Below are 576,716 nucleotides of genomic sequence, written 5' to 3'. Positions count from 1 at the left end.
AATAGGTGGTGCTGCTGGCCCCATGACCAGAGAATCAATCAAATCTACAAAAATGAGAACACAACAGCTAATGCAACCACGAACCTGCTGATTTCCTACTCCCTACTTGCACAGTCATAATAGACACAAGGGTCCAAAGGTAAAAAATACTCCTAGAAGAAGACCAATGGAAGACTGAATCAGGTTGGGAAACCCACACTATATTAAAGCCTGATCCATTGCCACTATCACTGACACTAGTTATTAAAGATAAAGACTGAACCGATCATGTGACCAACATCTGTCACTAATCAGGAAGTAACTGTATGCAGATGAGGAGACACAGCCAGTGCCAGTTATTACAGCCACTACAACATTTAGGACACAAGCAGGTCACCAGAGGATCCACCAGAAAAGGTCCACAAGGTTAGACCCCGTACTGGAAGCAGGTTAACAGTAGAGATCAGCGGGTTTGGTTCCCTGAGAACTAAAGATGTGCGGCGGGCACTTTTCGTGTTTTGTGTTTTGGTTTTGGATCTGGATCCCCACTCATGTTTTAGATCAGGATAGATTTTGCCAAAACCACCCTTCTGGGTTTTGGTTTTGGATCTGGATGATTTTGGGGAAAAAAACATAAAAACAGCTAAAATCACAGAATTTGGAGGTAATTTTGATTAGAATCTGTTTGGATGGTCGACCATGTTATGGTCGACAGTCATTAGGTTGACCACTATTGGTAGACATTGACATGGTTGACATGGACACAAGAAAATGGTCGACACATTACAGGTCGACATATGAAAAGGTCAACATGGCTTTTTAAAGAAAAATGGATTTTTGTCATACTTTCCCATCCACGTGGACTATGATTGGGAGCGGTAACCTGTGCTGAGCGCAGCGGTAGCAGAGCGAGGCACCTTGCCCGCAGCATGGCAAATGAAGCGAGCCATGCAAGGGGATGCAGTACACTAATTGAAGTTCCTGGTCATGTTATGGAAAAAATGACAACAAAAACAGTTCAAAAATCCATGTTGGCCTTTTCATGTGTCTACCTGTTATGAGTCGACCATTTTCATGTGTCGACCATTTCCCCATGTCGACCATGTCAGTGTTGACTAATAGTGGTCGACCTAATGACTGTCAACCTTAACATGGTTGACCATTCATGTTGTAACCATTTTGATCCTGTGGTATTATTAACCTCAATAACATTCATTTCCACTAATTTCCAGTCTATTATGAACAAATCACACCTCACAATATTGTTTTTAGGCCTAAAGGTTGCACAGAGGTAGCTGTATGGCTAAGCTAAGTGACACAAGTGTGTGGCGCAAACACCTGGCCCATATAGGAGTGGCACTGCAGTGGCAGACAGGATGGCACTTAAAAAAAATTGTCCCCAAACAGCACATCATGCAAATAAGTAAAAGAGGTGCAATGAGGTAGCTGTATGACTAATCTAAGTGACACAAGTGTACGGCAAAAACCCCTGGCCCATCTAGGAGTGGCACTGCAGTGGCAGACAGGACGGCACTTAAAAAAAACTAGTCCCCAAACAGCACATCATACAAATAAGTAAAAGAGGTGCAATGAGGTACTGTAGCTGTATGACTAAGCTAAGCGAAACAGTGTGCGGCACAAACAGCTGGCCCATCTAGGAGTGGCACTGCAGTCCCACTGCACTAATGGTAGATAGCAGATGCAAGTCTAACACCAACATAGCTGTCAAGGCCTGAGTTATCCACTTTGCAACAGGATGACTGCGGTCATATATCATCTTCCTCGCAAAGGACTGTTGGACAGTCATTTGCTTAGTTGAAGTAGTACAAGTGGTCTTCCGACTTCCCCTCTGGGATGACGATCAACTCCCAGCAGCAACAACAGCAGCAGCAGCAGCAGTAGGAGGAAGTGGTTCTTGATATTTCCCTATTTTATCCTCCAAATTTTTGTTCTCCATTATTTTATAGTTATATAACAAAATGCAGCACAGGAGAGCATACCTATACACTACACAAGGGCAAACTCCATGAAAATTATTTGGATTAAATACAAATAACCCCTTTATTTGGAGTAAATAATATACAGCATAGGACAGCACCACTGAACGTTTATGGCAGCACCACTGGACTGGATTTATACTACAATACCACTGGACTTATACGGTAGCACCACTGAACATATACAGCAGTACCACTGAACATAAACGCCAGTATCACTGGACTTATATGGCAGTACCACTGCACTGGATTTATACAGCAGTATCACTGGAGTTATATGGCAGTACCACTGGACATATTCCGCAGTATCACTGGACATATACAGCAGTACCACTGGACTGGATTTATATGGCAGTATCACTGGACTTATACAGCAGTGCCACTGGACATATACAGTAGTATCACTGGACTTATACGGCAGTACCACTGGACATATATGGCAGTATCACTGGACTTATATGGCAGTATCACTGGACTTATACCGCAGTACCACTGGACTGGAATTATATGGAAGTATTACTGGACTTATACAGCAGTACCACTGGACTTATATGGCAGTATCACTTGACTTAAATGGCAGCACCACTGGACTGTATTTATATGGCAGTATTACTGGACTTATATGGCAGTACCACTAGACATATATGGCAGTATCACTGGACTTATACAGCGGTGCCACTGGACATATATGGCAGTATCACTGGACTTATACGGCAGTACCACTGGACATATACAGCAGTATCACTGGATTTATATGGCAGTACCACTGGACTGGATTTATATGGAAATACCACTGGACTTATACAGAAGTTCCACTGGACTGGATTTATACGGCAGTGTCACTGAATTATACGGCAGTACCACTGGACATATACGGCAGTATCACTGGACTTACACGGCAGTACCACTGGACTGGATTTAGACAGCAGTATCACAGGATTTATACGGCAGTACCACTGGACATATACAGCAGTACCACTGGACTTATACAGCAGCACAGGGACACCACCACTGGACTGATGCAGCACAACACAGCACCACTGGAATAGACTTATACAGCAGCACTGGACATATGGCAGCAGAGGACACCACCACTGTGACTGGACTGATGCAGCACAAGACACCACCACTGGACTGATGCAGCACAGCACAGTACTGGAATGACACACACAAGACAGAGCAGGTCGCCACACCACTTTCCTGCACAGACAGACACTGAGGAGAGAGACACTCTATACTCTTCAGGACTGGAGTGAAAATGGCGACTCCTTATATGGAATCCAAATCTCAAGAAAAACCAACAGTGGGATGATGACATTTTGCCTCATTCTGGTTTCTGAGTCTGGCGGGAAGTCCTGGGCTCGTGGCATGAAGTTCAGGGGGGTTTGATTCCGAACCTGATCATCTCTACTGAGGACCGAACCCCCCCTCCTGAACATCCCATTCTGAGCCCGGATCCAAGTACGGCTCTGGACTTCCCGCTAAGAATGCCAAATTGATTTCTCACAAATATTTAAAATGCCCACTCTAATATATATTGTAAATGCCTGCATCTCTTATTACCATATCCCATTAATGTGCGCTATACATCGCAAAACACTGCATCCCATAAGAGAAAACAATACATCCACACATTATCTGAGTTCCAAAGCTCATTGATGTATATATTTGTTATTAAAAGGATATGGATTCAATATATATTACAAAGTACAGTATACCTATAGTTACATGAGTACAACTCACACAGTAAGCAGTTAATACATAAAGTTACATACAGTTACATACAGTTACATGCCAGCGATACAATACCATTATCCTTAAGTTATATAAATTCATCTTTCCATATCACTCTCTCTCTCTGTAAAGTAATGCTGGTACTCCATCTTCCTCTGAGACCTTACAGCAACTCTGAGTCCAAAAAACAGGAACTACCTTCCTGTTTGATCAGCTATGTGTTATCTAGTTTCTGGGGGAGGGGTTCGCGATGAGTCACCAGTCCCTTTGTATATGCTGAACAGGTTCAGCCTTGGGGATGTCCAAAGGGGCTGGCCTGAGTTTCCTGTTCATTACCTGTTTGGAATATCTATTGTTCTAATAAAAGTGATTTTAGCTTTTATACACTTAATCATAATTCTGTGTTGCAATGTCCTACAACTTAATAACAAGTATCAAATGAATCCACACATTAATCTGGTCGTTTCAATTGCAAACATGACCAGTCTATCTTGTTTCGTTCAAATAATACACATACATGGCACCACTCCATCATATACAATTCTAAACCATCATGATGTCTGGCGCTTGATATTATTATAATTATGTACTGTATGAGATAAGTGTCGAATCCATCTCTGTCGCATGTCCGTGTAAATGCGTGTGTTACCATATATTGCTGTGCTCGCTGCACGTATTTGCAAATATAGCGACTTATATGTGTGTAGTTTGTATGTTCTCTTTATGTAATATTTTTTTTATTTCGACAGTCCACCCTTTGGCAGTAAACAATAACTGCCATCAATTATTAACATAAGAAAAAATATTTCATACCATAATCGGTGACCTAGACAAAAGTATGTATGCATTTCGCAAATCAGACACTTGACTATATTTGGGGAAGACAGGGAGGAGGACAAGACATCCTCTATATGCACTCGGCGGTCACGGGACCACTGGTTGGGTGTGGGACAACATTCAACCTAGAGAGTATGCTGGGACAGTGCTTTGGCCTATAGTGTCTGATTTGCGACGAACATTTCACACATACATGTACCTACATCCTTGTACACTGATGTTTGGATTCAATTCTGCTGGGTAGATGACGAAGACACAAACAAATCGTGAAAGTGACATTTAAAATTTTCATGATCTATATATTCCAATAATTTTCTGAACATTGTTTCCATTTCTGGAACGTATGCTAGGTCTGTTTAATCATTGAACAAGGGTTATAAGTAGTGTCCTTCCTAAATAACATAAACCTTCGGAGTTCGGGGAGAGCCACTCATAAACCTTTCTTCCACATATATTAATGAGCTATTTATCTGCTATGTGTGAATAGCCATTGTCTGACTGTTCCTGATTACCTCTGAACTCCATAACTACTAGATCTTTGATTTTTCTCTGACTTTAATAAACTGATCGGCTAATCCTGGGATCCTATAAGAAAATCACTCCTTCCTACAGAACCAGTTCCAGTCCCACACTCGGTAGGTTACTGTGGTCAACAAATGAAAATAAGTAAGTAAGTAAATAAATATCTTGATAATCACAAATGAGAGTAAGTAAGTGAGTAATGGTCTTGATAATAACAAAAAGGCAGTAAACAATATAATGAAAATAAAACTTGTCTTTTTATTTTTAGAATATGTTGTTATATCTATTGCTTTAAGAATGAATGAAAAAAAGGGGGGGGGAGGTACCGGGGAGTTGTGGGCTAGGGAGAGATTGAACTGCTAACAATGTAGCAGTGAAACAAATCCCTGAATGTATACAGGTGTGAATAGGAATATAGTTATTGTGGTAGTTACACTTCAGAAAAGTGGCGTCCCACCTCTGAGTGAAGTCTGAGATAATTGAAATTGTCCAGAGCTGATGATGGGGCTAAAATGTCTTTTTGGCACCGGTGGGATCCAAAAGCAAAAACAAAAAGAAAATAAGGGGTACCCCTGAGTTGCCACTGGCAATAAGGGGTCAGGATAGGGCTATTGCTAGGGTAGTGAGGACTCCGGACAGACCGTACCCCTCTACGCCCTGGATCACCCCGATGTCACTCTAATGAGCGCACCGTGGTGCCCTGGGCAGAAGGGGATAGATCGTGAGTCTTGGAGAGAGAGGTAGGGGCTGCTTCTAGCACTGTCAGTGCTGTCCGCCGCACCTTCTCCTCTCCTACAGAGTCCTTTACCTCTAGTTTCTGCTCCGTCTCCTTTTTCCCTCTGCCAGCGGTCTGTTCCGTGTCTGCTTCACCCGGCAATGCGTCCTCCCGCACTTCCGGGTATTCCGTCCACGTTACTAGGCTCAGGTGTTCCCGGGTCTCGTCTCTAGCGTCTTTCTTCCTTCCTCCTCCAGGTCACCGTTCAGTCGCTCTGTTAATTCGACGGGGGTATGAGAAATAAATGTAGATGAGTTTGTATGATTCATGCGGGAGTAAATCAATTAGGCCACTCCCGCTGGATGTGGGCATAAAAAGCCCACATCCAAGATGGTGGAACAGGACTCCCTGACGATGGCCAACACTGGCCGATACGCGTTGGAGCGCATAAATCATACAAACTCATCTACATTTATTTCTCATACCCCCGTCGAATTAACAGAGTGACTGAACGGTGACCTGGAGGAGGAAGGAAGAAAGACGCTAGAGACGAGACCCTGGGACACCTGAGCCTAGTCACGTGGACGGAATACCCGGAAGTGCGGGAGGACGCGTTGCCGGGTGAAGCAGACACGGAACAGACCGCTGGCAGAGGGAAAAAGGAGACGGAGCAGAAACTAGAGGTAAAGGACTCTGTAGGAGAGGAGAAGGCGCGGCGGACAGCACTGACAGTGCTAGAAGCAGCCCCTACCTCTCTCTCCAAGACTCACAATCTATCCCCTTCTGCCCAGGGCACCACGGTGCGCTCATTAGAGCGACATCGGGGTGATCCAGGGCGTAGAGGGGTACGGTCTGTCCGGAGTCCTCACTACCCTAGCAATAGCCCTATCCTGACCCCTTATTGCCAGTGGCAACTCAGGGGTACCCCTTATTTTCTTTTTGTTTTTGCTTTTGAATCCCACCGGTGCCAAAAAGACATTTTAGCCCCATCATCAGCTCTGGACAATTTCAATTATCTCAGACTTCACTCAGAGGTGGGACGCCACTTTTCTGAAGTGTAACTACCACAATAACTATATTCCTATTCACACCTGTATACATTCAGGGATTTGTTTCACTGCTACATTGTTAGCAGTTCAATCTCTCCCTAGCCCACAACTCCCCGGTACCCCCCTCCCCCCCCCTTTTTTTCATTCATTCTTAAAGCAATAGATATAACAACATATTCTAAAAATAAAAAGACAAGTTTTATTTTCATTATATTGTTTACTGCCTTTTTGTTATTATCAAGACCATTACTCACTTACTTACTCTCATTTGTGATTATCAAGATATTTATTTACTTACTTACTTATTTTCATTTGTTGACCACAGTAACCTACCAATTGTATTCTAAATCAGGAAAAGAGGTAATTTTTACTATTCTTTGCAGACACAATCCTTCTCAGGCGCACCTGTAAAACCCCTTTATTATTCTTGTTTATGTGAAGTCATTTTTGGAGGTGCTTCATTTACAGGCTGCAGCCCACACAGAATATCCAGACACACGAGCGCCATTTACCCGATTGTCCAGTCCCACACTCGACTCCTCATAAAAAAAACCTCACAAAAATAGAATATCCTGAAAGAAAATGTTTGTCAGCGGGAAAGAGAGAAAAGAGAAATAGAACAAAACAACTCTGGTTCATAACAAATCAATTACAATGACTGGTCTTTCAGCAGTCCTTTATTACGCTCAGGTAGTGTTCAACAGTGCCACCTCTCAGTCTTCACGGAACAGAGTCTCTGGTGATACAAGGTTCTCTTTGCCTTGCTCTTTGGACACACAGTTTACTTGGAACACACAGTTCATTTTGCTCTCCACCTTGCTCTTTGAACACACAGTTCACTTTGAACACACAAACTCGATGAATGTGAGCAATACACTACTTTGTCACGAGTTCTCTTCGGGTCAGCGACCTTCTTGCAGTGGGACGAGTGGACCCAAATCTCTCTTTCGGCGACCTTTAGTGCTGTCAACAAATTTTGGTATGGTCCTTCCCACCTGTCTATTAGGCAACCTGAGCGTAAGATCAATCACACAGTCTCTTGGTTCACAATCAAGACAGTTAGCATTTGGCATACCAGCAATCAACAGTTTCAAGTTCTTTTGTCAAGTTCTCAAATGCTGGCTCATCTCAACAAGGTACTGTACTGTCACCTCATTGGTGTATTTCTGATCATTGTGCGGATCAATCATGACATGAGGTTGTCTTCCAAAAACAACCAAAAAAGACACAAATACCAAAACCAAAACAAATTTCGAAGAGGGTGATTCATCGAGTGAAGATCTGGGAGTGGTTCCGAAGCTACATAATACTAGTGGCAGTATCTATGATCACAATAGTACAATTTCAAGCTTTGCTCCTACATCTAGGGGTACCATTATCTACACACAACTTTCTGCACAATTTTTCTTTGTGGTAAACACAGCAGCATCTGTGGTGGCAGGAAATGCCTCTACCCAGTTTGAGAAAACATCAGTGCACACCAATACATAACAATAATTCCTAAAGGGTGTTAACTGTACGAAGTCGATTTGTATTTCCTGAAAAGATCCGTCTGCAGGAGGGATATGGAATGGCTCTGTTGGTATTGCTTCACCAATATTCTTCCTCAAGCAAGTAAGACAGGTCATTGCTCTCTTTACCTGCATTAGAATAGAATCCTGGCGCACACCAGTAGGCTCTCATCAACCTGCACCTACCCTCTTTGCCTAGATGAGTCAGACCGTGTGCCACCTCAGCTAGACTTGGAAGGTATGCTCTGGGGGTTACTGGCTTACCGTGTCCACCTGCCCACAGTCATAAGGACTCCTGGCCATACCCCTTTGTCATCCAGACTGCCTCTTCCTGCAGGGAACACAAATTTTTTTGTATCCTAATTTAACTATCGTGTGTTTGAAATGTAGAGTACCATGAGCATAACTCAAAAAAAAAAAAAAAGAAACATCTCTAGAGGAGAGAAAGAAGAAGAAAATGAAAAAGAAAATGTCAGGTTTGCCATTCACCAACAGGCATACAGATGTAGCCACCTTTATCTTGAGTGGCTGAGGCATTTGTCCCGATCGAGCATATGCAGCGTACTGGGGCGTAGGGAGGCGCACCTAGTCACAGAGAGGCTATCTAATCACACGGAGACAGACATTTGGCATTTGCGTTACCTTTACGTGTAATACCTGCGATCATCCACCAGATGTCGCTTTTTACAATCACCACTGCGCAAGCGTGTGTGCTCCCGTAAAATATAATACTGAAACACTGTATACTGTATAGTAAGGACTACTTTACTAGTGCGTCTCGTTACGCTGAATCCCGCAGACAAAGCAACATAAAACCAGTAGTGTACACTGATGCAAATGGACGTGTTAGAGGTTCATTATTGCCTAATGATATTAGGAATATTGTACAGTATGTCAGCATCCTAATCCCGTAGCCATTATGGCTTAATCAAAACTAATGGATTTATTCATCTGTCTGCGGCGAAGTGGTGAAGTGTTCCGCTTCCTATACTCAGAGTCCCGTGTTCGATTCCTAAAGTACTGTACAGTACGAACGCATGTTAGTTTTTTTCCAGACACTTTATAATTTTTTTTATTCACATAAACCAGGGCAAAGCTGCAGGAGCAGATGTACTGTTAAGGTTCTTTGCACCATACGGTACACATACAATTCTGTAGCAGGGCAGACTTAATCGAAATGGCTACTGCCTGTGACTCCTTGCCCCATGGAGGCCCTCAGCTATGGAGCGAGTGATGACATAGATTTTGCGGACAACGGGGCAGTGCTGAAGGTGCATCACAATCCCCTCGCTAAAATATATAAAGGCGATAGGAATAAGCGAGGTCTATGCACATTACGGTACACCGGACTTGATTGCACTATGGAGCAATGCTGAAGGAGCGTCACAAACCCCTCACTAAAATACATAGGGGCGATAGGAATAAGCGAGGTCTATGCACATTACGGTACACTGGACTTGATCGCATAGCACACTGTCAAAATGGCCGTTGCCCCTGAACCCCCACCACGTGGCAGGCAGCGCTCGGAGATGGAGTGAGAGATAACAGTAGTCTTGAAGGCTACGGAGCAATGCTGAAGGAACGTCACAATCCCCTCGCTAAAATACACGGGCGATAGGGATAAGCGAGGTCTATCATTACGGTACACCGGACTCGATCGCATAGCACACTGTCAAAATGGCCGTCGCCCCTAAACCCCCACCACGTGGCAGGCAGCGCTCGGAGATGGAGTGAGAGATACAGTAGCAGTAGTCTTGAAGGCTACGGGGCAATGCTGAAGGAGCGTCACAATCCCCTCGCTAAAATAACAGTACACAGAGGCAATGAGGTCACGAAGAATGATCAAACAATAAAGGCTGTATAATGTACAGTATACAGACCCAAAACAAGGACCCCACACAGAGCATGTTTGCAGGTAAACCAGCAAGTGCACAGGTGTACTGTATTAATTACTCACTGACACATTTTAAAAGGTCCATACACTAGGTGGAGCTAGTTATTTCACTTGTGATTCTGTGAGACCTGCAAAACATGCACTGTGTGGGTTCCTGAGGACTGAGTTTGAGAACCTGTGGTCTAATGTAAATAAAGATCAATGTGGTGGGGTGTAATGTGAATAAGGGTGTGAAAAAGGCTGTTACGAGTAATGTGGTACTATCATATGATGTAACGAGAATAATAGACACTACTGCATGATATAATGTGAATAAAGTTGCAGTACTGTGTTGTGTCATTTCATCTGGGGGTATTATTGTGTTACCATGCCCCTTCCCAGCAAGAACATGCACTGTTTTGGGCTGGCACTAAATGTGCACATTGTTGCTATTTAAATTATAAGGGGTAGGAGCGCCAAAATGGGTGATGGTGCTGGGAAAGGTGTGCAGGGTTAGAGGCGGAACTAGCATCTGTGCAAGAGGGCATCAGCCAAAATCTAGCTTAGGGCATCATGTTGGTCAGGTATTCTCTGATAATACTGTATACTGTACTCTTACTGTACTTTGCATTCAATAGAGATACTGTTTGCACACAGGTTTTACATGAATCATTGGCAATGCTGCAGGAGTGTCTCATTAGGCAATCTAATCGCAAATTCGAGTGTAAAAGTACAGCAAACAGCGCCCGGCCCCCTCCCCATTGGTGTTGGTTTATGCTTTAGGGGACTCGGACGCTCACATTTGTAAAGCACGGTATTTTCCACCGCCTCCAGCTAGCCCATCGCCCTTCCCCCCTGGGAGCCTGCACAGATCATGCAGTGGACAGGGAGGGAAATCAGGTCCTGTGCAATACACAAACGCCGAAGATCTACAGTACTGGTTTACTCACTCAGAATACACTCATTTCTACTCATTACCGCTGTGTAGTGGCATTTAGCGTAAAGAATCGCTCCTGCAGATCTACTCTGATTTATGTGAAACTTGTGTGCATCCTTCCATTGGATGTATTAGAGAGAAAAAAAAATATTAAAGTGAATGTCACAGGAACACATAAAAAAAAGGTTGGCACTTCCTTCCCATTGGTGTTGGTTTATGCCGTAGGGGACTCGGACGCTCATATAATTGCATTTCAAAGGCACAGTATTTTCCATCGTCTCCCCCTACCCCCATCGCCCTTCCCCCCTGGGAACCTGCACAGATCATGCAGTGGACAGGGAGGGAATTCAGGTCCTGTGCAATACACAAACGCCGAAGATCTACAGTACTGGTTTACTCACTCAGAATACACTCATTTCTACTCATTACCGCTGTGTAGTGGCATTTAGCGTAAAGAATCGCTCCTGCAGATCTACTCTGATTTATGTGAAAGTTGTGTGCATCCTTCCATTGGATGTATTAGAGAGAAAAAAAAATATTAAAGTGAATGTCACGGGAACAAATAAAAAAAAAGGTTGGCACTTCCTTCCCATTGGTGTTGGTTTATGCCGTAGGGGACTCGGACGCTCATATAATTGCATTTCAAAGGCACAGTATTTTCCGTCGTCTACCCCTACCCCCATCGCCCTTCTTACCTGGGAGCCTGCACAGATCATGCAGTGGACAGGGAGGGAATTCAGGTCCTGTGCAATACACAAAAGCCAAAGATCTACAGTACTGGTTTACTCACTCAGAATACACTCATTTCTACTCATTACCGCTTTGTAGTGGCATTTAGCGTAAAGAATCGCTCCTGCAGATCTACTCTGATTTATGTGAAACTTGTGTGCATCCTTCCATTGGATGTATTAGAGAGAAAAAAAAAATATGAAAGTGAATGTCACGGGAACAAATAAAAAAAAAAGGTTGGCACTTCCTTCCCATTGGTGTTGGTTTATGCCGTAGGGGACTCGGACGCTCATATAATTGCATTTCAAAGGCACAGTATTTTCCGTCGTCTACCCCTACCCCCATCGCCCTTCTTACCTGGGAGCCTGTACAGATCATGCAGTGGACAGGGAGGGAATACAGGTCCTGTGCAATACACAAACGCCGAAGATCTACAGTACTGGTTTACTCACTCAGAATACAATCATTTCTACTCATTACCGCTGTGTAGTGGCATTTAGCGTAAATAATCGCTCCTGCAGATCTACTCTGATTTATGTGAAACTTGTGTGCATCCTTCCATTGGATGTATTAGAGAGAAAAAAAAATATTAAAGTGAATGTCACGAGAACACATAAAAAAAAAGGTTGGCACTTCCTTCCCATTGGTATTGGTTTATGCCATAGGGGACTCGGACGCTCATATAATTGCATTTCAAAGGCACGGTATTTTCCATCGTCTCCCCCTACCCCCATCGCCCTTCCCCCCTTGGGAGCCTGCACAGATCATGCAGTGGACAGGGAGGGAATTCAGGTCCTGCGCAATACACAAACGCCGAAAATGTACAGTACTGTTTTGCTCAATTAGTTGCGTCAGAATACACTCATTTCTACTCATTGCCGCTGTGTAGTTGCATTTAGCGTAAAGAATCGCTCCTGCAGATGTACTCTGATTTATATGTAACTTGTATGCACCCTTCCATTGACTGTCTTACAATGAAAATAAAGGAATACAGTATATTATTACAATAAATAAAAAAAAGAAGGCACATCAGGTCTCGAACCCTGGACCCCCAGCGTGGGAGCCTTCATCGCTAGCCCATGACGACTCATGAGAGATTCCCAAATTTGTGTGTGAGAGTACAGCAAACAGCGCCCGGCCCCCTCCCCATTGGTGTTGGTTTATGCCTTAGGGGACTCGGACGCTCGCATTTGTAAAGCACGGTATTTTCCACCGCCTCCCGCTAGCCCACCATTCCCATTATGCCTTAGGGAACTCAGACGCTCATTTACTGTACATGTATTTTAAAAGCATGGTGTTTATACATTGTACTGTACATTCTTCCTTTTACATAATTAGTTGCGTCTCCATAGGCCACCATCTTTTTCCACCGCCTCCCGTTACGCCTACAGTATTAACATTACAGTCGTCACTGACCAATTGCCAAAGCTGTAGATCAATCTGCCGCTATACTGTACGATCGAAAGTACTGGATTAGTGGAGCATTAGCCACCCAGTGGTGGAGATGTGTAATGCATGCTGAGTATCTAGAATCGCCTCAACGCGCCTGCCTGTGATTAAACTCAGCTATCGCCTTAGCGTGACTAAACGTCCGTCTTGGCGGAGAATCGGTCAAGATAAAGGTGGCTACATCTGTATCAGTTTCTATACAAAATTTCCCTTCACCAGTATTCCCATTCTCCACCCTTTGTGCATGACAAGGCACACTGCAGTAATACTGGTGTCATCGTGCATGTGGAGTTTGAACTGTACTTGAGTCCATGTAATGTACCACCCTGTGTGAATGCAAAAGATAAAGAGGAAAACTGTAAAGAAACAGAATAGAGGTTGGTGACAGATGAGTTTGTAGAGGTGGAGAAGATTTTATAAAAATTTGACAACTGGATTGGGCACTATGGGGAAGTGATTCTCTACTTGGTTTATACCCCTTAAAAAAATTATGTGTTTATCGTATCGCTATTGGGACTATCCCAGCCATCAATCCAGTGTCCTGTCCATCCTAAGTTCATAGGGAACCAAGTATCTGTGAGTTAATTTTCTCTACCTGTGATGGACATGCATCTAGAACAGTGAAATGTAACATTAGTCTTCAAGTTTTGTCAAAGGGTAATGTTGCATTTATTTTGTTCTTCCCATTAGCCGAATCTGTGTTTTCTATATGGCTTATGATTCCTTACCATATGTCCCTTGGTCCCGTCTATGTGTTTAATAATGTGGCTTGTGTTTTCTGTCTAGGGGATCTATATTGACTATGGTAGTCATTCCGAGTTGGTCGCTCGGTAATTTTCATCGCATCGCAGCGATTTTCCGCTAATTGCGCATGCGCAATGTTCGCACTGCGACTGCGCCAAGTAAATTTGCGTGTGTGTGTGTGTGTGTGTGCGTGCGTGTGTGTGTAAGGTAGTGTGTGTGTGTGTTAGTTAATGGAGGGGTATGCTCATGGTTTGTCATCACTTTTGCCTGTGTTGGGGATGCTAGCAGTCAGAATACTGGGGGTCATTCCGAGTTGTTCGCTCAGTAAATTTCTTCGCATTGCAGCGATTTTCCGCTTAGTGCGCATGTGCAATGTTCACACTGCGACTGCGCCAAGTAAATTTGCTATGCAGTTAGGAATTTTACTCACGTTTTTTTCTTCGTTCTGGTTATCGTACTGTGATTGACAGGAAGTGGGTGTTTCTGGGCGGAAACTGGCAGTTTTATGGGAGTATGTGAAAAAACGCTACCGTTTCTGGGAAAAACGCGGGAGTGGCTGGAGAAACAGAGGAGTGTCTGGGCGAACGCTGGGTGTGTTTGTGACGTCAAACCAGGAACGACAAGCACTGAACTGATCACAGATGCCGAGTAAGTTTCGAGTTACTCAGAAACTGCACAGAGATGTCTTATCGCAACATTGCAAATCTTTCGTACGCAATTTTAAGAAGCTAAGATTCACTCCCAGTAGGTGGCGGCTTAGCGTGTGCAATGCTGCTAAAAGCAGCATGCGAGCGAACAACTCGGAATGAGGGCCTATGTGTCCTACTACTCCTACAATCTCTGGCAAAATGCCCTTCCTTCCTACAAGTGTAACATACCTGTATTATTGACCATTAGGGATCTGGGGTTTGGACTGATGGGTCTTTCCTGTATGTGCCAGTATACTTACCGTCCTCAACCTCTCCACCTGTTGTTCTCTGCGCCTAGCACTATTCTTGTGATGTTCAATAGCACACTATCTAAGGCTCAATGCCTTATTGAGCCCGTCCATTTGCACAGAGACAGCCATCTCCCATTTGCCGAATTAGTGTTTACCAGTGGTCTAAACCAGATGGAGAGTTTTCTATTTCTGCAAGAGACAAAAACAAAAAAAAGTTTAACAAGCTTCTAGGTCATGCAAAGTATTTCATTCAATCCTTCTCATCCCGTATTAAGGGTCTGTACGTGGTCCAACAAACATTTCCAAGCTCATCTTTACTAGGGGCATTACTAGGAATGAATACTTCTTATATCATAACTGAAAGAAATACCCTGGGGTTACCTTGTCTCTGTCCGCTTTCCTACTGGCAAATACTAATGTGCGGACAGGTTTTTTTTCTCCATTTCTGAAGTTACTTTCTTGATTTTTTTGTTTTATTTTTGGGTTTTACTATATATGTACACAAATGATACCATACTTACCTGTTCCACTGGTCTCAGCCACTACCCCCACAGGCTACTGCTCTTCTTATACCAGTTGGATACTCCTCTGGGTGCATGAGAAATGGCTGAAAACGATCAGGTCACCTTCTCCTCCTAAATAAAACTTCAACATTCATTAGTATATATATAGGTTACAGTCATATTTTTCATATTTTTATTATTTTCTATAGTTTGTATGCTGGCCGTAACTGCTTCCACATCTACATATGGCGGTGTACTTGCATTATCTTTTTTTTTTCTTCCTACTTATTTATTGTTGCTACAAGTTCAAACAGTTCTTATATTTCCATTCTTGTCTTATATGACTTTGGTTAAACATACCACCTGCAATACCTTAGGATCAAACTCACCAACCCCTCTTGCTGTCACAGGTTTAAACAATTTGTATGTCTGACCCTTTGTTTTCAGGATTTTATCAGACATATTCTTATCCTTAAGTTCTGCAATACCTCTGGTTCAAAGCTGCCCACTTTAGGGAATGGTACCCTATCTTTGTCAGTCATACGTACCCATTCAGACAATAAGTGTTCCGTGTGTGAACCATATTTTCCACACATAACAAACCTCGCTGACCCCTTGGGCCACAGCTCTTCAACCTGAACCCTGGTTACAAAACGTCCACCGCTTGTGCAATTGGATCCCATCACGGACTTTTTCCTTTTATGCAATCCCCAATGCACAATACGAATAGACGGTGAAAGTTCTCAGAGCGCTTTCACCCACTCACGCCCACGTTGGCCAGTACTACCATACACTGTCGATAGCGAAGGCAATGTACCCAACCTAGGGCCCTATCTGACCTATATTTACTGGAAGTTTTTAGGAATAACTTACCCTTTCCAGTAAAGTATCGGTCGTTGGAGATTTTCCTGAGAGAGACCAGCGAAAACTCCCTATGCACTTTATTATACACAAATCACGCTTGCGTATGCTCTATATAACGCTAATGATACCACGATTTTATGCAAAAGCTCGTAAAAGGATATCACGTTGCGCTATGTATCACACCCACAAATGCGCGGTCCAATCGCACAGCGTATAGGTACTTGTTACTTATCTGCCGTACGACCACGGGTCATTGTACAAACTGTGACCCTCAGTCCGGAGCGTAATACCAAAAATACCTTTTTACTTCAATACTTCGCAATACAATGCACTATCACGCTCCTCTACAAATCACCTCACGATTTGCGTATTAAACCTTATACTAACGTGAGTCAGCCGTCTCACGCCACCAAGCCTCCACTCACTTGATGTACCAAACGACGGGATCCCGAATTCCGGGGTTCGAATTTCACTCACTCCTACGTTCGCTCACTCAAGTACACTTTGTCTTTTCTGTACAGAAAATTTGGATTCATTCAGATAGGCAGCTTTACCCCAGAGGCAATACAGTTTTTAAACTAAATTTAAAGTAACCTGATTTTGAAATCTGATAGTTATGTGCTATTGTATTAAATGTCTACTATCCCACCTTTGAACTAAACGAAACTATTGTATAATTTGTACTCAGCGCCCGCATTCTTTCGCACTTTGCGCAAACACGTGACCGTGTGTGTCTTACGCTGTGTGCGCAGTCTTTTACTTTGTCCGAGACACGTGTACAAAACCCTGCGTCTGCAATAAAAAAAATCACACAGCTTCTATAAATGTGAGCAATACTAACTACTATTGCCCACTAGACACAACTTGTTCTGTATAAACTTTTATGCTGACCTGCGTTTGTGTCTTTACGCTTACTTCCTTAAAATACTGTTATTTCAGTTTTAACTATATAGCAACAAATGTACCCTATTTCACACAGATCTATAATGAATCTAGCAATAATCACTAATTTAAATGATATGATTCAGATTGGATAGCTATCTTGCAGAATATACACTGATATAAATATACACATAATTATAATAATATTATATATATGTACCATTCACTGGTCTCCTATGAGACTCATTTACCCATTCAGTGCTTCTAATTTGCATATCAACAGAAGTTCATATGCCTGTTCAAGAGGGTAGTGGGACAGGTTAATTAACATTTCAATGGCTATCCTAAACTAGCAAGCAAATTTTAACTAAATCCTAGAGGTAAAAGATTTTTTTTTTCTATATCTGTGTGTAATTCTTACATCAAGAATTCATCTCTTAACTATCACTAGGCCCAGCTGAAACTATTTGTAATTGACTATGGCATGGGTTAAATAAATGTATTGGTAACTTATAAATGGTGTTTGATGTGACCAAGGAAAGCTGATTATTCTGAGCAGTGAAAATCAGCCATTTAGAAAATGACCTTCCCAAAATGGCCACTGCTCCTCCCCCTTCCACATCCATGAGGGTTACACAAAATGGTGGACAGGCCATGTGGTTAGTCCAAAATGGAGGACAGACCATGCGGCTTCCTTTGTCACAAAGAAATCACACATCATACAAGCACCAGAAGTTATTTTAGGCCTGAGTTAAAAATAAAAACGATATCAAGGCTATGCAGCAACTTTTAAATGTACTTTTAACCCTACTTAACATATAAACAATCCAATCTGAATCAAACACAATATGACTTATTGGAACCTTGTTTTGCAACAATAAAAATACATTTTAGCATCTTAAATATTATGAGAAACGCATTGTCCCTTGAATTTCATATCAGCGTCTTACTAATAACACAACAATACACACGGATATGATGATTTTCTCAGCTTTAGTATTCGTCCATCACAAGCTGATCGACCACAGCGTTGTGTTTATAATGTACAGTGCATCATTAAGAACGTGATATCGTGGACCAGCCCTCATCTAAGAATGCCAAATTGATTTCTCACAAATAGTTAAAATTCCCGCTCTAATATATATCGTAAATGCCTGCATCTCTTATTACCATATCCCATGAATGTGCGCTATACATCCAAAACACTGCATCCCATAAGAGAAAACAATACACCCACACATTATCTGAGTTCCAAAGCTCATTGATGTATATATTTGTTATTAAAAGGATATGGATTCAATATATATTACAAAGTACAGTATACCTATAGTTACATGATTACAACTCACACAGTAAGCAGTTAATACATAAAGTTACATACAGTTACATACAGTTACATGCCAGCTATACAATACCATTATCCTTAAGTTATATAAATTTGTCTTTCCATATCACTCTCTCTCTCTGTAAAGTAATGATGGGACTCCATCTTCCTCTGAGACCTTACAGCAACTCTGAGACCAAAAAACAGGAACTACCATCCTGTGTGATCAGCTATGTGTTATTTAGTTTCTGGGGGAGGGGTTCACGATGAGTCACCAGTCCCTTTGTATATGCTGAACAGGTTCAGCCTTAGGGATGTCCAAAGGGGCTGGCCTGAGTTTCCTGTTCATTACCTGTTTGGGATATCTATTGTTCTAATAGAAGTGATTTTAGCTTTTATACATTTAATCATAATTCCGTGTTGCAATGTCCTACAACTTAATAATAAGTATCAAATGAATCCACACATTAATCTGGTCGTTTCAATTGTAAACATGACCGGTCTATCTTGTTTCGTTCAAATAATACATATACATGACACCACTCCATCATATACAATTCTAAACCATCATGATGTCTGGCGCTTGATATTATTATAATTATGTACTGTATGAGATAAGTGTCGAATCCATCTCTGTGGCATGTCCGTGTAAATGCGTGTGTTACCATATATTGCTGTGCTCACTGCGCATATTTGCAAATATAGCGACTTATATGTGTGCAGTTTGTATGTTCTCTTTATGTAATATTTTTTTGACTTCGACACCGCCAGACTCTGAAACCAGAATGAGGAAAAAGTCATCATCCAGCTGTCAGATTCTCGTGGGTTTTGGATTCCATATAAGCAGCCGCACATTGCTGCCATTTTCACTCTGGACTTAAAGAGTGAGAGAGAAATACCTCTGTCTCTCTCTGAGGGTGGTTGTGTCGGGTGTGGTTAGTGTCTGCTCTGTAGGGGTGCTGCTGTAGTCACTGTGGTGTACCTGTGCTGTGTTAGGTGTGCTGTCCTGGCTGTCCTGGCTGTCACTGGCGTTTCATGTGCTTTTAAGGCTGGGTGCTGCAGCTGTACATGGGTGTTGCTGACCTGCTTGACAATGTGTTGTACAGGGTGCAGGGGCCCTGTCCTCCCCCTGTATGCTGTAAAATATAGGGGTGCTGCTGTCCCTGTACGTTGTAAAAATTTAGGGGTGCAGTTGTTAAAAATTAAAAGCACTTTGCTCCTGTATTCAGTAAAATATAGGGGTGCTGCTGTTAAAATAACATTACACTGTCCCTGTATGTTTTAAAAATTATGGGGTGCAGTTGTTAAAAATTAAAAGCACACTGCACTTGTATGCTGTAAACTATAGGGGTGCTGCTGTTACAATAACATTACATTGGACCATTGCTGTGATAATTCTAGGATGCAGTAAAATAAATGTACACTGGCCCTGTATTGTATGCTGTAATAATTCTAGGGTGCAGTGAAAATCAATGTACACTGGATCTGTCATGTATGCAGTAAAAATTCAGGGGTGCAGTGAAAATAAATGTACACTGGCCTTGTATGCTGTAAAATTACAGTGGTTGTGAAAATACAGGGTGCGGGCACTGTCCATGATTGCGATGTCTAGGCCAAACCTTCACAAAACTGTATGGGAAGAGCAGGCTCCTACCACCATTTGCATGCCCCCTGCAAGTGCTGGGAGAAGCACCGCCAGCCCAGTTGCTGATATTGAGATTGAGGATGTTGCCAGGATGAGGATATGGGTGTAGCTGGCGCTGCAGAGGAAATTGACGATGAGGATTCTGATGGTGATGTGGTATGTTTGAATAAGGCACCAGTGGAGACAGTTGTTGGCCATGGGATGAAAAGCCCATAGTCATGCCTGGGCTAAAAACCAAAAAAGCCACCTCTTCAGTGTGGAATTATTCCTACACAAATCCGGACAACAGGTGTCAAGCCATCTGTTGCCTTTGTCAATCCATAATAAGTAGAGTAAGGACATTAACCACCTAGGAACATCCTCCCTAATATGTCCCCTGCAGCGCATTTATAGTAATATAGTAACATAGTAACTAAGGTTGAAAAAAGACAATTGTCCATCGAGTTCAACCTATTTGTGGTCTCCTATGCAGTCTTATTATAGGACTAGTTATTTTTATGTTAGGACTAGTTATATTAACTATAATGCATGCCTACGCACCATAACCCTGAATATCTTTATCCAATAGGAATTTATCTAATCCATTCTTAAAGGTGTTGACTGAGTCCGCAGTTACTACTCTCTCAGGCAGGGAATTCCAAACACGTATTGTCCTTACTGTGAAAAAACCTTTTCACCTCAATGTGCAGAAACTCCTCTAACCTAAGCGAGTGACCACGTGTCCTCTGTGCTGATCTTATAGAAAACAAGTCCCTCCCAAGCTCTGTGTATTGACCCCTTATATATTTGTAGATGTTGATCATGTGTCCTCTTAGCCTCCTCTTTTCCAATGTAAACATGCCTAGCCTTGCAAGCCTTTCCTCGTATTCAGGCATCTTCATGCCCTTGATAAGTTTGGTCGCCCGCCTCTGAACCTTTTCTAGCTCCAGGATATCCTTTTTGTAATATGGTGCCCAAAATTGCACACAGTATTCAAGATGAGGCCTCACTAGTGATTTATATAATGGGAGTATAATACTCTCGTCTCTTGCATCAATTCCCCATTTTATGCATGCTAATATCTTATTAGCCTTCTTTGCTGCACTCCTACTTTGGGTACTGCTGCTTAATGTGTTATCTATGTGAACCCCTAAGTCTTTTTCCAGTACAGAATCCCCTAATATTACCCCATTTAGTGTGTAGGTGTTATTTTTGGTCTTGCCCCCACAGTGTATTACCTTACACTTGTCTGTGTTGAATCTCATTCTCCATTTTGCTGCCCATGCTTCCAGTTTAGTTAAGTCGTTCTGAAGAGACTCAGCATCCCCCTCTGTATTTATAACCTTACACAATTTGGTATCATTTGCAAAAAATTGATACCATGCTCTCTAGACCTACTGTTAGGTCGTTGATGAAAATGTTGAAAAAAAGTGGTCCAAGTACAGACCCTTGTGACACACCACTTAGTACTTTAGTCCAATTTGAAAATGATCCATTGACCACAACGCGCTGCTCCCTATTATCTAACCAATTACTGACCCAAGTGCATATTGTGCTCTCTAGCCCTATTTTTTGTAGCTTGTAGATAAGACACATGTGTGGTACAGTGTCGAAAGCTTTGGCAAAGTCTAAAAAGATTATATCCACCTCCTTACCCTGATCCAGGTTCACACTTACTGTTTCATAAAAGCCAAGTAAGTTGGTCTGACATGATCTGTCCTTCACAAATCCATGTTGGTTCCTTTTAATGACCTTATTTGCTTCAAGGAACTTTTGAATACTGTCCCTTAGAATACCTTCCAATGCTTTCCCCACTATAGATGTAAGACTAACTGGTCTATAATTACCTGGTTCAGCTTTGCTCCCCTTTTTAAATATCGGCACTACCTCCACTATATGCCAGTCTTTGGGAACCATACTCGATTTAACCGAATCCATGAAGATCAAAAATAGTGGTCTTGCTAGTTCAGCGTGCAGCTCCATAAGAACCCTCGGGTGAATTCCATTGGGACCAGATGATCTTTAACCTTTTTAATCAGTCACAGACTACCTCCTCACATAAATAAGCCTTTAGCAGTGGGACATTATCTTTGTTGAGATTTTGTGTTAGACCCAGCATTTGGTCCTCTCTGGTAAATACCATTTAAAAAAACTTGTTTAGTTTGTTTGCTATGTCATTATCATTTTTGATCAAGACTTCTCTCTTGTCCTTTAAAGGGCCTATACTCTCCTTCTTTAGTCTCTTGCTGTTGATGTACTTAAAACATTTTTTGGGATTCACTTTGCTTTCCTTTGCTACTAGATTTTCAGTTTCTACTTTAGCCGCTCTTATTCCTTTTTTGCATATTTTGTTACAGTCCTTATAGTGTTGAAATGACTCCGCATCCCACTCATATTTGTATATTTTAAATGCTCATCTTTTTTTGTCCATTAATTTCTTTATATTTTTGTTAAACCACATTGGTTTGGGATTTTTATTCCTTTTTTTGCTGCTGGTGGGAATAAATTAACGAGTATTATTAATTAGCAGTGATTTTAATACATCCCATTTATCTGTAGTAATTTTTCCTTGAAACAGAACTTCCCATTCAATGTCCCTTAATGCTTCCTTCATCATGTCAAAGTTGGCTTTGCTAAAGTTTAGAGTCCTAGTTGAGCCAGTATAGGACTGCTTATGAAAACTGATATTGAATGTGACCATATTGTGGTCGCTGTTACCTATGGGTTCTCCTACTTCAATATTTGATACCAATTCCCCATTGTTAGTTAATACCAGGTCTAAGATTGCATTGTACCTAGTTGGTTCCTTGATTAATTGAACTAAGTAATTATCATATAGCGTGTTTAAAAACATATTGCCCCTAGCAGTATCACATGAATTGATTTTCCAGTTTATCTCAGGATAGTTAAAGTCTCCCATCACTACTATGTCTCCTACACCTGCTGCTCTTTCAATTTGGTTCAGTAACAATTTCTCGTCAGACACATTAATACCAGACGGCCTGTAGCATAACCCCAATAATAACTTCTTTATTCCTTTACCCCCACATGCAATTTCTACCCATAACGTCTCGATAGTATTTACAGTCCCTTCTTGAATATCTTCCCGTATAACAGGTTTTAGAAATGGCTTTACGTAAAGACATATCCCTCCACCCTGTTTATTTAGTCTGCCTCTCCGGTACAGCGTGAAACTCTCTAGATTGACTGTCCAATCGTGAGATTCGTCCCACCAAGTTTCAGTAATGCCTATAATATCATATTCCCTGCTTGCTGCGAGGATTTCTAGTTCCACCTTTTTACCTGTAAGGCTTCTAGCATTTACATACATACAATTGAGATATGTATTTCCCCTTATGGTAGGGACATCATAATTCTTATGCTGTGAAGATGACCCATTATCGTCGTTGGATACTGTTATTCTAAAACCCTTTTTAGTTCCAATATTACTACCCTTGCCGTCTGCTCTATTCCTCCCCCATACTCCTCCCTTGTTTTGTTCACTAATGCCACCCCTGCTATTCTTACTGAATGACCCATAATTTCTGGCTAAACCCTCCCCCCAGGCACCTAGTTTAAAATCTCCTCCAACCTTCTAACCATCATTCCCCACAGCACCGCTGCCCCCTCCTCATTCAGATGCAATCCATCACGACAAAAAGATGGTGCCTGATTGAGAAGTCCGCCCAGTGTTCTAGGATCACAAACCCTTCTTTCCTGCACCAATCCTTAAGCCACACATTTTCCTCCCTAATTTCCCTCGGTCTTCCTGGGCTAGCGCGTGGCATGGGTAATAATTCAGAGAATATTACCTTAGATGTCCTTGCCTTTAGTTTCTTGCCTAATTCCCTATAGTCTTTCTAAAGGACATCCCACCTTCCACTAACTTTGTCGTTGGTGACAACATGCACCAGGACAGCTGGATCATTCCCAGCCCCTCCCAACAATCTATCTTCCAGGTCCACGATGTGCCGCACCCGAGCACCCGGGAGACAACAGACCGTATGGCGATCATGGTCCCGGTAGCAGATTGCCCTATCTGTTTTCATAATAATGGAATCCCCTACCACCACAATCTGACTAGGTACCTTACTAACTTTTATCCCAACTGCCCCAGAGGGACCACTCCTCTGGTTGCTAGATGGAACAGTCTCTTCTGGCACTGTCATTTCCTCACTATCATCCTCCAATTCCTCATCCAGTCGTTCGAATTTATTCGGGTTTGATAGTTCAGAGATGTTGAGCCTCCACCTCTTTTTCTTCCTTCTAACTGTGACCCAGCTAACTGCCTGTTCATCCTCATCTACCAGTGACCCCTCCCTAAATTCCTCCACCGTTCTATATAAACTTCGCTCGAGATTGTGAATATCCCTCAGTCGCGTAACAGTTATCTCTAGATCAGTTACCTGGGCTTCCAGGGCAACTGTTCGCACACACCTCGTGCAGATGTACTCATACTGGGACGGTTGTTCCAGGTGTGCGTACATCTTGCACGACATGCACTGAGTGAAATTGCCAATTCCAGCCCCACCCATATTTTTGTAAGGTCTATCTCCCTGTTACCCAAAAAGAAATAGAGAGGCAAAACAATCTAGGCAAAACACTCACTATACAATAATGAAGTTGAGCTTATACTTATCTATCCTTTGCATCCCCTAGTCCTTCCCTTTTATGCAGCAGTAGTCACCGGTTCCTTCGCTTTTATTCATCAGTCTCTGTCCACTTCCGTCCTCTCCTCTGATGTCCCCCTTGTACAGCTCTGAAGTGGATTCAGACCCCACAGGCCAATTGTGGGTCCCTGGTAGTACCAGCTGGCAGCAGCGGTTGTCTCTTTCCCCACCGGAAGCGTCCCTAGGCAGTACCTAGTATGCTCACACACAAAATAGAACAAATACAAAGACAGAAACAAAGGCAAACCTATAACCTCAAAATATCTGCCCCTCACACACGCAACAATCACAGTCCCTCTGCTACTCCAAGTAAGATACCCTCTCACTCACAAGGTCAGCCCCTTGCAGCCTCACCAGAGACTTAATGGTATTGCAAATATGTGTGTTCCTGATTGCGTATTATGAAACTCACCTTTTTCTGTATTGTAACTCACCTTCTGCTGTTTCAAACTCACATACACTTAAAAATACAAGCTATCACTTTAGAATGCAAGCCTCCTTACAATGAGCAACATTGTCAATTTCAGAAACTTTGGGTAATAGCGTAAGCAATCCACTGACACCTAAATGATGTGGTTTTGTATGAATAGTTTTTCTCAGTGAGGAAGAGGATGGGGAATCTGGGGATGAGGACAAAATCTTGCCACTGTAGAGCCAATTTGTGCAAGGAGAGATTTATTACTTTTTTTTGGTGGGGGCCCAAACAAACCAGTCATTTCAGCCACAGTCGTGTGGTAGACCCTGATGCTGAAATGATTGGTTTGTTAAAGTGTGCATGTCCTGTTTATACAACATAAGGGTGGGTGGGAGAGCCCGAGGACAATTCATTCTTGCATGTCTTTTCTTTCTTTATTTTATTATTTATTAACAGTGTCTTATATTGTGCTTTACAATTGGAAATAACAATGATATAACAAAACTGGGTAATAACAAGCAGTCATAGAGGTAGGAAAGCCCTGCTCGCAAGCTTACAATCTATAGGGAAATAGGCATGGATACACAAGGATAGGTGCTATCTATTGCAGAGTTGTCCATCAGATTCCAAAGGATCTTGGTGGGCTGTATGATATGGTCACACAGCAATGATGAACCGCAGTCGAGAGGAAGGGGAAGTGAAGTATAAGAAGATATGTGGGGACTGTACAGAGTGGATGCAATTTGAAAGGAAGGTTTATGAAAGTTATGTATGCGGTTCTGGAATTTAATATGCTTGCCTGAAGAGGTGAGCTTTCAGGGAATGCTTGAAGGTTTGGAGACTAGAGGAGAGTCTTATTGTGCATGGTAGGGCATTCCACTTAGTGGGTGCAGCCCAATGAATGTCCTGCAATCATGAGTGGGAGTGAGTAATAAATGTGAATGAGAGATGCAGCTCTTGTGAAGAGCGAAGAGGTCGGGTAGGGAGATATTTTGAGATAAGCAAAGTGATGTACATTGGTGTAGTTAGGTTAATGGCCTTGTGTGTGAGTAAATGTATTTTTAATTGAATACGGTAGAATACAGGTAACCAATGGAGACACTGACAGAGTGGATCTGCAGACCATGAACAACTAGCAATGAAGATTAGCCTTGCAGCTGCATTCAGAAGGGATTGTAGTTGTGAGAGTCTCATTTTGGGAAGACTAGTTTGGAGACTATTTCAATAATCAATGAGGGTGATAATGAGAGCATGGATTTGAGATTTAGCAGTGTCTTGTGAAAGGCATGGTCGTATTTTTTATATGTTTTTTAGATGCATGTAACATGATTTTGAGATATATTGAATGTGGGGAACAAAGGACAGATCAGAGTCAAGGATGAGACTTAGGCAGCGAGTTTGTGGGCTAGGGTTGAATGTCAAGTTTTCGACAGTGATAAAGATATCAGGTTGATACCTACTTTTGGCCGGTGGAAATATAATTAACTCTGGTTTTAAAATATTAAGTTTGAGGTTGTGAGATTTCATCCAAGATGAAATGGCAGAAAGGCATTCAGTGACACGGCCCAATACAGATAGAGACAAATCAGGAGTGGATAGGTAGATTTGGTTATATTCTGTGTACAGATGATACTGAAATCCAAAAGAACTGATTAGTTTACCAAGAAATGAGGTATAGATAGAGAAAAGCAGAGGACCCAAGACTGGGTCTTGCAGTACTCCAACTGAAAGAGGTAGCAAAGAGGAGGTATATTCAGAGAAGCAAACACTGAAGGAGCAATTAGATAGGTAGGATAGGAATCAAGAAAGGGCTGTGTCTTTAAGACCTAGGGAGTGTAGTGTTTGTATGAGAAGAGTGTGGTCAACAGTGTCAAAGGCAGCAGATAGATCTAGAAGAATAAGTAGTGAGTAATGGCCTTTAGACTTTGTAGTGACCAAATCATTAACGACTTTAGTCAGTGCTGTCTCTGTGGCGTGTTGGGAATGAAAGCCTGACTGAAGTGGGTCGAATAAGTTGTGTGAGTTAAGAAAGTGTCTGAGTCGAGTGTAGGCAAGTCTCTCAAGTAGCTTAGAGAGACAAGGGAGCTGAGAAATAGGACAGTAGTTTGAGAGAGAGTTAGAGTCAGAATTTTGTTTTTTCAAAATTGGAGTAATCACTGCATGCTTGAAGAGTGAAGGAAAAATACCAGTAGAGAGAGAGAGATTACAGATGTTAGTTAAGGTAGGGATGAGCACCAGAGACAAAGCTTTTCTTATTTGTGAGGGTAAAGGATCAAGAGGAGAGGTAGTAGAGAAGCAGGATGAGAAGAGTGATGATACTTCATCTTCATTTGTGGGATCAAATGAATTGAGAGTGCCAGAGGTTTCAGGTAAAGAACTAAGCAGGTCACTGGCTGACAAAGAGCATACCATTTCATCTTGGATCTTATCAATCTTCTCCTTAAAGTCGGAAGCAAGATCTTATGCCTTGACAGTTGCTGGTCGGGTATGTGAGGGAGGATTCAGAAGTGTTTTAAATGTATTAAAGAGTTGTTTGGGCTTAGAGGCTTGAGCAGAGATAAGTTTGTTTGGCAGTGTCCAGGGCATTTCTATAAGAGTGGTAGAAAGTCTTATATGTATTTGCCACATCATTCCAGGGATGCTGCCCTATATGTGGTGCTGCCCCTGTGCCCTATCAGTGCAGGGGTGCTGCCTCACTGCCGGTTAAGTCAAGGGGTGTTGTTGCCTGTCTGCTGTGCTGTGTAATTCTCCAGGGGTGCTGCCTATGCTGTATAAGTCTAGGGGTGCTGCCATATAATTCCAGGGGTGCTGCTTTACTTGATCCTAGGTTTAAATGAAAGCCTAGAGCATATATGAAACAATCTTTAACATCACAAACAGATTTGTGAAAACTAGTAAAGGTGGAAATGGAAATGTTTTTAAATAAAGTGGGAAGAGACCACATTTGTGGCCAAAGTCAGTGTAACTCAGAAGAGACTGAATCATAATACAGCACAACTGCCGGAGAGGTAAAAGTGAGATTTTTTGCCAGAGCATTAGAGAGAGGTTCTTCTCAATTATTTCATTTTAGGGACTCACTCAAATGAATGGCTCCAATTAGTCAACCTTAATTTTGATTTATTATTATTGTTGTTCCATATTTTGGGATTATTTGTTTAGAAGATGCACATTTGTTGTACAGGGAACTTCTTTTCCTAAGGGCTGTGTAGGGTTATTGCAAGACCTCACGGTTTTAGAAGAACAGAGTTTTAGTGATCTTGAATTGCAACAGCTTTCCATTGCACTGTAGCACTAGATGGGCCAGGAGCTCCTGTGAGGCACAAACAGTTACTGAATAAGGCCCAGTATGGAGTCTCAAGGTGGCTTACAGCCAGGAAGATGTCTGGCTTGCCAGGCTGAGGCATGCTGTGGGCACAGATGTTAGCATTGCTTCCTCCCACAGTCCTACTTATAGTATGAAATTAGTTTGGACTGTAGGGTGGTAAGCTTCACTAGGCCATGGACTCAATAACAAAAAAATGTACCACACAGTCCTGCTTAGTAATTTACCGAACCCACCCAAACTCAACTTGCCCAATCCGGGGCAGATGTGGGGGCTCAGAAGGGGCTGCTAAAACATCTAAGGGGCTGCTTTATTTAAAAATAAATTATGAATAAAATATGCAAGACACACAGGTATGCTCACATGCATGTAACTGGGACACACAGGTATGCTCACATGCGTGTAACTGGGAGCTGTGAAAAACAAAAATAAGACATCTGCCACAAAATATGTAAATAAAAATGCAATAACAAAATGAAAAAAAAAAGAAAAACATGAGATTTTTACAAAATATGTCTCCAGACTCCGTGGAGGGGAAAATATCCAATCTTGATCCTGTGGTATACATCAGTTTATTTGCATCCCAGCATTAAATCTGAGATTATCTTAATCCCTGAAAATGGAGAAGGGGGATACAATTTTGGAGGCTTTGGCCCCTAGTTTTTCAGTTTGTCAAGTAATGTGGTAATTAGTAATGATATTGCTTGGTTGATGTCCTTTCTGTTCCACACCAATATAGGAGTGGAGGTGAAAGCCTGTGTGTTGTTCCTGATTGTATGTGCCTCTAAATTTTAATCACCTTCTTGACACTGTCCTCTTCCTCTTGCCTCTTCTCATAATGTGAAAAGTCATCAAATATGGAGTTGGTTTGTTTGTAGCTAGCTATGATTTGGAGAACTTGGAGAGATTTTTCCAGAGGGACCACCTGTCACTGAAATTATGGGTTTATTAAACTGTGCATGTCCTGTTTAAACAACATAAGGGTGGGTGGGAGGGCTCCAGGACAATTCCATCTTGCACCTCTTTTTTTCTTTGCATTATGTGCTCTTTGGGGCCTAGTTTTTTAAACTGCCATCCTGTCTGCCACTGCAGTGCCACTACTAGATGGGCCAAGTGTTTGTGCCGCCCACTTGTGTCACTTAGCTTAGTCATCCACCTGCATCAGTGCACCTCTTTTTTCTTTGAATTATGTGCTCTTTGAGGCCTAGTTTTTAAAACTGCCATCCTGTCTGCCACTGCAGTGCCTCTCCTGGATGGGTCAGGTGTCTGCCACTGCAGTGCCTCTCCTGGATGGGTCAGGTGTTTGTGCTGCCCACTTAGCTTAGTCATCCAGCTGCATTGGTGCAACCTCTTGACCTAAGAACAATATTGTGAGGTGTGAGGTGTTCATAATAGACTGGAAATGAGTGGAAATCAATGTTATTGAGGTTAATAATACCGTAGGATCAAAATTACTGCCAAATTATGTGATTTTACCTGTTTTTATGATTTTTTTAAATCATCTAGATCCAAAACCAAAACCCAAAAGAGTGGTTTTGGCAAAACCAATCCAGATCCAAAACACAACCAGGGATCCAGATCCAAAACACAAAAAGTGTCAACCGCACATCTCTAGTAGAGATGAGCGGATTTGGCTCCCTGAGAACTGAACCACCCTGAACATTATGCTCGAAGCCTGAATCTGAGTCCGGGTTGGGACTTCCCACCAGATTTTGAAACCAGAATGAGTTAAAACATCATCATCACACTGTTGGAATCTCACGGGTTTTGGATCCCATAAAGCCCGTCGCTGCCATTTTCACTCCAGACTTGTAGAGTGAGGGAGACAGACCTCTATCTATCTCTCTGTGTGTGGTGGTGTCAGGTGGGGTTAGTGTGTGCTCTGTTGGGGTGATGATGCAGTCACTGTGGTGTACCTGGGCTGTATTAGGGATGCTATCCTGGCTGTCCTAGCTGTCACTGGATGTCACTGGTGTTTCATGTGCTGCAGTTTTACATGGGTGTTGCTGTCCTGGCTCTCACTGTGTTGTACAGGGTGCAGGGTCACTGTCCTCCTGTATGCTGGAAAATATAGGGGTGCTGCTGGCCCTGTGTTATAAAAATTCAGAGGTGCTGTTGTTAAAAATTAATAGCACACTGCTACTGTTTGCTTTAAAATATATGGGTGTGCTGGCCCTGTATGTTGAAAAAATTCAAAGATGTACTTGTTAAACATTAAAAGCACACGGTTCCTGTATGCTGTCAAATATTGTGGTGCTGCTGGCCCTGTATGCTATAAAAATTTAAGGTTGCAGCTGTTAAAAATTAAAAGCACACGTCTGTATGCTGTAAAATACAGGGGTGTTGCTGTTCAAATAACATCACACTGGCCCTGTATGTTGTAAAAATTCAGGGGTGCAGTTGTTAAAATAAATGCACACTGGTCCTGTATGCTATAAAAATTCAGTGGTGTAGTTGTTAAAAATTATAAGCACACTGCTGTATGCTGGGGTGTTGCTATTCAAATAACATTACAATGGAACTGTATGTTATAAAAATTCAGGGGTTCAGTTATAAAAAATGAAAAGCACACTGCTGTATGCTGTAAAATATAGGGGTGTTGCTGTTCAAATAACATTATCCTGGCACTGCATGTTGTAAAAATTCAGGGGAGCAGTTGTTAAAATAAATGCACACTGGTCCTGTATGCTATAAAAATTCAGGAGTGTAGTTGTTAAAAATTATAAGCACACTGCTGTATGCAGTAAAATATAGGGCTGTTGCTGTTCAAATAACATTACACTGGCCCTGTATGCTATAAAAATTCAGAGGTGCAGTTGTTAAAAATTAAAAGCACACTGCAGTATGCTGTAAAATATAGGGGTATTGATATTCAAATAAAATTACACTGGCCCTGTATGTTGTAAAAATTCAGGGGTGCAGTTGTTAAAAATAAAAAGCACACTGCTGTATGCTGTTAAATATAGGGGTGTTTTTGTTCAAATAACATAAAATTTTCCCTGTATGTTGTAAAAATTCAGGGGTGCAGTTGTTAAAAATTAAAAGCACACTGCTGTAAACTGTAAAATATAGGGGTGTTGCTGTTTAATTATCTTTACAGTGGCCCTGTATGCTATAAAATTCAGGGGTGTAGTTGTTAAAAATTAAAAACACGCTGCTGTATGCTGTAAAATATAGGGGTGTTGCTGTTTAAATAACATTACACTGTTTCTGTGTGCTATGAAAATTCAGGGGTGTAGTTGTTAAAAATTAAAAGCACACTGCTGTATGCTGTAAAATATAGGGGTGTTGCTGTTTAAATAACATTACACTGGCCCTGTATGCTATAAAAATTCAGGGGTGTAGATGTTAAAAATGCAAAGCACACTGCTGTATGCTGTACAATGTAGTGGTGTTGCTGTTCAAATAACATTACACTGGCCCTTTATTCTGTACAAATTCATAGGTGCAATTGTTAAAAATTAAAATCACATTGCTGTATGCTGTAAAATATAGGTGTATTGCTATTCAAATAATAATATTACACTGGCTCTGTATGCTATAAAAATTCAGGGGTGCAGTTGTTAAAAATGAACAGCACACTGCTGTATGCTGTAAAATATAGGGGTGTTTTTGTTCAAATAACATTACATTTTCCCTGTATGTTGTAAAAATTCAGGGGTGCAGTTGTTAAAAATTAAAAGCACACTGCTGTATGCTGTAAAATATTGGGGTGTTGCTGTTCAAATAACATTATACTGGCCCTGTATGCTGTAAAAATTCAGGGATGTAGTTGTTAAAAATTAAAAGCACACTGCTGTTTGCTGTAAAATATAGGGGTGTTGCTGGTCAAATAACATTACACTGGCCTTGTATGCTATAAAAATTCAGGGGTGCTGTTATTAAAAATTTAAAGCACACTGCTCCTGTATGCTTTAAAAAATAGGGGTGCTGCTTACCCTGTATGTTTTAAAAATTCAGGGGTGCCGTGAAAATCAATGTGCACTGGCGCTGTCTTGTATGCTGTAGTAATTCTAGGGTGCAGTGAAAATCAATGTACACTAGCCCTGTCTTGTATGCTATAATTATTCTAGGCTGCAGTGAAAATCAATGTACACTGGCCCTGTTTTGTATGTTGTAATTATTATAGGGTGCAGTGAAAATCAATGTAAACTGGCCCTGTCTTGTATACTGTAATTATTCTAGCGTGCAGTGTAAATCAATGTACACTGGCCCTGTCTTGTTTGCTGTAACTTTTCTAGCGTGCAGTGAAAATCAATGTACACTGGCCCTGTTTTGTTTGCTGAAAAATTACTGGGGTGTTGTGAAAATACAGGGGTGCTGGCACTGTCTGTGTTTGCAATATCTAGGCCTGACCTTCACAACACTGTATGGGAAGAGGAGGCTCCTACCACCATTTGCACACCCCCTGCAAGTGCTGGGAGGAGCACCGCAAGTCCAGTTGCTGCTATTGAGATTGAGGCTGTCACTGTTGAAGCATACCAGGATGAGGAGGATATGGGTGTAGCTGGCGCTGCGGAGGAAGTTTACGATGAGGATTCTGATAGTGATGTGATTTGTTTGAATAAGGCACCAGTGGAGACAGTTGTTGGTCATGGGATGAAAAAGCCCATTGTCATGCCTGGGAAAAATACCAAAAAAGCCACCTCTTCGGTTTGGAATTATTACTCCACAAATCCGGACAACAGGTGTCAATCCATCTGTTGAAGTAGGAGTAAGGACGTTAACCACCTAGGAACATCCTCCCTTGTACGTCACCTGCAGCGCATTTTGGGTAATAGCGTAAGCAATCCCCTGACACCTAAATGATGTGGTTTTGTTTGAATATTATTTCTCAGTGAGAATGAGGATGTAAACACTGAAGGGGGGGGATCTGAGGATGAGGATGACATCTTGCCACTGTAGAGCCAGTTTGAGCAAGGAGAGATTGATTGCTTCTTTTTCGGTGGGGGCCCAAACAAACCAATCATTTCAGCCACAGTCATGTGGCAGACCCTGTCACTGAAATGATTGGTTTCTTAAAGTGTGCATGTCCTGTTTATACAACATAAGGGTGGGTGGGAGGGCCCAAGGACAATTCCGTCTTCCACCTCTTTTTATTCTGTGCATTAAGTGCTCTTTGGAGCCTAGTTTTTAAAACAACCATCCTGTTTGACATTGCAGTGCCACTCTTAGATGGGCCAGGTGTTTGTGCTGCCCACTTGTGTCGCTTAGCTTAGTCATCCAGCTACCTCATTGCAACTCTTTTTCTTCTTTGCATTATGTGCTCTTTGGGGTCTGGTTTTTAAAACTGCCATCCTGTCTGACACTGCAGTGCCACTCCTAGATGGGCCAGGTGTTTGTGCTGCTAACTTGTGTCACTTAGCTTAGTCATCCAGCGACCTTGGTGCAAGCTTTTGGCCTAAAAACAATATTGTGAGGTGAGAGGTGTTCAGAATAGACTGGAAATGAGTAGAAATGTATTTTATTGAGGTTAATAATACCGTAGGAGCAAAATTACCCCAAATTCTGTGATTTTAGTTGTTTTTATGGTTTTTTCAAAAATCATCCAGATCCAAAACCAATAACCTAAACCTGTAAGGGTGGTTTTGTCAAAACCATTCCAGATTCAAAACACGAGCTGGGATCCAGATCAAAAACCAAAACTCAAAACCCTAAAAGTGCCCAGCACACATCTCTAGTCCTGAGCCCCACAATTTCTGATGGCAGCCCTGCCTATAATACTGATGACAGGTGCCTAATGATGGTGATGATTATGTTGACTTGGTTGTATGTACACAGTACTTGTATGCATGATGTGAACCTGGTACATAAAGTAGAACTGGATTCACCTTTTAATACGTATTCCTCAGCAGTTTTTAAGAACTTAATTTTTGAATGCGCAAGTGGCCAGCTCAGCATCAGCCCATGTATAATCTGTTGTTTTACAGAACTATCAAATGACAGTGATATCAAGTGGAGAAAAAAATATTTTTGAAAAACAAATACACTGGTAGAGATGACTTTGTATTGCCTGGGGATTTCTAAGCTTGAATAGAAAATTGCACAAATGATAAATGAAGTATTTGTTTATTTACAGCACCAACTGCATTGCTAACATATACCTATTGAGATGTCCATGTATTAATAGCAAATGGTACTAAAGTATGCAAAGAATTATGGGTTGTCTTATGTTTATTTGACAAGCCAGCCAGTTTTCTGTAAAAAAATACACCAGTCTCGATGAATGATTAAAGTTTTATACAGCTAATAATGAAAAAAATGGAAAAATTACAGTTTTCTGCTTCTGTCACTGTGATATTAAAGAATAAAAATAGATGACAATGTATTATGTTGGTCAGGGCAGATTGGAAACTTGAAATGGCTCTTTAAAGTAATCTTAGTAGTCATGTCAAACCAGCATCACATAGGGCCATGCAAATATTCCCATAGTGCCACCTTGCTTTCAGTGTGTGTTTCCAGCACACAATAGCCAGTGGTTTCCAAACTTTTTTGTATCATGGCGCCCTAGAGTATCAGAATTTTTATCACGGCACCCCTAGGCCAAAAATGTCTTATTGAGAAATTTAGAAAGGAATATTAAATTAAGTAGATTGTGTTTATATGTCATCCTTAGGCTTAATTGTGAGGTGAGGGACAAGATTTGCTTCTGTTCGTCCCCATATTTTATGACTGACAGCTACTAGCACTAGTTTTGCCTATTATATTGACCATAAATAATTTGAATTGGTCTTGGACCACCAATCCAAGGCACCCCTGCAAGTGTCCCGAGGCCCCCCAGAGAGCCACAGCACACAGTTTGGGAACCACTGCAATAGGCATTGCTAGCTCTATAGATATTGGTAACAATGTGCGTGCTACTATTGGATGTTACATGCATATCCCCATCCAGGAATAGACGAGTGTAACATAACTCCATAATATCAAAGTCTTCCCAAAAATTCAGGATGGTGTCAATGCAACCAGGAACATTCGCAGACAGTGCAGCTCACTCACCCATTCATACAGGCTCCGCTACCTGCTTCTGCTAAGTTTATTTGCTGCTTGGCTGAACCTAGAATGTTGCATTTGAAATAGGTATATGTACTATTCTCCTTCTAGAATACTGAGCATTATGCAGTTAATCTCAACCTCCTGTCCAAAAAGCAGACAAAAAATTCAAAGCATTTACATCTTATTTAAAAATAAGATTTTACTCACCGGTAAATCTATTTCTCATAGTCCGTAGTGGATGCTAGGGACTCCGTAAGGACCATGGGGAATAGACGGGCTCCGCAGGAGACTGGGCACTCTAAAGAAAGATTTAGTACTACCTGGTGTGCACTGGCTCCTCCCTCTATGCCCCTCCTCCAGACCTCAGTTAAGGAAACTGTGCCCGGAAGAGCTGACATTACAAGGAAAGGATTTTGGAATCCAGGGTAAGACTCATACCAGCCACACCAATCACACCGTATAATCGTGATAAACTTACCCAGTTAACAGTATGAACAACAACAAAGCATCAAACAACAGATGCCAACATAACATAACCCTTTTAAAAAGCAATAACTATATACACGTATTGCAGAAAGTCCGCACTTGGGACGGGCACCCAGCATCCACTACGGACTACGAGAAATAGATTTACCGGTGAGTAAAATCTTATTTTCTCTAACGTCCTAGTGGATGCTGGGGACTCCGTAAGGACCATGGGGATTATACCAAAGCTCCCAAACGGGCGGGAGAGTGTGGATGACTCTGCAGCACCGAATGGGCAAACACAAGGTCCTCCTCAGCCAGGGTATCAAACTTATAGAACTTTGCAAAGGTGTTTGAACCCGACCAAGTAGCTGCTCGGCAAAGTTGTAACGCCGAGACCCCTCGGGCAGCCGCCCAAGAAGAGCCCACTTTCCTTGTGGAATGGGCTTTCACTGATTTTTGATGCGGCAAACCAGCCGCAGAATGAGCCTGCTGAATCGTGTTACAGATCCAGCGAGCAATAGTCTGCTTTGAAGCAGGAGCACCCAGCTTGTTGGATGCATACAGGATAAACAGCGAGTCAGTTTTCCTGACTCCAGCCGTCCTGGCTACATAAATCTTCAAAGCCCTGACTACATCAAGCAACTTGGAGTCCCCCAAGTCACGAGTAGCTGCAGGCACCACAATAGGTTGGTTCAAATGAAAAGATGACACCACCTTCGGCAGAAATTGCGGACGAGTCCGTAATTCTGCCCTGTCCATATGGAAATCCAGATAGGGGCTTTTACATGACAAAGCCGCCAATTCTGACACACGCCTAGCCGAAGCTAAGGCCAATAGCATGACCACTTTCCACGTGAGATACTTTAGCTCCACGGTCTTAAGTGGCTCAAACCAGTGAGATTTCAGGAAACTCAACACCACGTTAAGATCCCAAGGTGCCACTGGTGGCACAAAAGGGGGCTAAATATGCAGCACTCCCTTTACAAACGTCTGAACTTCAGGAAGCGAAGCCAGTTCCTTTTGAAAGAAAATGGAAAGGGCCGAAATCTGGACCTTTATGTATCCTAATTTTAAGCCCATAGTCACTCCTGACTGTAGGAAGTGCAGGAACCGGCCCAGCTGGAATTCCTCTGTAGGAGCCTTCCTGGCCTCACACCAAGCAACATATTTTCGCCATATACGGTGGTAATGCTTTGCTGTCACGTCCTTCCTAGCCTTTATCAGCATAGGAATAACTTCATCCGGAATGCCTTTTTCAGCTAGGATCCGGCGTTCAACCGCCATGCTGTCAAACGCAGCCGCGGTAAGTCTTGGAACAGACAGGGCCCTTGTTGCAACAGGTCCTGTCTGAGAGGCAGAGGCCATGGGTCCTCTGTAAGCATTTCTTGCAATTCCTGGTACCAAGTCCTTCTTGGCCAATCCGGAACAATGAGTATTGTTCTCACTCCTCTTTTTCTCACAATTCTCAGCACCTTTGGTATGAGAGGAAGAGGAGGAAACACATAGACCGACTGGAACACCAACGGTGTTACAAGTGCGTCCACAGCTATCGCCTGAGGGTCTCTTGACCTGGCGCAATACCTTTTTAGCTTTTTGTTGAGACGGGACGCCATCATGTCCACCTGTGGCAGTTCCCATCGATTTTCAATCTGCGTGAAAACTTCTTGATGAAGTCCCCACTCTCCCGGGTGGAGGTCGTGCCTGCTGAGGAAGTCTACTTCCCTGTTGTCCACTCCCGTAATGAACACTGCTGACAGTGCTAGTACAAGATTCTCCGCCCAACGAAGAATCCTGGTGGCTTCTGCCATTGCCACCCAGCTTCTTGTGCCGCCCTGGCGGTTTACATGGGCCACTGCAGTGATGTTGTCTGACTGAAACAGCACTGGTTGGTTTCGAAGCAGAGGCTCCGCATGACTCAGGGCGTTGTATACGACCCTTAGTTCCAGGATATTGATGTGCAGACAAGTCTCCTGACTTGACCACAGACCCTGGAAGTTTCTTCCCTGAGTGACTGCCCCCCATCCTCAGAGGCTTGCATCCGTGGTCACCAGGACCCAGTCCTATATGCCGAACCTGCGGCCCTCGAGGAGGTGAGCACTTTGCAGCCACCACAGAAGAGACACCCTGGCCCTGGGGGACAGGGTGATCAGCCGATGCATCTGAAGATGCGATCCGGACCACTTGTCCAACAGATCCCACTGAAAGATCCTCGCATGGAACCTGCCGAAGGGAATGGCTTCGTATGATGCCACCATCTTTCCCAGGACTCGCGTGCAGTGATGCACTGATACCTGTTTTGGTTTTAGGAGGTCTCTGACCAGAGTCACGAGCTACTGAGCCTTTTCCTCCAGGAGAAACACCTTTTTCTGGCTTGTGTCCAGAATCATGCCCAGGAAGGGCAGACGCGTCGTAGGAATCAGCTGCGACTTTGGAATATTCAGAATCCAGCCGTGCTGTCGCAACACTTCCTGAGAGTGTGCTACGCTGATCAGCAACCGCTCCCTGGACCTCGCCTTTATGAGGAGATCGTCCAAGTATGGGATAATTGTAACCCCTTGCTTCCGAAGGAGCACCATCATTTCCGCCATCACCTTGGTAAATATTCTCGGTGCCGTGGACAGGCCAAACTGCAACGTCTGGAATTGGTAATGACAGTTCTGTACCACAAACCTGAGGTACTCCTGATGAGGTGGATAAATGGGGACATGCAAGTACGCATCCTTGATGTCCAGAGACACCATAAAATCCCCTTCCTCCAGGCTTGCAATGACCGCTCTGAGCGATTCCATCTTGAACTTGAATTTCTTCAGAAAAATGTTCAGGGATTTGAAATTCAAAATGGGTCTGACCGAACCGTCCGGTTTCGGTACCATAAACATAGTGGAATAGTAACCCCTTCCCTGTTGAAGGAGGGGAACCTTCACTACCACCTGCTGGAGATATAGCTTGTGAATTGCTGCCAACACTACCTCCCTTTCCATGGGGGAAGCTGGCAAGGCCGATTTTAGGTAACGGTGAGGGGGCGTCACCTCGAATTCCAGCTTGTATCCCTGAGATACAATTTGTATAGCCCAAGGATCCACCCGTGAGCGAACCCACTGGTGGCTGAAATTTCGGAGACGTGCCCCCACCGCTCCTGGCTCCGGCTGTGGAGCCCCAGCGTCATGCGGTGGATTTAGTGGAAGCTGGGGAGGACTTTTGTTCCTGGGAACTAGCTGCATGGTGCTGTTTTTTTCCCCTACCCCTGCCTCTGGCAAGAAAGGATGCACCTCTGACTTTCTTGCTTTTTTGTGAACGAAAGGACTGCATTTGGTAATACGGTGCTTTCTTTGGCTGTGAGGGAATATATGTCAAGAAATTTGACTTCCCAGACGTAGCTGTGGAAACTAGGTCTGAGAGACCGTCCCCAAACAATTCCTCACCCTTATAAGGTAACACCTCCATGTGTTTTTTAGAGTCGGCATCACCTGTCCATTGCCGAGTCCATAGGACCCTTCTGGCAGAAATCGACATTGCATTTATTCTAGAGCCCAGCAGGCAAATGTCCCTCTGGGCATCCCGCATATATAGGACAGCGTCTTTGATATGCCCTAGGGTCAGTAAAATAGTCTCCCTGTCCAGGGTATCTATCTCCTCAGACAGAGTATCTGTCCATGCTGCTACAGCACTACACATCCAGGTCGAAACAATTGCTGGCCTCAGAAGAGTACCAGAATGTGTATAAACAGACTTCAGGATACCTTCCTGCTTCCTATCCGCAGGATCCTTTAGGGCGGCCGTATCCTGTGATGGCAGGGCCACCTTCTTAGATAAGCATGTCTACGCTTTGTCTACCCTAGGGGAGGATTCCCAGCGTAACCTATCCTTTGGCGGGAAAGGATACGCCATAAGTAATCTTTTGGAAACCAGTACTTTCCTATCAGGGGAATCCCACGCTTTTTCACATAACTCATTTAATTCATGTGAAGGGGGAAAAGTCACTTCTTGCTTTTTCTCCCCAAACATATAAACCCTCTTGTCAGGGACAGGGTTTTCCTCCGATATGTGCAATACATCCTTCATTGCTATAATCATGTATTGGATGGCTTTAGTCATTTTAGGCTGCAACTTTGCATCATCATCATTGACACTGGAGTCAGAATCCGTGTCGACATCTGTGTCAACCAACTGGGATAGTGGGCGCTTTTGAGACCCTGACGGCCCCTGAGCTGTAGAATCAGACATGGGTTGAGACCCTGACTGATTATCCAACCTTTTATGCAAGGAGCTTACGTTATCATTTAACACCTTCCACATATCCATCCAATCAGGTGTCGGCGCCATCGGCGGCGACACCACATTCACTTGTTCTGCCTCCACGTAACCATCCTCATCAAACATGTCGACACAAATGTACCGACACACCGCACACACACAGGGAATGCTCTAATTGAGGACAGGACCCCACAAGGCCTTTTGGGGAGACAGAGAGAGAGTATGCCAGCACACACCCCAGCGCTATATAACCCAGGGATTACACAGTAACTTAGTGTTTACCCAGTAGCTGCTGTTTATGATAATTTGCGCCTAAATTTATGTCCCCCCCCCTCTCTTTTTACCCTTTTTCTACCTTGATACTGCAGGGGAGAGCCTGGGGAGCTTCCTCTCAGCGGAGCTGTGGAGAGAAAATGGCGCCGGTTAGTGCTGAGGAAGAAGGCCCCGCCCCCTCAGCGGCGGGCTTCTGTCCCGGGTCTGTGTAAATAAAATGGCGGGGGCTCGTCCATATATACAGTGCCCAGCTGTATATATGTGTCTTTTTGCCAAGAGGTATCCGAATTGCTGCCCAGGGCGCCACCCCCTGCGCCCTGCACCATACAGTGACCGGAGTGTATGGGTAGTGTGGGCGCAGTGGTGCAGCTGCAGTGCTGTGCGCTACCTCATGTGAAGACAGGAGTCTTCTGCCGCCAATTTCGATGTCTTCTTGCTTCCGCCGGCTTCAGTCTTCTGGCTCTGCGAGGGGGACGGCGGCGCGGCTCCGGGAACGGACGACCAAGGTTAAGATCCTGTGTTCGAACCCTCTGGAGCGCAACCTAGCCGCAGTTAGTAGGTTTGCTTCTCTCCCCTCAGTCCCTCGTAGCAGAGAGTCTGTTGCCAGCAGAAGCTCTCTGAAAATAAAAAACCTAACTAAAATACTTTCTTATTAGCAAGCTCAGGAGAGCTCACTAAAAGCACCCAGCTCTGGCCGGGCACAGATTCTAACTGGAGGGGCATAGAGGGAGGAGCCAGTGCACACCAGGTAGTACTAAATCTTTCTTTAGAGTGCCCAGTCTCCTGCAGAGCCTGTCTATTCCCCATGGTCCTTACGGAGTCCCCAGCATCCACTAGGACGTTAGAGAAATATTCTTTCACTCATTTGCTCTGACATTACATTATCTAAAGCCCACATTTAATGGAATCCAGTTTTTTTTGAGATCCCACATTTAGTAAAAAGTTCCCGACATAACAGTAACAGCTCCACACAGGACCGTATTAAGGCTGGTGGGGCCCAGGGAAATGAAGATGTGGGAGCTCCCAGTAATAAAATTGCTGCAAAACCTGAGCACCACCCCCTCCCATGTACCAAGAAGCACACAAACACACACATGCACTGAATGCAGTAGTGAGACTACTTAGATGCAGCAGCAGTGACAATGTGCCACTGCATCAGATGCGGATAGTCAGGGTCAGGGTCTCATAGGAAAACACTACACTATCCTGAGACTGTTAATTGACAGTTGAGCCACTGGCGGTACACTACTCCACTTGGGACACCAGTGTGTGGGGCCCCCAGAACTACAGCCCCTGTCGCCCTACTCAATCCAGCCCTGGCTCCACATTTACTATAGAGAACCCATATACAGTAATATTAGTAGCCCCCATATGTTTTTGTAAACATTTTTAATGAAGCATCGCATCAAATTCAATAAACAGCAATTGAATTTGCATGTACAATTTACACATACAGTTACAATTATAAAAATAAAGATACACCCATCTAATTGGCATCATATAAGATATCAGTTAATCAGTCCATATTGGGTTCAGATCCAAACGACCATAGATTTATAATAGGAGTATGGAGGAATTACTACCTTATGAAGTGGGGGTTCACCTACTAAAAGTCTCATTTTGTAGCATTCCGTATTTTGAACAGAATGCCTAATCCACTCCTGAAAATCTTTTGGTAAGACATTTATATAGCTTTCCCATGACTCAAAGAATTTAGATATCCGTTTATCCTTTTCTACGGTCATTTCCAACCAATCCATTTGAAAAACATGATTTAATTTTTCCCTAAAAAGAGTTAGAGGAAGTGGGGAGGGATGAAGCCGCATTTAAAGAATTAGTTTACGTGCTGCTGCACTAATTGCCAGTATCAATTTTCTACACCCCTTAGAGACCCTTGGGTCATCAGGTATAATACCAAAAACTGTCCAGTCCTCAGTAAATGGTGCATAGTTAGCAAGGTGGTCCGTGGAGTATTTGCTGGCTCTTAACCAGACATGCCTTATCATTGAACATCTCCACAAGTTATGCAATAGTTCTGCCTCTGGACTAAGCCCCCCATATTTATTAATAAACACAACATAATATAAGAAGTTCCCCACATTATACTGTATAAAGAACCCTCCACATTTAGTAAAGAGTCCTCATATCACAAGACTAGCCACTATATTTAGTAAAAGGCCTCTTTATATTAATCCCACATTTAACAAATACCTTGCCCACAACATTTAATAATGAGCCACCTATTACATTAATACCTAACCAGCACCATCCTGCATTCAAACATTAGAGTAAATGTAACACCCTGAGACTTTAAGGCATCTGTGAGATCGCGGCCAGTTTGTTTTTGCCTTTTAAATGATTTCCACTGTAAAACATATGGTAAACTCACCTGGCTTTGACTGATTCTTGGATATCGCTGGATATTACATTAACCCTATAATATTTAGCCTTGACAGCACCAGATCCCACATTACATGAAAGTTGAAACCCCGCAGAAGTTTGAAATCTGTGGGAGGCAGAATCCTCTGTCTGCCTCCCGTAGGATCTCTGCAGCATGGATGTCTAAGTAGAGAAGAGTTAAACAGTGAAGTGGGTGGAGATAAATGGATTGTGAATCTTAACTCTTTGTTTCATGTAGCACATAGAATAAGATGGCTGTGCTCAAAAGAGGGCCAGCCTGTAACATACACCTAGATCTGGCCTCTTACTATCTCCTCGTGTTTTTTAATAGTAACAAGTTAGTCATTTTTAGACATTACACTTTACTGTCTGTAGCAAGGGAATCTAAACTGTTATTTGGATAATGACAAGTACAAAAATAAGTTAAGTATTAATTTATTGCATAATATAATGACATAAAAAAAATTTGGTTGTGAACTTCCATACAGTACAATAGCAAAACATTTACAATGGAAAAATATGTACACAGATCTGCTGAACTCCAATAAACTCTGGGTCATTACAGGGCAATCCATAGAAAAAGCAAAATCAGACAGTGTTGCTAGGCATCAAGAGTGCACAGAACATAAATAAAAATGAAGACTATAATGATCAGAGACCAGGCCACTGATAAGTAACAGTTCACATCACAAGTGACTATCTCAATCACAATCAGAAATAGTAGCAGTCACAGACATTTTCCTCCAGAGCACTCCAGGAAGAATGTGTGATCTTTACTTATTGTCTTCTTTCCATTCCTTGTGCAATAACTGTCCTGATTCTCCGGGGAATTGTAAATTATTCAGCATATGTATAATGCAAAATGTTTTATTGTACTGGACACAATGGCCCTCATTCCGAGTTGTTCGCTCGGTAAATTTTTTCGCATCGCAGCAATTTTCCGCTTAGTGCGCATGCGCAATGTCCACAGTGCAACTGCGCCAAGTAAATTTGCTATGCAGTTAGGAATTTTACTCACGGTTTTTTCTTCGTTCTGGTGATCGTAATGTGATTGACAGGAAGTGGGTGTTTCTGGGCGGAAACTGGCCGTTTTATGGGTGTGTGCGAAAAAACGCTACCGTTTCTGGGAAAAACGCGGGAGTGGCTGGAGAAACGGAGGAGTGTCTGGGCGAACGCTGGGTGTGTTTGTGATGTCAAACCAGGAACGACAAGCACTGAACTGATCGCAGATGCCGAGTAAGTTTGAAGCTACTCAGAAACTGCTAAGAGGTGTGTAATCGCAATTTTGAGAATCTTTCGTTCGCAATTTTACTATGCTAAGATTCACTCCCAGTAGGCGGCGGCTTAGCGTGTGTAAAGCTGCTAAAAGCAGCTTGCGAGCGAACAACTCGGAATGAGGGCTAATAAACAAAGCCACAAACTTAAACAATATTTAAGACTTCCTTTGCAAGGGTCACAAAAGTTCTGCAATAGAATCGGCAAAGGAATCATAGCCTATACAGGACAGTAGGATACTATTTTTGAAGGTGAGATAAGTCTTTTTTTCTAAAAAGGCTTATATCAACTTCTCACAAATTAACAATAGGGAAAATGCAAATAGAGCACTCATTTCTCCTGCAATATCTCCATGACCACCTCTTTCATTGTCCTTATTGTCCTCTATGGCAACTGGGTCTTGACTCAACTTGGCAGCATGATACTAGTTAATGTCATCCCCAGATAAAGTTAACTTTACACTCTAAGTTGCTGTAAGTGAGGGCATCTATGGAAGCTTAATTTACTGCCTTATGCTCATGTGGGTACCTGCTCAACTAAACCGGGGGTTTCTGCATGTGCAAGCGAAAACTTGTGCCAACCATAGATTTTACAACAGCAGCCACACTGTCAACATTACTACAGTATTGCAACAGCCCCATGTAAGGCGCAACAGAAATATAAGAAATAGGTTTTATTCCCAGTATATACAGAGCTTTTGATTCATGCTGACGACACTCCTTCAAGTCAGGGTGGTTACATACAATTGCATTGTCACCACTCAATCCACATCCACAAACACAGAAAGACAGCTCTGGCCAAGTTCCATCAATCTCATGAAAGGACAGACATACCACAAAGATATTATTGAAACCACATTTTTTTTCTCTCTCTCTATCCACATACACATGACACATACAGAACTAGTTTGAAGATGGTGGGTTTTTTGAGGTAGAAACAAACTGGAAGGGGGTGTTTAGCAAGTAAAAAGAAATAAACTTGTAACAGTGGCCCCAGACCCAGTCTCACAAGAAAATAGTTATAACCAAATCTGAAATATCACAAAAAAATAAAGGAGGTGGCCTTGTCATCCTGGATAGAGAGAATTACTTTTAAATGGCAAACATACAATTAATTGATTCAATATCCTATAGATCCTTGCCTAAGGATTCCACTGAGGATTTTGTTTTATAATTTAAGTATGTCTTAGTTCAGGGCTTAGATACAATTTACCTAAAATTAATATCATTATATTTTTAATTTAGATGCAGTTATACCCATATTTTTTTAATTAGCCGAAGATACATAAGAAATTAGAATAAGCACCAAGGAGACCTTTTATATATCGGAAAGATTAATTCATTCCACAAAGTCTATGTTAAATAAATATATTCAATCTTATCCTATTTTAAAGATACCAAAAGCATCCCGAAAGCCACAAAGATGTTATTTGGTAGAATTGTGTTATGTAGACCACAATAGACATTCAAAGCCTAAATACCTCCATTGAGGACAACTAGGTCATGCAAGGAAAGCCCTTGTGGCAGATATACCCATCAAAGGACCTAATTGGAAATTTCTATCTGAAGTAATACATTTTGTTCTAACACATAATTGTGATAACGCCAGGTTTATGTGTGTCTTATTGCTTTGACAATGGTGGTTGCTTATAGTGAGCACTGTACACACATACACTGTGAGTCCCATATGATACAAGACACTACAGCAAAAGTACAATACCGTTATTTTCTACAGCGCACATTGTGACAATGTAAAAATGTCAGCATTAACTATGTACAATATATACACATTATAAAAGATTTGAGTTCATCCAGAGTGCCCTCCATCTCCTAACTGTTCTGCTGTTAGTGCTGTGTTAAGCATATGACAGTCCTGCACTTATCCACATTAAGAGTTATCCCACTTTAAGATATCCCACTTTGTTTTATTGTATTGCTTGAATACTGATGGTTTTGGAATAATCTTGATGGTCAAAACAGTTTATACTGTACTGCATTTTCTCCAATATATATTTGTTTCAAAATGTTGACAAATATTATCCTTGTAGCTATCTTTCAGGCCTACAACAAATCTATATGAATGTGGCTTTTTAGCCAACCCAAGTGTGTATGTGAGCCTCTGACTATGAAATAAATGAAATAGCCCAAAGAAGGGTTACTAGGCTTACCACCATATTTTTGTTACCAATGCACCCCCAAAGTCTTGGTTTTAAGGGTATCCATGCTTGAGAATCTCAGTTACGTTGATTTAACCATCTGTGCTCAACCATGGATATCCTTAAAACCTGGACTGTAAGGGGGCGTTAAGTAATAAATTTAGGAAAAACTGGCTTAAATGATGATTTACAAAAAGTGTCAGTCTGGTCACCGAAGTATTAAGTTGAGATGTTCTTTTTGCTTTTAAAATTATACATACGTAAAGGCAACACAGCATGATACAGTATATTCATATAAGATGTCTACTGTTCAACAACATAAATAAATAAATATGGTTTTTTTGTAACTACTGTTTTCTGTGTTCATTTTTAAATCTTCCCTGAACTGTTAAATTTGAATATAATCATGTTTATTTCAGAACAAAAGATATTTTATGTTTATATTTTTGGCAGATAAACATTCTGTTAATTAGTTACTGATGTGGTGAATTCAAATAGTCTCCGCTCAGCTGCAAAAAGCTATAATCATAGAATGGAAATGCTTCCATTGAAAGTGCATAGAATTCTATTGTATTTAACTGCCTGTAAAAATAGAAAATACCAGTTGAATTACATTCATAGCTTGGTATCCCAGCACAGGATAATGGCAGCTATCCATTGTAAGAAGAGATTTGCATATTAAATTTATCAGTCAAAGAAAATGTGGCTCATTGTAAACTATGTCAATATATTATTGCTATGTAGATTAAAAGAGTTTTTGCCACAAGGCAAAGTTGTGCATATTATTTTTGTGCCATTGGGAATGATTTTTACTCTGCCTACAGTACACTCTTTAAAGGGGTGTGGTTCATCAAATCGACAGTGTCTAGGTCGACAATGTTTAGGTCGACCACTATAGGTCGACAGTCACTAGGTCGACATGGATGGAAGGTTGACAGGGTTTCTAGGTCGACATGTGCTAGGTCGACAGGTCTAAAGGTCGACATGAGGATTTTTTTTTTTGTGTCGTTTTCTTCGTAGAGTGACCGGGATCCCAAATTAGTGCACCGCGTTCGCTCGCCATGCTTCGGGCATGGTGCCTTCGCTCCGCTACCGCTTCGCTCGGCACACTTTACCGTTCCAATCGTAGTCCACGTGGATCGTTAAGTATGAAAAAATTCAAAAAAAGAAAAAAAAATTGAAAAACTCATGTCGACCTTTAGACCTGTCGACCTAGCACATGTCGACCTAGAAACCATGTCGACCTTCCATCCATGTCGACCTAGTGACTGTCGACCTATAGTGGTCGACCTAAACATTGTCGACCTAGACACTGTCGATCTTCAGACCGGATCCCCTTTAAAGTGGGCTCTAAAGGAGAAATTTACTAAAGGTAGATTTTGATCAATTTAAAATTGTTGAAAATTGATAAAAATCAGTGTTGTACTTCCAGGGCCAAAACACACATCTATTAATATTTAAAAATTAATATTAAAAAAATCATTTGTTAGCAAATGTGTGTTTCAGCCCCTAAAACCCGACATCGATTGAGATTGATTTTCAGCAATTGAAGTCAAGCTTTAGTAAATTTTCCCCTATGAGTCATCAGGGATTCTATCTTAAGTACTGCCGACCTGGAGGTAGTACTGTATCAAGTACTGTAACTGCAGTTGGTGCTGTCACATTTTGCAGAGGATTGATAGAAGTGATCAGATGGTCTGTCATGCAAGAATGCAATCACCCAGTTCCTTGATGGTATTTATAAATGCTAATTTGTGTTATGCCACTGCCAGATGAGATGTTTTAAATGTTATTTAAGTATTACATATTGGAAGCCACACTTTAAAATTGCTACTTTAGTATTTGACTGTGCAGTTTCTGATTAAGATATTTGTACGGCAAAAAAAATAGCAAAGAAACATCTAAAAATAAATATTAGATATCCGGATACAAACATTTGTCATAACATATGCTCTTGGACACTTACTCCTCTGCTTGCAGTTCACTATTTTACTGTCATGATTGTATGCATTAATATATTGCTTACCTTACTTCAAACACAAATTATTTATCTTAAGCAAAGGCTTACTATTTAATTAAAATAAAATCTGCAATTGATGAAGTGTTCTGTATATAGTCAGGGTAAATATTTTGTGTTATAATGCCAACAAAGGTAATGCGTTAACACTAGACATACAGCAACAATATAAATAAATACATCAAATTTGCTCAAGTATCTGTTTTAAAAAACTGTTCTTAAATTAGTAATGCATAGACAGGCAAATATCACGTTTGGGAAACTTACTATATACATGTACTCATTGCTGTAAACATAGATGCTTGATTGACAAGGAAGTGAATCACAAGATTTTTTTTCTCAAATGATTACTTGGCAAAGCCAATGTTCCTGTAGCTAAAGTGACAAGATGACGCATCAACAAATAATGGGGTAAGGCAACAAGCAGAATACTTTCTTCACTCCATTTCACAGTGGAACATAATTGTAAACAGCAGTTAAAAATTTTGTTTCCATACTAAGTTATTTGCATTAATGGAGTTCAATTAACAACTTTAAATGTTTAGAAAGCACAGGATTGGGACTTTTAGTTTTCCAATACATCATTTTTAAATGTATTATGGTTTTGTTTTTTTGCTCTGTACAACCAATTATTTTTTTTCCGTTTGCTTCAGAGCAAGAGAAATAATGCATTCTTTGGCACCATATCCATGTAAATATCTTGAATTTATTGGTATTATATGGGAAAATTGGCAAATCTAAATAAATTTATCTATCTTTGTTGGCTGTTTACTCTCCTTTTGTGGCACATGCAGTTAAAAAAAATAATTGTGATTTCCAGTCACAGATATCTGCTGTTTTAGTATTTGCGGTGATTGCATCCTAAGTTTTGAACAGCCATTGCCAGAAATCCTATGCCTGAGGCACACAAAGGGCTTAGTAGAAGATATTCTAAAAATATATTACTATGCAGTGACCAGTGGTTAAATACAGAATTCTAGAGATGTGTCAGCTACAGCTCAACAAAGATTGCACTTTAACTGACTATGCTTTATTAAGTTGGGAGTCATATTTGTATCTCTAAGACAATCATACTTTCTTTCAGAGGGGAACTGAGATTTACAGTACCTTAACCTTACTAAGCACAGTAGAGGTCACTATGACATCTAAGGAATGCTTTGTCTCTTGTACTGTTTATTATTGCACCAGTTTTCACATATTGTGCATGAAGTTAAAAGAGGTAAACTGGATCTGGACATCTTTATGTGAATAGCAATATACGTGTTTGTTATTATATACCAAACGTGGGACCTCATTCAGCATGGATTGCTGAATCGCAAATCGTCCAGTTATCAGCAGACTGCACAGCGATGTAAATGCATTGTATATGTGTGAAGGCTACTTTTCAATTGTGTGCATTCGCAGGATCAAAGCGATGCAATCACAAGTTGTTTGACTGGAAGTGACTGTTTGTGGAAGGCAACATGACATTTGTGGGGAGTGGTTGGGAAAACGCAGGCATGTTATAGTAATTTTCAGGGTGCATATCTAATGTCAGCAGCAATTGCTTGGAATTAAAAACATGGTGCTGGTGTGATTGTATCCGCTTTATTCTGAGTAGGCATGGGTCAACCACAACTGTCGATGGTACTCGGTTTCTGCATATGGATTGTAATTCTATGAATGCATATGCAGAGTTGTGATCGCATTGGTGGATCATCTTTTACCATTTCAGGGCAGCTCTTCATATGCGATGTTTAGCAGTAGCAGTTTTGAGAGAATAGCATTTTCAGTCTCAATAGCGATCCATGCTGAATCAGCCCCTTAGTACCAGAATTTCTAACATTTTGCTTTATTTAGTTTAACTTTCAGATGGGATCAGTACGTAATCCCGCTGGACAGAATCCCGGCGGTCGAAATACCAATGCCGGAATCCCGACCACACAATCCCGACAGGGGTGGCGAGCGGAACGCAGCCCCTTGTGGGCTCACTTTGCTCACCACGCTGCGGGCACGGTGCCTCGCTACGCTCGGGACACTATTAAATTCTCCCTAGATGGGTGTCGTGGACACCCACGGAGGGAGAATATGTCGGGATTGTGCCGGTCGGGTTGACCGCATCCCTTTTAGATTACAGCTAAAATTTGAGAGATACACAACAATAAGATCCAAAGGTATTCTAATTTAAACCCCATTATGAGTCATTTCTGGCAGTTCAGCTCCAGGCATGCTGTTAGATTGGTAAGAGAAGCAAAGATTTTCACTTGCCCAGAGTGGTCTTTGAGAAAATAACAGTAATTGTAATAGGATAAGAATAGGTTGATGATGTGTGCTGAGAAGCCTGAGAGGCAGAGGAGATGAGCAACACAACTTGGGCATACCAGGCTGTGACATAATATGAAGATGCTCCATCACCTCAATGTTTACCATTTCTGCTATCAGAATGATTTTCTCAATGTCTTTCCACATATTCATTTTTTTTATGTGCAAGGCTTTTCAGACATTCATCATCTTTGAGCTCTTCATAGATATCACTAAGTTTCTATGTACTAAGCCTTGGAAAGAGATACAATGGACCTAGAGAAAGTAAAACTGACCAGCTCCTGTTATTTATTTTAAACAAAGTCTGTAACATGGCAGTTAGGAGCTGCTGATTCACTCCACCTACTTTGTCTCCCTCCAAGGTTTGGACATTGAGCCCTGTACAGATGCACTTGGTCTATAATCTGCCCCATAAGCCTTGGTGAGCACACAGATATGTTCAGTTTAACTATAAAAATAGGATTTTAAATACCTACCAGTAAATCCTTTTCTCGTAGTCCATAGAGGATGCTGGGGTCCACATTAGTACCATGTGGTATAGATGGGTCCACTAGGAGCCACTGGCACTTTAAGAGTATGAGAGTGTGGGCTGGCTCCTCCCTCTATGCCCCTCCTACCAGACTCAGTATAGAAACTGTGCCCGTGGAGATGGACAACTTTGAGAGAAGGATTTGACACAGATAGTGGTGAGATTCACACCAGCTCACACACAAGGCAAACCAAGCTAACGAGCTTGAAACATCAGCAACGGCTGAACAATATTACTTATCAAGTAACAAAACTATACTTAACCAAGAACTAAGCAGTACTGAACTAAGTAACCACTGCAGGATCACAAAGCACTGGACGGGTGCCCAGCATCCTCTACGGACTACGAGAAAAGGATTTACTGGAAGGTAATTAAAATCCTATTTTCTCTGACGTCCTAGAGGATGCTGGGGTCCACATTAGTACCATGGGGATGTACCAAAGCTCCCAGAATGGGAGGGAGAGCGCGGAGGCTCCTGCAGAACTGATTGACCAAACTTCAGGTCCTCAGCGGCCAAAGTATCAAACTTGTAGAACCTTGCAAACATGTTAGACCCAGACCAAGTAGCCGCTCGGCAAAGCTGTTAAGCTGAGACACCCTGGGCAGCCGCCCAGGAAAAGCCCACCTTACGAGTAGAGTGGGCCTTAACAGACTTAGGACACGGCAGTCCTGCCGTAGAATACGCATGCTGAATAGTGAACCTGATCCTGCAAGAGATCGTCTGCTTAGAAGCAGGACACCCAAGTTTACTGGAATCATACAGGACAAACAGAGAGTCCAATTTTCTGTGACGAGCAGTCCTCTTCACATAGATTTTCAGAGCCCTTACAACATCCAAGGACTTTGATGAAATTGAGGAGTCAGTAGCAACTCGCTCCACAATAGGTTGGTTGATATGAAATGCCGACACAACCTTCAGAAGGAACTGCTGACGTGTCCGGAGCTCAGCTCTATCTTCATGGAAGATCAAGTAGGGGCTCTTACAAGACAAAGCCACCAGCTCCAACACACATCTAGCAGAAGCTATGGCCAACAAAGTGACAGCATTCCACTTGAGAAATTTGTCATCAACCTCCGGTAGAGGGTCGAATTAATCCGATTGGAGGAACTGTAACACCACAGGGTGCCATAGGTGGCACAAAGGGAGGCTGGATGTGCAGAACTCCTTTCCCTCAGGGAGGGAAGCCAACAGTTTCAGGAAGAAAATGGATAGGGATGAAATCTGGACCTTTATGGATTCCAACCTCAGGCCCCTATCCACACCTGGTTGCAGGAAGAGGAGAAACTGTCCCAGTTGAAACTCCACATTATGAAAGTTCTTGGACTCACACCAAGATACATATTTTTTTCCAAATACCATGGTAATGTTTAGACATTACTCCATTCTTAGCCTGTACCAGGGTAGGAATAAACTTGTTGGGAATGCCCTTCCTAGCTAATATCTGGCATTCAACCTCCATGCCGTCAAACGTAGTCGTGGTAAGTCTTGATAAGTGAATGGCCTCTGCTGCAGCATGTCCTCCCAAAGAGGAAGAGGACTCGGCTCTTCTCGCAGTAGATCCAGAAGAACCACGTACCAAGCCCTTCTTGGCCAGTCTGGAGCAATGAGGATTGCCTGAACTCTTGTTCTCCTTATGAGTTTTAGAACTCTTGGAATGAGTGGAAGTGGAGGAAACCTTTACACCGACTGGAACACCCACGGAGTCACTTAGGCGTGCACTGCCACGGCTTGTGGGTCCCTCGACCTGGAACAATACCGCCGAAGCTTCTTGTTGAGACGAGAGGCTATCATCTCTATTTGAGGTACACCCCAAATATCTGTTATCTCCGTGAACACCTCCGGATGGAGTCTCCACTCTCCTGGATGGAGATTGTGTCTGCTGAGGAAGTCCGCTTCCCAGTTGTCTACTCCTGGAATGAAGATTGCTGATATTGCCAATGCATGTTTTTCTGCCCAGAGGATGATTCTTGTTACCTCTGACATTTCAGCTCTGCTCTTCATTCCACCCTGTCGGTTTATGTAAGCCACCATTGTTACATTGTCTGACTGCACCTGAATGGGTCGATCTCGCAGAAGATGGGCCGCTTGGAGAAGACCGTTGTAGATGGCTCTTAGTTCCAGAAGAAGGTGAGGTAGTTGTAGCCACCAGAGGAGTGAAATCTTGGCTTTCAGCGACAGAAGTATACCCGGCCGCATGTGTAGGTGAGATCCCGACCACTTGTCTAGGAGATCCAGTTGGAAGGGCTGAACATGAAAACTTCTGTACTGTAGAGCCTCTAAAGAGGCCACCATCTTCCCCAGAAGGTGAATGCACTGATGAACCGAAACCCGGGATGGCATCAGGACATCCCGGACCATTGTTTGTATCACCAATGCTTTCTCCTCCGGGAGAAACACCCTCTGCACTTCCGTGTTGTCATTCCCAGAAAAGACAACCCCCTGGTTGGCTCCAAATGTGATTTTGGAAGGTACAGGATCCAACCGTGTTCCCTGAGATGAGTCGTGTGAACAATGGACTGCAACAACTTCTCCCTGGACAATGCCTTTATCAGCAGATCATCCATATATGGGATTATGTTCACCCCTTGTCTGCGGCGAAGAACCATTATCTGTGCCATCACCTTGGTGAACAGCCTCGGTGCTGTGGAGAGGCCAAATGGCAGTGCCTGAAATTGATAGTGACTGTCCAACAGTGCAAATCTGAGATAAGCCTGGTGCGTCAGCCAAATTGGAATGTGGAGGTACGCAACCTTGATATCCAGGGATACCAGAAATTCTCCCTCTACCCGAACTGAAATCACTGCTCTGAGAGACTCCATTTTGAATTTGAACACCCTCAGGTAAAGATTCAACGATTTCAAGTTTAAAATTGGTCTGACCGAACCATCTGGTTTCGTTACCACTAAAAGATTTGAATAATAACCCTTGTTTCGCATATGAGGTGGAACTGGGACAATGACCTTCTTGAAACTCCTGTCTGTACCCCTGGGACACAATATCCTGTACCAAGGGATCCAGGCCAGAAGACACCCAGACGTGTCTGAAACATCTGAGTCTCGTGTCCACCAGCCCATCCTCCAGGCTTTGAGGTCCACCGTCATGCTGAGGATTTTGAGGATCCAGAAGCAGGTCTCTGGTCCTGGGAGCCTGCGGCTGCAGGCTTTTTGGATTTTGCCCGACCACCTCTAAAGAAAGTGGTAGGAAGCTGGGACTTTTTTACCTTAGCGGTCCAAAAGGACTGCGGCACAGCTGAAGAACATGGATTCTTCGTAGAAGGTGTAGCAGAGGGAAGGAAAGGTGACTTACTTGAAGTTGCTGTGGAATCCATGCATCCAACGCTTCCCCAAATAGAGCCTGACCTGTGTAGGGTAGGTTCTCCACACTTCTCCTGGATTCTGCGTCTGCAGACCATTGGCATAGCTAGAGTCCCCTGCGGGCTGAGACCGTCATGGAAGATATCCATGTAGTCAGCGTCCCCAGGTCCTTCATGGATTCCACCATGAACCCCGCAGAATCCTGTATGTTACGTAAAAACAATTCAATGTCACTTCTATCCATTGTATCCAAATCCTCTAGTAATGTGCCTGACCACTTTACTATGGCTTTAGAAATCCATGTACAGGCAATAGTGGGTCTTAACGTCACTCCTGAAGCAGTGTAAATGGATTTGAGCGTAGTGTCAATTATACGATCAGCTGGTTTTTTTAATACAGTAGATCCAGGGACAGGTAAAACCACATTTTTAGACAGTCGGGAGACAGATGCATCCACAATGGGTGCGTTAACCCATTTTTTCCTATCTTCCTCAGGGAAGGGAAAAGCAACCAGAAACTTATTTGGGATCTGGAATTTTTTCTTCGTGTTTTCCCATGGTTTATCAAAAATAGCATTTAATTCTTTAGACGCAGGGAAGGTTAGCAAGGCTTTCTTATTGTAAGTGAAGTAAGCTTCCTCAACCTGCTCAGGTGTGGTGTCATTAATATTTAACACATCTCTAATGGCTTCAGTCATGAGCTGCGACCCCTTAGCAAGGGATGCCACCCCCCTCAGCACCTCCTCATTATCATCTGCAGTATCAGAATCAGTATCCGTGTCATCTTGCATGATTTGGGCAAGTGCACGTTTCTGTGGGAAAATGTTAGGAAGTTTTGCAGGAATAGGGAAAGAGCCTGACCAAACTGCCATAGACTTCTTTCACACCTGAGTTTCAGTCTCAGTATTAGCTTCAATAATGGGGATCTGAAACAAAGCTTTACAATTCTGTGTACACAGAGATTGGAGCCAACCCACACACCGTACTTTTTAAGGTAGAACTAATAACACTACCAGCGCTGTCTGTGTACCTTAATAGGCTACACAGACTTTATACAGCCTCCCCCCCTTCTACAACCCCCTGGTACTGTTCAAGGCAGCTGGAGTTGATCTGGAGGGACAGCTCTCCCTGTCAGTGCTTCTGCAGGCAGGAAAATGGCGCTGAACGCTGCTGGGTCCGCTCTGAGGAGAAGCTCCGCCCCCTTTCAAGGCGCTGTCTTCCCGCTCTTCTAAAGATTATACTGGCCTGAGGAATTGTGCTGGCAACGATCCTGGGTCCCTTACAGGTTTGCTGGACAGTGTAGGGTGTACGCGCTAGCTCAGTGGCCCCTCACAACGCTGCACCATGTACCGATGATCCCCGCAGCGCAGTTACCTACCCTGTTGCCGCCATCTTCGCACAGGCTCCCCGCTTGCCAGGGGGGCCGGTGACTAACTCGCCACTAATCTTCTGGCTCTGTAAGGGAGTGGCAGCATGCTGCTGGGGTGAGCAATGCCCTGTGATGGCGTACGTTCGATCCCCTCAAGAGCTCAAGGTCCTGTCAGCAGACATAATGTCTCAGACCCTGCAGGGTGGATACTACTCCCCCCCCTTAGTCCCTTGAAGCAGGGAGGCTGTTACTAGCAGCCTCCCTGTAAAAAAAGAAACTCTAAAAAAAAATATCTTATACTAGAGAAACTCTGGAGAGCTCCCATAACTGTGACCGGCTCCTCCATGCACATTTTCTAAACTGAGTCTGGTAGGAGGGGCATAGAGGGACTAGCCAGCCCACACTCTCAAACTCTTAAAGTGCCAGTGGCTCCTAGTGGACCCTTATATACCCATGGTACTAATGTGGACCCCAGCATACTCTAGGACCTAAGAGAAATGTAAGTTAACACTTTGCTCTACATATGAACTAACCAAATTTAAAATGCACAGGAAAAACACAACTTCTTCAAATGCTGGGTGACAGCAAACTATCTATGCAAGAGGGGGGAAACTTGCAAAACCATTTTGGGATAGTCCAAGGTCAATGTTCCCCCTACTCCCTTTTATCTTTTGCAATATGGTTTATTTTTTTACTAGTACAGTCTTATTTATTGCCACACCTCATAGTATATACTCTAACCAAGACTGTCTTATGTTTATTTATAGAGTTTTACTACACCATTACACTGTATTATTAGACTGTAGACATCTACGTGTATTTTTTATAGAGTGTATAACAGGAATATACTCCTTACATTATCATTTCTTTGTTGTTGCATTATGTTAATGTGGTGGTAGTTTTCATGATATTTTAAGGCTGTTTACTCTGTAGGGCTCTGGAATATATACAATTAGATTTTAAAAACTTAAAATAACAATTAATTAATATTGCCTAAAGTAGAGGATGTAATAAATAAACAAATAATATTGTTCTTTTAACAAAATGAAACCGCACACCCCCATTATAACACAATAATATTTCCCCATAAGAAAATTATCAATGATTTCTGCCTCCTTGTCAAGATGTCAAGATTCAGAATGTCAACACTGACATTATGTTGACATGTGATACATTGACATTCACAATGTTGACATTACCGGAATATTGATGTGGTGAATTCCAACAGCCATCATGTTGACAAAACATTTTTCATGCATTGAAGCCCTAACCAGAACTTTAACATACAGTAAATGCAACCTAAACCTAATGTGAGTTGTCGACATTATGACAACGTTGACATTACGCTGGAGGAATAGAAATGCAGGTGCACACTCCTAGCACTAAGAACACGAATAGTAAAAATAATTGAAATAAACCCTCCTGCAGAACTGATTGACCAAACTTCAGGTCCTCAGCGGCCAAAGTATCGAACTTGTAGAACCTTGCAAACATGTTAGACCCAGACCACGTAGCCGCTCGGCAAAGCTGTAAAGCTGAGACACCCTGGGCAGCCGCCCAGGAAAAGCCCACCTTACGAGTAGAGTGGGCCTTAACAGACTTAGGACATGGCAGTCCTGCCGTAGAATACGCATGCTGAATAGTGAACCTGATCCAGCAAGAGATCGTCTGCTTAGAAGCAGGACACCCAAGTTTACTGGGATCATACATGACAAACAGAGAGTCCATTTTTCTGTGACGAGCAGTCCTCTTCACATAGATTTTCAGAGCCCTTACAACATCCAAGGACTTTGATGAAATTGAGGAGTCAGTAGCAACTCGCTCCACAATAGGTTGGTTGATATGAAATGCCGACACAACCTTCAGAAGGAACTGCTGACGTGTCCGGAGCTCAGCTCTATCTTCATGGAAGATCAAGTAGGGGCTCTTACAAGACAAAGCCACCAGCTCCAACACACATCTAGCATAAGCTAAGGCCAACAAAGTGACAGCATTCCACGTGAGAAATTTGTCATCAACCTCCGGTAGAGGGTCGAACTAATCCGATTGGAGGAACTGTAACACCACAGGGTGCCATAGGTGGCACAAAGGGAGGCTGGATGTGCAGAACTCCTTTCCCTCAGGGAGGGAAGCCAACAGTTTCAGGAAGAAAATGGATAGGGATGAAATCTGGACCTTTATGGATTCCAACCTCAGGCCCCTATCCACACCTGGTTGCAGGAAGAGGAGAAACTGTCCCAGTAGAAACTCCACAGTATGAAAGTTCTTGGACTCACACCAAGATACATATTTTTTCCAAATACTATGGTAATGTTTAGACATTACTCCATTCCTAGCCTGTACCAGGGTAGGAATAAACTTGTTGGGAATGCCCTTCCTAGCTAATATCTGGCATTCAGCCTCCATGCCTTCAAACGTAGTCGTCGTAAGTCTTGATAAGTGAATGGCCTCTGCTGCAGCAGGTCCTCCCGAAGAGGAAGAGGACTCGGCTCTTCTCGCAGTAGATCCAGAAGAACCACATACCAAGCCCTTCTTGGCCAGTCTGGAGCAATGAGGATTGCCTGAACTCTTGTTCTCCTTATGAGTTTTAGTACTCTTGGAATGAGTGGAAGTGGAGGAAACCTTTACACCGACTGGAACACCCACGGAGTCACTTAGGCGTGCACTGCCACGGCTTGTGGGTCCCTCGACCTGGAACAATACCGCCGAAGCTTCTTGTTGAGACGAGAGGCCATCATCTCTATTTGAGGTACACCCCAAAGATCTGTTACCTCCGTGAACACCTCCGGATGGAGTCTCCACTCTCCTGGATGGAGATTGTGTCTGCTGAGGAAGTCCGCTTCCCAGTTGTCTACTCCTGGAATGAAGATTGATGATATTGCCAATGCATGTTTTTCTGCCCAGAGGATGATTCTTGTTACATCTGACATTGCAGCTCTGCTCTTCATTCCACCCTGTCGGTTTATGTAAGCCACCATTGTTACATTGTCTGACTGCACCTGAATGGGTCGATCTCACAGAAGATGGGCCGCTTGGAGAAGACCGTTGTAGATGGCTCTTAGTTCCAGAAGAAGGTGAGGTAGTTGTAGCCACCAGAGGAGTGAAATCTTGGCTTTCAGCGACAGAAGTATACCCTGGCGCATGTGTAGGTGAGATCCCGACCACTTGTCCAGGAGATCCAGTTGGAAGGGCTGAACATGAAAACGTCTGTACTGTAGAGCCTCTAAAGAGGCCACCATCTTCCCCAGAAGGCGAATGCACTGATGAACCGAAACCCGGGCTGGCATCAGGACATCCCAGACCATTGTTTGTATCACCAATGCTTTCTCCTCCGGGAGAAACACCCTCTGCACTTCCGTGTTGTCATTCCCAGAAAAGACAACCCCCTGGTTGGCTCCAAATGTGATTTTGGAAGGTACAGGATCCAATCGTGTTCCCTGAGATGAGTCGTGTGAACAATGGACTGCAACAACTTCTCCCTGGACAATGCCTTTATCAGCAGATCATCCAGATATGGGATTATGTTCACCCCTTGTCTGCGGAGAAGAACCATTATCTCTGCCATCACCTTGGTGAACACCCTCGGTGCTGTGGAGAGGCCAAATGGCAGTGCCTGAAATTGATAGTGACTGTCCAATAGTGCAAATCTGAGATAAGCCTGGTGCGTCAGCCAAATTGGAATGTGGAGGTACGCATCCTTGATATCCAGGGATACCAGAAATTCTCCCTCCTCCCGACCTGAAATCACTGCTCTGAAAGACTCCATTTTGAATTTGAACACCCTCAGGTAAAGATTCAATGATTTCAAATTTCAAATTGGTCTGACCGAACCATCTGGCTTTTTTACCACTAAAAGGTTTGAATAATAACCCTTGTTTCGCATATGAGGTGGAACTGGGACAATGACCTTCTTGAAACTCCTGTCTGTACCCCTGGGACACAATATCCTGTACCCAGGGATCCAGGCCAGAAGACACCCAGACGTGTCTGAAACATCTGAGTCTCGCGTCCACCAGCCCATCCTCCAGGCTTTGAGGTCCACCGTCATGCTGAGGATTTTGAGGATCCAGAAGCAGGTCTCTGGTCCTGGGAGCCTGCGGCTGCAGGCTTTTTGGATTTTGCCCGACCACCTCTAAAGAAAGTGGTAGGAAGCTGGGACTTTTTTACCTTAGCGGTCCAAAAGGACTGCGGCACAGCTGAAGAACATGGATTCTTCGTAGAAGGTGTAGCAGAGGGAAGGAAAGGTGACTTACGTGAAGTTGCTGTGGAATCCATGCATCCAACGCTTCCCCAAATAGAGCCTGACCTGTGTAGGGTAGGTTCTCCACACTTCTCCTGGATTCTGTGTCTGCAGACCATTGGAATAGCCAGAGTCCCCTGCGGGCTGAGACCATCATGGAAGATATCCATGTAGTCAGCGTCCCCAGGTCCTTCATGGATTCCACCATGAACCCCGCAGAATCCTGTATGTTACGTAAAAACAATTCAATGTCACTTCTATCCATTGTATCCAAATCCTCTAGTAATGTGCCTGACCACTTTACTATGGCTTTAGAAATCCATGTACAGGCAATAGTGGGTCTTAACGCCACTCCTGAAGCAGTGTAAATGGATTTAAGCGTAGTGTCAATTATACGATCAGCCGGTTCTTTTAATGCTGTTGATCCAGGGACAGGTAAAACCACCTTTTTAGACAGTCTGGAGACAGATGCATCCACAATGGGTGCGTTAACCCATTTTTTCCTATCTTCCTCAGGGAAGGGAAAAGCAACCAGAACCCTATGTGGGATCTGGAATTTTTTCTTCGTGTTTTCCCATGGTTTATCAAAAATAGCATTTCATTCTTTAGACGCAGGGAAGGTTAGCAAGGCTTTCTTATTGTAAGTGAAGTAAGCTTCCTCAACCAGCTCAGGTGTGGTGTCATTAATATTTAACACATCTCTAATGGCTTCAATCATGAGCTGCGACCCCTTAGCAAGGGATGCCACCCCCCTCAGCACCTCCCCATTACCATCTGCAGTATCAGAATCAGTATCCGTGTCATCTTGCATGATTTGGGCAAGTGCACGTTTCTGTGGGAAAATGTTAGGAGATTTTGCTTGAATAGGGAAATAGCCTGACCAAACTGCCATAGACTTCTTTCACACCTGAGTTTCAGTCAAAGTATTAGCTTCAATAATGGGGATCTAAAACAAAGCATTACAATCCTGTGTACACAGAGATTGGAGCCAACCCACACACCGTACTTTTTAAGGTAGAACTAATAACACTACCAGCGCTGTCTGTGTACCTTAATAGGCTACACAGACTTTATACAGCCTCCCCCCCCTCTACCACCCCCTGGTACTGTACAAGGCAGCTGGAGTTGATCTGGAGGGACAGCTCTCCCTGTCAGTGCTTCTGCAGGCAGGAAAATGGCGCTGAACGCTACTGGGTCAGCTCTGAGGAGAAGCTCCGCCCCCTTTCAAGGCGCTGTCTTCCCGCTCTTCTAAAGATTATACTGGCCTGAGGAATTGTGCTGGCAGCGATCCTGGGACCCTGACAGGTTTGCTGGACAGTGCAGGGTGTACGCGCTAGCTCAGTGGCCCCTCACAATGCTGCACCATGTACCGATGATCCCCACAGCGCAGTTACCTACCCTGTTGCCGCCATCTTCGCACAGGCTCCCCGCTTGCCAGGGGGGCTGGTGACTAACTCGCCACTAATCTTCTGGCTCTGTAAGGGAGTGGCAGCATGCTGCTGGGGTGAGCAATGCCCTGTGGTGGCGTACGTTCGATCCCCTCAAGAGCTCAAGGTCCTGTCAGCAGACATAATGTCTCAGACCCTGCAGGGTGGATACTACTCCCCCCCTTAGTCCCTCGAAGCAGGGGGATGTTACCAGCAGCCTCCCTGTAAAAAAATAAACTAAAAAAAAAATATTTTACTAGAGAAACTTTGGAGAGCTCCCATAACTGTGACCGGCTCATCCATGCACATTTTCTAAACTGAGTCTGGTAGGAGGGGCATAGAGGGACTAGCCAGCCCACACTCTCAAACTCTTAAAGTGCCAGTGGCTCCTAGTGGACCCTTATATACCCCATGGTACTAATGTGGACCCCAGCATACTCTAGGACCTAAGAGAAATGTAAGTTAACACTTTGCTCTACATATGAACTAACCAAATTTAAAATGCACAGGAAAAACACAACTTCTTCAAATGCTGGGTGACAGCAAACTATCTGTGCAAGAGGGGGGAAACTTGCAAAACCATTTTGGGATAGTCCAAGGTCAATGTTCCCCCTACTCCCTTTTATCTTTTGCAATATGATTTTTTTTTTTACAAGTACAGTCTTATTTATTGCCACACCTCATAGTATATACTCTAACCAAGACTGTCTTATGTTTATAGAGTTTTTACTACACCATTACACTGTATTATTAGACTGTAGACATCTACGTGTATTTTTTTATAGAGTGTATAACATGAATATACTCCTTACATTATAATTTCTTTGTTGTTGCATTATGTTAATGTGGTGGCAGTTTTCATGAAATTTTAAGGCTGTTTACTCTGTAGGGCTCTGGAATATATACAATTAGATTTTAAAAACTTCAAATAACAATTAATTAATATTGCCTAAAGTAGAGGATGTAATAAATAAATAAATAATATTGTTCTTTTAACAAAATGAAACAGCACACCCCCATTATAACACAATAATATTTCCCCATAAGAAAATTATCAATGATTTCTGCCTCCTTGTCAAGATGTCAAGATTCAGAATGTCAACACTGACATTATGTTGACATGTGATACATTGACATTCACAATGTTGACATTACCAGAATATAGATGTGGTGAATTCCAACAGCCAGCATGTTGACAAAACATTTTTCATGCATTGAAGCCCTACCCAGAACTTTAACATACAGTAACTGCAACCTAAACCTAACGTGAGTTGTCGACATTATGACAACGTTAACATTATGCTGGAGGAATAGAAATGCAGGTGCACACTCCTAGCAGTAAGAACACGAATAGTAAAAATAATTGAAATAAACCCTCACAATTAACATGGAGTATAATTGAAGTTCTTAGCACACATTTGTGCAAATATGCGGGCCCATGTACCACGACCAGGTGACTTCATCACATGAGTCCCTAACATTCCTAGTACTATCACATTATATAAATGTATCCAGGGCTTACCTCTAAATAGTGCCCTTATCAATGTGTGATCTAAAATGCAGGAACCCAGCTAATTAAAACACCTGAGGGTGAATGGGAGGGGTGCCAATATCAGAGGAAGGAAGCCTTGTCTTCCAGTGTACAATATATACACAAATATAGAGGATAATGTTAAAATTTTGTCAGTGGTGACATCTTCACTGTTAACATAACATCCATGTTGACATTCTAAATGTTTACAATCAGATCAATTTGAAATTCTGGTGTTGACATGTTGACATTTTTATTGTTAACATTTTGACAATATCCCTTATTCAATACTAAAAGAAGTGTATTGTGATTCCTCACCTTCTGATTGTCAAGAAGTAGGGGGTTTATGGTGATTTTGAGGTGGTTTTGTAGTAGTTTGGTGAAAATCACAGGCAGAAAACACCACAAAACTGCCATATAAGTCATAAGACATTGATGGTTGTTTATAAAATTAAAACAGCTGAATAATGAATTTGGTGGTTTGCTGCTAGAATGTACATATGATTTCCAGGGGTTTCAGAACCACAGCAAAATCACTGCTGAGTAAAGTTACTCCAGAGAATAAATGGTTAAAAATAAAATATTAACTATAACTTCTTTTCTCAATTTTATACATTTATCATTCAATTCTAGATATATCTCTTCAGTTCCACTAATTTAGTAACTAGTAACTATGAGAACAACAAAGATGAGTGGGTCCGGCTCTCTGAGAAGTTAAATCACCTGGACATAGTAGATCCGAGGGGATCGGAGTCAGGGTTCAGGTCTTCCCGCCTGACCCGGATCCTAAAATGATGCAAATCATCACCAATCCTGGAGTCGGGTTCTCGCGGATTTTGGATTGCACATAAGTCCCTCTGCATAGTTAATGGAGCCATTTGCTTTACTCTGGTGTCACGCTGTACTTTACTTTGGTGTCACGCTGTGCTGTACTGTGTTCATACAGGGACTGTGCTGTGCCCATCAGAGTGCTGTGCTGAGTCCATCCAGTGGCTATGCTGTGTTGTTCATCTACTCCCTGTCCTATATCACAGTGGTGCTACACTGACTCCACAGGCCATACTTCACTGCTAACTTCACAAGCACTGTGAATCCGAGCAGTCTTAGTTGTAAAAAAAAACGGAAAAAAAGAAAAGAAAAAATATATATTTGGTGTTGTTGTACTGTTCCATCCAGTGGCTGTGTCCATCCAATGGTGCTGTATCCATCCACTCCCTGTCCTGTCACACCCTGGTGCTGCAGTGACTCCACAGGCCATAGCCCACTGCATTCACTAACTTTTTCTAAGCACGGTTTTACTTGTAAAAAAAAAAAAAAAAACTTGTAATGATGGAGTCAGGTGAGGACAAATTAATATTGTGTGAGGAGTATGATGTACACACTGATGAGGGTGAGGAATTGAATGATGATAGTGACCACATCTTGTTTCTGTAGAACCACTTTATGTATATAGAGATCATTGCAGCAATGCCCACTGTCCATTGGTAGCTTGTTTTGTGGGGACCCAAACAAACCAATCAATTCAGCCAGAAGTGACAGTCCCTGAAGCTGAAGGAAACTGCGCATGTCCCATTTAATATATACAAAATAAGGGTGGGCCGGGCCCAAGGACAATTCCATCTTGCACCTTTTTACATTATGTGCAGTTTGAAGCATTGTGGACTGTCTTTTTGAATAGATGATAAAATGTTTAATAGTGTATTAAACTGCCACCTGTCTGCCACTGCAGTGCCACTCTGTTTCCTAGATGTGACATGTTGGAAGTTGATAGCCACATGTTTGTGCTGCCCACTGCTGCCACTTAGCTTAGTCAGTCAGCTAGCTCTCTGCAACCTTTAGCCTAAAATGGATGAAAACAATATTGTGAGTTGTGAGGTTGTCAGAATTGACTAGAAATTGCTGAAAATTAATGTTAATACTGTAGGAACAAAAATAGGCCCAAAGTATGTCATTTGAGCTGTTATTATAATTTTGTGAAAAGAAAAATACAGATCCGAAAGCAAAACCAAAACACGTGAGAGTGGTTTTGGCAAAACCAAATCTAAATCTAAAACACGATGGTGATACAGATCTAAAACCAATACACGAGGGTCAACACAATTGTATGTGGGTGTTTTTAATAAATTTGTTTCCAGATTTAATTATATACAGAGGCGTAGCCAAAACTTTGTGGGCCCCATTGCAACATTTTGAAGGGGCCCCAGTACCAATGCTTCTAGAGAGACACTTTGCAGCAGTATTTTTATGACCTATAATAGTGCCCTACTGTAGTTTATTTTCTGAAGCATAGTAGTGCCCTAGTTCACATTATGTCACATTGTATGGCTGCCAGTACACATTATGCCACGCAGTATCCCCAATTTACATTATGACATACTGTACAGTGACCCCAGTTCATATTGTGCCCCATTACAGTGCCCCAGTTCATATTATGTAACATTATAATGCTCTCCAGTTCATTTTAGACCACATTACAATGTACAGGTCCTGGGGCATGACTAAATTTATTGTAGGCACCAAGGTAATAGTTTGAAAAGGCTCTTATGTTCCACCCAATGGTGAAAAAAATTATATAACACATGTAACTGTCATATGGAAGGTGGGCCCCTCTCAGCTCTGGGCCCCATAGCAGCTGCACTGCCTGCACCTATGGTAGCTACGCCCTTGATTATATGGCACATTTTGAAGTTCTTTGATGAATGCTTCATCTGTCCCAAAAATGTGAAAGTTATATGGCAAAACTGAATTCTGTTTAGTCAAAAAGGTATAAAATACTGCACCATGACATGAAAATACTGTATCATGACTTTTTGACTATAAGATCAATAATCTTCGGACCTAGACACAGCAAGATGTCAAATCCTGTAAACCAAGCTGTATATTTCCTAAATATAACATTTCAATACAGTTACAGCAAACCTTGGCATAATATACAGTAGAACATCAGTACTCACTATCACATTTAATGGTATATTTAGCAACGGCAGCTTGCCTGTTAAGAACTTGGAGCTCTTACTTTGACAAATTTGACTGGCATTATAGGTCTGAGGCACTTGCAGCATTAAGTTGCAGAAGAGAATATTAACTGATGAAATACAGGTGCCTGGTGGTGTTCCTGACTCAGAGCTCTGTCCTCTGGTGCATACACACGGTGCGATGTAAGCTTACGTTTTTTACTATATAGTCAAAATTGTAAGGAAAGTTAGTGCAAATCGCACCATGTGTACACAGCTGGCGATACCGATGCGCAGCCCCGCCGGATTAATATCGTAAGAAAAAATAGACTGTACAGGCAAGGCAATGTTGACTATATTGTGTACAATCTAGTACATAGGGCCTAATTCAGAGTAGATTGCAGCAGCAAATTTGTTAGCAGCTGGGCAAAACCATGTGCACTGCAGGGGGGGCAGATATAACATGTGCAGAGAGATGTAGATTTGGGTGTGGTGTGTTCAAACTGAAATCTAAATTGCAGTGTAAAAATAAAGCAGCCAGTATTTACCCTACACAGAAACAAAAGAACCCACCCAAATCTAACTCTTTCTGCACATGTTATATCTGCCACACCTGCAGCGCATATGGTTTTGCCTAACAAATTTGCTGCTGCGATCAACTCTGAATTAGGCCCATAGTATAGTCAAAATTGGCACTAAGTCAAAATCGCAAGTAAAGAAAGTAAATATTGGTGGTTCTGGGCTTCGGGGAGTCCAAGGGAAATCTCAAAGTCAAAATCAGCACTTAGTCAATATCTCACCACGTGTATGTACCTTTAGAAATGGGATCCATACCTGGAGTTCTTTGCTAGGTGATTAGTCTCTAGTTTCTGATAAAGTGCTACACCTTGTTACTCTGTATGTCTACTGGTTTGACTTTGACTTCTGTTCACAATTACCATCTTGCTCAGTTTCAGTTTTGCCTGTAAATTCGATATACTAAACTATTTAGTGCTATTTGAATTCCTTCTCTGCTAAAATATCCTATATACTGGATAACGGGTTCACTACGGTATGCCGGCGGTCGGGCTCCCGGCGACCAGCATACCGGCGCTGAGAGGCCAACCGCCGGCTTACCGACAGTGTGGCGAGCGCAAATGAGCCCCTTGCGGGCTCGCTGCGCTCGCCACGCTATTTTATTCTCCCTCCAGGAGGGTCGTGGACCCCCACGAGGGAGAATAAGTGTCGGTATGTCGGCTGTCGGGATCCCGGCGATGGTATACTGTGCGTTGGGATCCCGTCAGTCGGCATACTGAAGACCACCCCTGGATAACTTGTGCAACAGACCTTAGGACTTGTTAACTTGACTTGCTTCTGCTTTTTCCCTTGCCTGGCTGTTGGATAACTTATGTTACAGTTTAACTTTTGTTAAACATACAGTACTTGTCTCTGCTACTCCCTTGCCTTGCTTCTTGGTACCTGTGGAACAAGCATTTAGGCTTGACTTGCTTCTGCTTTTCCTTATTTTGTTTCTGTTTTGACAGGCATGTATTACAGTGTTTTGTAGCATGGTTACATTATGTTAGCCTTTGTTTTTATGTGAAGCTGACACAATTTAGTTTGTAAGATTCCAGGACAAAGACCTGAACTTTAACTATAGCTTTAAAGTGACATTTATTAGTTTGTCAAACAATAAAAACATTTTCAGGAGAGTTAAACTATAAGAAAAGAAACAAGCATATAATGGCAATGAAGGAATGGGTAAAATATGAAAAGGTATTAGGAAGACAGAGAAAATGTGGTATACATTAATTGCAGAAGAAAGTTAATAAACAGAAGAAATTATACTTATCTGCCAGTAGTTAAAGAGTGTTGTCTTTATTTGGTTGTCATATTGTTGCTGAACAGGAGCAGAATTTCATTAAAGTTGGAAGTGGTATAGGTCAGTGGATTGTAGATAAGGAAATTTGGTGGAAGTGGTCCACATAAACAGGAAAGACTTGCTAGTATGGATATGTAATAAATTGTGGAAAACTGCTCTAATCAAGCTGGTAACAATCCCCAGGTGCTGCGGGAGGGGGTTACTCTAGACAAAAAATACAAAAGGGATTTTTCCCACGCACTCTGCTGGCTGTTAGTAAGAAGAACTGTATACACTATGTAATAATAGAAAATTTAGAGCTCTTCGTTACATATGTTTTGCAAAAGATATGATAAGCCTCCAGGCCACTTCACGGCTGCTCTATTGCTGGAGGTCCCTAACTAAGCATAAGTCCAGGGTTTGGACCCCACAAAGTCGGCTCAGGCCCGACCACCCTAGGGCAGCACACCATTGAAATACTAAAGTGTTAATATGTGTTAAGAAAGAAGCAGAAGCTATGGGTTAGAAAGTGCTACAAAAATAAGGGTGTTAATAAAATACTCAAAAGAGTAATATTAGTGAAAAAATAGGAGTGTTACATAAGTGCTAAATAAATAATATGGCGTGCTACCCCAAGGTAGCCCAGCCCCACCAGACCTGGGGGGTACCACTCCCCAAACCCATGCACAGCATAATAATAATAATAATAATAATAACATCCACTATGGGTCATACAATTGCTTAATGTATGGCCACATGATAATGGCACATACAAAACATATCCAGATTGAGAGCTAGTTTACCTGGAGGCACCCCTGTATCCTCCAAATGGCACCACAGGACCCAGCATGCCCTCCTAATGCTGGCTCCATCTATGCCTCACTGAACTGCAATAAATTGTGGAAAACTGCTCTAATCAAGCTGGTAACAATCCCCAGGTGCTGCAGGAGGGGGTTACTCTAGACAAGAAATACAAAAGGGATTTATCCCACGCACTCTGCTGGCTGTTAGTAAGAAGAACTGTATACACTATGTAATAATAGAAAATTTAGAGCTCTTCGTTACATATGTTTTGCAAAAGATATGATAAGCCTCCAGGCCACTTCACGGCTGCTCTATTGCTGGAGGTCCCTAACTAAGCATAAGTCCAGGGCTTGGACCCCACAAAGTCGGCTCAGGCCCGACCACCCTAGGGCAGCACACCATTGAAATACTAAAGTGTTAATATGTGTTAAGAAAGAAGCAGAAGCTATGGGTTAGAAAGTGCTACAAAAATAAGGGTGTTAATAAAATACTCAAAAGAGTAATATTAGTGAAAAAATAGGAGTGTTACATAAGTGCTAAATAAATAAATAATATGGTGTGCTACCCCAAGGTGGCCCAGCCCCACCAGACCTGGGGGGTACCACTCCCCAAACCCATGCACAGCATAATAATAATAATAATAATAATAATAATAATAATAATAACAACATCCACTATGGGTCATACAATTGCTTAATGTATGGCCACATGATAATGGCACATACAAAACATATCCAGATTGAGAGCTAGTTTACCTGGAGGCACCCCTGTATCCTCCAAATGGCACCACAGGACCCAGCATGCCCTCCTAATGCTGGCTCCATCTATGCCTCACTGAACTGCAATAAAATGTGGAAAACTGCTCTAATCAAGCTGGTAACAATCCCCAGGTGCTGCGGGAGGGGGTTACTCTAGACAAAAAATACAAAAGGGATTTTTCCCACGCACTCTGCTGGCTGTTAGTAAGAAGAACTGTATACACTATGTAATAATAGAAAATGTAGAGGTCTTCGTTACATATGTTTTGCAAAAGATATGATAAGCCTCCAGGCCACTTCACGGCTGTTCTATTGCTGTAGGTCCCTAAGTCTGCATAAGTCCAGGGCTTGGAACCCACAAAGTCGGCTCAGGCCCGACCACCCTAGGGCAGTACACCATTGAAATACTAAAGTGTTAATATGTGTTAAGAAAGAAGCAGAAGCTATGGGTTAGAAAGTGCTACAAAAATAAGGGTGTTAATAAAATACTCAAAAGAGTAATAGTGAAAAAATAGGAGTGTTACAAAAGTGCTAAATAAATAATATGGCGTGCTACCCCAAGGTGGCCCAGCCCCACCAGACCTGGGGGGTACCACTCCCCAAACCCATGCACAGCATAATAATAATAATAATAATAATAATAACATCCACTATGGGTCATACAATTGCTTAATGTATGGCCACATGATAATGGCACATACAAAACATACCCAGATTGAGAGCTAGTTTACCTGGAGGCACCCCTGTATCCTCCAAATGTCACCACAGGACCCAGCATGCCCTCCTAATGCTGGCTCCATCTATGCCTCACTGAACTGCAATAAATTGTGGAAAACTACTCTAATCAAGCTGGTAACAATCCCCAGGTGCTGCGGTAGGGGGTTACTCTAGACAAGAAATACAAAAGGGATTTTTCCCACGCACCCTGCTGGCTGTTAGTAAGAAGAACTGTATACACTATGTAATAATAGAAAATTTAGAGCTCTTCGTTACATATGTTTTGCAAAAGATATGATAAGCCTCCAGGCCACTTCACGGCTGCTCTATTGCTGGAGGTCCCTAACTAAGCATAAGTCCAGGGCTTGGACCCCACAAAGTCGGCTCAGGCCCGACCACCCTAGGGCAGCACACCATTGAAATAATAAAGTGTTAATATGTGTTAAGAAAGAAGCAGAAGCTATGGGTTAGAAAGTGCTACAAAAATAAGGGTGTTAATAAAATACTCAAAAGAGTAATATTAGTGAAAAAATAGGAGTGCTAAATAAATAATATGGCGTGCTACCCCAAGGTGGCCCAGCCCCACCAGACCTGGGGGGTACCACTCCCCAAACCCATGCACAGCATAATAATAATAATAATAATAACATCCACTATGGGTCATACAATTGCTTAATGTATGGCCACATGATAATGGCACATACAAAACATATCCAGATTGAGAGCTAGTTTACCTGGAGGCACCCCTGTATCCTCCAAATGGCACCACAGGACCCAGCATGCCCTCCTAATGCTGGCTCCATCTATGCCTCACTGAACTGCAATAAATTGTGGAAAACTGCTCTAATCAAGCTGGTAACAATCCCCAGGTGCTGCGGGAGGGGGTTACTCTAGACAAGAAATACAAAAGGGATTTTTCCCACGCACTCTGCTGGCTGTTAGTAAGAAGAACTGTATACACTATGTAATAATAGAAAATTTAGAGCTCTTCCTTACATATGTTTTGCAAAAGATATGATAAGCCTCCAGGCCACTTCACGGCTGCTCTATTGCTGGAGGTCCCTAACTAAGCATAAGTCCAGGGCTTGGACCCCACAAAGTCGGCTCAGGCCCGACCACCCTAGGGCAGCACACCATTGAAATACTAAAGTGTTAATATGTGTTAATAAAGAAGCAGAAGCTATGGGTTAGAAAGTGCTACAAAAATAAGGGTGTTAATAAAATACTCAAAAGAGTAATATTAGTGAAAAAATAGGAGTGTTACATAAGTGCTAAATAAATAATATGGCGTGCTACCCCAAGGTGGCCCAGCCCCACCAGACCTGGGGGGTACCACTCCCCAAACCCATGCACAGCATAATAATAATAATAATAATAATAATAATAATAATAACATCCACTATGGGTCATACAATTGCTTAATGTATGGCCACATGATAATGGCACATACAAAACATATCCAGATTGAGAGCTAGTTTACCTGGAGGCACCCCTGTATCCTCCAAATGGCACCACAAGACCCAGCATGCCCTCCTCATGCTGGCTCCATCTATTCCTCACTGAACTGCAATAAATTGTGGAAAACTGCTCTAATCAAGCTGGTAACAATCCCCAGGTGCTGCGGGAGGGGGTTACTCTAGACAAGAAATACAAAAGGGATTTTTCCCACGCACTCTGCTGCTGTTAGTAAGAAGAACTGTATACACTATGTAATAATAGAAAATGTAGAGCTCTTCGTTACATATGTTTTGCAAAAGATATGATAAGACTCCAGGCCACTTCACGGCTGTTCTATTGCTGGAGGTCCCTAACTAAGCATAAGTCCAGGGCTTGGACCCCACAAAGTCGGCTCAGGCCCGACCACCCTAGGGCAGTACACCATTGAAATACTAAAGTGTTAATATGTGTTAAGAAAGAAGCAGAAGCTATGGGTTAGAAAGTGCTACAAAAATAAGGGTGTTAATAAAATACTCAAAAGAGTAATATTAGTGAAAAAATAGGAGTGTTACATAAGTGCTAAATAAATAATATGGCGTGCTACCCCAAGGTGGCCCAGCCCCACCAGACCTGGGGGGTACCACTCCCCAAACCCATGCACAGCATAATAATAATAATAATAATAATAATAATAATAACATCCACTATGGGTCATACAATTGCTTAATGTATGGCCACATGATAATGGCACATACAAAACATATCCAGATTGAGAGCTAGTTTACCTGGAGGCACCCCTGTATCCTCCAAATGGCACCACAAGACCCAGCATGCCCTCCTCATGCTGGCTCCATCTATGCCTCACTGAACTGCAATAAATTGTGGAAAACTGCTCTAATCAAGCTGGTAACAATCCCCAGGTGCTGCGGGAGGGGGTTACTCTAGACAAGAAATACAAAAGGGATTTTTCCCACGCACTCTGCTGCTGTTAGTAAGAAGAACTGTATACACTATGTAATAATAGAAAATGTAGAGCTCTTCGTTACATATGTTTTGCAAAAGATATGATAAGACTCCAGGCCACTTCACGGCTGTTCTATTGCTGGAGGTCCCTAACTAAGCATAAGTCCAGGGCTTGGACCCCACAAAGTCGGCTCAGGCCCGACCACCCTAGGGCAGTACACCATTGAAATACTAAAGTGTTAATATGTGTTAAGAAAGAAGCAGAAGCTATGGGTTAGAAAGTGCTACAAAAATAAGGGTGTTAATAAAATACTCAAAAGAGTAATATTAGTGAAAAAATAGGAGTGTTACATAAGTGCTAAATAAATAATATGGCGTGCTACCCCAAGGTAGCCCAGCCCCACCAGACCTGGGGGGTACCACTCCCCAAACCCATGCACAGCATAATAATAATAATAATAATAATAATAATAACATCCACTATGGGTCATACAATTGCTTAATGTATGGCCACATGATAATGGCACATACAAAACATATCCAGATTGAGAGCTAGTTTACCTGGAGGCACCCCTGTATCCTCCAAATGGCACCACAGGACCCAGCATGCCCTCCTAATGCTGGCTCCATCTATGCCTCACTGAACTGCAATAAATTGTGGAAAACTGCTCTAATCAAGCTGGTAACAATCCCCAGGTGCTGCAGGAGGGGGTTACTCTAGACAAGAAATACAAAAGGGATTTATCCCACGCACTCTGCTGGCTGTTAGTAAGAAGAACTGTATACACTATGTAATAATAGAAAATTTAGAGCTCTTCGTTACATATGTTTTGCAAAAGATATGATAAGCCTCCAGGCCACTTCACGGCTGCTCTATTGCTGGAGGTCCCTAACTAAGCATAAGTCCAGGGCTTGGACCCCACAAAGTCGGCTCAGGCCCGACCACCCTAGGGCAGCACACCATTGAAATACTAAAGTGTTAATATGTGTTAAGAAAGAAGCAGAAGCTATGGGTTAGAAAGTGCTACAAAAATAAGGGTGTTAATAAAATACTCAAAAGAGTAATATTAGTGAAAAAATAGGAGTGTTACATAAGTGCTAAATAAATAATATGGCGTGCTACCCCAAGGTGGCCCAGCCCCACCAGACCTGGGGGGTACCACTCCCCAAACCCATGCACAGCATAATAATAATAATAATAATAATAATAATAATAATAATAATAATAATAACATCCACTATGGGTCATACAATTGCTTAATGTATGGCCACATGATAATGGCACATACAAAACATATCCAGATTGAGAGCTAGTTTACCTGGAGGCACCCCTGTATCCTCTAAAATGGCACCACAGGACCCAGCATGCCCTCCTAATGCTGGCTCCATCTATGCCTCACTGAACTGCAATAAAATGTGGAAAACTGCTCTAATCAAGCTGGTAACAATCCCCAGGTGCTGCGGGAGGGGGTTACTCTAGACAAGAAATACAAAAGGGATTTTTCCCACGCACTCTGCTGGCTGTTAGTAAGAAGAACTGTATACACTATGTAATAATAGAAAATGTAGAGCTCTTCGTTACATATGTTTTGCAAAAGATATGATAAGCCTCCAGGCCACTTCACGGCTGTTCTATTGCTGAAGGTCCCTAAGTCTGCATAAGTCCAGGGCTTGGAACCCACAAAGTCGGCTCAGGCCCGACCACCCTAGGGCAGTACACCATTGAAATACTAAAGTGTTAATATGTGTTAAGAAAGAAGCAGAAGCTATGGGTTAGAAAGTGCTACAAAAATAAGGGTGTTAATAAAATACTCAAAAGAGTAATAGTGAAAAAATAGGAGTGTTACATAAGTGCTAAATAAATAATATGGCGTGCTACCCCAAGGTGGCCCAGCCCCACCAGACCTGGGGGGTACCACTCCCCAAACCCATGCACAGCATAATAATAATAATAATAATAATAATAATAATAATAATAATAATAATAACATCCACTATGGGTCATACAATTGCTTAATGTATGGCCACATGATAATGGCACATACAAAACATATCCAGATTGAGAGCTAGTTTACCTGGAGGCACCCCTGTATCCTCCAAATGTCACCACAGGACCCAGCATGCCCTCCTAATGCTGGCTCCATCTATGCCTCACTGAACTGCAATAAATTGTGGAAAACTACTCTAATCAAGCTGGTAACAATCCCCAGGTGCTGCGGTAGGGGGTTACTCTAGACAAGAAATACAAAAGGGATTTTTCCCACGCACCCTGCTGGCTGTTAGTAAGAAGAACTGTATACACTATGTAATAATAGAAAATTTAGAGCTCTTCGTTACATATGTTTTGCAAAAGATATGATAAGCCTCCAGGCCACTTCACGGCTGCTCTATTGCTGGAGGTCCCTAACTAAGCATAAGTCCAGGGCTTGGACCCCACAAAGTCGGCTCAGGCCCGACCACCCTAGGGCAGCACACCATTGAAATACTAAAGTGTTAATATGTGTTAAGAAAGAAGCAGAAGCTATGGGTTAGAAAGTGCTACAAAAATAAGGGTGTTAATAAAATACTCAAAAGAGTAATATTAGTGAAAAAATAGGAGTGCTAAATAAATAATATGGCGTGCTACCCCAAGGTGGCCCAGCCCCACCAGACCTGGGGGGTACCACTCCCCAAACCCATGCACAGCATAATAATAATAATAATAATAATAATAATAACATCCACTATGGGTCATACAATTGCTTAATGTATGGCCACATGATAATGGCACATACAAAACATATCCAGATTGAGAGCTAGTTTACCTGGAGGCACCCCTGTATCCTCCAAATGGCACCACAAGACCCAGCATGCCCTCCTCATGCTGGCTCCATCTATGCCTCACTGAACTGCAATAAATTGTGGAAAACTGCTCTAATCAAGCTGGTAACAATCCCCAGGTGCTGCGGGAGGGGGTTACTCTAGACAAGAAATACAAAAGGGATTTTTCCCACGCACTCTGCTGCTGTTAGTAAGAAGAACTGTATACACTATGTAATAATAGAAAATGTAGAGCTCTTCGTTACATATGTTTTGCAAAAGATATGATAAGACTCCAGGCCACTTCACGGCTGTTCTATTGCTGGAGGTCCCTAACTAAGCATAAGTCCAGGGCTTGGACCCCACAAAGTCGGCTCAGGCCCGACCACCCTAGGGCAGTACACCATTGAAATACTAAAGTGTTAATATGTGTTAAGAAAGAAGCAGAAGCTATGGGTTAGAAAGTGCTACAAAAATAAGGGTGTTAATAAAATACTCAAAAGAGTAATATTAGTGAAAAAATAGGAGTGTTACATAAGTGCTAAATAAATAATATGGCGTGCTACCCCAAGGTGGCCCAGCCCCACCAGACCTGGGGGGTACCACTCCCCAAACCCATGCACAGCATAATAATAATAATAATAACATCCACTATGGGTCATACAATTGCTTAATGTATGGCCACATGATAATGGCACATACAAAACATATCCAGATTGAGAGCTAGTTTACCTGGAGGCACCCCTGTATCCTCCAAATGGCACCACAGGACCCAGCATGCCCTCCTAATGCTGGCTCCATCTATGCCTCACTGAACTGCAATAAATTGTGGAAAACTGCTCTAATCAAGCTGGTAACAATCCCCAGGTGCTGCGGGAGGGGGTTACTCTAGACAAGAAATACAAAAGGGATTTTTCCCACGCACTCTGCTGGCTGTTAGTAAGAAGAACTGTATACACTATGTAATAATAGAAAATTTAGAGCTCTTCGTTACATGTGTTTTGCAAAAGATATGATAAGCCTCCAGGCCACTTCACGGCTGCTCTATTGCTGGAGGTCCCTAACTAAGCATAAGTCCAGGGCTTGGACCCCACAAAGTCGGCTCAGGCCCGACCACCCTAGGGCAGCACACCATTGAAATACTAAAGTGTTAATATGTGTTAAGAAAGAAGCAGAAGCTATGGGTTAGAAAGTGCTACAAAAATAAGGGTGTTAATAAAATACTCAAAAGAGTAATATTAGTGAAAAAATAGGAGTGTTACATAAGTGCTAAATAAATAATATGGCGTGCTACCCCAAGGTGGCCCAGCCCCACCAGACCTGGGGGGTACCACTCCCCAAACCCATGCACAGCATAATAATAATAATAATAATAACAACATCCACTATGGGTCATACAATTGCTTAATGTATGGCCACATGATAATGGCACATACAAAACATATCCAGATTGAGAGCTAGTTTACCTGGAGGCACCCCTGTATCCTCCAAATGGCACCACAAGACCCAGCATGCCCTCCTAATGCTGGCTCCATCTATGCCTCACTGAACTGCAATAAATTGTGGAAAACTGCTCTAATCAAGCTGGTAACAATCCCCAGGTGCTGCGGGAGGGGGTTACTCTAGACAAGAAATACAAAAGGGATTTATCCCACGCACTCTGCTGGCTGTTAGTAAGAAGAACTGTATACACTATGTAATAATAGAAAATTTAGAGCTCTTCGTTACATATGTTTTGCAAAAGATATGATAAGCCTCCAGGCCACTTCACGGCTGCTCTATTGCTGGAGGTCCCTAACTAAGCATAAGTCCAGGGTTTGGACCCCACAAAGTCGGCTCAGGCCCGACCACCCTAGGGCAGCACACCATTGAAATACTAAAGTGTTAATATGTGTTAAGAAAGAAGCAGAAGCTATGGGTTAGAAAGTGCTACAAAAATAAGGGTGTTAATAAAATACTCAAAAGAGTAATATTAGTGAAAAAATAGGAGTGTTACATAAGTGCTAAATAAATAAATAATATTGTGTGCTACCCCAAGGTGGCCCAGCCCCACCAGACCTGGGGGGTACCACTCCCCAAACCCATGCACAGCATAATAATAATAATAATAATAATAATAACATCCACTATGGGTCATACAATTGCTTAATGTATGGCCACATGATAATGGCACATACAAAACATATCCAGATTGAGAGCTAGTTTACCTGGAGGCACCCCTGTATCCTCCAAATGGCACCACAGGACCCAGCATGCCCTCCTAATGGTGGCTCCATCTATGCCTCACTGAACTGCAATAAAATGTGGAAAACTGCTCTAATCAAGCTGGTAACAATCCCCAGGTGCTGCGGGAGGGGGTTACTCTAGACAAGAAATACAAAAGGGATTTTTCCCACGCACCCTTCTGGCTGTTAGTAAGAAGAACTGTATACACTATGTAATAATAGAAAATTTAGAGCTCTTCGTTACATATGTTTTGCAAAAGATATGATAAGCCTCCAGGCCACTTCACGGCTGCTCTATTGCTGGAGGTCCCTAACTAAGCATAAGTCCAGGGCTTGGACCCCACAAAGTCGGCTCAGGCCCGACCACCCTAGGGCAGCACACCATTGAAATACTAAAGTGTTAATATGTGTTAAGAAAGAAGCAGAAGCTATGTGCTACAAAAATAAGGGTGTTAATAAAATACTCAAAAGAGTAATATTAGTGAAAAAATAGGAGTGCTAAATAAATAATATGGCGTGCTACCCCAAGGTGGCCCAGCCCCACCAGACCTGGGGGGTACCACTCCCCAAACCCATGCACAGCATAATAATAATAATAATAATAATAATAATAACATCCACTATGGGTCATACAATTGCTTAATGTATGGCCACATGATAATGGCACATACAAAACATATCCAGATTGAGAGCTAGTTTACCTGGAGGCACCCCTGTATCCTCCAAATGGCACCACAAGACCCAGCATGCCCTCCTCATGCTGGCTCCATCTATGCCTCACTGAACTGCAATAAATTGTGGAAAACTGCTCTAATCAAGCTGGTAACAATCCCCAGGTGCTGCGGGAGGGGGTTACTCTAGACAAGAAATACAAAAGGGATTTTTCCCACGCACTCTGCTGCTGTTAGTAAGAAGAACTGTATACACTATGTAATAATAGAAAATGTAGAGCTCTTCGTTACATATGTTTTGCAAAAGATATGATAAGACTCCAGGCCACTTCACGGCTGTTCTATTGCTGGAGGTCCCTAACTAAGCATAAGTCCAGGGCTTGGACCCCACAAAGTCGGCTCAGGCCCGACCACCCTAGGGCAGTACACCATTGAAATACTAAAGTGTTAATATGTGTTAAGAAAGAAGCAGAAGCTATGGGTTAGAAAGTGCTACAAAAATAAGGGTGTTAATAAAATACTCAAAAGAGTAATATTAGTGAAAAAATAGGAGTGTTACATAAGTGCTAAATAAATAATATGGCGTGCTACCCCAAGGTGGCCCAGCCCCACCAGACCTGGGGGGTACCACTCCCCAAACCCATGCACAGCATAATAATAATAATAATAATAATAATAATAATAATAATAATAACATCCACTATGGGTCATACAATTGTTTAATGTATGGCCACATGATAATGGCACATACAAAACATATCCAGATTGAGAGCTAGTTTACCTGGAGGCACCCCTGTATCCTCCAAATGTCACCACAGGACCCAGCATGCCCTCCTAATGCTGGCTCCATCTATGCCTCACTGAACTGCAATAAATTGTGGAAAACTACTCTAATCAAGCTGGTAACAATCCCCAGGTGCTGCGGTAGGGGGTTACTCTAGACAAGAAATACAAAAGGGATTTTTCCCATGCACCCTGCTGGCTGTTAGTAAGAAGAACTGTATACACTATGTAATAATAGAAAATTTAGAGCTCTTCTTTACATATGTTTTGCAAAAGATATGATAAGCCTCCAGGCCACTTCACGGCTGCTCTATTGCTGGAGGTCCCTAACTAAGCATAAGTCCAGGGCTTGGACCCCACAAAGTCGGCTCAGGCCCGACCACCCTAGGGCAGCACACCATTGAAATACTAAAGTGTTAATATGTGTTAAGAAAGAAGCAGAAGCTATGGGTTAGAAAGTGCTACAAAAATAAGGGTGTTAATAAAATACTCAAAAGAGTAATATTAGTGAAAAAATAGGAGTGTTGCATAAGTGCTAAATAAATAATATGGCGTGCTACCCCAAGGTGGCCCAGCCCCACCAGACCTGGGGGGTACCACTCCCCAAACCCATGCACAGCATAATAATAATAATAATAATAACATCCACTATGGGTCATACAATTGCTTAATGTATGGCCACATGATAATGGCACATACAAAACATATCCAGATTGAGAGCTAGTTTACCTGGAGGCACCCCTGTATCCTCCAAATGGCACCACAGGACCCAGCATGCCCTCCTAATGCTGGCTCCATCTATGCCTCACTGAACTGCAATAAATTGTGGAAAACTGCTCTAATCAAGCTGGTAACAATCCCCAGGTGCTGCGGGAGGGGGTTACTCTAGACAATAAATACAAAAGGGATTTTTCCCACGCACTCTGCTGGCTGTTAGTAAGAAGAACTGTATACACTATGTAATAATAGAAAATTTAGAGCTCTTCGTTACATGTGTTTTGCAAAAGATATGATAAGCCTCCAGGCCACTTCACGGCTGCTCTATTGCTGGAGGTCCCTAACTAAGCATAAGTCCAGGGCTTGGACCCCACAAAGTCGGCTCAGGCCCGACCACCCTAGGGCAGCACACCATTGAAATACTAAAGTGTTAATATGTGTTAAGAAAGAAGCAGAAGCTATGGGTTAGAAAGTGCTACAAAAATAAGGGTGTTAATAAAATACTCAAAAGAGTAATATTAGTGAAAAAATAGGAGTGTTACATAAGTGCTAAATAAATAATATGGCGTGCTACCCCAAGGTGGCCCAGCCCCACCAGACCTGGGGGGTACCACTCCCCAAACCCATGCACAGCATAATAATAATAATAATAATAATAACAACATCCACTATGGGTCATACAATTGCTTAATGTATGGCCACATGATAATGGCACATACAAAACATATCCAGATTGAGAGCTAGTTTACCTGGAGGCACCCCTGTATCCTCCAAATGGCACCACAAGACCCAGCATGCCCTCCTAATGCTGGCTCCATCTATGCCTCACTGAACTGCAATAAATTGTGGAAAACTGCTCTAATCAAGCTGGTAACAATCCCCAGGTGCTGCGGGAGGGGGTTACTCTAGACAAGAAATACAAAAGGGATTTTTCCCACGCACTCTGCTGGCTGTTAGTAAGAAGAACTGTATACACTATGTAATAATAGAAAATTTAGAGCTCTTCGTTACATATGTTTTGCAAAAGATATGATAAGCCTCCAGGCCACTTCACGGCTGCTCTATTGCTGGAGGTCCCTAACTAAGCATAAGTCCAGGGTTTGGACCCCACAAAGTCGGCTCAGGCCCGACCACCCTAGGGCAGCACACCATTGAAATACTAAAGTGTTAATATGTGTTAAGAAAGAAGCAGAAGCTATGGGTTAGAAAGTGCTACAAAAATAAGGGTGTTAATAAAATACTCAAAAGAGTAATATTAGTGAAAAAATAGGAGTGTTACATAAGTGCTAAATAAATAAATAATATGGTGTGCTACCCCAAGGTGGCCCAGCCCCACCAGACCTGGGGGGTACCACTCCCCAAACCCATGCACAGCATAATAATAATAATAATAATAACATCCACTATGGGTCATACAATTGCTTAATGTATGGCCACATGATAATGGCACATACAAAACATATCCAGATTGAGAGCTAGTTTACCTGGAGGCACCCCTGTATCCTCCAAATGGCACCACAGGACCCAGCATGCCCTCCTAATGGTGGCTCCATCTATGCCTCACTGAACTGCAATAAAATGTGGAAAACTGCTCTAATCAAGCTGGTAACAATCCCCAGGTGCTGCGGGAGGGGGTTACTCTAGACAATAAATACAAAAGGGATTTTTCCCACGCACTCTGCTGGCTGTTAGTAAGAAGAACTGTATACACTATGTAATAATAGATAATGTAGAGCTCTTCGTTACATATGTTTTGCAAAAGATATGATAAGCCTCCAGGCCACTTCACGGCTGTTCTATTGCTGAAGGTCCCTAAGTCTGCATAAGTCCAGGGCTTGGACCCCACAAAGTCGGCTCAGGCCCGACCACCCTAGGGCAGTACACCATTGAAATACTAAAGTGTTAATATGTGTTAAGAAAGAAGCAGAAGCTATGGGTTAGAAAGTGCTACAAAAATAAGGGTGTTAATAAAATACTCAAAAGAGTAATATTAGTGAAAAAATAGGAGTGTTACATAAGTGCTAAATAAATAATATGGCGTGCTACCCCAAGGTGGCCCAGCCCCACCAGACCTGGGGGGTACCACTCCCCAAACCCATGCACAGCATAATAATAATAATAATAATAATAATAATAATAACATCCACTATGGGTCATACAATTGCTTAATGTATGGCCACATGATAATGGCACATACAAAACATATCCAGATTGAGAGCTAGTTTACCTGGAGGCACCCCTGTATCCTCCAAATGTCACCACAGGACCCAGCATGCCCTCCTAATGCTGGCTCCATCTATGCCTCACTGAACTGCAATAAATTGTGGAAAACTACTCTAATCAAGCTGGTAACAATCCCCAGGTGCTGCGATAGGGGGTTACTCTAGACAAGAAATACAAAAGGGATTTTTCCCATGCACCCTGCTGGCTGTTAGTAAGAAGAACTGTATACACTATGTAATAATAGAAAATTTAGAGCTCTTCGTTACATATGTTTTGCAAAAGATATGATAAGCCTCCAGGCCACTTCACGGCTGCTCTATTGCTGGAGGTCCCTAACTAAGCATAAGTCCAGGGCTTGGACCCCACAAAGTCGGCTCAGGCCCGACCACCCTAGGGCAGCACACCATTGAAATACTAAAGTGTTAATATGTGTTAAGAAAGAAGCAGAAGCTATGGGTTAGAAAGTGCTACAAAAATAAGGGTGTTAATAAAATACTCAAAAGAGTAATATTAGTGAAAAAATAGGAGTGTTGCATAAGTGCTAAATAAATAATATGGCGTGCTACCCCAAGGTGGCCCAGCCCCACCAGACCTGGGGGGTACCACTCCCCAAACCCATGCACAGCATAATAATAATAATAATAATAATAATAACATCCACTATGGGTCATACAATTGCTTAATGTATGGCCACATGATAATGGCACATACAAAACATATCCAGATTGAGAGCTAGTTTACCTGGAGGCACCCCTGTATCCTCCAAATGGCACCACAGGACCCAGCATGCCCTCCTAATGCTGGCTCCATCTATGCCTCACTGAACTGCAATAAATTGTGGAAAACTGCTCTAATCAAGCTGGTAACAATCCCCAGGTGCTGCGGGAGGGGGTTACTCTAGACAATAAATACAAAAGGGATTTTTCCCACGCACTCTGCTGGCTGTTAGTAAGAAGAACTGTATACACTATGTAATAATAGAAAATTTAGAGCTCTTCGTTACATGTGTTTTGCAAAAGATATGATAAGCCTCCAGGCCACTTCACGGCTGCTCTATTGCTGGAGGTCCCTAACTAAGCATAAGTCCAGGGCTTGGACCCCACAAAGTCGGCTCAGGCCCGACCACCCTAGGGCAGCACACCATTGAAATACTAAAGTGTTAATATGTGTTAAGAAAGAAGCAGAAGCTATGGGTTAGAAAGTGCTACAAAAATAAGGGTGTTAATAAAATACTCAAAAGAGTAATATTAGTGAAAAAATAGGAGTGTTACATAAGTGCTAAATAAATAATATGGCGTGCTACCCCAAGGTGGCCCAGCCCCACCAGACCTGGGGGGTACCACTCCCCAAACCCATGCACAGCATAATAATAATAATAATAATAATAACAACATCCACTATGGGTCATACAATTGCTTAATGTATGGCCACATGATAATGGCACATACAAAACATATCCAGATTGAGAGCTAGTTTACCTGGAGGCACCCCTGTATCCTCCAAATGGCACCACAAGACCCAGCATGCCCTCCTAATGCTGGCTCCATCTATGCCTCACTGAACTGCAATAAATTGTGGAAAACTGCTCTAATCAAGCTGGTAACAATCCCCAGGTGCTGCGGGAGGGGGTTACTCTAGACAAGAAATACAAAAGGGATTTTTCCCACGCACTCTGCTGGCTGTTAGTAAGAAGAACTGTATACACTATGTAATAATAGAAAATTTAGAGCTCTTCGTTACATATGTTTTGCAAAAGATATGATAAGCCTCCAGGCCACTTCACGGCTGCTCTATTGCTGGAGGTCCCTAACTAAGCATAAGTCCAGGGTTTGGACCCCACAAAGTCGGCTCAGGCCCGACCACCCTAGGGCAGCACACCATTGAAATACTAAAGTGTTAATATGTGTTAAGAAAGAAGCAGAAGCTATGGGTTAGAAAGTGCTACAAAAATAAGGGTGTTAATAAAATACTCAAAAGAGTAATATTAGTGAAAAAATAGGAGTGTTACATAAGTGCTAAATAAATAAATAATATGGTGTGCTACCCCAAGGTGGCCCAGCCCCACCAGACCTGGGGGGTACCACTCCCCAAACCCATGCACAGCATAATAATAATAATAATAATAACATCCACTATGGGTCATACAATTGCTTAATGTATGGCCACATGATAATGGCACATACAAAACATATCCAGATTGAGAGCTAGTTTACCTGGAGGCACCCCTGTATCCTCCAAATGGCACCACAGGACCCAGCATGCCCTCCTAATGGTGGCTCCATCTATGCCTCACTGAACTGCAATAAAATGTGGAAAACTGCTCTAATCAAGCTGGTAACAATCCCCAGGTGCTGCGGGAGGGGGTTACTCTAGACAATAAATACAAAAGGGATTTTTCCCACGCACTCTGCTGGCTGTTAGTAAGAAGAACTGTATACACTATGTAATAATAGATAATGTAGAGCTCTTCGTTACATATGTTTTGCAAAAGATATGATAAGCCTCCAGGCCACTTCACGGCTGTTCTATTGCTGAAGGTCCCTAAGTCTGCATAAGTCCAGGGCTTGGACCCCACAAAGTCGGCTCAGGCCCGACCACCCTAGGGCAGTACACCATTGAAATACTAAAGTGTTAATATGTGTTAAGAAAGAAGCAGAAGCTATGGGTTAGAAAGTGCTACAAAAATAAGGGTGTTAATAAAATACTCAAAAGAGTAATATTAGTGAAAAAATAGGAGTGTTACATAAGTGCTAAATAAATAATATGGCGTGCTACCCCAAGGTGGCCCAGCCCCACCAGACCTGGGGGGTACCACTCCCCAAACCCATGCACAGCATAATAATAATAATAATAATAATAATAATAATAACATCCACTATGGGTCATACAATTGCTTAATGTATGGCCACATGATAATGGCACATACAAAACATATCCAGATTGAGAGCTAGTTTACCTGGAGGCACCCCTGTATCCTCCAAATGTCACCACAGGACCCAGCATGCCCTCCTAATGCTGGCTCCATCTATGCCTCACTGAACTGCAATAAATTGTGGAAAACTACTCTAATCAAGCTGGTAACAATCCCCAGGTGCTGCGATAGGGGGTTACTCTAGACAAGAAATACAAAAGGGATTTTTCCCATGCACCCTGCTGGCTGTTAGTAAGAAGAACTGTATACACTATGTAATAATAGAAAATTTAGAGCTCTTCGTTACATATGTTTTGCAAAAGATATGATAAGCCTCCAGGCCACTTCACGGCTGCTCTATTGCTGGAGGTCCCTAACTAAGCATAAGTCCAGGGCTTGGACCCCACAAAGTCGGCTCAGGCCCGACCACCCTAGGGCAGCACACCATTGAAATACTAAAGTGTTAATATGTGTTAAGAAAGAAGCAGAAGCTATGGGTTAGAAAGTGCTACAAAAATAAGGGTGTTAATAAAATACTCAAAAGAGTAATATTAGTGAAAAAATAGGAGTGTTGCATAAGTGCTAAATAAATAATATGGCGTGCTACCCCAAGGTGGCCCAGCCCCACCAGACCTGGGGGGTACCACTCCCCAAACCCATGCACAGCATAATAATAATAATAATAATAATAATAATAACATCCACTATGGGTCATACAATTGCTTAATGTATGGCCACATGATAATGGCACATACAAAACATATCCAGATTGAGAGCTAGTTTACCTGGAGGCACCCCTGTATCCTCCAAATGGCACCACAGGACCCAGCATGCCCTCCTAATGCTGGCTCCATCTATGCCTCACTGAACTGCAATAAATTGTGGAAAACTGCTCTAATCAAGCTGGTAACAATCCCCAGGTGCTGCGGGAGGGGGTTACTCTAGACAAGAAATACAAAAGGGATTTTTCCCACGCACTCTGCTGGCTGTTAGTAAGAAGAACTGTATACACTATGTAATAATAGAAAATTTAGAGCTCTTCGTTACATATGTTTTGCAAAAGATATGATAAGCCTCCAGGCCACTTCACGGCTGCTCTATTGCTGGAGGTCCCTAACTAAGCATAAGTCCAGGGTTTGGACCCCACAAAGTCGGCTCAGGCCCGACCACCCTAGGGCAGCACACCATTGAAATACTAAAGTGTTAATATGTGTTAAGAAAGAAGCAGAAGCTATGGGTTAGAAAGTGCTACAAAAATAAGGGTGTTAATAAAATACTCAAAAGAGTAATATTAGTGAAAAAATAGGAGTGTTACATAAGTGCTAAATAAATAAATAATATGGTGTGCTACCCCAAGGTGGCCCAGCCCCACCAGACCTGGGGGGTACCACTCCCCAAACCCATGCACAGCATAATAATAATAATAATAATAACATCCACTATGGGTCATACAATTGCTTAATGTATGGCCACATGATAATGGCACATACAAAACATATCCAGATTGAGAGCTAGTTTACCTGGAGGCACCCCTGTATCCTCCAAATGGCACCACAGGACCCAGCATGCCCTCCTAATGGTGGCTCCATCTATGCCTCACTGAACTGCAATAAAATGTGGAAAACTGCTCTAATCAAGCTGGTAACAATCCCCAGGTGCTGCGGGAGGGGGTTACTCTAGACAATAAATACAAAAGGGATTTTTCCCACGCACTCTGCTGGCTGTTAGTAAGAAGAACTGTATACACTATGTAATAATAGATAATGTAGAGCTCTTCGTTACATATGTTTTGCAAAAGATATGATAAGCCTCCAGGCCACTTCACGGCTGTTCTATTGCTGAAGGTCCCTAAGTCTGCATAAGTCCAGGGCTTGGACCCCACAAAGTCGGCTCAGGCCCGACCACCCTAGGGCAGTACACCATTGAAATACTAAAGTGTTAATATGTGTTAAGAAAGAAGCAGAAGCTATGGGTTAGAAAGTGCTACAAAAATAAGGGTGTTAATAAAATACTCAAAAGAGTAATATTAGTGAAAAAATAGGAGTGTTACATAAGTGCTAAATAAATAATATGGCGTGCTACCCCAAGGTGGCCCAGCCCCACCAGACCTGGGGGGTACCACTCCCCAAACCCATGCACAGCATAATAATAATAATAATAATAATAATAATAATAACATCCACTATGGGTCATACAATTGCTTAATGTATGGCCACATGATAATGGCACATACAAAACATATCCAGATTGAGAGCTAGTTTACCTGGAGGCACCCCTGTATCCTCCAAATGTCACCACAGGACCCAGCATGCCCTCCTAATGCTGGCTCCATCTATGCCTCACTGAACTGCAATAAATTGTGGAAAACTACTCTAATCAAGCTGGTAACAATCCCCAGGTGCTGCGATAGGGGGTTACTCTAGACAAGAAATACAAAAGGGATTTTTCCCATGCACCCTGCTGGCTGTTAGTAAGAAGAACTGTATACACTATGTAATAATAGAAAATTTAGAGCTCTTCGTTACATATGTTTTGCAAAAGATATGATAAGCCTCCAGGCCACTTCACGGCTGCTCTATTGCTGGAGGTCCCTAACTAAGCATAAGTCCAGGGCTTGGACCCCACAAAGTCGGCTCAGGCCCGACCACCCTAGGGCAGCACACCATTGAAATACTAAAGTGTTAATATGTGTTAAGAAAGAAGCAGAAGCTATGGGTTAGAAAGTGCTACAAAAATAAGGGTGTTAATAAAATACTCAAAAGAGTAATATTAGTGAAAAAATAGGAGTGTTGCATAAGTGCTAAATAAATAATATGGCGTGCTACCCCAAGGTGGCCCAGCCCCACCAGACCTGGGGGGTACCACTCCCCAAACCCATGCACAGCATAATAATAATAATAATAATAATAATAATAACATCCACTATGGGTCATACAATTGCTTAATGTATGGCCACATGATAATGGCACATACAAAACATATCCAGATTGAGAGCTAGTTTACCTGGAGGCACCCCTGTATCCTCCAAATGGCACCACAGGACCCAGCATGCCCTCCTAATGCTGGCTCCATCTATGCCTCACTGAACTGCAATAAATTGTGGAAAACTGCTCTAATCAAGCTGGTAACAATCCCCAGGTGCTGCGGGAGGGGGTTACTCTAGACAAGAAATACAAAAGGGATTTTTCCCACGCACTCTGCTGGCTGTTAGTAAGGATATGTATGGATATGTAGAAAGTATTATTGTTAATTGAGACTGAAAAGAAAATGCATATGCATATAATGGAGATGAAAGAGTATATTGTAAAAACATTGTATGAAATAAGAAAATATGGTTGAAAATTTAGATTAAATATAGTGAACAGGGAATAGAATCAGTGGAGTTATTAAAATATGCATGAAGTATTTGATATGGGATATACATCTATGGATGCTCTGATAAGAGTGGTATCAATGTTTAAAGTGATAGAATAATACTGGTAATATGTATTACAGAGAACATAAACAGACAGTGTCCATCGTAGGATGATGATAGGATTAAGATCATGGACATACTGGGGCCATACTGGACATACTGGGGCCACTATTCAGCCCTGGCATTCGTGAAGTCACGTGCACACGGACACGACACATGGGGTCCTGTCATAAGTCAGAGGGCACAGTGATGTGCGGTGGTGTGAGGCAGGTGAGGCAGTGCCTTTCCTGTCATACTAACGTTTGTGCCAGAGTTTTGACTGTATAAAGTATATGAAATATACAAAGAATATGTTTGAAATATCTTGTTTGCATTATTGTAATAATTTTTATAGCCAAAATTCCGGAGTAAAAAGTCTATGACAGGTGAGGCAGTGCCTCACCTGGATAACTTTTCCACACATCACTAATCAAGATTCGACAAATTTCCAGGAGTTTATATTGCTACACCTGTGTATAATGCCCAGATGTATACCTTGGCTCATATCTTGCATGTAAATCTGGCTCTGGTGCCAGCCAGTGCCTCCTAAACTATTTAGCTCACCGCACATCCCTGAGGGGGTGTAAAGACCATTAGCCATTCTGGCATATGCCAGAAGTGCCAGTTGGGCAGTCCAGCCCTGATTAAGACTATCAGCAGTACTAAAGTTGTCTTTGCATTTATAGTATGGACAAATAAAATAAGACTACTTTATCACTCTGTGGAGGAGTATGTTGAGAGCATGTTCTAGTAATACGTTTGTATCATGAACCCAATTATAATTTCTCACTACTGGCAACAATACTAAAGCCACATTTATCACTGCACAAATAATTAATCAGGAAACATAGGTGAACCAAGTGAAGTGGGAGTTACAGTAGCATAAGAAACATGGCTCTGCAAAAGACATACAGTGTTGATACACTTAGGACAGACATTGCACTTCAGTTGCCATAGCCAGACTGAGGAATACAGTATCTATATGCTTTTTATCATTGTAAAATTGTGAGTGCATTTGGTTTAAATTATCCTTTTTGCTTAAGTGTCTCTGGTCTCATTGTGTTTGCTGTATAAACCTTATCCCTATGCTCTGCGCAATGGAGGATGGGGATACATGCTTTTCTTTTAGACAATTCCAAAGACAGGAGAAGAAAGTGGAGTTGTACTATACACATCCTGCATGGATTTCAGTGAGGAACAATTTGTCATTTAAAATTAAGTAGGATTACCCTAACAGGGACACTGAGGCATCCTCATTATTAAAGGGTGATTACATTTCAGCATATTGTGTGACTGCATGTGAAGGGACCACTACTCAGGCCGTCATCAGGGGACGACTGGCAGGAAATAAGTCCCAGGCCTGGAAAGAAAGAGGGACTGGGTGGCAGTGGTGTGAATTAGTGTCGGGCCACCAGTGTTACCAACTAGTGCACTTGCAGGCAGAAGCCATGTAGAAGCTGGGGACAGCGCCAGTGGCATTTTGAATGCGGCACCTCTCTCCAGCACTCTTTGCCCCGAGATTTTACATCAGTAAATGAAATGGGAAGGTCATTCGTACCAAAGTTATCTTTAGTGTTGGTGGTAACTTTCTAATAAGGCTCTGCGCACATTGTATGCATGCATTGAGCTAATACAGTGCATACAAGATTACATATGTAGTACATGTATTGACCTATTACAGTGTATGCAAGATTACACCTGTAGTAATGTAATTGAGGGAGAAAACATGCTGTGAGAAAGTATGTTCCTGCCATCTTCCCATAGCCTGCTGCTGCTGACAAATCACATTCGGGCAGAGGTTCTCATATGCAGTCCTCGAGGCATGCCAATGGTCCAGGTTTTAGGTATATCCGTGGCTCAGCACAGATAGTTAAATAAAATTGACTTGGATACTAATTAAGTCACCTGTGGTCAAACATGGTTAAACTTAAAACCTGCACCGTTGGGGTGCCTTGATGACCGTGTTTGTGAACCTCTGCATTAGGGGATGGTCCCTATTCCCTCGTCAGCACTGGCTGTCTAGCTGACAGTGCCAGAGGCTGTGTATCCAGAATATGTCTTCTGTGTGCAGCTGGGGTAGGGCCTGGAGTGACCACAGGTGCTGTACGTGCCAATTTCTAAAGTGGAAAGTCTGGGCAGCAGTTGCTATGGAGGACAAATACAGAACTATTGCATACCCTCCAACATTTTACAAATAAAAATAGGTACAAATTTGGAAAGGGAGCATGGCCGCATGTAAATGGGTGAGACCAAGATCCCTTTCCTATACTTTCAATGGAAGTTTGGAGAGTCAAAAATAAGTAAAGACCCAAAAAAAGGTACTGTACCTGCCAAAAAGGTACAGTTGGAGGGTATGCTATTGTGATGAGCAAGGTAGGCTAGGGCCTATGGATGGCCCAAGAGTGCAGGTGATAAAGCTTGTATTATAGGTTCTGTGCATGCTAGCATTGCTGCACTATGCATGCTGATACTAAGAGTTAATATTTGAGCTTATGACAGTGCAACACTTGAGTGTGTATTTAATAATGTTTGATAATCTTTCTGATTGAAGCTATCAATGTACAGTAGCTAAAGGTGTGCCACCTATGATAAATGCAGATGTCTCATTTACATAGAAAGTATTTTTTTAACACATGGGAGGGGAGTACAAAATAAACAGAGTAACAAACAGTTTAGACATAGTAAAGGAGAGATGTCCCTCCTTGGAGAGCTTACTATCTGTTTTACTATATTTAGCACAGATATTGCTGGTAGGTAAAGGCATGACTTATATGAGTGTAGTGATTATTTTAGTACCAACAAGTTTTGGCTCAAGTTCTGAACATGGGACCCCTGGACTAGCAGTTTTACTATCCATGTGGATATCTGATGGGAATAATAACCTGTAGAGAGTAAAGCGAGCCACTGTGCCCGAAGCGTGGCGAGCGAAGTTAGCACACGAGGGTACACATTTTTACATTCTGAACAAGTTTAATGATGTTATGAAACAGTTTAGTTATGCTAATCCAGGGGGCCCATGTTCTTAAGTTGTGCACAAGTTTTCCTTCTCGCAGGCTTTTTCTATCATGCCATTTGCATTGTTCCCTGGGACCCCAACTTCTCCTCTGTACATCTCCCCTCTATTCCGTACCCATCTCCCTCTCTTCCACATCCTGGATCACTTCTCCTTCCCTATTTTTTTGCTATTACTTATTGACAATAATCTACCATTGTGATTACAGTACTTGTAGTGTTATCCTATATTTCTCCATCTGGGAGCCCTCAGTATTTACATAATGTCATACTTATACACTCACTCTAATAGTATATTTAGGATTCCAATATTTACATAATGGCATACATATACACTCACTGTAATAGTATATTTAGGATTCCAGTATTTACATAATGGCATACTTATACACTCACTCTAATAGTATATTTAGGATTCCAATATTTACATAATGGCATACTAATACACTCACTCTAATAGTATATTTAGGATTCCAATATTTACATAATGGCATACTAATACACTCACTCTAATAGTATATTTAGGATTCCAATATTTACATAATGGCATACTAATACACTCACTCTAATAGTATATTTAGGATTCCAATATTTACATAATGGCATACTAATACACTCACTCTAATAGTATATTTAGTATTCCAATATTTACATAATGGCATACTAATACACTCACTCTAAAAGTATATTTAGGATTCCACCAGCTCGTGTGTATGAATTGTGGTTTACCCAACATATTTATTAGATTCTGTGTGTGAGTGTGAGTGTGAGTGTGTGTGATGTGTGTGTGATGTGTCTGTGTGTATGTGTGTGAATTTACAAGAGTTTTCTCTCCTATATTTCTATATTTGTTTAGTTTCATATATTATATATTAGAATGCTATATCACCCACCCCCACAGCCCAAACGTTGACATGGTTTTTCTAAACTGGTTCATGCACCAATTGATGTCCCACTCCTGCTGTAGCTCCACCTACATTATCCATTGTCCACATTATCCATGGCTCTGCCCACCTCTGCATCTCGCCTGTCCATTTTGTCAGTCCCAGGACCCACAATTTCTAGTGGCGGCCCTGCCACTATTGTATTTAAACTACACTTTGGGTGTCTTAGCACTGTATTACTCTTCATTTTATTATTACCTTGTTCACATACAGTATATGTGGACCTACTGAGAAGCCCTTTGGCAAGCGTGATACTGGCAGCATAATCCATTTTACTCCCCATACTGGCATTTTCTATTTTATATAACAAAGAGTTGAGGAAACTTTAGAAGATACAGCAATGTTGTTACCTGTGAAATGGAGTGACTATGGAGTGAATAGAGAGGTAAAGCAGAAAATGAATTGGGAAATTGCCATGGACTGAGTGTTACAGCCTCAGGTAGTGTTACAGGTAAAATGTGGTAGTCACTGATACTTCAATTAGATAATTGTTACAATAAAAGATGATTAAGATAATTTAAACAATCTTAAGTGTACTTATGAGAATAAGTGATACAGACAGGGCAAAATTATATGTGTGAGTGTTTAAACCACTTATATGGGTTAAAAATGTTCCCTCAATATTTCCTGAACAATCTCTACCTATCAAATTGGCATGTAAAGCATCACCTTATTGAGTATGGGCAGTCTTATTACATCCTCTGCCAGATGGCAGTCAGTTGCCAATTGCATTGGCATCAAGATCATTGATAGTGTCAGAACCAAATAATTGGTTGTAAAGTTTTAAGTCTTTTATGCAGGGTACAGAAAGCCTGCTAGTACCTTTATGGATGGAAGTTCATATTGGTCAGAGACCAGCAAACACTTTTGTCTGCATTTAGGCATTAGAAAGGAGCACATGCAATGACAGCAGAAAGATTATAAAGATGATCCATATGTGTGGGAGATCAAATATATGACATTGAATTTAATGGGGCATAACTTCACAGCAATGTTGATAAAATTATCAGAATCCCTTCTACAAAGAGCTTACAAGTCAAATGAATCAAGAAGATATGTATTACTCAATATTAGCAGATCAGACTCAAATAACTAATACTGTGATAAACCCATAAAAGGAATTAACTAGTGTTATCTGTCTGTGTTATTTCAGTTAAAGGTTGACCAATATATGGCAACTAATTTTTATATGAAGTCTACTAAGCTTCATGCAAGTGTTTTGGAAATATTGCGTGAATGCCCTATTGGAAACAGTTAAAATGAAGGCTTTATCTAGAATTTATCTACGGTGGCCTGGTATGGTGTTCTTATCAAATAAATATGATTTTGAGCGCTATCACAAGATTCAAAATGCAACTCCAAAAGCTCTATGAATTAGCAGGAACCTAGTATCTATTTGAGACGACTTTATAGCAAAGTTCATTAACAAAAAGGTGTGCCAATAAATCTAGCAAATTGTGAGCTACTATTTCTAAATAATGCAAAAAATGTTAAATCACTTCAATAACCAACTCCTTTCTGGGCATTATGTATAATACCTATGCAGATTATGAATACTATACATATCTGTATTCATAGAGGATGTACAGTAGATCATACATTTTCTCAAAATGTTTTCACTAAAGCTAACCTTCCCAAACTTACTATATTAAGATAAGATGCTAAAGTAACTGAGAATAAGGTCTTACCAACCATTCTTTTCCTACCTTCTAATAAAACTCCAGGCCCAAATGACCTTAATACATACTACTATAAACGTTTTAGGGAAGATGTGTTCCCTACTTCAAAATATTTATTCCAAATATTGCATAGAGATACTTCACATATCCAGGCTTTATTGACTCCTTTTCTATCATTTTATTGTACCTAAGCCAGATAAAAACTCTGAATTGGTCATCTTGGTTAGGCCTTTATATTATCTTAAGCAGGATTTAAAATTGAAGTTGATGGCTCTTAGGTTACAAGGTATTATGGTTTTTATTATATTAAACCACCAATGGGGTTTTATTCATGGAAGACATTTGTTCTAGGGTTTTAGGATGTCATTGGCCATAATTCAGACCTCTATGATGAGTACTTTCTTGCAAATGTCATTCTGAGCCTATACACTGAAAAAGTACTTGATGAAGTTCCATGGCAACATCTTCATATTGTCTTTGAAAATCAAGATTTTTGGACCTGAATTAACCTGTTTTGTCAACTATATTTAAATCTCTCTTCAAACATTATAGACTGTTAATGACTTATGAGGGAATCCTTTGCAAATTTCTAGGAGCACTCACCAGAAGTGTCAACTGTCATCTTAACTCCAGGAGTGTCTACTGTTATCTTTATTTAATTTAGACCTGAACCCTCTCATCTGACCCATTTCAAAAGAATACGAATTGAAGGGACTGACAGATAATATTTATGATATTGTAGATAAATTTGCATAATTTGGAATGATTTTGGGCTTTATGACCAATGTTGAGAAGTCAATAGCACTCTGTTTGGGTTTAGAGGTGTGTGCGGGACATGGCATGGGCGTTTATTTTGCAATGTGTTGCAGTAAATATCTGGGCATATACGTATCTACCAATTGGAACTTTATATGGTCTTCATGTGAAACACCTTATAATGTGCTCACTTGAAAAACTAAAGGTATAGCGACACTATCCACTCTCCTTTTTGGGCTGAGCGGATCTTATAAAAATGATTACCTTTCCTAAGATTTTGTACCAGATCGAAGGAAAAGAGAAGTATCAACTTTCCAGACATAAAATGGTATACCCAAGCTGCAATCTGCAGAAACAGTACTTGAAAGACTGGTTACATAAACAGGATGTTTACACAAATTCTTCTCTAGAACAACAATTTCTGCCCACTGGGCCCGAAGTGTGGCGAGCACAGTGAACCAGTGAGTGGCTCGCTGCCAGGATTCCTGCTGATGGGATGCTGATGTCGGTATACTGACAGCCAGCATCCTATCAACCGGTATTTCATATGTAATCCTTCTAGATAATGTACAGTATTATAGCAAGTGTACAGTAAGTGTTGCCTACAGCACTTATTTACCATAATTTTCTGGCTAACTGCAGGTACCTTTTTATGAGGGCCGGAGGAAATCTGTGATAACTCAGTGGACGAAATAATTTCCCAGTTTGAATGATCAACTACTTTGTGCTGTTTTATGCTAATAAGACTTTGGGCCTAATTCAGAAATGTACACATACCCGATGTTTACATACATGTTCTTGTTTTTTGGGTCTGTGTTTCACCTGAAAGCAGCCAAGAACTGGTGGTTTAAAAAAGCCACCACTTTGTAAAAATAGCCATAAATTGTAAATCCACCCCACCTGCAGTGCAGCATGGTTTCCCCACAGTGTTTGTTACTTGCTTTTCTGCTTAACTCCGAATGAGTTCCAAAATGTATACATATACAAAATACAATTAATATGCATTTTCACAGGGATTTTAATATGAGTTAAATGCATTCCAAATTCTGGTGTTACAGATTTCAGATGACCATGGGGAATAGACGGGCTCCGCAGGAGACTTGGCACTTTAAGAAAGTTTTAGTACTACCTGGTGTGCACTGGCTCCTCCCTCTATGCCCCTCCTCCAGACCTCAGTTAAGGAAACTGTGCCCGGAAGAGCTGACATTACAAGGAAAGGATTTTTGAATCCAGGGTAAGACTCATACCAGCCACACCAATCACACCGTATAACTTGTGATAAACTTGTTAGTTTGGCATTAAATATCTGTCACCTGAGTGGTAACCACACAGTGTTGCACTTACTGTACATTTATAGATGTCACTATATTAGTCAGAATATTGTACATTGGGATTAGTTGCAGTATGTGATTTATAAGATCAGTTTTAGATTTTTCACTTTCTTTCAATGTAGCTTACATTTTAGGCAAGGAAAATAATTAGACCGTTTATTTCTGCAATTAATGTATGTAATCTTTGTATTAATTACAGAATTATTATTCTTATGCTTTAGATGGTAGACTGTAGAGAACACTTCCTTCCTAATTGTACAGCAATTATTTTGAAATAAAGAATTACAATTTTTTGTAGTGTAACAAGTTTGATTTTGAAGTTGTACTTTTTTTTACTTCACCTGGCAAATTATTGATAACTGCTTATATTTATTATTGGAAATGTCAGTGCTTTTGATTATGCTATTTTGGATGGAGATTGTTTTCAGAACATTTTGTATATAATTCCTGTTTCATAATCAGAGTTGGAGTAACCATAAGGCAAACTAGATTTGAATATGTGTTACCCTAACCAATTTTTGTGCTGTTTTTTGACAGATGGAGGGGATAAAGGAGTCCAAACCACTGTCTTGTCTATGGCCCTATGGGATAATAAAATTACTTTGGAAACTTGAAACTGTGTTGTTAGAGGTCTATGCTATGATGAATATTAATGATTGTGGCTCATACTATATTCTTGCTTGTATTTGCAATGTTCTGTGACAAGAAAGGTGTAAAGTATATATATTTTTTTCATTTTTTTCTATTGAATTCAATGTTTGTTTCTTTTTAAGTTAGTTTTGTGTATGAATGCTTGAATATTTGACATATCTGGGTTATTTTTTTGTATCTATGTTTTTATTTTGTTCTTCAACAAAATATGTATTGTCTTCTTCAGTTGGTATTTCAAAACCTGTCAGTCTTCTTATTTTCTAGTGTAGGCCTAAGGGTTGTAATAGAGAACTTAAAATATTTACTGCCCAATAGTTATTATGTAGCATGGCTAATTCAGAACTGTCACTTGCAATTGTGGAATTTATAGAGTTATTCAGGTAAATAATATATATTTAAGTAGTGCAGTAAGAATAATGTGCACAATTCTTTTTCAGCTAATAAATGAATAAACCAATAAATATATTCTTAGAATAAATAGGTATGTGGCAACTAAATCATGCTGCATTATATAATAAGTGTAAAAGATATATTCAAAACCCGTGCTCCAAGTCAATGGTGCTGCAGCAGCTCAAGGAGTGGTCACCTCCACTCCAAGAAAGTCCTAAATATAAATATAAAATTGCAGATGCGTGCCCCTTCTGGAACAACCTGTAATTTTTTGACACCCGGGAATCTTCAGAAGTCAATCAAATGTCAATGTCAAAATCTTCTTTGGATTGGAGCCTCCCCTTGTCAGTTATCCTCAAATGAAAGAAAGGTTGGAGATAATAGTGAAGTACAGTTTAACTATATTGCCAGATATAGAATGCCCAGGTGAAATCTACCACAGATACAGATCCCAGAGCAGCTTCAATAAAGTGACAAAGTGAAATCCACCACAGGTTCAGAGTAGAGTGTGCGTACCGGATTTTGTGGGGTGTCATCAGATGCCCACCTGTCAGTGTTTATGGATGGCCTACTCTTCTTTAGGCTATTTTTCTCCCCTTATCCATTTTCCTCAAACAAAGCAAAGATTGGGGATAATAGTGCAGTACAGTTTTTTTTTAAATGTATTTATTGCAGATTTTCCACATACAGAAAAAGGGACAACAATATACAATAATACAGTAATCCCAGATATCACTAACATAGTCGTCAATATACATCAACATAGTCTCACTAAGAAAAAGCAAGTTAAAGTGATACAGGGATACCTATACAAGAATAAAAAATTAAAAAGGGGCAAAAGACAAAGACAAAGGAGGGAGGTAAGGGAAGGAGGGAATAGGAAAGGAAGAAATAGGTAATATTCATCACATACCTTGACACAGTACCTAAATATAAAAAAAAAAAAAAAAGGCATGAAATAAATGACTCTCAGAATGCACCCAGTTCAAAGCTCACGTATTAGAAGATACCTTATGCTCATCAAAATTACCATTTTCAAAAGAGTTATATATATGCAATCGAGTTTCTCTGTCCAAAGTACTAACGAATGGAGCCCATTTACAGTAAAACCTTTGAGCCCCCAAGAGTAAATCAAAGCCTGCATACTTCCGCTCATAGTTCAATATCTGAAGTAATTTTTGTTTGACTTCCATAAGACTAGGTACCGATTTCTTGATCCAATGACATAATATACACTTTTTACATACCGAAAAAATTGCGATCAACAATGGGAGAATATGTTTTTTTTTCCTGCTAAAGTCCAGTTTTTAAAACTGAACCCTAAACAGGCCAGAGGATCAGGTTGTAAAGCGAGACCAAACATTTTGTTAATAAAATTCAGTATCTTGCACCAGAATTTATGCAGTTTAAAGCAATCCCAGATACAGTGGTAAAAATCTGCAACTACAGTTCTACATTTTATACAATGTCCCAACTCATCCTTAACCATATACCTTCTTTGATATGGAGTTATATATGCTCTATGTAATGTTCGGATATGAACTTCTTGTAAATAAGCTGACTGTAACACCTTAAGTGAATAAGAATACAACTCAGTTAAATCATGAATATCAGCTAGTAATGGAATATCATGATTCCATTTCTGTAATAACGCCTGCCATTGTACATGCTCCACAGAACTGATTATAACATTGTATAAATATTTCACTCTGTAGTTCTTCTCAAGAAGAAAATATAACAATGTATCAATAGATTTAATGTGAGCCACAGTTACCTTTCGAGTCCTAGTAAGGGGTTTAGGTGCATTAATAGAAAGTAAGAAATGCCGCATTTGAAAATACATAAACCTATGTGAACTTGGTAGAGAAAATTTAAGGCATAGCTCCTGAAAGGTAAACAAAGAGCCACCTGGATCAAAAACCTTACACGATAAATCCAACCCCTTCGCTCTCCAAACATTAAACAATGAATTCGAGAGTGATGGAGGAAATTATGGATCTCCCCATAGGGGAATAAAAGGGGTAACATAAGGATTGGATTTACAGTGCTTATTTAACCCAAGACAAGCTTTGTATGTATCTGCAAATAAAATATGATTCCGAATATATAGTGGGATAGAAAGCCATTTAGTTTGTAAAAGTGCACTTGGGGAATAAGGGGAGAAAACTGCTAAATCCAAGGATAGATCTATGTATTGGTCTTTATTAAGTAACCAAGCACTTATATAACGGAAAAAAACTGCTTGAGAATACGCTTCCAAATCAGGATATCCCAGTCCACCTTCACTTTTAGGGGTAATTAGTTTAGCCCGTGAGATTCTCGGACGCTTATTCTGCCAAATAAAGTTAGAGAATAATGCATCCAGTCTCTTAATATCCGATTTAAGTATAGCAATCGGTAATTGTTGCATACAGTAAAATATTTTCGGAAAAATAATAGACCGGATTATAGCTAAGCATCCCAAGAGAGAGAGAGGTAGATTTCTCCATGACTCAAGTTTTGTGGCAATTTTGGTGATTGTAGTAGAAAAATTTGTCGAATACAATTGGGATAAATCTGAACATATATGAACCCCCAAATACTTAAACCTAGATGGAGCTATGGAAAACGGCATTTGTATAGATTTCAAAAAGTCTGGATTAGAATTTCCCAACAGCAAAACCTCCGACTTGGATCTATTGATTTTATATCCGGAAACCACCCCAAAAGAATCAAGTAAATGCAACAAAGAAGGTAGAGAGTGTTTAGGTTCAGAAAGAAATAAAAGAGCATCATCAGTGAATAATCCAATTTTCAGCTCATCCCCTCCAATTTTAATCCCATGAATCAAAGGAGAAGCACGTACAGCCACAGCAAGGGGCTCTATAGCAATGGCGAAAAGGAGAGGAGATAAGGGGCACCCTTGATGAGTCCCCCTCTCTAGCGTAAAAGCAGATGATAAAAGCCCATTGCATGCTATTTGTGACTGTGGGGAGGAATATAAAGTGCGTAGAATATTAATAAAATGGGTGGGAATAGTGCAGTACAGTTTATTAAAATTAAAAATGAACATATAATAAATAACTTCAATTAATGTCAAATAACAATATAAAGTCCACCACAGATTTCTAGGTAGAGTGTGCGTACCAAATTATATTGGGTGTCATCAGATGCCCACCGATCAGCATTTATATATAGTTACTAAGGTACCTCCCGGGATGTTAGTACCCTTTCACCGCTGTTCAGGCGTCCCTTTATCCGTATTTGGTGTGCCACAGTCTGTCCCAGATACCACCAATGCATTTCAGCTCCTAAGAGCCTTTTTCAGGGTGTATAAAAAGTGGTCAACACATCTTTTCTCCTCTTTTGCCCTTTAACTCTGTTGCTATGGATACATCCTAGCACACTTGTGGGCAGTGCAGTGTAATCATGCGATCGTACTGCAGTAAATAAGCCTTTGGAAGGCTGAAGGACATTCTTATCTTCTATGGCAAGTGTAGGTAGAGTGACATACATCAGTTTTTTGTTGCTTAAATTCTGGTTTTGGTTACTGCTTTGATTCGATTAGTTTTCTTACTCCACCTCTTTCAAACATGCTTTGGATTTTACTCTTCTTTGAATGCTGGCTGTCTTACATTTGCTTTGGGCATGACTATGCTCCATAATGGTGCCTGCGTTGATATTTCTTTGACCACACTTTGAAGGTTACTTGACTTCTATGCTATTAGGTAAGGCCCGGTGTAAGTATCTGCAATTTTTGTCCATAGTACAGTATCACTTAATTAGTGTTTCCTATATACTGTATGTAGTGATAGAGCCAGTACTGAAGTCCACAACTATATGCCTAAGTCATGAGTGCAATTAAAAGGAAAGAAAAAATACATAATTTTGGAAACTAGATTTATAACATGTAAGGAATGAACAGGACTTACTTTAAGAGATACTTTGTAAGCATACAGTGTGTTTCAGTTTAAATGGTGATTTAGATCAGAAGAACCCCCCAAAAATAAAATAAAAAATAATAATAAATAAATAAATAAATAAATATAACTTTACACCTTGACAAACCATGTTGCATTACAAGGAGAGCAAATACTTTTTTTTTTCATTTAAAGTGCAATGTTACTAGCTTTTTTGTGTAGCTGTCAAATCAGAATAAGCCCCTTAGGGGTGTATTTACTAAGGTGCAGGCTTATAGAAGTGGAGATGTTGCTAATAGTAACCATTCATATTCTAGGTATTATCTTCGAGAAGCTAGTTAAATGATACTGTAAGTAGAATCTGATTGGTTGACATGGGCAACATCTCCACTTCTATTAACTAGCACCTTAGTAAATATATCTCTTAGTGTTCAGTAAAGATGAGTATAAGTGTTTGAAGTCTTAATCCATTTAAGAGTATTTATTTAATATGAAATAAGTGCAGATTTCTGCCTGTATTCAGAGATTGCCATGTCTATATGATGTCACAAACCCCATCCTTCCGCTGGTTAAATCAGTCATCATCTTCATCAGCATGCATTTGCAGCACCCATATCTTTGATGCATGAGATGCACCTTATAGAGGCTGGATTTTTTACTGTTTTCACCACTGTATAGCCCAAAAATCAGCAAGGATGCCCACGCCCACCAATGGAAGACTTACCCTACATTCAAATTCCCACTTGCAACCCAATGACACATACTCAGTTAGAAGTTGCATTGCAACTGAGATCCTTTTAATGGAATAACCCTCTGTTACATATGCAGGCTCTGTGCATGCATAGTCTTCTTAAGGTTGAGAGATCCATGAGTAGAAGTGTGTGTATCAGGCCTACAGTTTGGAATATCCTTTCCTTTTTTCTATGGAAAAGAAGAAATGATCCTTAGGCACTGTCAAAAAGCTACTGTCACGGGAGTTGTAAGCCCCCAAGCCTAAGATGAATACAGAAAAAGAGTGCAAAACACTACGCTGGAATAATAATATGCTAAAGTGTGCAATAATAAGTACTGTACAATGAATACTGGATAGTGTATAAATAAAAATACAAAATCTATTATGGTATAGTTGCTAAAAGGTTAAAAACAGACAATATTGTCAAATATATTCAGTAAAATCACTAGTGAAGGTAAATATAATATTAGCAAATAGTCCTGATTCCTTCTAAATTCACAGTTCATGATGAAAATATATACAGATTGTACATGGGATTGTGGTCCAATGTGATGTAACATACAGTTACTCAAGGTCCGGTACTAGCAGAAATAGTGTTACCAGATGGAGGTGGAAAAATTAATCTGTACAGTCCATAGCAATGTATTCCTTTTTTGTATACCAATTTATTACTAAGCATAATGCTTTTGTGCAGGTAATGGAGAATGTAATTCGAGTAGTGAGTGGAGACAAAAATGCCTCTGAAGCAAAATAATGGCTATATATTTTATTTGAGTTTTAGGGAAGATGTATATTTGTCTTATGAAGAATGATTAAAGCCTTCATCTTATGCAGACAGTGCACCAACATTGTTGTCCAGACAGGGGAGCAGGACAGTTGGTGTCACTTTTCTGCAGTGTTACACTGTTCTTCTTGGCCCCTTATCTGCATATAAGATTGTTGATTCAAAAGTAACTAGAGATTACAAAAATATGGTTCACATCCACATTCAGACACTGGACCTCATTCAGGGCCTAATTCAGTAAGGAAAGCAAATTCTGCTAATTTAGATTTGGGTGGGATGTGTTCTAACTAAAATCTAAATTGCAGTGTAAAAATAAAGCAGCCAATATTTACCCTGCACAGAAACAATATAACCCACCCAAATCTAACTCTCTGCACATGTTATATTTGCCCCACCCCCCTGCAATGCACATGGTTTTACCCATTTGCTAACAAATTTGCTGCTGCGATCAGGTCTGAGTTAGGCCCAGAGACCACAATATAAATACTACATAGGGTCCATTGCCATATATTGCCATTGAGGTGTATTGGTTACTGATGTTGTAAGAAATATTGTACCTCTGATACTTACAGTAACTAACCAAAATCAAACTGCTACTAGGTGAACTAGTGTCCTAAAATAAGGCGACGTTTGGGTGAAAAAGAAAAATGTTAACGAGTTGGAAAAGCTGACCTGTTTGTTTTAGATACTGTACCCCTACATAGATCTAGTGAAAACTTGATACTGTCTCTCTCACCTATTTGCTCTCTCTGTACCCCACAGATCCCTCTGTCTCTTTCTTTCTCTCTCTCTCTCTGGGGATGATTCTGAGTATCATGTACTGCCAATGTAGTACACAGTGGAGCAATGGTTTTATACTGCGTATGTATATAATTTGTACTGCACATACGTCCCGATTGTTAGTACACAATGCAGTGCTGATCCACATGCACAACCTTTGAAATGCCATATAAATGTATTGGGAATTCCTGGATGGTATGCAAGAGTATTTATGTGGGTCCGGACCAGTCTGAATACAATTCTTTGAGGTACTGAATTAACTAGATATGATCATGAAATAACCAATGTGCAAGCAGTTACCAAGTAAATCCTAAACTGCTAATGATTGGCGGTGCTCCCTGGAATTTTGTAGATTAGACTACAATTAAGAAAAAAAGAAGGAGAAAGACAAAAGACCCTTGTTTGGGAACTCTCTTTTGTTATCATTCGTATTGTAACAATGATAACAAAAGAGTTCTCCCAAACAAGGGTCTTTTTTTCTTAATTGTAATTCCTGGATGGTGACTGGAAGGTGACAGGATGGTGGTTAATAAAGTCACATGGAGATGCTGCATCTTACGGGAGTGTTGCAAATGTGTCGCTGAAAGTGGTTGTGTACAAAGATGCTTCATCGCTCACATTGGATGTAATACATCTATTGTAGAATAGGACTGATGCAAGTGTCAATATTGTGACCAATGGTGGCATCTAAAGATGTACTAATCAGTAAATGATGATCTGCAGATGCTCAAAGTGGGCAGGCATCTCAGTCTTTTTATATTCTGACACTTGGCTGCACATCAGGGAAGGACCTTGTAGTGACATTAGCATAACATAACGGATGGGACAGATGGAATAGATAGACACAAATGGGGCTGCATCCAACTGAGAATTAGCCCCTCTCTCTTACTCACTCACTCATTCTGACACACACTTACAGATGTAGCCAACTTTATCTTGACTGTTTCTCCGCCGAGACGGGCGTTTAGCCACGCTAAGGCGATAGCTGAGTTTAATCACAGGCAGGCGCGTTGAGACGATCTAGATACTCATCATGCATTACACATCTCCACCACTGTGTGGCTAATGCTCCACTAATCCAGTACTTTCGATCGTACAGTATAGCGGCGGATTGATCTACAGCTCTGGCAATACTGTAGGCGTAACGGGAAGCGGTGGAAAAAGTATGGAGTACAGTACTGTATGTGTATGGAGACGCAACTACAGTAATTGTGTAAAAGGAAGAATGTACAGTACAATGTATAAACACCGTGCTTTTAAAATATATGAGCGTCTGAGTTCGCTAATGCATAATGGGAATGGAGGACTAGCAGGAGGCGGAGGAAAACACCGTGCTTTACAAATGCGAGCGTCCGAGTCCTCTAAGGCATAAACCAACAGCAATGGGGCGAGGGCCGGGCGCTGTTTGCAGTACTTTCACACATGAAATTAGAAATCTCTCATGAGGCGTCGTGGGCTAGGGGTGAAGGCTCCCACCTCCCTCACTGGGGGTCCAGGGTTCGAGACATGATGTGCTTTCTTTCTTTTTTTTTTTTTTTTTTTTCTGTAATAATGCACTGTATTATTTTATTTACATTGTAAGACAGTCAATGGAAGGATGCACACAGGTTTCACATAAATCAAAGTACATCTGCAGGAGCGATTCTTTACGCTAAATGCACCCAAACAGCGTGAATGAAATGAGTGTATTCTGGCGCTACCAACTAAGCAAAACAGTACTGTAGATCTTCAGCGTTTGTGCATTGCACAGGACCTGAATTTCCTCCCTGTGCAGGCCCCCAGGGGGGAAGGGCGATGGGGGTAGGGGGGAGACGATGGAAAATACTGTGCCTTTGAAATGCAATTACATGAGCGTCCGAGTACACTACGGCATACTGTAAACCAACACCAATGGGAAGGAAGTGCCAACCTTATTTTTAATGTGTTCCCGTGACATTCACTTTAACATTTTTTTTTTTCTCTCCAATACAGTACATCCAATGGAAGGATGCACACAGGTTTCACATAAATCAAAGTACATCTGCAGGAGCGATTCTTTACGCTAAATGCAACCTACAGTATGGTACTGTAAGTGAGCAAAATAGTACTACAGTGGGCGTTTGTGTATTGCACATGACCTGCATTCCCTCCCTGTCTACTGCATGATCTGTGCAGGCTCCCATGGGGGAAGGGCAACAGGCTAGCAGGAGGCGGAGGAAAACACCGTGCTTTACAAATGCGAGCGTCCGAGTCCTCTAAGGCATAAACCAACAGCAATGGGGCGAGGGCCGGGCGCTGTTTGCAGTACTTTCACACATGAAATTAGAAATCTCTCATGAGGCGTCGTGGGCTAGGGGTGAAGGCTCCCACCTCCCTCACTGGGGGTCCAGGGTTCGAGACATGATGTGCTTTCTTTCTTTTTTTTTTTTTTTTTTTTCTGTAATAATGCACTGTATTATTTTATTTACATTGTAAGACAGTCAATGGAAGGATGCACACAGGTTTCACATAAATCAAAGTACATCTGCAGGAGCGATTCTTTACGCTAAATGCACCCAAACAGCGTGAATGAAATGAGTGTATTCTGGCGCTACCAACTAAGCAAAACAGTACTGTAGATCTTCAGCGTTTGTGCATTGCACAGGACCTGAATTTCCTCCCTGTGCAGGCCCCCAGGGGGGAAGGGCGATGGGGGTAGGGGGGAGACGATGGAAAATACTGTGCCTTTGAAATGCAATTACATGAGCGTCCGAGTACACTACGGCATACTGTAAACCAACACCAATGGGAAGGAAGTGCCAACCTTATTTTTAATGTGTTCCCGTGACATTCACTTTAACATTTTTTTTTTCTCTCCAATACAGTACATCCAATGGAAGGATGCACACAGGTTTCACATAAATCAAAGTACATCTGCAGGAGCGATTCTTTACGCTAAATGCAACCTACAGTACGGTACTGTAAGTGAGCAAAATAGTACTACAGTGGGCGTTTGTGTATTGCACATGACCTGCATTCCCTCCCTGTCTACTGCATGATCTGTGCAGGCTCCCATGGGGGAAGGGCAACAGGCTAGCAGGAGGCGGAGGAAAACACCGTGCTTTACAAATGCGAGCGTCCGAGTCCTCTAAGGCATAAACCTAATACCCAACTAGTCACACCTGGCCGGAGTACCCTGGAGGAGTGGGGGCCCCTTAAATCAAGGGGACCCCCCTCCAGCCACTCGATTATCTCTATCACCCCTGTGTATTGTAGTTAGGGGATTGTGACGCTCCTTCAGCATTGCCCCGTAGCCTGCAAAATCTGTGCTGTTATTTGCTCCATAGCTGAGTGCCTCCTAGGAGCTACTGTAGGAGTCACAGGCGGTAGCCATTTCAATTGAGTCTGCCCTGCTATAGAATTGTACAGGTATGTGTACATTACCGTACGGTGCATAGAACCTTTACAGTAGAAACTCTCCTGCAGCTTTGGCCTGCTTTACTGTATGTACTGTAAAACTTGTGTTTTGTCAGTTTGCTATGCGACCGAGCCCGGTGTAACGTACAGTACTGTAATGTGCATAGACCTCGCTTACAGTATCTCTGTGTATTTTGGCTAGGGGATTGTGACGCTCCTTCAGCATCGCCCCGTAGCCTGCACAGCTTATGCCATTTCTCATTCCATACCCAACTGCTGCCTGCCACGAGGTGGGGGTTCAGGAGGTGGGGGTTCATGGGTAGTGGTCGTTTTGACAGTGTGCTATGCGATTGAGTCCGGTGTACCGTAATACTGTATGCAATCCTACAGTAGCTTATCCCTCCCCTGTGTATTTTGGCTAGGGGATTGTGACGCTCCTTCAGCATTGCCCCATAACCTGCACAAGGGTTCAGGGGAGGCGGCCATTTTGCCAGTGTGCTACAGTATGTCATCGAGTCCGGTGTACCATAATATGCATACTGTGTATTTTAGCTAGGGGATTGTGACGCTCCTTCAGCATTGCCCCATAGTCTGTACAATCTGGACTATTACTTGCTCCGTAGCCTAGGGCCTCTGTGGGGCAAGGAGTCATAGGTGGTAGCCATTTCTATTCAGTCTGCCCAGCTACAGAATTGTATGTGTACTGTGTACGGAGCATAGTACCTTAACCTGCATAGAACCTGCACATTATGGTACACCGGACTCGATCGCATAGAACCGCTCATGCAGCTACTGTATGCCCTGGTTTACAGTATGTGAATAAAAAAAATAATAAAGTGTCTGAAAAAAACTACAGTAACATGCATTCGTACTTAAGGAATCGAACCCTGGACTCTGAGTATAGGAAGCGAAACACTTCACCACTTCGCCGCAGACAAATGTATAAATCCGTTGGTTTTGATTATGCTGTAATGGCTACGGGATTAGGACGATAACACTGTAGAAAATTCCTAATCTTGAGAGGCAATAGTGAACTTGTAACACACATCCATTTGCGACAGTGTACACTACTGGTTTTACAGTACTGTGTTTTGTCTGCGGGACTTGGACGCTCACATACAGTATTCATAAAGTATTGTAGATGGATCATATACTGTATGCTGTACTACTGTATTTGCGTCGGTGTCGTACTGTATATACTGTACAGTACTGTATTAAATAATGCAGCGTAATGAGTACAGTATTTGCTGTATGCAGCGTAATGAGACGCCTTAGTAAAGTAGTCCTTATTATGTATGTCAGTATTGTATTTTACGGGAGACCACACGCATGCGCAGTGGTGATTGTAAAAAGCGACATCTGGTGGCTGATCGCAGGTATTACACGTAAAGGTAACGCCAAACGTCAAATGTCTGTCTCCGTGCGATTAGATAGCCTCTCTGTGGCTAGGCGCGCCTCGCTACGCCACAGTACGCTGCGTATGGTCGAACGGGACAACCGCCGCGGCCACTCAAGATAAAGGTGGCTACATCTGTACTCTCTCTCTCTCTCTCTCTCACTCACTCACTCATTCTGACACACACACACTTACTTACTCTCTTTCTCTCTCTCTCTCTCTCTCTCAGATACTCTCTCTCATACTTTTTTTATGGCCTGTATAAACCAGATATATTTAAACGTTTTACATTCTTAATGCACTCACAGTTGCCATATAAACCACTGCAGCATCCTTTTACTCTCTCAGGACACCTCTCTCTTCCAAGGTGTCATGCTCAGTGGTTTGTACTTGAAGTGGGATAGACTTTAGTCCTTAGCTTTACACTTTTGGTCCATTTTCAATCTTCTGCTCTAGCTCCCATCATGACCTTGGCCTGTTTTTGATTACGTCACTGATCTGCTGACTGCATTATTTATTAAGTGTTTTTTTTAACTAAGCCTTGGATGGAGATAAAGTCAACGAAGATAAAGTACCAGACAATCAGCTCCTAACTGCCATGATACAGGCTGTGTTTGACAAATGACAGTTAGGAGCTGATTTGCTGGTACTTTATCTCCATCCACTTTATCTCCATCCAAGGCTTAGTAAATAGACCCCTAAGCCTAATTGCTGCCAGAACTACATAGTAGCATAGTAACTTAGTAATTGAGGTTGAAAAGAGGCAAAATGCCCATCATATTTAACCTGTTTATTGAATTAAGTTGAGTTGATTTTAATGTACCTGCAGAAGAATGTGTTATGACTAGTTAACAAGTACAATCACGTTACACCCGGATTAACAACTTCAATATTTTAAATGTTGCAGCTTTGGATATCCTTATCAATCAGAAATTCATCCAATCCCCTTTTAAATGCATTTATATTGTCCACCATTACCACCTTTCCTGGCAAGGAATTCCAAATCCTTATTGCCCTAACAGTGAAGAAACCTTTCCTCCATTGTGTGCAGAATTTTCTCTCCTCCAGCCTCAGCGAGAGCCCACATGTCCTAAACAGATTTCTTTTCATAAATAATTCCTCTGATAACTCTTTGTAGTGCCCCTTTACATATTTGAAGACATTAATAATGTCTCCCCTTAGATGTCTCTTTTCCAGCATATACATGTTCAACCTAGTAAGCCTTTCCTCGTAATCCAGTCCCTCAAGCCCTTTAATCAATTTAGTAGCTCGCCTTTGAACTCTCTCTAGTTCACCAATATCTTTTTTATACAGTGGTGCCCAAAACTGAACACAATATTCCAGGTGCGGCCGTACCACTGATTTGTACAGCGGCAGAATTACATCCTCATCCCTTGTCTCAATTCCCCGTTTTATGCACGCTAACACCTTACTTGCCTTCTTTACTGTGCTTTGACATTGTATACTGTTATTAAGTTTATTATCAATGAGTACCCCCAAATCCTTTTCCAAAACTGTTACCCCTAGACTTTCCCCATTTAATATGTAGAATGCAAGTTTGTTTTTAGTCCCAAAATGCATAATCTTGCATTTTTTTCTATATTGAACCTCTGTCATTCTGCAGAGACTCCACATCTTTTTCTGAATTAATTACCCTATACAGTTTAGTATCATCTGCAAAGATTGACACTGTGCTTTCCAGGCCTATTTCTAGGTTATTGATAAATATGTTGAACAGTAGTGGCCCGAGTACGGACCCCAGTGGTATTCCGCTGAAAACCAGTGTGCAGCTTGAGGACTTCCCGTTAACCACTACTCGCTGTACCCTGTTTTCCAGCCAGTTGCTCATCCATGTACAAACAGTTTTTCCTAAGCCAAGCTCTTTTAATTTGATGTTTAATCTCCTGTGAGGCACTGTATTGAAGGCTTTTGCAAAATCTAAGTAGACCACATCCACTGCTTTTTCTTGGTCAAGATTGTCGCTCACTTCCTCGTAGAAGTTAACTAAGATAGTTTGACATGATCTGTCCCTCACAAACCCACTTTTAAATAATGTTACTAACTCTGCTATATGCCAATCCTTCGGTACCATGCCAGATCTAATTAAACTATTGAAAATCAAGTACAGGGGTCTTGCTAATTGTGACCTAAACTCCATAAGAACCCTCAGATGAAGTCCGTCCAGGCCAGGTGATTTATTAATCTTTATTTTGCGTAATCTCTCCACTACTTCTTCACTTATGCAAGTATCTAACCACGAAACATTACTGTCACTATCGCTATGCACTATTCCCACCATCAGTTCTTCTCTGGTGAACTGATGAAAAAAAATTGTTCATTATTTCTGCTTTTGATTCATCATAATTTAACAATACTCCAAATTCATCTGTTAATGGACCTATGTTCTCCTTTTTTACTATTTATGTATTTTAAAAAAATGTAGGATTGGTTTTACTCTCTAAAGCAATTAGCTTATCGTTGTCAATTTTAGCTGCTTTTATTGCATTTTTGCATCTTTTATTGCATTCCTTGTAGTACTGGAATGAAGCCCCCTTTCCATTAGATTTAAATGCCTTAAAAGCATGCCTCTTTTTATCGATTTCGGCTTTGACCTTCTTGTTAAGCCATATCGGTTTGAGTTTGGTACTCCTGCGCTTACTGCCCATGGGGATAAATTTGTGAGTATTGCTATCCAGCAACCCTTTTAAAGCACCCCACATTTCTGAAGTGTTCTTACCATGAAACAAAACTTCCCACTCAATGTCGTTTAATACATATCTCAGCGTACTGAAGTTAGCCTTCTTAAAGATAAATGTTTTTGTTGAACCCTTATAGCAATGTTTCCTGAAACTGATATCGAAAGTGATCATATAGTGATCACTGTTACCCAAGGTCTCCCCAACTTTAGTATCCGATATGATGTCTATATTATTAGTAATTACTAGATCTAGAATATTTGTACCCCTAGTTGGGTCCTCGACTAATTGAGACAAGTAATGATCTTTAACAAATTTAAGAACCTGTTACCCCTAGCTTTAACACATGAATCGTTACTCCAATTAATATCAGGATAGTTAAAATCCCCAATCACTAGTATGTCCCCCAATCCTGCAGCCCATTTGATTTGCTGCAAGAGTTGTTCTTCCTCAAGTATGCTAATATCTGGCTGTTTATAGCATGTTCCTATAACTAATTTTTTTGCATCTATACCCCTACTTGAGATTTCAACCAATAATGACTCCACATTATCACCTGTCCCCTCATAAATAACCTCCTTTAAGTATGGTTTAAGATACGGTTTAACATAAAGACATACACCTCCTCCTCTTTTGTTTACCCTGTCCCTCCTGAAAAGTCAATACTCCTCCAAATTTGCAACCCAGTTGTGAGAGTCATCCCACCATGTTTCGGTAATACCTATAATATCATACTCAGCCTTTTTTGCTAACAATTCCAATTCCCCATTTTACCTGCTAGACTTCCTGCATTTGCAAGCATACATTTTAGTTTAGTGGTTCCTTATCTGCTTGTTTTTTTTTAAAGTATCCTATCATGGTTTACTAGAGCCTTCATAGAGGTACTCTTGCGGACTGTCCTTCTTGCGCCATTACCTCCCCCACTATACTTAATACTGCCCACCTTATTCATCTCTTTGATCATCCCAGTGTTTTGGCCTAAATTCTCCACCCTGACATATGTATTATCCCTTATTCTACATACAAATTTTTCTATATGCTGTATAGATGACACATATATGTTGTTGGTTAATGCTTTTGCACTACCTTTGTTATTACCCTTTTCAGAACCCATGCTAATACCCTTACCCTTGCCAGCTGCTCTTCACCCCGCTTCCCCTTCTCCACCCCCATTTAGCTCACTACCACCATCTTTACTATTCTTGCTGCATGACCCGTATTATCTAACTGAACCCTCCCCCCAGGCTCCTGGTTTAAAAGCTCCTCCAACATACTAACCATCCTTCCCCCCAGCACCACAGCCCCTTCCTCATTCAGGTGCAATCCATCGCAAAACAAAGATGGTGCCTGACTGAGAAGTCCGCCCAGTGTTCCAAGAACACAAACCCCTCCTTCTCTCAGCCACACATTTACCTCCCTAAACTCCCTCTGCCTCCCTGGGCTAGTGCATGGCACTGGTAATATTTTGAAGAATATTACCTTAGATGTCCTTTTTTTTAGTTTCTGGCCTAGGTACATAGAATCTTTCTTTTTTATATATATATTTCTTTTTATTAGACAGCCATAAAGTCACGTCATAAATAACAGGAGATCAACATCAAAAACATTCAACAATGACAGATAATCAAGTTCTAAATGCATAAAATGCAGAGTAATGGAGGCTGTACAATTATTTTTTCTATTTTATAAGAAGAGAGAAGAAAGAAAAAATTCAAATCAAGTATATAATTCAAACACAATTGAATAGCAACAATGCAGAGAAGCATAAGTCATCTAGGTGCACCATTGCCCCAATCAGTGGAAACAATAGCTGTAGAAGATAAACCAAGCATTACAACTGATAGGGAAGAGGAGAGAAAGTAAAAGAAAGAAATAGAGTTAGAGATAGAAAGAGAAAATAAATAAATAAAAATGCAGAGGGGGGGGAGTCAAACATCCATTCCAGAGGAAATATTAAATCGTGGTTACAGGACGGACGTAATTGTCCGCAATCAGGCAGAGTAAAGATGATATAGAAATAAAGGTCTACAAATCAAACAAACGCCCCATTAAAAGAAAGTCAAGTAATAGTTCCAGCCACATGATTGGTTAAGTACCACGTTGTATCCCGTAAACCTTCCAGATACAGTCACGCCTGTCCAGAGGTAAACCATCTATATAGGTGCCCCATTTTTTATGGAAAAGCATCACCCCAGTGTCAATCTGGAAAGTAGCCATTCGCCTCTCACAAAACAGTACTTCCAATAATGTTGATTCCCATTCTCCTAATGATGGGGCTGTTTTATAAATCCAATGTCGCATTATCACCTGTTTCGCTACCGTGACCATCACAGTCAGTAGAGGAATCACAGGAGTGAGGTCAAACTGCAGCACCCAGGACGAGAAATCCGCGAACAGAAGCGGACCCACTGCTCTTGGGAGGTTTAATTTAAGTAAACGGGATAAATACTGGAGGATCTTATACCAAAACCGTTTGATTTTCCCACAAAACCAAAGATTATGTGCAAGAGAAGCTCCACTCACTCCACATTTAGGACAAATTCCCAGTTCTCCGGGGCAGAAATGTTGTCTTTGGGAGGGGGACACATACATCCTGTTCATAATCCGCAAATGTATTTTTTGTAATTTAGCGGATTTTAGAGCCCTCAAGACCGACTCAGTGTTCACAGAAATCTCGTCCATTGTAGGTGCCTCTGGGAATTCCCGCATCCACGAAGCAGGGAGAGGGGACCAGGAAGGGGCTGATACCTCAATCAGGTAATTGTAAAGATAACAAATCTTGAATGGATTATACTTACAAAACATGAGGGTGTCTAGCACAGCCCGAGCAGAAGTTGCCTTACCTAGGAGATCAACAAGAAATTTAATATAATGGCGCGCTTGAAGGTACATAAAGAAATTGGAGTGGGGTAAAGAAAATTTATCCTGCAGTTGTGTGAAGGAAAGCATCTGTCCACCAGGATCAAAGACATCCCTGATTATATGTATTCCCTTACATTTCCATGTATAAAACTGTCAGTTCTCTAAAGAAGAGGGGAAATTGGGGTTGCTCCACAAGGGTATATATGGTGATTCAAAAAGGTCATTATGGAACATCTTATGAACAGAGACCCAGGCCCTATAAGTATCCCAGAATAAAACATTCGTCTTAAACTCCTGAGGAAGTTGAGACGGCGGGGTGTGCAGTAACGCTGCCGGGGAATATGGGGAAAATAGTGCCTCCTCCAGTTCCAGATTTGTAAATAGTCAGTCTGAGGCAAACTTAAAAAAGGCAGATCTAGCAAACATCATCACATTAGGCATACTCAGGCCTCCCTTTCATTTATTCACATAAATTCGGGCTCTGGGCATGCGGGGCTTTGCATTTTTCCAAATAAATTTAGAAAATAATTGCGAGCAGAGTAGGGAATCACATTTAGTAATCGGGACGGGGAGCAATTGAAGCAAATAAGCTAGTTTGGGGAAGATAACAGCCTTTATCACCACTATTTTACCCAACAGAGAAAGTTTGAGATCCTTCCAAGTTTCTAAACGTGTTTTAATTTTTTGAATAATGGGAGTGTAATTAAATAGATACAACCTAGAAAGTTTTGAAGGAATATAAATACCTAAATACTTTAATTTAGTAGGAGTCAGTGTGAATTGGGAAAAGAAGTCGACATAGAGAAGGGGGTCATCAATATTAGTCAAAGGGAGTAATTCGGACTTATGAACATTTATGCGGTAATCAGCGAAGGTGCTAAAACAATGTATAGTATCAAAAATAGCCAGAATCGACAGACGGGGATAGGAGACAAATAGAATCATGTCGTCCACAAATAGTCCAAGCTTAACCATCCTACCTCCCACCGAAATCCCTGAAAAAGCCGGTAACTGTCTCAGTGCTATAGCCAGGGGTTCCAAAGTCGCCAGAAAAAGCAAGGGAGATAAGTGGCAACCCTGTCTAGTCCCCCTATGAATCAGTAAGGGTTGAGATAGAAATCTATTAGTGAAAATTTGAGTAGATGCATTATGGTATATGGTATGTATTATAGCCACAAATCGTTCGGGAAATCCAAAATGTCTAAGTGTTTCAAACAGGTGATCCCACATCACCAAATCAAATGCCTTTTCAGCATCAAGTGATAATAGGAAAGTGGGACCACCTGCATCCACACCTCCCAAGGACTGGAGGACCATTAGAACTTTGCGAATATTAGTTACCGAGTGTCTGCCTGAGATAAAACTGGTTTGATCTTCGTGTATTATTTCAGGCAAGATAAATTTCAGCCTATCTGCAAGCAATTTAGTAAACAGTTTGTAGTCCACATTAAGCAAGGAGATAGGGCGGTAAGATGAGGGGCAGAGAGGGTCCTTACCAGGTTTTGGGAGAACATGAATCAGAGCCGAGTTAAAATAATGTGGACTAGTAAGATTCTAAAAAATAGAATTAAAGAAGGCAGTCAGGGAGTCAGCTATTTTAGGGGAGAGTAATTTTTAAGAATTCCCCAGACAAACCATCAGGGCCTGGGGTTTTCAGAGGTTTAAGGGCTTTAATAGCCTCTGTAACTTCAGTGACAGTAACGGGGCAGTAAGGGAATCCGATTGAGCAGAGGAAATCCAAGGTAACTGTAACGCCTCCCAAAAAGAGCATTTACTTGCCTGGTCAATATCACTATGTGAATAAAGATCATTAAAAAAAGAGTAAAAGATTGCAGTCACCACTTTCCCATCAGATTGTACAGTAGAAGTAGAGTCTTTCAGAGCCGTGACATGCTGTGGGCCCTTGTCAGACTGAAGTAAATTGGAAAGCATTCGGCTAGGCTTATCCCCATATTGAAAGAATTTGTATTTACCCACAGTAAGGAATCTATTGTCTATATGTGTTGGAGCGTGGTCAAACTGAATCCTAGCATCCCTGTATTTCTGTTTGTTAGCTAACATAGGAGAGGATTTAAAAGTTTGAAATGAGGAGGTGGGTGTAGATTGTGCTGCTCTATAAGTGGCATCTTGGTTCCGCCTATACTTTGACATGTACGTAATTATATCCCCTCGCATAACAGCTTTGACAGTCTGCCAAAACAAGGCAGGGTCAGACATATGTCCTGAGTTACTAAGACAATAGGAATCCCAAGAATCTATTAGCATGGACTTAAAGCCTGGAGAAGCCGCCAATTTGGCGGGGAATCTCCAATGTGAATTAGTACCCAAAGTGAATCTACCCTGTAATGCAATTGAGATAGGAGCATGATCCGAAATACCTATAGGGTGAATAGCTGCCTCAATGATACTGGGGGACAGATCAGTGGATACCAAAAAATAATCAATATGGGAAAAAGAATTATGAATTGCAGAGTAATAAGTATATTCCAGTTCAACAGGGTTGTAGAGACGCCATACATCCACCAGGCCCAGCTGTGCAGATACATAAACCAGATTTATCTTGGGAAGTTGGGCCCTCTGAGAAGAAGCCCCCTCCTATCCAAAACCACAGAGGACACCAGATTCATATCCCCTCCAACAATAAGAGAGGCATGAGAATAAGGTCGAAGAAGATTCGTTATCTTCAAATAGAACGATTTATCATAAACCGCCGGGGCATAGACATTACATAAGGTTAATCTGGTCCCCTCCAAGGTGATATCCAACACAATATATCTACCTAAGGGATCAATAATCTGATGATGAATGTCAAACTCAACCCCTCTGCGGATGAGGATCGCAACCCCCTTGCTTTAGAAGAATATGAAAAAAAGGCTATAACCTCATGTCTAAGCATAGCAAGTTTAACATGTTCAGCGGGGGTTAGGTGTGTTTCTTGGAGCATTGAAATATCCGCTTTCATAAGGACACATCTCCGTTTAATAGGAGAATTAATACCCCTAACATTCCACGAAAATATATTAAGATGTGACATCTATATCATCAGCAGGAGAATACAGGAAGATAGCAACATGACTATAAACGGGAGTCAGTCCTAGATAAATAAACCAGTGCATCAAAAACAAAACAAATCCCCATCCTGTCCGGCAAAGCAGCTGCAGAAAAAGGAAATAGAGAGGAAAGAAGAAAAAGGCAGAAAAGAAAGAAAAGAGAAGAGAAGAGACAAAAACAGTATATGAGAACATATACAACAGTGTACATCAACATAAACATTCAACATGGAACCGCTGCGATGTAGAACAAAGAACTATTAACAGGCAATACCGAGATAACAAATATAAGAAAACGACACAATGATCCTTACATAAAGAGATTAAAGCGCTATCAAAACCATCGAACTAGGAGTTAAATAAAACCCCACCCCTCAAAAAACAGGATATATTAGCAATATCAATCAGTAGGAGAAGAAAAGCGAAGTCCCAGAATCAGATGTCAGTCATTAGAATCCATGGATGCCACAAAATCCTTAGCAGAGTCCACTGATGTGAAATCCTTCTGACCTTGTGAAGTGAAGGTGCACAGCCGCGCAGGATATAGAAGGGCAAATCGGGTACCGCTTTTCACCAGCTGAGAGCATATTGGAGACATTTCCCTTCTGGCCCTGGAGACCTCCGCGGAATAATCTTGGAATAGGAACAGACGCTGGCCATCCCATTGGAGAGGACCTTTGTTCCGAGCCGCATACCATATCATTTCTTTATGACGGAAGTTCAAGCACTTGAAGGTAACTGGGCGGGGTCTAGATTGGTTAGAGTCACGTGGCGGACCCAGTCTATGAGCCCGTTCAAATTCTAATGAAGAGAGCTCCTCAGGTATGCCCAAAAGGTCTGTCAAGTCAGAGAGGAGAAATTTTAGAAGATCGGGGCCTTTCAGCGATTCTTTAAGGCCAAGAATTCTCAGGTTGTTATGCATCGATCTATTTTCAAGATCATCCATCTTCATCATCAGATGTTGGCGTGAAGAAGCTAGGGAGGTGACCTGTTCTTTAAGATCTTCGATTTCCTTGAAGTTAACTCCAATCCTATTCTCGTTCACCGAGATTCTGCGGGACATAGGCCAAAGTTCCGACTTCAGATCCGACACTGCAGTCATGAATTTATCCGCCTGGGCATGCAACAGAGGCTCCACAGTCTCCTTAATCACTTTCACTATTTCCGAGTAGGAAGGAGGAGCAGGGGGAGCTTTTTGAGGCATGGTGGGTTATGAATCAGCAGCGGTGTCTAGGTGATCGTATATAGATGACGATGGCGGGGATTTGGGGCTTGGTTCCCCACGCTTACTACCACTTCTATATCGTTGAGGTTTCGGTGTAGCAGAACTTAAGAATTTGTCCATAATAAGAATTACAAACTCATGAGGGTCGAACAGATGAGACGATATGCCGTTAGTAATAGAAGCTGAAAAAACGTTACATCACAGCTGTGGGTGGTGAGAGATTACATAGCACAGTCAATGGGGGTCATCAGGAAAAAAGTGGAGCAAGTGTGATCCACCAAGGTGTCAGGAGTATTCAACTGTGTTCACCAAGTACAACAATAACACCGCCAGTATATATGCGGGAGTGAATAGTGAGATTGAAAGAGCGTGATGAACAGTATCTACAGCAAAGTGTTTCAGTAATCACGGCAATCCAACCAGCAGCATCACCGCATGGGCATGCTAGTCGAGGACAAATCAATAGGTATTGAGACAAACACACTAACCTCCTGCATGCGAGGTGATGGGGAGGGGGGGGGGAGGAAATGTAATTCACTTTGTGGCAACGGACTGGAGAAAAAAGTCACTGGCCCTGAAGATCAACAATAAGGGTAATGAGGATGCCTTGACCCACGATAGCACAATCCGGAATATATTCACTTGTATAACCAGATTTTATACTGCAGGGGATGACAAGATTAAGGACCCTGTATACCTGTGCAGCCTCTGCAGGTAATTATATGCAGGGGACCAGGTGTGCTGAACTGGCTACCTTTATCTCTTAATGCCTGCACTCTCCTATTCCCCCAGATCTTCCTCCTTCCTCCCCCAACTTCCATTAGATGATATATCAAGGGGGGGAGAGGTGCAGAAAAGGTGCAGCCGGTTAGGATGGAATCCGTGACAGGAAGAGGCAGTGCAGTGTGAGCGCAGCCCCGGAAGTACGGTCCCGCGGCTCTCCCCGGCTGCGACCGCCGGGTCCCGAATCCCACTCCACAGGGCACCAGCAACGGCACAGGGGGCCCCCAGCGAGTGATCCTCAAGCTCCGGATCAGGTGAGATGGGAGGGCTTCCAGTGGTAGCGGGAGGCGCCGGTGATATTGCGCCCCATGGAGCTTCTCAGCGGGCCGGAAGGACAAATCCAGTCCACAGCTCCAGCCCCTGGTGCAGGCCACAACCTGCAGAGACCGAGTAAACGGTCCCCTGGCTCCACAGACAAGCACCCGGGTACTCGGAGCCAACGGGAGGATAAGGTGGGTGGTAAGGGGCTGCAATCTCCAGTGGCTGCCGATATAAAGGAGTTAGGGAGTAGGAGCCCTGAACTCCTGCATCCAGCCATCTCTCCAGTCAGGCCATGCCCCCACCTATAATCTTTCTTAAGGACATCCCACCTGGTGCTAACTTTGTTGTTGGTGCCAACGTGCACCAAGACCGCCGGGTCTTTCCCAGCCCCTCCCAACATTTATCTACCCGGTCCGCAATGTGCCGTACCTGAGCACCCGAGAGACAACAGATTATACAGCGCTCATGATCCCTGTTACAGATTGTCCTATCTGCCTTCCTGATGATAGAGTCCCCTACCACCACAATCTGGCTAGGTACCTCACTATCTTTTATCCCAACTGCACCAGAGGGACTACTCCTCCGGTTGCTAGAGGGAGCAGTCTCCTTCGGCTCTGTCATTTCCTTGCTATCATTCACCGAACTGACCCTGATATTGTATTTTTATGACATGGCTACCACCGGCCCCCTGTACAGTATGTCTAAGAGCTGCTTGCAGCTATCTCTGTCAGTGGATAGTATATTCCGCAAGCAATCTACTCACTACTGCATCTCTCCAGCACAAATGTTATATTATGTTCATGTTGCCAGCTCTGTTGCTTGCAAGCTCTGATGTCTTGTTCTTGTGCCACCTAGTCAAATCTGGTGTTTTAGCTTTGTGTCCTGTTACATTGTTAGGCAACAACTTGGGACAAGAAGTCCGGGAATACCTGGAATTGGAGATCTGGGTGCATCTGAGTACCTGTAAGCATGAAATGCTTTATGGGAAAGGCATCTTGTCATAAATGAAGACCTTAAGAAGCTGTACTAAAGGTCCTTTCTCCTCTCTAATAACAGTATTATGTGTGTTTAAATGTCAAACTTGTAAAACAGTTCATACATTTACCATACTGAGGTGGTATGCAATACTGGTCTCTAAAAGCAAAGTTCACCCCTTCTAGTATAACATGAGAATGCCTTACTTCAATTCTGCCTCATAGGTAGCATATTGAATGTGAGAAGGTTGGGATAAACATTGGTTTTCTCTCCTAAGACATTTTCTAGTTCACCCATATTTTTTATATCTGAGACTCTTTGGTTGTAGTTCTCCATACATCTATGAAATGTACCTATGGCATTTATAGCTCCACATACTGCTGTCCACAGCGGTTATGTTTTGCATGGTGCCAATTTTGCAGTTTCCCTTCACAACATGCACTCATAGCAATGAATAGTGGGCCCGGTTCAGGGATGTATGCAAATGCATTTGCAGATCTCAGTCCGCTAGCTGTGCAATTCCAAAAATATGTTAATGACTCAGATGCCATCTTGTTCAGAGACACCAACTGTAAGCATGTCACATCCGCTGCTTGTGTATAAAGCAGAAACATCAAATGTAAATTGGTCATCTATCAAATGTCTGAGTAAGTCTACTCTGTCTCAGGCAGAGGGGCTCTGCTAAGATGCCAAGCCCTCTCCAGCTCCAAGCAAATTCGCAGTGGATGACTTGGGCATGCCCAGAACATTGTTCCAACAAGGGATGTGTGGTGAGCTAAATGGCTTAGGAGGCACTGGATAGCACCTGAGACAAATTTACACATAATATATGAGCCAAAGGGTACATCTGGGCATTATACACAGGTACAACAGTATAAACTCCTGGAAATTGATGAGTTTTGATCAGAGATGTGCCTCACCTGCAATATACATTTACTCCAGAGTTTTGGCTATAAAATAGGATTTTGGTACTTACCAGGTAAATCCTTTTCTTTGAATCCATAGGGGGCACTGGAGTACTCTTGGGATATGGACGGCTTCCACAGGAACAATGCACTGAATAATTAAATTTAGAACTCTCCTCCCCTCCATATCCCAGAGTACCTCAGTGTTTTTTTACTGAGCCGAACAGGAGCGATAGAGAGGTTGACAATGGAGAATTACATATAACATAACGGACAACAATAAAGTTGACACATAACGTGACTGACAACTAAACAGTTGGCACTATAACCGCTAGAACTTAAAACTTTGAACCAGTCGGTGAGAATGTGTTACCATAAGATCCCCTGAACTTACCACAAACCAGGTAAAACTGCTCTGGGTGGGCGTCCAGTGCCCCCTATGGATTCAAAGAAAAGGATTTATCTGGTAAGTACCAAAATCCTATTTTCTTTTTCATCCATTAGGGGTCACTGGAGTACTCTTGCGACGTACCAAAGCTTCCCCCGTGGGCGGGAGAGCTGTTTGGCACCTGTAACACTAGGCGGCCAAAGCTAGATGCTGATGCCGCAAACGTATCAAACTTGTAAAAGCGCACAAACGTGTGCACTGATTACCATGTAGCCGCACGGCAAAGCTGCGTCGTAGAAACCCCACGACCAGCTGCCCATGAAGTTCCCACAGAACGTGTGGAATGAGCTGTTACTGATGTAGGCGGCTGTAACCTAGCATGAAGGTAAGCCTGACGAATGATCAGTTTAATCCATCTGGATAAGGTCTGCTTAGAAGCTGGCCAACCCATTTTGGCAGCATCATAGAGAACAAACAGCGTATCCGTCTTACGAACTGTAGACGTTCGGGATACATAAACGCGTAATGCGCGTACCACATCCAAGGTTCCAGCATTTCCTGTCAACACAGGAACTACTATTGGTTGATTGATGTGAAAAGATGACACTAACTTTGGTAAGAAAGCGGGATTCGTCCGAAGTTCTGCTCTGTCATCATGAAACCCCCAAATACGGTGGCTTGCATGACAAGGCACCCAAATCTGAAACACGCCTTGCCGAAGCTAAGGCTAGTAGAAAAATTGTTTTCCAAGTGAGAAACTTAATATCCACTTGTTGTAAGGGTTCAAAATATGAAGACTGCAAGAAATCTAAAATCAGATTCAAGTCCCATGGCGCTGTAGGTGGAATGAATGGAGGCTGTACTCCGAGGACACCTTGCAGAAAAGTGTGTACCGACGGCAATAGAGCCAATCGTCTTTGAAAGTAAATTGACAACGCAGATACCTGCACCTTTAGTGTAGATAAACGCAGTCCTCCTTCTAACCCCGTCTGTAGAAATAACAAAAGACAGGATAACTTGAAAGATGATGTCGGAAACTTCCGATCTTTACACCAAGCTATATAGGCACGCCAAATTCTGTAATAATGAGCTGCCGTAACTGGCTTCCTAGCTCGTAACATGGTTGGTATAACCGATTCTGGAATGCCCTCTCTTCTTAAGAGGGCGGTCTCAACAGCCACCCTGTCAAACGCAGCCGCACTAAATCGGGGTAAAGGAACGGACCCTGTTGTAACAGGTCTGTACGTAGTGGGAGCGGCCAAGGATCGTCTGCGAGTAGTCCGCGGAGTTCCGAGAACCAAGCTCTCTAGTATGACTGTGACGGACTCTCTTTTGATCCGTTTTAGCAATAGAGGGAGCAGCGGAAATGGTGGAAACAGATACACGAGGCTGTAAGGCCACGCGATGGTGAGAGCATCCACCGCCACTGCCTTTGGATCTCGCGTTCTGGACACATACTGGGGCATTTGGTGATTGTGGTGAGATGCCATCAGGTCCACCTGAGGATACCCCCACCTCTGGACCAACATGTGAAACACTTCTGGATTTAATGCCCATTCTCCTGGATGAAAATCCCGACGGCTGAGATAATCCGCCTCCCTGTTGTCCACTCCCGGAATGAACACTGCCGATGATATCACTTGGTGATGCTCGGCCCAATTGAGGATTCAAGCTACTTCCCGCATTGCCATGCGACTTCTCGTTCCTCCTTGTTTGTTGATGTATGCGACCGCCGTCGCATTGTCTGACTGCACCTGAACAGTCTGAGACCGAAGCATGTGCACTGCTTGTCGTAGCGCATTGTAAATTGCCCGGAGTTCCAGGACATTTATAGACAGCAATCTTTCATGATCTGCCTAGAGACCCTGGAGCTGACAATTTTGAACTACAGCTCCCCAACCTCTGAGACTCGCGTCCGTCGTTAGAATTATCCAATTCAAGGCGCCAAACCATTTCCCTGCGGTTAGAATGTGTACTTTGAGCCACCAGAGTAGAGACATTCTGGCCCGTGGCGACAACCTCACCCTGTGGTGAATCTGCAGATGCGAGCCCGACCACTGTGCGAGCACATCCAGTTGAAAAGCACGTGAGTGAAATCTCCCGAACTGAAGTGCTTCGAAAGCCGCCACCATTGTGCCTAAGAGGCGAATGCACAAATGTACCGAGACTGTGCGTGGCTTGAGCACTAATTGTATCAGATGACGAATGACCTGTACTTTCTGTTCTGGTAGGTAAATTCTTTGATTTACCGTATCGAGAATCATACCTAGGAATTGAAGTCTTTGAGACGGAATCAGATGTGATTTCTTGAAGTTGACAATCCAACTGTGCTGAACCAGTACATTGTACGTTATTGGAGGAGCATCTGTTGAGACAGAGCTTTGATGAGCAAATTGTCCAAGTACGGAACTATTATCACTCCCTGGGATCTGAGATGAGCTATCATCACAGACATCACCTTGGTGAATACCCAAGGTGCTGACGAGAGGCCAAACGGTAGAGCCTGAAATTGGTAATGGTTCTGCCATATTGCAAACCGCAAGAACCTCTGATGAGGTGGCCAAATCGGAATGTGTAAGTACGCATCCTTGAGATTCAGTGCAATCATGAATTCCTGTGGCGCTAAACCTGCAATTACTGACCGCAGATATTCCATCTTGAATCTGTAGTAAGTGATGTACTGATTGAGACCCTTTAAGTTCAATATTGGCCTGACCGAGCCATCCGGCTTTGGTTCCACAAACATACTGGAATAATAACCCTGACCTTTTTGGTGTACGGGGACTGGAATCAAAACTGCTGCATCCTGCAGAGACTGAATGGCAATTTTCAGAACCGCCTTCTTGTCGTCCGACACAGGCAGTCCTGTCTTGAAAAACTGCAGTGGCAGGAGACAGTCGAACTCTATTTTTTAACCTTTTAACACTAAATTGCGGATCCACCCATCTGTGGACGTCTGGAGCCACGCCAACTGGAACGTCTGAAGGCGTGCTCCCACAATTGGAGATCCGAGATGGGCTGGGAGCCCGTGATGCCACTGGCTTGTCGGTGACCTTAGTGTCCTGACGACTGGTGTTGGTTTGTTGGAAACCACGTCCTCGACCTCGTCTACCAGGCGTGGCTGTTTCTCTGCCACGCCCGCGAAAGGACTGAGGTCTAAAGGATTTGAACGCAGGTCCAGAGTATCTCCGTCTAGGTACTGTTGGAGGCAATGGTAAGAAAACAGACTTTCCTCCCGTGGCCTCAGAATTCCATTTGTCCAATTCAGGACCTAACAACTTCTCGCCACCGTAAGGTAACGCCTCTATACCTCTTTTGACCTCCGCTTCCGCTTGCCAAGAACGCAGCCATAGTGCTCGTCGTGCTGTAACTAGCGACGATGAAAGGCGAGAAGTGAGCTGACAGACGTCAGTAGAAGCTGTACATAGATAATCAGCAGCTTCCCAGATTTGATCAGCGAGAAGTATAAGGTGATCGTCACGTAGGGCAGACTTGAGTTCTGATATCCATACCATTAGCGCCTTAGTTACCCAAATGCCAACCAACCCAGGTCTAAGCAACACGCCTGCTGCTATATACATGGACTTTAGCATAGCTTCTATTTTACGGTCCGAAGGGTCTTTAAGCGTAGTAGCAGTTGGTACTGGTATGGTTAATTTCTTTGTAAGTTTAGACACAGATGAATCCACCAATGGCGGATTCTCCCATGTAGCTGTCACAGAATCTGGAAACGGGTAACTAGACTTAAATCTGCAAGGTATAGAAAACCGTTTATCTGGATTCTTTCGTGTTTCTAGTTTCATCTTATTAAGAGATTCCGAAACAGGAAAACACATTGGAGTTCTCTGTCGTTTAGTAAAGACAACCTCATCATTTGTCAGAGCTTTCTGTAAACTTCAGAGACTGACGCACCGCTCTGATGAGATTATCAATGCCCGGGCTGTCAAAATCGTCACTATCTGACTGCTGGTCTACTTCGCCCTCCTCACCGTCATCTTGCGCAAAGAGGTCTGGCATAGAATCGTCAGAATGCAACATAGCAGAAACTGGTGAATCATAAGACAAATGAAATTTATCCCTTCTACCCAAAGTGGACTTGGACATTTGGTAAGGCTGAGACCCCTCCGGTAGTTCTAGCGGTCTCACCCTCGACTCAGATCTTGCCGCTTCCCGCTCGTGTCAAGCGGCGGCCAATTCTGATTGCAATCCAGCCAGGACATCTGCTAGCATAGTCCATGGAGGGTCCGAGGATGAAACCGGCTTTGAAACCGGACTTGTATTCGTAGCTAAATCCACAAAACATACTGTACATGTGGTAGATCCATCCGGTAACACACTCTTACAGACATGGCAGTGAAACTGCTTTTTTGTTTTTGCTGGTGCCTTACTCATTATGCAGACAGACAACACAAAATACAACGACAGACAACTTGCACGACTCAGTAAAATAGTACTAAGGTGTCTCTATATATATATATATATATATATCTGGCCAAGTGCAGTGCACGCCAGTCTATATGCAAACTGATCCCAAATTCCCCCTAACACCCCTGCGCCTTCGGTGGAGTAGAGATGTAATACAGGAATTCTGGAATCACAACAGGAAGAAACAGGAAGCATGGTTAAAATGCCCCCCCCCATGCTTACAGTATAAACAGAATACAGATTATAACTTTCCAACAGATATAAAAGGAATAAACCTGTTAAAAAAGGCTTAATAGCCTACCATCTAATAACCCATGCAGCTTCTGCTGCTGCTATGGGCACACTTCTCCCCCCTTGTGTGTGCTTTCCCCCCCCCATGCTCCGTGTACCGCTGTCTATTACACAGAGCCGGGGCTTACTTGCGGGGAGCTTGAGGTAGAGGGAGCCAGGGAGTGGTAGCGGGAGCCGGGGAGCGCGCTGCATAGAGCCGTGGAGCGGCTGCTATGCACGGTGAATGCAGCCGACATGGAGAAAGCACATAGCGGCGGTGAGCGGTGGTGTCCTGGAAGCGGCGGCGGGTGGCTCACATATCGGCGGTGACCTGGTAGCGGCGGCGGGCGGCTCACATAGCGGCGGGCGGCGCTTCACAGTACCGTGTCCCCACACAGCGGGGCGGCAGCGTGAGCTGACTGCCCCTGTCCCCAACATACCTGGATGCCTGTGGTGAGGGGCTATGACGGGGCTTCTTCTGTTAGCTCCATCCAGCCTTTCCTGTAGGTAGTCCTGCACGTGGCTGTGAGGGAGCTCTTTTAGAGAGGACCGACACGCCACAGCTGCTTGTAGCAGCTTCCACTATCCCAGACCCACGCCTATTGGAAGGGGGGAAGGGATGTGGAAAATGTTTGTAAAAATAAAAAATAAAAATAAAAATAAAAATATTCAAAAGTAGTGTGGATAGCTCCACACAAATGCTTGTTGCTACTAGGAGCACAGAAAAAACACTGAGGTACTCTGGGATATGGAGGGGAGGAGAGTTCTAAATTTAATTATTCAGTGCCTTGTTCCTGTGGAAGCCGTCCATATCCCAAGAGTAATCCAGTGACCCCTAGTGGATGAAAAAGAAAAATGTTTAGAATAAAGCAAAGAAGATATTGCAAACATATTCTTTGTATTTTTCATATACTTTATACAGTCAAAACTCTGGTCCAAACGTTAGTAGGACAGGAAAGGCTCTGCCTCACCTGCCTCACCCCACTGGTTCCCTTAACTCCCCCAAATGCTGACTACCTGCCACTCATTTTGTGAATTAATCCTCTGTGCATGCACTATCACTAATAAAACATTGTACGTGTGTAGTGCGGCTTTGGCACAGATGCAGTGGCAAAAAATATGGGTCCACTGGGTACAACATCTGAAAACCTCTGAATAAGCCGAGGTACTACTGCAAAATCATCCTTACAAGTGACTGACAGTACAGACAGATTTTGTCATGCCAGATGGGGTAGTGACTCCTTACATCTCTCCCTCTCATCTCCTACCTACTGCCACAAAGGAATATCTACCTTCTTCTATATACCATCCATGCCCTCAACCGTTCTCATCCCTCTAGCCATCCTGATAAACACAAACAAATAAGACAGACAAGGCATAATGTAGACAAAACAGACAGTAGCAAAACTTACACTCACATAACACTCAAACACAATTAAAACAGGGAGTAATTAAATAATAAAGATAGTGAACAATACAGATATGTCTTATGTTGTTGCTTTCGGTGCTGCGGCATGCAACGGCATGTATGCCGTGAAATATTGCCCGCTGGTGGGCATATGCACTGCACTCTTGCCTGTGATTCCATAGTATTGCATGGTGCTAATAGAGTCACAGCGTGGTGTACTGAGTTGCCTGCGTGCCCTGCAATTTGCATGCAGCCATGTGTAGGCACATACATCACACTGCAGGCAACAACAGAAATCTGTAAATACTAGCCAACAAAATGAAAAAGAAAACTCATGCAGTAGTCCACAGTAAATTTACAACACTCCAGTAATCCTTCTTTTTCTCTGCAACCACTAACTCCTGCAATCCTATCCACTAATAGAAGGCAGGAGGCAGACATTCTTCATAGGGTCTGATACAGACCTGCATGCAATTACAATGTTCATGTAGTGATCTTCTGCTACTGTGCACAGGGGCGTAGAGAGCCATGCCAGGATCCGGTAAAGGGGTGGGGGCATGGCTTAATAAAGTGGGTGTAACAAGGCCCTTTAATTTAAAAGTCTGTAAATAATAAAATAATTAAGGTCCTTAAGGGGAGAGCCTTTTTTTTTATAAATTCTTTATTTTTATTTTGCAAGTTAAAACAATTTCCATATGGTTCAGTATGAGAAAAAAATAAAACTCGTTGACATTAGTCTCATACTATAGCGACTGTAGCCAAAAAAGGCAACAATAAAAAGAAATGGATATTCTATCATGTATGCCATACAACATGAAACATAATATGTAATGGAAAAAGCTACCTCATTACGACATAACTCATCAAATTGACAAATATAATAAAGTGTGAGGTATCAAACAGTCTAAAACATTTAGAGAAAGAAAGACAAGGGTAGAAGGGGAGGGGAAGGGAGTGGGAAAGGTCACAAGTATGGCTCAAAAGGCGGCATTGGCAATCTCCATCTTCAATTTATATTTGGGGGTGTATAACCAGTGTAGGTCTTAGTGGTCTTAAATTCTATCCTATGAAGCCAAGTAGCTATATAGTCTGAATATTTTTCTAATGCGGTAGAGAAAACATCTTCCATGTGCATATAAAAATCAATGCGTTGGAACCATTCCCATACTGTTGGCGGGTTAATAGAACGCCAGTGCACTGGGAGCACGGCTCTTGCCGCATTGTTTAAGTGCTTGAGGAGGGATTTTTTGCAGTGAGTCAGGGGGATATTTGAGAGCGATAAAAGCCAGAAATCCATCCCCGTTGGTACTGAGGTTCTCAATATCTCTATCGACAGTTCTATAATTTTATTCCAGAAGGGGACAATAGACCGGCAGTCCCACCAAATGTGGATTAATGTGCCTTTATCCCTACTACAGTGCCAGCACAAAGGAGAGTCTGAAGGATAAAATTTAATCAAAAGAGACGGGCACCTGTACCATCTCGTCAGTAGTTTGTATTGTGTTTCCAAAACTTCTAGACTAGTGGAGCATTGTGCTGTAACCTTGAAATACGTATCCCAGTGGATCTTAATTCCCAGATGCATCAAATCTTTATCCCAAGTATCAAAAAAAGAAGGGTTATCAGGGAAGTAGCCATGTATAAGGATTTTGTAGATACCTGACACTATATGAGAGGGGGTCATAATTTGATTGCACATTGATTGAAAGAGAGTAAGATCCTTATAAAGGTCAATTGCTCCTCTCTGTGAGGTAATGAAGTGGCGCACTTGAAGATAGAACCAATAATCCTTGGCAGGTATATCGCCAGTGTTCTGTATCTCTAAAAACTTTTGAGTTTACCATCTGTAAGCAAATGATTCACCCTAGTTGCACCTGCCTTCTCCCATCTAAAAGCTATCTTATTGGATATTCCTGGGGGGAACTTTAGGTTATTGAAATAGATATAAAGGATGTTTGTATAGATGAGATTCCCAGCCTGTAACAAAGTGATCACCATAAAGCTAAAGTGTGTCCCACTGTGGGGTGTGGTGAGTGGCTAAATTTAGGAGACCAGGGTACTGCTTGTAAATTAAGAGTCATGGATGAAGTCTCCAGGTCTACCCATTGTTTCCTATAACGACCCGGATGGGACCAGTCTACAATCCTTTGCAGTACCGTGGCATGGTAATATGCAGAAATCATCGGTAGTTGTTGTCCGCCTTGAGATTTCCGTCTAGACAAATGGCTATGCTTGAACCTGGATTTCCGTCTGCCCCAGAGGAAGTGGCTTATCGTTTTGTGCGCTTCAGTTAAAAATTGAGGGGGAAGTTTCAAGAGGATGGTTTGAAAGAGGTATAATAGTCTGCGGAGAATATTCATTTTCACTACATTTATATGGCCTAGCCATGAAAACCTCTGTGTGAGCCAGTGTGTCATCTCCTGTCCCAGTTTGCAAACAAGAGGGGTGTGGTTAATGGCAACCATAGTGTTAAGTGTCGAAGGGATTAGAATTCCTAAATATTTAATATGGGATTTTTGGCATGTGAATAGGAATGACTGTGTTAAGAGGGAGGTCATTGTGGGCGGGAGTGTAATGGTGATTGCCATAGATTTTGAGTAGTTAATTTTAAAATTAGATAGGTATCCGAATCATGAGAATTCCTCCATAAGGTTAGATAGAGAAATTAAAGGATTAGTTATGACCACCAGTAAGTCATGAGCGAAAAGGGCCAGGTGATGGTTAATATTGCCCACCTGCAGGCCCGCAATGTTAGGGTTGCATCTGATCGCACAAACCAGAGCTTCCATACATAAGACAAAGATCATAAGTGAGAGCAGGCAGCCTTGGCGCGTGCCATTGGATATTCATATTGGTTCAGAGAGAATGCCATTCACCCTAACCTGAGCTGATGGAGCTCTATATAGTGAGAGAAGTTTCTGCAAAAAAAGTTTCCCAGACCTAATCGTCTGAGCACCGCCTCCATAAAATCCCAGTCCACCCGATCAAAGGCCTTTTCTGGGTCCATGGACAGAAGCATCAAGGGAGTGTCAGTTGCCTGTGCATGTGCTATCAAGTCAATGACTCTGATAGTGTTATCTCTTGCCTCTCTGCCCAGAACAAAACCGACCTGATCTGGGTGGACTACGTCTGTTAATAATGTTCTAAGTTGATTAGCCATGAGTTTCGCAAATAATTTGACAACTACATTTAGTAGTGAGATCGGTCTATAGCTGGAAGGGAGTGTAGGATCTTTTGATTATTTTGGTATGACAGTAATATGGGCATTCAGGGACTGGTCCGACAGAGGAACCGCTGATGATATTGCATTGCAGGCCTGCAGGGGAAGGGGGATGAGTTTATCTTGAAAGTCTTTATAATAAGTGATTGGAAAACCATCAGGGCCTGGGCTTTTACCATTAGGTGATGACCCAAGAGTGGCCAGAAGATCTTCCTCTGTGAAAGGATCATCTAGGGCCTCAGCTACGTTCTCTGGGAAAGTCGAGAAAGTAATGCCATCTAAGAATTTCTGTATATTATCTTTGTGTTCTATGAGTACAGAGAATGAACGTGTGGAGGTCAGGTTATATAAGTCTGAGTAATAAGCATTAAAAATCTCAGCAATCTTTGTGTCAGAGGCATGTGACAACCCGTTAATATCTGCTAGTTTAGATATATATGTCAAGGATCTTTGAGCTTGAAGGGTATGTGCCAAGAGTTTACCAGGCTTATTTCCCCATCTATAGTATTTATGCTGATATTTACTAAATGCCTTGTGGGTGCCATCGCTGAGGAGGCTATTAAGAGTTTGTCTTGCTTTTTGGAGTTCGACAAATATATCTGAAGCCAACGTAGATTTATGTGCTAGTTCTGTTTTTTTATTTTCTCTAAAAGGGCATTTCTACACTCAGCTTTTTGTTTTTTCAGCTACGTGCCCAGTTGTATGCACTTGCCTCTTATCACACAATTATGTGCCTCCCATAATGTTACTGGGGAGATGTCATCAGTCGAATTTAAAGAGATGTAATCCTCAATTGCCTTTTCAATCTGGGCTTAGCAGTCAGGGATGAATAGAAGGTAAAATCTCTATTGGAAGGGTGTTAAAGACACCACGTGTCAACCAATTGAAAATCATGTAGGACAGAACTAAATCATTTGGATTCCCTAAGAGAAGACCTCAGAAATCCAGAAGAGGAATCCAAGTGGGGCTCAAGGACCCAGTTAAAGTCCCCCCCACCACCACCACCACCACCAAGGTACCTACCATATTTTGCTCTACCATTTCCAGTGAATCTCTAAGAAATCGGGTTTGGCCCTGGTTAGGAAGGTAGAGATTAATAAAGGTAAATTTCTGATGAGCTATGGTGGCTCTAAACAGAATCCCTCTTCCATCACCTATCAACTGTTCTGAAATATCTGTTAATCTCAGATGCTTAGCGTAAAGAATTGTGGCTCCCCTAGCCTTCGCCCCAGAGTAATCATTAAAGTAACTATTTGGAAAGTGGCGGGAGCGAAGACCTGGGGAGGTCCCCTTCTTGAAATGTGTTTCGTGTAGGAAAACAACCTCTGCCCCATCTGTATGTAAGGTGTATAGTAGGCCTGACCTCTTTTCTGGAATATTTAAACACTTCACATTGTAGGAGACAATCTTTAAGTTAGCCATAATAGAAGGAATTCAGGAACCAACCTTCTAAACGATGCACCGTGGCCATCACACATATTCCAGCAGCGTGATATGTGAGGGAAGGGGTGGGGAGGGAAACACATGGGGAAAGAAACGGGGACATAGACAGCGTAACATGAAAAGTAAACATGGGGAACAACAAAGAATAGCAACCTTTGCATTGATAGCCATGGGGAAATCTAAACGTCCCATGCGCTAAAAAAAATGTACAGCAAAGAAGGGGGTCCAGAGTTAACAGTTGCAACAAGTATTGATAATTGATTAGATAGGTGTTTCGGCAGGATTCATCAGGGGGGAAAGGAGAGGAGCGGAGACAGAGGAGCTAAGTACCATCCTCTATACCCCGTCTCCGATCCCCTATAACACATACTAAATTTTTCAAGTATGGCACAAACAGAATCTCTACTAGTGAAAAACATTAAATATCATGTAGGCAGTGTAAGTCAGCACAGTTAGTAAACAGTGAAATAATATAAGCATTTAGGCAAATAATGTATAGAAAAGGATAGCACAAGTCAGACTGATGACTCCATTCATGGGGCCTCTGAGGTATCACTGGTTCTGTCAACATGGTTGCATCTTCTGGAATTGTTTATTCTTTTCCAAGGTTCTCTGCGTGTTAGGGATGTAGTGGGCAGTTGAAGAGGGTCCAACAATATGGCAGAGTTATTAATGGTAGTCCCAGTGCAGAGCAGAATGATGGAACATCCTCATAGTCTTCGAGGGTGTAACGAGTCCCATCACGGGTCACTTGGATACTCAGAGGAAACCCCCAATGAAACCTAATATCTTTCTTCTGGAGTGCCTCTGTGAGAGGGTGAAGAAGACGTCTCTGTTGCAGTGTTGCCTACGAAAGATCCTGGAAAATCTGTATGTGGTGGCCATTAAAGTCAATATTCGAGGCCTGTCTGCAGTATATTCTCTTTTACTTGAAAATAATGTAGACGACAGATGACGTCTCTAGTTTTTCTGTAGGCGCTCCTTTTTGGCTGGAGTGCCCAATGTGCTCTGTCAAACATTATTTGGGAATTTGGGTCAGCACAGAAAAGTTAATTGAATATTTTAGTTAACGCATCAACTAAACCTTGAGGAAGCACATCTTCCGGTAGACCCTTGACCCTCAGGGTTTTTCACCAACCCCTGTTATCAATATCATCCAATCTACGGCTCATTTCAGTGGTGTTACGTGAGTATCGAGATAAAAGATCATGTAAGTCAGCAAGTTTTGAATCCGTCTCATCTCTGTGTTATTCCAGGTTTATCACTTTGTTCATTACCTGTATGAGATCAGATTGTATGGTGGAAATACTTGCTTGTAGTGAATCATGGATCCGTTTTTCCATGTTGGATAAGTCTTTTTGAATGTCTTGGCTGGTTTGGAGAGAGCGCAGCTGTGTTAGGACTGCCGCCTTGTCAGTGGTGTCTTTACTGGTAGGACCAGATTGGTATTTTGGGAAAGAAGTCAAGACCCTATCACCTTCCATGGTGTTTGATGCCAAGGATTCAGAGAGGGGGGTAGAGGTGGTGGAATCGGATACAGGGGTTCCAAATAAAGTACGATATAGCTATAGCTGGTGCGGGTGCAGTTTTAGCCTTTGATGATTTACCAGAGTTGTGATGTCTTGTCATTTGTCAGAGCGGGTAGTGCAGAGTCCAGGACAGTACCTCGTGAAGAGTTGTTAAGACATATCCCAGCAGATATTGCAACACATTATCCCCTCTGCGCAGCTTGCTCAAATTATAGCAGAATATACATTGGGCCTATATTGGCCAGTGAGGAGGGTGCTCATGATTATCCTGGGTAAGTATGACAGAGGAGTGAGCACTTTGAATAATATGTGGTACAATGGAAATAAATCTGTAAAAGGAGGTGTAGTTATAGGATCCACCACAAGAGGGAGCTCCAGCCCTATGAATCTCCAGAATTAGTGGGAATATTACAGAGATTTTCAATTAGATTTACATTAGATTTAGGGGGGCACTATGTACCCTAAGGTCAGTCCAATCCCCTGGGTCCTTGAGCTGCAGTAGATTATGGGCTATTAAACATGTAGTTAGCACTCAGAGATGCATCAAGAGGGGAGAGCAGTAAGTGTGCATTAATATGTAACAGGAAGCACTATGGCTTCTATGGTACTCACTTTCATCTGTGGGTACATGGGCCACCAGCAGGGCTTCTTTTAGAGGGGATGTTAATTATGTCCCCTTAGCTGGTAATATCACAGCCTAGGTGGGGAGGCTGTGTTGCCAATGAAAGCCTCAGGGAAGATGGCCACCGTGCTGTAGAGGGGGAGGCAGCCCACTCGATGTGGTTCAGCTAGCTGCTGGCAAACTGGAGGTCCCGGCTCCCGGAGCTTGACCAGGCCAGAAGTCCTCGGGTGTCTGCGGCACCGTCTTCTGGCACTGTGGCACCGTCTTCTGGCCCTGTGGTTGAAGAAAACATGTGTGGGGGCTGCAGGGCCCTATTAGGCAGTATGGAGAGCCAAATGGGTGCCCCAAGTATGGGTGTAAAGGGGTGTAAAAGGGCTATAAGTGGAGGAGCATTCCCTCTACACTTCTTCCACATAGTGTGCCAAGCCATGCCCCCAGTGTAGAGCATTTAAAACATGGGGGGGCATTTCCTACCTTACCTAGATATAAAAGTTGATCCCCTTCCCCTGACCAGCACCATCTTCCCAGTGATATTTGGGAAGATGAACCTGGCCAATAGAGAACTAAGACACAGTGCCAGAGTCTTTGCTTTCATTGTGAGGCGCCATCTTCCTGGAGATATCACTAGGAAGATGGCACCGCCGCTGAGCCTGTCCAGCAGCCTGGGCCATGGTAATTTTTATGTGCCCCCCTCTCGGTGCCACTGACGGTGCATGCAAGAAAATCCCTAAAAACGTCTAAAGTGCATGTGTTAGAAATAGTGTATGCACAAAGGTGCAGAGTATCAGAAATGTCTTGGAAAACTACTGGGTGATACTGGGCTGTGATTGGGAGATGACTAAACAATGCACTGGGCTGGTCCATCTCACGGGTGTGTTATGGGAATGCTGCGGGCATATTGTGGAATGTGGTTACATACATAGATTGCCAAACTACTGACACTGGAGGTCATACTAGATGGAGAAGTTGCACCTGCCACAGGGCTGGTGCAGGTTTTGATGGTGTGGCCAATGGTACATCTAAATTATGCACCAATTGGTATTGAAGTGCCTATGGATGCTAACAATGGCCACTCATTTTAAAGACAAAATCCTATTTAAAAGATACCATTGCTATAATCAAAAAAATTGGCAGATGTATGGAGACTTGGGTATTTTTTGATAACTGCTTATGTCAAATCATTATATACGATCATATATCATCAGCATGGTCTACACGCTATTGAATACCATCTTAATAAAGAATGTGTTTAGGGTGGGGACAGAATGTCCTTAGACTCCTTTTTTAATAATCTGAAGACCAATAATAGGGGTATTGAACTCACCTTTAACATCAGCTAATAAGGTTAACATTCTGGACCCTACTGTTTATTCAGAGGATAATGGATTAATGACATAAAATTATACCAAACTCACAGATTGTAACTCATATATTGCTCAAGAAAGCAACCATCATGATAATTGGATTCAAATATTACCAAAGAGTCAGTTTCAACATCTCAGATGCAACTGTATTAACCTTGAGACATTTGATACTGAGGCTGACATTATGGAGAAGAATTTTCTAAGCAAAGGTTGTAACTTAGATAATGTAAAATAAGCCCAAAAATAAAATTCAAAATGTAGCAAGGAACGAAATTTTGGAGGAGAAATCTAAACCTGAGAGTAATTACAATGAGATTAAGTTTATTACCTGATATATGACAAAACAAACAGCTGGAAAGCATTATAAGCAGGTTTATTACTAACAAACCTAGGTTTACATATAGAAGGGCTTAACATTTAATAACTTAACTGACGATATTCCCTTCAAAACTGTTCACAACATTGTTTTTTTATATATATTTTATTTAATATAGTTTAAAAAGTAGTTTTTAGAATATTTAAATATTATATTATGCACATCTGCAGTACGGATCTCTGCGTAAAAAACTGGGGGACAGAGTGGGGCGGAGCAGTTGCATGTGATCTGACCATGCCAGTTAAGTGGTTTTAAGAGGCCTCTTATTTAAGAGGTGCTCTTCCAGTGGAAAATATGTCAACGAGAATAACATCAAAAGGGTTTTACAGATGTGACTATGTTTCAACTAAGGACTTTATGTCCAAATGGATTATATATGGATTTTGAAACCAAATGGTTCTTGTAATGTCTTCCTCTGTTAAAATAGATACTATGTATCATTTATTGTATATGCTGATTTGTGTGATGAACTAACTACTTTCTTTTTGCTTTCTCCCTCAGTTTTCCCCCTATGGTGGATAAATGAGTAATTGGAATGCTAAAATGTTATAACAAAATTAATGGTTTTGAGAATAATCATGTATTTTTCATGTTATAATTCTCCATTAAATCTCTCTCTTGCCTTATGGGGGATATTTTATATTGTATATATCTGATATTGTTTATATGTTTGTTTTCATTGTATATAAATGTGGTTATTGAACAGGCTTTAGTGTGTGAGCTTGATGATTGGCCACAGCACACCATGTGACCTGCAGCACTGGATTTAAATTCCTGTATGGAGAGATAGCACAGCACTCATTGAGAAAGGAGAGAGCTATCCCTGAAATGCGTTTAAGCTAAGCTGTGCCTAAAACCTGATGACCAAGTACAATCACAGGAGGACAGGGTCCCAATTGGTGTTATCTCTACATCTCATCTCAGGAGTAAGTGCCCTGTACTGCAGCTGGGATACACTCTATGTAAGATATTTTCACCTGAGGGACTGTTGTATTTCATATGCCTGTGAACACTGGATAATTCTTTTTTTTTTTTTAAACTGTGGATTTTACTCTCATTAAAACTTTTTAAATCACTCTGGGGAGAGTCTTGGTTTGGGACCAGGATTACAGTAAAGTCAAAGATACCTTTACATGAATGCGGGAATAAAATTTGATGTAAGTGTTTTTTTGTAAGACTAGAATTCCATGTATGTGTAATCTGTTGAAGAGTGAGACAAAGAAACCTTTTAATGCCAGCGGGTGAGAACCCTGATGTAAATGTCTTTCTGATAGGAGAGGAAATTAAACACAGATCTTGCAGTGAGAAACGGAACTAGGATTGAGTATATTCTCCGCCGCTGTGTGATACTGTGCATCATTGAATCTATTTATATATATTTATATATATATATATATATATATATATATATATATATGATTAGCGCTATTGTTACTTCTTTTTGTGTTTTAATATATGTCTGAGAGAATATAGGGGTGTTCTCTTTGATATGACTTGCTGCGGTGCATTACTGAAGCACACAACTAGTTAAATTTTTAATTAATGACAATGGTCTCAGTCCTTATCTGTTAGGACAATTTTTATAAGATCACCTCACTGTTTGGATTAAACTATATATGTAGTGATTTGTTTTGCATCCATGCTCAGAAAGAAAAAAAGCTTGCTTTTTCACTATTTTCCTTTTTATATAACATATGACACATATAATGAATTGTCTGCACTAGATTGTATTTATTTTTATCTTTACATGTTGTAAAAAATCATTCTCACTTTATTATTTAATGAAAGATTGAAATGAGAAAAAGGAACACACTGTTAAACCTGTAAGAAAAGTACAATTTGTGAAAATTGAAATGCTTAATATTTGGTACCCAGGTGTGACACTTTCAATGATAGGGAAGGTCAAGTTTTGATGGTGCGACTACTGGTGTGACCAAGCAGTATTTCAGCACATGGATGTTGTGTGCTTCTCAGTACTTGCACATTGAGACACATTGATTTACACCAGGGAAAGACTTTGTGGTAGCAATAGCATAAAGACACAGACACTACTCAGAATCAGCCCCAATATTTCCTCTCCAAGTGGGTGAAAGTGAAGTGGTTCCATCATATCTACATATGCTAATTATGCCACTTATCTGCTTTACAAATCAATAATCCTTAGGTCATTGTGCTCACTACAAGTTATATACATGGGGTCAGGGCTTAAAGTGGTCCTGGAGAGGTGGTGGAACTCATTTACTCCACCACCTAACCCGCCAGCCCTCACATTAAGTGGAGCCAGGGCCATTGCTAGTGTTTTTGGCACCCCCCTGCAAACTATAAATTAGTGCCCTATTTCCCATATTTTATAAAGGGACATTGATCTCACAAAGAAGCAGTGTGATCAAACAATTGTATCCCCAATACAAATTACACCACACAGTAGCACAATCTTATTCACATTACACTAGATGTAGTGCCCCTGATTCATAGTACACCACATGGTTATGACCCTTATTATTTTTATTTCACTAAGTAGTGCCTTTTGTTCACATTGCGCTACACAATGGAACCCTTAATACACGTCATACCACACAGTAGTGCCCCTTAAATTCAATGCCCACAGTAGTGCTCCTTATACCTTATTCGAACAGTAGTAGTGCCCCATACCAATAATGCCTACAGCTGTAGTGCCCTTTACACATGACCACAGAAGAGCCGCTTATACACAAAATGCCTACAGTAGTAGTGCCTCTTACACATAATGCCCACAGCAGTGCCCCTTGTACACATCTCTGTCACTGCAGCAGCTCACCACCTGTGTCCCTCCAGCATGCCCTGTGTCCCTCCAGCAGCTTCCCCACCTCTCTTTTCCCTCCAGCCCCATCTCATCTTATCTTTAAGAAGCACAGATCCTGATCCCCTTCATGTTTCTTCTTTACTTCAGCAGCAGTGACAGCATGACATCACATACATTGTGCCAGAAAAGGAAGCCACTGGGACCTGAGGAGGGGATGAATGCTGTCCAAAAGACACAGAGTGTGTGAGTACCAGGAGAGGTGGGCTGTAGATGGAGGAGGACCATGGAGCCAGCAGGACCTGAGGAAGTGGGAAGTGGCTGCAACTCATCTATATCACTAGCATCACCTGCATCATCAATTGACATAGTTTATGGGATTTTCTGTTTGAATTAATGTGCAGGGCAATGGAGGAGGTGGAACTAGTTCCCCCTATCATTACAGGTGGTGGAACTCTGTTGCAGCTCCTTCCCCCCCCCCCACTTTAACCCCTGCATGGGGTCATCTACACTACTACAAACACATGTAAAAATATAGTGGATTAAGGTCCTTACTCAGGTTACATCGCAAACGCAATGCGACCGCAATTTCGGCAACCACATCACAGTGCACAGTCACTGGACCTGTCTTGCATGTGCAGTTAATGCTATCAGGTTGCATTAACTGCAAATGCCTCTGTCTGATTGACAGGCAGAGGCGTTCATGCAGGGAAGGGGGCGGGGGTGGTGATAGACTGTTTTGGGGTGGAGTGTCAAAAACGGGGATGGGTCAGCAGCATTTTCGGGGCAGTTGTATGATGTCAAATACTGCCATTCCGAACTAAAAGATGGCGGCGGGACTCCTGCCATTGCAGCCAGGCTGCACCGACAGGAGGCTTCCCTAGTTTCTGTGACCACACAATAATTGTGGCGCAATTGCAGTTAGTGTGCGGTTGTAGTTGGTGGGCAGTGGGTAGCATGCTGGGCAGCCTTGCCCTGTGATGGACAGCCCCTAGCATGCGAAAGGACAGGTTGCAAATTCTGCTTTTAAGAAGAATTTGCAATCCATACTGAAAAGGGTCCTTAATTCCTGATATGGACACAGTTGCATCCATGTCTGTGTCTATTACTAGTCATATAGAGGTACCTGCAACTTTAAGCAAAAACCGCTACAAAGCCCTTCCCTGGCGTTCATCTGTGCATCCAACTGTGCCAGAATTGAGATACCCACTTTTAGCATCTGCAAATGCTGAAATACCACAGGGCATGTTTTTTTTTTTTGGTCTGGAACCTCGTTACTGAATGTAATTTCTACAATGTCCTCATCAGGAATGGCGTTCCAGAATGTCTGTGACCTGCCCACAGTGGCAGTGCCTGGCGAATGGAGTGCGTGGCCATTTAAAATGTGTCTCTGGCCGTCAGCCAATCAAAGCTCGCGGACCAGCAGTAAGCACTATTGGGGGCAGTCTTATTTATTTATTACCAGTTATATATAGATTACACATATTCCATAGCACTTCACACAGAATGTTTGGCAATTAACATCAGTCCCTGCCCAGTGGAGCTTACAATCCATATTCTCTGCCACATGTACAGTATATGCACACACATTCACGCTAGGGTTCATTTTGTTTGGAGCCAATTGGCCTACCAGTATATTTTTGGATTGTGGGAGGAAACAGGAGTACCCAGAGGAAACCCACACAAGTACAGGGAAAATATACAAACTCCACACAGTTAGGGCCATGGTAGGAATCGAACATATGACCTCAGTGTTGGGAGGCAGTAATGCTAACCATTACACTAGCCGTACTGCCCATCAATTATAATACCCATTATTACACCACTCAGTCAGTGTGACTGTATTGCTTAAATATCAGTACCTCCCCAGTGATCAAACCAGGAAGGCCTCCAGTCAACGATTAAGTTCCTTTTGTTAACAGTGTGTTGGAGTCTCACCAAACTGCTCAGGGTTAGTAAGGGTAACGCTGCAGCTCTCTCTACCTTTCTTTAGAAGTAGCAGATCCCGCCGGCAGGGCCAGAATAAGATTTGTGGGGGCCTCCAGCAATAAAATTGGCCCCTCTTTCTGCTGCGGCCCCTCCATTTCCAACAACAGCTGCAATGCCCATATGGTTCTATCTGGCACTATGGTTGTGTCTGGTTGTATTTGGCACTCCTCTGGGAGCATTGTATATCTGGCACTACTCTGGGAGCATTGTATATGTGGCACTACATTGGGGGCATAGTGTAACTGGCACTAATCTGTGGGCATAATGTAACTGGCACTACTCTGGGGGAATGGTGTAACTGGCACTACTCTGTGGGCATGATGTAATTGGCACTACTCTGGGGATATGGTGTAACTGGAACTACTCTGGGAGCATTGTATATGTGGCACTACACTGGGGGCATAGTGTAACTGGCACTACACTGGGGGCTTTGTGTAACTGGCACTACGCTGGTGCATGGTGTAACTGGCACTGCTCTGGGGGCATTGTGTGTCTGGAATTACACTGGTGGCATTGTGTAACTGGCACTAAACTGGGGGCATGGTGTAACTGGCACTACTCTGTGGGTATTGTGTATCTGTCACTACTCTACTGGCATGGTGTGTCTGGCACTACACTGGAGGCATTATGTAACTGGCACTACACTGGGGCATTTTGTAACAGGTATTACACTGGGGTATGGTGTATCTGTCACTACACTGGGGACATGGCATGTCTGGCACTAAACTTGAGGCATGGCATAACTGGCACAACTCTGGAGGATTGTGTATCTGGCACTACCTTTAAGAGAAAATGTGTAACTGTCACTTAACTGGGGCATTGCATATATGGCACTACTCTATTGGCATTGTTTGTCTGGCACTACACTAGTGGCACTGTGTATCTATCACTACTCTGGGGGCATGGTGTAATTGGCACTACTCTGGGGGAATGGTGTAACTGGCACTACTCTGGGGCATGGTGTAACTGGCACTACTCTGGAAGCATTGTGTAACTGGCACTACACTGGGGCATTGTGCAACTGGCACTACACTGGGGGTATGTTGTATCTGGCAGTACACTGGGGCATGGTGTGTCTGGCAGTACACCATTGGCATGGTGTAACTGCCACTAAAATGGGGACATGGTGTAACTGCCACTACACTAGGGGCATTGTGCAGCTGGCACTACTTTTGAGGATTGTGTATTTGGTACTACTCTAAGGGGAAATGTGTAACTGGCACTACACTGGGGGCATTGTGTAGCTGGCACTACTTTTGAGGATTGTGTATTTGGTACTACTCTAAGGGGAAATGTGTAACTGGCACTACACTGAGGGCATTGTGTATATGGCACTACTGGCATGGTGTGTCTGGCACTACACAGGGGGCATTGTGTGTCTGTCAATACTCTGGGGGCATTGTGTATCTGGAACTACTCTACTGTAATGGTGTAACTGGCACTAAACTGGGGGCATTGTGTAACTGGTACTATACTGGGGGCATTGTGTATATATGGCACTACTGGGGGCATTATGTGTTTAAAAAAAGTTTATGCCTTAATTGATGCCCCATCCATTTGGTAGCTCCACCCACATTACTGTCCACATCTGCCATGTCCACAGTTTCTGAACCTATCTTCCTACAAAAATAACAATGCCACAGGGTGTATTTTAAATGTACCATCGGTCTAACCATCAAAACATGCACCTGCCCTATGGCTGGTGCATTTTCTCTAAGTGTGCTCTCAGTATGAGCAGCTATGCATCTTTGTATGCAAACACTTACAGTGACATGCCCATTATACTCATATATATTATGTCCATAAGGCAGACCATCTCCATACATCCACTATTCCCTGTCACTGCCTTGAAAAACCAAATACATTTTTTAAACTTTTCAATCGCTACAGTGACACTTAATGAATGAGCCTTACACACATGCACAGTAGAATAACAAAACAGTCCACTGCATTTGATAAAGATTGAAGGCATCTTTGTTCATAGACTCCATGTTTAATATGTCCCATTGACATTTGATAATCTGTTTAAAATTGTTTTTTTTAGCTCAGAGCTGATATTGGAACAAGTGCAAGGCGTTGCACTCTGTGTGTGACCTATATTGTAAATTTGTGACTTTTTTTCTAAGATCTATTTTTTGGTACTTTCTTGCTTGAAATGTAACTGTCAGCAGCTAGACATGTAGGCTTTACAAAGGTATATGTCCTGTTTGTGGTAAGGCAGGTGTGAAACAATATCAGACAAATCTATGTCTTGTTTTTAGCAAAATTCTTCATAGTTAACCCAATAGGTTCATATGTTAATTATAGAAGTTTCTAGATATATGATGTATAAGATAAGGTGTTGTTAGCCAATAAGATAGAGCTATGTGTCAGGAAACTACGTCATTGCAAGCAAATTTGAGCTTCTTTATATTGTACGTTTTTTTCAAATTAAATGCTTCTGCATTGCTATTTCCTACTTCACTCTCTTTGTTTAACTAGTCACTGGCTGCTGCCATGAATGAACCTGATGCTGACCGATTGAGTGTGCACCTGAGCTGGGATCAGCAAGGGTTTTCCTTTCCAGGGGTTGCCTTTATCACGTTCAACATCATCACTGCATCCAATGTAGAATCAGGCCAGTATAACTAACCATAATAGAAGTGCCTATTGTTGTGAACTTAAATTGTTATTTTTAAGGTGATACGATGTGTTAAATATAAAACAGTAGTTCACAGTTGCATAAAGAAAATAGCGTAATAACCAGTGAATAACCACAGCTAATAGATTTCCCTGGAGCTGTCCAAATAGCCCTGTAATCTGACATTTATCAGGGATTATGCTAAGCAGAATCCCTAATAAGCAGCGCAAGGAGACCCATTTTTAAACCAATAACACATGGGTCTGGGAACTTATCCGTGATCCCATATGTTATCAGCCAATAATAGGTAATTTACAGCACAGTAAAAATGGGCTGTAATTGGATAGCCCAATAGAACTATTAGTCTAAAGCACCGTACACACAGGGGAGATGTGTGCTGAGCGTTTTAGCACAGACCGCTCAGCACACATCTCTCTAGTGAAAGGGGGGGCCACTCATTTCACCCAGCAGTGAAATTAGCGATCACTAGATTTGGCATGCATGCATTCCAGATCTAGAGTCAACGATAGCGACGCGCGGGACCGCGCATCGCTATTGCTATGGGGCAAACACATGGAGAGATCCGTGCTTACATACCAAGCAATATAGTCAGATTGCTTAGAATTTAAGCATGGATCTCTCCATGTGAACCTACCTTTAAAGGTCTATTTTTACTAGAGTTGTGCCCTGGACACTTTTCAGGTTTTGTGTTTTGGTTTTGGATCTGAATCTCCTTTCGTATATTGGATCTGGATTGGTTTTGCCAAAACCGCCCTTTTAGGTTTTGGTTTTGGTTTTGGATCTGGATTTTTTGTTGTTGAAAAAAACAACAACATAAAAACAGCTAAAATCACAAAATGTGTTTGTTTTTTCTGTTCCTATGGTATTATTAACATCAATAACATTCATTTTGACTCATTTCCAGTCAATTATGACCACCTCACTGCTCACAGTATTGCTCACCAATGTTGGTCAAAGCCTGCGTGGCTAAACTAAGCAATAGAGCAGTGGCATATACATGGCAGTAATTTACAAATTAGTACTGTATTAGCATTAACCAATCAAACCAACTCACAAGCACTGTCAATAGAAAACAATCCAACACAGAAATTTCCTGAGAATCGTGTGTACAATATCATTGCTCTAATATAGTTACCAAACAGCAAAGAAAAACAAAAACAAAACCATGTGTAAATAAGCAACAGCAGACATTTATGCCCCCTACATAAGTGCACATGCCTATTCTCAGTACCCTGTCTGTACCTCCCTCCTGGGGGCACTGGGTCACTGATGACTGGCACTCTGTGCCCATGTAAAGCCCCGATCAATCAGCCTTTTTGTCGAGCAGCTCCCCAAAATCTCCCCAATCACAAAGAACAGCATTCAGTATCTGCATAGTGCAGTGGGGAATACTTTGGGGGACACAGTTAAATATTGAACAGGATACAATGCTGATCAGAAACAGTGTGGGTCAGACACAGTGTGGGTTACAGTCCAGGTTAGATACAAAGAAAGTCAGATACAATGCAGATTACAGTGTGGGTCAGATACAGTGCAGGTGGATACAAGGCAGGTTGGATACAGTGTAGGTGGAATTCATTGCAGGTTGTATATAGTGCAGATCACATACAGTGTGGGTCGGATACAGTGTGGGTTTGAAGTCAGTTTGGATATAGTGTGCGTTGGCTACAGTGCAAGGTCAGATACAGTGTGGGATACAGTTTGGGTCAGATACAGAGCAGGTCAGAGTGCGGGCTGAATACAGGGTAGGTTAGATATAGTGTAGGCATCAGTACAGGTTGGAAACAGTGCGCGTTGGATACAGTGCGGGATCCAGTGCAGGTTGCATACACTGTGAGTTGTATAATTTGTGAGTCAGATACAGTATGGGCCGGAAAAAGTGCAGGTTACAGTGCAGGTCAAATACAGTGTGAGTTGGATTCAGCGCAGGTCGAATACAGTGTGGGTTGGATACAGCGCAGGTCAAATACAGTGTGGGTTGGATACAGGGCAGGTCAAATACGATGCGGGTTGGATACAGTGTGGGTCGAATACAGCGTTTGTTTCATTGTAGGTAAATACAATGTGTGTTGGATACAGTGTGGATCAGATACAGCATGGGTTACAGTACAGGTCAGCTACAGTCCAGGTTAGATATACCAATAGTGCATTTACTGTGAGAGAGTGTCCTCAGTGCGGGGTTGTCAGTGGTGTCTTCAGTTGTTGTGGTACCAGCAGTGCAGAGGTGTTAGCGGTGTCCTCAGTGCTGCAGTGCTGCAGTGTTGGCAGTGCAGGGGTGTGAGTGGTGTCCTCAGAGCGGTGGTGCCGGCAGTGTCGGCAATGAAGGGAGGCCAGTGGTGTCCTCAGTGTAGTGGTATCAGCAGTGCAGGGATGACAGCAGTGTCCTCAGTGCATTGGTGCTGGCAGGGCCGAAGTAACAATGGGGCTAACGGAGCTGCAGCTCCAGGCCCACACTGCAAAATAAGCCCACAGATCTCTTTACTGCTGTAGCAGATAGGATAAAAAATCCTTCTGCTGCAGTCAGTGCCCTAGGCCCCACCCCCTCTGGCCTCTACGCCAGAAACCACCAACCTCCTTCCAACCGCGTTGCCCTGTGAGTCAAATGCCGCTTCCAGCATAGATCTATTACCTATGATGGCGGCGAAGTGGATGCCTTTCCCAGTTCTCCCTGTGCCGCATACACATTGTGCGTCGGTGACTCCTCTGTCCGCATGATGTCACTGTGTGTGCCATCCTGCCACCACCGCATCCAGTCTCCAACACAGACCACTGCAGTGACTCAAAGCAGCAGCTCCGTGAAGGTGGCCCGGCGGTGTCAGTAGGGTGTCTGACTGAGGTGAGGTGTCAGACATGCTAGATGCCTGCCTACTGCTCTAACCTCTAATACAGTTACTGTATACGGCATGTTGGGCATCAGAGCAGCCAGGCAGATGCTCTGTTAATTAGAGAACTATGTACAATATTTTTTAGTGAAATCATGATATTGATAATAAATAAATATATAAGCATTTATCTACATATACTATATAAACAGTGTAACCACCTCAAGGACTTCATACTCATCGTGGCTGTGACTAGGCGTGGTTGCACCTCTTGCACCAATGCACGTGCACTTCAACATGCACATGTGTCCTAGTCGCACACATTAACTTTGCATTGAGTGGCAATTGCCACGGCTCGGCGCAGGTGTGACTAGGCACGCCATGAGTGCATGTGTGGCCGCATCACAGCCACTATCAGCGTGGCTACATCTGTATATATCCTGATGAAAAAACTGAAGATGTCTGAAAACATTGATATTGCAGTAAAAACATTTTTTGGAACACATGTGAAGTCCGTGGAGTGCTGCCTTATTCATGTAAAGCAGAGGTATTACTGTTCTATTAAAATTCTTGTAAGGCACCCCAACACACACACACACACACACACACACACACACACACTCTGCTCGAAGTGTGCCAGTATGAACCTGTATGTCATACCGGCACTTCACTTGGACGACCAGCAATGGGACAGTGACAGTACGACTGCTCCCAACGCTGGTCAAATGTGAATGCTGCATTTAAATTTGGCACCAGTCATAAGCCAAATATGGCTTGCGGACTGAGAGCGAATAAGGGGAAACTGGCAGCATTTTGAATTTGGCTCTGACCACAAGCCAATCATGGCTCTTGGACTGACAGCCAGCAGATGCTCCTGATCAGCGGCTGGTCTGGGAGTCATGTTTGTCTTGTGGCGTGGAGCAGGGCGGCCCAACTACCACACTAGTGAGGGTGCTGCCAATGGTGATATGAAGCCAATGTGATATGAGGTGAGCTGTGGTTTAGTGCAGTGTGTGGAGCTATGCTTCACTGTGGTGAATGAAGCTGTGATGTAATGCGGTGCAGAGAGATGTGGAAAATGAAGCTGTGGTGAAGTGCAGTGCGGGTAGCTGTGCTTCACTGTAGTAAACTGAGTTGTAATGTAGTGCGGTTGCTTGGAGCTATGGTGTAGTGCGGAGAGTGAAGTTGTGCAGCAGTGCTGTGAGTGGAGCTGTAGTGTAGTTCTGAGACGGGAGCTGTACTGCAGTGAGTGGAGCTGTGCGGTGAGTGGAGCTTTGGTGCAATGCAGAGAAGGGAGCTGTGCTGCCGTGTGGTGAGGGAGGCTGTGCTGAGCTGTGGTGTAGTGCGGTGTGGGGAGCTGTGCTGTGGATTGGGAAGTGTGGAAATATCAGGAGGCCTTTCTAATACCCCTTTGAGACTGCAAATGGCGGGAGCACCCGGGAGCTTCGAGGGTGCGACCCGCCTAAGCCCCTTTCACAAAGGCGTCCCCAGCCTGGTATATTGCCAGGTTTGTGACATCAGTGGTGATGCGTGCTGAGGTGACGCTTGGAGATCAGATGATCTCCAAGTGCCGCTTGTGCATACAGTGTGAATGGGAAACGGGTTGCATCAACCCATTCACGCCTCACACAGTGTTGAAGCCGTATTCAACCCTGGTCACTAAGGGTTGAAATACCGGTTCAATCAACCTGGGATATTTCCCCTGGGCCCTTTCAGACAGCACAGCAACCCGAGTTACTGCACGCTCATGTGCAATAACCCTGGTTACAAGCTGGTGGTCTAAAAGGGGTATAAGTAAAGTCCTTCTGATATTTACATACCCCCACTTCAAATTTCACATTTTCTACTTTGTCCACTGGTAGCTATGCCCCCCATGGAGTTAGCCACACCCCATGGCACAGACCACACCCTCACAGCACTGGTCACACCCCCTGCGATGGCGCACAATAGGCCCTTCATATATTTAAGCTCCAGGCCCATGAGGACCTTAATCTGGCACTGGGTGGTGGCAGTGTCGGCAGTGCAGGGGTGTCAGAGGGTGTCCTCACTGCAGAGGTCCTGCCATGTCAGCAGTGCGGGGATGCCAGTGGTGTCCTCAGTGTGGTGGAACCAGCAGTGTCGGCAGTGCAGGGATGACAGCAGTGTCCTCAGTGCATTGGAGCTGGCAGTGTCAGCAGTGCAGGGGTGTCAGCAGTGTCCACAATGTGGTGGTGCTGGCAGTGTCAGCAGTGCAGGGGTGATGGCAGTGTCAGGAATATGGGAGTGCAGTAGGTGTCCTCAGTGCAGGAGAGCCGGCAGTGTCCTCAGTGCAGGGGTGCCGGCAGTGTTGGCAGTGTGGGGTGCAGGCGGCGGTGTCGGCAGTGTGGGGGGGAGGGCGGCAGTGTTGGCAATGCAGGCCATGGCTCATGCAGAGGGGGCATCCTTCTTGCCCAACTATAATCAATGGGGACATGCTGATTGGCTGAGAGCCGTGATAGACAGCTCTCTCAGCCAATCAGCAGTCAGCCCATTGAAAACAGTGGGACTGATGTGTGAGGCAAAACCTCAGGATCTGTCAGTGGGATCCTGAGGTTTTGCCTCAGTTGGGGATCTGGGGCATGCAGGGAGATCCGAGCTGTGGCTCGGATCACCCCGGATCCCCTTGTTTTGGGGGAGGTTTGGTTCTCTGAGAACCGAACCCGCTCATCTCTAATTTTTACTGACCGGTAAATTACTGCATATAATAGGATACTACCCCTAGGGGGGAATTCAAATGTTTGAAAAGTTGGATGGGTGTCTGTTTTTTCTTATCTGTTAGATAGGAAAAAACAGACACCCAAATGACTTTTCAAACAATTGAACATCCCCCTTATAGGCCCTACACACATGCCGATTTTTTGAAAGATATGAACGATCTCGTTCATAAATGAACGAGAACTCGTTCATATCTTTCAGTGTGGAGGCTCCAGCGATGAACGATGCGCGGCCCCGCGCTCGTTCATCGCTGGTCCCCCGTCGACTGTGCTTGCAGGCCAATATGGACGATCTCGTCCATATTTGCCTGCACTTCAATGGAGCCGCGTGACGGGGGAGTGAAGAAACTTCACTCCCCCGTCACTGCCCCACCGCCGCCGGGTCGCCCGTCGGCCGTATCCACCGTTGGGCAGCTCGGCGGCGGATCGGCTAGTGTGTAGGGCCCCTTAGTGTTAATAAAAAATGTGTTAGAAAGAAACTAAATATAGAAGACAAGCTTTAAACAAGAAAATATTTACACACAGATCCCTTGCTCTCTGAGTTCTATGCAATTAAATGTTGATGTCTTATGTATACAGTACTGTATGTTCACAAACTCCTTTTTTCAAGGTTAATGAGAATTTGACATCATATACCGTACAGTATATTCTGCTGAATAATTGGACTATTTATGAATATTTATTTGTTTTACTTTTTAAAGAAAATAAGTTTGACACATAAATTGTAAAAAAATTATCTTAAGAGTTGGATCCTATTCTATATAATTGTAAATTAGTCATTGGCATTTTGTCTCTTTAATACAGCTTTTTATCAAGTTTCAGTAAATGTACCTTGCCCATAATTTTTGTGAGGACTGTAAAACATGACCTCTTTTCAGTAAAACGATGCTATAAATTTTGAATTATGTCAAATTACTGGATGTATTAAAATGCATTCCAATTTTTCTACTTTTGCACAGCAAGTTTAATTTAATAAGTTTGAAAAAAGCATTTTAATTAGCATAAACTTTATAATATTTTACAGTTACATTATTTTGTCTTTTTTCTTATGACCTAGCACCACTAAAGTACATGCTGTTTTCCCCTCAGCAATTAATTTTATTTCATCTTTATTAGAAATGTCAGAAATGTAGATGGTGTCGTTATAAGAAAAATCATATAATACCTGTATGCTTTTCTTTGTAATAATGTGCTTTTAAGTAGTATAGTAGTACCTTCACCTACCAGACACATTTTCAATAATTTGCAAAACTGTAGAATGGAAAAAAAAACAACACAGTACAGATGATTACATCCTGTAGTACTACTTCTCCAAAGAACCTTGTATCAAAGTAGGACAAATATAATGACCTCAAATAGATATATTAACTAAAAATAATGCATATGGGTGGCTTTGGTGGACATGGAGTAACACACAGGCTGTGTGTCTCTCCAGCTACAATATCCTGGAATCCCATCCTGTGCCCCCCCCGGCCCTGCAAGCCGCCCCAATACCTACAGGACAGCGTGGAGGTGCCCCTGTGCTGCTCTGGGACCAGTCTGTACCTCATCCGCTGTGGCAGAGCAACTCCAGTGTGCGGAGGTCCGTGGACTGCTGGACTACGTGAGGCGCCATCTTCCCCGCGCTGAGCGCCTGCATCCGGCTCCCATCTGAGCGCTGCCTGTGCCGAGGTCCGCGGCTTCCCCTCTGCCGTTGCCGGGGTGATCGCTTCTCCTCCCTTGCTCCTGCCTGAGCTGGGAGCGTCTCCGAGCGGTCCCCGGCCGCGGCGCTGCCACGTGACCCGCTGCCGCTCTCCCCACTCGCTCCGGTGGCCCCAGCCAGCCTGTGCTCTCCCGCACTGCCTCCTGAACTCTGCTGTTGGGGGAAGAGGTACACGGCACAGCTGTGTGCTATAAGTGCCTGTGCCCTCCCCACAATATAGTAGCTGTCCTGCCCTGCCCTGGTCTGTTTTATATAGGGAACAATATAAGTGCTGCCCTGCCCTGAAGTATTAACCCCTGGAGGGACTACTTGTTGCTTTGTTTCAGCATCCCACAAGGCATATCTGGTCAAGATCCATGCTGCATGTGTCCCTCATGCTGAGGAATAACCTGTCGTGATTTATCATTCTGGGCTAGCAGAGGCTGATTATTCTGATACGCTATATGCTCACTGGACAGTTTTGATATACTACATTTACCGGCGGGCAGCGATTGGGCAATTCTGATATACTGCACTGCATTATTCTTTGGCCGCCCCTGGACAGTTTATTTCTTGCCATCTGCCGTCCGCTCGGCTATAATGGTCAAACCGCAGCAGTCTGCCGCGGCTGCGGTGAAGTTTGCCAGAAATCCTCCGACACGGTCCCAACAGGGGGGTGGGGTGCAGTCGACCTCGGCACCGCCTTCTCCGTCTGCAAGCTCCTCATCTGTGGAGGCCACCGATTCTGCTTTGCAAAAGGTGCTGGATGCGGTCACGGCCAGTGAAGCCCGCTTGGCCGACAGGATCGGTCAGGTCCAGGCGGACTTATCCATTATACACCACGACCTCCAGCGGGTGCGGGAGAGGGTCGGTGAGGTGGAGACGCGCATCTCCACGCTGGAAGATACGGTTACGCCTCTCGATAGACGCAGCTCTGCTCTGGAGTCTCAGATGACGGATGTACATAAAAAGATGACGGATATGGAGGGGAGATTGCGACGAAATAATGTCCGTTTCGTCGGACTTCCGGAGAAAGAGGAGGGTGCTTCCCCTGAAAAATTTCTTGAACGTTGGCTGTTGGACGCATTCGGAGCGGAGGAGTTCACCTCACACTTCGCAGTGGAGCGCGCCCATAGGGTCCCGATGCGTCCACTACCTCCAGGGGCACCTCCCCGTACCTTTATTGCCAAACTCCTTCATTATCGGGATAGAGATGTGATTCTGAGACTGGCCCGCACTAAGGGTCCTCTTAAGTGGAACGGTTCCCCAGTTTCAGTTTTTCCGGATTTTGCCGTCGACATCCAAAAGGAGAGAGCTCAGTTTGTCCCTGTGAAACGCAGGCTGCGTGAACTGAATATCCCCTATGCCATGCTCTTTCCGTCTAAACTGCGGGTAGTTTCAGATGGAGAAACAAAATTCTTTATGACCCCTCATGAAGCATCAGTGTGGTTAGACAGACGCTTACCGGCACGGCGGGCGTTAGCCGCTGATTGAATTTATACATTTGATTTCTATACTTGCAAGTATATAGTTTCTTTTATGTCTGTTATGTTATTGTTGTACTGGCTCGGAAGGGTTGTATAGTTATTTGCTATGTGCTCACGTAGGGGCTCTCTGTGGCTCTTATAGGCCTTTACTGGGAATGGGTAGCTCTGTGGAGACGGGAGACTGTTAGACGCTAATTATACACTGTTCTTAGGCCTTATACTCTCAGTGTTTGTTTTGCCATAAAGTCTTTCAGGGGTAAACGGTTATTTAATTGGGGTGGGTGTGCTGGTTTGGGGGGGGGGGGGTTGATTTGAGTTTAGCTGGGAGATTCTCCTGTCTCAAGGTCATTATATTCTTGGCCCCCCTAGTGGTTATAGGAATTTGGCCTTATTAGGTACTGGCGGGGTATGTTAAGGTGTTCTCTGCCTTAGCTGTTACGGTTAGAATTTAGGGTATTTTGTTGTTAGGGAACCGGGTATGCTGCTAGTTTTAGGTGGTATACGGGGTGGGGGTGGGGATTGTTTTAGACTGTTACTATTGCTGTGTTTTTACTTTTCGCTGTGCAATGTGCTTATTTCCGCTATGTATATGTCGCAACTAACTGCAGGCGTATCTTTTTTGGTATTCACTGGAGGTGGCTGGCAGCGGGTACTCTGCAATATTACAGTAATGCTTTGCCATGGCTTTGGTTAAGTTTCTGTCATGGAATGTGCGAGGGATCAATGACAAAATTAAGCGCTCCCTAGTGCTTCGACAGATCAAGCTTTATACCTCGGATATAATTTGCCTGATGGAAACCCACTTACTGGGTACTAAGATTATGTCCCTCAAAAAACCATGGGTGGGCTGGGCTTACCATTCCATGCATACTGCAGCGTCTCGGGGAGTGTCGATCCTCATTAGGAAGTCTGTTCCTTTTGCGCTTGATTCTGTGCAAACGGATAAATGGGGTAGATATGTATTTCTCAAGTGCAAAATTAACTCCGTCCCCCTACTATTGCTAGCTATGTATGTTCCTCCTCCATACTTTCATGAAGTCCTTAAAAAGGCATCTGCCTTTATGGCTGCATCCCCTGGGGTAGCTGTTATCTGTATGGGAGACTTCAACAACGTTTTGAACCACGAGCTGGATAGGTTGTCTACGGCATCCTCCAACCCACAGCCCAAGCGTTCCCCATTTGCAGACACTGTTTCGGAGTTGGGTCTGGTTGACCCCTGGAGATTGAAGTATCCCGTTTTGAGGCAGTACTCCTGTTTTTCAAGCTCTCACTCTTCCTTCTCTAGGATAGATTTGGCTCTTTTGTCCTGGGAGCTTTTGCCCAAGGTTCAAAGTGTCAGATATGAGACTAGAGGTATTTCGGATCACTCCCCTATATCGTTACATATTGATTTGAACTGTCAGCGAGGCCATGCAGTGTGGAAATTTAATCCCTTTTGGCTGACGCATATGGGTGAGGGATCCGACTTGGAGGCAAGCTGGTTAGAATTCTTTGATATGCATGACGAAACCTCGGATGTGTCTCTGCTGTGGGACACTTTCAAGGCTTTTCTGAGAGGAACATTGATTAAACGGGTAGGGAGTCTTAAATCCTCCTTTAGAAAACGTGAATCTGAATTGGAGGCCCGGGTGGCTGCTTCAGAGATGACATATGTTCGCGATGGCTTGGACGCCTCTAGGTTGGTGTGGCTCCATGCGCAGGGTGAATGGAGGGAATACCTGTGGGGGAAAACCCAGCACAGACTTCTCTTCTCCTCGCATGTCCAATATGCTACTGGGGATAGACCAGGTTCTTATTTGGCCAATCTTGCAAGGGGTGACCGCTCCTCTCATACTGTGGTGGAGATTTTGGACTCGGCTGGGTCTGTATTGGACCAAACCCCTCAGATTGTGGCGGAATTTGTCTCATTCTATCAGGCACTCTATAGTTCCAAATTGACCTGTTCCTCACTAGAACTGTGTGACTACCTGGATGGAGTCGATTTGCCCCGTATCTCCAGTGATTCCAGGGCTCTCCTCGATGCTCCTTTGTCGTTGGAGGAGATTGAGATTGCGATCTCTGCCTCCCCCGATGGTAAGGCCCCTGGCCCTGATGGCATCCCACCGGAACTGTATAAGAAGCACATACAATTTTTTGCCCCTCAATTGCTTAAGTTATTCAATGAAATGTTTGCCCGGGGCGCGCTTCCCCCGTCTATGTCGGAGGCTTTGATTATAGTGATTCCCAAGCCAGATAAAGACCCCAGGAGGGTTGAATCCTACCGTCCTATTTCCCTGTTGCCCACGGATATTAAAATCTTAGCCAAGGTCCTGTCTTCCAGACTTAACCGGGTTATCTCCCAAATTATTCACCCTGACCAGACGGGCTTCATGCCTGGCAAATCCACCGCTGTGAATTTGAGGCGCCTGTTTGCTCGTTTCCAGGTTTCTCGGGGGGAGGCCTGCTCTGCCGTTATAGCCTCCTTAGATGCCGCAAAGGCCTTTGATTCGGTGGAGTGGGCCTTCCTCTGGGAGGCTATGAGTAGGTTTGGCGTGGGCCCCAACTTTATCAGTTATGTTAAATTATTGTATTTTCTGCCCATGGCCAGAGTCTCAGTGAATGGGTTTGTTTCGGACTCCTTCCCCCTATCCAGGGGAACGAGGCAGGGCTGCCCTCTGTCCCCGACTTTGTTTGCCATTGCTATTGAGCCACTGGCATGTTTGATTAGAGCAACTCAAGATATTGTGGGTATTAGGGTGGGCGCAAGAGAGGACAGGATAGCGCTATACGCTGACGACCTATTGCTTTTTGTGGATGATTACGTTTCCTCCCTACCTAAACTCCTTGACTTAATAACCGACTACGGTCGCTTCTCCGGGCTCAAAATTAACTGGGATAAATCCACCATTACTCCCCTTAGAGGCCCGGTCTCGGCGGTCCCAGTGATTCATACCCCCCTTAAATGGGTAGATTATTTTAAGTACCTGGGTATATGGGTATCAAATAACCCTTGTTCCTATGTTTCCCTTAATATCTTGCCGCAGATGGTGTATCTTCGTTCGAAGGTCAAGATTTGGGGGACTCTGCCCCTGACTGTTACTGGTAGGGTCAATTTGGTCAAAATTATATACTTACCTAAACTCCTATATGTCCTCCAGCAATCCCCTATATATATTAACTTGAAGACATTTAGACAGATTGACAGTTTGCTCTCTTCTTTAATATGGGCCAGCAGGAGAGCGCGGTTGAGACTTGACGTTCTGTCCAGGCCGAAGGTGCTGGGAGGCTTAGCTCTCCCTATATTTCGATTTTACTATTATGCCGTGCAGTTGGCACATATATGGGAGTGGGTAAATGCCCCAGATGATCTCACTATACGCTCCCAAATGCTGTTACAGGTCTACCCTAACGGCACTCTATTACAGTTGCTTCTCTGTGGGAACCCTAACTTGTCCAAGATTCCTATAATAAAACAGGCTGTCCTTGTATGGAAACAGGTACATGTTATCCTATTAGGCCAAGGTATTGACCCGGATACTCCTCTGGACAATGCCTTTGGCTTCCCAGACTTGGCTTTGCTGCGGGTTGGGGCGGTGTGGGGGAGGTGGGGGGTGACATCCCTGTGCCACCTTTATAACGATGGTATACTGAAATCCTTCTTGCTGCTTCAACAGGACTATGCATAACCTTCTCATTTTTACCGATACCTGCAGCTGAGACATACACTTAACGCACAATTTCCCGAAACTCCTCCAATGATTACTGACTCCCCGGTCAAGTCTCTCCTGCAGTCCCTGGGAAGTGGACATCTGGTGTCCAACATTTATACAAGCATGCTTCGATCTCACTATTCTGACCCGTTGTCCCTTCTCAGGAATAGGTGGGAATCTGACTTGGGTGCCATCTCTGATGAGATCTGGGAGGGTGCTTTATGTTCTCCCCGATTATCCACTACCACCACTAGATATCAGCAAATCCAACTGTTTATCATACACAGAGTTTACATGACACCGGTGCGCTTACGACATATGGGGGGTGCTCACTCCTCCAGATGTCCTAAGTGTGATAGCCTGGATGCAGACTTTTGGCACATTATCTGGCTATGCCCCAAGGTAGCCGTATTCTGGTCAGGTGTTATTAACACCCTGGTGTCAACGGGTATTCCCTCGTCGATATGCTCCCCGACGACATGTGTGTTATCTGCTGTGGAGGAGGATGCCCTGGACCCCCCTGCCAAAAGATATGTAATCAATCTGTGTGGCCTGGCCAAGGTGTGTATTGCCAGGCTCTGGCTAGCCAAAGATGCACCCACAATGCGATCCTGGGTCTCACTTGTAAATGATACGGCCTCTCATGAGAAATATGTATACTTAGCTAGAAAGGCGGGGAAAAAATATCAGGACCTGTGGGGTAGATGGCTTGAGTCTCCGCGCTCTGGAATCCACAATATCTGAGCACCCGCTACTGTGGGCTCCGTGCCTGGCTGAGTGGAAAATGAGACATGCAACGGGGGATTAAACTGGGTGTGTGATTCTAGATTTACATCGGGCGAGCTGCCTCTCTTTGTCTATGTAGTCTCCTGGCGCCCGCGGTCGGCCATTCCTTTGCCAGTGTTGCTGCTGTGTCATCTGATTATTGACTATGTTGTGTTGCCATAGACGACTAAGTACAATATGCATTGCTCTGTAAGATCCATGCTAATGTGCGATATTAATTCTAATTTATAATCTATGTCTTGGAATTTAAGCCTGCACTTGTTTTACTGTGTTAGCTGAACCCTAATTGAACTGGGAATCTGCGTATTCCCTGAATCAGGGTTTTGTCTTGGTTTGTTTTGTTTATGTTTGCTTTTTGTTTTTTGTTTTTGTATTTGTGTTTTAGTGAAAGTCTGAAAAATCAATAAAAAAAAGTATTGAATTTAAAAAAAAATAATGCATATGGGAAGAACAAAGAGAAGGTTTTCTGGAAATTAAGAATAAATACTCTCTGCTAGATTGTCTTCCTGGACCCATCTGTTAAGTGTATATTAAGATCAGAGCCTAAAAGGTAACTACACTGGTGCTTATTCTATAATTTAGTTTGAGTTAAAATATAACTAAGAAAATTGAACAAAATATATTTGGCTTTCAGACGAGTGCAATGAATACTTAAGAGTTGTATTCTTGAATTTTACTGGGTCTTAGATGAACATATTGGAAAAAAGCCTTACTATTGGTTATGCTACTAAGTTGAATGAAGCCCCAGAAATAATGTTTTCCATAAATCATCTGAATTTCAGTTTATGTGACTCACTATAACATTTGCAGTTTAAAAAAACTGCTTGTTTATTTCAGAACATGAAATCTCTGCTCAGATTTGCTAGGTTCAAGTTCTGGTTCACTTCATACTTTCCTATAAGCAATGTACAATCTTTGTAGGAACACCAAAAAGATCAACACACAAAGTTAAAACTACTGTAGACAGAGTGGGTGATGACACATGATATGGAAATCCTTCCCATCCAGAAATAAAAAGGACCACTCTGATACTTTCTTGCAAAGCAAGTTATTTATTAAAATATTTCTGGATTACATACATATGCATAGAAAATACCTGCCTTAAAATGGCAGCCATAGCTTTTATAGTTCTAATTGCACTTTCACGATTTTAATACCATATAAGTAGATACTGTATACATCAACTCAATACATCATTATCACAAGGTTCACATTGGCTTAATGTCAGGTGCTGGCTTGACAGTTTTACATTAATTTTATACAGTAAGTAACCACAAAATGGCAGATGGGAGTTGCTGTGTAACTGTCTGTGGTTAGAAGCTATATATATATATATATATATATATATATATATATACCCTTTTGTGGCTGGCACTCGAAAAACCTCCAAGGGTTAACTGGCTCTGGTGCCCTCCAATGAGGTTTGCACCTCCATGTATATAGCAGATATACAAGGCGGCACTCAGAGACTTGACTTGTGCAAAACAAACTTTTAGTGCAAAAACTTGCAGTTATTGCACTAAAAGTTTGTTTTGCACAAGTCAAGTCTCTGAGTGCCGCCTTTTATATCCGCTATATATATATATATATATATATATATATATATATATTCATTTATATATATATATATATATATATATATATATCAAAGAAAAGGCAGCTGCACTCGGAGACTTAAATGTCTAAAAAGAAAGTTGTATTAGTCATGTGTCAAAAAAGGCACCAATGTTTTGGGGCCACAACGCCCCTTTGTCTAGACAAAGGGGCATTGTGGCCGTGAAACGTTGGTGCCTTTTTTGACACATGACTAATACATCTTTTTAGACATTTAAGTCTCCGAGTGCAGCTGCCTTTTCTTTGCTGTGACTGATTATCTTAGAGGGCACCGGAGCAGTATATTCCATTAGAGGAATTGCCGGTCCATCTATCCAGTGTGTATATATATATATATATATATATATATACACACACACCACCTGACGTATATATATATATATATATATATATATATATACCACATCAGGCACTTGAATGCTCATTACAGATACTTAGCCAGGTGCCCTCCAAAATCGTCTGCTATGTTGCAGACCATCCCACATGTATACACCAAAAGCGGCACTCCAGGCATAAATAGGGCGGAAAGTCTTAGATTAACAGTTAAGATATGACGTTCTGCCTTATTATTTATGCCTGGAGTGCCACCTTTGGTGTGTGTGTGTGTATGTGTATATATATATATATATATATATATATATTTATCCAATCTTGTTGTCTTAGTACCACCTTTTCTTTCCACAACATACATTACAATATAGTATGTCAACACAAAGGGCCTTATTCAATTCTTTCCATCCCCTTCCACGCGCATTCTGTTTCTGCTGATGGGCGTGGTATCATTTTTTCAGCTCGCTACCTCTGGAGTAGCGAGTCATCTTAATTCTATATGCAGCTAAACCTGAGTTCTATGGGCGTGATATGCATGATAACGGGGATCACTTTAGAAAGGAGATTGGGCATGATATATCATTTGTAAAACGTAAAAGACCCCATTTCTAAAGCTAGGTTTTAAAATTCACATCAATAAGTGTACTCTGCATAGTATGCTATTGTACTTTCTTGTTAGCACTTCTAACCATTGAGGTGTGTTTGGTACTGTATATTCCTGTTGAATTTCTCAAACATTAAGGGGGGAATTCAAATGTTTGAAAAGTCGGATGGGTGTTTGTTTATGCCTGTCTATTAGATAGGAAAAAACAGACACCCAACTGACTTTTCAAACATTTGATTATCCCCCTAAATGTTAACTAAAAACCTATGCTTTGCACTGCACAGCTGTTTGTCTAGCACAGCTTCAGTTCCAAACTGATCAACATGTTCATCATCATTACCCTCATCACCATCATAAGAATTACAACACCACAAGGTAAATTTAATAAACATTGGGTTTGTGTTTTTCTCAGAGTTTTCCTTCAAATTTGCAAATTGGGACTTGGGAAGGATTTTTAGTGCTCACCACTGACTGAAGGGAAATAAGCAGAAATAGAAGAAAATCATCAGCTACATTAGGTAATTTAGAACTTATGCAGGCCTACATTCTTTTGTAGGTGGTTGAATCTCAATACAGTGTCTGATGGCAGGATTATATAGATATTTAACCTCAAGTAACCCAACAACTTAATAAATCTATATGACCTCATCAAGTAGTTTCTTGAGCTAGACACTGCTGGGTCATGTGTCATATCAGGACTGCCACCTGCTGGCTGCTCTGCATTTTTTGTGGCCATTTGTTCCTTCCAGTCAGTATCCTCTAGACCATGGGTCTTTAACCTGTGGCCCTCCAGCTGCTGTGGAACTACACATCCCAGCATGCCCTGCCTCAGTTTTGCTATTAAGGCATGCTAAAATGGAGGCAGGGCATACTGGGATGTGTAGTTCCACAGCAGTTAGAGGGCCACATGTTGAAGACCCATGCTCTAGACTCTAGAGTTGTGGGCATATCAAGCTACATTTTACCATCATCTCATCCAGGTCATGGCTGCCCTGAGATATTCTTCTACACATGGTTCTTCTTCCCCAGCCAGAATTTACAGTGGTACAAGCCAAGGATAGCTTTCTATAGTCTAAATCCATGTATAGACACACACACAGTGGGCTAAGACCACTTAAAATTATGGTGGAGATATACATTAATAGGCACCATACCTATTCTAGTAATGGTGTGTAAGGCAAATAAAAAAATAATGAGCACTGTAGTTCTTTGGGTTTTTTTATGATGCCTTTATCTTCAGTAAGTCATCACTCAATGATTAGTTTGAGTAAGAACAAATTCCAGAGGCATGGCTACTGTAACATATAGGCTTTGTTTAATGTTCACTTTAAACTATTTTTTTTTAATTCTCTATTTATTTACAGGTGATTGTGGGTATGGCTGTTGATTCTTTCACTTTAAACTATTTTTTCCAAATTCTCTTTTTATTTACAGGTGATTCTGGCTATGGCTGTTGCTTCTGGCTCCTGACTCCACTGGTGCTGGAGCATACTTTGAATGAGGTGCATACATCCACTATATCAGTGATAGAATGCACTTTTGGGATATTCAAAACTAGATTCAGGTGTCTTGACAAATATAGTGGTATATTCAGTCCTGCAAGTGTGGCGGTACGATCGGGTATGGCATACCGGTAAGAATCTGGCCGCCAGTATGCCATACCCCCACTCGCACTGTAAGCTGCAGTTATCTAAAGTCCACTAGCGAGAACAAGGACTTCCTTGGCAGCACTTCCTCCAGTAGTAGTGCCAGAGCCCGCCCCAGGCATAGACAAATGCCTAGGGCATTTGGAATGCCCAGGGGGCATGCCTGCCATGTCTTGGGCCGGGTCAGCTTGCAGTGGGCAGTGGCAAGTTGCAGACATTTGTGGTGTGGAGATGGCTGCCTACCACGATCGGAGCTCACAGCAGATGAGCCGGCAGGAGCAAGAGCTATGGACGTGGAGCAGACAGTGGGGGCAGCAGCAGGGAGTTAATCTGAGGGGCGTGGCTTCATGGCCAGGAGAGACTGTTCCCAGCAGCAGACGGTGGGCATTTTGAAATAACCAAGACGCGCACCAGGCACATGGACACTGCCACCAATGACCAATCAGGACGGCAGAGTCTAGCCGCTTAAGTACTGCGGCTCATTATACAGTGAGGAGGACTGGGACTCGGAAAGAAAGATGCCGGCTGGGAGGTGGAGTAGAGCTTCACCTCCAACAGTGTGCTGAGCAGGGATGTGCAGTGAACTAAATGGCTCAGGAGGCATTGGCTGGCATCAGAGCCAGATTTACATGCAGTAAATGACCCAAAGGGTACATCTGGTCATTATACACAGGTGCAGCAATAAAAACTCCTGGAAATTTGGTGAGTTTTGATTAGAGATGTGTGGAAAGGATACACAGGTGAGGCACTGCCTCACCTGCCATAGACTTTTTACTCCAGAGTTCTGGCTATAAAAATGACTAGAATAATGCAAAGAAGATATTTCAAACATATTCTTTGTATTTTTCATATACTTTATACAGTTAAACCTTTGACACAAATGTTAGTATGACAGGAAAGGCTCTGCCTCACCTGAATCACCCCACCGCATGTCACTGGTGCTGAGGTAAGAAAGCTCAGTGTTCTGACTGCAGGGGTGCACACACAGCACACAGGGCTGTCACTGCACAGTTCAGATGTGACTCCCTAGACCACCCAACAGCTCACAGCACTTGCAGGTGCCCCCCTCCACTACATTTGTTGCCCCACCACTACACTCCTGGTGCCCACCCCAACTGCTACCACCACATGAATGGTACCTTCCTCCCTCACCTGGTGCTCATCCACCATAAATCTGGTGATCAGCTATTACATAGCTGTTGCCCCGCTGCCACAGACCTGGTGACCTCCCTCCCCCACACCTAGTGCTCCCCTGCCTTCACACCGGGTGATCTCCTCCCCCACACCTAGTGCTCCCCCTCTCTTACACCTGGTGTCCCCCTCTCTCACACCTGGTGACCTCCTCCCCCACACCTAGTGCTCCCCCGCCCTCACACCGGGTGATCTCCTCCCCCACACCTAGTGCTCCCCCTCTCTTACACCTGGTGTCCCCCTCTCTCCCACCACATGCCCCAGATTGATGGTTGCCCTTGATGGCAAAGACATGAGCATTGTTTGCAGCTGCAGGACACATAGGGGCTGACCTGCCCTGGCCGCCTTCATCAATCCCTGGTACTGGTGAGTCTACCACTTACACGGTGTGGTGTAATGTGTATAAAGGGCCATACAGTGTAGTTTAATGTGAATAACAGATACTACTGTGTGACATTATGTGAATATGATACTATTGTGTGATATAATGTGAAAAAGGTTACATTACTGCGTGGCATAATTTGAATTTTGAATTGGTGTACTATTGTGTTGCAATGCCCTTTCCCAACAAGAACACGCCCCTTTTTGGGGCCTTTGGCATGTTCTGCATCTATTTTAAATATGGGGGGTTGGGGCACTGAAATGAGGAATCCTATGTGTGAGGGGTGATGGATGTTGCTGCCTGCTGCTGTGATCTTTGCTGGGTGCCGGAACTAGCACCGGTGAAAGGGGGCATCAGTCAAAATCTTGCCTAAGGCATCAAATTGGTTAGGTCCGGCTCTGAGTAGCACTGCTGGGACTCTCGGGAGCATCATTACGCTGCTGGTGTGGGTGTGGTGCATGGCTGGAGGCTGGGGGGTATTGGGCGTCCAAAGTGTATGTCTGTCTGTGTAGCAGGCAGCCACCTTACGGATCCTTGGTTTCCCATGTAATGTCTCTCCTCCTTGCTGGGATGGAAGTGGCACTCTGGCACTGCACTACTGCAGGCAGGTAAACATAATGACTCACTATAAAAGGGTTGGAAGTTGTGTACCCCTCCCCCATGCTGCTGAAAGACTGAGTGAAGGGGGCACGCTGAGAGACACAGAATGAAAAGAGGTTGTAGAGGCAGGCTGAGAGACACAGAATGAAAAAAAGGGGGAGCGGTAGGCTGAGAGACACAAAATTAAAAGAGTGGGAAGAGGCAGGTTGAGAAACAGAATTAAAGGGGGCAGGGTGAGAGACACAGTTAAGGGGGTGCAAGCTGAGAGACAGAATTAAAGGGGCAGACTGAGAGATGCAGGGGGAAGATGAGGGTGTGGCTGAGAAATGCAGGGGAGAGATGATGGTGTGGCTGAGAGTAGCAGGGGGGAAGACAGTGTTGCTGAGAGACGCAGGGGGGAGATGATGGTGTAATTGGCAGAAAGCAGGGAGAAGATAATGGTGTGATTGAGAGACACAGGGGGGAAGATGATGGTATGACTGAGAGAAACAGAGGGTAGAAGGTGACATGGGTTTTGTGAATCTGGTTGAACCTCTGTTGTAGACGATGACTTTGGTTATATTCCTACACAAACAGGCATCTTCCAGACCATGTGATTTTCTACATGAATAGTGATTACCGACTGAAGATGCTGTCTGACCAGGAAGAAGATATTTCTTTAGAGGCTCCACATTGTGAGAAACCACCATAAAGGTAAGGTGCATATGGAATGTAAATTAATGTTCTTAGAGTAATGAGAAATTGAGATGTGTCATGTTGACACACCCCCATTTTCATTGGACACATCCTTTGTGACATGGACCATGCCCATTTTTTGGGGTGCGTGCCTTTGGCGTGCACACACAGTACCATTGAGACATATTTTCTACTTGCACCACTGGGTGTATTGTTATGTAGTCCATATAAAAAGTCTGAAATTGTGCTATTTTCCTGTCTATTGCATAATCTGGTATCAGCCTCCACCCCCAGATTATGCAATAGACAGTGAGCAGCTAGGGGTCTTGTTATCAACAAGTGACTCTCAGTGCACGGAAACTGGAAAGTAGGTCAGGCAGACTCTAATCAACAACTTTTTCATGTTTAAGTATACTTCACTCCTTGAGGGATGCTGAGGAAGACCATAATTGGCAAAAAAAAAATTGAATATAAAAATAATACTTGTTATGCATGTTACTACACATTACCTTTAAATAAAGTGTCAGATGTAATGGTGTGTACCAATTTGACTATTGGTTGGGGCACTGCATAATTTTATATTATATGTGTTTAAATGTAATACTCCCTTTATTTAAAACATATATTGTTTTGTAGCAACCATGGGGGTAATTCAGACCTGATCGTAGCAGCAAATTTGTTAGCAGTTGGGCAAAACCATTTGCACTGCAGGGGAGGGAGGGGGCAGATATAACATGTGCAGAGAGAGTTAGATTTTGGTGGGGTGTGTTTAAACTGAAATCTAAATTGCAGTGTAAAAATAAAGCAGACAGTATTTACTCTGCACAGAAACAAAATAACTCACCCAAATCTAACTCTCTCTGCAAATGTTATATCTGCCACACCTGCAGTGCACATGGGCCCTCATTCCGAGTTGTTCGCTCGCAAGGCGATTTTAGCAGTATTGCACACGCTAAGCCGCCGCCTACTGGGAGTGAATCTTAGCATCTTAAAATTGCGAACGATGTATTCGCAATATTGCGATTACACACCTCGTAGCAGTTTCTGAGTAGCTCCTGACTTACTCGGCATCTGCGATCATTTCAGTGCTTGTCGTTCCTGGTTTGACGTCACAAACACACCCAGCGTTCGCCCAGACACTCCTCTGTTTCTCCGGCCACTCCTGCGTTTTTTCCGGAAACGGTAGCGTTTTTTCCCACACGCCCATAAAACGGCCTGTTTCCGCCCAGTAACACCCATTTCCTGTCAATCACATTACGATCGCCTGAGCGAAGAAAAAGCCGTGAGTAAAAATCCAAACTTCATAGCAAATTTACTTGGCGCAGTCACAGTGCGGACATTGCGCATGCGCACTAAGCGGAAAAACGCTGCGATGCGAAGAAATTTTCCGAGCGAACGACTCGGAATGACCTCCATGGTTTTGCACAACTGCCAACAAATTTCCTGCTACGATCAGGTCTGAATTACAGGAGTAATTCAGAGTTGATCGCCGCTGCAAATTTGCAGCGGCGGGGTGTGCAGGGTAAATACTGTACTGGCTGCTTTATTATTACACTGCAATTTAGATTTCAGTTTGAACACGCCCCACCCAAATCTAACTCTCCCTGCACATGTTATATCTGGCACATGGTTTTGCCCAACTGCTAACAAATTTGCTGCTGCGATCAACTCTGAATTAGGCCCTACCCCCTATGTTTTACAATGTAGTTAAAGTGACAGCATAATGTTGTCTTGTTGTAATTACAATTAGAAACAACCTTTGCTTCCAACTATTTATCTTATATGAAGAAATATGAACACATTTCTAGAACAATCACATACAGACATGTTTATCAATATTATTTTTACTAAAATAATGTGAATAAAGGTGTTTTCAACCCTTTTCACATTATTTCAGTATCAACTAAATGGACTAAAGGGCAATTGGGGGAGAATACACAAAATTATACCCCAAGCCCTTAATATCACATTGTTGTAGTAACCAGATCACATCTCATACTGTACTTGTAATGATAATGTGATATTCCTGAATTTACTTTAAAAAAAATACCAGAAGGAGCCCTGCTATAATAACGCTATCTTGAGATAGCATTATCTGGGCTTCCCTCTGTTTGCCCTTCTCCTTCACATGCTTCCCTGTCTGCTGTCAGTGAAGGCTTTGCCCCTGTGATCAGCCATATGTGTCTGATAGACACACAGGCTGATCAATGCATAAAGAAAAAGTTAGAAAAAAAGCCAGGGAGGGGCGATCATTGAGCTCCATTCATCTGTCCTTGTGCAGCTGCTGTAATCCTGTCATCTGATTAGGAATGTTGCAAACAGCCACCATCTCTGTTCACTTTACTGATCACAGTGGTCACAGCAGCAGCACAGGAGACCAGATGACTGGAGTACACAATCACCATTTCTGGGTGCACATTAGTTTAAGCTTCGCGGTAGGTGACGGGGGGAATGGTAGATGTCGATGGCACATGCGTGGTTACACTTTCATGGTATTTTTGTGAAAAATAACATGAGACATTTGGGGAGAGGATTTGAGGGGATAAAGCTTTCTCGCAAGCTCTGTCCAGCATGCGATAATTGATACATCCTTCTGATGTATTCAATGAACGCAATGGGAATTTGGGTGAATTTATCACATTCCATCAGCATCTGAGATGGGGATTGTGATAAATATGTCCCATAGACATTTAACCATGCATCAATTATTTTCTCATTTTATGATGTTGACTAGGAACGGGATCATTCAGGACTTCTCTGTGTATAATACCTACAATGCGCAGACCACGCCTGGGCAGAGATTAGGGGGCAGGATGCTGCTTGAAGTTGTTGTTATATGTATCTCAGGTATGGTTTGAATTATGCATTCTGCTGAGTGACATATTTTGATTTTTTACAGCTGATCAAATCCTACCTTAGTAATGTGCACATTCATGGCAGACAATACATCACCAAGACTTTCAGCAGGAAATGCAGTGGTCGCAGGTGTTATCATATCCACTGGATCTGTTGGAAAACAAGAGGTAATTATATGTTTGATGACAATTGTTTGTTAATAGTAGTGCATAATGGTGTGTTTAGAAAACTTTTGGATAATGCACAGGTAGTTAGCCATTAGTAGAAAAGTAAAAAAAGGAAGAGTCAATAAAAAAGTCATAAAACTTTAGTCTTGATTTTGCACAAAAAATACTAAAAAAATGGCTAGTTTAGGGAAAAGTTGCATTTGTTACTGTAACGTGCTTTGTAAAATCACATTTGTTAAAACTTTTTTGTTTTATATTTATAAACAGAAACTCACCATTTGCTTTAGCAGGAGTTGATGTGGATGTCTCCATTGTAGCATTGGTGACTGGAGGAGTAGTATTTATTTCCAGATGATGGCGCATTGCTGGAGGTGGGGCCACAGCCATTGATGGAGACATTCACCCAAGAGTAATGATAAATACAGTAAAATGTATTTATCATTAATCTTGTGCAAATGTGTAATGCTGGTACAATGCATGCTACATTGTTCAATATAATTTACCTGCCATCTCATCTTCATCTAATGTTTGGATTGCTCTTCATTTTTTATTTTCCCTTTTGTTGTGCTGTGAATAAACAGCAAGTAAGCATACATTGAAAAGAATATTGAAAAATCTGTTTTGCTTTGACTGAATTGAATGAAATTATTACTGTATAAAGAAAGCATCTGCATGGCCATTAAACAGCATAACTGATATAGGTGCAAATTGCAGCTGGAATGGGCCAACCATCATGGAAATATTTAGCTGCTTTTGTGTAATTTAACACCATTAGGTGTAACATAAAGACCATTACTGACTATTGATATGGTGGACTTAAATGCACCATTTTCCTTTGTGTGCAGGTGAACACTTTAAGACATGTATATGTTACACATGTTATTCAAACAATTGCAAAGTGAGAATACAGTAGATAACATTATTTTCACTCACCAGCATTGGAGTTATGCATTATGTGGCTGCTGCATTAACAGTCTGTACCATTGTCAGTCAGATCTGTTTCTTCCCATACGCTGTGGTTCTTGCTACCAGTCTCCCATAAAGCACATCATAATTCTTGACAGAATCAGTATGAATGATTGCTGGATGGGATGCCGGCAGTCACCATACCGATGCCGGAATCCTGAAGTGTGAAATCCCGACTGGGACAAGGTAAAATTGCTTATACCCCTCTCCCCTACCTCCTAACCCTAACCCCCCTTCCCTGCAGCCTAACCCTCCCCCTCAGTGCCTAACCCTAACCGCCCCTTCCCGCAGCCTAACCCTAAACCCCTCTCTCCACAGCCTAACCTTATCCCTTCTGGAATGTGGCTAAACCTAACCTCCCTGACCCCCTGCCCTAACCCTCCCACTATACTTGCTTTCGGGATGCCGGCTGTCAGGTTTCGGCATCAGTCTCCTGACCCTGTCAGGATACCAACAGCCAGCATCTTCAATGCATCCATTCTTGACAACAGGGCCACATTTTCATCAAAGCTGAACCTAATGATAAGGCCTGCTTTGGTCTTGGTGGGATGATTATCATCATCCTCCTTCTCAAACTCCAAACCTAACTCCTGTGCTTCCTCACCTATCTCTGGATCTCATTTTTATACTCTTCCCCAGTGCCATACTTTCCCAGTACAGTCTTAGGAAACCATGCTTAAGGGGTGTGGTCAATTACAACAGATTGAGATCAACCCCAATAGAAGTTTGGACAGCCATTATAGACCATTTAACTGACCTTCTTATAGAGTAGCAATGTATAATTTGATTGCACTTTTTGGAAACTGATATTAGAGGACTGGATGGGGCCCTCAGCTAATGGGGCCCACAAGCGATTTCCCCTGTGGGCCAGTCCGACCCTGCTCCTCCCTATTCCTTCTCCTTTCATCCTCTATACTAACACAAAATTAAATAAGATAAACAAACACTGAAAAAGAAAACCTATACTAACACTAACATCCTCTATGCTGATCTGCTGATAGGCACTCGAAACAATCAATCAGCAAACATCAATGATTGCGATTATGGTAAAAATCACCTGCCGATCCTTATAATTTTTTTATTCAGAATCTGCAAATATGGGTCTTCAAACATGTTAGATTTCCCTGATTCCCTGTCCCCAGCATCATCAGAAAGAGACAATGGGACAATAATCTGTTATGTATGTGCCACATAATACTACACTTTACACAACCACAGCACTGACACACACAAATATGGTAAACGCTGAAAACAGAAATAATAATAAGTGAAAGAAAAAGGACAAACTTTTAAAATAGACAAGATTACAGATATTACAGATAAAAAGACAAGACAACATAACTTACAGCAATAGTTTATTCAGCAGAAAGTATTCCTCAAAACTCAATCCTACAGTATCTTCAATACCAACCACCAGCCACCACAAAACACTCTCAATGTATTGGCATAGTTTGGGGCATTTTTTAAGGGTTTTATGGTGTCAAAATAGCATGTACTTTTTAAACTAATAGAAAAGCATTTGGATGTATCATTCCAGTGATTTGGACGTATAATTCCAGTTGGAATTGTTTGTGTCGCTTGGCTTAATCATACAGCTACCTCATTGCACCTCTTTGACATCTTTTCATGAGGTGCTGTTTGGGGCCTAGTTTTTGAAAAGTGCCATCCTGTGTGACACAGCAGTATGAGTCCAGGGGTACTGCTGTATTAGTCCTGGGGTACTGCCGTATAAGTCCACCAATTGCAGATTTTTTTTTTTAAAGTGACTGGAGTGTGCTGGCGATGCTGTCAGTGGACCGAACAATTACAGCCCACTCTCGACATTCAGCCACTGCGTGACACTACTAGAATGGCCAGGTGGTTGTGTCGCTTAGCTTAGTCATTCAGCAACCTCGGTGCACCTTTTTTTCTTCTTTGCATCATGTGCTGTTAGGGGCCTTTTTTTGATATCTGCCACTGCAGTGCCATGCCTAGATGGGCCAATTGTTTGTGTCACCTGGCTTAGTCATACAACTACCTCATTGCAATTCTTTTTCTTCTTTGTATGATCTGTTTGGGGCCTTTTTTTATATTTGCCCTCCTGTCTGACACTGCAGTGCAACTCCTAGATGGGCCAGATGTTTGTGCCGCACACGTGTGTCGCTTAGCTTTGTCATCCAGCAACCTCGGTGCAACCTTTTGGCCTAAAATCAATATTGTGAGGTGTTCAGAATAAACTGGAAATGAGTGGAAATGATTGTTATTGAGGTTAATAATACTGTAGGAGCAAAATTACCCCCAAATTCTGTGATTTTAGCCGTTTTTATGTTTTTTTCAAAAATCATCCAGATCCAAAACCAAAACCAAAACACGAAAGGGTGGTTTTAGCAAAACTAAGCCAAAACCAAAACACAAATGTGGAATTAGAACCAAAACCAAAACCCAAAACACGAAAAGTGCCAGCCGCTATCTACACTTTGATTTAAAGTTTACATTTGGTGGGTGGTTAGGATGGAGGATGTACAGGGGTGGCAACAGAAATCCTGGGCCCTGTACACTGATTTCTCTAGGGGACCACCCCTCAACTCCCACAGCCATGTAAGGAAGCAGTGCACTGTCATAAAAGGTGCACTGTCCTATAATAGGAGACATTCGCAGGCTGCACCCACTGCTAGGTTACAGCCTAGAGACATGCCAATGCCAGATTATAATGCTCACCCACCAGAGCCTATACAGTGGGGCCACAGAGTGTCATCCATGAGAACACCCATGTACAGGCCACAGGTACAGGTACACATCCTCCAGTACACACATGTCACCCTATTCTCTACATGAACAGCAGTCTCACAGCTCCCACACACTGGTAATACCCGGGCACACTGCTTGGTGCTGTCAGTGATTGGTGCACACTTGGGCCCACTCTCATTTTAACCCTTGACAAAGTGGAGAGAAGTCAGATGGGCTGACACACACACACATGCATTAAGATAGACGCTGACACACATAGAGAAGCCTTGACTGGCATACACACAGAGACTGACACACACAGAGACAGGGACTGGCACAAACACAGAGAGGCTGGGACTGGCACAAACACAGAGTGGCAGGGACTGGCACACACACACACACACACACACACACACACACACAGAGGCAGGGACTGGCACACACACAAAGAGGCAGGGAGTGGCACACACACAGAGAGGCAGGGAGTGGCACACACCCACAGATAGGTAGGGATTGGCACACACACACAGAGGCAGGGACAGGCAAACACACAAAGAGGCAGGGTCTGGCACACACACGGAAAGGCAGGGACTGGCAAACACACAGATAGGCAGGTACTGGCACATACACAGAGAGGCAGGGATTGGCATACACACACAGATAGGAAGGGATGGCACACACACACAGATAGGCAGGGACTGGCGATCACACACAGATAGGTAAGGACTGTCACACACACAGAGAGGCAGGGACTGGCACACAGAGAGGCAGGGACTGGCACACACAGAGAGGCAGGGACTGGCACACACACACAGATAGGCAGGGAGTGGCACACACACACAGATAGGCAGGGAGTGGCACACACACAGGGAAGCAGGGACTGGCACACACACACAGATAGGCAGAGACTGGCACACACACACAGATAGGTAGGGACTGGCACACACACAGATAGGCAGGGACTGGCATACACACAGATACAGAAAATGTGACCAGAGGAGTTGTGACTTCAGAGCTGAGTGCTGCTGTCACTGTGACTTACCACATGCTGCCAGTTAGTGTTGTTTTCAGTCTACTGCAGTGCCAAGCTGGGAGGGTGTCTGCACGGAGTTGACTAATGGTGGGGCTGCTGCCTGTACACATACAATTACAGCTCCCCCTCTAAAGAGACTAGGCCATGGCCCGCAGTGGAAAGGACAGGCAGTGAACGGCTGGCGCAGTATAATGATGTCACAACATCATTAATATTGTGTGCAATGGCCGGGATTGCAGTAGTCGAGTGGAGGAACCGGAGGGGAGGGGGATTCACCTAACTTGCGGGCGGCCGTAGCTGTGTAAGATTTACTTATTTTATTAGGTGATGTGTCACTGTTTTTCTTCCCTGAACCATGGGGCCCCTCTGAATCTCGGGGGCCCGATATGGCTGTACCCTTTGACACCCCCCCCCTGTCACCAGACCTGAGGATGTAGGCTTCTCCGATGCAACTGTTGGGGCAGATAACTATTTAGGACATGTATCATATACTTGCAATGGTATACAGACATATAAAATAAAGGCTCTACAACACCATGAAACAAATTAACAATATATAAAATAGAGATGAGCAGTTTGGATTCCCTGGTATCCAAACCGCTCCAAACCTATGGAATCTTAGTCTAACCAAGTCACGTCATACTTCCAACGTAGGATTCTTGTGGGTTTTGGATTTCATATAAAGAGCTGCCATTTCACTCCAGTCACAGTGCTGCATGCTGTGCTCTGCTCTGCGGTGTCCATCCAAGTGGCTTTGTGGAATACAAGTGCTGTCACTGTATCCATCTAAGGGGCTGTGCTGTGCTGTGTCCATCCACAAGCTGTGTCCAGTCCCATTAGTCTAAACCTGACTCCACAGGTCCCACCCACTGTGTCTATATATTTGTCAGCAAAAAAAGTAAAAGAAAAAAAAAATTGTAGTTGTTTGTACTGAGCACTGCACCCCAGTACTCTGTACACCAGTGCACATACGTAAAAGTATTTGACTCCACACAGAGTGAGCCAAGCTGGCAGTTAAAAAAAAGTAAAAAAAAAACAAAATTGTATAATTAGTTTGTACTGTACTGTGCACTGCACCCCAGTATGCTTTGTACCCCAGTGTGTGTGTATAAAAATGGCTTGACTCCACAGAGTGTAATCTGAGCTGCCAGTTTAAAAAAAGAATAAAGCATATGTACCACTTTTAATTTCTGCCACTGCTGTGTGGCAGTGTTTCTTAGATGTGCTATAAACTTCTGTGTCCTTGTCTTGCTGCTCTGTCGCTTATTAACCAGCCAGTTCACTGCAGCCTTTGGCCTAAACCAGATAAAAATGATATTGTGAGCTGTGATTTGTTCAAAATTGACTGGAAATGAGTGGAAATGAATGCTATTTAGGTTAATAATACTATAGAAAAAAAGAGCCACATTATGTGAGTTTAGCTTTTTTTTGTCGATCTTTGGAAGAAAAACATCCAAATCTAAAACCAGTTATGGCCGATATCCAAATCTGAATCCAAAACCAAGACCGGATCATGAATTAGCACCAATACCAGCAAAAATGATCTGGCGCACATCTCTAGTATAAAATACAGAAGGGTTGATGCAGACTTTAACTTAAGCCCAATTACATTACATACATATAGGCATATCTCCCAACCATATCTATTTAGCAGGACAGTCCTGCTATTCAAGGACTGTCCTGCTGCCCTATCTACAGACCACAGTGTCCTGTGGGAGGTCAAGAGGTTGGGGGATTAGCAGCGGTGCCAGCAAAGGTGGTGAATGGATGTCATGCACATTCTGTGCACAGTGGACGCTGGGGGCAGAGCTCTGGGCTCACCTCCAGAATCTGGGGTGTGTCATGTGGGTATGCCCTTTGAACATCAGCATTTGTCACAGCTTACTGAAACTGAAGCCACACCCCTTTTCAGATGTAAGTGCTGTCAGCAAGAGGAAGAGGTTGGTCTTGATCTCCACATCTCACATGTTGGGAGGTATGGTATAGACAGGTGGTCTGATCACAGAGATGCATTCCTAATCAGATATTCACTTATTTATATATATTCAATGTTAGAGCAACTGCAGAAAACTTGCGTTCACTCTGCTTCAGCTGTGAGATGTGCACCTGCACTTGTTTTTTCTTCTCTGGCAATTAAACTGAGGGATGTGTGGGCCCAATTATTAATTATTGGGTTTTAGTCCCAATAGATATATTTTTTTATTTAGGCCAAAATAAACAATTTACTGCCACCAAGTATTAAATTCAATAACCATTCCCTGCAATGTCTAAAAGTAAAGCAAAAGTGAAGTGATATTTTGCAGGGCTGACTGCACATGTGTTTGCTAAATTGCAAAGGGGCATTTCCTGTTACCTCAAAGGTGGTTGGTGAACGAGAATACTTGGAAGTATAACATGTACTGTACATTATGAAACTATACATCTAAGCAGAGGCGTAAATAGGCTAATAGTGCCCAGGGCAAATAACAAAAATGGCACCACTTGAAAACTGTTTTTTTTTTGTCTGAATTCTAATATTGGTACTCAAAGAAACACATTGGAAACATAAATTAGGGAAACACAAAAGCAATTCAATAACCATTAGTGCAAAAGCAGTGAACACCATGTGCATACAACACCTCCCTGATACCATACCTCATACACTGTAGTTCCTACACAAGAAACAAACACACACACACATTGGCCCCAATGAGTATGAAAAAACACAAATCGGCCCTTACAGGAAAAGCAAACAAACACACCAACCTTCATAGGAATAAATAAAACACACAGGTCCTGTATGGAAAACATAAAGCAAACACATTGGCCCCCACAGGTAAAAAAAAAACAAATACATTGGACTCTCACAGAAAAAAATAAAACACTATGGACCCCAAAGGAGAAAAAAACCCAGCTAGCTCTGAATTAAAAAAACAAAACATATTGGCCCCCACAGGAAACAATAAATAAATACAGTATTGGCCTCCACAGGGAAATATAAAACACAAGTGTTCCTACAGGGAAGAAAGAAAACAAATTGATCCCCTTAGAAAAAACCACATTGGCCCACACAAGAAAAAATAAAACATTATGGACCCCACAGAAAAAACAAACATACATATTGACCCTCACAGAAACAAAAAGCAAGCATATTGGTCTCCAGAGAAAAACAAGTAAACACATTGACCCGCACAAGATAAAATAAGACATACTGGCTCTAAACAGAAAAATAAACAAACACATTGGCCCCCACAGAAACAAAAAACAGCCACATTGGGCCCCACAGGAAAAAAAAAAGAAACACATTGGCTTCCGCAGAAAAGCAATAACATTTGCATCCACCGTCGACAAAATAAACACAACATCCCCACAGGGGGGAAAAAACTAACACACTGGTCTCAAGATGAAAAAACAAACCAACACACTGGCTCCACCAGGAATAAACAAACAAATTGGCACTGACAGTTAAATATAATGGTCCCCATAGTAAAAAAATAATATTTGGCTTCTTTTTATTAAACCAAGACTGAGATTGTTTATTTTTAACTATTTTATTTAAACAATAAAAATAATGAAAATAAGCCTAAGGCCATAAATAAAAATAAAAAATCTTGTAAGCATAACATTGTTATTTACAGGTACATCTACCAAGTGCTTACTTTCAATATGTCTGGCCTTAACATGTCAGAGAGATAGACAGACACTGTCAAATCAAATAATTTGAGCTGAACTGCTGTCATGATTTATGAACCCTCCAGGGCCAGGCTCCTCATAGTAGTAGACAGACAGTCTTAAAAAAAAGTTCAGTGCACACAACACAAGCAAAATCTGCAGGCACAGAGCAGCTGAGCAATGCTGAGAACTCTGATTTGTCCTAACTACTCAGAATCCTTACTGTAGACCAGGATGATATCCGATGCCCAGTTTGGTGCTCTTATCACACCACAAAACTGCTCCGGTGCCAGCCCTGTCCATAAGCACTATGCAGTGACACTGTGGAGTAGGAGCACTGGATTCTGTTGATCGACTACAACCCCACCCACCCTATGAAGCAGGCTATTTCCCCACCCCATCCTACTCCTACTAGCTTGGTGGGGCTACCTCCACACCTATGAAACTGCAAATCCCACACTCCCCACCCACCACTGTTATATCTCTCAGTCATCTGCACACTTCATAGATGGCAGGAGGCAGGATGCTGGGGGCAGAGGTGGACCTACTTGGAGGGGACAAAGTCAGTCAGATACAGTAAACTCTTGAGGGAGCCCCACCGGGATGTACTCCATAACTGTGCAGCACAGTGAACACTTCATGGTCATTGTGGATACTGGCCTGGCCGGGTGAGCCCCCCACTACTCTGCCATGGTGCCCAGAGCATGTTCCCTACTTGGCTGTCAGTGCATGCTGTCATTTGTGGAAAAATGCCTGCAGGCACATGCAATTCCACAATAGTGCATAAGGGAATAACCCATACCCATTTTAAAAGTCCTTTGATTAAAATATATAGTTGTTTACCTATTAAATCCAATGGGAATAATCTTTCTTCCATCTTGAAGTAGTGTAAATAATTAGTTTTTTTTTTAAATCCTACATACTTCTTGCAAAATCACTACAAAAATGAATAAAGAGGTCAGTAGCATGAACATTAAATCAGATTGGATTGCATCAGATTGGGGTAGGGTGGGAAATTCCGTTTAGTTCATTAACTGGTATTACTCCTCTGCAAGGAGCATGTAGTGTCAGGTTCAGTGCTAGCAACAGGAATATTTGTGCCCATTACACTCATGTTTTTGCCCCCCTCATCCGTCCCTGGTTGGTGCAGGCTGGTCGGCCATCTGCACATCCCCCTTTTGTGTCTCGCCTGCCCTGTGCACCATCTCCAGTTTTATAGGGTTTATTAGTTTATACAGCTTCTATTTTTTACCTTATTGCCATATACACACTCTTATCCTACCAACTATGGATTTAGACTACTACTACTACTACTACTACTACTACTACTACTACTGTGAGGATAAATTGTTTTTGTTCCCTTCCTATTTTTATGAACTATACAGTACAACTGTTTGTTGATTTTTACAATTTATTGGTATGCTTTTTGTTGCTTTTATAGTAAAGATGAGTCCATCCTTGAATGCTGCGACTAGAATCGCTGTGGCTGTGTGGGGCACTGGGTACACCCCATGCAATCAATAGGGCAGTAGCCCCTCAGAAACTCTGAGCCCAGTAGAAGTGACCCCGTTATACTCCCTTGTCACTGGGCCTGGTCAGGCGAAGACAAGCAAAACTGTTTACCTCTTGTACCATAAGTATTGAAAAATGCTAATCAAATATACACATCACAAGATGTACAGTATCACTGGTATACATATACTGTAAGTCTGATTCTGAGTTGGGAATAAAGCAAAAAAGAGCAAGTACAGTAACTGTGCACCATGGTAAAACCGGGTGGTCTTCAAGTTGCCGAATGTCTGGATCCCGGCGCACAGTATACCGGCGCCAGAATCCAGGCACCCGGCATACCGACACATATTCTCCCTCGTGGGGGTCCACGACCCCCCTGAAAGGAGAATAAATAGCTTGTCGCGCGTAGTGCGCCACTGTGACCGCAAGGGGCTCATTTGCGCTTGCCTCGCTGTCAGTATGCCGGTGGTCGGGCTCCCGGCACCGGTATGCTGGTCGCCGGGAGCCCGGCTGCCGGCATACCATACTACACCCGGTAAAACCATGTTGCACTGCAGGTGGGGCAGACTGGAACTGAAATCTTTATTGCTGTATAAAAATAAATCTTTCCATTAGTGGTCTACTTGCAAAAGCAGCCGGTATTTACCCTGCATTACATTTTTTTATGTTTTTCCACCCTTTGCATTGCAACACGGTTTGTCCATGTGCACAGTTACGTGCTGATGCTTCTTCTTGCTTTATTTTCAACTCAGAATCAGCCCTAGGATTACCATATAAAGTAATGTCAGAAAATATTTGCACAAACATACTGTACAGACTGTACACAAGTAATTTTTAATATATAATAAGGTGGTACTGTATAGAAAGGAGGGAAAAACAGACTGGCTGCTGTTGCTGGTGGCTAGTTGCTGGCAATCTAACATTCTAAACTGCAGTTACCTGTATTTGGAGACAAATATGTTTTTATCAACAGTGTCACATTAGACGTCACCACTTTCTCACAAATAACCAGGGCAACAAGTAAACAAGATACACATAAGGACAAACGTTATGAAACAGGGATGTATAATTAAAAATAGAAAATAAGCTTTATGGATTATGAAAATAAAAAATTCAGTCTTTAATAACTGAAAGTCTAAACACTGTATTATTCTTCTCAATTGGGTACATTTTCTGTTGCCATGGGACCAGTGAGTGATAATGAAAAATACATTAAAAAAACTTGCATTGTTACAGTGTATTTGCACCAGGACCAAATAGGCTGAGCAATAACATCATCTGATATTAGAGAAAAACAATTGTATATTATCTATCTGTCTATCTATCTATCTATCTATCTATCTATCTATCTATCTATCTATCTATCTATCTGGATAGAAATAGATATATAGATGGATATATATATATATATATATATATATATAGTGTGTATTACTTGACCGCCGGTCAGCATACCGACGCTGGGATCCCGGCATTGAGATGCTCGGCAGGGGGAAAGGGGGGTTAGGGGGGCGAGCGGAGTCCCTTGCAAGCACACTGCGTTAGCAACACTGCGGGCTCAGTGGCGAGCTGTGCTCGCCACAGGTTCTATTCCCACTCTATGGGTGTCATGGACAGCCACGAGTGGGAATAGTCCCTATCGGTCGGCATTCCGAACATTGGGATTGTGAGGGGGCAGGATGTAGGTGACGGGATTGTGACCAGCAGTCTCCAGACTGACGGTCACATAACTACATCCCATATATATATATATATATATATATATATACACACACACACACATTTATGTGTATACATATATTTTGTTTCGTACTTAAGATATATATATATATATATATATACATGTCTCCACAGAGTATATATGTGTTTGCACTCATGCACTCTCTGATATCAACCACTGGAGTGCTCCTTAATGACTACTTGGCATCCATAGTCCTATTAAATAGAAGGCACTCTCCAACTTTCATCACAAAATGTAATCACTTTTATTGTTACCACCCAGTGTATAGATAAAGTGCACAAGCATGTGTACCTTAAACATCAGTATTCTGACTCATCATAGCATTCTTTTGTCATATATCATATTCCAGCTTTCCAACAATAATGAACATTGTAAGTAATGCTTTCACTGCAGATCATATCATATAATGCAATACTATACATATTGTGCCAGTCGACTTCGGTACATTACTGGATCGTTCAAATGCTTGTAACAGAATTACCGCTGCATCAAGATGTCCAAAGCATAATAAAAATGCACTTACCCATTTCAAACTGATAAATCCAGGGCCATCAGCCACAACCATACACACCTGTCTGGCTGCACCATCAGAGTGCATTACACCCTTCTGCGCTTCTAAGGTCACATCTTAACATACCAGAATCGATCATCCAGCATGAACCACATCAGTCCGTGCATGTGCCACAGCTATTCATCAATTGGTCAGTTGCTGGAAATACACCAACAGCTGTGTAATCTAAACAAATGTTGTTTCCCGTGGTAAAAGTCTGCGCTAAAATTTTATATCTTTATTGCTGGACAGTGGGCACTGTTGGTCATGCAGTTGAAATAAGGCAAGAGCTATACAATAAAAGTCAAAGTGACATATATTACCCAAAACACATATTGCATATCCTTATGTCAAAATACATAAGAAAATTAGTTAAAATAAGTCTATCCATAATCAGATGCAAAATCAAAAAATTATCTTTGTTAAAGGAGGAAAGCAAATCACAAAAAGCATATATAATTTACAGTCCAGTCTTATTAAGTCCCCTTGGCACAATTGTCTTCTCAGGCTTTGGCGCATGGTCAAACACCATACATTTTAACATTGCTATTTGGTCGCATTGCTCAAGAAAATGGCAAGCAACTGGTATAGCCAGTCTCCGTAGCTTGTCTTCACGGGCACATCAAAATGTAAATTCCAAAGGAATACGTACATGTAAGCTAGTGTTTGATTCAAACTTATTTGCCTATACGTGGATGGGTGAACTCCTTCCCAGCGATCTTCTCATTATACGTTGTGCATGGCAGGCATCTAAAACACCCAGGCTGTTTTTTCATAGCTAGGTGTTACCAGATTGTTTCTGAAAGGTTTTTTTTGTGGGCCTCATTAGCAGCTGCTTGAGCTTAGTTCCCCTTCTGAAGGCTGCTAGAGGTGACTTGGAAATGATCTTTAATGCACCATCAGTACAAATTATGGGCCAATTCTTTTTCACTGCTCTTGCAAAGTTGGAAGCATGTATTTCAAACTGGATGATAACTATGAATATGCCAACTGTTGCCCGTCTTTTAGGTGGGTGCCGCTTCTATAAATAATTTGTGCCTTCTTCAAGCACTTCTTAATGACCCGTAAGGAATATCCCCTCTCAGCAAATCTAATTGCCTTTATCTTTATCTGCCTTTAGCTGCCTTTCTGATTTAGTATCTTGGGAATTATTTTGTAAAACTTCCAAAAAATGTGATACTGGCAGACCTTACTTCAATGCTTTGGTGGTGATTTGGTAATCACTTTGGTGGTGACTAAAGGCAAATAAAAGAGTATTTCTATCTTTGCTTTTATGATATAATGTTGCGCCAAGAGAACTACCATCTCAATAAATTAGTACATGAAGAAATTGAATCTGCTTGGTCTGAATGTTGCAAGTTATCTTCATAGGTGTACTAAGGGTGTTTAAAAAGGTTATCATATTACTGAAGGCTTCTTTAGTGTCCTTCCACAGGACAAGTATGTCATCTATAAATCGAAAATAGTACAGAACGCTGGGACCCCATATCGGATATAGATAGATAGATATACCAACTTGTACTTAGACATAAACCAATTAGTGTACACTGGTGCCAAATTAGAACCCATGGAGGTCTCAGCACTCTGCACTTAAAAGTATTCTCCATAGTGGACATTATTTTTAGTCAAAATGCACTGTACCATCTTACATACATGATCTTTGGGGGGCCCAATGTAATCTGAATGTTTAAGTGCTTCCCTTATCGATTGTAGCTCCTGATCATGTGGTATAACAGTATAAAGAGATACCACATCCACTGTGGCAAATAATACATCATCAGGTAAAACACAGATTACCTTTAGGTTCGACAGAAGGTCAGGAGTATCCCTAATGTGGCTTTTACTCTTTACCACAATTGGTTGCAAAAGGAAGTCAATATACTGTGCCAACAATTGTAGCACAGACCCTAATGCTGACACTATTGGATGACCTGGTGGTTTAATTAATGTCACAGTCATCTATGATAACCAGCTATATTTCAGTCCATTATACCATATGTACCACTACCACTCCATATATATCACCCATATGGATAACTATGTTCTCTCATTATCATGTAATGATTTTATGGCTTCACGATGTCCTATACACAAATTACAAATTATACTGGCAGTGGTGTCCCCTAGAGGTGTCTATATACTCATGTTTAACCATACTTAAAGTACCAATGCTTGCATTTCCTCATTAAGGGTTACAAGTGCTCACACTCTTCAGCCTCCATTGGATATTAATTTCATTCCTAGATATTTTTTCCTGAAAATATTATTTTAATCTAAATTTCCACCCTAATTTATATAAATCTACCTGAAATTCATCTCTTCTAAATATGGGAACAGAGGTCAAACCCAAAGCCAAAACAGATTCTTTATCATCTGTCAATACATGTGTGGATAAATTTAATATATTAGGGGTTATTCAGTGATAAACTCAGATGGCATACACAGTCAGATTGGCGTTCATCTCTGCACATGCTGGGGGCCGCCCAGCACAGGGAAATTAGATTGCAGCCTAGTTGCGCTGTCAGGTGGTCAGCGCCCATATTTTTTTCTTGGAGTGGCTGCATGTAATGTCACACAGCCACCCCAAAAACAGTCCCTGCATGCCCCAATTTTTACAGTGCCGTAATGCCGTAACCCTACCCCAGCAACGCCGTCGCCTGTCAATCACATAACGGCCGCATTCATCAGGAATGTGATTGCAATGTGTATGGGCGTACAGCCGCTGCGCATGTGCAGTTTGCCACCACCAGCAAACTGTGATGCGGACTGCTATCGCAGTCGGGTCTGAATAACCCCTTCTTATAGCTATTTCTGATGTAAAATCCTGAGTGACCCCTAAAAAAGGTCCTGCCCCACTAAGAGGTAATTACTCAGACTGTTCAGCCTCAGCAGGGGAATATATGGGAAATGGTAGTTCCTAAAACGCTGACTCAAGGAACTAGTGCCCTCATCTATTAACAAATTTATAAACAGTATAATTTTTGTAATCATTCAAGGCTACTTCCAACTTATTTATTTTGAACACAGTCAGATCTTTTCCTTACTGTTCAATGTTAAAAATTTTCCATCTATTTTTCATATTTATCCTCCAACATTTATTTAACTGGTTAAACTAAAATCTTTAAAGTCCATTCTCATTTTTTAATTCTTCCTCAACATCTTCAACTTTTACTAACAGAATTAAATCAAATCAATATTTAACACCATGCACCATTTACTGCAGAATGTTGGATTTGACAAACCAATGGTGGGGATATTTTGAATTTGAATTTTTTTTCTGGTGGAAATAATCAGATAAGAACAGTCCACAATGTCAATCTCAAATTTACTTAATCTTAGTAGTTTCATTATCATAGTTATTATAGTTTATGATACAAATCCAAAACTGTCTCAGCTGGTAAATTGACAAAATCCTCCTGTTCAAACAAAAAAACCTTATTAGCATCTTCATCAGTCAGACTTACCTGTACATTCTCAGCTTGATCTAAAAATTGTGCATCAAAGACTTATGTAGCAAATTTGTGTCATTGTAGAGCCAATTAAAGTATCACAATGTCTTGAACCATTGCTTATATTATTTTCCACTCACTCTTAGTTGATTGAAATATCCAAAGTTCAGGGAGCATTCACAGTGAGATGACTACTTATCAGCTCCAAAATAGCCACAGTATGCAGGTGTATGCACTTTCAGATATCAACCTCTGGGGTACTTCTTAATTTGTATGACTATTACTAATGTTTAAGCTACATGTGCTTATGCACTTTATATATTCGCTGGGTGGTAACAATAAAAATTATTATATTTTGTTATGAAAATTGGAGCGTGCCCTTCTATATAATAGTTTTCCTTTCAAAATGTCATTCACTAAATCCCACCTACTGTACAGTATTTCACTTGTGACCCTTGTCAGTACCTCATAATAGTCAAAGACATCAATCTGACTAAGCTTTACATTCAGAGGATCCACATTAGTCATGTGTTAATGCTCACTAGTGTAAAACATTCTAAAGTGGATTCAGATAGAAATTATAAGCATATAAATATGACACACACTTGATTGACTAAAGTTGATGATTAAAATGGAATTTAACTTCAAAACAGTGAAAGCAACCTTTGTATTGAGTGAAATGAATTAGGTATTTTGTTAGCTATCATAACAATCACTGTTGCTGTAGAAAAGTGCAGTAACCAGCAGAATAGTCTGTGGGTTCAGTTTCAGCTCCAATGCAATGATCTTTCCAGATGTCTGTCCATTATTACCTGAATACATCACACTTTGGCTGCATCCATAATGCCTTCCAGATAAATTCAAAAATAAATTCAGATAAATTCAGAATGTGTTAAGCACACAGTCTACATCCCTGGTTTGAAGAATAGTACACTTAACATCTAACTGATAAACAGTGACAAGCTTGTCTGTAGTATCTACATGACAAAGTCTTGAAACCTCAGAATAGAATTGTATACCCTCCCAGAACTTGACAGAATAACAAAAGTTAACCAAGATCAACTCTCAATGCTCTGATTGTCAGAGTTTGATGGATCAGGTAATTGCAGGAACTTTTTGACTCATTCACACTGCATGTTTCAGTAAGTTTCTTGCTGGGGTTATTATTACCTCTACTGAGTGTGTTACAAGCACCTTTAACTGTTTAAGTATGTGGAATGTCAAATAACAGTAGCCAGTGTATCATGCTTACAGGGGTTCTTCTTGATGACTCGTCATACTGCTTTGTCTGCCTTCTCTCTCTGGCTATGGTCTGTTGGAACCCCATCTCCACTTAAAGTTTTTATTTTGCCATGGGAATCCCCTGATGGTAAAATTAATCCATCTTGCACTTAGGTGTAATGCTGGGCATACACATACAGACCAAAAGGCATTTTATCTGGCAGCCTCAGACACTGCAGATGTTGTGGCCATCCACTGTGAGGAGACATTTATCCCATTCCTTCCCATGTGAAGAAACTTGAAAATGTCTGTCGGCCATGGTAATCTTCTTAATGCATATAACTTTCATCTTAGAAATTAATGCATCAGATGGACATGCTGGACAATCAGGCATGCCTGACCAATCAATATTTTCAGAACAGTCGCCCACATACATGCTAAAATTATCTGGGTGATCCACTGATATCGGGCAGATAGGCCATATGATCATAGCATGTATGCCCAGCATAAGTTGTTAGACTGGCTACAGATGTGACAGAATGTTTACTATGAGACATACAGTTATGATTTCAGATATTGGCATGGAAAAATGTACAGTAGTAGACATCCCTGCCACAGTGTGGTTTCATCATATTGGTGGATATGGTTCATCTTATGGGGATAGGCGTGCGCAGCTAATTTTATTAGGGGGTACACCGCAGGAGGGGCGTGTCTAGCACTATTTTTCATTCTCTCAGTAAAATCACATGGCTTAATCTAATTTCTCCCTTGTTCCTAATAATAACGTAGATATAATACACCCCAGAGAAATAAAATTAAACCTAAATGGTGTGACCACCAGCCGGTACTGACTGTCTGCTATGGTAGAACCCTGTGCCCTAGCTGCAGCTGCACCCTATCGCTGCTTACACTTCCCCAACCTACCCCCGATCCAGAGGTGGCACATTATGCCACACGGTATGAGCCGAAATTCATATTATGCCACATGGTATGAGGCAAAATTCACATTATGCCTCATGGTATGAGTCGAAATTCATATTATGCCACATGGTATGAGATGAAATTCATATTATGCCACACGGTATGAGCTAATTTTAAATTATGCCAGAGCCAGCCCTAATCAATTTGATGTCCTAGGCAGATTATGGCTGGTGCCCCTAGCACTGCCACTACAGATGTAGCTAGCCTCATCATTGCCGCGGTGTGTACCCATGGACATACTCATCGTGGCAAGCTGCACTGAATGCGGTGTTGCAGCCAGTGTTCGCTCCATAGAAGTCTATGGCATGCACGTGAATATGCACGAGCACATCATAGACTAAGGAACACTAGTCATGCCATCCATGCCGCAATGATAGATGAGTGTGGCAACATCTGTAGATCCGTCTCTGACCCAGCATGGCACCCATCACCCAGCATGAACATGAAGCCTTACCCCACAGGAGTACACATTAGCAGAAGTAAATAACAGCAGGTCAGGTGGCACCTCGACCACCGAAAAAGAAATGGGGTGAGAGAGAGATCCCCCCTCCTGGGAGAGAGAGGGGGAGGAGAGAGGGAAAGAAAAGGAGGGAGAAAGAGAGGGGGTAGGATACGGAGAAGGAGAGAGACAGAGGGGCAAATGTTGAGTTTCCCTAGTATATGTAAAGAAGGGATCGCAGCAGGCATCATAGATACAGTACCTGCTGCGATCCATCCCTCCATTTCTGCCTGCAGCTGCATCCCCCATAGGTTTCTATGGGGAATGCAATGCTGCCCAATGTATCAATATTGGGAATGCTTCGCATTCCCGATATTGTTCCCCACAGCTACTGCAATATTTGACTACGATAGCCCATTGTGGCCTATGGGCTACAGATCGGGGAAAATAGATCCGGCTAGGTACCCCGAGAACCTTCCGCCAGAAATGCCTCAGTGCATCGTGGTCACCTGAAGGAATCACATATTGCAATGCGATCATGGGTGGTAAGATCTCGCCCAGATCACATTCAATATGTAATCCATGATAAATGGGTCCTATATAAAGGGAGGGAGAGAAAGTGGGAGAGAGAGAGGAGAGAGACATATAGTGGGTGGTGGGGCATGTGGAGGGAGCGAGGGAAAGTGGGGGAGAGAGAGAGAGGGGGAGAGAGGTAAAGATAGGGAGAGAGGGACGGAGGAAGGAAAGATAGGGAGATGAGAGGGGGGAGGGAAAGATAGGGAGAGAGAGATTTAATGAGAACGGAAATATAGTAAAAATACGCTGACACTTACCACACTGTCTCTGTATCAGTTGCCTCATGGGTGGGGAGGGTGCCTGCAGCTGCTGTGTGGAGTTGGCATTGCTGCAGTTTGCGCCGGCTTGCCTCCTTCTGCTGCTCTTCTGTCATGCTGTGGTTCCAGTCACACCTGTTCCAGCCAGGAACAGTGTTCATCCTGCTCCTCATGGATCATGAAGAGAAGGCAGGGCTGCACATAGATCGCCGGGCCCAGGAAAAGTTGGTGGTGTGGCCTAATTGCGGATTTCTCTTCCCCCCCCCCCCATGGCCATGCCCACTTTTAGAAAAAACCCTCCAAATTAGCATGGAACTGCCTGGCCAGGGCCGGGAGAGGAGGATCACCGACCTCAATCAGTGCAGAGAATCGCCGCTGCCCCAGTTAAGCTGAGCCGGCCCTATGTTAGGCAATGGCTCAGCTTACTGTATTTCATATTGCAGTGGCAGCGGCTGCCTCAGTGGATGGGGCTGTAACACAGCCGGGAATGAGCACCAAGCGGCGATCACAACTCCACTGCCGCACATTAGGGGGTGCCTGTGCGCACCAGGCACCCCCCATTCGCAAGTCTTATGGGCATGTTATGGGAATGTCAGTAAAAGTGGTTGTGTACACAGACACTCAAACACTCACACAGGAGTTCATACTTGGACAGAGAAACACATTTACCATAGGGCTGGTGATAATTTTTATGGTGCAACTGATGGTGGCATCTTAAAATGCACCAACTGATATTGCAGATTGTATGGACAGATAAAGTGGGTGTCTCAATCCTTGATGCAGAATGCACACGAGGAAATTACTTTGAATTGGCATTTGCATAAATTTGCAGATGGGTGACCACCAAAAGACACAGCTTCGGGCGCATCTGTATCAGTTCCTACTGAGTGTGAAGTATTATTTGTCATATTATTTACAGCTTTCTTTTTCCTATCTTATAAATAACATTAATTTTCTGACATATTTGTTTGCCTGCTTCTTGTTAACTTTAACAAACCAACCATTTTTTACTTAAGAATTCCCCTGACAAACATCTCTGACAAAGTCATATTCCTAGAAATTGCAAACCTAGTTGAAAAGGTCTCAATTTATGTTTGAGCATTTTCATACTTGCATGAACCAATATATTTTAGTAGAACACCTTCTTACAAATGGAGTCATTTATGCACAGCACAATTGACGTATCACAGCTCATCTACAGTATGTATGTGCAATTGCAGCTTCTTTTATGGTTCTATGCATACACAGCTGCTCACTCACATTGAGCAATTCCATAGCCCATCTGCACATCCAATGTGACCAATAATTGTGGTTTTGTTGTTGAAAATGAAAAGTGCATATGGTTTTGATGTGAGAAGAATAAATTGCATGACTGCTGCAAGTGAAATTGTCACCTCTAAGCACATTTGCCACCACTTTGCCTTGTTTCACACACCATGAGATAAAGGGGACATCATATCAGCTGCCTTTTTTCAATTAACACATTTTAATTTTCTTTTATTACAGATGTAACAATGCTGATCTTACTGCGATGTAGCATGTTGCATCACAACATGCTGCATGGTGTGCCAGGCTGTGACTCTTTGCAGCTAGCAATCACTTCATTAATTCCTTTAGGATTTAATGGAGCGATTGCCAACTGCAAACAGTCGCAGCCTGGCAGCGTGAGAATGTGGGGCAGGTGTATTAAGCCTGGAGAAGTAATAAAGCTGTGATAGTGCAAGGTGATAATGCACCAGCCAATCAGATCCTGAACTGATCCAGAACTGTAAAATTACATATTGGAGCGGATTGGCTGGTGCGTTATCACCCTGCACTTATCACTGCTTTATCACTTCTCCAGGCTTAGGGGGACATTTACTTAACAATGATAAGAGCGGAGAAGTGAGCCAGTGGGGAAGTGGCCCCATCAATCAATCAGCAGCTCTGTATCATTTTAAAGTATGCAAATTATAGATGTTACTTCAGTGCTGATTGGTTGCCATGGGCAACTTCTCCACTGGCTCACTTCTCTGCTCTTATCACTGCTTAGTAAATGTCCCCCTTAATACATCTGCCACAATGTTGTGCCTTATCTGAGGCATCTGAGCCTTTATAGAGTAGGGGATTTAAGTTTTTAGGGAAGTAGTATCACTGGTGTGACTGATAAAGTAGATTATTTTCTGTAAGGCATTGTGAAATGTGGCGGGAGTATATGAATAAACAATAGTAATATAAATCAAATTTTGCCACCTCTTCAAGTTCCTGATCTATTTTATTTCTGAAAATCTCTGTATTTGTATGGTCTGTAACTTCAGTATGTACTGTAGGTACTGTCGATGGAATAGAATTCAGGTGTTATATGAAAGCTATGAGAAAAATGTGCTCTAATTGAGGCAATAGAGCAAAATATACCCTTATTGCTGCAATTACATGTTTACAGGCTGTGGCGTTTATCTAAGCCAATGTAGTAGTTGCTTTGACTGTGAGATTACAGCCTGCTGCAGTTAATCCTTCCCTTAAAAAAGAAATGCTGGTAACATATCAGACAAATTGATTTTTTTAGAATTTTCATTCCACTCAACCCCATAACCTCATTGTTAGTTTGATTTGTAACCATTCTAAAGAGCATGAAAAAGACATTGTACAATATCAACAAAGGCAACAGAAATACAAGCACATCAGACAGCTTAGTTATGTGAGCCAGCTGTTCACTACAGAGCATGAAGTGGATGAAAAGATCTCCATCCAAAAGCTGGAAAAAATGACAAATCTGGAGATAATGGTTAACAAAATCAGAGTAACTCAGTGTTAGGATCTTTTGCTTCCTGTGAGATGGAGACTCCTGTTTCATCATATGGGATACAGAAAGTGAAAGGTAAAATAATGAAAAGGAATTTAGAGGGAGAGTTGTGAAATCTTGGAGAGAGATACAGTAAAGTTGAGTGAGATAAAGGACCTAATTCTGATTTGCAAGTAAAGTGAAAAACCAAACCACTGGGCAAAACCATGTTGCACAGTGTGTGGTATATGGCATGTTGCCAATTTTATGTTATTCAGCAGTAAACTTTCCCTGTATTAGAGGTGATGTTTTTTATTTAACATTGTGAAATATTGTTTTGATTTTAGCTGCTTTTTCCTAAACATTATATATCCTTTAGCATAAGCTTTAGTAGATGTTGTAGTACAGGTATCATTATCAAGACTGGCAGCAGCCACAGCACTAGTACTTGGTTGCTGCTCCTGCTCTTGTATTGACTGACCCATATCGGATCACATTGCTTATTTTTAGAAACAAACAAAACTTAATTCTGTTTTTTAACAAATGACAACTTCACACTGAAACTCACACAGTGTTTTTATTATTAATGCGGTGGCATGGCACCTACTGAGCACTAATGTAACACAGTGCTACTGCCTGTCCCTGAACACATACAAGTTTTAGAATATAACAAAATCTTTTTTCTGCTTTTTAGCAAATGACAGCAACTTCACACAGTACTTATAATATTAACGTGGTGGCTTGCACCTACTGAATGTTATTTAACAAAGTGCCATTGCCTGGCCCTGGCCACACACAACTTTTAGAATAAAGAAAAAAACTTTTTTCTGCTTTTTAACAAATTACAGCAACTTCACACAGTGCTTATATTATTAGAGTAGTGGCTTGCACCTATTGAATGTTATTTAACAAAGTGTCACTGCCTGGCCCTGAACACACACAAGTTTTAGAAAACAAACAAACAAACAAACAAACAAACTGATTTTCTGGGTTCACAAATGACAAGGTCACATGGTGACTCACACAGCACTTATATTATTAATACAGTGGCATGGTACATGCAGCGCATTATTGTAATACAGTGCCACTGCCTGGTCCTGAACACAAACCATTTCTTTTGTTGTTGTTGTTTTATATTTTTTGCTTTATACACTGCTGCATCTTACTGCACTTATAATAATGGTGGTACACTGGCACCTTCAGGAATTGGTACACATCAAAAAATTTTGAGGGCAGTCACTGCACCAAAAAAAGGTTATTGCTGCCCTGTATTACTCTTGTGAACCCTGGGCTGCACTGTGGGTCGCTACAGTACCAGTTAGTTTGCACCAGTAAAGGGTTAATTCTGTCCTGTTTTAGGAGCTCTGGGCTGCACTGTGGGCAGTTACAGCACCACTTGCACCAATGGTTAATGCTGCCCCTGTATTAGGAGTTCTGGGCTGCAGTGTGGGCAGCTACAAGCCCAGCACTGGTGTGACTGTGCACTAATAAAAGGTTAGTGATTAATAAAATGCTGGCTTGTATCATGTAGTAGCTCTGGGGTTTGTGCACCAGTAAAGGATTAATATATAATGCTGTCTTGGAAGTCCAATTTGCTCTCAATCCAGTGTCCTGTATGAAGTGGCACCCAAATTACCATAGGAGGGACTTATATCTAATCCAAAACTTGGAGGATCTGACATTGGGAAGATGACGTCTTTACCTCATTTTGGGATCCAAGCCTGGTGGGAAACCCTGAACCATGGCTCAGATTCAAGTTCAGGTGAGTTTGGTTTACAGAAAACCTGACCTGCGCAGCTCTACTATTAAAACAGAATCTGGCATCTTGGAGCAAACTATGGGGGTAATTCAGATCTGATCACAGCAGCAAATTCATTAGCTAATGGTCAAAACCATGTACACTGCAGGTGGGGCAGATATAACATTTGCAGAGAGAGAGAGATTTGGGTGGGTTATATTGTTTCCATGCAGGGTAAATTCTAGCTGCTTCTTTTTTACACTGCAACTTAGATTCCAGTTTAAACACACCCCACCCAAATCAAACTCTCTCTGCACATGTTATATCTGCCCCCCATCCCCCTGCAGTGCACATGGTTTTGTACATTATCTAACAAATTTGCTGCTGAGATCAGATTTGAGTTAGGCCCTATATACTGTATGTCCTGGTTTGGTTGCAATGTGACAATCAAAATGAACATTCCCCTGAGATTGCTGTATTTAATACTAAGAGGTAGAGCATCTGCTCTCTAGTGACCTAGCCTTGGAGGTGGTCTGAGACTTACAAACCTCAAGAAGTACTTTATGTTGCACAACTCACAAAATGCATCTATTGGCATTCACCCCAGGGTCCTGAGCGTGGGTAGGCATTGAATATTCTGTCCTTTCACTTTTTCCTCTTACTCCTGTGGTACCTGCACTCTGCCTGGTTTTCCTGCACCCCATACTCAGCATGTGAGAAATCTGTTCTTTATCATATGGTATAGTACTGTAGATGCAATATTTTATATTCTATAGCTCTGGCTTCGTCCTCCCTTTCTACTGTTCTGTAGTAACCTAGATTTCACCCCCCCCCCCTCCACTGCATATTCTATGTGGCTAAAGGTGGGCCTTACATATCTTGATGACATTAGGCCTTATTTAAAAATAGATCATTAGCACAGCCACTGTGTTCTAGTATGCAGCGGCTGTGCTAAAATATGCTAAAGCTGCAGGAGGTGCCTTGTATAAGCCCACTGATGGCTTCTGTGGTCAGCTGCTGTATCCAAAGCATTAGATCACTCTGCATGAATATCATCCACTGTTTTCATGCAGGCAGGACCAGTGAAGCTGCATGCACATGATGCAGCCTCTGGCCTCAGCACACCCAGAGTTGGATCCAATGCATTTTCTGGTATTCTGGCTGTTGCCACCCCTTCCCAGCCCCAAGGACCATGGCACGTCAGTTATGCTGCAGCTTAGGGGGCGCTGTGACCAGACATCATCAGGTTTTCCTGCATCCTTGAATTTGGCCCATTGTTGTCGGAGGTGTATTGCCTTTGCTCCAACAGCTTTGGGAACGTGTTCATCTCAGATACATCTACATTCTATCAATACTTACAACTGCAAAGGTTGTCTTGGTCTACTGTGAGGCATTTACAGTAGTACTACTTGTCTGTTATATCTTTTGGTGCTTTAATACATCTTCTTAAAAAAAGATAAAAGAGACACTAAGATCCTAATGGTAACAAACCATTGCAGGTGATATGATATGAGGCCCATCATAAGATTTTTAGCTTTTGTGGTTTGCTTTTTTTTCTGGAAAAGGCATACCAATATGATTATACTGAGCACAAGAAAGATGCTTTAAAAACAAGAAATTCTCTAATCTTCTGAAAGTCCAGTAGTTTAGGTGAACTACATAAACCCCTCAATGTTATCTTAATTCAGACATTTTTTATCCAAACTATCTTGCTACAAAAAAAAATCTACGCCTATAAAATAACCATGTATCAAAACTGGCTTACTTTGTATTGTATCATCTAATTTTATCAAAAAGGCTACTGCTCATATAGACTATGAAAGAGAACTAAATAAAGTCCCACCAAGACAGAAATTTATTTCACAACATTCATTAAAGGACTCGCTGCAGATGGGTATAAGACAAATCAAAATAAGATAATATCTCAATAGAGAAAATAGTGATGACTTATAGAAGAAATACAAATAGTCCTGCAGATAAAGCAAATAATTGCTGACTGTTGGGAAAACAGCCTTATTTTATCTGATCTTAGCTTTTCTAATATACAAGTTAATATTGTTTGTCCTGAATGATAGAATTGTTCTTATAAAGCAGAGTGCAATATCCATCGTACAGCTAAAATCAATTCAGTAAAGGATCTACATGAACTATGTGACTGATATATCTATACATAGAATAAAACTGTAAGAGTTGTGTCTGAGCATAGCATTTTTTTTTCAAATATACTTTTAGGGATTGTATGAACTATGGAAACTGAAATGGGAATTTTTGTCTGTCTATCTGCTCGATCCGGCATCACGCAAAAACTACTGGATGAATTTGGATTGCATTTTCACTATTTTATACCTTAGCTTTATTTGTCTTGCTCACAAATTAGTAGTCCCAAGCATCTGCTTGCATTAATCCCTGAAGGAAAAACAGCAAATATTGTTTACAAAGACATTTTGTAATCAATGTGTACACTATAAAATATACATCACAATATTAGATGGCACTACTGCCTTTGTAAAATTAGTTCATCTGAGCAATAACAGACATCCACGCGAGCAAAGCTACAGGCAAATGCTAGTATTGATTTAATTCCATTCCAACAAATACTCTTAGTTAATTCCTAGCAGGGGGAATATTCAAATGTGTGATCATAAAGTGGAGGCTAATTCTTTTTTTTCCTTTTTTTGGTGCACTAAGGTTATCTCAAAATCTGGGAAGAAAGATCTTCAGATCCCTAAAACTTGAGTAGAAAAATTCAACCCACAGCAAAACTCAAAGGAGCCATACAACTTTCTTATACAGACTGTATTTTGGGACTATAGAAATGGCAATACAGGTAGAGAATAGACAGAGACTTATTAAAGAAGATAGTCTTACTCTGATTTAGTTCTAGGGGCATATGTTCTAAAGCTTGGAGAGAGATAAAGTGGAGAGAGAAAAACTTCCAATCAACCAGCTCCTAACTGCCATGTTACGGACTGTGGGACAGATGTACTAAGCCTTGGAGAGTGGTAAAGTGGAGAGAGATAAACTACCAACCAATCAGCTCCTAACTGACATTTCTCGCAGTCTGAAACATGGCAGTTTGAAACTGGTTGACTGCTATTTTATCACTCTACACTTTATCACTTTTCAAGGCTTAGTACATCTACTGTACCCCTGTGTTTGAAAAATGACAGTTAGGAGATGATTGACTGGTACTTTTTCTCTCTCAAAACTTTGATACATATGACCCCTAGTATTGTTAATATAACATTTATGAAATAAGCTATATAAATGGAGAAAAAGAAGACTCTAGTTTGGGAGCACTCTTATAGTTAGTCAGAAGAAAACTGATGGGAAAGTGGATAAAGGAGTACATTTTATTAGATATATTTTAAAATGGATAGATGTATCCAGCAGAGACAAAAAAACACTAAAGACAAACAACATTGAGAGTTAAAACTCCAAATCTGTGTTCCATAGGTATAAATACACATGACTAATATGTCATTTCATTTGTGATATCTTGGACCAAACAGAAAAAGTTAGTATTAAAGATCAAAGTGTAAGTCAATTATTGGAAAACACGCAAGCTTCCATATGGCATGGTAAAACACAACAGGGGTGTCAAACTTGTGGCCCTCCAGCTGTTGTGGAACTACACATGCCAGTATGCCCTGCCACAGTTGCAGCACTCCCAAATAGAAAATTTGTGGCAGGGCACACTGGGATGTTTAGTTCCACAACACCTATAAGGGTGTGAGTTTAACACACCTGCTACACAACGTAATAGGCCAGCCATATACCACAACTACAATCTATTGTATTATTTTGCTGTGAAAACATACATAAAAAAGGGATATATTTACATCTCTAGGGAACAACAAGCCATGTTGCTTCTCCTCCGCAATCTGGAACAAATCCGATTTGCAAGTACCCAGGAGTCGTGAGCATGACCCAGCCAGCTGATGAAGACATTTGTGAAACTGAACAGTACATTATATGTATTAGCTGTGTTTAACAATACACATTATGGGCCCAGCATATCACTCACGTTAAAACACACCGTACTACTTGCCAATACTTATGATCCACTACAGCCTGCAGGATAATGGAGTACCAGCCTTTTTAGTTATAATAATCTGCTGGGTTGTCTCTGTGGCCAATAATGAGCATGTGGGTCCCATCTATGGCTCCAGCATCCTGTGGATATCCACGTAGCAGGAAAACTTTTATGGTATCATCCTTGCGGTAAGGAGATGAAGCGGTAGGAAACACTATTTGTACTTGGGTGAATAATTGGCTGTACAACAAGGGACAGCGAGTGGAGATTAATGGGATGTTCTCTGAATGGGCCTCATTACTCAGTGGAATACCGCAGGGTTCTGTACTCAGACCATTGCTGTTTAACATATTCATTAATGACCTAGGAGAGGGACTAGAAAGCACAGTGTCAATTTTCGCAGACGATACTAAACTATGTAGAGTAATTAATTCAGACAAGGATGTTGAATCTCTACAGAATGACTTATCTAGACTTGAGGTCTGGACGTATAAATGGAGAATGAAGTTCAATATAGACAAATGTAAAGTTATGCACTTTGCAACTAAAAACAATCAGGGAACATATAAACTAAATGGTGAAAATGTAGGGATAACTGTAGTTGAAAAAGATTTGGGGGTGCTCATCTGTAATAAACTTAGTAGCAGTACGCAATGTCATAATGTAGCAACAAAAGCAAATAAGGTGTTAGCATGCATTAAACGGGGAATGAAGACAAGGGATGAGAGTGTAATCCTGCCACTGTATAAATCATTGGTGCGGCCACACCTGGAATATTGTGTACAGTTCTGGGCACCTCACTATAAAAAAGATATCTTGGAACTCGAAAGGGTTTAGAGGCGAGCCACCAAACTGGTTAAGGGTTTAGAGGCACTGGATTATGAGGAAAGATTTAAAAGGTTACATAGGACATGAGGACACCCCCTGCGGTTAAAAGAAAAAAAATCATACACAATGGAGAAAAGGGTTCTTCACAGTAAGAGCTTTAAGGATTTGGAATTCTCTACCAGAGAAGGTAGTATTGGTGGATTCAATCAATAAGTTTAAAAATGGATTAGATAGATTCCTAGCTGAAAAAAATATCCAAGGATACAGCATTTCATTATTATAAAATTATAATACAGGTTGAACGTCATGGACATTTGTCTTTTTTTCAACGTCAACAACTATGTTACTATGGTGGTAAAGGGTTTACAGCAATGCCTGGGTCACTTCCCGCACTAGCACACACACCGTCGATATGCCTACACCGAACAAGCAGGAGATGGTGCAGTATTCCCCTGGTGTTGCATACCACCACAACACAATCACCAGTCTCCTGCACGGCTAGAAGGTCTTGTGGTAGTTGGTTTTTCCCTGGTGAGTGCTGGAGTGAGAAGTTTCAGCAGGTAGTTAAACGTACCATGCAACATCCAAAAGTGTGCCAACCACTGCTCTGGCTGAAAAGCTTCCATGGTCACCCAGGAAGCTTGTCCATGCCTGCAGTCTCTGGTCCACAACGGTCAATTTGTTGCACTGTTAAATCTCAGGATGGACATAATGCTGCCCAAAATCAGGGCTCTCCTTCTGAGTAAATACTGGCATCGGGTATTAGTTCTCTCCAGCAAAAATTGCTTCCTTCTCCTCTTGGTATAAGACTGTGCCAGGTAGCACATTGCAAGCAGCTGCATCAGGCTCTCAATTTCCGGGCTACTCAGCTGTAACTCATTGACCATGGTTAATGCAATGCTGTGAGCAGTCACCACCCACTTTTCATTTCTTATGATACACAGTATATTGCAGGGCTGACCCGGGTTCTGTCTGAAAGGGGTCAATCCGGGTTAAATGTGCAGTGTGAAAGGGGGCTGTGAACTGTAAACCGGGTTTTTTTAGATTTTTCTGTATGAAAGTGGTATAACCCATTCCAAACAACAAACATGCCTAGCTTTCACAGTATGGATGAGCAATCCCTAGCACCGGGGCACCCACGAAGCCAGAGTAATGTCAAAGCTACCAATATAAACAGGTAATGCTAGTTAAAATGCAGTGATATAATTATCTGTAGCCTGTCTGTGTCCACACTTGAAAGTAACTTAGAAACATTCCATTTTGACAGTTGTCTTATCTACTGTACTTGGCTGTAGACAGTGTGACCATTGCTGGGTAATGTGGGGGCATCGCTCATGTAAGGGGGTGTTTGTGGCATTGTAAAGCAAAGCTGCATGTTCCACAGGGAGCACTGCTGTGGCCCCCAGCTAGGGTAGCAATCAGTGCGATTGCTACCCCCCATGACACAGAAAGAGGATACTGCTGCTCCTGAGTGGCAGCAGAATCCCTACACTAGCCATAGCCTAGGCTGGGGACACATATACAGAACGTGTTGACAGGTAACTGGTGGTGCACCCCACTTTACTTTAGCTCCATCCATCACCAGTGTACATGTAACAGTGAGTACAGTTGTAACTGCTATGTATCAATTAACCAAAACCACTAGTTAAGTAACTGGGCTGTTCATAGTTTTAGTCATCCACTGGTGTGTGCCCATATAACTCTGCAATAATAGCACCTGCACACACACCTTTCCTAACACATTCTGTTTATCATACATGCTGTTTAATATTCTTAGGTATAATCTGAAATGTGATAAAGTCTTTTATTTAGGTATGTGTGGAATTTTCTGACAGGGTTTGGACTGTATAACTGTTTATATGGCTTTATTATACTAGTATTAGTTTTCCTATTTGCATCTGAGGCTTTGGGATAATCTTTTAAAAGAGACTTTAGGGTCATTGGGGCTGTTTCTGAGTCGCACTCAGAGTGGCTATAGCTGCAAGCAGCCACAGAAGCTATAGGGCTAAAGCAGGGGTTCATGTACTGTGTTTGCAAGCAGAAATCCATGCTGTCCATTCATTTTATGACAGCTGCTGCAACTGCCATCATTAATATTAGCTCTCGAACCAACTTTATGCGAAAGACCCATCAGAAACAGACTTCCATTTCACTTATGAACAATTCTGAGTCCGATGAAAGTCTGATCCATCCGACTTCCATACTACTCCAAATAAATTCATACCTGCACATGTGCTCTAGGCAAAAACTTGCCATTGACGTCCGTGCATAGAGCTCCATCTGTCTCAGAATGAGCTACATTGCATAATATACATCTATTGAAAGTTCTATCTTCTTTAAGCAGATCCTTATTATTTCATATTGATAAATATTTATTTTATTATTTTTTATGTACTTCCCCACTGTATTTTACAGTCTGTAATCCATGTTGTCCACTGTAACCTGTGTAGTGCTCCCTATGTGGCTGTCTCACCTGGTTCTTTCATGGTCAGGAGGAGCAATATGTGGAACTATTTATTCAGTGGGTATTTTGTTAGTCACTTTTCATTTTTACCCTTGTGTCTTATGTATGGTTTTTCTAGCACATTGTAAACTATGTAGTGTGCCCTGAATGGCTGCCTTGATTAGTACTGGCATTTAGGATGAACAGTGCATGGTTATTGTGTTTTTGTAAAGATTGTGTATCTATGCGCAAAGTTCGCACTGCGACTGCGCCAAGTAACTTTACTATGAAGAAAGTATTTTTACTCACGGCTTTTTCTTCGCTCCGGCGATCGTAATGTGATTGACAGGAAATGGGTGTTACTGGGCGGAAACACGGCGTTTCAGGGGCGTGTGGCTGAAAACGCTACCGTTTCCGGAAAAAACGCAGGAGTGGCCGGAGAAACGGTGGGAGTGCCTGGGCGAACGCTGGGTGTGTTTGTGACGTCAACCAGGAACGACAAGCACTGAACTGATCGCACAGGCAGAGTAAGTCTGGAGCTACTCTGAAACTGCTAAGTAGTTAGTAATCGCAATATTGCGAATACATCGGTCGCAATTTTAAGAAGCTAAGATTCACTCCCAGTAGGCGGCGGCTTAGCGTGTGTAACTCTGCTAAATTCGCCTTGCGACCGATCAACTCGGAATGAGGGCCCTAGTTTTAGTATTCTGTATCTTCCTCATTATGTGTCAGGAACCAATTAACCTACCAGGTTTTATTTATTTTATGATTGTGGGAGGAAACAGGAATACCCAGAGGAATCCCATGCAGGTACGGGTAGAATATACAAACTGCACACAGTAAGGGCCATGGTGGCAATCAAACCCATGACATCAGTGCTGTGAGACAGTAATGCTAACCATTACACCATCCATACTGCCAGTGTCATTCCTGTCTAGTGCACCTACGATCTTTGCCTTTCCTGGAACCTTTATGAGTACTACAGTATGAATAATCAATGGAAATGATGACACAACATGTCTGCCACACACTAGTATTATGGTTATGGTTTCTGTATTTTTTGAAAATATAAAATACTTTGGAGAAATGCACTAAATAAATAACATAATAATATTAATAATAATTATTATTATTATTATTATTATTATTAGTAGTAGTAGTAGTAGTAGTAGTAGTAGTAGTAGTAGTAGTATAAATATGGTTTGCTGTGTAGTACAGTAAGGGGTATATTTAATAAAGTGCAGGTTTTTAGAAGCGGAGATGTTACCCATAACAACCAATCAGATTTTATTTAACTATTATCTTATAGTACAGTAGGTGCTAGATAAATGTTAAGTAGAATCTGTTTAGTTGCTATGGGCAACATCTACACTTCTAAAAAACAGCACGTTAATAAACATACCCCTTAGAGTTAGGGTCAATTGAACTACCTATTTATCCATCAATCTTATACATATTCATTTAAATGTAATCTTATATTCAAAATGAAGATAGTGGTGCTTTAAATGGAAATGCAATTCAATAATTTTCTCTAGATGTGCAATTACAGTATACCACAAGTAGAGGACCTACTGCATAGGTCTGCAAACTCGGTCCTCATTACTCCACACAGTGCATGTTTTGCAGGTAACCCAGCAGGTGCACAGGTGTATTAATTACTCATAGACACATTTTAAAAGGTCCGCAGGTGGAGATAATTATTTCACTTGCGATTCTGTGAGGAGACCTGCAAAACATGCACTGTGTGGGGTAATGAGGACCGAGTTTGCAGACCTATGACCTACTGTATAGGCATGAGAATTTAAATCATTACTAAAGGAAAAATATCTATTTGTCATAAACGACAGCTCAACATCCCTTTTATTTTCCGGGTATGAAACATAAATGATGGTATAAGAAGTAATAAACATAGTAACATAGTTACTGAGGTTGAAAAAAGACAAAATGTCCTTCTAGTTCAACATTTTTCTATTCTGTTTAACACTATTTAGCTATACTGACCCAGATGAAGTTAAGCTATTAAGTCTAACTAACACTAAAAATCATGCTTTTCTAAAATACTTTAAATGCTATATCCTTAGATATTTCTTTCAGTTAGAAATTTATATAATCCATTTTTAAACACTGATTTAGTCCACCATTACTACCTTCTCAGGCAATAAATTCCAAATCCTTACTGCCCTTACTGTGAAGAACCCTTTCCTTCGTTGGGTATGACGTTTTCTCTCCTCTAACCTCGGACGGTGTCCACTAATACAATAATAGAACATTTTTACAGTTTAAATGATAATTACTGTGTTACTTTCAGTGTGCTTTGTTGTCCTTTGTGTAAGATGCAAACTCTTGAGCCACACCTTCCAAATTACAAGGCTTGCACACTTGTTATACACTATACAGATGGACAATGGCCAAGCATAGTTTAACTTTAGAAATAAAGTATATATGCATTTACCTATAACTGTTCATGTGATACACATCCAATGATGATAATTAGTTTTGTGTTGTAACCTTTTTGCAGTGGTGTAACTTAATAATTGACACTGACCTTTTTCTTTTTTCTTTCTTGGAAATAGTAATTGTAAGACTCTGCTCCACTTGAATAAAACACACAGCATTAAATTCTGAGTTTTATTGAAGGTTAAATTAATAGCGGAAATTAATAATGAAAAATGTGCTTTTTAGTTGAAAGAACATAAGATTAACAGTTCTGAGAACACCTAAAGTTTGAACTACAGGAAGAATTACCTTTTTGTTAAAATTGAGCTGAAACTGAACTTGCCTTCCTTTCTGTTCCTATTATTATTTTTGTAGCTGTATCAGTTTTAAATATAATTCTTACAAAATGTTATCAATGAACTAAGTCTGACAGATGTCTTAATAAGGTATTTTGAAAGACAGTACTTATCTTGAATGACCTGCACATTCAACTCACAGAATGTTTCAATATCTTACTAAAGAGTAATTTTTTTAGCTGATGCTTCAAGAACTAATGTAGTACAGTATAAAACAAAATCTGTCACATAATTAGACATTTAGGGTCTCAGGTATGCACTGGAAGATATATCTACAGATCAATGGCTCTGCAGATATATCTATAACCAGATCGGGCAGTGTGTTGTACATACACACTGCCTAATCCATTGAGACTGATGTCACAAACTGGGTGGGCAATTACATGTGCCCACCCAGTTCAGCCATCAATCACCACCGGCTGCTGCAGCATGTGTATGGGCGATCGGCTGACCGCCCATACACACACAACGATATATGTGCAGATATATTGATCTTCATGTGTGCAGCAGGGCTTCATGTGTGCAGCAGGACCAATGCGATATGTTTGTTAATGATGGCATTCACAGACATATCGTTGGAACACAATGGCTGATGGAGCAATGATATATTGACCGTTTAATCGTTCGGCCAATAAATCGGCCACTGTGTACCCAGCATTAGACTCTCAATGTTTGTGAACAATAATTGTAAACTTGTCTTTGTATAAATAAATACATACATACATACATACATACATACATACATACATACATACATGCATACAGAACATACTTAACTAAACTGGCATATGTTTCACTTTGCCTTGACACATAAAGCCACTAAAGTCAGGTATTCGTTAAGCTTAATATTGTGCTGATGATAAAGAGGAGAATCAGAGATGCAATCTAATGCTATTTAATGCTTAGTCATCCTATCAAACCAGCCGAGATTATTATGTGTAGCTATCTACATATGTTAATCAATCTACTGAAATAGTAAAATCTGTGGAATTATAAGGATACTAAGAAAAGGTCACATATAGTAAACTCTCCATTATGTATAGTGCAAAAAATGGGACAAACCAACCTAAGTTGGAAAGGGCGCTGTAAGTGTAATTCCAATTCTGAGTGTACAGCAGCTGCCTGAATAGGTCAGTTACACCTATATAATGGATACAAACTGAAAAAACAACAACAATAAGGCAGCGCTTACAGAGATGAATTGTCTGATTATCAATATAATTTATTATGCTTAAAATTATCAATAAAACAATTAAAAATTGAATTTACACTGTAGTAGATAGCCTCTAATCACCATTTATACAGCACATATGCTTGTTCCAAATTTTCCATGGGACCCTGAATGCTCAGAACCAAATATATCCTGGGGCTAAAGCATAGTCCCTGGGCCGGAGAAGTGTGTTCCAACGCTGGAGGATTAGCAGTTCCAATAATGAATGATAAAATAGGAAAGTCCTCACCAGTTGTGCGTGTTGTGAACAAAGTCCAGTCCTTGGTTGCGGATATGGTTCAGTGTTGGCAGTTTTGTAGGGTCCACAGTGGTCCAAGCAGAGGTGATTGGGTTGTGGATGGGTGATGAAAAGGCTCATACCAGACGCGTTTCACAGCTACTGCTGCTTTATCAAAGGTGACTTCAACTCATAACTGACAGTGTATTTATACCATAGTTAATTACCTCATTCATTGCACCTGCATAGACAATTCATCTCTTTAAATGTACACAAACTTTAAAAATATACCTTTTATTTTGAATATAATTAGACTCAGAGGCATGATCGAATGCAAATTAATTATATTTACTTTTCACATGGTTTAAAATTAAAATGGGCCACAACCGCGGGTGTTGGAACGCACGCGGACCCTCATACTTCCGGCCTGTGGGCCGCATCTGTTGCCATGGTAATGGAGCCTAATTTCTCTCCAATCCCACAGCGCCAGCACGATCACGTGATCGGTCTTTTATGAAGTACATAACGTAATGTCCGTGTGTTGAGCCGCATACGGACTCCTACACTTCCGGTCTATGAACCGCATCTGTTCCTATTGTGATGGAGTCTCATTTCTCTCCAGTCCCGCAGCTCAGCGCGGTCACATGATCGGCCTTCCAGGACAAAAAAAATGATGTACTTCGGACATAAATGCTTCACTTAACTAATTTAGCGGATCATTCTCCGTCAAGTGATAGCTTCTCCATTATGTATGAAATGAAATGTCATAGGCAAGTTACATTAACACAATTGAATTTGGCAATGAAGTCGTGCCATTTATCACATTCCAACATGAATTATTGAAATAATATTATCTTGTAATAGTATAATATATTTAGTACCTAGATGACTAGTGTTTTAATAAACCATTCTTTCAATCAATCAATCAATCAATCAATCCTTATAAATAGTGGATATAAGATACATGTAGTACAAAATTATCCCTTGAGACTTATTCCTGTATATTATTGCCAGCAAAATAATTGTCGTCTGATTGAACATCTGTAGATGTGTGATAATATATAGGCAATATTTTAAGAAAGTTGAATGTATTTTTTTTAATTAAGTTTACCTGATGTAGTGACCATCAAGCATCAACTGCAACTCACTTCACTGGCACACAATTTCTGTCCCCCTCTTCCAGTTATTAGGGTGCCTAACAGAGCCATAACTAGACGTCTTGGTGCCCCTTGCCAGAAAGAGAATTGGTGCTCCCACCCCAATATTTTAAATAGGGACAGTATGTGCCGCAGGTGCGCATCAAAAATGTAGGGGCATGGCTTCATGGGGAAGGGGTATGGTCACAAAATAATACCAATTCATATTGCATTGCACAGTAGTCTCCATTATTAAAATTATGCACACAGTAATGCCACTTATATGCATTACACCAGGTAGAGCTCCTTATGCACATTGCGCGAGTTAAAGCCTCCTTTTACACATTGCATCTGGTAGAGTCCTCTTTTGCAACACCATGTAGAGCCCCTTTTACACATTGCACCAGTTAGTGCCCCCTTTTAAACACTGTATCAAGTAGAGTCCCCTTTTACACATTGCACCACATAGTGCTCCCTTTTATACGTTACAACAGGTAGATTCCCCTTTTACAACACCAGGTAGAGCCCCTTCTACACATTGTGCCCAGTAGTGACCCCTTTTACACATTGCACCAGGTAGAGTCCCCTTTTACACATTGTGCCAGGTAGAGGGTGTGTGTGTGTGTGTGTGTGTGTGTGTGTGTGTGTGTGTGTGTGTGTGTTATACTTACATTCAGCTCCAAAGCAGGCTGGTGACTGGCCCTTTTTCACATGTCTCTTTTCTTCTGAAGCTCCAGACACAGAAGCAGACATCAGGACTTGGGAGGGGAAGAGCAGGTATGGACAGCTGCAGCACTGCCTGTGTAACAACTATCTGGCCGACAGCCATGCGAGTGTTGTGGTGGCTCTTCACCCACATTGCATATGTGCTGTGTGCCTGGCACTGCTAGCAACTGCTAGCTATGGCCATGGTGCCTTCACTTGCCATATATGACCATCAATGCTTCCTTTGTAAATTCTATTTGTCTGTAAACTGTATTAGTCCAGGCTTTGGTCTCTTCACCAATCATCCCAAAATGACACTTCTAGCTTCTCTAATAATTTTTGGTATGCCACGTCACTCATTATCTCAAAGGTCCACTGGCATATACATTATTCAGTGTGATAATATTTATATGGTAGTATATCATTAGTGTAACCAACCAGTAGAATGAATACTGATGTTATGTAATATTGAGTCTACATGACCTATGCTTTTTATTTGCTGTTGGTATAGCTGGCAGTCCCACTTCCTTGGTCCAGTCCCAATGGTTCTCCATTTAAAGCCCTCTGTTTCCTCAAGGTAGGTAAATAGATGAGTAAAGTCTAACTACCATATTCTTTAGTTAGTATCATTTTGTATTCAGCATGTTTTTTTACTGTAGCTATACTTGTAAGTCCATTCCCAGCCTCAGTGTTAGTGGTCGATAGGCTGCAATCAATCATAGTATTCCAAGAAGGTACAGATGGAGCAATACTAGTCGTGGCCCTGTCTGTGCATAGGTGCGCTCATCAAGGTGCGTCTAGGACTCAGCATCTCTGACTGGGCGCACGTGCCTGTGGAGACAAACCCCATTCAATTGAATAGAGAGCGTCTCTGTCTGCGTACCCAGACAGAGGCGCTCTGAATGGGAGCATCTCTGTGCACTACCGGCGTGACTAGGTGGACGGATCGCCGAGACATGCCAGGAGTGCTCATTTGCAATGGAAAAAACAACAACACTATTCCAGGCGCTAATCGATTTGTACTGATCAATACTCTTAAATTTTTAACGTAATTTGAGCTGCAACCTCAGTCCAGCTGTGCCTGTGTTCGCACAGCTAAATTTTGATAATGAAATTAAGAGACTCCCTGCTCTCCTACCTCAAAACCAGAAATATAGAAAGAAAAAGAAATGACTGGTTGCGCTATATTACCAGGTGCGTATATGAATAAAAACACAAGTGGAGTATATACCTCTCTGGTTTTTTAATTCAAAAAATCACATATATAAATGTATAAAAATTAATTGAAAAAGCACCTGTGTGCGAAACACATTAGAGAATCTGCTGGTCACCCTGAAAAGAGACACCCCACATTCGGATCTACCCCGCTGGGCTTGGAGCTAAGAACAACCAACGAGACTCCATACACCTGCCGCTCCGGCTGAGCTATCACCAGAGGAGACACAGTTAGCCAGGTGGAACCCGGAGTCTGCCCTGCCTACGTCCGCATACAAGCGGCTCCAGCACGCTGAGGGGTAGAGATCACCGAAATGGCCACCACCACTAACGGGAGAGAGGAGAGCTATACACGCCGCTGTGCACAGCGAGGATCTCCCCAGCACGTCCGTTTTTACGGCTGCGGCGGTAAGCGGTATATACCTGTCTTAATTGGCAGCACATAGACTGTGGGACAGCACACAAATAGTAACTCTGTCTCTACTCAGAGGACTGAGTCCCATTATATTGGGAAAACATCATTTATCTTTGTGGGAATATCAGTTATTTTTATACAGCAGTAAAATAAACAAAACTGCTCCAAAAACAGATCTTTGCACTGGATGCTTCAAATATAGAACTACTGCTAGAGTTTTTAAATGAGCTCATATTGAATATGCATGCATATTGTGTTTTTATACATTTATATATGTGATTTTTTGAATTAAAAAACCAGAGAGGTATATACTCCAAATGTGTTTTCATTCATATACGCACCTGGTAATATAGCGCAACCAGTCATTTCTTTTTCATTTGCAATGGAGCCGCCTCAGATGAGCATGGCTCCATCTGTAAATCAGGAATATACTTTTTCGTCTTCTGTCAGTTGGTTCCAGCAGCTTTTTTCAGTAACCCTTGTAAGTGTAGAGTAGACTGCTGTACTGTACCCCAGTGAAGGTCTACCAACCCAGCAATTTTGCCCAATTTCTTGCCCTATATGCCATCTCTTTCTTGTAGATATGAATTCCATTCCTGTAGAGGTTTTTTATTGTGCTACATGACTTCATATAGTGGTAAGTAAATCTACAGATGTGTCCTTACTAAGCTTTGCTAAATCACACTAAAGTTACCTCTGTCTCATGCAAAAGTACTGGAAAGAACCATGCACCATGTAATAGGTTGTTCATAGTGTGTGAAGTCTCTCAACACATGCCTATTCATATATATGAAATATGCAAGAAAATAGCACATTCAATTGCACAGAAATTACACAAAAGTAGCATAATAGTAGGCCAATTTTATGGGTAATGGAATCACCTTTTTACAGTAATAAACTCCATTCATTATACAACTGCCGCCAATAATGTGAACAAATCATCATAGCCCAACAGCCCACAAAACACCGCATATGAAAAGTTTAAAAAGCTTAAGTGCTATTTTGTGTAAGTCATCCTTGGTAAATGAGTCACATTACGTATGCCTGTGCCTGGATACCGGGAGGTGTTTTTGGTCAAAGGTTGGCATACTGTATGCAGTCACACTTTAAAGAAATGAGATTCCAGCGAGTGCAATACTGGTGCAATACACCAGATGTTGCTTTTGAAAACCGCACCTGAACATTTCTTCAAAGCAACAACATTGAAGAAGTCTTCAATGTAACGTCAAATGATGCTTGCAGTCCAAGAAATAATTTTGTTTAGATGCTTTTTTTATGTCCATCCTAAATGTACAGTATAATAATGCATGTTATATTATGGTGGATATATTTATTATATCTGCAAGTCTTACAATGATAAGTTATTTTATTACACACTGCAACTTGTGCCATGCACATGGTCCTTACAATTTCAGCGGTGATGGGTGGCAGTGTTGCAGTGATAGCATTCCATACAAATGAAGAGTGAGCTTCAGGGGTGCTCTATGAAATGATCACTTAATCTCAGAACAGAAAAACATCCACATATATAGGCTCACTGTGCGACATAAACAAGCAGGAACTGTTTATACTGTATGTGGCTGGGGTGCTTGCCATTACTTGCAGTAACTACAAGTATCAGCACAGAAAAAAGGTATTTTCGCATTGAGGTGACTGCATCTTTTGTCCAACTGAAAATGACAGTGAAAGGTAAAAAATACTATACAGAGTCACAGCAAAGTAAAAAAACAAAAACATTACAATCAGTGACATCACTATGTCACTGCAGGTGTGTATGGCTTGAAAACATGGCTGTCTTGAATTATTGGTATCATCAATGCTTAACATACCCTTAAATTTGGGTTTTAGTTTATTATTTGAAGGACACTTTTTAAAACAATTAAAAGTTCTATTGTTATCAATATTATGCTGGAGATATTTTTTACATTTACAAGTCTCATTTTATTACATAATGCGACATGTGTCGTGCAAATGGCTATTGCAATTCTGGAAGAGATGGGCAGCAGTAATGCAGTGATAGCATGCATTACAAATAAATGGTGGGCTTCAGGGGCACTCTATAAAATGAACACTTAGTCTCAGTACAGAAAAAGGTCTGCTTGCATGAAGAGTTGAATGTGCTCTTTGTGTCTTCACTAACCACACCACCCTGTAGCAGGCTCGGACTGGCCCACAGGGGTACAGAGGAAACCACCGGTAGGCCCCACTGCCTGGGGGGGCCCTCCTCCTCTATGATCAGGTTCTAGACTGTGCACTTGAATTATATATTATACATATGTTACCTTATACTGCACACAATTATGATGTATTCTCTACAGTACATTGCTGTCATTAATATGGCACATTATCATACATGCACTAGCATTAATTACTATACAAATTATCAAGGCGTCCAGACCAGGTACTCTATAATAGTTAGCCAAACCTCTGTGGTGGCTGGCCACACCTCTAATCATGGACCCTTACCACTGCATACCCCCGGTGGGCCCTTCATGCTCCACTCTGACATTGCTTTATAGTTATGGGTAGGGAGGCCAATCCCGGGGCATTTTTTCAATCCCCGGAATCGGGATTGAAAAATGCTCAATCCCAGGTTTCCCGTGATTCAATTTTCCTCCCACCCCATCTCCGCCCATTTCAAGTTCAGATAAAAATAAATAAAAATAACATGCTCACCATGCAGTAAAGCTGTCCAGAAGCATGCAGGAGCACAGTCTGGCAGCATCCTCCTCCATTTAAGATCAAGGCATGTGGGCTGGTGGGCAGCCACACTGAAGAGCAGATGCAGCGGGCCACCAGGGGGAAGGTGTGTGGATGTGCAGCATGACCTTGCTGATGTCACGGCGTGTGCAGCCGGGCAGCCGGGGCCAGCCTCCTCCATTTAAAATGACAACAGGCGGGCTGGATGGCAGCTGAAGATGCAGTGGGCCGCTGGAGGGAAGGTGTGGGGATGCACAGTGGGTCCTCGATGACATCACGCCTGGAAGCCGGGGGGTGGGCAGCGTCTGAGGCTGAGCCAAGTGCTAGTGCTCAGCAGCGCTGCCCGCACAAAAAAAACACAATGCGCATGCGCAGTTTAATCCCACATATCCTGGGATTGGAGGCTTCAATCCTGGGATTTAAATCCTTGCATTTTTGGCCTCAAATCCCGGGATCCCGCCGATCCCAATCCCGGGATTGGCCACCTAAGTTACGAGCCTGCAGATGGCACCACCCTAGTTACGGGCCTGTAGAGAAGTACTCATTTTGGTCTACAGATTCTGGTGCCCTGTGTACACTAATGTAAAGTGTACAAATAATTGAATTAAATTCACTTAAAATTATGCCACACAGTAATGCACCTTGGGGGTCATTCCGAGTTGTTCGTTCGTTATATTTTTCTCGCAACGGAGCGATTAGTTGCTAATGCGCATGCGCAATGTCCGCAGTGCGACTGCGCCAAGTAAATTTGCTATGCAGTTAGGTATTTTACTCACAGCATTACAAGGTTTTTTCTTCGTTCTGGTGATCGTAATGTGATTGACAGGAAGTGGGTGTTTCTGGGCGGAAACTGGCCGTTTTATGGGTGTGTGCGAAAAAACGCTACCGTTTCTGGGAAAAACACGGGAGTGGCTGGAGAAACGGAGGAGTGTCTGGCCGAACGCTGGGTGTGTTTGTGACGTCAAACCAGGAACGAAACTGACTGAACTGATCGCAGTTGCCGAGTAAGTGTGGAGCTACTCAGAAATTGCTAAGAAGTGTCTATTCGCAATTTTGCTAATCTTTCGTTCGCAATTTTGATAAGCTAAGATTCACTCCCAGTAGGCGGCGGCTTAGCGTGTGCAAAGCTGCTAAAAGCAGCTTGCGAGCGAACAACTCGGAATGAGGGCCCTTATTCACGTTATGTCACAGTACTGTTAATTATTCATGTTAAATCACACAGTACTGCACTTTTTTCACATTATGTCACAATAGTGTAGTTTATTCACATTACATCACAGCGCTGTCCTTTATTCATTTTACGTCACACAGTAGTACACCTTATTCATGTTACATCATTGTTGCACAGCTTATTCATGTTACATCACAGTTCTGCCCTTTTTCACATTATATCACATAGTAGTAAACCTTATTCACTTTTGGTCACAGTACTTACCTTTATTCACACTATGTAACACAGTAGTGCACCTTATTCATGTTACATCGCAGTAGTGCAGCTTATTTACTTTATGTCACACAGTAGTGCACCTTATTTACATTATGTCACAGTAGTGCAGCTTATCAACTTCATGCACAGCAATAATGTATTGTAGTTACTACTCCTTGGGTAGTCCTTGAGCCTCTGGAGCCACAGGGCATCCCTCCATACAAGATTGTTGCTGGTGGAAGTAGATAGTCTGAGCCCAGCTATATTTGGCCTTAATCTCCCATTGGGTATTAGTATATGTCCTACACTTCTTCCTGTTAAAACAAGAGGCCTGTCTTGCCATGTAATGAGGATTAAAAGCTTCCCCTTCAGCTGGTGTCTTTGTCTTGTGTTAAACAATTTTCTGAGATCCAAAGTAAATGGGATATTCCACAACTAGAATTTTGGAAAGCTAGACATTTTTTGAACACAGATAATAGATTGAAACTAGCTGTCAGAGAATTGACATCTTTCAAGAGGCTTTGTGTGTCCCCTCAACCTACTACCCATGTAGTTTCTACTCTCTACAAGTGACTACAAAGATTGCAATCTCCAGCTATCCCTAATTATGCCTTGGCCTGGGAAAGAGACTTTGGTCTAATTATTTCAAAAGTATTTCTGAAGGCGAGTTCTGTATGTATACAGATCAGGGAGACCCAATATAAAGTATTAATGGGTTGGTATAGACACCCCTCACTCCTTCATGCCATGTACCCTTCCACTTCCAATAAATGTTTGTATTGCTCTTCCACAGTTGGTACATTACTCCACGTATGGTGGAAATGTACCCATTTAACTGCCTTTTGGCATGATGTTATTAAAACATGGCAGTGTATTTTAAATATAACACCTCTGGCTTTTTGGTTACTGGGTCATTTCCCAATGTCAGTCTTTACCTACAAGGATTTTCTGTTACACCACCTTAGCAATGCAGCAAGAACAGTGATCCTTGCTTTAAGGAAATCCCCAACCCCCCTACATGTAAAGAATGGTTCTCCAAACTAGACTACTTCATGAGCATGGAAGACTTATTGTTATCATCAATGGCTAGACATGTTGAATTTTCTGCTGTTTGGTTCCCTTGGTTTGAATATACTGTAAATCAACTGAAGCATATAAAAAATCCTTAGCATCCACTACCAGTGTGGCTTGGCTGTCACATTCACAGGCGACTTTTCAAGTCAGCTTTACATATTCTTGTATGTTCCCTCCCCGCCCTCTCTCCAATTCTTTCCTCCTCTCCTATATCTTCTATTGGTTCTTTCTCTAATTTTCTCTTCTCTTTCATATTATTTTGTATTTAGAAAACTAATCCAAGTGGAACTGTTTATACTGGCATTTTGTAAGCTTACCATACTCTGAATATTCTGGACTTGCTTCTATACAGTATGTGCAACTTTTTGTACTTGTACTTGGATTTCTTTCAATAAAAACAAATTACATAAAAAGCTTCCCCTTACTGTAAGGTGGAGATGTGCAAGTTTGGATTTACCCAAATCTCAAAACGGCATCTAGTGTAATTGGCACTCAGATGTTACGTGTTTTGGATAGTCAATAAGAAAAAACTGGATAAATCCAAACTTGCGTTAATTCTGGCATTAATAACTGAGTATATGCAAACCCGCATATCTCTACTGTAAGGCCTTTATCTTGCCACCATATTAACAGTATTGAGTATGCACAGTAGGATGCAGGAGGCAGGGAAGACAGATGTTATGGCAGCGGAGCATGCTCAAGTCCTGCATTTACTTTTAAGCATCTATCAGGATGCATCTGTGACTTTCCCTGCTTGTGTTAATACAGATATTGCCTCTGTATGCTGTATAATATGCACAGTCAGTGTGCACTCCATGTGCATGATTTTCACTGTTTGCTATTAGCCAAAGGTATTCCTGCTTGTTTGTATCAAAAAAATGCAGTAAGTTCTTAATGCAAGCAGACCATTTTAATAAAAAGTTATGGGCTGAGACTTTGGGCCAGATGCATCATCGCTTGGAAAGTGATAAAATGGAGAGTGAAAAAGTACCAGCCAATCAGCTCCTGTCATTTTTCAAACACAGCCTGTAACATGGAAGCTAGGAGCTGATTGGCTGGACCTTTTTAACTCTCCATGTTATCACTTTCCAAGCGATGATGCATCTAGCCCTCTGACTTTGCTTCTTCCCCATTGTATTGATAGGCAATCCCCCACCCCCACTTCCCTGTGAGACTTCTGAATTCACAGACTGGTTTACTGCTTAAATTATTGTTCAGGTGGGTTAAGTTCGAAGAGACCCAGATAAGTGGATTCACAGAAAAGTACTTCAACAAATAACTTGAATATATAAATATGAATTTATTGTATACTTAGCCAAGGTTATTGATCAATTCAGCAGATGTTCAATACAGCAATCACATAAGAATATAATAATAATAATAATAATAATAATAATAATACTAGAGTGTGCGTGTGCCTGCAACTTTCACTGGCAAATATACTGTATACCTGCTGGTTTGCATCATAAGATGCACAGCCAGCCCTTCATGCAAGCAGATGTATTTCTGGGATCATTTCAAGGAGTGCCTATGGAGCCCATTGTTTATTTGTAAGGCATGCTGTTACTGTGTCACTGCCACCCATTACTGTCAAAATTGCAAGGACAATGTGCATTGCACAATCAAAGTATGTAATAAAATGAGACTTGTAAAAAATAACTTTAGCAAAATACTGATAACAATAGAATTCTAAATTGTTTTAAAAAGTGTAAACATTTGTCATTTCAGAGAATCAAACCAAAATTGAAGGATATGCTAAGCATTGACGATACCAATGAACAGGGCCGGATTAAGGTTGGTGAGGGCCCAGGGCAATGGAGGTTGTGGGGGCCCCAACTGTAAAGTTGCTGGCCAAGCCCCACCCCTGACACACCCACACACTTACTTACACTTGCAGAGACACGTACAGCACCCAGTGTCCAGCGGCACCGCACTACAGTGGAAGAGCTCTAAATAAAACTACAGCTCCCGGCATCCCTTGCTTCTGTTAGCAAGGGCTGCTGGGAGCTGTAGTTTTATTTAGAGATGCTTCACCATATAACGCTGTGCCACTGGACCCCGCCGCTACCCCAGGACACCGATGCTAACCCCCTTTTCTGGTGGCGCTGTCCCCAAAACAGCAGGGGACAACGCCACCAGAGCACATACTCTCTTGTGGGATCATGAAGCGATCCTGCAAGACTGTGCATGGAGGAGCTTCTCGACGGCTGCTGTTAATTAACAGCTGAGCTGCCAGAGGGAGACTCCTCTGAAGCAGTGTATGGGAGCCCCTGATGTGTGGGGGCCCCGGGATGGCCGCCCCTGTCATCCCTAATTTAATTTGGCTCTGCCAATGAGACAAGACAGCCATACAGTCAAGCCATGCACACCTGCAGTGACAAAGTGATGTCACTGATTATAATGATTTCATTTATTTTTTTTACTTTGCTGTCACTCTGTGCGGTACTTTTCACTCATTTTCAGTTGGGTTAAGATGCTCAATGCAAAGAGTCCTTTTTCTGTACTGATACTGTACTTGTAGTTACTGTAAATGATTGTGAGTGCCTTCCTGTAGTTTTGTGGCTGTGTGTGTGTGTGTGTGTGTGTGTGTGTGTGTGTGTGTGTGTGTGTGTGTGTGTGGCTTTCACTGTTTGCTATTAGCCATATACAGTGTATACCTGCTTATGTGCATCAAAAGACCCCAGTCAGCTCGTATACAAGCAGACAGCCATGCAGCAGTACCATGCACACCTGCAGTGACATAGGCCCTCATTCCGAGTTGATCGGTCGCAAGGCGAATTTAGCAGAGTTACACACGCTAAGCCGCCGCCTACTGGGAGTGAATCTTAGCTTCTTAAAATTGCGACCGATGTATTCGCAATATTGCGATTACTAACTACTTAGCAGTTTCAGAGTAGCTCCAGACTTACTCTGCCTGTGCGATCATTTCAGTGCTTGTCGTTCCTGGTTGACGTCACAAACACACCCAGCGTTCGCCCAGGCACTCCCACCGTTTCCCCGGCCACTCCTGCGTTTTTTCCGGAAACGGTAGCGTTTTCAGCCACACGCCCCTGAAACGCCGTGTTTCCGCCCAGTAACACCCATTTCCTGTCAATCACATTACGATCGCCGGAGCGAAGAAAAAGCCGTGAGTAAAAATACTTTCATCATAGTAAAGTTACTTGGCGCAGTCGCAGTGCGAACATTGCGCATGCGTACTAAGCGGATTTTCACTGCGATGCGATGAAAAATACCGAGCGAACAACTCGGAATGAGGGCCATAGTGATGTCACTAATTGTAATGATTTTTTTTTACTTTGTTGTGACTCTGTATGGTACTTTTGACTGTCATTTACAGGTTCTTTTTGTTCCAAAAGATGCATAGCCATAGTGCTCTGCACCAGTGATTTCAAAGCCCCCCATGCAGTATTCCCTGATTGTTTGCTCAAAAAGATGCATAGTGATAGTGTTCTGGAACTAAACATCCTGCCACACCAGTGATTTTATGGGGTGGTCTTCTGTTTGCCGGCGGTCGGGCTCCCGGCGCTCAGTATACCGGCGCCGGGAGCCCGACAGCCGGCATACCGACACTTATTTTCCCTCGTGGGGGTCCACGACCCCCATAGAGGGAGAATAAAATAGTGTGGCGCGCGTAGCGCGCCACCGTGCCCGTAGCGTGGCGAGCGCAGCGAGCCCGCAAGGGGCTCATTTGCGCTCGCCAAGCTGTCGGTAAGCCGGCGGTCGGGCTCCCGGCGCCGGGATGCTGGTCGCCGGGAGCCCGACCGCCGGCCAGCCGTAGTGAACCCATTTTATGACCCTCCATGCAGTATTCATGTATTAAAAAGAGAACATTACTTTATTTACATGCTGTGTATCCTCTTAGTACACCTTGCCATGCCTTACCATGCCAACCCGCACTATATTTATGCCATGACTAAGACGCATGTATCGCAAAACTTCAGCAAGGATGAGCATGGCTATTCTGTACATAAATTTTGAAAAAGTATTACAATCTATGTAACATGGGCATATTTTTTAATAAGTAATGGAATTACCAAATGGATAATGAGCATGTTAAAACTTTAATATAAAACTGATTTTTTATGTAATATCTCAAAAACTGAATAAATCAATTTTTTAAATCTTATTTTGGTAATACTGTATAATCAACTGTACTGTTGTACATTTTAATTTAACCATATCATGGAGAGAAAATTATTTGTGGCTGCTAAATTGACTAATTTCCATTATATTAACCCTGATACTGAGATATTATGTGAGAATTTGATCAAACACATTTTCAGTGCTTTATATGCAAATGACTGAAAGCCTGTCCATAATATTGACTTCAGTTAATGAACACTGATCGTTTAAAATGCCCTAGGGAGAGATGAACTTAGCCTTGGAAAGTGAAAAGGTGGAGAGAGATAAAGTACCACCCAATGAAAGCCTGTCATTTATCAAACTCAGTATGTAACATGGCAGTTTGTGAGCTGGTTCTATCTCTCTTAACTTTATCACTCGCCAAGACTTAGTACATCTCCCCTCTAATCTTAAAGTACTAGATCACAAATCAAAATTATATTCCTCTATTAGCAAAATAGAGCACTTCAACTGATTAATAATGCCAACATCTTGTAGTGATTAAGTGTTATGCTGTGGGCAAAGCTGAATAGGGATACAACTGTATGTGAATTGTGAGCTGCAATTAATTTGGGCAGCAGAGAATATTTTAAAACAAAAGCAGTCATAAGATTTTAGCCCTTGGTTGTACTGTTTTCTCTCATAGGCACCAGGATATTTATGATCAGTTATAACAGTCCTGGGTGCAGGGGACCAAATATTTAAATGTTTGCCATTGCAGCTTTAGCAACCTGTAAATATGGTCTCAACATACCTAAAAACTGTATGTGGCAGATATACTAATGCAAGCTTTGGAGAAAGATAATCACCCAACCAATCAGCTCCTGTAATTTTTTAAAAACAGCCTGTAACATAACAAGTAGAGAGATAAAGTAGAGAGAGATAAAGCCCCAACCAACCAGCTCCTAACTGCCAATTTTCCAATATAACCTGTAGCTAGGAGCTTATGGGTTGATACTTTATCTCTCTCCAAAGCTTAGTACATTACCCAGACAGTATGTAGCTTTTACATGTTATTACAGGAGTCTGTCATAAGTCTGTATCCATCAATTTATGGCAAATAATGAGGATTTGCAAGTATGTTTGTGTTATTACAGTTAATGTACTGTTGTCCTTCCCAGGTAAAGGCAGAATGATTCTATTCAGAAATCTAAAGTCTTGATCAGTTAGTTTCTTTTTGTTGCATCCATTTGATAATTGGAGAAAGAATAATATAGATGAAGAGCTTGCCAAATTGGAGATGAAATGCATTTTCGCTAGGGATTTGCATTGACCCCTGTGTTCTGGTCTTAGATCTTTATTAACATGTTTTAGTTTTGACAAAACAGCCCTCACGTGTTTTGGTTTTAGTTCTATATTTTTTTTTATTGACAAAAACTGCTAAAATCACATAATGTGGGCCTTTTTTGGTTCCTATAGTTTCACTAACTTCAATAACATTAATTTCCAGTCATTTCCAGTCAATTTTGACCTCCTCAAAGCTCACAATATTGTTTTCATCCATTTCAGGCCAAAAGGTTGCACCGAGCTAGCTGGCTGAGTAAGCTAAGCAACAGCAGTGGGTAGGGCACATAAGGGTCATTCAACTTCAAACATGGCACATCTGCAAAACAGAGTGGCAGTGTAGTGCAGACAGGATGGCAGTTTAATAAACTATATGACCCCATAGAAAGTTACCAAGAATATTTTCATTAATGAAGAACTAGCTCAGAGACCTGAGGACAGTACAGGGAAATTGAGGTAATAAAAGAAGTATAAAAAAACTGATTAAAAATAAACCATCATGTATGTGTGTGTCCATGTGGTAAGCAACTGTATGGTCCACTAGGACAGAGACTCATGTGAATTACTAAATATTCCTGGTGAGGCCTACCGGCAAAAAGACAATTAAAAGAAGAATAAAAAATAATATTGATTGATTGTGGTAGGCAACTGTATGGTCCACTAGGGCTGACAGTCATGTGAATGACTAATTATTATCTGTGAGATCTACCAGCAAAAATACATAAAAGCAATAAAAGGAGAATACAAAAATGATTAATTGTTTGATTGATTCATTATTTAAAATTAACATTTCTGAGACTGTTTTGCAGGGGGGGAAAAGGGCATAAAATACAATAATGATTGATTGATTAAAAATAACACATGTGAGGCACATTTCTTAATACAATTTACTTAGTAATGTTGGAGAAATAACCAATAAAATTTTTTGTCTATGCAAAATAGACCATCATCAATGCCCCCCAAAAATACAGCCCATCATGAAAAGAAAAGTGGTACAAGATGGAATTGTCCTTGGACTCTCTCACCCATTATTATGTTGGAGGACATGCACCAAGATCTTCAGCAAGCTTGCTTTGTTTGGGCCCTAACAAGCCAATTTTTTGGAAGGATTACCATTGATAACTAATAAGGAGATTGATGATGAGGGTGTTAATTACATTATTATTTTGTAAATAAATTTCATGAACTCACTGCAAATGACGTAACATGAGGAGTTGCCTAGACAGTTTACTTACCTCTACTAGCTTTGGTATCTCAAATTGAGCAGAGATGCCTTCACAAATATTGTCAGGATTTGGCTAAAAATAATCCTATACCCAAGAGTTGGCTTTTTTGGTCTTATGCCCAGGCATTACAATGGCTTTTTTTATCATGGTCAACAACTGCAGTCACTGGTGGCTGACTTACACAAATATCAACATTATCCACATTTGTTTCAGATAGTAATAGTGCACAAATATCCCCCTCATCCTGTTCCATTTCTACACTTGTATACTCAATTTCTATTATATCCTCATCAGCATCTTTACTTGTAATGCTCCCCACATATGCAGGTGGTGCAGAAATGGTGGAAGGAAGTGAAAGGGGCTTCTCTATGAGGGGAGTTTGATAAATATCAGACCCACACATTACTAACATGGACACCTTTATACTCTCCTCCAGGATTTGTGAACACACAGTTTGAACCTTCATGTTCCTTTAGGGGGGCACTGATTTGTTGATGTGTAAGGTGACACCTCTACCTCTTTATTAACTTAAAAGATTTTGATTTCAGGTACCCTTTCCTAAACTTTCTGCCCCCTGGACCACCTTTAGTAAATGCTGTACTATTATGTCTGGCAGCAGCTGCAGTGCTAGCAGTTGGTTTCTGCTCCTGAATTTCTCTCAACTGATCATTATGCATATCTTATTCAACACACATAAGTTGTAAAATAAAAAAGAGCAACTCTTTTTACTTTTTAACACAAATGACAACTCACACAGCAGGGAGTCACACTACTTATAACAGTGTCGCATAGGGGTACATTGCCCACAGGTTGTCTATGATAGTTCAGCTCAGTTGCACTGGAGTGGAGTGGGTTAACACAGCATGGAGAAAGCACAGACCACTAATGCACACAGCCCTCTTCACAGTCTACTGTGAAATGGCACTAAATCACTGCTATACAATCCAAAACCCATGAGAAACACACCAGGACAATGATGTTTTGCCTCAATTTGGTATCCGAGAAAAGCAGGAAAACCGAGCCCGCTCATTTCTAATTTTCATCTTAGTACCCAATGGTCTAAATCTTGAATTTGAAACCAAGTAGTTTTTAACATGAAGTGTGTAATATAGGTTTACAGTTTACATTGTGGAAATATTTTACTTTGTTTACTTTTATCTATCAGTGCTGCATTTGTTGGGCAACACCCTGAAAGTCCTCTTTTTTAAGTAGTATGTAGCACATTGAATCTCTTTAATGATAATATTACCATTAATTCTGTATGGCAGCTATATATTTATGTAATTTATTTCAATATGTGTATAGAGTGCCTCACTTTGTATTTCTTCTTTGCGTTTCAAATACAATTAATTGATCCTTAGCGTTAAATCCATGTTATCTTGTGTAATTTTTTCTTGTAACTAATACGGTGTTATTTTATTGTGTTGTTTTATTAAGCAAATAACTATGTAAGAACTACACTAAATGTATGTTTTTATTTAATGTTTGATCCTTTTCCTCTTTGAGTTTCATAGGTGGCTCCACTGCCATGCTTTTTCATTTTCTATATCCCTACATTGTACTGTAATTTAAATAACGAGTTATACTTACATAATTGTAGGAGTAAATTTTGTTTTGTATGAGTGAAATTCATTGAAGTACAGAGTCAAATGATTAAGCACTTGTAATACCCAGAAATCTTCTGATCATGTGACCAATGCCTTGACAAAAAAGTTTCTAACTTCAAAACAAGTAGATGAAAGAGGGGAGCTGCTGACTTACCAAAGGATTGCCGCCATCATTTACAACATTTAAATTACTTTCTTTCATCAGACTTCTTAGAAAAAATATATGTTAGAGAAGGAATACCAAATAAAGAGAGATGGAAAAGAAGTAGACTCTTGTTTGGGAGCACTCAACCTCAGAAGGACTAAAGTATGTCTTATACTGATAAAATCATAATTTTAATAATTTCTTAGTAAAATATGTAGAATTATCGGAGTTCAGTAAATATGTGATTCAAGACTATTAAGCAAAAATATTTATATAGATTAGAGTAGATAATTAGCAAAAATTGCTATAATATAATATAAGCCGGAAAATCTTTTATATGGTCAAAAGGATATCACCTTCTAGTCTCAGTAGTGTCCGTCATAGAGAGTATATGACCATCATTCATACTGCAAGAATCCCAAGTGGAAAAATAGTTGCGGAAAATTAAATCATAGGTCATATGGAGTATCTTTCTAGACCTGCATTTAAGACACTTTGTTCTAGACCTTCCCTCATACGTTCAGGACACGACAGATATCCTGAGTAAACTGCATGACATAAAATTAGAGGATAACCAGTACCTAGTGTCATTAGACGTTGAGGCACTATATACCTCTATAGGTCACAAAAATGGAATAGCAGCAGTAGAATGTTTTCTACATACCGAAGGAATGGACGAGTTCCATCTTTTCCTTACTCGACTACTTCATTTTGTATTACATTACAACTTTTTTACATTTAATGACAAGTTTTTTCTTCAAACAAGGGGCACCGCAATGGGGGCTGCTTGTGCGCCCATGTATGCCAACATATTTCTTGGGTGGTGGGAAAAAGAGGTTGTCTTCAATGATGGTAATGACTTATACACATCACATGTCATTATGTGGAATCGATACATAGACAACATCTTTCTAATCTGGGATGGCGACCTACAGCTACTACACCAATTCATAGAACATCTCAATACAAATGATTTGAATATTCGCCTTACCCATAGCATCAGTCAGCTAGAACTACCATTCCTAGACCTTATGATTTACAAAGACTCAGAGGGAATGGTGGCAACAAATCTATATCGTAAAACCACAGCAACAAATACACTCCTACATCAAACCAGCTCCCACTTCCCCCCTACTATAGAGAATATACCCAAGGGGGAATTTCTCCATCTCCGCAGAAACTGCTCAGACAATAAGAAATTTGAGACACAAAGTGTGGAGCTAGCCCAGAGATTACGAACCAGGGGATATAGCAACACCTCAGTGAAGAAAGCTATGACATTTGCCAAAATTACTAACAGAGACGACATAATCTTTAAAAAAAGATTCAAATCCAACAAAAGCAAACACAACTATCCGATTTGTTGGTAACTTTTGTCAGGAATGGAGAAAGGTCAATGATGCTATACAAAAACACTGGCATATCCTACATGTAGACTCTACCTTATCAGCCAAACTTGGCCCCAAAGTCTCAATGAGCTGGCGTAGGTCTAGAAATTTGAAAGACCAACTTGTACAGAGCCATTTTCAAAGACTGCCTACCAAAAAAACAACAATAACTGGAACATACCCTTGCGGCAAGTGTAAAGCTTGCAAATTTATTGACCCAACAAAGGAAATAGAGGATAAGTTTGGGAAAAAACATAAAATTTCAGACTATATGAACTGCCAGTCGGAAGGTGTCATCTATTGCATTAAATGTAGTTGTAACCAGAAATATATTGGCATGACCACTCGCCCATTAAAACAGCGGATCCTAGAACACATAGGATCCATACGCAATGCTGTTTCGGATTAAGCAAAAATGAAGCAACTGACATCTGTCGCTCGTCACTTTCATATTCACCATAACAATAGATGGGAAGAATTGAAAGTGTTTGGTCTGAAAAAAGATTAAATTAGGTATACGAGGAGGAAACTTTACAAACGTCCTTCTGAAAAAAAGAGAGTGAATGGATTTTCAAAATGGGATCCATTCACCCCGCTGGCATGAATGAAAATATAAATTATGGGGCTTTTTTGAACTAAATTGTTGGCGAATGTCCTGGATCAGTATTGGTCCAGTCTAGTCAATACTTAGCAGATCTTGGCATTTTCCTATTAACGATAATTATTCTATAATTCTTCTCACTTACCTTGCAACTCTCTTTCACTAATTTACTTATCATATCTTTCACACCTCGAAAGCTCACTTACTGTGAACATAATTCATGGATTTAATCTGTGTCGTAGTCACTTTATAATAATACTCTCCTTAATTGGAAAGTCTATTTAGCTGTACATTAGATATATTCATACTCTGTCACCACAAAAGATTTCTCACCATGGGCTCCTAATTTCAGACTTGGTTACACTTTGCCCTCTATTGTGCTTACACACTTATATTTTATATCTTCACTATTTTTATCCTTTATCATTAATAAAAAAAAATCCTTTCACTTTTTACCCTTCACATATCATTATCTATCATTGTTTAATCTTTTATTCTGTAATTATTGATAATATTTTTTTAATCCTTACTCAGTTTTGCTATTCTTAATATACTTTGCTTTATCTGCACTACTCATGTGTAATGGATATATAAAAAAATCCTCTATATATAAAATCAATGCCTTTCCTGCTGCTCCTCCCCCCGTCTCTTATCTCCTTGTGTTTTATAATTCCTGTAAACTATACTTTTCTTCTATATACTCAATCATGGGAGTGTATTAAGCATAATAAATGCTTCAGTAGTAAACATTCAATAATGGAATTGCAATGCAATTCCATTTGCTTTAAAAAGATGTTAATGAACAAGGTTTTCGCCAATTATCGGAAGAATGAATTAACATAACTGGATAGGTTCCGGAAAATGTCCATCAAATCTGAACCTCCAATCAGCAATCAGACTTTCCTTTAAAAACTGAAACCTACAGTGACGACTCACGTCCTGTGATCAAGCCTATCAGCGAAACGTACATCAGGACCCATATGGTCACGTGGTGCGCACACGTGACCTGTAAGCCGAATCATCACAGCCTATCACCAGGCAACCACAGAAGCCGTGGAAGTCAGCGGCTATCTCCCCACCCACCGGAGCTCGATTGCGGGCAAACAGTGGTGGGTACCAATGGGACTTTCCGCAACTCTCTGGAGCCCGATCGCGGGCACAAGCGGCGGGACGTAGCGGCATTCTCCTCATTTGCTTGCGCTCGATAGTGGGCAGGAGCAGCGGGAATCAGTGGCACCCCTCCCGTTATCCACACTCACAATACCTGTACCAGAAAACCTGGGGACACAAAAATCCTACACAGTTTGGTATTGTATGAAATACTGGAGTGTCTGGTATACATATAACAGCACTTGTTATGCTTACATTTCAAGCAGTCCCTATTCAGGGAGATTAGTAAATAATTATCTACCAACTTACATATCCCCACAAGCTATATTACTGCTTAGTGGCATTACTATATTAAAATTATATGACATAAATTTTGCCAGGTTTAGACCTATGTTGCCTGATCACCACAGAATGGTTGATGATTTTTCTGCTAATAAAGCTGACACCTGTTATGTTTGACCCAATATACAATTACACTCTTCTGAAAGAATAATATACCATATGCTGCGGTAAGAAACCAGCTGCATATCTTGTATAGGTACATACAGATGGTTTATTTATCCATTCATTATGTATTATATTTCATGAAATTTTCATGAATATAAATTCCCATTTGTTTTTGCTGTACCCACATATGTGCCTGGGTACTCCGGAAGGTGGTGGAGTACATTTTTAGAAATTATGAATTATATTGAGAAATTCCCTGTTTAAATCTGTATATAAGGCAATAAATGCATTTAAGCTCTCTGTTCATACCATAAAAGGGCCACCCGGTCTAGAAACTCCCCAATTGAAAGTGATTATACTAATCAGTGAAAAGCATACATTTGCGGATATACCCCACTAAAGGTGCTTAATTGCATCCAAGCATGATTGCTACATAGTGGTGGGCAGGGTTGGTACTTAGATGGGAGACCACTTTGGAACACCCTGTTATTGCAACATTTGCTTTCATCTGTATACCTCAGACATATATACCAATGGTGGATTATTGGTCGTCAGAAAAATAAAGATGCAAACCCATCAACTATAAAGGATTCTTTGTAGTAATCTTGGGATTCTTCCTGGTGATAAATGCATGTCTAGTTTTACATATTTAAACAGCACTACTGTGGTTGAGTTTATCATTCACTCATAATTGACTGGTGTACAGTACTGCATAAATAAGGAAGGATTTACCTTGTTTGGATATCTGTGGCCTCCACATTATTTTGCCATATAAATGTTATATCCAATTTGTATATTTGAGCCTAATTGTCAAATGTGTGTCCGTCCCCTATTTTTGTGGAAAATACGATCAATTTTATTTCCTGTTTAAGGTGACAAACAAAAGGGCTAGCTTAAAAAATTGCGGACATACCCCACTGTAGATGCCCAATCTCTTCCGATCTTGGAAGCCAAGCAGTGGAGGGCCGGACTAGTACTTGGATGGGAGACCACCTTGGAACATCCTGGTACTGCAAATAAATTTTGCTGCCAAAATACATGTCACAGATAGGTACTCGGATCCATATGACCTATGATTTAATTTTCTGCAACTATTTTTCCACTTGGGATTCTTGCAGTATGAATGATAGTCATATACTCTCTATGACGGACACTACTGAGACTAGAAGGTGACATCCTTTTGACCATATAAAAGATTTTCCGGCTTATATTATATTATAGCAATTTTTGCTAATTATCTACTCTAATCTATATAAATATTTTTGCTTAATATTCTTGAATCACATATTTACTGAACTCCTATAATTCTACATATTTTACTAAGAAATTATTAAAATTATGATTTTATCAGTATAAGACATTAATATACTTTAGTCCTTCTGAGGTTGAGTGCTCTCAAACAAGAGTCTACTTCTTTTCCATATCTCTTTATTTGGTATTCCTTCTCTGATACTTTTTTGACTCATGGGAGCACCACTGAATGGTAACAAAATGCAGTGAACCTGAAAAGATACAGTATCTTTCTATATGTACAGTTACCTTAATCCGAAGTAATTCTGAAACAAAAATTTCAGTTTCTCAGAGGACATTATTCATATTTCTATTCATACAAAAACCATTGATAGACCGGTGCGGTTCCCACAAACCCCTTTCTCAAATAAAAAATATATGTTGACATGCCAATGAACAAATACAGTATCACATGCTTATTGATTTCTACATCTTATAGTGGCAAATTCTTAATTCCATTCCATGTTATATGCATACATATTTCTTTTTATGGTTTTATACATTTATGATTATTGATTATTGTCTGAGACAAGGGATTCTCTAAATAAGTGTATGGAAAAGGGAAGACTCCTTTATGGGGGCTCTCTTGTATTAGTCTATTATAATAAAGATAAGATTAAAACATAACTTTAATTGTATTCATTTAAAATAAATAGCAGTCACCTTCTTGTAAAGAAAATGTAATTGAACTGTGATTGTTCAGAATTCGATAGGGGTAAAGAATTAATAAACATTTTTATATTTATCCTGTAATTCTAAGGGGGATATCCAACAAACTACAGTAATTTATGGTGGTTAATGGATTACCCCGGGGCTATCCAATTAGCCCCTGACCACTAGCACTTATCGGGGATAAGGCTTTGCATGCCTGAGTCCCCAATAAGCAGCCCTCAGAGGCCCATTTTTGCATGATAACACATGGTTCTAGGTTCCCAAGTGTTATCACCCGAAATCGGGGTCATTTGCCACGCGGTAAAAATGGGCTGTAATTGGATAGCCCGATAATACTATCATGCTAAAAAGCCCATTTTTACACTGCGTAAATTATGCCCAGCAATTGTATAACAGCCTAATTCTGCCATATGTGTCAATAACTACTAGGCAGATTATGACAATTATTATAGTAACTGGGTGCCTTTGTGTAATATCGCAAACATATAGCATGTAGCATGTACAGCATTGTTGCTGTGTAAATCAAGCGTATATTGCAACACAAGTATGTTGCTGCAGTATTCACATACATGCGTTTTGTTGTAATCAAAGACAGTCTAAGTACTCCTGACTGACTTGTTACTATAACAATTAAACATGATAGACTGTCAACAGTTAAAACAGTGGAACTGTATACTGGTGGCAATATAATGTTTAAGTACTGTATCCAGTCAGTTAACTTATACTATATCTTGAATATACTGTAGCACTGTGCCTGCTGTATGGTTCAATATAATGTTTACAATAGACTGCTTTTAAATCTCAGATCATTCAGCACTTTGATAGCTTAACGGATACATAATTAACATTTGTTCACCATCAGCCTAACAATCTATATCATTAAATTATATATACAGGTGTAGTCACACTCACCTTGGCTATATCTGCAGCACACGGGCACTCTGCATATTTAGCTGCTCCCTTTCATGTGAATGGGGCACGTACACATCTAAGACATGCTCATTCCCCAGATGTGCACACAGTTGCGCTGACATGTAGCCACGATGAGCGTGGCTACATCTGTAGTAAAATATTGTAAGAGACAGTTAGTAAGGTTAACAAAAGTGCCGTGTGCTAATTTACCTGGAATTACTGCTGTCCAATTGTTTTCCTCATGGGCATTGAATGATGAAGAAGGGCATCCCTGGTGAATTTCCATTACAGAAAGTATAGCAAAGAGGAGTTTATGTTTTCTGTACTGTACATAGGGTAACCCCTAAGGTCCTGTGATGCATAGCATTGCAGGGGTACCCCAGGGACCAGAAAAAAGAGCACCATTAGAATTACCTGGTAGTTCAGAAGGAGTGTGCTGGAGATGTGCAGACCCGGCCGCAGAGAGCGGGTGATACTGATACCTGATGTGTGTTTCACCCGTACAGGGCTTGTTCAGAGATATTGTTTTCAAAGTGACTGGCTTTTCATGTTACAGTATTTATAATTGTAACATTATGTTCATTTCATTTACATCTCTAAATTATGAATTTCTAAATCTGATCATTAATCTAAAATTCTACACAGACACATATATCCATAATGTACTTGCTGCGCAGCAAGAAATAGGAGCCAGAAACAAAAGTCTACTAATTACATACATTTTCTAGATACATTAGTGAACATTTAGCAGGATAATCATGTGCATTTTTATAAGGAGCTCCAGCTGGGATTTCCAGTGAGTTAAAAGCATCAGCAATTGGCTTAAAAGCAAAATATAAATATATATGGAAGTGGGTGCTTATTAGACATAACTTGAATTCTGTCTAATTAAACAATGCATTTAACAATAGACTTGGGAACTGTGAGTATTTTCTAAATATACTCCCATTTTTTTCTTGTTATGATTATTAATATTTTTTGTGATTTTCAGTAAAACTATGCATTCAGTACTTTCTGTACCACTTTCATTTAGAAAATAAGGAGGACATGAGTATTCAAATTAAATTAATTTAAAAAATAAATTTTATTGAGGATAAGCATACTGTATTAACAATATTTCTAATTTGAAAATTGGGTGTTAAATAGGGGAATCTTTTGCTACAGGTTAAGTATCCCATGTCCAAATATTCCGAAATACGGAATATTCTGAAATACAGAATTTTTTGAGTGAGACTGAGATAGTGAAACCTTTGTTTTCTGATGGCTCAATGTACACAAACTTTGTTTAATACACAACGTTATTAAAAAATATTGTATTAAATGACCATCAGGCTGTGTGTATAAGGTGTGTTTGAAATATAAATAATTTGTGTGAATGTACATACACTTTATTTATTGAACAAAGTTATTCAAAATTTTGGGTAAAATTATCTTCAGGCTGTGGGTATAAGGTGTATATGAAACATTACTGCATTCTGTGCTTAGACTTTGGTCCCATCGCCATGATATCTCATTATGGTATGCAATTATTCCAAAATACGGAAAAATACGATATCCAAAATACTTCTGGTCCCAAGCATTTTGGATAAGGGATACTCAACCTGTATATGGCTGGATGCAGCTTTGTGGATTCTATTCTTTAAAATTATATGTGGGACAATTACAATGGTAATAGAATCACCCTTTTACAGTTAAATTATATGCATTATATACTATAACTGCCACCAGCAATGTGAACAAATCATCACAACCCAACAGCCCACAATAAACCCCAAACAAATTAAATTAAATAACTTGAGTAAGTTATCCTTGATAAAATAGTCTACTGTACTTTGAAAGTTGGTAATCATCACCATTCATGAGGCATGCTACTGTACTATGTGCGCACATAAAATTTATAAATTCAGCTTTCAGTGGTTTTCACAAATTTATTGCAAGATGGGGACATCCTGGGGTTAAATCTACAACATTTTTAAAAAAGGATGACAATTAGTGTGACTTGGGCACATTTTATTAAACTAATAGAATTACTATGCTGTGGTAACTGAATTACCAAGTGAATAATGAGCATAGTAAAGTGTACCAATTACAATACATTTGCTACTTATTAATGCAATTACTACTACTTACTGTACATTTCCTACTATGTTATGCAAACTATTTAAGTACAATGGGGTCATTCCGAGTTGATCGCACGCTGCCGATTTTCGCTGCGCTGCAATCAGGTCTCTACTGTGCATGTGTATGCACTGCAATGCGCACGCACATTGTACGGGTACAATGCAGATTGTATCTGAGCATTGGATTTAATGAAGAATCCATACGCACAGCCGATCGCAAAGAGATTGACAGGAAGATGGCGTTTATGGGTGTCAACTGACCGTTTTCTGGGAGTGGTAGGGAAAACGCAGGCATGTCCAGGTGTTTGGAGGGTGGGTGTGTGACGTCAATTCCGGCACCAAAAAGACTAAAGTGATCGCAAGGGCTGAGTAAGTTCAGACCTACTCTGAAACTGCACAAAATGTTTTTGTAGAGCTCGGCTCCACAAGCGTTCGCATATTTGCAAAGCGAAAATACACTCCCCCGTGGGAAGTGACTATGCGTTTGCATGGCTGCTAAAAACAGCTAGCGAGCAATCAACTCGGAATGAGGGCCAATATTGGAATGTTTCAACGTGGCTCAATACTTGGAATACTTGTGAATAGAAATTGACATAACCTTGTGAGTAAAAGTTAACATAAACTACAATTAGGTACATTCAAAATCAAATCAAGACTGATCAAGTAGTACATTCATGAAACCTTTACTGAGCCTCTGGAATGCACCGGAAATATAATAACACTTATTGGCAATAATATAAAACAGGATTATTTAAAAAAATGACTCAGCACATGGTTCATTGCATCCTGTGTAATCATTGACTGAGATCACCTGTATACATGGTGGTAATTCCTCTTTAGATCTACTTTCTGAAGAAAAGAGCAACCTTTTGCATCAATAATGTATACAGTATGTGCTCATACATTATTGATGTAGTCGCAGCAAATAGCGACTCTCGGTGTACCTGGTCCTATGACTCTGCTAGCAAAATAAAAAATTTTCACTATTTTTTTTACCCCAAAAATACATTTTAGTTGCCATTTAATGCAACTAAGACATGTGTGACTGAGTACCTGCACCATCCACATCAACAGTAACTAGTCAAACAATGACTCCATCAACTTCTGCCTCCTATGCTCCACCAACGCAAAGTGTGTACATACATGGGGGGTAATTCCAAGTTGATCGCAGCAGGATTTTTGATAGCAATTGGGCAAAACCATGTGCACTGCAGGGGAGGCAGATATAACATGTGCAGAAAGAGTTAGATTTGGGTGGGTTATTTATTTCTGTGCAGGGTAAATACTGGCTGCTTTATTTTTACACTGCAAATTAGATTGCAGATTGAACACACCTCACCCAAATCTAACTCTCTCTGCACATGTTATATCTGCCTCCCCTGCAGTGCACATGGTTACCTGTCTGAAAATGTATGGAATTATTTAAACAAGTTTGGTGTTTAGTAAAAACTTTTTCTTTTTTTAAACTTTTATATTTATTGTAAACAAATTTAATTTTCTATTCACACATGTTATAAATAATGCATAAGCACACATATAACTTTCATCAATGGTAGCAAACTTAGTTTGGCAGCACCTCTTATAGATAGATTGCTACAACATCTAAAAGGTCACATTGAAGTTAAATGTCCTATGGTCAGGTATTTGTAGCGTTTACATGTGTTCTTACTGGTAACATATGTTTCATAACAGGCCTCAGATGCTGAATTTAATATTTCTTGCTGGCTCTGGGGCTATCTATTGTTTGGCAAGTTATTCAAGTAAGTTTCCGACAAGTTTACAACTCAATGCCTATTACTGTAGATGCGGTGATTTGAATATTTAACATGAGAAACATCTTGAGAATGGGTTGTGTGGCAGCTAGAATGGTAGATGTGAGATTATGGCAAGTCAGCAAGTACCTGTGTGTAACCCTGATTTAGGGTTTAAACAACACTTATACTGAGGTAGTTATAATATGGTGACTAAAATGGAGTATAAGCATATATATTATTCATATAAAAGTTAATGGATGTTGTAATACTGTATGCATGTTTTGAGGTAAATAATACAGTTCACATATATGTAATTGTATGTACATTGATGTAAATGTAGTGGTGAATACAATTAAGGCTTATTTTATGGTTTCACAGTGTATCTAAAGGGTTAATGTCCTTGTGCTCCTAACTGTCAATCACCTAGTGGGGTGATTGCCAGTGGGTGGGGCATCACCTCAGAGTGGGTCATGTGACTACGAGAGAGGGGTGAAGAGGTGCTGTGAGTGTAGCTGGGGGAGAGACTGCATATCCCTTGGTGAGAGGACATAGTTTTTTGCTGCTCCGGCCGTCGCCCGCATTAGAGCTGAGCGGTACACATTGCGGCGGCCGGAGGGGGCTTAGTGTGTGTAGCCAAAACAGGGCTTCCTTACTGTAAAGGTGGTGACAGCAGCATTGAGACTCAGCACTGTTCATAGAACCCGGCATCAGCGCTAGTCAACTCACCCAGCAGTATTGGAAGGGCGCACCTATGACAGGGAGACAGAGAGGCTTCCTTCCTACCTATTACCGGCACAGACTCTGACAGCCACAACAAAGAAGCCAGGACCAGCAGCAGAGGCTCCATTCTGTGTGGCTGTAAGTGTAAGGGAGGAGTAGGGGGAGCAGCCTGCAGCAGCATCACTAGATCGTAGAAGTGTGAGTGTATAATCCAGCCATTTATATTACCCCTACACTAAGCACAGCAAGCCATAGGTGACTATGGTACATAGTCAATTTCATATTGGGACTGAGGACTCCAGGGCTAGGCCGCAATAATGGCTATTAAGCAGGAGGACAGTAATGGGTCACAGTAGTCAGAGTGGCCTATAATTACAGTTCCATGTATGGCTTAATCATAGTGCTAAGGAGAAGGTAGAAAGCACTGGGTATATATATGTAACAGGAGGAGTGGAGTGAAACTTGAACTGTTTAATGCTTCATAAATACAGTTTTAAAGCTCCCCCATATATCAGCATCACATCAGTCAAAGGAGAGCTAGAGACATTGTTCCGCAGCGCTAAATAGAAAGTAACACCCAAAAGCTGCCACCTAATGTATGTATTTATGCCCCTGAATTAGCAGAATTAGAGTCAAGGACATTAAAGGTAGCCATACTACAGTGACATTGGATGAATGTTAAAGCCTCTTAGCCACAAAGGATTAGAATATCATCCCGATTCAAGGACTAGCTTGTGGCACTTTAATACAACTGTGTTATATGTATATTCGTGAACCCGTAAGAAGGACTGACACGTAAGAGTAAAGTTAAAGGATTTGAGCTCGCTGTGACTATGATAAGAGAAACCATCTCTTGCAGATATATTTAATATAGACTCATCCTAAGAGACAACAATAATTTGAGGCATACAGGAATCGAAAAGCTATATATGCTCTGAAATATAGAAAGCATCAGCTACTTCAAATGGACACAAGGACGCAGCATAACAAAGTTTTATCATACCAGCTTCTTAGGAGTTTAGTTTAATACTGGACAACTACGGTAACATTTTTACTGAGGAAAGGATACAGATTCCTTGGTAATCAACTGTTGATGTTACTATCTATGAGCTAAATAGGTACTTTCTGTTATCTGCCAAGGAGGAACTATAAGTAACCTTATAGGAGAAAGTAATCGCTACCATAAGTAGACTGAGCCAAACATCTTTCTCTTTAACTGAAGGGAGAACTGATAGTTGATACTAAAACATAGTGTCAGACATTCTGTATTAACTGCTGTTATTTTTAGGAAGTTTATGGGCCCTTATAGTGCACCATCATATTAAGAGTACCCGGGTCACTCTAACACCTAAGGGTGTCTTGAAAAGAAAAAGGATTTGTTGTATTGCATGCAGGTACTGTGTATAGGCCTAATTGACAGGGGGTTAGCATGGATTAATGACTTAAAGGGGAATGTGTAATTGATGAAATGTTAATGTATACTTAATCCATTTGGTACTGGTCATTAAAGTGTTATACTTTCCATGTGTGTCTGGTCCGTCTGGAAGTTGATCTGAAGATCCAGGAAGAAAGAGACAGGTATATTAGATAATATATCTATGATATAAGGGAATCATCCCCTAAGGATAGAGATCAGGCTTACTCAAGCAAGCCTTAACGGTAGTTAAATACTACACATAGCTTGAGTGGAGGCACAGCTATTAGGTAACCATCCCTTAATAGAATACATAGACAGCTCTCGTTCAAGGTATTGAGGGTAGGGTTACATATGGAGGCACCGCGTGAGATAGAAGTTACACTCAGGCCCTGTTACACCACAAGTGTCAGCTGCCATTAATTATTATTGATAAAGTCCTCACATCCCTAAAAATAAAATACAAATATGGGAAAGAAGCAAAGGAACAGGGAGAAGGTTGGACATAAAGCAATTGCTGTATCAGTTGGGAGAGTTGAAGCCAATAGAGAATGTAAAAGTATGGACAAACAAGAGTACCATAAGGGACCAGGCTTAAAGGAAGAGGTGACATGCAAGTTTGTGGGAACTTTTGTAAATAACCTAGGTGTGAAAAATGAAAAAATATTAGATGTCCCTGTAGAGTTGGAGAAGAGAAAGAAAAAATCAAAGGACAAGAAAGTCAGACTTGATCCCCACCTAAAGGATAGTGAGGGAGGTGTTAGTGACAACCTTGCTCATACTTTGGTCGCTAACATGGATTATGGAATGATAGGAGATAAGAATGTTCTACCACTGAAAGAGAGAGTTCCAGGGGAAGTGAAGATAGATGTAGGTATACAGAAATTAGAAACTGTGCTAAAGCAAATAGCTGAGGATTATAAGAAACATGGACAATTAGTATTAGCTTTGCCAAAAGATCAACAGAAGGACCTGCTTTCCCTGTTTCCAACTTCCATTGAGGAACCAACAAGAAGAGATAGCCCAGTGGATCTACAGACCCCGATAGAGGTGATAAGACATATAGCACTGGACAGGTCTAAACATATTTATCAGTTGTTGGAGGTTCTAGATGAAACCCGATGGAAGCTAAAAGAAGAACAGATGTTTAACACCAAAATTGATGAGAGGAACAAAGAGCTTGAAAGAGAACTTTGGTTTATACAGAGAGAGATGGAAACCATGGCATCTGATGAAAGACAAACCAGAGTGGATCAGGAGCAACAAAAGTTGAAAATGTACCAGCAGCAGGAAGACAATATTCATTCTCTGGAATCAAAAATAACTGAGTTGTCTGAATTATTGGAAGTGGGTAAAGAAACTGAAAAGGAGGATCATATTCGTCTGAATGAAATGAAAGAAAGACTGTCTCAACTAGAATCTGAGAATAAAACACTCAAGGATGCCAACTTCCTAAACAACTGTCCTGAAGACCGTATCCATGAATTTTCTATGCGACCGGATACTAAGGACATAGCATTACAGACTGAGGTAGTGGATGGTATATTGCTGAGACAATCTTCTATGAATAAAGTTGATAGTAAAGGGACACAGTATATGTCTCTTAAAATGACTGGCACAGTAATATGGTTCCATGTGAAGAAAGGCTATGGCTTCATTAAAAGGCATGACACCGGAGAAGACATATTTGTACATTGGACATCCATAACGAAGAATAACCCCCTAAAACTGTTGTACAGTGTAGGAGATGGAGAGAAAGTAGAATTTGAAGTGTTGGAAGGGGAAAAGGGTGTACATGCAGCAAATGTGACTGGCATAGGTGGAGTACCAGTGAAAGGGAGTCGATTTGCTCCAAACCGACGAGGATCATACAGTTATTGTTATCAACCACGAGAAAAAGCGGTTGATGAAGGAAGTGCATATTCAGAACAAAGGCAAGGGAGAGATCCAGCTCCATGTCATCCTTCTACAACCTTACATTACCGACCTCTCTCGAGATTCAATGGTAGAGTAAATCAGTACCAGGATCAAGAAACGGAAAATTCAGATGCTAAAGACTTGATAACTTTAGAAGCTTCGTCAGAGAAAGAAACTAGTCTCAGTGACAATCGTAGTGAGGTACATGATAACTTTACCCTAGCACAATCTCTTAAATCTTCCATCCGAAGTCCAGTACTAAAAGAAGTCAATAAATCAGGTGTAGAAGAGCAAGGGAAACCAGCACGATCAGAGAACACTATCCCTGGGAGGCATGAAGGCTATGTAGTTCCATCCCTCCCTATTTGGCCAACAGTTAAAATGGTTGAGATGAGGTGGCTTGCTAATGGATGTGAATGAATATATACTATTTTAGCATAGTGAGTAAGGTAGATGGTGCATTGGCACCTAAATATGTTAAACAGTGACAATGCACCAGGGGGAGAAATGTAACCCTGATTTAGGGTTTAAACAACACTTATACTGAGGTAGTTATAATATGGTGACTAAAATGGAGTATAAGCATATATATTATTCATATAAAAGTTAATGGATGTTGTAATACTGTATGCATGTTTTGAGGTAAATAATACAGTTCACATATATGTAATTGTATGTACATTGATGTAAATGTAGTGGTGAATACAATTAAGGCTTATTTTATGGTTTCACAGTGTATCTAAAGGGTTAATGTCCTTGTGCTCCTAACTGTCAATCACCTAGTGGGGTGATTGCCAGTGGACGGGGCATCACCTCAGAGTGGGTCATGTGACTACGAGAGAGGGGTGAAGAGGTGCTGTGAGTGTAGCTGGGGGAGAGACTGCATATCCCTTGGTGAGAGGACATAGTTTTTTGCTGCTCCGGCCATCGCCCGCATTAGAGCTGAGCGGTACACATTGCGGCGGCCGGAGGGGGCTTAGTGTGTGTAGCCAAAACAGGGCTTCCTTACTGTAAAGGTGGTGACAGCAGCATTGAGACTCAGCACTGTTCATAGAACCCGGCATCAGCGCTAGTCAACTCACCCAGCAGTATTGGAAGGGCGCACCTATGACAGGGAGACAGAGAGGCTTCCTTCCTACCTATTACCGGCACAGACTCTGACAGCCACAACAAAGAAGCCAGGACCAGCAGCAGAGGCTCCATTCTGTGTGGCTGTAAGTGTAAGGGAGGAGTAGGGGGAGCAGCCTGCAGCAGCATCACTAGATCGTAGAAGTGTGAGTGTATAATCCAGCCATTTATATTACCCCTACACTAAGCACAGCAAGCCATAGGTGACTATGGTACATAGTCAATTTCATATTGGGACTAAGGACTCCAGGGCTAGGCCGCAATAATGGCTATTAAGCAGGAGGACAGTAATGGGTCACAGTAGTCAGAGTGGCCTATAATTACAGTTCCATGTATGGCTTAATCATAGTGCTAAGGAGAAGGTAGAAAGCACTGGGTATATATATGTAACAGGAGGAGTGGAGTGAAACTTGAACTGTTTAATGCTTCATAAATACAGTTTTAAAGCTCCCCCATATATCAGCATCACATCAGTCAAAGGAGAGCTAGAGACATTGTTCCGCAGCGCTAAATAGAAAGTAACACCCAAAAGCTGCCACCTAATGTATGTATTTATGCCCCTGAATTAGCAGAATTAGAGTCAAGGACATTAAAGGTAGCCATACTACAGTGACATTGGATGAATGTTAAAGCCTCTTAGCCACAAAGGATTAGAATATCATCCCGATTCAAGGACTAGCTTGTGGCACTTTAATACAACTGTGTTATATGTATATTCGTGAACCCGTAAGAAGGACTGACACGTAAGAGTAAAGTTAAAGGATTTGAGCTCGCTGTGACTATGATAAGAGAAACCATCTCTTGCAGATATATTTAATATAGACTCATCCTAAGAGACAACAATAATTTGAGGCATACAGGAATCGAAAAGCTATATATGCTCTGAAATATAGAAAGCATCAGCTACTTCAAATGGACACAAGGACGCAGCATAACAAAGTTTTATCATACCAGCTTCTTAGGAGTTTAGTTTAATACTGGACAACTACGGTAACATTTTTACTGAGGAAAGGATACAGATTCCTTGGTAATCAACTGTTGATGTTACTATCTATGAGCTAAATAGGTACTTTCTGTTATCTGCCAAGGAGGAACTATAAGTAACCTTATAGGAGAAAGTAATCGCTACCATAAGTAGACTGAGCCAAACATCTTTCTCTTTAACTGAAGGGAGAACTGATAGTTGATACTAAAACATAGTGTCAGACATTCTGTATTAACTGCTGTTATTTTTAGGAAGTTTATGGGCCCTTATAGTGCACCATCATATTAAGAGTACCCGGGTCACTCTAACACCTAAGGGTGTCTTGAAAAGAAAAAGGATTTGTTGTATTGCATGCAGGTACTGTGTATAGGCCTAATTGACAGGGGGTTAGCATGGATTAATGACTTAAAGGGGAATGTGTAATTGATGAAATGTTAATGTATACTTAATCCATTTGGTACTGGTCATTAAAGTGTTATACTTTCCATGTGTGTCTGGTCCGTCTGGAAGTTGATCTGAAGATCCAGGAAGAAAGAGACAGGTATATTAGATAATATATCTATGATATAAGGGAATCATCCCCTAAGGATAGAGATCAGGCTTACTCAAGCAAGCCTTAACGGTAGTTAAATACTACACATAGCTTGAGTGGAGGCACAGCTATTAGGTAACCATCCCTTAATAGAATACATAGACAGCTCTCGTTCAAGGTATTGAGGGTAGGGTTACATGTGTACTGTTACATATGGCAAATTCAATCTCACATGCATCTCACTCTAATCTCACACCTTTTTCAAACTTGCATCTTATTACGTTTACCCCTTAGTGTCATTAATGCTTTCGTAAAACCAATACTTTTAACTTGCTTCTGAAGCTGTTTACCTTGTACATACTGTATGTGTATCTTAATGATTCTCAAACCCCAACAAACTTGAAAGATCACACGTGTAGTCATGTAGATCTGCTACACTCATAGGCTGACATGTTCAGTGTATATCATATATAATACTCTGATCATGTTGAAGGTTATATTTGAAAATGCTGCTGCTTTGCTAATCCACCATTAAACAAGCCTTCAGTATCTTAATGGCTAGTGTATTTAATATTTGCATACATAATGCAAAGCAATTCTAGTAATTTGATGGCTACAGCTGCTATGTAGTATATTGTTTACACAAGGAGGAATATTGCTCCTGATTGTAGTTGTAAGTTTTTATTAGCAATTAGCATTTGTGCACAACTGCTCCAGGGCAGAAGAGGGCAGCATCACAGACAGAAATCCTCTTATTATAAAAAGCTAATTTAAGCAAGTAGAACTATACTATATAAACTTTGATTCTTAATACTAAAAGTTTAATTGCAAAAGTGTGGTAAATAAATTGACTTTCCAGTGCAATAGGCTCTGAAATGTTTATAGTTTAAATTAACACTGTCATTGGCTTTTGTTTCTATTTAAAACATATGTTTCATATTCATTAGTCTCTAATTGTTTTATAACACATATATTAAACCTAGACGTATCTTTCAGTGTTTAGTATTTAGGGGTCTATTTACTAAGGCTTGGATAGAGATAAAGTGGATGGAGATAAAAAACCAGACAATCAGCTCCTACCTGCTATGTCACATGCTGTGTTTGAAATATGACAGGTGCTGGTTGGCTGGTACTTTATCTGAATCCAAGGCTTAGTAAATAGACTCCTTAGTATCTATACTTTACGTTACCTTTAGATAGTGTAAAACGGGTACTTGTAATAAGGACTCAGTAGGTTTTCCAGTAAAACACAGTGGGTAAATTTACTAACGTGGGAGTTTTGTAGAACTGGTGATGTTGCCCAAAGCAACCAATTAGAGTCTAACTAACATTTATTTAACTGCTTTTAGAAGATAATAGATATAATCTGATTGGTTGCTATGGGCAACATCACCAATTATAAAAAAAACCTCCCACCTTAGTAACAAAAAAATCCACAAAATCCAGAGCCCCAAATCTTTAAAGCAGTTGCAGAATGTGCTGGTCTTAATAATAATAATAATAATAATAATAATTATTATTATTAGTAGTATTAGTATTATTATATTAATAATAAAGATGAACTATGAACTATGTGGATCAGAGGAGATCCGAGATGGGGCTTAGATCTGCCAGCTGGCCTTGGATCCCAATTCAAGGCAAAATGTCATCCTCCCATGGATCTCACAGGTTTTGGATTCGGGAGCCAATCCCATTGAAATCAATGGTGTGACCAGAAAATGGCTGAGAGTGCCATCATTTACTGCTCTCAGCCAATAATAACTTCCCTATTAACTACAATGAGCACAGCAGGGCAGACATAGCAGATGTAAGATGTTGCCACTCCCACACTGCTGACACTCCCTCACTACCGGCAGTGGGGACACCACCAGCACCCCCACACCAAGGGTACTTGCATCACCCGTGCACTGAGAACACCGCAGGTACTCCCACACTGGGGACACCACTGGCACTACTGCACTGCTGACACTGCTGGCACCCCCACAGTGAGGACACCAATGGCACTCACTGTCACAGTACATGTACTATTGGTGTACCAACCCACACTGTATCCAACCCGCACTGTAACCAGCACTGTATCTGACCTGCACTGTAACCTTCACTGTATCTGACCCACAAAGTATCCAACCCACACTGTATCTAACCCACTCTGTATTCGACCTGCACTGTAACCTCAACACTATCCGACCCACATTGTAACCCGCACTGTATGCAACCCACACTGTATCTGACATACAGTATACTGTAACTAGCTCAATATTCCCAAAATATTCTGCACTGTACTCTGCAGGTACAGTTTTCGTGGCTGGGGAGTTTTTGGGTAGCTGCTCAACAAAAGGCTTTACATAGGCATAAAATGTCAGTCATCAGTGGCGGAGGGCCTCCAGGAGGGAGATACAAATTGGCCACTGAGAATAGGCATGTGCTGGGGGCATGCGCACTTGTGTAGGGGGGGGGGGGCACCACATCTGTGGTTGCTTTTTTACACATAGTTTTTTCTTTGTTAACTACTACTACTTTTGAGCAATAATATTCCATACACAATTCTTATTAAATTTCTGTGTTGCTTTGTTTTCTATTAATAGTACTTGCAAGTTGCTTCAGTTGGTTATTGCTAATACATTACTAATTTGCAAAACAGGAATAACTGCCAGGTGTTTGTGCCATTACTCTGTTGCTTAGTTTATCCAGCCAGCATTCGGCCTATGTTGGTGAACAATATTGTGAGCTGTGAGGTGGTCAAAAGTCATTGGAAATGACTGGAAATTAATGTTATCAAGGTTAATAATGCTGTAGGAACAAAAAAGAACCAAATTATGTTATTTTAGCTGATTTTATTAATTAAAAAACCAGATCCAAAACCAAAACATGTAAGGGTTGTTTTGTCAAAACCAGATTCAAAATCAAAACACAACGCTAATACCAAAACATGGGAGTTGTCGTGCATCTCTAGTAATAATAATTTTATTTATATAGTGCTCTGTGTCACGTAGGACTCAAGGCGCTTTACAGACATCAAAGACATAGCATATAGTACAAAGGATTTAGTATTAAAGTAAGTAGAAAAACCACACAAATAAAAGAAACAAAAATAAAAACTTAGAGAGCCCAAGAGGCATATGGCAGGCTTGGAGCATTTTGTGTAATAATTTCCATGGGTTACATATTTCACGAATGAAAGATGCCAGATAAGTCCACTATTTTGGGTGCACTATGTTGGTTACCCTGGGTGGAATAGGTCACTCCTAGAAGAGATGACACAAAATGGGATGATTGCAGTGACCTAAAGCTAGGAGTAGGGTCCCAACATAACCATTAACTCTATGTATTCCTCATCCTATCCACAAGTGTACCAGATGAGACAGCCATGTTGGGAGCACTGTGAAGCTTACACTATGGGAGATAAGCCATACAAGGACCCAATACATATATGGGAATACTTAATTGTTTGAATCCTGCCCATGGAGGAACCATATGATGCAGCCATCTGGGGTGCACAGCATAGGTTGCTGCTGGCAGGGTGTACAACTAGTACATGTATAGCATACAGTGGGGGTTACAGGAAGAAAACATAAGAGCAGATCACCGTTGGATTAAATGGCAGTATTGAAGCAGTGGGGAAGGCATTATTAAAAATGAGTCCAGCAATTCAAAAATCATATAGTCCCCAATGTGAGTACCGGATGCTGGAACATTTGAGTGGAAGGATACAGTTGGTAGCAGTCCAGGTCAGAGATACAGACACTGTTGTAGCAGTGGCATACTGAGCATCATAAGTTTGGAGGGGCATGGAGAGGATGTAGCCTGAGATCAAAGGGCTAGCCATCTGCTTATCGTCCCCCAGATCTCCATGCCAGCAGTCAGTAGTGTGCAGGCATATCGGGCTCACCTCTTCTTACACATCCACAGTGGGGATCAGGCAGCTCAGAGCATGGTAAGGAGGGGAGGTCCACATCAAACCAGTAGAAGCAGTTCCCTAGTAGCACTGTCAGATACTGGAGCATGCTCTGGCCATAATCCTTTCCATCCAGGCCAGTGACCGTCTTGAGCAATGGGGTGTCTGAGAGACACCAGCAGCAGTGGCAGTGACCCAAAGACATCAGCAGAGGCATCTTATACAGGATAGAAAATGTTTACACTATAAAGAAAAGCTTCTAACAAGTAGACAATCTATAAAATACAATTACTGAATCCATGTAAGACCTTAAATAACTCATATTTTAGGTGATTCATCATCTTCTGACAGCTACTCAGTCTAATCCATTGATTCCCAAACACAGTACTCAAGGCACCACAACAGTCCTGGTTTTAAGTATATCCACGTTTAGGCACAAGTGACTTAATTACTCACAACAACTCAAAATTACAGGACTTTTTTCTGAGCAGCACCCACTCAGATTTGACTTATTATTTAGCACCTTCTAGAAGATATTAGCTAGAATCTGATTGGATGCTATGAGCAACATTTCCACTTAAATTAAATATGCCCCCTAGTGTGCAAACCTTCAAGTGTCACCTTTTAAGACAAGCTTATCAAATTCAGGACCCACCCACATAACCCTTAATGCTTTCCTATCTAATTACATTCTCTCTGTACAGTCCACACATTAACTCACATATTTTGTCTTTCTTTACTTTCTCATCCTCCTGACCCTTGGCCAGAATTACTGAGTGATCATATCATTCAGCCCATTGAGAACCTTTTTCAATCAGGCAGGACCATTATGCAATAGATTGCACCTGTCCTTGTGTATCAATGCCTGTTTCCCCATGGATTGTAAGCTTGCAAGCAGGGCCTTCCTACCTCTATGTCTATCTGTTTTTACCCAGTTTTGTTCTATTACTGTTGTTCCAATTTTAAAGTGCAATGGAATATGCTTTGCTATATAATAAACTGTTAATAAATAAATAATTAGTGCATCAGTCTGTTTGATTATACCATATGTGCACAAGTAGGGATATCCTTAAAACCTGGACTGATGTGGTGCCTTGAGGATGACATTTGGTAATTACTGGTCTAAACAATGCACACCATATTGCAGTCTTTTCCACCTGTGGGAACTACACGGTTATCATTAATGACAGACATTTTGGCTATTGCCATCATTTTGGGCAAATTTTCAAACTATGTAGGTAATCTGAGTTAAAGAACAGGGAAGTAATGTCTTGTCACTAGAGCCGTACAGTTCTTTCTAAGAGTCTACACCTAAAGGTGCAGCTGTCACTTTCCATGATACAGAACACCTAGAGGGTTTTCAAGTTTACCCCAACTAATTACAAATAATCATTTAGTGGGTAACTATTACTATCATTTAAGATAATTTCAGGCGCCACAAAGAAGGGAACATAGGAATATGTTGAAATAGTGAGTAGTACTTAGGATGAGGTTTTAGCTGAAAAAGTGGATAATTAAATTTATAGAGGTTTTTAGAAGTTACCATTTCTATACTCACTTTATCAAACTTTATAGTTTTGCTGTATTATGTCATCAAACATCGCTGATCAAATCACACACAAATGTGATGGGACAATATAATACAGCCACAATTGTGTGTGTACTCAAAATTACTTGTGATTGCCTTTGGAATTCAAGATACTTTTTTAATGTGTAAACCAATATGAGTTGCTTGCAAACATTGATCATAATGATCTATTTTCTATACCAGCATTTTAAAATGTATGACAGATGGTATAACTATATCCCATAGAGATGAAAAATAGACAAATATTTTTCATGCAGATGTTCCAAACATTATTGTACCCTGAAGCCACTTAAAAACCTTAAAAACCAGAAGCAAGCATGTTAATTCTAAGGATGCAATCTGTTGTGGATCGATGGCAATATTTCCTACATGATAAACATAGCAAGGAAGACAAAGCATTATAAGTTTATGTGATGGTATCATTGAATGTTAAATAATAGATTAGTTAGTAGCACAGCTGCTGATGTACTGGTAGTGTTCAATACAAAAGTGTATTAGTACCAATACTACTGTACAATAACTGATCTTCAAAAACTAAAATTAATACTACATGTAAACCATATTCAAATATACAATGTTTAACCTAAAAAATGGCGCATATTTGTAATGCTTGCTTCACATTCACTATTAAAATAATACTGTTCAATAATGGATTGTTAAATTGCTGATTCTTAATTGGATTCATTTCTTTTCATATTACTGTGTGGTAAGTTGCAGGCAATGTAGTGTAGTGATCTGTCTCACATGATAGATGCTACTGCCTTCCAAAATGTAGACATTGTCAATAGTGCCTCGTTTTCAAAAAACTCTATCATTCCTATCTTCCTAGCATTTCTATGGATCAGATGGATCTGCTAATTTAATTTATGTTTTAATATTATAATTTATATGTTGACATTAAAATATGCAGTTCATCCTGAAAGGACAACTCTGTGAATGTCCTTGAGTGGCCCAGCCAGAGCCAGACTTGAATCTGATTGAACATCTCTGGAGAGATCTGAAAATGGCTGTGCACCGACTCTTCCCATCCAACTTGATGGAGCTTGGAAGGTGCTGCAAAGAGGAATGGGCAAAACTGCCCAAAGATAGGTGTGCCAAGCTTGTGGCATCATATTCAAAAAGACTTGAGGCTGTAATTGTTGCCAAAGGTGCATTAACAAAGTATTGCGCAAAGGCTGTGAATATTTATGTACATGTGATTTCTTAGTTTTTTATTTTTAATACATTTGCAAAGATCTCAAAATTTTTTTTCTCACATTGTCATTATGGGGTATTGTGTGTAGAATTTTGAGGGGAAAAATAAATGTATTCCATTTTGGAATAAGGCTGTAACATAAAAAAAATGTAGAAAAAGTGAAGCACTGTTGATACTTTCCATATGCACTGTGTATATTTATATATATATATATATATATATATATATAGTATAAAGCGAAATAAAGGAGCGGCACTCGGCGTCTTGAAAATAGCAAAGTGTATTAAAAACACAGCAACAGATTCCGACGTTTCGGGGCTTACATGCCCCTTTGTCAAGGTGTGAACAAATGTGCAAAGTGTAAAACATACCTTTATAGTGTGGAAGAAGCCCCATGTGTTCGCTCCGTGTGCGCCAAACATTCCCGTCGTCCGGGAAATCACATGTACATCTGACCCCGAAACGTTGGTTCCTTGTTGAATACACCATTTGTTCTTCAAAGCCTCCGAGTGCCGCCTCTTCTTGCCTATTTATGTGAATTTGTTTGGAGGGCACCGGAGCCATTACACCAAGTGAAGGAGGAAGTGCCGGTCCGTTGGGAGCATATATATATATATATATATATAAATATCACCACATCATGAGGCTCCAGTGGGGGCTATGTTGTAGATGAGACCAGCACTCCGGAACAGTCAAACAGTATATGCCATTTATTGTGCAAATTCAGCAATTTATACCATCACAAGCGGGTTAATCTGTGCAAATTCAGCAGTTTGTAAACATGATTTAGATGTAATCGAGTATCTCACATATCCTGTGTATGCTGGGGATACGTATCCTACCCAGCCAAGTCTCCCAACAGCTGTTTCGGCTGTTGCCGTCGTCAGGGGAGCTGTTACCGCCAGTCTGCTAACCTTGTCACTTTATAACCCCTAAAAAATTAAAACACCGTGCTCACCTGTTTCCTCATTCTTCAACATCCCCGCTAGCTGGAGCCGAAAGGCGCGTCCGCCCCGCCGCCCGGACATCGTGGCGCTCAGTACTGACGTCATCTGGCTCAATCCCCTGTTACCGGGCCACTCCCAGCATTTTCTCCGTCGCCTAGGTAACGGAGGACACCGTCTCCCCGTGCCACACCTCCGTGACACGAGTCCAGTGTTCCCCGCCCTCTCAACGAGTGGAGATAAGCCCATTGGTCCGCCTTTGCAAGGGATCCGCCTCTCGTGACGTCTGTCCCTAGCCTCCTCGTATCCTAGCAACAGAGCCGCATCGCCCACCAACACCTGCAGCGGGGATTTAAAAAAGAAGAACAACGGAAACAAAGTGTATCTGCATCCAAAAACCTGTAACATTAAACTAAATGCCCCCCACGAGAATGTCTATTTACAACATGTGGCGGGTGTTATTAAATACCTCAACCATACATTGAAGTCAGATTTATAACACCCTGTGTTCCCAGATTGTGTATGAATGGATATCAATAATTCACAATCCTATCAATATATATCCTTGGTCATACACTATATCTCATAACGAAGGGATTTTTTGTCCCCAATAATTAGCCCTCATGTTATCTCATATAGACAATGTTCCCGAACATATAGGTAAATTGGTATACATCGTGTATTATGTGGAGAAGGTATCCGCTCAAGGACTTCAGCTATTTAGAACAGCAGGCCTGTTCCATACCTAAACCCTATCTTTTATTTACAAAAAACAGGATAAAATTAATTCCTCATTTAACCCCAATGGGGCCATAGCGTTCAATTGGTATATCCACCGACTCTCTTGTTTCAGTAACTGCTTGTTACGATCACCGCCTCTCCTGAGCGGTGGTATGTGGTCCAGCGGCATAAATTTAAAGTCCTTTATTTTGTGTCCACAATTCACAAAGTGTCTGGCTACCGGCGGTGTGTTAGTTTCCACTAATTGTAGAGCTTTTTTAATTGAAGACCGATGCATGGAGATTCGTTCCTTTAGCATTCGAATCGTTTTCCCCACATAGATCTTTTTACATGGACATACAATGATGTAGGTCACATATCGGGTTTCACATGTCATCCTTTGTCTCAACACATATTTATCCCCCAATGTTGGGTGTATAAATTCCTTCCCCGTCAGCATAAAGGTACAGTTAGCACAACTGCCACATTTGAAGGCTCCCTTTTGCAAGCTGAGCCAGTTGCTATTAGACACCGTTCCAGGACTGACATCAGAATGTGAGATACGTTCCTTCAGATTCCTACTCCTCTTATAGCTGAAGAGGGGTGTATTGGCACAGAATCTGTTTAAGGACGGGTCAGTCTGGACTATGTGCCAATGCTTAAGTATCGATTTCTTGACCAAACCCGATGTGATGGCATAGGTGCTTGTGAATACCAGCCGCTCAGCTTCTCCTTGTTTGATCTTTGGGATCAATAGATCCTCCCGTTTCAGTCCCAAACATTTGGTCACAGCATCTTTTACCTCCACCGGATTGTATCCGCGGTCAATGAATTTCTGCCCCATATTGGCTAGAGCCTCCGGCAGTTTGGTTCGATCCGATGTGATGCGAGTCACCCTTAGTAGCTGTGAATAGGGAAGTCCCTTTTTCAAAGGTTGCGGATAAAAACTGGATGCCATGAGAAGTGTGTTTTTATCGGTGGGTTTCCTGAAAATGTTGGTGGTAAAGCAACCCCTTTCAATCCCCACCATAACATCAAGAAACTCCATATTCACCCGACTATAATGATAAGTGAATCTAATGGATCCAGGCCTGCTGTTCAACTTGTCTACGAATTCTACAAGAGTTTTTTCACCACCAGTCCACAGCATAAATAGATCGTCAATGAATCTGACATAAAAAATTATGAAATTTGAAAAAATTGGATCATTCATGATCTTTTCTTGTTCATAATTGTACATGAATAAATTTGCGTACGATGGGGCCATGTTCGACCCCATCGCCGTCCCGTGTAACTGTAAATAAAAAGAGTTGTTGAACAAAAAATAATTTTTATGCAAGATGACTTCAATTAATAATAATAAAAAATCAACTGGTGGACCTACATAATGTGGACTGGTGGTGATAGCTTTCCTCACTGATTTAATGCCATCAGTGTGATCTATACTCGTGTACAAACTAGACACATCAAGAGTCACCAGGAGACAATCACTTGGCGGCCGGCCAAACTCTTTCAGTTTGTTAATGAAATCTGTCGTGTCCTTAACGAAATAGGGAGTATGTTGTACCACCGGTTGTAGGTGGTAGTCTACATATTGGGACAGGGGTTGTCCTAGCGAACCTCTAGAGGAAATGATAGGTCTACCCGGAGGATCCACCAAACTCTTGTGCACCTTCGGCAAGATGTACAAGAGTGGGATCCTCGGGTAGTCCTGGATAAGAAACTTCTCAGTCTGTTCATCAATCCATGCGTTACTGAGTCCTAATTGTATAATGGAGTCTATTTCTTTTTTAAAATTCAATGTCGGATCAAATAGTAGTTGTTTATAGCAGGTTGTATCTGACAACTGCCTCATGACTTCGCTAATGTAATTATTTTTGTCAAGTATTACAATGCCACCGCCTTTATCGGCGGGGCGTATGACAATCTCAGCATTGTCGTTCAGCGTTTTTATTGCAGCTGCTTCCTCTTTCTTTACATTAGAGTATTTGATTCTGTTCTTCCGTAAAATTGGTAATGTATCCATTCTCACCAACCGCATGAATGTTTCAATAGATGCGTTTGATGAGGGAGGATCAAACGTGCTCGGAACTTTGAAAGGGGTGTGCTTTAGTTCAGCTGTAGCCCGTTTACTGAAAAATTCTTTCAGACGTAGCTGTCTGTGGAATCTGTAAAGCTCAACCTCAAAGTCAAAAGGTTTCTGACGATGAGTTTGAACAAATGATAATCCCTTAGTAAGCACGCTAGCCTCCGACTCAGTTAAAGTATAGGATGATAGATTGAACAATGCTATTTGCGGGTTGACCTGTTTTTCTCCCTTTGGTTTTTTGTGCCTGACACCCCCTCTCCGACAGGGTTTTCCAGATCTCTGTCTAGTGGCCCCCTGCTGCGAGTGGTCGTTTTTCCCCCTAAAAAATGTTGTCTAGTTTTCCCAGAATTATCCGAATCGCTCTGTGAAGTGTTTGACTCAATATCTGTGAATTGTCTAGGTTGTCGTTTTCTGAATGTATGACTGGTTTGCCACTGGCGTCTATTGGTCTGTGGAATCAACCAAGGGTATACACGAAAATCCCTGTAGTCCTCCTTTACCTTTTTATATTTACCCTTTTTGAATGCTAATAATTCTGTCTTAAAAGTGGATACACTTTCATCTAGTTTAGATAGCCAATCGATATCACTGTCAGCCTTAATGATCTCTAATCCTGCTGTTTCACAAGAGCGAATATCTTTCTCCACAATTTTAATGTCGGCGTTCACCTGCTGGATGACCAAGAGCATTAAATCAAAGCTACACTGATTTAGAATCAGACACCACTGTCTGCAGAACTCTTTACAATTACGTCCCAGGGTAGGTTGATTTTTAATTCTAAAACCTCTGGGAATTAAATTATCTTTATGGTACTGCGATAGTGTCAGTCCATGCAGCTCAAGTTCTACCAATCTTTTGCGTAATCTTAAAAGATCAGCATGTATTTCTTGTGGACTATCTAGGTCAAAAGCTAATTGTTCAGTGTTAGAGAAAAGTATTTTAGATGCATCTTTATCTAAAAATCTCTTGGTTCCAGTAAGGTCGCCGGCATTAAATTCCATGGTTCTATGCAAATACACAAAAGCAAGACACACCTACAATCTAATGTGCTCTAATACCACATGAATTAAAAGGTGCATGTAATATACACCCGACAAACATACAAACAACATATAATTAAAACCGTGGTGCAGTCCAAATCCCATTCATGGTAATTAATCTAGTAGACAGCATGGGCCGCACAACACTAAGAAATCTTCAAGAGGGTGCTCGGTCAAAGACTTTTCAATATAAATATCACCACATCATGAGGCTCCAGTTGGGGCTATGTTGTAGATGAGACCAGCACTCCGGAACAGTCAAACAGTATATGCCATTTATTATGCAAATTCAGCAATTTATACCATCACAAGCGGGTTAATCTGTGCAAATTCAGCAGTTTGTAAACATGATTTAGATGTAATCGAGTATCTCACATATCCTGTGTATGCTGGGGATACGTATCCTACCCAGCCAAGTCTCCCAACAGCTGTTTCGGCTGTTGCCGTCGTCAGGGGAGCTGTTACCGCCAGTCTGCTAACCTTGTCACTTTATAACCCCTAAAAAATTAAAACACCGTGCTCACCTGTTTCCTCATTCTTCAACATCCCCGCCAGCTGGAGCCGAAAGGCGCGTCCGCCCCGCCGCCCGGACATCGTGGCGCTCAGTACTGACGTCATCTGGCTCAATCCCCTGTTACCGGGCCACTCCCAGCATTTTCTCCGTCGCCTAGGTAACGGAGGACACCGTCTCCCCGTGCCACACCTCCGTGACACGAGTCCAGTGTTCCCCGCCCTCTCAACGAGTGGAGATAAGCCCATTGGTCCGCCTTTGCAAGGGATCCGCCTCTCGTGACGTCTGTCCCTAGCCTCCTCGTATCCTAGCAACAGAGCCGCATCGCCCACCAACACCTGCAGCGGGGATTTAAAAAAGAAGAACAACGGAAACAAAGTGTATCTGCATCCAAAAACCTGTAACATTAAACTAAATGCCCCCCACGAGAATGTCTATTTACAACATGTGGTGGGTGTTATTAAATACCTCAACCATACATTGAAGTCAGACTTGAGATATAGTGTATGACCAAGGATATATATTGATAGGTTTGTGAATTATTGATATCCATTCATACACAATCTGGGAACACAGGGTGTTATAAATCTGACTTCAATGTATGGTTGAGGTATTTAATAACACCCGCCACATGTTGTAAATAGACATTCTCGTGGGGGGCATTTAGTTTAATGTTACAGGTTTTTGGATGCAGATACACTTTGTTTCCGTTGTTCTTCTTTTTTAAATCCCCGCTGCAGGTGTTGGTGGGCGATGCGGCTCTGTTGCTAGGATACGAGGAGGCTAGGGACAGACGTCACGAGAGGCGGATCCCTTGCAAAGGCGGACCAATGGGCTTATCTCCACTCGTTGAGAGGGCGGGGAACACTGGACTCGTGTCACGGAGGTGTGGCACGGGGAGACGGTGTCCTCCGTTACCTAGGCGACGGAGAAAATGCTGGGAGTGGCCCGGTAACAGGGGATTGAGCCAGATGACATCAGTACTGAGCGCCACGATGTCCGGGCGGCGGGGCGGACGCGCCTTTCGGCTCCAGCTGGCGGGGATGTTGAAGAATGAGGAAACAGGTGAGCACGGTGTTTTAATTTTTTAGGGGTTATAAAGTGACAAGGTTAGCAGACTGGCGGTAACAGCTCCCCTGACGACGGCAACAGCCGAAACAGCTGTTGGGAGACTTGGCTGGGTAGGATACGTATCCCCAGCATACACAGGATATGTGAGATACTCGATTACATCTAAATCATGTTTACAAACTGCTGAATTTGCACAGATTAACCCGCTTGTGATGGTATAAATTGCTGAATTTGCACAATAAATGGCATATACTGTTTGACTGTTCCGGAGTGCTGGTCTCATCTACAACATAGCCCCAACTGGAGCCTCATGATGTGGTGATATTTATATTGAAAAGTCTTTGACCGAGCACCCTCTTGAAGATTTCTTAGTGTTGTGCGGCCCATGCTGTCTACTAGATTAATTACCATGAATGGGATTTGGGCTGCACCACGGTTTTAATTATATGTTGTTTGTATGTTTGTCGGGTGTATATTACATGCACCTTTTAATTCATGTGGTATTAGAGCACATTAGATTGTAGGTGTGTCTTGCTTTTGTGTATTTGCATAGAACCATGGAATTTAATGCCGGCGACCTTACTGGAACCAAGAGATTTTTAGATAAAGATGCATCTAAAATACTTTTCTCTAACACTGAACAATTAGCTTTTGACCTAGATAGTTCACAAGAAATACATGCTGATCTTTTAAGATTACGCAAAAGATTGGTAGAACTTGAGCTGCATGGACTGACACTATCGCAGTACCATAAAGATAATTTAATTCCCAGAGGTTTTAGAATTAAAAATCAACCTACCCTGGGACGTAATTGTAAAGAGTTCTGCAGACAGTGGTGTCTGATTCTAAATCAGTGTAGCTTTGATTTAATGCTCTTGGTCATCCAGCTGGTGAACGCCGACATTAAAATTGTGGAGAAAGATATTCGCTCTTGTGAAACAGCAGGATTAGAGATCATTAAGGCTGACAGTGATATTGATTGGCTATCTAAACTAGATGAAAGTGTATCCACTTTTAAGACAGAATTATTAGCATTCAAAAAGGGTAAATATAAAAAGGTAAAGGAGGACTACAGGGATTTTCGTGTATACCCTTGGTTGATTCCACAGACCAATAGACGCCAGTGGCAAACCAGTCATACATTCAGAAAACGACAACCTAGACAATTCACAGATATTGAGTCAAACACTTCACAGAGCGATTCGGATAATTCTGGGAAAACTAGACAACATTTTTTAGGGGGAAAAACGACCACTCGCAGCAGGGGGCCACCAGACAGAGATCTGGAAAACCCTGTCGGAGAGGGGGTGTCAGGCACAAAAAACCAAAGGGAGAAAAACAGGTCAACCCGCAAATAGCATTGTTCAATCTATCATCCTATACTTTAACTGAGTCGGAGGCTAGCGTGCTTACTAAGGGATTATCATTTGTTCAAACTCATCGTCAGAAACCTTTTGACTTTGAGGTTGAGCTTTACAGATTCCACAGACAGCTACGTCTGAAAGAATTTTTCAGTAAACGGGCTACAGCTGAACTAAAGCACACCCCTTTCAAAGTTCCGAGCACGTTTGATCCTCCCTCATCAAACGCATCTATTGAAACATTCATGCGGTTGGTGAGAATGGATACATTACCAATTTTACGGAAGAACAGAATCAAATACTCTAATGTAAAGAAAGAGGAAGCAGCTGCAATAAAAACGCTGAACGACAATGCTGAGATTGTCATACGCCCCGCCGATAAAGGCGGTGGCATTGTAATACTTGGCAAAAATAATTACATTAGCGAAGTCATGAGGCAGTTGTCAGATACAACCTGCTATAAACAACTACTATTTGATCCGACATTGAATTTTAAAAAAGAAATAGACTCCATTATAGAATTAGGACTCAGTAACGCATGGATTGATGAACAGACTGAGAAGTTTCTTATCCAGGACTACCCGAGGATCCCACTTTTGTACATCTTGCCGAAGGTGCACAAGAGTTTGGTGGATCCTCCGGGTAGACCTATCATTTCCTCTAGAGGTTCGCTAGGACAACCCCTGTCCCAATATGTAGACTACCACCTACAACCGGTGGTACAACATACTCCCTATTTCGTTAAGGACACGACAGATTTCATTAACAAACTGAAAGAGTTTGGCCGGCCGCCAAGTGATTGTCTACTGGTGACTCTTGATGTGTCTAGTTTGTACACGAGTATAGATCACACTGATGGCATTAAATCAGTGAGGAAAGCTATCACCACCAGTCCACATTATGTAGGTCCACCAGTTGATTTTTTATTATTATTAATTGAAGTCATCTTGCATAAAAATTATTTTTTGTTCAACAACTCTTTTTATTTACAGTTACACGGGACGGCGATGGGGTCAAACATGGCCCCATCATACGCAAATTTATTCATGTACAATTATGAACAAGAAAAGATCATGAATGATCCAATTTTTTCAAATTTCATAATTTTTTATGTCAGATTCATTGACGATCTCTTTATGCTGTGGACTGGTGGTGAAAAAACTCTTGTAGAATTCGTAGACAAGTTGAACAGCAGGCCTGGATCCATTAGATTCACTTATCGTTATAGTCGGGTGAATATGGAGTTTCTTGATGTTATGGTGGGGATTGAAAGGGGTTGCTTTACCACCAACATTTTCAGGAAACCCACCGATAAAAACACACTTCTCATGGCATCCAGTTTTCATCCGCAACCTTTGAAAAAGGGACTTCCCTATTCACAGCTACTAAGGGTGACTCGCATCACATCGGATCGAACCAAACTGCCGGAGGCTCTAGCCAATATGGGGCAGAAATTCATTGACCGCGGATACAATCCGGTGGAGGTAAAAGATGCTGTGACCAAATGTTTGGGACTGAAACGGGAGGATCTATTGATCCCAAAGATCAAACAAGGAGAAGCTGAGCGGCTGGTATTCACAAGCACCTATGCCATCACATCGGGTTTGGTCAAGAAATCGATACTTAAGCATTGGCACATAGTCCAGACTGACCCGTCCTTAAACAGATTCTGTGCCAATACACCCCTCTTCAGCTATAAGAGGAGTAGGAATCTGAAGGAACGTATCTCACATTCTGATGTCAGTCCTGGAACAGTGTCTAATAGCAACTGGCTCAGCTTGCAAAAGGGAGCCTTCAAATGTGGCAGTTGTGCTAACTGTACCTTTATGCTGACGGGGAAGGAATTTATACACCCAACATTGGGGGATAAATATGTGTTGAGACACAGGATGACATGTGAAACCCGATATGTGACCTACATCATTGTATGTCCATGTAAAAAGATCTAAGTGGGCAAAACGATTCGAATGCTAAAGGAACGAATCTCCATGCATCGGTCTTCAATTAAAAAAGCTCTACAATTAGTGGAAACTAACACACCGCCGGTAGCCAGACACTTTGTGAATTGTGGACACAAAATAAAGGACTTTAAATTTATGCCGCTGGACCACATACCACCGCTCAGGAGAGGCGGTGATCGTAACAAGCAGTTACTGAAACAAGAGAGTCGGTGGATATACCAATTGAACGCTATGGCCCCATTGGGGTTAAATGAGGAATTAATTTTATCCTGTTTTTTGTAAATAAAAGATAGGGTTTAGGTATGGAACAGGCCTGCTGTTCTAAATAGCTGAAGTCCTTGAGCGGATACCTTCTCCACATAATACACGATGTATACCAATTTACCTATATGTTCGGGAACATTGTCTATATGAGATAACATGAGGGCTAATTATTGGGGACAAAAAATCCCTTCGTTATGAGATATAGTGTATGACCAAGGATATATATTGATAGGATTGTGAATTATTGATATCCATTCATACACAATCTGGGAACACAGGGTGTTATAAATCTGACTTCAATGTATGGTTGAGGTATTTAATAACACCCGCCACATGTTGTAAATAGACATTCTCGTGGGGGGCATTTAGTTTAATGTTACAGGTTTTTGGATGCAGATACACTTTGTTTCCGTTGTTCTTCTTTTTTAAATCCCCGCTGCAGGTGTTGGTGGGCGATGCGGCTCTGTTGCTAGGATACGAGGAGGCTAGGGACAGACGTCACGAGAGGCGGATCCCTTGCAAAGGCGGACCAATGGGCTTATCTCCACTCGTTGAGAGGGCGGGGAACACTGGACTCGTGTCACGGAGGTGTGGCACGGGGAGACGGTGTCCTCCGTTACCTAGGCGACGGAGAAAATGCTGGGAGTGGCCCGGTAACAGGGGATTGAGCCAGATGACGTCAGTACTGAGCGCCACGATGTCCGGGCGGCGGGGCGGACGTGCCTTTCGGCTCCAGCTGGCGGGGATGTTGAAGAATGAGGAAACAGGTGAGCACGGTGTTTTAATTTTTTAGGGGTTATAAAGTGACAAGGTTAGCAGACTGGCGGTAACAGCTCCCCTGACGACGGCAACAGCCGAAACAGCTGTTGGGAGACTTGGCTGGGTAGGATACGTATCCCCAGCATACACAGGATATGTGAGATACTCGATTACATCTAAATCATGTTTACAAACTGCTGAATTTGCACAGATTAACCCGCTTGTGATGGTATAAATTGCTGAATTTGCACAATAAATGGCATATACTGTTTGACTGTTCCGGAGTGCTGGTCTCATCTACAACATAGCCCCAACTGGAGCCTCATGATGTGGTGATATTTATATTGAAAAGTCTTTGACCGAGCACCCTCTTGAAGATTTCTTAGTGTTGTGCGGCCCATGCTGTCTACTATATATATATATATATATATATATATATATAGCAAAAGTAGTTGTTAACTAGTATTGCACTTTTTTAAAACTTATTATATCTAAAGTGTTGTTATATACTTCAATTTATTTAAATAATAGTCGGCAGCAACTCCAAGGATTGGTCCTCTACCGGGCCTTTTGTAGGAATCTAGATGTGTTGTTTCTTTGGGGTGCGCCTAGTATTTATAGATTTCTAATGGTTAGTTAACCTCTATAATCAATTATACATGAAATTATGAACTTTTATATTAATCTAATAAACAAGTAAAATAGCATCAGTCTTTTTCCTTTCCAAAAAATACATATATTTATTTAAAAATCTTTGTCTCTAAAAACCTATTGTGATAAGACAATAGTAAGTACATAAATACAATTCAAATTTTTCTGTAGGTGCTTGATAGACAATGTTTTTGTTTCCTGTACGGATCCCAATACTATGTCATCCAAAGCGTTTCGTCATTTATGACTTCATCAGGGGTGTCTTTAGTATACACTATCAAAAAAGTAGTCAGTCATTGTCAACAATGTGTTCTCATTGGTTGGTCTTTTATTCCCATTAGTGTCAATAGCTAGACATTATTTTTGGCTTGTACCTCCTGTCTTGTAGTATATGCCTACCTGCTGTTTTTTTCAGGAGTTTTAATTATCCTCTTCTATTTTATCCAGAGTGTTCTATCCTGTGCTGAACTGGATAACTGCCCAAAGGGTTATCCTCTAGGATGTATTTCTCTATTTTTACAATTGTTATTCTCAGCCAAGCTTGCAGAAAACGTATTAGAAAATCCCACTAATTTCTCAAGTCCTTCCAAATGGGGATTCCTCTCCTGGTCTGTCCTACTCCCTTGACTTGATAGACAAGGGAGCAGGACAGACCAGAAGAGGAATTCCCATTTGGAAGGACTTGAGAAATTACTGGGATTTAATGTTATATGCTTTATTGGTATTTATTAGCTGCGATGTCAGACTGTGCTCGATTATACCGCATAATGAGTATTACTATGATCTTTTTCTGTATATGTATTGTTATTAATTGTGCTGCTCCAGACAGTTCTAGATTTGTATGTATACAAGGCGGTGAGGGTTTATATTATGTGCACTGAAATATGTGTGTATCGTTTACATGTAGCGTTTCCTAGCAACTGCTGTTGCACCTCCTGATTGGCCCACCTGATCCGGGTGCCGACTGCTGACGTTCAGTTCCGGCGCCTCCAACACAGGGGCAATGGCTGGGCATGAGCAGCGCCGCAGGACATTTGAGCTGGGTTGATGTATTGATTGTTTGGTGGGGTATATATTTTTTGTAAATGTGTGTTATTGATAAATGCTTGTCCCTGACGATGGGTTGTTACCCAAAACGGCATAGGACCTAATAAAGAAAAAGCTGTTTTAACTTTTACAAGTCTGTGGAGTGCCGCCATCACCGCTATTTATATATACATATATACACATATAAATATACATATATATATATTCATAAAAATATACATATATAAAATGAGGGCATATATGCGCAGGATGGGCCCTGTGCATGCATCTCAGTAATTTTTGTGGTTGGATCGTCAATTGTGATATAACCTGACTAGGGTCCAGTGAATGACACGATACAAAGGTACTGAAAAGATTATCACTCCTTCTTTGAAATTAAACCAGATAGAACTACCAGAGGTGTAGCAAGCATGGCTCCAGTGGAGCTTGAACTCTGGACACTGGAAAAGTTAGAGGGCGTGACACTGTCTAACCACCCCTCTCCACCCGCTCTACCGCAGCCTGCTGTACAAGCAGCTGCAGAGTAGGAGGAGGAGAACCAAAGGGTTCCATACTGACTTGGACTGAGAGACTAGGTAGGAAACAGGGCAAGCCAGAGGCGACAGCAGGATACACTGACAGCCAGCACATGACAGAGCTCTGACACCCTTTTATACATCTCACTGTGTGCTTGTAGCTGTGCAGCAGGGTTACTTCTGTCCTGATACACCAGTTTTTGCCCCCACTGCTGAAGCACCTAATTCTGCCTCAGCTGCTGCAGCACCTCTTTCCGTCCCAGCTGCTGCAGTACCTCTCTCTTCCCCAGCTGCTGCAGCACCTCTTTCTGCCTTGACTGCTGCAGCATACCTCTCTGCCCGGCTGCTGCAGCATCTCTCTCTGTCCTGGCTGCTACAGCACCTCTCTCTACATTGATGCTGGAGCACTACTTTCTGCCCCAGCTACTGCTGCAGTACCTCTCACTCCATTAGAAGCTGCAGAGTAACACGTATAAGCGGTTCTAATGTGGCATAACCTGTATAAGTGTCACTACTGTGGTGTAATATGTATAAGCAGCTCTACTGTTGTGTAATGTGTATAAGGGGCTTTACTGTGGCATAATCACGTAGAAGCGGCTCTACTGTGTTGTGTAACATGTATAAGGAGCTCTACTGTGTAGTGTAATGTGAATATCGGACAATACTGTGTGGTGCAATCTGAATTGGTACTATTGTGTGGCCATGCCCTTTCCCATGAAGCCACGGCACTATATTTTTGTTGCGTGCCTTTGTCCCTATTTTATGCATGGGGGGCGCCCAAAGTAAACTGAGCTCCACAAGGTCTAGAACCAGCCCTGTCACCAATTTTTTTTATTTTTATTTTCTTTTCATATGTAACATGCACCCAATTCAGTACGGGGGAGGGGGTACCAAAACATACCCTTGCTCTGGGCACCATGGCACCTAGCTACACCTCTGAAAACAACAATCAGAATTGCTGGGTCTCTAAGACCCAGCATCAGCAGTGAAGGTTTAAATATATGATGCAAACTGCTGCCATGACTAGTGATAACTGGACTTCCTTATATTTATATCACATTATTTTTGTTATGCAGTGTAGCAAAGGGATATATAAATTAGCATTTTGGTGTAGCACAAATAATAAGTAGAGTTTATTCAGATAGAATTATAGATTCATTTTAGATCCAGTCAATGACATACAAAAACAAACTGTTCACAGCCGCATGTTATTAAGCTATTGCCCAGAGCTTAAGACATAAGCAGTTTTCAGTAATGTATTCCCCCCACTGAGAAACCTAGAAACATCAAATATGTAAAGTAAAGCAAAATATAAATGTGTGTTATACCTTGTAAATGACTGCAAGAAAAATATGTTATAATTGTAACAAATGCAATGGCAGGCTGGCATTGTTTTGGTATCGCTTCATTTGAAATGCAGGGACATAATATTAAATGCAAATCTAATTCATGCATCACTCATGGTCTATAGAACAGTGAAGGCTGTTGTCATGTTTCCAAGCCGTTTATTTAGACAGAAGTAAATGCCTGAACAAAGTACAAGTTATAAACATGACAGAGGTGCTAATGAAGCTCATTCTCTTGTGTGTGATGAAAAACTAGTTTACAGATGGACATTCTGAACATATTAGCATCTGCTGACAATTCAGTATGGACTGATGGACCAATTGAGATGAACAGAAAAATAATCTGTTTTTTATCATCCTTTTTAATTGTCGCTTTGTTGTCAGTACGATGACATGAAAATTAAGTTCAATACAAATTAATAACATAATTTATTTAATTACTTGCAATATGTTCAATCATATACAGACATATTCGGTACATTTGCAGGATTTGGGACATTTACCGATTTAATTATATTATTACATAATAGTTAAAAACCTTGTCAAAATGACGGACACCAGGGTCGGATTATAGTTGGTGGTGGTGTGTTTGTGAGTGTGTGTGTGTGGGGGGGGGGGAGGGGGGGGTAGTAACTGCTGACACAGGAGCTGCCGGGTTTCTGGAAGTACTGCTGCTGGGAGCCATGGCTCTGTCATGTTGAGCGTAAGAGAAAGTGAGTGAGTGTTGTAAGCCTTATATACAGGATATATATATATATATATATATGGTGTGTGTGTGTATATATATATATATAGTATATATATATATATATATATATATATACTGTATATCTGTAATGGGCAGACTATAATGATGCTACACTAGATTATCTGAAGGCTGCATAAGCCTGAGGCCATATAAGAGCCCAATTTTTTGTGATTGGTTGTCTATGACTAAGCAGTTGCTAGGTAGTTTTCTGGTTCTGTGGTAATTTTTCCTATAGGATTGTTGGGCTGTCCATCAAGGTTTTAGGGGGCGTGGGTTTAGGACAATACATAATCCCAGTCATGTGCCTCAGACTTCCTCTTGCCATTTTTGGAATGGCCCAGGAAGGCTGAGTGCACACACTGTATTTTATGCTGTCCTGTATTCATGTGGCTTGGTTTTATTCTTTGTTATAGTTTGTTTTCCCCTTCATTTGTATGTCAATATTCACATGGTGTCCCTAAGTGGTGCTGCTTTCGCTGTCTCTCATGCGCATCCCTGCTGGTCTCCCCCCCCCCCCCTCCGCGCGCGCGCTCCCGGCGTTTGGCTGCGGCCGTCGCTTGCACCGACCGGGCTGTGGTCTCCCCTGCCTCTCATCCCGCTCTTGCCGGCGGGTCACGGCGGGGGCGTTATACTGCAGTCCGCGCCTCTCCTCCGTCTTGTCGGTCGGGAGGCGGGACAGGTGCCCCTGCCGCGGCGGCAGCGGGCGTTGGATGGCGCGCGTACGTGGGTGTATTACCCGGCGCCGCAACGCTGCAGTTCCCCTCTCCTCCCAGCTGGCGTCTCTGGGCTCGCCTGTCTCCTCCTTGCCGCTCCGGCTGACAGCTCCGGCGCCTGCATGGTGCCTGACGGCCCTGGGATTGTTACGGGGGGAGGCCTTCCCTGGTAGTGTGTCCCTGGGTGAGGGTTTTCAGCTCCCCAATATGGAGGGGCCGGCCCATGGCATGCGCAATGGCCATGGGTGGGTGCGTTGGGCCGTACGTTCTGGGGTTGGTGGGCGTTGGTCTGCGGTTTTCCGCGGGGGCCCGTGTGGTGCCGGCGGCTCCTCTGGAGGGTCGCCTGCCACGGGGTTCACATCGGGGTCTCGCCGGTGTGCCACCCCCAGCTACTTTGAGGCTGCTTAGTTCCTCGTCCCCCACGTGGTACAGTTCCCTGGTATCCCCATCTGGCCAGGATGGGGTATTGCGCATGATGTCGCACAGTCCTCCCTGGCAGCCTCCTGTCCCTTGCCTAGCCCTCCTTCCCTGCTTTCTGCGCCGGTCGGGCATACCGGGGTGCAATTCCCAGAGGGTTTCCCCGGAATGCCCCCCCCCTTTCCATTGTGCAGTCATTTCCGGTGTCCTCCGGGACGTGGCGACCTGGTCTGTCTGTTGCCTCCCCCCTGCATCCATCCCTCATAGTATTTCAACAGGTCTAGGCCTGCATCCCCCGGCCTTTCCGGGTTCGTATCCCAGGATTTTCTACGCGGCTACGGCCGCACATGCCCAGTTTTGCCCTTCCGGTCTACTCCGTTGGTCCTGTTTCTGTTGTTGGTGCGCGGGCGCTTCCTGCGCTTGTTGTCCCCTCTGTTTTGTCTACACAGGTGTCTGCGAGTCCAGGGGAGTTGGTGGTTTCCTCGCGGAGGACCCGGAAGCTGAGGACAGATGCAGCGACAGTGGACAACGCCCCGCCAGGGTCGATGGCGGTGGGGGCAGTTGATGGTGTTCCAGACCCTCCAGGCATCGGTGAGCATGCTGTTTTTTCTTCTATTTTTACAGTATTTACCCTTCTTAGTGTTTCCTCTGGTTCTCCTAGGTGCCCGCGTCAGTGGCTAGGCTCTTTGCGCGGAGCGGAGTAGGCAGTCGGGGGGCTTTGGGTTCTGGAATTTCCATCGGTGGTTACGGGTTTTGGTTTTTACGGCCTTTTAACACCGGGTCGCGGTCTGCCGAATATCCCCACATTGTGCAGTGTTGTTTTGGCGCAGAGGATGTACTGCATCCAAGGGTTCTGTTTGGTGATATTGCGTCGTGCAGTCCGTCATTATCAGGGTGGTAATGCCATTCTCACTTGGGGTCACACAGCAGGTCGGACCGCCCGGTGGAGTCCCGAGCAGGGGGCACCTCGCAGTTAGCGCTTCGGTGTCACGCTCGAGTGCTCCTGAGGCGTCCAGTGCCGTTTTTTTCGTCCCTCATGTGCGGGGCCGGTCACCTGTCCTAGGACCGCACCCCAGCCACAAGCGGGTTAACCTCTGCTCCGGCAGGGGCCGATGGATGTGGAGTGCGGCCCATTCACTGTTTCGGTTTTCCGATTTCGACGGTTTTTGTTCCGTACCCCGATGGGTCGGTCATGCATTTCCGTTAGTTAGTTTCCGTTATATTTGCGCCTGCCCGTTTTGGATTCCATGCCCGTGGTGGTGCACCGGCGTTGGCGGTCAGCCCGTGCTTTCCCGCATCAGGCCAGGCTAAAGGTGGACGCAGTTTAGGCTTGGGGCGCGTGTTTGGGCCCTACACCGTTTTCACCTCTTCCCGATTTGTGCATCTCCCCTGTAGGGTTGGTGTCAAGGAACACTCAGGGCAAGTTACACCTTATCCAACATTTGTCTCATCCTCTTGGGGGGTTTCCTTTGCTGGCTTCATTCCCTAGGCTGTCTGCAGGGTGGGTGTCAGTCTTTTATGGGACGCTGCGTTGGGTTCGCGTATGTGGTCCGGTTTCTCTGTTGGCTACCTTAGACGTGGGGTCGGTTTTTTGTCTCTTCACCTGCGCCCTGTCCCCTGCGGGTTTTTGGGTCTCAGATTAGGTGGCTTAGTTTTGTGTTGATAGGTTCCTGCCCCTGGGTTTTTCCTGTACCATGTGCCTGTTTTGAGAAATTCTGCACTTTCTTGCGTTTGCACATACTTTCCGCCTCCGTTTTCCCCTGGTGTTGCTCACTGCCTGGACGATTTTCTCTTCATGGGTCCGGGAGACATTTCGGTTTGCAGCTGTATGTTCATCGGTTTCCGTATTTTTGTTCGGGGTCCTGGGTTGTACCGTTGCCCTGGTACGCTGCGAGGCCCTCCGGTTGACTGAGTTATCATATCAGGGGATTGCCCTGGGCACGGCAGCGGGTGCTGTCGCCTCCCCGCTGCCATGGTACCTAAACTTTTGGATTTGAGTAACGTCTGCTTGGGGAAGCGCGAGGATCGGCTTTAGCGGGTGCAGTCGTGGCTTGGCTCCTTCACTTTTGCGGAAGGGTTTATTCCCATGGGTGGGATTTTTGCAGGTACTTGTACGGTACGCTGCGGGGACTGCCTGAGGTACCTCCCGCTTTTTGGGATGGTTTCCTCTCATGGTAGCCTGGGTATTGTTGGCCTACGGTTTCAGTAAAGGACATTTGTTCCGTTGCGTCAGCCTGGGAGTGGTTCACACTATTGACAATCGTCTTTCTTCTTCGCCCCAGGTTTTGCGATGGTGGTGCTTCTGCTTGTCTGCTTGCGGCGCAGTATTGCTTTTTGGGGCCCTCACGCCCCCGGATTTGCAACGGGATGGCGGATGCTTGTCTCGTTTTCAGTTTGATTTCCGTGAACTGGTTCCGGGGGTGGCGTCAGAAGGTTTTCCCATGCCCGCCTTCGGTTGGCGGATTGTCCAGTCGGGTTGGCTGCTCTGGCTCGGCATGCGTTTGCGCCTTCCTCGCTTAGGGCATCTGCTGCGGCACAGTGTTTTTCAGTAGGTTTGATACAGTGGGTGCGTCCCTGGTAGTATGTTTGATGGCTTTCGTGTGGGTGCATTATCTGTGCGGTAGGTCCATGGCGGCCCTGTCTCCTGCCCTTGCGGGCATTTCCTTCCATTCTAGGCTGCGCGGGCTGGCGGACTTCGCCAGGTCTTTCGCCCCTTTCGTAAGCGCTTAAGGGTTGGGCTTGGGTGCGCCCCGCACCTGCGGTTACCCGTAGACCTGCTACGTTGCTACTTTTGGCGGAGTTGCCAGGTGTGCTGCCTCATGCACCGAGTCAGTGTTGGAGGTGCCCCCCCCCCCCCCTTTTTAGATTAGCCTTTGCTTTGGCTTTCTTCTGGGTTTTGAAGGTAAGCGAGTAGTGGCGAGCAGCGAGGCATTTCGGGATTCCGGGGCCTTTTCTGTGACGCGTGTTGCAGGATGGTCGGTTTGCTCTGCAGAATGGTGTGATCCAAGTCGGATTAAGCAGCTGGGGGTCGCCGGGCATCCTTGGAGGCCCAGGAGGATATGGGTGTCTGCCCGCTGCGCCTGGCGCATGAGTATATATGGGCCTCCGGGGGGCGACCAGTTGCTGATTCAGGTGCTCGCTGGTCCTCTCTCTAATTTCCAGTTTGCCGCTGTGTTTGGGTTCGGTACCCATTCCTTGCGGATTGGGGCGGCTGACCATGCGGCAGTCACAGGCTTCTCCACGACAGCGGTTCAGGAGATGGGCCATTGGAGGTATACTTCTTAGGTCCTATTCCTTGCAGATTGGGGTGGCTACCATGCGGCAGCCACGGGGTCCTCCACGGCAGCCGTTCAGGAGCTGGGGAGTTGGAGGTATACTTCTTATAGCTCCTATTCCTTGCCGATTGGGGAGGCTACCATTCGGCAGCCACGGGGTCCTCCACGGCAGCTAGTCAGGAGCAGGGATGTTGGGGGTATACTTCTTAGGACCTATTCCTTGCGGTTTGGGGAGGCTACCATGCGGCGGCCACAGGGTCCTCCATGGAAGCTTTTCAGGAGCTGGGCCGTTGGAGGTATGCTTCTTAGGTCCTATTCCTTACGGATGGGTGTGGCTACCATGCGGCAGCCCAGGGTCCTCCACGACAGCTGTTCAGGAGCTGGTTAGTTGGGGGTATACTTCTTCTTAGGTCCTATTCCTTGCGGATTGGGGAGGCTACCATGCGGCAGCCACATGGTCCTCCACGGCAGCTATTCAGGTGCTGGGCCATTGGAGGTATACTTCTTAGGTCCTATTCCTTGCGGATGGGGGTGGCTACCATGCTGGCGGCCACAGGGTCATCCACAACAGCTGTTCACGTGCTGGGCCGTTGGTGGTATACTTCTTAGGTCCTATTCCTTGCGGATGGGGGTGGCTACCATGCGGCAGCCACAGGGTCATCCACGGTAGCTGTTCAGGAGCTGGGTAGTTGGGGGTATACTTCTTCTAGGTTCTATTCCTTGCGGATTGGGGAGGCTACCATACGGCAGCCACAGGGTCCTCCACGGCAGCTATTCAGGTGCTGGGCCGTTGGAGGTATACTTCTTAGGTCCTATTCCTTGCGGATGGGGGTGGCTACCATGCTGGCGGCCACAGCGTCCTCCACGGCAGCTATTCAGGTGCTGGGCCGTTGGAGGTATACTTCTTAGGTCCTATTCCTTGCGGATGGGGGTGGCTACCATGCTGGCGGCCACAGCATCCTCCACGGCAGCTATTCAGGTGCTGGGCCATTGGAGGTATACTTCTTAGGTCCTATTCCTTGCGGATGGGGGTGGTTACCATGCTGGCAGCCATAGGGTCATCCACAACAGCTGTTCAGGTGCTGGGTAGTTGGGGGTATACTTCTTCTAGGTCCTATTCCTTGCGGATTGGGGAGGCTACCATACGGCAGCCACAGGGTCCTCCACGGCAGCTATTCAGGTGCTGGGCCGTTGGAGGTATACTTCTTAGGTCCTATTCCTTGCGGATGGGGGTGGCTACCATGCGGCAGCCACAGGGTCATCCACGGTAGCTGTTCAGGAGCTGGGTAGTTGGGGGTATACTTCTTCTAGGTTCTATTCCTTGCGGATTGGGGAGGCTACCATACGGCAGCCACAGGGTCCTCCACGGCAGCTATTCAGGTGCTGGGCCGTTGGAGGTATACTTCTTAGGTCCTATTCCTTGCGGATTGGGGAGGCTACCATGCGGCAGCCACAGGGTCCTCCACGGCAGCTATTCAGGTGCTGAGCCATTGGAGGTATACTTCTTAGGTCCTATTCCTTGCGGATGGGGTGGCTACCATGCTGGCGGCCACAGGGTCCTCCACGGCAGTCCTCCACGGCAGCTATTCAGGTGCTGGGCCGTTGGAGGTATACTTCTTAGGTCCTATTCCTTGTGGATGGGGGTGGCTACCATGCTGGCGGCCACAGGGTCCTCCACGACAGCTGTTCAGGTGCTGGGCCATTGGAGGTATACTTCTTAGGTCCTATTCCTTGTGGATTGGGGTGGCTACCATGCGGCAGCCACAGGGTCCTCCATGGCAAACCGAATGTTTGCCAGAGATAAGAGTGGTGAGTCCTGCACAATGCGGGTTATGCAAGGAGGAGGCGGTGTTGTGGTTTAGTCCCCTCCTCAGTTTGTGTTTCAATCTAAATGACTGGAGCTGGTGTCTGGTAGCGACTTTTTCCTTTGCCATCCTCCAATATAAAATCAATTCAATTATAATTATAGTTTAAAGAACAGGTCAGCGATCAATAAATATCGTCTGACCTTTAACTACAGCAAACCGTGTCCGTGTCGTTATTTTAGTGTGTTGTTATTTTAGTGGTAAGCTAGCTAAAAGAAGTGTTTATGTCAATCGCAATAAAATTATGGGCACCTTATGTACACCAGTACTGACATGTGTGAATTTACCAGTCACCGTACAGCTCCCACCCAGTCTAAAGATACACTGGTATCCACCAGCAACTGAACAAAGGGGTCTGGGCATGGGCTGTGTAGTGTGTGGGAGGGATGAGCACAGGATCCACCCCTCTTCCAGTGAGCAGTATATATAAAGCAGTTGAGTTGGTTATCTGCCTCCTCCTCACCCGCATCGTCTGCAGCACCAGCATTGACCCCTCTTCCTCCCAATCATTGCACTACACACCCCACATAGGGTCACACCCCTTTCTGCTGGACTGGTTAACTTTCTTCCCCACCACATGTGTCTCCAGTGCCTCCGCTCTGAGTGCTGCTTGACAATCTGGTAATTCCTGCATCCGTTTCCTGATTACTGCTTCTACTTGTTGCCAAGTTCCAGGATGGGCAGTAATTGAGGCACACTTCCATATTATTAAATTATAACATTTATTGGTCCATAAAAAAAAACCTAGGAATCCCAAAAAGCACCTGAAGCAAAATGAATATACAGTATATAATAAATATGCTTGATGTATTTGCAACAATCCAGGCACGGCAAGGGTACCCACAACTAGGATGCTCGTGTGCATCTAAGCAGCTCGGCGGTGGATCGCGCTGTGTGTAGGGCCCATTACACATCGCAGGAACTTACTTCTATCACAGCCTATTGCTGCATGTGTCTTTTGTTATATTTAACATAATCCTAATTTCCGATTGCTGCAATGGGCAGCATGTCCATATACAGTAAGTACATGTCTATATAATAACAATAATTTCAAAAACATTTAGGTCTATACAAATTTTCTAAGGATAATATATTGCATTGTAGGAGGTTATTCTGAATTGCTTCTACCCATTTTAAATTACTTTATCTGAAATTATAATTCAAGCCATAATATGGCTAAAATGTGGCCTAAAAAAGTACTAAGGTATCAGTAAGAAGACATTGATTGTTAACTCTCTGGGTGATCTGGAGCCTTTATATAGTTATCTGTCATTTTTTGCAAGCACAAACAGGCATAAAGCTATGGAAAACAATAAGAAAGAATGCAAATCATTCATACAGATGTTTTCTTTTGCTTATGTTTAATGGTTTTATGGGTAAAATGTCCCATTCCAGGAGGTTATTCTGCTTTACTTTTAACCATTTTGCGTTACTTAAGATGAAATTTGAATATGTAGCACATAAAATTTTCGTTAAACATCTAATTTTGTAATTGTATTATATTCAGGACAATTACATATAATTTTTTAAGAAAATCAGTAGTTACTTTAGCCTCATACCCATATAAAATAGACTTTCAAAAGCATTTAGGGCCAACTTCTGTAAATCTTTTCAGTGTATTTACACAAATATAAAAATAAAAGTAAGGTTTTATCTACAGATGTACTTATCATAATTGTGCCATTAAAGTGAAATTATGGATGGAAAAGAAGCTATCATGAAAGAATCATGTTTACAGTATGTGAAAGTTACAAAAATGTCAAATTTAAGTGCAATGCTGCAATAAAAAATAAAAGGTAAAAACTATGAAGGTTGAAAATCTGAAATATCTGATTGGAAATCTGAAATATAATAAAATTATTTAATCTTATGGTTACCAAAAAATGGATTGGAAAAGTTGAGGAAGAGTAATCTCTTTAATTATCGTAATGCTGTTTTTTCCAGAAATGTAAAATTTTAAGAAATTTAAATTTGTCTATATCTTCTCATGCAGGAAATAAAATCTTTAAAAATTGGCAGACAAGGTGTTTTTTATTACATTTACAAGAACATCAACTTAAAGGATATATATATATATACATATATATATATATATATATATATATATATATATAACAACGTGCAGGGGTGCGGCACTCAGGCTCTGTACAAACTTCACACGAGTCAGTGGATGTTGTTCAACGTTTCAATATCTGTATATTGTCATCAGGATATGGAGCAAACACAAACAACGTACCTTTATAGGTGCTCACCAACAATGAATGTGGGCGTCAGGGCCGGGACCGCTCACCCTCCCCGCTGCCACGTTGAGAAGTGATGTCATAACACTGAGACCGTGCACCCACATCTGAATGCCATCACCATAGTAACATGTAAACAGCTAAGGTCGAACAAAAAAACAAATCGTAACACAATACAGCATTAAACACCTATTATTAGCAAAGATGCAAAACATTGAAATATACATTTAAAAAAATGCTTTACAAGGAATATTAACATCAAACAGCAATGCTAATATTCAAATAATTTTCATAAGATAAGGTAGGATAATATAATCAATAAAGGCAAAGGCTATAATTTCAACTTAGATTAGCATATGAGATATTCTCTTTTAACCCTTTCGGGTAAATCACGTTCAAGCAGTGAATCCACCACGCCTCACAATGTAAAAGATGTAGGGAGCGGTCGCCCCATGAGTTTTTACTGGAATAGTGTTGATTATCCTGTAACGGAGACTAGATAATGGATGACATGCTTCATAGCAATGACAAGCGACAGGTTGGTCACTCACACCTGTTGCCAACGCTGCTCGTATCGCAGCCGTATGATTACCCATGCGTTCTTTGAATTTAGTTTTGATCTTGCCACTATAACACAAGCCGGATGGGCAAATTATTTGGTAAATCACAAATGTGGAATTACAATTGAAATAGTGGTGAATCTTATATGTCTTCCCAGTGGGTGTAGTATGGTATGCCGGCGGCCAGGCTCCCGACCGCCGGCATACCGACAGCCTGGTGAGTGCAAATGAGCCCCTTGCAGGCTCCCTGCGGGCACGGTGGCGTGCTACGCATGCCACGCTATTTATTCTCCCGCCAGGGGGGTCGTGGACCCCCACGAGGGAGAAAATCTGTCGGTATGCCGGCTGTCGGGATTCTGGCGCCAGTATACTGTGCGCCGGGATCCCGACAGTTGGCAACCTGAAGACCACCCTTTCCAGTATGTGGGTAATTAAATGAGTCACCTGCTATCAAAAACTGGCACGTAGTGCATGTACATCTAAGCAACCAACTCTATTGAACTCTATTGCTACTCAAAAATGTTATTTTCCTATGTATAGGTCTAGCAGTGTCAGTTTTTACCAGTATATCCTTGAGATTACGGCCCCGAGAATAGCAAGGCATCAATCTATTATCACTCAAATGTAATTTAGGGTCGCTTTTAACCAACAGCCATAAAGTTTTAGCAGTTCTGTTAATTACTGGTGATGTCATGTTAAATTTATTAACCCAGGGTAGTACTTTTTCCCTAGTCGTTATGTTAGGATGGGGAGCGTCCAATAAGACAGCTCTATCCAGGGACAACACCTTACTCTTACACTTTTCCAGTCATTTCTTACTGTAGACTCGTTCCATAAATTTAAGTATCAACTGATCAATTTGCCTCTCAGCTACAGCTAGATAACTATTGATACGGTACACCCGAATCACCTGAGAATACGGGAGTCCATCAATCTGGGATCTAGGATGACAGCTCTGTGGTTTCAAAAGTAAATTCCTGTCAGTCGATTTAGTGAATAGGCTGGTTTGAATTATCTTGTCCAAAATCGAAATATGAACATCCAAAAAATCTAAAGCCTCCTTACTGAAAATATAAGTGAATTTAATTGGATTTTCTGTGGTGTTATGTTGTTCTAATTTGTTAATAAGGATATTAATATCAGCACCCCAAATTAAAAATAGGTCATCTATAAATCTGGTCAACAAAATAATATACTCCTTAACAACAGCATCTGTAAAGAAAACCATTTGTTCTATGAAAAGATAACTATATTCGCATAGGCCGGTGCCATCGAACTGCCCATGGCACAGCCTTGTAACTGCAAATAAAAATGATTGTCATACAGAAAGAAATTATTATGTAATATCAAATGAAACAGATGTATTATAATCTCAATTTTATCAACCGAAAACTCACTCTTGGATTCCAAAAAGGCCCACAATGTTTGTAATCTTTATTATGGGGAATTGAAGTATACAAATTAACCACGTCTATACTAACTAACTGGAACTGTGAGATCTATATTTTTCCATTAAATCTTTTTTTTATTATTTCTATTTAAGTCTGGAGAGTGCTATAATTCCCACCATTGTGGGAAATACTGTACTGTACTATGGGTCCACCTTTAAGTGGGTTGGACACTGATTTGGCGAACCAGCTGCTGGTTAGGATGGGTGAGAGTGCGGGATTCTCTATTTGTATGTAGATATAGTCCAGTTTTCTGTATTATACTCGTTCCTGCACCCACCACATATTACTAATTATTTTCCAACAGTGGATACTGAGAACATGTCACTCAGCATTTGCTTGGTATCGCACATACATGTCTAGCTGGATTGCAGGTTGTACATTCTGTTGCGTACGCTGGTCATTTTTGTCTGTGTATACGAGTGAATTTACAGCCATACCGCACTGGGCATGCCCGATTTTATCCGAACTTGGAAGCTAAGCAGTGTTGTGCCTGGTTAGTACTTGTAAGGGACACCTCTTGAAATACCAGGTGCTGTAAGCATATATTGTGTAGCAGACTTTTTCTGAACTCTGGGCGATTATCGTGGCGCAGAGCCAATTGGGTTTCCTTGATGACAACCTCCTTGCACAAGCTGAACATGGTGTGATTTCCCTTACAGATGATGATGCTGACAAGGATCTTTTTGATCAACTACACTTTGAGAAATTACCCGCGGAGACACCCACTGACCTCTATCACCAACTTCTCAGATTGAGTAAGAGGGAAGTTGATTTTACCTTACATGGGCAGTTCCTGTCCAAATACCACAGGAAAAAACAGATCCCTAGGGGTTTTAGAGTTAACAATATCCCCACACTAGGCAGAAACGGTGTGGGGTACTCAACAAATGCTCCTTGGACCTTATGCTTTTGGTTTTTGAGGAGGTTGGTATTGACTTAAAGAAAGTCAAATCACATATTGATGATTTAATGCTTCCCATTTGATTACTATCAGAAATGACAAGTCCTGCAATCTGATTGAGAAATTACAGACACAAATTGATATCTATAAGAAGGAAATTACGGCATTTAAATGTAGTAAACTCACCACTGTAGTGTCTGACTATCAGAATCATACAGTGTACAGATGGTTGATGGTTGACTCTAGACCAAATTGATCACAAAGACCCTATAGGCAACAACGACAGGGTCACAGACAATTTTACACTACTGAGACTGGATCTTCATTCTCTGCCTCTGATACGGAGAATTCTGATAGCCGACCACCACAAAAGCCTTTTTTTAGAGCATACCACAACCACTCACTTACCACCCGTCGCAGGTCGTGGAGACCGCACCCAAGGAAGGGGAGATACATGGCGCAGATGCCGAGACAAGACACGACTTAGTCTTTAACCTGTCTAGTAAGACGCTAGATGATGCCTCAAAAAAACTCCTCTCTAGGGGACTATCATTCGTACCCACCTCTTCACATAAGCCCTTTGATACTGCAGTTGATATGTACAAATTTGGCCATAAACTCAGATTAACGTTTTGACAATTTATCCAAAACGGAACGACGTGCCCTGTCTCTTTTGTAGCAGGACACTAGTATTGTAATTAGACCCGCCGATAAGGGTGGTGTGGTGGTTTTACAGGACTAGGCTGATTACAACACCAAGATTCTTAGGCAATTATCTGATGATACCAGGTATACATTCCTAAGCAGTAATCCCATTTTTGGTATCAAAATCGTGGTAAATCGTTTATCAATGGAGGGTCTTAGATCACACTGGATTGATAAGGATACCTTTGCGTTTTTGACGGTAGAATGCCCAGTCTGTCCCATTATTTACACCCTCCCTAAGATTCATAAAACCCTCTCTCACCCACCCGGCAGGCCAATTGTCTCAGCCAGAAATTCACTTCTACAACCTCTTGCAATATACATTGATTCTTTTTTACAACCCATAGTACACCAGAGTGATAGCTATGTGCGGGATACCTCCGATTTTTTACACAAACTCTCAACTCTCCCTCAGAAGATGGGCATTATTCTATTGGCAACCATGGACGTTGGTTCCCTATATACCATTATTCCTCACGAACAAGGCTTACATACACTCTAAGATGCCTTACATTGTTAACCTCCTGACGGTCCACCTGTGGGATTTATACTCGAATTGGCAGGTCTCGTTCTTAAACACAATCACTTCATATACCAAGGGAAGATCTATCTGCAATGCACAGGAACAGCGATGGGATCGAACTTAGCACCCGCCTATGCTAACATCTATATGACGGCTTATGAACAAACATATATCTTGCCTTCCTATGGTGAACAAATATTGTTTTATAAATGATTTATTAATTACATCTTTCTGTTGTGGAGTGGGCTGTTGGACTCATTCAACCAAATGGTCTCTGATCTGAACGTTCTGGACAATCCAGTCAAATTCACTCACCATATCGATGCACATCAAATAATTTTTCTTGACATTACGGTCACGCTGGAGGGAAACTGCATCAGCACTAAACTTTTTAGAAAACCAACTGATAGGAATACTCTACTGTTGTCTAGCAGCCAACACCCACCAGCACTAAAAGACAATTTACTCATCTCCCAGTTCTTGAGGGTGATACGTAATAATACCAATAAGGACATAATGGAGGAACAACTCAGTGAAATTTCCACACGCTTCCTGGATCGGGGCTATAACAAGAAAACTGTACAATGGTGTCTTGTGAAGGCTAGAAATAAATTCAACCGGACCATCACCCGTCCTAATTTTACAACTACACCTGACCATATGGTATTCACAACGACGTACGATAACTTGTCTAATAAAGTCAGTGGGGCCTTACATGAGAATTGGCCCATCCTCACGACTGATGTCCAGCTTAAACTAAAAAGAAGTGCTCCACCCATGATGGCATACCGCAAAGCAGCCAATCTTCAATAAATCTTATTAAGACCTATGGCTAGTCCCAGCAATCCCATCACTACTACATGGCTACATGAGAGGAAACCCAGTTGCTTTAAATGCACACCCCTACATGTACCACATGTAGGGGTATGCTGACAAGCTCCACGTTCCCACATCCACACACGGGATGACCGATATCCATTAAATTTAAACTACATTGCACCATGGACCATGTTGTGTATATAAGTTTTTGGATTTATGGATTGGATACTATTGCCTCAAGGGGCATGAATGAAAACAATCCATTATACATTTTTCTTAAATAGAGTAACTATCTATTTTTCTTAAATAGAATAATTGGTATTGACATCTCTTCCTCATGTGAATTAACTGTATCAGCGTTGACTGCCTTATCCCTGGGACGCCAGTTTGCCACCTACTTTATAACATATATGCTTTGGTGTTTGTGTTTTGTTGATTAGATCCTTATCTATAACCTTTTAGTTTATCTGCTGTTTGATTTTTTTGCACTGTATGCTTTCCAAGCCTATGCCTTCTCAGGTCCCTGTTATACCCTCTGACCACTAGGTGTCACTAACACCTAGGGCCGATGTTTATTTGCTGGTAATTAATATTGTTTACTATTTTTATATTCTAGCCACATTACCCTCACTTTATTAGTAAGCTCTAATTTTCTATTATATATAGGACCTATTATTAGGTCTGACTGGGATAGTTTCTCTTGTGCTTTTCCCGAACGACCGGAAGTGACGTCAGCACTTCCGGCCGGTGGAACGCTGGCTGCTTCAACATTGTTGTACATTTGTAAGTCCATTAACCACCACACTGTATTACTGGGATATAGGTACACCTTTTGACCTGTTTAGGCATTTCTGCCGATACTGGAAGTGACCGATGCATTACAGGTGTACGGCTCAAGCCGGTAAGCATACCCACTACCCCTCTGTGTGGCCTGATTAGCGCTTTTTCCATTTGGAATGGGTATTTAACTGGGACCTGGGAGGCTCTGTCTCATGTTCCAGTTCCCTGTTTGTTACTATGACCACTGTTGGAGCGTTGTCTGTGATGCACATACCTTGAAAAAGGTCCTGGCGTGGACCGAAACATTGGTGAATCCTTACATGTCATCAGGAACTGTGTGATATATATTTTTTCCATTAATTTTTTTTATTATTTCTATTTAAGTCTGGAGAGTGCTATCATTCCCACCATTGTGGGAAATACTGTACTGTACTATGGGTCCCACCTTTAGTGCGGTATTCTCTATTTGTGTATGTATATGTGTGTGTGTGTGTATATATATATATATATATGAGATGTGTGCATCTTTTTTGGCTCTAAATATTGTATTTTGGTTTTGAATTTCTTTTAAAAATGATTAAAACAGCTAAAATTGTGGAATTGGGACCTGCTTTGTTGCTGTAGAATTACTATCATCAATAACCCTAATTTACTGTCATTTCTACTTAATTTTAACTACTTCACAGCTCAAAATATTGTTTTCCCCAATATTGGCAGCAGTTTAAAAAATTATAGCACATCTGCTAAAAATAGTGCCACAGTAATGGCAGATAGGATGGCAATTTATTAAACTATAAAACCCCACAGAATAGTTTCATAAAGCAAGAACCAGATCAGAGGCCTGAGGCCACCCATAGAATGTTTTCATTAATCAATAACTAAATAAATAAAAGGCCCAATACCAGTACAAGCAAATGCAGATGGAGTATTTATGTAGCGGTAGCCAGCTAAAGCAATGAATGATTGATTGATTGATTGATTGATTGATTGATTGATTGGCCGATTGATTAGTAATCAAAGAAAATGTAAAAAAAGATATAGTGAAAAAAACTATTAAAATTGAAGCATCCAAATTTGAGTGCTCATTCTAATGCAGATCACTGGCCTGAAGCCAGAACAAGGAAAGGGAGACAGAATATTTATGTAGTGGTAGCCAGGTAAAGCATTGATCAATTGATTCATTCATTTCTTTATAGTTTTGAATTTTAATTTAATCAAAGTAAATCAGACATAGAAAAACTATAAAAAACACACAATTATCCATTCTACTGCAGATCATACATCCAAGGCCAGCACACATAAATGGAGACAGAGTATTTATGTAGTTGTATCGTATCCAGGTAGAGAAGCATTCATTGTTTCACTGATTGATTGATTCATTCATTCATTTAGTTATAATTTAGAATTGTAGTATAATCAAAGTACAGTATTTACACCCTAGTTGAATTTGATAGTTACTAGAAGTTAGGGGTGTAACTAGTGGTCTGAGCACCCCTGGCAAAGTGAGGGACTCCCCCCTCCCCTTGGGCGTGTGTCAAAAAGGGCTGTGATCTCATGGGGAAGAAGCATGACCACACAATAGTACCCCTTATTCACATTACAGTACACAGCAGTGTCTCTTTTCTACCTTACAGCACACAGTAGTACCCCTTATACATGGTACGCCACACACTAGAGCCCTTAATTCACATTACACAGTAGTACCCCTCCCCTTATACACATTATACCTACCCAGTAATAGTGACCTTGCACATTATGCACACACAGTAGTAGTGCCCCTTACACATTATGTCCCCAGTAGTAGTGCCATTTCCGCATTATGCCCTGGGCGTAATTATTATAATAAACACACTTGCACTGTGCAAGTATGATTAGCATAATCAGCTAATTAGCAACTTTTTTGTAAACGATTAAAGATCCAAGGTTCAAATGCATCCTTGCAGCAATGCACATAGGCAGAAGCAGGTAAACTACGATCATTTGTATTAAAATATGGTGTTATTGTTTATTGTGAACAATTATTGGCACATCAAGTATCACATATCACGCTCTATGTAAACAGTCCACAGTATGCACATAGGGGGAGAGTCAGAATATAGTGCATGGTGTTGTGTGGCCACCTTATTCACAGGATTTGCAACAATATACTATATTATTACTAGAGATAAGCGGGTTCAGTTCTACGAGAACCGAACCCCCCCGAAATCCACGTGGTTTACACGGGTCCGAGGCAGCCTCAGCTCTTCCCGCCTGACTTGGTAAACCCGAACTAGACAAAATGTCATCATCCCGCTGTCGGATTCTTGCAAGATTCGGATTCAATATCAAGAGCCTCGCGTCGCCGCCATTTTCACTTGTGCATTGTAGAGAGTGAGAGGACGTGGCTACGTTCTCTGAGTGGAAAGCTCAATATCAGCTCAATATCAGTGCTCAGTATCAGTGCTGCATTGTGGTGACCAGTATACTACAGTACAATAGTCCAGTGCTGCATCTCGCTGCTCAGTGTCAGTTCTAGTAGCCTCATCAGTGCTCAGTATCACTGCTCATTGTCTTGTGCTGCATTGTGTGGTGCTCAGTATACTACAGTACATTACTAATAGTCCAGGGCTGCACCTTGCTGCTCAGTGTCAGTTCTAGTATCCTCATCAGTGCTCAGTATCACTGCTCATTGTCTTGTGCTGCATTGTGTGGTGCTCAGTATGCTACAGTACATTACTAATAGTCCAGTGTCTTGTGCTGCATCTTGCTGCTGTAGGGTGCTATGGTAGTGTCCTGTCACTGTGCATAGGTCATCATCATTCCAGTCACAGTAGTATCTGGGGGGCTTTTGTGCTGCTCACTAATATTAGTACAGTGTCTTGTGCTGCATTATGCTGCTCAGTGTCAGTTCTCCATAGTATCATCAGTGCTCAGTATAATCAGTGCTCATTAAAATCAGTGCTCAGTATAATCAGTGATCAGTATAATCAGTGATCAGTATAATCAGTGCTCAGTATAATCAGTGCTCAGTATAATCAGTGCTCAGTAAAATCAGTGCTCAGTATAATTAGTGATCAGTATAATCAGTGCTCAGTGTAAGCAGTGCTCAGTGTAATCAGTGATCAGTATAATCAGTGCTCAGTATAATCAGTGCGCTGTTAGACGTGCGCCCTTTATCCGCCATTAGTGCAGTGGGATTTAGACAATTGATGAAGTTATTGTGTCCCCGGTACCAAATCCCATCTAGATTCCTCTTCACTAGGCAGGCGATAGCGAGATTTTGGACGTAGCATTACAGTGATTTTACCAATTAATATCAGTGATTTATAATTATTAATTACAGTGATCTTGCCAAATAATTCCAGTGATTTGGACACATAATTCCATTTGGAATTGTTTGTGTTGCTTCACTTAGTCATACAGCTACCTCATTGCACCTCTTCGACATCTTTGCATGAGGTGCTGTTTGGGGCCTAGTTTTTGAAAAGTGCCATCCTTTGTGACACTGCCGAGTCCAGGGGTACTGCTGTATTAGTCCTGGGGCACTGCCCTATAAGTCCACCAACTGCATTTTTTTTAAGTTACTGGAGTGTGCTGGAGATGCTGTCAGTGGACCGAACAATTGCGGCCCACTCTTGACATTCAGCCACTGCGTGAGACTACTAGATGGGCCAGGTGGTTGTGTCGCTTAGTTTAGACCTACAGCAACCTCGGTGCACCTTTTTTTCGTATTTGCATCATGCGCTGTTAGGGGCCTTTTTTTGCTATCTGCCCTCCTGTCTGACACTGCACTAGATGGGCCAGGTGTTTGTGCTGACCACTTGGGTCGTTTAGCTTAGTCATCCAGTGACCTCGGTGCAACCTTTCGGCCTAAAAACAATATTGTGAGGTGTTCAGAATAGACTGGAAATGAGTGGAAATTCTGGTTATTGAGGTTAATAATACTATAGGATCAAAATTACCCTTAAATTCTATGATTTAAGCTGTTTTTGAGGGTTTTTTGAAAAACAAACAAACGCCAGAATCCAAAACGCACCCGAATCCGACAAAAATTCTTAAGGGAGGTTTTGCCAAAATGCGTCCGAATCCAAAACATGACCACAGAACCGAATCCAAAACCAAAACACAAAACCCGAAAAATGCCCGCTGCACATCTCTAAAATTACATGACATTAACCCTTCTTTGGCTATTATACATGTAACAGCTGGAGCAGGCTGCAGTAACATAGCTCATGTCCAGCTTTACAAGGCCATATACATACCATTATTCTTGTCAGGTGGCTGATAGAGCAGGCTGCAGAGAGGGGATGGCAGGGACCACTTCCTGGCCAGGGATTGGTCAGCCATCAGTCGTGGGCCGCTCCCCTGATTGAACGATGAGCAAAAGCATGTGTGCAGCTTGCAACTGGGAGTTCAGGGAGAGCTGGGGGAAGAGCAAGGCATAGATAATGGGGTCTGTGGGACTCCCTGGACAGAACTGATATGTGATTCTACCTCCTGGCCGCAGGTAATACCGCCGAGTGGTTCCCCCACCTTGGCCGGCGCCCCTGGCGAGTGCCATCCTGGCCAATAGGTAGATACACCCCTGCTAGAAGTTAATCAGAAACTGATCCACACAGCAAATCACAAACATCAGGAGTCAGAATAATATGAAAGGTTCAATAAAGGTAGAGTAACAGCCTAGTCAAAGATGATAGCCTTAAGAGTCTTAGGCCTTAAGAGCAGGACAATACAAGAGATTCAAGGCACAGTAAAAGCCAAGTTGAATTATATGAATATTAATAAGATTAAAGATAATAATATAATAAAATGTCATATACAAACTATTTATTTATTTATTATATAAATCATTTATTATATGCTTCATAGTTAGAGGTGATATTTTCTTTTTGAGTTTAAAATGTTTAGATTTGAGTTGCTCTTTTCACCCTCTTTCCCCTTGGTCTTTTTTTTTGGAGATTTAGATGTATTATGACTACCAGCACTAGTACTGGGTTGTTCCTTCTCTTCTGACGACTGAACCATGATTGATTTTATTTATTTTACACTAGGGCATGAGTAAAGCTACCATATTTGTACCTAACTGCCACCACACCAAATGAACATACAATGTGATAAGTAAAGGGGGACTTTGACCTTTTACCATGCAGTTTTATTAAAAGACTATAGAATTATTTTGACACCATCCAAACAAATAATTTTTTTCCACATATGATTTTTTGGCTGCAGCACCCAGTAATAACAGTATTAACACTGTGTCTTAAAACAGGTCTGTCCTTTGTAATGCCAGTCTAAAGAAATAAAACTGCTAAAATAGCTGACATTATTGAATCTTCAGATTGAGTCTGTATTTCAGTGTCTTGGCTAGATGAAAATGCAGTACCTGTTTTGGAAGCTGCCATCCAAACAAACTACTCTGTCATCCACAACTCAAGACTGACAAACAGGGGTGGTGGGGTGGCCATCAACTTTAAAAAGCACTTAATCTTAGGGACCACCCTACAGAAATTACTTGTTCATTTGTGTGCATCACTTTGTGGAGGTCAACAGAACTAAGTTTAAGAGTACTTCTCATTTACCACAAACCCCCACCCCACCACCTCAGAGATGGAAAGATATTTGTACAAGAAATTGCAGACACTGTTGCTGGTCTAGTTCTGGAGCATCAAAGGGATTCTCTGGGATTTCAATGCATGGGTTGATGATAAGACCTCATGCCTTGGCCAAGACCTCATGTGCACAATAATTGGCCTGGGCTTCACACAAGTCATTCATTCCGCTGCACATGAATGTGATCACACTATTGATCTTGTCTTTCAGATTGTATTAGAAGTCTCTGCCTAAAAATAAACCTAGTCATGTACTCAGATCACTACTCAATTTGATTCTCAGTTGCAAGCCCTCAAATTAGATCTTTGCCCATGGAGTTGAACAGGTATCATCCAACTCCATTCTCTTGCAGCAAATATGTATCAATCTGTGGTATTGGGTGCCTTTGAAGATCACTCTTCCCTTGTCAGTTACTATAATAGTGATGTGACAGCTTGTAAACCATACCGTCAAGCTCCATGATTTTACAGTAGTGCTAATGATTCAAGATAAGGGGGCGTAGACTGAGAAGACGATGGAAGAAGACTAACCTGATTTAGGACAATATAAAACTAAAAGCATATTGAAGAAAATCAATCCACAATCACCAATAAGAAATCAGAGTTCCCATCAAATGAGAACACGGCAGCACACAATAGGCCAGCTCAGCATTTCTGCACAGTAAAGATGCTTTGCAAGCCAGCATGTCTGCACCCTGATGAAACCCTCACCTTGACAAGATGCAATGAGTTCACAAAATTCTTTGCAGAAAAAGTGCCATCGTAGGAGTGCCAAACTGCCAAGCCTGAAAATTGAAGCCATCTGTCTTCATGGACAAGCTTTGACCCAAAAGATGTAAAATACCTGAATATTGCGTCCCACTACCTTTGATCTGGACCCTGCCTCACCATGCTTCTAACAGACTGTATGCACATAATTAGTCCCATTTTTGCAAAAAATAGTTCAATGCTCTGTGCAGACAGGTATTTTTCCTGAACCACTAAAGGAAGCAATTGTTAGACCTCTTCTTAAAAAAAACAACTATATTAGATCCCAATTGTATGACTAACTACAGACCAGTATCAAACCTTACTTTTCTAGGGATGGTTATTCAGAAAGTGGTTGCAACTAAACTAGAAACCTGTCTGACAAGCCATGATAATCCAATCAGGATTCAGGAGAAGACATAGCACTGAAACAGCCCTGGTGTGAGTATAAATGATCTTCTGGTGGCAAGAAACAGAGGTAACTGTTCAATCTTAATCTTTCTGGATCTCTTTGAAATATTTCATACTGTGGACCATGGGATTCTGATTGAGCACCTGAAAAATTTCTGTGGACAGGACGGCCCAGTCATTAGTTGGTTAAAATCATTTCTCGATGGCAGGTCATAGAGAATTTTGGGTGGATTAAACTCATCAACAGCAGCAGTGACATGTGGTGTTCCATAAGGTTCTATACTATCCCCCATGCTTTTTGTGGTATACAGTACATGCTACCACTTGGGTAGAATAATCAGGCGCCTTGCCCTAGTCTAGCATTGATTGTCTTGACAATTAAACATCAGATATCAGCCACAATCAAATCCTTATTCTTTCATCTGAGGAACATATGCAGTATCAAGCAATTAATTTCCTCTGAAGATCTGCCAAAAGTCATACATGTATTTGTATCATCTCGATTAGACTGTGGCAGTGCCATCTATCTTGGTCTCCCAGCAAAAGATTTACACCACTTACAGCTGGTACAAAACTCAACTGCCAGGCTGTTAAACAACCAGTCCCTTCTTCCACTGACTGCCTGTAAGATGGCGAATCATTTTCTCTATTGGCTTACTGATTGTCAAAGCCATATACGACCAGATTCCAAGGTACCTGAAGCAGCTTCCGATTCCATACTGCCCCGTTCTGTTACTGCAATCTGTAGATGAAGGACTTCTGGCAGTATTTAAAATCTCCAGCAATTCATTTGGAGGTCAAGCTTTTATCCATGCAGCTCCAACTCTATGGAACTTGTTTCCCCACACAGTTGGAGATGCCCCCACTCTAGAATCTTTCCAAAAGAATTTCCTGTTTTCTCAAGCATTCCCTTACTGTCCCTTTAGTTTCTCCATGCTCTCTGTATTTTATGAAACTCTTCTCTCTACTTCATTGTTTCTGTACTGTATTATGTTCATCTGTTAAGCACCTTGAGTCCTATAGGAGAAAGAACACTAATGTGTATACAATTATTATTATTATTAGGGCTTGACTTTGTGGGGAAGGTGCATGGCCGCAGAATAGTACCAATTTACAGTGAGGGAGTTTGGGTTGGGAGAGTTATTAATGGGTCTCCTCCCACAGGGCATATGTGCTGTGTGCTGAGCACCATCTACACCATCCTATTTATGTCCCTCTTGCCAACCAACAGAATGTAAATCCAACAAACCTTATCAACTTCACATGTCTCCCATCTCCCTCCAAGTCACTAAAATGTGCTTTATGGAATGCACGCTCTCTTTGCAACAAATTAACATCTATTCATGACCTTTTCATAGCAAAAAGATTAAATATGCTAGCCATAACAGAAACATGGCTCGCACAATCAGACACGGCCTCCCCTGTGCACTGTCACATGGTGGCCTCCACTTCACACACACCCCCAGGCCTGGTAACATTAAAGGAGGTGGTGTTGGAATATTACTGTCCAAATCTTACACACACATCGTTTTACCACCTGTTCCCTCACTCACATTTACATCATTTGAACTACACTCTATTAGGATGTTCACCCCTTTCTCTCTGCGTTTTGCAGCTATGTATCGCCCACCTGGGCAACCCAAAAAGTTTCTGAAAGATTTTTATGCTTGGCTCCCTCACTTTTTATACTCTGACATCTCCACCATCATTATGGGTGATTTATATCTCTCTATTGACAGTCCACAATCTCCCCATGCCTCTAAACTACTATCTCTAACCTCCTCTCTTGGCCTCTCCCAATGGACTGACTCCCCTACTCATCAGGAGGGCCACTGCCTTGATCTTGTATTCACCAGACTATGCTCTGTTTCTGAACTCACTAACACTCCTTTACCTCTCTCAGATCACAACCTTATCACCTGCATGCTCTCCTCCATTACTTCAAACTCAATGTCCCTAAAGTCTACAAAGACACCTCTAACCCGGAGAAATATTAACGCTATTCATTTTCAACAACTATCTACCTCTCTGCAACCACTGCTCTCACCAATCTCTACATTCACCTCTCCTGAGACTGCTGTGTCACACCTTAACCAAACTCTAGAAACAGCACTTGATGAAGTGGCTCAAGCTACCCATCACACTCCACGTAGACTTAGATGTCAATCGTGGCATTCTAAATACACTAGACACTTACAAAAACTCTCACGTAAAGTAGAACGCCAGTGGCATAAATCTCGTAGTACAAGTGACTTTCTCACATATAAGACAAACTACCACTCTTATCATAATGCTCTGCCAAACAAACATATTTTCAATCTCTCATCTCTGCTCAAGCCTCTAACCCCAAGCAACTTTTTAATACATTTAAATCACTTCTTGGCCCTCCCTTACCCAACCCACCAGCCACTGTCAGTGCGCAGGATCTTGCTTCCTATTTCAAGGACAAGATTGACAAGATCTGAAATGAAATGGTATGCTCTTCCACAGCAAGTGACCTGCTCAATTCTCTGCCTGAACCCTCTAACACCTTCTCTTCCTTTGATCCTACAAATGAAGATGAAGTATCTGCACTCTTTTCATCTGCCTACTCTTATACCTCTCCCCTTGACTCTATACCCTCACAAATTAGTAAAGCTCTGTCTGCTATGCTCATCCTAACCTTATCGAAAATCTGTAATCTCTCTCTGTCTACTGGTATCTTTCCTTCTCTATACAAGCATGCAGTGATTACTATTCTGAAAAAACAAAACTCTGACCCGAACTCTCTCTCAAACTACCATCCCATCTCTCAGCTCCCATGCCCCTCCAAGCTACTTGAGAGACTTGCCTACACCCGCCTCACACACTTTCTTAACTCACACAGCCTACTGGACTCACTTCAGTCAGGATTTCGTGCCCAACACTCCACAAAGACAGCACTGACAGCACTGATTTGGTCACTGCTAAATCTAAAGGACATTACTCTCTACTCATTCTCCTTGATCTCTCTGCTGCTTTTGACACTGTTGACCACTCTCTTCTCATACAAACACTACAATCCCTAGGTATTCAGGACACAGCCCTTTCTTGGTTCTCACCCTACCTATCTAATCGCTCCTTCAGTGTTTGTTTCTCTGATTCCACCTCCTCTTTGCTACCTCTCTCAGTTGGAGTACCGCAAGGCTCAGTCTTAGGTCCTCTGCTTTTCTCTATTTATATATATATTGGTAGATGCTCAATTAGCTTAGTGATATCATTCAGGTGCTCGAAAGGGAGGGGTATTTCTAAGCAAGAAAAAAAGGCATTTGTTTCCCCCAGCACCCTGAATGATAACCGTAACCAGATATAAATTCCACATGATCATAGAATTCAGAGATCTGAATGTGTGAATAAGCCCCAAAGCCGCATCAAGGCGTCTCTGTATATTTGGGGTCCTACATTAGGAGGAGGTGCAGGCCCTGACATGCCACATGGAGCATTATGGGGTTGCTCCAAGGTAGGTATCTCTTAGCTTAGATATATTGCAGTAAGGAGCCATTATCATGTGGCTCCTTGCTGGTTAATCTTAGACCCAGATTGGGGTAATGGAGGTGTGAGGTGTGGTGCCTCTGGACTGGCTGAGCTGGATGGCCTTAGTGTGGCATACCTTTACATTCTATTAACACTTTTCACTTATTAATTTTTTAACACTATTTCTCTATTTTAATTGCATTTCATTTTTGTATCACTTTCTCTATAGCTTTGGCTTCCTAAATACTAATTTATTAACACTATAGTTTTTTCACTGGTATGCTACGCTGGGCTTTCTGGCTTATGCTGGTGTTTTTGGGTGCCACACCCTGCACCTAGATATAGCGCTAGGGACCCCAAATATACAGAGATGCCTTGATGCGGCTTTGGGGCTTATTTACACATTTGCGCAAATATGTGTAACGAAGATCTCTGAATTCTATTATCATGTGGAATTTATATCTGGTTACGGTTATCATTCAGGGTGCTGGGGGAAACAAATGCCTTTTTTTCTCTATCTATACCACATCTCTTGGCAAACGAATCAACTCTTTTGGATTTCAGTACCATCTGTATGCGGATGATACTCAAATCTACCTATCCTCCCCTGATTTGTCACCATCTGTATTGGGCCAGTTCACTGAATGCATTTCTGCCATTTCATCTTGGATGACATCTCGCCACCTCAAACTTAATATTTCCAAAACAGAATTAATTATATTTCTACTGGCCAATAGTAGTTTCCAACCTGATATCTCTATCACTGTTGAGAACTCGGCAATCATCCCTTCCCCACAAGCTCGCTGCCTAGGTGTCATTCTTGACTCTGAACTGTCCTTTGTTCTCCACATTCAATCTGTCTCAAGATCATGATACATACATCTAAGAAACATATCCAAAATACGACCATATCTTACACGAGACACAGCAAAAACTCTAATCCATGCTCTCATTATCTCCCGCATTGATTATTGTAATAGTCTCCTGGCCGGTCTTCCCAAACATAGGCTCTCACCACTACAATCCATTTTGAATGCACCTGCGAGGCTAATCTTCCTCGCTAGATGTTCATCGTCTGCAGATCCGCTCTGTCAGTCCCTTCATTGGTTACCGGTATTCTACCGTATTAAATATAAAATACTTTTACTGACATACAAGGCTATTAACCAAACTGCACCAACATACATCTCTTCACTCATCTCAAAATATCTCCCTACCCAACCTCTCCGCTCTGCACAAGATCTATGTCTCTCATCCACACGCATTACTTGTTCACACTTAAAATTACAGGACTTTATCTGGGCTTCACCCACTCTGTGGAATGCCCTCCCATGCACAATAAGACTCGCCTCTAGTCTCCAAACCTTTAAACGTTCCCTGAAAACTCACCTCTTCAGACAAGCCTATCAAATTCCAGACCCACCCACATAACCTTCAGTGCTTCCCTATCTAATTACATCCTCTCTGTACAGTATACATAACATCACATATCTTGTCTTTCATTACTCTCACACCCTCCTTACACTTGGCCAACATTGCAGGGTATCATCATACAACCCATTAAGAACCTAGCAATCTGGTGGACCATTATGCAATAATCTATCCTTGTGTATCTATGCCTATTTCACTATAGATTGTAAGCTTGCGAGCAGGGCCTTCCTACCTCTATGTCTGTCTGTATTTACCCAGTTTTGTTCTATTACTGTTGTTCTAATTGTAAAGCGCAACGGAATCTGCTATGCTATAGAAACTGTTAATAAATAAATAATAAATAAATAAACCTCATTAGGTTGCTGTAATAGTAACTTAAACAGATATTTCTAAAGAAACAATGAAGCTCTCTCTCTCTCATAAATCTCTCTAATTTGCTCTCTCTCATAAGTGCTCTCTTACTTGCATAAGCACTCTCATAAGTGAAAAAGTGGAGAGAGATAAAGTACCAACCAATCAACTCCTAAATGTCATTTATCTGATAAACAGAGAGAAATCAATTTTTTGTATAATGGAATTACATTAAACAACTACTATAAGGATAAAATAATACAAATAGGTCTCAGAATCAGGAATGCCATTATGATTGATCACTCTAACACACAGTCCTTCTTCCTCTGCAGTCCCAGGCAGGCCTCACTGCATCAAAGGAAATCACCATGGTCGTGTGGGCAGCACACCGCTGATCATGCCGGATGGGTAAGGTTTGGGGCCTGACCTGCATGCTTGATAGGGGTGGGATGTCTGATGTACAAATGCATGCAACAAATTTCTCTGAATTTAGATTACCATATAGTTTTCTGTTTGCTGTGACACCTCTCTTTCTTTCATCTGACAAGTGCTACCAGAGTGATTGAGCAGCTTCCACTGTGTTTGCAGTTATGAGAGGCATTATATGTCTTCACCATTTAGAAGGCATGCTGGTCCCTGTAGTGCTACTTGTAGATCCAAGGGGTGGCTCCTAGGTAAGCTAGCCATCAATTTGAATGTATTTCTGTATGTGCCTTTATTACGAGGCCTTACAATAGACAAATACATGGTACACAAAGGAGCAACGTGAATTAGTTTCAACATCAGAATGAGTTCCCTGTATGCCTGGATTGCCCGAACACACTGGAGCGACTTTAATGAAGTAAAGAGCAGTTGAATTCCATCGTCTATTAAAATAATACAGGATGCTAGCAATATTGTCAGGTTTGATGTGCAGCACATCAAACCTCACCACTTTGCATGCGACCGCAGGATATTGAGTGTACAAACTGAGTGATGTAGGTGATATGTTGGTCCGATCCACCCAATCGGATGGCATATCGCTCAGTGTGTATTCAGCTTTAGTGAGTACTGTTATCATGCAATGTAGGGACTGCCAGTAATCAGAGAAGCTGTGAAGGGGTCTGGCAGCTTACTATGTATTTGCAAATGCATGTAACAAATATCTCTGAATTCCTATTTCTATATAGTTTTCAAGTATTGTTGAAGCTAATATTTAGTGTGCAGGGGGATACCTGGGGGGAAAAAAGCCCCCCTTTTCTTTTCTCTTTGCTTTGACCCTCCCTTTTATGCACCTGATAAGTACTGCCAGCAGGGCCGGTGCAAGGTCTCTCTGCACCCTAGGCAAAGCTTCAGCCTAGCGCCCCCTTACCTGTAAACCCCACCACCTCTCGGAGGGGAGATGCAGATGACCACCAGGTGGCTGCGGTGAATAGCATCATTATACAGATACAGAGAAAAGGGACAACACTCAAGGACTTTTAAAGTTGTAAAGTATATTGTAAACAAAGTCACAAAATTTTGTGACTTTGGGCAGGGCCATCTTAACAGCAGTATAGGCCACAGCAATGCTCTGGGCCCCCTACCCATCCTCCAGCAATAGGGGTGGGGGGTGTTATCAGCAGCAGCTTTGATGTCCCAGGGTGTTCTATCTTCAGCTCAGCATGTAGGACCTGGAGGGGGGAGAACACTAAACTGTAGAAGAGGCAATGGGATGAATGAAGGGGCCCCGGTACATGACTTCCAGGGTGGTAGAGGGTGTGTAATACGCAGGGGAGGGGTGGATAGTGGAGTGGGCTTAATATTAATCATTTTCCAGTGGGAGGGCAGATTGCTTGACTGCAGATATCTCCAGTTCCTGGAAATAGATTTCTTAGCTTTGAATGTGATTAAAAACTAGAAAGTCCCACCTTTCAGGAGGTACTGGGGTCTAGGGGATCAGAGCAATTCACCGGCAAAAATATAAAACTGCAAACCAGATGTGTTGAGCTGGAGTAGGGACCAGCTGCTTGAAGGCTTATATCTCAGTATCTGGGCATACTAGAGACAAGTTGCCAGTGTTCATTGAAAGGGGGGAATTCCATCTTTTGGAAAATATCCTCAGAAAAACTGTAAGTCAGACAGAACCTGAGTTATCTGGCTGGGAAGAGCAATTAACAGTCTTGCATGGGGACCACTGCTTCAAAGTCAGATATCTCGGGTTCCCCAGGGCCGATTTTCCAAAAACTGGTACCCCTAGAAAGAGAGGACCCTCAGCTATCAGTCTTGAGCCCCTAGACTCCTGGGGCCCTTGGAAAAGTGCCCACTGAGCCCATATGAAAAGATAGCCCTGACTTTGGGGGTTATTCGGGTTTGTTAGCAAACTAAAAAAGCACACTAATGGTCAAAATTATGCTGCCCTATAGGTGGGGCAGATGTAACATGTCCAGAGAGTCTAGATACTACTATGTGGTACAGCCTGATAGCGGCAGCTGCACCTGATTAGATCTGCAGCAGCAGCCAGCATAGTATAAAAAGAGGAGGAGGCCGCATACAGATACATTCTTCAGATTTTGCTAGATAAATTCAGCGGTGCCCTCCAGGAGCTCGTACCCCTAGGCAGCTGCCTAAAGCTGCCTAATGATAGAGCCGGCCCTGGCTTTAATACTGGTTAAGCAGCTGTCACTGTGTTTGCAGTTGTGATAGGCATTGTATGGCATCAATGCAATATAAAGCTTGAGGAAATAAATTGGCACTTCTATGTATATGAACTGAGCCTTTAGTAACACTTAGTTCCCCTAGTGTTTGTGGAGATAGTGTCATGTGATTGGCACTTATCCACTGAACCAATAAAAGCAGGGAAGACATAAAATGGAAAAATGCAGATTTAATTATAAAAAATAATAACAAACAAGGATATAGGCCCTCATTCCGAGTTGTTCACTCGCAAGCTGCTTTTAGCAGCTTTGCACACGCTAAGCCGCCGCCTACTAGGAGTGAATCTTAGCTTATCAAAATTGCGAATGAAAGATTAGCAGAATTGCGAAAAGAAACTTCTTAGCAGTTTCTGAGTAGCTCCAGACTTACTCGGCATCTGTGATCAGTTCAGTCAGTTTCGTTCCTGGTTTGACGTCACAAACACACCCAGCGTTCTCCCAGACACTCCCCCGTTTCTTCAGACACTCCCGCGTTTTTCCCAGAAACGGTAGAGTTTTTTCACACACTCCCATAAAATGGCCAGTTTACGCCCAGAAACACCCACTTCCTGTCAATCACATTACGATCACCAGAACGAAGAAAAAACCTCGTAATGCCGTGAGTAAAATACCTAACTGCATAGCAAATTTACTTGGCGCAGTCGCACTGCGGACATTGCGCATGTGCATTAGCGACTAATCGCTCCGTTGCGAAAATAAATTAACGAGCGAACAACTCGGAATGACCACCCTAGTGTAGACAATAATATAGACAATAACAGATATGGCACTCTTTCATTAGCATGAAGTTTATGACATAGGCTGGAGAAAAGTCAAAATCATACCAAGGATGATGTATTGGAGCCACAGGTATAAATGTGCAGAGTAACCAGGTGCTCCCTGCACATGGCTCCAAATTTTGAAAAAAAAATATTTCCCAGGATAGTCAGCGGTATTCCTTTGTAGCAATCACAGATTAAGCATTCCAATGCGTTTTGAGACACAGCAGGTCTCTTCAAGGCTTGATACTACCTGTGGGAAGCGGGCTCCTTTTATTGAAAGAGGAGATTCATAGTTATTACCATTTCCTGTTGAGATGCACTTCCTGTTTCAGGCAGAGGAAGTGGTGTCATTGTACTTAAATTTCTTAAATGAGTATATCTGTGTGTGGAAAACTTCAGGGTAGACGCAGAGGCGAATATACTGCTAGGGTCCCTAGGCACACGCTTCGGGTCCGACGAATCCCAGGGGCCTGGCCGCTGCCAATGATGGAGCAGAGCTGCGGAGAGGACTTTTTTTTTTTTCAAAATACATCTGAGCAGTGAGCACTGTGAGCAGGCCAGGCCCCAGCAGGCTGTCAGTGCACACTGATTGGACATCTGCTGCTGGAATCCTGTACCTGCTACACAGCATGCTTGTCTGTCAGTGTCCATCTGAGGCCCTGCCCACTGAAAGCCTGGTGGCGTCTGCCCTCACCAACACCCCCCGCTGTGTCCCTCTTCCCTGGGCAGTTCCTCATCTGACCAACAATGACCTTGGCAGGCAGTTGCAGCCACGGTTATTGGCGCCGGGGTCCCAGCACCGCACAGTACTACAATAAATAAAATGCTGCATAAACTACAGCTCCCATCAGCCCTTGCTGCCAGAGCTTACAGCAGCAAGCGCTGCTGGGAGCTGCAGTTTATGCAGAGTTTCTTTATTGTAGTGCTGTGTGGTGCCGGACCCCGCTGCTGCCTGCAAAGGTCATTGTTGGGCCTCACTGCAGGTAAGGACATTCCCGGGGGAGGGGGAGATGTACACAGGGGCTGCATCTACAAGTGAAGTTTATGTGCCGTTGTCAGTGAGGCAGTAATGTGCCACTGTTAGTGAGGTGGGAATCTAAGGGGAATAAGTCAGGAATGAAAATATAGTGTTATGTGTTATGAGTTGTTTGAGGGGGATCGATATGTGATCCCGGCACATGGGATGCCTAATGTCAGTATACCGATATCGGCATCCCATGTGCCAGAATGCCAGCAGTGGGGCAAGTGCACTGAAACCCATTGCAGGCTCATTGTGCTCACCACGCTGTGGGCTCAGTGGCGAGCTTAGATCGCCGCAGGCTCTAATCTCCCTCTATGGGTGTCGTGGACACCCATAGAGGGAGAATCACCTACTTCGCCCATATAGTATCCCTGTCGGGATCCTGGTGTCAGTATTGAGACAGCCAGGATCCCGATGAGCAGTATTGCATACCTCCCAACATGATCCTCTCCAGGAGGGACACAATGCTCTGCTTCTGGATTTTTCTCTTAGTGTATGATTGTCGGCACCTGTTTTGAACAGGTTAATGGATAATAAAGCTGTTTCACAACAGGTGATGGCAATCATAAATTAAGAGGGAAGTCCAGAAGCAGAGCATTCTGTCCCTCCTGGAGAGGGTCATGCTGGGAGGTATGGTATTGTAACTGCATACTGTTTGAGTAATGGGGCCCCAAATTGGTGTCTTGCAGTCTAAATCCACCTCTGGGTAGATGCTCCAACTGTTTAAAAAGTCACAGACATTTGTGTTATAATGAGTAGGATCCCCTGTGTATAGCTGTTCGGCCATGGATTATTATTGCCGGGACCGGAAGTCCTGCGACAGCCATTTTGGTAGTTTCTAGTGTAACAGGAAGTTCCTTCACCACCATATTTGTAGTCCAAGGTATCAGTAGACACCATTTTGGAAGTCCGGTGGTGGCCATTTTAGTAGTTTTAAAGTGATATTATGGTTTTATTTGTATTCAGTGAAGATGTCAGGTGTCTATTGTTTATTAATAAATTCCGTATTAGAGGTGATAAAGCAGTCAACTCAAAAACTGTGATTAATACACAAAAAAAAAAATAATAATAATAAAAAAGTCAGAAAAAAATGTACTTTAAAATGGATTTTTCTTGATGCATTAGGTAAATCCTGAAGAATGGAGCAAAAAGTGTAATGCTATTATTTTCATATTCTAATAATTTCAATTGTTCTTGAAGCTCGTGATCATAAAAAAAGAAGGAAACAGAAGGAAACCATTTAAAATTAAATATGAAATACATATTAAATGTAAATATTCTTATTAGATGTATTAGGTAAAGAGAGAGACAAAACATTTTATTGCAGAAATCATTTGAGCTTGAAATCTTGGTTCAGACCTTTGGATGATAATGTTTTGAGCTTGAAGATAGTTTTCATTTCTGTGTGAGCCAGATTACTTTCAGTGTCACCTATTGTGCCAAGTTGATTTAATGTGTTGTACTGTAATCCTATTTTATTGCAGATGGAGAACATTTATGATGAATCTTGAAATGATCTGATAGATGGTGGGTAATGAGACCCTTTTTGATGTTCCTTACATTTTCTCCTAGTTGCGTTTAAGAGATCTAGATGTTCTTCCTACATAGGTTTTATCACAAGAACATACAACCAAATAGACCACATTTGTTGTGTTGCAGGTTAAGAAATCATAGATCTTGAATTTTATCCCATTGACTTCGATTTCTGTATATTTTGTAATGCCAGTTTTAATTTGTTTGCAGGCTGGACAATTGCCACATCTATGGAATCCTTTAGTTCTTATTTGATTTGTGTATTTTACTGGTATGGCACTTTGAACTAATTGATTCTTCAAAGCTGGTGCTTTTCTATAGATGAATGATGGTCTAGGAGGGAGACTGGTTTTCAGTATTGGATCTCTACAGAACAGTGCTTCTTGATGATGGTTTCCACTTTTTTGTGGCTTGAATCGTAGTCTGTTAGCAATGACCATCATTGGTGTTTATTTTCTCTTGGTATTTTATTGCTGATTTTTGAATTTAATAAGGATGATCTATCTTTTTCTAATGTGGCAATGGCCGTTTCTTCCAGTTTATTCTTTTTATACCCTTTGTTCAGGAATACCTTTCTTAAGTCCTCCATCTGTTTGTGACACATTTCTTCATTTCTGTAATTTCTCCTGATCCTACAGTAGTAAATTGGCATTTCGGTACACTCTGTAGCCAATTCACATGATGTTCCCTGGTTATAGGAATTCAATTATTTCTGTCAGTCGGTTTGAAAGTTTTGGTCTGTGTTTTATTATTCTTAATGTAAATTGATAGATCAAGGGAACAAATTTCTTCTTTACTGAAGTTGAATTTTAGATGAATATTCTTATTGTTGGAATTAATGTTGTGACATAAAGCCAAGAGATCTTCTTTACTCTCTTTCCAAACAAGGAGAATGTTATCTATATATCTGCCCCATTTTTTATGTTATTGATCCAGGTGGGTTTCAAATAAATTTCGTCTTGCTCCCAGTACGCCATGAACAGATTGGCATAGCTAGTATTAGTAAAACAAGTACCCTGCGCTGTTTCCTTCTTTTTGCGAAGATGATCACCATTAAAATAGAAGAAGTTACTATCTAAGATGAAAAGGATAGACTCTTTCATGACTGGAGAATGTTCAGTTTGTTTGAGAAACCAGGAAATTGCTTCCAGACTGTGCTGGTGGTCAATTATGGTATACAATAAAGTCACTTCTGCAGTGACTAAGAAGCAATCTTCATCCCAGATAATCTCTTGTAGTTTCCAAATGGTGTCCATGGTGGCATTGAGGTTTGAGGGATTTTGAATTACCGGATGTTGCAAAAGGTGATCTACTGTACATATGATGACAGATTCAATGTGAGACTACCGATTCATGCTGTAATCTGTCTTCCGGGAGGTGCTGTTGTACTTTTATGTACCATGGGGAGAATGTATGTGGTTGGTGTGATGGGGTTCTTGATATTAATTAAGTTGTAGACTTCTGCTAGTGACTCTGAATCCAGATTCTTTTTGAGGAGTTTCTGGAAATTGGTTTTAATGCGGCGTATGAGATCAGCATTTGGAAGCCATACTGGTTCCTGTAGTGTTACTTGGAGATCCCAGTGGTGGCTCCTAGGTAAGCTAGCCCTCAATTTGAATGTATTTCTGTATGGGCCTTGTCATGAGGCCTTACAATATACAATAACATGGCCATAAGTGGGCACTGTCATCATGCAGAGTAGGGACTGCCGATAATCAGAGAAGCCATAAAGGAGTTTGGCAGCTTTCCATGTATTTGCAAATATATGCAACAAATATCTCTGAATTTCAAAATATTGTTGCAAGTACTATTTAGTGTGCAAGGGGATATTGGGGGTGAGAAGCAACCCTCTACTGCACCATCAGATATGATGAGGCTCAATTGGAGCCTGCACATGGGCCTCTACTCTCTTAAAGTGCCTCTAGTCAGTGGTATTGTTATGGCTGAACAGTGGTGAAACAGTTTTATATCACAATATGATTCTTAGCATTGCAGAAAAAAATTAATTCTTGAGTTGATCCATATCCTAGTATTTAATTAATAAATAAAGGTACTCACTATTCATTAATGGTACTGTAGCATGCTCATTGCTCATCACATTAAAAGGGGGATGCCGGACATACCATTACAAACTCAGGAATGCTACATTACCTTGGAGAGATAATTTGCCCTGATTAGACATGCAATAAGAAATGCATGTGCCAGAAAATGCATGAAGGTCACAATCGCATAGAGCACTGCAGCTATTAAAAGGATAGGGGGCATTGTTGCTAAGCAACATCACAGTAACTTCCGTATGCTAATATCAGAGTCCAATGCAACCCAACCAATACAATTGTCTTATTTATCGGGAGTTAATATTGCGATTTAGTAGAGATCTTATGTGAATGTGTATAATTTGGGACATTACTGGATATGTTAAACAGTTGATGTCTCTAGAAACTAAATATGTTAAATAGTGGACATGAAGGTGTGAATTCCAATCAGATGAAGACCTCAAATGAAAGCGTAACTTCAGAACAGACATTGTAAGTGCCAATATGTGAAAAACAGGTTAAGTGTGAATTACTGGCCAGTTGGGTTGACAGAAAGGGGCCAGTGCTTGTTCAAATAAATATACTACAAGGTCTCCTAGCAACATGTAGAAATATATGTGGAGGAGGGACTATTGAACAAAGTATGTAGCTAACACCACACTGCCTGTAAACATGACACTTTACTTTAACTTTCTAGAGGGGAAAAAGCATTTTATGCATTGCAATCTATATAGCCTGAATTAGGAATTAGAAAATATCATACTGATAATGAAAGTAAAAATTAAAAACAACTGGAACTAGAGAAATATGCGATTAGATCTTGGTGTACAATAGTTAATGCCATAGGATAATAATCCTTCTACTAATATAAACTTGTGTGTGCTCAAAGAATTATGATCAAATATCAAAGTGCCAGAATTTGACTGGCAAGATGGTGGTATTTGCACAAGTTCATAGGAGTAGTTGTGCTTGTCTAGTTTTGGAACAATTTGGAAAGTCAAATGAATCAATGCAAATAAAAAGCATAATGGGGAAATTTCTGTATCTCTATTTAGTTCTATAAAAAATATTCTTTGTAGACACTGGCTTTACTAATATTTTGTTCTAGTTTGTTCAGTCTTCTTTATTCACAAGTTTTTTACTAATGGCTTCCTTGCATTTTATTTTTACAGTATGATTTAGTGAAATAATGTGCTATAAACAATAAGATATTATTTCAGTGATATGGCAGTAATTATGTATCTTTATATCATAGACAAAATATAAAAAATGTTGCCTAGTATAAAAATAAGCACCTAATCATTCAAATAGTAATATAATGTAATCAATCAGCAAACATAAATCAGTTCACTGAATCTTGCTAACAAGACCCAAGAAAATCAATGTTTCTCAACTAATTTAACCAACAAAGTTATACAATTATTTTGTTACCTGTAATAGCATTACACACAAAACATGATTCAAGAAAAGTAATATTCATTTAATAAAATAAAATGCTCATAAATAAATAATAAAAGATCACAAAGATAATATATTACCAGTCTTGGCTAGCTCTATTATGCATGAAGTTAAGTGTAACACTAAGGGTTACTACATTTATCCCCACAGTATGTTGCAACATTCTGTGAAGATTATTTTCAAATAGCATCTTGGTTATGCATTGGTGCACCTCTATGATCCCTCCAGTACTAATCAAGATGCATGGCTCTTCTCTGCATTTAGGATCAGCCTCTGCATAAGTATGCCTGGTATTTTCAGAAAGGTAGAATACACTTCTTGGCTTAACCATATATACTACTGAAATAAATTGTGTAAATACTGTAAGTGCATATCGGGTCTGCTGCTATTACTGTATCACTTTTGTTTGTGCAGCTTTCCCATGGAATACCTTTTCTGTAATGAGACTCATTTGCAGATTAACTTATCAGGTATAGTAAAACATTTCCATGCACAGTGCATTGCTTAACTTTTATATTCAAACTGTCCCCTTTAGACTTTAAAAAGTCTCAGCAATAAACATCTAGGCTTAGTACATCTAGCCCAAAGTACCAACCGGTCAGCTCCTCAGAAAATCAGACCGTATAGCAGCCTCCATAGGTACTTATGGAATCTGCTTTGTGGTCTGAAATGGATGTGCTACAGAAAATAACTACCTTCCACTGGCATATTTATAATGGGTGCAGTGTTTGAAGTGCACAATGACCCCCTCAGGGTCCAGGGCGGCCCACACCATACACCCATTATTTTTAATACTTAACCTCTGGATTATGCGACGCAGCAGCAGTGCTGCAGAAATCACTGTGAAAAAGGCGCAGCACCATTTTCCCAGTGTTTCGCACATACGCAGTAGGAAAATCACTAGGAAACTGGCCACCACACCATTTTCCCAGCGATCTGTTCATGCACTCTGTGCTCTGGTACTGCGCTAGAGTCCTTTAGGGACTCTGGTGCCCAAAGCTCTACAGTGCTGCCGGCTAGAAAGGAGGGAGCCCATATGGAGCCTGCTCACTGGCCTCCTCCTCTCTAGATATGCCCCTGCTACCCTCCATCTCTCCATCTAACATCCATGAGATACTAAGATTTTGCAGGTTTTCCCACAATTTCAGCTTCATTTTTATCTTAGAATGGCACTATGAAAAAATTTGGGGACATTAATCAAAATCAAAGAGGTAATGAGACTGCGCTTCTCACTTTGATAAGATTTTTATAAGTTTTTATAGATTTTTATAAAACATTAATTATTACATAAACAATACATTGATACCGGCCAGTACCATAAAATTAAAACATACAAATAATCACAGCTTTATAAAATAAGCTTGGCCCGCATACGTACTGCGCATGCGCAAAACAGGAAATCTGTTATTTAAAGGTCTGAGGAGATAGAATGACATCTCTGACACTGAAAAAAACGCTGACATGAGTCCATAGGTAGAGAAATGCATTTTTGGGACAGGATATCATTCCTAATCACTGCAGCATTCATCGGTATGCTTTTGCATCTTTTTTTTGACTGGCTGGTTAACTGTTTAATTACTGTACCCCAGGGCTAAGGGGAGAAAAACAAGAGCTCAGCTAACAACGCGTGATCCTGATTAAAAGCTGTGTACCTTACAGCAACAAGGAAAGGTATATTTGGGTACAATGCATGGTGTACTCTAAGTCTTTGCTGGATTCCATTCTAATTACTGCATTGCATGTGGACATATTGTTTACTAACTATCCTGAAGTGCTTATAAGTGGGAATGGCTGCATGCCTAAGTAACAATGCTTGATTAACCCAATACATACGTGGATTCAAGGACTGAGTAATTTTTAAGCCTCAGGCTGCATGCTTAACTAATAATGCTTGATTAACCCAATATTTACGTGGATTCAAGGACTGAGTCATTTTAAGCCTCATTAAGACTGAGTTATAACATATTGATTGGAAATCTATGTGCAACTAAGCAGTATTATATGATAAAGGTTGCACTTAGGTGTATCTGTTGCTAATTGTTACTTGCTTATTTTATAAAGCTGTGATTATTTGTATTTTTTAATTTTATGGTACTGGCCAGTATCAAAGTATTGTTTATGTATTAATGTTTTATAAAAATCTATAAAAACGTATAAAAAACTTATCAAAGTGAGAAGCACAGTTTCATTGTCTTTGTATGGTTTTTCTGTTTTGAGGTCATTGGGATCAGTTCTTTGAGGTCAGCTGCTCTTACTTTGGTGAATGACAGTGCCAGGTCTATACCCGTAGTATAAAATCAAAGAGAGGTTTAAACAATAAGAACTTGCAGGTAGTTAGAAATTCAATAATAAGGTTAATTGTTTAGTTATACTACCTGATGCAAACCAGGAAAGGTCAACATGTTGACAAATGTCATTGCATGTGGCAAATGAAGGAACAGTCAGGCAGAGGATCGAACAGAAGCCAAAAAAAACATAACTAAGGATCAAGCAGCTACTGACTGACAGAAGCAGAAGTTACTTTCACAGGAAATAAAGAAACAAAAAAACATTTCTCTGCACAAAAAAACATGACATTTGCCAATGAAATGGCTCCCTAGGGTCCAAGCCCCCTAAGCCAGTTCAGTAACTACTGGCTGGAACCTGAATGGAGCGTCTAGTAAAACCCACTGACTGCAATTGTGTTTATGCCCAATTTTTAAAAGGGAAATGCTTTTACTAGAAATGTTTTGCTACTAAAGTATTGTCCTTTTAAATATTGAGCATGAACATTGTACTAGGTTTTACAACCCAACACTTGTAAATAAACCCCAAAGTGTAGGACAGTCTGACAGAAAATGCTTGGGGACAAATTAAATCAGCAAATTGTTATGTACCTTAGAATAGGGTACTGATGCATATAAAATAAATGATTCAATGGTTTGGAAATTACTACAGAAGGTAATTGTGTCCACTTAGGTCTAATATGTTACAATACTTTTCAAAATTTGATTCTAATGCAATCAAATATGACTAATTGTCCTTCAATGACTTATCTATCAAGTTTTTTTTTCTTATTTAGGACTATTGCCAATTAATGAGGAAGACATTTTAAATTAATATACTGTAAAGCAGTTGAAAGCTTGAGTTACTTCTGTAGTTGTAGAAGAATACACATCTTTTAAGAAAGCCCTACTAGTGAAAAAACACTGACAGGCAAGTTCCATGGTTCAAAGTTGTGCAAAGCACCTTTTAGTGTAATCTATGATCACACCCCACTAATGAGTTACAATAGCAAAACATTTTAAGCAGATAATAACATTTTATTGATTAATTAAATTATATAATTAAATTTCAACCTGAAATAAATACGCATACACTGTCATGTTATTAGTGCATTCTGTAGTTATTAATAATTGAAAATATAAATTAAACAGTGGTAAAGAAAGCATTGCAATGCCCAACTCTAGCTGTGCACAGCATTACCAAATGGTAGTGGACATATTACCCTGATGCAACTTGATCTGAACAGATTCCAAATCCCTTAATTGGCATAACACTACTGAGACCAACCTCAAGGAAGACTCCCAGGCCCCCCCTTGAGGGCACAGACAACTTGCCTCATAAGAGAGACCTTGGTATTATTGTGGCCACTGTAGACCAGTGCTTGCACATCAAAGCTAGGTTGCAAAGGAACAGTAGCCCACAACCCAAAAGCCCAACACCATAAAAATGGAACATAAACCACACATTTAAAAAAAAAATGGGGAAACACACCAATCTTAATCAAATACAAAAACCTCCATTCTAAAGGTAGACAGTCCAAAACACAGATAACAAAAAACAAGATAGGGTTTGGGGTGAAAGAAATTTAAAAATTCCACCACGCAGAAGAATTGTAGACAAATTGAACTTTCTCTACAATGTCCTCACCTTTCACTGAAAAGTACCAGACCATAACATCAAGGCAGTGAACCTAGTGATAAATACAATATATTCTTTTGCAGCACTGTGTATAGAAGTCTTTATTTTATTCTTTATAAAAATGAATATTTATTAATTCATATTATCATATATTTATTGTAAAAGAAAAGCATGCAATAGTGTACTAACATTTAATTCACAACACATCTATGTTTATAAAGGAAAAAAGTTTTAATTTATAGTTGATGGATCCCTGAATACTTCACAAGATAATTTTACTTTGTATCTCAAGCACCAGACTGCAATCACTTCTATGTGGATTTAATTCTCTTACTTTCAATAAATGATTATGAGCCTTTCAAATTGTCTTTTCTTTTTTCTCATTAACTGCATTTTGCCTTTGCTCATGAATATATAAAGAGAAAGAAAAAATATATTTAGTGCAACCTGGTAAAATTAAAAAAGTTGTAAGGTTAGTAAAAAGTTGCACTTACAAATTAAAAATAAAATATGAACATATTATAAATTTCTTACAATCAGCAATGTACATGGTTGGTTTGTCAGGATCCAGTCTCTAGGTCGACAAGACTTAGGTCGACAGTGTCTAGGTCACCCACGATTGGTCGACAGTAAGTAGGTTGACATGGTTTCTAGGTCAACAGGGACTCTAGGTCAACATGTACTAGGTTGACATGAAAAAAGGTCAACATGAGTTTTTCACTTTTTTTTCTTTTTTTGAACTTTTTCATACTTTACGATCCACGTGGACTACAATTGGGAATGGTAACCTGTGCCGAGCGCAGCGAGGCACCTTGCCCGAAGCATGGCAAGTGAAGCGAGCCATGCGAGGGGACACGGTGCACTAATTGGGGTTCCCCGTCACTCTACGAAGAAAATGACACCAAAAAACAAAAAAACTCACGTCAACCTTTTATCATGTTGACCTAGAGTCCCTGTCGATCTAGAAACCAAGTCGACCTACTTACTGTCGACAATAGTGGTCGACCTAGACACTGTTGACCTAAGTCTATTCTATCTAACATACCACACCTGGTTTGTCTATCACACAGGTTCTCTAACTTGGTCCTCAGGTCCCCACACAGTGCATGTTTTGCAGGTAACCCAGCAGGTGCACATGTGTATTAATTGCTCACTGACACATTTTAAAAGGACCACAGGTGCAGCTAATTATTTCACTTGCGTTTCTGTGAGGAGACCTGCAAAACATGCACTTTGTGGGGTACTGAGGACCGAGTTTGAGAACCTATGGTCTATCAGAATGATACAAACACAAGGCGCATTTAACATAATTAGAGTATGGTTGTATCCTACTATCCACCAGAAGATGCCATTCTACTGTAGCCTTTATTTATTATAAGGTCCTGCTGATGGCAATGGTATTTCTCCTATCCCTCTGCTTGACTTGTTTCATTACCCAAACGTATAATTTCCAACAGTCAGCATTTGAAAAAGATATACTGTATTTGGGTATCAAAATGCATCAAATGCTGTATATCTATGTAAGATGTGTGTGTGTGTGTGTGTGTGTGTGTGTGTGTGTGTGTGTGTGTGTGTGTGTGTGTGTGTGTGTGATTCTGTTAAGCAAACCAACTTGAAATAAATAGGGAGTAACACAGTTAAAACAGTGGATCATAATTTTAGATATATACACAGTATATATATAATTATATATATATATATAGAGAGAGAGAGAGAGAGAGAGAGAGATAGAGCAGATTTGCCTGGCACTCCCAATTTCAGCAGGTATCCCGGGTTCCCTCCGCAGCAGAATGGAGTAGAGATAAGGTAAATGAAGCAGCGGCACTCCGGTTAAGAACAGTCGGAAAATGTGTATTATATCAAACGAATACAAAAAGTGCTCACATAGGGCCAACGTTTCGGGGTCCGTAACCCCTTTGTCAAGGCATGAACTAAGCAAAGAAAGAACCCTCTTACCTTTATGGAGCCAGTGAGTACCCACACGATAGGAGGAGCCGGGCCAGGCGCTGCCCATTGCCGTGACTTCTGGAGCACTTCTGGCATCTCCAGAAAATGACGTTGCGCTGGGTCCGTGATGCGGTTACCATGGCAACCCGCAGCCAAAACGTTGGCCCTATGTGAGCACTTTTTGTATTATAGCTACTGGGGGCAAACTACTGGGGGGCTAAATACAAGGGGGCAAGCTACTGGGGCAAACTACAAAGGGGCAAGCTACTGGGGGCAAACTACAAGGGGGCAAGCTACTGGGGGCAAACTACAAGGGGGTTAACTACTGGTGGCAAAATACAGGGGAGAATTACTACTGGGGCATTACTACTGGGTGCATAACTACAGGGGCACATTACTACTAGGGGCATTGCTACTGGGGGCATAACTACAGGGGTAAAAACTACTGGGGGCATTACTACAGGGGGGCATTACTACTCGGGCATTATTATTGGGGGCATTACTACAGTGGGCATAACTACAGGGGGCACAACTACAGGGGTTAAACTACTGGGTGGCATTACTACAGGGGGCATTATTACTGGGGGCATAACTACAGGGGCTAAGCTAGTGGAGGCATTACTACTTGGGGTAAACTACAAGGGGGCAAACTACAAGGGGGCTAAACTACTGGGGGCATAACTACAGGGACTAAACTATTGGGGCATTACTACTTGGGGGCAAACTATGTGGGGCTAAACAACAGGGGCTAAACTACTGGGGGCATTACTACTGGGGGCTAAACTACTGGGGGCATAACTGTAGGGGCTAAACTACAGGGGTCATTACCCCTGGGGGCTAAACTACATGGGGAAAACTACATGAGGACTAAACTACAAGAGCTAAACTATTGAGGGCATAACCACTGAGAGGCTCAACTAAAGGGGGGGGGGGTAAACTACTGGGATCATAACTGCAGGGGCATTACCACTGGTGGGTAAACTACTAGGGCATAAATACTGTGGCTAAACTACAGAGGGATAAATGACTGGGGGCATTACTAATGGGGGTACTACTAATGAGGGCATTGTAAAGGGGGCACTTCATAAGGGGCATCACTCCTGGGGACACAAGGGGCACTACTACTGGGGGCATTGCATAAGGGGCACCACTACTATGAGCTCTATGTAAGGAGCACTACTACTGTGGGCATTGTATAAAGGGGCGCTACTGCTGTGGGCATTGTGTATTACGGGGTGCTACTACTGTGTGCATTATGTGTATTAGGGGTGCTACTATTGTGGGCATTATTACTACTGTGTGACCATGCCCCTGTCTTTTTGAGACTACACCTCCTTTTCTGGACCACGCGCCCTAGGCTCGCGCAATACCTTTATTGCATGGGCACCCGGGGGAGGAGGAGTGCCACCCCCTCTCTAGGACCACTTTAAGCACTGCCTCTAAAGACAAAAAGAAAGGTTACTGCTTGAATATGTTAATTTGCCAACATGCAGTGGCAAGGAAAGGCTCAGACCATGGGCTTTATTTGTGAATGGTAGTTCTGCTACTGCTTTTTCATGCACAAGATTGCCTATTGCAAAAGCCAGGGCTAAACACTGTCAGCATCTTCTGTATCCTCACATACACCAACTTCTAGCTCATTCACATCCACAGGCAAATCAGTGCACAAAAATACAAGAAGGGTGTAAGCTGATTGTTTATGTGCACGTGATCTCCCATCTAAAGGGACTATTCAATTGGTTTTGTAGGTTTTTTGCACTGATCATGCCCTACAGTGCCGGGTTTAGCTGCATAAAGTTGTTAAACCTGACCAAAGTGCTGGACATTATGCAAAAAGTGATGTTTGGGCACCCAAACAGGTCAATTTTCACACAGGGTCTACAAACAGTAATGCCGGCATTGGCAGCTGTTCACGCCCGAATTGAGCAAATTTAATTTCTTTGTTGGCCTGCTGGCACTGACAGCTGCTGATGCAAACATTCGTATTCCCCCTAAGACTAAAGAACAAATTGTGTGTTCACAAATTTATTGCAAGAGAGGGGGGGTTCTGCACTTACCCACTTTTCTAAATTAGTGTTATTTAAATATCAGGTACCATAGTAAGAACCAAATGGGTTAGTTAAATAACTCTGTTGGTGGTGCCCCCTAGAGTTATAATTAGAGATGAGTGGGTTCGGTTCGTCGAGATCCAACCCCCCCCCCCGAACTTCTCTTATTTTACACGGTTCCGAGGCAGCCTCGGATCTTCCGCCTTGCTCGGTTAACCCGAACGTGGCCGAACGTCATCATCCCGCTGTCGGATTCTCGTGAGATTCGTATTCTATATAAAGAGCCACGCGTCACCGCCATTTTCACTCATGCATTGGAGATTGAACGGAGAGGACGTGGCTACGTTCTCTGCCTGAAAAGCTCCATATCTGTGCTCAGTGTGCTGCAAATATCTGTGCTCAGTGTGCTGCAAATATCTACGTTCTCTGCCTGAAAAGCTCCATATCTGTGCTCAGTGTGCTGCAAATATCTGTGCTCAGTGTGCTACATTTTGGTGACCAACAGTATATAGTTGTACAGTACAGTACAGTACAGTAGGCCATTGCTGTATCTTGCAGCTCTGTGTCACTGCAAGTATAGATTCCATATACGTGCTGCATTTTTGTGAGCAGTATATATAGTAGTACAGTGCAGCATTTTGGTGACCAACAGTATATAGTTGTACAGTACAGTAGGCCATTGCTGTATCTTGCAGCTCCGTGTCACTGCAAGTATCCATTCCATATCTGTGCTGCATTTTTGTGAGCAGTATATATAGTAGTACAGTGCAGCATTTTGGTGACCAACAGTATATAGTTGTACAGTACAGTAGGCCATTGCTGTATCTTGCAGCTCCGTGTCACTGCAAGTATCCATTCCATATCTGTGCTGCATTTTTGTGAGCAGTATATATAGTAGTACAGTGCAGCATTTTGGTGACCAACAGAATATAGTTGTACAGTACAGTAGGCCATTGCTATTCATATAATAATATTACTGGCATATAATTCCACACATTAAAAAATGGAGAACAAAAATGTGGAGGGTGAAACAGGGAAAGATCAGGATCCACTTCCACCTAGTGCTGAAGCTGCTGCCACTAGTCATGGCAGAGATGATTCAATGCCATCAACGTTGTCTGCCAAGGCCGATGCCCAATGTCATAGTAGAGAGCATGTAAAATCCCAAAAACTAATGTTCAGTAAAATGACCCAAAAATCTAAATTAAAAGTGTCTAAGGGGAAGCGTAAACTTGCCAATATGACATTTACGATATGGAGTGGCAAGGTACGGCTGAGGCCCTGGCCTATGTTCATGGCTAGTGGTTCAGCTTCACATGAGGATGGAAGCACTCATCCTCTCGCTAGAAAACTGAAAAGAGTTAAGATGGCAAAAGCACAGCAAAGAAATGTGCATTCCTCTAAATCACAAATCCCCAAGGAGAGTCCAATTGTGTCGGTTGCGATGCCTGACCTTCCCAACACTGGACGGGAAGAGGTGGCTCCTTTCACCATTTGCACGCCCCCGGAAGTGCTGGATGGAGCACCCACAGTCCAGTTCCTGATAGTCAAATTGAAGATGTCACTGTTGAAGTACACCCGGATGAGGATATGGGTGTTGCTGGAGCTGAGGAGGAAATTTACAAGGAGGATTCTGATGGTGAGGTGGTTTGTTTAAGTCAGGCACCCGGGGAGACACCTGTTGTCCATGGGATGAATATGGCCATTGACATGCCTGGTCAAATTACAAAAAAAAAACACCTCTTCGGTGTGGAATTATTTTAACAGAAATGCGGACAACAGGTGTCAAGCCGTGTGTTGCCTTTGTCAAGCTGTAATAAGTAAGGGTAAGGATGTTAACCACCTAGGAACATCCTCCCTGATACGTCACCTGGACCGCATTCATCAGAAGCCATTGACAAGTTCAAAAACTTTGGGTGACAGCGGAAGCAGTCCACTGACAACTAAATCCATTCCTCTTGTACCCAAGCTCCTGCAAACCACACTACCAACTCTCTCAGTGTCAATTTCCTCCCTAGACAGGAATGGCAATAGTCCAGCAGGCCATGTCACTGGCAAGTCTGATGAGTCCACTCCTGCCTGAGATTCCTCCGATGGATCCTTGAGTGTAACGCCTACTGCTGCTGGCGCTGCTGTTGTTGCTGTTGGGAGTCGATCGTCATCCCAGAGGGGAAGTCGGAAGACCACTTGTACTACTTCCAGTAAGCAATTGACTGTCCAACAGTCCTTTGCGAGGAAGATGAAATATCACAACAGTCATCCTGTTGCATAGTGGATAACTCAGGTCTTGGCAGCTGTGTTGGTGTTAGACATGCGTCTGGTATCCGGCGTTAGTTCACAGGGACTTAGAGAATTTCTTAAAATAGTGTGTTCCCGGTACCAAATCCCATCTAGGTTCCACTTCTCTAGGCAGGCGATACCGAGAATGTACACAGACATCAGAAAAAGACTCACCAGTGTCCTAAAAAATGCAGTTGTACCCAATGTCCACTTAACCACGGACATGTGGACAAGTGGAGCAGGGCAGACTCAGGACTATATGACTGTGACAGCCCACTGGGTAGATGTATTGCCTCCTGCAGCAACAACAGCAGCGGCGGCACCAGTAGCAGCATCTCACAAACGCCAACTCATTCCTAGGCAGGCTACGCTTTGTATCACCGCTTTCCATAAGAGGCACACAGCTGACAACCTCTTACGGAAACTGAGGAACATCATTGCAGAATGGCTTACCCCAATTGGACTTTCCTGGGGATTTGTGACATCGGACAATACCACCAATATTGTGCGTGCAGTACATGTGGGCAAATTCCAGCATGTCCCATGTTTTGCACATACATTGAATTTGGTAGTGCAGAATTTTAAAAAAAACGACAGGGGCGTGCAAGAGATGCTGTCGGTGGCCCGAAGAATTGCGGGCCACTTTCGGCATTCAGCCACCGCGTGCCGAAGACTGGAGCACCAACAAACACTCCTGAACCTGCCTCGCCATCATCTGAAGCAAGAGGTGGTAACGAGGTGGAATTCAACCCTCTATATGCTTCAGAGGATGGAGGAGCAGCAAAAGGCCATTCAAGCCTATACATCTTCCTACGATATAGGCAAAGGAGGGGGAATGCACCTGACTTAAGCGCAGTGGAGTATGATTTCAACGTTGTGCAAGGTTCTGCAAGCCTTTGAATTTGCCACACGTGAAGTCAGTTCAGACACTGCCAGCCTAAGTAAGGTCATTCCCCTCATTAGGCTTTTGCAGAAGCAGCTGGAGAGATTGAAGGAGGAGCTAAAATGGAGTGATTCCACTAGGCATGTGGGACTTGTGGATGGAGCTCTTCATTCGCTTAACCAGGATTCACGGGTGGTCAATCTGTTGAAATCAGAGCACTACAATTTGGCCACCATGCTCGATCCTAGGTTTAAAGCTTATGTTGTATCTCTATTTCTTGCAGACACAAGTCTGCAGAGGTTCAAAGACCTGCTGGTGAAACACTTGTCAACTCAAGCGGAACGTGACCCGTCAACAGCTCCTCCTTCACATTCTCCCACAACTGGGGCTGCGAGGAAAAGGCTAAGAATTCCGAGCCCACCCACTGCCAGTGATGCAGGGCAGTCTGGAGCGAGTGCTGACATCTGGTCCAGACTGAAGGACCTGCCAACGATTACTGACATGTCGTCTACTGTCACTGCATATGATTCTGTCACCATTGAAAGAATGGTGGAGGATTATATGAGTGACAGCATCCAAGTAGGCACGTCAGACAGTCCATACTTATACTGGCAGGAAAAAGAGGCAATTTGGATGCCCTTGCAGAAACTGGCTTTATTTTACCTAAGTTGCCCCCCCTCCAGTATGTACTCCGAAAGAGTGTTTAGTGCAGCCGGTCACCTTGTCAGCGATCGGCATACGAGGTTACTTCCACAAAATGTGGAGAAGATGATGTTCATCAAAATAAATTATAATCAATTCCTCCGTGGAGACATTCACCATCAATTGTCTCCAGAAAGTACAGAGGGACCTGAGATGGTGGATTCCAGTGGGGACGAATTAATACTCTGTGAGGAGGGGGATGTACACAGTGAAAGGGGTGAGGAATCGGAGGATGATGATGAGGTGGACATCTTGCCTCTATAGAGCCAGTTTGAGCAAGGAGAGATTGATTGCTTCTTTTTTTGGTGGGGGCCCAAACCAACCAGTCATTTCAGCCACAGTCGTGTGGCAGACCCTGTGGCTGAAATGATGGGTTTGTTAAAGTGTGCATGTTCTGTTTATACAACATAAGGGTGGGTGGGAGGGCCCAAGGACAATTCCATCTTGCACCTCTTTTATTTATTTATCTTTGCATCATGTGATGTTTGGGACCAATTTTTTTTAAGTGCCATCCTGTCTGACACTGCAGTGCCACTCCTAGATGGGCCAGGTGTTTGTGCCACCCACTTGGGTCGCTTAGCTTAGTCATCCAGCGACCTCGGTGCAAATTTTAGGACTAAAAATAATATTGTGAGGTGTGAGGTGTTCAGAATAGACAGGAAATGATTGGAAATTATGGTTATTGAGGTTAATAATACTATGGGATCAAAATTACCCACAAATTCTATGATTTAAGCTGTTTTTGAGGGTTTTTTGAATAAAAACACCCGAATCCAAAACACACCCGAATCCGACAAAAAAATTTCAGGGAGGTTTTGCCAAAACGTGTCCGAATCCAAAACACGGCAGTGGAACCAAATCCAAAACCAAAACACAAAACCCGAAAAATTTCCGGTGCACATCTCTAGTTATAATTGTAACTGGCAGCAAGGAAAGAAAATTAAAACTCTTTTTGTTGGGGCACACTTAGAAGAAATAAAGAATTTATGTAGTTAGAACATCAGAAAAATATTTTATTGGTATGCATTAAAAAAACAGGTATGGTTTCTATACATCACTATACTTGGTGCTTTATACAGATACATAATAACAGGACATATGTTGTAATAAACAAAACACCAATGTTGCACAGCAAGTGATCTTTTTGATATATGATGACATACAAAAATGATATAGTGTGTAACAGCCAATTTTGTGGGTGGCTCACAAAAGTGTAAGCTACTCTTTTTATGGCTGTATATATTGGTCATGTACAGGAAAAACATAAGAACAATGGACAAAATGTACATAAACTTTTAAAAACAAGGCAAAATATCTTTTGGTTTCAGATACCTGAGTAGTTTTAATAATTATTATATCATTCCTAGATATACGGTTAACCAAAAATATATATTTATTGCACAGGCAAGTCTCGATTGCCGATATTTTATACATACAAGTTTTGTACTATATCTTCTTTTAGTGTATAGTTGATATAGTTGATATTTGAGTATAGTTAACCCTTGATTGGGTAGTAAATATCAAAGACTCACTCCCAATTGTCTCTGCATCTACTGCCCAGTCGTGTGTTACAAATGAACAGTGAATGAGTGGGTGAGATTACAGGAGGACAGTGCCGGAGTAGAGTGAAAGATAGATGAAGTCCGGAGGATCTGCTTTTGAGACCTAAACCATTCATCCTCCCTGGTGGAAAAACCAGTGCAGGGCGTGTGTACCATCACAGTCCCAATGAGAGTCCCCCTGGATTGGAGTTTAAAGTTATGACGTACAAAAGAAGTATGATGGACAAACAAACAGTAAATATGGTATTTGCAGATAATGTTTAAAGTAATACTTATCAGAGACTTGTGTAGTGTGCTGATTCTGGTCCGGTGCACGGGACCTGGCCCCTCCCTTGGACACGCATTTCGCCTGGGAATTGGCTTGTTCACCAAGTGTAGATGAGGTGAGCCCTGTGGCTTCTTTTATACCCTAAAACAAATTGACAGTTATTGCAGTGGAGTTGGCAGATTAACAAGAGGACAGACAGATGAACTTATTCAAAAGGAAAGCACTGAAGCATTTTTATCCAAATGTAGACATAAATTCATATAAAAAAGGAAAGAAATGAAATAGCATGTGGGGTTAGGCAAGAATGGGGATGAGAACTGTCAATGACCATCATGGTCAACTCATCTGACACCAAACCAGGAATGCCAACAGCAGTCTCAAAGCTTGTGGTACTCAATATAGTATTCCTTAAGGTATAAGTATACTGTTCTTTATTAGCTGTGTCATTAACCAGAGCTCTTCATGTATGGATATCATTGTAATCTGGAACAAATCACACTCTAGCCATAATGGCCTTGCCTCATTTGTTAAAGGTTTTTCTAGAAAGTCCACAGCCTCCTGGGACAAATGCATTAGTGTGACCCAAGATAGTACTGAAGCCTTATAGACTTGTAGAGAATCGTAATAATAGAAAAAGGTATTAGCTATTAGCACCAGAGATAAGATGCACATTCTGGGAATCTAAGATATTTGGAAAGACAATAAAAACATAGTGGGTAATTCAAATATGATCTCAGCAGCAAATTTGTTAGCTAATGGGCAAAACCATGTGCACTGCAGAGGGGGGGGGGTAGATATAACATTTGCAGAGAAAGTTAGATTTGGATGGGTTATATTGTTTCTGTGTAGGGTAAATACTGGCTGCTTTATTTTTAAACTGCAATTTAGATTTCAGTTTGCACACACTCCACCCAAATCTAACTCTCTCTGCATGTTATATCTGCCCCCCTGCAGTGCACATGGTTTTGCCCATTAGTTAACAAATTTGCTGCGATCAGATCTGAATTAGTCCACTAGTCATAATTAATCAAAAAAGTCCCCCAAAAACCCCAAGAGTATTGCAGATGCCTAGAAAACAATAGCCTGCATTTTGACTTGTTACACCTGGGGTCCACAGTAATGCAACTCTATTAGACTCTTCATGGTTAGTTAAATAAAGAGTCTACAAATCCCAACAAAGCTGGAAGTTTTTCAGGAGAGTTGTCTTACAAAGGAATGACAAAACCTCCATACAGTATATCTTTCAAACTTAGATAAGCAATTCATTTATAAAATGAGATAGATAATGGAGATGATAAATTGACTACATCCAATGATCAATTGATCGGTCCATCACATTATTAAGTAAGTCATGGAAAGTACACAGGGTTTGGTAGGAGACAAACTAATAAAAGTAGCCACCTTCCCTTACACATCATTTAAAGGAAGGGGTATATAAATCTCTAAATGAGTTTAAAAGAAAAAAAAATAAGTTAGTAAAGGCTCTAAGGAAGATATATCGCCCAGATGGATCAACATGTAGATCAGGCATGTCTAAACTGTGGCCTTCCAGCTGTTGAGAAACAGCACATCCCAGAATGCCCTGACACAGCTTTAGCATTCTCTGACTGCAAAACTGTCAGGGCATGCTGGGATATGTAGTTTCACAACAGCTGGAGGGCCACAGTTTGGACATGCCTGATGTAGAAGATCCAACTTAAAATTAAGGTGTTGCTGGAAAAGGGTGTAGTATGGTTTGCCAGCGGTCGGGGTCCCGGCAACCAGCATACTGGTGCCGGAATCCCGACTGGCGGCATACCAACAGCTGGGTGAGCACAAATGAGCCCCTTGCGGGCTCGCTACGCACGCCACGCTATCTATTCTCCCTCCAGGGGGGAGAAAAGATGTCAGTATGCCAGCGGTCGGGATTCTGGCATCAGTATGGTGGTCGCCGGAAGCCCGGCCGCCGGCAACCTGAAGACCACCCGCTGGGAAACACTGTAACATTGCATTTCAGATGCAGATACAGCTGCAATACCACAGAATATAGTCATGCTGCATATCATTTTAATCTGCTGAAGCAGTCCGTGTGTCCTTTTGTATCACTATGTGTCTAAGACAGAAAAATTAGCAAAAAAAGATGCTCAGTGCTACATTATGGTTTGACTTAAAGGGCCATTTAGCGTGACTGCTGAAAGGATGTAAGAGGACACATCTGTAACACATTACATAATTACAGTTAAGAAAAATATACAATGAAACTCACCAAGCAGGATCAATAATGATTCCTCATTCTAGTATCCAGCCAAAAAACTGCCTTCATGATATAATTAAAGAAATCAGTAGTCCCTTCATCTACTACCTATGGACGTGCAGGAACAAGCATGGAATTACGTATCTGCAGACCATAGAGCTTTTTCTTGACTTCTAGAAATAGTGGCTTTTTTGAACATTCAAAGGAACGGCCGGATAAACTGATACTGTGTGGTTCACGTATTTCAGAGGAACATGAAGATTAACAAGCAGTAGAACAGCATCCCAGTCTTTGACATGAAGAATACAGACAATAAAGGTCCAAGAGGGAGCTCCAGTGGATCAGACTAGGAAGGACGATTGTGATCTTCTTTCACAGCAAAACTATATTCTTTCTGTGCATGATAAATACTGGCTGCTTTTTTCTTACATTGCAATTTAGACTTTTTACACTTTGAGCACACCCCACCAAAATTTAACTCTCTGTGCACGTTACATCTGCCCCACCTGCAGTGCAACATTGTTTTGCCCATTAGTGCACTTTTTTAGTTTGCTAGCAATGCTGAATAACCCCCATAGTGTCCAGATTTCCAAACTCTATCCTGCAATTTCTGTAGATTTTGACAGATAATAGATGTTCACCTGTACATTCTTTATTTCGTCAGTGACCATTTTTTATGTACTAATGGCCTGGGAGATTTGTTGCAAAGAAAGAGAGTAAAGCCCCTTAGAATAGTTCACAGTGACTGGAGAAGAGGAAGCATGGAGAATGGCAGGGAGGTCAGGCTGTGAAGGTGCAGTAGAAGTACGAACAAGCTTCTCCAACTGTACCGGTATGTGTTGGGTAGGTAAATTATTAGAAAGTATACTTAACACTCAGTAAAGTAGGTCCAGACAGGTGCCACACTCTACAGGATCCATAAATATGAGATATTGTATTAGCCAGGCTTGGGAAAGAGGACTCAGAAGCCACCAAACGATAAAGGGGAAATATAGGAAGATACCACTTAGAGAGCCAGAACCAGCAGCCCATAGTGCACCATAGGAGCAGCAGTCAGGAAACAAAGAACTGAGATCCAAGATGGCAGCCTGGCCGCTTCTTACAGCAATGGAAAAGTAATCCAGAGGAGCCCAGGTAGACATACTCACCAGTCAGAGCACAGCACAAGCCATAAACTACAGAAAAGGAAGACAGGAGACCAGAGGAGGCACATAGCAGATGTCAGGGCCTACAGCAGAAGCAGTTACCTGTTAAGCATAAATGCCCCAGGAGAAATTACCCCACAGATATAAATAGGATGTATCAAAGAGGATCATTTCTCATTTCCCTGTCCACCACATGGGAATCCAGAATAAAATGGATTAATTAAATGCAAACTGGTGAGATAGCTATCACAGACCAACCTACTACATGCTAAGTCAAGGTATGCCCCCCATCTCTGGGTACATTTACCAAAGTTTCTAAAACAGAGAATAGCAACTGATTGGATACTATCATTTCTCTATTGCCTTTTAGAAAATGATAGCATCTGATTGGTTGCTGTGGGCAATATTAACAATTCTTTGTTTTAGAAGCTTTAGAAAATTTACTCCCTAGACTCTAATTTCTTATGTGTAGGAAATTCTCTGCATTTGTCTTGTAAAAGTTTACAATTTGCTTCTTTCCTTTCAAAACATTTTATCATACAAATAATTTTCATTTTTAGACATATTGTATGATTTGTTTTAAGTACTGATTTAATTTCACATTTAACTTTTTATTTTATATATGAACATTATATTGTATGTAAAAGGCTTTTTTTAATACATTTATTAAATGCAATAAACAGTGATAGAATTCCACTATTTCTACAATACACAACTGTAAATTGCTTACGTGTTCATTTTTTAAAATCTGATCCATTGAAACAAATCAAGCAAAACAACATTTTGAGAAGGGAAATTCTTACTCATTATACTATAATGTTAAATTATGACAGTATCTGAAATTTTACATTGCAGTATTGTTCCTGTGTAAATTTATGTAAATATAGTTTCATTTTAATACTTGCAAAAAATGCAGTTGCAGATACTTTAAAAGTAATTAATGTCCAGTTATTCAGCTGTAGCCAAGATTCTCAATGTGCTTTAGTGACATAGATTGATAAAGTCAATTCCATAATTTGGTTTGTAGAAATTTTTCTTCAGTCTGATGGTAATTATCATGAAGTGGTAAAATGATTGGTGACTGTTTATGTCATGAACTGATTATCAAATAGCCCTAATTTATTTTGGCAAAAATATTCATGGCAATGTTCTGTTTATACAGTGGATATGTTTTCATGTTTGAAATAATCCTTCTTCTTTATAACAGTAATTTTGTGGAAACTCTGGACTTTTTCCTGTACCTAATATTATTTATGTACAATACAAATACAAATATAAATGTACAGTAAAGAAATGTAAATTCTTATGTAGAATTGTAAAAGCTCACACAACAGAACAACAAATAATTATATAAGATAACAATAACCACATATAACATTTTCAACAGGAAAAAACTATTTGGATTCATATAAACATTTTAAAAATAGAAGCAGTAGACCCATTTTATGTCCTTCTATATGTAGATTACTAATTTTGTATGGTTTCTAATATCTCTGTGACTTGGCTACGGTAAAAAAACATTGGCCTTATTGACCCAACAATAGTATTTGTATTTAGAAATTTCTAAGCTACTTTTTGCCTGTAAGAGATGGAAATCAGTTGATTGGATTGTTTGTATCAGCGTAATGTATAAGAGAATAGATTTTAAGTGTAATCAGTAAAAGTTTGGCTAACAGAGGCAAACACCAACGTACACGTATAGCGTCTGCTGCCACATGCTTTTATTTGGCCACGTAGCTGATGATATGACCCCGTAACACAGCCTTTGAGGTCTCCCACATAAGCCCAGGGTTGTCCAGTGTTCGAGATTGTCATTGACAAAATCCAACCATTTTGATTTGAGAAATGATTGAAAATCATCAGAAGAGGCCAGTTGTGCAGGGAATCACCAAATGCTATCTTAAGAAGGGACTAAGGGGAATGTTAGTGTCACAGTGATGGGAGAATGATCAGAGATTACAATGTCATGTAAGCATGTATTGTAGAAATGGGACAAAAAAATAGGAGGTAGTTGATGCATGACAAAGAACCATGCAGTGCCAAAAGATGGGTTTTGGACCACTCAGTAGGGTTCAAAAAGCGCCATGGGCCCGACAAATATAGTGTAGCCAATAGGAGCCCACCATACAGAGGAAAATGGTCTAGAGGTGGGAGAACCTTATCTATCTGAGGATTGAGTAATGTATTGAAGTCCCCCTCCATAATCAAAGGATGATTCTTCCACTGTTGAAGCAATCTAGTAAGATAATTAAAAAATGTTATGGAGTCCATGTTCAGTGCATATACATTAACTAAAGTGAAATGTCAATGCATGATTTCAACACCAATAATTAAAGAAGTCTACCTTGTCTGTCTAGTATAAAGTCTACCTTGTCTGTCTAGAATAAATAGTAAACAAACAAAGAAAAGGTTTACTCTGCGCCAAAAAACATTTTGTGATACCAGTGTGCAGTCTGTCATGTATAATGATTGACTCAGTACAACTTCAATTATAAATAACCACTTTTATATTTGGTCTGTTTTAAGATTAGCAGCATAAGACACATACATACATAAACTTTGTAGCAATATTGCTCTCTAGACAGACGATATAAACAATATGCTATATATTCTAAAAATGACTTATTGGCTCTGTTTGGTAAAAATAGGGTTAATCAACACTGGCGTCCCAGTGTCAAAAACTTGATAATAATAAAAGTCCCGCAAATATAATAATGCAGTCTCTCTATGGATAATATATATTATTTGTAGTGGATAATTACCAGTGTGCTGGTTCCTGAATTGTTTAGAAACAGGGTCCGTTTTATAATAAATTGCACATGTGTAGGTGAATAATATAATAGAATTACCGTTCCATTCGCAAAAAGCTTCCCTGATTGATGGCCTTGTCAGGCGGTTTCTGTGATTGATTCCACACCACGGGTAATTGACCCCACTGCGGAGGACATTAGCAGACACCCGGTGAGAACAAATGGAAAAGCAGGTGAACTTGAAGCCGCCGCGGGCAGCCATATGCGGTAATTAGCTGATACTCGCCGGCTTTTGTAATGGTGAGAGACTGACGTGAAGTACTGCAGGACACCGCCGGCTTTGAGCTCCGGACTGCTGCCTCTCGGATTGTGGTCTGCGGCTGGCAGTCAGCTGGAGCATCCGGCGTACAGCGTACGGAGAGATGTTGTGGCTGTATATAGCAGTAAGTCCGTTCCACGGACAGAATGAGACCAAACAGAGACCGATATGGAGTGGGCGTCAATGCGTTTCGTCTCCTAGGCAACCGGAGACTTCCTCAAGACGTCTTGATTAACCCTATTTTTACCAAACAGAGCCAATAAGTCATTTTTAGAATATATAGCATATTGTTTATATCGTCTGTCTAGAGAGCAATATTGCTACAAAGTTTATGTATGTATGTGTCTTATGCTGCTAATCTTAAAACAGACCAAATATAAAAGTGGTTATTTATAATTGAAGTTGTACTGAGTCAATCATTATACATGACAGACTGCACACTGGTATCACAAAATGTTTTTTGGCGCAGAGTAAACCTTTTCTTTGTTTGTTTCATATAATTCTAAGCGACCCAGCAAGTTGCTCCTACTCAGCTGCCTATTCACATTTTTTATATCTATTCACTTAAATTTTTTTATATATAATTCTTTGATCTTTAGAACTAGCACCGGATTAGCAGATCTGTGACAATTGTCCAGTTCTGCAGTTCACTAACTAGAATAAATAGTAAACAAAAAACTCAGTCGGAACAGAATGGCCACACCTCTGAGTTTAGTGCAGAATGGAGCTTCAATACAAGATTAATATATATTTTTAAATGTTAGTACAGTTGTGTTTTACCTCAGAAATGCAATATCAATTTGGTATGATTCTTAGTAAATAGACCCCAAAGAATTAATTTTATTAGCAGTTGTAAATGGCCTTTAAATTATATATATCACTTTAGCAATAAGATGTACTCATATCTGCCAACATTGCAGAGCTGGTGACAAATTTTATATCCATGAAGGTATCTGGTGTTCATTGCTGGAATCAGAAAGCCTTATTTACAGCCTTCTAGAAAAAGGTTAAACCTTGTTTTATATTACACTTTTCTATTAAATACTGGAAAAAAAACTATGGCTATGTTAGTCTGCACAGAGAATGTTTCTATTGATTGACATTGTTAACTAAGTTTATATCTTGTGCAGGGGCGGATTGGGATGGAAAACCAGCCTGGGAAATTTGTTGAAGCAACCCTACTGGGGGCGGGGTCTGTAGAGGGTGCAAGGTTTGTGGAGGGGGGCAGCATCCCTCCTCAAAGGGCCTGATGCTGAGTTTGACGCAGTTGTGGCCTACCTTGTATCTTTTGCTGCAAATTTATGTGAATGCTGCTACAAAGCCTTGTATGGTGTACACCCGTGTGTTTGACTGTACAAGGACTGAGACTCCCACTGTCAGTAACTACAGGTGCTGCAATCATGCTTTGTGAATATTTAGACATCAACATACTGTAAGTCACATTACTGACACTTTCACCAGCCATATGCTAGGTGCAGATTATATTTCTGGGTATGGCCTCCAATGTGAGCTCTTCAGTGTATCTGTATGCAGCCACTTTCAGCAACATGCCTGTGTCACTCCAAAAACGTGCCCATACTATGCTACATCTGCGTCTGATTAGCCAACATCCTGTAATCGCCTAGGAATTCCCAACACATTTCTAATACACTTCTCCGTGCGTGTATCTGAATATATTCTGCGACTCTGTACTAACACCATGGGGACACATGCCCAGTGCAATTCAGACACATGCACAGAAAAGTTTCACTGCATACTACATTTCCACTGCGTCTGACTTAGAATCAGTCCCATAATGCTGTATATTGTGCCATAGTGGTGCTTACTGTATAATATCACTCCACTGTATCCAACATTGCAACTGTGTCTGACTCAGAATCAGGCCCATAATGTTGTATACTGTGCCAGAGGTTCACAAACTTTTTTATATCATGGCACTTTAGCACATCAGAATTTTTTTTCAAAGCACCTTCAGGCCAAAAGTTTCCTATTGAGAAATTTGGAAATAAATATTCAGTTAAGCAAATTGTGTTTCCATGTCATCCTTAGGTTCAGTTGTGTGATGAGGGACAATAGTTTCTTCTGTTTGTCCACATATTGTATAATTGGCAGCCACCAGCACTATTTTTTCCTATTAAAGATGGGTCCCCATTTATCGGGGACCCATCTGTACATTGATGATAAATAGTTTGAATTGGTCCTGGACCACCAACTAAAGGCACCCCTGTATGTGTCCCGGGGTACGCCAGGGAGCCACAGCACACAGTTTGAGAACCGCTGTACTATGCCATAGTGGTGCATGCTATACAACATAACTAGAAAAGAGACATGCATATTTACATAATGTCACTCCCATTATATCTGCTGATCTCACTCATTCTAAAAATGTTCAGATGTGCAATAAATTGAAATTAACAATTACCAATAAGTACATTTTTTTATATTAATAGTCAGCAGCATGTGTGACTTTAAGATAAACATTACACCAACCATGTAGCAACATACTATGGGGTCTATTTACTAAGCATTGGATGGATAAAAAGTGGATGGAGATAAAGTACCAACCAACCAACCAACCAGCTCCTAACTGTCATATTTCAAACACAGCCTGTAATATGGCAGTTTGAAGCTGATTGGGTGGTACATTATCTCCATCTACTTTATCTCCATACAAGGATTTGTAAATAGACCCCTAAATCATGTACAGTAAACACGTGTATGTAAGGAACTGTATGTGTACTATTTATATATATTTACACAGTATATAAAATACACAGTGGTCAAAGTGGGAATTTTGAAGTGGGGGTATGGAACATTTAAAGCAAATAAGTATTCACTCAATGCTGTATTTATGCATGTGCCTGCATCAGAAAAGGGGCCATGGCCACTGTGTAAACACATGCTGTGTGCATGTAGGTTATGGTCTGTACCAGTGGCGGCTAAGGAGGTGGGGCTGCAGCACAGTCCAAAATTCACATAGGGGAGTCCACGCCTACTGTCATTCCAAACATTGCCATCCGGCACTCACTGGCAGTTGGTGTGACTCCTCTATTTCAATTTTGGCCTGCGCTGCAGCCCCACCTCTGGAGCCGCCACTGGTCTATATCACACACATGGGCACCGATATGAGAAACACACACATATAGGCTGTTATTTACATTACTTTACACAGTAGTGCCCCTTACACATAATTCCCACACAGTTGCTGTGCCCCATACATTATGCACCATGTAGTAATTCCCCTTACACATTATGCCCACACAATATAAGCGCTCAGTACACATTATATTATGCCCACAGTAGTAGCTCCGCTTACATATTATACCTATAGTAGTTCCCCTTACACATTATGCCCTTAGTAACATACTGTAGAAATTAAACAGAATTATAAGAAGACCAGACTGATAAGGAAGAGATATGGCTAGAATACAGGACAGGCCTTGCCAGCAGCAGGCTGCACCGGGTCAAAGGAGACATGTGCTGGCTACACACACAGGTTACTGGCCCCAGGTGACCTCTCTGCAAAGAAGTGTAGCGGGACAGTTGTCCTCCTGGATATGATCTAGAAGTCCCTGCACACATGACACGTCTCCTGAAAAGCTCCACTGACTGCACTCCAGGACCTGTGCCACAGCCTCCTACCATCCCAGTGTTTGGGTTCTTATCTGGGCTGCAGCCGGAGGGCTAAGGAGCTACTACTTCTGCTGAAGCCAGCTGCCTGTCTGCTAGTCACGATTGGATTGCGGTAGGCGCCAAAGGCCATTGCCATGGCAGCCTCCAGTGGTGTTGGGGGGAAAAGAAGGCCCTGACTTGGTGCATACCGCCCTGCTCAAGCACTGTATATAATTATATATATATATATATATATACAAATACATCCCTCTCTCCATTATACAATGCAGGTATAGATAATACACAGAAACATATAGTGTACATCTGATTACCACTCACATTGCAGGTATAGATGTATATATCCTTACCATTGATACCACACAGTAGCGCCCGGTTCTGGGGCTGCCATCAACACCCTCTCCCTCCCCACATTTATCTTATGCCTATTACCCCCACCACTACTTAAATACTTATTGTCAGATGTACTAAAGGGAAAATGCTGTAAAATCCCCCATTTTCAGGGCTCTTACTGCATTTTCATATGTACTAAGACCCGGCCACCGGGTTTTTGCTACCAAGAAGCCATGTTAGAAGCCATGTTAGTACATATGCGATTAGCATCGCTGCAGTAGGTGGCGAGGGGCAGCAATGTATCTTAATACATCCCGCCTTTAAGGAGCTTCATCTCCATAACCCACTTCACCCTTTATAGAATTTATGTCCACCAATCCTTTATAAATTATAATGCCATTACCAAACACTCTTTCAATTTACCTTTACTTGGCTGGTTGTCACTGGGGGCGTTTCCTCCGGGAAAGTAGATATTCTCATGCCCTCCTTTCTTCTTCCACAGCAGGAGGTAGAGCTGCCAAGGGACAGGAAGATGAAGGTAACTGCAGGTTGCTGATAATTACAGCGGGCGCCTGCCTATTCAACCTGTGGCGGCTGCGGCATCTACTGAGCATGGTGGGTGGGCTGAGGTACTTTCCATTCTTCTATGCGGCACTCCCCCTGACTACCACCAGCACGGGCAGACACTGAACATTCACTGGTTGTTATGTCTCGTGAGCTGCAGACAGGCACAAGCAAAGTACTAGCACCGGCACTGGTGACCCCCTTCTTGAGAGATGAGAGCGAGAGAGCATGGTGCGGCACCCACATCTAAGATTCTGCGCATGCGCAGAGGGGTGTGTTAAGGGCAATGAGACGCCAACAAGACTGGCCCACCAGGGACTAGCATGGAGTCCTGCCAAACCAATACACCCCTGATATTGTGTATTATATGTTTTACATTTTCTGATAAAACAAACATAAAGTACATTAAATATGTAATTATTGTAAAGTACTACTATTAGAAGTTAAAAGCACAACTAATATGTTTATTTAAATTCAATGGAAAATATGAACATTGAATCTAGACATCCAACAGTTTAACCACTTAACTGACATATTTTAACCCAAAAAACTGCTCAGAAATTGTCATTAATCTAATAAAATATTTTTTTTTCAAAAATCTATATATAGGGGGTGTTTTGCACCCCCCAACCCCTCATGTCCATAGGCTCCATTATAAAATAACTGCCCACCTCCTATTGGCAATAGACCACCCAGTGCTCTTAAAACCTAATAATAGTACCCCCCCCACACCCTCTTAATAGCATAAAAAATCCATGACCTATAATTCCCCCTGTAAAAAGCCCCTTTTATGCCCCTCAATACCCTGTGACCAAGGTTTTTTTAATTATTTAACCCCCTCCTCCTTAGCACAATTTAAATAATTACTTGAATATCACAATTTAAATAATTACTTGCAGAGATCCAAACATAAAAAAGATTAGATACAACTTAACCAGTGCTAACATATGGTAAGTAGATCAACAATATATCACTTCTGATGTAAAAGTCACCCTTCTCTTGGAAACGAGTCAAACTCTTGACATGTTCTCCTCTTAGGCTCAATGACATGAACCCAAAAGAAAGATAAAATGCAAATATAGCGAAGTACTATTTCATAAACCAGAATTAAGACACATATAAAATACATAATAATACATTGTCAAAGTCAGAAAAATACCATGCTACACGTTGCCATATATTCACCTCATGCGCGTGCCTGCTGCACGTGCATATTCTCTCCCGTGCATGCGGATATACGCAGCCGCGTGATGGCGCCTCGGCCATGCGCTCGAGCGCGTGGTATGTGCATTTACGGTAGAGTTTGTGTGCGTCTAGCGGGCGACTCCATCTTTAATAATAGAACCAAATAGCATGTTTTATAGATAATGTTCCCCTTAATAATGACTGTAAGTTTGTTTAATGTAAATGGTCGCTCGACAGAGGAATTCCTCTTTGTATGGTACGAAGGGTCAGACAGGGTTTGAACAGCTGTGTCTGGTACCTAACTAAAGAACATTTTAATAGCAACAATCCGGTGTTGGTTAGGTAAAGATTAATCGCTCCTGCGTATAGTTATGGCCATTAGTAGATTCTGGACATTTCATATATTTGCGATTCATTACCCATGCGGCGGGAATCTTCAGATTCCCTCCTACTTGAGCAGTTTGATATAGTCACAGCCCACCTGTTCAAACTAACCTATGACCTTTTGTTATGATGCGAGGAGACATTCCTGTGTCCAATGAACAATGAGATTATAGGTCCCTTTGTAGTATACTGTACTCAGTGTATATAAGATCAGCCAGCCTGGGCAGATCTCTCACTCCACAAACGGTTTTCATATTGACTAACTCGGAGCTGGTACCAGGCTGCGCAGCGATCATTCCCAGTGTGTGTAAGTAATTCTCTGCAAACCAACTTATTCTCTGTGTGTATTGGCCATTCTCTTTACTCTCTGTTATAGTATAAGTTTGTGACGCTATTGTATATTTTCTGTCTAGATAATCTGTTAGAATTATATGTTAGTCTGTAGTGTATGACTTGTGAACTGTTTACCTTTTTCGATATAACTTAAAAGCTTGTTAGTAAAGGTGTTGGATCCTTAGCACGGTATCGTGTGTTCATTACATTGCAGTGGGTAATAGGAGCGTCTCGATCGCTCAAACAGCTTTAGTGTTAATCAGGTTAAGCAGCGTTATATCGCTACAGTGTTTCAGTACAAAGGTTTACAGTATAAGAGTATCCGTTCTGTGTGTATCATTCAAGGTTTACTGATTGTCATCTTGTAAGCGTCTGCGCCGCTCGTGATCTCCTCGTGGTCTCGAGTGTCCGCTACGCTGGTAGCGTAGCATTACGGTAGTCGCTCGCCTATAGCATGCTCGACACCACGCATTAAGCTGTGTGCGAGCGTGCCGCATGTGCGTCTCGATCACGGGCGAGTGTGTGCTACGCTAAGTGCGTACCCTTACGGTACCCCATACGCCAATTGCGTATTGTGTCTCTTAACCATTATTGTGAAGGTTTTAAGGTAATCAAATCAGCATTATCAATTGGCGGCTCGTCCGTCCTCCACATATCCGCACTTGCGAAAACAAACGTTATCTGTCAGCAAGGGCGGGAAGGCAGTATCCCTTCGTATCGGGATACAGTAGTGCTGGCTAGATAAGCGTCTGTTTCGCTACGTGAAGGAGTGCTGGTGGAATCCGGAACCGGAGGTAAGAACAATACGCTAGTGTCTTTTAAAACTGTTTATTTCTGCTTTGCGTACACACGCACGCACACACCTGTATTTCTTTTCACTTGTGTATTTTCACATATCACTTTCCTTGTTGCCATTTCACAATTGATAACGTGCTGAGAAAGATTTGTTGCTATTGGTAGTTAAAGAGTAAAAATAATACGTTAAGGAGTAATTTGTAATACACGCGCACGGCTTGCCTAAAATACAAGGAAGTCTGGTGTGGTGTTCAGTAGATGATTATATTTAAAGATCAACTACATTGATATAAACGTGTTAATTGTATTTCTGGACATATCTGGCTGGCGTACACGTGTCTCTAACAAAGGGCGGGACTAGGGTACGCGACGCAAGGGCCGACGCATGGAGCGTATACTACGCAACGGAGCGTCTGGGTACGCCCACATAATACAAATCACACGATAGTATTGTTTTAATTAGGCGATAAGGAGGCAACGCGAAAATAGCGCAAATCGATCTCAGTGTCCAAAATTTTAAGCTAATAGATCCTTCTCTAGTTGTAACTCCTTGGGATTAGCCTGCGATACTGAATGAAAGGGATTTCTGCGCAGAAACTAAAGTAAAGAGTATATGAGGTGAAAGAGTGTATATATATATATATATATATATATATAAGTTTCTAATTTTGGGGGTTTGAACCAAGGAAATCATCGAGTTCTCGTGAAGGTACATACGTGTAAGTGACTGCATGGTGGCTTGGGAGGCATCCCTTGTTAAACATTTAAAAAAGAGCATTAGAGTATAGCAGACCAGGAGGTCTACTGTAGCACAGACCAGGAGGTCCAGACAGACCAGGAGGTCCAGGTACAGCAGACTAAGATGTCCGCTATAGATAAAGAATAAAGGAGCACAACACCAGAAAGGGTTGGTGCGGTACCCATCTAGGCCATTAAGCTCAGGCTGAAGGAATTTGCAGCCACAATTTTCGATTCCACTGGTCGCTCCGCACATAAGATTAGTTGCTTATGTGCAGAACGATTGTACCGCACGTAATTGTGTGCATTAGTTAGTAACTTGACCCAGTACCATTTGCGTACGCTAGGGGTCATAAACGCTATTTGTACATTCTAACGTGATTTGTGTATTTTTTTTTTATTTTAAGGGAAGTTCGCTAGTCACTTGGGAACTATCCAACAACCAATAGTTACTGGAAAGGGTTAAGTGCTCTTCGGATCGCACCCGCATGTTCCAGTAAATAGAGGTTCAGGTCGCAGGGGCCCTAGGTCGAGTACGCCAGCGCTAGAGCAGTGTGTGGGCGTATTGGTCGACATGGGCGAGTGAGTGGAGTACTCGGTAAACTGCCACCGCCGGCCTACCCCGGACATCTTGGTTTTTGTAAGGGTTCGCTGAAGACCCTGATTTGAAGTTCAGAGGTAGTGAAAGCAACACCTGCAAAGATGGGGGCCAGTTGTTCAGGTAGGGGGCGATCAACCTCAGTTTGGTTTGATTCAGTAAACCGACCAATCGGGTCGGCAAGGTATGTAATGTGTGAGAAATACGGTTCACACACAGAAGTTTTGTGCGATGAATGGGAAAGAATGACTGTGCACGATGGGGAAAAGTTCCCACGGGTAGGCAGTTTTAGTCCCGAGGTGTTACAGAATCTAAGGAGAAGGATATGTCTCATTAAATCTGCAAAGAGACGGATCAAACATTATGATTATTTACAGTTATGGCAACAGGAAGGTGAAATACAAAGAGGATTGGCTCAAGCGGGTGGATCTAACCATATCAGAAAAATGATAGCCACCGCGCCACCACCTCCATACATAACGGGAGAGAAGGTGGTTGCAGAGAATGGCACACTGGTGAATGATAAACATGCACTTAGTAATTGTATAAATGTTAAGCCTAATGTAACCAAGATTGTTGATGCAAATGTTAACCCGTGCAAGCTGTACCCTGTTTTAAACTTTCCCCAGGATTGTGACCAAGAGGATGAACCAACAACAATATCGGCACTCTCTCTAGCAGCCACCATAGCAGAAACAACAGTGGGCACGGCCCAACCCGTAAGATTAGTATCAAAGGCCCCTAGTGGAGGGACAGGTGAGATCGTATCAGCTGGTAAGTACGGCACCATACAATATACTGAAACCATTTCACCACATGCTGTAGAATCTACTCAGAATGATGTTATTGGACTTAATCCCGTTAGGGTAATTGCAGTGCCAAATGGGAAAACTGACACTTCAGGAGTCACTCCTCTCAGACACATTGCCATGCACTGCCCCTTTACCCGAATGGAATTAAGAAAAATGGTGTCTGAATTCCCTGATCCTAGGAAAGATCTAGTTGCAAGCCAGGAATACATTAGAGAGCTAGGAAATACTGTAGAGCCCAATAACAAAGACTGGCAGATATTGCTGAGGGCATGTTTACCCTCCAATGTCGACTCTGCAAAATTTTTAGCTGACTGTAAATTAGATGAGGATGTACCCCTTACGGATGTGTACAACCAAGATAATGTAAAGAGAATAAATTTACAGTTAAAAGAGTATTTTCCAGCTGTTGTCAGATGGAACAAAATTTTCTCCATCAAACAGAAAGAGGGAGAAACAGCAGCTGATTATTTTCATCGGGCACTACAGGATATGGCTAAGTATACAGGCATAGAAGACATTAAGACAAATGTGAATCATAGAGAAGTAGCAGTATCTGTGTTAATGGATGGTTTAAAGGAGGTATTGAGGACAAGGGTACAGACCACCCAACCATGTTGGCGAGATCTGTCGGTGGCTACTTTGAGAGAGGCCGCTGTTGATCATGAACGGAATATCACCAGACACAGGGAGTCACAAAGTGATAAGTTAATGGCCGTAAGTATACAGGCCCTGACTACCAGGCAACCTCTGTATAAGTCTCCGACCCCTGTGGGTAAGTCAAATGTGGTAACTTGTTAATACTGTCATAAAGAGGGACACTATGCACGAGACTGTAGATCAAAGAATGCACAAAAATCATATCAACCCCCTAGACAACGACATGACACACGAAATTGGGATCAAGGACCGCAGAGACGGAGTTATGAGCCACACGCAGGGGAAACAAAAAGGTATCTCCCAAAAAGAGACTGGCAAGTCACTGATAGATCCCATTTACCCCCTTCACAGGTAATAGCTACCAGCGCAATGCAGGGAGGCCACCACTCACCATAGGGGCGAGGCCACACCTGTAATCTGCAGCCAGTGAAATTAATTGCGAACCTTGGAAGTGAACCCGAGGTCACAATTGATGTAGCTGGTAAATCTCTAAATTTCCTTGTAGATACGGGGGCAGCCAAGTCAGTGATAAATTCGACCGTGGGCATGAGAACCACTGGTAAAACAATTCCAGCCATGGGAGTAACAGGAGTAGTACAGCACTACCCTTTAAGCAAACCTGCAGAGATTATGATAGGGCCTTTGCATACCAAGCATTCTTTCCTGCTGGCTGCATCGGCTCCGACTAATCTCTTAGGGAGAGATTTACTGTGCAAAATGGGATGCGTCATATACTGTACTCCTGAAGGTGTGTTCTTGGATAAACCCGAAAACCACGCTCAGGAAGCGCAGGATATGCTAGACTCCCCAACAAGATTAATGTCACACACTGTTGTTGTAAATAGGTGTCCGTCCAAGGTAGAGGAAATGATTTCCCAGATACCGGAATCACTTTTGACCAAGGATGGACAAGACACTGGATTGATGGCAAACGTAGCCCCAGTAGTTGTGCAAGTAAAAGATGGTAGGATAGCTCCAAAAATCCCACAATATCCTCTGAAGCCAGAGGTGGAGTTAGGAGTTTTCCCTGTAATAGAGCGCTTGCTACAACAGGGCATTCTGGTAAGGACGTCCAGCACTGCAAATAGTCCCATCTTCCCTGTTAAAAAGAGTGGGGGGAGGGGTTACAGATTAGTGCAGGATCTAAGAGGGATCAACAAAATAGTTGAGAGTCAATGCCCCGTAGTGCCAAATCCAGCTGTCATTCTTATGCAAATCCCTCCCACTGCCAAATTTTTCACTGTGATTGACCTCTGCTCCGCTTTCTTCTCGGTACCTCTGCACCCTGACAGTCAATACTTATTTGCATTCACATACAGAGGAGTTCAATATACATGGACTCGCTTACCACAAGGTTTCATAGACAGTCCAAGTATTTTCTCACAAGCTCTGCATGATTGTTTACAGTCTTTCCAACCAGAGAGTGGATCAGTATTGATCCAGTACGTGGACGATTTACTACTGTGTTCAGATTCACTGGAAGCGTCCCTGAGAGATACGAAACAGCTCCTGTTTCATCTTTCAGACACAGGACACAAGGTTTCCAAAGACAAGTTACAATTATGCCAGACCCGTGTGAAGTATTTGGGACACTGTCTAACACAAGGACTGAGACACCTTACCGCTGATAGAATTCAAGCAATTCGTGACATGACCCTGCCACAAACCCAGCAACAGATTAGAACGTTTTTAGGAATGTGTGGGTATTGCCGTAACTGGATCCCAGGTTTTTCCATACTGGCCTTACCTTTGCAGGAAATGGTCTCATCAAGCAAACCTGATCGGATTTCGCACACAGACGAATCTGAGATGGCATTTGAGAGACTTAAACAGTGCCTAACGCAGGCACCAGCATTAGGTATGCCAGACTATGGGAAACCCTTTGAGCTGTATGGAACAGAGAGTGCTGGGTGCGCAGCAGGTGTATTAACCCAGAAGCATGGTGATGCCAGCAGGCCGGTAGCTTACTACAGCGCTCAGCTAGATACGGTAGCGCGATCCCTCCCCACATGCTTGCAAAGTGTTGCAGCGATAGCATTGCTAGTTACAAAAAGCGAAGATGTAGTGCTAGGACACAACCTCACAATTCATACACCACATGCAGTGTCAGCCTTGCTGAATTCTGCCCAAACCAGGCACGTCTCATCAGCGCGGTTTACAAGATGGGAATTGGCATTGATGGCCCCCGTAAACATCACCATAAGGAGATGCAGCGCATTAAATCCTGCAACGTATCTCCCAGGTGTGCCTGGACAGGCACAAAGGGTGGAGGATGAGAGTGGTGGTGAAGGAGAATTTAATACAGGGGATGACATGCATGATTGTATGGAATATTTGACCCAAAATTTCACGGCAAGGCCTGACATCAGTGACAACCCACTGGAAGATGTAGATTTCACTTTCTACACTGACGGTAGTTGTCACAGACAGACGGACTCAGGAGACTTGTGTACTGGATACGCAGTCGTAGATGACCAAGGTACCATAGAAGCAGAACCGCTAGGCCCACCTCACTCAGCACAAGTTGCTGAACTGGTTGCCCTAACCAGAGCATGTGAATTGGCTAAGGGCAAGTCAGCCAATATCTACACAGATTCTAGGTACGCATTCGGAGTAGTCCATGATTTCGGAGCCCTATGGCGCCTCAGAAATTTCATGACGGCAGCTGGCACACCCGTAGCGCATGCAGCCCACATCAAAAGACTTCTAACAGCGATACAGGAACCCGACAGAGTGGCTGTTATCAAGTGTAAAGCTCACACATATAGCCAAGACCCGGTATCACTTGGTAACAGCCGAGCAGACGAAGCTGCTAAATCAGCAGCTGGTAACCCCATACAAACAGATAGTACACGACTGATGGTATTTAATACTGTAAACACACAGAAATTGTGTGAAATGCAAAATTTGTGTTCCCCACAGGAAAAGGCAGTTTGGAGGTCAAAAGGATATGGCCAGGAGTCCTCAGGACTCTGGACAGATGGACATGGTAAACCAGTGGCACCAAGAGCATACCTTCCAAGTCTAGCGGAAGCAGCACACGGGCTGACTCATCTGGGCAAAGAAGGGATGTGTAAGCTAGTAAGAGCTTATTGGTGCGCCCCAGGATTTTCTTCCCATGCGGGTAAAAGAGCGATGACATGCCTTACCTGCTTGAGGAAGAATATCGGAAAGGCAATACCGACAGAGCCATCTCATATCCCTCCAACAGATGGCCCTTTCCAGGTGATACAAATTGATTTCATACAATTGCCACCTCGTAGAAATTTAAAGTATGTTTTGGTCTGTATAGATGTGTTTTCAAATTGGGTTGAAGCATTTCCCACGGCCACAAATACCGCTGTATTTACTGCAAAGAAAATTGTGCAGGAATTTGTGTGTAGGTACGGTATCCCTAGAATAATTGAAAGTGATAGGGGTACCCATTTCACAGGTGAAGTCTTTCAAACAATGTGTAAGTTGATGGGAATTAATAGTAAGCTGCATACTCCGTACCTCCCCCAGGCGAGCACGAAGGTGGAAAGAGTAAACAGCACTATTAAAAATAAATTGAGCAAGGTAATGACTGAAACAGGACTGTTATGGCCGGAAGCTTTGCCAATTGTATTATACAGCATCAGAACCACCCCCAGGTCCCCTCTTAATCTGTCTCCTTTTGAAATTCTGTTTGGTCGACAACCTCATGTTATGATTAACCCCCAGGATGATTTGAAATGTAACAATGAAGTAACCGTAAAGTACTTGGTTAAGATGAGTAAGCAATTGAGGAATCAGAATGATAATCTAAAGTTGGTGATTCCTGATTTGCCAGACAGTAATTGTCATGACATTGAACCTGGGGATTATGTAATGATACGGAATTTTCTACGCTCAGGTTGCCTTATTGACAGATGGGAAGGACCATATCAAGTCTTATTGACCAGCACAACTGCTTTGAAGGTTGCCGAGAGAGAGACTTGGGTCCATTCGTCTCATTGTAAAAAGGTCACTGACCCAGAGAGGTCCCGTGATAAAGAACAGACGGTAGAGGTTGCATCACTAGAGTGTCTGTTCAGGGAGGATTGAGACGACACCTGAGCGCTGAGAATAACAAGACCGGAAGCTTGTCGAGCCAGATTTCTTTTTCCCATTTGTTATTTTCTCCAGTTCCCACCTCCCTCCTATTTCCTTTCCCCCTTCTTATTTTTCTCCTTTTACTCCTCTAAGATGGACTTGCCCCAAGAGACTGTGATCCGGATTTTCCTGTTGACCATGATGTTGACCAGAGCAGTCTGTTTCGGTGAGAGTACCATGGAGGTCGAGAAAGGATCGGGAATGGGTTCTGATGACCAGGATGCAGGCGTAGATTTCCAAGAACAACATAATCTCCGAGTAAAGGCGAGTATCAGAAAACGATCTGGTAGCATTGACAATAGAAGGAATTGTGAAGGATTGTTAGCTGAAGAGAACTGCATCTGTAGGCATTGTGACAATATAGTTGAGGATGGGTGCATAAAGAAATGTCAGTCCAGTTTTAATGTCCACATGGACCGGCATCCATTGAGTGACTATCACTCCTTAGTGGGTAAAGTGTTAAATCAGACAGACTGTTGGGTATGCTCTCAAGTACCTCAAGGCCATAGTAAATCAGGATTAGTACCATTCCCTTTAACTGTAGGAGAGGTACTTGAGCTAAGTGGTGGGAGGCCGGTGGACAAGAGGTTCAATATCTCTAGTCCTCCTAGTTTGAAGCTCCACCAATATCATGTGGATAGGTCTTTAGTATGCTTTAACATTTCCAATCCCCGAAAGCCGGGAAATTGGGAAGTGTCATGGAGTAATCAAACCATGACATTCTCACATAGAGCCGACAGATTGCCCATAGACACAGAACTTATACGCCAGATAGCCGACCATAGGAAATTCTTTCGGTATAGGTACACCCTAGGAAGTAGGACCATGCGAGTTGGAGAAGTATCACCAGGATACTGTGCACATGTCGTACAAACAGATACGTGTACTAAACAGATGGAAAAATTAGGGTTAGGAGATTTCATATGGAAAATTTGTAATATGGTTATGTCACACTCCGTCCCATATGTTCTCCCCGATGATGCATATTTCATATGCGGGAGGAAGGCGTATAAGTGGCTTGCCCCAAACTCAGAAGGGTTATGTTATATTGGAAAAGTACTGCCTGAGGTAATGACTGTATCCCACACTAAAATGAAAGATATTCACCGCAGTGCCCAAGCTCCTTATACTCACACTCATTACGAGCACATCGTTAAACGGCACCTGATAGAAAGAACAGAGCATTCGGCCTCTGACCTGATCCATGAATCCACCGGGATTCAATTCCTACTCGCGTTAGATATCACTCGTACCGCCAGAGGAGTGATAAATTACAAATATATATCTACGCTTGCAAATTTATTAGACAATATCACCGAAATGTATGACGACACATTTAGGTACACTGGGAAAGAGTTACAAGCCTACAAAACAGAACTGGTTCAGCATAGGATGATTCTCAATTACCTCACAGCTGTGACAGGCGGGTATTGTGTTACCCTGGCATCTCAATATGGAATCAAATGCTGCACGTACATCACAAACAGCACGGAGGACCCAGCCGAGGTCATAGACCAAAAGATGGATGACATCTTACAATTAAAGTGGGAGTTTCGAAGGAAACACAATCTCACACTCGCTGCTGTGGGTAATGAGCTGACCAGTTGGGTGTCATGGTTGAACCCACGAAATTGGTTCTCTGGTTTAGGAGAATGGGCCCAAGGTATTATTATGGATGTAGGGAAATTTATTTTGTGTATTCTGGGTGTCATCATATTGGTCAGTCTGATATTTAGATGCGTTCGGGTTTTAACGAAGTGTAAACGTAGTGCCCGAGTGATGAGTCTAAGGAGCGAGGACACTGTACTAGCAACAACAAATTTGATGTATGACCCAACAATAGAGACAATGTTGTGATGAAAATGTGATACCACGGTCCGTTTCTTTCACCTGTTTCTCCTTTGTTTTTCTCCAAGGTACAAAGACCCGCTTGGAAGAAGGATTTGAAGACCACATTTATACAAAGATTTTTTTTATGGACTATGTTGCCGGCCCCCAATATCCCTAGTGACTTTAATGAAAACGCTAGCCCAGAACTTTAGTGATTTAAAATTTTATGGACATTGAAACGGCTTTGCTCGCATTATAGCAAAAGCCCAAATAGACTACAGTCAACATGTACATCGAGACAAGACATCAGACAAGACCTCAATCGGCAAATGTATATTAAACTCACATAATTTATGACTGCATTTACCATAATTGCTTCTTATCTTCATTTCTACAACCTTCAGGTAATGACACACATAGTCGATAGGGAATATAGGCACAGATATCAGCACTCACATATCCCCCCATTCATGTATCATCAACTAAAATGTGCTCCCCCATTTTGTTGCAACCAAAAGCCGAAAAGAGCTCGGTAAAGTTTGACAGCCCATCCACAGGCCCGTAATACGGGATAAGAAGGAATTCAAATGTATACTTCGCAATACCTCGAAGCTCGATTTAAAACACGTACGGCACGATGATACATGACCCCTCAAACATGGACTCATACACACATGCTTCTACTATCTCACTAGGTCATACCTTTTTCCCACCTTCCTCTCTTCTCCCTTACCCAATCATAGAAATGTATTTATACATGACATATATTTTTCTCTTTTTGAACTGTTTTAGGAAGTGGCAGTTATTGATGACTGCCAAAGGGTGGACTGTCAAAGTCAGAAAAATACCATGCTACACGTTGCCATATATTCACCTCATGCGCGTGCCTGCTGCACGTGCATATTCTCTCCCGTGCGTGCGGATATACGCAGCCGCGTGATGGCGCCTCGGCCATGCGCTCGAGCGCGTGGTATGTGCATTTACGGTAGAGTTTGTGTGCGTCTAGCGGGCGACTCCATCGTTTAATAATAGAACCAAATAGCATGTTTTATAGATAATGTTCCCCTTAATAATGACTGTAAGTTTGTTTAATGTAAATGGTCGCTGGACAGAGGAATTCCTCTTTGTATGGTACGAAGGGTCAGACAGGGTTTGAACAGCTGTGTCTGGTACCTAACTAAAGAACATTTTAATAGCAACAATCCGGTGTTGGTTAGGTAAAGATTAATCGCTCCTGCGTATAGTTATGGCCATTAGTAGATTCTGGACATTTCATATATTTGCGATTCATTACCCATGCGGCGGGAATCTTCAGATTCCCTCCCACTTGAGCAGTTTGATATAGTCACAGCCCACCTGTTCAAACTAACCTATGACCTTTTGTTATGATGCGAGGAGACATTCCTGTGTCCAATGAACAATGAGATTATAGGTCCCTTTGTAGTATACTGTACTCAGTGTATATAAGATCAGCCAGCCTGGGCAGATCTCTCACTCCACAAACGGTTTTCATATTGACTAACTCGGAGCTGGTACCAGGCTGCGCAGCGATCATTCCCAGTGTATGTAAGTAATTCTCTGCAAACCAACTTATTCTCTGTGTGTTTTGGCCATTCTCTTTTCTCTCTGTTATAGTATAAGTTTGTGACGCTATTGTATATTTTCTGTCTAGATAATCTGTTAGAATTATATGTTAGTCTGTAGTGTATGACTTGTGAACTGTTTACCTTTTTCGATATAACTTAAAAGCTTGTTAGTAAAGGTGTTGGATCCTTAGCACGGTATCGTGTGTTCATTACATTGCAGTGGGTAATAGGAGCGTCTCGATCGCTCAAACAGCTTTAGTGTTAATCAGGTTAAGCAGCGTTATATCGCTACAGTGTTTCAGTACAAAGGTTTACAGTATAAGAGTATCCGTTCTGTGTGTATCATTCAAGGTTTACTGATTGTCATCTTGTAAGCGTCTGCGCCGCTCGTGATCTCCTCGTGGTCTCGAGCGTCCGCTACACTGGTAACGTAGCATTACGGTAGTCGCTCGCCTATAGCGTGCTCGACACCACGCATTAAGCTGTGAGCGAGCGTGCCGCATGTGCGTCTCGATCACGGCCGAGCGTGTGCTACGCTAAGTGCATACCCTTACGGTACCCCATACGCCAATTGCCCATTATTGTGAAGGTTTTAAGGTAATCAAATCAGCATTATCAACATAAACGCTGCAGATATCCCCAGGTAATTGGACTAAAAAAATTACCAGCTGGTAAAGAACTGCATCAGGCAGTTCTAAAGAGCTCATTTCAGTTAGAATGCTAGGCTCTCTACTGGTCTGTGCTCCGATGTTCAAGTGGTCCTGTTGCAGTCACGCCACCGGGTCCCTCCATCCAATATCCTGCATGCTTTAACACTGACTGGGGTCTTTTTCAAGGTCCTAAGGGTGTGTGATTCTTAGACCAAGGAGTTCCTTATAAGTACGTCTCACATTCAATACTGTATTGCAAGGTGCATCTGATTGCTATACATTAGCTACAAGTCCCATGATCCTATGTTATGCGTCTGGCAACTCTATCCTATCATAAATAACACTGGGGAATCTGTTGCCATGGATTTAAGAGTTAATTTCAATTAATTTTGTGCTCCTGATCATGAATATGCCATACTATTTTTTCAATTGCCACTAGTTTTTGAAATATGCATACTGTATGTCTTTAATATTTATGAAAAATTAATTGAAACAATGTTAAATACAGTATGGTAAAAAAAAGATTTTTTTTATTCTGATTAAATTTAATTTGTAAAATGTGATAAAAAGACACAGGATAATTGCATACATACAGTAAGTGTTAGGAAGCTATGAGAACCATTTTTGTAGGATTTTATTTTGTATTCTTGTTGCGGGCATTCCTTCTGCAGACTCAAACAGTAATCGGCTATCATGTGACGATCCCACTTTCCTTGATATCTTTCTTCCATTATCTGAATATCCTGGTGGGACCATTCACCCTGTTCTTTGCTTAAATCTCCTAGATTGGACGGGAAGTGATCTAAATGGCTGTACAAAAAATGTACTTTAATACTGATGTTAGCACCTACTTTGTAAAAACATTTTAACATGTTGTGGACTAATTCCTAACAGTTATTTGCCTTGTGATTGCCTAAAAAAATTTGAATAACAGACTTAGTCATGCTTCAGATTCGGTTTCAGTCATAAATTTGGTAAAATTTGGATCCTTCACCAGTTTCCATATCTGTGGGCCTTTAAAAATTCCTGCCTTTAATTTTTCAATACTAAAAGATGGAAAAGTTCAACAAATATACGTGAAACAATCACTTCACTTGTCCAATACTATTACAAATTGTTTTATTAAATCCAGTTTGATATGGAGAGGTGGCAGTATGATTTTTTCCTGTCGATTAAGGGCTCATGAATGATGTTATCTTCTACAGTTATAACTTCTCTTGGAGGCCATACAGTTTGCTGCCAGTGCTTTTGTTTTGCATGACTATCCCAAGAGCATATGTGACAATGATACTTAGTATATCCACTTTGCTGCCTAAGAAGAAAGTTTACTATTTCTAAATTGACACAAACAGGCCACTGATGCTGAGAATAAGCATTGTTTTTCTAAGACTAACTTGATATTTTCATACTGTTCTTTAAGTTTTGTTGAATGACCGATAGGAATCGATGCAATGATTTTTTTGGTCAAACATTTTCTTTTCCATATTATCATGTTACAATATTAAAAAAAAAAAATTTAGATTAAAGACACACTTTTAGTAGCCAGTTGTTTTTCTTTTCTGTATGATTCCAAATGTGTCACATTGCAAAAAAACATTTTTTATGAATTAATTAGAGCTTTAGAACTTTAATACTTATAGAAAAATGTTTTAACATATCTTTAGTAACAAACATTGAACTTTTTGTTTCTGCATGATATATTTTGAAACACAGTACAGCACAAAGTCCAACATAGTCCAACTCTTTGCAGAAGTATCTTTTTTTGTGAATTTGATTGCCTCTGTCATCTCTGAACAAAATAGCATATTGTAATCCTGAAAAGTCTCTATTTTCTTTTGGCAAGATCAATACTGGGAAGTGTATCTCATATAGCCATAAGGGACTCCGTCTGATTTTTGGCTTACCTATTTGATGTCAAGGCTTCTACTGAAATGATTGTAGATGGGTTTTCCACTTTAAATGTTTCACTTTTTTAATAAAATAAAAATATTTGTCAGATGTTGATATGCGTGATCTACCCCACCTATTTTGAAATTACAGTCAGCTGATTGCATGGGTTTCTTAATTTAGTCAACCTTTGTGTTATGGACTGTTGACAAAATGAAGACACTATTTTTCTTTTCACTAGAAAAAGCACACCTTTCCTCTTTGAACTTCTATTATTATTCTCCTTTGTAGCTCATTTTAATTCAGAGCATATGGGACATCTTTCTGGTTCATCCTCAGGGTCCCATACTTTATGGGATGGATTGATAAGTCATTAATATATTGTCCAGTTTAGGCGACATGTACAAATTGTTGGCTATGAAAAATATTCCTTATAAAACAAGAGTTTCATGAGTTTAATGAGCACCACTAAAATTTGCAAAGACACTAGCATTCTTGATATTCTTTGTTCATTAAAATTCCCACACTACAAGTATTTACAGTAAAATGCTGGATCACATATAGCGTGATTTACAAAGCATATACATTTTAATTCCAGACTTAGCTCTTTTGGAATGGATGTGCTTTTTCCCACCCCAATCTACCTTTATATTGTAGCAGACTTTCGTCAATAGAGAAGTCTCATTTAGAGGTTTCAGCAAAAGGATTATTCAAGTACTGTATAATCTGTATAATGTGCCACATTTTGTGAATATTTGGATTAGGATGGAAAACTTCTTTTAAAGCACTAATATTTTTTTTAGTAAAATAAATCACCTGTGGGAAATTTTCTTCATCCAGTACTAGTCCAGTAGGGGTTTTCGAGCCAACCTTTGCAGCACTAACAGTGAGAAGAATGTTAATATTTCAGAAGTTTGAACGCAATACTTGGATTCTGAAAATTTCTGTTGTGTTATCAGTTGTACGCTAAGTGGTTGTGAAAAAATAACTGAATCTAGCCCAAAAATTCACTCTCCAACTATAGGCGGAATTCTATTAGCAACAATGCAATTTCACTTGACCAAGTGGCTGGATATGGTGATAAATGACCAATGGTCATTACTGCGATATCCAATTAAAGGCCATTTTGATCGGCCGAAATTAGACATGTGATCACACAAAAATGAATGGGATTAGAGTTAAGTACTCAATCCCATGTCCTATCATAGCTCCGGTGGCCCCTTATCACAGATCATGCCTGAGGCCCCAGAAGCATGATTCCCAATACATGCCAGCATCATGGGAAAAGGATGTCGGCATCGGGGCTAATTTTTAGACTTAGAAATCTATATTAATAACAACCAGATTTCAACTTAAACATTGAAAACTGACAGATTCAAATAACCATTTGAGTGTGATAAGTGAACACTACAGGAATTGGATCAAGGGCATTCCACTATGACAACTGAAAAGAATCAAATGTAACTGTAAACATCACTTATCATTTGACATTCAAACTTAGCAAATGTGTAAGGAATTTCTAAATAAAATCTATGACAAAGATCATGTTGCCAATGCCGACCAGAAAGTCCAACAGGGGAATAGAAAGGATCTTTTGAAGAAAAAAAGTATATAAAATATAATTATGCCTTTATTACTATATATAATTGTCTTCATATATTGAGAATGTCTTTAAGAGAAACTGGGAAATTATACTAAAAGATGCAGTTTTGCATACTTTAATGCCTGATAAACCCACCTTCATTTATTTACATAAATGTGAAAACGCTCACTCACTTACTCACTCATGGACTGACTCATCACTAATTCTCTTACTTCCCGATATGTTAGGAAGATGAAATTTAACATAGGTATTCTGCAGGTGGGAAATAGGAAAACTATGTCATTAGAATTTAATAAACCTCCCATAAGGGGATGAAAAGGGGGCTGACATAATGAAGTCATTACCGATACATGGCTTGCGTTGCGTGAATGATAATGCCCAAACGGACAATCATATCAAAATTTGTATGGGACCTCCAGTGTGTAGAATTTAATAAACTACAAAAATGGTCCTGTCAGTTTTTACCGTACCTCTTATGGTTGGTCCTCAGATAATGCCAAGAACCATGGATTAATATTTACTTACATCTCAAATTTACATCTCTATAAATTTACCACATTTTTAAAACATTTATATTTACAACCATGAAAATCAGAAACTACCGTGCGAAAAAAGGGTAGAACAGCTAGTGTATAATAAAGTAAAGAATCTCAAAAATTACTTAGTGTGTAGCAACTTTTTACACTGTAAAAAGAGAAAAACCGATCAATGTGGTAGGCTTTCACAGATGTAGACATCTTTGCTGTAACATTTAAATCAATTAAAGTAAACTAATTGACTTTAAGGTAAATGGACTGTCATACAAAATTGTCAATTTTATAATCTGAATCACCACTAATGTTATATATTTAATTGAATATAAATGTACCTTATTATATGTGGGACATACATCCAGACCCCTTAAAATATGCCTAGGCAAACACATTAGAAATAATAAGAAAAGGGTGCTCATTACCTTTCATTCCATAAAAAAAAAAATCATATAGTAGCTGTTCAGAGAGATCCATAAAATGCTTTGGGGGAATCAAACGCATTCAGAATACCTGGAAAAATAGAGATAGTGAGAAAAGACTAGCACGCACAGAGCTGGAATTTATCTACAACTTAAATACCCTTATTCCAAAAGGTTTGAATTCAGATTTTGAGCTCAAATGGTTTTTATTATGGTCAATCATATTTTAAACACTGATGTATGACTCAGTCATACATAGAGGGAATACAATGTAATCTTAGTAGTCTATGTGAATCTAAATAATATGATCACATAAATGTAAAGAAATACTAGAATAACAGCTGGTATAGTAAGTTCAGACCACAACAAGATGGCCATGTACATAAACTTAGCAAGTGTCTGTACAAGCCAATCTAAGGAGATGTCAGCCTGTGCATAGAGCTTGAATACATCCTTCAAAGGGGGCCAGATAATATAAAGGTACATTAATTTCTTATTGTTGGGAATTTGGGAATTCTATCCACTCCTTGAAAAAAGAACATGTTAATATTAGTGCTACATTCTGTCAAAAAGCATTTGCTATTAAGATTTTATCTACAGTAATTGCATATTTTGTGTCTCACATTTTTTTTTACCTTTTTATAGACATGAGGACATAAAAGTACTTTACTTAAGTATGACAACAGAAGAAAGTGATAAGGGCTTATAATTTGTACCTCTGTTATGGTGATGTTTTTATTTGTCTAAGCAAATTCTCCCCAGGCCAACTTTTGGTTCAAAAATATTATTCTTTGTTTTAATTGTATTATGTTGAAAAATATTGCATATTCACTGGAAGCTTCAAAGCTTTTCCTCATATAATATCTCATGGGGTGTCATGGTCTTGTGTGAAGCCTGCAGCTGGGCATTCCAATCAGTTTGGATGACATGCACCCAGATCACTGATAACCTAGCTGCATAATAGTTATTATAATTCAGACTTTTAAATAAATTATAGTTCATTGGTGTTTTAGGAAACATATCCCTGGATTATGTTTTGTTGCATATTGCTACTAATTGCTTCAGTACAACTATTTTTTTATTTTCTGTCTTTGTTGCTTTTAATTAGAGATGAGCGGGTTCGGTTTCAGAAAACCAAACCCCAACGAACTTCACGATCCGAGCCGGAAACCAAGTACGGCACGGGACTTCCTGCCAGACTCATATCCCAGAACGAGGCAAAATGTCATCATCCCACTGTAGAATTCTCACGGGTTTTGGAGTCCATATAAAGAGCTGCGTGTCACCGCCATTTTCACTCTGGACTTGGAGAGTGAGGGAGATAGACCTCTGTCTCTCTGTGGATGGTGGCATTGGATGGGGTCAGTGTGTGCTCTATAGGGGTGCTGTCCTGTCACTGTGGTGTCCCTGTGCTTTTAGGGGTGCTGTCCTGTCACTGGTGTCATGTACTGTTAGGGGTGCTGCAGCTGTACATGGGTGTTGCTGTCCTGGCTGTCAGTGGCACTGTCCTGTATGGTGTAAAAATTCAGGGATGTTGTGAAAATACAGGGGTGCTGGTCCTGACCTGTATGCTGTAAAAATTCAGGGGTGCTGTGAAAATACAGAGGTGCTGGCCCTGTCCTGTATTCTGTAAAAACACAGGGGTGCCGTTGTTAAAATCAAAGTACACTGGCCCAAATACAGGGGTGCTGTTGTTAAAAAACAAATTACACCAGCCCTGTCCTGTATACTTTAAAAATACAGGAGTGCTATTGTTAAAATAAAAGTACACTGGCCCAAATACAGTGGAGCTGTTGTTAAAATAAAATTACATGGGCCCTGTCTTGTATACTGTAAAATTACAGGGGTGTTGTTCAAATACAGGGGTCCTGGCCCTGTCCTGTATGATGTAAAAATACAGGGATGCAGTTGTTAAAATAAAAATTCACAGGCCCTGTTCTGTGTGTTGTAAAAATACAGGGATGCTGTTGTTAAAATAAAAATACACTGGCCCAAATACAGGGGTGCTGTTGTTAAAATAAAATTACATGGACCCTGTCTAGTATACTATAAAATTACAGGGTTGTTGTTGTTCAAATACAGGTGTGCTGGCCCTGTCCTGCATGCTGTAAAAAATACAGGGGTGCTGCTGTTAAAATAAAAGTACAATGGCCCAAATACATGGGTGCTGTTGTTAAAATAAAATTACACTGACCCTGTCCTGTATGCTGTAAAAATACAGGGGTGCTATTGTTAAAATTAGAGTACACTGGCCCAAATACAGTGGAGCTCTTGTTAAAATAAAATTACACGGGCCCTGTCTTGTATACTGTAAAATTACATGAGTGTTGTTCAAATACAGGAGTGCTGGCCATGTCCTGTATGCTGTAAAAATGCAGGGGTGCTGTAGCTAAATAAAAGTACACTGGCCCTGTCCTGCATGCTGTAAAAATACAGGGGTGCTGTTGTTAAAATAAAAGTACACTGGCCCAAATACTGGGGTGCTGTTGTTACAATAAAATTACACAGGCCCTGTCTAGTATACTGTAAAATTACATGTTTGTTGTTCAAATACAAGGGTGTTGGCCCTGTCCTGCATGCTGTAAAAACACAGGGGTGCTGAAACTGTCCTGTATGCTGTAAAAATACAGGGGTGCTAATGTAAAACTAAAAGTACACTGGCACAAATATAGGGATGCTGTTGTTGAAATAAAATTACATTGGCTCTGTCTTGTATGCTGCAAAATTACAGGGATGTTCAAATATGCAGACCCTCTCCTGTATGCTGTAAAAATACAGGAGTGCTGTTTTTAAAATAAAAGTACACTGGCACTGTCCTGTATGCTGTAAAAATACAGGGGTGCTGTTGTTAAAATAAAATTACACTGGCACTGTCATGTATGCTGTAAAAATACAGGGGTGCTGTTGTTAAAATAAAAGTACATTGGCACAAATACAGTGGAGCTCTTGTTAAAATAAAATTACATGGGCCCTAACGTGTATACTGTAAAATTACAGGGGTGTTGTTAAGTGCAGGGGTGCTGGCCCTGTCCTATATACTGTAAAAATACAGGGGTGCTGTTGTTAAAATAAAAGTACACTGGCCCAAATACAGGGGTGCTGTTGTTAAAATCAAAGTACACTGGCCCTGTCTTTTATGCTGTAAAAATACAGGGGTGCTGTGAAAATAAAGGGGCACTGTTCTGTGTGCTGTAATAATAAAGGGGTGCTGTCCTGAGAAATGGAGAACAAAAATTTGGAGAAAAAAATAGTGAAAGATCAGGAACCGCTTGTAGTTCCTAGTACTATTGCTGAAGCTGCTGCCACCAGTCATGACATTGACAATGCAATTCCATCAATGTCATCTGCTAAAACCGATGCCCAATGTCATAGAGGACATGTAAAATCCAAAAAGCAAAAATTAATAATCAGAATTTTTTTTTTATCTGATGAGAAACGTAAAATTGGCAATATGCCATTCACGACACGAAATGGCAAGGAAAGGCTAAGGCCTTGGCCTATGTTCATGACTGGTGTTTCAGCTTCTCACGAGGATGGAAGCCCTCCTCCCTCTTGAAAAATATAAAAATAGAGCTTGTTAAAGCACAAGAAAAAACAACTGTGCATTCAGACTCAGAGATATCACAAATCCCCAAGGAGAGTCTAAGTGTGTCCGCAGTTGCGATGTCTAGGCCTGACCTTCCCAAGATTGTATGGGAAGAGGAGGCTTCTACCACCATTTGCATGCCCCCTGCAAGTGCTGGGAGGAGCACTGCCAGTCCAGTTGCTGATATTGAGATTAAGGATGTAGAAGTACCCCTGGATGAGGAGGATATGGGTGTAGCTGGTGCTGAGGAGGAAGTTGATGATGAGGATTCTGATGGTGATGTGGTTTGTTTGAATAAGGCACCAGTGGAGACAGTTGTTGGCTATGGGATAAAAAAGCCCATTGTCATGCCTGGACAAAAAAAAAAAAAAAAAGCCACCTCTTCGGTGTGGAATTATTTATCCACAAATCCAGACAACAGGTGTCAAGCCATGTGTTGCCTTTGTCAATCCATAATAAGTAGGGGTACGGACGTTAACCACCTAGGAACATCATCCCTTATACGTCACCTGCAGCGCATTCATCAGCAGTCATTGTCAAGTTCAGTAACTTTTGGAAAGAGAGTAAGCAGTCCACTGACATCTAAATCCCTTCTTCATGTTGTACACAAGCTCCTGCAATCCACAACATCAAATCCCTCAATGTCAATTTCCTCCTCAGTCATAAACATAAGTAGCCCTACAGGCCATGTCACTGGCATGACTAACGAGTCCTCTCCTATCTGGGATTCCTCCGGAAGATCCTTGAAAGCTATTCCTACTGCTGCCACTGCTGTTGTTGCTGCTGGGAGTCGATTGTCATCCCAGGGAGGAAGCCGGAAGACCACTTGTACTACTTCAACTAAGCAATTGACTGTCCAACAGTCCTTCGCGAGGGAGACGAAATTTGACAGCAGTCACCCTGCTGCAAAGCGGGTTACTGAGGCCATAACAACTATGCTGGTGTTAGACATGCATCCGGTATCCAACATTAGTGCAATGGGATTTAAACAGTTCATGGAGGTACTGTGTCCCCAGTACCAAATCCTGTCTAGATTCCGCTTCACTAGGCAAGCAATTCCCAGAGTGTAGAAGGACATTAAGAAAAGTGTCCTCAGTGTCCTAAAAAATGAGGTTGTACCCAGTGTCCACTTAACCATGGACATGTGGACAAGTGGAGCAGGGCAAACTAAGGACTATATGACTGTGAGAGCCCACTGGGTAGATGTATTGCCTTCTGCAGCAACAACAGCAGCAGCACCAGCAGAATCATCTCAAAAACACCAACTCATTCCTAGGCAGGCTACGCTGTGTATCACTGATTTCCATAAGAGGCACACCACTGACAACCTCTTACGGAAACTAAGGGCCATCATCGCACAACATGCATTACATCTGTGCAAATGACAGCATGTCCCATGTTTTGCACATACAATTAATTTGGTGCTGTAGAATTTATTTAAAACAACATGGGTGTGCAGGAGATGCTGTTGGTGGGCAAAAAAGTTGTGGGCCACTTTCAACATTCAGTGACTGTGTGCCAAATCTGGAGCACCAGCAAACACTCCTGAACCTGCCCTGCCATCACCTGAAGCAAGAGGTAGTAACAAGGTGGAATTCAACCCTCAATATTCTTCAGAGGATTGAGGAGCAGCAAAAGGCCATTCAAGTCTATACATCCTCCTATGATATAGGCAAAGTAGGGGGAATGCACCTGACTCAAGTGCAGTGAAGAATGATTTCCGTTTTGTGCAATGTTTTCCAACCCTCCGTACTTGCCATACGTGAAGTCAGTTCAGGCACTGCCAGCTTGAGTCAGGTCATTCTCCTCATCAGGCTATTGCAGAAGCAGCTGAAGAAATTGAAGGAGGAGCTAAGACGGAGTGATTCCGCTAAGTATGTGGGACTTGTGGATAGAGCCCTTCATTTGCTTTGCCAGGATTCAAGGGTGGTCAATCTGTTGAAATCAGAGCACTAAATTTTGACCACCATGCTCGATCCTAGGTTTAAATCCTACATTGTATTTCTCTTTTCAGCGGACACAAGTCTGCAGAGGTGCAAAGACCTGCTGGTGAGAAAATTGTCAACTCAAGCAGAACATAACCCGTCAAAAGCTCCTCCTTCATTTTCTCCCACAACTGGGGCTGTGAGGAAAAGAAAAAAAAATCCTAGCCCACCCGCTGGTGGTGATGCAGGGCAGTCATGAGCAAGTGTTGACATTTGGTCCGGACTGAGGTAGCTGCCAACAATTACTGACATATCTAATGTCACTTCATATGATGCTGTCACCATTGAAAGAATGTGGTAGGATAATATTGGTGATAGTATCCAAGTAGGCATATTAGACAGTCCATATGTACAGATGGAGCTGCACTTATCTGAGGCGGCTTCATCGCAGGTGTGCACTCCCGGTGTGACTAGGCGATCTGCTTGCCTAGTTGCGCTGGGAGTGCACAGAGATGCTCCCATTCTGAGTGTCTCCATCCGGGTCTGCGACGGAGATGCTCTCCCATTCTAGTGAGTGGGGCGTGTCTCCGTCACGAGCATGCATGCCCGGCCGGCCGGATATGCTCTTGGCTTTAGGCGTGCCCAGGTATAGACGGAGCCACTGGCTTTATTTTGCCTAAGTTGCCACCCCTCCAGTGTGTACTCTGAAAGAGTGTTTAGTGCAGCGATTGGCGTAGGAGGTTACTTCCACATACTGTGGAGAAGATGATGTTCATCAAAATGAATTATAAATTCCTCCAGAAAGATCTTTACCAGCAATTGCCTCCAGAAAGTACACAGGGACCTGTGATGGTGGATTCCAGTGGGGACGAATTAATACTCTGTGAGGAGGAGGATGTATACACTGAAAAGGGCGAGGAATCGAAGGATGAGGATGACATCTTGCCTCTGTACAGCCAGTTTGTGCAAAGAGAGATTAATTGCTTTTTTTTGTTGGGGGGATTAATTGCTTCTTTTTTGGTAGGTGCCCAAACAAAGCAATCATTTCAGCCACAGTTGTGTGGCAGACCGTGACGCTGAAATTATTGTTTTGTTAAAGTGTGCATGTCCTGTTTATACAACATAAGGGTGGGTGGGAGGGCCCAAGGACAATTCCATCTTGCAACTCTTTTTTAATCTTTGCAATAGGTGCTCTTTCAGGCCTAGTTTTCAAACCTGCTTCCTGTCTGCCACAGCAGTGCCACTCCTAGATGGGCCAGGTGTTTGTGCCGCCCACTTGTGTCGCTTAGCTTAGTCATCCAATTACCTTGGTGCAACCTTTTGGCCTAAAAACAATATTGTGAGGTGTTCAGTGTTCAGAATAGACTGGAAATGAGTGGAAATGAATGTTATTGAGGTTAATAATACTGTAGGATCAAAAATACCCCCAATTTCTGTGATTTTAGCTGTTTTTATGTTTTTTTCCCCCAAAAAAATCCAGATTCAAAACCAAATCCTGAAAGAATGGTTTTCGCAAAACCAATCCAGATCCAAAACACGAATGGAGATCCAAATCCAAAACCAAAACCCAAATAGTGTCCGCCGCACATGTCTACTTTTAATGCAGAATTAACTAATTTTACTTAACCTTACATACAGAATTTTAAATGACTCTCTCTGTTCACCTAAACTTAATATATGGTTTAGTGTTGCCTGGGACAAGATGATACATTGTAACTTGTCAATGATCACAAGCAACTGATAATAGATGATATAATCGTCACCATTATTATCATTCATTTTTAGGGCACCACATTTTCCAGACACCAGATGTTACATGCATTACTGCAATAAACAAAATAACATGAATACATCTTTATAGCTTGCAAATGAATACATAATACCACTTGTGTGAGAATACATAATACAGTACTACATGTGTGAATAGTCATGAGCTAGCAATTACAGCTAGCACAGATACAGGTATGAATTTGTGTTGGGGCTGGGTGACCAGCGGTGGGGTGACCGGAGGTGGGGATCCTGGCAGTCAGTACACCAACCCTGGGATCCCAGCCACAAAATTCCGGCGAGGGGCAAGCACAACAAAGCCCCTTGTGAGCTTGGTGGCTCTCTGTGCTCGCTGATTGTAGGAGTTTTGAGCGCTCGGGATACCAGCATTAGCATGGTGACCCCCTGGGATCCCGAGCACCAGTCACATGACCGGATCCCATGAATTCCATGCATGTAAGTGAACAAGGAGCATAATATTTATCATATGATGACATCAGAGTTGTATGTGAAATGAGACATAAGGGGTATCCTTTTAGTGGCAACATTTTTTCGGCCATGATAAAAATGTTTTATTTCTGTAATTTTTTCATTGTTGTCCCCAATGTCTTTCATCACCCTATCCTATCAAACCCATTTTTATCATCTGAAAAAAAAATATGTTTTTTGCATGAAAATACTGTACATACTGTATGGTCCGCAAAAAGCCACGGACCTGTGTATTTTCACAGCACTTTTCATGGAAAAAAATCATTTATATGTGATTTAGTTTTGCCTGAGGCAGGCAAAACCATATCTCCATTAAGCACTGGCTTTGGGTTTAATTGGATAACCTCATTGGTGGCAGTGAATACACGGTGGAGAGCACATCTATGTGTTATACATCCTGGTGGCCTAAATGAGTATATTTCATATTTTAGTTTGTTATAGTGAATTTAACACTTTAAAATGTTAGTCTGCTAAATCTAGTGGCTCCATTTTAGAGGTACATACTCTCCTTTTTTTCCCCTAGTTTAGGGGTGGGCCAGATGCGGCCCGCGGACCAATCCTGCCTGGCCCGCGGACCGATCCTGCCTGGCCCGCTGTGCCCCATCAGAGTGCAATGACAAGCGGCCCGACAGGCTGAGCCGCTTGTCATTGCACTGCTCCCAGACACGGCGCCGCTGAGGAAATCCCAGTCACGTCACAGGATCAGCTGACCGGGATTTCCTCTGTTGTCGCTTGGTGGTGCTGGGCGGCACGGGGGACGGGCACTGCAGTGACCAGGAGCGGCAGCGCGGTGGAGAGTGAGGAGAAGCGGCGGCCAGCGAGCGGGCAGAGGCCACATCAGCAGTGACTCCGGGCGGCACCAGCAGCAGCGCGGATCATCGGACAGCGGGGATCGTCTGCCAGTGTAACAAACAGGTAAACCCCCTGTCCAACCAGCCCCTGGATCAGTGCTTAAGCTGATGTGTAATAAACGGGGACGCTGTCTGCTGTAATATGTAAAAAGGGGGGCGCTGTCTGCCGTAATGTGTAAAAAGGGGATGCTGTCTGCCGTAATGTGTAAAAAAGGGGGACGCTGTCTGCCGTAATGTGTAAAAAAGGGGACGCTGTCTGCCTTAATGTGTAAAAAGGGGGGTGCTGTCTGCCTTAATGTGTAAAAAGGGGGCGCTGTCTGCCATAATGTGTAAAAAAAGGGGGACGCTGTCTGCCGTAATGTGTAAAAAAGGGGACGCTGTCTGCCTTAATGTGTAAAAAGGGGAACGCTGTCTGCCGTAATGTGTAAAAAGCGGACGCTGTCTGCCGTAATGTGTACAAAGGGGGACGCTGTCTGCCATAATGTGTAAAAAGCGGACACTGTCTGCCATAATGTGTAAAAAGGGGGGCGCTGTCTGCCGTAATGTGTAAAAAGGGCACGCTGTCTGCCTTAATGTGTAAAAAGCGGACGCTGTCTGCCGTATTGTGTAAAAAGGGGGACGCTGTCTGCCGTAATGTGTAAAAAAGGCACGCTGTCTGCCGTAATGTGTAATAAGGGGACGTTGTCTGCCGTAATGTGTAAAAAGGGCGCGCTGTCTGCTTTAATGTGTAAAAAATGGGACGCTGTCTGCCATAATGTGTAAAAAGGTGGATGCTGTCTGCAGTAATGTGTAAAAAAGGGCACGCTGTCTGCCGTAACGTGTAAAAAGGGCACGCTGTCTGCTGTAATGTGTAAAAAGGGGGACGCTGTCTGCCGTAATGTGTAAAAAGGGCACGCTGTCTACCTTAATGTGTAAAAAAGGGACTCTTTTTGAGTATTATGTGTGTGGCCCTCGAATATTCGCTGGAAGTGTTAAGCGCCCCCCAGCTGAAATAATTGCCCACCCATGCCCTAGTTGCACACACAGTTAATATATACATCTGAGACTATGTATAACTTTGAATATTTGGAAGTCTTCTTGAGGACTAATATTATTGCTTTATTTTGTAAGTTCCGAATTTACTGTTATATTACCACCTTTATGGCATTTTAGTGTTTTTTTTTAATCCTGTATGCATACTAGGATCAATTGTAATCTATATTTCTAGTCGCTGCTGTCTCCATGGTGATGGGATACACAAACAGGTTGCATCTCAATCGCACGGATAGCGTAATGATGAAATCCTTGATGGTCACTGGCCGGGTGAGAGGTCCCGGTTCCAGAGACATGGATTCACATGGTGGCTCAAGGTATAAAGGTATGTTTTGTCACTTATCACTGTTTAACCTGACAACAGTTAAAGTTACTGAAATGTGTTGCTGCGAGAGGCGGCACTCAGAGGACTTCTCATAAAGAAACACACTGCACAACCACAAGTACAGTACTGACGTTTCAGAATTTTTATGAGTAAGAATACTGAAGCTTTCCCTCTTCCAATCTACCATCTGAGTCATAATAAAATAATATTACACACTCAGGGGGCTGAAGCAGAGATGGCCACAAATGCACCCCAAATCGCACACACAAAAAAACATTCACTAAACAAGTTAGAATTGCATGCATGTGCAAAGCTACAATGATCAAAAAATGGATGTGGGCTGGCACCAGCATCTTATGCATCTTATGCATCTGTTTCATGCATGGAATACATCAAATACGTTACCTAACCCGACATAACCCTACTATTCATCAACATAACTTTAAAAACTTCTATAATACAATATAAACAACTCTCCATATTGTGGATGAGTTTTTTTTTTTTGCTAAAACATGTACATAAAACCTTAATACCAGAATGACACAAATCTGCATAAGCCACTATTTTTGGCATGCACAAAGCATTTTTACACAAGGATGCTGCCATAGTTCTAACTTTGCATCAGCCCAATTGAGTATTTCAAAAATAATACATTGTAAATAAACAGTTTAAAGTATATATCTATTAAAACAACTTCAGTTAGTTAATCAACCTTTTTGATCTGTGGTACTGTACATTACTGGACTGGAGAGCAGCTCTAACCATACATCATGGCAAAGAAGGAAAAAGTGGGGAGTATTATTTATTATACCGAAAAAAGAGAAAATTGTATAGCTGATGAGATTCAGTAGTCGTATTCAATGTGATTAAATATATTTTACATAATTAAAGAGCTTTATAAGTATAATTTTTCTTTTTTTAGTTAAAGTACATCATTTAGACATACTGTAAAATTTTAGCAGCAGATTAAAGTGGAAAGTGTGATGATTAAAAATCAAACTAAAGTGGAATAGTTTTTAAAGAAAATTAAATTGTCCTATCAATGGCATCATAAGATTTTCCCTCATTACTGATATTTCTAATAAATTTGTGAAGGTGAGGCAAATTAATTTGATTGAAATGCTCTATAAAATATGTCGAGTTCTTGTTTAAGAATATGAAATTCCAGTTGCATTTTTAACATGTTATAAATGTAAATAATGTGTTATGTACAACAGTGACGTGCGGTGAGGTCAATGCAATAGTGCACCTCTCTGCAGCCCAGATGAGCTGCCCAGTCACTTCCCACCCAGCCCAGCTGCCCTCCACTTTCACCTGGGTAGACCTGGGCAGATGTGCCCTGTGCAGGGTCCCCGGTCCAGGAGAGAGTAGGAGGCCCCATGATGCTGTCACTGCTGCTGGCTGGGAGGGCAGAGAAGGAGGAAGGAGAGGGAAGAGTGCTGGCCACTGCTGTACTCCAACTCTGGGTTTACCACTGCCTCTGGCGCCGCTGCTGCTGTAGTGACCCAGGACAGCTACAACATTAGTAACTGGATCTGCTGTCACAATCACATCTTCCTTGATGATAGGGGCGTGTTTTGATGTGACCTGAAAGCCCATCCCTCTCACCAAGGTACTTGTATAAGTGCTGCTTTACTCTATTTTTTAATGGGCTTTTACAGCCCAGTGCTTGGCCCCACCCCACCCCCATCTTCGCTTTATCCCTTTCCCGTTGTCAACGGGAGGCACTGCTATCAGTGCCTCCCAAACTAATTGAAAGTATTAAAATGATTAGCATAATATAAAAAAGTTACTGATGACACAGCACTTCTGACTGCATGTCCCTGATGTATACCTTAGGAAATATACCGTATGTGTTTGATTGAAATCCTTACCCTTTGTGGCTTATGTAATAGCCTGTGAGCTTCACACTGTGGAAATTCTGTTGAATCTGCCTGTATTTTTAAAGCGGCAACCTTATAAAAGGAAAAACCAACCTGATTTTGCCCTTTAAATGATTGTCGCTTTAAAAATATAGGCATACTCAACAGAATTTCCACAGAGCATGCACCCAGTGTCGGACTGGGGCATGAAGGGCCCACCGGGGTAATGCAGTGATAGGGGCCCATACTTAGGGGTGTGGCCAGCCTACAAAGGGGGTGTGGCCAGCCTCCACAGAGGCTTGAAATACACAATAATATAGTGCAGTGCAATGCAACATATCTACCATGTATAATAGAAGTGCACAGTATGGAACCTGATACCTAGAGAAAGGAGTGGGCCCTAAGGTAGTGGGGCCTAACGGTGGTTTCCCTGGTACCCCTGTGGGTTAGTCCAACCCTAAGTGCACCTCACAGTGTTATATGCAGTGTAATGTACATAAGCCGCCATGAGTGAGTGAGAAGCTGATAATGTTTTTTAAAGATGTAAAACCAAGACAGTAACACTAGGCACCAGACATTTTAGACAGATTTTGGGGTTATTTACTAAGCCTCAGGTGGAGATAAAGTGGCCAGAGATAAAGTACCAGCAAATCACCTCCTAACTGTCATTTTTCAAACAGCCTGTGACATGGCAGTTAGGAGGTGATTGGCTTGTACTTTATCTCCAGCCACTTTATCCCCACCTGAGGCATAGTAAATTTACCCCTAATTGTAGGAAGGCTTTATGTTCTTTGACATGCTTGTGCTTGTAGTGCCACATCCCTGGCTGTGCAGCCTAGTGTAAATACCTGTACTCATGTCAGGTGGTGGTAAAAGGAGACTATTCAGCTTTTAACTTTAGGGAAAGTATCACGAACCCCAACCAAGGGCCAGAATAAGCCATGGGGGCCATACATTAGATTGTGCATACCACCCAACATGACCCATTCTAGGAGGGCAAAATGTTCTTCTCCTGGGCTTCCCTATTCATATATGATTGGCAACCTGTGTTGATTTATTTGATCGATGAGAAAGGTACAATATTTTAACACAGAGGAGATGCTGGGATTCATGGATCACATACAGCTCTCTCCCCCCTCCTATCTCTCCTCTGGTCGGGAAGCTCCATCAGTAGGTCATGAAACCTTATACTCCTATATCTCGTGTAGCCTGGTTGCTGCTACACAAGAGGAAAAGCTAGTGTTGTCAGTGTGCTCCAAACAGGGGGCCCCTTACAGGGGTGTATCAGGGTGCAGTATGCCCTGTACCCCCCTCCCTTAATCTTCCTATACCCCAACCCAGAGTTAGGCCTCTAAGCATGTACATATCCTACATATCTGGACACTTCAATATAGAGCTCCTATTATAATGAATAGGAGAGATGAGGTTGGAAGGTTGGCTGTTGGAAAAATTGTGAAAATTATTTCAAAATGGGCCTGATTCAGAGGTGTGCAAAAAGCCTTTGCAGCTGTGATTCAGTATGCAGTGCGTGAGATTTGCATTAGGACACCCAATCTGCTGCTTGTGTACCAAAGCAAAGCTATGGGATGCACATTAGTCAGTTATCCACCTCCTGAATATCCCTATGGTCACGCGGCATGGCTGTTGGAAGTAAGATGCTGGGGCCATGTTTATGGTCACACAGTCGCAAGCTGTGACTTGCCCCTGAAACAATTATGACATGCTTGCATTCAAGTCGCCACTCCCCTGTCAACCACCCACAAATGCTCCCTGACTGTCCAACACTTTTCATATAAATCTTCACTGCGTTCATCACAAGACCATCACGTTACATGTGCAGTCAGACTTAGAAACATATTGCTCTACTGTGTACAACATTGACATTGCATTCATCTGTGAATAGAGGGCCACTGTTCCTTCTTAAAATCTTCCTCTCTCTAGACTCACTACTCAGGCTTAGTCACTCATTGATTCTATATGCTGCAGTCGCTGTGTCTGCATTTATTTGCCAAACTGCATTTAGCTGATTAGCATTCATAATAACTTTTCCACTGATCCAGTCCTGGGGAGTGCATCATGATTGTCTGGTTTAAAGGTTCACTGAAGGGCTTGTTCTTGTTATGGGGGTGAGGTCACCGTCAGCAGATTTCTTACTCCATATTAGGCAGTCTCTCCTGTGTGGTGATCCATCTTGCGCCGAGCACATTTTCCATCCCACTACAGATTACACAAATTAACTGCAGTAAGATTGTCACAAGTGGTGGCTGCTGCTGCCTGTGGGTTGCATCACTGACTTTACTGTACATTGCATGGGGGGAAAGGGTGGACACCATATATAAAGATACCTATAATGTTGTATGTAATATATTTATGCGCTGGCTGCCTGACCCCAGGGATCACTATCACCACTGTATGTTTCACAGAAACCCCCGCTGCACTCTGGAAGCAGCACTCAGTTTGTCCTTCCTGTATATGCCCACCTCCAAACTCCAGTGAAACTAGCCAGTCTAGGGATGGGCTTAAAGAGGAAGGACAAGATGAGTGCTGCATCCAGAGTGCAAAGGCTATTAAACACAAAGCAGCGCTGCTGATCCTGGGGTCAGGTAGTAAGCACATATATTACATACAACATTACAGGTATGTTTATATGTGGTAACTGAGCCCCCCCATGCAATGCGCGGTCTGCACTGCAGCACACAAGCAGCAGCTTCCACTGGCTGTCACCCGAGTTTCAGCTTATTCAAAGCTGGTCAGTCTGTCTCAATAGCTATAATATACATATGTTGCCAAAGTAAACTCAATGAACATGTATCTAATGTGTAGAGACTCCAAAAAAAAGAAGAAGCAGAGAAGGGATACTGCTGCACCTGGAAGCAGCTTACATTTTATCAAGTTATTTTTGGAAAATCCCTTTGTGATTCTCGACCCAGTGCACAAAGCATTTCTATTAGAATTTTGTAGGATATTTCTCTTGACCAGAGACTTATCCTAGCAGTGATATACAAGCCCTGTTTTAACGTACTGTACTTTTGTGGGCACATTTACATATTTATGGCATAAACTAGGAATTATGTTAATGTTTTAAACTATATTGCCATTCATGTTTTATGTCTGATGATTTCTTAATGACCATTTTAATATATTTTTGGATAGCTCAGGAGGAATATTGTTCTGAGCTCTTTGAACATTCTCAGAGTCTGACTACTCATGAGATAAGCTGCCTAATTATCTATTTCTAGATTTGAGATATGTGGGACCTATAAGGAATTAACATAGTCCATCTTAGATTTAGGGACCCATATATTATTATTATGTTTTGCCATGCTGTATTCAACACAGCATAGGCAGAGAAAAAGAGTAAGCCTGGCAGGTGTAGTAAAGTATTTTTTGTGTTAATGCAGCATACGTAACATCATGATGTTGTGCTGCTAGACAGCAGAGGAGCCAAGCTTCCCACAAAGGTGGCACAGTAGCCTCATAATGCAGCAGGAGGGAAGTGTGTGCTGGGCTGGGCTGGGCTGGGCTCGGGAGACAGGGTCAAGCGGTGGCTGGATGGACTGTAGGTGAAGTGACACAGGGGGGAAGTAGCACATGAAGATGAAGACACTGGTTAGGGGAAACACAGTGGGATGTGTTGGAGAGACAGAGGATGATACACATGGGGGGCAATGATACTGAAAGACACAGGAGGGATAACCCTGAGTGACACAGTATAAGGGTGAGGCTGAGAGACATAGGGAGATGGGAGTCTGAGAGACATGGTGAGGAATGAGGCTGAGAGACAAAGGGTTGGGTGAGTCTGAGTAACAGTGGAAACATGGGGTTAATTGTTACTGAGAGACACTGCTGGGAAATGAGACTGAGAGACACAGTGGGTTGGGTGAGGCTAAGAGACACATGGGTTGGGGTGAGGCTGATAGACACAGAGGGAAGGGAATAAGGATGAGATACACAGTGGCAAATGAGAATAAGAGACACAGGGTGAGGAATGAGGCTGGGAGTCACAGGGGTTAATGAGGCTGAGAAACACAGGAAAGGTGAGTGAATGGCTGGAGAACATGAGACACAGGTTGGTGGGGAAGGGGGGAGAGACAGGTGAGGATGAGGCTGGGGAGATGAGGGTTGAAGCTGGAGCAACATATGCTGGGGTTAGGCTGGAGAAAAACATATGGGGGAGTGAGCCAATACATACTGGGGAGGGATAGGGGACCCTAAAAACATGTACCAGGCCAAAAGATTTCTATTGCCAGCCCTGTCCACTTGAGTGTAAGCATGAGTAACGGTTACTTATTATGTGTTTTGTGCTTTTTAAAGTTACACTGTCACTACTGAGGGCCTGAGCTGACGGGAGGAAGCCTCAGTTGTAGGGGCTGAGGTAAAACTAAACTTGGGAGGTTTAATCAGACCCCTAGACATGTAAGTATGGTGTGGGAAGATTGCCCGAAGGCGTGACCATGACAACCAGGATTTAAAAGTCAATAAAAGTTTATTAACAGAACTCCGTATTCACAGCAGTGGTAAATGAATAAAGATATGCAGTAGATAAAATGAAACAGTTCCTGGATCACTATAACCTTGGCAGGAGCTACAGGGTACTGATAGGATAAGGTACAGTTCTTAATGTCCCAGTGATGGAATGTCCTACCAGACCCATCTGTAGTAGTGAGAGTAGCCGAGGAACACACCAGCAGATGTAGCACTTGAAGCTGGTAACGCTGTAGCTGAGAAGACTGCTGTGGATGCTGGATGGAACCAGCCAGGTGTTGAAAACATGGAGTGAATGCTGGATGGAACCAGCCAGGTAGATAACACGGAGTGGATGCTGGATGGAACCATCCAGGTAGTTGAATGAAGCTAGGGAGCGAGGATATAGGAAATGATGATATGCAGGTACCGATGGTTTGCGGATACCGCTGGTATGTAGGTATCCGCTGGAGAAGCACCGGCACTTTAAGAAAGCTGAACACTGCTGGAAGCTGACCGCTGGAAGCAGATGGATCTGTAGCTGGAAGCTGGAGTAGTCATGGAAGACTGCAGAGTCAGGCTGCACCGCAAGGTGGTAAGCTGGTGCGGGTCTCTTAGTGGTAACTGGAGACAGGAGCTGGAAACCTGGAACAAAATAACCACAGGGGAGAGAGAGACTGGAAACAAGGTTTGACAACCAAAGCACTGACGATTTCCTGGTGCAGGCTCAGTCCCTTTATACCCTTAGGTGTAAAGGGATTGGATGACTTAATTATGCAGATCTCAGCAGAGCTATGGATTGGAGGTCAGGATCATGTGACTGGAACCAAGATGGCTGCGCCCATACCGGCCTGTGGAGGGAAAGCTGTTTGTATTCACCACATGGAGATTCCTCTGTAATGGCGGCGGTGAACATAGAGAACGCCGGCTTGCGTCTCAACCTTCAGCATGGACAGCCGCGGCTGCAGTAGGTAAAGAGTGCCACATACCCTGTATGCATTAGGAATATGGAGATGATGCCCGAGGCCCCGCCGGCAGGTGACGCCATGCCAGTCGCCCGGGCATTGAGGAGCAATATCCACGGATCAGCAGAGATAAGATATGACGTATGAATACTTGCATCACAGCTGGGAACCGGGCCTAGGATGCTGGGACAGCCTTAGTAGACACCTGAAAGGTAAATAATGGCGTCCAGATACCCGGATCGTGACAGCACCCCCCCCCCCCCCTGCTGGTACAGAAGTTACTGGAAGCGGCTGGAATTCCGGAACTTTAGGGTGGAATCCATAGTTGATGAAGAATGGTGTTGAAGAAGATGAGGAATGATATTGATTGTTATGGCTGAACTCGGCCCAGGGAAGGAGTTGAACCCAGTCATCTTGCGAGGAAGACACATAGATGCGGAGGAAGGCCTCCAAGTCCTGATTCACCCTCTCAGTTTGACCATCTGTCTGAGGATGGTAAGCTGTAGAAAACTTTAATTTGACTTGGAGAACTTGACACAAACTTCGCCAGAATTTGGCTACAAATTGTACTCCTCTATCAGAGATGATCTCCTCGAGAAGACCGTGTAGTTGGAAGATCTCTTGAATGAATACTTGAGCCAACTTGGAAACTGACGGAAGACCGTGAGAGGAATGAAATGTGCCATCTTGGTAAACCGGTCAACCACTACCCAGATGGTATTAAACTTGTTGCACATAGGCTGGTCTGTAACAAAGTCCATCGACAAATGGGTCCACGGTCGACGGGGAACAGATAAAGGAACCAGTTGCCCCGCAGGCGACTGGCGGGATACTTTGTGTTGAGCACACTTTGGGCAAGATGCAATAAACTCCATGACGTCCTTCTTCAGAATTGGCCACCAATAAGACCTAGAGATAAACTCAAGGGTTTTCTGAATGCCTGTATGTCCGGCAAAGTGGGAAGCATGTGCCCAATGCATGAGCTTCTTCCTTAACACCGGCTTCACAAAACTTTTCCCTGGTGGGGGCGTAGAGTCCATCCTTACTATGGAGAATGCCAACGGATTGATAATAGGATGCTTGTCAGAAGACTCCGACTCATTTTCTTGCTCCCAAGAGCGGGAAAGGGCATCGGCCTTGCGATTCTGAGAGCCGGGACAGAACTGGAGTTTAAAGTCGAACCTGGAAAAGAAAAGTGCCCATCTGGCCTGACGAGGATTAAGACACTGTGCGCCTTTCAAATATAAAAGATTCTTGTGATCGGTAAGTATAGTGACCGAATGAGAAGCTCCCTCCAGCAGGTATCTCCACTCCTTCAGAGCGAGTTTGATTGCCAGCAACTCCTGATCGCCAATGGCATAGTTGCGCTCAGCTGGGGAGAACTTCCGGGAGAAGAAGCTGCAAGGATGTAGATGACCATCTTTAGCTCTCTGGGATAACACCGCCCCTACTCCAACGGAAGAGGCATCCACCTCAAGAATGAAAGGAGAGTTGATGTCGGCTGTTTCAAAACCGGAGCAGAAATGAATCGTTGCTTTAATAGATGAAAAGCTTGCATAGCTTCTTCAGACCACTTGGACGGATTAGCACCCTTCTTGGTCAACGCAGTGATAGGCGCCACAATGGTGGAAAAGTCTCGTATAAACTTTCTGTAGTAATTGGCGAATCCTAAAAACCTCTGGACCCCTTTGAGGGTTACAGGTATCGGCCAATTCTGGATTGCTTGTAGTTTCTCAGGATCCATTTCTAGTCCGGAACCGGACACAATGTAGCCTAGAAACGGAATGGACTTGACTTCAAAAACACACTTCTCTAATTTGCAATAGAGATGATTGACACGGAGACGGGACAGAACTTCCTTCACCCAAAAATTATGTTCCTCTAGATTATTAGCAAAGATAAGTATATCATCTAGATAAACAACGACATGACGATATAAGATGTCTCTGAAGATCTCGTTCACGAAATGCTGGAAGACAGCTGGAGCATTACTTAATCCGAAAGGCATGACGAGGTACTCATAATGTCCATCACGGGTGTTAAAGGCGGTCTTCCACTCGTCACCCTCTCGGATCCGGATGAGGTTGTAGGCACCCCTCAAATCCAATTTCGTGAAGATGGTTGCTTCTGTAATCAAGGGTAAAGGATATCGGTTCTTGACGGTAATGTCGTTCAAGCCTCTATCGTCGATGCATAGCCGCAGGCCACCGTCTTTCTTCTTAATGAAGAAAAAACCTGCGCTGGGGAGGAAGAAGGTCGGATGAAACCCTTCGCCATATTCTCCTTAATATATTCTTCCATGGAATGCATCTCTGGTAAAGACAACGGATAAGTTCGGCCTTGAGGTGGAACCTTCCCTGGATGAGATCGATTGGACAGTCCCATTCTCTATGAGGAGGAAGGATAGCAGAAGCTTTACTGAACACATCCGTGTAGTCTTGATACGGATGAGGTGGAACGTCAGATGACCTGGAGGAGGAAGAACAAACAGGAAGCACTTTGGACAGACAGGTCTCAGTACAGGAAGGACCCCATGCCAGTATTTGCGTAGTCATCCAGTCAATTGATGGGTTATGGAGACGAAGCCATGGAAGGCCCAAAACCACTGGGTGTGTGGCTCTTGGAATCACTAAAAAGGAAATAAATTCTGAATGAAGAACTCCTACTCTCAGACGAACTGGTAGAGTTCTTAAAGAAATAACTGCGTCAAAATCCATGGCAGTTAAAGAAATGGACGAGGAAAGTCTCTCAGTGGGTAGGGACCACCGCTTAACATATGCTTCAGTTATGAAATTCCCAGCTGCTCCGGAATCTAGGAGGGCAATGACGTTCCTAAAACGTTGAGCAATTTGAAGCGAGACTTGGAGATTACAATCATGAGGAGATGGAGAGGAGAGCATTACTCCTAGCCGGCCCTCTCCTTGGCGAGCTAGGACTTGAAGTTTCCCGGACGTTTGGGACAGGCATTGATTGCATGAGACGGAGCTGCACAGTAAAGACAGAGGGACTCAGAAAGACGTCTTCGACGCTCAGCTGGAGATAGACGGGAACGACCAATTTGCATGGGCTCATCTTTGGATGGAGACGGTTGACGAGGAGGAGGAGCAGAAGATTTTGGAGTAGAAGACCTTCCCCGCTCAGTTGCTCTTTCTCTAAACTGTAGATCTACTTTTGTGCATAGGGATATTAGCTCATCCAACTTAGAGGGCAAGTCTCTGGTAGCTAATTCGTCCTTGATGCGTTCTGATAAGCCATGCCAGAATGCAGCATACAGGGCTTCATCGTTCCATGCCAGTTCGGATGCCAGGATCTTGAACTGTATTAGGTACTGTCCCACAGTACGCGTTCCTTGGCGTAAACGGAGAATCTCAGAAGAAGCTGAAGTTACACGGCCTGACTCGTCGAAGATGCGCCTGAATGTTGTTACAAAGTCAGTATATGAGGACAACAGGGTATCGGATTTCTCCCATAAAGGTGATGCCCAATCAAGGGCTGAGCCACTGAGGAGAGAAATAATATAAGAGAAATAATATAAGCAATTTTAGTGCGATCACTAGGGAAACTGCCAGGTTGTAGCTCGAAATGAATTTCACATTGATTAAGAAATCCCCTGCAAGATCTTGGTGATCCATCAAATTTTGCTGGCTTTGGAAGAAGAAGACGTGGAGCAGAAATGGGTAAGGTGGGTGGGGTTACAGCTGGTGTCACTGTGGTGGACGCACCGGACGCGCCTGATCCACGGAGGGTCGTTTGGATCCCATCCAGCCGAGTAGAGAGATCCTGGAGACAGCGGACGATGTGGCCTTGTGCAGCCTCCTGATGTTCGAGTCTGGCTGCCAGTTCTTGCATCGGCCTGGCCGCTTGATCCTGGTCTCCGGCTGGATTCATATGGTCAGTGCTTACTGTCACAACTGAGGGCCTGAGCTGACGGGAGGAAGCCTCAGTTGTAGGGGCTGAGGTAAAACTAAACTTGGGAGGTTTAATCAGACCCCTAGACTTGTAAGTATGGTGTGGGAAGATTGCCCGAAGGCGTGACCATGACAACCAGGATTTAAAAGTCAATAAAAGTTTATTAACAGAACTCCGTATTCACAGCAGTGGTAAATGAATAAAGATATGCAGTAGATAAAATCAAACAGTTCCTGGATCACTATAAGCTTGGCAGGAGCCACAGGGTACTGATAGGATAAGGTACAGTTCTTAATGTCCCAGTGATGGAATGTCCTACCAGACCCGTCTGTAGTAGTGAGAGTAGCCGAGGAACACACCAGCAGATGTAGCACTTGAAGCTGGTAACGCTGTAGCTGAGAAGACTGCTGTGGATGCTGGATGGAACCAGCCAGGTGTTGAAAACACGGAGTGAATGCTGGATGGAACCAGCCAGGTAGATAACACGGAGTGGATGCTGGATGGAACCAGCCAGGTAGTTGAATGAAGCTAGGGAGCGAGGATATAGAAAATGATGATATGCAGGTACCGATGGTTTGCGGATACCGCTGGTATGTAGGTATCCGCTGGAGAAGCACCGGAACTTTAAGAAAGCTGAACACTGCTGGAAGCTAACCGCTGGAAGCAGATGGATCTGTAGCTGGAAGCTGGAGTAGTCATGGAAGACTGCAGAGTCAGGCTGCACCGCAAGGTGGTAAGCTGGTGCGGGTCTCTTAGTGGTAACTGGAGACAGGAGCTGGAAACCTGGAACAAAATAACCATAGGGGAGAGAGAGACTGGAAACAAGGTTTGACAACCAAAGCACTGACGATTTCCTGGTGCAGGCTCAGTCCCTTTATACCCTTAGGTGTAAAGGGATTGGATGACTTAATTATACAGATCTCAGCAGAGCTATGGATTGGAGGTCAGGATCATGTGACTGGAACCAAGATGGCTGCCCCCATACCAGCCTGTGGAGGGAAAGCTGTTTGTATTCACCACATGGAGATTCCTCTGTAATGGCGGCGGTGAACATAGAGAACGCCGGCTTGCGTTTCAACCTTCAGCATGGACGGCCGCGGCTGCAGTAGGTAAAGAGAGCCACATACCCTGTATGCATTAGGAATATGGAGATGATGCCCGAGGCCCTGCCGGCAGGTGACGCCATGCCAGTCGCCCGGGCATTGAGGAACAATATCCACGGATCAGCAGAGATGAGATATGATGTATGAATGCTTGCATCACAGCTGGGAACCGGGCCTAGGACGCTGGGACAGCCTTAGGAGACACCTGAAAGGTAAATAATGGCGTCCAGATACCCGGATCGTGACACACTGCATAAACCCTTGCTGTACATATATTTTGGCATCGGTTGTATCATTGGTTTATTATATAAAACTGATTTTACACTGTACAGTATATACTATTTAACAAATGCAGATGGTATTAGTGATATCTCCGGAGATAGTCAAACTAATAATGCAGACTGCAGTCCCCATTATATTTAACTGCAATCTAGGCTAGATGACATTAGCTACTGAAGCCAATAGGCAACAGTTTCTCCAAAATGGATCTTTGGAATTCCCTCCAGCAGATGTACTCTGCACATGAATGACCTGATGCATAGTAACTTTATGCAGGTGGACATTGAAGTAATTTTTTGCTGTATTAAACACAGCACAGCCTCTATTTACTGTAGAAGTGCTATCCTGAAAAACAACATTTGGTAATACAGTATGTCTGCTAAATAATAAATATTTGCCAAAGAGCATATTTATTGAAAAAGTTATTGAAAGAATACTATATTAGTGGCCTGGTGGCTTTTGGTTCCATCTTTCGGCGTTGTAACAGCAGATTTCATTGCAGGCATCTGGTGTTTCCTGCCAGGTGTGGACCATTAGATTGACCTGATAAAGGTCATCAGTGTCTAGGTAGACCCCACAAGGTCAACATTTTAAAAAAGTTGACACAGGAAAAAATCAACATGACTTTTATGTTTTTTGGTGTTGTTTTCACCATCACAGCACATGGATACCCAATTAGTGAACTGCGTCACTTGTCATGCTTCGGGTAAGGTTACTATTCCCAATCGTAGTCCACATGGATGGTAAAATATGAAAACATTGAAATAATGTTTAAAAAATTCATGTTGATCATTTTTATGTCGACCTTTTGACTGTTGATCTATCATTTGGATAACTTCCTGCCATTAGATCGCTCAGACATAGGCTTTGTAGATATTCCCGTCCTACTGCGGCCCGTTGCAGTCTGTTCTAACCAGATTAATGCTTCTCCTATACCGGCCCAGTAATTTTCTCCTCTAAGATGCATATGTATTGGTCTATTCACATAGTGGTTTAGCCTCGTGGCATATATCCTCTAGACCAATGCATACTGTGAAGCCTTTGGGACATTGGTGCTCTCTCCCCAACACTGCTGCTACCAGTGATACTGCCTAACTGCTCCAGCTGTGTTTCTCCCGAAACCATTGCAGAATATCTACTCAATGCTTTGTTGCTGGTATCTCTCCTCTAGCCTGCAGGCCTCTACTTCCCAATGGCCAGCTTACTCCAATCTCCATTGGTCTCCAAGTTATTGAGTGACCTCTGCTTTACTGTACCCAAAAGGCTGGATTGTTTAGCCTCCTTCCTCTACATTATGCTACATATGTGACAACATTTGCTTACACTCATGAAATCTCTGTAATATATTTGAGCCTACCTGAGAACCTAGCATACACCTGCTGCCAGCTTTTCAATACACTGCTCCATCTTCAATTCCTTGAGGCCCAGTATGCCTCCTACAAGGACAGATGATACACTCTTTCATCTCCAATTTGGTTTACTACTCAGAAGACCCTTGACCCAGAGAACTCTAGAAAGATGACTTCCATAACTTTCTCTTCGCCTGTCCCTGGCTCTGTGACCAACCCTCCTGCATACTGACCACTCACAATTTGCATACTACATCAGATGCTTCAAGCGTTTTGTGCAGACTTCACTGCAGATTTCCACTTCTCTGTTTACAAAGACAGCAGAGAAGTGGTGGGTCTTGGAGACCCAACCAATCATTTGGAGAACACAATGCAGGAATTAGTGTTCTCTCACAAAGACACAATAGGAGGGTACAGGAAATCCCAGATTCTAATAATAACCTTCATGATTTTGCTATAATATTCTTCTGGAAATTGCTACCCTCCTTAGATGATTGTGATTTACTTTTAAATCGGATATATCATCTCCCAAAACCATGCACTGCCCCTGGAAATGTACCCCATGATACTTTCCTTTGAGTGCACTTTTCCATAGTATGAAGGACATTCTTAAAGTTGCAAGGCTAAATGTTTTTCCTTCCAACAAATCACAATGGAACTCCAGGCCCATGATATCCAATACCATTGTGATTTCCTATTCAAGTGCTTGGAAGAATGCCAAATTTCTGTCTCCATTGCGATAGTGAAAACTAATTATCTTAATCTCTTATTTTCTCAGTTGATTCATCCAGACCAGGTTAGCTTTATTCTTGGACATCAGTTAGCCAATAATACTTGTCTACTTTTAGACTTGGTTGAATGTACCAAGCACACAAGAATAATTTCTACTTCTCTGTCAATGCTGAAAGTGTGTTGAACAGGCTACACTTGTATATGAAGCAGGTACTCTATAAATTCCATTTTCTAAGGGATATTCTAAGTTTCATATCAGCCCTCTATGAAGATCCCACAGCATGCATTTTTAGCAATTGCTTCCTCTCCTTCCTCTTACCAATCTCCAACATCACTAGACAGGGATGCTCCCTTATCCCTCTAATTTTTGTGTTTACAATTGAGTCTCTAACCTTTGTTAATCTACTGAATTCCCAGGGATCATGATGCATGAAACTTCTCCCAATCTTTGCTTCTTTGTGGATGATGTTCTCCTATTTATAACTGACCTCAATACCTCATTAACCACTCTGCAAACTATTTTGGATGGCTATATTGCAGCCTCATAGTACAAAATCAATGCTAGTAAAACAGAGGCTTTCCCAATTAATGTTGCCCATTGGTCCTTCAATCTTTAAAAAACATTTTACTTTCACTTGGAAAGAATACTCCCTAACCTACAGTACCTGGGAATTAATCTCCCTTGTTGGAGATAAGCCTCCTCTAGCAAGTCCCTTCAATCGTCTGTATGATACTGGTTGGTTACCAATGCATTGGTAATCCCAGGAAGCAGACAACACATGTAGTTATGTCCACTAAATGAGACTGGCTCTACTTTAGTTAGCATGACATTATATAGAGAAAAAAGATACTTGCATGAACACTTGATACACGTCACATTTTATAAACAATAATGCATCTCTTCTCATAACTCCTCTCAGGCTGACACCCTCCTACGTGTCCTTCAGAAGAAGTCTAAACACAAGAGACTGTCTAATGACATGTTTTCAAGACTTATAGCTATGACCTTGCTTCGCACAGAACGTACTAACTGTGACATGTTTATGGCTATCCTATTTGAATTTTGTACTGTGCTGTAGCCCCAACTCTAAGTCTGCTACTGGGCATAACTCTTCCTGTTCTAGCTGGATACCATGATGCAGCATTGCTCTACCAGTTAAGTGATTGGTTTCTCCATCTCCACTCAAGGCCTTAGGTGGAAGTCAATTTGGATTTCCTTTGCCAGACCTTCTTTGGTCCCTTAGCCAACTTTTACCAAGGCATTATCTGCTTCCATAACTGTCTCTGATAATATGAAGGTATGGGATCCTATTACATTCTACTTTTACCCTCCCCATCAGAAATACAGCTCTAGGTAAGCTTCACCTCCATGCTTCCTATTGTTTTTGTATGGACATTATGACCTTGGCAGACGTGTTTGCACACATTCTCCTCAAGTTCTGACCAGACTCACCACTGCCTCTTCCTGTGTTGCCATATCCTATTGGTATCATTTGATGTCTTCTCCTGACCTTTTAGACAAATCCCCTATCCAATTACAATGGGAAAATGCTATTCAATGCACATTTACTCCCAAACAGTGGGAATTTATCAATATTTCATCCTTTTCCATATCAGAGTGTGCTAACCACACTGAGATGCACATTAAAAATGTTTGAATACACTTAATCAGACCCCTAGTAAATCTGACACTTCTGGCCCACTTGTTTCAAACTCTGCTGGTGGATACCATTTTACATGATTTTTGGCGATTGCTTGTTTGCACTCCTTCTTATCAGAGGTATTCACACTCAGAAAATACAGTATGTTCTGGGCTTTAGTCTCACAACAGACCATGCCTTGGCCCTGCTTTATTGGTACCCCCTTGTAGTTCCTAAATCTGACCATTACATCCCTGCCCATATTTTCATATCAGCCAGAGCTTCCATTGCTTCATCTTTCTTGCTATTTGCTAAATTTATCTAAAAAATCCACTTTCCTTTTGAGATAGAAACTCAGTAGGTCCAATACTCCGATAACCCCACTTCTCCCTTTGTGAAATGGTATCCATGGCAATTATACATAACAGAAGGTAAATGTGGACCCTTAGAGTCCACACTGAGATTCCCCTCCCCTTCATTTAACATGAATAAATCTCAAGCTGTTGAATCTGTAATTTAAACTGTTATAGTACTTCGCTGCCTGTATAGTTTTTATTATTCTCATATGTTGTGTAATAGATGTCTGTGCATGTCCTGTCTACCACCTGCTTATTACACTCAACCCCCCTCCCCCCCAATCAATTTATGTTTTTGCATATTCAATAAAAATGTCTTATTGAAGAAAAAAATATTTGTGGATATTCCCTGAAAAGGCTGAAAAAGTACCCAAAAATATGGATCCCCAGGATTTAAGACAGAGGGATCACTACAGATGTCTTCAATGTCTTCACAGTACCTCTATTGCCATAGTTTTCAAAATGGGCTGCTAAACTGTCAGATTTAAAAAGCTAGGTAATACAAAGCATTCAAAGCATGCAAATCTCATGGTCAACCTATGTCCCCAATAAAGCGTGCATATCACAGAATGTGCTCCAACAGCTATCTCTTAAACACAGTGGTAGTGAAAGATTGTCACTGTGCTTCCATCTCTGCCCCTGGATGGGCTCTTATAGAAGCCTATGCCCAGGCATGAGCTAAATATATATAAAATTATTTCAAAAAATGATTTATTGCCTCCACATTAAAAATGATCATTGTGATAATTAGGGCCAAAATCTCTTACAGCTAGACAGTTCAAAACATTTAAAAAGTTAAAGTGATATTAACACATAGAACATGTGTTTTGCTTATCTTCTGTGATGACTTTAAGTCAATTGGCGTAAGTTATTAAAAATTGAAAAACAATATAAAATATTGTAAAACATTTGTTTTAAAATAAATGTAGAAAATATTTATTTTTAAATATGTCAGTCCAAATTAATTGCAGTTCATTTTAAATGTATGGTACTTTAATCATAATGATGTTCTGCATTATTTACATCAATCAGAAATTTGATGCAACATGTTGGCTATACACTGTATGTGCTAATCATTCATGAATCGTAATTCACAACTCTTTGTCTTGTCTTCATTTATATCTACATTTTTAGTATTCAATGATCACAGACCAACTCAACATCTAAAGATAAACCCTTAGGACACTAAGCCATCTTAGATTTTCTTTTGGTATTTAAGAAATGATAAATTATAGATAGAAATGTGTCCTTCATGGACCTATTCAGCTGATTGCTTTGTGCGGTCTCCATTACAATAAACCTTAGTTTTCACTGTCAGCTAATATACTCTTGGCATCTTCTGACTATTTTTACACTCTTTTCTTCTTTCTTCTGTAATTGGAAAAAAATCTCCTGAAATGAATGCAATCATAATGTGATGTGATGAATTATGCAAGGATGAATGAATTCCCTGGTTTGCTGGGCTCAACCTTGCAAGTTATGGATTAATCTAAAAGGATTGTTCCTGTTCAAGCATCAGCTTTATAACTACATTACATTAAATGCGAGAAGAATGACAAACAGAGTACCTAAGGTGCGAAAATATGTAAATCAAATAATCTCCTGCAAATACAGCCTGGTATTGTTATGCCCAGCTTGTTGGTTTATTTATGTGGGATACACATAAGGAAATGCTTCTATGCAATTCTAGGCAGTCTATGACTAAAACAAATGTATTTTTTGCAATGAATGGGAGAGCTGCAAACCCAATTTACTGCTGTCACACAAAGTGTGTATAGGAATTCTTGGAATCTTTATGAAAATTGTCCAGTAATTTTCAAATGTAAATGTAAAGTTATGCTCAATTATATTCTTTAGGTGATTTCATTTGATTTTTATTACTGATATACTGTATTGCAATCCATGTTATTGTCACTTAAATTCCTTTATTTAATAGACATTGAAGTAAATTATGTGTGCTCTTGAAGCAATATTCTCTATTATGTTATGAGACTGTAAAACTGGCAATTGCAGTGATGATAAATATTTGTTGTGTCATAATAATCACTGTATAATATAGTGAGCTTCTTACCTCTTTGTTAATGTCTTCTTTATTACTGTTATACTGTAGCTCCCAATTGAAAAGCTTTGAGGAATATATAAATGGTCATATATAAATAAATGTATCTAATATTAATGAGATATACTATTAGTTAGCCCTTGTAGTGAACCTCACTGACAATGTTAACCCCACAATAGAAACATAGAATTTGACGGCAGATAGAAACCACTTGACCCTTCTATTCTGCCCCTTTTTATTCTTTAGGGTACCTCAACCCTATTTAATACTTAGTTCTTTGTCAGGATATTATTCATAGGCCTATACCAAGCATGTTTAAATTTTTTTACTGTTTTAACCTCTATCACCTCTGATGGGACGCTATTATACTTATCCAATACCCTTTCTGTGACATTGTTTTTCCTTAAATTTCCCTGAACCTACTGTACCTCCCTCCAGTTTCAGTGTATGTCCTTAAGTTCTGATACTTCTCTTCCTTTGAAGAATGTTTCCCTCCTACACAGGGCTTAAAGTGGTCCTGGTGAGGTGGTGGAACTCTTGGAGAAGGACCGTGGAGGCACCAGGACCTGAGGACGGAGTAGGTGGCTGCAGCTCTTCGGCAACACTAGTGCCGCCTGTATCATCGAATGACGCAGATGATGGGGTGGGCTTTTCTGTTGGAATTACTGTGCAGGACAATGGAGGAGGTGGAACTAGTTCAACCTACCATTACAGGTGGTGGAACTCAGTTCCACCTCGTTCCCCCCACTTTAACCCCTGCTCCTACATATATCCCTTCTATACATATATTACTTCTATCAGTAAGATTGTATATCAGTCTGCTTCATAACAATCTATGTAATATCCAGTACAGTACATCCATATAATTTTCTCACTAAGCAAATACTTTATATATGGAAAGCTTTCATTCACTGACTTTTAACAGACTGAGGAGCTCAGCACATTACTTGTTGACAGCTGAAGGAACAGAAAGCAGATTTACCATTTTCCACTGATAGCAGGATCTTCCACACTATAAACAATGTTTTATTTTTGCATACTGCCAATTCAGCAAATTGTAGTAGACAGTAGAATCCCAGTGAATACCTCAGGTCATTATTTCCCAGTTCTTCATTAGCATTAGGACTGTCTTCCTATTACTTGATATCATCTTGCTCACTATGACATTTTAATATCTGGTGTAATCTTACAGCAACCTAAATAAATTAAATTAGTTTACTATGGTGTAGTAATGGAATTATAATAGGCCAGATGTTATCTTCCTGTAAGTATGTCAGCAGAGATCAACTATTGCTCAAGGCCACCAGCTCTTCCCCTTGGCAGCACACATGCTTTTCCCTCACTTTACATAACAACAGAGTGGCAATGTTATTTACAGTACCCCGTTGCAAACAGGAAATCAGACTATAGGTGTATAACAATATTTTTTATTTATCACTCTTACCCAAAAGTAGGAAGATGAGGCAATTCTTTTTAAGGAGAATATTGGAAAGGATAATAGTAGAGATGAGAGGTTTGGATAACCAAGAATCCAAGCATCCCCTCCGAACTTCCGGTTTCCTAGTCAATCGGAGCCCTGGCTCAGGTTTTCCAACCCGGCTCATATTCCAAATCAAAGTAAAATGTCATCCTCCTGGTACTGGATTCTCATGGGTTTTGGATTCTATATAAGGACCTGGTGGTGGTGAATCAGTGTAATTTCACTTGTCATGCTCCTGTGTGATGTGCTGTACTGTGCTGTATCCATCTACAAGTGACTGTGCTGTGTCCATTAAGTCACTGTGTCCATCTACAAGTTTCAGTGCTTTGTCCATTAAATGGATCTGCTGTGTCCATTAAGTGGCTGTGCTGTGTCCATCTACAAGTGGCTATGCTGTGTCCCTCTACATGTGGCTGTGCACATCTTCAAGTGGCTGTGCTGTGTCCATCCACAAGCTGTGTCCAGTCTCCTTAGTCTAATTCTCACACACAATGGTGCTGCACTGACTCTGCAGGCCATACTGCACCCACTGAGTTTCAATATAAGCAGTGTGACTCCATATTGACCATTGTCAAAAAAGTAAAAATAAAGAAAAAGTAAAAGAGTGAAATTAAGATAATTTTTTTTAAAGTTTGTACTGTGTTTTTTTAAAGTTTTTTAAAGTGTGTGCTGTATGCCAGTATGTTTGTTCACATACTGTACATATACAAGTGGTCTGACTCCACACAGTGCAAGCTGATCAGCCAGTTATAAAAATAATTTAAAAATATATTGTTGTATAATTTGTTTGTACTGTTCTGTGCACTCTACCCCAGTATGCTCTGTACCCCAGTGTGCTTTGTTCACTTCACATAGATATAAAAGCAGTCTGTCTACATGCAGTGCAAACTGAGCAGGAGCAGCAACCAAATACTATATATCTGCAGCAACTAGTCATAATGATGATACTAGTCCTTTAATTTCATCTAAAGCTGATGCTTTTTTCTCCAATATTTTACAGGAGTAAAGACAAAAACACCTCTATTAAAGGGAAATTCTAGTAAGTAAAAACATAAAATTGGCAACATCCCATTCACCACACTTAAACCCTTTTCACATCACCAAAATAACTCAGGTTATTGCTGGGTTGTTGCAGGGTCATGCTGGGTCGAGGTGCAGTGTGATAGCACCAAAGTGAATAACCCAGGTCGAGCAACCCTGCATTTCAACCATTAAAAGAAGGGTTAAACATGGGTCAAAACCAGGTTGTTCTGCATTGTGAATGCCGCTGACCCAGGATATTCAACCCGGATCTCAGAAAAAGGTGCTGATTGGCTGTTTACGTGTCTCCTCAAAGCAGTCCCCAGCCTATACTTTTAGTTCCTTTGAAACCTCATCAATGTGAGCCAGAAAAGTCTATTTTAAATCACATGTTTAACATGGGTGACCAGGGTTCAGTGAGAAAGGCACCAACCCGGGAATAACCCAGGTTGAAACTGCAATGTGAATGGGTCTGAGCCTGCTCGGACCCAGGTCAGACCTAGGTTCAAAAGATGGGTTCAACCTGGGGTTGCAATCTGAAAGTGGTATTATTGGCAAAGAAATTCTCAGGCCTTTGCATTTAGTTATGAGCGGTGGTTCTGAAACTGTCAGTGAGGCATCTTCTTCTACCTCTCATGATGATACAAGACCTTTTCACTCAGAGTGTAAAATACTGTGTTTTCAGTACATTACACATCCCTGAGGAGAGTCTAGTGGTTTCCACATTAGCTATGTGTGGGTCTGACATTTCTCACACTGTCCTCATAGAGAAGCCTCTTTTGTCTCTTTGCATCATCTGCACATGTGGGGAGCAGTACAAGTAAAGGTGGTGATGAGGACATAATAGAAATTGAGGATATTAGTATGGAAAAGGAAAAGGATAAGGGGATACTGTATGTGTGTATTACTGCTATCTGACGATGATAATGATGATGATGATGATGATGATAATTCTGACAATGTGAAGGCATCTACTCCATTTGTGAAGGCAAAGTTAGTAAAGGTATGGACTTTAGCCATCTAGGCACCTCCTCCATGTTACTGCATTTGTAGCGAGTTCATGACATTTATTTTGCAAGATTATAATGTAAGTAATGCCCTCATCATCAACCTCCTCATAAGTGATCTGAGGTACTGTAGTCCTTCCAAAAATTGTTTTGTAGGAGCCCAAACAAACCAATCACTTCAGCCACAAAAGTGGCAGTCCCTGCATCTGAAGTGCTTGGTTTGTAAAACTGTGCATGTCCTTTTTAATATGCAACATAAGGGTGGGTGGGAGTGCCCAAAAACCATTCCATCTTGCTCCATTTTTTCTTTCTGACACTAATGTGTGGCAAGGTTTCATACTATAGATGTGTTATACTCTGCCGTGTGTTTGTGCCCTGCTCTGTCGCTTAGTAACCAGCCAATCCATCTCAGACTTTAACCTTAACTGGATGAAAACAGTATTGTGAGCTTTGAGGTGGTCAAAATTGATTGGAAATTACTAAAAATGTATATTATTAAGGGGAAGACTGTAGGAACAAAGAAGGCCTAAATTATTTGATTTTAGCTGTTTTTTGAAAAACATATATAAAATAAAATACAAAGTAAAACCTAAACCAGACTCAGCATTTTAGCAAAATCATAACCAAAACTAGATGGCAAATTAGAACCAACATGAGTAGAAGATACTGTAATAATTATAGAAAATGTCAAGGGCAGGATGTAATGGCATCCAAGTTTGCTGGAGGTTCAGGATGCCAGCTGAACTGGGAGGTTTTTTTAAAGCAGCAGTCATTTACAGGGCATGATTTTGCCTTGTAAATGACTGCTGCTTTAAAAGAAAGTAAGAGTTTGGCTGGCATCCTGCACCTCCAGCAAACTCAGATGTAATTACATCCCACTGCATTTCTTAGATCTATCATGTAGGTTAATTCTGTATGTGGATGGGTGGAAGTTGCAACATTGCCATCCACTTTTGTCATACATGAAGTGTTTGCTATATAGAAAGTGCCTCTATAATCATTGTTCAGCATTCCTGCAGTAAGTAATAACCAACTTCTGCAGCTCTTTGGGGTACTGTGATGATTTGCAAATAGACATTTATATGCTGTTAGAAGTTTAGCTATGTGGCACAAGGTCTCAAAAGCATATATCCACTGATTTCGATGACACCATTGCAGTCATATGATACCAAAAATAAACTAATAGCAAATAAATGTAATTATGGTGCAGTAGCAAGTGAGCTTGTTAGGGAAAAGATTGTGTGTGGAACTTATAATGATGCAACCTGTATACATTTATTACTTGAGTAAGAATTGACACTGGACACTGCTATACACATATGCATGCTGCATGAGCAATTCAATAAAATTGCAATGGAGTTTAAAAGACAGTCTGATATTTGCACCCTTTGACAGCATGTGCACCAATGTACACACTGTGTGAATTGTGGTGGTCATCATTCCCATGAACACCATAAATGTCTTACTAAAAATAAATGTTACAATGCTTGTGGCAATCAAAATCATTTTGCATGCTGGTGCAGGTGAACTCCTCCAGTGCACAAACCCCAAAACATCTATTGACTGTGCTCACACTGTGAATCTATTTGCTTACAGTGGCAATGTAATCAAGACAATGGGCATGGCCATGCTGCAATCCACAAATTTCTCGCTTCCATTTCATATAGTGGACAGTAATGTTAAACCACTCCTAAGTTTGCCAGACAGAATAAACCTGGGGTTAAAAATTTGAAAGAGACAGCATTATGCTAAAGCAGCTATCAGCCATTTTGTATAACAGTAACCATTTTAGAAATGCTTTTGCTAAGAAGTTATAAGTAATGCCGACATTTCAAAAGTTAGAAAGAATTATCTGTCTTTACAAGGTTAGGTTGATTTACTGGAACAGACTGTGAGACAGTCTACTGGGGAAGTATGGACTTATTCCCAAGGACAGGAAGGAGGGGGGCAAGCACAAGAGCATCTACCAAGGCCCTTTGTCTTTCAGAAATGATTCTTATGTTTTGTTTGTGATGCACATAAAGTGCTTGTGTAATCACCTTTTTGCCTATAAAAATCCTAGACAAATAAACCAACGCAGCCTCATTTTGCTGGACATAACCTTGTGTCTTGTCTGCTTTTTGAGACTCCCAATCGATTGGTAAAGGTATTGAACAGACAACCAAAGGAAGTTGCTACAGGAGTTTATCTCCAACATTACATGGGGGCCAGTGTCCGGGATCACTGACGCTCCTGCTAGCAGATGACAATGTGCCTGATACTCATATACAACCACTGAAAAAATCCTGGGTGAGTAATCTAAAGATTGATTTTCAACTTGATTAATCTATCAGTGTCTGTATACTACCTACCAATCTGTTCATCTATGTGCAGGTAGAATATGTGATATAGAACCCATTTATCTGTTTAAAAGGCACACATTTTATTGTTTTTCTGTGTTCTCTGATAAAGTACGTACATGATTTTCAGTTTCAGTTTTCAGTTTTACATTTGCAAGGAAAAATTTGGTTTTATTTTTAAATGACATGTCAGAATTGCAAATGTTCAATATTATTGTGGTATAATTCTGCTATTGAGTCTGATTATTGTGAATTTAAAGGTATATAGCAGAAAACTGACTTTAGTTTTGTTGGTACGGTTGACACAGGTTTTGCTGCAGTAGTGGGCTGTCATATTAATCCTGATATATTGTTGCAATTTATTGGTGTAGCCTACCCGTATTTTCTAAGTTTTTTTACCTGTCAATCATCTGCCAGTTGAGTTTATTCCTGTTTGTCCAGAGAGTTTGAAATTGTTAGACAAAGACATTAGAAACATTATTGGAAAAGGTAATCCATGCAAATATAAGAGACGTATGACTCAGTGGTTGAAAAATTCTTTGTGGACTAGGTAGTATTGATTTTTCTCCTTTGACTTTTGTTTAGATAAAAAATAGAAAACAATCAGAAAGTTTAAACCATTTCTTTTTGTTTGTTTACAGTATAAAGTTGTCTTTTAAACTGAGGTATCTTCCTATGAGCTAAAAATAGATAACTGATATTCTCAGATTACTGCGCAGTGCAAGCAATGTTTGCAGCCCATAAGGATATTGCAATGTGAACTGACTATTCCCGCAATGGGTGCACATGGTAGTAAATCCAGGGATAAGACTCCCATGGAAGTTGTCAGTGAAGGAGAAGAGAAGAAAGCACTTAAAGGTATAAGTGTGATTTTTAAAAGAGCAGGTTTCCCAGAAGAAGGGATCCCTGATATAAAGAAGGGTTTCTATGATACTGTAAAAATTTGGTAAACTGTCTCAGGAAACTAAAGTTTAATACATCACCTGTATATATGAGAAATAATAATGCCATAGGTCTTGGCAACATAATGCCCCTAGAAGAAAACAGACTTTGCACATGCATTGATTTATCAGCGAGAAATGTCTAATCCTTTGTTATAATTTTTATATTACATGCACACCACTGTATATACAGGAAAACAGCAATGTGTACATGTAATACAAACTGCAGTTTTGCTGCCCCCTCATTTATTAGATGAAAGGTTTCAATGTGGCTCAGGAAAAATAAATGAACAGTATATATAGATAATGCTTCTACGCGAAAGAACATACTGTAATATGTACATACATACGGATGTAAAATGTTTTTACTGCAAAATATGAATAATATGACAGTAAATGAAAGTTGCATGAGGGAAATAACAGTCACTCCATTACTGAATGCCTTATAAGACCTTAAAAATAATTAGAAAGCAGTAAGTTTAACTAAATAGAACATGCTACTGTGATCACACACACTTATGTAGATTTATATATTCCATAGGTCATTTTACATATAAGCAATGTGTATTTTAGTTTTGGTTTAGCAAAGAGTTATCAGCTGTTAGGTAGTTGGAGACAGTAGTACTCATTATTACTATACTTTGTTATTATCTGAGATACTAGAAGTTTCTGTAATGCAGTTTTGATGCAGGAGAAAATTAATCAGATGCAAACCAAAGACATATTGATTAGGAACATTGCACACCATGGTTTCAGTCTGATATGTTAAGAATTGTAAATTAATTACCAGATATGAGGAAAAATCCTGCTGCATTTTTTAAGCAATTTATAGACCCTGTTGGATAAATCTGGAACAGGTTATCAGAGCAGCGGTAGGCTCTGGAGAATATTCCCTTATGGAACAAATGGCTGCCCGAGATGCAGCAGATGGTAGAGAAAAAATTGCAAACAGGCCAGCAGCAGAAGAGAGATATGCTAGAGCATGTGGAACAAATGTCTTAGCAAGAGTACAGTGGAGATGTTTTGCAATACAAGAAACAGCACCCGCTTCACCAGATATTGTGCAAAAGACTGACACTGTACGTCAGTACTATGATAAACTTGTGGTTAGACAAGAGGATGAAGGATATCCAGAAGGTGGCGCTGCAGGAGCAAGAATGTTAAAGACAAAGTTTTTAAATGGTTTAAAGAATGAATTAAGATCTCAGCTTTTCCAGATCAGACCTAAAGCCATGACAATGGGCATAACAGCCATACTACAGGTACTGGAAGAAAATACCTTAAGCACACCCAAGGACAGCAACAGGCTTCTGACCAGCCATATGTAAACCAACATGCACAGGATCACAGAGCATGAAGGCATGCAGCCCCTGTGTCAGCAGCAACAACAGTGTACCCAGCTACCACTCACATTTCAACAAAAGGTACCATTACAGTGACTTTACCCACAGGACAAGAACTTGATTGTTTAGTAGACACAGGGGCCTCAAGAACGGTTTTTGTGCACAACCAGATTCCCCCGCATTTACTTACAGATCAGGCCATCAAATCAACTGGATTGGGAGGTCAAGCCATGCCCCTGCAAGAAAGCAAGATGATGCCCTTACTCATCAATGATGAAGCCGCACCAGTTCCAGTGGCATTCCTGACCTCACCCACCTGTCCAGTCAACCTTTTGGGAGCAGATATCCAAGCCCTAATGCAAGCAACAATCCAGTACACCCCAAAAAGCATTAAGTATACCAGCAACATTCCAGCAAAAAAACAACCTGAAATAGAAGCTGCTATACAAGTCTACCTCTCACAGGAAAAGAAAGAGGAAGAAGAACAGCAACCCCCAGCATGGACATCATTAGTCCCTGATAGAATATGGTCCAAAGGAAAAACAGATGTGGGCCTTCTTAATGTGCAGCCAGTACAACTACAACTGAAGAAAGGAACAGTACCAGTGTCCATCAAACAGTACCCCCTTACCCCAGCACAGGATTCTTGCCTTCACACACAAGGGAAAACAATACTGTTGGACAAGACTGCCACAAGGGAGGGGCTACTTCACCAAGTGACTTCACGGAAGCTATGTCAACAGTTCTGCAAGCATGGAGACCCCTCTACCCTGAAGATACACAGCTCATCCAGTATGTAGATGATCTACTGGTCGCCACCATCACTGAAAAGAAGTGTCAAGAAGAAACAGTGTCCTTACTGAAGTTTCTGGAAGAACAAGACTGCAGAGACTCAAAGGATAAATTGCAGCTTGCAAACAAAAGGTACTCTTCCTAGAACATTGTATTTCCCACAGTACAAGACATTTGACAGAAGACAGGAAGAAGCTCATACTACAAGCTAAGATGCCAGTAACGGTTAAGCAAGTCAGGTCATTTCTGGGCCTAGTGGGATACTGCAGAGAATGGATACCTCTAGCATCAGTCTGCATGCAAACTCTGTATGACAGCACCAAAAGGAGGGTCCACACCCTACCCAATTAGAGATGGAAGCAGCAATCAAGCAATTAAAATCAGCAATTGCCTCATATCCAGCACTAGGACTACCTGACTTCAGTAAACCTTTTACCTTGTATTGTCATGAAGAAGGAGGCCATGCACTGGGAGTCCTCATGCAAAAATATGGACTGAGGCAAAGACCAGTGGCCTATCACTCAAGCAAGCTTGACAACATTACTCAAGGAGCACCTACCTGCATCAGAGCAGTGGCAGCAGCAGCAGTCCTAAAAGACAAGAGCACATACATAGTGCTAAATCATGAGCTCATCATTCAAGTACCATATGCAGTTAAATAAATTCTTCAACACGCAAGAACCAAACGCCTGTCAGCAGCAAGGCTGTGACCATCAGAAGATGTACTACCCTCAACCCAGCAACCCTTTTATTCAGCATTAATAAATAAAGGTGTTGAATCTCAAGATTCACAAGGAGGGAGAAACAGATTATCTTCCCTATTGATGGATCAGCAAGAAGATGATGATGAGGACCAGGAAGGTGGTCCAGAAGAAGAAGATAGAGACAGATCATCATGTACGCAGGACCAGAGGGATGGTCCAGAAATGGAAGAAGAGGATAATTCTAATAATAAAAAAATTTCTTTCTCCCATGATTGTGTGGCTTTAATGGAACAATAAACTCAACATTTGCCACATGTTACAGATACAGCCCTACCCAATGCTCAGCATAAGCTTTATGTGGATGGTTCAAGATACTATGAGAATGGGATTCCTTATACAGGATATGCAGTAACCACTGAAGTTTTGGATTCAGGATCCTTACCATCCCAGCACAAGATTATGGGCAAATATGGAAAAGTAGATACTTTAAAGACCGTAACAGGAAAACAGATACAATATGCTGATCTAATTAGAGACTTGTTCAAAGTACTTGACAAACCACTAAAGGTTGCCATCATCAAACTACAAGCACATACAAAGAACCAATCAAGAGAAACACAAGGCAACAAACAACCTGGCAGATGAAGAAGCCAAAAGAATGGCCAAACAGCCAGTAAAGGAAACAGTTTATAGTGCACAAACAGAATAAACTAAAGAAGTAGATGAACCTCAAATGCCTGATTTACAGGATTTTAAGAAACTTCAGGAACAAGCTGGACCTGAAGAAAAGGCCTCTTGGGAGAAAAGAGGGGCCACTCAAGAAGAAGAAACTGGCCTATGGAAAGCAGAAGACAAAATATGTCTACCAAGAAGTTTATATCCATTCCAGAGACTCAGCAAATGGGTAGAGGCCTGGCCAGTGGCCAGAGCAACAGCCAGAAACACAACCAATAAAATCTTATCAGAGGTTGTTTGCAGATATGGAGTACCAGGGACTATTGTGTCAGATAGAGGGACTCATTTCACAGGAGAAGTTATAACACACATAATGCAGGATGTAAAAATATAATGGAACCCTTACGATTAAAATACAGAATATTATGCAAGATACATGGAAAAGTCGGTTAGAGTGTTTACCAATAGCTTTGTTCAGTATTAGAAACACACCCTGTAAAACCACAGGTTATTAACCTTATGAAATCTTGTTTGGTAGCATACCTAAGATGGGATGTCATTATCCACAAGAATTACAGCATAAACATGGTGATTTGGCTGCATATGTAAAAAGTCTTACTGAAAAAACTAACATCTCTGCATTCTCTAGCTATTGGATCTCTCATATTCAGGAGCAGATCTGAATCCCCACAAGCTTCAGCCAGAAGAGTGGGTGTATCTGAAAAGACATGTGAGAAAGTCACTTGAGCCCAGATATGATGGTCCATATCAAGTGTTGCTGACCAAGCCCACTTCTGTGAAAATTAAGGAGAGAGAGGCTTGACTACACACATCCCACTGCAAACTTGCCCAAGTTAAGATTGAACAGTAAAATACATAAACATGCAGAGGCTAATTAGGCCTAGACCAGATAGGCCACTTTGGGGCATCATATTAGGAACATCAGCCATTGTTGTATTAATAGTATACTCTGCACACATTTTTAAAGATAAGGAAATAAATACAGCAAAAGGGGATGTCACTTATCCAAACCAAACCCCACCTTATGGGAACAACAGTAACTTGACTAGAGAAAAAAGGGGCATTTTTCAGACCTTTAGCAAATGGGTCTGGAAAAAATGTGGTACTCAGCCCACCAAAGTTTGTATAAGGAAACATTTGTTGAAGCACCCACAGTACCAGAGGTACCAGCTAGTAAAAAAATTGCTGGAAAATAATGTGCCCCACTAATATATATAGCAATGCAGGAAACGCTGTAAGGAGGATCCCAGGGTACCTCTTGCTGGGTCACCAATACCGCGCCTAAGAAATAAGAGAAGCGCCACAATCTGGCCAAACTCTTTAGTCCAATCCCAGTTTTAAGTTGCTAAAGGCGCTCAACCTATCTAATTGCTGGATATGCACACACTCACCTATAAGCGCCCAATTGGAGCTTAAAGATGAATTTAGGAGAAAGCATAATGACCCAGAGTATGATTTAAATGATGGTGGATGGCTTTCTTGGTTAAACCCAGCAAATTGGTTCAGTGGTATCAAAGGATGGATTGTTGGAATTTTGATGTTTTTATTAAAAATTGTTGGCTTAGTAATTATAATATATTTGTGTTTTAAGATACTGCCTTGCTATTTTTCAGTTTGCACGAAATCTATGAAAAATGGAATTGAGTCCTCCAAGTTCAAGTCCTTACAGAAAAGTCTGGCAAGAAATATCCGTGAACAGTCTACCTTGATTGATATGAGCAGACGGTCATCAACCCTCTGTCAGACAGAGTGAAAGCCCCATCTCGCGGGGATATATGTGGACATTCCGAGTTGATCGCTCGCTAGCTGTTTTTAGCAGCTGTGCAAACGCTATGCCGCTGCCCACTGGGAGTGTATTTTAGCTTAGCAGAAGTGCGAACCAAGAGATCGCAGAGTGGCTACAAAATAATTTTGTGCAGTTTCAGAGTAGCTTCAAACCTACTCAGCGCTTGCGATCACTTCAGACCATTCAGTTCCTGATTTGACGTCACAAACACGCCCTGCGTTCGCCCAGCCACGCCTGCATTTTTCCTGGCACGCCAGTGTTTTTCCGAACACTCCCTGAAAACGGTCAGTTGACACCCAGAAATGCCCTCTTCCTGTCAATCACTCTGCGGCTGCTTGTGCGACTGAAAAGCATCACTAGACCCTGTGTAAAACTACATTGTTCATTGTAATAGTACTCTGCGTGTGCGCATTACGCCACATACGCATGTGCAGAAGTGCCTTTTCTTGCCTCATCGTTGCACAGTGAACGAATGCAGCTAGCGAACAACTTGGAATGACCACCATAGTCTTTAGCACCATCATAGCTAGACTGTCTGCTTAGGCTCGTTAGGCAGAGAAATTGCAATGCCAGATATATTGTAATGTCAGATTATTATAAAAAGGAGGAACTGAAAGAGACAGCATTATGCTAAAGCATCTAACAGCCATTTTGTATAACAGTAACCATTTTAGAAATGCTTTTGCTAAGAAGTTATAAGTAATGCTGACATTTCATAAGTTAGAAAGAATTATCTGTCTCTACAAGGTTAGGTTGATTTACTGGAACAGACTGTGAGACAGTCTACTGGGGGAGTATGGACTTATTCCCAAGGACAGGAAGGAGGGGGGCAAGCACAAGAGCATCTACCAAGGACCCTTGTCTTTCAGAAATGATTCTTATCACAGTGGACAAGTAATCATTCTTGCGTATCACCCGTGGGTAGGTACTCCTTCCTTGGAATTCCCTATGACATATGTATTGGTAGGGAAGTATTCCAATGTTGCATGAAGTATACTTGCAAGGGATACCCTTGTGAGATCATTGTTGATGACATTCTTGTTTGGTGTCGCACAATGGAATAACATGACATGCACCTCCGCAAGGGTCTCAAAAGAACATGAAATCAGCATGGGGTTAAAGTATCTGAGCTACCTTATGTTAGTCATGTTCTAACTTCAGAAGTTGTTAAGCCAAATCCTGCCAAAATACAGGCTATACAACATATGCTTACTCCTACAGATAAGTTGAGTTTGCAACTTTTTTTGGATATTACCAACTACAGTACATTAAAAAAATTCTTTCAACATACAGTATAGTGAGGTCACAGGTCAGCTTCACCAGCTTTAGCACAATGATATTGAATGGTGTTGGTTGGACTTCCATACTGCTGCTATTTCTCGCATCAAGGCTATGCTTAATTCTAGCATAGTGCTCCAATTTTTTGATTTGCCTGTTGCTGCTGTGATCTATGCCAATGCTTCCAAGCATGGTATTTGAGTTGTTGGCCTGCAGGATAACAAACTCATCAATTTTGCTTCCAGGGCCATTCATTATTCACATTATGCTAACACTGAAAAGAAACTGTTGGCTCTAGTCTTTGCTTGTCAAAAGTTTCACAAGTTCTTCTATGGGCATCCAGTACTGGTTTGGACAGACCATCAACCCTTGATTATCATTCTTCCCAAACCTCTACAGTACATACTGCCTCATCAAGAATTCAATATTTCATGCTCAATCTCCAAAGGTACCATTTGGATGTGGAGTACAAAAGTGGAAAGAATATCCATATTGCAGATGCCTTATCACATGCTCACATCCTGGACTCAGGTGTCCCTGATGCTGATGATTACCTGGATGTTATGGAGTTTAATGTCCTCTCCTCTAGGCACATGGAGGAACTCCATGATGTGACACACAGGACTGACCTCTGCCAACAGTTATCTCTTGTTGTCCTACATGGCTGACCATCTCCATCTGAACTGTATCATTACAGTTCCATGGAGGTAGACTTCAAGTCTTTCTTTACCTTTATGGAATGAATTAGCTCTCACATGGTTTCCTTCTGTGTGGTCAGCTTTTTTTGATACCTTATGCCCTTCAAAGTTTTAGCAGGCTCCCAGACAGCAACCCTGACATAAGGCCAAGATCTGCTGGATGAAGCCCTGTTTTTGTCCTCTATAGCTGCTAATATTGTGTGGGTTGTCTCCACCTGTGCCCCCTGCAATACTTTATGGGCCCATCATGCCAAGGAACTCCATGCGGCTTCTGACCTTCCATTGTCCATTTTTTCTATACAGTAGATCTCTTTATATGTAGGGGAAAGAGCACCTTGTGTTAGTGGATTCATATTCCAGTATACAGATGAGTCCACATACACCTTTTCTATTTTTCTCAATTTGGCAGACGATGCATAGCACAGCATAGCATGGCTAATCATTTTCTATGAGAGGTGAGTGCATACATTTTACAATTTTTGTTATCCCTAATGCACACTGAATGAAAAATAATACTACATAATCAGATAATACAGAGATCTTAGTTGTGTATATCTGCAGATATAGGGTTAAGCCCCCTGGATGATCGGCAAGGCGTCTCGGTCACTGGGGGTCCCTAATACTAGGTATGGGTCCGGGGTGCAGGACCCCATCACATCTGCACAGGTCGGCTACCACAGGTCAGCACACAGTTGAAAATTAATAAGGGTTTATAAGAAGCACATAAGTGCTATGTAGGTGAAGTGTGATTAAAATAATACAAAAATATATACAAAGTGATAGGGAAATCATAAGTGTTAATAAAGTATTAGGGTGTGCTGATCTGAAGCTGCCCAGCCATACCGACATAAGGGGCCACCGCACCACACACCCACCCCATAAATAATTACACACATGTCTGGGTCTGAATGCCCAGTGTAAGGCCACATGATAATGGCTCCTACAGCATCTGAGAGCCAGCTTACCTCGAGACACCCCTAGGCTTCTCCAATGGCACTCTGGAGTCAGCAATCCCTCCTAATGCTGACCCATCTATGCCTCTCTAACTACAATGCACATATATTGGCAAGCTGCTCAATCAGATTGTGATGTCACTCAGGAGCTAATAGGGTGGGGTAATTCTGTGTAAGAAAAAAAATTGTTATCTCTATTGCACACTGAGTGAAAAATAAAACTACATAATAATCAGATTATAATCAGAATTACACAGAATTACCCCTCCCTTTTAGCACCTGAGTAACATCACAATCTGATTGAGCAGCTTGCCAATATATGTGCATTTTACAATTTTTGTTTGCCATAATAGAATATGTATAAAGTAGCATATTAAAGAAGCAAATTAAGAAAAATCACAAAGCATGGCTAAATCTCTGATTGTATGACATGCCAAGCCATGCCATACATAGCAGGAAAAAGGAAAGGTGTATATAGACAGATTATCCTATCAAACTGACAAGTGCCACAGTCATCAACAAAATGAAAATACTTTTCTGCACATGGCTTACCATGTAAATACCAAGTTATTTACTGTTTATGCTAATCAGTTTAAAAGTGATGAATTTCAGACTTTCACCAGTAAATGGTACATCTCACATGTCACCAGCAGTCCTCTCTATCCACTGTCCAACCGTGCATGTATATGCGCAGTGTGCATATTCTTAATTGTCAGTCATTTGACTGTCAATCTTCTTTGGCCTTTTTAGGGAAATATTCTTTACTAAGCACTCCGAGAAGTTAGTGAAAAGCAAATTATTAAAAGATTTCTAGATTACAGACATATGCATATTATTTGTTGTACATTATATAAAAAAAATATTTTCTACATTATATTATTGAGTACTTGTAGTTCTAGGTTTATTATTGTAGTTTGCTTGCTATGTTAAGATTTTGATATTGTGTCTCACTGTGGATTTATCTTGTCTCAAGAGTTCACTAACATTCCCGACAAAGCTGCTTTCAATATAGCATAGAGCACTTTAGTGTCATTCACTAATGATGATGCAGAAATAGGGTTATTTAATTATTCTGAATTCAGTAAACCCCCCTATGAGACCCCGGTAGACCTATATCTTAAAATTCTCAGACCCTACTGTTAAACATAACAAGTTTAATTGGTCTATTGACCATTACAAATTTGGATGTAAATTGAGGCTAAGGGAATTTTTTGCTGGCAGTGGAATGGATACTAATACAGGGATTGATTTTACCAGATCTAGTTCATGTGACCTACAATAATAGGTTAGCATTAACACATTCTTAAGATTAACAGTCAAGAGATGCTACAGTATCTCACAATGAAAAATATGTGTATGACAACTTACCTGTTGAACAAAGAAAGACCTTATGGGGCCCCATGATTTATTCATTACCAAAAATCCACAAATCATTGGTCAATCCTCCCATCCCTGCTGAGCCACCAATTATTTCTGCCAGGGACTCTGTTCTTCAACCTGTTGCTAAATTTGTGGACAGTTTTTTGCAGCCATTGGTTCAGAGGATGAGGTGTTATACTAGGAACACTACAGATTTCCTTGCTAAAATAAATGATTTGGGAGAAATTTCTGATGACACATGGGCCAATATTTACTAATATTCATGTTTGAGTCGGTTTGTGTAGTGTTTAAACTCGTTTTGTATCGGGTGCATTTTCATGCAACTTTTTGAATCCATATACGCAAAGTTACGAAGCAGTCGAATTTATTGTTTTCGTGTTTTCCGATGTCGATGCCAGTCGTTTTTTTTTGGTACATTTACGGCCGTCATTGTCGTTTGCGTACGTGTTTTTGATGTATTTGCTGTTTTTTTCCCTAAGTTAAACGCGGCAGGGTTTTTTTTTTTTTCGCGGCCGCATTTTCACTTTCAGTTTCGATTTTCATCCCCATTCATGATTGGTTGTGTTTCAGATGGTAGGAGTGTCTGTGCGCAACCATATAAATACGCCCCAAACCATCCGCACCTCGTGGGTTTAGTTAGTGGTGAGGAGGAGGGAGGTTGTGCTGTGGAGGTAGGTGAATTTGTGGTTTGAAGAGGAGTGGTGGTAGCGATTTCTGAGTGTGGTATTGTGTTTGAAAGTCGTCTTGTCATTCTTGTTGTCTTGTATTTTGTGGTTTTGTCTAATTTTTAGTCCAAGTTATTTTTCTTTATAGTCCCTTGTCAGTGTGTGTGTGTGTGTGTGTGTGTGTGTGTGTGTGTGTGAGTTGTGTAGTGGTAGTGGAGGAGTGTGTTGTTTGTCTTTTTTTTTCCTGTGTTAACTGTTTACACACACAATTATGTGTGACTCAGAGGTGGAGGGTGTGAGTGAGGGGAAGGAGGTTGGTCAGGTGGAGGAGGTGAGTGTTAGTGAGGTTAGTGAGGTGGAGGAGGTGGGTAAGGTTGCTGCAGCAACCTCAAGTGATAGTGACAGTCAGAGTGCTCCGCAGCCACGCACCACTACTAAGACTGGGTGGAATGTTAAGTTTAGTTTTGCTGAAAATGTGGCATTGGTGCGTGAGCTGATGAAGTATCAGAGGCAGCTATTTGGCCCGGAGTCCGCCAAAGTGCCAACACGGAGGAAGACGGTGTTGTGGGCGAAAGTAGTTGCTGCTGTCAATAGTGAGGGGGTGGTCAAGCGGACTGAGGACACGTGCCGCAAACGGTACTATGACATAAAGCGACATGTCAAGTCCAAAATGGCCAAGAAGGCCAAGTCGGCTCGGAAAACCGGTGGTGGGCAGCCCTATATTGCAAGTTATCTGGAGTATGAGGAGCCCATGCAGAGTGTAATCCCTCCAGAAGTTGTCTCTGCAACCCATGTCTGGGATTCAGATAAGCCCAGGAAGAATGGTGAGCATGTTTTTTTTTTTTTGGAATGTGTGTTATGTGACGTTGCATATTACTCCCATCTTCTAGTGTGTGTCAGCAAATACATTGTTTTGGTTAATGTTTTATATAAAAGTCAATGTAACCTCTTACTTTATTGTATGTCATGTGTTTTGCAGGCAGTTTTTTTGCATGTGTAGTTTGGACTTGGTGTGTCTCTGAATTGTCCTGCAATAATGTTTTCCTGTTGTTTATTTTTGGAATTTGAAATAGTGACTATGTTTTATATTTAAGTGATCTATGTGGTTTTGTTTAAAAAAAGTGGTTGTGATGTTAGAGGCTGGAGTACTGGAAAGTGGTTTGGGAACCACTTACATGTGTAATGTCATCTTTAGATAATGTAATGTTTTTTGTTTTTTTTACATTTTTTGTTGTTTGCTTGTATTTGTACCATGACACCACACTGCAGTGTTTTTTATTAAACAAATTGCTGCATTTTGTTTTTGCTCATATAGTGGTAATGTGTCTTTGGAGTGCCACATCACAGAGCAAATTAGATATTGCATCTGTAATATTTTTCCTACCAATACAAAATTAAGTTGTGTTTTTTTTTTTTTTTTTAAAAACCTTTCCTTGAACTTGTGGCCTATGTCAGTGTCCTGTACATGTTTTCCTGTGTTGATGTTGCCATAGTGCATATGTGTTTTGGTCATTGTTGTTTTGTTTTTTTTCTGTTTAAAAAAAAAAAGCCAAGCATTTCTAAAAGAATAAATGTTTATAAGCATAATGGGTGGATGTATACACAATAGCATGATTTTTTTATTATAATTCATTTTATACAGTGTCTGAAAAAAGCAGCACTCCTCGTCGGCCAGTAACTCCTATCACATCTGATGATGATGACGCTGCGGAAGCAGGTAAAGTGTCCATTGTAGTATAGGGTATGCTTGTAAAGGAATGGCCATAACCAAATTGCACTTTCATTAAAAGGTCCATCAAAAGAAGTATGTAGCAGCAGAAGTGGCACTTCTGAAAGACATCACCACAAAAAACCTGTGGCCGAAAAGAAAGCAAGGTCGTATGTCCCGGCACAAACACAGCAGGCTACCCCGCCACGAAGATTATCGTCCGTATGTTCTGTCCCCCCACTCCAAATTTTGGACACACCTCCAAGGCGTCATCCACACTCCCCTCATCTTGATTGTGAGTATCAAACTGAAAAAAATGTTTAAAAATTCAGTACGTAATCTAAAAATTACATAACCGCATTAAGTCAAAACACTTCAAAAAAGTAAATACTTACTGCCGTAAGTAAAAGCTGAAATTTAATCCAATCTTAATGTCCTTGTCCACATCCAGTAAAGATATGTATGTCCACTTGAGCCATACAGTATGACATTGTCTGTAAGATGCTGCAACAAAAAAGCATGTTTGTTTGTTTGAAAAAAGTATGTTTTTTTTTCAACATTTCACATGTGTGTTTGAGGTAACATTGCAAAATACATATAAAAACATTACTATGTTTGTTTGAACAAAGCTATAAGGTAACACATTATGTATTCCAATGTTTTTTTATGGTGGAGTATGTGTGAGCTACAAAAAAAATAAAGTGTTTGCTTTCACAATTAAGTAACCAGACACATTTGCCACAAACAGGCATATGTACGTATTTAAGCTGAGTGATGATGTTGCTAGCCAGAAGAGTTGAAAGCAACAGTGAATCACATGTGTTTCATGTGGTAAATTTACTAAGATGGGCATTCTATTGAAGATGGGATGTTGCCCATAGCAACCAATCAGATTCCAGGTATTATCTTCTAGAAGGTGCTAGATAAATGAGAAGTAGAAGCTGATTGTTTGCTATGGGCAACATCCCATCTTAAATAGAACTCCCATCTTAGCAAATTGCCCCCATGTGTAGTGATTTGTTTACATTTCTCAAACATATGGATAGCTAACGGAGATTTAATTAACATTTCAGCTTTGAGTCCTGGGAACAGCATCCCTCCACAACAACAGCAACACAGTGACATGGAGGAGACAAACATCTTAGAAATGCAGCCATTAATGCAAGGAATGAGCCCCCCAGCACCTGTGAGTACACCACCACAGCAAAGCACACCAACACCACAATACAGCCCAACAACACCAGGAACACAAGGCCCTGATCAGGTGTTTTGGACCAATTGGGCTAGACAGCAGGCCACTAATGAAGATTGCCTACGTAAGCAGACACAAATATTTGCAAGCCTACCATCTCACCTCAGAAGAATATCAAGAAATCTGAGTAGACAAAATGAGCAAACAACCAGAATAGGCAATACCATGGAACTCATGCGTACAGACATTACACAGGTCATGGGCAACTTACAGCGCATAATGGAAGAACAGCACAGACAGCAGCAAAGTTACATGAGCATTTTTCAAAACAATCAAAAGATTAATGAAAGTTTATTCAGAATAGTAGACAATCAAAATGCTGCTACACGTGAACTCAATGCCACCCTCACTAACCTGAATGAAACACTCAGATGCATGCACCAACCGCAAACAAGCAGCAGTTCTGGTACGACTACTCCAAATGTCACGCCAGTCTCATCACCACCAAGATGCTCCACCAGAGCACGTCAACATGACAGTGCTAAAGGCAAAGGGCAGGACAAGCAGCCACCAAAAAAAAAGTGAAAAAAAAACAAGTTAGACATTTGTGATAAGGAACTCAAAAAAGTTAGCAAGTGTTTTTGTTGCTAAAATAATATAACACTTAGGTCCTTGACCCTTTTTTCAACATCATTAATTATAAGTGGCACAAAAAATATTATAAATTTTGGACGAACATTTATTCAAAACCATTTTTATTTGGTATTGGAGGTGGGAAATGTTGATTGAGCCACACATACATGTTAGCAGGAAGTAAACTGACCACTTGATTTTTTTCTAATCATTACTCTTTCTAGATTCCAATCATTCTCTTTGCCTGCAGATACAATAATTGCCAGCCAGGCAGAATGTCTTTAGCAGGAAGTAAACTGACCACTTGATTTTTTTCTAATCATTACTCTTTCTAGATTCCAATCATTCTCTTTGCCTGCAGATACAATAATTGCCAGCCAGGCAGAATGTCTTTAGCAGGAAGTAAACTGACCACTTGATTTTTTTCTAATCATTACTCTTTCTAGATTCCAATAATTCTCTTTGCCTGCAGACAATCCAAAATACAATGTTAGTGATACATAACCTAGCTATCTTATCTATACAACATTACAAGAAGAACACAATTGAGTTGCGTAAAAAGCTTGTAATATGTTGCCTTTGTTTTGTTTGAAAAACATTGTACAAATGAATGACAGTATTGTTGGGACATGTTTGTGTGTGTTTAAAATCATTAAGAATGTTTTGACACGTGATGCAGAAACAAACAAATATGTAATTTTAAAACAAAAAGCACAAACTGTGTATAATAATGTATATGTGTGGCAAACTGTGTATTTACTTACACATCATCAAGTTTACAGCATCAAACATTAGGAAATAAAATATTCCTGATTACAGTAAGTTTGTGTGTCTTAAATATGATGGTGCATCACACATAGGGACACATGTATTCCTCAAGGCTAACATATTATATGTTGAGGAGTGTTTTTTGGGAACACAGATTCTCAAACTCGGCCCTCAGGAACCCCCACAGTGCATGTTTTGCAGGTCTCCTCACAGAATCACAAGTGACATAATTAGCTCCACCTGTGAACCTTTTAACATATGTCTGTGAGTAATTCATACACCTGTGCTTCTACTGGGTTTCGTGAAAAACATGCACTGTGTGTGGTCCTGAGGGCCGAGTTTGTGAACCTGTGCATTAGGACGTTACACACAATGATAAAGTGAAAAACTAAATGGATGACGTGGGCTTGTAAGAAATTAGCACTGCAAGTTTACGATCACTTATCCAGACTTAATGCATGCCACTCATAATCTGTTGTTTTGAGATTTAAAATACACACAATACACATGCGACATTTGTTTTTCATATAGCGAGGGTATGTTTGTATGTGTCAAGGAGACAGACACATTCTGAGTAATGGTTTTGGAGAAAAAAAACAAAACATCTATTTATGATTACACAAAAAAAGAAATAAGCAAACCAAGCTTACCTTAGAAATAGCGATTGATGATCTGTTGCCTAACCTGCTTTCCTACATCAGTACTCCAAGTATCACCAGATGTCTCTAATTCCTCTGCTTGCTGGCTGCTTTCTTCCACCTCCTCCTCCTCCTCAACATGTGGCAGATGTTGTTGCAAACACATGTTATGAAGAAATCAGCAGCAGAACACAATTTGAGTCACCTTGGAGGGACTATACAACAAAAGGCCACCAGACTTATCCAGACACCGAAACCTAGATTTCAGCACACCAAAACATCTTTCTATCACATTCCGTGTGGACTTATGTGCATGATTGTAATTGTGTTCAGCAGGGGTATCAGGTCGGGACAATGGAGTTAGAAGCCAAGAGAAACAGCCATATCCTCCATCACCTAAAAGACAGATATAGTAACGTGATTCATGTTAAGATACAGCAACACATAAGTAACACACTGTGGGGCAGATGTATTAATCTGAAGAAGGCATATGGAAGTGAAAAACCAGTGATATGTGCAAGGTAATAAAGGCAGCAGACAATCTGTTCCTAAATGTTAATTTACTTATTGGAGGGGATTGGCTGGTGCCTTTATCACCTTGCACAGATCACTGGTTTCACACTTCCTTATGCCTTCTACAGGTTAATACATCTGCACCTGTATTTGGACAAAGTATACCCAGGCCTACACATATCAAATTACATACCCAGCAGCCATCCATCTGGCATTTGTCTGTCCTCAAACTTGTCAAAGAGGGATGACTGACTGAGGATGAAGGAGTCATGGCAGCCCCCAGGGTAACCAGCAACAACACTCATTATTCTGAGATTTGCATCACAAACCACCTGCACATTTGTGGAGTGTTCAAAATGGCGGTTTGTATATATGTGCTGCCTGCCCCTAGGTTGTCTCTGCTGAATGTGTGTGCAATCTATGGCTCCAAGCACATTGGGCATGCCAGCCAGCTCATAGAAATATACCCTGACGGCATGCCACTGAGACTCCTGGGTAGGGAAGCAGATTGAGGCCTCGATGTGGGGCTGCAAAACAGCCAACACCTGTGTGTACATTTTAAAGAACAATAAACATGAGATTTTAGGACAGAACTGGCCACCGAGAAATCAAAACAAACACAAAACAGAAGAGGTCGATAGGTATACATCACCTGGGTTAGGATTCTGGAAAATGAGGGCTGTGAGATTCCTATGACATCCCCAGACACAGCCTGAAAGCTGCCAGTAGCCAGAAAGTGCAACACAGCCAGGAGTTTGTGCAGGCCTGAGACAGGGCGAAAGCGTGCTGTCTCAGGGTCTAGGCCCAGTTTGACAAGGTCATACAGACGGAAAATGTTGTTACGATTTAGACGGAACATCTGTATGACCTTATCATCGGACAATGCGTTCAAGTTTAAATGCCCCCTAAAAAAACGAGGCCTGCGCAGCCTCCGCGGAACCTGTACAACCTGCTGACCATGTTCAGTTTCTTGGCCCTGGTTACTTACAGGCTGATGTCTGAGTCTGAGGAATCCCACAGCACACAAAAGATCACTGGCCCACAGTCCTGCTGCCATTTCTTGAGTGTAGGTGTATTGAAATGGGCCTAACATCCTTTTATAGGCATCCTAATTCCGGTGTGAGTGATTTTTTTATTTGCAGCACATGTAAACACGACTGAAAAAAGCAGGTCTATTTTTTTGCCGCTTTTTTTACGAATCGCAAAAAAATACGACCGCATTTGAGCACTCAGAGACTAACACCCAAATACGAATGAATAGTGAATTCCCGTATTCTATGAAATAACAGCCGCGTTTGACCAATGGTCTATTCATTCGTATTTCGGAACGTTGTCATTCAAACCATTACGAAAAGACCAGACACTGCCGATATTGGTGCTTAGTGAATTCCCGGATTGGGACTTAGAAAAAAAACACAAATCGGCCAAACTCGGAATTTTAGTAAATACTGGCCATGGTTGGTGTCTATGGATGTGAATTCATTGTATATGGTCATCCCACATGTGGGAGGCATAGATGCATTATGGTTGGCTTTATCTGGTGGATCCCCTTGCATAATGTCTTTTTAAATTCTCCACATTGGATTTGAGTAAGAACCATTTTTGTTAAAGTAATAAATTCTTTTCCAAGAACACTAGGACCACCATTGGATCTAATGGCACCCTCCTATACCAATCTATATATAAATTCTTATGAGGAAAAAAAAAAAAAAAAAAATATATATATATATATATATATATATATATATATATATATATATAATTCCTATGTTTGGCTAGAAATGTGCATATTATAAGTGTTTTATAGATGATTTAATTTTTTATTTGAAGTGGTACTGAGGTTCAACTCTCTGCATTGTCCAATCTGATTTACCGATCAGATCATTCGGAAAATGATGAACTTTGTTTATGTTTCAGTCTATCATGAAAAACATTGACTGAGCTCCATTTTATTTCATAAAGAGACTGATGTAATACTACAGTATATTACACTCTACCAGTCATCATCCCATTACCCTGAAAGAAAGTTTACCAATCTCCCAATTTCTGCATGTATTTAGAAACAACACATATAATATGCTGAATTGACTAATCTGCAAATCGAGGAGATGCATACTCATTTTTTGGATTGGGGTTATTCACCCAACACCAGGGGCAGATTGACCATAGGACTCACCAGGAAGATGTGGATCTGTTTTGTGAGTTGTCATGTTGCTCCACCTCCCACATGACATGTAGCCTACTGCACTCAGTACACTGCATTTTCTCCATTCATTCTGTTATTATATCTCTGCAATACAGCACATCTGCCATCCAGTGATGCTACCATGGCTACACAGTAGGTTATACCTCTTGTGCTGCCCATGTTGGACAACAAAATTTTGCTGGGCTACTTTTAGTACCCAGTCCACCCCTAGTCTCAGACACAACTGCAGCAAAAGACGCAAGGAAGGCTGCAACAGCATACCATCAGGCCCTATGAGAAGGGATCCTGCACCCTTCAACAGACCCAACCCCCTCATCAGACCACACCTTCATTATGGCTGCTTTCATAAGTTTCCCAGGCAGGTTTTCCACCCCAATCTGTCCCTGCTCAACACTATCCAAAGATGTCTCAAAAAGCCAAAAGTACTGTAGGTACTCTCAGACAAATGATGACAGTAAACACTCTTTTGATCCAAGTAGATTAATCTTTATTTCAACTTTTGATACATCATCACATTGATTTAAAGAGGCATTTAATAGACACTGGACTATTATCAACTCATACCCTAAATGCACTGTTACTGTCAAGGACCTAACCTAACACAGTTGTTGATGTGGCTTGAGGCATGACCACAAAAGACAAGTATCTTGTGGATGCCTTCAAGTAAAACTGCTTATTTTCAATGTGCTGACTGTACAACTTGCAGATCAATGATGTTGGGATCACAGTATTCTCATCCAGAGTGGAAGAAAAATTTTAATTAGATAAAAACTGTCGTGTTCCGCAGACTTTGTTATCTACAGTATATACTCATCTGCTCTTGCAGGCTATATTATGTTTGGATGACAACACTTAGTTTCAGAGATAGGATGGCTAATCACCACTATTCAATTTGTCCTGCACTTGAGACCAATAAAACTGACAAGCCAGTGGCAAAACACCCTTTGCCCTTTTGGGACATTCAGTATTTAGCCTCAAATGTGTGCTGACTGACCATATTCTCCAACCATTAAGAGATGGAAATAGGGAGAAATGCTACGACGACGTGAGGCAATATGGATTTACAAATTTGGAAACCATGGTTCCTTGCAGACTAAGGGGTCTATTTACTAAGCCTTGGATGGAGATAAAGTCAACGGCGATAACGTACCAGCCAATCGGCTGCTATCTGCCATGTCACAGGCTGTGTTTGAAAAATGACAGTTAGGAGACCATTGGCCGGTACTTTATCTCCGTCCACTATATCTCCACCCAAGGGTTAGTAAATACACCCCTAAATGAGGTCAATCCATATAACATTTATTTTAGTCTTTCTAATATCACTATTCATAGTGTTTCAGCCTACTTCTGGTTCTCACTGTGCTTTGAGGAGGCTGGATTGGTGGGTGTACCTACACACTAATAGACTTAGATATAACTATCAGCCTTGGGGGTCACTAGCTCTTATAATGCTTTGTGGTTGTCCCTACCTGATTTGCGTGATGGTGTCTTGACAAAGATCTGATTGGTTTTGAAGAATTGAAATGTTAACATATTTTGCCTTACATGGTTATAAATGACCTACTGGCTTTTTATGGACTTGGTGAGTGCCTACTTGTTTATATATATATATATATGTGAAAGGCAAGCCAGGGGTGACCCAAAACTACGGGGACAGCCGGACAATGGGTAAGGTAAAATTCGATTTTCTCCGAATGTAGGGCCCCCACTGTCAGTTGTACTGGAGGTGTGCAGTGAGTGATTACCCCATTAGAAAGCGGACCACCATCCAAGCCGTGCATGGTGATACATTTATCCAAAGGTATCTGTGGAACGCCCAAAGCCTGAGCCCAACCAAGATCCATGAAATTTCCCACAGCTCCACTGTCGACGAAGGCCGACACCAACGAACTGAGACTACCAAAGGAAATTTTTACAGGAACTAATAAGGAATCAGTAGAGGAGATCAATTGCAGACCCAAGTGAACCCCCTCACAATTCACTTGGTCAGAGCGTTTCCCTGCTTATTCGGGCAATTACGCGCAATATATCCCTTGCCACCACAATACAAGCAAAGACTAGAATTTAGCCTTCTGGTTCTTTCCTCTGGGGACAGCCGGGAGAGACCCATTTGCATGGGCTCCTCGACGTCCTCAGGGAAAGTATACACACATGGACTAGGCCTAAAACTAGCTCCTCTTTCAGCCCTCCGCTCCCGGAGACGATGGTCAATTTTAATAGCAAGCTCCATGAGTTTGTCTAAAGTCTCTGGAGCGGGGTACTGAAGGAGACTGTCTTTAATAACTTCAGACAAACCGAGGCGAAACTGACTGCGCAGGGCCGGGTCATTCCAGCCACAGTCGTTCGACCAACGGCGAAACTCGGTACAATACGCCTCTGCTGGATTTTTCCCTTGTGCATGCAGGTGGCTCTCAGCCGACGCTTCTCTATCAGGGTCATCATACAAAAGGCCTAGAGACTTAAAAACGGCATCTACAGAAAGCAAGGCAACATCATCGGCTTTTAGCCCAAAAGCCCAGGCTTGCGGATCGCCTTGTAATAAAGACATCACAATCCCGACCCATTGAGACTCAGTACCAGAGGATCGGGGCCTTAAACGAAAATAAAGCTTACAAGCTTCCTTGAAATAAAAAAAAATCCTTTCGGTTACCTGAAAAACGGTCAGGAAGGTGCATCTTTGGTTCTGGAATCATACTCGGGGAGGCTCGCAAAAGATCTTCCTGCGATCTCACCCGAAGAGTAAGATCCTGAACCATCTGAGTTAGTTCCTGAATCTGGTTGGCCAAAAGCTGGCTGGGATTCGGTCCTAATACTGCCGGATTCATGAGGCCGAATTTCAAGGCCCACCAAAAACAAATAACTCTTTATATTTTTGTTTTGTTTTTGGGCCGGTGATAATGTTACGTTCCTGATGCTCAGAACTAGAGAGATGTTGCGTAGTGAGTCCAGAGCACCAGGACGTGACGCTGAAATAAGGAGTGGTACGGGAATAGCCCCTAGCACCCTACCTCCATTGTTTTACCCGTGTGGTCAGTTCACGCCTGAGTGACTATGGTTTCTTGGGCCCACGGCAGCCGCGTTTGAAGGGCTGATTAGGTCTGCCCAACTCCGATGCCCCCAGGTCAATGAGTGAGACAAGGCGTGAACCGAGACAGGATAATAACAAGGGGACCTCTAACTAAAGCAAACAGAATGCTAGGGGCTACTAACTACCCTAAAACTAAATATATGTGCGGCACGCCGCCAAGGGAAAAGAACAACAAAAGATACCACTGTCCACACCCCCACACGGCACCGCCGTGTACCGAGGAGGACAGTGAAAAGCGGAAACCTCCGCAAAAACCACCAATACAAAATTAACACAAGGACTAAGCGGCCTAGGCCGCAACATGCGGCAGAAGCCGCTACTCACAAAACCGGGAGGGAACCCCAACAAGCGAGAACCCCCAGATAACTGCAACAGGTTCACTTGGACAGGAAGGATTCCCAGGATCGGCTTCAGAACTCCGGGACTCAGGAGCACAGGGAGCAGGATCGACCAGATACAGCTGACCAGGAACAGACGTTGCAAGGCAGGAACAGCATACAGGAAGCTATCACCGGCGAGGCTGCAGTGTGCTGGCTCCCATAAATAGACCCTGCTGGGGTGACAGGAGGGCCAGCAAGACCAGCCCCCAGACCCTAATTACTAGTTGCCGTGCAGCTGCCCTGCTGCACGAGCAACTAATCAATCTTATCTGGCAACGGGGAACGCGGTCCGCCAATGGCGTCCCCGTTGCTATGGACCCAGCGGTTGAGGATGCCCGGCATCCTAGCGTTGCCAGGGACCCGGCGGCTACAGTACGCACGGCGTCCTGGCGTTGCTAGGCGCCGGGCGGGCAGGGAGGGAGGTGCGGCGGCCGTGAGCGTCGCTCGGAAGCAGACCGAGCGGCGCCGCGGTCCGCGGCACCTAACATTTAGAACCCCATTTTCCTTCTACAACAGGCATTTGGAAGATTATATATATAAATATATTATTAGGGAAATAGATTATTTTTTTATATTGCTCTGCATATTTGGCAATTTGTTACACTTGTCCTTGTTACGCAAGTCGTATCACTTTATGATAAAACAAATGGTGAGAATAGCATTAATTTTGGTAACTCACAAGCACTAGATGGTCAGAGCATACTGTATGATTTGACACACTTTGACCAATCAGAGCGGTCCTATTAATTTCTATGAGACTCATTTGGAGTGATTCATCATTAGCATCATGTTTTCATAAAAAGCAGTTACAGTATGCAATGTTTTACATGTTTTATTTGCCAACTATACAAGATACCTACAGAAGAGGGATTTTCCTAATGTATGTAAGAGTTTAATAAAGATGGGAACAAGGGGTTTTGGGGAGTGTTATATTAATAAAGTATTTTAAATATGGTGTCTGTGTCCTGTCATTTTTTAATCTTTTTTTTAAAGGTGCACAGCAGAGGATAGCAGGCCATGTTCACTATGGCATGCTGATTTCATAAATGGAGACAGTGCATCCCTACATATAAACCATACTCCTAGAATACAAGTGGGTAATCTACAATCTGAATCTACAGTATATATGAATTAGCCTGGGTGTAATTCTTAACTGTGTGATGTTTTATCAAGTGTGAGTTTATTTTTATGAGTTTGTTTGAATCAACACTATGGACCTGATTCAGACCTGATCGCTGCTGTGCGTTCTCGTACAGCGAGCTGTTATCAAACTACTGCGCATGTGTATGCACCACAATGCACATGTGCATCTCCAAACAGTGACAGGATGTTGAGAAAATTTCAATTGCGCAGCTGTTTGCAAGGTTATTGACATATAGACGTTTGTGGGTGGCAACTGGCCATTTCAGGGAGTGCCCAGAAAAACGCAGGCGTGCCCGAGCATTTTAAGGGCGGGTGTGTGACGCCAGTTCCGGACCCGATCAGCCTGTTTGGATTGCACTGTAGGAGTAAGTCCTGGGCACACACTGCACAGTATGAAAAAATAATTTGATGGTGAGTGTGATACGAATGGATTTGTCCGCTGACTGAGGGGAATTTCCGCACACTTGCACGGGGAGAATTTTCATTCCCCTTGAGCGGCAACCTGGTAATTGCAGGACAGTGTAATTTGCAGCACAGCGAACTGGTCTGAATTAGGCCCCATATTTGTGTTTTGTTTATCGCAGAGTCCACAGTGGCTGTGGGGGGGCACTCACTAGTCCACACAAATTAAAATGTATCAATTCATTTTCTCTAGCATCCATAAGGGATTTTGGGGAGACCTAGTACGACGGAGTATAGACAGGGTCCAAAGGAGCCGGTGAACTTTAAATTTCTTCACTGTGTGTGCTGTCTCCTCCCCTCTATGCCCCCTCCCTCAGGCAGTTTAGAAGAAAGTGCCCTCAGGAGAGGATGCACATATCTGCAGCTGCAGAGAGTTTTCTTAATTTTTTTTTAAATGTTTGCTATTTTTGGTATGCTATTTGGGCAACAGCATACCTGCACCGTGGGAGTTAGGGGGAGATAGTCACTGGCCTTGAGAGGTGCAGAGCCGCTTCCCCGCTGCAGGACCACTGTCCTGAAGGGTTGTTGTTCAGCGGGGCACTGCGCCTTGGCTGTCACAACTGCAGCACGCTGCACACCCCTGGCATATGCCTGAAGGTGACGACTGTGATGAGTACAAACTGGGGGAGCCTCTATGGGGGTCCCCAAGTTTAAAGTGCTGATAAACATGGGTGCGGCATTTGGGACCCTCCTGGGGGGGACCCGCTAAAGCCCACCATGTAGACTGGCTAAAAACAGCTTGAGCTAGCACTTGTGTGATGTTTTTAAGCAAACAGGAGCCATTGCCAATATAAAAAATCACTCTAGCTCCAGCGCCATTGGGGGGCGGAGTTACCTCAGAGCAGGACCAGAGGCATTTTGGCGCCTTCCTCTGCTCAATGCAGCCACAGACAGCACACACAGCGCTTTGTGCCTCACACCACACGCTGTAAAACTGGTGCAGTGTGTAGCAAAGGGGGAGAGACGCCATTGTACACTATCTGGGTCCTCTACAGGACAGAAATTATTAGTGTTACTGTGATATAATTAGCTGTCAGCCTCACTGGGACTGTGCAGCGAGGGGTGTGCTGGTGTCTCTCTCTATGTGTGTCTCCTCTCACATACAGTAAGGGCAGGCTTGAAAAGTAATACTGTCTGTGTGTGTTCTTGTGCTTACTGTGAAACATGGGTAAACACAAGCTGTGCAGTGTATGTCACACTAGATTCTCTCCAGTATCATCTGATCCTGTTTCTTGTGAACAATGCAGCCAATCTTCACAAATCAATGAAGGGGCTGGGGGAGAGGGTCCAGAGCCCTCCTGACTAGGGTCTCTTAAAACTATGATATCTGATATGTCATCCTAGCTCACTGCAAATGTACAGAAAACTCAGCCACTACAACAGGATGTTGCAGATTTAGCTGCTAGGGCAGATGTTACACAGCCCTCCCCCCATCCCCCCTCTCATGCAGCACCACAGAAGCATGGTTTGCCTGCTCTACTCTCTGATTCAAATGAGGAAATACAGGAGGATGGGGAGGACTTGGATCTCATTAGTGGGGATTCTGATTCTGCTCAGGGTATTGAACCCCTCATACTGGCTATAACGGGACATGTTAAAGCTCCCTCTAGAGGATGCTGTGTCACAGCAGTCATTTTTCTTTACACAAAACAAGCCTAATTTCACTTTTCCTGATTCTGCAGAATTAGATGACTTATTCAAAATAGCCTGCAAAATCCAGATAAAAAATTCCAAGTGTCAAAAAAGTTTTTGCACACTTTCCCATTTGCTCCTGAAGGTAGGAAATTTTGGGAAAAACCCCAGGGGGTTGATGTATCAGTCTTTTGACTGTCCAAAAGGGCGGTGCTGCCAGCCCCAGGCTCCTTTACTATAAAAGATCCTGGGGACAGTAAAATAGAGGCTACACTCAAATCTATTTACATGGCAGCAGGTGTATCGCAAAGGCCGGTCATAGCGGGTTGCTGGATGACCCATACTAGTCATTCCAGGGCCACTCAAATTCAGGAGGTCCTCTCCGGGGCTATGCCTCTGGTCCCTACGGTGACCCTTCTAAGGCACATTCAGGACACTACATGCATCCTGTGTGATTCACTCAAGGAGATGGGGAAAATTAATGCTAAGACTTCTGCCATGGCATTGTCAGTGCACAGGGCTTTGTGGTTGCATCAGTGGATAGCGGATGCAGAATCCAAGCGCAGTGTAGAATCCCTCTCTTTTTCAGGGGAATGGCTATTTGCAGTTGAGTTGGATACATGGATTTCCAAAGTCACGGCTGGGAAATCCATGTTTCTCCTCTCTGGGGCCCTGCCGGCTAGGCATTCCTACCCGGGGCCATCTGTTCAGTCCTTTCGGTCTAACAGATTTAGTTCTAGGGCCAAAGGTGCCTCTAATGCAAATAGAGGCAACAGAGGTAAGTCAAAAAGACCTGCAGCCACCGGATCTCAGGAACAGAGCACCAGTTCTGCTTCCACTAAGTCTTTAGCATGATGGTGCCCACCCACCCTGAGGAGATCTCAAGGTGGGAGCCCGACTACATCAATTCAGCTGCATCTGGAAAAGTTCCTGCCAGGATACCTGGGTAAGGGACCTAATTTCTCAGGGCTACAAGCTGGAGTTCGACAATGCTCCTCCCCAGTGATTTTTCAAATCAAGCTTACCAGCTTTGGAGGATATGCAGGTTATGTTGCAAAAGGCTATCCGAAAGTTGGTCCAGTCCCATGTCATTGTCCCAGTACCGATACCACAACAAGGCAGGGGTTATTACTCCAACCTGTTTGTGGTTCCAAAGCCAGATGGCTCGGTTTGGCCCATTTTGAACCTAAAGTCCTTGAATCCTTACCTAAAGGTTTTCAAGTTCAAAATGGAATTTCTGAGGGCTGTGATTGCAAGTCTGTAAGAACAGGAGTTCCTGGTTTCCCTGGATATAAAGGACACCTACCTTCATATTCCAATTTGGCCACCTCATCAGGCTTTTCTGAGGTTTGCCCTACAGGATGATCACTACCAGTTCCAGGCACAACCCTTTGGCCTGTCCACAGCTCCAAGGGTATTCACAAAGGTGATGGTGGAGATAATGTTCCAACTCTGGGTCCAGGAGGTCAATTTTGTCCCTTACCTGGACGATCTTCTGATAAAAGCAAGATCCAAGGAGCTTTTATTGCTCCATATTGACCACACTATCCAACATCTGTCATGCAATGGGTGGATTCTCAATCTACCGAAGTTCCACCTGTAACCGACTCAGTGGCTCCTGTTCTTGGGGATGTTACTAGATATGGTGGCCCAGAAGAAGTTACTCCCAGAGGACAAGGCGAGAACACTACAGGAGATGGCCCGCATGGTGCTCCCACCTGCTCGTGTATCCATCCATCTTTGCATCATATTGTTGGGAAAGATGGTCACCTACTACGAGGCGATCCAATAAGGGAGGTTCCATGCCAGAACATTTCAATTGGATCTCCTGAGCAAGTGGTCAGGATCACATCTACAGATGCACAGGATGATTCAACTGTCACTCCAGGCCAGGATTTCCCTCATGTGGTGGCTGCAGTCCTCCAATCTCCTGGAATGCCAGAGTTTTGGGATACAGAATTGGACCCTACTCACGATGGATGCTAGTCTGTGAGAATGGGGTGCTGTCACCCAGGGGGCGCAGTTCCAGGGCAGGTGGTCAGCCCACGAAGCCCTCCTTCCGATCAACATTTAGGAATTTTGGGCGATCTACAATACTCTGCTTCAGGCCTCTCCTCTGCTCGTGAATCACGCATTCCAAGTACAGATGGACAGCGCCACAGCAGTGGCGTACATCAATCGACAAGGAGGGACAAACAGCGGAGCCTGCATGCGAGAGGTGTCAAAGATACTCCTCTGGGCGGAAAGAAATGCAAGAGCAATGTCAGCAATCTTCATTCCAGGAGTGGACAACTGGGAAGCGGAAATCCTCAGTCATCGCGGCCTCCAACCGGGGGAGTGGGTACTCCACCCTCAGTGTTTCAGCAGATCACCCACCAGTGGGGCTTCCCACAGATAGACTTGATGGCTTCTTGTCTACACAAGAAACTTTGCTGGTCTTGCTTTCAAACCAGGGACCCTCAGGTGAAGGTAGTGGACGCACTGATGTTGCCTTGGCCTTACCAGCTGGTCTACCTGTTTCCTTCGATTCCGTTGCTCCCAAGGGTTCTCAAGCGAATCAGATATCAGGGAGTCCAGGCAATTCTGATTGTCATAGATTGGCCTCAGAGGGCCTGGTATGCGAATCTTCTGGACATGTCCGTCGAAGACCCTTGGCCTCTACAACTAAGAAGCGATCTTCTTCAACAGGAACCATTCATCTACCTGGACTTACGGCATCTTTGTTTAATGGCATGTAGGTTGAGCGGACCATCCTAGGTCACAAGGGCCTTTCCAAAAAGGTTATTGCTACCATGGTTCAGGCCAGGAAACCTGTGAAGTCAAAACACTATCATCATATCTGGAGAAGATATGTCTTTTGGTGTGAGGAACGCACCTATCCACCTGCAGATTTCCACTTGGGACATTTCTTACATTTCCTGCAGGCTGGTGTGGATAAGGGCTTATGTCTGGGTTCCATTAAGGTCCAGATTTCATCTCTCTCCATTTTCTTCCAGAATAAATTGGCAGTGTTGCCAGAAGTTCAGACCTTCTTGCAAGGGGTACTCCACATACAACCTCCTTTTGTGCCACCTACGGCGCCCTGGGATTTGAATGTGGTGTTGGAATTTCTACAGTCCTCCTGGTTTGAGCCTCTGATGATGCTAGAAGACAAGAACCTCACGTGGAAGACAGTGATGTTACTGGCTCTGGCTTCTGCTAGACATGTCTCAGAATTGGGGGCCTTATCGTGTAAAAGTCCATACTTTGTCTTTTACGAGGACAGAGCGGAGCTCAGGACTAGGCAGCAGTTCCTGCTGGAGGTTGTCTCTGCATTTCACCTGAATCAACCTATTGTGGTTCTGTCCAGTTCTGACACTTCTGCTCCTCCGGAGGCATTGAATGTGGTGCGAGCCTTGAAGATCTATGTCAAGCGGACGGCTCGGATAAGAAAAACAGATTCCTTGTTTGTGCTTTATGATGCGCAGAAGAAGGGTTGTCCTGCTTCAAAGCAGTCCATTGCTCGTTGGCTTAGGTTTACTATCCAACAGGCCTATCTATCGGCAGCCTTACTTATTCCTAGGTCTCTGAAAGCCCACTCTACAAGATCTGTGGGCTCTTCCTGGGCATCTGCCCGAGGTGTCTTGGCCTTGCAACTATGCCGAGCTGCTACCTGGTTGGGGAAGAACACCTTTGTGAAGTTCTACAGGTTTGATACCCTGGCAAAAGAGGATACCCAGTTTGGGCAGGCGGTGCTGCAGCAGTGTCCGCACATTCCTGCTCATTCTTGAAGCTTTGGGACGTTCCCATCGTTACCAAGTCTCCCCAATATCCCTTATGGATGCTATAGAAAATAGGATTTTAATTGCCTACTGGTAAATCCTTTTCTGGTAGTCCATAAGGGATATTGGGCACCCACATCAGTGCGTTGACTTTTCTACAGGTTCTTGTTATGTGATTACCTGTTCAGCTGTTTCTGTTATTGTTACCAGCCATTGCTGGTTGTTATATGTTCATGGTGTGCTGGTATTAAATCTCACTACTACTTTCCAATATATGCCTTAAGGGACTCTGTCTGTATGCACTTTGCACGCAGTAGCAGTAGAGTACCCCATCCAGATGCTGGATTATCAGCAGGAGACTGCCACAAAAGGTAAATACTCAGTCAGGGAGGGATCTCTGTGGCATACTGGGGGTGCACTAAAATGGAATATTAATATGGGGCTCTATGTGGCACACTGGAGGGGGGTATGCTGCACAGTGGGGGGCCCTAGTACATAATAATAATAATATGGGGGCTCTGTGTAGCATACTGGAGGGGGCACTGCGGTAATATTAGTATGGGGGCTCTGTGTAGTATACTGTGGTAGGATTGGGGGGAGAAGTAAGAAGAAACTGTATAGTTGACGCACTAGAAAGAATTAATCAATCATAAAATGTAACCTTTATTAAATTAATGTTAAAAATATATATGAGATTTTATTGACCCAAATTGCAGTGAAACATAAGAGTTAAAATCAAAACAAACTGACATATATGTGAACCTACAAGATAGGAGCTGGTGAATAAAGAAGTTTAAAAAGCGTGTCCAGCGTGCATTTTATATATATCCCCTATAGGATTCTTGTATTCATTCAGAGAATCACCAATATAGGTGTGATTCTGTTTAATGTGATGGCTGTTACAACAAATAATAGTAGTAGGCACTCTCCCGGTAAGTGGTTCCAGAGAGTCAATACTATCTTGTGTATATCGTCATTCACTCCACAAGAATGATCCCTGAAGGTTTCTCCCAGATGTAGGGACTGTGAGTGTCAGAAGATATAGATATAATAGAGAGTTAATTGGATAGTGTATGAGCCTCAGTTGTGGCCAAAAAGCATTTGTATATGATATACTAGTAAATCAAGGTCAGCTAAGAGAATGGGTATCGAGACCAATGGTATAGTCTCAGCACAAGGATATATGTACTATCCCACATTAATTATAACACACATGATTATCTTGGCATATATATGGGGAAAATATTCTTCGTCCGTGGGATATGGCAGTCCCCACTTCGTGTGGATTACTTTAAGGGATATAGCAGTCCCAATTTTTAATTTCCAGTAATCCACATATAAGGGATATAGCAATCCTCACATCTATGTGGGTCTTTTAAGGGAGTATAGCAATCCCAGATTATAATCTCTCATAACCCACATAAGACCTAAATAGGTTCTATGTACTGTAATATAGTGCAATAATTCGAGTTTATTATCTGTTTATTTTATTCAGAGATACAAAGTTATTATTCATGGGGACAGCACTCCTATTCATAATGTACATCAACCCCATATATTATGTCCCTTTAAATTATATGAATTTCACTGTGTGATTAAACATGCGGTGTGGGATAGTGCCTGATGCATTAAATACCCCTTGGGGACTGATATATAGGCCCCACAATCTATGTATATCAGGGAGTTTAATACTCCATTAGTTAATATAGCTGCCGGTAAGTATTGCTTTATAGTGGCTATAGTATGGTAATTTTATGCTACACTATTCTAGTATTCAGTCATACAACTATCATCTGTTTCCAAATGTTGCCATATTGCCTGTTACAATATGGTGTGTTAAATGTTAATACTAGCACTGTCTCATCATTTACTCAAGATGTCTCTTTGTAACAACTTTATCCAACTGACATCTAAAGAATTTAATCCTTCAAAAATGATCTGATTAGGAGCACCAAGACATATTAATACTGATAATCTGTTGACATAGATTGAAATTCACTTAATTGCTATTCAATATAAGTATGTGTCAGCTACCATCAGCACATAATGTGGAGACATCAGCTGCTGTCAGCATGTGCTGTTATAAACATTGTTACAGATTGTTATCCATGACACTTTGTTGCAGATTCTATTGCTATCTTATCTTCCTGCATTAATGTCTATTTCTGGACAGTCTGGTATAGCCTCTCTAATGGTTAATCCTAACAGCCAAAGTGGTATAATTGTTTAACACATTTGTTCTATAATATGGTATATTAAGTACACGCAAGCACGCTGTGCCCTACACGCGTGTTTCACTGCACTAACAGGCAGCTTCGTCAGAGAGCGTAGTATACTGTGGCACTGGGACAATATTAATTTGAATGTTCTCTTTGTGGCATACTGAGGGGGCATGGGGACATAATATTAATATGTGGGCTCTGTGTGGCATACTTGGGGGCATGAAGACATACTATTAATATAGTGTGCTTTGTGTGATATGCTGGGGCCACTGGTACTTAACATAATATCCTTACTTTCTCACCCAGTTCCCCCAGTTACTTTTAATATCTCCTCTCTTCCACCTCCCACTATTACTTGTCTCTCTCTCCCATCTTCCCCTATTCCTCCTCTCGCTCTCTCCTGTTTCCTCCTATTTGTCCTCCCTTGTACACATCTGCCTCTATTCCTCCTCTCGCAAATTTTCCCATATTCTGGGTGTCCATGCATAGTTGGTCAGTCCCAGGTTTCACAATTTCTGATGGCAGCATTGACAGCCACAGAGTGCTTTCTGGTAAAATAGATGTAAGAGTGTCTTACAAACCAAACACAACACCTGTATTGAAAACTCTTTAAAGAGTCATGGGCACACATGGCCTATCGGACAGGTGATTTGACATCAGAGCTGCCACACTCTTCAGTGGCTGCACTACAGAGACACCCACCTGCATAAAAAGCATGCTGCTAATCCAGCAGTAAGAAGTTGTCAGCAGAGAACTGTCTCAACACACGAGCAATGGGAGCATAAAGTGGCTATCCAGATACGGCAGTAAAAGACAGCATTATCTTCCTAATACCACCAGCCTTATACCAATCAGGATTGCTATAAAGGAATAAAACAGTGAAAGGGTTAGAAGCCCCTTCCCTTGGACATACAAGAACACTTCTATCTGTGAGTACTCACAAGGAATACCATCTTATATAATATTTGTCTGCAATGTATAAAGGATAATTGGGGTTACCCCCCACACAGTACACTCACAGCATTCCACTTGTAACCAGGCATGTAATGAGGTCTTGTACAGAAACTCCAGAAAACCCCCCAGATGGCAGTACAATCAATTAAACTATGGAAAAATAAAGAGGGGAGGATGAGCAAGGCATTATCAATCAAGAGAACAAACTACATTTAGAATGCCACCTAGAAATAGAGACCATTCACCACCACCAAAGTGGAGAAAAAAAGAAAGCGATAGGGGAAAAATTAATGCAAGACCAATATAAATTTTTATAGGGAAGAATTAATAACAGTGGAACACTCCCTTACCCCAATTAGAAACAGGTTTCAGACAAAAAGATTTAGAACTGAAAAAAAATGGTCATTACAATTAGGAATAGATTTAAGGTGCTGGAAGACGAATACCCAAAGTCCAAGAGACATAATTTTTTAGGACAGGAACAAAGGTCTTTGTCCCAAAGGTAAAAGCATATAGGGGGAAAAGAGAGTGGAAGAAGACACCCAGACAGAAAAGAAAAGAGCAAGTAATAACAAGACAAAATATTAGTGTAGCTCAAAACTCAACTAAAACACATCATTCTGAAAAAAGAAAAGGTAAAGATTTCTAACTTTAGCTCATATCCATTGCAGACTCATGAAAAGACCCTATTACAAAAGGGACTTAAATTTGCTCCCTCAGCCAAATAGAACTCTTTTGATCTTTTTGTGTATATGCAGACATTGGTACAAAAACTGTCTATTAAAGTTTTTCTTCACTAAAAGAGAGTTGATGGTCACTAGAGGACTGGAAGAAGTGTCCATTACCCCATTCAGACCCATGTCTATCTTTTTCCTCAGATATAAAGGGAAGGTGTGTGGATGCTTTCAGCACCCAGGTGCTGGAAGATATGAAAAACATCAACACTGAAAGGATTAAATATAATCAAAGATACAAAGAGAAACAAGCCCTAAGAGACCTGAACTAGAATGATAAAACCCACCAATAAAAGCGGGGAGGTTGACATCATTAACAATATAGACTACTAAAGTTAAGTATATACTGTAGACAATTGGATGATTGAGTTACATATTGAAAGTTGAGAAATTACCCTACTTATTCCTTCCTAATGGAACATAAAGCACTGATAGAGGTATCTGAAAAAAATGGAACTACTGTATTAGCAAAATAGATGTAAATTTTTTTTGCAGAACAACCTGTTATGCCAGTCCTATACATACTCCCAAAGGTACACAGAGTCTATCAAAATCCTCCAGGACTTCCAATCATCTCACAGATTGGGGTCAAGGACTTTGAACCTTTCACAGTATATAGATTATCATTTACAACATATCTCATTTAAAAGACACAAGGGACTCTCAGATGACTTCTGGCTAGTCAAAGTCGGTTCCTTATACATGATCATAACACACTCCCAAGGCATAAAGACTGTTTCACAATATCTGGACTTAACAGAAATGTGTGGTGAATTACAAAATGTCATTATTAAAAGTAGTGATGAGCGGATTCGGTTTCTCGGAAACCGAACCCCCCCGAACTTCACGCTTTTTACACGGGTCCGAGGAAGACTCGGATCTTCCCGCCTTGCTCGGTTAACCCGAGCGCGCCCGAACGTCATCATCCCGCTGTCGGATTCTCGCGAGGCTCGGATTCTATCGCGAGACTCGGATTCTATATAAGGAGCCGCGCGTCGCCGCCATTTTCACACGTGCATTGAGATTGATAGGGAGAGGACGTGGCTGGCGTCCTCTCCGTTTAGAGTAGACTAGAGAGTAGTAGAGACACTTGATTTACTAATTTTGGGGAGCATATTAGGAGTACTACTTGCTGATAGTGTGACCAGTGACCACCAGTTTAATTAATCCGTTCTCTGCCTGCAAAAAAACGATACACAGTGTGACACAGTCACATACCATATCTGTGCTCAGCCTCAGTGTGCTGCATCATCTATGTAATACTGTATATCTGACTGTGCTGAGTGCTCACTGCTCACACAGCTTAATTGTGGGGGAGACTGGGGAGCAGTTATAGCAGGAGTACATATTTTAAGAGTGCACACTTTTGCTGCCAGAGTGCCACTGCCAGTGTGACTGACCAGTGACCACTGACCACCAGTATATTGTGATTGTCTGCCTGAAAAAGTTAAACACTCGTCGTGTGGTGTTTTTATTCTATAAACGCATTCTGCTGACAGTGTCCAGCAGGTCCGTCATTATATAATATATACCTGTCCGGCTGCAGTAGTGATATATATATATTTTTTTATATCATTATCATCCAGTCTATATTAGCACTGCAGCAGACGCAGTACGGTAGTCCACGGCTGTAGCTACCTCTGTGTCGGCAGTCGCTCGTCCATCCATAATTGTATACCACCTACCCGTGGTGTTTTTTTTTTTTTTCTATCTTCTTGATACTAGTAGCTTACTTTAGGAGTCTGCAGTGCTGAGCTGACAGTGTCCAGCAGGTCCGTCATTATATAATATATACCTGTCCGGCTGCAGTAGTGATATATATATATTTTATATCTCATTATCATCCAGTCTATATTAGCAGCAGACGCAGTACGGTAGTCCACGGCTGTAGCTACCTCTGTGTCGGCAGTCGCTCGTCCATCCATAATTGTATACCACCTACCCGTGGTGTTTTTTTTTTTCTATCTTCTTGATACTAGTAGCTTACTTTAGGAGTCTGCAGTGCTGAGCTGACAGTGTCCAGCAGGTCCGTCATTATATAATATATACCTGTCCGGCTGCAGTAGTGATATATATATATTTTTTATATCATTATCATCCAGTCTATATTAGCAGCAGACGCAGTACGGTAGTCCACGGCTGTAGCTACCTCTGTGTCGGCAGTCGCTCGTCCATCCATAATTGTATACCACCTACCCGTGGTGTTTTTTTTTTCTATCTTCTTGATACTAGTAGCTTACTTTAGGAGTCTGCAGTGCTGAGCTGACAGTGTCCAGCAGGTCCGTCATTATATAATATATACCTGTCCGGCTGCAGTAGTGATATATATATATTTTATATCTCATTATCATCCAGTCTATATTAGCAGCAGACGCAGTACGGTAGTCCACGGCTGTAGCTACCTCTGTGTCGGCAGTCGCTCGTCCATCCATAATTGTATACCACCTACCCGTGGTGTTTTTTTTTTCTATCTTCTTGATACTAGTAGCTTACTTTAGGAGTCTGCAGTGCTGAGCTGACAGTGTCCAGCAGGTCCGTCATTATATAATATATACCTGTCCGGCTGCAGTAGTGATATATATATATTTTTTATATCATTATCATCCAGTCTATATTAGCAGCAGACGCAGTACGGTAGTCCACGGCTGTAGCTACCTCTGTGTCGGCAGTCGCTCGTCCATCCATAATTGTATACCACCTACCTGTGGTGTTTTTTTTTTTCTATCTTCTTGATACTACTAGTAGCTTACTTTAGGAGTCTGCAGTGCTGAGCTGACAGTGTCCAGCAGGTCCGTCATTATATAATATATACCTGTCCGGCTGCAGTAGTGATATATATATATATTTTATATCTCATTATCATCCAGTCTATATTAGCAGCAGACGCAGTACGGTAGTCCACGGCTGTAGCTACCTCTGTGTCGGCAGTCGCTCGTCCATCCATAATTGTATACCACCTACCCGTGGTGTTTTTTTTTTTTCTATCTTCTTGATACTAGTAGCTTACTTTAGGAGTCTGCAGTGCTGAGCTGACAGTGTCCAGCAGGTCCGTCATTATATAATATATACCTGTCCGGCTGCAGTAGTGATATATATATATATTTTTTATATCATTATCATCCAGTCTATATTAGCAGCAGACGCAGTACGGTAGTCCACGGCTGTAGCTACCTCTGTGTCGGCAGTCGCTCGTCCATCCATAATTGTATACCACCTACCTGTGGTGTTATTTTTTTTTTTCTATCTTCTTGATACTAGTAGCTTACTTTAGGAGTCTGCAGTGCTGACAGTGTCCAGCAGGTCCGTCATTATATAATATATACCTGTCCGGCTGCAGTAGTGATATATATATATATTTTTATATCATTATCATCCAGTCTATATTAGCAGCAGACGCAGTACGGTAGTCCACGGCTGTAGCTACCTCTGTGTCGGCAGTCGCTCGTCCATCCATAAGTATACTAGTATCCATCCATCTCCATTGTTTACCTGAGGTGCCTTTTAGTTGTGCCTATTAAAATATGGAGAACAAAAATGTTGAGGTTCCAAAAATAGGGAAAGATCAAGATCGACTTCCACCTCGTGCTGAAGCTGCTGCCACTAGTCATGGCCGAGACGATGAAATGCCAGAAACGTCGTCTGCCAAGGCCGATGCCCAATGTCATAGTACAGAGCATGTAAAATCCAAAACACCAAATATCAGTAAAAAAAGGACTCAAAAATCTAAAATAAAATTGTCAGAGGAGAAGCGTAAACTTGCCAATATGCCATTTACCACACGGAGTGGCAAGGAACGGCTGAGGCCCTGGCCCATGTTCATGGCTAGTGGTTCAGCTTCACATGAGGATGGAAGCACTCAGCCTCTCGCTAGAAAAATGAAAAGACTCAAGCTGGCAAAAGCACAGCAAAGAACTGTGCGTTCTTCGAAATCACAAATCCACAAGGAGAGTCCAATTGTGTCGTTTGCGATGCCTGACCTTCCCAACACTGGACGTGAAGAGCATGCGCCTTCCACCATTTGCACGCCCCCTGCAAGTGCTGGAAGGAGCACCTGCAGTCCAGTTCCTGATAGTCAGATTGAAGATGTCAGTGTTGAAGTACACCAGGATGAGGAGGATATGGGTGTTGCTGGCGCTGGGGAGGAAATTGACCAGGAGGATTCTGATGGTGAGGTGGTTTGTTTAAGTCAGGCACCCGGGGAGACACCTGTTGTCCGTGGGAGGAATAGGGCCATTGACATGCCTGGTGAAAATACCAAAAAAATCAGCTCTTCGGTGTGGAAGTATTTCAACAGAAATGCGGACAACATTTGTCAAGCCGTGTGTTGCCTTTGTCAAGCTGTAATAAGTAGGGGTAAGGATGTTAACCACCTCGGAACATCCTCCCTTATACGTCACCTGCAGCGCATTCATCATAAGTCAGTGACAAGTTCAAAAACTTTGGGTGACAGCGGAAGCAGTCCACTGACCAGTAAATCCCTTCCTCTTGTAACCAAGCTCATGCAAACCACCCCACCAACTCCCTCAGTGTCAATTTCCTCCTTCCCCAGGAATGCCAATAGTCCTGCAGGCAATGTCACTGGCAATTCTGACGAGTCCTCTCCTGCCTGGGATTCCTCCGATGCATCCTTGCGTGTAACGCCTACTGCTGCTGGCGCTGCTGTTGTTGCTGCTGGGAGTTGATGGTCATCCCAGAGGGGAAGTCGTACTCGTAAGACCACTTTTACTACTTCCACCAAGCAATTGACTGTCCAACAGTCCTTTGCGAGGAAGATGAAATATCACAGCAGTCATCCTGCTTCAAAGCGGATAACTGAGGCCTTGGCATCCTGGGCGGTGAGAAACGTGGTTCCGGTATCCATCATTACTGCAGAGCCAACTAGAGACTTGTTGGAGATACTGTGTCCCCGGTACCAAATACCATCTAGGTTCCATTTCTCTAGGCAGGCGATACCGAAAATGTACACAGACCTCAGAAAAAGACTCACCAGTGTCCTAAAAAATGCAGTTGTACCCAATGTCCACTTAACCACGGACATGTGGACAAGTGGAGCAGGGCAGGCTCAGGACTATATGACTGTGACAGCCCACTGGGAAGATGTATGGACTCCCGACGCAAGAACAGCAGCGGCGGCACCAGTAGCAGCATCTCGCAAACGCCAACTCTTTCCTAGGCAGGCTATGCTTTGTATCACCGCTTTCCAGAATACGCACACAGCTAAAAACCTCTTACGGCAACTGAGGAAGATCATCGCAGAATGGCTTACCCCAATTGGACTCTCCTGTGGATTTGTGGCATCGGACAACGCCAGCAATATTGTGTGTGCATTAAATCTGGGCAAATTCCAGCACGTCCCATGTTTTGCACATACCTTGAATTTGGTGGTGCAGAATTATTTAAAAAAACGAGAGGGGCGTGCAAGAGATGCTGTCGGTGGCCAGAAGAATTGCGGGACACTTTCGGCGTACAGGCACCACGTACAGAAGACTGGAGCACCACCAAAAACGCCTGAACCTGCCCTGCCATCATCTGAAGCAAGAAGTGGTAACGAGGTGGAATTCAACCCTCTATATGCTTCAGAGGTTGGAGGAGCAGCAAAAGGCCATTCAAGCCTATACAACTGAGCACGATATAGGAGGTGGAATGCACCTGTCTCAAGCGCAGTGGAGAATGGTTTCAACGGTGTGCAAGGTTCTGCAACCTTTTGAACTTGCCACACGTGAAGTCAGTTCAGACACTGCCAGCCTGAGTCAGGTCATTCCCCTCATCAGGCTTTTGCAGAAGAAGCTGGAGACATTGAAGGAGGAGCTAACACAGAGCGATTCCGCTAGGCATGTGGGACTTGTGGATGGAGCCCTTAATTCGCTTAACAAGGATTCACGGGTGGTCAGTCTGTTGAAATCAGAGCACTACATTTTGGCCACCGTGCTCGATCCTAGATTTAAAACCTACCTTGGATCTCTCTTTCCAGCAGACACAAGTCTGCTGGGGTTCAAAGAACTGCTGGTGACAAAATTGTCAAGTCAAGCGGAACGCGACCTGTCAACATCTCCTCCTTCACATTCTCCCGCAACTGGGGGTGCGAGGAAAAGGCTCAGAATTCCGAGCCCACCCGCTGGCGGTGATGCAGGGCAGTCTGGAGCGACTGCTGATGCTGACATCTGGTCCGGACTGAAGGACCTGACAACGATTACGGACATGTCGTCTACTGTCACTGCATATGATTCTCTCCCCATTGAAAGAATGGTGGAGGATTATATGAGTGACCGCATCCAAGTAGGCACGTCAGACAGTCCGTACTTATACTGGCAGGAAAAAGAGGCAATTTAGAGGCCCTTGCACAAACTGGCTTTATTCTACCTAAGTTGCCCTCCCACAAGTGTGTACTCCAAAAGAGTGTTTAGTGCCGCCGCTCACCTTGTCAGCAATCGGCGTACGAGGTTACATCCAGAAAATGTGTAGAAGATGATGTTCATTAAAATGAATTATAATCAATTCCTCCGTGGAGACATTGACCAGCAGCAATTGCCTCCACAAAGTACACAGGGAGCTGAGATGGTGGATTCCAGTGGGGACGAATTGATAATCTGTGAGGAGGGGGATGTACACGGTGATATATCGGAGGATGATGATGAGGTGGACATCTTGCCTCTGTAGAGCCAGTTTGTGCAAGGAGAGATTAATTGCTTCTTTTTTGGTGGGGGTCCAAACCAACCCGTCATTTCAGTCACAGTCGTGTGGCAGACCCTGTCACTGAAATGATGGGTTGGTTAAAGTGTGCATGTCCTGTTTATACAACATAAGGGTGGGTGGGAGGGCCCAAGGACAATTCCATCTTGCACCTCTTTTTTCTTTCATTTTTCTTTGCGTCATGTGCTGTTTGGGGGGTGTTTTTTGGAAGGGCCATCCTGCGTGACACTGCAGTGCCACTCCTAGATGGGCCAGGTGTTTGTGTCGGCCACTAGGGTCTCTTAGCTTAGTCACACAGCTACCTCATTGCGCCTCTTTTTTTTCTTCTTTGCGTCATGTGCTGTTTGGGGACAAGTTTTTTGAAGGGCCATCCTGCGTGACACTGCAGTGCCACTCCTAGATGGGCCAGGTGTTTGTGTCGGCCACTTGGGTTGCTTATCTTAGTCACACAGCTACCTCATTGCGCCTCTTTTTTTTCTTCTTTGCGTCATGTGCTGTTTGGGGAGTGTTTTTTGGAAGGGCCATCCTGCGTGACACTGCAGTGCTACTCCTAGATGGGCCAGGTGTTTGTGTCGGCCACTTGGGTCGCTTATCTTACTCACACAGCTACCTCATTGCGCCTCTTTTTTTCTTCTTTGCGTCATGTGCTGTTTGGGGAGTGTTTTTTGGAAGGGCCATCCTGCGTGACACTGCAGTGCCACTCCTAGATGGGCAAGGTGTTTGTGTCGGCCACTAGGGTCGCTTATCTTACTCACACAGCTACCTCATTGCGCCTCTTTTTTTCTTTGCGTCATGTGCTGTTTGGGGAGTGTTTTTTGGAAGGGCCATCCTGCGTGACACTGCAGTGCCACTCCTAGATGGGCCAGGTGTTTGTGTCGGCCACTAGGGTCGCTTAGCTTACTCACACAGCTACCTCATTGCGCCTCTTTTTTTCTTTGCGTCATGTGCTGTTTGGGGAGTGTTTTTTGGAAGGGCCATCCTGCGTGACACTGCAGTGCCACTCCTAGATGGGCCAGGTGTTTGTGTCGGCCACTTGGGTCGCTTAGCTTAGCCATCCAGCGACCTCGGTGCAAATTTTAGGACTAAAAATAATATTGTGAGGTGTGAGGTGTTCAGAATAGACTGAAAATGAGTGGAAATTATGGTTATTGAGGTTAATAATACTTTGGGATCAAAATGACCCCCAAATTCTATGATTTGAGCTGTTTTTTAGGGTTTTTTGAAAAAAACACCCGAATCCAAAACACACCCGAATCCGACAAAAAAAATTCGGTGAGGTTTTGCCAAAACGAGTTCGAACCCAAAACACGGCCGCGGAACCGAACCCAAAACCAAAACACAAAACCCGAAAAATTTCCGGTGCTCATCACTAATTAAAAGTAGTTTATATACTTTGCAATATAATTACTTTCTGTTTACAGACACCTTTTATACAGGTGAAACTCCGAAAATTAGAATATCATGCAAAAGTTAATTTATCTCAGTAATACAACTTAAAAAGTGAAACTAATATATTATATAGACTCATTACATGCAAAGTGAGATATGTCAAGCCTTTATTTGTTATGATTTTGATGATTGTGGTTTACAGCTTAAAATAACCCCAAATCCAAAATCTCAGAAAATTAGAATATTACATAAAATCAATAAAAAAAGGATTTTAAATACAGTAATGTCAGCCCTCTGAAAAGTATAATCATTCATATGTACTCAGTACTTGGTTTGGCCCCCTTTTGCATGAATTACTGCCTCAATGCGGCGTGGCATGGATTCTATCAGCCTGTGGCACTGCTGATGGGTTATGGAAGACCAGGATGCTTCAATAGTGGCCTTCAGCTCCTCTGCATTGTTTGGTCTCATGTCTCTCATCTTTCTCTTGGCAGATGTCCATGGATTGTCCTCGTCCAGTTATTTTGAGCAACTTAAATAACGCTGATAAAGTATGACTCTTAGATGCTTATAGGAAACACCTAGATCTTCAACATCAGGGAGCAAAATTGTTACTATTACAAGACTTCTATATGGTGGCAATGAAAAGGAGAGAGTTTGCCCCTGTTTGTAAAAAAAATTATTTGAGATGGGTCATCACTTCTCACTGATGTACCCAGCTAAGCTACGTGTCTTCCATGATGGTAAACCTTATTTTCTAGGCACTCCATGAGCAGCAAAAAAAAATTTGTATTCACTTTCAGTCATCATCACGTAGAACCGATGAAGACTGGCTTTGCTTTGATATATCTGCAAGCTTGTCCTTGGGTAATTTATATTTAAGCCTATTGAGTTAATTGATGGTTTTCTTCTATTTATCGTGAATATTGGCCTGTGTATTAATCTAGCAGTACTCTGTGAAAATGGTCAAGAGTTTTTGTGGAAAGACCTCTTTTCATACAGTACTGACCCATCTCTTCTGTTTAACCAGTCATGCTATAATTCTTCTTGTTCATTATTTTGGTCTAATGTCCTCACTTTCTCTTTCTCCTGTACACTCTTTTTACTCTCCCTGACCCCCCCCCCCCCCCCCCCCCCTCCCCTCTAGCACCTCTATGTTTTCCTCAGATTAAATCCTGGAGATTGCCCTATTGGGTTCAGAAAAAAATTCAAATGTTATTGTTTTTTATTATATAGTTCTTTGTGTAATGTATCAAATGTTTACAGGTATGACATGGCGTCAGGCTCAGATATTCTTCCTTCGCTGGGATGGGTTGGAAGTTACTTTGGTTAATTTGTATGGTTTTACTGTGGCCTAGGATGGGTGTAGGATAATATGTTGTCTGCAACACAGTAGCTAGTTCAACAAGAGTACAGTCCTCTATCAAATTTGTTGACGGACTTAATTCCCCAATTAAGAGGCATAAAATTGTATCCCATTTAAAACACCTCAAACCAGACAAAGGGGGACATTTACTAAGCAGTGATAAGAGCGGAGAAGTGAGCCAGTGGAGAAGTTGCCCCATCAACCAATCAGCAGCTCTGTATCATTTTATAGTATGCAAATTATAGATGTTACTTCAGTGCTGATTGGTTGCCATGGGCAACTTCTCCACTGGCTCATTTCTCCGCTCTTATCACTGCTTAGTAAATATACCCCATAGTGTTTTTGCAAGAGACTCACTGGGATGTGAAAGATCCTAATGTACTTAGAGTTTCCTGGATAGGTGAATTTAAAACTGCTTCCTATACAGCCAAACGAAGAGGTGTTTTTTTCTTTTTTAGGAAAAATTTGCCATATGTTATTAGAGACACATGGGCTGACCCTAAAGGCCATTTTCTCTTTCTAAAAATTTCACTATTTGGTACTCTTTATACCTTAGTTGCTTTATATGCCTCTACTGGCCTGACTAAGGCATTTTTCACTGATTTATATGTTAAGTTGCAATCTTGGGTAGAGGGTGACCCACTACTGGGAGGCAACTTTAATTGTGTCATGTCTAGAGGCTTAGATAGGTCTTTTGGTTTGGGTGGGTATGGTGGAAAGGGTTTTCCTTTTTCTTTAGATTTACTAATTGAATCATTGAAATTATTTGACCCATGGATCTGCCAAGACCCAGTATCACGTGAATACACCTTTTACTCCCATCAGCACCATTCATCTTCAGGAATAGATTTTTGGCTGTTATCAGATTATTTGTATCATAGAGTGTTTGACTCGGGTATAGCCCTTATTGCTTTATCTGATCACGCATCAATATGGGTTACTCTATCTTTAAAAGACCCATTATCCACTTTTTATAATTGGAGATTCTCCGCATATTTGGCTAAATTTCTTGATTTTCATAATCATTCTGAAATAGCTTTTCTAAATTATGAGAAAGATTATGTACCAAGAAACAGAAATAAAAATTGAAAGCGCTGACAACCTGTATATGTATATAAAATTATTTTTATTTATTTTATAGCACTATATTGTCTAGTCAGACTTAAAACATCATATCAGCAGAATAATTTAAAAATGTAATACATTTTCCTACACGGACCATAAAAAAATCACTACTTTTTACTTCACATAGACTGTTTCCATTTAGATGTTACTTTATATATCAATTTAGTGTATCTATTTTAGTCTCTGTGGAATAAAAAGGTTTACAACTCCCTTCAACCCTGTAACAATGCTGCTTTTTACTACATAGTCACATCCATTTATGTAAACATCTAAAAACTGATGTTAATGTATCCACATTGTTTCACTTATTCAGTTTACAATAGTACTGTTATATCTATATTGCTGCAGTCTTGTCGTTCATTATGGAGTCCCCAGTTTTTTCCGTTTTTAGATTCTAAGCTTTGACAGTTTCAGTAGTAACTTGCTGAGGTCTTTAATTAAGACCGGACTTTACAGCAGAGTTTTTTTTTTATTGCACAGAGTGTTTAACACTTATACGCTGATATCATCTATTGTAAAACAGAATAAAGTTAATAGCATGTTCAGTGCTTGTTTACAGACATGGCCATGCTGTTTGGACTTTAGTGCAACTTTACCCCTCTCACTGTCCGTGAATCAGGTGCTGCTGGTTAGTGGAGCTCCCGGCTCTGGTAGCTAATTCCTTTTAGTTGAGCCGTATCCGGAGGTCCATGTCCAGTTCCACGTCGGTCAATGGAGGACTGAATAGATGTATGGGTCTGCTGACACCACTCAATCAAAATGCGTTTCTCCACCTCTATGTACCATCGGAGGCTTCCTCAGTTGATAAGTGATAAGTGTCCTGAGCTTCCCAAAGCTCTTCTTATTTTAAATTTCGCGGTGTGCGCATGCACACATCAGTTGCGTCTCAAGCCTCATTTTAGATCTTATTATATGATGTATATCCTCATTGGTCATTCGGCTCTATCTTTCAGATGATACATATGGCTGGCACCTGAATCCATTTGAATCAGTGTGGATCAATGTGGCACAGATATGCTCATATATTTGGTCCATGATTGAATATACTTTATATTTAATCCACTGTTTAGATCTATTTAAACATTGCAAATAGCTTCTGCATAGACAGTATCAACTTGTTTCTTCCAAAACAGGACCGTCCATCACAAATTAATTATTTTATATATATACTGTACATTTACTTCCATCTATTAATTATCTATTCTCTAACCGGGTATCTTCACATATATATCTGTTTACAGCATTTAACTATATTGCTATTATGTCTATGCCCCTTTCTGACATATATATACATAATTCCACATGACTGTAATATTTCCAATATGCATCTTCATTTATTAATTTTAATAGACTCCAATCCAATTCTAAATTGAGACATAATTTTATGTAACAGTAATGGTCCCTATATATATATATATATATATATATATATATTCATTTGTTAATATTAATTGACTCCTATCAAGTTCTAGAATAAGACAATCTTTCTGTTTTATTTTATATCATTTTATTCTAATTTCACTTTTTGATATTGATTCTTCTTTGAACACACTTTTGTTGGTTTTGTTTAACTCCAACTTCAGTTTCTATGAATCTTCATGATACTATTTAGTTATATATAGTTTCCCTATAGATTTACCCTAACCATATTCCTAGAGAAAGTATCTTGATGGACATATACCCTCTAATTTTCTCATATTCCACTATGAAGTTGAGAAAGGAGAGATGACAGACCAATATGGACAAATTTTCTTTATACCTCAAACTCAGCGTTCTGTCCCGGACGGCTCAGATGGATCTCTGATGTCATCCTGGACATAACCGCCGAGCTGGGAACACCATGTTACACATAAATATATGTGCACATGATGAGGGTGAGAACATATATACCTAAAAATAAACATTTTTTTCTTTGTGGTTCCAGTGGGCCTCTGATACCTGCTAAATATATGACCTAGAGATGTTAAATATTATTAAGTTGCGCTGTGTCGTTGAGTCCATTTGGAAACATCATATTTTATTGATATATCCAAAATGCTTCTCTTCGGCACAGATGGCTGAACCTATCACCCCCTCTGTTTGTAAGCTTTATCTGTTCGATTCCTTTGATTCTGATGTCATTAGGTTTGGAGTTAGTACAGTGTGCAGTGTGGCTGGAGAGCGGATGTGTTGTTATCCCTTTATTGATGTTACGCCAATGTTCCATGAATCTGATGTTTATTGTTCATGTAGTGCGACCCACATATTGCTTTCCACAGCCACACTGCACAATGTAGATAACATATGTGGATCGACAATTAATAAACTCCTTGATTTTGAAAGCTTCTCCACTATGATTCAATATAAATTCGATATCTTTTTTGTTTGTGTGTTTACATGTACTGCATACAGTTCTCCCACACCTATGAAACCCTGGGGGTCTAATAGGAAGCCATGTATTTTCTATTGTGGGGTTTTCAGTTTTTCGTTTGAAATGGCTGGATACTAGTTTAGATTTTAAATTTTCAGATTTTCGGAAAATTATTTTACCATTTAAATCCACCACTTCTTTTAACACCCGATCAATTTTTAGCAGTTCAGAATTTTTCTTAATTATTCTTTTAATCTCATAAGCACAACTGTTATACTTTGTTGTAAAAAGTGCTGATCTCCCACCATCCATATTTGCTGTTTCCTCGCCTTTCCTGCTCCTCTGTTCCAAAGCCAGAAGATTAATTCTATCCAATTTTCTAACTTCATTCATAGCATTTTGTATAGTTCCCCATGGATATCCTTGTTCCAAAAACGATTGGAACATGGTTTTAGCCTGCTTCTTAAAAAGTTCTTCTGATGAACAGTTCCACTTGAGTCTAATGAGCTGCCCTTTTGCGGAGTCTGTCATATCTGGTTCTTTATCTAAATAGCGTTTGGCTGCCTTAATACCCAGTTCATGTAGAATATTTGAATATAACGCTTCTACGTCACATGTTAAGACACCAAGCACTTTCTGAATCTAATGAAATCAATAGAGTGAAAACAAAAATATACCCTATTAACATGTGATGTAGAAGCGTTATATTCAAATATTCCACATGAGCTGGGTATTAAGGCAGCCAAATGCTATTTAGATAAAGATCCAGATATAACAGACTCCCTACGTGACTTTATATTAAAAGCTATAAAATTTATTTTAGGACACAATTGTTTTTTGTTTGATAATTGCACTTACCTACAAACACGAGCTATGGGGACGAGGTTCACTTTAATCTTTGCGAACCTGTACTTGGGTCAATTTGAGAAGGAGCTAGTGTGGGGTGGTGAGTTTGAGGCGAACCTCGTCCTGTACGGAAGATTTATAGACAATTTGTTTTTTAATTAGGATGGGTATGCACAGTCTATTGATTTATTTATCACCTATATCAATAATAACAAGTATGGTTTTAAATTCATGTCTATGTCAAGTAAAAACAATATACATTTCTTGGATATTGTGCTTTCAGTAGAAGGAAATAAATTGAAAACTGAGACATACATAAAGCAAGTTGATCAAAGTAGATACCTTGACTATAGGAGTTCTCATGCAAAAAGTTGGAAGAATAATATTCCAAAAGGGCAGCTCATTAGACTCATGCAGAACTGTTCATCAGAAGAACTTTTTGAGAAGCAGGCTAAAACCATGTTCCAATCGTTTTTGGAACAAGGATATCCATGGGGTACTATACAAAGTGCTATGAATTAAGTTAGAAAATTGGATAGAATTAATCTTCTGGCTTTGGAACAGAGGAGCAGGAAAGGTGGGGAAACAGCAAATATGGATGGTGGGAGATCAGCACTTTTTACAACAAAGTATAACAGTTGTGCTTATGAGATTAAAAGAATAATTAAGAAAAATTCTGAACTGCTAAAAATGGATGGGGTGTTAAAAGAAGTGGTGGATTTAAATGGTAAAATCTTTTTCAGAAAATCTGAAAACTTAAAATCTAAACTAGTATCCAGCCATTTCAAACAAAAAACTGAAAACCCCACAATAGAAAATACATGGCTTCCTATTAGACCCCCAGGGTTTCATAGGTGTGGAAGAACTGCATGTAAACACACAAACATGTAAATACATGTAAACACACAAACATGTAAACATAGGTGTGGGAGAACTGCATGTAAACACACAAACATGTAAATACATGTAAACACACAAAAAAGATATCGAATTTACATAGAATCATAGTAGAGAAGCTTTCAAAATCAAGGAGTTTATTAATTGTAGATCCACATATATTATCTACATTGTGCAGTGTGGCTGTGGAAAGCAATATGTGGGTCGCACTACACGAACAATAAACATCAGATTCATAGAACATTGGCGTAACATCAATAGAGGGGTAACAACACATCCGCTCTCCAGTCACACTGCACACTGAACTAACTCCACACCTAATGACATCAGAATCAAAGGAATCGAACAGATAAAGCTTACAGAGGGGGTGATAGGTTCAGCCATCTGTGCCGAAGAGAAGCATTTTGGATATATCGATTAAATACAATGTTTCCAAATGGACTCAACGACTCAGTGGATCCTAATAATATTTAAAATCTCTAGGTCATATATTTAGCAGGTACTGTATCAGAGGCCCATTGGAACCACCAAGAAAAATGGTTGTTTTTAGGTATATATGTTCTCACCCTCATCATGTGGACATATATTTATGTGTAACCCAGCTTGGCAGTTATGTCCAGGATGACATCAGAGGTCCATCTGAGCCGTCCGGGACAGAACGCTGAGTTTGAGGTATAAAGAAAATTTGTCCATATTGGTCTGTCATCTCTCTTTTCTCAACTTCATAGTGGAATATGAGATAATTATGGGGTATATGTCCGTCAAGATACTTTCTCTAGGAATATGGTTAGGGTAAATATATAGGGAAACTATATATAACTAAGTAGTATCATATGAAGATTCATAGAAACTGAAGTTGGAGTTAAACAAAACCAACAAAAGTGTGTTGAAAGAAGAATCAATATCAAAAAGTTAAATTAGAATAACATTTTATAAAATAAAACAGAAAGATTGTCTTATTCTAGAACTGGATTGGAGTCTATTAATATTAACAAATTAATACATATATTGGGACCATAAATAAAGATGTATATTGGAAATATTACTGTCATGTGGAATTATGTACGTATATATATGTCTGAAAGCGGCATAGACATAATAGCAATATAGTGAAATGCTGTAAACAGATATATATGTGAAAATACCCAGTTAGAGAATAGATAATTAATAGATGGAAGTAAATGTATATATATAAAATAATTAATTGATGTTTTGTGATGGGCGGTCCCGTCTTGAAAGAAACAAGTTGATACTGTCTATGCAGAAGCTATTTGCAATGTTTAAATTGATCTAAACAGTGGAGTAAATATAAAGTGTATTCAATCACAGACCAAATATATGAGCATATCTGTGCCACATTGATCCGCACTGATTCAAGTGGATTCAGGTGCCAGCCATACGTATCATCTGAAAGACAGAGCCGAATGACCAATGAGGATATACATCATATAATAAGATCTAAAATGAGGCTTGAGACGCAACTGATGTGTGCATGCGCACACCGCGAAATTTAAAAATAAAAGGAGCTTTGGGACGCTCAGGACACATCACTTATCAACTGAGGAAGCCTTGGATGGTACATAGAGGCAGAGAAACGTGTTTTGATTGAGTGGTGTCAGCAGACCGATACATCTATTCAGTCCTCCATTGACCGACGTGGAACTGGACATGGACCTCCAAATACAGCTCAACTAAAAGGAATTAGCTACCAGAGCCGGGAGCTCCACTAACCAGCAGCACCTGATTCACGGACAGTGAGAGGGGTAAAGTTGCATTAAAGTCCAAACAGCATGGCCATGTCTGTAAACAAGCACTGAATATGCTATTAACTTTATTCTGTTTTACAATAGAGGTTACCAGCGTCTAAGTGTTAAACACTCTGTGCAATTAAAAAAAACTCTGCTATAAAGTCCGGTCTTCATGAAAGACCTCAGCGTGTTACTACTGAAACTGTCAAAGCTTTGAATCTAAAAATGGAAAAAACTGGGGACTCCATAATGAACGACAAGACTGTAGCAGAATAGATATAACAGTACTATTGTAAACTGAATAAGTGAAACAATGTGGATACAATAATATCAGTTTTTAGATGTTTATATAAGTGGATGTGACTATGTAATAAAGAGCAGCATTGTTGCAGGGTTGAAGGGAGTTGTAAACCTTTTTATTCCACAGAGACTAAAATAGATACACTAAATTGATATATAAAGTAACATCTAAATGGAAACAGTCTATGTGAAGTAAAAAGGAGGGTTTTTTTATGGTCCGTGTAGGAAAATGTATTAAATTTTTAAATTATTCTGCTGATATGATGTTTTAAGTCTGACTAGACAATATAGTGCTATAAAATAAATAAAAATAATTTTATATACATAAACAGGTTGTCAGTGCTTTACATTTTTATTTCTGTTTCTTGTATTAAAAGGGGTGAGTATGAACTGTTTATGTGAAAGCTGTGACAAATCTGTCATTTAATACTGGGTATTTAGCTGGCGCCGGGGAACTTGCAGTACTCTTTTTTCCTTGGTTTTAGATTATATACCACTTTGGATGATATTAATCTTATTTGGGCAGTGGCCAAACCTGTAATACAGGTTGAGTATCCCTTATCCAAAATGCTTGGGACCAGAGGTATTTTGGATATCAGAATTTCTGTATATTGGAATAATTGCATACCATAATGAGATATCATGGTGATGGGACCTAAATCTAAGTACATAATGCATTTATGTTTCATATACACCTTATACACACAGCCTGAAGGTTATTTTCGGCAATATTTTTTATAACTTTGTGTATTAAACAAAGTGTGTCTACATTCACACAATTCATTTGTTTCATATACACTTTATACACACAGCCTGAAGGTCATTTAATACAATATTTTAATAACGTTGTGTATTAAACAAAGTTTGTGTACATTGAGTCATCAAAAAACAAAGGTTTCACTATCTCACTCTCACTCAAGAAAGTCCGTATTTCGGAATATTCCGTATTTTGGAATATTTGGATATGGGATACTCAACCTGTATAGGGTCAAATTATGGATATGTGGCCAGGAAATGTAAAAAGCTGATTAGGATTATAGAAGAATTAAGTAAAAAAAAAACTATAGGTTGCCTATGATACATTGCTTTTGCTGGACTTTTGAGAATAGACAAATTTATTTAGACGCTAAACATGCTTATGATGCCTTATGTACAAAACATGCTCAATTTATTCACAATGTCAAATGAAGCAGATATCATAGTTAGGTGTAATAAATCTGGAAAATTGCTTGATAACGTATGTTCTCATGTTGCCCCATCTCGTATTCTTCAAATTAAGTCTCTATCTGGTGCTCCAGCTATGGACATGTTTGGAATTCCAAGATCATTTAAAAATTATTATAAAACTTTATATGAAGCTCCATCTGACTCTCCAGTTGAGGGCATGCCGTTTCTCCTTGGGGAGTATCTTCTTGTGCTCTCAGATGATGATAGAGTTTCTCTGACTACTCTGGTGACTGATTTAAAATGATCCCTTTTAATTAAACCTTTACCTAAGGGCAAATTGCCTGGCCCAGATGGCTTCAAATGCTACAGACACATTTATTACCCCATCTTCTTGTACTATTTAATTCTCTGCTTTCTGGACCAAAACCGCTACTCATTTTGATGAGGCTAGGATTGTGGTGTTTCCAAAACCAGAAAAAAAGACCCAAACCAGATACAATCCTATAGACCCATATTCTTGTTAAATCAGGATTTGAAATTGTTTACCAAATTATTGGCCCAATGCATGCAGACCATTTTACCTCGAATTATACATCTGGCACAGAATGGTTTTGTAAATGTTGTACTTCGGTACACAATATACACTTGCTGGTAGCTACTATGTACCATCTTCAGCAACTGGGTATTAAACAGGCTATTGTGGCCAGCTGTGATGCCGATAAGGCTTTTGATCATGTTTCCTGGTCACATATTTTACAAGTTCAACAGTCTGGCCCTGACTTTATTGAAATATTTTCAATGTTATACTCTCAAATGGAATCACATTTAACAATTAAAGGTCTGAATTCAATCCCTTTTACTTTGTCTAGGGGGACTCGCCAGGGCTGCACTTTATCCTCACTATTGTTTAACTTGGCATTTGACTCATTGATTATACATACTTTTTTCAAAGAAACCACCTGGGAAGAAATGTTATTAGGTAACACAGGGATTAAGGTATCTGGTTTTGCGGATGATTTGCTTTTATATTTTAGTAATCTAAAAATAGCAGTACTGGGTTTACAACATATTTTATATGATTTTTAAGAAATATCAGGTTTTATGGTCAATTTTGGTAAGATAGAAGCTTTGGCATTACACGAAAATGCTAGATTTGGGGTGGGGTTCCTCGTTCTTTTTTTGCTGGGTTGAGGATCTTTTAATTTAGGATTTAGGATTACAATTTCCTAGCGATTTATGCAATCTATATTCAGTAATTGTTTTTCATTTCATAACACAAATGTTTACGGATTTTGACAAGTTGAAACATTTTTTCGCTTTCTTACATTATCATTTATTTTATTCTCTACCCAATCCAGATGCTTCCTTTTCTTCTAACCGACCATGATCACATCTATAAATAGGTCATTAACCAAATTTATATAGGCTTACAAATGTCCTAGGATATCATTATTGAAATTGCAACAACCATTGCTGTTGGGTGGTATTAACTCCCAAATGTTCAAAATTATGCCCTAGCATCACATTTACAGTATTTAATTGGAATTTCTGAAAACTTTGTTCATCTAGATCTTGACCAGGCATGTATCCCAAATAGTTTACTGGCTGCTTTATTGCACACATTGTTGTCTTCTTTCCCCATAGAGATAAGGGATAATCTGTTATTATATACCCCTTGTAAGGCTTGGCAAATCTCTCATAAATGTTTACACTTATCACATACTCACTCTTTGTTTTTACCATTGATGTATAATAGAGATTTTCAAGATATTAACATGGATATGGTTTTTATGAATTGGCATCGCCATGGCCTTAGCTATGTATATCAGTTTTTAGACAATGGTCTTTCATCCATCCTAACCCTAAAAGAATTATGTCCCAATACCCCATTTCCATTTTTTGCCTATTTCCAGGTCCATAGCTATACATGAAAACTATTGACTGAATTCCAACCAACTGACAGACCGACGCCTTTAGATATTCTAATAAAACGTTATAAGGGCTGCCCATTCTCCACTTCATTATTATATGAACAGATTAGGAAAAAAATAGATCTTTCCAATATCACTATCGGTCTAACTAAGTGGAAAAACTCCATCCCAGAGTTATCAATAAAAGATATAGTTATATCCTCAGTATTGTTAAATAAACAGTTGATTTATTCCTCTTTTGCTGAAATGCAATACAAAATACTGCACAGGGCTTACTATACGCCGAGACTACGATTTATAACTGGGGTATTGGATAACTCTAACTGCTTTTGCCAAATGCTGATATACTTCATTGCTTATGGTCCTGCGTACACTAATTTCGGTTAGAAGTCAAATCTTATGTGAAAAATACTTTACATATTCCATTTATGGTGAATTTTCCTTGGACCTTATGGAATCATTATGCCACATCTATGGTTCCTAAACTTACTATGGGTAATCATTTGCTACTGGCAAAAATAGCAGCTGTGGCTAAGAAAACAATTTTATCTAAATGGATACAGCCTGATTTCATTTTGATGTCATTAATGTTCACTACTCGCTTATGTTTACCAGATGGATTGGGTTGAATGTTCCTTAGATGCTGAATCTGAAGCACAATTTTTTTTATGTTTGGCTACCCTATATTCTTTCCTTATTCATAGTGGAAAAGGAACATATACGTAGGATAGTGAACCATCGAGAAAGTCACAGGAAGTGACAAAATGCACCTAGGACTCCTTTTCTGGGGATCCCACTGCAATCTGACTACAAAGGTCACAGTCAAAAAGCCTGGACACAGTTGCTGATCCCACTGTCAGCCTCATGAGCCACCACTAACATCTAGCCGCTTCACCTGAGGATGCTCGGGAGCGATCATCTCCTCTCACCTTGGAATAGGTCCCACACCACCAGGATAGAGTGAGTAGCAGTAACGTGTATGGCCCATCATGACTGAGCATATTTGCATTGTACAAGGGATCACCGGCGATCATAACTATATAAGTTCTAAGCTGGGATCATTATACAGTATACTGACATTCAGACCTTATGATCAATACTGGACCTCAGTCTCAAAATGGTCATTTAACATCTGGTATCAACCCAATCTAATTTGCTCATTCTGGGGCAGCAATATCTTTAACTCAGCAATAAGATACATGCATAAAACGAACTGCAACGTAGTGGCATTAGTTAACACCTTCTACATTTTTTTACTTCAGTGATAAAATGCCCAAGAAACAAATTAGTAATTACCGGCTGTCCGCTAGAGGCAGGGATAAGCAGTGTAAATCCTATAGCAGAGAACAGCATGCAGGTGACAGTCCAGATTTGTTGTAGTAGAGTAATACTTTAGCAGTAAGTGTAGGATCGGCCTCCATTCCTGAAGCTGTGTGGTTAAGCAGTAAAGGGGAAGAAGCACAAACTGTAGCAGAAATAACGGCAGGAAGGATTTCCTCAACAGAGGCTTTCATCAGACTCCAACTGTATAAGTGAAAGTAGCTCCTGTTATGTATGACTCTGTTCCTGAGGCTGGGGCTGCGAGGTAAAGAACACAGGCTTGTTACCTTGGAGCTATAATGTCCACCACTGTAGATGTGCCTGGGTCCTTAAATGTGACTGATAAGTCTCTCACACCTTGTCACAATACAGCTGAGATGTCTCCGCATGGACTCAGACTGTCTGGCTGTGTGGATGGAAGGGTAGTGGCAGTTCAATACAGTCCTGTGTGGGTAAAAGCCATATACTGCCAGGAAATGTTTCTCTGACTGACTGGGAAAATTAGAAGCGTTAGCTGGGTGGCTGCATAAAGTCTGTCTTTGACTGGAAACCTGTGTTTAGCTGGTCCTGGTTTCGAGGGGGTGCTCCCTATGTAGGTACGCAGCTGTGCTCTCTATGGGGGTCCCAGGCTGCACTATGGAGATGCAGTATGTAACTGGTGCCTCTCTGTCCCTACTCCGTGCATCCTCTCTCTGTCACTGCTGCCTTTGTCTCTTCGTCCCTGCTGCCTCTCTCTCTCTGATCCAGATGTACTTAGCCTAAAAAGTGATAAATATCACGGTGAAAAAGTACCAGCCAATCCGCTTCTAACTGTCATTTTTCAAACACAGCCAGTGACATGGCAGTTAGGAGGTGATTGGCTGGCACTTTATCACCATGACATTTATCACTTTTCAGGCTTAGTACATCTCCCCCTCTGTTACTACTATATGTCCCTGCTACCTCTGTCCCTACTGCCTCTCTATGTCCCTACTGTACAGTACGTCTCTGTTGCCTCTATTCCTTTGTCCCTGCTGCCTCTATATGTCCCTATTTTATGTCTCTGCTGCCTCTCTATGTACCTACTGTACAGTATGTTTCTGCTGCCTCTCTGTCTCTACATCCCTGCTGCCTCTGTTTCTATGTTTCTGCTGCCTCTGTCTGTCCCTACTGTATGTCCCTGCTTTCTCTATATCTGCCCCTAGGTCCCTACTGCATCTCTCTCTTTGTTCCTATGTCCATGCTAGCTCTCTGTACATCCCTACTGCATCTCCCTGAGTCCCTGCTGCTCCTCTCTCTCTGACTATATGTTCCTGCTGCCTCTCTATCTGCAACTATGTCCCCACTGCCCCTCTCTCTGTTTCTATGCCTCTGCTGCATCTCTCTCTGTTCTATGCCACAGCAGCCTATATCTGTCCTTATGTCTTTTCTGGCACTCTCTTTCTCTGTCCCTGCCGCCACTCTCTCTCTCTCTGTGTCCCTGACACTCTCTGTCTTAATGTCCCTTCTGCCACTCTCTCTGTCTCTAGGTTCGCGCTGCTATTCTCTCTCTGGAGACCTGTAGTGGCTATGGGGTCCATGGGGTATGGGCTATGGGGTCCAAAAAGTTCTAGTTATGCCCCTGCTCCACTTTGCTCACCACAAAAGTTGTAAAATCATGAAAAAATCTTAAAAAACATGTATCGACCATATGTGTGTGCCAACCTTTTTCATGTCGACCTTTTGACTTTCAAACTCTTGACCATTTTGACCTTTTAACAACTTGCCTGGCATCAGATGCGACCTCACCAGCAAGTGCTTTATCTGACCTGGTCGCATAGAGAATGATTTCAGCAGCAGGGAAGAGAAACTTCCCTCCGCTGCTGCTCTCAGAGGGACTAGAAGGTCACTCTACCCCCCTGCACCCTCCCCCAGTGTCTGCCATGCTGCCGATCACTGCTGATCGGTCAGCACGACAGGAACCCCACCCAGCGGCTGCAGACAAAGGGGAAGTGTAAATCAAGTCCTCCAAACCCCCCTGTGTACCTGGTGGCTGCTGGGGCTATTCAAATGAAAGTTGCGATGGTCACGATGTTTATGATGTTCCCAATGTTCCGATGGTGCTGACTGATGTTCTGATGTTTGAAAAAATATTATTTAACAAAAATAACAAAAACATTTTTTACATTTTTTTAACGAAAATAATTTTGGATAACGTTAAATAGGGATATAGTCATGTGACCAGCAATCAGGAGACCTACAGTCACATAACCTCCCACTACATCCCAACGGTCGGCATGCAGACCAACAGGGACTTTTCTGAAACACATAGAGTGGGGATTGAACATGTGGCGAGTGCAGCGTGCCAGCAAGTGGTTTGCTGCACCCACACCCCATCCAACCAGGATTCCACTGCCGGGATCCCAGCATCGGTCTCCTGACCACCAGTCACACATTTAACACCCATTAAATACATGTTCTTCACCTAATTCACTCATTAAAAAAATGACAATTTCTGAGTGGTTTTTGGGAAAAAAATTGTCAGTTAAGTGGTTAACTGTCTAAGAACCACCTCCCCTCACATCAGGGGTTAAAGTGAGCCAGAACAGGGTGGAACTGCATCCCGTAAGTTCCACTTGGAGACGGAATGCAGTTCCGCCTCCTCCAGCTCACTTAACTCGATGTGTGCCTGGCGCCACAGGGAGATGCCGGGCGCCCGCTGAGATTGTATTACCAGCGGGCGCCCTGCTCTCTCTCCACAGCGTAAGCTGGTGGCAGGATCTCACTACTGAGAGCTCCTGCTTCCGGCTCTGTCAGTGTGCGCTATGGGAGAGACATCATGACGTCTCTCCCATAGTGCTGCAGAGCAGGCGCCAGTAGGACTGCTGTGGTCAGATGTGGGAGCGGGGCTTGGTGAGTATTGTGTTTGTTTTTTGTCATGTTTGAGTGTATCATCGGCGCACCTACTGGGGGCATTATTACTGGGGGGAATTACTACTGGGGGCAAACTACAAGGGGGCATTACTACTGCTTGGCATTACTACTGGAGGCAAACTAAAAGGGGGCTAACTACTGGGGGCTAACTACTGGGGGGTATTACTACTGGGGGTCATTACTACTGGGGGTAAACTACAAGGGGGCTAACTACTGGGGGAAAAAACTACATGGGGGCTAAACTACAGGGGGCTTAACAACAGAGGGCTAACTACATGGGGGTTAAACTACTGGTGGAATTACTACTGGGGGCTAAACTGCATGGGGCAAACTACATGAGGGCTAAACTACAGGGAGTTTAAAATACTGGGGGCATAACTACATGGGCTTAACTACTAGGGGCATAACTACAGGGGGCATTACCACTGGGGGCTAAACTAAAGGGGAGTAAACTACTGGGGTCATAACCGCAGGGGCATTACAACTGGGAGCATAACTACAGGGAGCTAAACGACTGGAGGCATTGGGGACACTATTGTGTGACCACGCCTCTTTCTTTTTGAGACCATGACCCTTTTTGGGGGGGCACGCACCATAGGCGTGCGCAATACCTTTATTGCAGGGGTGCCGTGGGGAGGGGGGGGTGAGTTCCACCACCTCTCTAGGTCCACTTTAAGCACTGCCTCACACCATATAGTGCAAAAATGCTAGGTGAATAAAGACACATCTGTAACTCTTGATTTAATGCTTTGCACGGGTTCACTATGGTATGCCGGCTGTCGGGCTCCCGGCGACCAGCATACCGGCGCCGGGAGCCCGACTGCCGGCTTACCGACAGTGTGGCGAGCGCAAATGAGCCCCTTGTGGGCTCGCTGCTCTCGCCACGCTATGGGCACGGTGGCGTGCACGCTATTTTATTCTCCCTCCAGTGGGGTCGTGGACCCCCACGAGGGAGAATAAGTGTCGGTATGCCGGCTGTCGGGATTCCGACGCCGGTATAATGTGCACCGGGATCCCGTCAGTCGGCATACTGAAGACCACCCCTTTGCACTAGGGTTTATCTGAGAAATTAGTACTCCTATTCATGCATTGGAAGATTATGTAACACAATGAGAAAATAATTGTAATTTTTGTCTTAGCAGTTGTACTCTACTATACGTAAAAAGACATTGGAATATGTGTGACACTACTACTATATATAAATAAGTAAAGAGAGATGTTCTCTTTATGTCAAAAAGGTATTGGAGCTTTTTAGAAGTACACACAATCACACAGAAACTGGATTATGTACTTGGAACTATAGAAGTTCTTTATTCACACTGTGATCTAGAAAGCAATGCAAGCAAAATATGTAACCGTAAAACCTGGCACAGTAAAATAAATCCTTGGTCGCTATAGATTCTTCTATATGTATTATTATTATTATTATTATTATTATTATTATTTTAAATCTAGAAATTACTATATATTAGGCACTTACAGTATGCTGTGCATGCCAAGGCGATTCAGCGAGATTCAATTTGACCACAGGTTTTGGGACATAACCAGCGGCGGCTCCAGAGGTGTGACTGCAGCTCAGTTCAAAATTCAAATAGGGGAGCCACACCAACTGCCAGTGAGTAAGTTTAAAATGTCAGTTGGTGACAGTTGGTGTAACTCTCCTATTTGAAATTTGAACTGACCTGCTGCCTCCCCTCTGGAGCCAACACTGCATATAACTGGTATGGTCAATGAATATGCACTGTCAGAATGTTAACATTTACAGTAATTGCATCTTTTGCCTGTCAATATCTGTTAGATGGTTCTTATGTTTAGTGTGTATGTACAATTTTCATAAGCATTTCATAGATTATGCTCACACATGGCTCACATGCAAAAAAGAAAATCTCTGTTAGACAGAGAAGGAACACTGCAGACAGTGGTAATTTAATTGCTTAACCACTTGGATATTAAAAATGCATTAAGGCTCTATTTAATGCAAAACAGCTTGTCATTAACTGGCATATTTATTAAAATTAGTTTCTCTTACGTCCTAGAGGATGCTGGGGACTCCGTAAGGACCATGGGGATAGACGGGCTCCGCAGGAGACATGGGCACTAAAAAGAACTTTAGATATGGGTGTGCACTGGCTCCTCCCTCTATGCCCCTCCTCCAGACCTCAGTTTGATACTGTGCCCAGAGGAGACTGGGTGCATTACAGGGAGCTCTCCCGAGTTTCTCTGAAAGAAAGAATTTTGTTAGGTTTTTTATTTTCAGAGAGCCCTGCTGGCAACAGGCTCCCTGCATCGTGGGACTGAGGAGAGAGAAGCAGACCTACTTAAATGCTAGGCCCTGATTCTTAGGCTACTGGACACCATTAGCTCCAGAGGGAGTCAGAACGCAGGTCTCCCCTCGCAGTTCGTTCCGGAGCCGCGCCGCCGTCCTCCTCACAGAGCCGGAAGATAGAAGCTGGGTGAGTATGAGAAGATAGAAGACTTCAGAGGTGGCAGAATACTTCAGATCTTCTCTGAGGTAACGCGCAGCGGTAACACTGCGCGCCATTGCTCCCACACACAACACACATGGCAGGCACTGATGGGTGCAGGGCGCAGGGGGGGGGCGCCCTGGGCAGCAATTTTAAACCTTTAGGACTGGCCAAAATATATATATAGGCTCTGCGGGCTGTATATAGAAAATCCCCCGCCAGTTTTTAAAGAAATCGAGCGGAACCGAAGCCCACCGTTGAGGGGGCGGAGCTTGATCCCTCAGCACTCACCAGCGCCATTTTCTCCACAGCACACCGCTGAGAAGCTGGCTCACCGGACTCTCCCCTACTGAACATGGTGACAGGGGGTTTTAAAGAAGGGGGGGCACATAATTTGGTGCAGTGAATATATATATATATATATATATATAATAAAAGCGCTATATCTATCTGGGAATTTTTTCCAGGGTCATTGGCGCTGGGTGTGTGCTGGCATACTCTCTTCTCTGTCTCTCCAACGGGCCTTGTTGGGGAACTGTCTCCAGATTAGAGATTTCCCTGAGTGTGTAGGGTGTCGGTATGGATGTGTCGGCATGTTAGAAGGGGAAGGCTCTTCTAGGGAGGAGATGGAGCAAATGAGCGTGGTGTCTCCGTCTGCAACACCGACACCTGACTGATTGGATATGTGGTATGTTTTAAATGCAAATGTGAATTTATTACACAAAAGGTTGGACAAAGCAGAGTCCAGGGAATGTACAGGGAGTCATGCCCTGCCTTTCACTATGTCGCAGGGACCTTCTGGGTCTTAAAAGCGCCCACTATCCCAAGTAGTAGACACTGATACCGACACGGATTCTGACTCCAGTGTCGACTGCGATGATGCGAAGTTGCAGCCAAAATTGGCTAAAAGTATTCATTATATGATTATTGCAATAAAAGATGTGTTGCATATCACTGATGACCCCTCTGTACCGGACACGAGGGTCCACATGTTTAAAGAAAAGAAGCCTGAGGTTACTTTTCCCCCTTCACATGAGCTAAATGAGTTGTTTGAAAGGGCTTGGGAAACTCCAGACAACAAACTGCAGATTCCCAAAAGGATTCTTATGGCATATCCTTTCCCAGCTAAGGACAGGATACGGTGGGAATCCTCCCCAAGGGTGGACAAAGCGTTGACACACTTATCCAAAAATGTAGCTCTGCCATCTCAAGATACCGCAACCCTCAAGGATCCTGCTGAAGTCAATTTACACACATACTGGTACATTACTCAGACCGGCGATAGCGTCGGCTTGAGTTTGTAGCGCTGTAACAGCGTGGACAGATACCTTATCTGCTGATATTGATACGCTGGATAAGGAAACCATTTTATTGACCCTGGATCATATTAAGGATGCAGTCCTATATATGAGGGATGCCCAGAGAGATGTGGGCCTACTGGGTTCCAGAGCCAACGCTATGGCGATTTCTGCTAGGCGAGCCCTATGGACCCAACAATGGACGGCTGATGCCGACTCGAAGAGGCATATGTAGGTTTTGCCTTACAAGGGTGAGGAATTGTTTGGGGAAGGTCTCAAGGACCTGGTTTCCACAGCTACTGCAGGTAAATCAATTTTTTTGCCTTATGTTTCCTCACAGCCTAAGAAAACGCAACATTATCAGATGCAGTCCTTTCGGTCGCATAAATCCAAGAGAATATGGGGATCTTCCTTTCTTGCCAGAGGTAAGGGCAAGGGGAAAAAGCTGCCAACTACAGCTAGTTCCCATGAGCAGAAGTCCTCCCTGGCTTCTACAAAATCCACCGCATGACGCTGGGGCTCCGCTGAGGGAGTCCGCCCCAGTGAGGGCACATCTTCGACTTTTCAGCCATGTCTGGGTTCAATCACAGGTGGATCCCTGGGCAATAGACATTGTTTCCCAGGGTTACAGGCTGGAATTCGAAGAGGTGCCTCCTCGCCGTTTTTTCAAATCGGCCCTACCGGCTTCTTCCCCAGAGAGGGAGGTAGTTTAAAATGCGATTCAAAAATTGTGTCTTCAACAAGTGGTGGTCAAAGTTCCCCTGCTTCAGCAGGGGATGGGGTATTACTTAACCCTGTTTTTGGTCCCGAAATCGGACGGTTCGGTCAGACCCATTCTGAATTTAAAATCCTTAAACCTATACTTAAAAAGGTTCAAGTTCAAGATGGAATCGCTCAGAGCGGTCATCGCCAGCCTGGAGAAGGGGGATTATATGGTGTCCCTGGACATAAAGGATGCATACCTTCATGTCCCCATATATCCTCCTCATCAGGCATTCCTGAGATTTGCTGTACAGGATTGTCATTACCAATTTCAGACGTTGCCGTTTGGGCTTTCCACGGCCCAGAGGGTTTTCACCAAGGTAATGGCGGAAATGATGGTGCTCCTGCGCAGGCAGGGAGTCACAATTATCCCGTACTTGGATGATCTCCTAATAAAAGCGAGATCAAGAGAGCAGTTGCTGAACAGCGTATCACTCTCCCTGATGGTGTTGCAGCAGCACGGCAGGATTCTCAATCTACCAAAGTCACAGTTGGTTCCAACAAACCGTTTGCCTTTCTTAGGCATGATTCTGGATACAGTACAGAAAAGGGATTTCTCCCGATGGAAAAGGACCAGGAACTCCAGAGCTTGGTCAGGGACCTGTTGAAGCCGAAAAGGGTGTCGGTGCATCAATGCACTCGAGTTCTGGGAAAGATGGTGGCGTCTTACGAGGCCATTCCATTCGGCAGGTTCCATGCGAGGACTTTTTAGTGGGACCTTCTGGACAAGTGGTCCGGGTCACATCTACATATACATCAGATGATCAGCCTGTCCCCAAGGGCCAGGGTATCTCTCCTGTGGTGGCTGCAGAGTGCTCACCTTCTAGAGGGTTGCAGGTTCGGCATTCAGGACTGGGTTCTGGTAACCACGGACACGAGTTTCCGAGGATGGGGAGCAGTCACACAGGGAAGAAACTTCCAAGGTCTGTGGTCAAGCCAGGAGGCTTGTCTACACATCAACGTACTGGAATTAAGGGCCATATACAACGGCCTTCATCAAGCGGAGAATTTGCTTCGCGACCTACCGGTTCTGATTCAGTCAGACAACATCACCGCAGTGGCTCATGTAAACCGCCAAGGTGGATCAAAGAGCAGAGTGGCAATGGCAGTAGCCACCAGGATTCTTCACTGGGCGGAAAATCATGTAAGCGCTCTGACAGCAGTCTTCATTCCGGGAGTGGACAACTGGGAAGCAGACTTTCTCAGCAGACACGATCTACATCCCAGAGAGTGGGGACTTCATCTGGAAGTCTTTGCAGAGATTACAAGTCAGTGGGGGCTGCCTCAAATAGACATGATGGCGTCACGCCTCAACAAGAAGCTTCCGAGATATTGCGCCAGAGCAAGGGACCCTCAGGTGATAGCAGTGGACGCCCTAGTGACACCGTGGGTTTTCCAGTCGGTCTATGTGTTCCCTCCTCTTCCTCTCATCTCAAAGATATTGAGAATCATAAGATGAAGAGGAGTACAGACAATTCTCATTGTTCCAGATTGGCCTCGAAGGGCCTGGTTTCCGGATCTGCAGGAAATGCTCACAGAAGATCCGTGGCCTCTTCCTCTCAGAGAGCACCTGTTGCAACAGGGGCCCTGTCTATTCCAAGACTTACTGCGGCTGCGTTTGACGGCTTGGCGGTTGAACGCCGGATCCTAGCTGAAAAGGGCATTCCGGATGAGATCATTCCTACACTGATAAAGGCTAGGAAGGAGGTGACGGCGAAACATTATCACCGTATTTGGAGGAAGTATGTGTCTTGGTGTGAGTCCAAGAATGCTCCTCCGGAAGAATTCCATCTGGGCCGTTTTCTTCACTTCCTACAGATTGGAGTGAATTTGGGCCTAAAATTAGGCTCCATTAAAGTTCAGATTTCGGCCCTATCCATTTTCTTTCAGAAGGAATTGGCTTCTCTCCCAGAAGTCCAGACTTTTGTGAAGGGAGTGCTGCATATCCAGCCTCCTTTTGTGCCTCCAGTGGCACCATGGGACCTTAACGTGGTGTTACAGTTCCTTAAGTCTCACTGGTTTGAGCCACTTCAAACGGTGGAATTAAAGTATCTCACTTGGAAGGTGGTCATGTTGTTGGCCTTGGCATCTGCTAGGGGAGTATCTGAGTTAGCGGCTTTGTCTCACAAAAGCCCATATCTGATCTTCCATGTGGATAGAGCTGAGTTGCGGACTCGTCCTCAATTTTTGCCTAAGGTGGTTTCCTCTTTTCATATAATCCAACCTATTGTGGTGCCTGTGGCTATGCGGGACTTGGAGGATTCTGAGTCCCTTGATGTGGTCAGGGCATTGAAAATTTATGTAGCCAGAATGGCTCGGGTTAGGAAAACAGAGGCATTGTTTGTCCTGTATGCAGCCAACAAGGTTGGCGCTCCTGATTCTAAGCAGACTATTGCTCACTGGATCTGTAATACGATTCAGCAAGCTCATTCTACGGCTGGATTGCCGTTACCAAATTCGGTAAAGGCCCATTCCACTAGGAAGGTGGGCTCTTCTTGGGCGGCTGCCCGAGGCGTCTCGGCTTTACAGCTTTGCCGAGCAGCTACTTGGTCGGGTTCAAACACTTTTGCTAAATTCTACAAGTTTGATACCCTGGCTGATGAGGACCTCATGTTTGCTCAATCGGTGCTGCAGAGTCATCCGCACTCTCCCGCCCGGTTTGGAGCTTTGGTATAATCCCCATGGTCCTTACGGAGTCCCCAGCATCCTCTAAAACGTAAGAGAAAATAAGATTTTAAACCTACCGGTAAATCTTTTTCTCCTAGTCCGTAGAGGATGCTGGGCGCCCGTCCCAGTGCGGACATATTTCTGCATGACTTGTATATAGTTCTTGCTTACATAAGGGTTATGTTACAGTTAAGATCAGTCGTTGACTAATACTGTTTGTTCATACTGTTAACTGGTTGCATATATTCCAGGTTATACGGTGTGGATGGTGCGGGCTGGTATGAATCTTGCCCTTAGATTACCAAAATCCTTTCCTCGTACTGTTCATCTCCTCTGGCACAGTTTCTCTAACTGAGGTCTGGAGGAGGGGCATAGAGGGAGGAGCCAGTTCACACCCATTTCTAAAGTTCTTTTTAGTGCCCATGTCTCCTGCACAGCCCGTCTATCCCCATGGTCCTTATGGAGTCCCCAGCATCCTCTACGGACTAGGAGAAAAAGATTTACCGGTAGGTTTAAAATCTTATTTTTACTAAAATAATTTTAGAAGGATATTTACACACCCTTTTCACTTTATTTTAGTATCACCTGAACGTAATAATGGCCATTTGGAGAAAAATGTACAAAACTTTCCTCCAAACCAGTGAATTTGCATTTTTTGATCAACCAGATTGGGTTTCCCATACTTGTGATCTACCTGAATTATAAAAATAAATTGTAAAACAAATACTGGAGGCAGTTGTGTGATAATAACACTATCTTCAGATTGCGTTAATAGAGCTTCACTCTGGTTCCCCTACTACTGGCAGTTAAGGATGAGCTCAGAGACGCTGCTTTTGATCAGTCAAGAGTATCTGATAGACCATAGGCTAATCACTGTGTAAAAAATAAGTTCTAAAAAATGTAATACTTACCTGCACACAGGGACCAGTAATCGGCGATCCAGGAGGGCAGCCAGACATCCGATTGCTGTGCTCCTGCTGAGAACCCCCCCCCCCCCCAAGCAGTAAAGGAATGCTGTAAAGCCGGCATCTCACTTTACTGTCCCGGGGGCCACAGTGATACACAGGATCAGATGACTGGCTGTCCTCCTAACATGCTCAGAATATTTGTCCTATCCCACCAGCAGCCAATATTTGACTTGAAATGTATTCAAATATTGCATTGAAGATTTGGGAAAATTTATCACATCCCTTCCGCAGATTGTGATAAATATGACCAGAAGTATTTTATCCTTCACAATACTAACTCATAGCAACACAAATATCTTATTTCCATTAAATGTGTATAGGCGTGTTTTTGAACTGCAAACAAAAGGTAACTGCGCTCCCAAGATCTGTGGGTATTCCAGTGATGAGAAATCTCAGGGCTCAGGTGTGTTAAATATCTCACCTGTAGTGAGTAGTGAATACAGAGGCACAATATAGCAAAAGCATGCCTCCTGATAGGTAGATACAAAGGGCAATTTAATCTGTAATGTCATTTTTATGTCATATCACTGTCCCGGGTGACTGAGTCGGGGCAGAATGGGGGTAGGATGCAATTGTCAACCGAGGTTTCCCTTGGTGGGTGAAGGAACCATCATAACATGTTTCTTTTCTCTCTGGGAATTTTGCTAGAGGACATGAACTGTGTATGCTTTTCATTAACTAAAAAGTTGCACAGTACATGTCTCCCTTTGTGTGCACGTATAGAGTCACAGGACTCATTTTGGAAATGAATTGGGTGTTCCACAGAGGCGTAACTAGGGTTTTCGGAGCCCAGGGCAAGATTAAGTAAGGTTGATCCCCTCCCCCCCAAAAAAGACCCACAAAGTAAATTATGTGTGCACGCTAAAATATGGGTGTGGCCAGATACCAGAATGGGTGTATCAACGGAAAATGGGGTGCTCCAACATGACACGCCACCTAGGAACATTCTTTTCAATTCCACATACACCTTACCTAATGTATATGATGGTTTCTCACAATGTGGAACCTCTGAAGAAATGTATCCTCGAAGGCAGACGACATATTCAGTCAGTATTCATTATTCATGTAGGAGATCACATCATTCAGAAGATGCCTGTTTGTTAAGGAATATTAACAAGGTTAGCATCATAAAACAGTGGTTCAACTACACTCACAACCTGCCCCCTGTGTCACATCCTGCCCACTGCATCTCTTATCCACACCATCTTCTCCTTGTGTCTCTCAGCCACACCATCTCCCCCTGCATCTATCAGCCACATTATCATTTCCCCTCTGTCACAACTGAGGGTTTAGGCTGACAGGAGGAAGCCTCAGTTGTAGGGAGTGAAATGAAATTAAACTTGGAAGGTTTAATCAGACCCCTGGACATGTAAGTGTAGAAGGATTACCCGAAGGTGTGACCATGACAACCAGGTTAAAAGTCAATAAAAGTTTTATTAACAGACTCCGTGTATAAACAACAGTATTCACAGTTGATAAAAGCAAGTGGTAAATAATACAGTTCCTGGATCACTTATAACCATGAAAGGTATCACAGAGCACTGGTAGGTTGAGGAATAGATGTTAAAGTCCTTTGATGGAATAACCTTACCAGGCCTGGCTGTAGTAGTGGAGATAGCCGAGGAACACGCCAGTAGAGGTGTAGATGTAGTTGGCAACTTGAACAGACTGTTGTAGATACTGGATGGAACCAGCCAGGTGGTAGAGACACGGAGTGGATGCTGAAATGGAATCAGCCAGGTAGTGAGGACACGGAGTGGATGCTAAATGGAATTAGCCAGGTGGTGAAGAAACGGAGTGGATGCTGGATGGAACCAGTCAGGTGATGAAGACACAGAGTGGATGCTGGATGGAACCAGTCAGGTGATGAAGACTCGGAGTGGATGCTGAATGAAATCAGCCAGGTGGTGAAGACTGTAAGATGCTAGGGAGCGTGGAAACAGAGGAGTTGAAAAGGAGTTACCGGTGGTAGTGGATACTGCTGGTAAGTAGGGATCCGCTGGAATAACACCGGCACTTTGAAGAAACTGGATACTGCTGGAAGCTGACCGCTGGAAGCAGATGGGTTAATAGCTGGAAGCTGGAATAGCCACGGAGGGCTGCAGAGTCAGGCTGCACCGCAGGATGGAAGGCAGGTGCGGGTCTCGTAGTGGCTGCTGGAGACAGGAGCTGGAACCTGGAGAAACAACCACAGGAGAGAGAGACTGGAACAAGGTTTGACATTCAAAGCACTGACCATTTCCTGGTTCAGGCACAGGATACTTATACCTGCTGCAGGGCAGGCATTGGCTAGCCAATCATGCAGATTCACCGTGCAGCAGATTGGTGGAGACTGAGCATGTGACTGGAGCAAACATGGCTGCGCCCATGTTAGTACTGGAGGGAAAGTTGGTTTGGAAAACCATGTGGAAACATAGCAGCAATGGCGGCGCCGGCCGCGGAGGACAGGAGACGCCATACTGACAACTGCACACTGAGACACATGGATGACAGCGGAGGCCGCGGCAGGCATGGGGCACCACTCTGACAACCTGCATACTGGAACACAGGAGCGGCGGCGGAGGCCGCGGAGGACGGGAGACGCCATGCTAGATTCAAACATGGCGCCGCTGTGACAGCGTCTCAGAGTGACAGGAGGGATATGCAGAATGTGGACATCAGTAACACAGATGAGATCCGGCCCTGGGACGCTGAGCAAGCCTCAGAAGGCATCTAAAAGGCAAGTAATGGCGTCCAGATACCCGGATCGTGACAGCACCCCCCCCTTTAGGAGTGGCCCCAGGACACTTCTTCGGCTTTTGAGGAAACTTAGAGTGGAAATTCCGGACCAAGGCAGGAGCATGGACATCTGACGCATTGGTCCAAGAGCGCTCTTCAGGACCATAGCCCTTCCAGTCAATAAGATACTGCAATTGACCGTAACGGAAACGTGAGTCCAGAATCTTGGCCACTTCATACTCAACTCCCCGTTGAGTTTGGACTTTCGGAGCTGGAGGAAGTGCAGAATGAAACCGATTAATGATCAGTGGTTTCAACAGGGAAACATGGAATGTCCTGGGTATCTTCAGGAAGGGAGGTAACTGGAGTTTGTAAGCAACAGGATTGATGACTTGTTCAATTTTGAAAGGACCAATGTAACGAGGTGCAAACTTCATGCTGGGAACTCTCAACCTCAAATTCTTTGTGGACAACCACACACGATCACCCACCTTGAGAGCAGGAACCGCTCTACGCTTTCTATCAGCAAACTTCTTGTACCTGAACGAGGCTTTGAGCAGGGCCGCTCGCACACTCTTCCAGTTGTTAGAAAACTGACGCAAGGTGACATCCACTGCTGGAACAGAAGTTGCTGGAAGCGGTTGGAATTCTGGAACTTTAGGGTAAAATCCATAGTTGATGAAGAATGGTGTTGAAGAAGATGAGGAATGGTATTGATTGTTGTGGCTGAACTCGGCCCAAGGAAGGAGTTCAACCCAATCATCTTGAGAGGAAGACACATAAATGCGGAGGAAGGCCTCCAAGTCCTGATTCACCCTTTCGGTTTGACCATTGGTCTGAGGATGATAAGCTGTAGAAAACTTTAACTTGACTTGGAGGGCTTGACATAAACTTCGCCAAAACTTGGCTACAAATTGTACACCATGATCAGAGATGATCTCTTCAGGAAGACCGTGAAGTCGGAAGATCTCTTGAATAAACACTTGAGCCAGCTTGGAAGCTGACGGAAGACCGGTGAGAGGTATGAAATGTGCCATCTTGGTGAACCGGTCAACTACCACCCAGATGGTATTAAACTTGTTGCACATAGGCAGGTCTGTAACGAAGTCCATCGACAAATGGGTCCACGGTCGACGGGGAACAGATAATGGAACCAGTTGCCCAGCAGGCGACTGGCAGGAGAGTTTGTGTTGGGCACACTTTGGGCAAGAGGCAATAAACTCCATGACGTCCTTCTTCAGAGTTGGCCACCAATAGGACCTAGAGATAAACTCAAGGGTTTTCTGGATGCCTGTATGTCCGGCAAAACGGGAAGCATGGGCCCAATGCATGAGCTTCTTCCTTAACACCGGTTTTACAAAACTTTTCCCTGGTGGAGGCGTAGAGTCCATCCCTACCGTGGAGAATGCCAACGGATTAATAATAGGATGCTTGTCCGAAGACTCTGACTCATTTTCTTGCTCCCATGAGCGGGAAAGGGCATCGGCCTTGCGATTCTGAGAACCCGGACAGAACTGGAGTTTAAAGTCGAACCTGGAAAAGAAAAGTGCCCATCTGGCTTGACGAGGGTTAAGACATTGTGCGCTTTTCAGATATAAAAGATTTTTGTGGTCGGTAAGTAAAATAACTGAATGGGAAGCTCCCTCTAACAGATATCTCCATTCTTCCAGAGCGAGCTTGATGGCTAGCAACTCCTGGTCGCCAATGGCATAGTTGCGCTCAGCTGGGGAGAACTTCCGGGAGAAGAAACTGCAAGGATGTTGATGACCATCTTTAGCCCTCTGGGATAACACCGCTCCTACTCCAACGGAGGAGGCATCTACCTCAAGGATGAAAGGAGAGTCGATGTCGGGCTGTTTCAGAACTGGTGCAGAGATGAAGCGTTGCTTTAACAGATAAAAAGCTTGCGTAGCTTCTTCAGACCACTTAGACGGGTTAGCACCCTTCTTGGTAAAAGCAGTGATAGGCGCCACAATGGTGGAGAAGTCTCGTATAAACTTTCTGTAGTAATTGGCGAACCCTAAGAACCTCTGGACCCCTTTGAGGGTTAGGGGAATCGGCCAATTCTGGATTGCTTGTAGTTTCTCAGGATCCATCTCTAGTCCGGAACCGGACACAATGTAACCTAGAAACTGAATGGATTTGACTTCAAAAACACATTTCTCTAATTTGCAATAGAGATGATTGACACGGAGACGGGACAGAACCTCCTTTACCCAGAAGCGATGTTCCTCTAGATTATTGGCAAAGATAAGGATATCATCTAGATAAACCACGACATGGCGGTACAGGATGTCCCTGAAGATTTCATTTACGAAATGCTGGAAAACAGCTGGAGCATTGCTCAATCCGAAGGGCATGACGAGGTACTCATATTGTCCATCTCGGGTGTTAAAGGCGGTCTTCCACTCGTCACCCTCACGGATCCGGATGAGATTGTAGGCACCCCTCAAATCCAACTTTGTAAAGATGGTAGCTCCGCTGACTCTATCGAAGAGCTCTGTAATCAGGGGTAAAGGATAACGGTTCTTAACGGTAATGTCGTTCAAACCTCTGTAATCGATGCACGGCCGCAGGCCACCGTCTTTCTTTTTAACGAAAAAGAAGCCTGCGCCAGCTGGAGAAGTGGAAGGTCGAATAAAACCCTTCGCCAGGTTCTCTTTGATGTACTCCTCCATGGAATGCGTCTCTGGAAGGGACAACGGATAAGTTCGGCCTCGAGGTGGAACCTTCCCTGGGATGAGATCAATTGGACAGTCCCATTCTCTATGAGGAGGAAGGATATCAGCGGATGCTTTACTGAACACATCTGTGTAATCTTGATATGGAGGAGGTGGAACATCAGACGACCTGGGGGAAGAAGAACAAACAGGAAGCACTTTGGACAAACAGGTCTCAGCACAGGAGGGACCCCATGCTAGTATCTGCGTAGTCGTCCAGTCAATCGATGGATTGTGAAGACGGAGCCATGGGAGGCCCAAAACCACTGGATGTGTGGCTCTTGGAATCACTAGAAAGGAAATAAATTCTGAATGAAGAACTCCTACTCTCAGACGAACTGGTAGAGTCCTTAAAGAAATAACTGCGTCAAAAATCTTACTGCCATCCACGGCAGTCAAGGAAATAGACGTAGGAAGTCTCTCGTGGGTAGGGACCACCGTTTAACATAAGCTTCGGTTATGAAATTCCCAGCTGCTCCGGAATCAAGGAGGGCAAAGACGTTCCTATAACGTTGAGCAATTTGAAGCGAAACTGGGAGATTACAATCATGAGGAGATGGAGAGGAGATCATTACTCCTAGCCGGCCCTCTCCTTGGCGAGCTAGGATTTGGAGTTTCCCGGACGTTTGGGACAAGCATTGATAGCGTGAGATAGAGCTGCACAGCAGAGACAGAGAGACTCAGAGAGACGTCTTCGGCGCTCAGCGGGAGATAGACGGGAACGGCCAATTTGCATGGGCTCATCCTTGGGTGGAGACGGTTGAGAGGAGGAGGAGCAGAAGACTTTGGAATAGATGATCTTCCTCGCTCAGTTGCTCTTTCTCTAAAACGAAGATCAACCTTTGTGCATAGTGAAATTAGCTCATCCAACTTAGAAGGCAAGTCTCTGGTAGCTAATTCATCCTTGATGCGTTCTGATAAGCCATGCCAGAATGCAGCATACAGGGCCTCATCATTCCATGCCAGTTCGGATGCCAGGATTTTGAACTGTATAAGATACTGTCCCACAGTACGTGTTCCATGGCGTAAACGGAGAATCTCAGATGAAGCAGAGGTTACCCGGCCTGGCTCGTCGAAGATGCGCCTGAATGTAGCTATAAAATCAGTATAGGAAGACAACAGGGTATCAGACTTCTCCCATAAAGGTGATGCCCAGTCAAGGGCTGAGCCACAGAGAAGGGAAATAATATAGGCAATTTTAGTACGGTCACTGGGGAAATTGCCAGGTTGTAGCTCAAAATGGATTTCACATTGGTTGAGAAATCCCCTGCAGAATCTTGGAGATCCGTCAAATTTTGCTGGCGTTGGAAGATAAAGACGTGGAGTAGAAATGGGTAAGGTGGGTGGGGTTACAACTGGTGTCACTGTGGTGGACGCACCGGACGTGCCAGGTCCACGGAGGGTCGTTTGAATCCCATCCAGTCGGGTAGAGAGATCCTGGAGACAGCGGATGATGTGGCCTTGTGCAGCCTCCTGATGTTCGAGTCTGGCTGCCAGTTCTTGCATCGGCCTGGCCGCTTGATCCTGGTCTCCGACTGGATTCATATTGTCAGTGCTTACTGTCACAACTGAGGGTTTAGGCTGACAGGAGGAAGCCTCAGTTGTAGGGGGTGAAATTAAATTAAACTTGGAAGGTTTAATCAGACCCCTGGACATGTAAGTATAGAAGGATTACCCGAAGGTGTGACCATGACAACCAGGTTAAAAGTCAATAAAAGTTTTATTAACAGACTCCGTGCATAAACAACAGTATTCACAGTTGATAAAAGCAAGTGGTAAATAATACAGTTCCTGGATCACTTATAACCATGAAAGGTATCACAGAGCACTGGTAGGTTGAGGAATAGATGTTAAAGTCCTTTGATGGAATAACCTTACCAGGCCTGGCTGTAGTAGTGGAGATAGCCGAGGAACACGCCAGTAGAGGTGTAGATGTAGTTGGTAACTTGAACAGACTGTTGTAGATACTGGATGGAACCAGCCAGGTGGTAGAGACACGGAGTGGATGCTGAAATGGAATCAGCCAGGTAGTGAGGACACGGAGTGGATGCTAAATGGAATCAGCCAGGTGGTGAAGAAACGGAGTGGATGCTGGATGGAACCAGTCAGGTGCTGAAGACACAGAGTGGAAGCTGGATGGAACCAGTCAGGTGATGAAGACTCAGAGTGGATGCTGAATGAAATCAGCCAGGTGGTGAAGACTGTAAGATGCTAGGGAGCGTGGAAACAGAGGAGTTGAAAAGGAGTTACCGGTGGTAGTGGATACTGCTGGTAAGTAGGGATCCGCTGGAATAACACCGGCACTTTGAAGAAACTGGATACTGCTGGAAGCTGACCGCTGGAAGCAGATGGGTTAATAGCTGGAAGTTGGAATAGCCATGGAGGGCTGCAGAGTCAGGCTGCACCGCAGGATGGAAGGCAGGTGCGGGTCTCGTAGTGGCTGCTGGAGACAGGAGCTGGAACCTGGAGAAACAACCACAGGAGAGAGAGACTGGAACAAGGTTTGACATTCAAAGCACTGACCATTTGCTGGTTCAGGCACAGGATACTTATACCTGCTGCAGGGCAGGCATTGGCTAGCCAATCATGCAGATTCACCGTGCAGCAGATTGGTAGAGACTGAGCATGTGACTGGAGCAAACATGGCTGCGCCCATGTTAGTACTGGAGGGAAAGTTGGTTTGGAAAACCATGTGGAAACATAGCAGCAATGGCGGCGCCGGCCGCGGAGGACAGGAGACACCATACTGACAACTGCACACTGAGACACATGGATGACAGCGGAGGCCGCGGCAGGCATGGGGCACCACTCTGACAACCTGCATACTGGAACACAGGAGCGGCGGCGGAGGCCGTGGAGGACGGTAGACGCCATGCTAGATTCAAACATGGCGCCGCTGTGACAGTATCTCAGAGTGACAGGAGGGATATGCAGAATGTGGACATCAGTAACACAGATAAGATCCGGCCCTGGGACGCTGAGCAAGCCTCAGAAGGCATCTAAAAGGCAAGTAATGGCATCCAGATACCCGGATCGTGACACCCTCATGTCATCTCTGAGCACAACATCACCTGCACCTGCAAAATCTCACAGCACACCATCACCTACCTCCGGCAACATCTCCCTGCACGCCATCACCTTCCCCTGTTCACCTTTCAACACACCATCACCTCCTCCTGCAATGTCTCTCAGCACACCATCACCTACCATTTGTGTCATGTCTCAGCACACCACATGGGCAAGATTTAAGTCCTATCCCACCTTGAGTCACTTAATGGTACCCAATGTGAGCTATTCAATTGTAGCTTTGTTCAGGCACGATGGCTGCCGGCGGCTGCATTTCAGAGAGATGTGCAAAAAGTGACTTGTTTGGTCACCCAATCGGCACTTTTGGTGATCACTCCCAACACTTTGGTCAGGTTTAGCCACTTTACGCAGCTAAACCTGACCTCTATGGGCGTGATCAGTGTGTCTTTATATGGGGGACCTGGTGTAAAAATCAATGTCCTATGTCTCTCTGTGCACCCCTCCCCCCCCCACTTCAGTCTATGTCTCTTATGTGTCTTCCCCCAAACACACACGTCTAAGCCTCTCTTGTGTGTCACATCCCACCCTTCTATCCTATCACTGTGTCATCTCTCTCCCCCTCACCTCCAGGGAGCCAGGAGCTGGGAACCACTGGGGACTGAATGTGAGGCGGCAGGCAGCAGGCTGAGGCTCCAGCACTCGGCTCATCAGACAGGGAGTGTGACACATCACCCTGGCAGCAAGCAGGCATGATGGAGGGATGGAGGATGGCTTGTTGGTGGCACAAAGGTGAAGGGTGAGGAGGACAGATGGAGTTCCAGTAGCAGTTGGCACAATGGTGACCACAGCACCCAGAGCACGCACCCTCCTTGCACCGTACTAGTTACACTACTGGTGTTCCTGGGTCATAAGTGGGTGGTAGCCATTCAGATGCATAGAGAAGTAGGGGGATATGTACTAAGCATTTCCTTACCTGCAACAGCAGTGTTCACAGTCTGAATTTTTTTGTGCATGGGTGCACCATGTGTGCACACCCCGGGTGCCCAGTGAGATTGGCGTGTATGGACCATTGGGTGGATGGGCCGCGGTGGCTGCGTGATGTTACATGCAGCTGCTGCGACCAGGTATGCGGCGGGTAGCTCCCTGCCAGAGTGCAGGAGCTGCACATGCAGGGAGCTACTCAGTGGGTGTGAAGGCATCCTCGCCATGGAATGCTTTGCACCAGTACAGGGTGGGCAGAGCCAGACATGCGGGGTGGACTATCCCTGTGCTGGGTTTCCCCCCACATGTCTGAGAAAATGATCGTAGATGTGCTAAATTTATCACATCTACGATCAGATCTGAATTAGGCCCATAGTCTGATGGATATTTTGTACCTAAAGTTGCATAGGGCTGTTGCTGGGGAACATCTGACGGTTGCATCATGCAAGATTGCTCTGTGTAAAGCTGCACAAAGCGAGCTTCCCAGTCCATAGAAGGACTTAAACCAGTATTAGCATAAAGTTGAAGTTTAATCTGTGGCAAAAGACCTCGCTGCATTAGAATCAGGCCCAAATAAAAAACATAATGTATATAATGGGATCTGGATACTAGGTTGACAGTTATTAGGTCGACAGCCAATACAGTAGGTCGACACAATATGGTCAACAGGCATATGGTCGATACAGCATATGGTCGACATTAGTTATTTAGCTTTTTTTCCCATTTTAGGACTTATTCCTGCTTTACCATTATCCCTGCTTTACCATTCACATGGACCACACTTCAGAACCATAACCTGTGTTTCGCGAAGCGAGCCATGCGAAGGGACGCAGTACACCAATTAGGGGGTCTATGTGCTCAAGTGTACAATTTGACACCAAAAAAACCAACAACTTTTTTTCAACATTTTCTTGTGTCCATATTTCCATGTTGACCTTTCGCTTGTCTCGACCTTGTGCATGTCGACCTTTTGGTGTCAACCTAATACTGTCAACCTTTTGGGGTCAACCTAGACACTGTCGACCTAACTGTCAACCTACTGTACCACACCCATATATAATTACCCCTTATATGTAAAATAATCTGTCTATATGTCTGTCCATCATCTATCTTTTTATAGTTGATAAGTAGAAAATTAAAACATTGAAAATGAAATAAGAAGAGTAGCTAATAGAAGACTGCAGATCTGTCCCCAGAATATACACTGTACAGTTAGAGGAAATCAGTTGAAGTCTGGCATGATAGAGAGATGAACTGATTGCATACTGTAATGGAAACTGTAGGATGACACTTGCTGAAGAATAAGATAAGTGGAAACAGCAGGAATTCGTCCAGCATAGTATATTGTAGCTTGATAGCTAATGCTAATGTCTACTACTGCAATATACTTTCCTTACCTGGGGATACTGAACTACAAAAACTGGAGCTTACTGTTAGAAATATAACATAGTATTCAAACAATGTTTTCTTATTTTATAGTTTTGTTTGTAAATGAAATTGCATTTCAGTAGATTTTTTGGTAACCAATTAGTTACAAGATGAAACAGTTCACGTACAATTTAGCATTAACATATCATTTATTTTAGAAGTGAGCAAATGGCATCAAAATCATGCTCTGGGTATTTATTAGACTAATCACAATCCTTTGTTTAATACAGTATACTGTATAGAAAGGCTGTTGATTTTGTTTTCTGTCAAACTTGCCTGTTAGAATGTATCTCTTAATCTAGCAATATCCAATGTTGTCCTCCAGGTCTTGAAACCCCTTGTCATCCAGAAAATATTAGATGTTTATGTGTAATCTTTTTTGTTAGCTCATTAACTTTTTGTTGAGGTTTTCTAATATCCAGGGGCCAGGAAAGATAAGGGGGGAAATTATTGTGAGGCTCGAGGTAGCAGAAACAGATGTATTAATTTACAGATGTCAAGCAAGATAAATATTAAAGGTAAATAATTTGAATCATATATATTTATATATTAGTCTCCATGGTTCCAGCTGCATGCCAATATAAATGCGCTGTATAGATAAAAAAAAAAGTGTTGTTGACAGTACTCAGCCCAACTATTGAAAAGCACATTAAAAATATGATGCATTAGTTCAGATTTTGTTTTAAAACAAGTTTTATTGAAGCATCAAGTGTCACATAAAAAGACAACACGATGAACAATATTTCAAGTTGATAAGAATGCAGAGGACATTTAATATGACGGTAGTGTCATAAACCTTTAGGCTTGTACACTCCTCACTCATATTGAACACAAAAGCTTTAGTAAGAAGGGATTAGGTTTCTGTTTGGGCCAACAGTTAGTTGTTTGTGAAAGTGAGGCTGTCTCTCTCTTCATTTTAAGTTCGACTGAGGTAACTGTGTGCTCAGTGGGGTTGGACACCGCACCGGATTTCTCTTTGCGGAGGGTTTTGCTTATGCCTTCGCAGAGATGAACAATATGTAACAAATAAATGATCCCTATTATCGGTATCTATTGTGTATATGTATATGTTGGTGGTGCTCCCAGAGTCAGTAATACAAGTCGTAGTTTTGGAAGGAAAAAGAAAGACTGTGTTGGGGCACACTTTGGAAATATGAAATATGTTAAAAGTTAACGTTTATTAAAGTTAATCATATATAGGATAATTAAATTATGTAAATATTAGGGTTTAAATACCCTCTATTGACACTAATAATATTCCATAATGTACAGTATCAATTTGAGATTTACGCCTAAGGTAAAACATTTCAAAACAGAGCTATATATGATATCTAAGTGTATCAGGAGTACATTTCCTACTGTTGTAAAATTAATTGAGTATTGTGTAAACTCCTTGATAATTGCTCCCTTGGTGCTGTGGGTAATCAGCTGAGCAAAGTTTAATTTTTTGGTATTTGAATATGTGTCATTAGATTTCTGTTCCTAACAAGAGGATGTAGATATAGAGATAAAGCCAGTGTTTCCTCCACCACTTCTGCTGGGAAATAGTGCTACTGCACCTGATATTCCAAGGTAGTCACCTAACCTTGTACTGATCAGGCCTATCACTGCTTTGCTTCCAAGATCAGATGGATTTGGGGTGGCCAGTGAAGTGTGGCAGTTGTATTGTGACCCAACAAATGAGAGAGTGTATGGTTTTGGCATGTATACCAAAAGTGAAAACTTCTACTGTCCCACTAGCCTGCCCCAAGTCCCTGTTACAGTCTGCATTGCTGGGAATTTGATGTCTGGCAATGGATGAGAGAATTCTTGAGTATGTAAGGATAGAGAGTGTGCGCCCCTACTTCTGTTGTCCAATGTCATATACGGTTATAGTGGACATTGGATGAGAGAGATGGGGTTCTGAGAGAAAATTTTTTATAGAAATGTATGACAGATATTTCTACTAGGTGGTTTGTAAACACCATAACCTTTTTTTCCAGAAATGTGTGGTAAAACTTTCACCTTTTCCAACTTAGAGATGTGCGGCGGGCACTTTTCGTGTTTTGTGTTTTGGTTTTGATTCTAATTCCATTTTCGTGTTTTGGTTTTGGCTTAGTTTTGCCAAAACCACCCTTTCATGTTATGGTTTTGGTTTTGGATCTGGGTGATTTTTGGGGAAAAAACCTAAAAACAGCTAAAATCACAGAATTTAGGGGTAATATTGCTCCTACAGTATTATTAACCTCAATAACAATCATTTCCACTCATTTCCAGTCTATTCTGAACACCTCAAACCTCACAATATTGTTTTTAGGCCTAAAAGTTGCACCGAGGTGGCTGTATGACTAAGCTAAGCGACACAAGTGTGCGGCATAAACACCTGGCCCATCTAGGAGTGGCACTGATGTTGCAGACAAGATGGCACTATTCAAAAACTAGTCCCCAAACAGCACATGATGCAAAGAAGAAAAAGAGGTGCAATTAGGTAGCTGGATGGCCAAGCTAAACGACACAAGTGTGCGGCACAAACACCTGGGCCATCTAGGAGTGGAATTGCAGTTACAGACAGGATGGCAGATTTAAAAACTAGTCCCCAAACAGCACATGATGCAAAGAAGAAAAAGAGGTGCAATGAGGTAGCTGTATGACTAAGCTAAGCGACACAAGTGTGCGGCACAAACACCTGGCCCATCTAGGAGTGGCACTGCAGTTACAGACAGGATGGCACTTAAAAAAACTAGTCCCCAAACAGCACATGATGGAAAGAAGAAAAAGAGATGCAAGATGGAATTGTCCTTGGGCCCTCCCACCCACCCTTATGTTGTATAAACATGACTTGCACACTTTAACAAACCAATGATTTCAGCGACAGGGTCTGCCACACGACTGTGGCTGAAATCACTGGTTTGTTTGGGCCCAACCAAAAAAGAAGCAATCAATCTCTCCTTGCACAAACTGGCTCTTCAGAGGCAAGATGTCCACATCATCATCATCCTCCGATTCCTCACCCCTTTCACCATGTACATCCTCCTCACAGAGTATTAATTCATCCCCACTGGAATCCACCATCACAGGTCCCTGTGAACTTTCTGGAGGCAATTGCTGGTAAAGGTCTTCCCGGAGGACTTTATAATTAATTTTGATGAACATCATCTTCTCCACATTCAGTGGAAGTAACCTCCTACGCCAATCGCTGACAAGGTTACCAGCTGCACTAAACACTCTTTCAAAGTACACACTGGAGAGGGGGCAACTTAGGTAAAATAAAGCCAGTTTGTGCAAGGCCCTCCAAATTGCCTCTTTTTCCTGCCAGTATACGTACGGATTGTCTGACATGCCTACTTGGATGCTGTCACTCATATAATCCTCCACCATTCTTTCAATGGTGACAGAATCATATGCAGTGACAGTAGACATGTCAGTAATAGTTGGCAGCTCCTTCCGGACCAGATGTCAGCTTTCGCTCCTGACTGCCCTGCATCACTGCCAGCGGGTGGGCTAGGAAATCTTATCCTTTTCCTTGCAGCCCCAGTGGCGGGAGAAATTGAAGGAGGAGCTGTCTATGGGTCACGTTCCACTTGAGTTGACAATTTACTAAACACCAAGTCTTTGCACCTCTGCACACTTGTGTCTGCTGGAAAGAGAGATACAATGTAGGCTTTAAACCTAGGATCGAGCACGGTGGCCAAAATGTAGTCCTCTGATTTCAACAGATTGACAAGCCTTGAATCCTGGCAAAGCGAATGAAGGGCTCCATCCACATGTCCCACATACTTTGCAGAATTGCTCCATCTTAGCTCCTCCTTCAATTTATCCAGCTGCTTCTGCAAAAGCCTGATGAGGGGAATGACCTGACTCAAGCTGGCAGTGTATGAACTGACTTCACGTGTGGCAAGTTCAAAGGGTTGGAGAACCTTGCACAAGACAGAAATCATTCTCCACTGCACTTGAGTCAGGTGCATTACCCCTACTTTGCCTATATCGTAGGTGGCTGTATAGGCTTGAATGGCCTTTTGCTGCTCCTCCATCCTCTGAAGCATATAGAGTGTTGAATTCCACCTCGTAACCACCTCTTGCTTCAGTTCATGGCGGGGCAGGTTCAGGAGTGTTTGCTGGCGCTCCAGTCTTTGGCATGCAGTGGCAGAATGTCGAAAGTGGGATGCAATTTTTCGGGCCACCGACAGCATCTCCTGCACACCCCTCTCATTTTTAATAAATTCTACACCACCAAATTAATTGTATGTGCAAAACATGGGATGTGCTGGAATTTGCCCAGTTGTAATGCACGCACAATATTGGTGGCGTTGTCCGATATCACAAATCCCCAGGAGAGTCCAATTGGGGTAAGCCATTCTGCAGTTATGTTCCTCAGTTTCCGTAAGAGGTTGTCAGTTGTGTGCCTCTTATGGAAAGTGGTGATACATAGTGTAGCCTGCCTAGGAATGAGTTGGCGTTTGCAAGATGCTGCTACTGGTGCCGCTGCGGGAGGTAATACATCTACCCAGTGGGCTGTTACAGTCATATAGTCCTTAGTCTGCCCTGTTTCACTTGTCCACATGTCCGTGGTTAAGTGGACACTGGATACAACCGCATTCTTTAGGACACTGGTGACTCTTTCTGACATCTGTGTACATTCTCGGTATCGCCTGCCTAGAGAAGTGGAACCTAGATGGGATTTGATACCGGGGACACAGTACCTCAAACAAATATTTAAGTGACTCTGAACTAATGGTGGATACCGGACGCACCTCTAACACCAACATAGCTGTCAAGGCCCCAGTTATCTGCTTTGCAAAAGGATGACTGCTGTCATATTTCATCTTCCTCCCAAAGGACTGTTGGGCAGTCAATTGCTTAATTGAAGCGGTACAAGTGGTCTTCCGACTTCCCCTCTTGGATGACGATCAACTCCCAGCAACAACAACAGCAGCGGCAGCAACAGCAGCAGTAGGCATACCACTCAAAGATCCTCCGGAGGAATCCCGGCTAGGACAGGACAGGCAAGAGCTTGGATGTAAGAGGAAGAAGGGATTTAGGTTCCAATGGACTGCTTATGCTCTTACCCAAAGTTTCACAACTTGACAATGACTTCTGATGAATGTGCAGCAGGTGACGTATAAGGGATGATGTTCCTAGGTGGTTAACGTCCTTACCCCTACTTATTATGGATTGACAAAGGCAACACACAGCTTGACACCTGATGTCCGGATTTGTGGAGAAATAATTCCACACCAAAGAGATGGCTTTTTTGGTATTTTGCCCAGGCATAACAATAAGCTTATTCCTCCCATGGACAACAACTGTCTCCCCCAGTACCTGATTTAAACAAACCACATCACCATCAGAATCCTCATTGTCAACTTCCTCCTCAGCGCCAGCAACAATTAGTACAAGTGGTCTTCCGACTTCCCCTCTGGGATGATGATCGACTCCCAGCAGCAACAACAGCAGCGGCAGCAGCAGCAGGCATACCACTCAAAGATCCTACGGAGGAATACCGGTTAGGAGAGGACTCCTCAGTCTTGACAGTGACATGGCCTGCAGGACTATGGACGTTCCTGACTGAGGAGGAAGTTGACGTTGAGGGAGTTGGTGGTGTGGCTTGCAGGAGCTTGGGTACAGGAGGAAGAAGGGATTTAGGTGTCAGTAGACTGCTTATGCTCGTACCCAAAGTTTCTGAACTTGACAGTGACTTCTGATGAATGCGCAGCAGGTGACGTATAAGGGAGGTTGTTCCTAGGTGGTTAACATCCTTACCCCTACTTATTACTGATTGACAGAGGCAACAGATGGCTTGACACCTGTTGTCCGGATTTGAGGAGAAATAATTCCACACTGAAGAGGTGGCTTTTTTGGTAGTTTGCCCAGGCATCACATTGGGCTTCTAGGTCCCAAGGACAATAGGTGTCTCCTCCGGTGCATGACTTAAACAAACAACATTACCATCAGAATCCTCATCGTCAACTTCCTCCTCAGTGCCAGCAACACCCATAGCCTCATCCTGGTGTACTTCAACAGTGACATCTTCAATTTGAATATCATGAACTGGACTGTGGGTGCTCCTTCCAGCACTTGCAGGGGGTGTGCAATTAGTGGAAGGAGCCACCTCTTCCCATCCAGTGTTGGGAAGGTCAGGCATCGCAACCGCTGACACCTTGGACTCTCCTTGGGGATTTGTGATTCCATCTCAGAGCGCACAGTTCTTTTCTGTGCTCTTTCCAGCTTAACTCTTTTAATTTTTCTAGCATGAGGATGAGTGCTTCCATCGTCATGTGAAGCTGAACCACTAGCCATGAACATTGGCCAGGGCCTCAGCCGTTCCTTGCCACTCCAGTCGTGAATGGCATATTGGCAAGTTTACATTTCTCCTCAGATGATTTACATTTCTTTTTTGGTTCTTTTTACTGAACTTTGGCTTTTTGGATTTTACACGCCCTCTAATATTACATTGGGCATCGGCCTTGGCAGGCGAAGTTGATGGCATTTCATCGTCTATGTCATGGCTAATGGCAGCAGCTTCAGCACTAGGAGGAAGTGGTTCTTCTTGATCTTTCACTATTTTCTCCATTATTTTTTGGGAGTTATATGAGACAATATGCGTTACAGGAATGACTGGAATTACTGATGACACAGGACACTACCACTGGTCTGATGCAGCACAACACGTTGTTGTTATAATTATTATACTGCAGCAGTGGATATATAGCAGCAACGTATATCGTCACTGGAATTACTGATGACACAGGACACTACCACTGGTCTGATGCAGCCCAACAGGTTGTTATAATAATTGTTATACTGCAGCAGTGGATATATAGCAGCAGTGTATATCGTCACTGGAATTACTGATGATACAGGACACTACCACTGGTCTGATGTAGCCCAACAGGTTTGTCATAATTGTTATACTGCAGCAGTGGATATATAGCAGCAGCCTATATCGTCACTGGATTTACTGATGACTAAGGACACTACCACTGGTCTGATGTAGCCCAACAGGTTGTTATCATTGTTATACTGCAGCAGTGGATATATAGCAGCAGTGTATATCGTCACTGGATTTACTGATGACTTAGGACACTACCACTGGTCTGATGTAGCCCAACAGGTTGTTATCATTGTTATACTGCAGCAGTGGATATATAGCAGCAGCATATATCATCACTGGAATTACTGATGACACAGGACACTACCACTGGTCTGATGCAGCCCAACAGGTTGTTATAATTGTTATACTGCAGCAGTGGATATATAGCAGCAGCATATATCATCACTGGAATTACTGATGACACAGGACACTACCACTGGTCTGATGCAGCCCAACAGGTTGTTATAATTGTTATACTGCAGCAGTGGATATATAGCAGCAGCGTATATCGTCACTGGAATTACTAATGACACAGGACACTACCACTGGTCTGATGCAGCCCAACAGGTTGTTATAATAATTGTTATACTGCAGCAGTAGATATATATCAGCAGCGTATATCATTACTGGAATTACTGATGACACAGGACACTACCACTGGTATGATGCAGCACAACACGTTGTTATAATTGTTATACTGCAGCAGTGGATATATAGCAGCAGCGTATATCGTCACTGGAATTACCGATGACACAGGACACTACCACTGGTCTGATGTAGCCCAACAGGTTGTTATAATAATTGTTATACTGCAGCAGTGGATATATACTGGACTGGTCTGCACAACACAGCACCACTTTACAGCTACACTAGACATATGGCAGCAGAGAACACCAACACTTTGACTGCCTGGACTGATGCAGCACAACAATACACTGAGTGACTACACTGGACTGAACTGAGCAGCACAACACTTGCCGCCCCACTTTCCCACCCCAACACACAGACACTGAACACTGAGGACACGTCCTCTCTATACACTCTCCGAGACTGGAGTGAAAATGGCGGGGATGCGCGGATCCTTATATGGAATCCAAATCCTGCGAGAATCCGACAGCGGGATTATGAAGTTTTGCCGCGTTCGGGTTTCTGAGTCAAGAGGGAAAATCCGAGCCTGGCTCGGATCCGGGTTCGGAAGGCAAAGTTCAGTAGGGTTCGGTTCTCTGAGAACCGAACCCGCTCATCTCTAAAGATAATTAGAGATGTGCAGCGGACACTTTTCGGGTTTTGTGTTTTGGTTTTGGATCTGGATCCCAGCTCAGGTTTTGGATCTGGATTGGTTTTTCCAAAACCACCCTTTCGGGTTTTGGTTTTGGTTTTGGATCTGGATGATTTTAAAAAAACAACAACATAAAAACAGCTAAAATCACAGAATGTGGGGGTCATTTTGATCCAATGGTATTATTAACCTCAATAACATTTATTTCCACTCATTTCCAGTCTATTCCGAACACCTCACAATATTGTTTTTAGGCCAAAAGGTTGCACCTAGGTCGCTGACTAAGCTAATGGACACAGTGGGCAGCACAAACACCTGGCCCATTTAGGAGTGGCACTGCAGTGGCAGACAGGATGGCAGCTTTAAAGACTAGGCCCCAAAGAGCACATAATGTAAAGGAAAAAAAGAGGTGCAATATGGAATTGTCTTGGCCCCTCCCACCCACCCTTATGTTGTTTAAATGCACAGTTTAATAAACCCATCATTTCAGCGACAGGTGGTCACCCTGTAAACAGTTTGCCAAGTTCTTCGAATCATAGCTAGCTACAAACATACCACCTTCTTCTTTGATGACTTTTCACATTATGAGAGGGGCAAGAGGCACACACAATCAGGAACAACACACAGGCTTTCACCTCAACTTCTATATTGGTGTGGAACAGAAAGGACTTCAACCAAGCAAATATATAATTATTAATTATCACATTACTGGACAAACTGAAATACTAGGGGCCAAAACCTCTGAATTTGTACCCCCTTCTCCATGTTCAGGGATTAAGATAATCTCGGAATGAATGCTGGGATGCAAATAAACTGGTGTATACCACAGGATCAAGATTGGATTTTTTTCCCCTCCACGGAGTCTGGAGACATATTTTGTGAAAATCTTGTGGGTTTCTTTTTTTCCATTTTTTTATTTGCATTTTTATTTACATATTTTGTGCCAGATGCCTTATTTTTGTTTTTCACAGCTTCCAGTTACACGCATGTGAACATACCTGTGTGTCCCAGTTACACGCATGTGAGCATACCTGTGTGTCTTGTTTATTTTTTATTCAGATTTTTTTTTAAATAAAGCAGCCCCTTAGATGTTTTAGCAGCCCCTGCTGACCTCTGTGCCCACAGCATGCCTCAGCCTGGCAAGCCAGACATCTTCCTGGCTGTAAGCTACCATGGGCCTTATTCAGTAACTGTTTGTGCCTCACATGAGCTCCTGGCCCATCTAGTGGTGCAGTGCTATGGAAAACTGATGCAATGCAAGATCACGGAAACTCTGTTCTTCTAACACCGCGAGTTCTTGCATTAACCCTATGCAGCCCTTAGGAAAAGAAGATCCCTGTACAACAAATGTGCATCTTCTAAATAAATAATCCCAAACTGTGTAATATCAGTAATAAATCAAAATTAAGGTTGACTAATTGGAGCCATTCATTTGAGTGAGTCCCTAACGTGAAATAACGTAATTGAGAAGAACCTCTCTCTAATGCTCTGGCAGAAAATCTCACTTTTACCTCTCTGTCAATTGTGCTGGATTATGATTCAGTCTCATCTGAGTCACATTGACTTTGGCCACAAATGTGTTCTCTCCACACTTTATTTTACTTCATCAAAATGGCAATTTCCATTTCCACCTTTGCTACTATGTTTTCACAAATCTGTTTGTGATGTTGAAGCTTCTTTCATATCTATTCTAGGCTTTCATTTAAACCTAGGATCAAGTACAGCAGCACTCCTGGAATTATACGGTAGCACCCATGGAGTTATACAGCATAGGCAACACACCTGTAGAATTACACAACATAGCAGACAGGCAACAGCAACCCTGGATTTAAAAGGCAGTGGGGCAGCACCCCTGGACTGATAGGGAAAATGGGCAACACCCCATATAGGGCAGCACCCCTGGAATGATGTGGCAAAGAAAAGGCGTTCAAAATGGAATTGTCCTTAGGCCCTCCCACCCACCCTTATGTTGTATAAACAGGACATGCACACTTTAACAAACCAATCATTTCAGCGACAGGGTCTGCTACACAACTGTGATTGAAAGGATTGGTTTGTTTGGGCCCCCACAAAAAAAAAGCAATTAATCTCTCCTTGCACAAACTAGCTCTACAGTGGCAAGGTTTCGTCCTCATCCTCAGATCCCCCCTTCAGTGTTTACATCCTCATCCTCACAGAGAAATAACAGGCAAACAAAACCACATCATTTAGGTGTCAATGGACTGCTTACACTATTACCCAAAGTTTCTGAACTTGACAATGACTTATGAATGCGCTGCAGGTGACATGTAAGGGAGAATGTTCCTAGGGGGTTAATGTCTTTACCCCTACTTATTATGGATTGACAAAGGCAACATATGGCTCGACACCTGATGTCCGGATTTGTGGAGAAATAATTCTACACTGAAGAGGCTTTTTGGTATTTTGCCCAGGCATGACAATGGGCTTTTTCATCCCAAGAACAACAACTGTCTCCACTGGTGCCTTATTCAAACAAACCACATCACCATCAGAATCCTCATCATCAACTTCCTTCGCAGTGCCAGCTACACCCATATCCTCGTCATTCTGGTGTATTTCTACAGTGACATCCTTGAACTCAATATCAGCAACTGGACTGGTGGTGCTCCTCCCAGGACTTGCAGAGGGTGGGATGCAAATGGTTGTAGGAGCCTCTTCTTCCCATACGGTTTTGTGAAGGTCAGGCCTAGACATCGCAACCGTGGACAGTGCCAGCACCCCTGTTTTTTCACAACATTCTTGTAATTTTACAGCATACAAGACAAAGCCAGTGTACATTTTATTTTACTGCACCCCTGAATTTTTACAGCATACAAGACAGGGCCAGTGTAAATTAATTTTACTGCACACCAGAATTTTTTTTACAGCATACAAGACAAGGCCAGTGTACATTTTTTTTCACTGCACCACTGTATTTTACAGCATACAGGGCCAGTGTACTTTTATTTTAACAACAGCACCCCTGTATTTTAACAGCACAAAGGACCAGTGTGCTTTTATTTTAACAGCAGCAGTTTACCTGAATTTTCAAAGCTTGCAGGGCCAGTGTAATAGTTTAACAGCTGTACCCCTAAATTTTTAAAGCATACAGGACCAGTGTGCTTTTATTTTAACAAGAGAACCACTGTTGAATTTTTACAGCATAAAAGACTGGGCCAGCACCCCTGTATTTTTACAGCATACAGGACCAGTGTGATTTTATTTTAACAACTGCACCCCTGAATTTTTACACCATACAGGGCAAGTGTCATGTTATTTTAACAGCAGCACCCCTGTATTTTTACAGGATACAGGACCACTGTGCTTTTATTTTAACAACTGCACCCTTGATTTTTTACAGCATACAGGGCCAGTGTAATGTTTTAACAGCAGTACCCCTGAATTTTTACAGCACACAAGACTGGGCCAGCACCCCTGTAATTTTACAGCATACAGGAACAGTGTGCTTTTATTTTAACAACAGCACCCCAGAATTTTTACAGTGCCCCTGCACCCTCTACAACACAGTGATAGCCAGGACAGCAACAGTACCCATGTACAGCTGCAACACCCCTAACAGCACATGAAACACCAGTGACAGCCAGCACCCCTAACAGCTCAGGTACACCACAGTTACAGAAGCAACACCCGACAGAGCACACACTGACCCCACCTCACAGAGAGACAGAGGTCTGTCTCCCTAACTCTCCAAGTCTGGAGTGAAAATGTTGGCGATGCGTGGCTGTTTATATCGAATTCAAAACCCGCAAGAATTCAACAGTGGGATGATTATGTTTTGCCTCATTCTGGTTTCTGAGTCTGATGCGAAGTCCCAAGCAGGATTCGGATCAAGACTCAGAGTGTGACTTTCGGGGGGAGGGGGGAGTACAGTTATCTGAGAACCAAACCCGCTCATTTCTAATGATAGTACGGTGATATCTGAAAAATCATATAACAAAGTGTTAGTGTTTTAGTAGTCTAAAATAATAATTTGAAAATCTAAAAAAATCAGTTGTGTCAGGTAAGTTATATAATGGATGGAAATATAATACTTCAATGACACCCACATACTGTAGCTGAAGAACATACAGATAATTTCTTAAATTATATATGACAGCACAAAGGTCGGCAATCAAAGTGCCCATCAATACTGGGCAAAGCAACCAGCTGGTGCCCAGCATGTTTTGATAGCCAGTCATCCACTTGTACTCTATCACTCAGATACAGAATGAGAGACCACGTACCACCATCATTACATGGTGGTAATTGTGGTTTCAAATTACAACAAATGGAGATCTGTTGGATAAACTTATCGGGGACCCTTACTCCTAAGGGCCTCAATGACCATCTTGGTATAAATTGTTACCTATATTTACCCTGCCTAAAATCTTCTTAATATATTTTTTAGACAGCTAGTGGTTTATTCAGTTTAGTAAGGATTAATACCAATATCAGTATCAATAGACAGCTAGTAATGTGATGCATTACTTTAAATACTATTACACAACATAGCAGCGTATTATGTAATTAGCCCACATATTAAACTCTTTTATAACAGCTATTGTGGATTTTCTAATATGTGCCAACTGCAAGCCATTGATCTTTTGATGCAGTGGTTATATTGATACATGCTTATACTTTACAATTATGTATCTTCATTCATGTGAAGTTTTGCTTGACAACTTGGTATTTGATTATCGTACTTTGTATACACTGTAGTCATGGTGATTGGAAGCACAGAGTTGACTCATTTGTGGATGACGTCACTTATGATTCACCAACCGGCCGGGAGTTCCATCCCGCTTTCAGAGCATGGTGTTTCACTGCTAGATTCAGCTATTTAGGTGAGTTGAGTCCTGTACCATTTGGAATGTTTATATATATATATATATATATATATATATTAGTGATGAGCGGGTTCGGTTCCTCGGTAACCGAACCCCCCCGAACTTCACCCATTTTACATGGGTCCGAGGCATACTCGGATTCTCCCGTATGGCTCGGTTAACCCGAGCGCGCCCGAACGTCATCATCCCGCTGTCGGATTCTCACGAGATTCGGATTCTATATAAGCAGCCGCGCGTCGCCGCTATTTTCACTCGTGCATTGGAAATGTTAGGGAGAGGACGTGGCTGGCGTCCTCTCCGTTTATTAATGTTGATGCAAATATTTGTGCTTATTGCTTAATTGTGGGGACTGGGGAGCAGCTGTATTATATAGGAGGAGTACAGTGCAGAGTTTTGCTGACAGTGACCACCAGTATACGTTGTCTGCCTGAAAAACACTCCATATCTGTGCTCAGTGTGCTGCATATATCTGTGCTCACACTGCTTTATTGTGGGGACTGGGGACCAGCAGTATTATATAGGAGGAGTACAGTGCAGAGTTTTGCTGACAGTGACCACCAGTATACGTTGCCTGCCTGAAAAACACTCCATATCTGTGCTCAGTGTGCTGCATATATCTGTGCTCACACTGCTTTATTGTGGGGACTGGGGACCACCAGTATATTATATAGGAGGAGTACAGTGCAGAGTTTTGCTGACCAGTGACCACCAGTATACGTTGTCTGCCTGATAAACACTCCATATCTGTGCTCAGTGTGCTGCATATATCTGTGCTCACACTGCTTTATTGTGGGGACTGGGGACCAGCAGTATTATATAGGAGGAGTACAGTGCAGAGTTTTGCTGACAGTGACCACCAGTATACGTTGTCTGCCTGAAAAACACTCCATATCTGTGCTCAGTGTGCTGCATATATCTGTGCTCACACTGCTTTATTGTGGGGAATGGGGACCACCAGTATATTATATAGGAGGAGTACAGTGCAGAGTTTTGCTGACCAGTGACCACCAGTATACGTTGTCTGTCTGAAAAATACTCCATATCTGTGCTCAGTGTGCTGAATATATCTGTGCTCACACTGCATTATTGTGGGGACTGGGGACCAGCAGTATTATATAGGAGGAGTACAGTGCAGAGTTTTGCTGACAGTGACCCCTAGTATATATAGCAGTACGGTATGGCAGGCCACTGCTCTACCTACCTCTGTGTCGTCATGTATACTATCCATCCATACCTGTGGTGCATTTCAGTTGTGCGCAGTATATATAGTAGTAGGCCATTGCTATTGATACTGGCATATAATTCCACACATTAAAAAATGGAGAACACAAATGTGGAGGTTAAAATAGGGAAAGATCAAGATCCACTTCCACCTCGTGCTGAAGCTGCTGCCACTAGTCATGGCCGAGACGATGAAATGCCATCAACGTCGTCTGCCAAGGCCGATGCCCAATGTCATAGTAGAGAGCATGTAAAATCCAAAAAACAAAACTTAAGTAAAATGACCCAAAAATCAAAATTAAAAGCGTCTGATGAGAAGCGTAAACTTGCCAATATGCCATTTACAACACGGAGTGGCAAGGAACGGCTGAGGCCCTGGCCTATGTTCATGGCTAGTGGTTCAGATTCACATGAGGATGGAAGCACTCATCCTCTCGCTAGAAAAATGAAAAGACTTAAGCTGGCAAAAGCACAGCAAAGAACTGTGCGTTCTTCTAAATCACAAATCCCCAAGGAGAGTCCAATTGTGTCGGTTGCGATGCCTGACCTTTCCAACACTGGACGGGAAGAGCTTGCGCCTTCCACCATTTGCACGCCCCCTGCAAGTGCTGGAAGGAGCACCCGCAGTCCAGTTCCTGATAGTCAAATTGAAGATGTCACTGTTGAAGTACACCAGGATGAGGATATGGGTGTTGCTGGCACTGGGGAGGAAATTGACAAGGAGGATTCTGATGGTGAGGTGGTTTGTTTAAGTCAGGCACCCGGGGAGACACCTGTTGTCCATGGGACGAATATGGCCATTGACATGCCTGGTCAAAATACAAAAAAAATCACCTCTTCGGTGTGGAATTATTTCAACACAAATGCGGACAACAGGTGTCAAGCCATGTGTTGCCTTTGTCAAGCTGTAATAAGTAGGGGTAAGGACGTTAACCACCTAGGAACATCCTCCCTTATACGTCACCTGGTCCGCATTCATCAGAAGTCAGTGACAAGTTCAAAAACTTTGGATGACAGCAGAAGCAGTCCACTGACCACTAAATCCCTTCCTCTTGTAACCAAGCTCCTGCAAACCACACCACCAACTCCCTCAGTGTCAATTTCCACCTTACACAGGAAAGCCAATAGTCCTGCAGGCCATTTCACTGGCAATTCTGACGAGTCCTCTCCTGCCTGGGATTCCTCCGATGCATCCTTGAGTGTAACGCCTACTGCTGCTGGCGCTGCTGTTGTTGCTGCTGGGAGTCGATCGTCATCCCAGAGGGGAAGTCGGAAGACCACTTGTACTACTTCCAGTAAGCAATTGACTGTCCAACAGTCCTTTGCGAGGAAGAATAAATATCACAGTAATCATCCTGCTGCAAAGCGGATAACTCAGGTCTTGTCAGCCTGGGTGGTGGGAAACGTGGTTCCGGTATCCACCGTTAATTCACAGGCAACTAGAGACTTGTTTGAGGTACTGTGTCCCCGGTACCAAATACCATCTAGGTTCCATTTCTCTAGGCAGGCGATACCGAAAATGTACACAGACTTCAGAAAAAGAGTCACCAGTGTCCTAAAAAATGCAGTTGTACCCAATGTCCACTTAACCACGGACATGTGGACAAGTGGAGCAGGGCAGACTCAGGACTATATGACTGTGACAGCCCACTGGGTAGATGTATTGCCTCCCGCAGCAACAACAGCAGCGGCGGCACCAGTAGCAGCATCTCGCAAATGCCAACTCGTTCCTAGGCAGGCTACGCTTTGTATCACCGCTTTCCATAAGAGGCACACAGCTGACAACCTCTTACGGAAACTGAGGAACATCATCGCAGAATGGTTTACCCCAATTGGACTCTCCTGGGGATTTGTGACATCGGACAACGCCACCAATATTGTGCGTGCATTACATCTGGGCAAATTCCAGCACGTCCCATGTTTTGCACATACATTGAATTTGGTGGTGCAGAATTATTTAAAAAACGACAGGGGCGTGCAAGAGATGCTGTCGGTGGCCCGAAGAATTGCGGGCCACTTTCGGCATTCAGCCATCGCGTGCTGAAGACTGGAGCACCAGTAAACAGTCCTGAACCTGCCATCATCTGAAGCAAGAGGTGGTAACGAGGTGGAATTCAACCCTCTATATGCTTCAGAGGATGGAGGAGTAGCAAAAGGCCATTCAAGCCTATACATCTGCCCACGATATAGGCAAAGGAGGGGGAATGCACCTGACTCAAGTGCAGTGGAGAATGATTTCAACGTTGTGCAAGGTTCTGCAACCCTTTGAACTTGCCACACGTGAAGTCAGATCAGACACTGCCAGCCTGAGTCAGGTCATTCCCCTCATCAGGCTTTTGCAGAAGAAGCTGGAAACATTGTAGGAGGAGCTAAAACAGAGCGATTCCACTAGGCATGTGGGACTTGTGGATGGAGCCCTTAATTCGCTTAACCAGGATTCACGGGTGGTCAATCTGTTGAAATCAGAGCACTACATTTTGGCCACCGTGCTCGATCCTAGATTTAAAACCTACGTTGTATCTCTCTTTCCGGCAGACACGAGTCTGCAGAGGTTCAAAGACCTGCTGGTGAGAAAATTGTCAAGTCAAGCGGAACGTGACCCGTCAACAGCTCCTCCTTCACATTCTCCCGCAACTGAGGATGCGAGAAAAAGGCTAAGAATTCCGATCCCACCCGCTGGCGGTGATGCAGGGCAGTCTGGAGCGAGTGCTGACATCTGGTCCTGACTGAAGGACCTGGCAACGATTACTGACATGTCGTCTACTGTCACTGCATATGATTCTGTCACCATTGAAAGAATGGTGGAGGATTATATGAGTGACCGCATCCAAGTAGGCACGTCAGACAGTCTGTACATATACTGGCAGGAAAAAGAGGCAATTTGGAGGCCCTTACACAAACTGGCTTTATTCTACCTAAGTTGCCCTCCCTCCAATGTGTACTCCGAAAGAGTGTTTAGTGCAGCCGCTCACCTTGTCAGCAATCGGCGTACGAGGTTACTTCCAGAAAATGTGGAGAAGATGATGTTCATCAAAATGAATTATAATCAATTCCTCCGTGGAGACATTCACCAGCAATTGCCTCCAGAAAGTACACAGAGATCTGAGATGGTGGATTCCAGTGGGGACGAATTAATAATCTGTGAGGAGTGGGATGTACACAGTAAAAGGGGTGAGGAATCGGAGGATGATGATGAGGAGGACATCTTGCCTCTGTAGAGCCAGTTTGTGCAAGGAAAGATTGATTGCTTCTTTTTTAGTGGGGGCCCAAACCAACCAGTCATTTCAGTCACAGTCGTGTGGCAGACCCTGTCGCTGAAATGATGGGTTCGTTAAAGTGTGCATGTCCTGTTTATACAACATAAGGGTGGGTGGGAGGGCCCAAGGACAATTCCATCTTGCACCTCTTTTTTCTTTCATTTTTCTTTGCATCATGTGCTGTTTGGGGACAATTTTTTTGAAGTGCCATCCTGCCTGACACTGCAGTGCCACTCCTAGATGGGCCAGGTGTTTGTGTCGGCCACTTGTGTCGCTTAGCTTAGTCACACAGCGACCTTGGTGCGCCTATTTTTTTTCTTTGCATCATGTGCTGTTTGGGGACTATTTTTTTGAAGTGCCATCCTGTCTGACACTGCAGTGCCACTCCTAGATGGGCCAGGTGTTTGTGTCGGCCACTTGGGTCGCTTAGCTTAGTCACACAGCTACCTCATTGCACCTCTTTTTTTCTTTGCATCATGTGCTGTTTGGGGACTATTTTTTTGAAGTGCCATCCTGTCTGACACTGCAGTGCCACTCCTAGATGGGCCAGGTGTTTGTGTCGGCCACTTGTGTCGCTTAGCTTAGTCACACAGCGACCTTGGTGCGCCTCTTTTTTTCTTTGCATCATGTGCTGTTTGGGGACTATTTTTTTGAAGTGCCATCCTGTCTGACACTGCAGTGCCACTCCTAGATGGGCCAGGTGTTTGTGTCGGCCACTTGTGTCGCTTAGCTTAGTCACACAGCTTCCTCATTGCGCCTTTTTTTTTCTTTGCATCATGTGCTGTTTGGGGACTATTTTTTTGAAGTACCATCCTGTCTGACACTGCAGTGCCACTCCTAGATGGGCCAGGTGTTTGTGTCGGCCACTTGGGTCGCTTAGCTTAGTCACACAGCTACCTCATTGCGCCTCTTTTTTTCTTTGCATCATGTGCTGTTTGGGGACTATTTTTTTGAAGTGCCATCCTGTCTGACACTGCAGTGCCACTCCTAGATGGGCCAGGTGTTTGTGTCGGCCACTTGTGTCGCTTAGCTTAGCCATCCAGCGACCTCGGTGCAAATTTAAGGACTAAAAATAATATTGTGAGGTGTGAGGTGTTCAGAATAGACTGAAAATGAGTGGAAATTATGGTTATTGAGGTTAATAATACTATTCTATGATTTAAGCTGTTTTTGAGGGTTTTTTGTAAAAAAAACACCCGAATCCAAAACACACCCGAATCCGACAAAACATTTTCAGGGAGGTTTTGCCAAAATGCGTCCGAATCCAAAACACGGCCGAATCCAAAACCAAAACACAAAACCCGAAAAATTTCCACACACACACACACACACACACACACACACACACACACACACAAACACACACACACACACACACACACACACAAACACACACACACACAGAAATACCTTTATCCTGCAAGATCTCAGTTCTGATAAGGGTCTCATCAGACCCTCTTTTGAAGCTCTGTGTCTGTAAAGAGATACTAGCCAGGCCAGTACTATTCATCCATTTGTCCTGAGAAGACATTTACAACACATACAATACATCACATACTTAATATAGTTTTTATGGATACAGAGAAGAAGGAGATACAATATGCTTCCCTGAAGCCTTCTCTGCTTGACTTATCACAGAGTTTGGCTACCTTGACACATAGCAGACTTCCTGCTTTGAAGGGGGCTGCTAGAATGAGCTTTTCCCACAGGATTTATACATAACCACACAAAGGGCATTTGCAGAGATTGATCAATACAATATTATTTGCAGTTATGCACATTCTGGCATCAGAATGGCATCCAATCATGACAGGGTTTATTAAATGTATTTATTTGTAGAACATTATATTAATACAGTTAGAAATACTAACAAATGGTAAACATTAGTGCTATTGCTGATAGGGCCAGCTTGATCACTTGACCACAGTAATGTAAACAGATCTATCTTGCAGTGAACTGAGAATCACAGAGAGAAGATAAACCCTGGATGTGATTGGACATATGCTGTAGATCACATGATTGGAGTGACATGGGTACTCTGCAGACTAAGGGGGTAATTCTGAGTTGATCGCAGCAGCAAGTTTGTTAGCAATTGGGCAAAACCATGTGCACTGCAGGGGGGGGGCAGATATAACATTTGCAGAGAGAGGCCCTCATTCTGAGTTGATCGCTCGCTAGCTGCTTTTAGCAGCATTGCAAACGCTAGGCCGCCGCCCTCTGGGAGTATATCTTAGCTTAGCAGAATAGCGAACGAAAGATTAGCAGAATTGCTACTAAATATTTCCCTGCAGTTTCTGAGTAGCTCCAGACCTACTCCTAGACTGCGATCACCTCAGTCTGTTTAGTTCCTGGTTTGACGTCACAAACACGCCCTGCGTTCGGCAAACCACTCCCCAGTTTCCCCAGCCACTCCTGCGCCCAGAAACACCCACTTCCTGTCAATCACACTATGATCACTCGAGCTATGAAAAAACAACGCTCGAGCTTGTGTAAATCTACTAAGTTTTGTGTTAAATAACTTAGCACATGCGCGCTGCGTACCATGCGCATGCGCATTTTCCACCTAATCGCTGTGTTGCGAAAAACGGCAACGAGCAAAAACTCGGAATGACCACTAGACTTAGATTTGGGTGGGTTATTTTGTTTCTGTGCAGGGTAAATACTGACTGCTTTATTTTTACATTGCAATTTAGATTTCAGTTTGAACACACCCCACCCAAATCTAACTCTCTCTGCATGTTATATCTGCCGCTCCTGGAGTGCACATGGGCCCTCATTCCGAGTTGATCGGTCGCAAGGCGAATTTAGCAGAGTTACACACGCTAAGCCGCCGCCTACTGGGAGTGAATCTTAGCTTCTTAAAATTGCGACCGATGTATTCGCAATAATGCGATTACTAACTACTTAGCAGTTTCAGAGTAGCTCCAGACTTACTCTGCCTGTGCGATCATTTCAGTGCTTGTCGTTCCTGGTTGACGTCACAAACACACCCAGCGTTCGCCCAGGCACTCCCACCGTTTCTCCGGACACTCCTGCGTTTTTTCCGGAAACGGTAGCGTTTTCAGCCACACGCCCCTGAAACGCCGTGTTTCCGCCCAGTAACACCCATTTCCTGTCAATCACATTACGTTCGCCGGAGCGAAGAAAAAGCCGTGAGTAAAAATACTTTCTTCATAGTAAAGTTACTTGGCGCAGTCGCAGTGCGAACATTGCGCATGCATACTAAGCGGATTTTCACTGCGATGCGATGAAAAATACAGAGCGAACAACTCGGAATGAGGGCCCTGGTTTTGCCCAACTGCTAACAAATTTGCTGCTGCTGCTATCAACTCAGAATTAGGCCCTAAAACCCATAGAGTAGAAATAACCCACTTGCAATTGGATAATAATTAGATATGTGCGGCGGACACTTTTTATATTTTGTGTTTTGGTTTTGGATCTGGATACCTGCTCATGTTTTGGATCTGGATTGGTTTTGCCAAAACTACCCTTTCATGTTTTGGTTTTGCCAAAACCACCCTTTCATGTTTTGGATCTGGATGATTATTGCAAAAAAAAACATAAAAACAGCTACAGCATTATTACCCTCAATAACATTAATTTCCACTCATTTCCAGTCTATTCTGAAAACCTCACAATATTGTTTTAGGCCAAAAGGTTGCATCGAGGTCGCTGGATGACTAAGCTAAGTGACACAAGTGGGCGGCACAAACATCATCACATGCAGTGACAGTAGGCATGTCAGAAATCGTTGGCAGGTCCTTCAGTCCGGACCAGATGTCAACACTTGCTCCTGACTGACCTGAATAACTGCCAGCGGGTGGGCTAGGAAATTTTATCCTTTTCCTCACTGCCCCAGTTGCTGGAGAAAATGAAGGAGGAGCTGTTGACGGCTCACGTTCCACTTGAGTTGACAATTTTCTCACCAGCAGGTCTTTGCACCTCTGCAGACTTGTGTCTGCCAGAAAGAGAGATACAACATAGGCTTTAAACCTAGGATTGAGTATGGTGGCCAAAATGTAGTGATCTGATTTCGACATATTGACCACCTTTGAATCCTGGCAAAGCAAATGAAGGGCTCCATCTACAAGTCCAACATACTTAGCGGAGTCACTCTGTCTTAGCTCCTCCTTAAATTTCTCTAGCTGCTTCTGCAAAAGCCTCATGGGGGGAATGACCTGACTCAAGCTGGCAGTGTCTGAACTGACTTCACATGTGGCAAGTTCAAAAGGTTGGAGAACCTTGCACAAGATGGAAATCATTCTCCACTGCACTTGAGTCAGGTGCATTCCCCCTCCTTTGCATATATTGTAGGTGGATGTATAGGCTTGACTGGCCTTTTGCTGCTCCTCCATCCTCTGAAGCATATAGAGTGCTGAATTCCACCTCGTTACCACCTCTTGCTTCAGGTTATGGCAGGGCAGCTTCAGGAGTGTTTGCTGGCGCTCCAGTCTTCAGCACGCAGTGGCTGAATGTCGAAAGTGGGCCGCAATTTTTCAGACCACCGACAGCATCTCCTGCATGCCCCTGTTATTTTTCAAAAAATTCTGCACCACCAAATTAATTGTATGTGCAAAACATGGGATGTGCTGGAATATGCCCAGATGTAATGCATGCAAATATTGGTGGTGTTGTCCAATATTACAAATCCCAAGGAAAGTCTAAGTGGGGTAAGCTATTGTGCGATGATGTCCCTCAGTTTCAGTAAGAGGTTGTCAGTGGTGTGCCTCTTATGGAAGCAGTGATACACAGTGTCTCCTGCCTAGGAATGAGTTGGCATTTGTAAGATGCTGCTACTGGTGCAGCTGCTGTTGTTGCTGCGGTAGTCAATACATCTACCCAGTGGGCTGTCACAGTCGTGTAGTCCTTAGATTAACCTTCTCTGCTTGGCCACATGTCCGTGGTTAAGTGGACCCTGGGGACAACCGCATTTTTCAGGACACTGAGGGAACTTTTCTTATTGTCCCTGTACAGTCCGGGAATCGCTTTTCTAGTGAAGTGGAATCTAGATGGGATTTTGTACCAGGGACACAGTACATACATCAACTGTCTAAATCCCACTGCACTAATAGTAGACACCGGACGCACATCTAACACCAGCATAGTTGTTATGGCCTCAGTGATCTGCTTTGCAACAGGGTGACTGCTGTCATATTTAATTTTCCTTGCAAAGGACTGTTAGACAGACAATTGCTTAGTTGAAGTAGTACAAGTTGTCTTCCTACTTTCCCTCTGGAATGACGATCGACTCCTACAAGCAACAACAGCAGAGGCAGCAGTAAGCATACCACTCAAGGATCCTCTGGAGGAATCCCAGTTAGGAGAGGATGCGTCAGTTATGACAGTGACATGGCCTGCAGGACTAGGATGTCCCTGACTGGGGATGAAATTGACATTGAGGGAGTTGGTGGTGTGGCTTGCAGGAGCTTGTGTACAACAGGAAGAAGGGAGTTAGGTGTCAGCGGACTTCTTAAGCTCTTACCCAAAGTTTCTGAACTTGACAATGACTTCTGATGAATGCGCTGCAGTTGATGTATAAGGGAGGATGTTCCTAGATGGTCAATGTTCTTACCCCTACTTATTATGGATTGACAAAGGTGGTACTCGGCTTGACACCTATTGTCCGGATTTGTGGAGAAATAATTCCACACCGAAGAGGTGGCTTTTTTGGAATTTTGCCCAGGCATGACAATGGGCTTTCTCATCCCATGGAAAACAACTGTCTCCACTGTCGCCTTATTCAAACAAACCACATCACCATCAGAATCCTCATCATCAACTTCCTCCTCAGTGTCAGCTACACCTAAATCCTCCTTATCCTGGTGTACATCTACAGTGACATCCTCGAACTCAATACCAGCAACTGGACTGGCTGTGCTCTTCCCAGCACTTGCAGGGGGTGTGTAAATGGAGGTAGGAGCCTCCTCTTTCCATACAGTCTTGGGAATGACAGGTGTAGACATTGCAATCGTGGACACACTTGGACTCTCCTTGGGGATTTGTGATATCTTTGAACTCACAGTTGTATTTTCGTGTGCTTTAACAAGCTTAATTTTTTTATTTTTTTGAGAGGGAGGAGGGCTTCCATCCTCATGAGAAGCTGAGCCACCAGTCATGAACATAGGCCAAGGCCTTAGCCTTTCCTTGCCATGTCATGAACGGCATATTTCCAATTTTACATTTCTCATCAGATCATTTCTTTTTTATTTGATTATTAATTTTTGATTCTTGGGTTTTACATGCTCTCTATGACATTGGGCATCGGCCTTAGCAGATGATGTTAATGGAATTGCATCGTCAATGTCATGACTGGTGGCAGCAGCAGCTTCAGCACTAGTACTACGAACTAGAAGTGGTTCCTTATCTACCACTATTTTTTCCTCTCACAGGAGAGCACGCCTTTATTATTACAGCAAACAGAACAGTGGGGGTAATTCAGACCTGATCGCTGGGCAGCGATTTTTGCAGCCCTGCAATCAGATAGTCGCCGCCCACTGGGTGAGTGTATTTTAGGTGTGCAAGTGTGCGATTGCATGTGTAGCAGAGCTGCACAAACTGATTTTTTGCAGTCTCTTCGCAGCTCAGGACTTAGCCGCTGTGATCACTTGAGCCTGTCCATGACCGGAATTAACATCAGACACCTTCACTTTTCCAGACACTCCCTGAAAATGGTCAGTTATCACCCACAAATGCCCTCTTCTTTTCAGTCACCTTGCGATCACCCGTGCGATCACTTTTTTCGCACCACCCCATCGCTATGCATTGATCCCCATTGCTGCCGTCTGTCGTGCCTGCACATTGCGGTGCATACGCATGCGCAGTTTGGACCTGATCGCAGGTTGTGAGAAAACACAACCTAGCGCCCCTTTATTTTCACAGCACCCCTGTATACCTACAGCATACAGGGCTAATGTAATGTTATTTGAACAGCAGCACCCCAATATTTTACAACATGCAGGAGCAGCGTGCTTTTAATTTTTAACAACTGCACCCTTGATTTTTTGCAAAATACAAGTCCAGCAGCACCCCTATATTTTACAGCATACAGGAGTAGTGTGCTTTTGTTTTTTAACAACTGCACCCCTGAATTTCTACAACATACAGGGCCAGCAGCACCCCTATATTTTACAGCATACAGGAGCAGTGTGCTTTTAATTTTTAACAACTGCACCCCTGAATTTTTATAGCATACAGGGCCAGTGTAATATTATTTGAACAGCAACTCCCCTATACTTTACAGCATACAGCAGTGTGCTTTTAATTAATAACAACTACACCCCTGATTTTTATAGTATACAGGGCCAGTGTAATGTTATTTGAACAGCAACACCCTTATATTTTACAGCATACAGCAGTGTGCTTTTGATTTTTAACAACTGCACCCCTGAATTTTTCCAAGATACAGGGCCAACAGCACCCTTAGATTTTAAAGCATACAGGAGCACTGTGCTTTTAATTTTTAACAACTGCACCCCTGAATATGTAAAACATACAGGGCCAATGTAATGTTATTTGAACAGCAGCACTCCAATATTTTACAACATACAGGAGCAGTATGCTTTTAATTTTTAACAACTGCATCTCTGAATTTTTACAACATACAGGGCCAGCAGCACCCCTATATTTTACAGCATATAGGAGCAGTGTGCTTTTAATTTTTAACAACTGCACCTCTGAATTTTTACAACATACAGTGCCAGCAGCACCCCTATATTTTACAGCATACAGGAGCAGTGTGCATTAATTTTTAACAACTATACCTCTGAATTTACAACATACAGTGCCAGCAGCAACCCTATATTTTCAGGTATACAGGAGGATAGTGCCCCTGCACCCTGTACAACACAGTGACAGCCAGGACAGCAACAACATCCATGTACAGCTGCAGCACCTGGCCATAACAGCACATGAAACACCAGTGATAGCCAGGACAGCACCCCTAACACAGCACAGGTAAACCACAGTGACTGCAGAAGCACCTTTACAGAGCACACACTAACCCCACCAGACACCACCACCCACATAGAGAGACAGAGGTCTGTATCCCTCACTCTCCAAGTGTGAAGTGAAAATCGTGGCGATGTGTGACTGTTTATATGGGATCCAAAACCCGTGAGTATCCAACAGCGGGATGATGACGTTTTGCCTCATTCAGGTTTCCAAGTCTGGCATGAAGTGCTGTGCCAGGCTCGGAAACTGGCTCGGAGCATGAAGTTTGGGGGGGGGGGGGGGAGGTGGGGGGTTCGGTTCTCAGGGAACCAAACCTGCTCATCTCTAATAATAATATCAAATTACCCAAAAAACTTTATAGGATTAGTCAGCACTAATCCTCATAGCCTGCCTGTGCCAAACAATCTGGTTAGCCTTCAGAAAGCATTCTGTAAAACTTGTTTTGGCCGTTACAATGCTGATTGTGCATGCTGTTAATAATATGTACTGTGTTTAGAAACATAGGTGGCAGGAATTGTTACCAAATACTGAGTCCAGAGGACACTGTGGACAGACATAACTGTGCTTAGTAATGTGAATGCTGCTCTTCCTAGTCAGACCTGAATGTAACTTGCCGTTCATTCTCATATCCACCTTGTGTATAAAGTGACAACATTCTGAATGTTAGTTTATACAGTTAGAAGCTGTGGAAACACTATCATAACTGAGGACATAAATACATAACTATAAGTTTATACTATTGGGATAGAATCTTTGTGCTGATGCAATACTTAAACTGAGGACTTGATATTAACACTTGAACTGTGCAGCACAGTTACCAAATGTGCACCAGACATACAAATTAGTGACTCAATGCTGCTCCCTCTAGTCCATGCATGTCCAAACTGCAGCCCTCTAGCTGCTGTGAAACTACATATCCCAGCATGCCCTGACACAGTTTTGCTGTCAGAGAATGCTAAAGCTGTGTCAAGGCATGCTGGGATGTGTAGTTTCTCAACAGCTGGAGGGCCGCAGTTTGGACATGCCTGCTCTAGTCAGACCTGAATGTTAATCAACTTGCTGTTCATTATCAAATCCACCCTTTGTGTAAAGTGACAAGATTCTGAATGTATGTTTGTACAATCAGAACCTGATGAAATACTATAATACCTGAGGTAGGCTGACCATATTATCCCTTTAACCTGGGACACTCATGAATTGCACAGGTTCTGGGGCTGGCTGACTACAAGCCTGCATTTCAACTAGAGATGAGCGGGTTCGGTTCTCAGAGAACCGAACCCTACCGGACTTTGCCTTCCAAGTTCGGCTCCGAGCCAGGCTCGGGTTTTCCCGCCTGACTCGGAAACCCAAACACGGCAAAACGTCATCATCCCGCTGTTGGATTCTCGCGGGATTTGTATTCCATATAAGGAGCCGCGTGTCGCGGCCATTTTCACTCCAGTCTCGGAGAGTGTACTGAGAGTGTATTGTCCTCAGTGTTCAGTGTCTGTGTGGGGGCAGGAAAGTGGGGTGGCGAGTCTTGTGCTGTGTTGTGCTGTCCAGTGTAGTCAATGTATTATGCTGCATCAGTCCAGCCAGTCACAGTTTTGGTGTCCTCTGCTGCCATATATCCAGTGTAGCTGTATAAAGTGGTGCTGTGTTGTGCTGTCCAGTCCAGTGTAGTCAGTGTATTGTGCTGCATCAGTCCAGCCAGTCACAGTGTTGGTGTCCTCTGCTGCCATATATCCACTGTAGCTGTATAAAGTGGTGTTGTGCTGCATCAGACCAGTGGTAGTGTCCTGTCCATCAGTCATTCCAGTGACTATATACGCTGCTGCTATATGTCCACTGCAACAGTATTATAATAAATATAACAACAACCACAAGTCCCTGACAGTGTTGTTGTTTTGTGCTGCATCAGACCAGTGGTAGTGTCCTGTCCATCAGTCATTCCAGTGATGATATATGCTGCTGCTATATGTCCACTGCTAAAGTATTAAAATAATAATAATAACAACAACTACAAGTCCCTTACAGTGTTGTTGTGTTGTGCTGCATCAGACCAGTGGTAGTGTCCTGTCCATCAGTCATTCCAGTGATGAGATACGCTGCTGCTATACTGTATGTCCACTGCTATAGTATTATAATAATTATAACAACAACAACCACAAGTCCCTTACAGTGTTGTGTTGTGCTGCATCAGACCAGTGGTAGTGTCCTGTCCATCAGTATTTCCAGTTACAAGGCAGTCACAGTGGTATACGCTGCTGATTATGACAGTGTGAAGAGCGCCCGTAGGGTGGGATGAATCACCTACTGTAGTATTATTATAATAGCTCCAAATAAAAGGGTTATTATCCTAATTAATTTTACAGGCTTTGCCGTGTGTGTGTGTGTGTGTGTGTGTGTGTGTGTGTGTGTGTGTGTGTGTGTGTGGTTTAGGGGTATGCTATCCTGTGCCACCAATACTGTGCGTGCATTATATCTGGGCAAATTTCAGCATGTCCCATGTTGTTTGTGCCGCACACTTGTGTCGCTTAGCTTAGTCATACAGCTACCTCATTGCACCTCTTTCATCTTTGCATGATGTGCTGTTTGAGGCCTAGTTTTTTTAAGTGCCATCTTGTCTGCAACTGCAGTGCCACTCCTAGATGGGCCAGGTGTTTGTGCCGCACACTTGTGTCACTTAGCTTAGTCATACAGCTACCTCATTGCACGTCTTTTACTTCTTTGCATGATGTGCTGTTTGGGGCCTAGTTTTTTTAAGTGCCATCCTGTCTGCAACTGCAGTGCCACTCCTAGATGGGACAGGTGTTTGTGCCGCACACTTGTGTCGCTTAGCTTGGTCATCCAGCTACCTCATTGTACCTCTTTTTCTTCTTTGCATCATGTGCTGTTTGGGGACAAGTTTTTGAATATTGCCATCTTGTCTGCAACTGCAGTGCCACTCCTATATGGGCCAGGTATATGTGCAGCACACTTGTGTCACTTAGCTTAGTCATTCAGCCACCTCGGTGCAACCTTTTGGCCTCAAAACAATATTGTGAGGTTTGAGGTGTTCAGAATAGACTGGAAATGAGTGAAAATGACTGTTATTGAGGTTAATAATACCATAGGAGAAAAATTACCCCAAAATTCTGTGATTTTAGCTGTTTTTTTACGTTTTTTTTCAAAATCATCCAGATCCAAAACCAAAACCAAAACATGAACAGTGCCCGCTGCACAGCTCTAATTATCATACCTTACTGAGTGTACTATCTACCTCTTAATAGTACTGGAACACACTAGGGCACATTAATTTAATTTATTTGCAAAACATGTAGTAATACAGTTAGAAATACTGCTAACAAATGGTAAACATTATTGCTATTGCTGATACAGTAGGTTTAGCTTGATCAGGTAACCATAGTAATGCAATCATATTTCCCGGTAAGACTTATGGGACTAATTTATTGATGAGAGTAAAAGATTCGGGACAACCAGTCAATTAATCAAATGCATAAAAAACAGAATAGCATTAACATTTGATACAAGAGTGACACCGAGGTTACACTGAATAAGGAGAGGTCTGAACAAAAATTCCTGTGTGTACCTCCTTTGTGACAAAATACAGTAATAATTTGTTGCTGCGTCAATTACATGAATATAGTAATAAGGGAGTGATAATTACCCAGAATAATTCTGACAATGAATTGTAGCATACACAATAGAGTGTGAGTTTTTATCACCATTATTTTTTTGCATTCTTCTATCTGCTTTTAATATTTCACTGTAAAAGGTTTTAGCAAATGAGATTAAAATTTATGTTTATAGTGTCATATAATTATTATAATTTTTGTGCACCACCATAGAACAAATCTTTTTTCTTTTTTGTAGTTTATTGTATATGGTTTACCATATTGTCCTTGGCAGCACCCCTGATCATAACCATAATTGCTTGTAATGAAATACGGTACTCCTACATTAATATTGACTAGTTCAGTAGTTCCCTTCTCCCCTTTACCTTGTTTGAAATCTTTCTCATCTTTACCTTGGTAAGTCCGATAACCTACTCAAAGCTTCTAGAGCTCCAGCAGTGACAGTGTCAGACTCAGCGCGCTCACATTAGAGATGAGTGGGTTCGGTTCCCTGAGAACCAAACCCCCCATGAACTTCACTACCCGAGCCCAGATCTGAGCCCAGCTGGGGTTTTCCCACCTGACTTGGAAACCAGAACGAGGCAAAATGTCATCATCCCACTGTCGGATTCTCGCGGGATTTGGGTTCCATACAATGTGTCACGCGTCACCACCATTTTCACTCAGGCATTGGAGAGTGTTAGGAGAGGACGTGTCTCTGTCCTCAGTGTCTGTGCAGGAGGGAAAGTAGGGTGGTGATTCCAGTGCTGTCTTGTGCTGCTCAGTCCAGTGTAATGTCTTATGCTGCATCAGTCCAGTCATAGTGGTGGTGTCCTCTGCTGTCATATGTCCAAGGTAGCTGTATAAGTCCAGTGCAGTGGTGCTGTGTTGTTCTGAATCAGTACAGTGGTAGTGTCTTGTACTGCATCAGTCCAGTCACAGTGGTGGTGTCCTCTGCTGCCATATGTCCAGTGCTACTGTATAAGTCCAGTCCAGTGGTGCTGTGTTGTGCTGCATCAGTTCAGTGGTGGTGTCTTGTGCTGCATCAGTCCAGTCACAGTGGTGGTGTCCTCTGCTGCCATATGTCCAGTGCTGCTGTATAAGTCCAGTCCATTGCAGTAGTGCTGTATTGTCCTGCATCAGTCCAGTGGCGGTGTCCCTGTGCTGCTGTATATGTCCAGTGATAATGCCATATAAATCCAGTCCAGTGATGCTGTAGTATAATTCCAGTGATACTGCCATATAATTCCAGTGATACCGCTGTATAATTCCAGTGATACTGCCGTATAAATCCAGTAATGCTGCCGTATAATTCCAGTGGTACTGGTGTATAAGTCCAGTGGTACTGCCTTATAATTCCAGTGGTAGTGGCGTATAATAACAGTGAAAGTGCCATATGAATCCAATGATATTGCCGTATAATTCCAGTGGTACTGGCGTATAAATCCAGTGGTAATACCGTATAATTCCAGTGATACTGCCGTATAATTCTAGTGATACCGCCATATAATTCTAGTGGTACTGCCATATAAATCCCGTGGTACTGCTGTATAAATCCAGTGGTACTGCCGTATAATTCTAGTGGTACAATCGTATAAAACCAGTGATAATGTCATATAATTCCAGTGGTACTGGCATATATATCCACTGATACTGCTGTATAAATCCAGTCCAGTGGTTCTGCTGTATAAATCCAGTGGTACTGCCATATAATTCCAGTGATACGCCATATAATTCTAGTGATACTGCCGTATAATTCCAGTGGTACTGCTGTATAAATCCAGTGGTACTGCCATATAATACCAGTGATACTGCCATATAATTCCAGTGATACTGCTGTATAAATCCAATCCAGTGGTTCTGCTGTATAAATCCAGTGGTACTGCCGTATAATTTCAGTGATACTGCCGTATAATTCCAGTGATACTGCCGTATAATTCCAGTGATACTGCCATATAATTCCAGTGGTACTGCTGTATAAATCCAGTGGTACTGCCATATAATACCAGTGATACTGCCATATAATTCCAGTGATACTGTTGTATAAATCCAATCCAGTAGTACTGACATAAAATTACAATGGTACTTCCATATAAATCCAGTGGTACTGCCATATAAGGCAAGTGATACTGACGTATAATTCCAGTGATAATGTCATATAATTCCAGTAGAACTGGCGTACAAATCCAGTGATACTGCCGTATAAATCCAGTCCAGTGGTTATGCGATATAAATCCAGTAGTACTGCCATATAATGCCAGTGATACTGCCGTATAATTCCAGTGATTCTGCCATATAAATCCAGGCCAGTGGTACTGCCGTATAATTCCAGTGGTACTGTCGTATAAATCCAATGATACTGCCATATAATTCCAGTGATACTGGCATATAATTCCAGAGATACTGTCGTATAAATCCAGTGGTACTGCCATAAAATTACAGTGGTATTTCCACATAAATCCAGTGGTATTGCCGTATAATTCCAGTGATGCTGCAGTATAATTCCAGTGATACTGCCGTATAATTCCAGTGGTACTGCATTATAAATCCTGTGGTACTGCTATATTATTCCACTGATACTGCCATATAATTCCACTGATACTGCCATATAAATCCAGTCCAGTAGTACTGCCATATAAATCCAGTTGTACTGCCGTATAATTCCAGTGATATTGCAGTATAATTCCAGTGAAACTGCTGTATAATTCCAGTGGTACTGCCATATAAATCCAGTGGTACTGTCCTGTGCTGTATATTATTTACTCCATATAAAGGGGTTATTAAAATTTAATTCAAATAATGTTTACAGGCTTGGCCCTGTGTGGAGTAGGGATATGCTGTACTGTGCCACATATTGTGTTATATAACTCCAGAAAAATAATGAAGAACAAAAATTTGGAGGATAAATTAGGGAAATATCAAGAACCACTTTCTCCTAGTGCTGATGCTGCTGCCACTATTCATGACATAAATGATGAAATGCCATCAACATCGTCTGCCAAGGCCGATGCCTAATGTGATAGTAGAGGGCATGTAAAACCCAAAAAGCCAAAATTCAGTAAAAATACCCAAAAAAATAAATTTAAATGGTCTGAAGAGAAACATAAACTTGCCAATATGCCATTTACGACACGGAGTGGCAAGTAATGGCTAAGGCGCCCGCCTATGTTCATGACTAGTGGTTCAGTTTTTATGTTGGAAGCCCTCATCCTCCCACTAGAAAACTGTAAGAGTGAAGCTGGCAAAAGCACAGCAAAGAACTGTGTGTTCTAAGATCATATCAAAAATCCCCAAGGAGAGTCCAAATGTGTCGGCGGTTGCAATGCCTGGCCTCCCCAACACTGCATGGGAAGAGGTGGCTCCTTCCACCATTTGCACGCCCTCTGCAAGTGCTGGAAGGAGCACCCAAAGTCCAGTTTCTGATATTCAAATTGAAGATGTCACTGTTGAAGTACACCAGGATAAGGATATGGGTGTTGCTGGCGCTGAGGAGGAAGTTGACAATGAGGATTCTGATGGTAATGTGGTCTGTTTAAATCAGGCACTGGGGGAGACAGTTGTTGTCCATGGGAGGAATAAGCTTATTGTTATGCCTGGGCAAAATACCAAAAAAGCCATCTCTTTGGTGTGGAATTATTTCTCCACAAATCCGGACATCAGGTGTCAAGCCGTGTGTTGCCTTTGTCAATCCATAATAAGTAGGGGTAAGGACGTTAACCACCTAGGAACATCGTCCCTTATATGTCACCTGCTGCACATTCATCAGAAGTCATTGTCAAGTTGTGAAACTTTGGGTAAGAGCATAAGCAGTCCATTGGAACCTAAATCCCTTCTTCCTCTTACATCCAAGCTCTTGCCTGTCCTGTCCTAGCCGGGATTCCTCCGGAGGATCTTTGAGTCGTATGCCTACTGCTGCTGTTGCTGCCGCTGCTGTTGTTGCTGTTGGGAGTTGATCGTCATCCAAGAGGGGAAGTCGGAAGACCACTTGTACCACTTCAATTAAGCAATTGACTGTCCAACAGTCCTTTGTGAGGAAGATGAAATATGACAGCAGTCATCCTTTTGCAAAGTGGATAACTGAGGCCTTGACAGCTATTTTGGTGTTAGACGTGCATCCGGTATCCACCATTAGTTCAGAGCGACTTGGAGAATTGATGGAGGTAGTGTGTCTCCGGTACCAAATTTCATCTAGAGTCCACTTTACTAGGCAGGCAATTCCGAGAATGTACAGAGAAATCAGAAAAAATGTCCTCAGTGTCCTAAAAAATGCAGTTGCGCCCAATGTCCACTTAACCATGGACATGTGGACAAGTGGAACAGGGCAGACTAAGGGTTATATGACTGTGACTGCCCAATGGGTAGATGTATTGCCTCCAGCAGCAACAACAGCAGCGGCACCAGTAGCAGCATCTCCCAAATGCCAACTCATTCCTAGGCAGGCTACGCTATGTATCACCGCTTTCCATAAGAGGCACGCCGCTGACAACCTCTTACGGAAACTGAGGGACATCATCACACAATAGCTTACCCTACTTAGACTCTCCTGGGGATTTGGGATATAGGACAATGCCACCAATATTGTGCGAGCATTACATCTGGGAAAATTCCACAATGTCCCATGTTTTGCACATACAATTACTTTGGTGGTGCAGAATTTTTTGAAAAATGACAGTGGTGTGCAGGAGATGATGTCATTGACCAAAAAAATTGCGTCCCACTTTCGTCATTCAGCCACTGCGTGCCAAAGCCTGGAGCACCAGCAAACACTCCTGATCCTGCCCTGCCATCACCTGAAGCAAGAGGTGATAATGAGGTAGAATTCAACACTCTATATGCTTCAGAGGATGGAGTAGCAGCAAAATGCCATTCAAGCCTATACATCCACCTACGATATAGTCAAAGGAGGGGAAATGCACCTGACTCAAGCACAGAGGGAATGATTTCCATCTTGTGCAAGGTTCTCCAACACTTCAAACTTGCCACACGTGAAGTCAGTTCAGACACTGCCAGCTTCAGTCAGGTCATTCCCCTCATCAGGCTTTTGCAGAAGCAGCTGGAAAAATTAAAGGAGGAGCTAAGATGGTGTGATTCCGCAAAGTATGTGGGACTTGTGGATGGAGCCCTTCACTTGCTTTGCCAGGAGTCAAGGCTGGTCAATCTGTTGAAATCAGAGCATTACATTTTGGCCACCGTGCTCAAATCTAGGTTTAAAGCCTACAATGTATCTCTCTTTCCGGCAGACACAAGTCTGCAGAGGTGCAAAGACCTGCTGGTGAGAAAATTGTCAACTCAAGCGGAACGTGACCCGTCAAAAGCTCCTCCTTCATTTTCTCCAGCAACTGGGGCTGCAAGGAAAAGGATAAGATTTCCTAGTCCACCCGCTGGCGGTGATGCAGGGCAGTCTGGAGAGAGTGATGACATCTGGTCCGGAATGAAGGACCTGCCAACGATTACTGACATGTCTACTGTCACTGCATATGATTCTGTCACCATTGCAAGAATGGTGGAGGATTATATGAGTGACAGCATCCAAGTAGGCATGTCAGGCAGTCCGTATGTATACTGGCAGGAAAAAGAGGAAATTTGGATGCCCTTGCACAAACTGGAATTATTTTACCTAAGTTGCCCCCCCCCCCCCCTCCAGTGTGTACTCCGAAAGAGTGTTTAGTGCAGTTGGCAAACTTGTCAGCAATCGGTATAGGAGGTTACTTCTACAAAATGTGGAGAAGATGATGTTCATCAAAATTTATTATAAATTCCGCCAGGGAGACCTTGACCAGCAATTGCCTTTATAAAGTATACAGGGATCTGTGATGGTGGATTCCAGTTGGGACAAATTAATACTCTGTGAGGAGAAGGATGTACACAGTGAAAGGGGTGAGGAATTGGAGGAAAAGGATGAGGTCGACATTTTGCCTCTGAAGAGCCAGTTTGTGCAAGGAGATATTTATTGCTTCTTTTTTGGTGGGGGCCCAGACAAACCACTCATTTCAGCCACAGTCATGTGGCAGACCCTTTCGCTGAAATGATTGGTTTGCTAAAGTGTGCATGTCCTGTTTATACAAAATAAGGGTGGGTGGGAGGGCACAAGACAATTCCATCTTGCACCTCTTTTTCTTCTTTGCCTCATGTGCTGTTTCACAACAAAGTGCCACCCTGTCTGAGACTGCCGTACATGTGCAGGGGTACTGCCGTATAAGTCCAGGGGTATTGCCATATAAGTCCAGTCCAGTGGTGCTGTCTTGTGCTGCATCAGTCCAGTGGTGGTGTCTTGTTCTGCCATAATTCCAGTGGTGGTGTCCTGTGCTGTATATTATTTACTACAAATAAAAGGGTTATATACATTACTTATATTATTACCCAAATAATTTTTACAGGGTTTGCCCTGTGTGGTGAAGGGGTACGCTCGCCTGTGCTGCATATTATTATAATACCTCCAAATAAAAGGGTTATTATTATCCAAATTAATTTTACAGGCTTTGCCGTGTGTGTGTTGTTTAGGGGTATGCTCTCCTGTGCCACCAATATTGTACATGTATTACATCTGGGCAAATTCCAACACGTCCCATGTTGTTTGTGCTGCACACTTGTGTCACTTAGCTTAGTCATACAGCTACCTCATTGCACCTCTTTTTCTTCTTTGCATGATGTGCTGCTTGGGGCCTAGTTTTTTTTAAGTGCCATCCTGTCTGCCACTGCAGTGCCTCTCCTAGATGGGCCAGGTGTATGTGCCGCACACTTGTGTCACTTAGCTTAGTCATTCAGCCACCTCGGTGCAACCGTTTGGCCTAAAAACAATATTGTGAGGTTTGAGGTGTTCAGAATAGACTGGAAATGAGTGGAAATTAATGTTATTGAGGTTAATAATACTGTAGGATCAAATTTACCCCCAAATTCTGTGATTTTAGCTCTTTTTATGTTTTTTTCTTTTTTTCAAAAATCATCCAGATCCAAAACCAAAACACGAAAGGGTAGTTTTGGCAAAACCAATCCAGATCCAAAACACAAGCATGGAACCAGAGCCAGAACCAAATACAAAACACAAAACACGAACAGTGCCCACCGTACATCTCTAGTTCACTTTGCTACTTTCTCTTGGGACCTAGACTCCAGAGTTGTGGTCCCGCTCAGCTACAACTAGTATTCCACTGTGCCATGCCTGCATAGGCTCCAAAATGCTTCCTCTGTAACTATCAGGTTTTCAACTCTTGCAAGATCCCGTGGAGTAGTGGTCCGGGGTAACTAGCTATTTCATCTGGTCTTTATTCATCAGGGCATAATGAACAGAGATTTCCTCAAAACGTTCATTTTCAAAATACTTTTATTTCCATTGCCATTACAATTTATTCATGCAATAAAAGTGTTGTCAACAAATACTTTTTGGCAAAATTATTATTGACAAAATTAACACTGGATTACATTAATTGTAACAAAGGATTTTTTTTTTTATTACATAATTATCTCTGTCCTTGTTGTTGCCTTGCAAGCTGCTATCAAAATTTGAATAACTTACACTTTCATTTTACAAGATATGTCTATATACAGATTTGTAGTGAGGATAAATGCTCACAGACATTTTCTTCCATATAGAACACTTATATTGGCATCTATCTGGTATACTGGACAGTGTAGGATTATCCAAGCACCATCTTATCTATTTTCTATTTTGATTTCAAATATTTTCTAAAGTTGCTTAGGTTGATCTCTGTCCATTTCATTTGAATATATGTGGGTTTGGTTTACACTTCATTAAGATGTTGTGAGAACAGAGGCATAGCGTGGAGACATGACATCTGGAGCAGGGTCATGTCACAGCACTTCCACCCACCACCACCACCACCATACATACATACATACATACATACATACATACATACATATATACATACATATAGAGATTCACACACATTTAAGCACATACATAAATAAACACACACATATTCACAGATATATGAACATATACATACACACACAGATATACACATATACACAGAGAATACATAAACACACACATACACAGACATATACATACTGTACAGACATACATAAACACATACACATACACAGGTATATGCGCATATACATACACACAAATATACACACAGATATACACATGTACACACAGACATATACATATAGAAATACATAAACACATACACATATATATGCGCATATACTGTACATACACACAAATATACACACAGATATACACATGTACACACAGACATACATAAACACACACACATACACACAGACATACATAAACACACACATATACTCAAGTTTCTTCCAAGAAGTCTCCAAACCTCCCCTCATCCCTACACTACACTGCTTTGGACTCTGTGCTGTAATCAGTGACATGGAACATGTAAGCAGTGTGGTGGCCACCCCTTCCCTTCCTTCTAGTTATCTTCTCCTACTCCGAGATCCTGGCTCTCAGCTCTGTTACAGAGAGCCGGCACCTTCTGTCCCCAGTGGCACATGGAGCTCAAGCTCCACTCGTTCTACCCTCGCTACGCCCCTGTGTGAGAAACATATTATACATGTTAGCATAGAGACTCGCAACAATAAAGACCTTTGATTTTAGGTTGCAAGCTTCAATGTTTTTTTATGGGGAAATGCAAGAAAAATGCTGAAGAATATATAATGTTAGTTTAAGACAAGGTAGATCTTGTGATTTGAAATATAAGGTACTGTTCTGTTCACAAAAGTTCAACATTTTATCAGATCAAGATAATGTGTAATTGGCCATCCACTGATTTCAGCTAGCAGTAAATGGAGGTACTGCAAAGTTTCAGATATACAGTATTATATGAATTATTTTCATAGTTATACAGTTGTATTGTGATAGTGTAACATGTCTATTGGGCATGACCAGATACCACCTGTGAATGAAAGCAGCACTTTCAAGAGCATCTCTTATATGCTTACACCTGAGAGAAGAAAAGGTAAATATGACTATGAGAAAACTATCTACAATATCTATCTATTTATCTATTTATGATTTTTGATAATTTTGTGGATGTCAACATTCTGCACAGGCCAGAGGGGGAGGGTTAGGGTTAGGCTACAGAGGTTAGATTAGTGTTGAGCACTATGAGAGGGTTAGGATTAGCGATGTACACTAGACCCAGCAGACCAGGTAAGTCTACACTAGACTGCAAGAGATGTTTTGTTGACATTCAAATAATGTTGACATTTCTTCAGTGTTGACATTATAATTGTCAAGGTGGTCAACATGCTACGATTTTGACATGATATATGTCAACATTTCTACCATTTCTCGAGGTAGAGAAAAGCAAACCATATAGAATGTGCACAAAAAGAGTAGCAAAATTTGAATACAATTCAGAAAAACATCCTATAATGTCAGGTAATCCTTTATATATTTTGAGAGGTACTTGGGGGTACACCAGTGAGAAATATTCAGTATAGACAAAAATGGTAAAGGGCAACAAGATCAGCCCAACCCAAGAAAGCTCACTTACTGGTGCACTCTTTTTTATGTCATATGAGAATTATTAAAGCGTACATTTTAATATGGTTATTTTAAAATATGAAGCCAAGCACATGTAATACCATACTTAGGACCTAATTTAGCTTGGATTGTTATTGAGACAAAAAAATTCCAAATTCTGCTTCTACTAAAACCAGGTAGGGATACCACAGAAGAATACAAGAAAGTCACATAGAACAAACATTCCGAGTTCTGGCATTTTGGATGCTGAGTTTAAGTGCTGTTTATGTCATGGGTGGAAATTTACTAAGGTCCTGAATCCATTTGAGTTTGTGTTTTTTTTTTCCTAAGTGTCATCTCGGTAATTTACTAAACACAAATCTCGGCAGTGTTGGGGCTATTCGTATTGACATACACTGCTGTCCACACAAATACGAATCAATAGACCATTGGTCAAGTGCGGCTGTTATTTTATACAACACAGTAATTTACTAAGAAATTGTATTCTCAATCACTGCCAACAATAGCCAAACACTCCCGGGAAAGCATGGAATTCGTACAGAAATAGAACTTTCAAATAGAACTGCTTTTGGCTGGCATGTTTGGAGAGTCATGCACAGATCAGTGAGATCACTTCTCTGTGTAAAAGTGTCTGAAATAGTTAAAACTCCCCAAAAAATGTTGTGGGGTCCCCCCTACTAAGCATAACCAGCCCCGGGCTCTTTGAGCCGGTCCTGGTTGTTAAGATACTGGGGGAATAATGCGCGTAGGGGTCCCCAGGATTTATATAACCAGCACCGGGCTCTTGGTCCGGTCCTGGTTCCAAAAATATGGGGGGCAAAAGACATAGGGGACCCCTGTATTTTTAAAACCAGCACCGGGCTCAACTAGCCAGGGACATAATGCCACAGCTGGGGGATACATTTATATTGGTCCCTGCAGCCTTGGCATTACCCCCCCAACTAGTCACCCATGGCAGGGTTTGCCTGGGGAGGTGGGGACCCCTTAAATCAAGGGGTGCCCCCCTCAAAACACCAAAGGGCCAGGGGTGAAGCCCGAGGCTGTCCCCAGCACTCCTGGGTGGTGGGTACCGGGCTAATAGCCAAAAGTGTGTAAAAATAGAATATTGTCTTTTTTGCTGAACTACAAGTCCCAGCAAGCCTCCCTGTATGCTGGTACTTGGAGAACCACAAGTACCAGCATGCGGGGAATTAATGGGCATGCTTGTACCTGTAGTTTGACAACAAAAAAATACCCCCAAAAAAACACAACACACCATGACAGTAAAGTTTTATTAAAACACACTTACACACTCATACATACTGTACTGACCTACATCCCACACTGATATTCACATCCACTTGTCCATGTAGAATTCAATAGGGTACGTTTAAATAAAAAAAATACATTGCACTAAAGGAGATCCATGTTTACACATGAATCCCCTTTCCCCGAACGCCGGGACCCCCTGTGACTGCTGTCACTTGAGGACCTGGCAGCCAATCAGAGAGTGCCACATCATAGCACTCTCCTGATTGGCTGTGCACTCCTGGCCTGTCAATCAGACAGAGCGCACCATCTATAATGGAGGATCCTGATCCTCCATTATTGCCAATGGTGGGAAAATTGTGGTCTGCGGCTTACTGCAAGGTTAATTGAGGTCACCCACAAGAGTATGTGTATTCATTGTTATAACCACTGATTTTCCATACAAAGTTGAAATCAACATCACTAGTACTGTATCAACACTTACATGTTGATGTTAATAAACCATGTTGTGCCTAGGCGCAGCAAACTAGTCAAGATAACCGTGGACCCATCTGTATATACACTTCATGTATAGTCATTGTTATAACCACTGAATTTCCATACAAAATTGAAATCAAAATCACTAGTACTGTATCAACACTTACACCTATGCAGGGCCAAAACTAGGATTTTCATTACCCTATGCAACGCTGTAATTTGGCGGGGGATTTGGTATCTACACTTTCAGCACAGGAGTGAGAACTACTGCAAGGATGAAAAATATGAATTTCAATCTGGCAACCTGGGCCCAAGAGCTGACACTCCATAACACACTTAGCACCATAACCTACATGAACATACAAACACATAAGGACATATCTGCAGATATACCACCTACATATACATATAAACCCCACAGGAACATTGGCCCTCGTATAATATAAATATTTTAAATGATGAGGGGGGATCCATCTCCCACCCTTCCCACCTAGTGATCCCCGATATCTGGCCAGCACACTCCAAGCTCAGACTGCTGGCTCCCTGCCCACTCTCCACCGCTATTATCATTTATCAGGTGGCTCTCCATACCCCGTACCTGGGCCAGCAGTGGTATCTCCATCCTGATGGGTGGCAGGAGAATGAGGGAAGAAGTGCCGGCTAGTTAACCCCCTGTGTTTGTGTGTACACCACTGTCTCTGTCAGTGTGGCTGTAAGGAGAGCATGATGAGTCAGTCTGCTCCCAACATAGAAGTGAGAGGGTGACGGGAGTGCACAGGGGTGGGAGGGAAGTGGACAATAGTGGGCACAGGTGTGGAATGGGAGGGGAGAGGATACCAGGGGACACATGGAGAGGGGATAACAGGGAGCACAGATATGGGAGGGGAGAGGATATCAGGGGGCATGTGTAGAGGGGATACCCGGCAGCACAGGGTTAAGAAGGGATTGGAGAGGACAATAGTGTGCACAGTGTAGGGGGATAGGATAACAGGGGTCACAGGGCCTCAGGCAATATAGGGATTAGTACCTGGTGGAGCCATTCATAGTGAAGTCTCCTAATCAGCAGTCACCTGGAACCAGAAGGCAGAGATCAGAATGAAGAAACGCTGGGGACCACACATCTGATGCAGTGCTGAAGTCAGGTGGAACGTGCAGACCTGCAGCCAGGTGGAACATGCAGGCCAAAAGCCAGAAGAAACACACAGGCCAGTGTGTAACATCATGTGAATGAGGGGAGGCAGTCTGTGCCCACACAAAGTCGGGGGCAAGTCACTGTCCCCTCAAATACAGTGTCCAGGTCATGTGCTCCCCAATTTGTTGTGTGTGTGTGTATGTATGTATATATATATATATATATATATAAATCCAATAAAGAGGACAGCACTCACAGATTTTCAAAAGCATGTGTAATATCCAACAAGTTTCTTTTTAAATATCCTCAACTTTGTATTATTGTTTATAAGCATCCTGATGACTGGGTATTTAACACCGAAACATTGGTGGATATTTAAAAAAAAACTAATTGGATATTACAAGTGCTTTAGAAAACCTGTGAGTGCCGTCCTCTTTATTGGATTTATGCTTTCATGACATAGGTGATTGGATTGGAACACCGAAGTATTTGACTCATAATTATTGAGTGACGATTTGCTTGGATATATATATATATATATATATATATATTTTTTATATATATATATATATATATATATATATATATATATATATATTAGAGGTGAGCGGGTTCGGTTCTCCGAGATCCAAACCCCCCGGAAATTCACCTATTTTACACGGGTCCGAGGCATCTTCCCGCCTTGCTCGGTTAACCCGAACGCGGTCGAACGTCATCATCCCGCTGTCGGATTCTCACGAGATTAGTATTCTATATAAAGAGCTGCGCGTTGCCGCCATTTTCACTGTGGCTACGTTCTCTGCCTGAAAAGCTCCATATCTGTGCTCAGTGTGCTGCAAATATCTGTGCTCAGTGTGCTGCATTTTGGTGACCATCAGTATATAGTTGTACAGTACAGTAGGCCATTGGTGTATCTTGCAGCTCTGTGTCACTGCAAGTATCCATTTCATATCTGTGCTGCATTTTTGTGAGCAGTATATAAAGTAGTACAGTGCAGCATTTTTGTGACCAACAGTATATAGTTGTACAGTACAGTAGGCCATTGCTGTATCTTGCAGCTCTGTGTCACTGCAAGTATCCCTTCTATATCTGTGCTGCATTTTTGTGAGCAGTATATATAGTAGTACAGTGCAGTATTTTGGTGACCAACAGTATATAGTTGTACAGTACAGTAGGCCATTGCTGTATCTTGCAGCTCTGTGTCACTGCAAGAATCCATTCCATATCTGTGCTGCATTATTGTGAGCAGTATATATAGTAGTACAGTGCAGCATTTTGGTGACCAACAGTATATAGTTGTACAGTACAGTAGGCCATTGCTGTATATTGCAGCTCTGTGTCACTGCAAATATCCATTCCATATCTGTGCTGCATTTTTGTGAGCAGTATATATAGTAGTACAGTGCAGCATTTTGGTGACCAACAGTATATAGTTGTACAGTACAGTAGGCCATTGCTGTATCTTGCAGCTCTGTGTCACTGCAAGTATCCATTCCATATCTGTGCTGCATTTTTGTGAGCAGTATATAAAGTAGTACAGTGCAGCATTTTGGTGACCAACAGTATATAGTTGTACAGTACAGTAGGCCATTGCTGTATCTTGCAGCTCTGTGTCACTGCAAGTATTCATTCCATATCTGTGCTGCATTTTTGTGAGCAGTATATATAGTAGTACAGTGCAGCATTTTGGTGACCAACAGTATTGTTAGGATCTCCTGCTCTGTGCTGCCACGTCGCCATGGCAACCGGGAGGCAAGTGTTAGCGAAGTAACCTGAGCGCAGCTGATACTCCGGTCCGGGTTTTTACTGTGTAGTGGTCACAGGCTCTGTGCACGGCAGGGAATCCGGCGCTGGTTTTGTGCTCACAGTCTGTGAGGTCTGAGTGGGGCGTGGACAGCACCTGCTATATAAACCATCCTCTCAGGCTAGGCAAATGCTGCTGAATCTTTGTTAGTCAGTTCCAGAGAGTTAGCTAGTACTGTGTGACTTTGTATTTACTTGTTGCTTACTGCGAATAGGCCTTGGGATTCGGTACTTCATTCTGCCAATCCGGACCTAGCAGTAAGACTGGAGTCAGTTGTTTGACCTGCTGGGGTTCTTTTGCTATTCTGTGAACCCAGCAGGTTTGCAGCTGTACTCTCAGACCTGCTTGCTTAATCCTCCCTCACTGTGCAGGGCGTCCAGGTGTCAATTTAGTGGCAGTAAGCTGAACCTGTGCCCTGCAAGTGGGGGTTAGGATTGTGGATACTCTCCTTGTGTCTATATTTCTATCTCTGACCAAGGAGTTTATTCCCACACCCGTTGGTAACCCTTTGGGGTTTTTTCTGTTGCTCTTAGCAACATCATTTCAGGTGCTCCACATGTTAAATCACTACACCTTGCTTCATTGTCCGCTCTATTCCATCTGAGCATTCCTGACACTAGGGAGACACCCAATTCCTGAGCCTTTGGGCTTCTCCGTTCACTTTGTGTTTATTAGTTATTCCATCACCTCCTGTGTATGTTATGTTATACTGTCTGTGAGTTCGTTTGCTTCGCTTCCCTCTCTGTTCATACACCGGTATACTCCTGTTAGCACTGGTGTGCGTAACATATTCAGCAGCCTTACTCCTGTTGAAATTTTTTTGGGAATATGGAGCATACCCCTCAAAATACTTTGCAACAGGTGGTCGATCAGGTGCAGGTCCTGACTCGACAATTTAATGAGATGTCCATTAAAATGAACACCCCGCAGGCTGCTAGCGGAGCTCCCGCAGCAGCAGCGGCAAGTTCAGGGGTTAAGGAGCCGAAAGTAAATCTCCCGGATCGTTTTTCTGGAGATCGCTCGCAGTTCTTTTGTTTCAAGGAGAGCTGTAAGCTATATTTCAGGCTTAGGCCCCAGTCTTCTGGGTCGGAGATTTAGCGGGTGGGCATGGTGATTTCCTTGCTACAAGGAGACCCACAGGTCTGGGCATATGGGTTACAGCCTGACTGTCCGTCACTTAAAAGTGTTGATGCTTTTTTTATGGCACTGGGCATTTTGTATGATGACCCTGACAAGATGGCTTCACCCGAGGCTCAGATTACGGTTCTTAAGCAAGGGCGACGGCCAGCTGAGGTTTATAGTACCGAGTTTCGGAGGTTGGCTCATGATACCCAGTGGAATGACCCAGCCCTGAGAAACCAGTACCGAAGGGGCCTTTCTGACCAGATAAAGGACCAACTGGTACAATATCCCTCACCTGATAGCTTAGATCAGCTCATGCAGTTATCCATCCGGGTGGATAGACGGCTGAGAGAGCATAGGCTTGAAAGGGAGACCGCAGTTTCCTTTTTTCCCAAGGGAACCTCAGACTCTGAGGAATATTCCGAGGAGCCTATGCAGATTGGGGCTACCCGCCTCTCCTCGCGTGAGAAGACGCGGAGGAGACAGCAGGGTTTGTGTTTGTACTGTGGGAATAAAGGTCATGTTGTAGTATCATGCCCAGATAAACCGGAAAACTTCAGGGCCTGAGGGTGATGGGAAATATCCTGTCAGGCCAGAAGTCAGAATTTCCCAAAAAGACTTTTCTCATTCCGGTGACTTTGGAGATCCTCGGTCAAACTGTCAAGACTGAGGCCTTTGTTGACAGTGGGGCTGATGGGGTTTTCATGGACCGTCAATTCGCCCTGGAACACTCTGTTCCCTCAGTACCTTTGGCATCAGAGATTGAGATCTGTGGGTTAAACGGGGAACCATTGTCCCAGGGTAAAATTACCTCCTGCACCAGCCAAATTCCTTTGTTTATTGGAGCCACACACTCTGAAAAATTGTCTTTTTATGTGACTGTCTGTTCTTTTGCCCCATTGGTTTTGGGGTTACCCTGGTTAAGGGCCCATAACCCTCAATTTGACTGGGTCTCTGGGGAGATTCTTAGTTGGGGTAGTGATTGTTTCAGGAGTTGCTTGAGCCTTCCAGTCAGGCTCTCACAGCTAAGTTTGCCAGGATTGCCAGGATGTTATGCAGATTTTGCGGATGTGTTCTCCAAAAAAGTTGCGGAGGTACTACCTCCCCATCGCCCCTATGACTGTGCCATTGATTTGTTGCCGGATGCTAAGCTTCCCAAGAGCAGGTTGTACTCCCTGTCACGTCCTGAGGCTCAGGCTATGGCAGAGTACATTCAGGAGAACTTGGCTAAGGGATTTATCAGACCCTCACAGTCCCCAGTTGGGTCGGGGTTCTTCTTCGTGGGTAAAAAGGACGGTTCGTTGCGACCCTGCATCGACTTCAGGGAATTGAACCGTATCACGATTAAAAACTCGTACCCACTGCCTCTCATTTCGGTTTTGTTTGACCAGCTTCGTACTGCCACCATTTTTTCTAAGATTGACCTACGCGGTGCTTACAATCTAATCCGAATAAGAGAGGGGGATGAATGGAAGACTGCCTTTAATACCCACTCAGGGCATTATGAATATTTGGTGATGCCTTTTGGGCTCTCTAATGCCCCGGCAGTCTTCCAGGAATTCATAAACGATGTGCTCAGGAAATATTTGGATAGATTCTTAGTTGTTTATCTAGATGACATCCTAATCTTCTCTCATTCCCTGGAGGAACATCGGAAGCATGTACGCTTAGTCCTCCAGAAACTCAGAGACCACCAACTTGGGGCGAAGCTGGAGAAGTGCGAGTTTGAAGTCCAGCAAATTGCATTTCTAGGGTATATTATCTCCTCAGAAGGTTTCCAAATGGAGGGTTCTAAGGTACAGGCAGTCCTGGATTGGGTGCAGCCCACTAGTTTGAAGGCGCTTCAGCGTTTTCTGGGCTTTGCAAATTTTTATAGACGGTTTATCGCTGGATTTTCATCTATAGTGGCCCCCTTGGTGGCACTCACTAAGAAAGGGGCGGATGTTGCTCACTGGTCTTGTGAGGCCAAAGCGGCCTTTGCCCGTCTCAAAAGGGCATTTGTCTCGGCCAAGGTGCTGCGACACCCAGATCCAGAGCGTCCTTTTGTGGTAGAAGTGGATGCCTCTGAGATAGGTATTGGGGCAGTGCTCTCTCAGATGGGGGTGTCTGATAATCGCCTTCATCCCTGTGCTTACTTTTCCCGTAAATTTTCATCTGCCGAGATGAATTATGATGTGGGTAACCGGGAATTGTTGGCTATAAAGGATGCACTCGGGGAGTGGAGACACTGGCTTGAGGGGGCTAAGTTTGTGGTCTCAATTCTCACCGACCATAAGAATCTGGCATATTTAGAGTCAGCGAAGCGGCTCAATGCCAGGCAGGCACGATGGGCTTTGTTTTTTGCTCGCTTTAATTTTTTGATAACATATCGCCCTGGGTCAAAAAACATCAAGGCTGATGCGCTCTCGCTGAGTTTTGCTCCAGTTCAAGAGACCACCGAGGAGCCATTGCCCATTGTGTCCCCATCATGTATTAAAGTGGGCATTACCCAGGACCTCTTGTCATTAGTCCTTAGAGCACAGGAGCAGGCTCCTCTAGACCTTCTGGTAGGTCTCTTGTTTGTGCCTCCTAGGTTAAGACAGCGAGTGTTCCTGGAATTCCATGCCAAGAGGTCGGCAGGGCATCCGGGTATTGCCAGAACTTGGGAGTTGCTGTCTAGGGCGGTGTGGTGGCCCTCGGTGGCTAGGGATGTGGATCAGTGGGTTCGGGCATGTGACGTTTGTGCCCGAAATAAAACTCCTAGAGGGGTTCCTGTCGGCCCATTACATCCACTCTATATTCCGTCTAAGCCATGGACCCACATTTTCATGGATTGTGTGGTGGACTTGCCCAAATCCTCGGGGATGACAGCCATTTGGGTTGTCGTTGACAGGTTTTCGAAGATGGCGCATTTCGTTCCACTGGTTGGGTTGCCATCGGCCAGACGCCTGTCTGAGTTATTTATGCAGCATGTTGTGCACCTCCACGGGTTGCCACTTGATGTGGTCTCTGACCGTGGATCCCAGTTTGTGGCCAAATTCTGGAGGGCATTTTGTTCTGATCTCCAGATTTCTGTGAGCTTGTTGTCAGGCTACCATCCACAGTCTAATGGGCAGACTGAGAGGGTGAACCAGTCCTTGGAGCAGTTCCTCAGGTGTTATGTCTCCAAGTGTCATACTGACTGGGTTGCTCAGCTGTCCATGGCGGAGTTTGCCTATAACAACGCGGCTCACTCTGCTACAGGGATCTCTCCCTTCCTTTGTGTGTATGGGCATCATCTTAAGGCCAATTCTTTTGACCCCCTGATTCCACGGGTCTTCTGTATGCCGGTGGTCGGGCTCCCGGCGCTCAGTATACCGGCGCCAGCATACCGACACTTATTTTCCCTCGTGGGGGTCCACGACCCCCATAGAGGGAGAATAAAATAGTGTGGCGCGCGTAGCGCGCCACCGTGCCCGTAGTGTGGCGAGCGCAGCGAGCCCGCAAGGGGCTCATTTGCGCTCGCCACACTGTCGGTAAGCCGGCGGTCGGCCTCCCGGCGCTGGTATGCTGGTCGCCGGGAGCCCGACCGCCGGCCAGCCGTAGTGAACCCGATTCCACGCCTGGTGGTTCCTCTGTTGTTTCGGTCCTTAGGGGTATTTGGAGGAAAGTGAAGAAAGCCCTTGTGTCTGTGTCATTAGTGACCAAAAGGGTTTTTGATAAGCGGAGAAGACCCTGCAGCTTCAAATTAGGGGACTTCGTCTGGTTGTCCACCAAGAATTTGAAGTTGAGACAGCCATCTCATAAGTTAGGCCCCCGGTTCATCGGCCCTTATAAGATCACCAGGGTTATCAATCCGGTGGCATTTCAGTTAGATCTGCCCCGTTCATTGGGTATCAATAAAACATTTCATTGTTCCCTTTTAAAACTGGCGGTTAGTAATCCTTCTTCCAGTGGAAGACCTTCTCCTCTTCTGATACGGGGTCAGAGGGAGTTTGTGGTTGAAAGGGTTCTTGACTCCAAGATGGTTCGGGGTCGGCTGTCATTTTTGGTGCACTGGAAGGGGTATGGCCCGGAGGAGCGGTCGTGGGTGCGCAGTTGTGATCTTCATGCCCCCAGACTGATACGCTCTTTCTTCTCGCAGTTCCCCGATAAACCCGGTGGTAGGGGTTCTTTGACCCCTCGTCAGAGGGGGGGTACTGTTAGGATCTCCTGCTCTGTGCTGCCACGTCGCCATGGCAACCGGGAGGCAAGTGTTAGCGAAGTAACCTGAGCGCAGCTGATACTCCGGTCCGGGTTTTTACTGTGTAGTGGTTACAGGCTCTGTGCACGGCAGGGAATCCGGCGCTGGTTTTGTGCTCACAGTCTGTGAGGTCTGAGTGGGGCGTGGACAGCACCTGCTATATAAACCATCCTCTCAGGCTAGGCAAATGCTGCTGAATCTTTGTTTGTTAGTCATTTCCAGAGAGTTAGCTAGTACTGTATGACTTTGTATTTACTTGTTGCTTACTGCGAATAGGCCTTGGGATTCGGTACTTCATTCTGCCAATCCGGACCTAGCAGTAAGACTGGTTGTTTGACCTGCTGGGGTTCTTTGCTATTCTGTGAACCCAGCAGGTTTGCGGCTGTACTCTCAGACCTGCTTGCTTAATCCTCCCTCACTGTGCAGGGCGTCCAGGTGTCAGTTTAGTGGCAGTAAGCTGAACCTGTGCCCTGCAAGTGGGGGTTAGGATTGTGGATACTCTCCTTGTGTCTATATTTCTATCTCTGACCAAGGAGTTTATTCCCACACCCGTTGGTAAACCTTTGGGGTTTTTTCTGTTGCTCTTAGCAACATCATTACATGTTAAATCACTACACCTCGCTTCATTGTCCGCTCTATTCCATCTGAGCATTCCTGACACTAGGGAGACACCCAATTCCTGAGCCTTTGGGCTTCTCCGTTCACTTTGTGTTTATTAGTTATTCCATCACCTCCTGTGTATGTTATGTTATGTTATACTGTCTGTGAGTTCGTTTGCTTTGCTTCCCTCTCTGTTCATGCACCGGTATACTCCTGTTAGCACTGGTGTGCGTAACAAGTATATAGTTGTACAGTACAGTAGGCCATTGCTGTATCTTGCAGCTCTGTGTCACTGCAAGTATCCATTCCATATCTGTGCTGCATTTTTGTGAGCAGTTTATATAGTAGTACAGTGCAGCATTTTGGTGGACAACAGTATATAGTTGTACAGTACAGTAGGCAATTGCTGTATCTTGCAGCTCTGTGTCACTGCAAGTATCCATTCCATATCTGTGCTGCATTTTTGTGAGCAGTATATACAGTAATACAGTGCAGCATTTTGGTGACCAACAGTATATAGTTGTACAGTACAGTAGGCCATTGCTATTGATATAATAATATTACTGGCATATAATTCCACACATTAAAAAATGGAGAACAAAAATGTGGAGGGTGAAATAGGGAAAGATCAAGATCCACTTCCACCTAGTGCTGAAGCTGCTGCTACTAGTCATGGCAGAGATGATTCAATGCCATCAACGTCGTCTGCCAAGGCCGATGCCCAATGTCATAGTAGAGAGCATGTAAAATCCAAAAAACTAAAGTTCATTAAAATGACCCAAAAATCAAAATTAAAAGCGTAATCTTGCCAATATTCCATTTACGACACGGAGTGGCAAGAAACGGCTGAGGCTCTGGCCTATGTTCATGGCTAGTGGTTCAGCTTCACATGAGGGTGGAAGCACTCATCCTCCCGCTAGAAAACTGAAAACAGTTAAGATGGCAAAAGCACAGCAAAGAACTGTGCGTTCTTCTAAATCACAAATCCCCAAGGAGAGTCCAATTGTGTCGGTTGCGATGCCTGACCTTCCCAACACTGGATGGGAAGAGGTGGCTCCTTCCACCATTTGCACGCCCCCTGGAAGTGCTGGAAGGAGCACCCACAGTCCAGTTCCTGATAGTCAAATTGAAGATGTCACTGTTGAAGTACACCAGGATGAGGATATGGGTGTTGCTGGCGCTGAGGAGGAAATTGACAAGGAGGATCCTGATGGTGAGGTGGTTTGTTTAAGTCAGGCACCCGGGGAGACACCTGTTGTCCGTGGGATTAATATGGCCATTGACATGCCTGGTCAAATTAAAAAAAAATCACCTCTTCGGTGTGGAATTATTTTAACAGAAATGCGGACAACAGGTGTCAAGCCGTGTGTTGCCTTTGTCAAGCTGTAATAAGTAGGGTTAAGGATGTTAACAACCTAGGAACATCCTCCCTTATACGTCACCTGGAGAGCATTCATCAGAAGTCATTGACAAGTTCAAAAACTTTGGGTGACAGCGGAAGCAGTCCACTGACTACTAAATCCCTTCTTCCTCTTGTACCCAAGCTACTGCAAACCACACCACCAACTCCCTCAGTGTCAATTTCCTCCTTAGACAGGAACGCCAATAGTCCTGCAGGCCATGTCACTGGCAAGTCTGACGAGTCATCTCCTGACTGGGATTCCACCGATGGATCCTTGAGTGTAACGCCTACTGCTCCTGGCTCTGCTGTTGTTGCTGCTGGGAGTCGATCATCATTCCAGAGGGGAAGTCGGAAGACCACTTGTACTACTTCCAGTAAGCAATTGACTGTCCAACAGTGCTTTGCGAGGAAGATGAAATATCACAGCAGTCATCCTGATGCAAAGTGGATAACTCAGGCCTTGGCTGCTGTGTTGGTGTTAGACGTGTGTCCGGTATCCGGCGTTAGTTCACAGGGACTTAGAAAATTTCTTGAGGTAGTGTGTCCCCGGTACCAAATACCATTTAGGTTCCACTTCTCTAGGCAGGCGATACCGAAAATGTACACAGACATCAGATAAAGACTCACCAGTGTCCTAAAAAATACAGTTGTACCCAATGTCCACTTAACCACGGACATGTGGACAAGTGGAGCAGGGCAGACTCAGGACTATATGACTGTGACAGCCCACTGGGTAGATGTATTGCCTCCCGCAGCAACAACAGCAGCGGCGGCACCAGTAGCAGCATCTCGCAAGCACCAACTTGTTCCTAGGCAGGCTACGCTTTGTATCACCACTTTCCATAAGAGGCACACAGCTGACAACCTCTTACGGAAACTGAGGAACATCATTGCAGAATGGCTTACCCCAATTGGACTCTCCTGGGGATTTGTGACATCAGACAACGCCACCAATATTGTGCGTACATTACATGTGGGCAAATTCCAGCACGTCCCATGTTTTGCACATACATTGAATTTGGTGGTGCAGAATTTTTAAAAAAATTACATGGGCGTGCAAGAGAGGCTGTCGGTGGCCCAAAGAATTGCGGGCCACTTTCGGCATTCAGCCACCGCGTGCCGAAGACTGGAGCACCAGCAAACAGTCCTGAACCTGCCCTGTCATCATCTGAAGCAAGAGGTGGTAACGAGGTGGAATTCAACCCTCTATATGCTTCAGAGGATGGAGGAGAAGCAAAAGTCCATTCAAGCCTATACATCAGCCTAAGATATAGGCAAAGGAGGGGGAATGCACTTGACTCAAGCGCAGTGAAGAATGATTTCAACGTTGTGCAAGGTTCTGCAATCCTTTGAACTTGCCACACGTGAAGTCAGTTCAGACACTGCCAGCCTGAGTCAGGTCATTCCCCTCATTAGGCTTTTGCAGAAGCAGCTGGAGAGATTTAAGGAGGAGCTAAAACGGACCGATTCCGCTAGGCATGTGGGACTTGTAGATGGAGCCCTTCATTCGCTTAACCAGGATTCACGGGGGGTTAATCTGTTGAAATCAGAGCACAAAATTTTTGCCACCGTGCTCGATCCTAGGTTTAAAGCCTACATTGTATCTCTCTTTCTGGCAGACACAAGTCTGCAGAGGTTCAAAGACCTGCTGGTGAGAAACTTGTCAACTCAAGCGGAACGTGACCCGTCAACATCTCCTCCTTCACATTCTCCTGCAACTGGGGCTGCGAGGAAAAGGCTAAGAATTCCAAGCCCACCCGCTGGCGGTGATGCAGGGCAGTCTGGAGTGAGTGCTGACATCTGGTCCGGACTGAAGGACCTGCCAACGATTACTAACATGTCGTCTACTGTCACTGCATATGATTCTGTCACCATTGAGAGAATGGTGGACGATTATATGAGTGACAGCATCCAAGTAGGCACGTCAGACAGGCCGTACGTATACTGGCAGGAAAAAGAGGCAATTTGGAGGCCCTTGCACAAACTGGCTTTATTTTACCTAAGTTGCCCCCCCTCCAGTGTGTACTCCGAAAGAGTGTTTAGTGCAGCCGGTCACCTTGTCAGTGATCGGCGTACGAGGTTACTTCCACAAAATGTGGAGAAGATGATGTTCACCAAAATGAATTAGAACAATTCCTCCGTGGAGACATTCACCAGCAATTGCCTCCAGAAAGTACACAGGGACCTGAGATGGTAGATTCCAGTGGGGACGAATTAATACTCTGTGAGGAGGAGGATCTACACACTGAAAGGTGTGAGGAATTGGAGGATGAGGATGAGGTTGACATCTTTCCTCTATAGAGCCAGTTTGTGCAAGGAGAGATTGTCAGCACCTTTTTTGGTGGGGGCCCAAACAAACCAGTCATTTCATCCACAGTCGTGTATTGGTTTGGTAAAGGGTGCATGTCCTGTTTATACAACATAAGGGTGGGTGGGAGGGCCCAAGGACAATTCCATCTTGCACCTTTTTTTTATTATTATTTATCTTTGCGTCATGTGATGTTTGGGGCCAATTTTTTTAAGTGCCATCCTGTCTGACACTGCAGTGCCACTCCTAGATGGGCCAGGTGTTTGTGCCGGCCACTTGGGTCGCTTAGCTTAGTCATCCAGCGACCACGGTGCAAATTTTAGGACTAAAAATAATATTGTGAGGTGTGAGGTGTTCAGAATAGACTGGAAATGAGTGGAAATTATGGTTATTGAGGTTAATAATACTATAGGATCAAAATTACCCCCAAATTCTATGATTTAAGCTGTTTTTGAAAAAAAACACCCAAATCCAAAACACACCCGAATCCGACAAAAAATTTTCAGGGAGGTTTTGCCAAAATGCGTCCACATCCAAAACACAGCCACGGAACCGAATCCAAAACTAAAACACAAAACCCGAAAAATTTCCAGTGCACATCTCTAATATATATATATATATATATATATATATATATAAAGGAAGACTGTGCGGACCGGCACTCCCCCTCCACACTTCACTGCTTAGGTGCCATCTCAGAAGTAGGTAGGTAGATGAGACATAAAGCAAGCGGCACTCTAAGTCTGTTTGAAAGTCAAATATATTTCACACAAATAGTGATCCGACGTTTCGGGGTCCAAGCGCCCCTTTGTCATTGTTCACCTTGACAAAGGGGCGCTTGGACCCCGAAACGTCGGATCACTATTTGTGTGAAATATATTTGACTTTCAAACAGACTTAGAGTGCCGCTTGCTTTATGTCTCATCTATATATATATATATATATATATATATATTTCACAAATGTACCGGCACTCCGAAAAAGTAAATAGATCTCCCTTGCTGCGGTGCCCTCCAGGTCAAAAGCTGATGAACATAGAGTGAAATGATGGCGGCACTCAAGGAGTGCCGCCATCATTTCACTCTATATATATATATATATATATATATATATATATATACTCTCCAAAGCAATCTGAATGCTCCCACAGTTTATCTCCAAACATGTAAACGGTAGTTAAAACCTACTGGGGTGTTTGTCTGTATTCTTTATGGATTATAGTGGGCACCTTAATACAGTACAGTAAGCTGTATGTACTTACCTTATCAGTTCTCTGTTCACACAGACAGCAGCTCCTGTTGCACTCTGTATCTTGACCGGCGGCCATCACAGTGTGGTGCAGGCTTGTCTCCTCCCACTTATTCAATGTTGTACGTGGCTGCTCTCCCTTGTAGGCTGGTGGGATTGACGCCACAAAGTGTAACTGGGATTCCCTTAGCTTGGTAACTCTGATGGCAGAGCTCTGAGCCATAAGCAGTAACTTACAGTAGAGGCAAGAAAGATGTGGATCCCACTGTGAAACACAATCCTTTCCCTGATGAGCTCACTGGCTAATACACCATAATTACATTTCTTTGCTAGTAGTTTTAATCAGGCAACATATGACTGTATACTCTCAGAGGGGCTCTTCACAGCAGTGATAACAGCAAATATGTTTGCTTTTCAAAAATAAAAGTTTGCTTTTCAACAGCTAGATTAAGCAGAGTATATGACCTTTTTTGACTTGTCTGAAAGCTTGGCACAGCATATAGCATTCTCCCTAGAACCTGAGCCATGCATCTGCAATGGCATCATTAAAAACCAGCAGATCATTGCATCAGAGACTTGTGCCATCACAGCCATATTTCTGACACCATATAAAGTGGTTTATGTCCAGAGGATTCTGGAGAGCTGCAAAAGTGTATCTTTACTAGCTGGAGTCATGCTGAACAATGGCTGCAGAGACACTTCCTGCATAACAAGTGGATGGTAACGATGCAACTACCACCATCCACAGGCAGCATACATCTACACTCCCCATCTTAGGTCACCATTAATTTGAACTCTCCCAACCATTGAACACATACAGAATGGTATTTGTGATGGGTTATTTACAAAATGGATCTTATTATGGCATTGTGTGGTTGCCCTAGTCATCATAGTCTGGCCATTATTTTCACCATTATTTAGTTTTATTGTTATTATTTAAACATACCCAATTTAAATGCCATCATTCCTGTCATTATTTTTTATTAAGTTATACAGTATCTATGTCTAAAATTTATTGAAGGTGTCTAAAAATAAACCATCATTAGCCTCTAAGGTGCTTCACCAAAAATACATAATTTGAGACAGGAAACAATGTATTGCCTGGGAAGTTAAATCACTATACAGTATCATAAGTATATATATATATATATATATATATATATATATATATATGAGACCCTAACCATTGATGAACTGAGCTGAACTTTGAACTATCAAGCTAAGCCAGCGTTTTTCAACCGCTGTGCCGTGGCACACTGGTGTGCCGCAAGCGGTTCTGAGGTGTGCCGCCAGAGATGCCCGCTGCATAACCCTGCCGCTGCCTCACTTTAATTCATAATGTCGGGCTCGGGCGGCGCTGGGCTCTTCCGGGTAGCCCAGACGCAGCCTGGCCCGTGACCTGTATGGAGCAGCAGCGTGACTCATGGGTTACACATGCATCCTCCATGTCACCTGCCCGCCTAGCGCTGCTCCACGTCACCTGCCCGCCCAGTGCTGCTCCTGTGTCCTCGCTTCTCGCCCCTGGCTGCACCGCTGAAGGAGGGAGACCATACACAGCTCCTGCCTCCTCCACAGCTACAGATCAACTAACCTACTCAAGCACAGTAGGTTCCTGTAAATTTGTATTTATTGTTACTGTGGTGGCAAATGTGTGTTGTAACTAGTGTGGGGGCCAATATGTGTTGCAATTATCATGGGGACCAATGTATGCTACAATTACCGTGGGGGCCAATGTGCTGCAATTACCATGGGGGCCAATATTCGCTGCAATCACTTTGAGGGCCAATGTGTGCTGCAATTACTGTGGGGGCCAATGTGTTTAAATTGCTGATGGGGCCAATATGTGTTTTGTTTCTCTGGAGGCCAATGTGTGTTTCCCCAAACCAGCCCCCACCCCCCCTTGGTGGTCGTGGGGAACTGATGGTGTGCCTTGGCATTTTAAAAATCCGGTTTGGTGTGCCGCGAGTTGAAAATGGTTGAAAATCACTGAGCTAAGCTGTTATTTTTTATTTTTATCACTTTATATATACATCTACTTTTTTATATACTTGTGGAAATAAACATTTTTTAAGTTTCTAATGAGAGGAGTACTCATGTGTGGATCTACTGGCTGGTGACCCTACCTCCTTAACGAACACCAGGATTATATTACTGATATGCACAATTATTTTGTAGTTCTGGTACACATGTTATCTTCTATGAGAATTTAAGTACAGACCAAAAATTACTACACTATATAGCGATTGTATGTCTCCCTGTCATATTTAGATTCTAAGACTTCTGGACCACAGAATAGGAGACTGATATGCTTTTGATTCAAGCTACTATTTGGCACGCACTTTGATTATTTGCATGTGACAGAGACCTTAAATAAATTACTACACCATAGGCGCTTTTGTTCTTCCTGTTGTTTTCTTGTTATCCTTGTGCCAATTTTACCTAGTGGTGCGTTTGAAGAACCCAGCTGCCGCCCATAAGACGTGGAGGGTGTGAACTTCTTGGCTATTTGGCCTGTAATCATAATTTATATATCCCAAATGCGGGATTAGGACCTAAGATTTACTTCTAATTACTGTACTAACCACTGAGTTTGTGTGAATGGAAATACAAATAAGGACGAGCACACTGATCCTATTTTTTACACACACACACATATATATATATATATATAAAAATAAAATTATTATTACAGCTTAGAATTACATTTAAAAAGAGGCATGTGTGAAGTTATGGAAAATGTGTGCATTTACAAAGAAACCTATCACAAATTTATTGGACTCCAAGGGATTGGGAGTCCCTATAGGGATACAAAGGGTGTAAAACAGAAAAATAGTCAAATCTTGCACATAAATATTGTTTCTACAGCATTTCTTGGCATTTCCTATAAGGTTTGCTAAACATCTATTATATTAAATATTGAATCAATCTGTATTTACTGAATGTGAATGGTGGCTTTGTGTTTTTGACAACTGGTCAGTAATTATGCTATTTTACTGATCATTATATACATAGCTGTAAATTGCAGACATGTATCCTGATAAATCAAATATCTACATGCATTAATTTATGTAAAAAAAACTATCATTGTGATAATAAAAAATTAATGTATAGGACATTGTATTTAACATTTAATTCAATGAATGACATCATAATTGCAAGGACTGGATTCAGAATAAAAAATTAAGGTGAAATGTTAGGGACTTCTGGTTTTGACTTCATGCAGTAAGCAGCTCCAGGGAAGCCCCCCTCATCATTCCCTTTACAAGGCTTCTTACAGCCTCCTGCAGACTGGGCAGTCCCCCATATAACCTCCCCAGAATATAGAGAAGTTTTTAGTGGCAGGCACTCCTGCTAGACTACAAGCTCCATGGCAGGATGAACGCCAGTCAGAATCCAACATGGCTCCTGGTACAGTGACTCCGCCAACCTCACCAATGCTTAAGAAAGCCGCTTCTAATCCAGATGATCCAGAAAGCCCTCAGGTGCGTCACCCTGACTCCCATATTGATATGGTAGATGCCATTAAAACAACCATGGGTCCTTTGCTTTCTCAAGCTGTATCTGACATAACTTCACAGCTGCTATGAAAGGCCTTGCACTGGCATTATTTGTGAATACTATTCTGCCCTCCTTCTTGGGCATTACTGAGGAATACAAAGAACTTGAGATTGAGAGAATTCCCCCACCCCCCATCTTGACCATCCTAGGGTAGTGCTTTTCCGTTGATTAAATTATCTTCACAAATTGGCCTTCTGGACTGCTTCCAGAAAACAACATTCCATCACGTGGGAAAATAAAAAGCTGTTTCTTATTCAAGATTTCTCTTTGGAATTTAAACAGGTTAGAATAGCCGTCTCTACTATAAGTTCAAAGTTTGTTCATGACAAGAAGAAATTTACATTATTACACCCAGCCAGATTACGCTTTTATGTGGGGAACACTTTTCAAGATTTTACCTCCTCAGAGGATGCTGCAGCTTACTTATAGGAAGCAGCCCAAGAATCTTGTAATGGTATTTCTGACCCACTTCCTTCTCCAGTTTGATTCTTTCTCCAAGGCAGTGTGTATCATTCTTCCTCTTGTGGACTGCCACCACCAACTCCACTTGCCATTTACTGATGAACTATAATTGGAGTGCGAATCACTTAACTATGATCTGCTTGACAAAAATATTACAGTATATAATCTCTGTTATCTTGATTTTCTGTAGTTTCACTGACATGGTTACATTAGCTATTTATTACCTCATGCTGTGACATGCTTGACTGGATCTATTTACATTATTCCCCAAGTGTCTGACTTAAATTTGAAGCTGCTCAACTGCCTAGCTTTGTAGCGGGTTCTCTCTGCGGTTCCCGGTTTATGATGGTGTCTTCTTTACTGATGTTATTTACATGTGAGAAGACTGTATACATACCCAATGCTACGATGGCTTCTGATTAGGTTATTCTTTACCATTTTTATTTTTTCTTTTCTTACCATGTTTTAGTCCATTATGTCTTTTCACCTAAGCAGTGCAAAAACATTTATCTTGTTTTTCATAAGTTTTTTTTATGATATGGTTGTGCTTGAACTCCTGATAGGTTCATTAAATGTGGGGGATATAAACTCTCCTGCAAAAAGATGCAAAGTCCTTCTTTATCTCGCTAAGCAAATCCTGGACTCTCTACGATCTACAAAACTATCTAGATTGGGTTGGTTACTGGTAGGGATTGCTCCATTTAATACAAAGGATATGGGACCCGTTATCTTAGCCAGATGTACTCTTAAGATTGACATATTGAATTCTGACATACTGTAGACGCTAATGGTTGGAATGTTATTGTTTGTATTCACATTGCGGAATCCCCATATATTTTAGGGGACATCTATGCCCAAAATATATATAATAAATGTTTTTTCAGGTCCTTATTAAGCAGTCTTAGTCATAAAACTTTAATCATATGTGCGGATATGACCCTGATTTACTCTCATTATCTAGATCACCCTAATATCTCCAGCAATCCCCCTCCACTCCCTAAACTTGGATTACCACAATTCCTCACTAGACTACAAGCTAATGATGTTTTGAGAGTACTCCACCCCATCGAGAGAGAATACACATGCCTCTTAGCAGCACATAACACATTATCCCGAGTTGACTACAATCTTATTTCCCATACATTTCTTCCCAAATGTTTTAGATGCTGCCATCAAAGCAATTTATATGTCTGACTATACCCTTACACAGTTTACTCTAACAATATCTAGTGACATAAATTTACTAGACAATGGAGATTTCCCTCACACCTCTCCCGCACCCTCAAATTCTGTGGTAGATTAAGAGAGGCTTGAGATCACTTTTCTTTCAATAATTTATCTCACACCACCTATTGTTTTGGAAATCAGCAAAATCAATCAGGTACAACAAATCAGATACAAATCAGGAAGAATTATATCCTATTCCTCAACCATTTAAAAACAATTTCTAACCTCTTACCTCACTTTGCAACAGGCCTTATCTGATGCCTTTCAGGCTTTTAAATTTAAACTATCCACTGAATCAAAACATTTGTACCATTCCACACAAACTCATTTTGATGAACATCTCAGCAACATGGGAGAGCAGTACCTGTTCAAAATGCATTTCTGTTAATACAAGTTTGGCAACATTGATAACCAACTTATAGAACAGAACCCGACCTCCCATGGTGATTCAACCCCTTAAATTTTCTGCCGGCTCTCTCACAACAAGCAATCAACAAACTGAAGTTATGAGATCATTTTACAAATCTTTATACTCTAACCCCCAATCTGACCCTTCTTCTCACCATCCCCCAGAGTCTAACGTCCCACCTGACTCTCCCTGGGATCATCTTCCACTGCCTCAAATCCTGCCTGACCTCCTCTCTACTTTATCTGACCCTATTACCCCAGAGGAGGTTATTTCTGCTATTAAACATCTAATACCTGCGAAGGCTCCATCCGGACCGATGGTCTCTTGGTAGAATTTTATCAAATCTTAGTGCCAAAAATTGTGGATACATTAGTTTCTTTATATAATCACATTCTTACTATTCACCTTGTTCCCTTACACTTTAACTCAGCGATTATAAAAGTTCTCCCCAAACTCAACAGAGACCTCTCCCTACCAGGATCCTATCACCCCACTTCCCTTCTTAAGATGGACTATGAAATCCTTACCAAAATAATATCAGATCATCTCAAAATTATCCTCCCCCATGTAGTTCACCCAGACCAAATTGGGTTAATTTAAGGACACAATTTTGTGGTTAATGTATGCAAGGTCTTCTTGGCCATTCAACACTTACATTCATCTGGTTCTACAGAACTGAATATTATCCTAGCCTTGGATGCTGAGAAGGCCTTTGATGTGATACTGTGGCAACATCTATATCAGATGCTTATAGATTTTGGCTACCCCCGAGCTTTTATAACGTTGATCTAATCTCTGTATAGCGGGTTGACATCCCAGATTTCCTGTAACAGTCTTATTTCTGCTTCTGTGCCAGGGAACAAGGCAAGGTTGCCCACTCTTCCTGCTTTTTCTTGCAATTAAACCTCTTGCAAAAGCAATTCATACTTCTACTGTACATTAGTGAAAGGTATCTCTACAGGTAACATTGAACTCAATATCTCTCTTTTAGCTGATGATATGCTCCTTTCGCTCACCAATCCAATATATTATGTTCCCAGGGTAAAGGAAATGATCTGTTCCTTTGGCGTTTTTTCGGACCTCAAGATACACGTATCCAAATCAGAGGCAATCTATCACAACTGTATCTCCTTATAAAATTGCTTCTGATAAATTGAAATATGTAGGTTCATACATTACACCTTCTGTCTCACAATTAGCTAAAGCTAACTATTCGCCAACACTTTAGCTGGAAAACTGTTCCCCTATCATATACCGGTTTGTTCAGTAGTAATCAAAAACATTATTTTCCACAAAATATATTATCCAATGTAAATGTTGCCCATTTGTTTATCCCTAATGGACTTTGAACATTTTGATCATTTAATGGCTTGATTTTTATGGCAACATAATTTAGTCAGGATTTCTTTGGTCAAGCTACAATCTGCATTATTATAGAGAATAATCTTTGACTATACTCTATGTCAATACTATTATCATACATTAATGTCTGGCTATTGAATACATCCATGTACACTAACTTCAAACTTGATCTGGCATTATTCAACCCTTACTCCCCAGGCACTCTCTTACACAACAAGCCAACTGATATTCCTCCTGCCATTCATAACAATAAAAGACTACGTAGAGACCATATTAGTTAGTGATGAGCGGGTTCGGTTTCTCGGAAACCAAACCCCCCCCCCCCCAAACTTCACCCTTTTTAGACGGGTCCGAGCCATACTCGGATTCTCCCATATGGCTCGGGTAACCCGAGCGCGCCCGAACGTCATCATCCCGCTGTCGGATTCTCGCGAGATTCGGATTCTATATAAGCAGCCGCGCGTCGCCGCCATTTTCACTCGTGCATTGGAAATGTTAGGGAGAGGACGTGGCTGGCGTCCTCTCCGTTATTGTTGAACTTGATTGTGCTGTGCACTATTGCTTAATTGTGGGGAGGGCTGGGGAGCAGCTGTATAATATAGGAGGAGTACAGTGCAGAGTTTTGCTGATCAGTGACCACCAGTTATCCGTTCTCTGCCTGAAAAAAAACGCTCCATATCTGTGCTCAGTGTGCTGCATATATCTGTGCTCACACTGCTTAATTGTGGGGACTGGGGAGCAGCTGTATTATATAGCAGGAGTACAGTGCAGAGTTTTGCTGACAGTGACCACCAGTATTCGTTGTCTGCCTGAAAAACACTCCATATCTGTGCTCAGTGTGCTGCTTTATTGTGGGGACTGGGGACCACCAGTATAATATTATATAGGAGGAGTACAGTGCAGAGTTTTGCTGACCAGTGACCACCAGTATATAATATTTAGCATTACGGTACAGTAGGCCACTGCTGTACCTACCTCTGTGTCGTCATTAAGTATACTATCCATCTACATTCTATACCTGTGGTGCATTTTAGTTTTGCAGTTTGCCGACACAGTGACCACCAGTATACTATATATAGCAGTACGGAAGGCCACTGCTGTACCTACCTCTGTGTCATCATTAAGTATACTATCCATCTACATTCTATACCTGTGGTGCATTTTAGTTTTGCAGTTTGCTGACACAGTGACTACCAGTATACTATATATAGCAGTACGGTATGGAAGGCCACTGCTGTGCCTACCTCTGTGTCGTCATTAAGTATACTATCCATCTACATTCTATACCTGTGGTGCATTTTAGTTTTGCAGTTTGCTGACACAGTGACCACCAGTATACTATATATAGCAGTACGGTACGGAAGGCCACTGCTGTACCTACCTCTGTGTCGTCATTAAGTATACTATCCATCTACATTCTATACCTGTGGTGCATTTTAGTTTTGCAGTTTGCTGACACAGTGACCACCAGTATACTATATATAGCAGTACGGAAGGCCACTGCTGTACCTACCTCTGTGTCGTCATTAAGTATACTATCCATCTACATTCTATACCTGTGGTGCATTTTAGTTTTGCAGTTTGCTGACACAGTGACTACCAGTATACTATATATAGCAGTACGGAAGGGCACTGCTGTACCTACCTCTGTGTCGTCATTAAGTATACTATCCATCTACATTCTATACCTGTGGTGCATTTTAGTTTTGCAGTTTGCTGACACAGTGACCACCAGTATACTATATATAGCAGTACGGAAGGCCACTGCTGTACCTACCTCTGTGTCATCATTAAGCATACTATCCATCTACATTCTATACCTATGGTGCATTTTAGTTTTGCAGTTTGCTGACACAGTGACCACCAGTATATATAGCAGTACGGTACAGAAGGCCACTGCTCTACCTACCTCTGTGTCGTCAAGTATACTATCCATCCATACCTGTGGTGCATTTCAGTTGTGCGCAGTATATATAGTAGTAGGCCATTGCTATTGATACTGGCATATAATTCCACACATTAAAAAATGGAGAACAAAAATGTGGAGGTTAAAATAGGGAATGATCAAGATCCACTTCCACCTCGTGCTGAAGCTGCTGCCACTAGTCATGGCCGAGACGATGAAATGCCATCAACGTCGTCTGCCAAGGCCGATGCCCAATGTCATAGTAGAGAGCATGTAAAATCCAAAAAACAAAAGTTCAGTAAAATGACCCAAAAATCATAATTAAAAGCGTCTGAGGAGAAGCGTAAACTTGCCAATATGCCATTTACGACACGGAGTGGCAAGAAACGGCTGAGGCCCTGGCCTATGTTCATGGCTAGTGGTTCAGCTTCACATGAGGATGGAAGCACTCATCCTCTCGCTAGAAAAATGAAAAGACTTAAGCTGGCAAAAGCACAGCCAGGAACTGTGCGTTCTTCTAAATCACAAATCCCCAAGGAGAGTCCAATTGTGTCAGTTGCGATGCCTGACCTTCCCAACACTGGACGGGAAGAGCTTGCACCTTCCACCATTTGCACGCCCCCTGCAAGTGCTGGAAGGAGCACCCGCAGTCCAGTTCCTGATAGTCAAATTGAAGATGTCACTGTTGAAGTACACCAGGATGAGGATATGGGTGTTGCTGGCGCTGGGGAGGAAATTGACAAGGAGGATTCTGATGGTGAGGTGGTTTGTTTAAGTCAGGCACCCGGGGAGACACCTGTTGTCCGTGGGACGAATATGGCCATTGACATGCCTGGTCAAAATACAAAAAAAATCAGCTCTTCGGTGTGGAATTATTTCAACACAAATGCGGACAACAGGTGTCAAGCCGTGTGTTGCCTTTGTCAAGCTGTAATAAGTAGGGGTAAGGACGTTAACCAGCTCGGAACATCCTCCCTTATACGTCACCTGCAGCGCATTCATCATAAGTCAGGGACAAGTTCAAAAACTTTGGGTGACAGTGGAAGCAGTCCACTGACCACTAAATCCCTTCCTCTTGTAACCAAGCTCCTGCAAACCACACCACCAACTCCCTCAGTGTCAATTTCCTCCTTACCCAGCAAAGCCAATAGTCATGCAGGCCATGTCACTGGCAAGTCTGACGAGTCCTCTCCTGCCTGGGATTCCTCCGATGCATCCTTGAGTGTAACGCCTACTGCTGCTGGCGCTGCTGTTGTAGCTGCTGGGAGTCGATCGTCATCCCAGAGGGGAAGTCGGAAGACCACTTGTACTACTTCCAGTAAGCAATTGACTGTCCAACAGTCCTTTGCGAGGAAGATGAAATATCACAGCAGTCATCCTGCTGCAAAGCAGATAACTCAGGCCTTGGCAGCCTGGGCAGTGAGAAACGTGGTTCCGGTATCCACCGTTAATTCAGAGCCAACTAGAGACTTGATTGATGTACTGTGTCCCCGGTACCAAATACCATCTAGGTTCCATTTCTATAGGCAGGCGATACCGAAAATGTACACAGACCTCAGAAAAAGAGTCACCAGTGTCCTAAAAAATGCAGTTGTACCCAATGTCCACTTAACCACGGACATGTGGACAAGTGGAGCAGGGCAGACTCAGGACTATATGACTGTGACAGCCCACTGGGTAGATGTATTGCCTCCCGCAGCAAGAACAGCAGCGGCGGCACCAGTAGCAGCATCTCGCAAACGCCAACTCGTTCCTAGGCAGGCTACGCTTTGTATCACCACTTTCCAGAATAGGCACACAGCTGACAACCTCTTACAGAAACTGAGGAAGATCATCGCAGAATGGCTTACCCCAATTGGACTCTCCTGGGGATTTGTGACATCGGACAACGCCAGCAATATTGTGCGTGCATTACATCTGGGCAAATTCCAGCATGTCCCATGTTTTGCACATACATTGAATTTGGTGGTGCAGAATTATTTAAAAAACGACAGGGGCGTGCAAGAGATGCTGTCGGTGGCCCGAAGAATTGCGGGCCACTTTCGGCATTCAGCCACCGCGTACAGAAGACTGGAGCACCACCAAACATTCCTGAACCTGCCCTGCCATCATCTGAAGCAAGAGGTGGTAACGAGGTGGAATTCAACCCTCTATATGCTTCAGAGGATGGAGGAGCAGCAAAAGGCCATTCAAGCCTATACATCTGGCCACGATATAGGCAAAGGAGGGGGAATGCACCTGACTCAAGCACAGTGGAGAATGATTTCAACGTTGTGCAAGGTTCTGCAACCCTTTGAACTTGCCAAACGTGAAGTCAGTTCAGACATTGCCAGCCTGAGTCAGGTCATTCCCCTCATCAGGCTTTTGCAGAAGAAGCTGGAGACATTGAAGGAGGAGCTAAAACAGAGCGATTCCGCTAGGCATGTGGGACTTGTGGATGGAGCCCTTAATTCGCTTAACCAGGATTCACGGGTGGTCAATCTGTTGAAATCAGAGCACTACATTTTGGCCACCGTGCTCGATCCTAGATTCAAAACCTACGTTGTATCTCTCTTTCCGGCAGACACAAGTCTGCAGAGGTTCAAAGACCTGCTGGTGAGAAAATTGTCAAGTCAAGCGGAACGTGACCTGTCAACATCTCCTCCTTCACATTCTCCCGCAACTGGGGGTGCGAGGAAAAGGCTAAGAATTCCGAGCCCACCCGCTGGCGGTGATGCATGGCAGTCTGGAGCGAGTGCTGACATCTGGTCCGGACTGAAGGACCTGCCAACGATTACTGACATGTCGTCTACTGTCACTTCATATGATTCTCTCACCATTGAAAGAATGGTGGAGGATTATATGAGTGACCGCATCCAAGAAGGCACGTCAGATAGTCCGTACGTATACTGGCAGGAAAAAGAGGCAATTTGGAGGCCCTTGCACAAACTGGCTTTATTCTACCTAAGTTGCCCTCCCTCCAGTGTGTACTCCGAAAGAGTGTTTAGTGCAGCCGCTCACCTTGTCAGCAATCGGCGTACGAGGTTACTTCCAGAAAATGTGGAGAAGATGATGTTCATCAAAATGAATTATAATCAATTCCTCCGTGGAGACATTCACCAGCAGCAATTGCCTCCACAAAGTACACAGGGACCTGAGATGGTGGATTCCAGTGGGGATGAATTAATAATCTGTGAGGAGGGGGATGTACACAGTGAAAGGGGTGAGGAATTGGAGGATGATGATGAGGTTGACATCTTGCCTCTGTAGAGCCAGTTTGTGCAAGAAGAGATTGATTGCTTCTTTTTTGGTGGGGGCCCAAACCAACCAGTCATTTCAGTCACAGTCGTGTGGCAGACCCTGTCGCTGAAATGATGGGTTTGTTAAAGTGTGCATGTCCTGTTTATACAACATAAGGGTGGGTGGGAGGGCCCAAGGACAATTCCATCTTGCACCTCTTTTTTCTTTAATTTTTCTTTGCATCATGTGCTGTTTGGGGACAATTTTTTTGAAGTGCCATCCTGCCTGACACTGCAGTGCCACTCCTAGATGGGCCAGGTGTTTGTGTCGGCCACTTGTGTCGCTTTGCTTAGTCACACAGCGACCTTGGTGCGCCTCTTTTTTTCTTTACATCATGTGCTGTTTGGGGACAATTTTTTGAAGTGCCATCCTGCCTGATACTGCAGTGCCACTCCTAGATGGGCCAGGTGTTTGTGTCGGCCACTTGTGTCGCTTAGCTTAGTCACACAGCGACCTTGGTGCGCCTCTTTTTTTCTTTGCATCATGTGCTGTTTGGGGACAATTATTTTGAAGTGCCATCCTGCCTGACACTGCAGTGCCACTCCTAGATGGGCCAGGTGTTTGTGTCGGCCACTTGTGTCGCTTAGCAGAGCCATGCAGCGACCTCGGTGCAAATTTTAGGACTAAAAATAATATTGTGAGGTGTGAGGTGTTCAGAATAGACTGGAAATGAGTGGAAATTATGGTTATTGAGGTTAATAAAACTATGGGATCAAAATGACCCCCAAATTCTATGATTTAAGCTGTTTTTTAGGGTTTTTTGTAAAAAAAACACCCGAATCCGACAAAAAAATTTCGGTAAGGTTTTGCCAAAACGCGTCCGAATCCAAAACACGGCCGCGGAACCGAATCCAAAACCAAAACACAAAACCCGAAAAATGTCCGGTGCACATCACTAATATTATTTCCCCTTATGTCCCGTTGTGGGGTAATCTAGCAATTTCTCCATCCCTGTCTAATGTCACCTTCTGTTGCTGGAGGGATAAAGGCCTCTCTATTGCCTCCAAAGTTTTTGATCCAGGGGGTTCATTTCATAACTCTTTAGACTTTGAAAACATCTACCACTTGCTTAGACAACAATTTTTCATGTACATTCATATCATCATTATGTATCCTCACTTAATCTGAATACGTACTCTCTCCACTCCCAAGACTTTATAAACTCTATTCTTAGATCACGCCAATATAATCCCTATTGCACCAAGTTTTTATATGTTAAGTCTTTGCCTGTTTCTTCCTCTCAGCTAATGCTGATTGTACTCTGTTCCTAGCAAACTAATATTCCTCTATTAGCCTTTATCCCTGACCTTACTGACCATTATGACACAGTTCTGAAATGGTTACAATCAGCATACCTACATGAGGTCTACTTTCGGACCATCCATAAGGCTTACATTTCTCCTGCGTAACATAGACATATTATTCCAGAGGAAACTGGGATGTGTCTAAAATGCCATTATTCTCCTGCCAAATCCATACACTGCATGCGAGAGTGTGTCAAAGTTAGAAACTTTTGGCATAAATTACTAAACTGTGTTAATAAAAATCTTAATATTCATATTGCCCCCGATTTACTGGAATGTGCATGTGCTAACTTTAAAAATTGGAAACTATGTCGAGATAAGAACGATATCTTCCAATTCTTAATGACTGTGATAACAGCTGCAAAAAAGGTGACCCTGATACACTGGGCCTCTAGATCGTTGCCCTCCCTAAACAAAATTCATCAGAAACTTTGGCAGCTACTCTACTTTTACAGAATCTCTTTATTCTTAGACATTGACAAAGGCATAGACAAATTTTACTCTAAATGGGGGCCTTAACTTAATACATTATGGGCCTAATTCAGCATGAGTTGTAGTTTTTAAAAAATTTGCAAAACTACAACTCATTTCACTAGCATGTGAGGGACCGCCCAGCACAGGGCAATGCCATCCCTCATGCCAGGTCCTCCACCCCCCTGCTCAAATGCGAGTGCTGTGCTGAACAGTGAAGCGCTCACATCTTTAGGATAGCCCCCTGCCTTCGCAGCCTAGCTGTTTTGGGTTGCAGAAGCTGCTTGTGGTGTCACGCTGCCGCCGCAGACCACCCTACAAAAGGTCTGAACACTCCTCCATTCTCTGGACCATGCCCCCCCCCAGCACCACATCAATTCCCACAAAACACAGCAATGTGGCCCCCGTCACCGCCCCCCACCACCACTTAGATTGCAATTTAAGACCTCCCACATGCACGCAGCGGTGTGCAGACATGTGCAGAAGAGCAGAAATCACTGAATAGCGATTTCTGAACTTCAGCATATCAAGCTGAAATAGGCCATGTATCCTCACATGCAAGATACAATGATGATACAATGATCCACTCTGTCAGTCCCACCATTGGTTACCTGTATTCTACCGTATTCAATATAAAATACTTTTACTCACGCACAAGGCCATTAACCAAACTACACCAATGTACATCACTTAGATTATCTCAAAATATCTCTCAACCCGACCTCTTTGCTCTTCACAAGATCTGCGTCTTTCATCCACACTCATTACTCGCTCCCACTCACGATTGCAGGGCTTTCTTCAGGCTGCACCCACTCTGTGGAATGCCCTACCATGCACAATAAGACTCTCCTCTAGTCTCCAAACCTTCAAGCATTCCCTGAAAACTCACCTCTTCAGGAAAGCCTATCAAATTCCAGAACCGCCCACATATCTTTCATAAACCTTCCTATCAAATTGCTTCCACTCTGCACAGTCCACACACATCCTCACATATTTCCTCATTCTTCACTTTCCCTTCCTCTCGACCCCGGTTCATCATTGCTGTGTGACCATATCATACAGCCCACCAAGAACCTTTGCAATCTGGCGGACAACTATGCAATAGATAGCACCTATCCTTGTGTATCCATGCCTATTTCCCTATAGATTGTAAGCTTGTGAGCAGGGCCTTCCTACCTTTATGACTGTTTGTTATTACCCAGTTTTGTTATATCATTGTTATTTCTAATTGTAAAGCACAATGGAATTTGCTGCGTTATATAAAAAAATGTTAATAAAATAAATAAATAATGAAGGCCTTCAAAGGTACTGATTCACTGTTGCATTAGTTCCAAGACAATACAAATTACATAAGTAATGGATTTATAGATAAAAGTATTTCCAGCCTGACAATGATGAACTTGATCTCCCAAATTTATTGTATTTTCCCTATATATATATATTTTTATCACTTTCACCATCTGCAGATGCCAGAGCTCCTATCTTATATTATAATGATTGTGTGAGAACATAACAAATAATGAATACAGCAATAATTGTCCTATAAATGCAAAAAAATGTTTAATATACATCTCATTGTGGTTACCTTACAGTATGTGTACATGCACTAATTCTAGTTTAAGCTGTAAAGTCACATTTATTATTAAATCAGACATTATTTCTAAGAGGTTATTAGTAAAATAATAACCAATAAGCCCTTAGGAAGAATGACTGATTCAATATTATGATTTTACATCTTATCAAGAATTAGTGCATGTGCACATACCATCACCACAATAAGATGTATATTAAAAAAAATTGCATTTACAAAAAAATGATTGCTATTTTATTTTCTTATAATAGAGGCTACCAGGCAGCAGAGCTATTTTAAAAACTCACCACACCAGAATGAATATGCTATAATTAATTTGTGCACTGAAGTGAGTGCACCGCCACAACACTCATTGTCACTGAGTCAGTTAGGCTCAGTGACACTGACTAAATGCTGCACCACGGGGGGGGGGGGGGGGGGCCTGCGGTGGGAATCAACTTGGCCAATCCAGTCCGCCGGCCACCATTGCTGCTGAGGTAAATCGAGCTCTGATTAGAATGGAGCATCACTCAGCAGCTCCGTCACAGACACCATTACCAGTGGGCCGCAGACAACTCTCTGTAAATTTCAGTGTCTCACGGGATTTGACTTCCAGTGAAATTAACTGTGAAGCGCCAGTGCTCCTTACCGGCCACTAGTTGCACAGGGGATTTTTAATATTGCTGCCAATGTAACAGGGGCAGAGTGTGGAGGCCACTAATGTGTGAGGGCCCCAGGATGACCACCTCTATCACCCCTCCTTTAATCCTGACATGTATAGGTAAGTCTCTACATTCTTTTCAAGTGCTCCCAGTATGTGAATCTCTACCACCTCCTATGACTCTGTATGCCTTTGTGTGTGTGCAGTAATATTAATAGTAATATTTTATTTAAATAGTGCTCTTTCTCCAACAGGATTCAAGGTGCTTTACAGACATCAAAAACCAAGCACATAGTACAAAAGATTACAGGCATCAAGACAAATAACAGTAGATTAAAACAGTAATACCTAGGGCATACAATAAGCATACTGCTAGACTTGGTGCAGACATACAGTAGGTTAGCAGTAGGGTCCAAACATTACCAACAGGTCCATGTTTTTTTCATCTCATCAATGAGCATACTTGGTGAGGCAGCCATCTTGGTCGCACTATGAAGGTTACATTTTGGGAGATAAGCAATACAAGGATCAAGGCATATATGGAAAACTGACAAGTATGTAGTTTTATGATATATCCTGTATGGATATATCCATGTACAGCACATCCTTCATGGTACACTCAAATTTATAAAAAGGTATACAATGTTACATTATGCACAAGTACAGTATACACAAACATACTGTATTATGCATAGTAACATACTAATTGAGGTAGCAAAGAGGCAAAATGCCCATCGTGTTCAACCTGTCCAAACCTTTAGAAGCTTGCACGTATGTACAAAAATACTTTACACAGTATAAATGTGTTACAGGAACAGGAAGTCTGGGGTCTGCGCAGTAGTGCACTCCTTTTTCAACACAAAATGCTATCTAGTAGTGAACTAACTGTGCTACATGCAAAACACTGTTTCTACAAAACAGACTGAGGATCAGTTTAATGTTTACCACCTTTGTACATCCTCAGTGGTATAACATGCTGTATGGATATGTAGAATGAATAAAACAATGAAAAGTTATACAAAATTTTTTTTTTCATTCTTTCTATCTTCACAGATTCACTCTTTTTAGTCTAAACACTGCACTTTTGATCTAATAAAATGCAAAAAAATAAATAATTTAAATAAAACAAACAATTATCTTCACCAATAGTTCCTTAGCTTTTGAAAACAGCAATACAAAATATGAGATGAACTTATCTTTTTTAATCATCAGGAAAACACTGTAGACCAGCTTGCATTTAGAAAGCAATTTAATACATAAATATAACCAAATAATTTGTTGTCACTTATCAGACAAAACCTTTGTTATTCACCATGTGTCACTTAAATGTCTTTAAGGTGTATAATTGCTTAGTACAAAGCCTCAGCTCATCTCCAAAATTCTCTAATGAAGCATTATATGAAATGTGAAAATATCTATAACGTCCATTGGGTGTTATTAACTAAGTTCCATGGTTATTTAATAGTGATTTATCTGTATAAATCAACTAATTCAACAAAATTATCTGGGAAAGTCTGAATTGTCTGAACAATATGTCATTTTGACATCTGTGAATTACAGATAAAGATATGATAGTGCATACAGTATACCGCACAAGGTTGAAGAGACAATATAACAAATAACATAGAAAAATGATGCAACATTAGCCATAGAGATTGAAAATGTATTTATTTATTCATTAATCATTAAAAGGATATCAGATCAGAATTTCACACACAATATCTTTATTCCAAATTTTCTCTAATAGGAACTGTTGTATAGTGAAACTGATTTGGCATTTCATTATAAGAAAATCTGTTAACAAAGCACTCACTTTTATTATTTATTTATTTATTTGTTTTATTTATTAACAGTTTCTTACATAGCGCAGCATACTCCGTTATGCTTTACAAATAGAACAACAGTAATAGAACAAAACTGGGCAAAAACAGACATAGAGGTAGGAAGGCCCTGCTCACAAGCTTACAATCTCTAGGAAAATAGACATTGATACACAAGGATAGATGCTACCTATTTCATAATGGTCTACCAGATTGCTAGGGAGGTTCTTAATGGGTTGTATGATATGATCACCCAGCAATGTTGGCCAAGGGTCAGGAGGGTGTGATAGTAAAGAATGACAAAACATGTGAGGTTATGTGTACTGTACAGAGAGGATGTAATTAGATAGGGAAGCATTGAAGGTTATGTTTGTGGGTCTGGAATTTGGTAGGCTTGTCTGAAGAGGTGAGTTTTTAGGGAACTTTTACAGGTTTGGAGACTAGAGGTGAGTCTTATTTTGCATTGTAGGGCATTTCACATAGTGGGTGAAGCCCGGATAAAGTCCTGTAATTTTTAATATGAACAAGTAAATCTACATACTGAAATGCCAACCAGACAGATCAATTTTATCATGTCAAATATTAATTTCATTTTGAAACACAACTATTTCGGAAATGGCAGAAATTTTTATCTCCAAAAATATGGAACAGCAATGGGCACAGCATTTACACCTAGCCATGCTAATCTTTTTGTAGCTAGGTGGGATGACGAAACCATATGGCCTAACAATATTTTTTTTGCAACCATCTAAACTGCTGGTATCGTTTTATCAACAACATGTTCTTCATATGGGAAGGACCAGAAGCCCTATTAGAAGAGTTCACCCATTACATAAACAAAAATCAAATTACAAATAAATAAAATTTACAACAGCTGCCAGTCAAACATCTGTCATTTTTCTCGATTTAGAGATCTTTGTGAACATAATCAATTACAAACCAAAACCCATATAAAAGAAGTAAGCAACAACATCTTACTAACTTCAAGTAACCACCATCAAAACTAGATCCGAAGTATACCAAATGGTGAGTTACAATGAATAAAAAGAAACTGTAGTGAACAGAGAATGTATGAAGAACAAAGTAACAAAATAACCAATAACTTCCTACAGAAAGGATATAAGAAACAAGATTTAAAGAAACAGAAGAACATATTTGATAAATTTGATAGTAAAAACCTGATCAGATACTAAGAAAAAGGGAAGAAGGAAAATCTGGTTCTATTCTTCATAACTCAATTTAATAGTGATCATCAAATGATAGAGAACATGGTAAAGAAACATTGGCACATACTGAAATTAGTTGAAGATCTTAAACGACTACTACCCAATGAACCAAGAATTAATGTATATATAAAAAAGCAAGAAATATTATACAAGAATTTCCTGTATATAGAAAACTAATACAAAAAAGCACAAAACTGAAAGATTCTTCAACTGTCTAAACTGCAAAGCATGCAAGAACAACAGCAAACAGCAAATAATACATGTGACTGAATTTAAATCAAACATAACAGGAAAAAGCTATAAAATAAGAGATAACAGCAGTTGCAATACAGAAGAAGTGATCTACTTGATTGAGTGCCAATGGGGACTTCAATACATTGGACAAACCAAATATAAACTGAAAGTTAGACTGGCAGAACATCTATACAATATCAAAAGAGGATTAACATCCCATATGTTTCCAACCATTTCTTGGAGGTACACAATAAAAACCCAGAAGGATTAAAATATACATCAATCCAGAAAGTAAAGAAAAATTGGAGAGGAGGAGATACAGCAGAGCCGGCCCTTATTAATATGATGCCCTAGGCAAGATTTTGGCTGGTGCCCCCTAGCACCACCGTTGGTTCCGCCTCTGACCCTGCACCCCTTTCCCAGCACCGTCACCCCCCACCCACAGCAGTCCTTTTTTTTGTTTTCCTACCCCCTGTAATTTAAATAAGAACAGTGCGCACATTCGGCGCATAGCCCAAAAAGGTATGTGTTTTTGCTGGCAAGGGGCATGGCCACACAATAGTAACCCCAATTCAACTTATGCCTCACAGTAGTGCAACTTTATTCACAATTTATAATGCGATAGTGTCCCTTATTCACATTACATCACACAGTAGTATTACTTTACCTTATATACATTACTCCTCACAGTAGTGACCCTTTTTCACATTACATCACACTGAATTGTTCCTTATTCACATTACACTACACCATATTGCTCTTTATTCACATTAGACCACACAGTAGTGACCTTTCTTTACATTACGCCACACAGTAGAGCACGTTATACACATAATGCCACACATTAGTAATGCATTTATACACATAATACCACACAGTAATGCCCCTTACACATATGACACACATTATTAATGTCCTTATAAACATAATGCGCCTTACACATTATACCAACCCTTATTAATGCCTTTATACACATAATTTCCCTTACACATATGCCGCACATTGATAATGTCCCTTACACATATGCCGCACATTATTAGTGCCCTTATACACATAATGACACACATAGTGCCCCTTACACATATGTAACACATTATTAATGCCCTTATAATGACACATATAGTTCCTGGCGTGAGTCAACTGGCAGCTCTGCTAACGTCGGGTGCCTATTTTTTATGAAAATGCATCTTATTTGCATTGTTATGTGGCTAGGATGCACAAGCAGCTTCTGTTGATTAAAATTATATGCAGCATGCCTATATACTGTGTGCGACTGTGGCTGTATCTGCATACGAAATGCTACACACAGAATATAGGCATGCCGCATATCATTTTAATCAGCAGAAGCTGCTTGTGCCCCTAGGCATACCAGATGCCCTAGGCAATTGCCTAGTTTGCCTATGCCTAGGCCCGGCTCTGAGATACAGAAACAAATTTGAAAAAATAGAAACAAAATGGATTTATGAGATGAAAACCTTGAGCCCATCTGTTCTTAATATAGATATAGAACTTAATGCATTTTTATAATTTGTACTTCATTATTAAGCACATACATAAAGTGGTACCTATTTTTATAAAATATTTTTGCTAGTTTGACATAAACTCTTGTAAAACTATATTTTATTTAAATCTATATAGATTTATGTAAAAAAAACACTATCAAAGACTCTTAGCATGCGGTTTCCACATTTTATATGACAACTTCTGATTAGAACTTCCAGTTTTTTTTGAGAATAAAAAAAAAATGTAATATAAAAGTAAGTCCTTTGTAATACACTGCCATCCTTGATAAAGTATTCACTGCTTTATGAAACACATTGGAGGCAGGAGGGAATACAGTGCAAGAACTTTTGAACTTCACCTCATTACCACGTCTTGCTTAGGGAGCGTCTCTGTGCACTTCCATCTAGTCACATTAGGAGTGCACAAAGATGCTTCCATACTGAGCATTTCCGTCCGGACGCTCTCCATTCAAGTGAATGGAGCATGTCTCTGTAGCGGGCGTGCACACCCAGTTGGTCGGAGATGCTCCCAGCACCAGGCGCGCCCATGCAGGCACACCTAGTCACAGGCGGAGCCATGACTAGCATGGCTCTTTCTGTATGTGCAAAACATGAGACATGCTGGATTCTGCCCAGATGTAATGCATGCACAATATTGGTGGCATTGTCAGATATCACAAATCCCCAGGAGAGTCTAAGTGGGGTAAGCCATTGTGCGATGATGTCCCTCAGTTTCCGTAAGAGGTTATCAGCAGTGTGCCTCTTACGGAAACCGGTTATACACAGTGTAGCCTGCCTAGGAACGAGTTGGCATTTGTGAAATGCTGCTACTGGTGCCGCTGCTATTGTTGCTGCAAAAGGCAATACATCTACCCAGTGGACTGATACAGTTTTGTAGTCCTTAATTTGCCCTGCTCCACTGGTCCACATGTTCGTGGTTAAGTGGACAGTGGGAACAACCACATTTTTCAGGATACTGAGGACACTTTTCTTAATGTCCCTGTACAGTCCGGGAATCGCTTGCCTAGTGAAGTGGAATCTAGATGGGATTTGGTACCGGGAACACAGTTCGTCCATCAACTGTCTAAATCCCACTGCACAAATTGCGGATACCAGAAGCACGTTGTCGAAGTCAGAAAAATGTCTCTATGCACGTTGCCATATTTGCACCGCACACTGGTCCGTGCTGCGCATGCGTGCGCTCTCCCGTGGAGGCGCATACCCGCAATAGCGTGCACTCGCAGGCGCGGTATGCGTATTTACGGTAGAGTTTACGTAGTCGTAGCGTGCGACCCATTCGTTACAACTGTTCACAATTAATGTAGTTTATAGATCATGGTCCCTTTGATAGATTCTGAAAGTTTGGTTAAAATAGAATGTCCCTGAGCTGAGGAATCCCTCTTTGCATCGTACGAAGGGTCTAACAGGAATCATACAGCAGTGTTTGGTACCCATCGGAAGAGTATTTAATTAGCAATATTCCGGTGTTGGTTTGGAGCGTATTAATCGCTCGTGCGAATAGTTATGGACATAAGAAGTTATGTCCATTTATTTATTATTATTTGTTCTTACTTAGTCATGCATCTGAACAGTTGGAGACAGGCATCAGTGGGTCTCAAATGTCTCTTTGACCTCAGAGATCCCCCAAACAATAGTTTGCATGTTAAGAGGGCCTCATATCTACACATGCATAAGGTAAACACAGGAATAGTAATTGAAGATCAATTGTACTCCAAATCAGTATCTTTCCCGCAGACGGAGTACAATAGCCTTTAATTACACTGAGTTTTTGAGACTCAATAAGGAGGGCCAACACCTGTGTTTACAAATGGGGCTGGATTTGTATACAGGAGAATGAGGGCTGAGATGTCATTGTCTCAACTGAAAGTGGACATCATGAATATAGAACAGAACCCAGACAGGATTCTGTTTTGTATTCGCCAAACAATCGCTCTCCAGAAGACAGGAATGTGTTAGTCATCACCCATTGTTTTGCATAACCAGGGCCACTGATATGAATCAACTTATGACCTTTTGTTATGATGCAGGGCCGAATTCCTTCGGCCAATGAACAATGGGATTGTAGGGACTATGAGATTGCATTGTGTGTGGGGCATAAATAGGCAGGCCGACCATATCCAATTTCACTCACTCTCATCAACGGTTATCTGCTGATAGCCGGGAGCTGGATATCGAGGCGCAGGCGATCATACCCTTTGTGCGTAAGTTTCTCTCCGTAATCATTGTCTTTCTGTGAGCCAATTTCTCTCTCTCTCTCTATCTCTCTCTCTCCTCTTTTCTCTTATATCTCTCATAGTATTATAGTATTGTACTGTATTGCATTTAGGTCAGTGTAGTATTGTCTTTTTGTATTTATTGTTTAGTTCTGTGGTTAGGAAGTCCTTGTTATATTGTAGTGTATCATTTGTACTGTTATCCCCTTTTACAAGTATATTAGATATAATACAGTTAATAGGCTTTGGAACCTAAACCAGTATCTGTGTATTTTCTATAGTGTTAAGTGTTCACTTGAGCGTCGGTGACGCTCAAGCAGCTTTGTAGTTAGTCAGGTTACACAAGGTTGCACTTACACCCTGTACTCACATTAAGGTATTCAGTGTATTTCATTGGTATAAGGTTTTAACATAAAGGTATAGTGTTGTGAGCGTCTGCATCGCTGGTGACCTCCTCGTGGTCTCGAGCGTAAGCTACGCCATAGCGAATCATTACCCTAGACATAACCAATAACGTGTCCTGTGATCACTGGGCCGTGAGCGAACGTGACGCTTGAGCGTCTCGCCTACGGCCGAGCGATCGTTACGCCAACAGCGTACCATTACGGTACTTCTTAAGTAAACAGCGTACAGTGTTCTTAGCTTCATAAAGGGTTGTTTATACGACAAAGGAATTTAGCATTGTCAATTGGGAACTCGTCCTATACTTCTCACATCTGCACTAGGTAGATCAGCAGACATTATCCCCCAGCAAAGGGTGGGAGATTGTCTCATAGTGCTGGCGGGATAAGCGTCTGCTTCGCTTAGATAAAGAGTGCTGAAGGAACCCGGTAACCGGAAGTAAGAACAAAACGCTTGTGTCTTTTTAAAACTGTTTATTTTTCTTTTGTCTTGCGTACGCACGCATATATCTGCATTTCTGTTTCATTTTCGTATATCACTATTCCTGTTTGCCAATTTTATAGTTGATAGAAAGTGCTAAAAAGAGATTTGCTGTTATTTCATAGTAGAGGTAATAGTTAAAGTATAGAACAAACACACGGTTTGTCTGAGATACAAGGCAGTCAGTGTGGATTGCGGTAGATGATCAGGGATCATTTACATTGATAAAAATATATTGTGTTACGGTGGATCTTTGCATTGCGTACACGTGTCGCTAACAAAGACTAGCGTACGCAATCCAAAGGCAGACGCACGCAGCGTTCATTACGCAACGTAGCGTCCGGTTACGCCCACGTAGCTCAAGTTGTGATAAAGTGAAGTAACGCAAAGGCGATAAGTAACGCACAGCGGTAGATAACGCGACGCGGAAAATAACGCAAGTCTATTTTTGGAGAATCTGAAATTTAGTTTAACAGATCCTGCTCCTAATTGGTAACACTGTTGGGCTAAAGACAAATTTCTGCGCAGAAATAGATATAGAAACAAAAGTGTACATGTGTTGAGTGAGTGTGTTTTGTATACAAAAGTTTATATAACTGTAAGGTGGAACCAAAAGGAAAGCCGGGTACTCGTCAAGGGACATACGTGTAAGTGACATATACGGTGGCTAGGGAGGCATCCCTGGTTAAATAATATTTGAGCATTAGAGTATAGCGGACCATAAGGTAACAGACCAGGAGGTCATAAGGTAACAGACCAGGAGGTCATAAGGTAACAGGTAAAATAGACAAAGAGGTCCGCTATAAAAGTCCAGTGGCACAACGCCTGGGGTGTTGGTGCAGAACCCATATAGGCCATAAGCTCTTGCTGAAGGAATCGCGGCCGGAAACATCGATTCCATTGATCTCTCAGTACATAACAAGTAGTGCTTGTGTACTGAACGATTGGACCACACGTAATTGTGTGCAGTAGTTAGTAATCTGACCTAATACCATTAGAGTAAAGTGGTCACAAACGCTATTTGTACATTCTGACGTGATTTGTGTAATTTTTTATTTTTGGAAGGGAAGTTCGCTGGTCACTCAGGAACTATCCAACAACCGATACTTGCTGGGGAACGCGCCCCAGTAAATAAAGGTTCACAGGGGCCCTGGGTTGGGTACCGCAGCTCTGGATACAGTGATTGCAGCACAGGCCAACGTGGGCGAGAAGTAAGTGGGGTACTTGGTAAACCGCCACCGCCGGCCTGCCCAGGACTTCTTGGTTTGTTTGTAAGGGTTCGCTGAAAGCCTTGATATTCAAGGAGGAATAAGCAACGCCTGCAGATTATGGGGGCCAGTTGTTCAGGTAGGGGGCGATCAACCTCGGTTCGGGTTGATTCAGAGAACCGATCAATTGGGTCGGCAAGGTACATCATGTGTGAAAAATACGGAAGTCACACAGAAATTTTATGTGATGAATGGGAGAGAATGACTGTACAAGACAGGGACAAATTCCCAAGAATAGGTAGCTTCAGTCCAGTAGTGTTACAAAATTTAAGGAGGAGGATAAGTCTCATTGAACCAACGAAGAGACAAAATAAACATTATGAATATTTACAGTTATGGCAACAGGAAAGTGAATTACAAAAAGAGTCTATTGACTTTTCTGACTCTTATCTTGAGAGGAGAGACAGTGGCATCAGGAGAGGGGTTGATTGCGGAGAGAAAGACACAAGGGTGAACAATAAAAACGCTCTTAGCAACTGTAATATAGATTATAAGAATAAGTGTAATAAATGTAACAATGATTATTGTAATACTGTTGAATGTACAACTATTAACCTGTGCAAGCTGCACCCCATGTCAAACCTCCCTCAGGAATACAAACAAGAAAGTGAGCCCAGAACGATGTCAGCACCTCTTCCAGCAACCATCACAAAAGCCATCCAGGTGGACGCGACAAAATTGGTAAAGGCAATAATCGAACCCCCTAACGGAGGGTCAGGTGAGGTCGTGTCCACAGGTACGTACAATGTTTCATATCACGCACAAACAGATGTACCCCATATTGTAAGACCAACACAAGATGATGTAACTGAGCTCGATCTGGCCAGGGTGATCTCAGTCCCCAATGGGAAGACTGACGATCAGGGAATCATTCCCGTCAAGGACAGTGCAATGCGCTGTCTCTTGTCCCGGACCGAATTGAGATCAATTATGTCTGAATTTCCTGATCCGAGGAAAAATCTAGCCAAATGTCAAAGGTTTATTAAAGAACTAGGAAACGCCACAGAACCCACCAACAAAGAGTGGCGGACAGTGCTGAGGGCATGTTTGCCCTCCAGTGTTGACCCTGAAAAATTCATTGCTGATTGTAAATTAAACACGGAGGTACCCTGTATGGAGGAACACAATCAGGAATGTATTAGGCAAATTAACCGACAGTTAGGAATATATTTCCCAACCACTGTCAAGTGGAATGAAATTTTCTCCATAAGGCAAAACGAAAAGGAAAATGTTTCTAATTATTTCAATCGAGCACTGCAAATAATGGCTAGAAACACTGGGATCGCAGACATCAAGACAAATGCACAACATAAAGGAATAGCGGTTAAGGTATTAATGAATGGTTTAAAGGATGAATTAAAAACAAGGGTACAGACCACCAACCCAAACTGGAGAGAGATCTCGGTGGCCGCACTAAGAGAGGCCGTCATTAATCATGACCAGAATATCACCAGGTACAGAGAGTCACTAAGAGATAAGTTAATGGCAGCAAATATACAGGCCCAAACCACAAGACCACCCCAACAAAAGCCACACACCCCTGCGAGAAATCCAGATATGGAAAATCTGTTACAATTGTCATAAAAAGGGACACATTGCAAGAGATTGTAGATCAAGAGAAAGACAACACCATAATCATAAAATCCAAGGAATCAGGGAAGTACAGGGGAAACGATTGATGATGATGAGCATCCGAGCGTTTGAGGAGGCATCAAATCAACCAAAACCTCAGGTCATGGACACGTGGAGGAAGCCCAGGATTTGTTATCAGTGTAGGAGAGAAGGGCATTGTGCTAGCAACTGTAATAACCCACATAAAGTTAGACCCCCTAGACCAAGAAATGAGCAAAATTACAATACACACCATTATAATCAAGGATCACATAGGCAGGAAAGGTGATTATTAGGAATGGAGGCAAGCCTGAAGTAACGGTTAATGAAGTGGGAGGTCATTCACTAAAGACACAGGAATGACCAGGTGAAAAGTTGTAAATGTATTTGTGAAAAATGTTTTTCTCTCCCTCTCTCTATCCCCATCTCTGACTAGTAGTGGTAAGAATTCACACATTGCATATCCACTTGGTCCTTGCAGAAGTCTACCAAACCCCAGCATGACCTCCGCCACAATGTATTTCTGGCCAGATACAGACAGTGGAGTAATGCAGGTGCTGGTGGGGAGGGACTGCTCAAGGAGACCAGTAGACACGTAGATATGACAGCCTGATAATCTGACAATGTTTTTCTAATGCTAACAATGTTTTCTTAATGTTGACAATGTTTTAAAAATGTTTTGTTTCTCTTTTCCTATTGATGGTTAATGTCGAGTTATGTAATATATATATGCATATGAATTGTTCTCTATCTTTTGTTTTTTTGTTTTCTCTCTCTTCCCACTCATGTTTCCATGGTTTAAAGATGGTATGTCACCCCTCAGTTGGACCAATGGTAATGCCAGATTTTTTCTCCTTACAGAAAGATCGCCGGTTAGGAAGGAATATTGCATCACCAGAATGTTCGTTTGAAAGACTGAGAGACAGCACCTTTGAGAGGACAGCAGAACAAGAAGAACAACAAGACGAGAGAACTTATTATCGTAACAAGTTCTCTCCCCCTCAAACTGATTTTCTTATACCCCATTTACAAATTTCTTCTTTTCTCCTCCTGTAAGATGGACTTGCCCCAAGAGACTGTGATATGGATTTTTCCCGTTAACCATGATGTTGACCAGAGCAGTCTGTTTCGGTGAGAGTACCAGTGAGGTCGAGAAAGGATCCAGAAAGGTCCTGATGACTGAGACGGAGGTGTAAATTTCCAATAGCAACCCAATCACCAAGCAAAGGCGAGTACCGGGCACGATCTAACAACCATGTTATTTGTAAACAACTGTGAAGGAATGTTAGTTCAAAAAGAAAGTTGTATCTGTAGGCTCTGTAACAATAATGCCAATCCAGTTTTAATAACCATAGGGACCGGCATCCATTGAGTGACTATCACTCCTTAGTGGGTAGCGTGTTAAATGAGACAGATTTTTGGGTATGTTCTCAAGTACCTCAAGGGCATAGCAAATCAGGGCTAGTACCATTTCCTTTAACGTTAGGGGAGGTACTTGAGCTAAGTGGTGGGAGACCGGTGGACCGGAGGTTTAACATCTCCAGCCCTCCTAGTTTGAAGCTCCACCAATACCATGTGGATAGGTCCCTCATATGTTTTAATATCTCCAATCCTAGAAAACCGGGAAATTGGGAAGTGTCATGGAGCAACCTTACCATGACCTTTTCACACAGAGCAGATAGAATGCCTACAGATACAGAGCTCGTACGCCACATAGCCAGTAGATGAAAATCTTTCCGGTATCGATATACCTTAGGAAATAGGATTACTAGAGTTGGAGAGGTATCACCAGGATACTGTGCACATATCGTACAAACTGATACGTGCATTAGGCAGATGGAAGAATTAGGGTCAGGAGATTTCACCTGGAAGGTTTGTAACATGGTCATGTCCTTCTCCGTCCCTTATGTTCTCCCCGATGATGCATATTTCATATGTGGGAGAAAGGCGTACAAGTGGCTTGCCCCAAACTCTGAAGGATTGTGTTATATTGGAAAAGTATTGCCTGAAGTGATGACTGTTACACATGACAAAATGAAGGACATACACCGTGGTGCCCAAGCTCCTTATACTCACACTCATTACGAGCACCGAGTTAAAAGACAACTGTCAGAAAGGTTAGAGCATCCGGCCTCTGATCTTATCCATGAATCCACCGGGATTCAGGTTCTGGTAGCGTTAGATTTCACTCGTACCGCTCGGGGAGTGATGAATTATAGATACATTTCCGCACTCGCCAATTTGTTAGATAATATCACTGAAATGTATGATGACACGTTTAGATACACTGGAAGAGAACTTCAAGCTTATAAAACAGAACTAGTTCAGCATAGGATGGTTCCTAATTATCTTACAGCAGTAACAGGCGGATATTGTGTTACATTGGCAACACAGTACGGCATAAAGTGTTGCACGTACATCACAAATAGCACCGAGGATCCGGTAGAGGTCATAGACCAAAAGATGGATGATATTCTCCAATTGAAGTGGGAATTTCGTCGAAAACACAATCTCACCCTTGCTGCTGTAGGTAATGAGCTGACTAGTTGGGTGTCATGGTTGAACCCGCGAAATTGGTTCTCCGGTTTGGGAGACTGGGCTCAAGGAGTCATAATGGATGTTGGAAAGTTTCTACTTTGTATCTTGGGTGTCGTTATATCGTTTGGATTGATATTTAGATGCGGGCAGGCTTTAATGAGGTGCAAACAAAGTACAAAAGTGATGAGCTTGAGGAGCGAGGAAACTGTAATTAACCTGGATTTGATTTATGACCCAATGATAGAAACCAGAATGTGATGAAAATGCGATTATACGGTCCGTTTCTTTCACCTGTTTTTCTGCTTTTCTCCAAGATACAAAGACCCCTTGGACGAGGAAGTTGACGAGACGGTATACAGACAAGACAACAGACAAGCACCAAAGATGAAGTTTTGACAACCTATGATATGGACACTTGATGAACTTTGCCATGGATCCCCAGTTTCCCTAGTACTTTTAAACTCACGCTAGCCCAACATTTTTTGTAAATCTGATGGCTCAGACAAAGCTATTTGCTCATGCCTAAGGAGCAATACAGCGCAAAGAAGACGACTCTCAACAGATACCGAACACAACCTCAACGACAGATGTACATTTCCCTGACATAGAATATCATTGCATTCTCCATAAGTGTTCTTTATCTTCATCTCTACAACCCTCAGGTAATAACACACATAGACGATAGGGAATACAGGCACAGATATCAGCAACCACATACCTCCCCCATTCATGTATCATCAACTAAAATGTGCATCCCCATTTTGTTACAACTAAAAGCCAAAATGAGCTCGGTAGAGTTTGACAGCCCATCCACAGACCCTTGATACGGGATAAGAAGGAATTCAAATGTATACTTCGCAATACCTCGAAGCTTGATTTACCACACGTACGGCACGATGATACATGACCCTCCAAACATGGACTCATACACACATGCTTCTACTCTCTCACTAGGTCATACCCTTTTCACACCTACTCCTCTCTTCTTCCTTACCCCACCATGGAAATCAATTAACCCCTGACTTACATTTTTCTCCTTAAACGTTTTGTGGCAGTTATTATTGAATGCCAAAGGGTGGACTGTCGAAGTCAGAAAAATGTCTCTATGCACGTTGCCATATTTGCACCGCACACTGGTCCGTGCTGCGCATGCGTGCGCTCTCCCGTGGAGGCGCATACCCGCAATAGCGTGCACTCGCAGGCGCGGTATGCGTATTTACGGTAGAGTTTACGTAGTCGTAGCGTGCGACCCATTCGTTACAACTGTTCACAATTAATGTAGTTTATAGATCATGGTCCCTTTGATAGATTCTGAAAGTTTGGTTAAAATAGAATGTCCCTGAGCTGAGGAATCCCTCTTTGCATCGTACGAAGGGTCTAACAGGAATCATACAGCAGTGTTTGGTACCCATCGGAAGAGTATTTAATTAGCAATATTCCGGTGTTGGTTTGGAGCGTATTAATCGCTCGTGCGAATAGTTATGGACATAAGAAGTTATGTCCATTTATTTATTATTATTTGTTCTTACTTAGTCATGCATCTGAACAGTTGGAGACAGGCATCAGTGGGTCTCAAATGTCTCTTTGACCTCAGAGATCCCCCAAACAATAGTTTGCATGTTAAGAGGGCCTCATATCTACACATGCATAAGGTAAACACAGGAATAGTAATTGAAGATCAATTGTACTCCAAATCAGTATCTTTCCCGCAGACGGAGTACAATAGCCTTTAATTACACTGAGTTTTTGAGACTCAATAAGGAGGGCCAACACCTGTGTTTACAAATGGGGCTGGATTTGTATACAGGAGAATGAGGGCTGAGATGTCATTGTCTCAACTGAAAGTGGACATCATGAATATAGAACAGAACCCAGACAGGATTCTGTTTTGTATTCGCCAAACAATCGCTCTCCAGAAGACAGGAATGTGTTAGTCATCACCCATTGTTTTGCATAACCAGGGCCACTGATATGAATCAACTTATGACCTTTTGTTATGATGCAGGGCCGAATTCCTTCGGCCAATGAACAATGGGATTGTAGGGACTATGAGATTGCATTGTGTGTGGGGCATAAATAGGCAGGCCGACCATATCCAATTTCACTCACTCTCATCAACGGTTATCTGCTGATAGCCGGGAGCTGGATATCGAGGCGCAGGCGATCATACCCTTTGTGCGTAAGTTTCTCTCCGTAATCATTGTCTTTCTGTGAGCCAATTTCTCTCTCTCTCTCTATCTCTCTCTCTCCTCTTTTCTCTTATATCTCTCATAGTATTATAGTATTGTACTGTATTGCATTTAGGTCAGTGTAGTATTGTCTTTTTGTATTTATTGTTTAGTTCTGTGGTTAGGAAGTCCTTGTTATATTGTAGTGTATCATTTGTACTGTTATCCCCTTTTACAAGTATATTAGATATAATACAGTTAATAGGCTTTGGAACCTAAACCAGTATCTGTGTATTTTCTATAGTGTTAAGTGTTCACTTGAGCGTCGGTGACGCTCAAGCAGCTTTGTAGTTAGTCAGGTTACACAAGGTTGCACTTACACCCTGTACTCACATTAAGGTATTCAGTGTATTTCATTGGTATAAGGTTTTAACATAAAGGTATAGTGTTGTGAGCGTCTGCATCGCTGGTGACCTCCTCGTGGTCTCGAGCGTAAGCTACGCCATAGCGAATCATTACCCTAGACATAACCAATAACGTGTCCTGTGATCACTGGGCCGTGAGCGAACGTGACGCTTGAGCGTCTCGCCTACGGCCGAGCGATCGTTACGCCAACAGCGTACCATTACGGTACTTCTTAAGTAAACAGCGTACAGTGTTCTTAGCTTCATAAAGGGTTGTTTATACGACAAAGGAATTTAGCATTGTCAACGTCTAATACTAGCATAGTTGTTATGGCCTCAGTAATCTGCTTTGCAACAGGGTGACTGCTGTCATATTTCATCATCCTCGCAAAGTACTGTTGGACAGTCAATTGCTTAGTTGAAGTAGCACAAGTGGTCTTCCCACTTCCTCTCTGAGATGATCGACTCCCAGCAGCAACAAAAGCAGCAGCAGTAGGCATACCACTCAAGGATCCTCTGGAGGAATCCCGTATAGGAGAGATGATGAATGTGCTGCAGGTAACATATAAGGGAGGATGTTCATAGGTGGTTAATGACCTTACCCCTACTTATTATGGATTGACAAAGGCAACACACGGCTTGACACCTGTTGTCTGGATTTGTGGAGAAATAATTCCACACTGAAGAGGTGGCTTTTTTGGTGTTTTGGCCAGGCATGACAATGGGCTTTTTCATCCCATGGACAACAACTGTCTCCACTGGTGCCTTATTCAAACAAACCACATCACCATCAGAACCCTCATTGTCAACATCCTCCTCAGCGCCAGCTACACCAATATAGTCCTTATCCTGGTGTACTTCTGCAGTGACATCCTCAGCCTCAATATCAGCAACTGGACTGGCATTGCTCCTCCAAGCACTTGCAGAGGGTGTGAAAATGGTGTTAGGAGCCTCCTCTTCCCATACAGTCTTGGGAAGGTCAGGCCTAGACATTGCATCCATGGACGCACTCCTTGTGGATTTGTAATATCTCTGAATGCACAGTTGCTTTTTCGTGTGCTTTAACAAGCTTAATTTTTTTAATTTTTTGAGAGGGAGGAGGGCTTCCATCCTCATGAGAAGCTGAATTATCAGTCATGAACATAGGCCAAGGCCTTAGCCTTTCCATGCCACTTCGTGTTGTGAATGGCATATTGCCAATTTTACATTTCTCATCAGATAATTTCTTTTTTTTCTGATTATTCATTTTTGCTTTTTGGATTTTACATGCCCTCTATGACATTGGGCATTGGCCTTAGCAGATGACGTTGATGGAATTGCATCGTCAATGTCATAATTGGTGGCAGCAGCAGCTTCAGCACTAGTACTAGGAAATGGAAGTGGTTCCTGATTTTTCACTATCTTTTATTTCACATTTTTGTTCTCCATTTCTGCACCCCTTTATTATTTCAGCACACAGAAAAATGCCCCTTTATTTTCACAGCACCCCTATATGTTTACAGAATACAAGGCAGGGCCTGTGTACTTTTATTTAAACAACAAGACCCCTGCATTTTTACAGCATACAGTACAAGGCCATTGTACTTTTATTTTAACAACAGCACCCCTGGATTTTTACAGCATACAAGACAGGACCACCACTCCTATATTTGAATAACACCCCTGTAATTTTACAGTATACGAGACAGGGTCAGTGTAGTTTTCTTTTAACAACAGCACCCCTGTATTGTTACAGCATACTGGACAGGGCAAGTGTACTTTTATTTTAGCAACAGCACCCCTGTACTTTTACAGCATACAGGACAGGGCCAGTGTACCTTTATTTTTACTGCATCCCTGAATTTTGACAGCATACAAGACAAGGCCAGTGTACATTAATTTTCACTGCATCCCTGAATTTTTACAGCATACAAGACAGGACCAGTGTACACTAATTATCACTGCACCCCTGAATTTTGACAGCATACAAGACAGGGCCAGTGTACATTTATTTTCACTGCACCCCAAATTTTGACAGCATACAAGACAGGGCCAGTGTACATTGATTTTCATTGCACCCCTGAACTTTTACAGCATACAAGACAGGGCCAGTGTACATTTATTTTCACAGCACCCCTACATTTTTACAGCATACAAGAGAGGGCCAGCACCCCTGTATTTGCACAGCATACAAGAGGACAGTGACCCTGTACAGCACAGTGACAGCCAGGACCACAACACCCATGTACAGCAACAGCACACCTAACAGCACATGAAACACCAGTTACAGCTAGGACGGCACCCCTAACATCACAGGGACACCACATTGACAGGACAGCACCCCTAGAGAGCACACACTGACCCCACCTGATGCCACCACCCACAGAGAGGTCTGTCTCCCTCACTCTCCAAGTCCAGAGTGAAAATTGTGGCGAAGCACCGCTCTTTATATGGAATCCCAAACCCGCAAGAATCCAACAGCAGGATGATGATGTTTTGCCTCGTTCTGGGATCCGAGTCTGGCAATGAAATGCATATGTTAAATACTTCTGCCACCAGACCATTGCACTTTAATGATACGCATTTCCTAATACTGCCTGCAGAGATCTCCTGGGGTCATCACCTTTTTGTCCAAATCTCAATTAAATGATTATAGACTTTCACATTACTTATCTGAGACACATTTTTACACCACTTTCATTCATCATTTGGCATATTCTGGATTAAAGTTTTAAACTGAACATGTATAATTCTCTGTGTGGTTATTGTGTGTATTATAAGGGCACAGCCTTTCCCCAATATTAAAGCTTAATTGAACAAAACACTTTCTGATTTGATCCTCTGATTTTATGAACATGGGGTAATGGTGTTTGAAGGGCTACTTTTTGATACTGTAGGTATTAGAAGTACTACGTAGAAATTTGGCATATCTGTTGAGTACTGTCTGTTTGTGTTTGGGACCAGAAGTATTTTGGATATCGTATTTTTCCATATTTTGGAATAATTGCATACCATAATGAGATATCATGGTGATGGGTTTCATATGCACCTTATATACACACTCTGAAGGTAATTTTAACCAATATTTTTAATAATTTTGTGCATTTAATAAAGTTTGTGTACATACACACAATTCATTTATGTTTCATATACACCATATACACACAGCCTGAAGGTCATTTAATACAATATTTTTAATAACCTTGTGTATTAAGCAAAGTTTGTGTACACTGAGCTATCAGAAAATAAAGGTTTCACTACCTCATTCTCACTCACAAAATTCAGTATTTCGGAATATTCCGTATTTCAGAATATTTGGATATGGGATACTCAACCTGTAAAATAAATGTAATAAAATATGCAACATGGCTGATACATATTCTTTTGTGAACTGGAGAGGTATGACAAATAATAGTCTCATACAGAGGATCTGGGGTGTTTAATATAAGTTCCATTATTACTGAATAATTTTCATTTCAAACATTTTATATTTGCGATCAATAAATTATTTCTTATAAAAAATGTTGTTTTCTCTTACATTCTGGTGAGTTATATATTTATTTTAGCACTGGAAATTTTTACATTTGTTTAGTTTATAAACAAAATTGCCGCACAACATCAACAGAAAATGCGTGACCGGTGCCCCTTGGTCCCTGCTTGTTGAACTGCATATAGTCTTGTAGAGGGGCCAAAGGAAAGGGGCCATCCCCCCCCCTTCCTTAGGGCCACCCCTCCCCCCCATTGTGACAGTCTACTAATCCTCCTCCATCCCTCCAAAATGTCACCCCATCACCTACATGTCTCCTGACCCTTCCACCATAGTGAAACACCAAAATCCACAGTGCCTCCAATCAGTGTCAGTAAGCTTTTTTTAGGGGAACAACATGCAATGTGTCAGGTGCTATATTAGATACCAATGTACTAGGAAAAAATGTATAAATATATATATATATATATATATATATATATATACAGACAATATACAGACAATTATCTGGCTGCTTTCACAAGGCGGACCTGGAAATCCACCTAAAGTGCATGTATGGACAAAAGAAATTAATGAAGGCGCACAAAAAAATTAATGTCAGCTGCTGTTTTAATACAAATGCATATAGCACAGTGATTTTGACAATTACTTAAAATGAGCAAACTAAAACATAAATAACATATGCACAACCAGGGAACAGCATATAATGATTAGTAACTCCGCATGAGTTATTAATAGCTCTACACAGACTGAGGCTTTTAATTAGAGCAATAAAAGTTCAATCGCATGCACAAGCATATATTTGTTGATAGCTCCACACAAGCTGGCTGCTGATTTACTGAAAAGTTCAACCACCAAATCTTATGCTGTGAAAGTATGGCCACTAGAGAGAGATGGATTTGATAATACATCACATGCAATGTGTGGTGCTGTTTGGATATACTTCACCCATCCACTATGTGAAGGAGCACTCCTTAATTGTGCACAGTCCCGTGTATCCTCCTATGTGTCCTCCTGCTTGGTACACTGGAACTTGGAGACCCCAAACTAGGTGCAGGGGATTGCAGACTCTTGGCTGTTCCACAGGGTGCGCACACTGCCGCAGTGGCTGTGAGGAGATGGAGATGCCTGTGTGTCGCGTGCCGCGACTTCCAGGTTTGGGCTTCCGGATTCTGCGTTCCAAGTGCGGTTCACCTGTGTGCAAGTCACCTGATGCATTTCTTCGCCCACAAAGATGGCGGTTTCATCAGAGGTCAACATAGGATTCATTGACACCTCCACACCCAGCACCTCCCGCATAAGAGAGAACACTTCAGTCCACAGCGGTCTCAGGATTGGGCACTCCCAGAATATATGTAAAATATTACCTACATGGCCGCAATTTCTCCAGCAAAGTTGGGAAATCGAGGGCCAAATGCTATGTAGCCGCTGCGGAGTAAAGTACGCTCTGTGGCATAATTTATAGTACATTTCAGAATGTTGGAGGCATCTAGAAATCCTGAAACACATCAAGGAAATGGTGTCCCACTCCTCTTCTCGAAGAGCAATAGAAAGGTCTCTTTTCCATTTCAACTGCGAGGGAGTCTTACCCTTTTTAGTCAGAAGGACAATGTACTGATACCATTTAGAAATCCCACCTCTATGTGCACGGGAGGACAGTCTAGAGTATATATGAGCAGGGAGGGGAACGGGACCTGCGATCCCTCCAGCACAGGAATGAAGCCAGTGTTGTATTTGTAGGTTTTTAAAGAGGTCATGTTTTGGTATATTTGAGTGGGTTTGTAGGCTGGAGAAGGTCACTAAGCCTCCTTCTGAGCAGAGATCCTTCAAATGCACAATCCCAGCATCCACCCAAGCGTCCAGCGCAAGATTAGGTATAATACAAGCAATAGTTCTAACTGGTAAGTCAGCCAACGGCAGTGAAATAGTTGGATCAGATGCAACCACCGAATGCCAAAGCTTCAAGGTACTTCTAATCACTTCCCCTGGGCCCTGCCATTTTGGGACGCTATGGATGGGCAGCAAGAAGAGATCCCTTATATCAAGCAACCCCAAGAAAGATCATTCAATAAGAACCCATGGCTTGGGGTTGTGCATAGTGAACCAATCTCGGACCTGATTGAGAAGACAAGCGGAGTGGTACTCCTCTAGATTAGGGTAAACTACACCTCCCACATTCTTGGGCAAAATCAAAACCTGCCTAGCAATGCGGGGCCTAGACCCCTTCCAAATAAAGTGAGAAATGAGTTTGTTAGCCCTTATGTTAAGAGGTTTTGGAAAGTTGCGAGGGATAGCCCGAAACAGGTTTAGGGAGTAACATTATTTTGGCTGCAGAAATACGCCCTAGCCAGGAAATTTTGTGAAGGGACCATTCTTTAATTACATTTTCAAAAGCGCTTAATAAGGGTATATAATTATAGTCATATAAGTCCCTATCAAGAGAGAGATGAATACCCAGATACTTGATAGATCTCCCTTGCCAAGCATACCTACCGTATATTTGTCTTTAAGCAGGGCCACAGTGCGTGGCAGAATGTGGAGCGGCAAAGCTTCCGTTTTGGACGTGTTTAATTTATAATAGGAAATTTTGGAATATCGATCCAGGATATAATGGAGGGCGGGGAGGGAGGTGTCAGGGTTGGTCAAACAGAGCAAAATGTCATCAGCAAATAAGCTGATCTTGTCAGTCAGACCTCCTATCTCAGGACCTGCAACTGTCGTCTCAGCCCTAATGGTTTTGGCTAGAGGTTCAATAGCTAAGGCAAATATGAGGGTCGAAAAGGGGCAGCCCTGTCTAGTGCCATTCAATATGTCAAAGTCCCTCGACAGACATCCATTAACAAACACCCTCGCAGAGTGAGTGGAGTACAAAGCAAATATAGAATCCAGAAACCTCCCAATAAATCCAAACGTACATTGAACAGCCCTCAGATATCCCCAGTGGAGTCTGTCGAACACCTTCTCGGCGTCCAACGAAAGAATTAAAAGGGGCGTTTTATGTGCATTGCAATATTCTATAATGTTATAGACTCTCCGAGTGTTGTCCAGGGCCTGCCTGCCCTGGACAAAACCAACCTGGTCATTAGCTATGAGAGATGGTAGTAGCGGGCAGAGGCGGTTGGCGATAAGTTTTGCAAAAAGCTCAACGTCTGTGTTCAACAGAGCTATAGGGCGGTAATTTTGAACAGATGTAGGGGGTTTACCGGGTTTAGTAATAGCAACTATTTGCGCTTCGAGCATTTCCCTCGGAAACCGCCCCACATCTGATGCCTCATTAAAAACTGACAACCAGCACTGGGGCCAGGTCAGCCTTATATGTTTTATAGAAATTAGATGGGAAGCTATCAGGGCCTGGGGCTTTATCTCTCAGGAGATCATCAATAGCCACTTCCAGTTCCTTAATAGTCCAAGGGGAGCTTAGGGACAGGCAGGCCGCGGAGTCCAGCATCGGGAGAGAGATTTTCCTCAGAAAAGACTGGATTTCAGTCTCCACGGGCTGGGGAGTAGCCGAGTCAGACTGTAAACTGTAAAGTTGGGAATAATACTGTGCGAAGGTGTTTGCAATATCATAGGGGTTAGACACTCTGGATCCCATGGAGGAACAAACATAATGAATTCTGGTCCTAGCTCGCCTACCTCGCAATTTTCCGGGCCAAGAGTTGACCCACCTTATTACCAAGCACATAAAATCTCTGGTTCAGTCGTGCAATATTACGTTAAACATCCCGAAGAGAGAAAACATTCACCCTCTCCCTAGCGGCTAGCAAAAGCTTGAAAACAGATCTATATTGGGGGTCAGCTTTATGCGTCAATTCCAGTTTTGCAGCTTCACTTTCAGCCAACAAGCGCTCAGTTTGTTGAGAACATTTAAGCCGAGAGGCTGCTTGAATGGCTGATCCCCGAACTACCACCTTAAGGGAGCACCAGTTATTAAAGATCGAGGTATCCTCCGGCTTATTGGTATCTAAATAGAGCTGTATAGAATGGCGTATGGCGAGGGAAGCTTCAGAGTGATTAAGTAAGGAATTCACCAACCTCCAGGGCCATGTAGATAATTTACAGGCCTCCGGGTCCAATACTACCAGTAGTGGGGAATGGTCGGACCAAGTCATCGGTAATATAAGTATTTCCCTAATAGTCGGTAGTGTCTCATTAGTAGTTAAAACAAGGTCAATTCTAGAATACGAGGAGTGGACATGCGAGTAAAATGTATAGTCCCTTACCGTGGGATGTTTAGTTCTCCACGCATCATAAAGATCATGTTCACCAAGTAGGTGGCGAAGGCCAGCCTTCCTATCTGGAGTGTTTTGATTCCTAGGTAAGGTACATCTAGTAGAGCGAGATCTATCCATAAGAGTGTCAACGACTAGATTGAAATCCCCCAAAATCATAATGGCCCCTTCAGCATGTTTCTGTAGTAGGGAGCATAATTTCTTGCAGAATGCAAGTTGACCATTGTTCGGTGCATAGCATGAGACTAAAGTGACCATAGTGTTTTCAAGTAGTCCTAATAATATTAGGTACCGACCTTCAGGGTCTACAATTTGGGATTCTAGGGTGAAAGAGAAGGGAGTCTAGTTTGGGATTCTAGGGAGATTAGTATCGCTGCGCCGGTCTTTTTTGTGGGACCGTTAGCCATATAGCAGGTAGGGAAACGATTGTCATGAAATCTATGGGGGTCTAATTTCCTAAAGTGAGTTTCCTGAATTGCGACAACATTCGCCTTCATTTTATAGAAAAGAGGACAAAGCCAGTTTACGCTTCTGTGGGGAGTTCAATCCCTTAACATTCAGTGACACTATTTTAACCATAACTGATTAATCGGGAAGCGATCGACCACTTAAACTGACAGATGTAACCAAGGAGATTACCGTATCCTGAGCACTTTGACATAGTAGATTCAAAACCCTGGGGGCAGTGTCGTAACTAGGCATTTTAGTGCTGTGTGCAAGAAATGGCATTGGCGACCCCCCATCCCCCCTTATGTAAAACATGGGCAGTGCGCGCCATAGGCGCTTGCAAAAAATTAGGGGCGTGGCTTCATGGGGAAAGGGTGTGGCCACAAAATAATACCATACTACGGTGCACAGTAGTCTCCATTATTCAAATTACACTGCACAGTAGAGCCAGGTAGAGCCCCTTTTACACATTACGGCAGTCAGCGTCCCCTTTTTACACATTACGGCAGACAGCGTCCCCTTTTTACACATTACGGCAGACAGCGTCCCCTTTTTACACATTACGGTAGACAGCATCCCCTTTTTACACATTACGGAAGACAGTGTCGCCCTTTTTACACATGATGGCAGACAGCGTCCCCTTTTTACACATTACGTTAGACATCGTCCCCCTTTTTACACATTACGGAAGACAGCGTCCCCCTTTTTACACATTACGGCAGACAGTTTCCCCTTTTTACACATAACAGCAGACAACGTCCCCTTTTTACACATTATGGCAGACAGCGTCCCCTTTTTACACATTACGGCAGACAGCGTCCCCCTTCTTACACATTACGGCAGACAGCATCCCCTTCTTACACATTACGGCAGACAGTGTCCCCTTTTTACACATTACGGCAGACAGTGTCGATAGAGAGAGAGAGAGACAGACACCATCTCTCCCCGCTGTCCTCTGTGACACTGGCTGGTGCTGCTGTGCTGTGCTGGGGCGGGCTGCGGCTGGGCAACGGAGCTGAGTGGCGCCTGCAGCTGGGGCATGTTGGCGGGTCCTCCCCGCTCTGAAGCTCCGTACAGTAGAGCTGAGGCGGCTCGCAGCTGCGGCATGTTGGCGGGTCCTCCCTGCTCCCATGCTCCGTAGCACACAGTATGGGTGCGGGGAGGACGCGCCAACATGCCCCAGCCGCAAGCTACCTCAGCTCCACTGTACGGAGTCCGTACAGTGGAGCTGAGGTGGCTTGCTGTGCTGGGGCGGGCTGCGGCTTGGCAATGGAGCTGTACGGAGCTCTAATGCTCTGTACAGTGTTAAACAGGGCCGTGACGTGCGCTCCCCAGGGCTCTGTGCTGTGTGCGAGGCCCCTCTCGCACACACCTAGTTACGGCCCTGCCTGGGGGAGACAAGACACACATGGGAAACAAACAGGGGAAGAAAAGAAATAGACAACAGAAAGAAAAGATAGAGTCATAGTAAGGCGCCAAAACATCCAGCGCCTCACATTACTAAATAGAGGGGTTTGTGGCCAACCTCCCCGCAATCAGGTAGCCGAGAATTGTGAATCTCGGTACTCACATGTCCACGCAGCATAAAGAGCATATAAGTGCATGTTTACATACACATGCTATCTTAAGCATATCACTGAGTTCTAGAATAAACAGGTTTAACCTAATGGCAACAGCAGAAATATCAGAGTAAGACATATTGCGCATCCTTAACTCCTGAAACAAAGCTCTAAATAACACGTAAATGATCAAAACTGGAGAAAAAGGAAAATCAGAAGAAAAAAAATAACTCAATGACAGTAATCAACACATACAATATCCATAGCAAACTTTGTATCAAGACAACTTGAAAGGGTAATACCAGCCTAACTGAGGTCGGTCTCGGTAAATAAGTATAACACAGGCAGGACTCAATTTCTCAACCATTGACCAGTCCTGCTGGAGTTAGCGGTCAGGAGAGCCAGACCCGTGATCCCCTCCTAAATTCCACTTATTAAGAAGTCTCATACCGTTCCCCACTGAAGACACAGCAATGGTGGAACCCTCTCTGGAAATTAGCAGACGCGTGGGGAAGCCCCACCTATAAACGATGCCAGCTTTCCTAAGAGCAATGGTGACAGGTTGAAAAGAGTGCCTTTTGGTGAGGGTGTACTGCGACAAGTCTCCAAAGAGTTGAAGCGGGCCTAAGGCCTCTGCGGTGTCAGAAGAGGGCCTAGCTGCCTTAAGCAGGGAATCCTTAATATGGAAAAAGTGGACTCTCATTAAGACATCCCTCGTCGACCCCTCTGGAGCACTACAGGCCTTCGGAACCCGATGGATACGGTCTATGATCAGATCCGATGAGGTGGCGGAGGGTAGCAATTTCTTGAAGACCTCTATAGTATAGTCATGAAGACTGCTATTGGAAACCGATTCAGGGACCCCCAGAAGCTTAAGGTTGTTCCTGCACGAGCGATCTTCCAAATCCGCTACTTTATCCCGCAGAGCCGCTACTTCTCCCTCGAGGGTATCGTGAGAGTCGATAAGTGAATTATGAGAGCCCACCACCTCACCCATTTTTGTTTTCAGCTGACCGGTTCTCTTGCCAAAATCTTCAATAGAGCTCTGGCAGAATTGCAGCATGGCCCTAAACTCCGATGCCACTTCGTCCTTAAACTAATGTAGCAAGAGCTTCATATTGCCCACTGTCAAGGCTTCGTTATCCTCCAGGCGTGGTGAAAGTGGTGAGATATTGCGGGGGATGCAGACGCCATAGGAGAGGACAGCATAGTCGAGGGGCTCGATCCGGACGCAGGAGCCCCAGCCTCCTGAGGCTTGTTGCGATAAGGAGAAGGCTTAAAAAAGGCAACTTGAGAAATTGGTTTGGAGGCTTTGTGCTTCTTTGGAGGCATGATACAGAACTTTCCATGGAGACTTCCAACACAGTAGAAAGGGGAGTTCAGCGGGGGCCTCAATACAGCAGAGGAACTGCCACGCCGCGTGGAGAGATGTGCCAGCTAAAGTGATTGCAGGGAGGCACTAGGAGAGCATATTTCAAAGGGAATCACATCCCATCACAGCAGTGGCCGATCTGATTCTTGAGAGCGACCATAATTCACAACGTAGCAAGGGGGCCCCGCATAGAGAAAGCAATCAGTGCCCCAGGTATATTGACCTGACTCCAGGTCTATGTTGACTAGTGTGTGAAGGATCAGTCAGGGGGGCATAGATGTCATGAGTGAAACAGCCCGTTCCACTGATATATATGTGGCAGTCAAACCAGGGCAGCAGGTAAAATGGAATATGTACAAAACTAGGCAGCTGTGAGAAGGCTGTGCTATAATCGCCGACAGCCTTGGGTGTAAAGAAGGGGGTAGGAGAGCAACGTCCCTCCGCAATAATGTGGCCCAGGTGAAGGAGGCAAATGTCTGGGGGCCTATAAGTTAAATCCGCTTCAGCCGCCCACCCAGTCGTATAAACATAAAACAGCAGCCCCCAGTCTCAACGTGGAGTGGATAGAGGCCGCAGCCGCCCGTCAGCAGAGGGAGCCCTGTACTCTGCCCGCACTGTCCCCGAAGCCGCCCATGGCCATGGACAGGCTTTTGTAAAGGCTGAGATGTTGCGAGCACAGCTAATCCTCCGGGCGCAAAGAGGTGAGCCGGTGTGGGATGGGGGGAACTCACCGGCCGCTCAGGGCCGCCGCTGCCAGGTGCCAGAAGTCCTCACTTCAGCTGCCGGATCGCAGGGGTGATGGTCGCGTGTGAAGCCGCTGCCCTCTTCTCTGGGGAAATGTCCTTGCAGCCGAGTTCCGCCGCAAAACGGACCTGCTCAGCTGAGCTTCCGGTCCGGGGGGAGCCCACACTACAGGTCCCGGCTGCAGGGTGAGAGGAAGGCCGCAACCCGCAGGGACCCTTAAAAGAGACCCTCAGCTTCGCAACCTAAGCCCCTCACTCCAGGTCACTGCAGGGGAATATCAGAAGGTAGCTAAGACAGCAGGGATCCCCAAATCCGCAAATGCACATGTAAAAGGAGTAGGGCTGGCTGGAGCTCCCAAAAATCCCTTCCTCACAGCTTGCCAGCTAGGCCACGCCCCCAAAGCAGAAGAATTTATAGTTTGAAAACTGTTAGGCCTTTTTTGGTTATCAGATTAATCCTAAGCATAGTAAACATTTAACTAGAGGTGCAAACATATGCAAAAAATGCATTATTTTAAAGTACAGATGCACATACTGTAGAATTCAGCTTTTTGTTGTTTTTAAAATGTGGGTTAATACCAAAGCAAGAGTCAGTAAGAATTTTCAGTTCACTTTCTTGAAATACAAGAATACAAAAAACTCTTTGGGGACATTTTGGTTAAAATAAATGTTTATGCTTTATAATGATTAAAAAGTCTAATAGTATTTTCTGAAAATATTAAGGGGTACTGTAAATGTAATAGCCCTTAACTTGTAGGCATTGGCAACATACCAAGCAGTCTATCCAATGTTTTAAAGGGGCAGTCATATAAAAGGCAAAACTAACCTGGTTTTGTCTTTTAAATGATTGTCACAGGATATTTAAAAATAATAATAATAATAATAATTTGTGTGGGTACCATAAAAAATCTGTAATATTAATAATGGAATGAAATGAGAACAAACATAACAAAATATAGTACCTCAGTACCTCAATACCTTAAATAGCCTCCGTAGTGAAGGATTTATTCAGCAGTTTAATTAAATATTGATACTGTTATTATACTGTATCTAAAGATTTATTGTTAGATATGTTATGTTTTCCATCTAATGTACTGTGTTTTTATATTACAAAATTGTAGGACTGTTTTTTTTTTCTTCTTCTGGTTTACTTATTCCTTATAATGTAGGGCAGGGGTAGCCAACCCTGGTCCTCAAGAGCTACCAACAGTTCATGTTTTCCAGGTCTCCTCACAGAATCACAAGTGAAGTAATTAGCTCCTTTTAAAATGTGTCAGTGAGTAATGACTGCACCTGTGCACCTGCTAGGTGAGCTAGAAAACATGAACTGTTGGTAGCTCTCGAGGACCAGGGTTGGCTAACCCTGATGTAGGGGATGGGAGGGATCCGGTCTGAAGATCAACACTGTCTAGGTCGACAATGTTTAGGTCGACCACTATAGGTCGACAGTCACTAGGTCGACAGGGTCTGAAGGTCCACAGGGTTTCTAGGTCTAGGTCTATATGTGCTAGGTCAACAGGTCAAAAGGTCGACATGAGTTTTTCACATTTCTTTTTTTTTTTTACTTTTTCATACTAAACGATCCACGTGGACTACGATTGGAATGGTAGCATGGCGGGCAAAGTGAGCCATGCGAGGGGACATGGTGCACTAATTGGGCTTCCCGGTCACTGTATGGAGAACACGACACCAAAAAAACATGAAAAACGCATGTCGACCTTTTGACCTGTCAACCTAGCACATGTCGACCTAGAAACCCTGTCGACCTTCAGACCCTTTGTTTATATGTTTGTATTATTGTGATCACACTTCACTTACATAGCACTTACGTGCTTCTTATTAACCCCTAATTTTCACCTGTGTGCTGACCTGGGGCAGCCGACCTGTGCTGACGTGATGGGGTCCTGCACCCTGGACCCATACCTAGTGTTAGGGACCCCCAGTGACAGAGACGCCTTGCCGTTCAACCTGGGGCTTAACCCTATATCTGCATATATACGCAATTAAGATCTCTGTATTATCTGATCATTATGTAGTGTTATTTTGCACTCAGTGTGCATTAGGATAACAAAATGTTTTTTTTACACAGAATTACCCCTACCTTTTAGCACCTGAGTAACATAACAATCTGATTGAGCAGCTTGCCAATAAATGTGCATTGTAGTTAGAGAGGCATGGATTGTTGAGCATTAGGAGGGATTGCTGACTCCAGCGTGCCATTGGAGAAACTACGGGTGTCTCCAGGTAAACTAGCTCTCAGATGCTGTAGGAGCCATTATCATGTGGCCTTACACTGGGCAATTAGAACCAGACATACTTTAATTATTTATGGGGTGGGTGTGGGGTGCGGTGGCCCCTATGTTGGTATGGCTGGTCTGCTTCAGGTTGGCACACCCTAACACTTTATTAACACTTATTATTTTCCCTATCACTTTGTATTTATGTTTGTATTATTTTAATCACACTTCACTTACATACCACTTATATGCTTCTTATTAACCCCTCATTTTCACCTGTGTGCGGACCTGGGGCAGCCGACCTGTGCCGATGTGATGGGGTCTGCACCCCAGACCCATACCTAGTGTTAGGACCCCCAGTGACAGAGACACCTTGCCGTTTGTCCTGGGGGCTTAACCCTATATCTGCATATATACGCAATTAAGATCTCTGTATTATCTGATCATTATGTAGTGTTATTTTTCACTCAGTGTGCATTAGGGATAACAAAAAATGTTTTTGACCTTCAGACCCTGTCGACCTAGTGACTGTCGATCTATAGTGGTCGACCTAAACATTGTCGACATAGACACTGTCGATTTGATGATCCACACCCGGATGGGAGGCCAGTGTTCCATTTATTGTTATGCAGCCTAACTACACACACAAAATGTTTTCCTACTCTTGTTTTTATTATTTGAAAAAGAGATGTAAATATAATATTCTATACTTAGACAATCTGCCAACACAAATACAAGTATGCAAAATAGTTAATATCAAATGCTAATTTTACAATGTGAGTGGACTATAATTGCACGTCAAGCAATTGAAATTTCCAGTATAGAGATCTTATTTTTCTTGCCTTTGTAGATAGGCCTCTTCCTTGCATCTATTTCTGTACCTTGATGCTGGCAGTACTCATGTTTTGTTTTTTTGCCTGATTTTATTTATATATCTGTATTGGTATTTTAGGCTGTGCATCATCAAATGTAACGTGAATTTAGTGCACTTTATTGAGATTCTAATTGTTAGTCAGAAATCAAAAGTTTTATGTTCTAGAATACAAAGTTTAAAAGAAGAAAACATTTTCTGTAACAGTACTGCAATTCTCATTTGTTACACTGAAGCAATGGGAAACGCTTGCTGCAGCAAGCTATTATAAATATTGTTTTTTTTGTCAAGAAAAAAGTCTTCCACATCTCAATAAAAATATTCAGACTATATTTTATTTTTAGTCTATTAATATGTGGGTGATACCTGCTATTAATAAGAATTATTTAATACAGGGTAGAGAGACCAAACAAAAATATACTATCGATTTCATGGAATGAATTGTTTTGTGCAGAGAGAAAAAGTAATTTTTATATACTGTAAGTGATAAAACTGTAGCAGCTGCTATGTTGATATAAGTCTATTGATATTGCTTTAGGATATACAATTACTACTTAAGATATTTGTATATTGCTAATCTTGTTTTATGTCTGTGTTTTTCCCAATTGTCCAGCCCTGCAGAATATTTTTTTTTAATCTCAAACCTCTATCTGTAAATGTTCTATACTCATTCCTGCCAAAGATGTGCCTTAAAGACATGTTTATAGTGTTTGTTTAATGATTCTTGTTTGTGAAATTAAATTGTTCTCTTCTCATACAGTACTGTATATGGACATGATGGCCAACTGAAACAGTTCATAACTTTTGACAGCTGTGGAAACAATATGGCTATATCCGAAGGTCTACAAATGAAGTATTTTTTATATGTAGTATATAAAATATATAGTATTTTACATAGTGACATTCCTGGGACAATTCTGTGTAGTGTTTCAGTCCTTTTAGGCATGTATGTAATATAGCAAGACAGATCATGGGACAATGCAAATTTTAGATGGCATTAAATTAATTGAGCATTCATTTAATGAGTTTGTACTCTTTTTTTTGCAAAATGTTTTGAAGTATAAAGTTATAAATCAAACAGAATTATGGTGGAATTTGTGTTTTGTAAGGAACTTTGTGACATAATGCTATTAGTTGAAGATGTATTTATCCTGACAGTGTCAACTGGGGCATGAAGAACCAACAGGGGAATGATATGGTAGAGGCCAATGAAGTACTGCAACACAGCCAGTCACTAGAGTTGTTGGATTAAGAGATGAACCACTGCTCCTGTCACCTCACCTAAGTGCATATTCTTCCCTTCCAGCAGATTGTCAGAAGGAAAGAGGAATAACTCAGATGACCAGGCAGCAATTCTTCCTTCCAGCATTTAGCATGGCACACATGGTGGGTGGAATAGAACAGTCATCCAAAATCAGAACTGCCCGACATAGAGATGACAGTTGTAGACTGGACGGTGCTGATATCTGCTATTTGCTTTTGCAGCTTTTACTACCTGCTGATTGGGTATTAAGCTGTTTGTCTGGATCATGGAATGTTGGGGTACTTGGTGTAAAAATATGAATTATGGAAAGCCTAACAATGGATCAACCCTGTAGGGCTCCTCAAACCTCCCATCTCAACCTGCCATAAGTCAGTTATACTCACTTTTTAGGAATACAGATGTGTACTTTCATACTTTGGATTCAGTCACGTCAGATATCCTCTCTCAGGGTGGCAGGTTTATGGTGTCTCAGCTTTTCCAAACATCTTTTTTTCTTAATTCTGCATGTCATTCACATGAATACAACTACAAGAAGTGAGAAAACTGCATTGCTAGCATACTGTACATGGACCACTAGGGTTTGTGATATTTGTACATTGGAGTGCAAAGCTGCCTAAAAAGGGCTGTGATGCGAGCAGTTGCAGCTTTCTTTATGACAATTGTTTTTGTTTCTTTGTCTGCATCATTGTACGCTACATTTGTAAAACCAATTCCTGTGAAGTTAAAGTCATAGCTTAGCATCTCTGGTACATTGTGAGCATGTTTTAGCTGGTTTATAATACTGTAATTTATAGTAAACAATGCATACTCTACTGCTATATATAAAGTTGTAGGATGATTAAAAATTATGTAACCTTGGGATTAAATACAGTTGGACTTCACATAAACTTGTTCAAAATTATGTGTGTTATATGGATAATGTAACCAGTATTATTGGTTAATTGAAGTTAGTAGGTACAGCTTTATTCACTGTGATACATCTTGGTGATGGCGAATCTTAAGTGAACTGGGTTCTATACAGCTCACCAGCCGGTGAGTTTTAAGTTGAAACATGTACTGGTGCAGGGGTGCTAAAAAAGCTTTATATGCAGTTCTCTTTGGAGCTAAGCATGGAGATGTGTCTCCACCTTTATCACATTCCATTCTCACAGGGCCTAATTCAGATCTGATCACAGCAGTAAATTTGTTCTCTAATGGGCAAAACCATGTTCCTCATTCCGAGTTGATCGCTCGCTAGCTACTTTTAGCAGCCATGCAAACGCATAGTCGCCGCCCACGGGGGAGTGTATTTTAGCATTGCAAGTGTGTGATTGCATGTGCAGCCGAGCGGTACGAAAACATTTTTTGCAGTTTCTGAGTAGGTCTGAACTTACTCAGCCCTTGCGATCACTTCAGCCTGTCCGATCCTGGAACTGACGTCAGACACCCACCCTGCAAACGCCTGGACACACCTGCGTTTTCCCTACCACTCCCAGAAAATGGTCAGGTGACACCCACAAACGGCTTTTACCTGTCAATCTCCTTGCGATCGGTTGCGCGAATGGATTTGTTGCTAGAAGCATTGCACAGCAACGATGCTGTTTGCACCCGTGCAATGCGCGTGTGCATTGCAGTGCACACGCATGCGCAGTAGTAACCTGATTGCTGCACTGCGAAAAACAGCAGCGAGCGATCAACTCGGAATGAGGGCCCATGTGTACTGCAGGGAGGCAGATATAACATGTGCAGAGAGAGTTAGATTTGGGTGGGGTGTGTTCAAACTGAAATCTAAATTGCAGTGTAAAAATAAAGCAGTCAGTACAGGTTGAGTCTCCCTTATCCAAAATGCTTGGGACCAGAGGTATTTTGGATATGGGATTTTTCCGTATTTTGGAATAATTGCATACCATAATGAGATATCATGGTGATGGGACCTAAATCTAAGCACAGAATGCATTTATGTTACATATACACCTTGTACACACAGCCTGAAGGTCATTTTAGCCAATATTTTTTATAACTTTGTGCATTAAACAAAGTGTGTCTACATTCACACAATTCATTTATGTTTCATATACACCTTATACACACAGCCTGAAGGTCATTTAATACAATATTTTTAATAACTTTGTGTATTAAACAAAGTTTGTGTACATTGAGACATCAAAAAACAAAGGTTTCACTATCTCACTCTCACTCAAAAAAGTCCGTATTTCGGAATATTCCGTATTTCGGAATATATGGATATGGGATACTCAACCTGTATTTACCCTGCACAGAAATATAACCCACCTAAACTTAAATCTCTCTGCAAATGTTATAGCGGCCCCTCTGCAGTGCACATGGTTTTTCCCATTAGAGAATAAATTTGCTGCTGCGAACAGGTCTGAATTAGGCCAACAGTACTGACTGTTAAGCTCAAAAGATGGTGCATGCTCCATAGTGATCGGGATATATGACAGACCTCCCTGGGTCTTAGTGCCCATCACTAATAAATCCCCTCGCTAAAAGCTTCTCTATGTTACACTAACATTTAATTTCAGCTTTCTCATAGTGACCTGTAAGAAAGGTACAGTTAAACATATAATAAAACATAAACATATCACATGACTCTAATCTAGTTTTATTGGTATACAAATCAGTAAGAGCCGCTTCACTGACCTATGACAATGGCAACATTTTCTTAACTCACAAACTTGGGATTGCTGTAACTGCCACGATTCTTGTCATCTTTCACACCTGGGACTTTCAAATCTTGCAAAATCCTTAGTACTATCGTGGGCTTCCACTCACATCAATTTTACCTTGACTTTGCATCTGGATGTCTCAAGGTTCACTGAGAGCAATGTTTGTGAATTCTTCATCATACCTCTTAGGTGACTGCCAATATTTAATCTTGCAGAAGATCTCTATGGTTTAACTTCTATGCTGGAAGTCAGAAATATCGTCAGCTTCTGGTACAGATGTAGCCACACTCATCGTGGCTTCATCTGCTGGTGACGAGAAGCATTTTTTGCCAATCATTCAAAGTGAATGGGGCACGTGAACATCTAAGGTACGAACATGCCTTTGATGCGAACATGGCCTTGGCAATGAAGGCACAAATGCACCTACAGTAGATGTAGTTACGATAAGCATGGCTACATCTATATGTCGAGTGACACATACTTGTTCTCCATATCAATTTCCAACTTTTCTTCAACTTGTGTTATTTTTTAGAAGATGACATTTCATGACATGACAGTTTTTATGCTGTTTATATTTCATTATCTGTGAGCTTTGATCTCACGGCAATAGCAAAACCTGTTGAACTTTACTGACTTTGAATCCAGCTTTCATCTTTTCTTATTTGGTACATGCACACAGGCTGTACTTCCAAAAGTTGTGAGATGACTAACACTTGGTTTTTTCATTGACAACTATACAATAGGTGTTATGTCCATTAGGACTACTGTAGGAGAACGGTTTTTGAAATAAACTGCTGTGTACACAGCTTTCACCCAAACCTGTGTGTCTAGGCCCAGGGCTGCCATCAGAAATTTTGGGGCCCGGGACTGACAAAATAGACAGGGTCCCTCCCTCCCAAAACAAAGATTCTGCCGCACTGTGATGTCATACATTGTGATGTTACATATAGGTGGAGCGTTGTGGACATACTGGAACAGTTCATAGAGAGCTGATGCACAGATAAGGCTTGTTTTAAGAAACAGTCCCTGTGCATCAGCCTGCTGTTGATTTACAGACTGATGCCGCTCTACAGGTATTGGCTGTACAAGCCAGGGGTGGGGCCCCCTCTTTGTAAGGATCCGGGACACCAGTCCCCACAGTCCTCCCTGATGGCTGCCCTGTCTAGGCCTACATAGTTTAATGTACATCTTGATCTCTCCACTAGTGTACAGATTGCGCGTTCATTGACACCATTTTTCTCAGGTTTATGAGCAATGGTCAATTAATGCTCTATTCCACTTTTTTAAGAATTGTTCTACCTCTCTGTTGAGATACTCTCCACCATTATCAGATCTCAGGGTCTTGAGTCTGTACCATGTTTGATTCTATACAAGTGTCTTATCTGCAATCTTTTTTGCTACTTAGGATTTCTTTCTTATGAAGTACCCATATGTCATTCTTGTGAAGTCATCTATTAATGTCAAAAAGTATCTGCATCCACTCACTGACCTTACTTCCATTGGACCACAAACAAATGATTGGTGCTGTAGCTCTGTTTGCTGACTTGGGAAATGTCTGATGTATGTAATTCTATTATATCAAGCTCTCACATATGGGTTTCTCTGTGTTACTTATTGACATTCCTGTGCCCATCCTGTTTTGGAAAATCAGAATACTATAATATCCTAGGTGACAAAATCTTCAAAATCTTCTATGCTAGAGTTCCAGTAACTGCAACTCACTTGTCATCATGTAATTGTGCTGTGTATCCATAGGCATGTGCAGTAGCCAACATGGGTGTGCCACCACAGGACTTCCCCCTTCTGCTGGCTAATGGACTACCTCCTCCACTCCTTACTCTGTGACATAGACTGCTCACCTGGGCCGCCTAGTTAAGGAGTCTAAGTCCTGGACAGGGGAGGGGGGGTGGAGGGAGAGTAAACCATAATGAATTAGATGGGGGAAGTCCCAGAGTGGCACCCCCGTGTCAGCTTCTATGTGTGTATCAAAAACATACAGTTGCTGATACCTTGTGTCTGTATCTAAGATGGTCCCTCTTCTGTTTCACACAATATTCTTTCCTTTAGTGAAGTGAACTCTATACCCTCTCTACAAGACAAAAAACTGTGCCAACTGTATTAGGCACTCCCTTCTAATCAATTCCTAAACTTTTGACATGTGCCAGTCAACAATTTTACACATGACAGTAATTTACAATAATAAAAGTGGATAAGAACCGTGTAAAGTTTTTAAATATACGTTCCTGTGGCAGGCTTGGATCTTCAGTGTGTGTTATAACACTTCAAGTGTATCTTGTGTAGAATCCCTTTCTGGTCATAGTTTCACTCAGGCTGACCATATAAGACAGAACGAAGGGGGAAATATGGTGCAGTATCGTTTTTTTTTTTTTAAACATACACAAAAAAATACACAGTAAAAAACCAAGATATAAAATCCATATAAAAAGGTCATAGAGACCATTCAAAAAGCACACATAGCACAGATGGTGTCCCAGTAGTGGACAAAGATGTTGTAATTACTGGATTTTTTGAGAACTAAACCAGTTCTCAAGCAAATGTACAACAATTGTTCCAGACACCTCCTGGGAAATGGCACTCCAGAACCAAATAATCACTCTACTGCATCCAACTTGGGCAAGTCACTGTGCAGAACCGATGCATTTCAGGCCTTTCCTAGGCCCTTTTTCGAGGTAAGTGTGCTGACAATTCTTTCCTACTCCCTTTTATTCTCAGTTCCCCCAATCAGATCTCCAATCTAAGTAAAGTTAAAAAGGAACACCTGTGTAAAGATGGTTGCCTCCATGTGCTTCCTCCGGTTGCTATGGTACCACTGCTGAGCACGTGATATAAATCTACTACTGGCTTACCGTCATTTATGTATCAATACTTAAATCACATCTCCGTTTGAAAAGGATCTTATTCCTATTCTGAATGTATTCACAGTCCATTTATCTTTAACAGAGCTCCCAACAACCTTATTACACCGTTATTATCACTAGAATGCAGAAGTGTGCTGGTCATACTTGGCACTTCCGCCCCCACATAGTTGATCTTTGTGTTAGTAGTTCCACCCTTCTTTCATTACTCGTGAGCTTTCTCATCAATGGTAAAGTGTGGAGCGGAACGTCATTTCCAGAACGTCACATCTCATGCGTTGCTACTGTAAGTGATTCTATTGTCCATAAACAATGATCATAGTGTCCCATCTTCCGCGCATACAGCGCAACTGTCCCAACGTCCATTTTTTCTTAATCAAAGGACAACAGTTTCATTTATTACTTAACCACTTAACTGACAATTTATTTCACCGAAAACTGCTCCAAAATTGTCTGGGTTTTTTTATGAGTGAATTAGGTGAAGAACATGAATTTAACCCTATCCCAAATGATTTTAGTCAAAAAAAAGGTAATTTTTGTAAAAATTTTTTTCCAAACTTCGAAACATCGATCAGGAACATTGCGACCATCGGAACATCGGGAACATTGCGACCAACGCGGCTTTCATTTTGAAAGCCGGGACAGCCTGCAGGTATACAGGAGGGGTCTGGGGGTGGCTTGGGGGGGTTCATTTAAACTCCCCAGCAGCTGCCATTGTCTGCAGCCACTGGAGGGTGGGATCCTGCCGGGCTGATCGATCAGCAGTGATCGGCAGCACGGCAATCAGTGGGGGAGAATGCAGGGAGTCAGAGGGACCTTCTGGTCCCTCTGACAGCAGCAGTGGAGGGAAGTTTCTCTTCCCTGCCACTGCTAACACTCTCTATCTGACTGGTCGCATCCTGTGCGACCAGGTCAGAAAGAGCACTTGCAGGCATGGTCGCATCTGATGGAACCATGCCAGGCAAGTGGTTAACGGTACTTTAGCAGCCAGTGAACGCATAAAGTCTATGCATTCCGGAGACCTTGCCATCATTCCAACTGAGTTTTATAATGGGATGCCAGTTCTATAAGAAATAAATATAATTTACAGTCTTATATAAAAAAAAAAACATACAAAAATACACAAATGTATAAATACACCCACTACAAAGTTTAACTAGTGTACAGATGTACATGAAAGCTCCATACATAGTTACAAAAATACCCCATAGGTACAAATATACCCTATCCACTTATAACCACTCTATCTCACAATGATCTGCATGCTTGGTTTTATGTCTACAAGAACCACTTTAATTCAAAGTCTGAGTTCAGTCCCACTGAATTCCATCTCCTTTTTTGCCAAACACTTAGTTATATCCTTCTGGCGACGATTACAATCTACGCGATAGATCCCCACAAATCTGAAAATCTTTTTTGAGTCACACATGTGATATTTATTAAAATGACTTGAGAGGGCATGGGTCTCTAAACCCTTTCTTATATTTCTGAGGTGTTCTCCAACACGCACTTTAAGTGGCCTGGATGTACGACCTATATAACAGGGCCTGGATGTACGCCCTATATAACAGAGGTGGCAAGCACATTCTATCACATACAGTATATAACATTTTTCACATGGCAAGTCACAAAAACCCATATTTCGTGCATCTGTCCATTTATCTCTAGTTTCTCCAGCTTCTTTCCACTATCTGTTTTAATCTCTAAGCAACCTAGACAAGATCCACAGCGGTGGAACCCTTTCGTACTTCTTACTCCATCTTTTTCTTAATATTGGGAGGTCACTTCTAACCAAATTATTTTTTAGGCTGGGGGCCTTCCTATATATAAATACGGGTTGCTGTGGCAGGATCTCCCTTAACACCGGATCTTTTTTTAAATGTCCCAGTGTTTCCTAAATGACCGTTCTAGTGTTTAGTGTTGTACAATATACTGTAACTAGTTATAAAGGCATACTCAAATCTATTGTGTTCTTCTTTGATATGTTCCTTATCTTTCAAAAGATCACCTCTGTCTAGATTCACCACTTCCTATTTTACTTTTTTATAGGGTTCTCTTCATATCCACATATGTGGAATCTTTTCTCTAGTTGGTCTAGTTGTTCCTTACACCAATTTCTATGGTGACAGCTGTTTCTATCAATATATGTCTGAGAGTCAGTGGGTTTCATGAATGTTTTTGTACATAACACCCCCTCTTTTATATATGGAGTGATATCGAGAAAGTCAATACTTACTGTACTAATATGGAAAGTAAATTCTATATTGAAAGGGTTGTTACTTAAATAGGTACAAAAACAATCTAATATTTCCCTTTCTCCTTTCCATAGAAAGACCACATCGTCGATGAAGCGCTTCCAGGACACCAGGTTCACCTGAAATTGGTTGGGTCCTTAGACATAGTCTGTCTCCCACTTACCCATAAAGATGTTAGCATTACTTTATACTGTTCTTATCCACTGTTATTATTGTAAATTACTGTCATGTGTAAAATTGGTTTGACTGGCACTTGTCAAAAGTTTAGAAATTGATTAAAAGGTAGTGCCTAATACAGTTGGCACAGTTTTTTGTCTTGTATATGTATTTACAGGGGTGAGGGATATGCCCACTTCTTGTGCTAATTGTTAAGGTGGCTCCGTCTTACGCACAGGAGAGAGTTCATATTTTGTCACAAGTTTTTACCCTCTCTGTTCTAGGACACTGATGGTAATAAGATTTGTTCCCATATTTGATACATAGAACATGTTTTGGATCTCTATGCCTTTTCTTCCCTCCAATTTTAATCAAGCATTAATTGTTTCAACTTTTGTAGCTATAATTACCTGGTTGCTAATCCCTTTATTTGTGTTAGAGTCACATTTGGTTCACTTGGTGAACCACTCCTCAATGCAGCTATAATGCCTTGTTAATCCTTAATCAATTTTCCGTGAATCCTTTATGTGGCTATTTGTAACCCTCAGGGCTACCTCATCTCATACCATTGCACTTCTTGATTTGCATAGGATTCGCATTCTTTTGTCTGCACTCAATTGCTCTGTGACCTGTCTTGTGAAAATTCTATATATTGACATTTTCTGAATTTTTCACTTTTTGTATGTAATTCAGATGTCTCAGCACTTGAATCACAGGGTACACGTTCCTGGAACTTTAACAACATTGCTCTGACTGTTTATGTTTTTAACATTGTTGTGTTTGCTTCCAATGCCATAACTAGGAAGTCAAACTCAAGCATCAAGTTCTGCAACATTGCTGTAGCAATCTCTACATCATCTATTTGCACTCCAACAGACATCAATTGCTGAGAGACAGACATTGTTTTGTTTATGTAATCACTCATACTGCTGTATTCACTTAATTTTGCAGTATAGAATACAAGTGTATTCTCCTCATGTGACCTCCATCTTGATACGCTACTTGCATTGCTGTCCATACACTGTATCTTTAGCTGACAATTTCCCATATATTACTGAATACAGGTGTTGCACCACACTCAAGTCTATGCTTCCCATTGCTCTCTCTGTATCATCTGGCTTTGAATCTGCATCTGGTTCTACAGTTACCTTCCACAACTTTTCATGTCTCAAATGTATAAGAAGCTTCCAGGCTATATAAATTCTTTACATGTTCTACCTTGATAAACTCCATTTTAGGGGAAGCTCCTGTATTCATACTTCTTACAGACATACCTATGCAGCTTCTGTACACTAATAAGTCTCTGTACTGACACGCTGCACTAGATAAACTTTATGCTGTCTTTACTGTGTGTTATATACAGATTCTGCATTACAAATATGCTTAAGATGGCATCTGTGTGCTGCACTGGATGCCTCTAATAGCTTGTATGTCGGAGTATGGGTACTGTACATCTGTGTACTTGACACTTCATTCCTGTGTGCCTGGGCCCATGACCTGCTGGCAATTTATATTATTATTTGCTTATTATAAATTACAGATGTAGCAATGTTCATCTTACTGCGATGCAGCATGTTGCATCATGGCATGCTGCATAGCATGCCAGGCTGCAACATCGTCAGCTGTGAATAGTTGCAGCCTGACATGCCATGCAGCAAGCCATGTTGGAGCATGCTACACTACAGCAAAGATGAATATGGCTACATTTGTAGTTTACTCTATGAAACAGATATTTGCAAATACAGTATACTGCTTTCACTTATCTTGTCTTTTTATCATGAGACGTTGCATTGATGTACCGTTGTGCTAAGACAGTGTTACTTTGTGTGGTCATGCCCAATGCTTTACAATATGAAGCCCTGGGTTTAAGAAGGATACAGAGAAATCTTTTTGTCTGTTTGTGCAGTTGGTAAATTCAGATTCCAACAATGATTGAGGAATGTAGCACCTTTTTTAGTTACAAAAATATTAAAGTACCGTATATACTCGAGTATAAGTCGACCCGAATATAAGCCGAGGCACATTTTACCACAAAAACCAGGGAAAACTTATTGACTCGAGTATAAGCCTAGGGCGGGAAATGCAGCTCTAGCCGTACACAGCCCTCATACTGCCAGATATTCCCCCACAGTGCCAGATATGCCCTCATAGTGCCAGATATGCCCCCACAGTGCCAGATATGCCCTCATACTGCCAGATATTCCCCCACAGTGCCAGATATGCCCTCATAGTGCCAGATATGCCCCCACAGTGCCAGATATGCCCTCATACTGCCAGATATTCCCCCACAGTGCAAGATATGCCCTCATAGTGCCAGATATGCCCCCACAGGCCAGATATGCCCTCATACTGCCAGATATTCCCCCACAGTGCCAGATATGCCCTCATACTGCCAGATATTCCCCCACAGTGCCAGATATGCCCTCATACTGCCAGATATGCCCCCTCAGTGCCACATATGCCCCCCAAGTGCCAAATATGCTCCCCCATTGCCAGGTATATGGTAACTTACCCTCCGCCGCTCCCATGCTGTCTTGTGAAGGAGGGACACGGAGGGCACAGCGCGCGCCTCTCCTGTGTCCCTCCTGCGTCTCCGGCGGCCACGGCAGGTCTGTTAAATGAAGTGCCGGTTCGTGAGCCAATCAAAGCTCACAGACGGGTACTTCATTTAATAGACCCGCCGCTGTCGCAGGAGGGACACAGGAGAGGCGCGCGCTGTGCCCTCCGTGTCCCTCCTTCCCACTGCACTGACTACCCTCCATGTCCCCACTCCTTCCCTGCACTGACTCGAGTATAAGCCGAGGGGGCTTTTTCAGCACAAAAAAGTGCTGGAAAAGTCGGCTTATACTCAAGTATATACAGTAGTACTTTTTGACTACATATGTAGTGTCCATATTCCATGTCTATCGTAATACAGTTAAATAAATATATTTTAGTATACTTTAAATAGCTAGATCTGTGTGTTCTAAAACCGAATTATATACCTGAAATAGAATGCCCTTGCATTGGCATACTTTGAAGTAAGGGCTCCAACTATGCACATAATGATCCCCAAAACAACCCAGATTGATATCAGGAAAGCTACTTTTTTTTAGTTCTGTTACATTACATTGTGTCCTGGACTTTCCATGAGGGGCTGTCATTGAACTAAATCATATTGAGAGTATAAGAATCTATGTAACATTATAATTCTATACTTAAGAAACCAGATATATGAATTGCTAAGCAGATATGATTGTGAACTGCTGTGTAGAGGTGATTGTGAACTGCTGTGTAGAGATGATTGAGAAACTTTAACAAGGAATTACAGTGAGAATTATTGGAACATAATATGTAATTGTGAAGGGCTTGTTACTGTAATTATAGTTATTTGCATTTGCTGTATAGTCAGTGAGGAAATATTTAGTAAGAAGCGCCATGTAGGCATATGGGATATTGCATTAGTGAATCCTATATTTAATGTGATTTAAGATATGCTTGCAATCTATCCCTTTAATTGAAGTTCATTCTAGTTTTATTTGTAATCACAAGAAATAAATGTAAAAATCCTTTGGCATACATTCTGTCTGCCGTTGTGTCTGTCTGTGAAAGGGTAAAGGCCCCATCCACTAGTGCGATACTGCCTGTTTTTATGCAATTGAGACGAATTCCTGAGATGGATAGCATGAAAAGTGTCACATTGCATGTCCTTTTCCTGCGATTGTGATGCAAGGCGCGCTCTCGTGTGCATCGCATCGTAATCGCAGATCACACGGGCTGCACATTATATGTATCTCAATCACATGGAAATAGGTGCACATCGCAGTGCTTTTGAACACTTGCGATTCGGTTGCATGCGATTGATCACAGAAGTCTCTAGAATGGCAGCTTGGACACTCCCATACACACGCCCAGCAGCAGCAGTGCCAGCAGCAGCAGATCAGGACAGCACACTGCTACTACTTGTGATTCCGGATTCCTTCTTCCAAACGGACTGCAATCAGATTGCAAGTGAGTTCCAGCATCCAGCATCTGCACCAATCACACTAGCTCCAAAGCAGTGCCGTAGCTACACATTTTAGCGCTGTGTGCAAGAAATAGCATCGGCGCCCCCCCCCAATATTTAAAACAGGGCCAGCGCGCATCGTAGGCACGCGCCAAAACTATAGGGGCATGGCTTCTAGGGGAAGAGGTGTGACCACAAAATATTACCAATTCATATTACGCTGCACAGTAGTCTCCAGTACTCAAATTACACCGCACAGTAGCGCCACTTACACACTTTACACCAGATAGAGTCCCATTTTACACATTACTCCAGGTAGAGAAATATAAAATAACATTCTTGTTTTATACATCACTCACCACCCCAAGCTCTGTGACTGACGGCAGGTGGGGAAAAGGTCAACGGAGGTCTGACTCCGGACTCACTGGGCTGCTGCACTGTGAGCTGGAATGCCTCCTCCTCAACCCCCATGTCATCATGTCTCTCCCTAGAGACACTGCAGGGGGGCGGAGCATCAGATCCAGGAGAAAGGTGGTGCTGTAATACAGAGGGAGCAAGAAGGAATGAGAGAGTGTTATACAGACGGAGAGAGGCGGAAGAAGAGGTGGTATACAGAGAAGGAGACGAGAAAGGAGAGAGTTATACGAAGGGAGCATGGAGGAAGGAAAGAGTGTTATATGGAGGGAGCGCGGAGGAAGGAGAGAGTGTTAAACAGAGAGAGTTATACAGAGGGAGAGAAGAGGAAGAAGAGGGTGTTATAAATAGGGAGAGAAGATGAAGGAGAGAGAGTGTTATACAGAGGGAGAGACGAGGAAGAGTGTTATACGGAGGGAGCGCGGAGGAAGGAGAGAGTGTTATACGGAGGGAGCGCGGAGAGGGTGTTATACAGAGGGAGAGAGGAGGAAGGAGAGAGAGGCGGAAGAAGAGGTGTTATACAGAGAAGGAGACGAGAAAGGAGAGAGTGTTATACGAAGAGAGCATGGAGGAAGGAGAGAGTGTTATACAGAGAGAGAGAGGGGAGGAAGTAGAGAGTTATACAGAGGGAGAGAAGAGGAAGAAGAGGGTGTTATAAAGAGGGCGAGAAGATGAAGGAGAGAGAGCGTTATACAGAGGCAGAGACGAGGAAGAGGGTGTTATACGGAGGGAGCACGGAGGAAGGAGAGAGTGTTATACGGAGGGAGTGCGGAGAGGGTGTTATACAGAGGGAAAGAAGAGGAAGGAGAGAGTGTTATACAGAGGTAGAGAGAAGGAAGGAGAGGGTGTTATACAGAGGGAGCGAAGAGGAAGGAGAGAGTGTTATACAGAGGGAGAGAGAAGGAAGGAGAGGGTGTTATACAGATGGAACAAGGAGGAAGGAGAGGGTGTTATACAGGGGGAGAGATAAGATAGGGGAAGTGTTATACAGGGTAAGAGATAAGGTAGGGGAGAGTTATACAGGGTGAGAGATAAGGTGGGGGAGAGTGTTATATGGCGGGAGAGATTTTATGGGGAGAGTGTTATACAGGCGGAGATATACGATAGGGAAGATTATACAGGGGGGGAGATAAGATAGCGGAGCGTGTTATACAAGAAGGTGAGAGATAAGGTAGGGGATAGTGTTATATAGGGTGAGAGATAAGGTAGGGGAGCGTGTTATACAGGGGGAGAAAGAAGGTAGGGGTGAGTTACACAGGTGGAGTGATAAGGTAGGGGTGAGAATTACACAGGGGGAGAGATAAGGTAGGGGGAGAGTTACACAGGGGGAGATATAAGGTAGGGGAAGTGTTACACAGGGGGAGAGATAAGGTAGGGGGAGAGTTACACAGGGGGAGAGATAAGGTAGGGGGAGAGTTACACAGGAGGAGAGATAAGGTAGGGGAGAGTTACACAGGGGGAGAGATAAGGTAAGGGTGAGAATTACACAGGGGGGATGTTACACAGGGGGAGAGATAAGGTGGGGGGAGGGTTACACATGGGGAGAGATAAGGTAGGGGGCAGTTACACAGGGGGAGAGATAAGGTAGGGGAAGTGTTATACAGGGGAGAGATAAGGTAGGGGGGAGAGTTATACAGGGGGAGAGGGTTACACTTGGGGAGAGATAAGGTAGGGGAAGTGTTACACAGGGGGAGAGATAAGGTAGGGGGGAGAGTTATACAGGGGGAGAGGGTTACACATGGGGAGAGATAAGGTAGGGTAAGTGTTACACAGGGGGAGAGATAGGATAGGGGCGAGAGTTACACAGGGGGAGAGATAAGGTAGGGGGGAGTTACACAGGGAGAGAGATAAGGTAGGGGGAGAGTTACACAGGGGGAGAGATAAGGTAGGGGGGAGAGTTACACAGGGGGAGAGATAAGGTAGGGGGAGAGTTACACAGGGGGAGAGATAAGGTAGAGGGGAGAGTGTTACACAGGGGGAGAGATAAGGTAGAGGGGAGAGTGTTACACAGGGGGAGAGATAAGAAAGATAAGAGAGAGGAGAGAGTGTTATACAGAGGTAGAGATGAAGGAGAGAGCTGGAAGAGAGAGACAGACTTACACACTTCCTGTCACCTCTGCTCCTCCGGAGTGTAGGCCTTCTCTCTGTAACGTCTGCCTGAGCTTGGCTCCGCCCCCTGACAGCCGGAGAGCTCAGCTCCCAGCAGTGAGGGCTGTCTCTCTGTCTCCTCTCCTGCAGTGCTGCGCTGCGCTGGGGGGCCGGCAACAGTAAGAGCGCGGGGGCAGCATCACATGCCGAACCCACGCTGACTAAGTGATGAAACAGGAAATAAACTACAGCTTCCTGCAGCAAGGGCTGCTGGGAGCTGTAGTTTATTTCCTGTTTCTTCACTCGTGCGGAGCTGCGGTGCGGTGGGCGCCTCCTGGGTCCTGGTAGATTAATTCTTATTGAGCGGCCGTGCGGGTGGTGATGCCGGATGGTGCGCCTACAGTGAATATGCTCTGTGGGCAAGGCACCATCGGCACACACCTAGTTACGGCCCTGCTCCAAAGTATTGCTTGTAAACACTGTCCACCTCTGTTTAAATCACTGTACACTGCCCACCTCCCCCCAAACTCCATAACATGTTCATCCTGTTTATGTGTCCCAGCTTCTCCTAAAGTGTTTATAGAACCTGTTGGTGCCCATCCTCATTACCTACTCTGTACCCCTATTGTGGCCCACATTGCTACTGCTGTGCCAAAGTGTTTATAGAACCTGTTGGTGCCCATCCTCATTACCTACACTGTACCCCTATTGTGGCCCACATTGCTACATGTTGCTCCTGTGCTCACTGCTGTGCTGTGTCCATGCACTCCTGTGCTGCTAGCACACCTGACCTGTGTTCATCTGCTCCAGTGCTGCCAATGCTCCTGTCTGGTGTTTATCTGCTCCAGTGCTACCAACACACCTGACCAGTGTTCATCTGCTCCAGTGCTGCCAATGCTCCTGTCCAGTGTCCAGCAGCTCCAGTGCTGCAAACACACCTGTCCCCTGTCTATGTGTGCTTGTGCTGCCGATGCACCTGTCAGGTGTCCATCCACTCAAGTGCTGCCGATGAACCTGTTCCTTGTCTATCTCCTCCAGTGTTAAAAAAATAAAAAAGTTTAACATTTTTTTTAAGAAATAAAAAAGTTTAAAAAGTTACAAAAAAAGTAAAAATAAAGTTAAAAAGGAGATAAATCTCTTTCTGCAAGGTACACTGGATTCAACAGGGAATAACATTGGGGTGTAGAGTTGGATCTTGATATGAGGCACCAACAGGCTAAAGCTTTGACTGTTCCCAAGATGCACTGCACCGCCTCCTCTATATCCCCGACTCCATGCACTGGAGCACATATTTGTTAACCAGTCCAATGCAGTAGCAGGTAAAAGAGACGGTAGATGTTAGCCACATAGAACCACATTCTCATGACAGGAGAAGGTACCAGCGGCTAATGCCATACAAACCCAAAGAAGCTAAGTGCATCAGGGGGGCATCCTGTGGAATCCAGTGTACCTCGCAGAAAAAGATTTAATCATGGTAAGTTTTACCATAAATCTCCTTTTCTGCAGCGGAGTACACTGGGATTCCACAGGGAATAACATCGGGGATGTCCTAAAGCAGTTCCTCACGGGAGGGGATGCACTGTAGCGGGCACAAGAACCCGGCATCCAAAGGAGGCATCCTGGGAGGCAGATGTATCAAAGGCATAGAACCTGATGAACGTGTTCCCTGAGGACCACATACTTGCCTTCCACAATTGTCCTAGGGACGTGCCATGGCAGGCCGCCCAAGAAGGTCCAACAGACCGAGTACAATGGGCATTGATAGCAGCAGGAGCTGGAAGTCCAGCCTGCGCAAAAGCTTGTGCAATCACCATTCTAATCCATCTGGCCAAAGTTTGCTTATTAGCAGGCCAGCCACGTTTGTGAAAACCAAAAAGGACACAGAGAGAATCAGATCTCCTAAGGGAGGTTGTTATCTTTACATACTGTAGATATGGAGAGCCCGTACCACATCCAAAGACCGCTATTTTGGAGGACAAACCAGGGAGATAAAAGCCGGAACCACAATCTCTTGGTTAAGGTGGAAAGATGACACCACCTTAGGTAGATAACCAGGGCGAGTTCTAAGAACCGCACGGTCACAGTGAAAAATCAGAAAGGGTGACCGACATGACAAGGCACCCAAGTCTGAAACCCGTCGAGCAGAGGCAATAGCCAGCAAAAATAAGACATTAAGCGTAATCCATTTAAGGTCCACAGATTCAAGAGGCTCAAATGGAGACTCTTGCAGGGCATTCAGAATAACAGACAGATCCCATGGAGCCACAGGAGGGACATAGGGAGGTTGAATCCGTAAAACACCCTGAGTGAAAGTGTGAATGTCAGGAAGAGACGCAATCTTTCTCTGAAACCACACCGACAAAGCAGAAATATGAACCTTGAGGGAGGACAGACGAAGGCCTAAGTCCAGGCCCTGTTGACAAAAGTTTGTCAGTACTGAACTTGTATACATCGTAATTCTTAGCCGCACACCAGGTGAACTAAGAATTACAGACCCTATAATAAATCCGAGCCAAAGATGGTTTACGGGCTTTCAACATAGTTTGAATGACTGCCTCAGAAAATCCTTTGGCCCTCAGGAGTGAAGCTTCAAGAGCCACGCCGTCAAAGCCAGTCGGGCCACATCCTGGTAGACACAAGGGCCCTGAATGAGGAGGTCTGGGCGTTGCGGAAGCAGAAAAGGACGCTCTATCGAGAGACCCTGCAGGTCTGAGAACCAATGCCATCTGGGCCACGCTGGAGCGATTAGAAGTAGTATTCCTCCTTCTTGCTTGAACTTCCTTATTACCCTGGGCAGGAGTGACACCAGAGGGAACTCGTACGGCAGCCGAAAGTTCCATGGAATTGCCAGTGCGTCCACTAACACTGCTTGCGGATCCCTTGTCCTTGCTCCGAAGACCGGAACCTTGTGATTGTGTTGAGACGCCATCAGGTCTACATCTGGTAGGTCCCACATGTCCACTAGGAGTGGAAAGACCTCCAGATGAAGGCTCCCCTCTCCGGCGTGTATGTCCTGACAACTGAGGAAGTCTGCTTCCCAGTTGAGGACCCCCGGAATGAACACTGACGATATGGCTGGCAGATGGTGTTCCGCCCATTGAAGAATCTTTGACACTTCCATCATTGCCATTTGGCTTCGCGTGCCATCTTGATGATTTATGTATGCCACCGTGGTGGCATTGTCTGACTGTACTTGAACAGGCCTGTTCTGTACCAGAGGCGGGGCAAGTTTCAGAGCATTGAACACTGCCTGCAACTCCAGAATATTTATCAGGAGGAGAGATTCCTCCCTGGTCCACCGACCCTGAAGAGAGTGTTGCTCCAACACCGCGCCCCAACCCTGCAGACTGGCATTCATCATTAGGAGGACCCAGTTGGAGATCCAGAAGGGACAACCCCTTCTCAATTGTTGGTCCTGTAGCCACCAGCTCAGTGACAGACAAACCTCTGGAGTCAAGGAGATAATGTGAGATCTGATCTGGTGAGGCAGGCCGTCCCACCTGGCAAGGATCAGCTTCTGCAGAGGGCGAGAGTGAAATTGAGTGTACTCTACCATGTCGAAGGTCGACACCATGAGGCCTAGAACTTGCATTGCCGAGTGTATCGACACTCGTGGGTGAGAACGGAAGCATCTTATCCTGTCCTCAAACTTCAGGACCTGCTCTGGAGACAAGGAACAAACGTTGGTTGTGTGTGTCTAGTAATGTCCCCAGGTGCACCATGCTTTGAGCAGGGACCAGTGTGGACTTCTTCCAATTGATGAGCCACCCGTGTTCTTGTAGGAATTGGACCGTCCGTTCCAGATGACGGGTGAGAACCTCTGGGGAGTTCGCCAGGATCAGCAAGTTGTCCAGATACGGCAGGATCCTTATACCTTGCTGACGGAGAATGGCCGTCATGACTGCCATGACCTTGGTGAAGATCCGAGGAGCTGTAGTCAGTCCAAAGGGCAAGGTTTGGAATTGATAATGTAGGTTGCCAATAGCAAACCGCAGATACTGCTGATGCGATACAGCAATAGGTATGTGTAGGTAAGCATCCTGTATGTCCAGGGATACCATATAATCTTTAGGTTCCAAAGCCAGAACAATAGAACAAAGAGTTTCCTTACGGAATTTGTATACCTTCTCAAATGTGTTCAAAGATTTGAGGTTGAGAATGGGCCGGGAGGATCCATTCAGCTTTGGAACTAGGAACAGCGTTGAATAGTATCCCCTGCCCCTCTGAGACTGAGGCACCGGCACTATCACTCCTGTGTCCAGGAGGGATTGCCTCCTGGACACCAAACGTAGAGTTTTTACTTTTAATGGATCCGAAGGGATAACCATCGAGCAAAACCTGTGAGGGGGATGTGTCCTGAAAGAGATGGCGTATTTGCGAGCCTCGACTTCCCTCACCCAGGCGTCCGAAGTGGTCTGTAATCATACCTGGGTGAACTGCAGAAGTCGGCCTCCCACCCTGGGATCCCCCAGGGGGAGGCCCGCCCCGTCATGCAGCAGGCTTGTCTGGTTTGGAAGAAGGCTGATGTGCAATAGTGCATTTTTGCTGTGTATTCAATCTGATCCAATCCGATGCGCGGCCCCCGTGAGCGTCGGGTCGACTCCTCCAGGTTGCTGGTGCTGCACTCGTTATTTGTCGTGATCAATGGAATTGTATGTAATCGAACTGTGGTTTTTGTGCTCGCGATATATCGCTTGTGATCTATAGTAGGAAGTTTGAAGCACCCTAATCCAGCCCATCAGATGTATCTGATGGTACCTATGAATGCATGCTATACATCCCATGCGATATGTAGGCACTTGACATATCCTATGTGATATATAGCCATCTCCAAAAAGTCACATTGTACCAAATCATTTGGAATCGTATGTAAACACTCCCGGGAAGCTCACGGGAGAGTTCAACAGAAATCGCCCCGACTTCAGCCTCTAGACATATCGTTCTAGTGTATGGGGCCCTGTACTCAGCCTTCGGAGCCGAAGGATTAGTACTTGGTAGACATGCAGTTTTAGCAGATGCTAAATCAGCAACAATCTTGTTCAAATCTTTCCTGAATAGGATGTCTCCCTTAAAAGGGATCACCTCCAAGGTCTTTTTAGAGTCCAGGTCTACCAACCAGGACCGCAACCACAGAATGCGGTGAGGCAGAATGTACGTAGTAGATGCTTTGGCCACCAGAACACTGGCATAAGATGCTGCCTCCTGAATGTAATGAGAGGCTGTGGTAATATATGAAAAACACTGTCTGGCATTATCAGAAAAATTCAGAGGTAGCTCTGCCTCAACAGCTTGAACCCAGGCTTCAATGCCTTTTGCCACCCAAGAAGCAACTATAGTGGGTCTATGTACAGCACCTTCAAGAGTGTAAATAGACTTTAAGCAACCCTCCACACACTTATCCATCGGTTCCTTAAGAGATGTGACGGTAGTGACAGGCAGAGTAGAAGACATCAAAAGACGAGCTACATGTGAGTCCACCAGTGGTGGTGTTTCCCAATTCTTACTTAACTCTGCAGAGAGGGAATAACGAGCTAGCATCTTTTTAGACGGGGAGAATTTCTTCCCTGGAGACTCCCAGGATTCCTGACGTATGTCAACCAAACGGTCAGAATGTGGCAAAACGAATTTTGTAACCTTCTGATGTTTGAACTTATCAGGTTTCTTAGATGTATTTGGAGGATCAGTTTCATTCTCAATCTGAAGAATCAGTTTGATAGCCTCCAATAGGTCAGGAACATCAACCTGCGTTGTTGATTCCTCATCAGAAGCATCTGCATCAGTGTCTGATGGGTCAGTATATACCCCATCTTCATCGGATGAAGTATTTGAAACATGAGTGGATTGTGAGGAAGAAATGGCCTGCTTAGATGACACCTTGGTCCTAGGAGGGCGAGGGTTAGGCTTTTGTTTAACCAAAGACTGATTTTATTGCTGTAACTGTGTAGACAGAGTATCCGCCCATGGCGGATTAACTGCAGGGACAATATGTGGCTATAATGGTACAGGAGGTCCCACAGGGGGTGTAAGTCTCATTACTAGCGTAGTCAATAAATTAGAAAAAGCAGCCCAAGGTGGGTCTTGGTATGCCACCAGTGATGCAGACTGACTGAGGGGTACAGAACCCCCGGTACCTGGACCCTCAGCTGGAATATGTTCCTCAGATAAATCTGTGGCATCAGCACTGCATGATGCAGGATCAGCCACGGATCTCCAGCCCTGTGTAGCAGACATGATATGGAAACGTAGCCTTAGGGCGTAACAGTACAATATAGCCAGACACTGTACCTGACAAAAAAAAAACCTGTGGAGTGTGACTGCAAATGCAAAACACAGACAGAGGATTTAAGTGGTATATGGTGACACAGAGAATAATACAAAACAGTATATCCTGTGAAACACTATATAATATATGGGACCCTGATGCACTTAACCCCCCTCAGGGTACAGAATATAGTGATAGAAAGATGTGATACACGGAATGGAAACCACACGTCAGCTATAGGCACACACAGTAACATGCACAATGCAGAAATTATTACACACAACAATAAGACTACACTGTACTAATAATACTATGTATGTATACAGATATAACAATGCACAGTAAACACTGGATGTATATCACAGAATACTTGAATTCCTGTAGTTATGCACTTGTTCTTAACTAACACTGTCTAAACGACATGTTGAATACTTAAGTGTCCTGTAAATGCACAGCGTTGATGAGGCAGGCGGTTTTACAGAGGAGACAGTGCTAAACAGTCCCAGAATCAGCGCAGCTCTGTGTAATGGCACCCAAACGCTGACAGGGAGTGAGGGAGAAAGAGAGATGCAGTTCCAGGGTGGGACCATCTGCTGTAGATGGCTCCTGGGGCTGGGGGAGAGGCTACAGGTCAGCGCCTTATCCCCTCTGCTGGGCTTCACCACCGGGTACTATGGAGCCTGTAATAAACAGATTTTAGTTAATCCAACCTGTGCTCCTTGCCCTGGTGGATATAGTGGGATCCCTGCATAGCCACAGTATCCACGCCAGTGGTCCATCTCCAGGGACTACGTCCGGATCGCGATTTCAGCGGGTCCCGCCTGGGGGACCTTCTTACCTCCTCCCTGTAAGTGCGGCTACGTGATACAGGAGAGCAGCACTGTAAGTACCTGGCAACCAGAACGCAGGAGTATACAGCGCCGCTGGGGGAGGTGATGGCCCTTGAAGTCTACTTTCTTCTCAAAAAAGCTGTTTTTTGGGCTGCTTAGAGCAGCCCATTCTGTTAGCTGCCTGCACTGCAGGCACCAACTTACAAACTGAGCTCCAGTGCCTGGAGGCGGGGATATAGAGGAGGCGGTGAAGTGCATCTTGGGAACAGTCAAAGCTTTAGCCTGTTGGTGCCTCAGATCAACACCTCAATGTTATTCCCTGTGGAATCCCAGTGTACCCCGCTGCAGAAAAAGTAATAAAAAAGTTTAAAAAAGTAAAAAATAAATAAGTTAAAAAGTTTTTAAAAAATAGTTTTTTTGTGCTGTACCCCAGTGTATCCCTAACACAAGTACTGTAACGCTGCAGGACACAATTCGGTGTATTCATGTACGTACTGTGATGCTGTAGGCCACACCCCAGTGTGTATCCCTAACACAAAAGTACTGTGACACTGCAGATTATACCCAAGTGTGTATCCATAAAACAAGAACTGTGATGCCACAGGCCGTATCCTTTGTATGTATCCATATCATATGTACTGTGGTGCCGCAGGCCATACCCTTAGTGTGTATCCATAACACAAATACTGTGATACCTCCAGCCATACCCCAGTGTGTATCCATAACAAAAGTACTGTGATGCCTAATGCTGTTCCTTTAGTGTGTATCCATAACACAAGAATTGTGATGCATCAGGCCACACCCGTGTGTATCCATAATACAAGAACTGTGACTCTGCAGACCGCACCCCATTGTGTATCCATAACATACAAGTACCTTGACTCTGCAGGCCATACCATACTGCATTCACATAATCAGTGTGACTCGCAGTGTCATTTGTGAACAAAGGGCCTGATTCACAACCATATGCAAATGTGAGATTGCACGCAGTAAGTGATTATCAGCAGACTGCACGTGCGCTGTAGACATATTGCGCATGTGCGAAGGCCAAACTTGCGATCTCCTTGCATATGCAGCCTAATTGTAAAGAATATGCAGTTTGATTGACAGGAAGTGACCGTTTGTGGGTGGTAACATGGCGTTTGTGGGGAGACAGGGGAAAACGCAGGATTTAGTCAGGGGAGTTTCCGAGGGGTATACTACGGCATACCGGCGCTCGGGATCCCGGCGCTCCCCGGCATACCGGCACCGGTATGCTGGCAGCGGGGCGAACGCAAAAGAGCCCCTTGCGGGCTCACTCCACTCACCACGCTGTGGGCACGGTGGTGCGCCACATGCGCCATGCTATTTATTCTCTCTCCAGGGGTGTCGAGTACACCCCAAGATGGAAAATAGTTGTAGGTATGCCGGGTGTCGGGATTCCAGCGCTGGTATGCTGAGCGCCGGGATCCCGACAGCTGGCATATGAAGTGCCACCCGTTTCCGTGTGTGTATATACATATATATGTATACTGTATGTATATATATATATATATATATATATATATTTATAGATAGATAGATAGATAGATATTTAATTATATATACATATATATTATATATACATATATATATATATATATATATAGCACACAAATTCATGCATACACACATACATACACAAACATACAGACATACACAAGCACACAAACACACATACTTACTGTACATAAATACATACCTACAAATACATACAAACACGCAAACTTCATATACAGTATACATACTGTATATGTTATACATACCAGGCACCAGGGTCTGGGAGGCAGGAGCACACTAGCAGCAGTCACTGTGAGGACGGAGGGAGCTGCTTTGGCTGAGCATGTGCAGCCAGCAGCTCCCCCTGAACATTCTCTATGCAGAGAGCTACTATACGTAGCTCTCTGTTGCAGGAGCAGTTCCGCGGTCGTGATTGCGGTTATGATCGTGGCTTTTACTGAGACGGAGACAGCAGTGTCTCCATCTCAAAAATAAAAAGTTTTGCTCATCAGGGGGTGTTTCCAGGTACTCGGACCCCCCCCCCTGCGTGCGCCACTGGGAGAGGTTGGAAAAACGCATGAGTGTCATGGCTGTTTTCAGGGAGTGTATCTGACGTCTTCTGCAAATTCTGCATTCAAAAACAGGGTGCCCAGTCCGAGTGCATCTCATTGAGTATGCTGGGGTCAGCCGCAAATGTCGATGGTGTCGATGGCAGCCTGGGCGGTGAGAAATGTGTTTCCGTTATCCACCGTTAATTCACAGGCAACTACAGACTTGATTGAGGTACTATGTCCCCGGTACCAAATACCATCTAGGTTCCATTTCTCTAGGCAGGCGATACCGAAAATGTACACAGACCTCAGAAAAAGAGTCACCAGTATCCTTAAAAATGCAGTTGTACCCAATGTCCACTTAACCACGGACATGTGGACAAGTGGAGCAGGGCAGACTCAGGACTATATGACTGTGACAGCCCAACTGGGTAGATGTATTGCCTCCCGCAGCAAGAACAGCAGCGGCGGCACCAGTAGCAGAATCTTGCAAACGCCAACTCGTTCCTAGGCAGGCTACGCTTTGTATTACCGCTTTCCAGAAGAGGCACACAGCTGACAACCTCTTACGGAAACTGAGGAACATCATCGCAGAATGGCTTACCCCAAATGGACTCTCCTGGGGATTTGTGACATCGGACAATGCCAGCAATTTTGTGCGTGCATTACATCTGGGCAAATTCCAGCACGTCCCATGTTTTGCACATACATTGAATTTGGTGGTGCAGAATTATTTAAAAAACGACAGGGGCGTGCAAGAGATGCTGTCGGTGGCCCGAAGAATTGCGGGCCACTTTCGGCATTCAGCCACCGCGTGCCGAAGACTGGAGCACCAGCAAACAGTCCTGAACCTGCCCTGTCATCATCTGAAGCAAGAGGTGGTAACGAGGTGGAATTCAACCCTCTATATGCTTCAGAGGATGGAGGAGCAGCAAAAGGCCATTCAAGCCTATACATCTGCCTACGATATAGGCAAAGGAGGGGGAATGCACCTGACTCAAGCGCAGTGGAGAATGATTTCAACGTTGTGCAAGGTTCTGCAACCCTTTGAACTTGCCACACGTGAAGTAAGTTCAGACACTGCCAGCCTGAGTCAGGTCATTCCCCTCATCAGGCTTTTGCAGAAGAAGCTGGAGATATTGAAGGAGGAGCTAAAACAGAGCGATTCCGCTAGGCATGTGGGACTTGTGGATGAAGCCCTTAATTCGCTTAACCAGGATTCACGGGTGGTCAATCTGTTGAAATCAGAGCACTACATTTTGGCCACCGTGCTCGATCCTAGATTTAAAACCTACGTTGGATCTCTCTTTCCGGCAGACACAAGTCTGCAGAGGTTCAAAGACCTGCTGGTGAGAAAATTGTCAAGTCAAGCAGAACGTGACCCATCAACAGCTGCTCCTTCACATTCTCCCGCAACTGGGGGTGCGAGGAAAAGGCTAAGAATTCCGAGCCCACCCGCTGGCGGTGATGCAGGGCAGTCTGGAGCGAGTGCTAACATCTGGTCCGGACTGAAGGACCTGCCAACGATTACTGACATGTCGTCTACTGTCACTGCATATGATTCTCTCACCATTGAAAGAATGGTGGAGGATTATATGAGTGACCGCATCCAAGTAGGCACGTCAGACAGTCCGTACGTATACTGGCAGGAAAAAGAGGCAATTTGGAGGCCCTTGCACAAACTGGCTTTATTTTACCTAAGTTGCCCCCCCTCCAGTATGTACTCCGAAAGAGTGTTTAGTGCATCCGCTCACCTTGTCAGCAATCGGCGTACGAGGTTACTTCCAGAAAATGTGGAGAAGATGATGTTCATCAAAATTAATTATAATCAATTCCTCCGTGGAGACATTCACCAGCAATTGCCTCCAGAAAGTACACAGGGACCTGAGATGGTGGATTCCAGTGGGGACGAATTAATAATCTGTGAGGAGGGGGATGTACACAGTGAAAGGGGTGAGGAATCGGACAATGAGTAGGAGGTGGACATCTTGCCTCTGTAGAGCCAGTTTGTGCAAGGAGAGATTGATTGCTTCTTTTTGGTGGGGGCCCAAACCAACCCGTCATTTCAGTCACAGTTGTGTGGCAGACCCTGTCGCTGAAATGATGGGTTTGTTAAAGTGTGCATGTCCTGTTTATACAACATAAGGGTGGGTGGGAGGGCCCAAGGACAATTCCATCTTGCACCTCTTTTTTCTTTCATTTTTCTTTGCATCATGTGCTGTTTGGGGACTATTTTTTTGAAGTGCCATCCTGCCTGACACTGCAGTGCCACTCCTAGATGGGCCAGGTGTTTGTGTCGGCCACTTGTGTCGCTTAGCTTAGCCATCCAGCGACCACAGTGCACCTCTTTTTTTCTTTGCATCATGTGCTGTTTGGGGACTATTTTTTAAATCGACCATCCTGTGTGACACTGCAGTGCCACTCCTAGATGGGCCAGGTGTTTGTGTCGGCCACTTGGGTCGCTTAGCTTAGTCATCCAACGACCTCGGTGCAAATTTTAGGACTAAAAATAATATTGTGAGGTGTGAGGTGTTCAGAATAGACTGGAAATGAGTGTAAATTATGGTTATTGAGGTTAATAATTCTATGGGATCAAAATGACCCCCAAATTCTATAATTTAAGCTGTTTTTGAGGGTTTTTTGTAGAAAACACCCGAATCCAAAACACACCCGAATCAGACAAAAAAATTTCAGGGAGGTTTTGCCAAAACGCGTCCGAATCCAAAACACGGCCGCGGAACCGAATCCAAAACCAAAACACAAAACCCGAAAAATGTCCGGTGCACATCACTAAAAATGCATGGAGCAGCTATTTCTGATGGGAGCGTCATGGGTGTGTACAGTATGTACAGCTCTTTACAAATGAGATTCAGAATCAGGCCTATTGCAGTTGGCTGGAGCAGAGGAGAACTAGTACTTTTTGACCATTCTCAGGAAAAAGCAGCATTAGGTTACATATAGAGATTAGCAGGTTCGGTTCTCGGGGAACCGAACCCCCCCGAACTTTGCCTTCTGAGTCCGGATCCGAGCCATGCTCGGATCTTCCCTCTTGACTCGGAAACCTGAACTCAGCAAAACGTCATCATCCCGCTGTCGGATTCTCGCAGGATTTGGGGATTCCATATAAGGAGCCGTCTCTGTTTATTGGGGCGGGAAAGTGGGGTGACAAGTGTTGTGCTGCTCAGTCCAGTCCATATATCCAGTGTAGCTGTAAAGTGGTGCTGTGTTGTGCAGACCAGTCCAGTATAGTCACTCAGTGTCTTGTGCTGTATCAGTCCAGGCAGTCACAGTGTTGGTGTTCTCTGCTGCCATATATCCAGTGTAGCTGTAAAGTGGGGCTGTGTTGTGCAGACCAGTCCAATGTAGTCACTCAGTGTATTGTGCTGTATCAGTCCAGGCAGTCACAGTGTTGGTGTTCTCTGCTGCCATATATCCAGTGTAGCTGTAAAGTGGGGCTGTGTTGTGCAGACCAGTCCAGTGTAGTCACTCAGTGTATTGTGCTGTATCAGTCCAGGCAGTCACAGTGTTGGTGTTCTCTGCTGCCATATATCCAGTGTAGCTGTAAAGTGGGGCTGTGTTGTGCAGACCAGTCCAGTGTAGTCACTCAGTGTATTGTGCTGTATCAGTCCAGGCAGTCACAGTGTTGGTGTTCTCTGCTGCGATATATCCAGTGTAGCTGCAAAGTGGGGCTGTTTTGTGCAGACCAGTCCAGGTTAGTCAGTGTATTGTGCTGTATCAGTCCAGTCATTCACAGTGTTGGTGTTCTCTGCTGCCATATATCCAGTGTCCTGTGTCATCAGTAATTCCAGTGACAATATACGCTGTTGCTATATATATCCACTGCTGCAGTATAACAAATTACAATTATATTATTATTATTATTATTATTATTAACAACCTGTTGGGCTACATCAGACCACTATTATTGTCCTGTGTCATCAGTAATTCCAGTGACGATATACGCTGCTGCTATATATATCCACTGCTGCAGTATAACA

General features: G+C 42.5%; 3 pseudogenes; 2 read left to right on the top strand and 1 right to left on the bottom strand.

The window, feature by feature from the left end:
• Positions 1-223,253: 223,253 nt before the first annotated feature.
• Positions 223,254-223,373, top strand: LOC134913717 (5S ribosomal RNA; annotated as a pseudogene).
• Positions 223,374-268,447: 45,074 nt separating this feature from the next.
• On the top strand, positions 268,448-268,565 carry LOC134912911 (5S ribosomal RNA; annotated as a pseudogene).
• A 179,792-nt stretch (positions 268,566-448,357) lies between these two features.
• LOC134912851 (5S ribosomal RNA) lies at positions 448,358-448,475 on the bottom strand (annotated as a pseudogene).
• Between the last annotated feature and the right edge of the window lie 128,241 nt (positions 448,476-576,716).

This window comes from Pseudophryne corroboree, chromosome 4 (genome assembly GCF_028390025.1).
Source record: "Pseudophryne corroboree isolate aPseCor3 chromosome 4, aPseCor3.hap2, whole genome shotgun sequence".
NCBI classification, from domain to species: Eukaryota; Metazoa; Chordata; class Amphibia; order Anura; family Myobatrachidae; genus Pseudophryne; species Pseudophryne corroboree.
This window is presented reverse-complemented; position numbering and strand designations above follow the sequence as displayed.